This window comes from Nycticebus coucang, chromosome 12, assembly GCF_027406575.1.
Source record: "Nycticebus coucang isolate mNycCou1 chromosome 12, mNycCou1.pri, whole genome shotgun sequence".
Lineage (NCBI taxonomy): Eukaryota > Metazoa > Chordata > Mammalia > Primates > Lorisidae > Nycticebus > Nycticebus coucang.
Genome location: NC_069791.1, coordinates 24,446,270 through 24,963,670, shown reverse-complemented (window position 1 = coordinate 24,963,670; position 517,401 = coordinate 24,446,270). Strand labels below are relative to the sequence as shown.

General features: G+C 37.1%; 1 protein-coding gene across 5 annotated transcripts; it reads left to right on the top strand.

Annotated features, from left to right (window-relative positions):
- The first annotated feature begins 90,869 nt into the window (after nucleotides 1-90,869).
- CNTN1 (contactin 1) lies at nucleotides 90,870-479,130 on the top strand. 5 transcript variants are annotated; one of them, XM_053556863.1, is made up of 24 exons: nucleotides 90,870-91,472; nucleotides 293,819-293,946; nucleotides 295,521-295,553; nucleotides 309,238-309,370; nucleotides 323,179-323,351; nucleotides 325,837-325,932; nucleotides 337,847-338,053; nucleotides 341,267-341,366; nucleotides 341,513-341,694; nucleotides 344,797-344,921; nucleotides 345,584-345,701; nucleotides 348,651-348,801; nucleotides 352,689-352,816; nucleotides 353,156-353,331; nucleotides 370,689-370,809; nucleotides 393,570-393,728; nucleotides 399,464-399,613; nucleotides 407,603-407,673; nucleotides 410,035-410,269; nucleotides 413,472-413,575; nucleotides 415,886-416,072; nucleotides 418,455-418,567; nucleotides 419,234-419,390; nucleotides 476,650-479,130. In XM_053556863.1, exons 2-24 carry the CDS (start codon nucleotides 293,886-293,888, stop codon nucleotides 476,724-476,726), a joined length of 3,057 nt encoding a protein of 1,018 aa, XP_053412838.1. In that variant the 5' UTR covers nucleotides 90,870-91,472; nucleotides 293,819-293,885; the 3' UTR covers nucleotides 476,727-479,130. The 5 variants fall into 5 exon arrangements, 4 of the variants coding, with proteins under 4 accessions (XP_053412838.1, XP_053412841.1, XP_053412842.1 ...); XM_053556866.1 differs by having other exon boundaries at nucleotides 91,367-91,451; XM_053556864.1 differs by lacking the exon at nucleotides 90,870-91,472 and adding an exon at nucleotides 240,063-240,439.
- Nucleotides 479,131-517,401: the final 38,271 nt, after the last annotated feature.

Genomic DNA, 517,401 nt, shown 5'->3' with positions numbered 1-517,401 from the left:
AGCCAAAAGCTTAGACTGGCTAATGTGACTATGATCTTCAATACATTCAACTGCTTTGTTGTCTCACTTTCTTCCTATGCATATATATCCAAATATGCCTTGGGTAACATTAGATAAAATGTGTGTAAATATTAACACTTATCCCCTCCCCAACGTGAAGGCAAACTCGGTTTATCACAACCTATTTATGTCCCACTCCTCACCTTTCTATGAACTAGTGGTGAATTTAACTGTTAAACACTGTCTAACGGTAGGGAAGAAAATTGAAGCAAAAGGTGGATATGAAGGCCTTTGATGTTCTTCCATGTCTGCCACTGGTTCTAGGTTTTTCTTCTCAATACACGCCAGAGGTGGTCAGTTGGGAAAATTATGAGGGCTTTGAGCCCTTGAAAATACAAATGAGTGAGCTTGTAGATGTTTTGCAATAACTTTGACGCCAGAAATTGGTAAATCACAGCGTCAATAACATACTTACATTTTAGCCCTTATGTGGAAGGATGGAAAAGACGACTTATGACCACAAACTGTGATGACTAGATTTAACTCATACTGCTTATTACATGATTCTCCATTCAAAACCCCTGTTAGGGGAACTCTGACAAGCATCCACTTACAGTATGTTCAAGCATGGACCTACTCTGAATTACCCATAAAATTCCCCTAACCCTTTCTTAGCATTATGCAAGTTATCCGCTCCTTCTCAGATATCAGTGTAAATCCTGACTTCTACCAAACACAGTGGCCAAAGTGATGTTTCCCTTACAGTTGTTTTCCATACCACTCCCACAGGGGACTGCAAGGTTACACAGTACAACTTCCACTGATACGGGGGCTGTTAGCAATCCAGCCTGGAGTTTTTCATTGTGTGTCAAATGGTCATAAATGATCCCCCCTCCAAGAAAATGGCATAAATCCAGAGAAATGTGGCAGCCAGACAGATAGCAGCACACCGGGTTTTAAGAAACTACATCTTGGATCTGACTTGTACCTTTGAGACCTGAAGGGACTCTAAGGTGTATATGATTTCTGATCAATGACAGATTGCTACTGGGAATGCCTAACTTCATAGCTATGCAGAATAACATTAGATTGCGATCTAATATTATTCTGCCTTTTCTTAACTCTGCAAAGCTGTCTCACAACAGTTCTATGAACTGATTTGCATACTGCTCACTTTCTACTTAGAGAAATTGACAAAGCAGAAATGGAAATAATGTTCTTAAGTAGATAGGCACAACCCTTTCATGACAGTAATTTGAAAGGGTATCTAGGATTAGATGGGGTATCATCATAAGTTTTGTCACAAAGAACTATTTCAAGCCTTGAGAGTTGAGAAGATGAAAACAATACAGGTCAACAAAAAGATTCACTGTGCTCTAAATGTGATGCTGTTGCTATTATTACTATTTCAAAAACTGGATCATAATAAAGCATTTTAATGACTTACTATTTTATTGTGCCCCTATAAAAAGTATTCCATGGTTCTATTTCCAAAATTGAAATAATTTTTTTTGAAAAAAAAATTTTGATCATTTTAATGCTATTGTTAGGCTGGCGGGTAAATAATCTAGATAAAACTATCTTTCTGAAATTATAAAAAGCCAATTTCTTTTTTACCCATATGTAGAAATCCAAACTAATCCAAATATGTAGAAATTCCAAATTTGTTATTGCAGAGGAAAAGGAACAGGGCAACACCTGTTCTCTATTATTTCCTCTTACCCAGGGCGTAAAGACACCTGTTAGCTCAGAGGGTCATTGTAAGTAAAAAATGAAGTCCTCAATATTTTGGATTTCCTACAAAAATGCAAATTACATGTAATAAATTTCATTGCCATTGTTATGCTTGTCCCTCAGAGGTCCTGCCTAACCTACTTCTCAACCCTTTCCACTCTCTCCAGCACTGGAGTAACCTCCAGCCGCAGTCCTGCACTCTCTAGGGTCAATTCTACCTCAGACATCGAGGATTGATTTTCTATACCTTTGTGACCAGTTTGGCACTGATGCTGTGCCTTAACATTGACAACTGACCTTTCATCTTGTTCCTGAAATCTAGACTCATCTTCTACTTCAGTTTTGAGTTCATGCTTTTTTATCCTAGAGCCTGAATCTTTCTTGGCCACTCACCACTCATCTCAGCTTTGATGCATTTTCTTGTTTCTCTTCCTCTTCTTTTCCTCCTCCTCCCCACTGTGGGTCTTGGGTTTGGCTGTTAGCTAACAATTTTATCCTCTTCTGCCTGTAGTTTGCCTTAATTCCCAAACATATTTTGGCTCAGTTAGATACTTTTGTTGACTAGCACAGTGGCTTAGGCAACACTGCCCTCAAGGGAATTCTATTGCCCTGTGCAATAACTCCCATCATAGAATACTCAAAAAATGTCTTTGTCGTTATAGATTATTCAGGGACATTGAATGGGTTGTCTAGCCATACATTTGCATGTGGCCCAGGAGTCTTATGACAAAGAACGTGAGTCTGCCCATAAGGGCTCAGACGTGAACAGACCTGCCTTTCTATGCAAGCTAGAATTATATCCAATTACAGTAGAGATGGAGGTCTTAATACTGGCCAAAAAAGCATCAACAATTCCTTCTTGTGAGGATCATGAGAGAGTTGTGTGCTTAAGGAACAAGGAGAGTGGTATGTAAGCTCCCACTATACTGTTAGCCAGCCTTGTCCCAACAGCATGTACGAAATATACCTTTCTCTTTATGTGGGTGTAACAAACCAGATAGCTTTAAGGATAGGAGAAGTGAGAGCTAAGTAAGAGATTCAGTAATCATAGAAAAACCTTGGTTTTAAGGGCATGGGCAGGGTTCTGGCTCTTAAGACGAGAACACGAGAGCTCACAAGACAAGAGCTTTAGTGATTGGCAGTCTCTACACCTGTGGTGCTAAGAGCCACGAGATTACGTTTATAAGAAGTTGCAGGAGCAGGCAGTCAGGGAGCATGCGTATATTCTTCCACAGACCCACTCGCTGTGACCTTTTCGCTTCTCCTGTCCGCAGGATGCCTGCTCGGGGTAAGACTGCTAAGACTCACTCTCTTACTAAGACTGCTTCTCTTCCTGGAATATTCTCTCTTTCTCTCTCTCCCTTCTGCTAAAGTGAAGAGCCCTCAGGCATCTAAGGGTAATTGTTCTCGCGCAAGATAACAACATAGCTGTCCTCCTCCAGAACCTAGCTAAGCTGGGGCTGAGAACTGGCCAGTCCCACGTCCCCACAAGTGGCGACCACGAAGGGACACAATATGTGGGAATAGAGATCTAGTAAGGATAGAAAAATGTTCTCCTGTCTTCTTAATTCTGCACATTTTGACCTAAATTAGTGCACTTAATACCAATTCTATGGCCGATTAGGACATATCTATCTCAGAAAAGCAATCAATGGAGTATCAGAAGATACTGCCTGGATATTTATGTAGCTGGTTTTCCAATGTTTTGCACTGTGCCTATGTATCCACATGGTTCTAATAATAAAATGGACATTTTCGTTATTTTTACATGTTTTTGTAATTGAAAAGTTATCAAAAGATATCATAGAGATTAAGATACAATGTCCCACAATACATTTGGCTGAGAATGCACCAGTTGGTCCATTTTTCTTCTCCAATCATGTGCAGCTGTGCAATCAAGTCTCATACACCAGAGGGAGCTACATTGTAGGCACTACGTTGATTACTTTGATGATTTTTTTTTTTTTTTTTTTTACTGAATAGTTACAACTCTAGACCTTGGAAATATGATTCATAAGTGTATAAGATTCCTTATACAGAATTTACATCTAGTCGAATGGGAATAATAGGAAATAAATGCTGTTAGGAAGTCTAAGGAAAATGAAACAGATTGTTAAGACAGAGAATGAAAACATGAGCTACTTAAAACTGTACTAAAAGTAACACTTAGGACAGGCTTGTTATCTTGTATATTACACCTCTTGTAATTATAGAAGTCAAACATGAATTGAGTATTAAAATTTAAATACCAGTTTTTCCTTTCTATGTCAAGATCATAGTAACACAAAAAAATTTTCACTCATGCAAATTCCACTATGGATATTGTAAACAGTCCAGATTACTTTAACCTGTGTTTTGCCATCTCAACACGAGACTCTCCAGATGTGATGGAAAGGGAAGGAGAAAGATCTGAATATAGAGCAGGGGCCTCCCACCAACTCAGCCTAGAATGATGCATTCTAGTTCTTATACTTACTGTCCACTAATCAGAACTGGCCAAATACCCTTATGTTGCGATAGAATTTGGAAGTCTGATTATCCAGGAATCAAAGAGGGGTGTGTGAGAGTGGTATGAACCCATATGGGAAGGTCTTCTAAGGCTTGAAAAACAAACAGACAAACAAAAGCCAGATATTTGAAGATAAATGTGATAAACATTGCAGGTAGAAGAACCAGCCAGAGTAGGGGTTCTGAAGTAGGAACAGAAAGAGGACAGTAAAAGTATGGTGTGAGATCACGTAAAAGAGAAAGTCAAGAAACTGGTCGGGTCACCCAGGACAAAGGGCAAGTAGTTTGGTTTTATTGTCAATTTGGATGGTGCCAAAAAAGGGCTGCACCTGTGGCTCAAAGGGGTAGGGCGCTGGCCCCATTTGCCGCAGGTGGCGGGTTCAAACCCAGCCCCGGCCAAAAACTGAAAAAAAAAAAAAAAGAAAAAAAAAGGAAAAAACTGTACTTAAATTGTAATACTCAATATATACCAACATTTGTTATCTTGTAGATTATATATTGTACCTCTTATAATTGCAAAAGTCAAATGTGACTTGAGTCACTCAAAGGGGTAAGATCATGCTAAAGCCTCCCGCCCCCATAAGCCAGCATGTGCCAGAACCACCCATACAACCCACATAATTGTGAAAAATAATAAATTATTCGGTGTTTTGAGCTACTATGTTTTGGAGTGGGTTTTTATGCAAGAAAAGCTAATGTTTGGCAGTCAGTAGTGGCAGTTAGTAAAATGGAAAAAAAGTAAATAGATTTAAAATATGTTTGTAAGTAAACCTTATAAGTAAACCTTATCAGAGCCACTAATAGACACAGAGAAAGAAAGAGAAAGAATTAAAGGTGGTTAATAGGTTAAGAAGAGTTAAGTCATTTGCAAGGAAGGAGCAGACCAATTAGAAGATCTACCTACAACACCAATGAAATAAAATGCTCCAAATTTACACAATATTTACTCTCTCCCATTATTTTGTTTCCATAGGAAAACATATCCCATAGAAAAATTAGGTGATAAAAGATACCTAATACAAAGAAAAATCAATTCAATTTTTTTTCTTTGATTTGAAAAATCAAATCAATTTTTTTTATCTTGAAAACAAGATAAAAATCTTGTTTCATAAAGTTTTAATTGGAGCATTAGTATGAACTTGAAATTTATTTATCTCATCCTAAATATACACGTGTGTTCCCTAGTTTCATTTGCTCAATCGTCTAGAAGTAGTAACTAGTAGACACAAAGACCACAGGCATACAGATTTTTATCCTCAAGCACCGTTTCCTACTAAAAGGAGCCAGGTAGCCTTAGAGGAATGACTGATTCCTCTTCTGGGGGTAAAGATGGATCTGAGATATCTTGTCATCCCTGAAAGGAAGGAAGCCATCAAAAAGTGGAGATTATGTCAAAATGACCTGTCAAAAAGCCAGCTTGCAAGTGCTCACGCTAATCAAAGAGATCAGTCTGAGCATCAAAACAATTATTATATAAGTGCACTGGAATATATCAAACACTAAAAATATCTGTGAGTTCATACTAATACTAACAATTAAAAAAACTTGTCTTTAGTAACTTTAGCAGAGTTATGTTAAAGAACGATTTCATTGGTTAGGCCAGTAGGCTGAGATGGCTCCAGAGCTTTCAGTTCCCACAGAAGCAAATTAAAGTCCAATGTCAACAATAGACAACAACAACTTAAGCTTAGCCAATGAGAAACTGCCAGCTAACCTCTGATTAGGGATTTTCCACTGGATGGTGCCCTAATATGGCAAATGCGTAGCTGGAGCCAGTCAGATCGTCTCTTTGCTTCTGGGTTCGGACTGCAGAGGCGGCTGCTCATGCTGACGTGGAGCTCATTAAACCTATTCTGCTTTTGATTGCTGACAGTGCACAAGTAACTATTAAATTGGTTTTGTCTGAATTTTTTCTTTTCATAATTCCTAGATCTTAATTGGTGGAGGTTTTTTTTTTTTTTTTAACATATGAAGGAGGGAAAAAAATCAAATATTTATCCAACCATTCCTGTATGTGTTGATAAAACACCAAATAGCTGATGAGGGAAATTTCTTCTTTTTTTTTTTTTTTTTTTTTTTGTAGAGACAGAGTCTCACTTTATGGCCCTTGGTAGAGTGCCGTGGCCTCACACAGCTCACAGCAACCTCCAACTCCTGGGCTTAAGCGATTCTCTTGCCTCAGCCTCCCGAGTAGCTGGGACTACAGGCGCTCGCCACAGCGCCCGGCTATTTTTTGGTTGCAGTTTGGCCGGGGCCGGGTTTGAACCCGCCACCCTCGGTATATGGGGCCGGCGCCCTACCGACTGAGCCACAGGCGCCGCCCTGGGAAATTTCTTCTTTATAGAAACCAATGCATGAAGGAGAAATGAAAGAATTAAAAAATAGACATTTTTGGCTCCTAATGAAATAATGGATCTGGCCATCAGTGGTGCCTTAAATGATAATGTCAAAGATAAAGGATGATTTTATAAAGGCTGATACCTCCTGGTTAATTTTTTTGTAGTACTAATATTACAAACAGTGGAGAAATCAGACGTTATATTGGTGAAGCAGTAGCCAGAAATAGCACTAGTTATAATCTAGTCTTGCCATAAATATTAAACTTGAATCCAATCATGCCTCTAAATTTAACCACCAATTATAGCAACAGATATCGTGAGTATATGTAATCAAAGCAGGAAATAATGACCCAGTTCCTTTAAGCAAATAAAATATAAAAGAGGAAGAAATGTTGCATGTTAAAAGAGACTCAAAAGTCATATGAATTAAATGTGATATGTGGGTGTTGGGTCCTGATTTGGAAAAAATTGACCATAACAAAATATTTTTGAAACAGTGAAAACTGCACACAGCATATTCAGTGGTATGAAGGAATTTATATTGATTTCATTGGTTGTAATGTATTGTAATTATGCTTTCCTTTTCATCTTTATCTGTTAAATATATATTTTCAAATGCTTACTGGTAAAATAATTTAAGATACTCTAGGACAAAAAGCACTGATACTCTTGGGTGCTTTCTGTGTCAAAGCTGGAGATGGAATTTGGCAAAGGAATTCTCTGGAGACAGTGAGGACTAGGAAAATAATGTCAGGCTTCAACTACATAAACATTCAACATAAAATTCATTTATAATTCAGAGAAGTACCCAGACTATGTCTGCTTTTTGCAGTAAAGTTATACTAGGTTCTCAATATTTCTGTGTGCATTCTATAATTTCAACCATTGCAGTTGCTATCTGCACATTGTGAGGGCTTAAAAGTCCCAATCTCACATGCAACAGGTCTAACAGCCTTACATGGACATCAACACTCACAGTACGAGCACAACTCACAGTGTGAGCAGAGCATTGACTCTCGCCACACCATTGCCTCGGCTGTCTTTTAGCATGATAAGTTGTGGTTTATTGCCCTGAATGTGCCCTCTTAACACATTTGCAAGGCAAAAGTGCTTGCATATTTCAATAAAAATGAGTTCTATTTTTGGTGCCATCTTAAAAGTTTCACTGTCTGACATTGCTGTCATAGTATAAATATTCATTTAATTTACACAGAGCAAATATGGACAGCCTACATACAGTTTGAGCACCAGTCACATTACTGCACCTGCTTTTGTGAAGTATTCCCAGAGCTATTTATATATCTTGTTGATTTTCCCTTCACTAAAATATTGAGGAGAAATGTGACATGGTCCAAGTTCAACCAATTCTTTAGGGCAGGCTACAGGCTATTTTCTTTAACTTTTGTGACACATTGGAAGTCAAGGTCCTGTGGGGAAGGGTAATCACCTTGCAAGCACTTTACATAGAGGAAGTGGGAAGCCTTTGGTTTAATCATACTGAGTTTCTGGTTGTGAGGGTAAATATGGTCTAATAACTATTGCTTTAGTCCACTCGGGTTCCTATAACATAATGGCATGCCCTCAATGGACTGCAGACGGAGATTTGTCTCTGAGTTCCAGGGCCAGGTGCTAACAGGTTTGGTGTCTTAGGAGGGCTAACTTCCTGTTTTATACACAATGCCTTTTTTCTGTATACTCACATGGTGCTAAGCATCACTCTCTGGTCTTTTTAATTCTTTTTAAGAGAGAGTCTCACTCTGTTGCCCAGGATAGAGTGCCATGGTGTCATTGTAGCTCATTGCAATCTCAAACTCCTGGGCTCAAGTGATTTTCCTGACTCAGCTTCCCAAATAGCTGTGACTAGAGGTATGCACCACCCTGCCCAGCTCATTTTTCTATTTTTAGTAGGGATGAGGTCTTGCTTTACTCAGGCTGGTCTCAAACTCCTGTGCTCAAGCCATCCGCCTACCTTGGCCTCCCAGAGTGCTAGGATTATAAGTGTGAGCCACCACACCCTGCCATCTCTGATCTTTTTTACAAGGGCACTAATCCTATTCAGGAGGGTTCCACACCCATGAGCTCAAAGTCCTCAGCTCATAGTATCATCACTTTGGGGGTTAGGACTTTAACATAAGAATTTTGGAGAGACACAAACATTCAAATCCTAAGAACTACAATCCCACATAGTTCCATATAATAATATTTAAGCCTAAAACTGTATATTGGCAAAGCTTATTTTCCTATCAGTTACTTTTTAACTTTTTGGAGAGGAACAGAATTATTGTTGTATACATAAATCATTTAGCAAACAGTTCTTTTAAATCTTTTTATCATCATCTTTTTGGGGAAAAAAGATTATTTACAAGCTTCAGAAAAAAAGATAAACACCACATGTTTTGCTTTGGACAAGGTCCCAGCAGGTGCAGGAAAGGGAGGTTAAGAGATGAGCCCATATTCCAAACGCAGGAGTATCCAGCAGTGAGTGAGGTATCACTGGGGTGTACAGGGCAGATCTGGTGAATGAGAGAATTGATTTAGGAGCCAGAGTTGGAATTTCAGAGGTCAGGATCCCTTCCACTCACCTAAAATCTGAAAAGCCACACCTGGAGCCTGGTTTAGAACCTACTATACTAGTACCAAATAACCAAGATACTATATGAAAGAGAGAAGAGGAAAGAAGGGACACAAAAATTAGACCCAAGTTCATATCCAAGCTGCTTCCTGTCTCACAAAAACCAATACATTTTATTGTATTTTTTTTATTATTAAATCATAGCTGTGTATATTAGTGCAGTCAAGGGGTACAGTGTGCTGGTTTCATACACAATCTGAAATATTTTCATCAAACTGTTTAACATAGCCTTCATGGCATTTTCTTAGTTATTATATGAAGATATTTGTATACTGCATTTAGTAAGTTTCGCCTGTACCCATTCAAAGATGCACCGTAGGTGTGGCCTCACCTATTACCCTCCCTCCACTCCAACCTCCCCCCTCCCTTCCCCTCCCTTGGCCCTTTCCCCATATTCTTGTGCTATAGTTGGGTTAGAGCCTTCATATGAAAGTTATAAATTAGCTTTATAGTAGGCTGAATACATTGGATACTTTTTCTTCCATTCCTGAGATACTTTGCTAAGAAGAATATGTTCAGCTCCATCCATGTAAACATGAAAGAGGTAAAGTCTCCATCTTTCTTTAGGGCTGCATAATATTCCATGGTATACATGTACCACAATTTGCTAGTTCATTTGTGGATCGATGGGCACTGGGCTTCTTCCATGACTTAGCAATTATGAATTGGGCTGCAATAAACATTCCGGTACAGATGTCTTTGTTATATTGTGATTTTTGGTCTTCTGGGTATACACCTAGTAAAGGAATTATAGGATCAAATGGCAGGTCTATTTTTAGATCTCTGAGTATTCTCCAAACATCCTTCCAAAAGGAACGTATTAGTGTGCATTCCCATCAGCAGTCTAGAGGTGTGCCCTTTTCTCCACATCCAGGCCAACATCTCTGGTTTGGGGATTTCATTATGTGGGTTAATGTTACTGGGGATAGGTGATATCTCAAAGTAGTTTTGATTTGCATTTCTCTGATGATTAAGGATGATGAGCTTTTTTTCATGCGTCTGAAGGCCATGTGCCTGTCTTCTTTAAAGAAGTTTCTCTTCAAGTCCTTTGCCCACCCTGAGCTGGGATCACTTGTTCTTTTCTTGCTAATATGTTTGAGTTCTCTGTGGATTCTGGTTATTAAACCTTTGTTGGAGGTATAGCCTGCAAATATTTTCTCCCATTCTGAGGGCTGTCTGCTTGCTTTACTTGCTATGTTCTTGGCTGTGCAGAAGCTTGTTAGTTTGATCAGGTTCCAGTAGTGTATTTTTGATACTGCTTCAATTGCCTGGGGAGTCCTCCTCATAAAATATTCACCCAGGCTGATTCCTTCAAGAGTTTTCCCTGCAGTTTCTTCAAGTATTTTTATACTTTCATCTCTTAAGTTTAAATATTTTATCCAGTGAGAGTCTATCTTAGTTAATGGCGAAAGGTCTGGGTCCAGTTTCAGTCTTCTACAGGTCGCCAGCCAGTTAACCCAGCACCATTTGTTAAATAGGGAATCTTTTCCCGACTGAATGTTTTTAATTGGCTTGCCAAAGATCAAATAATGGTAAGTAGCTGGATTCATCTCTTGGTTCTCTATTCTGTTCCAGACATCTACTTCTCTGTTTTTGTGCCAGTACCATGCTGTTTTGATCACTATGGATTTATAGTACAGTCTCAGGTCTGGTAGCATGATTCCTCCTGCTTTGTTTTTATTGCTCAGTAATGTTTTGGCTATTCGAGGTTTTTTCTGATTCCATATAAAACAAAGTACTGTTTTTTCAAGATCTTTAAAGTATGACAATGGAGTATGACATTTAATAGGAAATACATTAAAATTGTATATTGCTTTGGGCAGTATGGACATTTTAACAATGTTGATTCTTCCCAGCCATGAGCATGGTATGTTTTTCCATCTGTTAACATCTTCGGCTATTTCTTTTCTTAGAGTTTCATAGTTCTCTTTGTAGAGATCTTTCACGTCCTTTGTTAGGTATACTCCCAAATATTTCATCTTCTTTGGCACTACTGTGAAAGGAATAGAGTCCTTGACTGTTTTTTTGGCTTGGCTATTGTTGGTATATATAAAGGCTACAGATTTATGGGTGTTGATTTTGTAGCCTGAGATATTGCTGTATTCCTTGATCACTTCTAAAAGTTTTGTAGTAGAATCCCTGGTGTTTTCCAGATACACAATCATATCATCTGAGAAGAGTGAAAGTTTGAAATCTTCTGACCCTATGTGGATACCCTTGATCGCCTTTCTTCCCTAATTGCAATGGCTAAAACTTCCATTACAATGTTAAAGAGCAATGGAGACCTTGGGTAATCTTGCCTGGTTCCTGATCTAAGTGGAAATTATTTCAATTTAACTCCATTCAATACGATATTGGCTGTGGGTTTGCTGTAGATGGCCTCTATTAGTTTAAGAAATGTCCCTTCTATACCAATTTTCTTAAGTGTTCTGATCATGAAGGGATGCTGGATATTATCAAAAGCTTTTTCTGCATCAATTGAAAGAATCATATGGTCTTTATTTTTTAGTTTGTTTATGTGCTGAATTATATTTATAGATTTATGTATATTGAACCAGCCTTGAGACCTTGGGATAAATCCCCCTTGGTCATGTTGTATAATTTTTTTGATGTGTTGTTGGATTCTGTTTGTTAGGATCTTATTGAGTATTTTTGCCTCTATATTCATTAGTGATATTGGTCTATAATTTTCTTTTCTTGTTGGGTCTTTCCCTGCTTTAGGGATCAAGGTGATGTTTGCTTCATAGAATGTGTTGGGTAGTATTCCTTCTTTTTCTATATTTTGGAAGAGGTTGAGTAATATAGGCATAGTTCTACTTTAAACATTTGGTAGAATTCTGACGTGAAGCCATCTGGTCCTGGGCTTTTCTTTTTAGGGAGATTTTGTATGGTTGATGCTATTTCAGAACTTGATGTAGGCCTGTTCAACATTTCCAGTTTGTTCTGGCTAAGTCTTGGTAGGTGGTGTACTTCCAAGTATTGGTCACTTTCCTTCAGATTTTCGTATTTCTGAGAGTAAAATTTCTTATATTTGTTAAGGATTTTTTGAATTTCTGAGGGGTCTGTTGTATTTCATCTTTACCATTTCTGATTGATGAAATTAGAGATTTTACTCTTCTTTTCCTGGTTAGGTTATCCAATGGTTTATCTATTTTATTGACCTTCTCAAAAAACCAACTTTTTGATTTATTGATCTGTTGTATAATTCTTTTGTTTTCAATTTCATTTAATTCAGCTCTAATTTTGGTTAATTCTTTTCTTCTGCAGGGTTTGGAGTTGGAATGTTCTTCCTTCTCTAGTTGCTTGAGATGTCCAATTAAGTTGTTAACTTCCTCTCTTTCCATTTTCTTGAGGACGGCTTACAGTGCTATAAATTTTCCTCTTAGGACTGCCTTCGCAGTATCCCAGAGGTTCTGATAATTTGTGTCTTCATTGTTGGTTTGTTTCAAATGTTTGGTAATTTCCTTCTTAATCTCATCTGTGACCCATCTATCCTTCAGCATAAGGTTATTTAGCTTCCATGTTTTCATAAGGGTAGGCGGATTCCTGTTGTTGCTGAGTTCAACTTTTATTCCATGATGGTCTGAGAAGATGCAAGGACTAATTTCTATTTTTTTTAATTTGCTGAGGTTAGACTTATGACCTAGGATGTGATTGATTTTGGAGTATGTTCCATGGACTGATGAGAAGAATGTGTATTCAGTTTTGTTGGGATGAAATGTTCTGTCCATGTCTGTTAAATCCAGATGTTGAATGGGTAAGTTTAAATCTAAAATTTCTTTGCTTAGCTTCTTTTTGGAGGATCTATCCAACACTGCTAAATGGGTGTTAAAATCTCCAACTACTATGAACTGGAGGAAATCAAGTTGCTCATGTCTGTTAGAGTTTCTCTTAAAATTTGAGGCACATTCTGGTTGGGTGCATATATATTAATAATTGAAATCTCATATTGAGTATTACCTTTAACAAATATGAAGTGTCCATCCTTATCCTTCCTTATTTTGGTTGGTTTAAAGCCTATTGTATCTGCAAATAGGATTGCAACACCTGCTTTTTTCTGCTTTCCATTTGCCTGGAATATAGATGACCATCCCTTCACCTTGAGTTATATTTATCTTTTATGGTAAGATGAGGTTCTTGTATGCAACAGATATCTGCCCTGAGTTTTTGTATCCAGTTAGCCAACCTGTGCCTCTTTAGAGGACAACTTAAACCATTCACATTAATTGAGAATATTGATAAGCCTTTTGAAAGCCCGGTGGACGTTTTTAATCCTTTTGCAACTGTGCAAGTTGGAATTTGATCAAAAGTTTCTGGGTGAGTTTACCTTTGTAGTGGAAGATTACACTGGTCATTATGGAGGATAGGTCTGAGAATATCCTGGAGCGCTGGTTTAGTTATGGCAAATTTGTTCAACATGTGAATGTCATTGAAGTATTTAATTTCTCCATCATAAATGAAACTCAGTTTAGCTGGATACAGGATCCTGGGTTGAAAGTTATTTTGTTTTAGGAGATTAAAAGTTGATGACCATCCTCTTCTAGCTTGAAAGGTTTCAGCAGAGAGATCTGCAGTTATTCTAATATTCTTGCCCTTTGGGTTATGGTTTTCTTACGTCTGGCTGCTTTCAGAATTTTCTCCTTCATATTAACTTTAGTGAAATTGATTATGATATGTCTGGGGGATGTCTTATTTGGGTTGAGTCGTGCTGGAGTTCTGAAACTGTCTGCTATCTGAATTTCAGAATCTCTGGGCATGTCTGGAAAGTTCTCTTTCATAATCTCATAAAGAAGAGACTCTGCCTTGTGAAGCCACTTCATCGCTTTCGGGGATCCCTATAAGATGAATATTGATTTTCTTCGAATTATCCCAGAGCTCTCTGAGAGAGTGATCTGTTTTTGCCCTCCATTTCTCTTCCTCTTTGAAAGTTTGGGAGCATTCGAAAGCTTTGTCTTCAATGTCAGAAATCCTTTCTTCTGCTTGCTCCATTCTGTTACTGAGGGATTCTACTGTATTTCTCAGATCTTTGAGGGCTGCAACTTCTTATCTTAATGTATCAAAATCTTTGGTCATTTTGTCTTTGAATTCATTGAATTCTTGAGAAATCTTTTGAATTGCTACTTGAAATTCTAATTCGATCTTATTTGCTATCCAGATTCTGAATTCGATTTCTGACAGTCATTTGTTTATGCATGGGGTCTGGTGCTGTGTCTGCTTTGTTGTTCCTTGGGGGAGTTGATCTACTCTGACTATTCATATTGCCAGAGTTCTTTTGTTGATTCCACCCCATTATTGTTTTTCACCCTTGCCTCTGGCCGTCCTCAGAGTTGGGGAGGTTTCTATCCAAGATTAGACCCCAGCAGGATCACTCTATTGTTGCTGGATCTTTGTAGGGAGTGACCCTATGTAGCTCCTCTGGGACTGTCCCAGCCATGGAGTTCTGGCTGTGGGAGCAGCTTCGGAGTGTGGCACATCCGGATCCAGCAACGGGATGAGGGATGGTGCACACGGTTCTGGGAGTACCTGGCACCCAGTGACTTTGGCACAGACAACTCGGGGCTCCAGCAGTCTCTGGCCAGGAGGAGGGCTCTGTGCAGAGGCAGGGAGGGCTCTAGAGGCCTGGCATGGGTCACACAGCTCCTGGAGTTCCTGGCCAGGGCGGGTGGAGGCTTAGTGGGTGTGGGGTGCCAGGCCGTGTGGTTGCTGGCAGAGTCCCTAGCCAGGGCAGACGCCGGTTGCTGGGCCACACGGTTGCCAGCGGAGTCCCTGGCGGGGGCTGGGGGGACACTGGGCACAGCCCCCAGAGTCTCTTTGTGGGGGCACTTGTTCCGGCAGATGGGGGGGGCACTGCTCATGGACCTCCTCCCTCAGTCTCAGCAGGGGTTAGGCTTCTGGTTCATCAGGTAAGGGGGCAAGGGTGTGCAGGGAGTTCAGAATGGCAGGGAAGACTTTAGTTCAGTTTTTCTGCCTAGCAGGAGAGAGTTCAGAGTCACAGCAGGGTCCCTCTGAGGAAGTAGTCCCCACTTCCCACAGCACTCACCTGTAGGGTGAAACAAGAGGTCCACAGTTCACTGCTTGTCTGTAGAAAACCCACAGGAGCAAATGAAGAGAAAAAAAAGAAAGGAGACAGACAAATAAAAAAACCACAGCTTTCTTGGGGGAGGGGACAGACAGTTTTCCTTTCAGATGGATTTTGTACCTAAAGGTTGGTATCTTGGAGTCACAGCTTGTCTCAGCAGATGTGACCTGCAGTTATCATTTCTTTCTCAGCTGGGCTCCCAGTCTTCAGCATAATTGGGCTGTTTCTGGACATTATCTTTCCTTTTGGATAGGAGCCTCTTTCGGAAACTGTTTCCAGTTGGCCATCTTGTCCCTCCTGCTCCAACCAATACATTTTAAAGCACTATCTAATACAGTGGTTCTCAACCTTCCTAATGCTGTGAGCCTTTAATACAGTTCCTGTGAGTCGTGACCCACAGGTTGAGAACCGCTAATCTAGTATAAAATTGTACAGGAGCTGAGAAGAAACAAAGTTTGTCCTAGTTTTGGAGAAGAAGTTTTCACCAGATTATTATTTATTTAAATCTTGGGGGGAAATGGGCATAGAGAATGTAAATATTATGAGAATATTATATACAAAAACTTCATATTTCAATAAGTTATTCTGATCATTCAGTAGGAATGAGCACATCTTGATAAAGCAGATGCATGTTCATTCTATTCATGCTTTATCAAAATTAGTATTCATGTATTCAATAAATTCCAATTGAGTATTTATGTGTTGTGCCCTCTCAGGGGCCAGGAGCTTGTTCCTGCATTCAGGGATGGTTACAAGATATGATTACAAAGGAAATCACAAGGAACCTACTTTAAATATGGCACAACACATGACCTCTCTGAGGAGATAAGGTTTGCGTTAAGATTTGAAAGATATGGAGGAAGTGCAGGCTATGCTACGAGTAATGAAACAACCCCCACAGGCAGAAGAAACAACAAAAGCTTCCCATCTTCAAAAAAACAGAGAAACAGCCCATTTGCTCAACTCATTAAGGCAGAGAGTGCCCTGAGATGAGGTCAGGGAACACATAGGTGCTAAATGTGTAAGGCCTTATATGTCAAGTGTGGCTTTTGCATTTTATTCTATTTATAATTATATCTACCTACATACCTTAGAATTTAGCTGCTATGTGGAAAATGGGTTGGCAAAAAAGACAAGAGAAGAAACATCAGATGTTAAGCCTAGAATTTATATATTATGTATTCACAAGAATGAAATTTATGGAAATGCATCATTTGGTTTACAGATGTGTTTTTCATATTGTTATTCAATGAAGTGTTCATGAATTCAGATTGTAACTGCGTCATTCATTGTTGCTTATAGCTAAATATGCAAGTCCCCAAATTATCCAAATACATTTCTGTCTTTTCTAAATGCTCAACTTGCATTTGCCCACCTTTAGGTCAGTAATGCAGCTGGTGACTTAGTCATAATACAGCCAGGCACACTCAGTCTGAATTACTCATAATCTCTGCCATGGAGAAATATAGAATAAGGGCAATGGGACATAAAGCCTAAGGTTCTCTCCCCAAGGATAAATTATTGTAAATGCCTCTGAGTAAAGACAAAATATTTTAGATTTACCTAGTCCTGTATTTAAACAAGTTATTTATCATCTTACATGGACCAAATTTTAATTCCAATATACTGACAAAAATGTTTAACATCTTATGCTGAAGATAGGCTAAGAATTCATTTTCTTAAATTTGATTAATTTGGAAAAGAATAAAACATTCGCAGAATAAAAATCAGTTCAAATAATCAAGACTCAGAAACATTTTGCTAAGGGGGATAGATTTTAAGGAGTAAGTGAATATAATAACAAACTCTTGTGTAAAGAGAAAGTAGGATCCAAGTCCATTCCAAACCTAAACCTTGAGAGATTAGTAATCAAATTTAGCAATATGGAAAATCAAAACATGATGGGATTTCATCCATTTGCAGGACCAATGTAACAGTTAATACACCCCAGTGTTTTTACTTAAATTTATACATTTTCAATCCTCAAATGGAGACATTTGAAAGAATTAAGAGCAAGCATGAGAAAAATAAGTTCTTCCTTATGACATTCAGTTCAACAAAAAGCCTGAAGACCAGTAATTGCACATTTGAAGGACTTTAGAAACTATTTTATCCACTGCTTGGACAAGCTCAAGCATTCTCTAGAGCAAGAGTATGGCAGGTTCATTTATTTCTCATTGACCTAGCAGCTAATGTATGCAATAGTCCTTAAACTTCCGTCCAGTAGTCCTTAAACTTCTGTCCACTGCCATGGCAAGGCTGAGAAGGAGGAATCCCCCTATGGTTTACATCCAAACGTTTTCACCATTCTCTGAAATATTTGACATGCATTTCTTCCGAGGTCTTCTTCTCTGTTACCAGAAACATATTTGGCTTAATTAAAAACTGAGAAAACATAGACAGTAATAGCAAATTAGCAAGTACCAGTGGTAATTTATAACCAGGGTAAAATTTAGTTGCAGTAACACTATTTAAAAAAAAAAAAAAAATCTTTCTGAATACCACATTTTGCATATTAATGAGTAGAATTAGCAGGCAGTTCTCATATGCCACAGCAAATAATTAAAGAATTAGTGTAGGGTATACAAATGATGTCACCCACTGTGCTATCTTTTATACCTTCTATTTTTCTTTCTAGTACAATTTCATTGATCTGCTCCTTTTGGTGCCTGCCTTTTTTTGTTTTGTGTGTGTGTATTTTTTTATTGTTTAGGATTCATTGAGGGTAAAAAGAATTAGGTTACACTGAGTGCATTTGTTAGGTAAAGTCCCTCTTGTAATTGTGTCCTGCCCCCTAGAGGTGTGCCATACACCATGATCCCTCACCCCCCTCCCTTCTCCTCTTTCCCCAATCCCTCATTCCCCTAGCCTCCCCCCCTCCACCTTGTATTAGCTCATCTGCTGCCTTCTTAGTAGAATTGAGTACATTGGATTCTTGCTTCTCCCTTCTTGTGATGCTTTACCTAGAAAAATGTGTTCCACCTCCATCCAGGTTAATACAAAAGATGTAAAGTTTCCATCTTTTTTAATGACTAAATAGTATTCCATGGTGTTTATATACCACAACTTGTTAATCCATTCCTGGGTTGGTTGGCATTTGGGTTGTTTCCGTAGTATGGTGATTGTAAATTGAGCTGCAATAAACAGTCTAGTGCAAATGTCCTTATGATAAAATGATTTTTTTTCTTCTGGGTAGATGCCTAATAATGAGATTGCAGGATCCAATGGGAGGTCTAATTTGAGTTCTTTAAGGAGTCTCCATACTTTCTTCCAAAAAGATTGTATTAGTTTGCAGTCCCACCAGCTGTGTAAAAGTGGTGCCTGCCTTTGTGAAAAAATCCTTTACACTCTAGCCACAATATGTGAAAGGTTAGATCAATACCTTATCCAATCTTTTCAGTCTTCTTTTTTTTTATACCTATTTCCTAGTTTTCCTAAATATTTAAGCATTCTCTGCTCTAAATAATCATGTTAACATCCTTGTATTTTCTTGAACATATCTTATTTTTGTTTTCCATCCTTTTGCTGTAGGATAAATAGCAACACACCTGTCATCACCTGCCTTCCCACAAACCCTTCTCATCAGAATGCTTAATTTGTGGAAAAGAAATGTCCTACTTACAGAGAGGCTCTGCTCCATCCTGGGCATAGAGATTGAATCAGGGTGGATGCCTGACTCAACCACAGTCAATTGGATTCTCTCTCCTAGGAATTTGGAGTGGGGGTGCTGCGGGACAATACAAAGGAGCTTCAGGCAGATACTGTGTGGAGGGACAGACCAGGGTGGGCAGGGAACAGAAAGTTCATGTATGTGATTATAGTTGGTGCCAGAAAGCTAGAGGCGCATGAAAATTGAATTAATGGGGAAGCAGCACCTAAGAGTGTTGAGAAGTGAGAACCCTGGAAAGAAGCAGAATCAAGAGACCATTTGGGTGGCACCTGTGGCTCAAAGGAGTAGGGCACTGGCCCCATATACGGAGGTGGTGGGTTCAAACCTGGCCCCAGCCAAAAACTGCAAAAAAAAATTAATAAAATGATTAAGAGACTATGTTGTGCTGGGAAAAGAGACAGAGTAAACTTGTAAATGTGCCACCTGCAAGAGCCCAGGCTGTTTATTTCTGCAGCGAGATACATTTCTTTCTGTCTTTTTTTATTGAATTCCTTTTCAATTCTAGCTAAGGCTGTGGACATCTGAATTACTATACTTTTAAAACAAAAGTTCTTATTAGCACACTATCTTTCTACATTTACCTAGCTTCTACCCCTCCAGTTCTGCAGAAATCTTTCTCCTGGAATACCCATCCTTTCCTACCCTTCCCCAGTGGAAAGACCCATCCTTTCCTACCCTTCTCCATGGTTGTGACTTTTATAGTTACGGTTTCCTTTCAATATGTCCGTCAGGAGTGGCCATAAGGCAAGATAGCCACTCCTTGGGGGATCCGTGACTGGGGGACTTAGGTTCAGGTACGTCAGTCAGATGAGACACAGAAGGAGGTAAAACCAAAATGCATGAAAGAGAGGAAATGTATTGCTTACAGATCCAGAGAGATCAGAGGTGCCGGAGGGAGGCTGATGAGAAGTCTAGAGGTGGCAGGGAGCTCAACTAGGCAGTGGGGAGCAAGAGAGGGGGAGAGAGAAAGAGAGGACCTAGAGACTGTGCCTTTATTAAGAGCCACAGGTGTTAGTATCCCTTAGGCTTTCCCTTGGGGTTGTGGATTGGCTGATTTAAGGAAAACACAGGCCAGGGCCAAGTAAATTTATTCACATGACTCTGGAGTTAACCTTTAGGTTTCCATGGTCAACAGCTGTGGGATAGACTAGGGTTTTTTTGAGTCAGTAAGATGAAGAACAAGTGGACTATTATCTCAGCCACGTGGGGAGGTGAAGTTCTACGAGGCCAAATGACAGGGGAGGATTAGATTTCAAACACCTTCTGTTGGTCCTAAAGATGGATGCTGTGGCAGCAACTTTATTAAATAAATTATGACATAAGTCTTATACATGCTTTTTAAACAACCCCCATGAACCCTTGCTGAATATACAGGTTTAATAACTCATTTGGAATAAATATGTGAAAGGGTGAATAAATAGGGAATAAATTTTAAAAAATCTCTAATATATTTCCTTAAAGCTTTCTTCTTATCATTCTCTGTTTTCCTTCCTGAAGTTCTTGACTATAACCATGTTTTCCAAATTCTAATCCTCAGTAGTTATTTGCTTGGTTGCCTAATAATAAAATCCATAAAATTTTAAAATTAGCGAGACTGAGGTGTAGGCTGTATATTCGTATTAAGCAGAGTTGAGAACTCACAGTTTCGGATAATATGACTGTAGACTGTTCCTACTATATATATATATATTTTTTTTTTTTTTTTTTGAGACAGAGTCTCAAGCTGTCACCCTGGGTAAAGTGCCATGGCATCAAAGCTCACAGCAACCTCAAATTCTTGGGCTTAAGTGATTCTCTTGCCTCAGCCTTCCAAGTAGCTGGGACTACAGGCGCCCACCACACACCCAGCTATTTTTTGGTTGTAGTTGTCATTGTTGTTTGGCAGGCCCAGGCTGAATTCGAACCCTCCAGCTCCGGTGTATGTGGCTGGCACCCTCGCCACTGAGCGACAGGTACAGAGCCTGCTCCTACTATAGATAAGTCACTTTTTCCAAGATGAATGAATTTTCAGTGGCTAACCCCATACATTCTGTTTAGTCCTCACCCCTGCCAGTTTTCAGCAACTGCCACTGTTACCTTTATCCATTTAAGAGCCTCTCTGCTCCATTGAACTTGGAGACTGCTCCACTTTAATACCCATCTTAGCTTTCTAAATATCCCTTACTCTTGACCTCTGGCTTCTCTTCCTAAATTTCAAATAGATGTGCCTCAAAACTTCAATCCTGATCCAGCAAATCCAAGGTAACTGAAGAAAAAAAAAAAAAAGCACGGTTAAACCAGCCTAAGAGACAGTTTGTTTCAAGCTCAGGCTGTGGACGGGGAGGCTGCCTGGTGGAGTAGAAGGCGGCAGCTGGAGAACTATCAAGTTGACCTTGCAGCACCTCCTGTTCCATTGAGCCTCATGACTCAGAGTTTGGAAGGATCTCACAATCTTCTAATTTAAAGATGAGAAAACTCAGCGTTGGGAAATTAGGTGACTAGCCAAGGTGACACTTGGTTGGTGGCAGATCTAGGCTTGAAACACGAGTAACTGATGACACGATCCAGTGTTCTCTCCAGGAAACAGACGTTTTTCCTTATTTGATATTTTTACTTGTTTTTTCACCATGATCACATAAACCATATGAATCTGATAGTTTTGGAAAGCTCTTGGCAGTATCCAGTAACACGGAGCATCAGCAACTCTACAGCCCATAAATTCCACTCATAGAAACACGGCCAGCAGAAATGTGCACATATGTTTAACAAGAATGATCACAGCAGCATTAATCTTAATAGACTCCCCATCCCCACCACCCATGGAAACAACTCAAATGTCCATCAACACTAGAATGGACAACACTATAAATACAACAGGATATAGGCACAAAATGGAATACCACATAAATCAATGGAATAATAAACTGCAATTGTGTGTAACAATACAGATGAATCTTCCACAAGATAATATGAAGACAAGCCAGACACAAAGGAGTACATAGTTTACAATTCCATTTTTTCAAAAGTTCAAAAACAGTCAAAACATACGTATGGCTTTGCTAAACCAGGTTTTAGGTTCCAAGGCACATTCATTTGAAATGTAAGAAGAGACATCAGAGATCAAGACTAAGAAATATTTAGGAATCTAGGATTAGTATTAGTATTTTGCGTATTTCCACCAAGGTTTTATGCATGGACACACGAACAGCACTTTTCTAATCCCCAATGTTCAAAGCACAAGGTTTTTTTATGGCTCATTTAGCAATAAAGTTCTGACCTGAAATGAGCTCGTTTGGTGACAAAACTTGACCTGAACTGACATGAAGTTATAGTCTTTATGTAGCTCACTTGGGGTGAATATTTATACATTCCTCACCAAAAGATTAATGTGGTCGAATATGGGACCCTGTGGCAGACTGAGGGTGCTGTCTTTAAATCCCCAAATTCTAAATTCCAAAATGCATCTTGTCCTAAGGGTTTAATATATGGCTTTGGGTATCACGGAAGGCAAAACAAATCCTTCCCCCAAACGTTCATATCCTAAACACTGGCATCTGTGAATATGTGAAGTTATGTGGCAAAGGGGAAATTGAGGTTGCAGATGAATTAAGGTTGCTAATTAGCTCACGTGCAGGTGGATAGATTATCCTGAATTATCTGGGCAGCCCCAGAAGGGTCTTTAGAAGTGCAAACAGAGACAGAAGAGAGAAAACCTGGGATGGGAGGATCAGAAAGGCTCGGCCCAACTTACTGACTTTGATGTTGGAAGAAGAGTGCCATGAACCAAGGACTGTAAGTAGCCTCTGGAAGCTGGAAAAGGCAAAAAACCAGGTTCTTCTCTAGACCTTCCAGAAAGAAATACAGTCGTACCCACACCTTGATTTTAGCCCAGTGAGTCCCACATTGGATTGCTGACCTCCAGAGGGCGGGAGATTGGCGTGACCAGGTTTAAATGTTACCAGAATCATTAGTGGTACTTGCAGTGTGGATTACGGTACAAAGACCGCAAAAGAGAAAGCAGGGAGACAGATTGTTTGGATATTGTAGTATTCAGGCAAAAGATGACAGTGACCAGGGCTGTGGCAGGGGCAATGAGGCAGTGAGCATGGCCAGGACGACTCTAACGTTTTGGTCAAGAATAATTGAGAGGTGTCATTTTCTAAGATAAGAACACTGGCAGAGGAGTTTGGGGGAAGAGTTTTGCATATATTCAAGATGCTTATTTAACACCCACATGAAAATGCCATTCTTCACATTTCTTTAGGAAAAAGCAAGACAGAAAAAAGTCCTGTGTCCTCCTATGTCCTTCAACGTCTTCTATGACCTGACTCCTGGCTCCTTTGCCACCTTTCTGGCCATTTTTCTCTCCCTCGCCCCTCTAGCCATCCTGCCCACTGGAGAAAACGTCAACCGTGTTCCCAACTCAGGGCCTTGAACTCCTGTGTTCATTGCCCAGGATACTTGTCCCCAGGCCTTTAAGGCATGCTTCCTCACGCGTTTCATGTCTAGAGGCAAGAATCGTGTTCTCAGAGAGGCTTCTTCAAAAATAATATTTTCCTGCCCTCTCCCCCTCTATCTATCCCCTTTCCCTGCTTTTTCTTTATTGCTTATATTGCAACAAGTACAGAAAGCTGACCCAGAAAGCTGGCTTGTCGGGGAGGAGGTTAAGCCTGAGTTTCCACTGTATGTCTTCATACCTTATTCCCTCAATGTTTCTGCTGATCCAATCACCGGAAGGCCACCAAATCACTCTTCTGAATATCACCATATTAAGAACCGACATGTATGCTAATAATTATTAATACAACATTGGCAATGAAAAGAACATCAACTTGGCCATCTCCATCTGCCAAAGAATAACTAAACATTATATAGTAATTCTGACTTTTACTTGCAGACTCCCCTATCCTGGCCCCCAAATTCAGTTTCTAGAATTTCCAACAGAATTTTCAGATTTGGTTTAAAGAAATGTCATTAGAAGCAAATATTTAAAATATGGCAAAAGCTGAAAGAGATTTTAAAAGGTTAAATATATACTGGAAATGGAGGCTAATTATTTTGAAAATGTGTAATTTTGTTAAATCCTCTCAAAGAGATTTAAAAAATAACTTTAATTCAGTCCATTAAAGGAAACTGTTTTTTTTTTTTTCTAATAGAAGGAAGTTTCTGAGAAAGGAATTAATTAGTCATAAGGGTCATTAAATCTCCTAAAATGAACAGAGGGTTCCACTGGAAATTGTATAAATATTCATAAAAATATTACTTTCAGTGACAAGATGTCATTTGCTTTATTAAAATCACTGAATTTGAAGAAAGTCTCCCCAGATAAATACCAGAATACAGGGTAATAGGAATATTCAATATGACAAGTTTTTAATACCTTAATTCTTCCCTTTAATTTTCCTTATTTTTCTTTTATAGAAAGTGAATTTGACAAGTTGCTTTAAAACTTGAAAATTATTGTAATGTGTGTTCCCCTTCCTTTATTAAGATATAATTGACCAATAAAAATTGTATATGTTAATATTTTCAGTAAACAGCATGATGTTCTGATAACTGTATACATTGTGCAATGATTAAATCAATCCAATTAAAAATATTTTTCACATATATGTATTTTTTGGTAATAAGAACCTTTAAGATCTTAGCAATTTTCAGGAGTAGAAAGCCTTACTATTGACTATAAGCACCAGATGGTGCAATAGATTTCCAGAACTTATTCATACTATTTAACTGAAACGTTTCTGCTTCTACAAATTCATCTTTTGTAGATTCTAGATATAAGCGAAATCAGGTAGTATTTGTCTTTCTGGGCCTAGCTGATTTCATGAAGCGTAGCATCCTCCAGATTCATCCATGTTGTCACAATGACAGAATTGTTTTAATTGAAGTTGAGTAACATTCCATTGTACATGTGTCTTGTAATTTCTTTAGTCACTCATCCACAGGTGAATATAGCTTGAATATTGTCAATGATGTTGCAAATTGGCTGAGTGCCGGTAGGTCAGTGGTTAAAGCACTGGCCCTGTGTACCAGGAGTGGTGGGTTTGAACCCAGCCCGGGATTACTTAAAAATAATAATAATAATAATAATAATGCTGCAATGAGCATGGAAATGTAGATTTCTCATTGGGATCCCGATTTCAATTCCTGCAGATATACAAGCAGAAGTAGAATTGCTGGATCATGTAGTTTTCTACTTTTAGGTTTTTTTTGGCCTCTCCATACTGTTTTCCACAGTGGCCATACAGTTTTCTCACCAGTGTACATAGGGTCTCTTTTCTCCACATCCTCAGCCGCACTTATCTTTTGTCATTTTGACTATAACCCTGTAACAGTTGTGAAGTGACACCTTATTATGGCTTTAATTTGCATTTCCCTGATGATTAATGATGTTGAGAATTTTTCATGTACCTACTGGGCATAGATACGATGTCTTCTTTTGAGAAATTCTATTTAGTTCGTTTACCCTTGAATTAATTGAGTTACTTGTTTTCTTGCTATAGAGTTGTCTGGGTTCCGTATGTATTCTGGATGTTAACTCCTTATCAGACGCATGATTTGCAAATACTTTCTCCTATCCTGTAGGTTGTCTCTTCGCTCTGCCGTTCTCTTTTCTGTGCAGAAACATTTTAGTTTGATACAGTCCCATTTGTCTATTTTTGCCTTTGTTTCTTGTGTTTTGGGTGTCAGATTCAAAAAAATCATTCACGAGATCCATGTTAAGATTTTTTCCCCCATGTTATCTACTAGTTTTACAGTTTCATGTCTGACCATTTAGTGTAATGAGTCTTATTGTGTCTTTAATGTGAAATCTCAACGGTAATGGCCAACTACTTTTCATTGATGGAAGGAGGCTCTATTATCTAGATTAGAAAGTAGTTTGCCACACACAGGATGACAAATTAGGATTTATGTTTTTTACTGCCAACTCATTCAAGCAATTATAAAGCAAAGCAAATGAAAGATTAGAAAATTAGGTTTGGTCCATTCACTCTAGATGATCTTAGATGAATGTTTTGGTTTTTAATCATGTAACCTCAGTTGGATTACTAGATTCCAGGTATGTGTATAGCCATTTATACTACAGGTAGACAAGTGATCATTTTTTTTCTTAATTAAAAAAAAAGATGAATTGAAAATCATGCCAGCTATGTAAATATATATTTGTCATTTTGAATCTTTTTCTGTAGAAAAACTCCTTTGGGCTCAACATATTCTAAAATTCAGCATTAAGAATGTGTCAAAGTTTTTAGAATTGCATGAAGAAAGGAAAAAAAATACTCTTTGAAAACTGTAACTCTTACTTTAACTTCTGTTATCCTAGATTGAACTCTCTGCCACTATATTATTTCTACTTTTAGAAAGGAAATGTCAGACATTAGAATATCATTAGAATTAATCTGCTTTGTTAAAAGGTACATTCCTTATTATAGGAGCCCCCAAATCTAGTTTGCACGTGTGTCTCCAAAGCAGAAATAACTATCTTTAAAAAATTGCCAATTTTTACCAGTCCCAAAGCTTGGTAACCATTTCAGTCATGTCCATTTTATTTTTTACCTTATTAATTTTGAGACTTTATATGATTTTCTGTTTCTGTTTCCAATGATCTCTTTTTAAGTGCTTAAACCAATAATATTGACAAATAAATTTATTGAGAACTTACTCTGTGCCAAGGACTTGTCTACGCATATTATATTAACTCACCTAATCCTCACAAAGACCCTGTAAGGTAGAATACTATTATCAGCCCCATTTTACAGATCAGGAAACTGAGGAAAATGCTGTTAAGTGGCTCACTAAGTTGATTCCACTGGGAAGTGGCTGAGCTGGGATTTAAACTCTGTAATTTAAGGATGAGCCCACCCTTTTAAGCAGCATCCTACATAGGTCATTTCTTTACATCTTTATTTTTCTCTAGCTTATTGGAAACTTAAAAACATATAGTACATATAGCTAATGAAAGAAATCTATAGTTCTTGCTGCATAACTACTCTTTAGCTCAAGTGGTTCTTTTTTTTTTTTTTTTTTTTTTTTTGAGATAGTCTTATCATGTTGCCCTTGGTAGAGTGCTATGGCATCACAGCTCACAGCAACCTCACACTCTTGGACTTAAGCGATTCTCTTACCTCGGCCCCCCATCCCCACACCAGTAGTTGGGACTACAGGCGCCTGCCACAACGCCCGGCTATTTTTTTTTGTTGCAGTTGCCATTGCTGTTTAGCTGGCCTAGGATGGGTTCCAACCTGCCAGCCCTGGTGTATATGGCTGGCACTCTAACTGCTTGAGCTACAGGTGCCACCAACTCCAGTGGTTCTTTTTTGTTGTTGTTGCTGTTGTTGTTGTTGTTGTTGTTGTTGTTGTTGCAGTTTTTGGCCAGGGCTGGGTTTGAACCCACCACCTCTGGCATATGGAGCCAGCTCGCTACTCCTTGAGCCACAGGTGCCGCCCATCCAGGGGTTCTTAAATACATAATTCCTTTAATAACCAGGCTCTCCTAAAATGGTCAGTAGTTGTGTTTTAGGGCCCTACACAGCTGGTGATTTATTTTATTTGATTACTGCTGCGTTGGGATAACAGGCTGGTGTCTGTGAACAATAACCAGGTACTTGCACGTAGGAAACGTGTTTAATGTAGAAGACGGGAATATTAAGAAGAGGGTGGGGAGCAGAGGAGCAGTTGAAGTAGGCCAAATTTCTCTACATTAGGGGAATATTTACTACTATTAACATTTGACTTAATTCAGGAATTTTTCTAACTTAGAAATTAATTAAGGAGTTTCTGTTATGCATTAAGTTGAATTTTATATAATTCTGAATTTCTTGGTAACCCAACAGTATATTAGTAGTAACGGTTTCCTTAAAATTGCTCCTATCAAACCAGGGAACAAATGTTTTTATGTCTCTTTTATGTCCTCTTTTCATTTCAAAACCATTTTGATTTTTCAGCCAGGCTTATTTTAGAGATATCTGTAAGAAGGGCTTTTATTCTTCTCATTTTCAGTTTCCCTAATAGGGTTCTTTGCTGGTTTTCAAAGAGCTTTTAACAAAATGTTATTACATTAAAGAAAGTGACAGACATTACCAACTGTCTTACGCAGGCAATCACTCCTGTAATATAAAAACACTCTTGCCTTATATTACAAAGCAAATTAATTTCAGGGCTAACCAGCTGATCTAATATTACCCAATGGCATAATCTGATAACAAAGTTAAAACTTGTGATATAAAAATAACAAAAACATCATGGAAATGTCTGTGCTAAGGCATGGAATTTGAGTGCATCTATTCTTGTATTTATGGAATTCTTGGGCTGCAAGGAATCTTGGGGAACATTCTTCTCAAATGTCCTGCTTAGATAAGGATAGATTAAATGATTTCTCCAAAGCCATACAGTTTGCTCATAATAGAGAAAGTGATAAAATTTCATTTTATTTTCATTCCACAGTTATTGAGAGGGTATTATTAATACATGCCAGCTTTCTTTTGTTTAATAAGAATTCAAAGAGGAATAATTGAGCATATGAGAGGAAAGGGAGGCAAAAGAATAATTGTAATACACTCTGATTGTTTCTGTAAGAGTAGAGACTGGGCTCCCACCCCTCATACTGCCCTGCATACACCACCCCCAGGAAAGCAAAAGGGTTGCTCTGAAAATGATGAATTTGACTTGGAAATTGCACTACTAATTATGCTACCAAACTAGAAGCTTGAAAATCAAGAGTAAGTTGACAAAATGTTTTGTCAAATTCGTCAAATATTATTTTCTTAGATTATTATTAAGAATATATATGTATGTAAGTATACATATTATCCATTAAGTACAGACATATATATGGATATTAAAATTAAGTTGTTGGATATTCTATTTCTTTAATTCTAACTATTAGAATATTCATGTCTGAGTCATGTGTCCTAAGCCAATAATCACAGGCATGACCCTGTTTCCCTAGAAGCTTACAGTTTGTTACCATTGACATACTGATATTCATTTCAGCCAAGAAAAAAAACATTGAATAGATGGGAAAGTCTAATAATTAATTTAAAGGATGCGTTTTATTCTGGGGCTTTGACAGTGCTATGGATTTCTTGGTAAGGGAAACTAAGCAGGAAAATGGGGAAATGAAAAAAATCATCATGCAAATCCACTTGCAGGATTCCTGGAGGGATTACGGCAGCAGTGAGAATCAGTACAACTAAAACATTCTTTTAATCTACACAAAGAATATAAATTTGATCAAGGGCTTTAAATAGTACAAGCACCTGTGTACATTGCATTTCCCATAATAGGCTGATGCTGAAGATATTTATATCTGCATACTCCCTTAGTACACCTACTATTTTTTAAAATTCACAACTAAATTCTTATTTCTAAGTGTAAGATAATAGCTTAGAATCTCCTATAATCTCACATTGCATTTTACATAATTGCTTCCTTTTGAGCACCTTATTACCATATCTCAGTATCTGATCATCCTCTGTCTGATGGTAGGCATACCATGAATAACATAATTTTCCACAGAGGTTAAGTTTATAAAATTAGTTTTTCCAAAAACATGTCTGCTATGAAAGGAATAGTTCTCAAAGACAGGGCTGCCACTGGTTTTCTGAACAGCCTCAGGCACATCCCTGATCGCCATGGTTAGTGTACTTCTTTTTTTTTTTTTTTTTTTTAATTAAATCTTTTTTTTTTTTTTTTTTTTTTTGTAGAGACAGAGTCTCACTTAACCGCCTTTGGTAGAGTGCCATGATGTCACAGGACTCACAGCAACCTCTAGCTCTTGGGCTTCCGCGATTCTCTTGCCTCAGCCTCCCGAGCAGCTGGGACTACAGGCGCCCGCCACAACGCCCGGCTATTTTTTGGTTGCAGTTCAGCCGGGGCTGGGTTTGAACCCACCACCCTCGGTACATGGGGCCCGCGCTCTACTCACTGAGCCACAGGCGCCGCCCAGTGTACTTCTTTTCTTGAACACATCTATTAGGTATGGTAAGATACCAGAGCTTAAATAAAATCATTTCTAAGAGAGAAGAACATGTGGGACAATTCTTGTAACATCAACATGTAACTAAGGGAAGGTAGGACAGAATGTAGACTATGAAGAAAATTAGTAGGAAATAAAGCCAAAATATTGAAAGGACATAAATTGGCCGTGCAAGATGGGATTTGCTGTTTGATATCTGCTCTTATAATTCCTCTCCATTAATATTATTTCCATGTTATTATTTCCAGGGGGGTAGTATATACCTAAACTCACTTTCTATACCAACAGATGGCATTGCATAAAAAATGTTAAATTATCAAAAGGAAAGGCTTAAATGAAATTATTTTGCTGAACAGCATCAACCTGAATTGTTGTTTTGGCATCTAAACAGAGCTTTTGTTCATGAAAAGGATTCTTTATAGTTATCAGGAATTATACTAATATTCAATTTATTAAAGTTAAAAATGAAAATAGCCTGATTTTCTTAATACCTTCAAGTTCTACTTACAAATCTCATTATGGTATTTACGAACTTACTATAATGATAATGAGTCACTCTAGTTTTTCTTAGATTAGTGTTTGATTAATGTAAACGGAACAGAGTAACTTCCTTTAAACAAGCAGTCTCATTCACTAATTTAATTAATTAAATTTCCTCAAGCACTTTATATGACTCTATTAATACAATATATTTGAACTGCAAAACATTGCTGAAGGGTGTTAAAGAATATCTAAATAACTGAGGAGATAGTCTATATTCATGGGATGGAAGACTGAACATTATGAAGTTAGAAATTGTTCCCAAATTGATCTATAAGTGCAGTATAAAATCTATCAAAATCTCAATTGACTCAGTTGCTGAAATTGACAATCTATCAAAATCTCAATTGACTCAATTGCTGAAATTGCTAAAATTCATATGGAATAGTGAAAATTTCCTGAAATAGAACAAAGTTAGAGAACTCATTTTAGTAATCACTAGAAAGGTACAGTTATCAAAACAGTATCATTAAAAAGGGTAAATGAGGTGAAAGCTATGTTGGTTAGTAGGATGTAAGCACTCAAGTTTGTACAAATAATCAACACATCGAATCCCATAATGTATTTATGATCTATGTACAAATGACTTAATAAAAGAAAACAGTATGATTAAAAACATATGTAGATCAATGAAAGAAAATTGGGAGTACAGAAAAAAACTCACATATGTGGTCTATCGAATTTGGATAAAGGTGCTAAGACAATTCAATGGGGAAAGAACAGTCTTTTCAACAGAGAGTGCTGAGAAAATTGGTTATCCATACGCAAAAGATGAATTTAGACCCTTATATTTAGACCCTTTTATTACAATCTAAAAAAAAAAAAATTATTTCAAAATGGACCTAATTTCATGAACTGAAACAATACAAGGAAACAGAGAGGGGCATCTTCATGATCTTGAGTTAGGCCATAATTGCTTAGGTGTGTCACTGAGTCCAGGTGATAAAAAGTAAAAGATTAAAAACTTTGTTCCCTTTAGCTTAGCTTAAATCATATGCCCTGGTTATTAATAAGATTGGGCATGTCCACCAGCCATTTACATTTCTTCTTACATACAATGCCTATTTAAGATGTTGGCCCATTATTTTTTTTATTGAGTTATCTGTCTTTTTTATAATGCTCTGGATCTGATCTCTTTGTCAGTACATATTAAACAAACATTATTCAAATGCTAAAAACATTTGTGCCTTAAAAGATGCCATAAAAAGTAAAAAGAAAAAAAACCTCAGGAAGGGATAAAATATATACAAATAATATATTGGATAAAGAACTTGTATCCAAAATACATAAAGAACCTTTGTAACTCAATAAGAAGACATAGAATCCAATTAAAAATAGTTCAAAGATTTAGATAGACATCTCACCAGAGAATCAGCACATGGCAAGATGCTCAGCACAAATAGTCATCGGGGAAACACTAATGGAAACCTCCATGAAATACCATTTCAGATTCACTCCGTGATGTTGGTTATAGTGAAACATGACCATTAGCAAGGATGTAAAGAGCCTGGAACTCTCATTCATTTCTGGTAGACATGGAAAATGGTACAAACACTTTGTAAAACAATTTGATAGTTTCTTAAAGAGTTAAGCATAAATTTACCATATGACCTAGCAATTCTACTCCTGGTACCTCCCTAATGGAAACGAACCTGTGGGCTCACACAAAGGCTTCCAGGCACACACGGGTAGCAGCAAATTGTGGAAACAACTCAAATATCTATCAGTGGGGGAGCAGATCAAAAAGTGTAGTGTGTACATTCAGAAATACTATTCAACAGTAAAAGGGAGGAATGCTATAACATGGGTATCATTTAAAACATCATGCTAAGTGAATGAGGCCAGATGCAAAGATCACATACTGTTTGATTTCATTTATATCAAAAAAATCAGATAAAGCAAATCTATAGAAACAGAAAATAATTTATGGGTTGTATGGAGGTAAGTGTGTGAATGGGAAGCAAGGTAGTTGAATAAGGGGTCCCCTAAATTTTCACATGCTCATATTCAAAACCTGTGAATATGTGACCTTATATGGTAAAAGGGACTTTGCTGATGTTATTAAGCTAAGAATCTTGAGATGGCCAGATCATCCTCGATTATCTGGGTGGGCCCAATGTATTCACAAGGGTGCTTATAAGAAAAAAGCAAAAATGTCAGAGTGAGAGAGATTGATTCAAAGAAGGTTGAGGAAGAGGCCTACAACAAGGAATGCTGTCAACCTCTAAGAACTAGAAAAAGGGGATTGGTGCCCATAGCACAGTGGTTACGATGTTGGCCATGTACACCGAAGCAAGCGGATTCAAACCCAGGCTGGGCCAGCTAAACAACAACTACAGAAAAAACAAAAAAAAAATAGCCAGGCGTTGTGGCAGGCGCTGGTAGTCCCAGCTACCTGGGAGGCTGAGGCAAAGAATTGCTTAAGCCCAAGAGTTTGAGATTGCTGTAAGTACCACGGCACTCTAACCAGGGCAACATAGTGACACTATCTTAAAAAAATAAAATAGAAAAAGAAAAGAAAAAAGAACTAGAAAAAGGGAAGGCAGCAGATTTCCCTGTAAGAGACAAGAGTAAGGAAACAAATTCTCTCTTTGAGCTTCCAGAAGGAATACCTACAACCCATTTTGGAATACTAACCTGAAGAAGTATAAGATGATAAATTTGTGTTTCTTTAAACTACTGAATCAGAGGTAATTTGTTATAATCACAATAGAAAGTTAACCCAGAGAGTGACTCCAAATGGCTGGGAAGGATCTCTTTGGATTATGGTTGTGACAGTACACCTCTGTAACTTTACCAAAAATCATTTAATTGTACATATAAAACTAGTTAATCTTATGGCATATAAATTGTACCTTGGTGTATTAGTTTTCTGTCCAAAATGGGTCTCACTGGGCCAAAATGAAGCTGTCATCAAGACGGCATTCCTTCCAGAGGAATCACTGTGGGAGAGAATCACTTCTGTCTCTGCCAGTTTCAGGAGGACCCCTGCACTCTGTGGCTCATTATCCCACATCACTCTGTTCTCTGGGTCCGTGGGCACAACCCCTTCTCTGGCTCGCACTTCTGCTTTCATTTATAATCCAAGATAATGTCCCCACCTCAAGAGTTTTAATCGCATCTACAAAATACCTTTTATAATATAGCATATTTATAGGTTCCAGGAATTAGGATGTGAGCGTCTTTGGAGGCCACTGTTCTGTCTACCACACTCAATAAAGCTGTTTAAAATTATGTATTTTATTCCTCTTTAAGCATTTCAACTGTCTGGCAGGACACATTGGCTCTTCTAACAAGAAAAATCTTTAAAAAACAAAAACCTCTTATAGATTAAAAAAACATAAAAATATCTCAAATCAGGTTTTTATAATTGTCCCAATTCTGTTTATAAACTATATCGAGTTGTTTAAACCTTTCAGTTTAAAATCACTAAGATTAATAAAAATTCAAATTTTTTCCCCTGCCTGACCTTAAGATGTATATATTTTAAGTTTTGTTAATGTCTTTATTTTAGGGTTTGACAATATATCCTCCCAACATTGAAAAGATAGTCACTTAACCCACTAAGTTAAACAATTTTCAATCTTAGAACGACTGAAGAACTTCTCTTGGAATTTAAAAGCATTGTATAACAAATAGATATTTTTCTATTCACAGTGTTGGGTTTCAGGGTCATTATTCTTTTCATTGTAATTTGGTTGTTTCAGGGAAAAATAATTCCTGAAATGTTTTCCACTGTTGTCATATTTTTCATAAATGCTTGTTGCCAGTGTAACAGAAAAAATAGGTGCCTTTATAAATTAATGTTTCCTAATTAACGAATATGAATGTGTCCAGTTTTTCCATTTCCTTTTAGGGCAAGCACATCTGGTACTCAGAAGCATTGCTGAGATCTCACACAAAGAGGGTTAGTTGATGAAGATTCTTGAATATCCCAAGTGCCAAAGAAAGCAACTTGGCTTCCTCTGAATACTCTTTTTCATGCCCCAAATACCGTGTGAGTATCTGAAGCTATGCTCGTCTTTCTGATAGTTGTTTGCTTCCCTGATACTCAGGCCAGTGTCAAAAGCGTTCCTCTATCTTCTTGTGCGTGAGTCAGATCCCAGAGCATCTTCCAAGCCTTATGTTTTCATGGGAGTTAAAGTCAATGGGCCCATCTGCCCCACCGGAAGTGGTTTGCCATCTGGCTTTAGGAAATTGGGTCACGGCTTACTGGTTCAAAGTGAACTGGTAGTAAATCTTTCTTATGTTATAACACAAAACACAAACGTGAAAAGACTGCCTTTGAAAGGTAAAAAGACACATCTTTGGAATGAGCCACAGCTCATTTTACCCACAGGGGCTGACCAGGAAATCATCAGTCTAATACCGTTTATGGAATGCCTATTGCATATGGCGTGTATTATAATCATTATCTTTGCTACTCACAAGAACCACATAGACGTTTTGGTTTTTTTTTTTAAGGTTAATGTGAGACTATAAACAACTAGATTACAATGTTTGCATTTGTGAGATAGAATCCCTCTTGTAGTTGTGTCCTGCCCCAGGAGGTGTGCCATACACCCTTACGTTGTGCCCATTGAGTGGGAGCACACCCATCCCCCTCCGCCCTCCCTTCCCTTCCATCCCTTGTTGCCCCCAACTTCAATAGAATTGAGTTTTTCTCCTATGTTGGGGTGAATTAGATCATCTACTGGCTTTCTATTAGTATTGAGTACATTGGATTCTTGCTTTCCCATTCTTAGGATACTTTATAATCATAGATACTTTAGAAGAATATGTTTCACCTTCAACCAGGTTAACACAAAAGAGGTAAAGTCACCATCTTTTTAGCAGCTGAATAGTATTCCATGGCATACATATGCCACCGCTTGTTAATCCATTTCTGGGTTGATGGGCATTGAGGTCATTTCCACATCTTGGCGATTATAAATTGAGCTGCAATCCAGAAGAAGAAAAAAATCATTTTATCATAAAAACATTTGCCCTGGATGGTTCATTGCATGTAAGTTTTATTTCCTTACCTAACAGATATATTGTTAGGTTCAGAGAAATCACTGAATCGCTGAGTTGTCCAACGTGTGCATCTCAGCAGAAATGCACCTTGGAATCAAATCTGCCTCGGTACCAGGCCTCCCACACACCTGCTTCCCGTGACCTAATCCCAACTTGCTGTCGCTCTTCCTGCTTTTGTGCCATTCACTTCGACTGTGGGCAGAGGAAGTTAGTAGGTTCTTAAAACTTGGTATGTGCTATTTTCATTGTTTTTTCTCTGAAATAATAAACAAGCTTGAATTGAAACTAAAGAAAACAAAATAGTAAGTACTTGCTCTCTAACATTTTCCAAAGCCAGAAAGGAAGAAAGTGTCCTTGAAAAACTTCCAGGAATTTTCTTTTTGTACTTGTCCATCCTTCTGAATTTTTGGCTCTTTGTCAATTGCAAAGATTTTTTTATTTACTTGAAACAAAACATTTAAAGCCAACTCAGCAGTACTCACTTGGGCAAAAGGGAAACTTAAGGAGCATATAAATGCAATTAAAAAGGAAAAAAATTATCCAAGTTCAAATGGCTTGATGATCTTACATGTTAAGTCTCAACCAGAAAAGAGAGGAAGAAAGGAGTCTAAGCCCAGATGAACCATTATCCTAGCTAGAGAATGAAGAGTTCTAGAAGGGAGTTCTTATGTTTAGAATCACAATCTATAAGGACGTTGCAGGCTGCAAGCTTAATGAAACTTTAAACTTAACATCGTTATTTTTATTGCTGGTTGAATCAAAACTGCTTGGAGTTCAACAGCAAGAACATTTTTTTGTACTTGCTAGTACAAATCGTCCAGTTGAAAGTCCCAAAAAATGTTTTAGAACTCTTACAATATCATAACCCGAGAAGTCATAATTTGTGGCAAACTGTGCCAGTCAAAACAAAAACAAAATATTTTCTATGAGGTCTCTAAAACAAAAGCTTTCTTTCTATTTTTTTTCAGGTCATTCTAGTTTTAAGATGTAGAAATTTCCTTTGCTTTCAGAGTGATTGAAATGTTAATTTTCAGAGAGGATTCGTGGACATATATGAAGATAATAAAAGGGTATAAATTGAAGCAATGCAAAATAATGAACAGCATTTACTAATTTTATGCAGTTCTTTTATTTTTACTAGATAATTCCAACTTTCTAGAGTGACTAGACGTCCATGAATAGAACCTGAGGAATCACATTTTTCATAAAGCTTTTTCCATAACTCCCTTTTTCATGGACATCTCTTAGGTAGCCTGGCCTGCTGGAGTAGTCTTAAATTCTGCTAATCCTAGTCAGTGGCCAGAATGGACAGATTCAAGACACTGGCTGCAAAAATATCCAGCAATCAGGACCCACAGATGGAAAATCCAATAAACCCAAATTGGCAGCTGATAAATTCTTAGGCAGAAGCAGGCTGGAGGTAAAACCAGGAAGATGCCGGGACTGAGACACCAAGAACCCAAAATATGACACTTGGACTTGCCCAGGAAGCCTCAAGGTCTCTCTGACCTTGCCCTTCTCTCCGACCTTGCCCTTCTCTCCATCTTCAGCCTCTCCTAAAGCACAGGATGAAATTGTTCTCTGAAGTTCCCACATCTGCCCAAAGTATGGACCTTCCAAACAAAGAAAAGTACTTCCCCTCCCTTTCCTAAGTTTTTATTAACTGAACCCATAACCCAGGAAAATAGACTGATGTTCTCAATGCCCATGAGACTTGTCGCAAACCAGTTGTCTGCTCTGCACACCCAGCAGACTTTGCCGCAGGGCACTGTATGTTCTTTAAGCCATTGAATTCCTCTAAAAATAGTTTAACACCCTCCTAAAATCATCTGTTCTTCCCCGTCTCCCTTGTCCCTAAGAAGAACCATATCTGAGCATCTGTACCACATTGCAGGGTCGAGTAATCACTCTGTGATTTACCCATGTGCTTGATACATTTGTCTGCCTTTTCTTCTATTAAGCTGCCTTCTTTCTGTATTCTTCTAAAATGTGTTCACCCCAAACTTCTGCATGACTAGCTCACTGTCTTCCTTCGGGTCTCACTGTACTGCCACATCCTAACGAGGACGTCCCTGACCACTAACCCTGGTTCTATTACAAACCACTACTGCAATTTGCAAATGTCAATATATTAATTTCCCTTTTGGTCTGTCACCCTTACTATATTGTAAGCTGCATTTCTCCTTTGTTTGCTACACTATTTCAACCATTTGTTCAATGAATGAGCTCATTAATGAGGGAGAAGCCTATTTTGTTTATTCAAGGAAATAGTTTGAGGAAATGGTTTAAAAGAAGCCTCTCTGGTCAGAGAAAATTTCAAGGAGTTCTGGGTTGACAACTTGCAGGAGCAAAAGTTCTTTCGGTTTTCCTAGTCAGCCCAGACTAAGAGAGTCTGTGACATCCTTTATAATATCGCTCTTACTGCCAACAAGTACACCTGCTAGTTAAGAACTAGCGGAACCTCTGAACACTTCAAGAACTATGTCGCTCAGAAATGCCTTATGCCAGATGGAGTAAATTCTTTTGGGTTCTCAGGAGACTGCTGAGCTATTGGTTTTACTGGGGTTATTTTCCTCACAGGGGCTTCAAAGAGGGACCTGAAAAGATGTTCTGGTGGCAAAAAGGACTGCCACCAGATGGCAGAAAAGAGTTGTTTCTTCTTGAATGGCTGCCTTTTAATTTTGCCCCTATGTAAGTCTATTAAAATATGATTGTTTTTCAAATATACAGAGTATCGATGGATTTTCCCGTTTGGCATTTACATGTTTATTTCAAACATGTCCAATTTTTAGATTCATGGGCAAATTCCACTGGATTCAGGGGTATCTTCTGAAAAGAGAAAAAAAAACTCAAAGTTTTGAATTTACCGAATTAAAAATGATAGGTTCTTCCTTTTGTAGAAAACTATTACATTTTAGTCATAGAATCATACAATCAACACAGAATATATATAAGTCATGATGAAGTCATTTCACAATCGAAGATGAATTGATTCACAGTGTACCAATTTGACACCCACACATGGAAAACGTATACACTATTATAACAGGTGTGTCAATAGTAATACTCTAACACAGGTGTAATTTTATTAATCATTATAATTGTTTTGCTCTCCTGATGGACTGGAACTACTTAGATTGGCATAAAAGCTTTTACACAGTCACACCCTGAATCTTAATTAGCTTCACCAAAAGGGAGCTATAACCCCTTCCCCCTCCATTACCTACTCTAGTCATGATAAACTCCCCATTTCCCAAATACTTCAGGCACATCAGTGCCTTTGCCCCTGCCAGTCCCAGACCTGGGGATACTCCACCAGCTCTTTTTACCTGTCAAGTTCCTACTTATTTTTCGAGACTCATCTCAAATGTTAACTCCCTTTGAAAGCTTTCCTGCCCTTCGTTCTTCTTCAAGCAAAAAGACATCTTTCTTTTAGTGTCTAAAATACCATGAATAGACAACACTATTCAATCATTCATCCAGTAAATAATTATTTTTAATTAGCTACACACTACACCCAGCGTGCTGAGTAAATGTAACAATATGTTGTTGCTCTCATAGACTGTAGCAGGGAAGGGAGACCTTAGATGAAGAGTTATTTTATGCTGAATGCTATAAAGATCTATAGGACACATGACTTTTTACACAGGGTAGAGGCTTTCCTGAAGCTAAGATCTGAAGAATGAAGAGAGGTCAGATAGACAGAGGGGAGACAAGCATTTTAGGCAGAGAAAAGAACACATTCAAAACCACTCACTTAGAAGATGGTGCATGTTAGTCCATGGAATCACTAAAAGCCCAGTGTGTAGATCAGAGAGAATGAGGGGAAGAAGGCCACCCAGATGAAGTTGGAGAGATATAAGCAGGGGAAAGCTTGCTGAGGCTCCTTGAAGCCTATCAAGGATACTGGCCTTAAGCCAACAGTGGGAAGAAATCATCAGAAGCTTTGAAGAAGAGTGATACAATAATCAGAAGCAGGCTTGATTTATTACTCTGATTACAAGGTAGAGGATGGATTGGAGAACACAAGTAGGGAAGGGAAGGTATAGGAGGTTATTGGAATAATCTAGGCAAGTATTTTTGATGGATTGGGCTAAGGCTGTAACCATGGAGATGGAGAGAAATAGAATGATTTGAGTGTCATGGAAAAGGCAAAATTAACAGGACTTGGTGATTGGCTGGGAGGAGTAAAGGAGCAGGTGTCAAGGGAGGCTCTGAGGTTTCCAGATTGAGCACCCGGGTTAATGGTTGGGCCATTTCCAAGGGTGATTCAATTTTTATATTATCAATTAAAATTTAGAATTATATTGATACTCTAACATGGTCAAGGGTGTATAAAAGAGCAAATGTGATATTTCAAAACTAGGATATACCGTATTGCTAAAATATACATTTTAAAATTGGTAGGATTCTAAAGAAATAGGACATAAAAAATCATTATGATAATAGAGGAACATATCAGTCTGGGACACTTGCAGTCATAATAAATTCTGCTGCTATCAAACTCTTTCCATGGCTGTTGCTTAAGGGAAGCTTTTACGCTTTTCTCTCTGTTTCCCTGTTCTTAGTATGATCCACACCCTTCTGCATTTTACATATGTAATGCCTTCAAAATTAAAAATAGAATCTCCAAGCTGCAGAGATTCTAATCGAACCTTTTAATAACTTCTTTTCTTTGGGTTAATCAACTTTCTAAAATGTGAGCTATTTTTAGCATCAGTTGCATTTGTACCTTTGGGTCCAATTCTAATTCCCTTCACGTCACAGAGGCTCTCTTTACAGCACTCTCTTTGAAATCAATCAGGGCTTTCAGGAGAGAAAGTTATGCAGTGAGGATGAGAACTGGGTCATGGCTAGCATCCTTTCTCACAGAATGCTGAGTTCTTTCACTTCCAGGTGCAGAGACAGGGTGAGATGATTACCATTTAGAAAGCACCCTGGGACCATTCCCAAACAAAAGCCTACCTTAGTGATATTATTTTGGCTATGATTTTGTTTCATTGCCAGAATTTTAACTTTACCAAGAAACAAATTACACCAAGCAAATTTGCTATTAAAAATATTTTCTAATCTTAAAAATGGCAAGTGGTTTCTTTCTTTCTTTTTCTGTTGTTGTTGCTGCAGTTTGACCAGGGCTGGGTTCAAACCCACCACCCTTGTTATACAGTGCTGGCACCCGACTCACTGAGCCACAGGCACCACCAGGCAAGCAGTTTCTAATGCAGCCTTCTCACACCCAATTTAACACTTAGATTCCTGGGAAGATCTGGGAAAGAGCAGCACATGATCTACCTGACAGATAATCAACTTTTAGGAAGGTAGAAATTTCTATTAATTTTATGTTAGACAGAATTTGGAATGAGGGAGGAATAAATAGTGATGTCACACTCTTGTCCCTTTGTAAGAGAAAGGGAATAAACACCCCTATCTAAAGGAAAGTTGCAAGGTTCTTTCATTCTTCTCCCACAGTCCGTCTCTTTGTTAGAGTTTCAGGTTTTATATCAATTGTAAAAGTAGAAAATCCCTCCTTTGCTATGACTGCACTGACTTTGAAGTGGTTGGAGGCTGTTCTTTTAGCCGTTCTTCCTGCTCCATTATTTAGCAAAGGCAGGCAGGTGGGGTTGGGGTAGATAAAAGCCCTAATAAATTCAGGGGTTAAATGTTAATTGTGTGGACTTCACTAACTCGTCATGTTAGACAATCAGGCAGACAAGGCAGAAAAATATTTCTGCCTCAGAAAAAGAGTTTATGAGAGGGAGATCTGGAGATTGGTATAAAATTTGAAGCTATTTGCCCCCAAGTTTTACGTAGGTGTAATTTCTTACTCATCCGTCTGCCCGTTTACGCATGGAAGTAATTGGCCCTTATGACCTTCAGAGCCTTCCAATTGCCCATGAAAGAGGAGGGCGCTACAAATCCTAGGGGAAAAAATATCTGAATGAATTCTTAAGGAAAAACATTCCTGGAAGAATGGTCTCAAAATGTAAGAGAAAACATTTTGAACTTGGAAGGCAAATAAATGGACATAAATATAGAAGCTTTGCTCAGCCTAAGACAAAGCTTGAAGGAAGGAAATGTCATTCCAGACTGGAAGGTGAGTGATGAGGGGTCGACGCCCGATCCTCCCCGCTGCACCTCTCTTTTGCTGGCACAGAAGGGAGGCAGATGAGGGCATTCCTGTATGGTCTTGGGGAACGAGCTGGAGATTGAGGGAGGGGAGTGAGGTTGCTCCCATGCGGACATCTGGAAAAGGTGTCTGTCAGGTGTCTCTAAGATCCTCAAGGGGTCCAGCAGAGCTGGTCCCGTCCACAGCAGAACCAGCAAGTGAAAGCAAAGGAAAAGAAAGCTGCTGGGACTCATCGGGGCAGTGGGGCAGCACAGCAGAACCAAATTTTATTGAAAGCACTGAGTTTTTCAAAGAATGAAAAAGGTCCTTCTCGTGAATCCCAAAGACAGTGTGCCAGTGTAAGTGTTTCAGCCTAATTCACCATGTAATTACCTGCAGAGTTTTTCCCTGGTGCTCCTCCGTCCTCAGGCATATTCTCACCTTCTTCTCCTTGGCCACACAGTCCCTCAGTCACCGCAGGTACACATTTTCCTTTATGCTTCAACAACCATTGCTACCTGATATATCCCAGGTAACTGTGTGGTGGTGCCTGCTAGTTCTCTGATGTTTGTGACATTTGCAGTGTGCACTGTTCTGTAACTGTAACCACTACTCCACTTTGTGTCACAAGCTAGAAATGGCATTTTTGGGGAAACAGGACATAGTTGGTCAACTTGAGTCATGACTGAAGTTCTTTGTTGCAGGGTCTTTTCTAACGTCCTTATCTCGGAGGCCAGACTTTTCTCTTACACCCCTGTAGCCCCTTTCTATCCGTAAACAGTATCCTGCCCTTGTCCCTCCCAAGGTCGAAATTTGGGTTGGATTTATTAGATACATTCCAATAGGTTTGAGAATTGAAGATTAAGAGTGTCCTATGCCTTATTTCTTGTCTGGATTGTTGGGAAGGGAAGGTTAGGCAAAAGATTCTGGTCATAGTGTCGTGAAAAACAATATAAGGGCAGTTGGAGGGAGAGAAAAAGACAGAGAGGGAGGAAAAGAGTTACACCTGTCTGCTTGCTCTCCTTGTTCCTAGAGCACGTGCATGAGCATCTGAGTGACTCCCAAGTCCCCTTGAAAAGGCTGAGATAGTACAGGTAGCACTGATGTTGGGAAGGAAAAATATTTTTTTCCTTAACCCTCATAAATCCCTCGCTGGATTAGATCCTTGTAACAAAAGACAAATCAACCAGAGAAAAGCAGAAGTTTATTAACATGTCTCTTTCATACGCACACGGGCAGGTACCCAGGGAATGAGTAATTTTCAGATGGCTTTGAATTCCAGCTTTATAAGCAGTAAATTCTCAGAGACCTTAGAAGACAAAGGAAAAGGACTTTGAGTATTTAAGGGAAGAAAGTTGTGGAAGGAGATAACTGGCAGATACAGGTAGGTTAGTGTAGCTTGTTAGTCTAGACTGATTTCTTTGGGGCTACCTCCAGGCTAGTGAGAGTCTAAAGATGTCTTTAGCAGTTAACCTTTAACTGCTAAAGGGGGGCGGGGCTTCTTTTGTCTTTATAAATTTATGACCTACTTTTAGGCAAATTAAAGCAAGGAAGGCAGAGAGGTCTTCTGTGTCTGCTGCTTCTTAATTGTCTTCAGTTCAATAATCCTTGTGCAAAAGAGGCATATTTGGACACGGCAGATTCTCTCCCACACTGAGAAGCTGGGAATTGTATTATGATTGTAGTCAATGGATCCTTCTGGATGGAAGTCTGGGATTGATTATCTAATGGAGTTTGGGTTTAAAGGCAGGGGGGACCAATTACCATAGGAACATGGGGCATGAGAATCACATGACATGCCGTTTCTGACAGTATCTTTTTAGGAATGAAGTGTTTGCAGAAGACAAAGCATGGATTTTATGGTATCTGAATTCCATCTTGTCCTATTTCAATAAAGCTGTTGTTATGAAAAAGAAGTTCCTAGAAAATTTGAAACAGGAAATATAACTTTTCCATTATTAACAAAATCCATGGAATAGATTTCACAAGTGCTTCTTTATAAATTAATCACATAGTTTGGAAAGTTATTAAATAATAGAGTTATGGACTATGAAAAACTACTTTATCATACAATGTTTTTTTTTTTTTTGGAGGCATGTATCCAATTTGCGCACATTTCATTGAACAGTTATGACCTGAAAAAAGCTAACAAACTTATTGCCAATGATATTCAGAAAACAAGGAAAGAAAAACAAAAACAAAACAGAAACAGGAGAAGCAAAACAAAGCTGAAAAGAAGTGTTTCTGAGATGGGAATTTTAGGCCTCCATAAATGGTCATCTCAGGCCAAAGTGATTAAATGAGGATTATACACCAGTCTTTGCAACATCTTATCTTCCTGTGTCTGTTTCCTCGTGACTACAGTTCCTTTCAGTTCCCCCAAATGCTACCCAAAAAAGCATTGGTCTTTTAATCCCTTGACAATTAGTTCTCAATACAATGGAGAAATTTGTTATCTTACTGCCCTGGGATTAAAATTAGCAAAACATTTATTGTTACCAAATCATAGCGAGAGAGAGCCAAATAATGTGTCATAATTACTATGCTATTGGAGAGTAAAAAAAGTCACTAAATTGCAAACAAGTTCTTATGTATCAAAAAATTGTGCATCCGTTATCAATGCTAGTAATACAGCTTTAACTATAACTCTCTGAATAATTTTGAACTTACTGAAAAAGAAGAAAAAAAAGTACAATTTGTAAAAGGGCATAGGATGTGTGTTTAGTATTAAATGTGTTTGGCTGAAAATACTATGTTAGGAATTTTAAACAAAACTATGAAGTAGACTTTTGTTTCTGAGTCAGGATACTAAGGCTGACAGGTCCTTACATAATTACATTTAATACTTACAAATGAGAACATCGAAATTCTTTAATTTTGAAGCCCAAGAATGGGGCGTCACAACACGTACAATCTCTTGAGAGATTGAGTGGTTTGTACTTATTAGAATATTCCCACTAAAGCAGTCCTTCAAATGGGGAAGAGCAATTCTTTCCCTGTTTCCTTAGCTGGTTTTGAATGGCTGAGAAAGAACATCTCCTTTGTTTCCTAGGCTGCAATGGAACCACTATCTCGGGAATTTGGCATTCCTCCTTCTTTATAAAATATGCTCACCAATGGCAACAGTCAACTACAGATTGGTAAGTCGGCATCTTAATAATTGCAATATGTACAATGCTTAATAAAATCACAATGTGAGGACTTAAAAAAATCACAATAATGGGATTCTTGCCTGTCAGTCAGCCTCACTCCCCAGATGGCCCAGGCAGCCCCTACCCAATCAAGGGGCTTAGCAACAAAGAGCCCATGGTGGCTGGGGTGGTATTTATTTCCAGGCTCACCTGGCTGACAGCGTCCTTACATGTTCTATTTGCTGAAACAAATGCTACACAAAATGCCCCAGAATACCCAGAGGTAGTAGAAGCAGCTGGGGGCAAGTTGATCACTTTGAACATCTTCCAGGTTGACTTATTTCCCCCCAGAAAAGACACTCTAGATTTGGTTCTGCCTTTTCTGTTTGTGTTCTACCAGCACCAACATCCCCGAACTTAACAGACTATTACATTAACAATATCAGGGTTCTTCTAAGATCCTGTTAGTGTTAAAAAAAAAAAAAAAGAAAAGAAAAAATAACATCAGTACTCCATGCAATACCATTTCTAAGCATGAGCCCTATTTTCTAGGGAGAAAAAATAATGAGATAATAGCTGAACCCTGAGGAATTTTTCAATTGCACGTTCTTCAAGAGAGCCATCCTTATAGAATGATGAAACAGCATATCCAAGACTCAGTTACAGCACTTTTGGGAAGACACTGCCTTGTGAGGTTAAGAGGTTGTTCTGGAAAACGTCTTATACAATCGTAAACAGTGATTCATACCCTAATTCATCAAATCTAAGTTGGTTTTGAGTGTAAAGAGCACCATTGCTTTCGATTGTGGCGGGGGCCTGTATCCCAGCTACTTGGGAGGCTGAGGCAAGAGAATTGCCTAAGCCCAAGAGCTGGAGGTTGCTGTGAGCTGTGACACCATGGCACTCTACTGAGGGCAACAAAGTGAGACTCAATCTCTAAAAAAAAATAATTATATTCTGCCCTTTGGTGACAAATGATGTCAACTATAAACCTAAATGTTGATTTCAAAAGTTAAAAGTGATAGCTAGAAATAAAGTTTAACTTGACCAGTTTTTTACTTGTTGTTCATAACTATTCCTTCTCTGGCATTGACTGGTTTTTATAGGTTACTTTATGTATTAGATCCAGAAGTAACCTTAAGTTTAAGACATTAAAATAAAACTGAAACAAACATTAGGTAAACCTGTATATCTTGAAGCAAATGGTATTTGCATGTTAATAAAGGCTGATTAAAAGGTAAAAAAATAAATAAAAATAAAATAAAGATACTATGATTTTGTCATCATTGTAAGCAGGCCAATGTCACACACACTTTAAAAAAAAAAAAGAAGACAAAACGGAAGTGACTTAAAACAAGAGAAATAGGGTGGCGCCTGTGGCTCAGTGAGTAGGGCGCCGGCCCCGTATACTGAGGGTGGTGGGTTCAAACCCAGCCCTGGCCAAGCCGAACTGCAACAAAATAATAGCCGGGCATTGTGGCAGGTGCCTGTAATCACAGCTGCTCGGGAGGCTGAGGCAGGAGAATCGCGGAAGCCCAAGAACTGGAGGTTGCTGTGAGTCATGGCACTCTACTGAGGGTGGCAAAGTGAGACTCTGTCTCTACAAAAAAAAAATAAATAAAACAAGAGAAATATGATGAATTGTACTCCCTCCCTCCCCACCCCCCCCACCCCCCGTAGCCATGATATACAAGTCGAGAGAGCAAGGAGTAGAAATGCAAGTGATACTCGAACCCATTATACCAATGTCACTTTCACAAAAAGTGCTTGCCAGCTGGGGCTCTGCTGGTATTGTTTAAAATTTTTTCAAAGCCTATTCTGACAAGTTAATTATATGGACTTGTCAAAATTTTGTTTCGAGGTTATTCAAGGAAAGGGACCTAAGTAGACCAATTTAAACCTTTTTTTTTTTTTTATTGTTGGGGATTCATTGAGGGTACAATAAGCCAGTTACGCTGATTGCAAACCTTTACCACTTGCTAGTGACATTTACAGAAAAGAGAGTTTTCAGATAATTAAGAGAAGATTTTCTGATTAGAGATCATTAGACTTCTAACCAACAGCTCACGGTAAAATGGTAGGTGGGTGATGAGTTTCTCAGGTGAGATTTCGGGTTTATTAAAGTTCACAAGCCATGTACACAGGATGCCTAAGCCCTTTTGTTAGGAATGTGAATGTTTTCTCGTGGAAGGAGATTGAAAAATACCTTTTGGTTTAGGTTTGAACCATTATTTTCCTCACGTTTCCAATGGGAGAAATGCTTCCACCAGGGTTCTTCCTGCAATCAGCAAAACAAAATAAAGTAACAACAATGGGTATGGAAGTGGATTAACTGTGTTTTACAATGATTAATTGAATAACCAAAGAAAGAATAGGGCTAATATTTCACAATGGGGACAAAAAAATGATACTAATTCCCTCCTAGGACTATTCTCCTAGGGATAACAAGTTGGTGAAGTTGTATTAGGATCATTCAGGACAGACAGTAGAGGAACAAGAAATCTCAGACTAAACAAACAGACCCTCAAGCAAAACAAACAAACAAAAACAAAGACACAAACAAAAGTAACCAGTTAAGGCATTGGGTGAAGGCAAAAGAGTGTAGCGTGGGTCCCATGACCACGTTCAGAAATGAAGCAGCTACACATAATTCTTTCTGTGATATATGTGTGTGTATATATATATCTGTAATTATCAGTTAACTGTTTTCTCCTCTTCCCTTCTTTTTTATATATAGGATGTATATTGATATTCATATTCAATTCAATATATTGATATTCAATTTCTAATTTAATTTTTAAAATACATGTACCTAAGAGAACAATCTAAGCTGCTATACAAGGGTCTAAAATCCAGTGGCTTAAGATAAAAATTTATTTCTTATATATATTTAGAGTATAGTCTCGGGCTGGATGGTGTTTTCAGGCACCATCGGAGACCCAAGCTCCTTGCTTTTCCATTCCTAGAAGGTTATTACTGACCTTAATACCAAAGATAGCTTAACCTCATATTGTATTTCACCCTTTGGGAAAGAGGAAAGAAAAAATAGGGACAAGATGTTTAAGGCGGACTTATAGCTGAACTAGAACTAGAATCAGTAATACCAAAGTATCACTGTAGCGACTGATAAAATTTTGGTTCTCTCCTTTTGGGGAGAGAGTGAATGCATTATATTTGTATTTTAGGTCGCCATTGTTGTTGGAAACTTAAGTATAGGGAGAAATGTGTGTATAACTGTTATATACCAAAAAGGTTGAATTTGGTTGAATATAGTGAAACAGCATTCACATTCACTGAAATTTTCTCCTAATGTGGCTTCCTACACTGCAAAGGTCACCAAGTTAAAATTTTATGTTTTAGACTCCTTTGAAGCTGACGTTGAGGATGAAAACTAGGTTTTGTATGTCCAATGGAACTGTCTGAGATACGGAAGGCAGAAGTCGCCCTGTTGCTTTGGATGTTACTCCTGGCAGGCACCATTGAATCTCTGGGGAGTTTTGTTTATTTGTTTGTTTGTTTTGTTTTCCTAAAACAACATTCCAACCACTGACTTCTAGACTCAAGGTTGGCATATGTTTCTGTAAAGGGCCAAGTAGTATGTATGTTTGGTTTTGTGGCCACGAATCTGTACACAATCTCTGTCCCAACTACTCAACTCTGCTGTTGCAGTGAAAGCAGCCACAGACAGTGTGTAAACAGGGAAGAAATGGCAATGTTTGCTGACTGGATGTGGCCAGGGGAACACGGCTTTCCAACCCCCTTTCTAGGGCCTAGTTTTGGAGAAGCAGATACACACAGCATTGCTGGGCCATCTCAGCCTTTCCTTTCCTGGTCACTAACTTCACAGGTGTTGGGAGGTAGGTGGGAAGTTGTTAACATCATTCTCTGGATCATCGCTACTCATTGGATCACAGTTTCAGGGATGGCCTCTGTTTCCCCATCTTCCTAACTGTAGTAAAGATTGTCGTTCCCTGGTGGGTCAGTCCAATCATATCGATCTTGGAGTCATTCCTGGAGGAAGCTCAGGCTGAAGCCTGCTTTTCCATTCCTTCAATGGTTTTTGTAAGCACTCCATTTCCTGCATTTAAACCAATGTCTGCATAAAATATATCTAGAGTGTTTTTGTTTCCTGTAAATGAAAACTGTCTGATCCTGGCTTACCTTTGTGCATCATTCAGGAACCAAAATTCCCAGTGGGAAACAAGCCAGCAAAGAGAAGAGCAGGGTAAGTGGATTCTGGGATGTCAGGTTGCCTGAAGAAATCTCTGTCTCTCTCTCTCTCTCTCTCTCTCTCTCTCTCTCTCTCTCACTCTCAGGAATAACGCTATGAACAGCGCGTGTTGGTCTGAAATCTTGGCAAGGAAAGTATAAGATGTGTCTTGAATTCAATAAAATTACACACAATTGGGGTTAGACATCACAAGCTGAAGGCCTCTAGCTTTCTTTCCATTTGGACAGAAAAACTACCAGGACCAGGTGGACAATAAATGGCACAAAAGTCATTCTGTCTTTGGCAAACGCTAGCCTTGGTTTGGGGGCTCTGTACTCCAAATCAGCAAAGACAAAATGGTCTATAGACACATTAAAAAGCTAATTAATGAGAGGCAGAGTAAATTCTGTACATCCCATGCCATGATAAGCAGGTAATTAGAAATTGCTAGAAGACATCAGATTGAAGGAGATATTTAAAAATTGCAAAAAATCACAGGTGACAAGTGAAGATGAGGATACAAAGACAGATGTCAGAAGTACATAGGTATAAATAGAAATGTCCAAAGCAATCACACAGCAAAACTTAATGTGGGGAAGAAGAGACACCTGGGTGGATTACACTGGCCAAATATCACACCAGTGCTTTGATTCGCAGCTGTGGGGTCTGGCAAGGTAAGCCCGGGATTTGTGGGGCCGGCCGGGTCTCATCTTCCAACATGTGAATCTACTTTTTTACTGTCTTGATAGTGGCTTTTAATGACAGGATTTCTTAATTTAATGAAGCACAATTTTTCATTCTTTCCTTTTTGCACTGATGCTATCTGTTTTGTTTAGAATCTTTGCGTACCTCAGATCATGAAATTATTTACCTATGTTTCTTCTAAAAGTATTTACGTATGTTTCACAATTAGACCTATGAATTAATTATTGCTTATGATGTAACATGGGGTCAAATTTGTTTTTTCATATGGATAACCTACTTTTCCCCACTGATGGTCACTGGCGCCTTTGTCACATGTGAGATTGATCGGATGTGTATGTGTCTACTTCTGGACTTTCTTTGCCATTTCATTGATCTATTTACTCTTCTTGTGCAACATTATGTTCCTGTAATTACTGCAGCTTTATAGTAAGATATGACATCTGGAATTGTAAGTTCTCCACCTATACTTTTCAAGATTGTCCTTTTTAAAGGTTTACTATTTTTGTATTTCTATATAAACTTAAAATCAGCTTTTCAACTTCCATATAGACACCTACACCAACCTGCTGAGTATTTAATTATAGTAGCACTAATTCTATAAGTCAATTTAGGGAGAACTGACATTATTTTTACTAAGAAAGAGTTCACAGCAGGTTCCTTACAGGCTGTCTATAGGCAGCCATGGTGAACAGAGACTTTCAGGGACTTCTAGAATGTTCTCCAGAACTCCTCTTGAAGAATAAAGTTTGCATGCCATCACAATAATGTGACTCTCTTCCAAGTTTGTCTTTTTATTTCTATATTCTGAAGGAAGATAAAGACCCTGGAAGCTGCCTTTGCCAAATTTGATGCCAATAGTAGGGGAAATAATAATTCTTCCACAGTGAGGGTCTGTGAATTCTTGTGAAAAATAACACAATCTTTTAGACTTAGTCTAAGAGGCTCAGCTAAGAACTTGAGATCTTTGTTACTATCCCACCATGATAAGGCATAGGATCATCTATGAAAGCTGAAGGCCAGAAGTGGCTTTAGAGACCTTGCAGAAATCAACAGGAAATTACATTTTCACAGTGGCTCCAAGATGCATTTATAAAGGTTAACATTGAGAGGAAAGGTATGTTAAAGAATGGATTGAAATCACATACGTAAGTAAAGAAATAGGTTTTACAAATACTAAAATTAGTGCATGCAATACCCACCATGGAATGAAGTGTGAGTTTTTTTACTTTATTATAATTTGCTGTAAAGTTTAGTTGTCAAGTGTAGTTTAGGTGTTCCAGCCAGATATTTTGAACCCGCCACCTCCGGCATATGGGACCAGTCCAGCCAGATATTTTGATAATATTATAGATACCTAAAGAACTGCTCTTCCAGAGGTTTTGTATCACCACTGTGATCAATCAGTGCCCATAGGAACATTGATTTTGTAGGCATCGAGGTTCACGGATTGAAACAGACCTTGTGCACTGGAGATGTGAGGTTTGGCCATTCTCATTACAAACACAACAAAAGTGATTCTCTTGATAGATTTGGAACTCAAATCCTTACCATGGCTTATAGAACATAAGCACTACCTTCAAGGTATCTTTTGAAGTCACTGAGATTTGTTAGCTTAGAAAGATATCCTGGACTTCAAGCATCAATTTCTACGTTAGGGAGTACACAAACTAGCACAGTGAAAATGTCCACTGATACACTTTTTTTCTTTAAAAGGACCTGGGACTCGTAGCATTCTAGATAATTGCACTGATTTATGTGCGGCTACTACTAGCAAATGCTTACACAAAGAATTCTGCTTTAGCTATAATTTCGTAAGTAAATTTCTACTGTCATTGCTGCCAAACTCCACGGTGAAATTAACAGAAGTTATGAGTACGACTTATAGCTAAACAAGTGGTATCAAACAAGGGTCATTTCCTCTTGCCTAAGAAGAGGTGAAATTCATGTGTAATAACAGACGTGGTTTGTAAACAAAATATCTCAGCCACTGGGGAGGATAATTAGTCAAAGGAGGAATTTGTTAATCAAAACAAAATAATATCGGAAACTATGTGTCTCACCTTGACCCCAATTCCCATTCTGAATTAGAAAATGGCTGATGGAAACTGTCAAGTTGAAGACTATTCTTTTCTAACTTTTTGACTTCAGTATACATATAACTTGACTGTCTGTCTAGAACTCCAAATCCCACAAATGATATTTGCATCCTTGCATATGATATGTAAGCTGAGGCAGCTCCTAGATTACTGTTAAGTACACGGAGATTTATCTTCATTCTTCTTTTTATCTTCTTTTTTATCTTCATTCTTCTTTTCTGTATGCCTTCCTCCCTCTCCTCTCCCTCCCAACTCAGACACCTACAGTGGTCTGCATAGTACGCTGTCAGCCTGCTGGTCACTGTTTCTGAGGTTGCTAGTCATCTCTAATAGCCATGCTCCCCGAGGCATCTCTCTGCATCTGGCGTCTCACAATTTCCCTTGGAGGAGGGCTACTGCCTTCTATAAGCTTTTTGCTTTAACTCTCCATGGGCTGTAAAGTCTCAAATACCTAGGGAAGCAAATAATCCTCACTATCCCTCTCATGGTTTTTATCTTCTAATTTACATCCCTCGATTCCATCAAACCTCTCTCTATCAGCATAAACATTCCCAGAAAATCTCTCATGGATGTAAATACACAACGGGAGGTCGACGCCCCTTTTGTATGTAGGGTGTGTCTACATGTCTGTGCATGTGATATGCATAGGATATTGTACACTAGTGTGCAGTGAGTTAAAAGGGTTCTATTATACTTGAATTTGTATAGATGGACCATCTAATAAAAATACTTAAAGTTTCCAGCAGACAGGAATATGAGGATTTCAAGGATCAAGTTGGGGTGGCTGTCTGCAAGAAGGAGAGGAGGCCAGTCCTGGGATCAAGGAGGAGTTTCTTGTCTTTTGTTTTGAGATAGTCTCACTCTGTCACCCTGGGTAGAGTGCTGTGGCATCATCATAGCTCACAGCAACCTCAAACTCTTGGGCTCAAGGAATCTTCTTGTCTCCATTTTTCTCTTCTTAGTAGAGAAAGGGTCTTGCTCTTCCTTAGGCTGGTCTCAAACTCATGAGTTCAAGCAGTCCACCTGCCTCAGCCTCCCAGAATGCTCGGATTACAGGTGTGAGCCACCGCACCCAGCCTAAGAAGTTTTATTAGAAGGAAAGATCAGAAAGGAGTCTGATCAGAAGTCAGCTCCCTGTCAAACAGCTCCAAGAGGTTTTTATTAACCTTGTCAGTGTAGTTGGAATGTGGGAGCAAGTTGCTTGGTGTCACTCTCTTCTGCAGAGGGGCTGATCTTTGCACCAGGGGCTAATCTTGAAGTCACTCCCTTCTCTTCCCACTCCCAGGGGCTAATCTTTGGTGCCAGCTGGGGATGGGGTGGAAAATTATTGTTTTGTTGTTTCCAAGAACACTGGCCTTGAAACATTCCAGGTGTGTGCACGTGGGAGGTGGGCTCTGATCGTGCAGTTTGGTTTCTGGTCTGTCCTCTAACTAGTTGTCCTCCCAAAACGGCTATATTCTTCTTAGAGTCATGAGGAGTCCTCCCTCACAGGAAATATGTATGCGAGGCATTGCCTTTTTGAAGTGTGAATTTCTTGTTCCTAAAATTATAAAAGTTTGGTTATTGCTTAAATACTAAAAATATTAGAAAGGTTAAAAACTGAGGTTCTAGATACAGGGAGCAAAAGCCATGGCTTCTCTTGGCTGAGAGGAATCACATACTCCTCACTAGGTGGTGGGAGTCACACGCTCCCTACCTAAAGTAAAAGGATACATTTTATAAGGGCAGTATCTAAACCAAACTCCTCCATCAAACACTACTAAATCTGGTGACTGAACTGTCCTAAAACATAAAAGGCAATTCATAATCAATGAAAAACCTTAAAATCTCTTAGAATTCAAACTAATGTTGGACTGAATTATAGCTTCATTAGAGTAAATTAAAGGCCAAAAAAAAAAGGAAAGAGACAAAGAAGTAGATGATTACTTAAACTCCTTGATATCTGCTCACCACGTATTCATTTGTTCTTGTCAATTTTTGTGAAGAATAAAGCATGTTCCAGATATGTAACTATACATAAGCAATCACAGAACATTTAATGAGGTTAGCCTGGGAAAGGTGCGATCAAGTCTTTTTTTTTTTTTTTCCTTTTAGGAATGAAGCTTTAAATACCATATTTTATTACCCTGTGACCCAGCAATCCCACTGTTGAGTATATATCAAAAGGAAGAGAATTCCGTATGTTGAAAAGATGTCTGCACTCCCATATTTATAACAGGACTATTTATAATACTCAGAATCAACCTAAGTGTCCACTGAAATCTGAAATGGACAAAACTTTGTGGTACATATATACAATGGAATATTATGTAAGCATGAAAAAGAATAAAATCCTGGCACTTACAACAGTATGATGGAAGTGGAGAACATTATATTAAGTGAAATAACCAACCACAGAAATTCAAATGTCTAATGTCCTCATTCACATGTGGGAGATAAATATTAAAAACAATTGATGTAGCTTGGTGCTCGTACCTCAGTGGTTAGAGTGCTGGCCACACATGCACTGGGAGGGTTTGAACCAAGCCTGGGCCTTCTAAACAACAATGACAATTACAATAACAAGAACAAAAAGCCAAGCATTGTGGCGGGAGCCTGTAGTCCCAGCTACTTGGGAGGCTGAGGCAAGAGAATCACTTATACCCAGGAGTTTGAAGTGCTGTGAGCAGTGACGTGAGGCCATGGTACTCAACCAAGGGTGACGTTGTTAGACTCTGTCTCAAACAAAAAAGATAAAATAACAATTGATCTCATAATGATACCAGAGTTTCAGGTTCTTGGTCTTGGTGATTTGAAGAATAAATCCACGGATCACAGATCAGTGGTAAAACAGAATTTATTTACAGAAAAGAATATGAAAGCATTAAAGCTCCCAGAGAGAAAACCCAAGTCGGGGAGAAAAGCGCTCTCTGTCTCTCTCCATCTAGCCATATATATAGGTGCACAGGTTCCTTGGCCAGGAAATGAATGGACACAGACCCTTCCACTGGGAGGAGGTGAATGAATGTATTAATGAATGGACACAGTCCATTCACAGAATTGAGGCCTAGGAAACCTACATGAAATTGACCTAGGCATAGGAAATGGGGGTTCCATTTTCAGTCACAAGAGTAAAGGGAAGGAGACACTGAGGCGCCGATGTCTCCCCAGGAGTTGTTCCGCTCCTTTGGCTATTGGAGCCTCCGATGGGGGTTGGGGTGGGGGTGGGAGTGGAGCCCCCCCTTGCCTACCCTCCAGCTCGCTGGTTCCTCTGCCGGCTGCCGCCGCACCAAAACGGCCAAGGCGGAGGCGGCAGGTCCTCTAGCTCAGCCTGGCTGAGCTAGCTGGGGGGCCACTGCACCACCTGTCCTGTATCGAGAGACAGACAATAGGATGACAGTCACCAGAGACTGGGAAGGGTAGCAGGGTAGTGGGAGGATAAACTGGAGATGGGTAATGGGTACAAAAATATAGATAGTTAGATAGAATGAACAAATTTGGTAACACAACTAAGTGACTACAATCCACAATATGTTAGCATATACTCTAAAATAACTAAAAGAATAGAATTGGAATGTTTCTGATGAATGCTGGAGGTTAGAGAGATACTCCAATTACCCTGATTTGATGAATCACATTGTGCACCTTTGTCAAAACATCACATTTACCCTATAAAGATATACAACTCTTATATACCCATACTAATTAAACATTTTATAAAACTAAAAAAAAATTCTGGATTTTAGAGAAAAATGTAAAGCAGGCCAAGTGTTAGTATGCATTACAAATATTTTAAGGATTATACACCTGGACTAGAATAAATCATCTATTTTTTCAAAATAAAAGAACCACCAAATGTTATGCTCAACTCTCTTCCACATCTGAGAGAACTACGGCAGCGCCAAGAAGGCTTTGTGTATGGAAGAGCACGTGGATGGAACAAATCCCCTGCCAAGCTCTCGTCACTGACTTCCAGGGAATTAGCACTGACAGGCTTCCTGATGTCAATCCCTGTCCTCCAACAGGCTCCTTATCCATGTTAATTCCCCGATGGGTAGACTGGATACACAAATCCGCACTGCCTTGGCATCAAACACTAATACTCCTATAGGCTTTTAACAAATTTAATAATGTTGACATTTTGGCACGGTGTGCCCTCTCGGAGAAGAAAACGTGAAAACCTTTTATAAAACCCTGCAATTATTCTTATTCCTTCAAATTTGTTTTAAACATAAGGCTTGAAGAGAAAACATTTGGCAGGAACTGTCATCTATTAAAGTTGTTGATTGAAACTGGAAGCAACATGGTGTACATGATCCCTCTGTATGGATAATGGGGATAATGGTAATGTTTCTTAGCAGGTAAGAGTCTTAGGATTTATAGCAGGGAGTTGTTTGGTTTTTTTTTTTTTGTTTTTTTTACTTTGCTCTTTTCCCACAGGGAAACATTTTTGTTTTCGTAGAAAACATATCCTAACATATTTAAATATATTTTAATTATGTCAGGAATGACTTTAAATTTCAGTTAGGAAAAGAATTAAGAATGAACCTCTACAAAAGACAGGCATCAAAGACTACACCTTGGATAGGCTTAATGTTCCTCGTAGAGGATCAAAATCTAAAGCCAGTTGTATGGGTTCGATAAGGAGATCGGTTTGCCTGAACGAACAAACCTGTACTCTTGGAATGACACACCATTGCTAGTTTACAGATCATTCCCATTTTGATCTGGGTGTGACAAAAGGAAGTAGGAGAATTTCTTTCTGCCATTTTATTCCTTGCTTTTCTCAATCCTCTTTTTCTAGCTTGGAACAACAAAGCAGCTGCGATGGATACATCTAGGAAGCTTGCAGTATTTCTGCTCATTCCAGTCACTCACTTGAAAATTCTGTCCACTTGAATTTCACATTTTTTAGTGCTAATTCTGATTTTATCTTTAAGTAAAATTCCCTAAAATAGAGATTAGTTTCTTTCCTCCCTAATAATTAAATTGCCTGTATATTTTTAAAACTATGATATAAAAGCTCCTTTACCACTTTTTCATGCTATATTTTACTTTATTACCTCATAACTTATTAAGAGTAACAACGTGATAAAAAGTTAATGTAATGCAATTTTATACTTTTATATGCAATTTTTTTTTTTTGTATTTTTTGTAAAATGGCAATGCATCATATTGGGGGGAATGACTGTGAGAATGCAAAGCTATATTTTACTCATACCCTGCAGAAAGTGAGAATCACCCAGGATTTTTTTTTTGTTCATATTTTAAAATTAAAATAAATTGCCGAAAGCATAGATAAGAATATTATAAAATATTTCATTAAATCTGATACGGTCCATAATCTTGACTAAGATTATTTGAATCAAGCTAAGTACAGACTATTGAAAGATTTTCAACAAAGGGAATTTGACAGTTTCGACAGGAACCAGCAACAAAGGCCATTAATCTTCCTGCTGTGAGAGGCAAGATCACAACCTTGGACATTGCTGAGATGATGGAGGGCAGAGCTGATGAGAAAGCTGATGTGGCTGTTAAGAGTTCAAGAACTTTTTGTGGAAACTAAAATAGCATGCATTATGAAGATAAACATGAGAGACTGAATTTACTTTCAAGGTAGATACTAAAAGTAAGTATTTTCTGCAGACTTGAGATATTTTGAGATAACTGAGGTCTTAGGTTTTGAAAAGCAATATACAAAAATGTAATAACTATACATACCAAAAAAAAAAAAAAAACTGCTGTCACCAAAAAAGAAAATACCCAGTGTATTATAGGAAATGTAACAGGGTCACCAAAGAACTTTTGTGAATTTAGACCTTTTCATACTTTCTACTGATAGGTGGAGGGAAAAGGAAAAATAACATATAGCATTTAAATCAAATGTTCCTGGATATGTAACATAAAACATCTATGGGTGGCTCAGCACTCATAGCTCAGTGGTTAGGGCGCCAGCCACATACACTGGAGATGGCGGGTTCAAACCCGGCCCGGGCCTGCTAAACAACAATACAACTGTAACAACAACAAAAATAGCTGGGAATACTGGCGGGCGCCTGTAGTCCCGGTTACTTGGGAGGTTGAGGCAAGAGGATTGCTTAAGCACAAGAGTTTGATGTTTCTGGGAGCTGTGACACCATGGCACTCTACTGAGGGCAACATAGTGAGACTCTGTCTCAAAAATAAATGAATAAATAAATAAAACATCTATTGTTAGTAATATTTAGTGGTGAGAAGGAAAGGAAGAAAAGGAGGGAAGGGGAAGAGAGAGCCTGAAAATGAAGGACGGATGGGGGAGTAATAAGGAAGGAAGGCCAAGAACCAAGAACGTAAGCCAATGTCTTCTAAGCACTTACTGAGCATCTGGTACTATGACAGGTGCTTTCCATGTCACCTGATCTAATCTTTAACATAATTTTCTACATAAATATTATTATCTCCTTTATATAATGAAACTGAGACCCATAAAAGTTAAGTAACATGAACTGAAACCAAGATTCAAATTCATTTTGGCCGTTAAGCTCATTCATCTTCCATTTTATCATAATTTATCTTTGGAAATCATAAAGATTAATCTTCTTATATTTAAATGACTCAATGAAAAGAATTTCATTCCACAGGGACCTCTGTGTTCTGGCTTCAGCCCAAGTACAGGTGCTTTGGCTGTGGACTCTGCCGTGTGGAAGTCTAGGGAGGCAGTGCAAGGACCCTGCAAAGTGATTCAACCTGTTGGAATGTTCTGGCGTGAAACTCCCTCTGTGATGATTTCCTGAGTCAGGGAAAGTGATCTCCCCTTAGGACAAAAATAGTGTAGCTTCTGAGAGGAAAGAATGTCATTGTGGAGAAATACACTCTTTTGTTTTTTGTGAGACAAATTCTCAGTCTTTCGCCCGGGCCGGGATAGAGTGCTGTGGCATCAGAGCTCACAGCAACCTCCAACTCCTGGGCTTGAGCCTCTGCCTCAGAGTAGCTGGAACTATTGGCACCTATCACAATACCTGGTTACGTTTTCTATTATTAGAGATGGAGTCTTGCTCTTGCTCAGGCTGGTCTCGAACTCCTGAGCTCAGGCAGCCACCCACCTCAGCCTCCCAGAGGGCTAGGATTACAGATGTGATAATTAATCTCTGGATTCTTGGACCAGACATAACCCCCTTGACACTTAGCACCTTAGGGCTTCCTGTACTGCTGTTTGGTTTTGTTCCTTTGGCCCAGTTGCAGCCCCATAAAGCTTAGGTACTAACGGGACTTTCTTCCGGCTCAATATCCCTTCACCAGAGGTCACTTTGATCCCTGTTCATTGATTCTACCTTAGCTATTTGGATCTGATTCTTGCCCTGTTTTTATACTCTGCCTTCCTGCATTTCCTGGTTTGGATCAAACTGCCATAAACAAAAACTCTTTGGAGAGGGGGTCCAGTATTTTAGGTGACCTTCATTTAGGCTAAATCTCTGGGAGGCTCACTCTTTACAGTCTCAACTCCTGATCTCTCTTCCTCCATAGAATACAGAAAAAAACAGGTGGGGAATGCCACGTGCTCACAAAACCACCTCTGTCAACCTCCCAGTGACCTTTGCTTTCCTCTGTCACCGTGGATAAACTAGTCACCATCTCATCTAAGGGCAATCCCTCCCTGCACATTGAATCCCATCTTTTCATGTCAGTTGAAATATATTAATGTAGCAACTGTTTCCTCTCTATGGTGTCATCAACTTCCCTCCCTTACTGGATTTTTCTCTAAATCATACCAATATGCTGTAATATCTCTAAACTATGCCTCTCTTGCTGCTGCCCCATTTCCCAATCCTTTTTCCAGTAATCTTTTTTAAAATGTTGTCTATGTTCACCATCTCTCTTCCTCTTTTCTAATCTTTCTCTGAACCCATGCCAATCAGGCCTTTAATTCAATGCAACAGCTCTTGTCAAGGTCTTCATGTATGTTGCCAAGTACAATGGTCATTTCTCTGTTCTCATCTAATATTTAATAGATAGAGTGATCATTTTCTCATTCTCATTTTCTTTACTTCTAGGATCTCTCTCTCTCCTCTTCCTTAGTTACTCCTTCACAATCTCATTTGGCTGCCTGCTATTCACCTCTCCTAACTCTAAATCGGAGGATCCTAGGACTCCAGTACTCATATCTTTTCCTTCACTCCCTTGGTGATCTCAGCTCACTCAGAGTAACAGCCAAAGTCTTGATGTCTATAAATCCCTCTCTCCCCTTTCCAACCCTTTCAGCCTTGTCTCCTACCAGTTCCCCACCCAAAGCTTATTCTGTTTCAACCACACTGGCCTTGTTGCTGTGCCTAGAAAAAGCCAAGCAGGTTCTGACCTCAGGGGTTTTGCACACACATTTCTTCTAACTGGAATGCTCTTCCCCTGACATCTGTGGTTCCTCTCTTCCCCACGTTCTTCAGGTCAGTGGTCACATGTAGCATCTACCAGAAAAGCCCCCGTGGTGATGTGGTATAGAGAAGCATCAGTATCTGAACATCTGTCCGCAGCGCCCCCTGCTCTTTCACCTCATCACTTCTGTGTGTGTTTCCTCTTGGTTACTGGCCATCTCCCACTCAGGGGAGAATGCCTTCCTGTTCTTCTGTGCATCCTCCATGCCCAGAATAGTATCTGTATCAGAGTAAATTTCAACAAATATTGTTGAATGAATAAATCATAGTAAGTCTAATCTGACTTGTTTGGTGAAGAGATAGTTTCTTAGAACGATAAGCTACAAATATTAAATCCCTTGGGTGTTAAACATTTAAGTGGAATTGTCCAGTATACAGTTGCGTCTGGTCTTCAGCAGACTCCTGGTAACTTAGATAGTTTGTAAAGAAATACAACTGGATGTGTCTGCTATCTGGTGGTATGGAATTTGTTTCCACCCCACAATCTAGCCTGAGAAGGCCTGTGACCACAGTAAAGGAGTAGAGACATTCATCCAAAGCTTGTCTTGGAGACGGCCTTACAGATGTCCTGGCTCAATCTTCTCCTGTTACTGACCGTCCAAGGTTTGCTCAATGACACCAGCTAATTAAAGGCAGAGCTCTTGATATTCTAATCTATTTTAACATACTTTGATAACAAGGACTATTCAATTTTATTAATTTCTTTTAGATTTTCTATAGCAGTCTTCATATGGTATTGAAGATTTTACTTGTTTGTTTTTATTGTTTGGGATTCATTGAGGGTACAAGGAATTAGGTTATACTGAGTGCATTTGTTAGATAAAGTCCCTCTTATAATTGTATCCTGTCCCCAAGAGGTATACCATACACCATGACGCCCTCATCCTCCTCCCCATCCCTTATTCCCCTACCCTACCCTTTGTATTAGCTCATCTGCTGCCTTCATAGTAGAATTGAGTACATTGGATTCTTGTTGCTCCATTCTTGTCATGCTTTACTAAGAAGAATGTGTTCTACCTCCATCCAGATTAATACAAAAGATGTAAAGTCTTCATCTTTTTTAGTGGCTGAATAGTATTCCATGGTATACAGATACCACAGCTTGTTAATCCATTCCTGGGTTAGTGGGCATTTAGGCTGTTTCCACAGTTTGGCAATTGTAAATAGAGCTGTGATAAACAGTTTAGTTGCAAATGTGTTTATGATAAAAGGATTTTTTTTCTTCTGGGTAGATGCCCAGTAATGGGATTGCAGGATCAAATGGAAGGTCTAATTTGAGTTCTTTGAGGATTCTCCATACTTCCTTCCAAAATGGTTGTATTAGTTTGCAGTCCCACCAGCAGTATAGAGAAGTGTTCCCTTCTCTCCATATCCATGCCAGCATCTGCAGCTTTGAGAATTCGTGATGTGGGAGATTCTCACTGGGATTAGGTGATATCTCAGGGTGGTTTTTATTTGCATTTCTTTGAGGATTATGGATGATGAGCATTGTTTTGATATGTTTGTTAGCCATTTGTCCTCTTTAGAGAAGGTTATATTTGTGTCTCTTGCCCAGTGATATGTGGGATTGTTGGGTCTTTTTTGTTGTCGTTGATTGAGTTTTCTGTGAATGGTAGTTGCCAAGCTTTTTTGTCTGATTCTTTGCAAATATCTTTTCCCATTTTGATGGTTGTCTATTTGCTTTGCTTATTTCCTTAGTGTACAGAAGCTTTTCAGTTTAATTAAGTCCCATTTGTTTGTTTTTGTTGTTGAAATTGCCACAGAAGTCTTCTTCATAAAATCCTTTCCCAGGCCGGTATCTTTAAGTTTTTTCCCCACAGTTTCTTCAAGGATTTTTATTGTTTTATGTCTTTGATGTAAATCTTTTGTTCATCATGAATAAATTTTTGTAACAGTTTTATTAATTTTTAATAATAACTATCCAAAATTTAACAAGGCAAAGAATGTTGTGTTCAAGGTGTACAAGAGCACTGCTCACCAGGCATGCCCAATGGAAATATAATGACAGTCTTATATGTAATTTAAACTTTCTTGTAGCCACAGTTAAAAAATTTAAAAAGAAACAAGATTGAAATTAATTTGAATGATATATTTTATTTAACCCAAAATAAAAAAAAATCATTTTGACATGTAATCAATGTAAAAAACATATTAATGGGACCAGATTACATTCCTTCTTTTTTTCACACGGTGTCTTTGAAGTCCAGTGTATGCTTTATACTTATAGTATATCTTAGTGTGGGTTTGCCACATTTCAAGGGCCTAATAGCCACGTGTGGCTAATGTCTTACTTTTTGGCCAATAAAATTTTAGGGAAATGCAATTTTTGTTTGACTTAACATTTATCACTGATAAGTTTCAGATTCTACAATTTTTTTTTTTTTTTTTTTGAGACAGAGTCTCACTTTATGGCCCATGGTAGAGTCGTGGCATCATGGCTCACAGCAACCTCAAACTCTTGGGCTCAAGCGATTCTCTTGCCTCAGTCTCCTGAGTAGCTGGGACTATAGCCCCCCACCACAATGCATGGCTATTTTTAGTGACAAGGTCTCACTCTGGCTCTGGTTGGTCTTGAACCTGTGAGCTCAGGCTATCCACCGGCCACAAACTCCCAAAGTGCTAGGATAACAGGCATGAGCCATTACACCCAGGTCCAGATTCTACAAATTTTGATCATGATGTTTATTCACATTACACTGATATAACACAAATAATGTTTTGTTCACCAGTGAAACAAATGACTTTTATTCAGTAGAAAATATAATATCAATAATGATTTTATTGTCATGTAGGAGTTTAGCCGGTTTTACACCTCAGTTTTCCATCTTTTCTTAGTGTACCTTTTAGCAATGATTAGACGTCCACTCACTCTTCATTTCCACTGACCGGTCTTTCCTGTGGTCCTCTGAGTCAACTTTACACACCTGGTTAGTTCCCCCACATTAATGAGTTGAATACGTATTTGGCACGTATTCACAAAATATTTGCACGAAAACAATGTTTTAGCTTTTTGAAATTTATATTTTGACATGTGGACATTTTAATTGGCACAATTTAATGTGTCAGTTTTGCACATGGTAATGTTTGATCTTTTCAGTCGGCATCATGAAATTTGTCTGTTTTATCTGGCATAGAGCACTCTAATCATAGAACAAGTAGATGACTGCCAGTGCAGAGAGATTTACGAAAACATAAAACAATTCCCTTTGTTGCAAACTTAACAGCTTATAGGGCTGAATGAAATTTCAGCCAGGTGTTAACTGACTGGGCAACAGAGTTATATGGAAATGGAGATGTTAGCAACACCCCTTGTTACCACTGCTATGCATCTGAGAACTTCCCTGAGGAATGGTACTAGGTAAGCAATAAGATTGGGGTAGGGGGTGGTGCCCTTGGCTCGAAGGAGTAGAGTGCTGGCCCTGTATACCAGAGGTTGTGGGTTCAAACACGGCCCCGGACCAAAAAAAAAAAAAAGGATTGGGGTAGGAAGCATAAATCTCATACTCTTTGTGTGTCTGTGTGTGTGTATGGGAAAGAGAACAAAGTTGGGGAGCATGCAGATAACTGTATCATAGGTGCTTTGGGAGTTTTGGGAGACAAATCTTCTCATTTGGATGTGGCCTGATCAACACTGTAAACAATGTGCATTGGTGTAGCAAACATCTATTTAATTAATTGGAATTTGCCTATATCCAATTGAAGAAAATGGAGAGTAAGAGAGAAACAGAGAGAGAGTGGGAAGGAAAGAGCAAGAGAGATACCTTTATTTTATGCTTTTTTCTTTTTCTTTTTCAATTCATGATCTCTCCAGCCACAGTCCTCAGGGAAAGATAAACCAGAGCTCGAGGTCCAGAAGACACATGCAAGATTCATTAGTGGCTTTTATGTTTCCAAAGACTCACTTCTTTAAGAATTCAAAAGCAATTTTTCACATGCAAGTGTGAGTTATTATAAATTGTTGCACAGTAGTACTGAGTACATTGGATACTTTTTTTTCCATTCCTGAGATACTTTACTAAGAAGAATATTTTCCAGCCCCATCCATGTAAACATGAAAGAGCTAAAGTCTCCATTTTTTACTGCTGCATAGTATTCCATGGTATACATAAACCACAATTTATTAATCTATTCATGGGTCGATGGGCACTTGGGCTTCTTCCATGACTTGGCAATTATGAATTGAACTGCAGTGAACAATCTGGTGCAAATATCTTTATTGCTAAATGATTTTTGGTCCTTTGGATATACACCTAGAAGAGGAATTGCAGGATCAAACAGCAGGGGATAGTGGGGGGACCACAATTATGGAGCACATTGCAACTACAAGTTGGGTCTATCATGTGTAGAACACAAATGTCCTAATGCTGTAATTGGGTAAATGAGATGAAAGCTGTGTTGATTAGTATGATGTAAGCACTCCAATTTGTACAAATAATCAACACACTGAAAATGACATAAATGTATTTATGATCTATGTACAAAAGACAATAAAAAAAACTTAAAAAAAAAAGAAGAATTCAAAGGCAATTTTAGCTGAGTGTGATTTTTGATTTACCTAACCCTTGCAGGGAATAAATAGCCTACCCTGTTACCACATCTCCTGTTAATCTATTTGCAGATTAGAAAATAGAAAGCCTTCCTCTTCACTTGAATCTCTCATTCAATCTATTTTTTTTTAAGTTTCTACAAGACAGGAAAAAAGAACTCCTTCTTACCTTGGACTTCCCCACAGACCATTTTCTCCATCTATTACCACTTTCCTAGCTCTATAAAGAAGCTTTGTCATCCTTGGAGTCTTGTCATTTTCCCTGGAGACCTGGGGATACAGATTCCTCTATTTCCTCTCACCTCCTCCTCTTCTGCTCTATCACAACACAATCTTATTGGATAATTATTATTTTCTCTTAACATTTAATTATTGTGGCGGCACCTGTGGCTCAGTCGGTAAGGCGCCGGCCCCATATACTGAGGGTGGCGGGTTCAAACCCGGCCCCGGCCAAACTGCAACCAAAAAATAGCCGGGCATTGTGGCGAGCGCCTGTAGTCCCAGCTACTCGGGAGGCTGAGGCAAGAGAATCGCTTAAGCCCAGGAGTTGGAGGTGGCTGTGAGCTGTGTGAGGCCACGGCACTCTACCGAGGGCCATAAAGTGAGACTCTGTCTCTACAAAAAAAAAAAAAAAAAAAAAACATTTAATTATTGTTTGCTTTGTATGGTGTCTTACCTACTATTCTGTCATGAATGCAGGAACTATAACTTATTCACCATACCAGGGATGTTGTAGGCATACAAATTTTTGTAGTTGGTGTTTTGAGTAAACAATTGAATGCAACAAGGAAAGTTATTAATAGACAAGTAGATATCTAAAGCAAAGATGGGGGTGCACTCATTGGTTCTCAGCCTGATATGATTCTTGTGGGCTAAATTTCCCAGCTGGAGAACTGTCTTCTAGTGGAGTCTGCACAAAGTGCAGCCTGGAGTCTGGTGGAGGGGACAAAGGAGTCTCTTCTCTGCCTTCTTGCATTTCTGAGAAAAGTGAGCTTTTCTCTGGGTCTCCACTTTCTGTTCCTCAGATCCTTCATGATGGTAGCTTTTTCCAGTGGACCATCCCTAGACACTAGGAGATGTCTTTTCCCTTCGTCACTTCAGTCTACAGAGGGTGGATATTTTTTGCTCCTCTAGGTTGACTCAATACATCCTGTTTAGCTTTTCATTTTATTCATTATGTCACCCTTTCCCAGATTCAATTTTTGCTAGTTTATATACTTAGAGTGCTTTCTATTTTCTTATTCGATGCTAATATGGACAGAGACTTTGCCCACGCAAACTCCAGAAACCCACACCTTTCCCTGATTAGAAGAACAAGTGGTGAGTGCAGTTACCAGTGTATCCTTAAGAATCTATTAATAACTGAGCAATAGATGATAGAAATACATATCCTTATTAATCTGAAGAAAAATAGAGAGATGAACAATATTATGAATTTATATTTTTGTAACTGCACATACAGCACCCAAATAATTTTCATTACATTTTGTGAAGAGCCAAATACACCCCTAGCCTTTCAGAGAGAGTAAAGAGGAATCAAAGTAAAGTCAAATGATTTTCAAGAGGACACTTGAGGTTGTACCTCAAATGTTAAGTGTTGGCAGCAACCCAAAAGATGGTTAGCATTCAAAAAAGTCAAAAATCAGGCCAGACATGGTGGCTCATGCCTGTAATCCTAGCATTCTGGGAGGCCAAGACAGATGGATTGCTTGAGCTCAGGAGTTGAAGACCAGCCTGAGAAAGAGCAAGACCTCATCTCTACTAAAAATAGAAAACTAGCCAGGCATTGTGGCAGGTTCCTCTAGTCCCAGCTACTTGAGAGGCTGAGGCAGGAGGATCACTTGAGCTCAAGAGGTTGAGGTTGCTGTGAGCCATGACTCAACCCCAGGGCAACTGAGTAAGACTCTGTCTCAAAAAGAAAAAAAAAAAAAAATCAAAAATCACCACCATAGTTACATGAAAATGCTAAAGAAAACATGCATTTCATAAATTTATTTGTATATATGCATATATATTCATATGTGCTTTTATATTGGGCCTTGTCTACATAACATAACAAAAACAGACTAGAAGCATAGTCTCCATTTCCCCCCAACTAATAAGATAATTTTATTTTCAATACCAAGACAGAAATTAAAATATGTATAAGTAATCACTTCCCTTATATAAGGCAGTCATATAAAAGAAAATATTAAGCATATGTAAATTGCCAAAACTTAATTGTCAGTGATATGAGTACTATTTTTAGTGAATGTGTGGACTAATCCAAAGAGAAATGTCCAAAAGATAAAGCTATCTTATCTAGAGCTCTGTTACCAAATGCTAAGAGAACAAGCTAAAAGAAAAGGTAAAGACAATCTCCTATTGTGGCTGAGAAAGTCTCCATCACACTCAGGGTTCCTAGTTGTCTTCTACTCTGGTTCTTGAGGATGAAGGGTATGACTATCCTTTTTTTTTTTTTTTAGGCAGTCTCATTATGTTGCCCTCGGTAGAGTGCTGTGTTGTCACAGCTCACAGCAACCTCAAAATCTTGGGCTTAAATGATTCTCTTGCCTCAGCCTTCCAAGTAGCTGGGACTCCAGGCACCCACCACAATGCCTGGATATTTTTTTTTTTGCAGCTGTCATTGTTCTTTTAGCTGGCCCAGGGATGATTCAAACCTGCCAGCCTTGGTGTATGTGGCCAGTGCTGTAACCATTGTGCTATGAGCACCAAGCCAGGTATGACTATTCTTATGTTATACACATCACTTATTGACTGTCTCCCAATGCTGTGTTACAAGTCCAGCATGATTAATTTCGTTAATTATCAGCAAACGAATCAACAGGAATTCAGTGCATTTTGCCTCTGTTACTCCGTTCTATGAGGGATCTCTTCAGGCACAGTCGGCATTGTTCATGACCTACCAACATCTACTGTGGGCAGGCCCAGGCTCTGCTGACAAACTAGTTCATTAATTAGAGCAGCTCGCAGGTAGAGGTCCAACCAGGAGAACATAACATGGGACAAACATGAATGGGTAGGTAGTCTGTGCAAGCAAATCTTGGAGGGACGAGTGTTTTAAAAGTAACCGGGGATCCTGACATAGGGGTGGAGCATTGTAGACCATGCAATTCAAGCATAAGTTTGTTAGACAGGAGCCTTTTAATTGTAAATGACAGAAACCCAACTCAAAATAGCTTTTTCACAAAAAGGAATATTGGTTCATGTGCCAAGAAGTCTGAAAGTGCTGAAGTTTCAGCCGCAGCCAGACCCAGGGGCTCACATGTGGATCCTCTCATCCGCTCTCATTCTTTTTTTTTTTTTTTTCTTTTTTTGTAGAGACAGAGTCTCACTTTACTGCCCTCGGTAGAGTGCCCTGGTGTCACAGGGCTCACAGCAACCTCCAGCTCTTGGGCTTACGTGATTCTCTTGCCTCAGCCTCCAGAGCAGCTGGGACTACAGGTGCCCGCCACAACGCCCAGCTATTTTTTTGTTGTTGTTGTTGCAGTTTGGCCGGGGCTGGGTTTGAACCTGCCACCCTCGGCATATGGGGCTGGCGCCCTACTCACTGAGCCACAGGCACCACCCCGCTCTCATTCTTTATCTCTTGAACAGCCCCATTCTACACGGTAAGGCAAATGGTTCACCAAAGCCCCACTTCATATCCCATTAGCCTGTTAATATGAGCAGAATAAATCTTATCAGGTGGCCCCAGGAGAAAGAGAAATGCTCTAAGGAAGACACTTTTTGTCTTGAGTCTTGTGTATATTCCTGTACCAGTCATGGTTGACCATGTCCTGGAGGTTCCTCAAGGATGGGGAAACCCAGGTCAGGCCTGAACACATTTCCTCCTCTGTATTTCACTGAGAGTAGCCATACTCACATGATTCAAAAGAAATGGGCTGCAAAAAGGAAAGAGAAATTTCTGTTATGGAATAAGAAGGAGGAAAAGCTATGAATAGATAGGAAATAACAATATGTGTCCATTACATTGGCAATAAAATTCAAAAAAGACGGGTGTTTGACATACAAGAAGCTTTGAAACGTGTGAATACAAATGAATTTTTTTATACATATGAGGAATGCCCAGAGGTGGTAAAGATACCAGTGGGAAATGGATAGGATGCTGTTGTAATATGTATTTTCCCCCAGAATATGCATCAGCAAAAAGTAACAGTTGAATAAAATTAAACTAAAAGATAAAAGATGAATTCTTTACTTTTTTGTCTTTATATGAGTGGCAGGTAAAAAAATTTTCTCTCCCAAAATGGATTATTAATTTAAAACTAGTCAGATGTAAGATGTCAGAGGAATGTCAAGAGTTACGGATCCTCAGTGAAGTTGGTGAAAATATAAAATATTTAATTGGTTAAAAATGAAAATAGAACACCATCCCTTTCTATTATTAAACTTATTTACCATTTACCTATGGTCCAATTTTTAAATTATAATTATGGAATTATCTGTTCATATTTTTTTCAGAATTCATTACTGTCTACATTATCTTAGACTATTTCTATTTTATTTTTTCTATTTGACTATTTCTACTTTTGAATATTGCCAGTTAATTAAGGGATGTTTCTTTTCCAGTGCAGCAGGCAAAGACATCTTTATGGAGAAAAAAGAGATGGGGTTTGGGTTATTGGCTGGTTGTATTTTATTTCCTTTGAACTATTACTTCTATCTAACAAGAAGTGAAAAAAATATATATTGGATATGGCATTAATTATCCATGGCTGGAAACTGGAAGCCAAATTGAAGTTCTCTGAATAATGAGAAACTGCTGAAAATAAATATTAATGAAAAAGTATTACTGACCACAAATTCTCACTTTGTGAATCATTTTGTTTACGTCCGACTTTTTAAAGAACTTAATGTCTTCAAATTCTGCAGACTGCTGTGCCAGGCTTCTTTTTAAGATGCAGGTAACAGTACTTTTTATTTTCCTATCCTGCTTGATTTACAGCAAAAACTGTCTTAAATTTAGCTTCTTTCCCCCAAATATTTCTTAGTTAACATTCAGGAACGTTTTCTTTTCCTGCAAACGCTTCCTGCATCTCACTTGGCATCTTTTAGTTCAAACTGCTTCTCTGGACTTCTGAGATTACTGTTCACTGGCTCAATATTACTCTTCCAGGATACTGGAGCTCTGTAAATGTGGGAATACACTCTTCCATAATCCTTTATAGAGTTTGTTCTTTAACCAAACTTTCCCCAAAGGCCTGAAAACAATACACATAACAATATGGACTGAGGGAGGAGGTGTGGAGTCCCACTGACACTGAAATTTCCTCTTCAGTAGGTTCTTGGTCTCAGTGATTGGAAGAATGAACCCATGGACCACAGATCAGTAGTGAGACAAGATTTACTTATAGAAAAGAATACAAAAATACCAGAGCTCCTGGCAGAGAGAACCCAGGTGGGGGGAAAAGCTCCCTCTCTCCGTCTCTCTGTCTCTCTCCTGGCTCTTTTGTCCTGGGGTATATATATGGTTGCATGGTTTTCTCTGTAGTTAGATTTAGCGGGGACTCATAGCAAATGAACCGCTACAATCTTTTTCGTTTCCAGGCCTAGGAAACTTACGTGAAATTGACCAGGCCTACGAAGGGGGTGTTTCCTGTTTAGCCATAATTGCAGGGGGAGGGAGGCCTAAGTCGCTGATGCCTCCCCAGCGGTTGTCTGGCCCTTCTGGTACTGGCGCCTCCTGCCGGTGCCTGCCCTCCAGCCCGCGGGTCCCTCTGCCGGCTGCCACCTCTCCAGCACCGCCAGGGCGGAGGCAGCAGGTGCTCCAGCTCAGCTTGGCTGAGTTGGCTGGGGCGCCACCTGTCTTCAATCGCCACCACCCAATCTTTTCCCACATAGTAGACATAATCGGTTCCAGAATCCACACACCATCTTCCTCCTCCAGGGACCTGCCATTATTCTTCTGAGCCCCACGGGTGTCCCTGCTGGGACTCATTTCCCTCCATATTCACATTCCTTTTCATCAATCTCTCCCTAAAACTTTCAGTCAAGATGCCTAAACTCACAAGATAGTATGCAGAGTATCTAATATTTCAATAACTGAAAAAAATCTTCCTTTCTAGAATAGGATTGACTATATTTGCATATCTAAAGCCCCCTTTAAATGGTTTTCCCAAACCCAATCACACATACATGCATGATCTACACACAGTCTTTACGAAAAGATAAATTCTGTCTCAAAAGCAACAAGCACTGTTCCGGAGGAGAATTCAGCAAGTGTATTTTAAGGTCATAAATCACATTTTGGAAAGGAAAGTGTAACACTTAAGCCTCTCTCAGGGGATTCAAGAGAGTGGAATATAAGCATTCATTTTCACGAATATACCTCAGTCTCTAGGAGGGAATCTGACTTTCAAATATGCAAATGTGCCACCGAGGGAGTATATGACTGCCACAGTTGGATTTACAATCCATTCTGTGATCCATTTCTAAAATGGCCGTGATTTAAAAGTTTCTGGAGCAGAAAGTATCTTACCAGAATATACACCTATGTTTGCAAACTGTGAGCATAGTTTGCAATAGTTCCATATGGATGACATTATACAAATTTGTGCCAATAATTGCTCCTTGGTGAGTGTTGGACGCCCACATTGTGGGGAGAGCAGCACAATTGAGACGCCCTGTCAGAAGATGGCGCTACTCTCCAAGACAGAGGGGACTTCAGTCAAGTAAAGTTTCTGCAACCTTCCTCTGACCAGGGGTGAGGAAGCAACAGGGGAAAAGACAACTGATGTTTGGAAGGTGACTTGCAAAGATTAAAAAAATAAAATCTTTGTCTGATCAGAACGGCGAATGGAGGTTTCACTAGGAAATATAATCATTGACTCTTTTATACACTTACCGAGTACTTACCATTTGTAATGTTCTGAAGAGTGGAGGATATAGACAGGAAACTATGGCTGCAAAAAGGTAACATTTGATCAACATTGCAGGACATGCATACTCATGCACCCACCCAGGACTGCTAAATATGAAAATATGTAATATATACAGCAAGAGAAGGTAGGACATGATTAGGGAGTTCAGAGGTCAGCCATCCCAGACAGAAAACAAAGAGAATTAGGCATATCAAGGGGACTGATTTGGAAAAATAGGGTACACATAAAGGCCAGGTGGAATATAAAATAGGGAACATGAGTTGAAGGAAACCTGGAAGCCCTCAAGAATTCCATAAATATCCTTGTACATTATTTCATAAGTATGAGGTTCTACTAAAATCTTTTGATCCAGGAAGTGTCAAGACCAGTGTTAGGAAGCCAATCTGGCGTTATAAAGAGCGTAAGGATAAGATAAGGAATGAAGGTTAAAAAGTCTGGAAAAAACTTGACATATTAACAACTGATTCTTGAAATTGTCGTAAAGATATTATTAATGCATTTCACACGAGGCAAATAGCCTGACCTTTAACAGTCCCCATTTCATGTTTATTCAAGCTTATTGAAGTTATAATAGCTAAAATCACTTCAGATGTTTCACAGTGTTTACTATAGTTTCTTCTTGGATTGTTTGGTATTTGCAAATATGTTGCAATAATGTGATAAATGCATTGAAAGAGAAATGTGCCCTTTTATCCCTGTCCTTCTTAGGTTTGGGGACTGTATCGAGGGGAGCGTCACATGATTACTGTATAAGCCCAACCCTGGCCTATGTTGGGGTTGTGGCAAAGGATAGAGAAGGTATCCACAAAAAGTTCTTGGGGACATACTTGCTTTCATTTCTTCTTTTTCCAACCCTTTTTCATGGCAAACGCATTACCTGGTGTAGCCTTATATTGTTAAGAGAGGATCAGGAAGAGGGAATTGAAAGCTCCCTTGGCAGAATTCTTGTGGAACAAACAATGTTGGGGCCAAAGGAGGTTATTCATTATACTCTAGCTGGGAAAATATGTTGTTGCACTCATTCTAACAATAGTAAGAGAAAAAGTTCATTATTATCTCGTAATGAATCCTCTTTATTCGTTCCCTCATTTATCTAATAAGGCTTTAATGAGCGCCACAGACATGTTACCATGCTAAAGTCTAGAGAAACTATTAAGGACCCTGGCTTAGGGACAATGAGCAGTAGGACAGCTTAGGGACATAGAAGCTCACGGAGGGCACAGAAGCAATATGCCAAATGATGATGTTAGTCAATTTGAGAAAGCGTACTGCCGCGGCAACAGCTAAGTTGGACTTTTACAGATGAATAAGAATTTGCCAAGTGATATGTTTGTCAAGAGATCATTCTATTCAGAGAGAGAAGGAACATGTGCAAAGATGTGGGGAAGAGCCAGAGATGAGTGTGATTAGAAGGCACAGACCAGGTCATGCTATGACTGGCATAAATCATTAAGAAGTCTGGAATTGGCCCTGTGGAGACAGGGATGCTTTTTCATGGTCATTTCCTATTGTCAAAATTTGAAATGTACTACATATAAACAGCATCATTTCCAAATAAAATCTTTTCTGACTGGCGTTTTGTAATATCCTCTATTGAATTTTTGTATTATTCACTCAATATTGACATAATAATGAAAGATGGTTGCTAGGGCTTGAACATGAAATTGAGCAACTTGAAATGCTTTGGAGTAGAGGATATTTTATAGTCTAAGTAGCAACATTTGAGACCAGATTCAGAGTGTGACATACGCTAAGAAGGCTTACTGAACGTGCTTGTGTAAATGAGTTAATATTAATACATGTGAAGTGCTTAAACCAGCATTTGGCTCATATCATTCAGCAAATATTAGCTACTATTATTATTAATGTTATTTATATTTTAAAGGAAAATACGAGTCAGAAGAAGTAAGCAAGATTATGTATATGGAGTAGGATTATTCATTTGTTAAATCAGTATGAAGATATTCCAACTGATACATTCAATAAACACTCATCAATCGTATCCTCTGTGCTGGGCAGGACTCTAGGTTATGGGGCCATAGCAGGGATCAAAGGAAACAAAACCCCTGTTGTTCTAAGTTTGGCTTAGTCTTAGGAGTCTGGAACCAAGATTTTATAATTGGTGTCCCGATTTGTGAGTACAGGGATGTCTCTCCTATCTCTTCCTGCAAAGACTGCCAAAGAGGGTCCTGGTGATGAGCAGAATGGTGGGGGCCAGAACAGAGAACACCAGCCAGCCAATGGTGGTCAGACGTGTGCAAGGCCCAGATGATTTTCAGGCTGCTGCTTCAGGATCTCCTGGCCCAGCCTCACCCCCAACATGTATCCCAACTTCGCCCTGTGAAAAATGATCCCTGCAGGGCATATGATTGCTTTTGTACAAGGACGTTGCTTCTGTGGCATGGTGGACTACTAGCATTGCTGAGTTCAATTTCAAACTTAATGTTCATCTGTTATCAATGATGACTTAGAAACTATTAAAGATCCATTATGACTCAGGAGCTGTTAAAGCATTTTTTTTCCTGAGCAACCTGATCTAATCTATCCTTGCCACAATGACACTTTCCCGGCACAAAACAAATGCTTCTTTTTTCTTTCTTTCTTTTTTTTTTGCAGGTTTTTGGCTGGGGCTGGGTTTGAACCCACCACCTCTGGTATATGGGGCCGACGCCTTACTCCTTGAGCCACAAGCACTGCCCCTTCTTTTTTCATTTTTGTTTTAAACTATTAACTAAATGTGAGGGTAGATGTCAAAGTCCCTGTCTAAAAATAACTGTTATTTTTTTAAACCATATTTTTTCTATGTTAAACCAAAAGCTGACTTTGAAAACTTCTAAAAATTTCACACTGTGGAAGTTGTTAAATTGATTATATTTAGTAATAATTCTTTTAATTGTGGTCTGCATGACATCAAGAACTTGCTGTGACATTGCTTGCTCTAAGGAGCCATTTGGCATGTAGTTCATCAGTTCAAGTACCTAAAAGACTTCTTTTGGGATGGCTCTCTACCTTTTCACCCACAGGAGTGTACAGTTGGTTTATATCATTAGTTGTAAGTAATTTCTAAAGGTATGCTCAAGTTTTCAGGGTCAAGGCATGTTGTTCAAAAAGGTATGAATGGATTTAATCAACTCTGCCATTTACACACACATACTCACTGACATGGACTGTCTTCTGGTAATAATGGAATTAGGCTGAATTAAGTCATCCAGGAAAAAAAAAAAAAACAAGAAATTCAGGACACTTGGTTTGTGAGATTTTAAAATAAAAAATGATCCATTTTTAGATAATAGATCTACTAAGTGTAAATTAATCTATATTATGCTCTTTTTAGGGGGTTGGGATAAATGAGTGCTAAGTCAGGAGAATTATACACAATTATTATGAATCATTTTCATTGAAATTTTAACAAAATGTCTGCAGCTACTGTTAAGGAATATCCCAAGGGCAATGTACACTGGATGATATTACAGATAGGAGATTTCTAAAAAATGAATGATGTCAATATATGTCACACATTTTCTATTAAGACATACCTTAAGGGATCTTCTACTTAATACTGTGTCAAGAACATAGTGACACAGCTATCTTGCCAAATCTGCTAATTAAACAAAACTGAAAAGAAAAGTAATATAATGGATAAAGAATCAAGATGCCAGAGGAACTCAACAGTCCAAAAGGCTGAAGCTAATAATGTCACATTTAAGGGAGATTTATGTCTCACACTTGCATGAAAATAAACAAATAATTTTTAATTCAAAAAAGTAGGGGTTACGGTGGGAGGTGCCTAACTTTAGAGAAGTTTATGTGAAAAAAAATAAACTCAGAAAATTTAAATTGACTAAGTATAATATAAATATCTCATAAATAATCAAGATATAAGGAATGAGAAAGGCAAGGTAATTTTAATCTTCAATGGTCATGATCTAGCTGGGATGTTATGTTTAGTACTTAATGTCATATTTAATAGAAACATCTATAAAGAGTGGCATCCCCAAAGGACTTGAGTGATATAGGAAAAAGAATGGAGACTCATTTAATATGAGGAAGAACTGAATTACCCAGGGATCTTTAGAAAGTAAAAGAGCAGAGTCAAGAGAAATGCCATGTGTATTAAAACATTTCAGGCCATGGTAAGTAGTTGAGTAATTAGATTCATAATGGCTTTGTCCATATGTTCTAACTTTCTATTTGGGAAATATTTATGATGGACCACGGACACAATGGATGAAACTATGCAAGATTCTTTCTCTGTCTCATCGTCACCAGTCACTAGGCAGAAATCATATATGCTGACAAATTGACAGCTGTTTTTAACCTTCTCTAGGGGAAGGGGATATTTGTCTTGTATTTTCATAGTTTGTAAAACAATGCTACATTCACATAACTGGAATTTTTAGAATAAACCAGAAGTTATTTGTCTACCATTGGGATTTGTTATAAATAATGGAATAGTTTGTAAGGATGTGCTTCCAGATTAAATGCAAAAAGATTTGTTTTGGTTTCTTTCTTTTGTTTTGATTTTTGGATATTTTAATGTATGTTGGGGGCTTAGTTTAGGCTGCAAGATTTTAGTTGGTACAGCTCCTAGAATGTAAGGGATATTTAGAAGGGGTTCAAGCTGCCTTCCTTTTCACTTCTGTTGAGGTGAATGCCCCAGGCGTGATAGAATACAAATTGTGCTCCTCTATCTTGTAAGGGAGTGCATCCTGTTTGCTTAGGCACAATGCACATGTAATTATGTTGATCTGATTCTTTGCATCAACATGAGAATAGGAAAGTCAGCACAACAAAGGAGGAAAGAGAAAGCAGTTGCTGACTTGCTGAACTTCAGCACTGTTGAAGCTGAACAAGCTGTAGTGAAGGGACATGAAGTTATTGACAGAACTGTGGGATAAGAGTCCAAGTTCCTGCACTTCAACCATAATCCTGCACCTCATTAGATTTATGACCTTGGGCAAGCTATTGGTGACAATGCAGATAAAGACAACCTGTCTCGAAGATTTGTGATGAAATCCTGCCTCTAAAAGAATTGCATGCAGGAGCTACTCCAAACAGGCCAGTTGAATCTGAGAACTCATTGTTCCTTTATTCCAAGTTGCCTGGTTTCTGCTATATTTTATTATCTTTGAAAGTTTTGGCTTAAATATTGAACAATGATGCACAAAGTAATTGTAAGATAAGATGAGGTTAAGAAGGAAGGATATTGAATGGCCTGTAGATTTATTTTTTCTGTCCTTTTTTCCCTGAAAATACTTCCTAAAACATGGATGGTATATGCCTTTTGGTGGTGGCCTATACATTAAAAATTGTGTTTAAACCAATTTTATTTAATTATTGATATTTAAAAATATTGACTTCTGCTACTTTTGTTACAATTATTTGATGCTTCAGATCCATATACTTTATGTTGCTCATTGTCAAGTTTTTTTTTTTTTGAGACAGAGTCTCACTATTTTGCCCTGGGTAGAGTGCTGTGGCATCATAGCTCACAGCAACCTCAAACTCTTGGGCTTAAGTGATTCTCTTGCCTCAGCCTCCCACGTAGCTGGGACTATAAGGCGCCTGCCACAACGCCTGGCTATATTTTTGTTGTTGTTGTTGTTGTTATAGTTGTTATTATTGCTTGGCAGGCCTAGGCTAGATTTGAACCCACCAGCTCCAGTGTATGGGGCTGGCCCCCTTAACCGCTGAGCTACAGGCACTAAGTCTGTGAAGTTTTTTAAAACAGCTTTTTTTTTGTTTGTTTTAAAATAATGTATTATCCAGGTATGTTTGTGAAAAGCTTAAAATGCTTAATTGATTTTTCAAAAAAATTAATATTGTAACTAAAAACAAAATAATTATAAAATTAAAGGTGTCTTTCAAATTATAGTTATAATTTGATCTTGAAATGTCTAAGGTTTATAATACTCTCCCCTTAGGTAATATACTGATCACTCTATCTCTCTTTCCTGGTTGAGAATCTTTGATTTAATCTTGATTGCCCTTTTAAAATTTATTTATATTAATCTATTTCTTGACTATCAGATGTGAGTCTTTATGATTTTATTCCCTTGGAACGATACATAGATGTGTTCTTTATGAAAACTGCAGTTATAAAATTATATTATTTTATCTTTACAAATAAATATAAAAATGCATTTGACCAATGTATGGGCCAATGAAAACATAGTGTCAGGATGAGGCATTTTTATTTGCATTCTAGTTAAGATAGTCTCTAAACTAGCTCCTCGAATATTTCACCATTTCAGGAACAACTTTTTGACAGAGTACAAAATTTTTAAAAAGTCATAAACATTATAAAATATAAGCAGTTATCCCCCTGCTCCACCTCTTTGCATTCACAATTTCTGTTTTCCTGAGAAAACTATTTTCAACTCTTTTGCTGACTTTTTCTGGTATTTATACTCAAAATTGTAAGTTTATAAATGTTCTATCGTTTACATGTCATTTTCTAAACATCTAACAAGCTAAAGATGAAGATTCAAGCCACTTATGTTTCCTTCCAAATCTCTCACTTTCTTCCCCTTCACCTCTTCTAAAACCATCATAAAATAAAAATTTTCACAGGGTGGAGGCTTGTGGTGTTCTGTAATGATACTATCTTTGCTGAATGTGATAGTTAATTTTAGGTAACAACTTGATTGGGCAATAGAGGGCCCAGATATTTGGTCAAACATTATTCTGGGTATATCTCTGAGGGTGTTTTGAAACAGCAGACTCATACTATCAGTTGAAGGCCTAACTAGAACCAAACAGTGGAATCTCCCACAAGTAAGTGGGAACTTCTGTCTGACTATTTTGTAGCTGGGAAATTGGTCTTGAACTGAAATATGGCTTTTAGAATTGAACATACACCATTGGCTTCCCTGGTTCTCAGAACTGTGAGAAATAAATTTCTGTTGTTCATAATCCACCCAATCTATGGTCCTTTGTCATAGTAGTCAAACGACCCAAGAGCATACCTATGAACATGGGTGTTCAAATATTTCTTTGAGGACCTCTTTTCAGTTCTTTTGGTTACATACACAGAAGTAAAATTGTTGTGTAATATGGTAATCCTGTTTTTAATGTTTTGAGGAATTACCATACTTTTTTCATAGTGGCTATATTGTTTTACATTCCCACCAGCAACACACAAGTGTTCGCATTTCCTCATATCTTTGTCAACACTTGCTATTTTCTGTATTTTCTTTTTAGAATAGACATTCTAACAGGCATGAGGTGTCTTTATGTCTTTTGTGGAAGTTACTCTCTTTTATGGAAATGATTCTGTTGTTTACCAAAGGCAGTATTTTTTTTTTTTTTTTTGGTAGAGACAGAGTCTCACTTTATGGCCCTCGGTAGAGTGCCATGGCATCACACAGCTCACAGCAACCTCCAACTCCTGGGCTTAAGCGATTCTCTTGCCTCAGCCTCTCGAGTAGCTGGGACTACAGGAGCCCGCCACAACGCCCAGCTATTTTTTGGTTGCAGTTCAGCCGGGGCTGGGTTTGAACCCGCCACCCTCAGTATATGGGGCCGGCGCCTTACCGACTGAGCCACAGGCGCCGCCCCCAAAGGCAGTTTTGATAAACTGTGTTATTTATAAAGAACATCCACTTTATATTTCAATTTTTAATACATATGCACAAAATTAGTTTCTACGTGATATACGAATTTTCCATGTCTCCCATGTGTGTTAATACTTACCACTCCCATACACTTTTCCTTTATTTTTTTTCAATCCACTAGTATTTTGTCTATTTTGTTGACTTTTTTAAAGAACCGGAATTTTGATTTAATACAATAACAGAAGACTATCTGCTGTTCTCTACCTCATTGCTCTTGGTTTTTATCACTATTCTAATATTTTATTTGTGATTACTTTGGCTTACATTTTTGAGCTTTCTGAGTGAAGGATTTATTTATTTATTTGCTTTTCATCTATCTTTCTATTGATATGTATGGAGCAAGAATTTGCAAACTATTTTTTGTAAAGGCCCTGTAAATAATACATATTTAAAGGTTTACAGGCCATGTAATTAGTCACAACTTCTCCAACATTCAGTTGTAATGCAAAAATATACATATAAATATACAGCATATTCACAGATGAATAAATTTGTCTATTTTGGCAGGCCATCCAAAACAGTCTACTAGTATGCACTGTTTTGTGACCACTGATAGATGTTTATGGCTATGAAATCTCTGCTTTTTTTTGCTTTAAATATATCCCACAGATTCTAATAGGTAGTATTTTTATCATTTTTTCTTCTCAAGTTTTTGTGATTTCTGTGATTTCTGCTCAAGATTTATTTAATAGATGGTTTTTCATTACTGTGTGGAAAAGCCACTTTAATTTCAAGTTGTTTTACATTGTAATTAGAGTGTGCTCATATAATTGTCTCTAACTTACAGAAGTTACAGGTGTCTTCTTTGCGGTCTAACTCATGCTTACTTTTTGTGTTTAGTCCATATTAACTGGAGAAAAAAGTATATTCTTCGTATCACTTTGTAGTGTAGTGTTTGATATATGCTCATAAGATCTATCATGTCGATCACTTATATGCTTTCTAACCTATTGTCCTGTTTTACTTATCTTATACCGACAGTAACACATTAACATATCATATTTTTAGTGTTTCAATTTTATTTTATATCTCCTATAGTTTTAAATAAATGGTTATAGAATTTTTGGTGCATAGATACTCACGATCTTTATATCTTCATTTTGAATTGTGGCTTTTAACATTTTAAAGTGCCTTTTTTTCTCATTTAATACTTTTGGGCCTGAATTTTATTTTAATGTCAGAAACACAATTCCTGCTTCCTGGTTGTTCCCATTTTTCTTGTGTATCTTTGCCAATGCCTTTATTTCTAACACTTTTGAGGTACTCTGTTTTATGTGTGTCTCTTGTACCCAGCAGATAGTCGGGTTTCTTTTCTGAGCCAATTTGAAAAGTGCTTTCTTTTAGAAGGAGAGTGAAACCTGTTCATATTTATTGAGGTGAATTATTTTATTTTATTTTTTTGAGACAGAGCCTCAAGCTGTCACCCTGGGTAGAGTGCTGTGGCATCACAGCTCACAGCAACCTCCAACTCCTGGGCTCAAGCGATTTTCCTGTTTCTGCTTCCCAAGTAGCTGGGACTACAGGCACCTGTCACAACGCCCAGCTATTTTTTGGTTGCAGCTGTCATTGTTGTTTGGAGGCCCGAGCTAGATTAGACCCCGCCAGCTCAGGTGTATATGGCTGGCACCTTAGCCACTTGAGCCACAGGCGCCGAGCCTATGGAGGTGAATATTTTGTTGGTTTCTATCATATTGTAATTACTGTGTTTATTATGTTGTATTTACTGTGTCCTTCTGTATTTATTGAGTTTTCTTTCCTTTATTTAAAAATTTCATTTTGTGTTTAGGAAGTTAGTAGTGCCTTTAATCACTTAGTTTCTTACTCAATATTTTTCTATATAGTCTGTGAAGTGCAAATGGTATTCTTTGACTCCCACCTCTTACCTTTAATAGTTAATGATCTTATTCTACTTTCTTCTGTATCTCTCTTTCTTCCTTCCACTGATTAGCTGCATTCTTTCTACTTTGCCAGAATATGTGATGCTTACTACATACTACCCTTTCACCCATGTATCTACTTTGCATTAGTCTTAGTCCTACAACCAAAGATCTGAAATGCTCACCGTCTGCCTTTTTGTATAAGCTTCCTCACTCATCTTTTGTTCTAAGGAACCTTATCTTACAAAAGACTACTCGTGAAGAGGTCATGGAAACAATACACTTTGACTCCTTTATATTCATAGCTATTTATTTTTATAGACTCAATACTTGATGGGTCATTTGACTACATATAAAATTGTAGGCTCATGCTTTTCCAAGGTTTTTTAAAATGAAGTTATTTTAAAAATGTGATCTTGCTTTTTGTGTTGCTCTTGATAAGCAGACCACACCAGCACCGATCTACTCTTTTATTCATAGAATTTTGTTTTTTGTCTGGGGATCCTGAGGATTTTGATTTTCTTCTTTAAAGCGTATGGTTTTACTAGGGCATGCTTCAGGGTATTGTTCTGTGTTGGTTTTCCCAGGTACAGAATGTCCTCTGTAATTTTTAAATTAAAGTTTTTTTTTTTTTAATGCTTTGTTAAATTATAGTTTTAAATATTATTTCTGTTTGACCGTTTTATGTTTTTTTCTCCTAACACTATAGTTGCATGTGTTGGGCATCTGTTCTTTTCTTGTCTTCTATTTCACTCACTCTCTCTGTAAACATTTTTACTTCTTCATCTCTTTTAGTTTGATGGTTATTTTTCTTTAATTTCTTTCTCGAAAATGTGCTTTATTAAACTTTTATTTAAATCCCTTGAGAATTTATTCTTTTATTTATTCTTCTTTTCTGAGATGGTTTATCTTTTTATTAAATTTCTTCCCTGCATTCCCTACACTCTTGTTACTTTCTGTGAGATTTTGTTCTGGTGGTGGTTGTTTTTGGACAATTTTTATTTTATATTTTTTTGCATTTTCGATTTTTACTTTCTCAAAAGATGCCTTCAAATTCTCATTTGAGGATTTTTAATTCAGATTCAAGTGTTGTGTTATGGGTTTCTCCCACACTGTGGCTCGTTTATTCTTTTTTTAACAAGACATTTTATCATTTAAAAATTTTGATTTACATTTCTGTTTTCGTCTTTCAATGCTTTGTATAAAATTCATTTGATTTTTTTTTCTATTTTTGAACATCTAAAGGGCAAGATTCTTTGAGAGTTATCTTTTAGTTTATTGAAATGTAGTTTAGCTAATGGATGACTTTTTTTCTTTTGGTGATGGCCTACTTTTTCTCTTTTTGTTTTTGCAAGATTTTTACTTCCCTCTCTCTTATATTTTGTTTTCTTTTTACTACCATATCTATAAAAGAGGTACCACCATTTTCTATTTATCTTTATTCCCCACAGATAGTTTTCTGAGGCTGTCACTGCCAGTGCTTGAGTTCAAGTATCTTTCTTATAGTTAGCGTATGAATTACCAAGTCTCAGATCAATACTTAAGCATTTGTTGTTAAAAGTTTTATCCCCCTAGGAGTACCTTTTCTGTAATTTACATATCTCCTCTGAAATCACTTGTCTCCACTCCCCTATTCTCCATTCTCTTAGGCATGAAACAACAGTTGGAAATCTGTTAAAATTGGATGTTTATTTCTTTAATACAAGTATTTTGAAGGATTCATAAATCTTTGTCTTTTAAAGATGCTGAATATTTAGGTCATATGTGATTTTATTCATTTTTGTTTGTTCTTATGCTTTTTGAAGTGGTATGTGAAGATACTTAGATTCAGGTAGTCACCATTATTGTCCATATATATAACTTTAAATAAGTCTTTTGAAATTGAGGCTTCAGTAGAAAATACATGTTAGGGGCTCCATATGTACTGTTCCAGCAAGGCATGTGTCTCAGTCTGCAGGTTAATATTCTTCTAAAAATATCTATTTCCTTGTATCAGAACAATAGTGTTTTATTCCCCTAGAAAAACACATTTCTCTGAATAAGTTATTATATTTCAAGAAATGTTTTTCATAAACACATAACAAAAATAAATCAGAGTGAGTATCTCTAGATTCAACCCTGTAATTCTGCTCTATAATCCGGTCATTTAATGGTTTAATTGGGTAGCTTTCCAACTCTTCCTCTCTTTGCTTCAGTATAAAAAGTTTGCATACTCCAAGTTTAAGGAAATTTATTGGGAGTAGTTGAAAGTTTAGATAAGCAGAACAATGAGGTTATTTCCATTATTTGAAGAAATTAGCAAATTACCACCATTAGTAAACACACTACATAAAAGTGTCAGAACGTTTTGCTTAGATGGACTGTCTGCATCAATGAGTTTAAAAGATGGAGTGATATAAACTAATTTGTGCTATTTACTGATCACTTTCATCATAAAGAAAGCAAATTGCTGGGAAACAAGATTGGAAAGAAGGAAACCAGTTAGCAGATTGGTTTACAAAAAGATATCTTTGATCAGAGTGATAGCACTGGTGATTCATTAGAATATAATCTGGTAGAAGCTTCATAAGAATAATTAATGGATTATTTAGGTAAGTGAGGAAAATGGAGGAAGGGAGGATACCTTCTAGATTTGGGAGTTGAGCAACTATCATAGGGAAAAATACAAAAATACAAACAGATTGGCATTTAATGTGGTAAGAATTGTTGCTGATATACTTTAGTGTGCTCTCAAAAGGAGGGAAGAGGAATAAAGAAGAGCTTAAAAGGAGACTGGTAGGACATTTCCATTTTCTGTTGTTACACCTGGCAAACTAATGGCTTGGTTTAATGGTGTTGTTGGGATCAGCAGGGATTCAGTGGCTGACTGGAGAGCAGTTGTCTGGGCTCCATCATGCAGCTGCCTGTGCGACTCTGCTTAGCAGTGTTGTCAGGGAAGTGTTTTCTGAGAAGTGATATGTAGGCTTGAAAAATCACAGCCAGTCACATGAAGCACCAGAAGACAGATTGATTTTATTTTTTTTTAAACAAAGGGACAGCTAAATTTGGCACCTTTGAGAAACAGGAAGAAAGAGAATGAGGTTGGCACATACTAAGCAAAATGCCGAATGGTTTGAGATGAGGTCGGAGAGGTGGGGAAGAATAAAGCCAGACATAATGGAAATATGTTAGGTACTCAGTTAAAGATCTGTTGCCTGTGAAAAAGAAAAGATTAAAGAATTAGGAATGCAAACAAACAGAGCACACTTAATGCCACGACTTTTGCTTGACTCCATCTTTACACCTGTGTTTCCCCCACCATGGAAACGATTCCTCCCTCTTCAGTACCTAAATTGTTTTCAGCCAAGTGAACTGGTATTTATACTCTAAAATGTTGTTAGCTATAATTTCTTTTGTGAAATTTTTTTCTACTCATTTTTCTCATTCTCGTAGCTAGATACAACCACTTCCTCTTCTGTACTTCTACACTTTACACATAAATTTATTGTGATAATACAAAGTTTTGTACAGGACTTTATTGGCATATCTCTCTTTATGACAAAATCTCCTTAAAGGAAAAGATTATACTTGAATAATTGGAAATCCTGAAACAGAATTGAAAAAAAAAGATGCTTACTTGCATCTTCTGTTATGCATTACTTGAGAAACCTTCAAAGAAGATGTCATGAATTAGAATTTAAAAATAAATTGAAATTAACTAGACAGAGAGATGGTAAGGAACAGCATATATGTTTTATAGTTAAGACAATTTATTCTAGTTTGCTTATACATATATGAAATACAGTATGGCCCAAAGGCAACCCCTCAAGTCATCATACAGATGGAAAATGGGAAATTGTAAGTAAATGTACCTTTATTTATAAAATATTAATTACAACATTTTGAAAATATTTATAATATATTCTCTATGTGTTGGCAACCTCATTGTAAAATTTTATAACTAATATTTTGTAAAGAAAGGCACATGTATCTATAATTTCCCATTGTGTATGTTACAGTAGGGACAACTTTGGGGACACCCTGTAGACATCATAGATGTTTGAGGATTACACATATACTATAATATTATTATTATCTATGAGAAAGACTTGAACATATAACAAGGGGGCTTATAGGTAAACGGACATTGGAAAGGCAAGGATGTATAGACAATAATTGTTAAAAAAAAAAAAAATAAAGGCAACAGAGAGAAAAGGATGAAGAGAAAACCTCTTGGTTTTAACTGCAACTCCTCAGCCTTCAGTTGGAATCTGCATAAAAATTTAGGGAAAACTCACAAAATTACAAAAACCTAGTAAAATAATACCCAACAATAATCTGCCAATCTCTGAATGGGTTTCTTTCCAACTATTATGCCTCCTAGTTTTTTCACACCTTCTTTAATGAGCATGTATGATTTATTACATTGTGTTGGGTTACCCAGGAAACAGATTCAAAGATTTGTGTGCTGCAAATTTATTGAGGAAACTATCCACAAAAGGAATATTGTCCTTTTTGCTCTGAAGCATAGTTATAACAGCAGTTTTTAAATCCTTGCCTGAAATTCCAATATCTGACTTTTCTTTTGAGTATGAATCAGAAGAATCACATTTTCCTGTTCGTTGGCTTATTTTTGCAGTGGGGGCTGTAAGGTGGGGAAGGGAAGCCATTTAATGATTTTAAATTATGTTTTGGACATTGTGATGATGCATTGATGCATTCTTGTTTCTCGAGGGTATCTGTGAGTGTGTGTATGCGTTTTGGAAAGTATCATTATGTTTTGTTTATTTGTTTTAGGAGACAGTTAACTCGACTGCACTCAAACTCTAAACTATCTCCCTTTGGGCAGGCAGCAGCTGAAATCTCCCACATTGTTGTATTACTAGAACATATTACCACGGCAAGGAAATAACAAAAACTTGTTCTCTCACTTGAAATAATAAAATGGGTTAAAGATTTTTACTCTGTCACATCTGAACAGTCAAAAATCCAAATCAGTGCGACTGGACCAGTGTTAAAGTGTAAGCAGGGCTGAGCATCCTCCTCCTCTAGAGGACACTCTATTCATGGCTTCTTTCAGTTTTGGGTGGCTGCTCAAATCTCTCTGCTGTGTCTTCGCTACACGTAGTAAAATCTCCTCTTGCCTCCTTCTTATAAGGATACATGTGATTGCATTTAGGGCAATCCCAGTTGGATAATCCAGGATGATCTGCTCATCTCAAGGGCTTTAAGTTGATCACTGTGTAGACAGTCATACGAGGTAACACTCAGGTTCCAGGGATTGGGGAGGGGAGTATTATTTAGACTACGGCCGGTTCTTTTAGTCTTATCTGGGCTGCTTGGAGTTAGCCCCATTTTTACATAGTTCAAATGTCAGTTGAAAATTTGGATAAAACTTACAGTCTGAATTGAACACTCTCCCTTTCAGGATGGGTATTTTGTAAGACTGGCCTGTCTTACACGGGTCACTATGGAAGTTTTGAGACAGACTGTGTTATGGTCCATTATTTCACTCCCAAGAAACACAGCCGGCAGTTGTTTCTGATGCCACAGTACAAGTTTCAACTTGCTCGGCTGATGGGTGTTGAAGGGCGGGCTTCAATTGTTTCCACTTGTGCAGATCTTAGATTTCTCGATTTTTATGTATCTCAAAACTTTCAAAATGACCACAATGTTCTTTCTTTTGTCATCGTCTAGAATTCTGTTAACTGTTTCTTCAGTCTGGAAAGATTATCCCTTTGTTGTTATTGTTACTGTTGTTTGAAATTTAGCCATCCTTTGGAATCTACCTCAGCCTGTCCTCAAGAGCAAAAGCTGTGAAATAGGAAACTAACCCCTGCCATTTCTTCCTATATTCACTTCTTCAGTTTTTGTCTGCTTTTGGCTGTTCCCCAGTGCCCTCAAATAGGTTATTTATTTATTTATTTGAGACAGAGTCTCACTATGTCACCCTGGGTAGCGTGCCATGGCATCACAGCTCACAGCAACCTCCAACTCTTGGGGTTTAAGCGATTCTCTTGCCTCAGCCTCACAAGTAGCTGGGACTACAGGTGCCTGCCACCATGCCCGGCTGTTTTTTTTTTTTTTTTTTATTGTTGTTGTTGTTGTTGCAGTTGTCATTGTTGTTTTAGCTGGCCTGGGCTGGGTTCGAACCTGCCACCCTCGGTGTATGCAGCTGGCGCCTTAACCACTGTGCTACGAGTGCCGAGCCATCAAGTAGGTTTATTTTTATTTTCCCCAGAGTTTATAGTTTTAATCACTAGGGTAGGAAGTTCTACCAGTGGTTATTCCTTTGTTACTGGAAGCTTAACCTCCACTTTTTTTAAAACAGCACATAGGGCATTTATAAGAAATGCAAATTTTGGATTATAAACAAAGCCTCAATAAAGCAACAAAAGTTTGAAATCTTTTTGAGACTAGTTTTTTCTGACAAAAGAAATTAAATCAAAATTCTGAAACTAAAAGATGAATAGAAAAATCCTAAGTGACTAAAAAAACAGTGTACTTTTAATAATCTATAAGCTAAATAAAACAGAGATTAGAAATTATTTGATCCAAATCATAATAGAAGGGTGGCGCCTGTGGCTCAAGGAGTAGGGCGCCAGCCCCGTATACCAGAGGTGGCGAGTTCAAACCCAGCCCTGGCCAAAAACTGCAAATGATAATAGAACCAAGACACATTTAAACTCATCACATATACTAAAGCACTACTTACAGAAAATATGATACCCATAAAGCCAATTATTTAGAAGGAAAAAGACTGAAATATCAATGATGTATAGTCCCATCTCAAGGAGAGAGAGAATGAATACCAAATGAAGGTAAAGTATGTAAAGTAAAAGGAAAGAAATAACAGAGTTAGGAGCAGAAATCAATAAAATAAAATCAACCAAGTACCTGTGTGTTTTATGGGACACACACACACACACACACACACACATATGGTGGGTTCCTTTGCCTGCATTCCAGACTGGCAATGTAAAAGCCAGGCCAGTGGGCTGATGTGATCTTTGAGATGCTGCAGGCTGGGTTTAGCAGGACTCTCTTCAAATCAGAAATCAGAGCCTTCCTTGTCTTTCTGCTGTGTTAAGGGCAGCTTGAAATTTTGATTGGAAGAGCCCCCCTTTCCTCTCCCCCCTTTTTCTTATCTCTGCCACATTGGGCTATGTTAGCAACTGTTCCCCTGGGAAGCTTCTAAGTGAGGAAATGGTGGGTGGAGCAGAGGAGAAAGAAAAGGAATGCATGCTGTGGAGAGCTGAACTGTTGCTGTAGTTCCCTTTTCTCTCCCTGGCAGTTTAATCACTGGTTGGATGAAATTGGAATGTTTGAAGAAGGAGGGCCAATGCAGGGCAGAAGAAAGAGGGGATGACAGGAGATGCCAGATTAGAGGAACCCAGACCACTGGTTCTGTAATTCCCTTCTTTAGCACTTCAGGGACAGGAAGTGCCAGAGGCACCCTGCTGAGTTGCCCACCCATTTCCCAACAGCTTCCTTCATACCTCCACCCTAGTGCCAATTACTCTGATCCCAGTCTCCTCAGACAGACCCCAAACTTACAAGCAAGTTGAATCTCTGCTACCAAGATGGTCTGCTTAATTTCTAGTTAGAGCACCATGCTTTCACATATTTTATAGATCCCAGAGGTGAGTACAATAATCTGGTCAGTCCTGAAAGTTTCAAAAGCCTGGGTGATTACAAGAGGAAAAGGACAGGGACTCTGCTGGAAGAGATACCAGAAACAGCTATTATGTATGTGATGAGAAAAGTAATGAATCAGTAGTCTTAAGATCCGGGATCTAGATGAAGTTTCTCCCTAATTAGATACGCGATCTTAGGCAATTTATATACCTCCTTCACAGAATAATGAGTAATACTTGATGATTTCTAAGGTTCTTCAAACATTCACATTTTATAGACCATATATCCCTCAAAGAGTGTAAACTGAATGTCTTTTATATGTATCCTAAGTACCAGATAGACACCTATTTTTGTTACCTTTGTTACCTCAGTTTTTGAAAGAACACATTTCTCCTTGGCTATTTCACTGCTCTCCACTGTCAAATGGGGCTAATCATGACTCTCCTACCTAATTAAAGACACAAAGGAGGATTGTATTAGAAGGTGATTTGGAAATTCTAATATGCTATGCCTCAGATATCCTGGATATATCTAATATGTATTCCAGGAATAGGTGTACAGTTTTCCTCTCTGACATAATAACTAACATCTGGAAGCAGTCTGTTTTCTCTGAGAATGCACGAGGTACCTGGTCCAGATAGATCTGAACCATATACTGTGTTTGTCACACAGAGCTGCTGATTATTAGAAGAGGAGTAGGCACAAAAGTAACATTGCTTAAAGAACGAGGAATGTGTCCCATGACACATTGGGACCAATGTGTTGGTTGACCAATGTGTTGGTTGACAAAGACCAACCAAAAGAGCGTTGGTCTTTTTCATCACTGTAATAGTAATATTTGTTGAAGGAATGAATGAATGAAGAAACGAAAGAATGCAGAGAGCAGAGACTTCTTTAGTATTCTTTCCATCTCCAGTTTCCACTCCTGTGCTACTTCAATGTTCCATTTTTTTTTTTTTAATTTTAAATTCTGCCTTTCCCTCTGCTTACATCTAGAGAAGGGTGTGCTAGAGCTCATTTTGACCCCAAATAATCTATGCTTACAAATAAAAAAATGTTAGTGTTGAAAATACACATTCCCTACTAAGATATTTTACTATTTTAATTCCTTCCTGAGCCTGTATTTAACCAGTGCAGGGTATTATTCTTGTTTAGTTCTGTAGTGCCTAACATGGGGTGTGGTATGGAACAAGTACCTAGTAGTTTGTGAATGATTTGTCCAATTCAGTGGAATAACTGGTGTGAATACCTGGGGTAGAGGTGAAAAATTAATGGGAATATTATGGAGAAACATGAGTCAGGGGGTTTGGAAACTTGACATCACATTTTTAGTCACTTCCATTCAGTAGGAAGAGGGTTCTCATCATGCAAATCCTACCTATTGTTCACTACACATTGTCTTGAGGATTCCTTCCTATTTTCAAATACATTAATTAGATTCCTCCAGAATTATGAAGAAAACATTTTATGAAGAGTTTGGCCTGATAGTAATAACAACCATAAGCACTAAATTTAGAGTCTACACTTCTGGAGCCTTTAATAACAATGTCATCTTCCCTAACAGTTGGTGAGCACCCCAGATCTATCCCACATTCTTTGAAGATGAGCACTGCATGACACTTGGTACTAGTTAAGATGGCTACTTAGGTTAGCAGGAAGAAGAGTTTGGCTATTTGCAGGAAAGAGGTGACTTGATTCCTCATATGGCACTATACTAAGTCATCCAAATTTTACTGGTGGTTTAGCTATCATGCCTCCTCACTTAAGGAGTTCCTTGGTTCCAGAGCTTCCAGATTCCACCAGGATAAAGGGCAGAAGTGGCAAATGGGCATAGAGTTATTTGGGTGTGGGGGCTTCACACATCCTCTCAGAGTTTGAGCATAAAATAAATGATGGCATAATACCCGTAGAAAGGTAACAGATTGGTTAGTTTTCAGTCTGGTGGCAATTATATTAAGACTTTTGCCACCAACTGAAATGCCCAAGGCAAGTCCCTTCTGCAGCTCCACCTTCATTTCTTTCCTCTACTCTGCCTTGAGAGGTTATCATTCCTGCTTTCCCAGTAAAGCACTGTTCCCATCAGGAGATATCTTGGAGGTTTTCTGCACTACAGTATAAGCAGTTCAATGTTTTCTGAACAAAACAGAACAAAATTAAAACTGCCACATTACCTTAGGGCTAAAAATGGAAACTTGAAACAAAGCCCTCACATCTTTTTATTTGGTGTGTGTGCCCCCCTCTCCCACATTTTTTTTTTTTTTCTATTTCTTAACCGAAGTTCATGTTTCTCTGCCAGGCACTGATCCTGATATTTGTGCCTGACGAATCTCCCAGAGCAGATGGTCCCTTCAGGGAAGCTCAGCAAAGTGCTGGGTGTCTGGTTATGTCTGGCCCCTCCCTCCTTCCCTCTTGGGGCCTCAAATGACAAGTTATCGAACCAATTTCCCTTCTCTTAGGGGGTCCTCCATCCAGGATCCAGTAGCAGCAGGTTTTGGTTCCAGGGACTGCAGACACCCTTTGCAGTTGGGTTTAGCAGCTACCTCAGTCCGCAGCCGGCGCTGCTCCTGGGGATGAGAGTGACAGGCCCCCTGTCCAATCAAAGCCGCAGGTTTCTCTGCAGTCCCCGCCCCGCTTCCCCCACTGCCCCAATAGCCGCCCTTAAAGGCCCGGCTTCTGCTGTCAAGTAGCAAGGGTGGGCTCCGCCGAGGCGAGGAGGGGCGCCGGGTGGGGAGATGCGCTCCCAGGTGTTTGCAGCGGAAGTGGGAAACCTGTAGGGTTTGGTCCAGCTGTGCCGAGCCGAGGTGAGCCGGAGCCGGGAACAGGTAGGAGGCACGACTTTTTCCTTTGCAGATAGAGAATGCGTTATTTGCAGGCTGTTGCGTCCCTTCCCTTTCCCCTCCGCCCCGCCCTCGTCTCCTCCAAATCTCCTGTGGTAGCTGCAGCTCTGGTCGTACAGTGCGGCGCGGAAAGGGCTGGGCTGGAGGTTGTGGGGTGCTGGGAACGAGGGGTGCAGGACGCTGGAGCCCCGGGGCGACAGGCGGGGAAGTGCCTCGGAGCTGGGTCTCCCCAACTTTCTGCTCAGAGCTGCGCCGCCAGGCGGGCGACTCCCGGGGGGGTGCTATATCGACCTGCAGGGAGGGGCTGGGGAGCAGAGGTGTCGCCAGCTCGGAGCCCGCAGGCTTCGCTCGCGCGGGCTCGGCCCCCACCGTCTGCGCTCGCTTGTCTTCTGCCCTTCCCGTGATCGAGACTCCAGCACATCCCTGAGAAAACTGGGGGTGGCTGCGGTGAGGGAGGAAGGCGCTTGTCCGTGCCCCGGCCCTTCTGTTAAGATCTAGTTCCCTTCGGGGTTGGGGAGTGGGGAGAAAAATCCCCACAACTCGAAGGGCATTTTCCGATTGATTCCGTCTCTGCTGGGAAAACTGGGGCCCTTCTCGCGGATCTGCGGCAGCCTGGGAGGGAGGAGACCGCGAGGGCTTTGCTTCCTCTCTCCTAGCCTGGCGTCGTCTTTTGGGAACCGCCTTCTCACCTGGTTTCTGAAGGTAGGTCGGTCCTCAGGGCTTCCTTAGGTGGACGTGCCCGGAGGGGCTCTGCGCTGCAGGCTCCCCGGTGTTGCCCCAGCCCGGGTTCCTGCCGGAGTCTGATTGTTGGAGCTGTAGGCAGGAGAATTGCAGAAATCTGACGCTGCATCCCTCTCGGGAACTGATGACACCCAGCTTTGAAAATTCCTGAAAAATTGGGATGGTGGGAAAGAGGATGAGGGGTGCTGCAACCCTTTCTCATTTTTTTTTTTTACACCGATTTCAGCATGGGCATTTGTACGTGTGCGCCTGTGTGTGCGCATCTCCAAGGTGGAGCTATATATAGCTCCTGCCTACCCAGCCTGGTTTCCCCGCTGCGGAGCCGGCTGCCTGGGCCTTCGCGAGCAATCTGGAAGCGCCGAGCGGGAGGGGCGCAAGGGAACCCAGTTCCCCACTGGGGGAAAAGCCCGAGAGAGGCGCTCAGACTGCTGAAACCCGGCATTAAGAACGTTTGTGTAACTCACATAAAGATCAGTATTTTCACATATTATTTCGAATACCTTCTTGGAGTGCTATTTGATCTTTATCAATTTCCCTGCATTTTCCAGCTTCACTGTGCACCGCCCTAAGAACCTTACCAGTCTGACGTGTAACACACATCAAATACATACAGACCTTACCTGGGATATTTCATTAAACTCATCAGAATGTGATGGTTTGCTTATGCCTCTTACTTTCCTTATTTCATAGTAAATTTATTTGGGTGGTAACTTTTAGGCAGCAGCAGTTGGGGATCTGGAAATGGATCTGACCACTTTCCAGGATACCGACCTAAGGCACTGTTAGAACCTGTGGGGGGTGGATTGATTTCTTTGTACAGATTTTGTTTCTGGACCTGATATTTAAATCTGTGCTTCTGTTTCACATGGCATCTATTTGTACCACGTGGATTTTCTTTTATAGAAGTATGTGGATTTATTTTTCCCATTGCCTGGAATTCTTTATTCTTGATGGTCACCTTTCCGTTTTCACAGATGAGAAACCCAAGTATCAGAGGACACAGGGGATTTGCAAGAGTCTTCCAAATATTTCAACTCAAATATTCCAATAACCCACTGGGTAGTTACACTGCAGAGCAGTTTTGCCTCAAACTGAATACTTTCCAGCTTCCCCCAATTTTTGACCTTGGTTAAAAAAAAAAAACAGTCAGTGTTGATATTAGGAAGAATATAAGCTGGGGTTATTCAGTTCTCATGCACCAGGTCGCTCTACAAAATTTAATTGAGCCTTCAGAATATAATTATGACTTTCCAAGTCATTTCGAAGGTGAGCGATTTAACCTAACAAGTTTACCATCACCGGTTGTGGGAACTGGCTTTTAATTTTGGCTTCACATCTTCTCAATTATCTGATTTGGGGCAAGTTAATTAAACTCAAAGTTTCCCTTTCCTTGTCTTTAAAAGAAGAGCAGTTGCACCGAGTTTTCTGGTCGCTGTGAGGGTTCAATAAAATGTGTGTGTTTCCCCCACTAGTGTGGGTTTATAGTGAGTCACTAATAAATACAGCTACTATTAGTTATGGAATAACATTACCTTGGTGTGTGGCAACTAAACACAATTTTAAAATGTGTGGTCTATCAGGATTTTCTCGAAGCTCTATTAGATTACTTTCATTTGGATACCTAATCATGCTCAGTCTTATTTTGTTGCTTAGTCCTTATTTATATGCTTGTGTATCTGATTCGTTTTCTAATTAGATGGGAAGTACTTGGCAGAAAAAGATCATAACCTATATTTTTGTATTTGCTACCACATTGAATGCCGTTCTTGGGTAGCCTTAAAGATTCCTGTTCAGGAAGCATTACCCTAGGAAATGGTTTAGTGTGCTGCAATGATTTGAAAACAATCTATTGATTGACAGAAGTCTGTCCATTGGGAAGTACTTTTGGAAGAGTGTGAAGAGTAATGATTGATGTGAGGTCTATAGCCTTACACAGGAGGATGTGTCTTTCCCATAGGGGTTATGACTATGTACTGGACATACTACATAGTCTCTTATATCGTATGCCTCTTGAACAACTAGAGAGTGAGTTGGAAGGTAGACAATTCATTTTTCTCTATACAAAACATGCCACGTAATGGCTTTGTTAAAATCTCAACAAATAGTTCCGTTTCCATCCGTTTGGACAAGTACGTTGGCTGTGGTCTGCATTGTATGTAATATTACAGAACCTAAGTCACCAGCGAGCTCCTTTTCTTCAAGTTCAAAGTTTTTCTTTTTATTGGCGTGTTGCTCATTGCCTTTCCCATTTGACCTACCATTTTGCATATTGTTGATCTCCTCCTTGAAACTTTACTCCTTGATGACACAGAGCTCCAATGTCATAATTTTTTCTTACTTTTTCTCCCTTCCTTTTTTTGCCGCCCTCTTAGCTCCTCTTCCTGCTTCTTGCCTCAACTGTATCCCCCAAATTGATGACAGTTTATTTTACTGAAGATAAGCTTCTCCTTCTGAATGTCATTCCTAATTTCTCTCCCATTAGCTAAATACTATCCTGGGGCCTGAGAGCACGGACTTTGGAAGAAAGCCTGCATGTGTTAATATTTATATGTCACGATGCACATAAATGAACATCAGCAAGTCAGCTGGGGATTATAATAGCACTTGTGTAAGGGTTGTCTTTTTTTTTTTAATATTAAGGGAGATAATGCATGCAAGATGTTCAAAGTAGGGCTTGGACCATAGTAATAAATAATAGCTATTAGTGGTAGATATACTGTTCAGAGCAATGATAATGTACATGGTGAAAACTGATTTCACTTTTTCCCCTTCAGTAGGCATAACTCCTAGAGTGGCTTTTAGCAATGGATGCTACATCTTTCCAGGCTTTCTGGTTTGTGGTTAGTTATTTCTTAAGACTTCCTTTCCTCTACTTTCCAGTGTCTACCATCCATTTAGTAATTAATTTATTCCTTTTTATTCTCAATTCTAATTTGTATCTTTCTCTGCTTCCCCCAGAGCCAGTTTCATCTGTCATTGTATGCCTGGAGTAGTGTAGTAGGCAATTTATCAAATCTCCCATAGTGTAAGTCTCTCTGCAGTAATCTAAGATGCCACATATTAATTATTATTGGTATAATGCATTTTCCATTTTCATTATTGATTCTACTTTACTTTGAAACTTTCACTGTACTTTAGTTCAGATCTTAGAACTGACATCCGAGCCAGATAAACTTGTGTTCAGTTCCTGACAATGGAACTTATCAGTTGTGTGAACTTGGAAATGTAGCAGGAAGAGGATGGGGCGTGATGTCCCTTTGATTGTATGAATTTGTGCAAAATTGTATTGAAAATTGTAACTACCTATTATAAACAGAAAACAATGCTTTTTTGATTATAGGAAATACAGACCCAGTAAGAAAAATTGGAAATAAAATGCCAGTATACAGTGAGATTCCAGTCTTATTTCTATGAATATACAGAGATGTTTTCAATTTACATATTTGAGTTTATAATGAATATTTATTTTTTGTATTTTTTAACTTAATATCATACCATAAACATTCATTTCATTTATTATTCTCATTAACCATGTTTTTATGGCTGTCCATATTCGATTAATATATGTAGAGCCTTTAGATTGTTTCCAGTTTTTCACAGTTATGCCAGTGAACATAATATACATTAATATTTGCATTTCTCATAATTTCTTTATGACATAGAAGTTATCAGGTCAAAAGCATAAATATTTCTAGCCTCCTAACACTGCTAAATCACTCCCCAAAAAGTTGGTACAGATTTATATTTCAGCTGCAAGTGTATCTATCTAGTCTTACTAACAATTAGTTAATAAAATATAATATAATAAAAAATTGTAATTATTTCAATAGTAGAGAATTTGTGTCTAGTTATTCTTTTGAGTTGTGCTGTGTTTCTATGATTTTTGGTTGAATTCAAGAAATGTGATCATGTTTATTAGCTCTTTGTATTTCTTAATTAGTGAGTTTCATTTCACTATATTGGAGTGTTTGTATTTTCTTCACGGGATAGGAGATTTGTGGTATAAAAATTTTCCTCATCTTGTTTTTTGCCTTTTTAGAATTGTTTTTGAAACACAGCAATTTATACTTTAATCTGTAAATCTATTTGTGGTAGTTTTCTCTTTCCACATAGCTTTATGGCCTAGAAAACTTTCTGCCACCTTACAAAGAATTGAATGAAAAAACACACATATGCTTGTGCTATTGCCGATCTTCTTTCTTCCCTTGAGCGGAAATTTGGTTTATGTGTATCATGTGTATGTCCCAGTGTGAAATGGCTCCTGGGGACACGTAAAATATACTGTCAGTCTAGTAAGATACCATTATTTTTTATGTGGCTCCTCTATAAAGTGAATAGTACCTTAATTCTTTTTGAGCTACTATTGTCCATTTCAAAAGTGCCACGAGGCAAAATGCACTGTGGAAGATATTAATGACCAGGTTACTCAGCCGGAGCAGCGCACATTGTTTGCACAATTATCTGAATGACTCAGGCACTAAATCTGCTTCTCCCAGGATTTTCCAGATGGTCCGTAATTTACTGGGTAATTGCTCACCCCTGTACTTGATTTTGATGGTGTAGACCTGAGTATATCATTGCTTTTCCTGCAGTTTTGTTACTCTGAATACTTAAGAGTTAGTAGCATTCATTTCTTTTATGAGAGGCAAGTTGCCTGGTCTTTAAAGAGCACAGGTGTTAAGAGTTGGACAGATATTTACATAAAACCCAGCTCAGGGGGAAAAAAAAACAAAACAAAAATGTTCAGGCAGTTAATAGCTGTGTAATTTGAGGCAATGCACTTAGTTGTTTAAAGACTTTGTTTTCTGTGTGAGAAACAGAGTTCAGAGTCTGTATTTCAGTCCCCTCTCTCCTCCCCTTCTCCTAAGTTCTTTCTACAAACCATAGTCATAGTTGTCTTTCTAAAACCTATTTTATCATATGACTCCTTTTCTTCCTATATGATGCCCGAAATCCTTTGGTTTGCACTACAGTCCTTTATTAAATGGCCCCTGGTAGCTTATCTAAATTCATTTTCTCATTACCTAAATCTCTTTCATTTCTGGTCTCCCACAATGCCAATGACATGGAACTATTTGCCTTTCCCATAATGCATCAGGTTTTCCCTTCTCTCCCAACCCTGCCTCTCATGTTCCCCATGTTCTGTTTTCTGCCATATAACCCATTTCCTTGTCTGCCTTGTTATTGGCTGGTCTAACTTCTTCATTCCTTAGGTCTGGTGCCTCATTTCTAGCATGACTTCCCTGAGTTTCCAGTCTTGAGTTTTGAGCCTTTTTTCAGCGCTTTCATTACAACGTGTTGATAGTCATACCCTGGTACTTAATATTACTGTATTGTAACTGATTACTTGTCTGTAAACCACTATAAACCATCCAGGATAGCGACCCTACCTTATTCTTGAAGAGAGTGATCATATCTTCTGCTTCTTTGTGTCCAATAGGCACCTGGAATATAGTTGATAGTCAATAAATATTTTCTGAAGAAATGAATAAAAAAAGGTGAAGACTAAACTAGGATTCCCCAAATAAGGGATTCATATCTGTCTCTTAGAAACAAATCAATAAAAACTAGAAGCTATGTTGGTCTTCACAATATTTCAAAAATGAACTTCTTAGTTTTGTTGATCTGTATATGATAAATAAAGTTTCTAAATGATGAATTTTGTAATGAAAAGCCATGCCTAGGACATCCAGTAATTCCATAATGCTAAATCAGTAGGTAAGTATTTATCTTATAATGCTTCTAAATAATTTTAGAAGGAAGATAAATATATAGTTAGATGGATAATGTAGATAGATACATTTAGTTGGGTTGGAACTAAACATTGGCAAAATTAATTCCTCTTTACTTTTTAAATAAAAGATCTTCCTTCTTTTGGTGTCATCGTTGTTCGTTTACAAAGCATGGTCACATACGTGCATAAACTTACTTGATCCTTTACAATAATTCTGAAAGTTAGAGTGAAAGGCATGATTATCTCATTTACAGATAATGATGCAAGGTCACAGAAATAAACTCTTTGCCTAAGATCACAGGTTAGTGGCAAGACTGGCAAAAAGTAAGGTAATCATACTCGTATTTGAGTGTTCCATGTATTATGCTTACTGAAAACATTTCACTGAGGAGTGACTGCCACCATTTTGTTTAAGTTAAAGACAATGATGTTGATATTAATAATCCACTGAAAGTCCTGAGCAATCAGTAAAAACAAACAAACAAAAAAAAACCCCTTCATTAATATCTCCATATAGTTTTCCCTTTTTTTTTTTTGTAGAGACAAGAGTCTCACTTTATGGCCCTCAGTAGAGTGCCATGGCATCACACTGCTCACAGCAACCTCCAACTCCTGGGCTTAAGCGATTCTCTTGTCTCAGCCTCTCGAGTAGCTGGGACTACAGGCGCCCGCCACAACGCCCAGCTATTTTTTTGTTGCAGTTCAGCCGGGGCCGGGTTTGAACCCGCCACCCTTGGTATATGGGGCCGGTGCCTTACCAACTGAGCCACAGGCGCCGCCCTTCCCTTTGGTTTTTAATAATCTTTTATTTATTTAATTTTATTTTTTTGAGACAGAGTCTCACTTGGTCACCCTTGGTGGAGTCCTGTGGTTTCTTAATTCACAGAAACTTCAAACTCTTGGGTGCAAGTGATCCTTTTGCCTCAGCCTCCCATGCAGGCGCCTGCACAATGTCCAGCTGTTTGTAGATATGGGGTCTCGCTCTGGCTAAGGCTGGTGGAGAACCTGTGAGTTAAGTCAATCCACCTGCTTCGGCCTCCTGAGTGCTGGGATTATAGGCGTGAGCCACCACTACCTGGCATGGTTTTTAATTATCTTAGAAGAAACAATCTAACAGAAATTTTTGCTTTAAATATACTTCAAATTCTTGTATTTATTTAATTGGCTGATCATTTAGACTGTACACACACCCCTCATATTATACTTTTTTTGATTATGGAGTATAATTATTTTTTATCTTTGACAATTACAATGCTATTTATCTTGCCTTTTTATTTGACTAAATTATTTTTTCTGGATTTACTTAATTAAATATTCAATGTTCACCTTCACTCTTCAGATTGGTTAACATATAATCCATACAGTGTTGGAGAACCAAATGAGTCAAATATAGTTTTAGGAAATAGTATAAGTGTTAAAAAAGAGACTTAGGAAAAAATAGGTGGTTACTAAGCCACAGCTGTGATCTAGCCTTGTTTGAAAATTAAAAATACTGAGATAAAAGACTGAGTTTTCCATTTGACTTCTGCAGTTATCTATAATCACACTTCAGTGATTAACAATGACCATTTATTGAGGACTCACTTTGTGTTGGGCATTGTTTTAAATATGTTGCAGGTGATATCTCAAAACTTTACGAAATCAGTGAAATGCGTTTTATTTAAAATTTGCCATTCTCATTTGGCATATCATAACTATTAGAAATATTAGAATTAATGGTTAGAGAAGTCAGAATTTGCATTTAGATATTGTCTGATTTAAAACTTGTTTTTAATCACTGTATTATTTTGCATCCACCTCCAGTCTCATAATAGCTAGTTTTAGTATTTTGTGAGTCATAGTTTAAAACTTTTCTGTTCTGAATGACTGTAATCTATTCCTAGACTCTTCCCCAAATTTAATCTTAACACAAGGAATTAAATCATTCTAAATTTGCATGTTTTATTTATGATAAAAATAAAAGGCTTTCATTACAGCAATTTATGTGTGCAGTTTCTCAAACGTATATTGGAACATTACAATATGCCATTTAAATATTTATTACTAGAATTCTAAACAAATGTTAGAAGTTTTTATGCCTTTTTTGCCCTAATTTTGCTTCCGAGCATTGCAAACCGTAAATGGTAATTCTATTCTAAGGCTTCTAATCTGATAGTATTTAATTGCCATGGTTACTGAAAGTACAGGTTTGCTGTCTGTAATAGACAAGATGCTTACTAAGATATTATAAACAATATTTGTAATATTTCATTTGGAAACTCAAATCATTTAATATAGCAGAATTTTATATTACATAGAATGTTTCCTAGTATGATTTTTATGCATTAAGTGCAATATGTTTTAATTAAAAATGTGTCTAATGAATAGATTTGTTCTCTTCTTCCATTGGTCTACATATATGATTTCAAAGATCATCATAAGAACTCACTTTGTAAAATATTTGCAAATTTTAGCTTATCCGTAAGTTGAATGGTGATGAACCTAAGACATCTACTTTAAATAAAGCACTGGCATTATTGTATTCCTTTTCTTTTCCTTTTTCATTTTAATTAAAGAATAACAAATGCAGAAAATTACACAGAAAATGTTTGAATCAAATGAGCTTTAACAAAGTATTCATACCTAGGATAGCAACACTCAGTTTAGAATGAACAGCCTTATTAGCACCCAAGGACCCTTCTGCCAACCCCTCTCAATCACTGCCACCTTCAAGGCTAATCACTCTTATGATTTTGAAGACCATGGAATAGTTTTGCCTGTTTTTTCAATTTATGTAAATGGAACCATGAAGTATGCACTTTTTTGTACAAGGTTTCCTTTATTCAGCAATTTTGTGGCAAGCAATTTTGTACCAATATTCTTGCAGGTAGTAATAGTGCTCTGCAGAATTCCACTGTATGAATACCCTGAAATGTACATACTGGTTTTGCTGTTGAACATCTTGGATGTTTCTAGTTCATATTATTACTATTCTCCTATTAACCTTCATTATTGTACATGTCTTCTAGTATATGTATATGCATTTTTGTTGGGATAAACCTAAGATTAAAAATGCCTAGTCATAAGCTGTACTTAACTACAAGTTTAGTGGAAATTGCTGGTTTTTCCAAAGTGGTTGTGCCAATTTCTAATCCAGCCTGCAGTGTGTGAGATTTCCCGTTGATCATTAGCTTTGCCAATCCTTGGTGCTAACAGTCTTTTATCAAACGACTTAGTTGAGTGTGATTCAGTGTTCAATTACTTTAAGATTAAGAGCCTATTTATATTTTCTTGTTAGCACTTATTTTCTCTTTTTGGTAAGTTGTATTTTTCTAAGAATTTTTCCTTCTGAATTTTAAAATTTATTGGGCATTGTTTTTCAAAGTAATTTCATATTATCTTTTTTTTTTTTTAGAGCAAAAGACAAATAGAAATTTTTATTTTTATTTATTTATTTATTTATTTATTTATTTATTTATTTATTTATTTTATTGTTGGGGATTCATTGAGGGTACAATAAGCCAGTTACACTGATTACAATTGTTAGGTAAAGTCCCTCTTGCAATCATGTCTTGCCCCCATAAAGTGTGACACACCCTAAGGCCCCACCCCCCTCCCTCCATCCCTCTTTCTGCTTCCCCCCCATGACCTTAATTGTCATTAATTGTCCTCATATCAAGATTGAGTACATAGGATTCATGCTTCTCCATTCTTGTGATGCTTTACTAAGAATAATGTCTTCCACTTCCATCCAGGTTAATACGAAGGATGTAAAGTCTCCATTTTTTTTAATGGCTGAATAGTATTCCATGGTATACATATACCACAGCTTGTTAATCCATTCCTGGGTTGGTGGGCATTTAGGCTGTTTCCACATTTTGGCGATTGTAAATTGAGCTGCAATAAACAGTCTAGTACAAGTGTCCTTATGATAAAAGGATTTCTTTCCTCCTGGGTAGATGCCCAGTAATGGGATTGCAGGATCGAATGGGAGGTCTAGCTTGAGTGCTTTGAGGTTTCTCCATACTTCCTTCCAGAAAGGTTGTACTAGTTTGCAGTCCCACCAGCAGTGTAAAAGTGTTCCCTTCTCACCACATCCACGCCAGCATCTACAGTTTTGAGATTTTGTGATGTGGGCCATTCTCACTGGGGTTAGATGATATCTCAGGGTTGTTTTGATTTGCATTTCTCTAATATATAGAGATGATGAACATTTTTTCATGTGTTTGTTAGCCATTCGTCTGTCGTCTTTAGAGAAAGTTCTATTCATGTCTCTTGCCCATTGATATATGGGATTGTTGGCTTTTTTCATGTGGATTAATTTGAGTTCTCTATAGATCCTGGTTATCAAGCTTTTGTCTGATTGAAAATATGCAAATATCCTTTCCCATTGTGTGGGTTGTCTCTTTGCTTTGGTTATTGTCTCCTTAGCTGTACAGAAGCTTTTCAGTTTAATGAAGTCCCATTTGTTTATTTTTGTTGTTGTTGCAATTGCCATGGCAGTCTTCTTCATGAAGTCTTCCCCCAGGCCAATATCTTCCAGTGTTTTTCCTATGCTTTCTTTGAGGATTTTTATTGTTTCATGCCTTAAATTTAAGTCCTTTATCCATCTTGAATCAATTTTTGTGAGTGGGGAAAGGTGTGGGTCCAGTTTCAGTCTTTTACATGTAGACATCCAGTTCTCCCAACACCATTTATTGAATAGGGAGTTTTTCCCCCAAGGTAAGTTCTTGTTTGGTTTATCGAAGATTAGGTGGTTGTAAGATGTTAGTTTCATTTCTTGGTGTTCAATTCGATTCCAAGTGTCTATGTCTCTGTTTTTGTGCCAGTACCATGCTGTCTTGAGCACTATGGCTTTGTAGTACAGACTAAAATCTGGTATGCTGATGCCTCCAGCTTTATTTTTGTTACTAAGAACTGCCTTAGCTATACGGGGTTTTTTCTGGTTCCATACAAAACGCAGAATCATTTTTTCCAAATCTTGAAAGTACGATGTAGGTACTTTGATAGGAATGGCATTGAATAGGTAGATTGCTTTGGGAAGTATAGACATTTTAACAATGTTGATTTTTCCCATCCATGAGCATGGTATGTTCTTCCATTTGTTAATATCCTCTGCTATTTCCTTTCTGAGGAGTTCATAGTTTTCTTTATAGAGGTCCTTCACCTCCTTCGTTAGGTATATTCCTAGGTATTTCATTTTCTTTGAAACTATGGTGAAGGGAGTTGTGTCCTTAATTAGCTTCTCATCTTGACTGTTATTGGTGTATACAAAGGCTACTGACTTGTGGACATTGATTTTATATCCTGAAACATGACTGTATTTTTTGATGACTTCTAGGAGTCTTGTGGTTGAGTCTTTGGGGTTCTCTAAGTATAAGATCATGTCGTCAGCAAAGAGGGAGAGTTTGACCTCCTCTGCTCCCATTTGGATTCCCTTTATTTCCTTGTCTTGCCTAATTGTATTGGCTAGAATTTCCAGCACTATGTTGAATAGTAAAGGTGACAGAGGACAACCTTGTCTGGTTCCAGTTCTAAGAGGAAAAGCTTTCAGTTTTACTCCATTCAGTAAAATATTGGCTGTGGGTTTGTCATAGATAGCTTCAATCAGTTTTAGAAATGTGCCACCTATGCCTATACTCTTCAGTGTTCTAATTAGAAAAGGATGCTGGATTTTATCAAATGCTTTTTCTGCATCTATTGAGAGGATCATGTGATCTTTATTGTTGCCTCTGTTAATATGGTGGATAACGTTTATGGACTTGCGTATGTTAAACCAGCCTTGCATCCCTGGGATGAAGCCTACTTGATCATGATGAATGACTTTTTTGATGATAAGCTGTAATCTATTGGCTAGGATTTTGTTGAGAATTTTTCCATCTATATTCATGAGTGAGATTGGTCTGAAATTCTCCTTTTTGTTTGGGTCTTTTCCTGGTTTTGGTATCAGGGTGATGTTTGCTTCATAGAATGTGTTGGGGAAGATTCCTTCTTCCTCAATTTTTTGGAATAATTTCTGCAGTACAGGAATAAGCTCTTCCTTGAAGGTTTGATAGAATTCTGGAGTGAAGCCATCTGGACCAGGGCATTTTTTTGTTGGAAGCTTTTTTATTGTTTCTTTGATCTCAGTGCTTGAAATTGGTCTGTTCAGGAGGTCTATTTCTTCCTGGCTGAGTCTAGGGAGAGGGTGTGATTCCAAATATTGATCCATTTCCTTCACATTGTCAAATTTCTGGGCATAGAGTTTCTGGTAGTATTCAGAGATGATCTCTTGTATCTCTGTGGGATCAGTTGTTATTTCCCCTTTATCGTTCCTGATTGAGGTTACTAGAGATTTTACTTTTCTATTTCTAGTAAGTCTGGCCAATGGTTTATCTATTTTATTTATTTTTTCAAAAAACCAACTCCTTGTTTCATTAATTTTCTGAACGATTCTTTTGTTTTCAATTTCATTGATCTCTGATTTGATTTTGGATATTTCTTTTCTTCTACTGAGTTTAGGCTTAGATTGTTCTTCTTTTTCCAATTCCATAAGATCTCTTGTGAGACTGTTGATGTGCTCTCTTTCTGTTTTTCGAATGTAGGCATCTAAAGCGATGAATTTTCCTCTCAAAACTGCTTTTGCAGTATCCCACAGGTTTTGGTAGCTTGTGTCTTCATTGTTGTTATGCTCAAGGAAGTTAATGATTTCCTGTTTTATTTCTTCCTGCACCCATCTGTTATTCAACAGAAGATTGTTTAATTTCCATGCCTTTGGGTGGGGTCGAGCGTTTTTGTTAGAGTTGAGTTCCACCTTTAGTGCCTTATGGTCTGAAAAGATACAAGGTAAAATTTCAATTCTTTTGATTCTGTTGATATTTGTTTTGTGTCCCAGGATATGATCAATTTTGGAGAATGTTCCATGGGGTGATGAGAAGAATGTATATTCTTTATCTTTGGGGTGGAGTGTTCTATATGTGTCTATCAAGCATAGTTGTTCTAGGGTCTCATTTAAATCTCTTATATCTTTGTTTAATTTCTGTTTAGAGGATCTGTCCAACTCTGTAAGAGGTGTGTTAAAGTCCCCTGTTATGATGGTATTATCAGATATCATATTGCTCAGACTGAGTAAGGTCTGCTTCAAGAATCTGGGAGCATTTAAATTGGGTGCATAAATATTTAGAATTGAAATGTCTTCTTGTTGTAGTTTTCCCTTGACCAATATAAAGTGACCATCTTTGTCTTTTTTGACTTTAGTTGCTTTAAATCCACATGTATCTGAAAATAAGATTGCAACTCTTCTTTTCTTCTGAAATCCATTTGCCTGAAAAATTGTCTTCCATCCCTTGACTCGGAGCTTTAATTTGTCTTTTGAAGCCAGGTGTGTTTCTTGCAGACAGCAAATGGATGGCTTGTGTTTTTTAATCCAGTCAGCCAATCTATGTCTCTTCAGTGGGGAATTCAAGCCATTAACATTTATGGAGATAATTGATAAGTGTGGTAGTATTCTATTCGTCTTATTTGGTGAGAGTCCATTGCTTAGTTTTATCTTTTGCATCAGTGTGGAGGTTAGGCTCTGTCCTTTGATTTCTGAGTTCTTACTTTGCTGCTGATCCATTGTGGTGGTCAGTGTGCAGAACAGGTTGAAGTATTTCCTGTAGAGCTGGTCTTGTTGTGGCGAATTTCCTCAATGTTTGTATATCCATAAATGATTTGATTTCTCCATCAATTTTGAAGCTTAGCTTAGCAGGGTACAGAATTCTGGGCTGAAAATTGTTCTGTTTAAGTAGATTAAAAGTAGATGACCATTGTCTTCTTGCTTGGAAAGTTTCATTAGAGAAGTCTGCGGTCACTCTGATGGATTTGCCCCTGTAGGTCAACTGGCGCTTACTCCTGGCAGCTTGCAGAATCTTTTCTTTTGTCTTGACTTTGGACAGGTTCATCACAATGTGTCTTGGAGAAGCTCGGTTAGAGTTGAGGCGACCTGGGGTCCGATATCCCTCTGAAAGCAGTGTGTCAGAATCTTTGGTGATGTTTGGGAAATTTTCTTTTATAATATTCTCTAGTATGGCTTCCATTCCTCTGGGGCATTCTTCTTCCCCTTCTGGAATTCCTATAACTCGTATGTTGGAACGCTTCATAACGTCCCATAATTCTGACAGTGAACGTTCTGCTTTCTCTCTCTTCTTTTCTGCCTCTTTTACTATCTGAGTTATCTCAAGAACTTTGTCTTCTACCTCTGAAATTCTTTCTTCTGCATGGTCTAACCTGTTGCTGATACTTTCCATTGCATCTTTAAGTTCCCTGATTGACTGTTTCATTTCCTTCAGCTCTGCTATATCCTTTTTATATTCTTCATATCGTTCATCTCTGATTTGATTCTGTTTTTGGATTTCCTTTTGGTTATTTTCCACTTTATTAGCAGTTTCCTTCATTGTTTCCATCATTTCTTTCATTGTTTTCAACATGTGTATTCTAAATTCCCTTTCTGTCATTCCTAACATTTCTGTATAGGTGGAATCCTCTGCAGTAGCTACCTCATGGTCCCTTGGCGGGGTCGTTCTGGACTGGTTCTTCATGTTGCCTGGAGTTTTCTGCTGATTCTTCCTCATGAGTGATTTCTTTTATCTGTTTCCTTGCCCTAATTTTCCTTTCACTTCCTCTTGCTCTTTAAGATCCTGTGCCTGTGGACTAAGGGTTACAGGACCAGAAGGGTGAGAAGAATGAAGAGCAAAAAAGGGATGAAAGAAAGGAGGACCGAGTGATAAGAAAAAAAAAAAAAAAAAAAGAAAGATAGAGAAAGGAGAGGGGGTGGGGATAAGGAATATTGACAAAAAGAAGAGAGGCACAGAAAGAGGGAGACAGGGCAATATAGGTGTACAGTAGGGTACTTTGACACAACCTTAAAAAACCCCACCTTCTGGGGGTGCCCCAGTTGGGTGGTTCCCTTGACGTCAGCAGCTCTTTGCTAACCTGATCAGACACAGTACCCCACCTCCACCAAGTAGAGAGGAAAGACAAAAATGCTATAAATCAAACCAAAACAAGGAAACAGAAAACTTTACGGGGATACAATGGGGTGAAAAACCAAATGATAGCGGTAGAAACACTAGCAAAAATGAAGTTGTAGTTATTAAAAAAGGCAGGAATGGGAAATTATAATTAAACTAGAAAAATTGAGAAAGAAAAAGGGATAGTTGTGGGCGGGTTTAGACGGATTGAACACACGCGACCACTTGCCGGTTTTCCACTGTTTTAGTCCTCCTCTTGGGGTCCAGAAGTCTCTCGCTGACTCCCTGTAGCCTCATAGGAGTGATGATAGGCAGTTCTCACCAGCCAGAGATGCCTGGAGTCCTATCTCCCCCGACTCACGGTGCCCAGATGCAAGGAAGCTGTTACTCGGCTGCCATCTTGCTCCGCCTCCTATCTATCTATCTTTTTTAATAGCTGTAAGATCGTTAATGATAACTTTTTTCAATGATTCAATCCTCTCACAAAACTATTTGTGACTTTTATATATTTTATGCCTACATTATACTTTTAAATACACTGGTATTAATATTACTACTATCAACATCACAACATGTTACAGGTAATGTTCTGCCACTCTTTTTCACAATCTTGGACAATTTTTTTTTTTCCACATGTTATAGTACTAACACATGCTTTTAGGCCTTGCCTAGTGTCACTTTGCCTAAAACATAATTTATTTTTGTATCATTGTTAGAATAATTTTTGATTTTTAAGCAGGAACATTATTCTACTTGTACTTTCGTACATTCCTTGGAATGTTTCTCTAAAATACATTTCCAGAGTGAAATTGCTAGCTAAAAGGCATATTTTTTCTTACAGATTATTGAGATTTCCAAGTTGTCCTTTAATGTGATTACATTAATTTACAAACCTAGCAACGTGAATGTTTGCTTTTGCATTTCCTGGCTGGTACTCAGTGTTCTCAGTCTTTCAAATACGTTTAGAAGATTTTGGGTTTCCAAATCAAAGCAGTACTGAATAAATAATATAAATGAAGCCCAGTTGTGCACTAAAGACATCATAAAACATAACATTTGGTATTTCCCTACAGATTGAATTATGGTATTTTATAAGCAAATATTTCAGTTATTTTTGGAATTGTAGCACATTTCAGTTGAAGTGGATCCTAAGTTGTTTTCATAAAATTTTCATGCTAAGAACTCCCCTGCTTACATGGTTATTTTTAGTTTCATAGAATTTCAGTAGATAAAGATTTAAATCTATATTCTGGCACTTAGTAGATATGTAATCTTGGGAAATTTAATTCTCTTTAGTGAATTCCTCTTACTCCAAGAGGAAAATAGACATGGAAGTAAATTTGGTATATTGTCTGTCACTGGATTGTTTCCCAGGCTTGATTTGGGTAATTAGATTAATTGACCAGGTGCTGATGCTTTTTCATTTGCCTGCTTATGACCCTACCCAAAGTGGATTGTTCTTCAATAAGAATAATTTCTCGACTTGAAAAAGAAGGCTGGGTGTCTTATGAATAATCTACAAAGTAGTCCCTTCTGCAAGCTAGACACTAAAGAAGTAACGTGAGTCACAGTTCTCTCTTCTCTTCATTTATATTGTATTTGTAAGGAGAGACTGAGCAAGAGAAAGAGAACAGAAACACAGATCTACTATGAGGTAGACATTGTATTGCAGTGAACCTGGAGATACAGCGATGATGAAGTCAAACTTTCCCCTGCCCTCAAGAGACTTCTACAGAAAGTGTGGGAAATAGACAAAAAGATAATTCAAAATGGTGCATGAAGACTTTGGTGCAAAGATAGTCAACACGTTAGGTGGAAGTTCCATGCAAAGGATGAGTAAAGGCCCAGAAGCAAATCTCATGACTGGTTAAAATAATAGAAAGAAATCCTCTGGTAGAGCATAAATTATACAGTAGCAAGATATATAGTACATGAAAAGGAATGGCTGATCAAGGAAGTTCAAGTGTGAAATCTTAACATTGAAAAAATGGTTCCAAGTTAGGCAGTGATTTAATCGGATTTTGTAATTTTTTTGAGGATTTAACGAAGTAAAATAAAGATAATAAGAATGAAATAACTTTGTAAGTTCAAAAATGTTAAGGCAATTCAGTCTATATTTGAAATACCATATCTACATCATTCTAGATAAGAAATGAAATTTTGTAAAATTGACAGGCCCATACAACCCCAAATAATCTCTTTTAGTAGAATCTAGTGGTGTAATTTCATTATTCATCTTGCTGTTGGATATGTTATGAAAAATCCCTTTGAGTAATTAAGGAAAGAGAATTAAATAAATGTACCAGGTCATATATTTTCATCTTAATCTTTTTCACAACTTCTTTGAGCACTTGATTTCTGCTAAGACACTTATCTTTTTAAAAGGCACAGAAGTTCACAGATGTCCTGGCCATAGTATTTAATCCCTGGGCATGAGCGAAAACACTACCATGCTTATCTTTATAGACGCATATGGTTTCCTGTTAAAACACAATCATGTCTGTTATAGGGACATAAAAAACAGTCGCTTACAATGTGACTAAATCACTAAAAAAGATGCATAGTACCACTGAGATTATAGGGATGCTTTAAATTGATGGTCTTTGTAAAATGCTGCTCCTGGAACTTCCTATGCCTGGCATCACCAGACAGGAGAATTTTGTTCCTACCTTGTTTATTTTTACTTGTGGTAAAATAATTCATTGTAAATAGGAAAAATTGCCAGTGCTACTGACCTAAGTGATTCTATGGAGTCATTCTGAAATGGGTTCGGGGATTCTTTCCTTGGCATAGGAAAAGTTTACGCTTGCAATAGAAACTCCCTCTATTTTCTGACATTCTGCTAAAATTATATATTGAGAAGTCACAAATTACTAACATGTAGCAAGTGTGGGTAATTTTTTATTTGTTTTTTCTTTACTTTCTGTCTCTTTTCAAAACCTTTGATCTTCAGAGAAGTGTATTGATAATACTGGTCTTTTTGTCAATGTCCAAAAACAATTGTAGTTTTCAAAGCCAGAGATTGCTTATTGTTTGATTCATTTGAGAATTTTTTTCTCCCTGTGTTACCTTGGGTAGAGTGCTGTGGCATTATCATAGCTCACAGCAACCTCAAACTCTTGGGCTCAAGGGATCTTCCTGCCCCGGCCTCCTGCATAGCTGGGACGACAGGTGTGTACCATCATGCTCAGCTAGTTTTTCTGTTTTTAGAAGAGATGGGGTCTTGCTTTTGCTCAGGTTGGTCTAGACCTCCTGAGTTCAAGCAATTCAACCACCACCACTCTAGGCCTCCTAGAGTGCTAAAATTATAGGCATGAGCCACCATGCCCAGCCTCTGATTAGAGAACTAAATAAAATCTGTCACCCCTTCCTCAAGAAGATTTTGTTTCATCCAGAGAATATCTTTCTTCAGGATTTCCCACAGTGTCTTTGATGTGACACCACTGTCTTAACAATGATTTATAATATGCCCCTATCTGCTTCATAATGGCCATAGATCTGCTCAGCTCATATGTGCTTATTTATTTTATTGTAAACTTACTTTTGTTTAGAGTGGGGCAAGTGCTGTGGATGGTAGTAGTATGGAGAATTATTTCATCTATTTCAGACCAGTTTTTTTTTTTTTTTTGCAGTTTTTGGCCGGGGCTGGGTTTGAACCTGCCATCTCTGGTATATAGGGCTGGCGCCCTAACCCTTTGAGCCACAGGCGCTGCCTGACCATAGTTTTTTTTCAATATTTCTTTAATATTGGACTTCAGACAGAATTCTGGGAAGAAGCAGCATTTCTTTTTTTAAAAAAGTATCTTTGATGCTTTAACAAGACAGAAAGCGTTGCCTGTGTCTGCACTGTAGACATGGCAAGTGTCTGCTCATTTCTCAAGATTACTCTGCGTCGCCTCATTCAGGAAGCTTTTCCTGGCCTGACTGCTTTCCCAGGTAAATTGTCACCTTCCTTGTACGTCCCTTATTTGCCCCCATACACTTCTGCCCTAGCCCCATAACTCTCTCTTATCCACACTTATATCCACGTCTGCCTTTCTTTACTAGATTGTAAGCATAGGGTCTTACAAGCTGTGTCTTTTCAAAAAAATTTGTTTTTTTTTTAATCTCCAATACCTAGAACATGGCCTTACACATACAGGCATTCAACTCACAGTATATGTCTTTTTTTCAAAAAGTAAATAAAAATATTTTGAAATGCTCCTTTACAACAATATTTCATATTGTGAGGGTGCCAGAGGGAGACCGTCCATTTATTAGCAAATCCCACTGTGCTTCTTAGGATGCTGTTGGTAAATACCATAATACTACCGTTGTGCTGTAACTGATGTGCTGTAGTTACAGGGCGGCTCCTTCTCCGTCTTTACAGTTTATAGGAATTACCTGAGACTGCGAAAAATGGCAAATCCTGACTTCTGTCCTTAGAGAGTCTGGTTAAGTCAATCATATACATGACTTAGAAATCTGATTTTCTTTTGTTTGTTTCTTCATCTATAAATTTTTTTAAAATTTCAGATTGAAGGGAGGGTACAAATGATTAAGTTGCATTTCTAGGGTAAAGCCCAAGTTGTAGCTGAGCCCTTCACCCAAGGAGTGTGCTGTTCACTCTTATATTGTGCACTTTAGGTGAGAGCTCACCAATCTCCTCTCTCCTCCCCGCTGTCCCTGCTCTACCCCCCTCCACTTGAATATACTTGTGTTTTTGTCTCTTGTGAGAGTGTATTTTTCTGTTGGTTTCATATAAGTCTTGAGTACATTGGATGCTTGCTTTTCCATGCCTGTGATACATTGCTAAGAAGAATCTGCTTCAACTTCTAACAGTGTCTCTGGTGTTCCTTAGATGACCTTCTGGAAACAAATATTTTGTTCCACATGTATGGAATTAATGCTTGTATTCCAGCAACGTATGTTGTAAATACACACAGTACACACATACCTGCTCAGACTAAGAAAAAGAAGTTGCTCATAAATACTTCAAGGATCAACACGATGCCAGAGCCACTGTTTCTGTCTGTCACCTGTTCTCTGCTTTTTTTCTCTTTCTCTCTCTATTTTTATTTTTATTTTATTTTATTTTTTTGAGACAGAGTCTCACTTTGTCACCCTGGTAGAGTGCCATGATGTCACAGCTCACAACAACCTCAAACTCCTGGGCTTAATAGATTCTCTTGCCACAGCCTCCCAAGTAACTGGGACTACAGGCGCCTACCACAACACCCGGCTATTTTTGGTTGTAGTTGTTATTGTTGTTTAACAGGGCTGGGCTGGGTTTGAACCCGCCAGCCCCAGTGTATGTGGTCGGTGCCCTAACCACTGAGCTACAGGGGCCAAGCCTTTCTCTTTCATTTTTGGTATGGTTTTTTTTTTTTCTGGCAAAAGGTGACTTTTTACAGACATCACTAGCCAATTAGGGCACCCTTTTACCTTCATGTTGAATACAAACTTATTTTAGTGCACAAAATGGTCTAATCTGTTCTGTTTGGCCAAATATATTTTTTGATGACCGATCATAAGTGACTGACTTGTCGCTAAAGAAGATATTTTAAGGGGAAGAGAAAGAGGTAAATATGAAGAGGGAACAATATTTTGGAGTCCTCAATTTCCTAGGAGGAATAGTTTCTGGGTTGATAAGTTTAATATAAGATTTTTAGCTATCCAAATTCTCAACATGGTGAGAAAGTAAATGATTTATATACAAACGAAGGGCAAAGTCTACTTGCTCTAATCCTTATGTAATTGTTAGCTAAAATTGGTGAGTTATTTTATAATCACTCTTCCAGTGGCTTTTTATTCCTGGATATTATGGAAATTATATTATGTGCTAGAATGTTGACTATAATATGAAGAAGGTATATTTTTCCTCTATTTAATTTTATATTACAAATAAATTATATATGTTTTTTAACTTTATTATATATTGATGAATTATGGTCATGTATATTTATAAGGTACAAAGTGGTGTTACTTTTTTTCATGGCTATACTTTTATGTTGCAAATCAAAATTGTATCACTAAGATTTTCTCTTAACATTTGTTCATTAAGTGTTGATTTCTGGCAATACACAGACATACCTCAGCACTATTGGGGTTCAGTTCCAATAAAGTGAATCACGCCAAGTTTTTGATATCCCAGTATGTATAAGTTTTATTTATATTATAGTGTAGTCTATTGAGTGAGAAATAGCATTATGTCTATAGAAACAATGTACATACTTTAACTAAAAATACTAATGATCAGTGGCTGTGGCAATTTCTTAAAATAAGACAACAATAAAGTTTGCCAAAGTGATTGACTGAGCTGGAGCATGTTGTGCTGTTTGATAGCATTTTACCCACAGTGAAACTTCATTCAGAATTGGAGTCATCTTCTTAAACTCCCCTCCCGCTTCATCGACTAAGTTTATGTAATATCCCACATGTGTTGTTGCCATTTCAACAACGTTCTCAACATCTTCACCAGGAATTGTTTCCATCTGAAGAAACCACGTTCTTTGCTCATCCATAAGAAGCACCTTCTCATCTGTTATAGTTTTATCATGAGATTATAGCATTTCAACCACATCTTCCGGCTTCACTTCTAATTCTCACTCTCTTGCTATTTCTATTACATCTGCATTTATTTCCTCTCTAGATGTCTTGATTAACCCCCTCAAAGTCACCCAGGAGGGTTGGGATCAACTTCTTTCAAATTCACATGAAAGCTGATATTTTTACTTTCATGAATCACAAATGTACTTAATGGCATTGAGAATGCTGAATTGTTTCTGGAAGGTTTTAATTGACTTTACGCAAGAGGAATCACTCTCTATGGCAACTGTAGCCTTACAAATCGTGTCTATTTAATAACAAGGCTTAAAAGTTAAAATTACTCCTTGATGGATGGGCTGCAGAATGGGTGGTGTTTTAGCAGACCTGGAACCAACGTTAACCTCCTTGTACATCCCCATCAGAACTGTTGGGTGACCGTGCTCTGTCCGTGAATAGTAATACTTCGAGTCTGCCTGTCCTTTAAAGCTTTGACGTCAGGCGCTGCCCTCTCTTCCCACCTCTTAAAGTCCTAGATGGCGAGTTTTTCCAAGGCATGGCTGTTTCATCTGCATAGATCATCTGTTGTTCAGTGTAGCCCCTTTCATCAGTTACATGTACCTTAGTTAGATCTGGATAACTATATCCAGTTTCTGTATCGGCACTTGCTGCTTACCTTGTACTTGGATGTTACGGAGATGGAGTCTTTTCTTAAATCTCATGAACCAACACCTGCTAGCTTCAAACTTTTCTTCTGCAGCTTCCTCACCTCTCTCATCCTGCGTAAAATTAAAGAGAGTGTCTTACTCTGAATTAGGCTTTGATAAAGGGGATGTTGTGTTTATCTAGAATGCTCAAGCTTTGTCCATGTCAGTGATGAGTTGTTTTATTTTCTTATCATTCATGTGTTCACAGAAGTAGTACTTTTAATTTCATCCAAGAACACTTCCTTAGCATTTAACACTTGACTGTGTGGCACAGGAAGTCTAGCTTTCAGCCTGTCTTGGTTTTCGACATGCCTTCCTCACTAAACTTAATCATTTCTAGCTTTTGATTTAAAATGAGAGACATGTGACTCTTCCTTTTGATTGAATGGAGGTTATTGTAGGGTATTATGTGGCCTGACTTCAACATTGTTGAGTCTTGGAATAGGGAGAGGAGAGGGAGAAAGCTGGAGGAATGGGGATGAGCAGTTGGTGGAGCAGTCAGAACATAAACAACATTTATCAATTAAGCATCACTTAAGGCTTATATGGATCTAGTTCATGGCACCCCAAAATAATTACAAGAGTAACATCAGAGATTACTGACCCTACATTACTGTAATAGAAAAAGTTTGGAATATTGTGAGAATTACTAAAATGGGACATGGAGTTCATGTTGTTGGAAAAATGTCACCAATAATTGACTTTTTTGATGTGCAGTTGCTGCAAAACTTCAATGTATAAAATACGCAATATCTGTAAAGTATGATAAAATGATGTGCGATAAAACCAGGCATGCATGTATGGAAACGTTTCCACTGTGTGGTCTAAGGGGGCTGATGTGAATGTAGTGACTGCTATTCCATTATTTCTTATAAACTATAAAACAAAGATGTATTACCGCACTATTTATTCAGGTCATCCTCGATTTCTAAAAAGAATACTACCGAAACTAAGAAATTTCTTTTGGGTGCTTGCTAATATGCAAGTAAAGAGAAATCTTGGTGGTCTCAACCAGTCCAGTATTTTATTTTTATATGTGTTTTAGTGTAATTCGTACATACACTATTCACTTCTCTTTGGGGGATTTTAAATGCAGCCTGTCTCCACAACTTTCTTGGAGCTATTCTGGAAGAAGACTGTAATATTTAACGTTACTGAAAATACCACTGTGGGGTGGAATGCTTCTTTAATTAAATTTGGCTTTATTTCAATATGTCTTTATATCTATCCTTTAAACCTAGGAGAGAAAGAATGAGAGAGAGAGATATCCTATGTTGATTCAACTTGTAAATCTTAGCTTCAAACTTGACCTTCCACCCCCCGCACATCTTGTCAAAAATACACTGTTTCACAAAGCACACCAAGCTCAATTTCCTGACCATGGTGCCTCAAATACATAGTTCATCTCACATGCAACTATCAGGAAAAAAATCTGAAACAGTTCTACATCATTAGTAACATCACACAAAAATAGTAGGGGGTTATAATTTATTGCATTTTGCTTTGGATACATAATCTGATTTAATGGTCACAATGACTCTATGAGAGGGATATATATATACACACATGTACACACATATACACATATACATATACCTGAATATGAAATATATCTTATCTAGATTGCAGATGAGGGAAATGAAGCCCAATGAAGTTAAATAACCTGTCTAAGATCAATAACCAGTAAGGAGGCTTGGTGCCTGTAGCTCAGCAGTTAGAGCGCTGGCCACATACACCTGGGCTGGTGAGTTCAAACCCAGCCCTGGCCTGCCCAACAACAATGACGACTACAACAAAACAATAGCCCTCCCAAAGTGGCAGGCTCCTGTAGTCCCACCTACTTGGGAGGCTGAGGGAACAGAATCACTTAAGCCCAAGAGTTTGAGGTTGCTATGAGCTGTGATGCCACGGCACTCTACCAAGGGCGACATAGACTCTATCTTAAAAAAAAAAAGAAACTAGTAAGGAAGCAGGTTGAATGCCAATCTGTGTGACTCTAATGGCCAGATGCTATGGGCCCATTTATTAAATTGTATATGCCACTTAGATAAAACATAAATTTAAGGGCCAAACTTGCCAGTTTTCTTTTCAAGGACTTCATGTTTCATATACACTACCTGTGTAACAATAACCATCACTGCCTCCCAAAGAGAAACTTCCTTGTTATTTTCCAAACAAAGCACCCACATTGTGCTTCCATGTTTTTATTCAGCCTGTTTATTATAAATAACTGTGCCTTACTTCCTTCACATTTATCCAGATTCTCCCCTTCTTTGATGTACTTCATTTAAAGATTAAGATTTTTAAAAGAGATCCTCAGATATTTCCAATGATAGTAGTCAGTTTTTTAAACTCTTACAGCACTATTTTTTTCTAATCCTGTGCCAAGTAAGATTTATTGCAAATTACCTGCAAAACATTTATTTTAGTTGTGTGGAAGATTTTACAGTTTGTATGAATAGTATCTACCCCACAAGAATTTTCATGTTAGTTGGAATTATGCAAGTAAGTTGTTACTAAAATATAATGATTAAATAATAATGTATAATATTAAATAATATTTTAACCATTCTAGCCATTCTAGCTGCCCTGTAACACAGAGACTATGTGGTCAGCTTACCTTTGTGTTAATTTCAAGACCAAGTACATTTATTAAAGAGTTGTTAAATTAATTTATCATTTTTAATATCATATCATGGCTATTTTGTTTTTACTAGTGTCTCAAATAGCATTGAGGTAATTTATATCATTTAGAGAAATATTGTCTTCCCTCAAATTATGGATTGATACAGTTCATGGAAGTCATTATAAGAATTTATTTAATTATTGAGCAGAAATTTAAATAAACTTGAAGTTGGCTAAGATCAAATCTGTCGTCCTTGGGAGTTTGTTATGGTTGTTATTATATGCGCTTATATGATTCTAAATAAAGTCTGTTGATCAAAGTAGAATACATTTACTCAGTAATTTCTAGGTGTTTTTGGCTAATTATCTCTTTACTATTTGGCGTATTTTTGTAGATTGATTTTTTTTTTTAATTTTTATCGACTGGCAAGACACATGTAAATTGCTTAGTGCATATTCTCACCAACAAGGAGGAAAAAAAACCATATTTGAATAACTAAAGTTCTGGGGAAAATATGGTGTAGATGTTGCATTTTTTTTTTTTTTTCTTTTTTTTTTTGTAGAGACAGAGTCTCACTTTATGGCCCTCGGTCGAGTGCCGTGGTGTCACACAGCTCACAGCAACCTCCAACTCCTGGGCTTAAGCGATTCTCTTGCCTCAGCCTCCCGAGCAGCTGGGACCACAGGCGCCCGCCACAACGCCCGGCTATTTTTTTGGTTGCAGTTTGGCCGGGGCCGGGTTTGAACCCGCCACCCTCGGTATATGGGGCCGGCGCCCTACCGACTGAGCCACAGGAGCCGCCCAGATGTTGCATTTTTAAGCTCCTATCATGTTAAAAATTTCCCATGAGGTATAGGAGATGAAAGTCAGTATTTAGGGAGAAGTGAGAAGCTCTATACCTAATAAAATTAATGGAAAAGTAAACATAATAAATGTCCAGCCAACCACATTTAGTGCTTTGGTCAAATCTATTATTTGATGGCAGAAACATAACTTTGTCCCCCTGCTGTTTTAAAATGGCAGTGCTTCTCTACTTCTCACTGCTACGAGGAACAAGTTGAAGTCAAGTGACCTTCCAGGGTAGTGACTGAGATTCTCGTGATGACTGTAAATATCTCTTTTTCTGACTAAGAGATGGGAATGTGGTAGGAGATTGGAATGATTAATCATGGCCTCATTCTAATGTTAGACTGTGTAGTACTATTTAAAACATTTTTAGCTTTGACCACATGTGGGTGAAAATATGTGATCTAAAGTCAATATAAATGAGTTAAAATTATTGGCTGTTTTGTTTTTTAATAGGATTAATTATATAATTTGTATTCTCAAATTATAAGGATAATTAAGAGTTCACTTACCATCTTGCCTGTTCAAAAATTCTCCACGGATGGACACATTAAAAGATTTTTAGAATTTCCAAACACCGATGTTTGTTTTAAACATTAGTAAATTCTGGAAGGCCATGCAATTTGGGCATAAAAAAATGGAACAGTGTGGGTGTTTCTGGAATTAATATTTTGGGGAGTAGAAACTATAAAATCTTACTTAAGAGATCACATATTAAACAGCACCTCCCCCCTCCTTCCAATCTGGGCATGATTAAAATGTTGATTATTCATGAAGTTATATTATTCATCTTTATGAGAAAATGGAGACACTGTAGCCTGTCTAATCCTTTGTGATCAAGATCCTGTCATCTCTTATATATTTTCAGAAATAGATATTGAGGTCAGTATTATATTATTATTTGTTTTAAGAAATGGTGCTTTGGATCAGCCTGTCCTTTGGACTTTAATTTAGTTTTGAAATGGTTACCTTATCAGATGTAAGGCTTGTCAAGAGCTCCTTTTAATACGGATTTCTTCGTAGACATGTATATAGACATTTATCATAAGGCAACCAAAAGGCAAGATTTTATTTCAGTGAGCTAAAAGTGAGTGCATTTTGTTAATGTTCTGCAGCTTTTGCAACTTTTGGATTTTGTACTATGCAGCTCCCAGGGGGTTTTGATTGCCTTAGGACTTGCTGAAACACAATATGGTTTTAATATGAAACTCTGCTCTGCGTGCCATCAACTCACTCCTCTGCAAGAAAATTATTTGGTAAGTATTTTTGTGGGAAAATGAAAAACAGAAAATAATGAGATAAGAAAATATAATATCACAGGTTAAGAAATGAATTTCATTTGCCTTAGATATCCTCTAAGCCCATGATTCTTTTTTTTTTTCAATTAAATCATATCTGTGTACATTATTACAGTTATAGGGTACCTAAGCCCATGATTCTTAAGCGTAAATGTGCCTTGAGTATCACTGGAATATCTTGTTAAAACAGATTCCTTGGACCCATTCTGAAAGATTTTGATTCAGTGGGTCTGGAATGACACCAGATAATTTGTAAATGCTCCCAGGTGATCCGCCCAGGTGACGTCTTTTTGAGAATCACAGATGGTCAGCAGTGTCCTAAGTAACTTAGGTACTAACACTTTTGTTAATTTTTAATTCTTGCTGTCAGAAAAGGGTAACTACATCAACAGTGTTAACTAAGGGAGAAAGGAACAAAATAGCTTAATTTGTGGGTAGGATAATGCCACATTAGCAGGATTCTTTGCCTTGTTAATGTTACCAATGCATGTATTTTTTCCTTGTTATTAAAAAAACAACAGAAGTAATCTTCCAGGGGCTGATGTGATTATGGTTGGTTTGGAAAAAATAGTTACATTCCCGTTGCTTGTAAGAAATAAATCTATTATGGTCTCAGTTTTTTATTGCAATCGAGCCTGGAGGGAGCTAGTGGATCAGCCCTGATGCTTTTTCCTCAACTGATTTCAAACCTAGTCTTGCATCAGAGAATATAGGGATGAATATCATTTGCCATGACAAATAACTAGTAAATTTCAGATGAAGGATTAAATTCCACAGATCTCTTTAATATTTTGAACGTCAGGGTGACAGAGTGGCTCACAACCTTAGCTGGGTATTAAAACCAGCCAGGTGGCTCGTCGCCTGTAGCTCAAAGTGGCTAGGGCGCCAGCCACATAAACCAGAGCAGGCGGGTTCGAGTCCAGCTCAGGCCTGACAAACAACAATGACAACTACAACCAAAAACTAGCCGGGTGTCGTGGTGGTTGCCTATAGTCCCAGCTACCTGGGAGGCTGAGGCAAGAGAATCGCATAAGTCTGGGATTTGGAGGTTGTTGTGAGTTGTGATGCCATGGCACTCTACCCAGGGTGACAGCTTGAGATTGTCTCAAAAACAAACAAAAAACCACCTGGGTAACATTAACAATACTGATGCTTAGGCAGACGTTCAGATTTAATTTGTTTAGAGCTAAGACTCGCCTAGGGAAATGGGTAGAGAGGAGGATGGATAAGGAGAGATGTGCAGATAGGACGGCAACCACCATTTCTTTCCATGTCAGGTATATCGTCCCTAGACCTCACATAAACTCAAAAGGCAGCTTTTTAAAAGAAATCTAAGGAAGGAGGCTTGAAGAAAGGGATCCACTTTTCCATGGCAAGAGGTTGTTTAGTTAAGGGGGACTGAATATGAGACAGTAAGTGTACACAGGGCAGGTGGCCCCAGCGTCCATCCTTTTCTTTTCCTGCAGTGGTACCAGATGCTTTTTCCTCTCTCTCTCCTTCTTTCTTCTTTTCTTCCTTTATTCTCTCCCCCTCTTTCCTTAAAAAAATAAAATCTAAATGCCTTGAGATAAGGTACAACCCTTAACAAATGTTGAAAGTGCCATATAAGGAGCAATATATTCTTTAGAACAGAGGTTCTCAGCTGTGGGTTGCAACCAATGAAAATACATCCTGCATATCAGATATTTACATTACGATTCTTAACAGTAGCAAATTATAGTTATGAAGTAGCAACAAAAATAATTTTGTAGTTGGGAGTCACCACAACATGAGGAACTGTATTAAAAGGTCACGGCATTAGGAAGGTTGAGAACTACTGCTTTAGAATATCACGGACTCAACATGATGAGTAAAGCTTTGCCTGGACCACCTGGGGTTGGACATGGGCAAATATAAATGCATCTAGAGACTGAAAAACACTACATGTATTTCCAAGTGTACCTGGAACTCATTGATGTAGCTGGCAGTAAAAAGGACATTGGGAGATAGGTAGATAGTCCAGAGTCAAAATCTGTTAACAATTATTACTATAACTATAGTTGAAAACCGGCCGTGATATCCTCACCTGATTGTAGGCACAAGATGAGGGTAAACTTGTGATATTCAAGAGTAAGAGTACATCGGAGTGAACACTAGGAGTGTTACCTTCTGTTTTGCCTAATGTTATAGAACACAGGTAGAAATTGATTCATTTAAATATGTAACTATAACCTCCTTCCATATATAATATACACTTTAAAGTTCAAAATTATAAAGGTCTTTATGTTTTTTATAATCTTATTTGATCTTTGCCACATGCTTCACAGCAATGGTAAAAGGGAAAGTAATGGTTTGTCTATATATAGGGTGTATACAAAGGTTTTTTTGTACATATTTTTATGTAAACTTCACAGGTAGCCAGAAAAGTCTTTTTCCCCTTGTGTTACAGGAAAGGCTCACAGAGGTAAAATCACTTGCTCAGAGTCATTGATCCAGTATCTGTTGTAGCCAGAGATCAAAACCTGAACTTAGTACAAATAAAAAATTAACTTGGATCTTTCTCCTGATTCTCATTGATTTTAACAGCCATTTTCTTTGAGCTGAAACAGTCGAAACTTTGTATAGAATTATTTATTTTATATATATGCATATATATAAACAATAAAATCAACAAAGGACATTCCTTCAACTAAAATAAGAAATAATAAATCCACTAAACTAAACTAATATGAATTATTGAGCTACTTTTCACATGAAGAGCTTGGAACAATGTTGTAGAATATAGTCATTGTACTCACCATATGCATTTTTTTTTTATCTTAAAAAAGAAAAAAACATTCAAATTCTAGAGTAAACTTTCACTTAAGCTTCAGCGTGTCATGCAAATTGATATTTAAACTGAAGCCCAGCATGGTTGACACATGCCTGTAGCCCCAGTCCCTTAGAAAGCTGAGGCAAGAGGATCATTTGAGCCCAGGAGTTTGAGTCTGGCCTGAGCAACGTAGTGAGACCCTATCTCTAAATAAAATAAAATGAGAGAATTTCTGCTCCTTAACTCGGTATCAATACAGGTGGCCATAAAGTTCCTGTGCAATTTGTACACGATCTTTATGGCCACCCTGTCTTTGTAAACATAAAATCATCTTCAAATTAACTTCAAGCCAAAGCTCTGGGTTCCTCATAGAAGGTATAAGGAGCCTTTTAACTTCAGGAGGAAAGTAGTTTCCTAGCTCTATGTAAAAACAAGTTTTATACTGGTTTAAATCGAAGCTTTCAATTACAAGCACGATTGGATAAAACTGTTCCTGTAAGAATAGGATACCTACTCAATCAGGGGAGCCTCCTTCAGTGATACTTCAGCAAAATAGGGGCCTCTCAAAAACTAATTGTGTCCATGAATTCTTGGGAACTTAAGCTCGTTATCTTTGCCTTAGATTAAGTATTTTATTTATGTTTTCATGTGGAATTGGGCCTATTTATTTCCTTTATTCCATCTGATGAATATCTCTTTTTAAAGCAAAATACATTCTCATTTTATGTGATTTTTTTTTTTTTGGCCGGGGCTGTGTTTGAACCCGCCACCTCCGGCATATGGGACCGGCGCCCTACTCCTTGAGCCACAGGCGCCGCCCACTACATTCTCATTTTAGAACCAGGAGCATGCTAGATGATTTTTAAAATATTGAGCATTATGAAAGTTGTTTGGTGTCTTCTCCGCTAAAGAACCCAGAAGGCTTCCAGGTGATGCTAACGGCTTCATTGAATTCAGTCGTGTCTGTAGTGCCCATTAATTTATTCCTGTCCTAATAGGTAAAAGAAAAATCCTCTAGGAGAAATGGCAGAAGCCTTCTAAGAGGGCCTATGTTATAGCAGTATAATGGACTAGGGTATTGACTTGGTGCTGCTGGGCAGAGGTTGTTGTCCCCTCTGCATGGATGAAGAAACTGAAGTCAAATGAAGTTACCTGTTTAGAGTCAATAAGTGATGGGCTGGGATTCTAGCTCACAGCTCCCATTCTCCAAAGCTTTCCCTGGGATTTACTCTTTTCTTCATTTGAAGAATAACTTTGTGCATTTTTAGAACTCGGCTGTCCATATGATGAAAATTCGGGATTTCTCTCCATCAGAAAAAATTTTCCAAAGTGCCCTTAGGTGGATAGCTTTATAGCATTTCATTTCCCTTCACTTTGGGTGCTGGGAGATGTTGAGTTTTTAACAGAGGCTGTTTGAGATCACCACAGTCTCATTCCCTGCATATCATTACTGTCCAAACCTTTCTAAACCTTGAACAATTAAAGTTAGTTATGTAGCTTTTGGTTCCTTGAAGAGAAGAGTGTTGCTCGTTCAGTTAAAAATAATGTGTTCAATATGGAAAAGTCAACAGTTGTTGATTCACCAAATGGAATAATGCATATTTATGGATAATCTCTTTTTATAATGTCAGAGCATGCTAAATAAATCAGTTATAGGTGAACACAATGGATAGATGAAACAATAGTCACTTTGATTTAAAATCGAAGATACTTGTATTTTCAGAGTACAGCATTTAGGGAAGCTTTCAATATAGGCCTAATTATTTAGATACTGTAAACTTCTTTTAGCTCAAGAATCTGCTATTTAATTTCTAGGCTATTTTATAAGCAGCTTTGAAATAGCACTCCTTTTTAACCTGATGATCTGGCGTAGAAAGTGGAGTTACTAATTATAGTAACTGAATGAAAGGAAGCAGTGGCTCTTACTGAGTCAAGCATTCAACTTAGAATCAGGATTGGATCCTTGACTAAATTCCATGTGTAATTGTGAAACTCACTGTACATCTTTGTGCTTTGAGATCAGCAAAGTGTAACATTCTTCTTTGCTTCATACACTCTTGCATGTTGAGATCAAGTACATAGGACACTTGCTATGTAACAGCAGATCTTAGACAAAAGGCAAATATTAAGTATTTACCATGTGTCAGTACCAGGTAAAGTTAAGAGTATTATTAAAGAACTATCTTGCCTGGGTGGCGCCTGTGGCTCAAGGAGTAGGCTGCTAGCCCCATATACTGGAGGTGGTGGGTTCAAACCCGGCCCCAGCTAAAAACTGCAAAAAAAAACAAAAACAAAAAACCCAACTATCTTGCTGGTCCTAATATTTTGACATTGACTGATGTGGCTTTCTTAGCCTACTCAGCGACCCTACTATAATCATTTTTACTTAAATTTATCAGTCAAATGAGTAAGATTAGAAAAGTTTATTAGCATCAACTTGGTCTCCATTGACTTAAACATTTAATTCAGAGCACTTGTTTCCTTGTTAAATAATATAGATGCATCTCAGTGTAAATAACAGTCATCCATTTCCAAGTGTGTGTGTGTGCGCGCGTGCGTATACACAAAGGTGGAACAGTCTAGTGAATTAGGGCACAGAGTCAAATACCTTTTTGTTTGTGTGATTATTTGTTTTGTGCTTTTGAGAATCAAATTTTATTTGAAATGCAAAGACAGTATGGTTGCCAGATAATCGAAATCTATTTTAAATCTCTTTGAAAAACTCATAACTATAACAGTAGCCATTTTATTTGTACTTTAACGTTGTTAGAAGTCATGTTGTCAGATTATTAAAACTAAAATCCAGCTATGCTCATCTAAAATATAAAGCAGGGAAAATGCCGTTTGAGAAAACAATTAGCTGAATTAGTTGACCCTCTCTCTCCTCTTTCCAAATCCCAAGCACTGTAATTCTAGAATGTCCTCTTTTATCAGAGTTGTACGTCAGGTAATGCTGCTGCTCATATAAAGGACACAATACCTGGTTTCTCAGTCCTCCTTCATAGCAATCTCAAGGGCCCAGTTTTCATGTTTTCTATCACATTCTGTGCCCCAGAGTGTCAATTAAATGGCGTGGATGATAACTATACCACCACTCTGGACCAGCCCCCATTTCTTTTATTTTGGATCTTGTTTTTATGTTTTAAAATTCTCCATGTTATAAAATATCTCTAAAATATTGTCTTTTTGCCATTGCCAAAAAGACATGCCAATGAAAAATTTGACTTCGTACTTATTTCAAAACTTAATATATTCATTTTTTATGATTTATTATAAACATCTATTGAATTGGGGCATATTACATTAATTTGATAAACAGACTTCTCCATTAGCTATGGAATACCTCGTGGTGGAGCTGCAGAGGGTATAGAGAACTGCAGGTCCACTTTTCCTCTTATATAATTTTGAATCTCAAACTAAACATGCTATTTTTATAACTCATTTGGCAACAGAACCTGATCTTCACCCGAGCTCACTTGATAGCAAAACTGTTCTGAACTGCTTTAAGGTTATTTATACATTATTTATTCCACTTGATGTGAATATTAACAATTTTTGCTGAAGAAATATGGAGATCTTTGATTACATGTTGCTACCCTAGACAGGTGTGTACTCTTCAAAATTCTAAAAAATACGTGAGTCCAAAATGCATTTGGCCACATGAGCTTTGGAAAGAGCTCATATGACTCTATTAGATGTTCCTTATCTTTAAGCACTTTGAAGTCTGTTAAATATTATCTTGAAATAGTCAAATATAGTTACTGAAAGTCTACCATTTAGCAGTTACACACGCAAACATACAAATGTGTAATGTAAAACTATGTTTGAAAATATATACAGGGTGGGCCAGGACCGGTGGCTCATGCCTGTAATCCTAGCACTTTGAGAGGCCAAGGTGGGTGGATTGTCTGAGCTAAGGAGTTCTAGACCAGCCTGAGCAAAGCAAGACCCCATGTCTACTAAAAATAGAAAACGTAGCCAGGTATTATGGCAGGTACTTCTATTCCCAGCTACTCAGGAGGCTGAGGCAGGAGAATTGCTTAAGCCCAAGAGTTTGAGGTTGCTGTGAGCCATGATGCCATGGCACTCAACCACAAGGCAACTGAGTAAGATTCTATTTAAAAAAAAAAAAAAATATATATATATATATATATATATATATACATATATATGTATACATAGTACAAATTTTGTATTATAGGGGAAAGTAGTATTAGGATACTACTCCTAGAAGGTTTAGGATACATGTAGTGATATAAAAGGTTTCAGAGGGTAATAGAACTTGCTCCCTTTAAGTGTTTTTGAATTTATTTATTAATAAAAAAGCAAAACCACAGCCAGTAAGAAAACTTTTCTGTACATATACTGAAGGAAAAAGTATATAAGGCAGTAAAATTGTGATGAAAGCCCTCCAGCAAGTGTGTTTTCTTTCCATGTAAAGAAAAGCTATTTTGAAGATAGAGCAGTGTAATAAGTTTAGAGCAAAGAACCAAATTGAATTTAGTTGGCTTTCACTTCTGCCCTTACTAGATATGACTTTGGGCAAAAAACTTAAAACCTCTAAGCCTGAGTTATTATCTGCAAAATATTAATAATGAAAGTAGCTGCCACCTAGAGTTGTTAGAGGATGACACTGTACCACGCATGAGCCGGCAGTAAAACACTTGTGACTATGAACCTGTTCTCTTCTGGCCCCTGTGGATGAAGCTATTCTTCGGCCATGGTTTTCTACATATTTGTTTCTTGGCTATTCAAGAGATTTTTTTTTTTCATATTAGATCGCTTTGACAAGCTGAGTTGTTCCATAGCCTTTTAAAATTTCATCTCTAGTAATAACTATAGCAGTTGTCTGGTGGAGAAGCCTCCTCAACTGTTCTAGGACTTCACATTTCTTATTAAGTGGAAAGCCTTTTTGGTGATTCTCATGAGACTTCTAAATTTAGCTTTCAGAATTTTTCCAGAAACGAGAAGAAATTGGAACTGAATAAAATATGCTGTGTAGATGTTGTTTGGCTGAGTGTATTTTGAGTTCTGAAATAAGATACACTTTATTATCAGATCTGTTTTTTTAGTGTTTTATAAAACACTTGGTATATTATTAAAGGAATGAAACCTGGGTGACTGAAAGTTTCATGATTATTTATTCAGTTCATGAATAAGGTGGTCATACGTTTTGGCCTATAAGCATCTTGTCACAATAGGCAACAGGACACAAAATCAAGGGGGGGGGGAATATGGCCCTAGATGACATTCACAACCAGAAACTGACGCAGTTCTGGAAGGAACTACTCATGTGACCAAGAATCTTTGTGTTAAAGTGGCTAAAAAGGAAATGGAAGAATTGCTAGAAGGGCCACATTGTGACTGTCATGGCCCTTAGAAATTCCTATCTTTAGGGGCACGTTTCTCGGAAAGGGGGGGGAGAATGAATTACAAATAATATTCCATCTTGGTATAAACATAGGTATAATCCAGGCTGGATTCATCATTATATATTATTTTTCTTCTCTAATTTAAGACAAATTAGAATATTTTTGTGATCCTCTGAAAGTAACATGGGCCCTAGGCACTGTGCCCACTGTGCCTGCCCCATGGATAAATTGGCCTTAACCATTACTAAAACTTTGCTAATCCTTCCCCTTCAACACCAAGTAAGGGCAGATTTTGTCATATTCAGGGGTCAGGCACCACTGCCATCCCTGAATTTCTACACAGTGTCTTTTAGGTATCCAACTACTAGCTCCTTCACCAAACAGAGAAAATCAAAACTCACCTTTAACATAGACTGACAGGCCCTGTCCTGACTTTCAGGCTTAATTTTTCTCTACCACCACCCTGGGCTATTGGATCTCCTGCTTAGCAAAATGAAAAGGGAAGTAATTGAGATCTACTCTCTTCTCCATCCATTTGTACTAGAAAGACGTAGAAATAGATGCACAAGTTTTTTGGCAGACCCATCTCAAAACTCAGTATTGAAAAGGCACAGACTATTCTCTGTGATCATGAGCAAGCAACAAGAACAGTTACTTTGATTCAGAAGATAATGATATTCAAAAAATAAGACAGGATATTCTTATGCTTTGGCTACTACACCACACAACAGAAAACTGTAGGCTATGTTAGCAGGGTGGTATTAAAAATAAATCAAGGGCACACATCCGATTAAGACAGATGAACAATCATGAGGAGAAAATGATCTGCCGAGTGAAAAACACAATTACCAAATTTAAAACCTGAATGAAATATGAGATCCTCGGTGGAATTTTACCAAGTCAGCAATGCAACTGATAAGTTCAAGTAATTCTGGAACTCAGAAAAACACAGAAGGGGCCAAAATAAGAAAAGACAAGTGGCGTGTGATCAAGACAGCCTAAAGTCCCACTACTGGGCCCGACTGGCTTTAGATGGGCTTCTTCCTGAGTCGGAGGCCCCTCACCTCCTTTTCGTAGGGGATTTACTTTAGAAAACTTGCAATTGCAAATTCTTTCCCTGTTCCTATGGGTTATATATAAATCTTCTCGTAGCCTCTAGTCACTTTTGCAATCCAGGAATGTCCTTTTCTAGGACTGGAGAGTGCCCTTGCTTTGAAATGTAATCCCGGAGGAAGATAGTGCCCCTCTCTTTCTGTTTCCTGGGAGGGTAGAAGACTGATTTCAGTAGGTGCCCAGAAGCAAACACAGATGGGCTGAGCACCAGTTTACCCACGAACATCCTCAGTGCATGTTCATAAGCTCACCCAGGTCTTTAAAATCTCTCCAACTTTTTGTTTCAGTGAGTTGAGTTTAATCTCTTCCCCTGTTGCAATAGTATTGAGCGTCATCTTCCTTGCTTCTGTAAATTTGTCCAGTGCAATTTTCCTTTGACACATAGAGGATAGACCTTTGAGATTCAATAGATGTTTAAGAGGCATTCAGTTAATATATATGTCAGAACAAAGAGGAGAAGCAGTATTTGGAAACAATGGAAGACAACTTTTTATGAGTTCAAGAAGGTCTTCAGGCAGCAAATTAAAATGGCCAATGAAGTATAGGAATAACTAATGAAAGAAATCTATACATAGATGTGGCAAAGTATCTTACATTTCCTGGATAATAATAACTTTTTGATGAATAGGCAGAAGAAAGAAGGTAGGAAATAGAGAAAATAAATTTCACTAGCCTAAGAATTAGAACATAATTATTCTTTATCATTGGTGATATGATTATAAAGTAATACAGATAGAAAAAATAATTTAAAAAATGTTGAAACAGTTTTAAAAATCACATTCTGGCTTTAAAATATTAGCATAGATGAAGAAACTTGGTAAAAAAGAGACGTCAATAGATGCTTTTCCTTTCATATTGCTAATTCCGAGAAAAGATATTAAATTGAAATTTTATTGGAATAAAATTTATTCTTTTATTGGAATAAAAAGAACATTTACTTTCAAAATTTCTAGATAAATGATAAAGGAAAATGAATGAAAATAGCCATATCAATGAATAAAATTTCTAATAATGAAAAGGAACATAAAATATTTAAAATAAAATGAGTGATGTATTATAATAAAAGCGATGGCTTACAGAAAACACCTCTTCAAACACACAGTGTCAAAAAAAGAAAGAAAAAGGAAGGCAACACTGAGATTGGGGCAAAAAATCTTGATACATGCTATTTACAAAAGAAAAGTTTAAAAGTCATTTACATTGACAGAAAGGTTTAAACAATATGGGGGAAATGTCAGACAAACAGTAGCAAATGAAAAACAGAGATGGTCAATACTGAAATGCTCAACAGAATTCGAAGCAGGTAAGATAAGTATAGAGGATTCATTTTATAAATGGTAAGACAATTTACATCTGGATCAAAAATAGATGTACCTGAGTGAATTAGAAAATATACATGTGATTTTTAAAAAGTATAAAAAACTTACAAAAACAAGGAGAATGTAAATGATAAATAAATGTGAACATAGTGGGTTTAAGTGACAGGCCTAATAAGAATAATTATATTCTTGGTAATTACTTAGAGAAAATCACTTATTTTCAAATTTCCATGAATCCAAACAAAGTTCATCTTATATTATGCCATAGAGAATTTGTTTAAAAATTTCAAGAAGCAAAACTATACATAATACATCCTTTATCTATAATATAATAAATATAGGTATTTATATAAAAAAGTGCTGACACAGAAATACCTACTGAATTAGAGAGTGTTTAGAAACAAGTGATTTATCAAGGATGAGGGAATTAGAACAGTGTGTGTATGGTGCAGGGAGAGTGAAATCTGGGCTCAGGCACTCCCAGAACAAACTATGGCTTATAAATGATCCTGTAGATCCTGACTGTATCACCTTCAGGCATGTGGGTTTTTTTGTGCTGTCTCATCTCTAAACCACTGGAGGTGAGTATCTGGCCCAGGATCAGGGAGCTATTCTTAGGCTAGGATGGTTTTCCAGGGAAGGGAGTAACTGTGAGCTCACAGGAGCTGGGAGACATTTGCATTGACCAGTCAACAGGATTCCGGGTGGGAGAGCCAGATGTAAGGCAGCCATGCTTTCAGTTAAGATTAGTTGTAGCTGCAAGAAAGAGAAAACCTGATGAAAGTGGTTTAAACAAAAGAAAAAGGCTTTGTTTTTCTCATGAAGCAAGAAGTCCGGAGGCAGCAGTCCAGCTCTGTATACTAGCCTCAGGCTTCCTGAAGGATCTCTTGTTTTTTTCTATCTTCATGTCATAGTGTTCTAAGTGTGTGGTTTCATCCCCCTGTTGAAGGTGACATTTGGTGAAATGACCACATTCCAACCAGCAAAAAGGCGGAGAGGAGAGGACTAAAGGGAAAAGCCAACCAGTACAGATGGTAAGCTCTATGAGACCTCTTATAGAACATTCCTGGCAGTATTCCTCAGCAGTTTCTGTTAACATCTCTTTGGTTAGAACGAGACTTTACATAGTACCCTGTTTTCCCGAAAACAAGACAGTGTCTTATATTAAGGTGTGCTCCCAAAGATGCGCTAGGTCTTATTTTCAGGGGACGTCTTATCTTTCCTGTAAGTAGGTCTTATTTTAGGAGGATGTCTTATTTTCGGAGAAACAGGGTAGTTGTGAGGACTTGTTGAGAATTTTAGCTGTCCACATTCTATAGATAGTGAAGGCAGACAAGAAGGATTTGGAATGGCTCCAAACACCTCAATGTTTGCCAAAGCAACCAATTTTTCATTCGAGATAAATGACTCTTTAAATTAACTCTCAGGCAAAGACGGACTCACATCTGCAATTATATCATATTTAGAACCTAACTGAGAAAAAACTGTACAGGCTCCCTCCTGCTCCTCCTGGGTGAGGTGCTTCTCCAGCAGGAGTGCAGCCTGGGAGCCAGGGAGATGCCAGTGTGAGACTGATGGCTGCAGCGGTGAGACCATGCTGCAGAGGTCCCCCCCACTGTGGCAAACCCAGCCTCCATGGCTCACACTTCTACTCACAGGATGTTATGAAGGAAGCTGAGCTCCTTGCAAGTGAAATGTAAGAGGCAAAGCCAGAGGAGTCTTCCTGGACTGCACAAGGTGATACTGATCCACGGGCAGGTTATAGATGCAGTGACAGACTCAGACCACACGCTCCACTGATGACAGCAAGACCAGTGTCACGTTATAGTCAAAGACCTGGTCTTCCTTATGGATGTCTGGATCTGAACAGGCCCTTAAAGATACTTCTCAAATTACATTACTCACCACTGAGATGGAGAAGGGATTTGACTTGTGTGTTGACTTGCAAGAGAAGTTTTGGGTATTGCTGCTGGGATGATTCAGCCAGGTATATCCCCTGAAGAAACATATCCTGCTGTACACTTAGCATATATTACAAGAAATTTCTCTTTCTTCCCTGAATTGTTATAATTTCCCAGAGTCTTGTGCCTCAGTGAAGGAAGTCATCTGCCATGGCATGCCAGGCAGATGACCGCAGCAAGAAGGTGGTATTTTTTTTTTTTTTTTTGGCTGGGGCTGGGTTTGAACCCGCCACCTCCGGCATATGGGACCGGCGCCCTACTCCTGGAGCCACAGGCGCTGCCCAGGAAGGTGGTATTTTTAATGTGAACATCATTCTTTATGGTAGTGGTTATCAAGAGGACCTGAGTGAGACATTTTTTGTTTGAAATGAGAATGAGAGAGCATGGAAACGCATTCAGACCGAGTGTGAGTGCCTCCTGTAAGTCACTGGTGAAATGAACCCTGGTAGTCAAGATAGAGAATTGGGAAACATAATTGAGAAGCATATCCGAGCAAATGGGCTTTTGGATGTTCAAAGTCATTGTGGGCATGATATCCCCAGCTTTTTCACACAGTCCCCCACTGCACTTCATTCTGCCAAAAGAAAGGCAGTTGGAGGGATGTACTTGGGTCCTGTATTTACAACTGAGCCAGTGATTTGTGAAGGTGGATGGCAGGATGAAACCTGGCCAGATGGTTGGACTGTGGTGACAAGAGACAGAAGGAGGTCTGCTCAGTTCAAACACACCCCGCTGGTCACAGAGGACGCTGGCTATGACTCCGTAGCGCATGGCCTCACTTCATGTTCCAATATTAACTTCTCTCAAGGTGGCATGTCTCAATAATACCCTCTCACTGTTCTGTGTATTTTTATGGAGATTGAGTACAGAAAAGAAGAGCTCATTTCTTACCACTTGTTTTATTTTGACTTTAGGTAAGAAAGGATTATGGCGCTTGAGATGTGTCTTTGAGAACTTGTCTTGGGTCTGAAAAAGCTAAGGATAAAAGACACATTCATTGCTCAACTTCCTTCCATGCTGTCCCCACGCCCAAATCTCTCTTGTTTTCTCATTTGCCTTTTAGAGCTATTTCTAGTTACTTTTGCCACAGCCACAAAGTGGCAACCGAAAGCCAGCTACTTTACAGAGATGAGAATCTTTGAAACTTGCAATGTATACGGATTTTTTGATTATATAGAGAGAAATACATAAGTATACACTTAAAATTCATATTCACCGAACACTATGTGACGTGAGGTTTGTATTTATTCTGCTCTGATAGGTTATATGTTATCACCAACGGACCCATGGTTTACAGTCATTTAATTCCTGGTGGGGAATTGTCATTCTCTGTTCCACATGCTGATTATTTAGCTTTGTCATTAAAGTGTACTTGATTACTGAGTATCTCGTGATTTTATTTATTTATTTTCTCTATACATACACATGTGCTTATTTAGTTTCCACTTTTTGCCTTCACAAAATTAAAAAGGCTTAAAATTGAATAACAATTGTTTAAGATAAGGACTAGAAACAAAAACCTCATAAAGAACAACGATAAATACCTTTAGAAAAGAAATCAGATGATTGCTGCAATGAAATATTGAGCAATAATAATAATACTGATAATGCAAAAAATAACCTTCATAATAAAATAAAATCTTGTGATTTTATTGTTATAAAATTTCATACTGGTGACACATTATACTTGTAAGAGAACATCTTTTCCAGAATCTTCAGCCCTTTTTGCTTTAAAATAATTAAAACAGTGTTTTAATTACCTTTATTATTTTAGTGATTTAGTAAAGTGACTGAATCCAGCATTGACTTCTGGGGTATGCGTGAAGTGTTTATCAAACTGTAATGTTTGTGAATGGAATCCCTATGATATGAATGCGAATATAATGTGTGAAGGGAACTTAAAAAGTTCGACTAGTGGCTGGCACAGTGGCTTTATGCCTGTAATCCTAGCACTTTGGGAGGTCGAGGTGGGAGGATCATTTATTCAACCAGGGAAAAATTAGAACAAAGAGTAAGAAAATACACTGAAAGGAAATAAAAAAGGAAAAATTCACCAAAAAGGAAAAGCCAAAATTTAAAAATTAGGGGAAAAATGGGGCAACAATTATTCATTTACTATTTGTCCGTTGACAATCTCATGATAATAGACCATTCCTTGGGAAGACTCACAGGAAAACAAAGGGAAAAATGAACATATCACGTTAGGAATGATGGAGGGGATGTATAACAACATACGTATTTTGGTATATTTTTCTCCTGAAAAATAAAGAAACTACTATGACAATTCTTGTTTTAAAAAAGGCAAAATATGGGTGAAGTGAGAGTTTTCTAGTAATTGGCCAAAATTGATCCATAGATAATAGAACACAATAGAGAAAATGGATAAAGTGAGCAGTTAGTTTCTAAACGCCATATATCACATCAAAATAAAAACAATAATCTGAGCAACATATCCTCAGCATGATGTAAAAATATGAGTTTTAAAATTTTTAAAAATGTGCATATGCTTTTGCTTGTATATTTTGCTTGCAAGGATTTTTCTTGGAAGGAGAATGAACGATGCACACGGGAGATTTACGTGACTGGATATGCAGTACTGCACGGTTTATTAGCACAACTTATAAGAGAAAATACTGATAACAATAAACATAGCCAAGGTAGAGGATTGTGGTTCACCCATATGGTGCAATATATTAATTAGGTTGAACTGTATGACATTGCTGCTTTGATGATCTCTAACTTACAAAGACAGCAACTTCATATGGTCCAACCTGATAAATATTTCCAAGTCCATACTTCCATTGCCCGATATTTTAACTTAGGTATCACTTTGGTGATTATGGTGACTTCAGTAGTCCAATTAGACTCTCATATAAGAATGAGGTGAGCACATCGTATTGTTTGCATGCTCCCACTAAACTATAAACTCTTGGGGAACACGCATTTGGCTTTGGTAGCCATTATATTCTTGGTGCAGGGGGTATTCTGCAGGTATTTGTAGAATCAATGGCTGAAAAAATATTTATACATGTGCTATAAAATTGAGCATTTTTAAATGCAAATGAGCAGAGCTAGACAAAATACTCATTAAGTGATTTGCCTTACCCTGCGGAAGGGTTAAAGCAATTTTAAACCTATCATGTTTAATTTAGGCAATTATTTTTCCCTAAAGTATTCAATATGTATAGTATCTGATAATGCTATTATGAGATGTTATGTTAACTTTCTGGCTATCTTGGGAAACCTCTGACTCAATTATGTAAATATTACTTGATGTGAAGAAATAATGCAAACTCTAATGATAAATGAAGTTGGAAAATGTCCAGAGACCATTAACTGTCCACATACAGGTTTAGAATAGAATGGCAGTGTGGCATATTAATCCACCATCATGGTATATGGAATTACATCAAATGCATCTTACTGATTCATGATCCAAAATTTCCAAATTTCAAAACTGGAATCCTTGATGGTGTCAAATAATTAGACCATGCCGATGATCTGCCAGGAAAACTGCATTGCAGATCTCTAGTTGAATTATTTTCTTTTCTACTGCAAAGAGGGGCATGAGTAATCATGGACTGTGATAGTTTTCATTGCAAAAGTGGATTGAAATCCACATTTGGTCAGAAATCCCATTGGTGTCTCTATTGAGAAAGAGGCAAAGAAAGGAACTAAAATGTTACTGATTTGCTCTACAATTGTTTTTTGTTCAAATGTTTGGATAAGCTAATAGGAATTAGTTTCAGAAAAATCCTTTCTTTCAAGTTATGTCACCCATGTGAAACTCCTAAATACAGTAGTATTCTTTGGCGCTTCTCTTTTTATTAAAATGCTAATTTTCACCTGTCTGATATTAATACACAAAGCAGTTGTTTTGTATCATTTTCTGCCCTTCCTTGTAAGGTTGATGTATATTTTAATTATATGCAAAATTTACAACTGCTTTGTTATTTTTACTAGAAAATTTATTCTTCTAGCCATTTAATTGACATGATAATCTGTAGAGAGATTAGAAGATTTTGCATTCTGTTTATAAAAGATATGTAGCTACTGAGTCTGAGCTAGGGCTTTGAATGAAGACAGAACAGGAAAATTTTTATGAATTCTATAAATGGATATATCTGGTCAAAATATTTGTTGGTCGATGTTGAATTTGATTTGCAGTTTTTGAAATACAAAATACAATATCCTTGAAATACAGTGTTTGCTGTACCCAAATGAGGCTTCATCTATGTTTTTGATATTATTTTTTCTTGGACATAACCAAATAGATTAAAATGAAGGCTTAAATGTACATTCAAAACTTGGATTCAATACATGTTATAAAAGTGGGATTGTTTTTTCAGAAACCAAAGTGTATCTAGTGTCAAAATTTGGCAGCAAAATTCAGGGCTTAGCTTTTCCAGTCATGCTGTCATTCTCAAAGTGTTCAGGTGAGGAAGTCTTTTTTCCTCTCAAGAAGAAGAGAAAAAGTCCAGGGGATTTTTTGTGACATAAGGCAAAGAAAGGCAGCAGGCTTAAAAAGCAGCTAAAGACTCCATTGTGCAGAAGTCTTTATTCCTAGTAGTGTTTGTTCAACAATGAGCTAGCAAGGGATTGCAGAGAATGTTCAATTTGATAAAATAAATCCTACATATTTTGAGTTTAAAAATAATACATTTTCTTCCCAGTCTTATCTTTGCACATTTCTCTCTAGTATTACTCTAAACCTGTAGTGACCAGTAATGGTCTCTGGACTATTTAATAGAATTTAGGAAGCTCGTACCTGAAAGACAGTTTATAATCTCTCCATTGGTCCTCATATTTCTCAAGAGCACTGATGATTGGTTTTGATTGTAGCTCCAGCAGTTAAAGAAGTGTTCATTTCATGATCAAGCAGCCTATAACATTTCTTTAAAACAAATGCTTCATTTATATTTGGTGATTCTTTTACTGCACATCAGGGTCTCTCTTGACTGGGCTTTTCCTGCAACTCTCCTTTTGACATTTCCATTAAACTGTAAGAAATGAGTGTTGACTGATTAACATCTTACTTTAAGAGCTCTGCTAAAAGCCATATTCATGAATCAAAGTCAGTGTGTACCACTGGTAATTAAAGTGACAAAATTCAGCTTTCCAAGCTAATCATCTTCTGGCTGCTTGATGTAATTGCTATCAATTCAGATCTTCAAAACAATTGGGGTCCACTAAAAGGAAGAGAGAGGCATAAAAACTAATGATTAGGCCATGTTCTCTAGCTGGGAATGTATTCTGATTAAAATTTTGGAGTATAATGAGGAAACAGAAACATTTAAAATGTTGACTTGAGTGTTCCACATGTGTAATTATATAAAAACAGCCTACATAAGATCATACGGATGGTTAAGAGCTAAGTGGTGAGATTCAATGTAATAAACAACTTGGGGTTTACCGTATGAAAGACTTGAGTGTTCCACATTTAAAATTATATAAAAACAGCCTACATAAGATACTGATGGTTAAGGGTTAAGTGATAAGATTCAATGTAATATACATCCTGGGGTTTACCATATGAAAGTTACTGAGAAAGACCCCAAAATGACCCCACTGAGGCCACTGCAGAGCCCTGTGGTTGAAAAGCACCACCTCTACACTGAGAAGGCTGCTAATGTTGACCTTTTGCTATTGTGTGATTTTGGAAAAGAGCATTCAACTTCTCTCAATCTACATATTCTCAGGAAAATAATAAAAATTGTATGTAGCTTACATGTTTAAGGGTCAATGCAAACAATGACCCAACCCTTTGCTTGCAATTTAGTAGATGTTAAATAATTATCATATATCATAATTACAGTAACATTACAATTTATCACTGAAGGAAAAGTCAACTACACTAATATAATAAATCATATAATGTGATATGATACAGGTATAGTAAGAAAAATAAATGAATTGCCCATATGATTCAGAGCTGAAGAAACATTTGTGTTGGGAGATCTTGAAGAAGTTGATTTTTGGAGATTTTTTTAAAAAAGATAGGCACAATGTATCAACTCAGTTGAGGAAATCTTTTTTAGTTAAAGTAAGAGCAAAATCAGGCAGCAGGAAGAGTATAAGGTGTAACTGAGGAACAGTAAAACAATTATTTTACTAATCATAGATTTTGTAATAGAGTAAATAAAGATTACACTGCAAAGGAAGGTTGGATAAATACTGTGGGTTGACTATATTTAAATCATCATTAGATAGTTGAGAGTTTCAAAGGATAATTTGTTCATTCGTTGTAGAGGAAAACATTTGAACACCAGAGTCACACAGAACCAGACCAGACTTTGCCTTCCTATAAAATTGTAAACATCTGTTTGATAATGTCATTTATTAAACAGATGTTTACTGAGCCATTTACAAACTCTTAGAGAATAAAAGTGGTACCTTTTACGGAAGTCAATTTCGTACTGTTTTTTTAGAAGATGACAGAATCTTAAATATATAACACAATGCTTAAAGGTGTATATTTGTGGGCGGTGTCTGTGGCTCAAAGAGGTAGGTCACCGGCCCCATATGCCGGAGGTGGCGGGTTCAAACCCATCCCAGGCCAAAAACTGCAAAAAAAAAAAAAAAAAAAAAGTACATTTGTGTCATGCAAAGAAGGAAAGGTAAGTAGAATCTTTTAAATATGAATAAAAGCCTATTTTTGATTGGCTAAGGCAATGAGTCTCACTCCCACAGAAAAGTCAACTGTAGGGTTTGTTAATTAAACATCCCTGAAACTGACTCTTTAAGATTCTGTTTCTGTTTATGGAGAGTAAGGCTCAAGGCTTCAATAATTTTCAAAGGTACAAGGGAAATCCCAGTTGTGAGAAAGGATAGGAAAGACACTTTTCCTTTCTCTACTCTGAAATTCTCGAACAAGAATAACAACAATAAATGCAAACCTTATTTTTCACAAAACTAGGGATATCTTCTATCTTGAATCATAATTTAAGATGAATAGTTATCAAATACAGTAAATATCAGTCCATGGTATAGGGATACTGACAGACATACGCAATTACCTATCTTAGGCCCTGCCAGCTAATTGCAAACATTATCCAGAGCACTAGGGAATAGATGAAAGAAAAAAGTCCTTGGTTTTCTTGTCTGTGGAAACTGGCTGTAGGAACCCTCTGCCCTTCGTTTGTCATTACAGGGAGGCAGAGGAGGTGGGTCTCCTTGAGGAAATCACATAGCTTGCCACATTTACAGGAAGACAACTAACAGAAGAAGAAAAGAAAATGTGGCTTGTGATTATCCTGCTGCTGTCTGTCTCTAAAGAGGAGACAAGAAGGGCTGCACTTGTGCAAACACCGGACCCCCGGAGCACATGGACAGGGAAGGACCGTACTGTGTGAGCTGGGGCCACGGTGTCCTAAACAGATCACAACTGGGACACACACAGACACACGTACACGACAGTAGCTTAGGAAGACAGGAGCACGTGAGGGAGTAAAAGGTATGACAATGAAGGTCTAGCAGTCAGTATATAGACACAAAAAACAAATAGAGGGAAATATAGTAATATTCATTTATATGTGATGTTTCCACTCATCTCTCAGACCACAACAATCAAATAGACCAAAAGTAATACACAGAAATAAATTGTGTAATTGTCAGGTATTTAAGAAGCTCTTAGGATGTTCACATGAGAAAATAATTAATAGGTTAGAAATCACAAACACATTTCCCAAAGCAAAATTATTAGCAAAAACATTCAGTGATCACAATGAAATAAGGCTAGAAAATTAAAAAAAAAAAAGTAACGTGAAAACGAAAAAAAATATATACCAACAATAAAACACAATAAAATTTCTCTTCTAAATGGCTCTTAGATTACTGATGAAGTCCAAAGCAAAAGGGATTACCTAGAAATGAACCTATAATAAAGCATTATATATCTAAACTTATGGAATACAGTTAAATCTCAGTCAATAGAGATAAGCCTCTAGCCAAACACACTTATATGATAAAGAATAAAAATAAATGATTTGGGTCACTGAAACATAAGACAACAAGGAAAACAGAAGGAAAGATTTAATAATTTAAAAGTAAAAAATTAATTTCTTGGAGATCATACAGAAGAGTAGAGCTAATAAATCAACTCAATAAATGACTTTTTTTTTGTTTTGTTTTGTTTTTGGCCAAGGCTGGATTTGAACCCGCCACCTTTGGCATATAGGGCTGGCACCCTACTCCTTTAAGCCACAGGGGCTGCCCCCAGTAAATGATTCTTAAGAAAAGATGAAACAGGGCGGCGCCTGTGGCTCAGTGAGTAGGGTGCCAGTCCCATATGCCGAGGGTGGCGGGTTCAAACCCAGCCCTGGCCAAACTGCAACCAAAAAATAGCCGGGCGTTGTGGCGGGCACCTGTAGTCCCAGCTGTTCGGGAGGCTGAGGCAAGAGAATCGCGTAAGCCCAAGAGTTAAGAGGTTGCTGTGAGCCGTGTGACGCCACGGCACTCTACCCGAGGGCGGTACAGTGAGACTCTGTCTCTACAAAAAAAAAAAAAAAAAAGGAAAGATGAAACAATAACAAACCTAATAAGGGCAATGAAAGTAAAAACACAAATATCTAACGTAAGAACTGGGAATGGGAAAATATCACGAAGGCAGAAGATATTAAAAGAATTATAAAAGATGAGTTTGTTCATCATTATAAAAATAAATTTTAAATCCCACATGAACTCAATACTTTTCTAGGAAAATATAAATAAGTGAAACTGATCCTTGAGAACACAAACCAATTGCCAAAGGAAAACATTCAATATTTTATCATGGAAATATTCTCTCCCCAGATCCATCAGCTAAAATCCAGATTCGCTGGTGGATTTTATCAGATCTTTAGAAAACAGATTCTTGTGCTTCCAGTTATTCGAAAATAGAGAAAAACAAAGATTTTCAATTATGTTTCTTACCCTGTGTGACATTAATATTAAAATCTAAAAAATTAAAAAATAGCAGAACTTGAAGCAAAATTCAAAATAAGAGATTAGCAGCTAGAATTATGCAGCACAAATGAATAATAATGAGTAATCCTAGATGTGGCTTACTCAGAATTCAGGTATGTTTCTGTATTAAGGCATCATATTGAGAGATCAAAAGAGAAAAATCAAAATCAAATAATCATACAGAGGTTCCACTCTTCTATTTAAAAAAACTTTTAATAGGGCGGCACCTGTGGCTTAGTGGGTAAGTGCGCTGGCCCCATATACCAAAGGTGGTGGGGTTCGAACACAGCCCTGGCAAAACTGCAACAGCAACAACAAAAAAATAGCCAGGTGTTGTGGCAGGCACCTGTAGTCCCAGCTACTTGGGAGGCTGAGACAAGAGAATCAATCGCCTAAGCCCAGGAGTTAGAAGTTGCTGTGAGCTGTGATGCCACAGCGTTCTACCGAGGGCAATAAAGTGAGACTGCCACAAAAAAAAAAAAAAACAACAAAAAAAAACTTTTAATAAAAGTGTAACAGATTCATGCACGTTTTAATTTCATAATATTATAAGGGTACAAATGTTTTTGGTCACATGTATCTATTTTGTTATATTTGAGTCAGGCTTATAAGCGTGCCCATCTCCCAGGTAGTGATCATTGTACCTGTTAGGTAGGTTTTCCCTCATCCTCAGCCCTTTCTCTTTTTGCTGCTTGATTTACACTGAGTTTTACTTCCCTCTCTGCACATGTGCTCACCAGCTAGTTCCTGTTTACTAGCAAGTACACATGGTGTTTGCCTTTCCACACTGCAGACACTTCATTTGAGATAATGGTCTCCAGTTCCATCCAAATATGCGTAAGGAAAATGGGAAGAAATGGATAAGCATGGTAATTTTAACCTTGTTTGTAGTCATGAAAAATTGCATTTCAAATGAGTAAACAACTAAATAACCCATGGATAAATCTCAAAATCTCAACATTTAGTTTAAAAAGCTAGTTAGAGACGAAACACGTGATTCCATTTACACAAGTTCTGAACATATGAAAAACATTGCTCTAAATGGTCTAAAGTGTTTCTGATAACATGATGTTTAGTGTTTGAAATGTATGAAAATGATTAAAAGCAAATATAAGATATTTCTAGACCATGGGTGTTGTCAGATTTAGCAAATAAAAATAATTCAAATTATATGTTTTATGAGGCATACCAAATGTTTTTTGTTTAACTGAAAAATTAAAAATGGAGTCCTGAATTTTTTATAAGAATCCCACTTGAGAAGGGTCTGGAAAAGTAAACAGGGGCTTCAACCATATTGGTAATGTTCATTTCTTTATGAAAAAATCTGAAGCTAATATAGTCAAAGGCTAGAATTTGGAAGAGGTTCATGTTTAATTCAGGGGCATTCATTTTATAATCCTCTGTCTTTTTCTGGAAGTTTGAAGTACTATTGTAAAAAATAGTTTTAAAGAAAGTATAGCAGATGAACTTATTTGTGGTAAAAAAAAAAAAAAAAGACAAACAAAAAGAGACTACCTTGAAATAAATTTATGAATAAATGTCCAAGATCCACATGAAGAAAACATTTTATACTGGAGGATTAAGAGGATTAGAGAAGAAGATATGAACAGGTAGAAAGACGTGCCCCATCTTACTTTTGGGTAAGAAAACCCGTAGTGTAAAGAAACCTGTGCTTCATATGTTAAACAATACATTTAATGATTTCTCACGGGGAAACAAAAATAGATTCTAAGCATCATGAGGATAAATGAATTTGAGAGATCTGCCTAATCTAATATGGTTAAAAGTAAAGGAGAGATAACCCAACCTTGTTTATAAGAAAAAAGATTATAAATCTACTGTTATTAAAACACAGGGGTATGTAAACAAAACTTATTATAATTATATCTAAAGCTATTTTAACACATTAGTTGGCCATAGAGGTAAAATTGTGACAATCATTGCCTAATATAGATTTATCCCAATATATTTTTGAATCTGTGGGTTTTATTGCCACAGATTTATGTGCCAGTTTTTTCCCACTTTTTAATACTCAAACAAAATTTTATTTATCTTTTGCACTCAGTCCCTAGCATCATGTATATAGAACTGATAGTTAATATTTAAATATTGGAGTGACTGTAGCATCTCCCTTGAAATCTTTCAATGAATAATTGTATACCTGCTCGGATAATCGCAGTCTCAAACAAACACCACTAAACTTCCTGCAACAGGAAAGTAGAAGTATTTCTAGTTTTATATATCCTTATATCTGTTAATTTACTTCACTTTAAATTAGCCTTAATAATTCTGATATTTGACATCAGCTCAACTTACGAGAAGTAAAACATAATCCGTATTTCTTTGTTGTCAATTGTGGTTCCAAGCAAAACCCTAATAAGCAAGGTTCCCTCATTTTTATAGTCCCTCCATTTTTTTCTTCCCATGTGTGCTCTATGAAGTATTTGGGCACTTTATGACAAAAAGATATAAGAATGATAAACTGAAACAAAGGACTTAATTAGAAATAATCTGACCATTTAGTTTTAATTCCAAGGCTATTGGGTAATCCTCAGTGACAGACTTAAAATTTTATCACTTTAATGTATTTAAATTTCATTTCATATATTGATCAGCAGAGATTATATTTGTATTTGCAGCAGAGATTATAAATATCAACTTAATACTTTAAATAACCTGTGAATTAGGTATTCTGTTTTATAGATGAAGTAATTTGACTTTGGTGCAGTTAACTTCAATGTTACAACTCATCAGTACTAAATACCAGAGGAGTATATTATTTTACTGTAGACTTATTTTCCTTGATTACAAGTACTAATCCTGTTTTTACTTATCTTTTCTGATGTATGTTTTCAAATAACACATAATATTTGATGAAATTTTAAAGGAAACATTAGAAAATTCTAGAAATGAACTCATAATGTATCTTTACTAATTAAGTGCATTTCAACTTATTACATTTTCCACTTTTTTTCTATTTCCTTTTTTATCCCTCTATAAACTGTGTGTAGGGGGAAGTTAAGTTTTTAACATTTCTAAGAGTTTTATATATATTTTCAAAAAATGAAATAAAACTAGTTCCACTTATAATAGGGCTTTCTCTCAAGTCAGACCAACTGGCCCAATAATATCACATTACAGTGGGAGTTTGGCCTAAAATGTTTAAAATATAACCCGTGTAACCTAGCCACAAGTGAATGAAGCCAATAATGTTCTCCTACTGTTTGATGATAAAAAGAACTTCAGGGAAGTTTCATTTATCCTGCTCTTTCACTGTGCAGCAAGGTGACTGCCAAGTTGAGTTTACAATAGCTTAAATGGGCTGAAACTGAAGGCATTTGGTAGAGTGATACTTCACCATAGTAGCTCTGCTGCTCAATAGCTGAATTGAGTTTACACAAGGAGGGTGAGAGAAAAATGCTTTGTCTTTGTTCTAGAGAATTCTGTCCAATTCAACTTGCACTTATTCCTCAATATTTCAGAAATGACAAAATTTTCCAGTGGGTAAAGTTCATCTTCGTGGCTTTACAACTTTTGTCATTTCTGTATCTCATCCTGTCTCGTGTCCTTTGCCTTCTATTCCTGGAGACCTTTCAGGCTGTGCTATTAGTTCTTTTCCAGGTCTCACTGACCTTAAAGACTACTTAATTTATGGCATTCTGATAATTTTTCTCAATAATATGTGCCAAGAACTAAGTTCAGCATTAGCATACAGTGGATGTGCAAGTAGTATCAGATGAGAAAATGATACAGGCACAAATGAAATCCAGACCCTACTCTGGAGGAGATTATTATTTATTTAGGAAGCCAGATTAACCAACAATTAAATTCTGTTACCTTATAGTGGGTAATGTGTTAGATATATAAACACTGTGTTCTGGAGAAGAGCAGAGCAGAGCAAGTTATTCTGTATGTTGGGGACGGGAAGGGAGGCCTTCATTGAAAAAGAAACCTTTGAGCTTTGTTGGGAAGGATTTTTGGGGAGGGTAATTGGGCCAGATTTCTAAGCCGTCCAGGTAGGCACGAAGCAGTGGGGTCAAGAAAGGACATGATGTGTGTCCTGACTCTTTCTGTTTAGTTTGGTAGGAACACACGGTGTGGGGTAAGGGGTGACAAGAGACAAGCTTGGACAGTTAGGCCTGCTGTGGACTTCCAAGGGCTTTACCTTCTTTGAATGTCATCAAAGAGAGAACAAAATAATATTTAAAAAAATAACTGCAAGGTGTGACATGAAAGACAGGGAGATCATTGCAATAGTTAAATCGCCACCTCTGCCACCTAATTAGATATGTTATCAAATTACTTATCCTTTTTGGGCACGAGTTTTGTCTATAAAATAGTGCTATTTATATGACTGACATAAAAATTACATGGGATAATAGGAGATACACATTCAGGATGGGTGTTTGGAAAAAATAAAACTGCAGAGATGAGTGCATGAACTAAATGAAGATAGAAAAGATACATCAAATTCAGGGGATTTCTGGAATGAAATATCCTGTATTTAGTGGCTGATTATTTGTATGAGAGAGGTAGAGAAAGAATTGAAATTGGCTCTTAACTTATTTTTATTTATTTTATTTTTTAATTTTTATTTTTTTATTAAATCATAGCTGTGTACATTAATGCAATCATGGGGTACAATGTTCTGGTTTTATATACAATTTGAAATATTTTCATCAAACTGGTTAACATAGCCTTCATGGCATTTTCTTAGTTATTATGTCAAGACATTTATATTCTACATTTAGTAAGTTTCACATGTACCCTTGTAAGATTCACTGTAGGTGTGGTCCCACCAATTACCCTCCCTCCACCCAGCCCCCCTCTCCTCCCCTCCCTTTCCCCATATTCTTGGGCTATAATTGTGTTATAGCTTTCATATGAAAGCTATAAATTGGTTTCATAGTAGGGCCGAGTACATTGGATACTTTTTCTTCCATTCTTGAGATACTTTGCTAAGCAAGAGTATGTTCCAGCTCCATCTATGTAAACATGAAAGAGGTAAAGTCTCCATCTTTCTTTAAGGCTGCATAATATTCCATGGTGTACATACACCACAATTTATTAATCCATTTGTGGCTTAACTTTTTCAGCCCAGGTATGGTAACAGGAAACCTTACTGGAGGCCAGAGGGGATGAGGGAATTCCTGTTAAATGTTTTTTTTTACAGAGGATGCTACAAAATCTTTTCAAGATACCTTTGTATCTTCAGTAGTTGTCAGAATACATAGGACTGAAACTTAGACTAGAAGCAGTCGGTGAGAGAGTAAGATGTGGGAGTCAAGGGCGTAAAGATGGTTGTTAAAGTCACTCGGGATAGTTGTGTGGAGTACAACATAGACCTGACATGACTTGTACTTCAAAACTATCAGTTTGGCTGCTCTTTGGAGAATGGATTATAGAAGGGAAAAGAAATAAACAGTCTAGTCAGAGGGTTATTGTTTTAAATTAATAACATTAATAGTAACACAAATGGGTGGAAAGAAAAATTAGCCATACTTAATGCGAATGAACTTGGCTGTGATTTGATGTTAAAGAAGCATTCCTTAGGGCGGCGCCTGTGGCTCAAAGGAGTTCGGCGCCGGCCCCGGCCCCATATGCCAGAGGTGGCAGGTTCAAACCCAGCCCCAGCCAAAAACTGCCAAAAAAAAAAAAAAAAAAAGAGAGGGGCAGCGCCTGTGGCTCAAGGAGTAGGGCGCCAGTCCCATATGCTGGAGGTGGCGGGTTCAAACCCAGCCCCGGCCAAAAACCACAAAAAAAAAAAGAAGCATTCCTTAATAGGATGTGGAGATACACAGAAGGGCAAGCATATCACAGGCCACAGAAAACTTGAATTTGCTTGACCTCTTTTTAGGCAGTGAGTTGTCACAGTTGTGTGAAATGGAGTATTCATGAAAGGAGAATATTTGGTCATAAAGCTGCGTAGAGACAGACCCAGGTTGTGGAGGACAGAGAGAATAGGAGTTTTTATTACGTTCTGTACTGAGGCAGGGGGAGTAACAGCAAATATTTGAAGAGGACAGTCGAATGTACAATTCAGAACTTTGAAGGCATGTTGATCTGGTGTGGTTTGCAGCATATTGTGAGGAGCTAGGAGTAGACGCAAGAGCACCTGTTGGGAGTAGAGTAAAAGACGACTCCATGTGGATGAAGGAAAAGGAAGACTGAAAGGGAACTTCATGTTTTACCTGAAAATACATATGTCACTGTTAATTCCTACTACACACTGATGAGATAGGTAGGATTTTTATTTTACAGATGAGGAAACTGAGGTAGTTGAGGCACATTCATCTTGAATGGCTTGCCAAATTCTCACAAGTAGCGAGTATCAGAGTGGGATTTTTAAACCCTGGTAAATTACACAACACTGTCCCCAAATGTTCTGGAATAATTTAAGGTTTCTAAAGATTGATGAATGGTGCATGCATATTGTACTGTATTCTCAGGATATTTATTTTCATGTCAAAATAGTTGTTGCACTTAAAAACTGATGTACTCATTTATAGATACTGCTGTTATTAAACTCTAGATATTAAAAAAAATGTAGTATCTGCGTACTCATACAAAGACATGGAAACTAAGTAACCTTATGCTGAATGATAGCTGGGTCATAGATGAGATTAAGAAGGAAATTGCCAAATGTTTGGAACAAAACAATAATGAAGACAGAAATTATCAGAACCTGTGGGATACTGCAAAGGCAGTCCTAAGAGGGAAATTTATAGCAATGCAAGTCTTTCTCAAGAGAACGGAAAGAGAGGAAGTCAATAACTTAATGGGAAGTCTTAAGCAACTGGAAAAGGAAGAACATTCCAACCCCAAACTCAGCAGAAGAAAAGAAATAACTAAAATTATAGCAGAATTAAATGAAATCCAAAACAAAAGAATTATTCAAAAGATCAATGAATCAAAAAGTTGGTTTTTTGAAAAATTCAACAAAATTGATAAACCTTTGACCAACCTAACCAAAAATAATTAAAGTCCATAGATCATCAATCAGAAATGACAAAGGCGAAATAACAAGAGACACCTCAGAAATTCAAAAAAATCCTTATTGAATACTACGGAAAACTTTATTTTCAGAAATATGAAAATCTGAAAGAAATTGACCAATACTTGGAAGCACGCCAACTTCCTAGACTTAATCAGAAAGAATTGGAAATGGTGAACAGACCTATATCAAGTGCTGAAATGGAATGAACTACACGAAATCTCCCAAAAAAGAAGAGTCTGGGACCAGATGACTTCACATCAGAATTCTACCAAACCTTTAAAGAGGAACCTAGTACCTATATTATTTAACTTTTCCAAAACATGGAAAAAGAAGGAATACATTCTATATAGCAAATATCACCCTGATTCCCAAACCAAGAAAAGACCCAACAAAGAAAGAAAACTATAGAACAATATCTTTAATGAACATGGATGCAAAAATATTCAATAAGATCCTAGCAAACAGAATCCAGCAACACATCAAACAAATTATACATCATGACCAAGTCGGTTTTATCCCAGGGCCTCAAGGTTGGTTCAATATGCATAAATCTATAAATATAATACATCACAAAAACAAACTAAAAAAACCAAGACCATATGATTCTCTCAATAGATGAAGAAAAAGCCTTTGGCAATATCCAGCATCCTGTCATGATCAGAACACTTAAGAAAATAGGTATAGAAGGGACTTTTCTTAAACTGATAGAGGCCGTCTACAGCAAACCCACAGCCAATATCATATTAAATGGAGAAAAACTGAAAACATTTCTACTCAGATCAGGTACCAGGCAAGGTTGCCCATTGTCTCCGCTGCTTTTTAACATTATAATGGAAGTCTGGCTAAGACTTCCATTACAGAGGAGATCAAACTTTCATTCTTCACAGATGATATGGTTTTATATCTGGAAAACCCCAGGGACTCAACCACAAAACTCTTAGAAGTGATCAAGGATTACAGTAGCGTCTCAGGAAACAAAATCAATACTCACAAATCAGTAGCTTTTATATATACCAATAATTGTCAAGCCGAAAAAACAGTCAAAGACTCTCTTCCCTTTACAGTTGTGCCAAAGAAGATGAAATATTTGAGAATTTACCCAACAAAGGACGTGAAAGATCTCTATAAAGAGAATTATGAAACTCTGAGAAAAGAAATAGCTGAAGTTAACAAATGAAAAAACGTACCATGCTCATGGCTAGGAAGAATCAACATTGTTAAAATGTCCATATTACTCAAAGCAATTTACAAATTTAATGCAATCCCTATCAAAGCACCACCATCATACTTTAAAGATTGGAAAAAATAGTACTTAATTTTATATGGAACCAGAAAAAACCTTGAATAGCCAAGACCTTACTCATAAATAAAAACAAATCAGGAGGAATCATGCTACCAGACTTCAAACTATACTATAAATCTATAGTATAGTGATCAAAACAGCATGGTATTGCTACAAAAATAGAGAGGTCGATGTATGGAACAGAATTGAGAACCAAGAGATGAACCCAGACACTTAACGTCATTTGATCTTTGATAAGCCTATCAAAAATATAAATTGGGGGAAAGATTCCCTATTCAACAAATGGTGCTGGGAGAATTGGCTGGCGACTTGTAGAAGACTGAAACTAGACTCACACCTGTCACCATTAACAAAAATTGACTCTCACTGGATAAAAAATTTAAACTTAAGACATGAAACTATAAAAATTCTTGAGGAGAGTGCAGGAGAAACACTTGAAGAAATTGGCCTGGGAGAATATTTTTATGAGGAGGACCCCCAGGGCAATTGAAGCAACACCAAAAATACATTACTGGGACCTGATCAAACTAAAAAGCTTCTGCACAGCCAAGAACACAGTAAGTAAAGCAAGCAGACAGCCCTCAGAATGGGAGAGGATATTTGCAGGTTATGCTTCTGACAAAGATTTGATAACCAAAATCCACAGAGAACTCAAACTTATTAATAAGAAAAGAACAAGTAATCCCATTTCATTGTGGGCAAGGGACTTGAATGGAAGCTTCTCTGAAGATGATTGGTGCATGGCCTACAGACACATGAAAAAATGCTCATCATCTTTAATCATCAGAGAAATGCAAATCAAAACCACTTTGAGATATCATCTAACTCCTGTAAGAGTGACTCACATAACAAAATCCCAAACCTACAGATGTTGGCATGGATGTGGAGAAAAGGGAACACTTCTGCACTGCTGGTAGGAGTGCAAGCTAATACGTCCCTTTTGGAAAGAAATATGGAGAATACTCAGGGATCTAAAAGTAGACCTGCTGTTTGATCCTGCAATTCCTCTACTAGGTGTATATCCAAAAGACCAAAAATCACTTTATAACAAAGATATTTGCACCAGTCATGGAAGAAGCCCAAGTGCCCATTGACCCATGAATGGATTAATAAATTATGGTAATATGTATACCATGGAATATTATGCAGCCTTAAAAAAGATGGAGACTTTACTTCTTTTTCGTTTACATGGATGGAGCTGGAACATATCCTACTTAGTAAAGTATCTCAAGAATAGAAGAAAAATATCCCATGTACTCAGTACTATCATGAAACCAATTTACAATCACTCACACTTTTATATAAGGAATAGATTACAACTGTGGCTCAAGATGAAGGAGGGAAGAGGGGGGAAGGGAGAGGAAGGGGAAGGTCAGATCGAGGGAGGGTGAATGGTGGGATCACTCCTATGGTGCATAATACAAGGGAACATGTTGGATCTATTAGTATAGAGTATAAATGTCTTAACACAATAATTAAGTAAATGAGATGAGATAAATATTAACCAGTGTGATGTAAGTGTTCCTAATTCTATGTGAAATCACATTGTACACCATAAATGCATTAATGCATACAGATCTATGTGTTTATGATTTAATAAAAAAAAATAAAAACAACGTAAAATCAAAACTGTATTTAAATAGAACTTTGGCTTTCATTTTTGCTGTATTCATTTAATCACAAAATACTATTAATATATTTTTCTTAAAGTCCTTTATGTTATATATTTTATTATATTTATTATCCTACTGATTTAATTAACCATTTATCTATGACTGCTCTAATTGGGAACCATTATGCTTTAGAAAAAGGAGATAAAGTCAGAGAAATAATGCTGCTACACAATTTAGGAGAGAAGAAAATTCTTTTATAGTAATAAATAATTAAAAAAAATTAGATTCAATACATATTTTTAACCTACTTTTTTTTTTCCAGTTAAAATCAAAATGTTTTAGACCTGAAAAAAGATAGAACACCCTTTAGATTTTTTTTAACCCAGGTTTATACCAAAGTCTTGTTTGACATTAGTGAATTATTTCAGTTTGCTTCTTTCAGTTGTTTTAAGAATGTTTAACTTGGTGTTCTCCTGAGTTATTTGTGCTATATGAAAATTACCAATACTTAATTTTCTTGTTATGTTTCTGGAATTCTTATTTTAATTTTTGAGAACAGTTTGGATATTGAGCTATCTAATACTTGTATAGAACTGTCTGTTCGTGAAGATTTAAGGTAAATCATAAATTAATATTCACTAATTTTGCATTGTGGACTAGGTCTGGAGCAAATTAAATACACAGTAGCCTGTCTACTCTCTGTTGCTCACCTTTAATTTTAACCCACCACAACTCAGTGATTTTTTTTTTTTTTGACTGAAAAAAATATTTCCTTTGATGCTGAAGCTTAGTCCTTCATATGTGTATACAAATACTGTGAGTTCTATCAATATCACTTAAGACATCTTACAAAAGAAGGAAATAGGGCTCCTTTTGGGTAAATAGAAGCCAGAATATAAGTTTGTTTCAATAAGTTTTTCATAAATAGCATGGTAGATCTTCAAGGAACACTCAGCTCATGAAGAAAACAAGCATCCAGAGTATAATAGTAACAGTAGCAGTTATACACATTACTTCATTTAATCCTCTGAACCACACTGCAACCAAGTCTTATGATCACACCATTTTTGTGGATAAAAAAAATGAATTTTTTGGGCGGTGCCTGTGGCTCAGTGAGTAGGGCGCCGGCCCCATATGCCGAGGGTGGGGGCCAAACTGCAACAACAAAAAAAAATAGCCCCGGCCAAACTGCAACAACAAAAAAAAATAGCTGGGCATTGTGGCAGGCGCCTGTAGTCCCAGCTGCTCGGGAGGCTGAGGCAAGAGAATCACGTAAGCCCAAGAGTTAGAGGTTGCTGTGAGCCATGTGACTCCACGGCACTCTACCTGAGGGCGGTACAGTGAGACTCTGTCTCTACAAAAAAAAAAAAAAAAAAAATGAATTTTTGTTAGGTTAAGTAACATTGCTAAAGTCACGCCATGGCAGAGCCATAATTCCAATCCAGGCAGACATGACGTATAGTGCAATAAAGCTCGTAACTACTATATTTTTAAATAGCAGTGGAAAAATGTGGACACTTTCATCTAGATAATGCTAATGTTCAGTAAAATAAAGAATCTTGAGAGAGATTAAAGATGGCGGCCGAGTAACAGCTTCCCTGCAATTGGGAACAGCGAGTCTGGGGAGACAAGACTCCAGGCATCTCTGGCTGGTGGGATCTGCCTATAATCATCCCTTTGAGGATACAGGGAGCCAGCAAGGGACTTCTGGACCCCAAGAGGAGGACAAAAATCGTGGAAAACTGGCAAGTGGTTGCGTGTGTTTGATCAACCTAATCACGCCGGCAACCGTAAGTACAAGCAGCAGTGAGACTGCAAACCGGAAAGGCCTTACCTGTGAACTGTTTCAGTGTTCTTGGACTTGGCACTCAGTTGAACTGCCTTGGGGAGAGCTTGAGCAGGAGTGTGGAGAACTTTGGGCATTGTCTGGGGCCCCAGACTGAGCCACTGAGCTGGGTGCAGGAAGGCATTGCGAAAGAATTGCACTGGCAAGCTCCGCCCTCAGGGTCTCAGAGCAAGGATAGGGCAGGTCAAAGTAACCTACTGACTGAGCAGCCTAAAGGCGGGGGCTGAGCTGCCTTACAGCCTTAATCCTTAGGGGCAGAGTGAGATGGTTTTGGCACACTGGAGCCTTGGGCTGTTGCCCTGGGTAGAGTGCCGTGACGTCACAGCTCATAGCAACCTCAAACTCCTGGGCTTGGTGCCGCCCAGACCTCCATAAGAGCTGTGCAGCGACCCCGACCGATGACCCGCACCCACCGGGCCTCCACATTCCCTGACCAGGAACTGCGGGAGCCACGCAACTCTGCGTCCTCCCTCCTGTGTCCTCCCAGCTTCCACACTAGCCCGTTCATCTGGACAGAGACTCTGGTAGCTGCGTGCCCTTTGGAGCCTTCCCTGCCTCTGCGCAGAGCTCTTCTCCTGGCCAGAGACTGCTGGAGCCTTGGGCTCTCTGTGCCAAAGTCACTGGGCACCTGGCACTCCCAGAACCGTGCGCAAAATCCCCAGCCCTATTGCTGGATCTGGGCATGTCACAAACCGGAGCTGCTTCCATAGCCAGAACTCCCTAGCTAGAGCAGCCCCAGAGGAACTACACAGGGTCACTCCCTACAAAGACCCAGCAACAATAGAGTGATCCCGCTGGGGTCTAATCTTGGAGAGACACCTCCCCAACTCTGAGGACAGCCAGAGCAACGGTGAAAAACAATGATGAGGTGAAATCAACAGAAAAACTCTGGCAATATGAATAATCAGAGTAGATCAACTCCACCAAGGATCAATGGGGCAGAAACAGCACAAGACCCTATGCCCAAACAAATAGCTGAGACGTCAGAAATTGAATTCAGGATCTGGATAGCAAATAAGATCAAATTAGAATTCCAAAAGTTATCTCAAGAATTCAACAGATTCAAAGACCAAATGACCAAAGAATTCGACACATTGAGACAAGAAGTTGCATCCCTCAAAGATCTGAGAACATAGTAGAATCCCTCAGTAACAGAATGGAGCAAGCAGAAGAAAGGATTTCTGATATTGAAGACAAAGCTTTTGAATGCTCCCAAACCCTCAAAGAAGAAGAGAAATGGAGAGCAAAAACAGACCACTCTCTCAGAGAGCTCTTGGATAATTTGAAGAAAACCAATATTCGTCTTATAGGGATCCCCGAAAGTGATGAAGTGGCTTCACAAGGCACAGAGTCTCTTCTCCATGAGATTATGAAGGAGAACTTTCCAGACATGCCAAGAGATTCCGAAATTCAGATAGCAGACAGTTTCAGAACTCCAGCACGATTCAACCCAAATAAGACATCCCCCAGACACATCATAATCAATTTCACTAAAGTTAATATGAAGGAGAAAGTTCTGAAAGCTGCCAGATGAAAGAAAACCATTACCTACAAGGGGAAGAATATCAGAATAACTGCAGATCTCTCTGCTGAAACCTTTTAAGCTAGAAGAGGATGTCATCGACTTTTAATCTCCTAAAACAAAATAACTTTCAACCCAGGATCCTGTACCCAGCTAAAATGAGCTTCATTTATGATGGAGAAATTAAATACTTCAACGACATTCACATGTTGAAGAAATTTGCCATAACTAAACCAGCTCTCCAGGACATACTTAGACCTATCCTCCATAAAGACCAGCGTAATTCTCCACCACAAAAGTAAACCCACCCAAAAAATTTTTGATCAAATTCCAACTTCCATAGTCGCAAAAGGATTAAAAATGTCCACCGGTCTCTCCAAAGGCTTATCAATACTCTCAATTAATGTGAATGGTTTAAATTGTCCTCTAAAGAGGCATAGGTTTGCGGACTGGATACAAAAACTCAAGCCAGATATCTGTTGCATCCAAGAATTGCATCTTACATTAAAAGACAGATAGAGACTCAAGGTGAAGGGATGGTCATCTATATTCCAGGCAAATGGAAAGCAGAAAAAAGCAGGCATTGCAATCCTGTTCACAGACTCAATAGGCTTTAAACCAACCAAAATAATTAAGGATAAGGATGGACCCTTCATATTTGTTAAAGGTAATACTCAATATGATGAGATGTCAATTATTTATATTTATGCACCCAACCACAATGCACCTCAATTTATAAGAGAAACTCTAACAGACATGAACAACTCGATTTCCTCCAGTTCCATAGGAGTTGGAGATTTTAACACCCCTTTAGCAGTGCTGGATAGATCCTCCAAAAAGAAGCTAAGCAAAGAAATTTTAGATTTAAACTCAACCATTCAACATCTGGACTTAACAGACACATCTACAGAACGTTTCATCCCCCAAAAAACTGAATGCACATTCTTCTCATCAGCCCACGGAACATACTCCAAAATCGACCACATCCTAGGCCACAAATCTAACCTGAGCAAATTTAAAAAAATAGAAATTATTCCTTGCATCTTCTCAGACCATCATGGAATAAAAGTTGAACTGAATAACAACAGGAACCTGCATACCCATACAAAAACATGGAAGCTAAACAACCTTATGCTGAAGGATACTTGGGTTATAGACGAGATTAAGAAGGAAATCACCATATTTTTGGAACAAAACAACAATCAAGACATGAATTATCAGAACCTTTGGGATACTGCAAAGGCAGTCCTAAGAGGGAAATTTATAGCACTGCAAGCCTTCCTCAAGAAAATGGAAAGAGAGGAACTCAATACCTTAATGAAACATCTCAAGCAACTGGAGAAAGAAGAACACTTCAACCCCAAATGCAGCAGAAGAAAAGAAATAACCAAAATCAGAGCAGAATTAAATGAAATTGAAAACAAAAGAATTATACAACAGATCAATAAATCCAAAAGTTGGCTTTTTGAAAAGGTCAATAAAATAGATAAACCTTTGGCCAACCTAACCAGGAAAAAAAGTAAAATCTCTAATTTCATCAATCAGAAATGGTAACGATGAAATAAGAACAGACCCCTCAGAAATTCAAAAAATCCTTAACGAATACTACAAGAAACTCTACTCTCACAAATATGAAAATCTGAAAGAAATCGACCAATACCTGGAAGCACGTCACCTACCAAGACTTAGCCAGAATGAAGTGGAAATGTTGAACAGGCCTATATCAAGTTCTGAAATAGCATCAACTATACAAAATCTCCCTAAAAAGAAAAGCCCAGGACCAGATGGCTTTACATCAGAATTCTACCAAACATTGGGGCGGCGCCTGTGGCTCAGTGAGTAGGGCGCCAGCCCCATATGCCCGAGGGTGGCGGGTTCAAACCCAGCCCCGGCCAAACTGCAACCAAAAAAAAATAGCCGGGCGTTGTGGCGGGCGCCTGTAGTCCCAGCTGCTCGGGAGGCTGAGGCAAGAGAATCGCGTAAGCCCAAGAGTTAGAGGTTGCTGTGAGCCGTGTGACGCCACAGCACTCTACCCGAGGGCGGTACAGTGAGACTCTGTCTCTACAAAAAAAAAAAAAAAAAAAAAAAAAAGCTACCAAACATTTAAAGAAGAACTAGTACCTATACTACTAAACCTCTTCCAAAATATAGAAAAAGAAGGAATATTACCCAGCACATTCTATGAAGCAAACATCACCTTGATCCCCAAACCACGGAAAGACCCAACAAGAAAAGAAAGTTATAGACCAATATCACTAATGAATATAGATGCTAAAATACTCAATAAGATCCTAACAAACAGAATCCAGCAACACATCAAAAAAATTATACAACATGACCAAGTCGGATTTACCCCAGTGTCTCAAGTCTGGTTCAATATACATAAATCTATAAATGTAATTCAACACATAAACAAACTTAAAAATAAAGACCATATGATTCTTTCAATTGATGCAGAAAAAGCTTTTGATAATATCCAGCATCCCTTCATGATCAGAGCACTTAAGAAAATTGGTATAGAAGGGACATTTCTTAAACTAATAGAGGCCATCTATAGCAAACCCACAGCCAATATCGTATTGAATGGAGTTAAATTGAAATCATTTCCACATAGTTCAGGAACCAGGCAAGGTTGCCCATTGTCTCCATTGCTCTTTAACATTGTAATGGAAGTTTTATCCATTGCGATTAGGGAAGAAAAGGCGATCAAGGGTATCCACATAGGGTCAGAAGAGATCGAACTTTCACTCTTCGCAGATGATATAATCGTGTATCTTGAAAACACTAGGGATTCTACTACAAAACTTTTAGAAGTGATCAAGGAATATAGCAATGTCTCAGGCTACAAAATCAACACCCATAAATCTGTAGCCTTTATATATACCAACAATAACCAAGCCGAACAAACAGTCAAGGACTCTATTCCTTTCACAGTAGTGCCAAAGAAGATGACATATTTGGGAGTATACCTAACAAAGGACGTGAAAGATCTCTACAAAGAGAACTATGAAACTCTAAGAAAAGAAATAGCCGAAGATGTTAACAGAGGGAAAAACATACCATGCTCATGGCTGGGAAGAATCAACATTGTTAAAATGTCCATACTGCCCAAAGCAATATACAATTTTAATGCAATTCCTATTAAAGCTCCATTGTCATACTTTAAAGATCTTGAAAAAACAATACTTTGTTTTATATGGAATCAGAAAAAACCTCGAATAGCCAAAACATTACTGAGCAATAAAAACAAAGCAGGAGGAATCACGCTACCAGACCTGAGACTGTACTATAAATCCATAGTGATCAAAACAGTATGGTACTGGCACAAAAGCCGAGAAGTAGATGTCTGGAACAGAATAGAGAACCAAGAGATGGATCCAGCTACTTACTGTTATTTGATCTTTGACAAGCCAATTAAAAACATACAGTGGGTAAAGATTCCCTATTTAACAAATGGTGCTGGGTAAACTGGCTGGCAACCTGTAGAAGATTGAAACTGGACCCACACCTTTCACCATTAACTAAGATAGGCTCTCACTGGATAAAAGATTTAAACTTAAGAGATGAAACTATAAAAATACTTGAAGAAAGTGCAGGGAAAACTCTTGAAGGAATCGGCCTGGGTGAATATTTTATGAGGAGGACTCCCCAGGCAATTGAAGCAGTATCAAAAATACACTACTGGGACCTGATCAAACTAAAAAGCTTCTGCACAGCCAAGAACATAGTAAGTAAAGCAAGCAGACAGCCCTCAGAATGGGAGAAAATATTTGCAGGTTATACCTCCGATAAAGGTCTAATAACCAGAATCCACAGATAACTCAAACGTATTAGCAAGAAAAGAGCACGTGACCCCATCTCAGGGTGGGCAAGGGACTTGAGGAGAAACTTCTCTAAAGTAGACCGAAGCAAGATGTACAAACACATGATAAAAAGCTCATCATCCTTAATCATCAGAGAAATGCAAATCAAAACTCCTCTGATATATCACCTAACCCCAGTAAGAGTAGCCCACATAACAAAATCCCAAAACCAGAAATGTTGGCGTGGATGTGGAGGAAAGGGCACACTTCTACACTGCTGGTGGGAATGCCCACTAATACGTCCCTTCTGGAAGGATGTTTGGAGAATACTTAGAGACCTAAAAATAGACCTGCCATTCGATCCTATAATTCCTTTACTAGGTTTATACCCAGAAGACCAAAAGTCACAATATAACAAAGACATCTGTACCAAAAGTCACAATATAACAAAGACGTCTGTACCAGAATGTTTATTGCAGCCCAATTCACAATTGCTAAGTCATGGAAGAAGCCCAAGTGCCCATCGACCCACGAATGGACTAGCAAATTGTGGTACATGTATACCATGGAATACTATGCAGCCTTAAAGAAAGATGGAGACTTTACCTCTTTCATGTTTACATGGATGGAGCTTGAACATATTCTTCTTAGCAAAGTATCTCAGGAATGGAAGAAAAAGTATCCAATGTACTCAGCCCTCCTATGAAGCTAAATTATAGCTTTCACACGAAGACTATAACCCAACTATAGCACAAGACTATGGGGAAAGGACCAAGGAAGGGGAAGGGAGGGGTGAGGTTTTGATGGAGGGAGGGTTGTGGGTGGGGCCACATCTATGGTGCATCTTAGAACGGGTACAGGCTATTGCACTAATGTACACATCTATGATTTAACAATAAAAAAGAAAAGAAAAAAAAAGAATCTTTCTACATTTTAATCAAGTCATGCAAGATATTATAACAAGTTTTTTCTTAACATATTACCAATTGTTATACTATATACATTCATTTATGTTTTTAATGATAGCATAGAAAGTAGATTTAAAGGAAAAGAAAATTGAGATAGAAATACTTCTTTGATTGTTACATGTTATGGTCCAGGTGAAAATTAGCAGGGTCTGTGACAGGTTAACTAGTTAGATTATAAGAGAAATAATACAAACTAATTAGTGAAAATAGTGTAAATAATATTTAGTGCATGCTCAATATGGGCTGGAGATTGGTATAAGTGCAAAGTCCTTGTCCTCAGGGAGCTTATAGTTCATGAAAAGTAAATACATATCAAGTAGTAACACATACTGTGGAGAGCTTCAGTAAAGCTGGGTATTGGGGAAGGGGAATCTGAGAAGGAGAGAGGTTGGGATGGTTTTTTTTCACTATTTTATATATGTGGTTAGGAAAGTCTTGAAACTGTCTCGAGAAGAAAGGAATGATCCACTGTATCAAATTCTCCTGCTAGTTTTTACAAAATGAGAACTGAGGATTATATCACCAATTTGGTGATGTAGAGGCCATTGGAGCCTTAACAAGAACTGTTGCGCAGGGTGGTGAGAATATAAGCCTAATGGAGCTGGTTCCAAGAGAATGTGGGAAGAGGGGATGGTACTAACAACTTCTGGGGAGTTTAGTGTAAAGGAAAGGAGAGAAATGGAATAGTAGTTGGAGGGAGATGTGGGATCAATGTTGTTATCATTTTTAAGATGGAAAATTAAAAATAAAATCAGGTTTTCATGAAGATGGAATCATCTAGTTGAGAGAAAAACCAGTGGGGCAGGAGAGAGAAGGAGGGCAATATTTTGGAATATTGTCGTTATTTAAAAAGGTGTAGATGGATTCTAGTATATAAGGAGGGATGGGTTCTAGGTAAAAGTAGGGACACTCATGTATATTAATAGAAGAAAAGATACAATATATGGGTACAGCTGAAAGTTAAGTACATGGATGTGATACCAGCAATATGCAGGAGTTCTCTCTTGATTGCCTCTCTCTCTCTCTTTTTTTTAAGAATAGAAAGCATGTACATCAGCTGAGAATTAGAAAAGGGAAAAAATACCAGTGAAGGAATGGAAGTGAGAGAACTCAAGAGAAAATGGTTTGGGGAAAGAGGATTATAAAGAAAAAATGTTTATGTTTGAGGCCCTATGGGTAATTCAAGAAGAGAGGATATCCGATCCTTTTGCTCAGTCAGGAGATGAAGACCAGTGATAGATTTGAGTATTTATGGCACCAATATGGTAATTTAAACCATGGTGTAAAAGATATGGCCAAGGAGAACTAGCAGAGTGAGAAAAGGCCAAGGTCATAACTTGAGGACTTTTATTATTTGTTTACATAGGGGAAGAGGAGCCAGCAAAGATGAAAAAACATAGAGATGTATAAAAAACTTAAAATAAAACAGCAATACAAATGATTAGATGGACATTTACACAGTGTTCAGTTTTTAAATGAATTCTGATGGGATAGAGATCAAAAAGAGACCACTGACTTTTGAAAATGGGAAATTATCGATTTAATCTAACTGGAATTGTTTTAGAAGAATGGTGGGCTTGACCTACCACTGGCTGAAGTGTCAGTGTTTTTGACCATGATGGAGAGAGGAAACATCGTTAGAGGTGAGTAGCTTTAAAGTGACATGGAGTCAGGGGTAGTTTTATGTTTTTAGGTAAGTTTTCTAAGTCTCTCTACCATGCCAGGCACTGTTCCAAGTAGCCTTGAACAAAATGGACATTGTGGAAAATATACAGACAAAAATACCTATTATCGGTATCTTAACATTCTAGTTTAGATTGGGATTTGTTTTAGCCTGGGACGCCTTGAACGTTTAAAAATTTTGTGTCAGTGGAAACAGGAGCGAGAGAGAGACAGAAGTAGCTCCAGGGCTAAGAGAAGTTCACAAATACGTTGGATGACTTGACATCCCCAGAGGAAAGCAGGATAAACTGTAAATCAGGCATCCTTGGTTTTCACTTGATGGCTTTCACATGAACAAGGGTTTTGTACAGAGAGACTGTAGTTCAGTGAAAAGAACAATATACCAGGTGTCGGAAGACTGCAGCCAAGATTCACAACTTCAGTAGTTTTGACAGTGAAAGAAAGAACCCTATGGAGCTATAGCTTCTTCTCTACAACGTAGCAGCAATATCTGGTTCTACCTCAAAGCCTTGTTACCTCGGTCAGATGAGATTACATGTTCTCCAATGAGCCTTACAAATCAAAGGCTTTATTATAAGAAAATGGAAATTGACAGAGCACATCTAGAGAATCTTGTGACCCATATTTTTCTGGTTCTTAAATGAAAATCCAGTTTTACGTAATCGTTATTTTTATTCATCTGAGTTCTGTTGGAGTAACATTTTCATCTTTTGATATATTTGTTTTTGAATGTTATGTTCGTAAACTATATTTACAAAACATTTGATTAAGTTTTTTTATGAGTGATGCACAAAATAAGTTTAAGATATGTAAATTCTCCTTGACAACTGTGCAGTAACATGAAAACAAAGATGTTATTATGCCTTGTATGGTCACATGTTTCTAGTAGATGAGCCTTGGCTAACAATGACTGCTTTGTGCAATGTTTATTAGCCCATGCCCTGGTGCAATTTAACTTGTCCTAAATTCACTGTTTCAGAGCTACAACGCGTGTAGCACATTCATTGTCCTTTGACTAGTACTCTCTTGCTCCAGTCGACTCTCAAGAGACTATAACCTTAGGACTTTTAATGGGCTGTCTTCAGATGTTCTAGGAAACCTGTTTTTAAATGTCAAAATACGTAAAAGCATTAAAATATTGTAAGGGGTGGAATTTTCACCTTTACATGATTTGAGAAATATCTACACTATACATACCAGATCAAGCTTATCTCAGCTTTTCAAGTTGCTTCATATTACCAAATCACCCTCAGGAAATTATTGATTGATATCTCACCGATATACAACCCTTATTTTTTCATATGTGTCACAATATTCAGCACACTATATATGTGTATGCATATGTTTGATACATTTCAATGTTTGCCTTTATGTTTAAATATATTAAATACAAGCAACAATAGTTATCTCATTTATTGTTCTGTCTTTTATTACTATCTATTGCTAAAGTTACATATTTTTCATATATGACTGGCTATCTTTCCACAGTCCTCCCTCAGTGTTCCTGGGGTTCTAAGACCCCTGCAGATAATCTGTGCGCATCCTCCAGTGTACTTCAAATCTGTGGTCGTCCACCCTTATGGCACCAGGGACTGGTTTCAGACAGATGGGGGGAGGAGTGGGAGGGGAAGCAGAGCGTAGGCAGTGACGTTGACACCGGAATTTCTTCTTCAGTAGGTCCTTGGTCTCAGTGATTTCAGGAATGAATTCACAGACCACAGATCAGTGGTAAGTCAGGATTTATTTTACAGAAAAGAATATAGAGGAAAAAGCACTGGAGCTCCTGACAGAGGGAAAAACCCAAGCGGGAAAAAAATCTCTCTCTGGGTTCTTTGTCTAGGGGTACATATAGTCGCATGGTCCTTTGCAGTTACATGTGGCCAGCACTCGATAGCAAATGAATGGACACGGTCCCTTCTGTGGTGGCAAGGTGAACTAGCGCATTAATGAATGGATACAACCCCTTACTGGAGCAGGGTGAACTAGCGCATTAATGAATGGATACAGCCCCTTACTGGGGCAAGGTGTATGAGTGCGTTAATGAATGGATACAGCCCCTTCCTGGGGCAAGGTGTATGAGCGCGTTAATGAATGGATACAGCCCCTTGCTGGGGCAAGGTGTATGAGCGCGTTAATGAATGGATACAGCCCCTTGCTGGGGCAAGGTGTATGAGGGCGTTAATGAATGGATGTATGGTCCCTTGCAGGGGCAAGGTGAAGTGCGTGTTAATGAGTGGATATAGTCCATTCATAAAATTGTTCAGGCCTAGGAAACTTACAGGATATTCACCAGGCCAAGGAAATGAGGGGTTCCCTTGAAGGGGGAACCCTATATCGTCCTTGGGACTATGAAATGCTCACAGGGTGAGTTCAGCCAGAGGAGGCTCTCTAGGGCCAAGGGGTGGGTCTGGGGTTGGCACCGACCGGCACAGCCGTGGTGGTCTCCCTCAATGAACCAGGGACGGACAAGCTTCCACGATGCTCATCCTCTCTGCCCCACTTGGTTTTCCAGCTCTGCCTCCCCTGGTCTGCTGCGCCAACCGCCAGGGCGGAGATGCAGAGGGCGCGGCAGGTCCTCCAGGTGGCTGGCGCTGACCTAGCCAGGGGGCACCCACCTTGTATCGATGTGAGCAATGGGGAATGGCTAGGTGTGAATACAAATAAGGTACAAATAAAGCCTCCCTTCTTCTCCACTGCTCACCTCCTGCAGTGTGGCAGATTTCTAACTGGCCACAGGACCAGAACCTTTTAGGCACCAGGGATGGGGTTTCATGGAAGACAGTTTTCCACAGACAGAAGTGGTGGAAGGGGACGGAGGCGGAGCTCCGGTCTGCGAGGCTACAGGCCTCCAACCGGTACTGGTCTGCATAGCTTTAAATCACATCTACATTACTTAAAATATACCTAATACAATGTACACGCTATGTAAATAGTTTTTAAGCTGTATTTTTTATTTGTATTAATTTGTATTGGTGTACTGTTATCTTTTATTGTTCTTTCCCCTGAATATTTTCTGTCTGAAGTTGGTTCAATCTGCAGATGTGGCAAGCAACTGTATCTTTAGAATTTCTTAGTCATGTGCTTTGCCTCTTCATTTTTGAGCAATAATTTGTAATAGTTATTTGTATTTTAATGATATTTTTCTTTTTTCTATTGCAAAGTTTTTCCCTAGGTTATCAACACATTATATTTGTAGTTTTTTTTTTTTTTTTTGTCTACCTATAGTCTTTTTTGCTTTGAAATGCTGTAATTCTCATATCACTACTATTGTTAGGTCTCTTTCTGTACCTCTGGTCTATTAAAAGGAGTTCTATTTCTATTTTTTATTAGTACCACTTTTGATAATATTATTGCTTTATAATATGTTCTGATACTTTTAATACAACTACATCTTAATAAATTCTCTAAGTTTGTAAAAATTGCTGTTCTTATTTATTAATTCTTCCAAAAATACTTATTTATTTTCTTATTTATTCATTGTTCCGAAGATATCAGTCTGGGAAAAGAAGAGTAATTGCATGCTGTTGGGAATGAACCACTAATATTGGGAAAAGTTAGAGGAAGAAAAGAAGAGGTTTTGGGCTTGGCGCCCATAGCTCAGTGAATAGGGCGCCAGCCACATGCACCAAGGTTGGCGGGTTCGAGCCCGGCCTGGGCCTGCTAAACAATAATGACAACTGCAACCAAAAAATAGCTGGACGTTGTGGCGGGCACATGTAGTCCCAGCTACTCTGGAGGCTGATGCAGGAGAATTGCTTAAGCCCAAGAGTATGAGGTTGCTGTGAGCTGTGACGCAACAGCACTCTACTGAGGACGACATAGTGAGACTCTGTCTAAAAAAGAAAAAAGAAAAAGAAAAGAAGAGGTTTGGGAGTAGGCAAGAGATATGTGATTTTGTGTGCAATTCATGTTTTGGTCTTGTAGAATAATAGTGTTTACAAGGCACTTGCACAGTAAGTGGAAATGAGGGAAGAGACATTTGCGGTTTGAGAAGAGTAAGTTTGAAATAGTAATCTAGGAGAACGGGACAAAGTGAATGTTCTGGTTTAACGGCCATTTTCAGGGGTCTGTTCATGAGGGCAAGGTGAAACCATTCAGTGTAATTGTGTGGTGTGCTTTGCTTTTCTAGCCACACAGGCACAAGCACAAAATGGGTGGAACTGATTTTAGGTAGAGTTGGATTTAGTCAATAATACAGTGAAGCAGAAAGAAGCAAGAGAGTTAGAGTTTTATATAGTGGAGTGATTTTCGTGATATATCATGAAATCTATGTGAAATTAGGAAAGTAATAAGGGTCTGAGTCAGGGGTAAGGGAAAACAGGGTAGGATCTATGGACTTTAGGTTTTGGAGGAGCTGGAGAACTGTTGAAGTCTGGACTCTTAGCCTGAGTGATCTGGGAAGAAACACAGTGGTAGTTGAGTGTTGCTACATTGACATGATAAAAGGATGTCCCTGGTATAACCAGAGGATCCTTATGTGGATGACAAGATCACTGAATAAGAAGATACCAAGAAACTAAGAAAACTAAGAGGCCAGTGATTAGAAGGAGTCATGTGTATAGATATGGAAACTATCCAATACTAAGATAAAATTAGTGGTTGAGATGGTGAGTTGAGCAAAGATGTCTGAGAAGTGAGTAAATGACTACAAAAAGAAAGGGGACTGGAAAGGGCAGTCAAATAGCACACGTTTCAGATCTGAGGCTTGTTAGGGAGGTTCTGCACTGGATGTTCCTTGTGCACAGATATCCCAATGGTTTGTTCCCCTTTATTAATTAGATATTTGCTCACATGTCATCTCCAAGAGGCTTTTCCTCATTATCCAATCTGAAGTAGTCCCTCAAACCATCCTCTACTTTGTTTTCTTATTTGGTTTATATTTTAATAGCATTTAGAACTAATTAAAACCATGGGGTCTATTTATTTGTTTTTATATACCGGTCCTCTCCTTCATATAGAATATAAGCATTTTGAAAACAATGATTTTGCTTGCTTTTTCTATGGTTGATTTCCCAGACTTAACAATTACTGGTACACAATAAGCAGCCAATACTTAGCTGTTGAATGAATGAATTAATATTTATAGGGCATCTTAGTTGGCTGGGGCTGCTATTACAAAATACCATGGACTGGGAGGCTTAAACAATAGACATTCATTTCTCACAGTTTTATGTGCTGCAAAGTCCAAGATCTGGGTGTCTGCATGTCCATTTCCTGGTGAGCACCCTCTTCCTGGTTTGCTGACAGCCACCTTCTTTCATGGCAAACAAAGGGAGAGCTCTGGTCTCTTCTTTTTGTAAGGACACAAATCTGGTCATAGGGGTCCTGCTTGCAGGATGTCATCTAAACTTAAATATGTTCCCAAAGCCCCACCTCCTAATTCCATCACATTGCGGGTGAGTGTTTCAAAATATAAATTCGGGAGGGGGGGGTACAAACATTCAGTTCATTACATGGGTTAAATATTCTCTTCTACTTTCCTGTGATTTCTTCCCAAATTCAAATATACTTTTTAAAACATCTTTGAATTTACAGCAGCCATTCTTCCTGCAAAATTTCCTATGAAAGCCCTCTCTAGAAGGGTGACTCAGAACAGTAAGAGGACTCAGGCGTGAAGGTAGGGCTTGGCTGTGGTGATTATTAAAGACAATGATGTTGTTCAAGCATTTCTTCTCAGTGGGATAATGAACTTGAACTGATGTTATCTCTTGATCTATTGGTTTCAGCTGTCACTACAGATAGTGTTTTGCCTGGCCAATGGGAAACTTCCACAGATTTTTACTTACAATCTATAGACTTCTTGCTTGCCTTGGCATGACTGCATCCTTTGCCGTCTCTTTTAGAAACCAGGCTAATATGAATTGAACTGATATTAGTCAGAAAAAAAACACACAAAACATTTATCTATTTTCAGTCCTTTCTTTATTAAAAAATATCAAGTATCTAGATTTTAATACTAAATACAAAGTACCACAGTTAATTTTGTATTCTTGTGGTTTTGTATGAAGCAGAAATATTAGGTAGTTATTTAATGTGCTACTTAGCTTATATATAGAAAACTAGAAATAGCATGGCATAATAGAAGGAGCTGTTGTTGAGGATTAATGTAGATAACAAATGCAAATCTGCTTCCCCTTCTTTTCTCTTTAATGGACCAGATATGTGTTATTCATCTTCTTGCACATAATATCTAAAGTATCCACTTTAATTTGATGCCTAGGGCATGAATTTTTTTCTACATTGTAAATGGTTATTATCTAGCATGCTTCTAATTGTTACTATTTTTATAAAGTGACACTCTGTAATCACATCAGTGATTTAATGTTTCCAATCACTTACATTTTTAAGCCTCTGGTATTATGAATATTTTGCACAGTTGTTGATTTAGATTTATGTACTCAGAATATTTCAAGTTCAAAACAAAGTGGATTTTTTTTTTCGGTGTTGCTTTGAGACTTTTATCGTAAGAGATTTGAAGAGAAATTGCTGCTGTTTTAAATTCTGCTTTTTTTTTTTTTTTTGATTGAGCACCTACCGAGGGAATGTCCCTAAGCTAAGATATAATAGCAACTTTTTTTAGAAATAAAAACAAGTTAGACAGGTGGTGCCTGTGGCTCAAAGGAGTAGGGCACTGGTCCCATATACCGGAGGTGGCAGGTTCAAACCTGACCCCAGCCGAAAACTGCAAAAACAAACAAACAAAAAAACAAATTAGACAATAACTGCAGAAGGTTACCATCCTTTAGATTTTTGCTTACTAAGGAGTTCTTCATATATGCTTTACAATTGTGTTTTCTATAAATTTTGAAACATTTATGGACACCCTCCATTATAAGATTTTGTATCTTAACAAAATCTTTGTACTCCGCCATTTTTACTTAACATACCTAGAACTGGAATCAATCATTTCCTCCAAGTTCTGTCTTTAATATTTCACGACTTTGTTGTGGGTGCTGCACTGTTACTGAGTTGGGTTTTGTTTTTGCTTTTTGAGTTTTTTTTTTTTTTTTTAGAATAAGAAAAAATGTTTTGTTTTGATTTTGAACATAAAATATTTTGTCAGTTGATGCTGATTTTACAATTGAAATTCATGGTTTTAGAACATTAAGTCTTTCAATTCTGTCTTACATCTTTGTGCTCTTTCTCCAAACCAAGCACTCCATGTGTTAAGAAAACCAGGGGTGATAAAATTATATCACAAAATACACAATTACTGGGCGGTGCCTGTGGCTCAGTCGGTAGGGCGCCGGCCCCATATACTGAGGGTGGCGGGTTCAAACCCGGCTCCGGCTTAACTGCAACCAAAAAATAGCCGGGCGTTGTGGCGGGCGCCTGTAGTCCCAGCTGCTCGGGAGTCTGAGGCAAGAGAATCACTGAAGCCCAGGAGTTGGAGGTTGCTGTGAGCTGTGTGATGCCACGGCACTCTACGGAGGGCTATAAAGTGAGACTCTGTCTCTAAAAAAAAAGAAAAAAAAATACACAATTACTTTGTGCTACAGTATACGTGCAAGAATGTCTCCACCAACATTATTATCACTAATGGCCATTACATTTTTCTTTTTTGCAGTTTTTTTGCCCTTAGGCTATAGCCCATTCAGAATGTGCAGCCAAATAATTGTTTTAAAGTCATTTAGGATAGTGTTCTCAGTGTGAATACACATTCAGATTCATTTGTTTCACTTTATTTATTCAATTTTAAAATCTCCTAATTTGAAATTTGATTTTGCTTTATAATTACCCCAAATATTTACATGGTTCAGTGAAAAAAATACAAAACAAATGGTATCTGGATAAATCTAGTCCGTAGCTCATGCCTGCCCTGCCCTCTATTCTTTTCATCCTTTCTTTTCTTTCTTGAGACAGAGTCTCACTCTGTTGCCCTGGGTTCAGTGCTGTGGCATCATAGCTCACAGCCACCTCAAACTCCTGGGCTCAAGGGATCCTCTTGCCTCGGCCACCTGAGTAGCTGGGACTGCAGGTGCCTGCCACCACACCTGGCTATTTTTTTTTAGTAGAGATGAGATCTTACTCTTGCTCTGGCTGGTCTGGAACTCAACTGAGTCTCAAGTGAGAAATGAGTAGATGACTACAACAAGAAGGCGACTGGGTAGTGCAATCAAATAGCACACGTTTCAAAGCTGAGAGTTGTTAGGGAGGCTCTTTGTGATAGAGCCAAATGTAGGAACCTGCCCAAATAAAACTATCCTGCCCAGGAAAAAATGTCCTGCCCAGGACGGAATGAGGGCGCCAGTCCCTACCCCCGCGACTCTTATATTCCCACCCCACCTTAACCCATGTGCCGACTTCTTTTTCGAACTCAGCCTGCTAGCACCCAGGTGAATAAAGGCTACGTTGCCCACACAGGACCTGGACTCGCTTCTTTTCGCTCATGTCTCGGAATAACCTGTCATTTTAGGCCCTATCCTCTCCCTTTGCACTGGATGTTCCCTCTGCCCAGATCTCCTGTCTGGGCCTAGCAGATGCTGGGATCACAGGCACCACTCCCGGCCTCTTTTCATCCTTATAGGTAACAGTTTTTAAAACTAAATATTTTATACTTACATTGTTGATCTTTTCAAAATATATATACGTATATTTTAGTAGATGAATATAAAAATAGCATATATATTTATATATACCTTGTATTTTGTTTGCAGCATTAGTAGCAGTTTGTCTTTGTGTTTGAATCATTTATGCTAGAGATAAAATCATGGAATCACCTATTCTTTCCTTGAGTATCTTAAATATGAAACTTCATTGTCTTCTAGTGTGAAGAGGTGCTATTGACATAGCAATTGCATTATATTTGAGAAGTCACTTGGCTTTTACATAAGTATGCTCAAAGATTCTTTTCTTGTCCCTTAAAATCTGATAATTTTACAAGCATATGTCTTGGTGTGGAGTGTTTTGATTTTTACAGTTATACAGTCTGACCTTTGAAAATACAGTTTCAAATCCTTTTGTTTTTCTCCAAAAATATTTTTGAATTCTAGGTTTTGGTATTTTTTTCGGTTTTGTTTTTATCTTATAAGGTCATAAATGAAACACAGTTTAAATTATCTAATTAAAGCTTACTATATAATGTCAGTTTGGACTGATACAATCAGAAGTTGACTAGTTGTAATTATATGTATATGACAATTTGTCTTTGATATTATAGTTAAAGGCTGTGCAGTCCAAGTTATCGTGCTTTACCTAATTCAAGTTTATTCAAACTATATGCCCCAGAGCATTGAATTGTTCCCTAAAAAATAATTACTCTGTCAAATAAGCTTAGAAAAACATATGGACTAGTAAAATTAAATAAGTTTATTGGAAATGTGTAACAGAGAAGATATTAATACATGTAGATTTCACAATTTATTTGACAAGTAACTTTTCTGCAAATAAACACTTTTAAGTGAAATATAATTTTGAAAATACTGACTTAATTCATGTGCTATCGAACTGTCAAAGGATTTATCTAGACATTTTCAAATGTTTAATATTTTCCATCTGTATTAATCTCTAGAAAAATTTACTCTACAAGTTAGTGCAGTAACACTTCCTTTTGTTTACATAACAATTGTTTTTATGAAACAGTAGAGGATATCTTTTTAAAAAATCCTAGACTTGTGAAATTATAATAAGTGCATATAAGATCTGTTCTTCTAGTATTCACCAAGACTCTTCTGTTCTTTAATTTGCAGTTTTCATTTTTCTCTTATGACGTTTTAGTCAATTATTTTTTTAAAATACATGACTCTGTCAGTTTTTCTTTTTTCTTTTTTTTTTTTTTTTTGAGACAGAGTCTCACTTTGTCACCCTCAGTAGGGTGCGGTAGTGTCATAGCTCACAGCTATCTCAAACTCCTGGGCTCAAGCGATTCTCTTGCCTCAGCCTCCCGAGTAGCTGGGACTACAGGCACTCACCACAATGCCCGGCTATTTTTAGAGACAGGGTCTTGCTCTGGCTCAGGCTGGTCTCGAACACGTGAACTCAGAGAATCTACCTGCCTCAGTCTTCCAGAGTGCTGGGGTTACAGGCGGCAGTCACCGTGCCTGGCACCTCCCTCAGTTTGATGATTGGTCCTCAACTTGGTTTTGACAATGGTGTAGTATGCATTTTGAATTTTATTTTTTGTGTTGGATGGATGAGCTTAAAACACTCTGAAAAGTAAACATTCCCCCCCCATTGGTTTGTAGTAGTTGCAGTTGTAATAATTATTTTTTTATTATTTTAAACATAATTGTTACCCTTAGCTGGAGAGTTTTTTCTCCCCAGTTCATTTGGATTTGGGGGACTGACTGTTTTGTCAATGAATAATCATTAATAGCTAGGATCATGAAGACATTACAATATTATTTTGGAAAAGGTTAGATTTCTAAGCTTACGTAAACTTTCAAATTAACACCAAAATCCTAACTTAGGCTGGGAGGGCAATGCAGAATAACTCTGGTTGCTACGTGCTTTTGTTAGTGTCACTTGTGTGATGAGTATTGACCGGCGGAGACATCACGACGTGGTCTTCATGTTCCAGACTGTATGCTTGCTTGTTGTTGCTGTTCCTCTTTGATTTGCAATCAGGCTTAACTGTACTAACCTCTGGGGGCCTACAAGTAAGCATATTTCACTTAAGCTAGCTGTACCTTCTTTCAGAAGATCCTGAGTGCATGTATCATTATATTTACATTGTAAATATAAAAAGGTTACTTCTAAGTTTACTATTTTAAACTTTCAGTGAAGAAAAAGTCTTAAACTAGAGAGATTCAGGGCAAACCTTTGGCATTTTCTGGCATACATTCATTAGCGATGGACTGCTAATTATATTCTTCAACTTTGTAGCTAATGATTACAATGAGAGGGTAAGGAGTTGGTTCATGGGCGTCGTCTGTGGCTCAAGGAGTAGGGTGCTGGTCTTATATGCCGGAGGTGGTGGGTTCAAACTCAGCCCCGGCCAAAAAAAAACACACACACACAAAAAAAAGGAGTTGGTTCATGAACAGTAGAAAGCCTCATCTTAGGGAAGGAATTAGAATTTAAAATTATCTTGATAATTCAGAGAAATGGTCATAAATTTCCAAAATGAAAATATACTCAGGCAGAAAAATTATCTGTACAATTTAAGATGACCAATATGTACAGTCACAAGAATATGTACAGTCGCAAGAACTGAGCATGATTTCAAAATAGTGCAAAGCAAACAAGTAAACCACCTTATGTAATCTAGGAGGGTAAACTCTCTACTGCACATAATAGTGAAAGAAAGAATGGACCTGAGTACAAGGAGCTGAGTTTGAATCTTCGCTCACGTTTGGGAACTGAGAACCTGCGTTGTGTTACCCAGTTTGCAGATAACTGCAGACAAAATGATAAGTACATCAAACACGGCCTCTTTTCTTCTCTGGAAATTTGTCTTAGCCTTAAATTCTAAAGGCTAAGACAAAAATTGATCAAATAACAATAATAATAATGAAAGTAAATATTTAAAAAGTGAAGTGGGGAAAAATTATTTTACCATGAGGACATTTGCACTCACATGTTTATAGCAGCTCAGTTCACAATTGATATGGAGGCAACCCAAGTGCCTATCAAGTCATGAATGGATTAATAAACTGTGGTATATTTATACCACGGAGTACTATTCAGCCTTAAAAAAGATGGAGACTTTTGCATCTTTAGTGTTTACCTGGATGGATTTGCTGCACATTCTCCTAAGTAAAGCATCTTCAGAATGGAAAAGCAATGTACTCAGTACTAAGCCAAAACTAGTAGATCAACAGCTACAGGTCCATATGAGAGATACCACAGTTACATTTAGAGGAGGAGCGGGTTCAGTAAGTTCCCACTTGATGGCACACCTCCTGGGTGAAAGACTCAATTACAACTTGTACTTCACCTGAATGGGGACAATGTAGAGGTATATGGAAGACCTCCTGGGTGAAGGACTCAAAAACAACTTGTGTTTTACAGTACAAGTGCAAACTTGTACATTGATTTATGCAAATGTATAAATGTATATACCTTCACATTAGCTTGGAATAAAAGATTTCGAATACAGATTATTCATAAAATTTACATGTGCACTAATAAAATGTTATTATTAAGAGGAAAAAAAGTAAAGTAGAGACTCCAAGGACAAATGAAAGGAGCCTACAAATATGCATATTAAAGGAACTTTAACCTTGAGTGAAGATTGGGAAAGACTTCCCTGAGGGAGGAATTTAAATGAAGATCTGAAGTAGACATTTATAAAGTAATTGGGCTGGAGAGAGGTGACTGGTCAGCTGAGAATATTCTGTGATAGAAAAAAAACAGTAAGAGCAAATGTTTTGTGGCAGGAAGAAACATAGTGTATTAGGAGAGCAGAAAGAAGGCAATTGTGACTGGTGTGTAGAGAAAGGAAAGAAAATGAAAGGAAGCTGAAGTTAAAGAGATGAGCAAGGGGTGGCCCACGGAGGGCTTTGTAGATCATGCTACGGATTTGGGTCTGCCCAGGATGCCAGTGTATAAAAAGAGGAAAACATAGAGGCCTCAGAAATATGTAATATTTATGGCTAATGAATTGAAAAGTATATGCACTTCCTGGAAATATGTTGATTATCCTCTCAACCTCAAAATCTCAGTGGCTCACAAAAACATCATTTCCCAACTCAAAGGTCTGGGCATTCCCCGTAGTAGCTCTGCTCTAGGCTTCAGACTCCAGGCCTGGAATGTCTAGGAATTTTTAATTAGGGACACAGTATTTACCTGGGCATGCTCTTATAGCAGGGGTGGAGAAATTGTGAGCAGGGGCAGAATTGCCTAGGCCAAACCGTGCAAACACCGGTAAGGCTCTACCCATTCACAGCTGCTAACTTCCCTCCTTTCCACTAGCTGAACCAAGTCACTTGGCTAGACTCAAAATTAATAGAGAAGCAAACATACTCCTTCCACAGAGGAAGGGGGGAGAAGTGAGATTATTGGGTGTAAAATAGTATCTACCAGAGGGCTTCTCTGGGAACTGTGGTTTGGAAGTATCAAAGAACTATAGCACCAGGCAAGTTAAATAGGCAAGGAAGACTTTGGAGAGGCTATTACAATAGGGGAAGCAGATTAAACTCAATTCCAGCGAAATAAAAGGTAGAAAGATTTTTAAATGGTGAGGCGAGCTAATGAAAAGTCCTGGAGTTTGGTAAGAGGGAGATGTGGGCTGAAGCTATTCAGGGCTTCTGCGCTTGCTAATTGCTGCTTAGTGAAGTTAGACTCCTTCTCTCCCACAGAGACCCAGTAGATTGGGGTGCTGTCTTTTTTTGATGATTACATTTCAAAGCAATGACTTCCAGGCTTTTGAGAAAGACTTTCCTCAGTTGTGGAATATTTACATCTCAAAGTGGCAGAGAAAGAACTTAAAATTGCAAAACTTTTTAAAATAAGAGCTCTGAGAAAAGTTAGGTCTGAGACCTACAGTCAGGAAAAAACCTGCCTAAAGTTTAGTCAAGTGGAGGGAAAATTTAAGGCTATCTTGATGGGAAGAAAGAAGCAGCATATAGTTGGAAGCATCTTAGCAAAATCCCATCTTTTATGAGATGATACTCACTGGCTTTGTTTAGTTTCTTCTTTTCTTTTTCTTTCTTTCTTTTTTTTTTTTTGAGACAGAGTCTCACTGTGTCACCCTCAGTAGAGTGCTGTAGTGTCATAGCTCACAGCAACCTCAAACTCTTGGGCTTAAGCCATTCTCTTGCCTCAGCCTCCCGAGTAGCTGGGACTACAGGCACCCACTACAACGCCTGGCTCTTTTTTGTTACAGTTGTCATTGTTGTTTAGCTGGCCCTGGTGGTTGGAACCCGCCAACTTTGGTGTATGTGGCTGGCGCCGTGACCACTGTGCTATGGGCACCGAGCCTAATTTTTTTTGGAACCATCAATTATTTAGCATGTTGCTTAATTTACCAGCCTGTGAGGAGTTTCTAGTTACCTTTTGATTTATGATTGTAAGTTAAATTTCCACTGAGATTAGAGAACACATTTTTTTAAATTTGTGACTCTTGATTCAGTAACAATATTTTGAAATGTTCCCTAAACACTTGAAAAGGATGTATAGTCATTGGGGCAGCATTTTATGTTATGTATATTAGACCATATATAATATATAATTATATATTGTTCACAAGAATTGATAATAGATGAATATGTAATGCACTGTAAATAAAGGAATTGAGAATAATTCTAGATCCTTGCTTTATGGCCTGACTTGAGCTACCGTGTGAAAGGTGAGGACATTTTCTGAGAAGGAAATGCCTCCGGAAGGTTCTGGTTGGAGGGATTTGTCAAATTTGACCATGCTACATTCAGATCCCTATTTGACATCCAAGTGGAGATGTCAGTTCAGCAGTAGAATATAGGAATTTGGAGTTTAGTGAACAATAGGAAACTGTCAAATGGATTTGTGAGTTGTGACAATGATACTTAGAAACATGAATCTAATGAGGTCACTTGGCCAGAGTGTTTAGATTGAAAGTATTCCAACTTCAGAGATAGAAGAGAGGAGGAAGAATCAGCAAAGGAAAGCAAGGATGGCTTGGCGCCCGTAGCTCAGCAGGTAGTGTGCTGCTACCTACACCTGGGCTGGCGGGTTCGAACCCGACCAGGCCTGCCAAAAAACAACAATGACAACAACAATAACAAAATAGCCAGGCATTGTGGTGGGCTCCTGTAGTCCCAGCTACTTGGGAGGCTGAGGCAAGAGAATCTTTTCAGTGGTTCTCAACCTTCCTAATGCTGTGACCCTTTAATATAGTTCCTAATGTTGTGGTGACCCCCAAACATAAAATTATTTTTGTTGCTACTTCATAACTGTAATTTGCTACTGTTATGAATCGTAATGTAAATATCTGATATGCAGGATGTATTTTCATTATTACAGAGGGGTCCAACCCACAGGTTGAGAACTACTGGTTTAAGCCCAAGAGTTTGAGGTTGCTGTGAGCAGTGATGCCATGGCACTCTACTGAGGGCGACAAAGTGAGACTCTGTCTCAAAAACAAAACAAAACAATAAAAAAAAAAAGACAGCAAGAATGAGTAGCAATGTGGCAGGAAAACCATAAGTAATTATTAAGAGGGTCAAGGAAAAAAATGTGGTTTAAGATGGAGTTAAGTGGTTAACCATGTCACATGTTTCTGAGAGATTAACTAATAGGAAAATAGAAAAAAAATGGCTATGATTTTGATAACCGAAGATTTTTGATAAGCAAGAGGTATATAACATTTATGTCCATACTTTTTGCCAATTGGATATTTAAAATATTATTCAATCATGAAAGTGATGAATTCACACGCTTATCAATATCCAGCTGTCTGTACACAGGTCACTAGGAGTGCAAAGACGGCAAGTTGTGTTTTACACTTTCATGGAGCTCAGAGTCTTAGAGAGAATCAAAGATGTAAAAACAAACTAAAACAGAATTTTTAAAAGTCTCATTCAATGCTGTAGAAGGTGGAGGTGCCCTTGGCCAATTCAGCTGGGGGAAGCTTTCAGAAGAGAAAATGCTGAAGCTTAAGAAGTGCTTGGTAGGGTGGTGCCTGTGGCTCAAGGAGTAGTGCTCTGGCCCCATAGACTGGAGGTAGCGGGTTCAAACCCAGCCCCAGGCAAAAAAAAAAAAAAAAAGAAGTGCTTGGTAGTCTTCTCATCAAACACTGGGGGAAAGAGCATCCCAGAGGTCTTGAAGAGTATGTTCTAAAGCTCAGGGGCAGGGCATTTAATGAGATATTCAGCGGACTCTGCTATTACCTCTGGGATATTTAGAAATGTGTGTGTGTGGTGGGACAGGATTATCCTGCAAATGCCTTCAGGTGCTACTAACTCTTATTAGAAGGGGGATACTAAATTTCCTGCGATGTGTGGGTGGATTCTCTTGATCACCTTATCTAATACAGTCCAGAATCTTCAACAGAGAAACACTTTATCAGAGTATGGTAGATGAGGGGGAAGATAAGGAGAGACCAGGGACAGTAGAGATGCAGTCGTAAATATGATAGATACTTTAGAAGTAGAATCCATTTAACCTGATGATTGATCAGATGGGCGTGTGGTCAGGCAAGATCGTAACTACTGCTTTGTAGATATGATTCATCGTGGGGATGGCCGTGCTCTTCACTCACAGGGGATATATGGACGGAAGCAGGTGTCAGCTGATGGGAGATGTTGAATTCATTTTGGTACAGATTGTATGAGGGATCTGTGGCAATTACCCAAGCATAATACTTGGTATCCAGTAGAAAATTGAAAATAGAAATCTGGATTTCAGAGGAAAGATTGGGAATGGAAATAGATTTGAGAATCAACGGTAATGAACACCCGTATTATGGTGAAATTTCTTACAGTTTTTAGAATAAGGAAAAAGAAATTGGTTGAAATAAAAAATAAAATTCAAGAATTTCATATGATTTATTCAAAACTTTTGCTGTGTAAAGGATATCTGTGTTTCATATGGTTAAGTAAAGCAATGGTAGCAATGGAAAGAGCTGCTTATTTTTAATATAATCAATGAGAGTATTTGGAAATGTCTCATTTATTTTACATAATATCTACTCAATCTGGAAATTACCAGTGGTCAAATAATACTAGGATATAATTTTTTTACTTTTTAAATTATCCTTAAATAGTGGAATTACCTTATTCCTACTGTCCATTCTTTATACGTTACTTAAATACTACTTGGAAAGTTATCAAACGTAATTTTCTTTCCACCTTTGTTATTTATTTATATTTTAGTAAGTAAAAAGAACTTCTAAAGTGTTTTTCTGAAACTATTGGCTTTCCCAACCTAGTAGGTTGTAAGGATCATTAATGTTTCTTAAGTCTTTGAATTCGTATTTCGTAGAAGGAAAATCCTAAAGTGAGCAATGATTTTGTTGCAATATCTTGATTTATCAGCTTATACTTAAAAGACTTGTCCGCTTGCCATTTTATTTTATTTTTATCTTTTGAGACAGAGCCTCAACCTGTCACCCTGGGTAGAATGCTGTGGCATCACAGCTCACAGCAACCTCCAACTCCTGGGCTCAAGCGATTCTCCTGGCTCAGCTCCCAAGTAGCTAGGACTACAGGTACTTGCTACAATGCCCGGCTATTTTTTGGTTGTAGCCATCATTGTTTAGTGGGCTGGGCTGGATTCGAACCCGCCATCTCGGGTATATGTGCCTGGTGCCTTAGCCACTTGAGCCATAGGCACCAAGCCTGCTTGCCATTTTATTTGTTTATTTATTTTCTTTTTTTTGGTTTTTTTAGGCCAGGGCTAGGTATGAACCTGCCACCTCCGGCATATGGGACCAGCGCCCTACTCCTTGAGCCACAATAAAGGTATCTGCAATAGAAATGGAGATTGGCTTCATTATAACCTTGCTTCAGCTTCTCAATATATTTTGTTATTCTTTAGATTCTCTCACAACATTTGTGTAACAGTTCACAATTTACAAATTATCTATAGTTGTCATGATGCTTAATTCTTATCATGGCTCTGTGACATGGGTGTGAGTAATACCATTTTATGGACAAGGACATATCAACTCAGAAGTCAAGGTCATAGAGCTAGTAAGGGCCAAGGGGTCTCTTAAGTCAGTTCGTCTCCTTCTATGTCCATCCATTGTTCTTTGAGCTTCCCTGTGCAATTTCTGTGATAACAGTGTTTTTGTTGAATCACTTGTTTATACTTCTCTTAAAAATCCATTGTAAATATACTATAATTGGGAAATCATATCCTTTACTGAAAATGGCTAGGATATGACAGCCTCTCCTCCCCTGCCCCGTGTCTTTCTTTACTTGGCACAAGTAAGGGTCTTGTATGAAACTGAAACAGTGTTACATTTTTGGGGTTACAACAAAGCAAGGTTATTTTCATCTCTGACAGTTCCTGGCTGATCACCCTGTTCCATGCCACAGAAAGGCCTGAATAATTCCTTTAAACAAAGTACGGAAGCCAAGAATTGGCATTCTTTCTGGCTGAACAGCAACTGAGCACAGGTTGGCCTCTCATTTTCGCAACAGTGTTTTCATAAGGGTCATTTGAAAGGCCTGCTCTGTTTGAATGCAAAGTGAGACACAGGCAAGGAAGAGGAGCTGGAGCAAGAAGAGATCTCTGCTGCACCTCTCCAAATCGTCTCAAAACTCAGCCATCAGAAACGCTCTGCCTCTGTGTAATCAAGGCAATTTATTTTTGTTTTATGATACATAGTATCTGTTACTTAGATGTTCATGTATAAACATATTTTGTGTATCGTTTCAAGCTGTGGTGGTCTTCTCCAGAAACAGTGTGCTATGATGGTCAGTGTGAGCCACTGCTGCAAAGGCAAGATCCATAGAGACTCTGAGCTGCTGTGGGTGTTTTCTAGTTGCAATTCATTCCTACAAATTACAAAGTCAGACTTACCTCGTGCATTTGTGTTGAAGTAGAAAGGGCCGGGCATGGTGGCTCATGCCTGTAATCCTAGCACTTGGGAGGCCAAGGTGGGTGGATTGCCTGAGTTCACAGGTTTGAGACCAGCCTGAGCCAGAGAAAGACCCTGTCTCTAAAAAATAGTCAGGCATTGTGGCGGGTGCCTGTAGTCCCAGCTACTTGGGAGGCTGAGACAGGAGGATCCCTTTAACCCAAGGGTTTGAGGTTTTTGTGAACTAACACGCCACAGCACCCTCCAAGGATGACCAAGTGAGACTCTTATCTAGGAAGGAAGGAAGGAGAAAAGGGAGGGGAGGAAAAGGGAGGGGAGAGAAGGAGGAAATGAAGGGAGGCGAGGAAGGGAGGAAAGGAGAATGTATTATTGTTATTTTCATCTGTAGACCAGTATGCTTTAAAAAAATGACATAAGGTTAAAATAAGCAGAATAATTCTATCAAGATGACATTCTTAGTTGTAAAAGATATTTTTTTCTAAAACACATGAACAATTGATTTTTATTAAGAAGGAGAGAAGAGTATCATCATATTAAATTCAGTCTCCTAATAAACATGGTTTTGGTGTTATTTAAATTATCACAATTAATTGTAATTTTTTTGGAAACAACAGATTATAAAATATATCTTGTATATACCTGTAGCCAATAATTAAAATTCAATATATAAGGGAGGAAAATAATTAAACTATAGATTTAGGCTCGAATGACATTTATTCTGACATTTTTTTAATTGAACTATGGTATTCTACATTCAACCAGCTGAGAGGAAGCAACTGGCAGGTGTGAGATTTATTAATGTTTAGCTCAATATAGTACAGAAGAACTTGTCTCTGTTTAAAATTACTATCTTTGGTTCATCATGCATTTCTTGCATTAATTTTGCTGTTTCAGAATGTTGCATTAAATTATCATTTATCATGATTACTGATTGATTTTAGTGTTCTCTTAAAATTTTCACTGGAGGCAAGTGCCTTATTATTTTCACCCTAGTCCTGGCCTTGTATTGTTTAGATATTTTAAAGTTAATAATAAATTGTACTACTTGCAGAAGTGTTTCTCCAGGAAGGGTTTCAGCCTTAGCCCACTATTTATGTAGGTATGTGTAAGCAGTCTAACACAACCTTCCTTGTTAGGAGAGCAAAAGGGAACTATGTATTGAGGGGAGAAGACCCAAGGGCCTCAGGGATATAGAGGAGTGAGGAGTGAGTTCTGCTAGGCTATTTTGCTCTCTGATGAAGGGTTCTTTTGACTGAGAGTGAAGCTAAAACTCTGACCCCATTAAGGTTGGAGGAGCCCTGTAGCTTTGGCCGTGCCAACCTTTGTATTTTGATGAAGTATTACCTAATCTTCCTTTATGAAGCAATCCAATTTCTTTAGCACCTCGAAGGATTCCAGTATTACCCAGAGAGAGGGTCCCTCCAAGAATAAATGGTCTTCATAACCCCAATTATTCTGGAGAGGCAGATTCACCAAGTTAGTCATCTGGAAAAAGAATAGCCCTCAGGCCCAGTGTTGCATTCAGAAAATTTTCAGAGGAAATAATTAAAATCTTTTTTGAGTCTTTTCTAAAGAACCAATTTAGGTTTGATATTATCTGGGACGGGGGAATAAAACTAGTGCTGGAAAATGAAATTTACACTAACAAAGTACATAAAAATGAAACCAGAAAATTTCTACCTTTAACTTTTGCTAAAAATATAGCCATTAGATTTTAATAACTCTGTGTCTGTGTGTGTATTTTCAACACGTTGGGTATGGAAGCCATGGTAATTTTTAAAAAGTGTGTATATAGCTTATACCAATTCACATATTAGGTTCTAATTGGAATTTTAGAGGCCAGATGCCACTGACACGTGAAAGTGACTCCTAATGCTACGAGCCACTTGCAGTCCAAGTGTGTCCTTGTCTTTGAATAAGATAGAATTCAGGAGGAAGCTGAGAGTATAAAGTGAAAGTGAGATTTATTCAGACACTATAGAAAATCTCCTTGTTCTCCCTGCGGATGAGAACCAGCCCCATGGTTCCTATTGCTCCTTTACTTAAGTAACTGCTAAATTATAGGCTAAACATGGCAGGAATATGCATGAAGGTGGAGTTTGCCTGGAAACAGGGAGTGTCATGGTGTCAGGTGCATGATGGGAGTGTGAGGGGTCCTTAGAGCTTTATGGTAATGAAGTGCATAATAAAGCTGTAAGGTCAGAAGTTGGTAGATTTCTCTACCGTCTTGGCTCTAACTGGCTCAACTTATCCTACTTGCATCCTGTTTTGGTCAGGGTAGTTTAAAACTTTGTTTTGGGGCGGCTCCTGTGGCTCAGTGAGTAGGGCGCCGGCCCCATATGCCGAGGGTGGCGGGTTCAAACCCAGCCCCGGCCAAACTGCAACAAAAAAATAGCCGGGTGTTGTGGCGGGCGCCTGTAGTCCCAGCTACTCAGGAGGCTGAGGCAGGAGAATCGCTTAAGCCCAGGAGTTGGAGGTTGCTGTGAGCCGTGTGACGCCATGGCACTCTACCCAAGGGCGGTACAGTGAGACTCTGTCTCTACAAAAAAAAAAAAAAAAGAAAAGAAAAAAAAAACTTTGTTTTGAGACTTCTGGACTCAGGTATGCAATACTGCAATGATGCCTGAAGCAATCCCTGCCAGTTCTCAGTCTCACCACCATAAAGAGTACAGAAGGCTTAAGATATTACATATAATTAACAAAAATATTAATCACAAATATTTCCAAAATGTATGCATACAGATTGGATGATCAGAGATTGTGCAATAGGCTGAGGCTGGTCTGATTTTATTAGCGCTTTTTCTATTACATGAGCTGCATTGGGTAATCCAAAGCACACGCAATATTCAAAGTAATAAATATGAAATACGAAGCAATTAAATTTTACTAGTGACAGTGAAATAAGCAGGGGGAGGTGCTCTTACAAAACTAATGATGTGGACGTTTCCTTATTAGGGTTTCAATTTCAATTGTTTTCCCATCCCATGAATTGAGTGTTGCTTTGCCTATCAAGTCAGAAACCTCAGAGCATTTCCATTTGTTGATGAAATAGTCTGTGGACATACTACAGAAACCTGCTCTAAGGGAAACTCAGGGAAGAAAGAAAACCAATAGGTTTTCACAAAACTCCTGGACTCCTATGCTATTCTGTAAAAAAAATTGTATTAGAAATAAATCTCATTGCCCTATGGTTAAAAAACATCGAGGTTTGTGAAAGCTTGTTGGATTACTCAAAATCATATTAGGATTATATTAGGATCTGGGCTAGAACTGCTTCTCAGGCTCACAAACCAAAAGATTTTTCTTTACATCAACCCATTGTCTTGAAGTCTTTTCTTGAATGGTCAATATTACACCTTTTTTTCACTTTTGGCTTCAGGGTAGTTTGCTGAGAAGCTTAATTTTCAACTATAAGTCAAGATCTGGTGTTATTTATTTCTTTCATAATGTTATTCTTGTGAATATTCTGCTAGATATGCTACATATTTAAGAGGGATTTGTTCTAGTTTAGACAGCCCACTCAGGGGAAACCTGAGATTGTTGAGCTAATTTCTGAGAATGATTTGTATTGCTGTTTTTGTGAGAACCTGAGCTCTGCAGGTAACAAGCAGGCTGTGCATCCGTGGACTGCAGATTGCCTGCAGCACCACCCAGGAGGAGAACTGCCAAGTATAAAATCAAAATTGATTTAGGGCAGGTGTCTGTACATATAAGTGACAGAAAATAAAATATGGAGCCTATTATTATTTAATAATAATAAGTATTTAATAATATTAATTTTATAAAGATTTTTAATTGTTGTTGCAAAACCAATTTATTACTTTCCCCTACTCTCCTCCTTAGTGCTTTGCAGAAGAAAGGAGGGGATGGGAGAGAAATTTTCTTGCTTTTGGGGGGTAGCCTGTACAGTACCAAGAAAGCTCTGGGACTATTGGGAAGAAAACAATAAAATTTTTTTTGTAAAATAAATAACTGTTTTAGTCTTCATTTGAAGTCTTCTGCTTCATCTTAGACTATATTGTATGCACTCCAGTGTTCTTGTTAACACTTATGCCGTGTTCTTGTTAACATTGCTGCAGTTATGTTGAAGGAGTACATTATTCTCTGCAACAATGAAAGATGCACACAGAGCGATTTGGATAGAGAATGTGGCAATGTCAGTGGAGGATTAGAATCTATGTCTCCAGGGCTCCTGGCTCCTTAGATTTCTCAGGATGTCATGCTGACACTTTTACATGGTAGAGTAAATTTGTTTGAGGAGAAACAGGATATCCATAAATTACAGGACTAACTATGACTTTACCTCAAAGTCATCCTGTAAACTTATTTTTCATAATTATGTTTTATCTGCAAAATAATGTAGGTGTTATTTAGAATTGTGAATTATCCAACTGTTTCTAAAATGTTTTTTCCATTGCCAAATATCTGAGCTTTAAAGATAAATTTATTTTTTATGTATACAAAAGCAATGAGAAAATACAAAATGTATTGTCTGTGACCGAAGCAGTCACACTTATTTGTGCTATAATAATCATACACTGTGTTTCTTTCACAATATTATAGATGGATACCATATTCAAGGGCTTAGTGTGGAAATTTTAATTGTAATGGGAGAAACTTAAACCCAGAGAATAAATTCTTGAAATTAATTTTATTAACTCTGGAATTAACACTAGGGAATAAGCAAAATAGAAGAGAGATATGTTCTGATGATTAATTTTATGCCGATACCTGGAAGAATTTTGCCAGGTTCTCTATCACCTCATAATCTAATACTCCAAGTTGAATAGTTAGGCTCACCAAAAAGGGATGTAGATATCATTATGTACCCTAATATGTTCAAAATTAATACTCATCCAATGTTGGGACGTTATTGAATGTTTTAATGTCTGAACAGAACAATCAGATGATTAAGACTGTGACATAAGAATTTTGTCTGGAATCAGTGTGTAAGATAAAGTAGAACAAGAGGCTAGTTTGGAAAGTTGTTGTAATTGAGTAATAGAAAGAAGGGTACATTAGGTTTGAGACAGTCAGACTAAACAATAAACTGTGGTATATGTATACCATGGAATATTATTCACCTGTTAAAAAGCTGGAGACTTTACCTCTTACATTTACCTAGATGGAGTTGAAATACATTCTTCTTAGTAAAGTATCACAAGAATGGAAAAATAAACATCGTTGTACTCCATACTAATATGAAATCAATATATAAACAATGACATGTTCATAAGAACAATAAAACACTAATATATTCCAGTTCAGGGATAGAGGGAAGGGGGAGGGGGAGGATGTGCTGCAGAAGGAGGGAGGACAGGAGGCAGGATCTCACCTAATGTGCACATTGTGAGGGTATATAACACGTCCCTGGGTGAGGGACTCTTCCACAAATGGAACTTTACCCTGGAATGGAGAACAATGTAACCTAAAAATTGCACCCTCACATTAATTTGAATTAAAAAATAATTTTAAAAAACCAGGGTTTAGAGTTCATTAAAGTTGCCCCTTCACATCCAATTACTTTCCAAGGAGAAGTGGAAGTAAAATGTACTGATGTCTCAAGCTTGGGTAAGTGGGGAAGAAGGACTAATAAATACATATTTCCACAAACTTTCCTAATTGATCTTTGATAGGCATATGTGCTTTGGTTGATGTATCAGCCCTTTTAAAGATTAACGCAATGTAGCCATACATCTTGACTTCAATATTAATGTTTGCATAAAATAATACCTTCAATAAATTTTGTGAAAATTGATACCTAAGTTAAAGACTACTGAATTCATATTTGTTGCTTGAGACAAAGTGCTAATAAAACATTCTATGTAAGCCTGTAGACTCCTTTTCTGCTCTGACTGGCTTGGCACTTTTCCATTTGAGAAAATTACAGCTAAGTCATTTCATTGTTACTTTTACATTCATCTTCTGCAACAGTGAGAATTCAGACATTTTTCTATCCTTTCAGATTCTCAAAATCGGTGTTTATTTTTAAAAATAGAGGAATAGGTGTGTAAACTTAGTGCATAATTTTCATATACACAGTTAAAATTTTTGTTGAGTTTCCTATGTTAAATCAGCAGGCATCTAAAGAGATTTCCAAAAACAAAAATAAAATTAAAAGTGTTAGCTTTCCGGGAGTGCTCATCATTCTTTACTTTAAGAAGTGTTTTTCTGGCTTCTCCTGTATTCCATGTACGTACATAGGTGTGTTTCTATTTCAAGTACTTTGTGGTAAATGTGAGACACGTTCCCTGTTCTACACTGCTGGTGGGAATGCACACTAATACGTTCCTTCTGCAAGGATGTTTGGAGAACACTTAGAGACCTAAAAATAGACCTGCCATTCGATGCTATAATTCCTTTACTAGGTTTATACCCAGAAGACCAAAAGTCACAATATAACAAAGACATCTGTACCAGAATGTTTATTGCAGCCCAATTCATAATTGCTAAGTCATGGAAGAAGCCCAAGTGTCCATCCACCCACGAATGGACTAGCAAATTGTGGTACATGTATACCATAGAATATTATGCAGCCTTAAAGAAAGATGGAGACTTTACCTCTTTCCTGTTTACATGGATGAAGCTGGAACATATTCTTCTTAGCAGAGTATCTCAGGAATGGAACAAAAAGTATCCAATGTACTCAGCTCTACTATGAAGCTAATTTATAGCTTTCACATGAAGGCTATAACCCAACTATAGCACAAGACTATGGGGAAAGGGCCAAGGAATGGGAGGGGAGGGGGGAGGTTAGGATGGAGGGATGGTAGTGGGTGGGGCCACATCTATGGTGCATCTTAGAATGGGTACAGGCGAAACTTACTAAATGCAGAATACAAATGCCTACATACAGTAACTAAGAAAATGCCATGAGGGCTACGTTGAACAGTTTGAGAATATATTTCAGATTGTATATGAAACCTGCACATTATACCCCTTGATTGCACTAATGTACACAGCTATGATTTAACAATAAAAATAAATTAATAAAAAAATAAAAAAAAACAAAAGAAGTAAATCCTGCAAAAAGGTAGAGCACATTTCCAAACCAATATATCAACGAACATTAGCTTACATGATTTATGTTTGTTTTTAGAAAATTGCTAGAAGCATATATTTAGTATTGGACACAGAATTCCAGATATGGTCCGATCAGATGCAATCTATGTATTACAGAATTACTCTGTCTTCTCCAGAACTTAAGCTCAGTGAGATCAAAGAAATGTTTGACTTGTTCTCCCTGGTTGATGCATAGAAGTATCTGGAACATAGAAAAAACTGGAGTAAGAAGACTTTCATGAGCAAAAACATGGACTTGCAAACAAGGAAGATATAGAAGGTAATAACTAGTTGATACAGGTGGTCTCAGTTGATCAGGGAAGAGGGATGAGGTCAAAACAAATTGGACACTGGAGAAGTCTTTGCAAAATTTGAATCTGTAATGAGGATTATTGAAGGAAGGAGCCTCAGATTTGAAAGAGTTCCTGGAGGATTCCCAAGCAGTAGAGGTTTAGCGTGGTTGGAAAGGCACTGAAAGGGCAGTAATGATTACAATGCCTGAGAACAATGTCAAAAGCTAGAATTCATTTTCAAACAATTAAGGGAAGAAATGGATCTACCTGTAGTTCCATTATCCATAACGGGTACATTCAGAAACTCACAAGACAACGTGCAGTGGAAGAACGATTGTAGGAAATGCATTTGAGCTGATGTGAGTCTTCTCCAAGGAGAATAATATTAGCTGTGATTGCGAGCTTTCCTGAAATTTTAACAAGCAAACAAACCAAATGTGATAAAACCTGTGCTTTGTAAAGTACTCCACCTTTTCCCAGCCTGTGTAATTTCATCTCAATGTTTAATTTAGCCATTATTGAATCTTCTTTCACTGTGATAAGAGAATATTTAAATTATGCTTTAATCTTTCTTTTTAAACTTTTCTGTAAACTATTTTTGTAGATTGTGTGTATGTGTGTATTTTAAGAGACAGAGTCTCATTGTGTCACTGAGGCTAGAGTGCAGTGGCACAGTCATGGTCTTGAACTCCTGTCTAGTTTTTCTTTTGTGCCAGCTTTTTATTGTTGTTAATTAATTAATTTATTTACATTTCAGTTTAATATGAAGTATTTACAGTAAAGTTTCCTTTACAGTAAAGTCTGAGTTGCAGTTGAGTCCTTCCCCAGGTAATGTGCCATATACCTCTTCATTGTACCCGGTAGGTGGGAACTTACTAATGCCCCTCCCTCCTTCTTGAATTTAATTGTGTTTTTCTCACACAATATGATTGTAATTGTTGGTCTACTAGTTTCAACATAGTATTGAGTACATGGGATACTTGCTTTTTCATTCTTGAGATACTTCACTTGGGAGAATGCTCTCCAAATTCATCCAGGTAGATGCAAAAGATGCAAAGTCTCCATTTTTTATGGCTGAATAGTATTCCATGGCATACATATACCGCAGTTTATTAATCCATTCATGTGTTAATGGGCACTCGACTTGTTTCTACAGCTTTGCACTTGTGAACTGAGCTGCTATACACATTCCAGTGCAAATGCCCTTATGATAAAATGATTTTTTTTTTCATTTGGGTAAATACCTAGTAATGTGATTGAGGGGTCAAATGAAAGGTCAACTTTTAGTTCTTTGAGGATTCTCCATACTTCTTTCTAAAAGGGCTATATTAGTTTGCAGTCCCACCAACAGTACATAAGTGTTCCCCTCTCTCTAGACCTATGCCAAAATCTGCAGCTCTGGGACTTTGTGGTGTGGGCTATTGTCACTGGGATTGGGTGATATCTCACTGTGGTTTTGATTTACATTTCTCTAATGATTAGGGATGACAGGCATTTTTTCATGTTTGTTGACCATTCATCTGTCCTCTTGGGAAAAGATTCTGTTCATGTCTCTTGCCCAGTGATTAATAGGATGATCTGCTCTTTTCTTGGTGATTTGCTTAGAGTTCTTTGTATACTATTCTGGTCACTAGCCCTTGTCACGTTTTCCCATTCTGAAGGTCATCTGTTTGCTTTGTGGATTGTGTTCTTAGCTGTGCTGAAGGTTTTTAACTTGATCGGGTCCCATTTATTTATTTTCATAGTTGTTGCAGTTGCCATTGGTGTCCTCTTCATAAATTTTTCCCAAAGGCTGATGTGGCAAAGAGTTATTCCCATACTTTCTTTTAGAGATTTATCATTTCGTGTCTTAGATTGAAACCTTTTATCCACAGTGATTTAACAAACAAGTAAATAAGCAGACAAACACAAACAAACCCTTGAGATCAACATGAGGCAAAAATATCCTGTAAGCAGTACTGTTACTGCCACTTCATGACTCAATTGTAGATCTAGATAAAGCTGTAATGTTATACAACAAAAGTTACTTGATTTAATACAGTGTAGCTTATTAATTATCCATTGTAAAAGCCACAAAAGAACTATTTAGGGCATTTGCCTAATTTCACATGATATATGGTAATATTATTGCAGCCCAAAGCACTGAAACTTCTCTTACTCCTTTGTTCTAAATTTCTCTTCACTTTTTATCAAAAATAGGCTTGAAATTACCATCCCTTTGTTCTGCTGCCCAGTGTACATTTGGGATTCACAATCAAGTTCAGAGTAAGACAGATAAGCCTGCTAAGAAAAGTAAGACCAAGAATTCTCAGTAACTATTGAACATATAAGATAAAAAATAAAGCCCTCATAAAGACACTAAAATTTGTTGAATTACATACTTAAAAATCAATTTTATGATATGCAAATTATATCTCATTAATGTTATTTTATTGGTTTGTTTTGTGTTAAGATTGACAGGACTTCACTTGCCACCGCTGTTGACTTGGGATTTTTGAGTCTTGTATGAAATATCATGGGATCAGTTTATCATGCCCCATTTCTATATCTTCAATTGTTCCTTTACCCCTGGATACTTTTGCAATTTTAAAAATGTCCAATGAACTTCCATTCTTAAAAACAAACAGGAAACAGGCTGGATGCCCTGGCTTACCTCTGTTTTCCTAGTGCTCTGGGAGGCTGAGGCAGGAGGATCTCTTGAGCTGAGGAGTTCAAAGCCAGCCTGAGCAAAAGCAAGACCCTATCGCTGCTAAAAATAGACAGAATTAGCCAGGCATGCGTGTAGTCTTAGCTACTTGCAAGGCTGAGACAGGAGGAGAATCACTTAAGCCCAGGAATTTGAGTTGCTGTGAGCTAGGCTGAAGCTATGACTGTAGCCTGGGTAACAGAATGAAACTCTGTCTCAAAAAAAAAAAAAGAAAACAACAACAACAACAAAAAAAAGTAAACAAAACAAATTTATCTCTGCCCTTCCTTTTTCCTTTTCTGCCCTCTCATAAGTTTTATTGAAGAAATAGTTTGCACCCTATTTCTACATCCTTAACCTCGTCCTTTAATTATGGGATTGAGGTTAACTTCACGGAGTCCACTGCTTGCCCTTGAACTTCACGAAGTCCACTGCTTGCTCTTGAATTGCCAGCCGCAGTGATTTGTGCACATTTCTCATCTTCCTAGAATTCTATGAAGTGGGGAACACACTTGAGAAACGTTTTCTGTTTGTTTTTGACTCCAGTGACCTTATTTTGAACTTGAATGTCTTTTCTCTAACCACAACTTTACACTGTTATTTCTTTTTTGGCTCATCTTGAGGTCCCACCTGTAGCATTAGGCTCTTTGAATGTATGTCCCTTAATTCTCCTGGCACTGACTTCCACTTCTCTGTGAAAATGGCACCACATCCCTAACTCTATCATTGACCTCTCTCTTCACTTCAGATCCAAAATTAGATTTTCCTTTATTTCTCTTTCTATCATCTCTCAATTAACCTTAAAATAAGTCATTTTCTCTAGTTCCCTAAACTCTATCTCCAATCTCATGTAATAGCATCTCCATCCGTCTAGGCAAACATGCTGGAATGTTCTGAGTATCTTTAATTCCTGGGTCTGTCTTTATTTCCTGTATCCAATAAGTTCCCAAGTCTGTCAGTTCTACCTTAAAATTTCTCATATATATATATATATATATATATATCTCCTCATATATTTATATATATATAATATTTTTCTCATATATATTTCTCTCATATATTTTTATATTTATAAAACGTTTCTGTATTTTCATAGTAATAAAATCTTTCTAAGATTTCAAAAACAGGGGAAAGGCTAATGTTACATGTACATTCTAGGAGCATAGCATTTCCTCAAGATTGCACTATTTGGTAATTCCTAGCCAACCCTCCTGCACAGAGTTCAGCATCACGTCAAAGAGCAGGTCTTCAGACAGAGCATGATGAATGCTATCACATATGGCACATTACTGCAAATTAGAAAAAGATTCCTTCTAAATGTACATTATTTTTAGAAAAGGTTATAAGATGAATTTTTAAAGGAAAATATATAATTTACTGTCATCTATTGGAAAATGTCTAGAATAAATACATCTACATTGTGCCTTTCGAAGGCATGCCTAGGCTGCAAAAGTACATGTGGTAGATGATACTAGGAATATGTTCTTCAAATTATGGTCCCTCTGTTTAGTAGCCTAACCTTGGGAATATACTTAACAACTTTCAAATGCAGATTCCTCACCTGTAAAGTATGACTAATAATACTATCTCTTTCAGAGAGTTTTGGGGAAGGGTAAATAAGAAAAAATATATGCACATGTTAAAAGTTAACTTCAGATTTACCTACAGATTTACCTACTGTCTCAAAACCACATCATTTTAAGATGCTAGCTTGTGGGATTCCTTAACAGTAATAGAAAGAGGAAATTAAAATGCTGTTGGTTTTAACATTTACTATAAATCGTTAAAAATGTTGTGTTAAAGAATGTTTTATTTGAGGGCATTCTAAAGAACTTAGGGGAACATTCATCTTGTTTTTTCCATGGCTGAAGAGGTAGCCCAGAACCTAATGTTTACACCTGAATATTGTTGCCATACCAGTTGGACAAAACCATGCAAAGGCCTATCCAAACTCCAAAAAGGTGTCCTGGCATAACCATTTCCATGTTAGTGTCATATTTTATTATTCTCTTATTTCAGGGGTCAGGAAGTTACAGGCCATGGGTTGTAACTACTTCACAGTTGTAAGTAAAGTTTAGTTGGAATACATCCACATGCCTTCATTTATATAATATTTAGGGTACTTCCCCTGTATTTTAGTAAAAACAGAGTTGAGTAGTTGTCACAGAGACCATATGGTCCATAAAGCATGAATATTCATTATCTGGCCCTTTAGGTAACAAACTTGATGACCTCTGGCTCCCCCCCGCCCCATATTTTTATATTAAAAAAAGAGGTGAGATTCCCCACCTCTAAAAAACCAACAGCATTTTAATTTCCTCTTTTTATTAGTGTTAGAGTCTCACTTTATCACCCTTGGTAGAGTGCTGTGGCGTCACAGCTCACAGCAACCTCCAACTTCTGGGCTTAGGTGATTCTCTTGCCTCAGCCTCCTGAGCAGCAGGCACCTGCCTGGCTATTTTTTTTGTTGCAGTCTGGCCAGGGCAGGGTTTGAACCCGCCGGCCTTGATGTATAGGGCCAGTGCCCTACTCACTTGATCCTTTTAAAAATATTAATTCACCTGTGCTTCCATTTTGCTCAAATCTATTAATAGAAAAAAAAGAAGATTATACTAATCTGAAGGATGGTGAATCATATTTTGTCTTTCAGATATCTTTTATGAATAAACACCAAGCTACTTGCAGTATGCTGTATTAAACATGCATAGTTCCTTAGGTTTTATAGGGGAAAAAAAAAGCTAACTAACTAACTGAAACACACACACACACACACACACAAACCCAAGATGGAAGAACTTGTTCCTTTTCACCAGATTTTTATGGGAACTAAACCACTAAAACATAGAAAATGTTTTCTGTAAGAAATAAGCTTTTCTGTAAAGAAATGATCTTTTTCCTTTTCCTATTATTGAAAGTGTAACAGTGGGGTTGTTTTGATTTGCATTTCTCTAATATATAGAGATGATGAACATTTTTTCATGTGTTTGTTAGCCATTCGTCTGTCATCTTTAGAGAAGGTTCTATTCATGTCTCTTGCCCATTGATATATGGGATTGTTGGCTTTTTTCATGTGAGTTCTCTATAGATCCTAGTTATCAAGCTTTTGTCTGATTGAAAATATGCAAATATCCTTTCCCATTGTGTAGGTTGTCTCTTTGCTTTGGTTATTGTCTCCTTAGCTGTACAGAAGCTTTTCAGTTTAATGAAGTCCCATTTGTTTATTTTTGTTGTTTTTGCAATTGCCACGGCAGTCTTCTTCATGAAGTCTTTCCCCAGGCCAATATCTTCCAGTGTTTTTCCTATGCTTTCTTTGAGGATTTTTGTTGTTTCATGCCTTAAATTTAAGTCCTTTATCCATTTTGAATCAATTTTTGTGAGTGGGGAAAGGTGTGGGTCCAGTTTCAGTCTTTTACATGTAGACATCCAGTTCTCCCAACACCATTTATTGAATAGGGAGTCTTTCCCCCAAGGTATGTTCTTGTTTGGTTTATCGAAGATTAGGTGGTTGTAAGATGTTAGTTTCATTTCTTGGTTTTCAATTTGATTCCAAGTGTCTATGTCTCTGTTTTTGTGCCAGTACCATGCTGTCTTGAGCACTATGGCTTTGTAGTACAGACTAAAATCCGGTATGCTGATGCCCCCAGCTTTATTTTTATTACTAAGAACTGCCTTAGCTATATGGGTTTTTTTCTGGTTCCATACAAAACGCAGAATCATTTTCTCCAAATCTTGAAAGTACGATGTTGGTATTTTGATAGGAATGGCATTGAATAGGTAGATTGCTTTGGGAAGTATAGACATTTTAACAATGTTGATTCTTCCCATCCATGAGTATGGTATGTTCTTCCATTTGTTAATATCCTCTGCTATTTTCTTTCTGAGGATTTCATAATTTTCTTTATAGAGGTCCTTCACCTCCTTCGTTAGGTATATTCCTAGGTATTTCATTTTCTTTGAAACTATGGTGAAGGGAATTGTGCCCTTAATTAGCTTCTCATCTTGACTGTTGTTGGCGTATACAAAGGCTACTGACTTGTGGACATTGATTTTATATCCTGAAACATTACTGTATTTTTTGATGACTTCTAGGAGTCTTGTGGTTGAGTCTTTGGGGTTCTCTAAGTATAAGATCATGTCGTCAGCAAAGAGGGAGAGTTTGACCTCCTCTGCTCCCATTTGGATTCCCTTTTTTTCCTTGTCTTGCCTAATTGTATTGGCTGGAACTTCCAGCACTACGTTGAATAGTAAAGGTGACAGAGGACAACCTTGTCTGGTTCAAGTTCTAAGAGGAAAAGCTTTCAGTTTTACTCCATTCAGTAAAATATTAGCTGTGGGTTTGTCATAGATAGCTTCAATCAGTTTTAGAAATGTGCCACCTATGCCTATACTCTTCAGTGTTTTAATTAGAAAAGGATGCTGGATTTTATCAAATGCTTTTTCTGCATCTACTGAGAGGATCATGGGTTCTTTATTTTTGCCTCTGTTAATATGGTGGATAATGTTTATGGACTTGTGTATGTTAAACCAGCTTTGCATCCCTGGGATGAAGCCTACTTGATCATGATGAATGACTTTTTTGATGATAAGCTGTAATCTATTGGCTAGGATTGTGTTGAGAATTTTTGCATCTATATTCATGAGTGAGATTGGTCTGAAATTCTCCTTTTTGTTTGGGTCTTTTCCTGGTTTTGGTATCAGGGTGATGTTTGCTTCATAGAATGTGTTGGGGAAGATTCCTTCTTCCTCAATTTTTTGGAATAATTTCTGCAGTACAGGACTAAGCTCTTCCTTGAAGGTTTGATAGAATTCTGGTGTGAAGCCATCTGGACCAGGGCATTTTTTGGTTGGAAGATTTTTTATTGTTTCTTTGATCTCGGTGCTTGAAATTGGTCTGTTTAGGAGCTCTATTTCTTCCTGGCTAAGTCTAGGGAGAGGGTGAGATTCCAAATATTGATCCATTTCCTTCACATTGTCAAATTTCTGGGCATAGAGTTTCTGGTAGTATTCAGAGTTGATCTCTTGTATCTCTGTGGGATCAGTTGTTATTTCCCCTTTATCATTTCTGATTGAGGTTACTAGAGATTTTACTTTTCTATTTCTCGTTAGTGTGGCCAATGGTTTATCTATTTTATTTATTTTTTCTTTTTTCTTTTTTTTTTTTTGTAGAGACAGAGTCTTACTTTATGGCCCTCAGTAGAGTGCCGTGGCCTCACACAGCTCACAGCAACCTCCAACTCCTGGGCTGAGGCGATTCTCCTGCCTCAGCCTCCCGAGTAGGTGGGACTACAGGCGCCTGCCACAACGCCCGGCTATTTTTTTGGTTGCAGTTTGGCCTGGGCCGGGTTTGAACCCACCACCCTCGGTATATGGGGCCGGCACCTTACCGACTGAGCCACAGGCGCCGCCCTGTTTTTCGAATGTAGGCATCTAAAGTGATGAATTTTCCTCTCAAAACTGCTTTTCCAGTATCCCACAGGTTTTGGTAGCTTGTGTCTTCATTGTTGTTATGCTCAAGGAAGTTAATGATTAGATATCATCTAACCCCAGTGAGAATGGCCCACATCACAAAAATCTCAAAACTGCAGATGCTGGCGTGGATGTGGAGAGAAGGGAACACTTTTACACTGCTGGTGGGACTGCAAACTAGTACAACCTTTCTGGAAGGAAGTATGGAGAAACCTCAAAGCACTCAAGCTAGACCTCCCATTTGATCCTGCAATCCCATTACTGGGCATCTACCCAGAAGGAAAAAAATCCTTTTATCATAAGGACAGTTGTACTAGACTGTTTATTGCAGCTCAATTTACAATCGCCAAAATGTGGAAACAGCCTAAATGACCACCAAGCCAGGAATGGATTAACAAGCTGTGGTATATGTATACCATGGACTACTATTCAGCTATTAAAAAAGATGGAGACTTTACATCCTTCGTATTAACCTGGATGGAAGTGGAAGACATTATTCTTAGTAAAGCATCACAAGAATCGAGAAGCATGAATCCTATGTACTCAATTTTGATATGAGGACAATTAATGACAATTAAGGTTATGGGGGGGAGGAAAAGCTGAAAGAGGGATGGAGGGAGGTGGGTGGGGCCTTGGTGTGTGTCACACTTCATGGAGGCAAGACATGATTGCAAGAGAGACTTTACCTAAATATTGCAAACAGTGTAACCTGGCTTATTGTACCCTCAACGAATCCCCAACAATAAAAAAAAAAAAGAAAATGTAACAGTGGGGGAAATCTCCATTTTAGTAGTCTTAGAAGAGCCTTGTATTTGATACAATGATTGAGTTAGTTCCCTATTGGAAACTATTATTATTGTTATTAGTATTAGTATTTTTTTTTTTTTTTGAGTCTTTCTTTGGCATGCTTTGTAGAGCATGGTAGAGTGCATCGTGGCTCACAGCAACCTCAAACTCTTGGGCTTGAGCTATCCTCTTGTCTCAGCCCTCCTGAGAAGTTGAAACTACAGGTGCCTCCCACAATGCCCGGCTATTTTTAGAGATGGGGGTCTCTCTCTCTTGCTCTGGATGGTCTCAAACTCCTGAGCTCAGGCGATTGACCCTCCTTGGCCTCCCAGAGTGCTAAGGTTACGGCGTGAGCCACTGCATCTGGTTTTGGAAACTGTTCTTGAATTAATTTGAGGAAATTTTGTGAGTGACTATTTTGTCCTTTTAAGAAAGTATTTGAAACTATAACCTTTCATATAGGAAAATGAGTAAAAGCCTGGGCAGCTTATTATAATTAAAATATATGAATTTTGATGAGGTAGATCCAGTCGTATTCAATCACTAGCTGTATAATATTGGCTTAGAATTCAGTTACCAAATTATAAAAGAAAAATACATAATTTGTATTTTTTTAGGATTTATGATTAGTATGTTAAAAGCTTAGTAAATAATAGATTCTCTATTAATGTTAGCTATTATTTTTATTATAATGTTTGAGTTCATTAAGTAAAATATGTCAAATTTGCTAAGTCCTTCAGATAACGTATTTCTTAATCCCCCAATTGTTTGAAATTATCCAGCAATTCCTTTTGTGTGCTACTTCTCATTCTTTAAAACAAATAAGAGCTTAACCTTTCTCATCTTTTTTCATCTTCTACTTTAAAAGAAAGGAAACTTACAACTTAAATCTAGTTGTCTGGTATTATTTGGATGTGTAGATACACTGAAGGGAATAATTAGTCACAGAGTAAGAAAATAAATAGTAAGTCTTAAGAGATTTTTATTTTATTGAGCTTTCCAAAGTCCTAAGTATCAATAGCCAGGAATTGAATCTTAATTATAAGTATATCCTTTAATAAGTTGGCTGTCACTTAAGACATTCTTTTAAATTTGTTGCTTTAGAGTTGAATCATGAAAGTGAAGTTTTCCTATTACTGACTACAAAGCAGTGAAGCCTTTGGGATTCAATATAGATAATCCCCCAAGTTAAATGAAAATGAAAGCAGAAGTTAAATCCCATTTTTAAAAAAGAAATTGAATATAAAAGTGCTATTTCCACCGCTATCAAAGTGCAGGTATAATCAAAGCACAACAGGATACATTAAGGACATTTTAAAAGTTTTTCATAGAGAAATAGAGTTCAAAGCAGTCTGATTTTTGGTTTCTGCTTCTATTATTGTTTTGAGGATTCTTTTTGGTTGGAGGTCTAAATCTCCCTGAAGCATGTGTACTTGTGGAGCGGATTCATAGTGTTTGAGTTTAGAATCTAGTCTGCATTCCTAAGATCTTATGGACTACTTCTGAAAAGTCTTCAGATCAAAGTGTGTCTATTTTTTATATCCTAAAATCTTACCATACCTAAAAACTACCAGCTTTTGAGATATGGAAAAAAGGGATGTGGACAAAAGGCTCTGTGCAGTTACAATATCAGAGGCACCACTTATGAAAACAAAGAATGGCAAAGTAAAACAACTGTTTTCAAGTATACTAGAATTTTAAGTAATTGAAAATTATTGTGAAGTTATGTATAATGAGTACAGCCTGAGACAAGCCATGGTTTAGGAAAATTGTAAGAAGTTGTTAGATTTGGATAATGTAATCATGGGAAGCCATCTCTCTGACAGTTTATCTAAGATGAGCATTCTGGAAAAATGACAGGTGGCCGCGTTGGTGCAAAGTATCCATCCATAGTTAATACAAGGGAATAATTGCTCATGTGGAGGTAACCTGACTGCCAAGGTGAGTGGACTGGAATGCACATGCGTGAACATTGACGCCTTTGTTGTGACTACTCAGCCGGGTGTTAGATGCCAGTGAGGGAGCGTGTGCAGGTGTGTGGTCACTGCATTTAAAATGACGAAGAATCTACAGAGAACTCAAATGAATCAGTAAGAAAAGAACAAACAACTCCATTTCTTTGTGGGCAAGAGACACTAAGAGAAACTTCTCTGAAGATGACAGGTGCATGGCCAACAAATACATGAAAGGAATGCTCATCATCTTTAATCATCAGAGAAATGCAAATCAAAACTACTTTGAGATATCATCTAACTCCAGTAAGGTTAGCCCACATCACGAAATCCCAAAACTGCAGATGTTAGCGTGGATGTGGAGAGAAGGGAACAATTCTGCACTGCTTGTGGGATTGCAAACTAATACAGCCTTTTTGGAAAGAAGTATGGAGAATTCTCATGGAACTAAAAGTTGACCTACCATTTGATCCTGCAATTCTATTACTAGGTGTCTATCCAGATGAACCAAAGGCATTTTACAAGGAAGACATTTGAACTAGAATATTTATTGCAGTTCAATTCATAATTGCCAAGCCACGAAAGCAGTCCAAGTGCCCATCAACCCATGAATGGATTAACAAATTGTGGTACATGTATACCATGGAATACTACACAGCCATAAACAAAGATGGAGACTTTGCATCTTTTATATTTACCTGGGTGGAGCTGGAACATGTTCTTCTTAGTAAAGTATCTCAAGAATGGAAAAAAAAGTATCCAATTACTCCATACTGTTGTGAAACCAATATATAATCACTTACACATTCATACGTATGATAAAACACAAATTTAGTCCAGAAAGAAAGAGGGGAGAGGTGTGAGAGGAGAGTGGAAGGGGGAGGGTGAGTGGAGGGAGGGCATTTGGTGGGCTCTCACCTAAAGTGCACAATGCAAGGTACATTTCAAAACAACTAAGAGTATTTTATAAATGTCGTACAACAAAAATAAGTGATGTGATGGTTATGTTAATCAGTTTGATTTAAGCATCCCACATTATATATTGAATCATTTCATCATACCCCATAAATGTTTACAGTTATGATTTAATGAAAAAATAAAATGAGCGAATGGAGCAATGAATCTGCGTCAGTGTTTGCATTTAGCGTGAACATTTCTCTATGGAAACTATTCAAGCGACTCAGCAGGCTTTCTGGATGATGTAGTGAGTACAGTTCAAATAAAAGTGTGGCACAAACACTTCAAAGATGGCCACAAAGGTGTTTAAGATGATCTGTGTTCTGAAAGGCCTACAAGAAGCAGAGCGCCTGGACGGTGGAAGGTGTTGTACAGGTCTAGGTTAAGAGACGCTGGGAGACCTGTGTGAAGTCCTACCCTGAAGGGGACTAAGGCATCATTGTTCTATGTACAAGGTTTCTTGTATCTTCTTCAGGGAATGTTTCTATTTTTCATATTGCATGGCTGGATACTTTGTGGACAGGGCTTGTTTATCCTCATTGGGAAAAGGGATAATGAGTCATCTGAAGGATTAGGCTTTGAAGTTTAAAACCATTAGGAATTTGGAATATTTTAGATGAAAATTCACCCAATACTTTATTTGGTTACCAACACTGGGAAACCTCAATATGGTTTTAGGATCTACACAGTCTTTTGAAGTCTTTTTCATACTTGTCTTTTTTATATGTTCATGATGAGTGCCATTTTTTTGAAGAAAAATGTAACCAAGGCTATTTTCAAAGTTCCCTAAACTCTATGAATCAAAGACGAGGACTTTAAGTTGAAGTTAATGCACTCCCTTTGAGCTATTCATTTATGTATTTATTTAATTTTAGTTTTGGATTAGAAGTTCTAGAGTCATTGAGTAGGAAGGTGTGATGTTGTTCCTGGAATGACCAATCACATTGAAAAGTATTATTTTCTTTTTTAAAGACTTTTATGTAAAACTGCTAGAAATCTTTTTGTTGTAAAGGTGGTATGACTCATGAATGAATTAAGCTTTGTATTATATTAGAAAGCAATCACGTGCTTAGGTTACCTCTGTTAGCAAGAGGTCTCTCATCTATAAGCAGCTAAAAGTAGGAGCCAAATATATAAATATATATGAAAATAATTTTAAATGTGCAATAATTCCCAGACCTTTGAAATGTAAGTGAGTAGTAAAGGGAATAATCCAGGATATCCCAATGGTCACCATACATAGGGAAAATGGGACCTTGTAGCTAAATGCACCTTTCTTTACAAAATATTTTCCACATGTTGGCCACTTCTTTCCACAGACATACGAAGTCTTCTCTCTCTCTCATGGTGAACGTGTTCCAAGGTATCTGCTGTTATGGGACTTTTCCTACATTTGGAGATTTTTGGAACACTGTGTATATCTTGGGATATAAGCAGTGACTATATCAGGCATCCAAAGCTGTATTTGCACAGCTAGGTGAAGTGCCCACAGCCATATCTATGGAACAAAATGCCTCAGGTGAATCAGAAGAGTGAAGCAGAGTAAAGAGATTCCAATAGCACCGAGTCTCTGCTGATCATTCAAAATAGAAACTTTAGATCTCAGTTCAGGCTGGCCTGCACCTGGCCCAGTAGTATGGTGAGCGTGTGTCGGTGATCACTGGGTTATCTTCCTGCTATGGAAGGGTTAGTAATTGTTATTTCTGCCTTACATAAAATTTGATTTTTCATTGATTTTCTTTTAACCACTATATGGGTTGAAAGGATTCACCAAAATGAAGCAGTGGAAGAGAAGAACCCCAAAGTAACATCATTAAGTGAATATAGCTGCATAAAAAGCCCTTAATTTAATCGTCTCTGTGTATACGCCATGTCTTTTCAGTTGTTCTCCATTATAGTAAAAATGGGTCCTTATTGATTTATTTAATGTCTGTTTATAGTTTGGTTTCTGCATCTGGTTTCACATTTTCTCAGGAGAAAAGAATGCCTTTCCCGTAGACTAGCAATGTAAATGATCAAGGCAGCTGAGATTTGGAAATCTAAGGCTCTCTTTTTCTTCTCTTCTTTCTATTAATTTTTTATTAGTCATCATCTGAGAATAAATATTTTCAGAATACTACTTGGACGTAATTTTGCCTTGTCACATCAGAGACAGTTAATCTCTGAAGTTTAATTTTGTGACATAACAACCATATTTTTCCTGGTGGAAACCACATTATCTCTATCCGTCTGTACACACATGTTCAAAAGAGCTTCCAATCTAGGGTTCTTGATGATCTGAAACATAAAATGGGTCACTTCAGCAGTAAGATCACAGTATTACAGATGTATTTCAGACATTAATCTTTAATAGAAGTTGACAATACCAAATAAAATGATGTCTTGGATAGAACCATTAACAGGGTTTGAAAAAAATGAGAAAATTTGAGACTTTTTAGGTTAAAAGTATTTTCCGATTTTATAAATATGATTTATGGATATGACAAAACCTTACTGGTCAAAGCAACAACTTAAAACTTCTAGGGAATGAATATGCAAATGATTATCTGTAGAACCTATTAAAAATTTTTGCTAAAAGTAAAAATATTTTAATCTTTAAGTTAATTTATGATAATTTCATAATTACTGATTTAGTAATTTAGTAATCCTCTTTGGATTACTTCTGAGGCTGAATTCAGGACAATCTTAAGGTAAACCTTGTATGTGTGTGTTAATTTTAAGGAATGAATATGTGAATAAACTGTATATACTAGAGTTTTCAAACATATTTTTTGTTCCTGAGAACCCAGTAGTAGTCTGCTTTATGGTAAGCAGTCAATGATGTTGGCTCCCTTTAAACTTTTGTAACCTTTCTCAATGATAAAAAGTCATCAAAAATGTATCACAAATTACTTGACAGCTACTTATTAAGTGTCCTACTAGAGCCCTCTCTGAAAGTACTGATACAAAAATATCAGTGTACAAAGACATGGGCAATTGGGAAATGATTAATGCTGTATGGTGGAGCACTCAATATCACTAAACTGTCAAGAGAAGCCAGAATGAATGAGCAAATGTGGGCTGGAGGGATGGGTACATGTCACGATATTAGTAATTAGAATAATCCTATTAATCAACAATAATAATACCATTTATTAATGTCCGTGTAATTCAGGTACCCTGCTAAGCCCTGTGTATACTTTCTGTCATTCAATCCTCTAACAATTGCATGAAATAAGATTATTATAATTAAAAAATTATTACTGTCTTCAATGAGGAACCCAAGACTTCTCTCAGGTTAAGTGGCATAGTTACTAGGTGAGGTTTGTCTGACACGCAGGTCTTCTAGAGGGACAGATTGGAATGAGCATGTTTGAGGAAAAAGTAATAAAAATTGTGTAACTCAAACAGCTGGAGGTGTATAATTATTTTGTTGGCAAGAGTGTTCTAGCTTTGTAAGTGAGCCTCATCCCCAGTGTTCCCCACCTGAGAAATGCTGAGCTGCGATTTGTGCTATGATACTTGAGTAAGAGAATTCACAGCCTCGTTGGGTGACCAGTTGAAAAAAATTAGCAATGAAATACTAGAACTAAGTAGTCTGGTCAAGGCACAAAATAATGGCCCAATCCCGCTTGGGCCAGTAAAACTAAAGAGGAGGTATGCATGCTGTTTCTAGAAGGCATAAAGTAAATAAATACGACAGGATTTATGACAGATTCGATAAAAGGAATAAAACAAAAGAGAGAGCAAATGGTTTTAGGCTTTACATAACAAAAGGCAAATTTTCACAAGTGAAAGAAGGAGGAGTATAAATTGTGTGGCAGGGAATACCATGAGTTAGGTCTCCTTACTTTTCTTTTCTTTTTGCAGTTTTTGGCCGGGGCTGGGTTTGAACCCACCACTTCTGGCATATGGGGCCGGCACTCTACTCCATTGAGCCACAGGAGCCGCCCCTCCTTATTTTTCTTTTAAAGTACCAATGAAGATACAGATTAATATATCTTTTTAAGACTGTGGTCCCCGACCTCAGGGCTCCAGACAGGTGCCAAGGCCTGTTAGGCATCAGGCACATGCAGGAGGTGAGTGGCAGCGAGCTGCCTCTGCTTTTACAGCTGCCCCCATCACTTGCTTCACAGCCTGCCCTCCACCTCTGTCAGGTAAGAGGGGGCATGAGATTCTCTTGGAAGCACGAGCCTGACTCTAAACCGTGCATGCAAGTGATCTGGGTTGCATGTCCTTATGAGAATCTAAGGCTTGATGATGATCTAAGGTAGAGGGGAAATGCACTTGAATCAACCCACAACCTCCCTTGACCCCATCCCTCATCCATGGAAAAACTGTAGTCCACAAAACCTGTTCCTAGTCCCACAAAGGTTGGGGACCACTGCTATAGGACTTAGAAAGTTCAGTGAAGACAAGAGGTGAGAATTTTGTCCTAATTCTATTAAACATCTCCCTTAAAGATTTGAGAGTGGGTGATTTCTTGGGAAGAATTAGTATAAAAGAAGAACATAGGGCAGAAATTTTGAACATAATTTTCAGGTGAACATTTTTGAATAAAATATAGCTACATAAGCTTGAAAAATCTATGTGAGAAGATGCCCGCTGACTGAAAGTCTTGCCTCCTATACCCAACTCACAAATCTCAGAGATTTTATTTTACATTTGTATGTTTTTTTGACAAAATAATGTTGTTACTTAAAAAGTAAATAATGTAGAATAAAGGAAGCACATCGGGCTCCCTTAATAATACCCATTTCTTATATCACAGTTCTGGTAAACATTTATTTCACTTTGCTACTGACAATGTTATTTCTCTTTTTTAAGCATTTTCTTTCATCCGGCATTATCACCATTCTGGTAACAAGTTTCAGATAAAATAACACTGTAAATCCACTTTTATTTTAGAATAGAAGTATCCCTTCATTTATTGTTCTGTGAAACATGGATTAGACAATAAACAAAGAAGAAGATAAAGAAAAAAAGAGAAATTCTTCTTAGGCTAGAAGTTCATTTTGAGAGATGTTTTTCATCAAGGTGGAGAGCAATATTATAAAAATTTTTAAAGAATTACCTTTTCCTACCATTAGTAAAAATATATATAGGTTGAAATGATATGTGTATAGATTTCTGTAATTGGTTCCTCTTTTCCTATACGTCTTCTTTTCTCCATCCACTTTGATTACATTTGCTATCATGTTTTTAAAGCTGTGATTCTCACTGTACTGGTCATAAGGTTTGTGCCTCTGTGGACTGAGTGGTCCCCAGATTACAGTTACCATCTCATGGCATCTTTTCAAGGGTGTTTACCTGTTTGGTGCCTCTGCTCTCATCAAGGTGAGGGATAGGAAGGAGAAATAATATATCACCATGTTGGGTTTTAATTTATAAGATAATCAAGTGCTGGAATGGATTTTCTGTTGAAAGCTGATGGTCTTTTTTTAATGTGGCCTTGGAAATCACTTGTTCTGAAGTGAGGTTTTTTTTTTTTTTTGTTTGTTTGTTTGTTTGTTTGTTTTTTGCAGTTTTTGGCCAGGGCTGGGTTTGAGCGGCCACCTCTGGCATATGAGGCCAGCACCCTAGTCCTTTGAGCCACAGGTGCCGCCTGAAGTGAGTTTTAAAAACGCATGTAAGTCTTCAGGCATCAACGCAGGCTCTCCTGCAGGTGACAGCCATCTTCTGGTGGTCAGAATTGATGGTGAGATGAGGGATGGAGAGAGGATTTAGCAACAATGTATAGGTGGTGTCAGTGGCTGGTTCTTTCTGGGAAATACAAGAGTCCCAGGAGATGGAGTAGCCTGTAGATAAGCATTAAGGGGTTGTACAATTGTATAGTGGGGAAGGAAAGCTTTTATGTTATTGTCTCTCGCCCCAGATCTGCTGACTATAAGGAAACTTAGGTGTGAGAAATCAATTACAATCCAGAGCTGAGGTGAGTGCCTGATGCTGAGAAGTTGTGGTCCTGTGTTTCTCAAGGCTGAGTTAGTCTGAGATTAAGAGATTGAGTACAGCTTCTGAAACTGTGAGCCCAGATGCAGGGGTTACTTGGTGAGTTTGTGGGATTTGTTTTTTGATTAGTTAGAGGGGAAGAGTGTGAGTGCAGAGTAATGAGTGTATTTGTTGATACTAAAGGAAACACATGAAAGACTATAAAGTCTTAAAAAGAAAGTTTCTTCAACCTCCAGGGAAATTTTTCTGAAATCAGATAATCGATTGCGTCTCTAAGACAGACCCACTTAAGTTTGAGAGTAGACAAAGGCAATTTGGGTGGCATGTGTGAGCTCTCAGATACGTAAGAGAGAAAAAAAAATGCACGTAGAGTACAAGAAGCTTCTGGAGGCCGAGAGTCAGGACTGTTCGTTCTTCCTGAAACACCTCTGTGGTGGGATGGAGAGTATGTAGGAAAATTGTTTTGTTCTTTTTAAAAAACTTTGTATAATTTCTTTATTACATAAGTAATAATGATCGATATAGAAAATAGTCACCAGAAGGACACAGAAATTTAAATTATGCTTTTACCATCTAGAGCAGTGGTTCTCAACCTTCCTAATGCCTCCTAATGCCACGACCCTTTAATACAGTTCCTCATGTTGTGGTGACCCCCAACCATAAAATTATTTTCATTGCTACTCCATAACTCTGATTTTGCTACGTTCTGAATCGTAATGTAAATATCTGGTATGCAGGATGTATTTTCAGTGTTACAGAAGGGTTGAGAACCACTGATGTAGAGAAAACCATAATTTGCATTTGAGTGTATATTCTTCCACATTTAAACATACATAAATATGTACATGTATTTTTCTAAAAATGAGATTCTATTACATAGTGCTGAGATTTTTCGCATACTTGACTATGTGTCATAACTTCAAGAATTCCTGTGTATGACGTGGTGACTAAAAAGGCTGGCCTTTCCTGCAGATGTAATGACAGATGATTACAAAGATTTATCTGCTATAGCATTGTTTATTGTTTCTGAGATAGAGTCTCACTCTGTGGTCCTGGGTAGAATGTCCTGGCATTACCGTTCACAGCAACCTCAAACTCTTGGGCTTGAGCAATCCTCCTGCCTCAGCTTCCGGAGTAGCTGGGACTACAGGCTTCTGCCACAACACCTGCCTAGTCTTTCTGTTTTTAGTAGAAACAGGGTCTCACTCTTGTTCAGACTGGTCTCAAACTCCTGAGCTCAAGCAATCCAGCTCACTCAGTCTTCTAGAGTGCTGGGATTACAGGCCAGCTATAGCATTTTTTTTTTTTTTGTAGAGACAGAGTCTCACTGTACCGCCCTCGGGTAGAGTGCTGTGGCGTCACACAGCTCACAGCAACCTCTAACTCTTGGGCTTACGCGATTCTCTTGCCTCAGCCTCCCGAGTAGCTGGGACTACAGGCGCCCACCACAACGCCCGGCTATTTTTTTGTTGCAGTTTGGCCGGGGCTGGGTTTGAACCCGCCACCCTCGGCATATGGGGCCAGCACCCTACTCACTGAGCCACAGGCGCCGCCCAAGTTAGAAACACTCTGGAAGACTATTCAGATACTATGTATACTATAACATAGTTACAAGTTTCTTGCCAATGATTCCCTTTCATTGAAAATCTTCACTCATGGACCAAAGTTGTGAAATAGTTCAGCATCTATTATGTGCTTAATTTGAGCTAAGCATAAAGAAAAATAGATATGGTTTTTCTTTTCAAGATACAGAGTAGTAAAAAACCTAGATGTGTAAATAAATTATAACCCCTCTGCTATGAAAGCCCCCCAGTGGTATTACTTCTTTTGACTAGGTGGATCCAGACTGCTAAGTGCAAACCTAGGAATATAAGATCAAGCCTAGGGCTAGCCCAAGGTGGAGATGAGAACCAGGATCCTAACGGGACATACTCTTAGGGTATTATTTCCACTGAAAAGATGCAGCAAAGAAACGGATTTATCAGACTTTGCAATGGATTGGAGGGGCACAAATCTGCCCTTAGAATTCAGAAATGTAAGGTAGACTTTACAGAGCTTTGGTGGGAGAATTCATCTGTATGATCCAACAAACCTCATTCAGTAACTCATATTCATAGTCTCTGCATGACTGCAAAATAAAATATTTGTAGTATAAACGTAAATCCAAAATGCTTGCAAGATGGAGTTCTAAAGAAATGAGTAAATCATTGAAAAATTACTGAATATAGGGAATCAAAGTATGTTTGAGAGAAAGCTAACAAAAACAACAGAGGATACTTAGAAAATATTTTAGATATTGGAATTATCAGACAAAAGAAATAAATGTGTTTAGTACTTATGGTTATTTTCTATTGGTGCCACAAGAAATTACGATGTGCATTATTATTTTAAAATGACAGTCTGTAAACAAATATTTCTGTAGGTGAGGGGTCCCGCAAAGGCATCACTAGGTTACCAGGTTGCCTTGCTTTCTAGAGATTCTAGGGGAGAGTTAGTTCAGGTCGTTGCAGAATTCAGTTATTTTTGGTTGTGGAAAGGAGCTCCTTGGGTTGCAAGCTATGTCTTCATCTTTGAAGCTAGATAGGGCTGGTGAGTCCTTGTATTATATCTCTCCAAGTCTTTCAGTCCAAGCTGGCAGTATTTTTGTTAGTATAAAATTCTCAAGAATTCCATGGGTCTCTGTTATATGTCACAAAAATTCATTGCTAGTCAAGAGTCATGTCAATGGCAAGAATAGATCACAAGGTTTAAAGAAACTATGTGCATAGTGCCCTGTGGTGTGCAGTCTTTAATTTAAAAAAGTTGGAAAGCTTGAAAAAGTTGGAAAATATAATCTCACAGCTTATGGGCAAACGTTTGTTAACAATTTATAGTAATTTGAGACTATATATACATACATTTCAACATCTTTTTTAACATCATCTTATTTTATGTTTAATTTTGAATGATTCCATGTCATAAATTCTTTAAAAATATTATTCTACTGGTATACTTTATGTAATTTGGCCATTTCTCCAGATTGCATCAAGTTTTTTCTGTCGTTTAACTTAAAAAATAATTTTATTGTTATCATCATTTTTCTATAAAACATGATGTAAACGTGTGAGATTTTTACTTTTTAGATTTATACCTTTGATATCTGCTAATTAACATCCCTATTCCATCTAATCTTGAAATACCATGGCTTGTATAAATCTATTATGCTGCTGAGGTTTGCACTTGAGGGCTGCCCAGGGCTACTGTTAATAGCACGTAGTTCGTTCGTCTGTCATGAGGGAGACTAGTGGCTTCATGTCCCTCTTCCTTCCACCTACAAATTCTACTACGTACAAGACCTGTGCAGTACTAGTCAAGAGTCATGTCCAGATTTCTTTCCAAGATATTCTTTCTTCTTCATTTTTAGTTTCCACTGAAATAGGTGAAGAGATCCTTGAGGTAGGAGCTCTTCACAGAGAGATTCCTTTGAATACTGTTATTAAAAATATGGCCATTAGAGACTGCTCTTCAAAGCTGGAAGTCCAGGGAACCTGAAGGAGGACAAGTTAAAAGAAAATTGTATCAGAGCACTTAAACATGAAACTGCGGAACAACAGCGATAAAGAAGAGCTAGAAGCAATTAGAGAAATAAAAGAAAGCACCAGTAAAGGAAAGTCAATTAGACCGACAGAAGACTTCTAAATAGCAACAATGGAATCCAGAAGATACTGTAATGAGGGATCTGTCTAGAAGGTTCCGTGTCTCTGTGAATAGTGTGTGTATCCTTCTACCTCTCCTCCCACATTCCAGTTATAGCCTATCCTGGAGGCTTATTTGTTTTTCTTCGCTTACCCTTTAAATTCCAGTTTAATGGGGATATTTCTAGTGTCTAATAAATGAGTATAAATTTATGCATACCATTTAATTATCCACTTACTCAGCATTTTTTAATCACCTCAACTATGATGCTTGCGATATCAGGATTTATTGACACATTGAGGATGCATAAAAAATTATCATTATTTATATTAATTTTTCATGAATTAAAAGTTGTCAGCATGAAGTCATATTACATTTCCTTTTACTTATGAGATAATTTCTGTCAATTGCTTGTTACTTAAACACATTTATATCTACATAACTTTAGATTTGATATGATTTTCTGACAATTCTATGGGTTTGCCTAAATGCTACCATTTACTCGTGACTTGGCAGCAGTCTTAATTTAATAGTAATTTGTTTAGTAGCAAATGTGTGCCCTCTGCTCTGCTTTCCACTTTTAGGAACACTGGGGAAAGTGTTGCATCCCAGCGTATCTTTCAGTGTCACTGAGAATATTCATTGTATTACATTTTGGCAGACTATCCTTTTTAATTATTTCTATTGCATAATTGAATTATTTTGGATTTTAATAACATACTAGTATGAATTATAGAATAGATATTAAAAGCTCAGGTATTTTTTCTGAGCATGACTAATGTAAGAAAATCTCATGACTTTTTATTCCATTTCATTAAAACAAGAATTCCTTATAAAATAAAAGGAAATCCAACCAGACACAGGAGATTTGAGCTTGAGACTCAACGAAGAATAAAATAAAATCATCGTGAACTTTTCATACAGCAAACGTAAGCTTTATTGCATCCCAGAATTGCACAAGGGCGTTCATCTGGAGTTAAAACATTTTGGTAATTGTTACTGAACAATAATTTACTAAATTTTGCTGGATGTGTAATTTTATCTGGAAAATGTATAATGTGCCATCTCTTAAGTTTTATTAGTGTCAAAATAAATGGACAGAATTGATTTGAACCCTGGGTTTGCAAATTACTAGCTGTGATTATTCAGATAGGCTATGTATCTTCCCTGAGCCTTCATTTCACCATTAAAAAGAAGAACAAGTAGAATTTAAATACAGTTATATCTTTTATTTTTTGTTACATAACTCTAAACTTGGCATACTTCTATTAATAGAAAGTCCAAAGTCTCTTTCTCCTATCAGCCAGGATTCCTAGAGAATTATTTCATCTAAATGCCAAGCAGAGAAGTGACGGGAAAGTCTAACCACTGATTTGTGTCACTACACATGGAGCTGCTATGGAAACAGTTCCCGGCATGTTTCACCTGATGATTTTGTATCGCTACAGGGCTGCCCTTACTGAACTGATCCCTGAGCACTTGCGGGCTTCTTGATATCGTCTTGTTGCCTGGGAGGTGTTCAGCCATTGTTCCTACAATGTTCACTACGATGCAGGGGCCAAGAAAGGAAAGGCTACGAGCTTCAGCCCTTGCTCAAGAATCTCTACGCAGCAGTTCTGAGCCTGGGTCAATGAACAGGCTCTCCCTTGCATGGAGGTGACATTTGGGTCTCCTGAAACCCTTTCCTGCCCACAACTACAATCAGGAGTGTTAATATGTTAAAAGGGTTCAAATAGCCTTAAATCACACAAGGGTCCATCTACAATCTCAAATAACCTCTTGGAAAATTTTGCTAACACCGCCGTGGCCCACTCTTGTGGAGGCTTGAGTGAGCCATAATTTAGCAGCTCACAGAAGTCCTCTTTTTAATTTCCCCCAGGGAAATAGGTATCTACTACATGACTAGGTGCAAGTAAAGTAACTCCGTAACATGTTCTTTCTAGGCTTAACTTCCCTGAAGAAGCTTCTCTTCCTTTTGTGTTCTTACCTCCTCAGACACACCATACGTTGTGTTGCTCTCAGGATTAATGAGATGACATATAGAAAGAGTCTGGACAGTGAATACATATTTTCTCCCTTGTCCTATATCTTTAACTTTTAGTTTAAATCTTTACTGTTATTTTTCCTTTGTACATGGATATCCCAAACATGATTATAAAATCTGTAAAGGAAAAGGGGTATATGTTTCACATCTTTCAGGGATGCGCAGATTATTAGCAGAATACCTGGCAGATAAATATTAATTGCCATATGATTATTGCTTTGGTGATTACTTTGAGATTGATTTTTTTTCCATATGTAGGTAATAAAATCTGCTTTTTAAATGTCTTCATGTGACTTTCTGTCGTCATACTAATGTTATTCTGAGCAGAAGCTTGGCAAGGAAAGGAGGTGAAATTTTAATCTAACTATTTGCATTTTGATTACCGAATCAACCGTCAGTCAATAACACTTAAATTACTTAGAAATTTTCTTGAACTCTTGAAATAATGGGTTCCTGTCTTGCTCAGAATTGATGAAGCAAGACTGCATTTGAAAGAGGCATCATGCTATACTGAAAAGAACTTAAGAAACTTCAATTTGAATTCTAAATCTCCACTCTTTCACTGCTTAAGGGTATAGGAAAGTTATTTAATGATCCTTATATGGCAAAAATGGATGACAGTGAACAGATCACAAGGTTTAAAGAAAATATGTGCATAGTGCCCTATGATATGCATTCTTTAAAAAAGTTGGAAAATATAATCTCACAGCTTATGGGCAAACTTTCATTAACAATTTGTAGTAATTTGAGACTATATATACATACATTTCAACATCTTTTTAAACATCATCATATTTTATGTTTAATTTTGAATGATTCCATGTCATAAATTCTTTAAAAATAATATTCTACTGGTGTATTTTATGTAATTTGGCCATTTCTCCAGATTGCATTAAGTTTTTTCTGTCGTTTAACTTAAAAAATAATTTTGTTATCATCTTTGTAATGTTTTCATCATTTTTCCATAAAACGATGTAAACATGTGTGAGATTTTTACTTTTTAGATTTATACCTTTGCTATTTGCTAATTAACATCCCTATTCCATCTAATCTTGAAATACCATGGCTTGTCTAAATCTATTATGTTTGCGCTTGACGGCTGCCCAGGGCTACTGTTAATAGCACGTAGTTCATCTGTCATGAGGGAGACTAGCGGCTTCATGCCCCTCTTCCTTCCACCTACAAATTCTACTACATACAGACCTGTGCAGTACTCCTACATATGACCCCTGTCATTGCAGGGAGAGTGCAGTCAGTGGCAGGGAGATCTACACCATTATTTTCTATGTTAAGAACTTCAAAATATGTTGAAGAAGCTCAGGGAATTTCCCCCCAAAATATGACTCCTTGGTATAAAAAGTATTTTTATTAAAGGCCCTTCATTGGCCTTTGCATTTATCACATCCAGCTGTTGCCTCTTGCGGCCTCTACAGGGTAACTCAGATGAGATGCAGGTGTCATTGGGGTTTCCCCCACAAAGATTCAAATCCTGCTGACTATGTCAAACTGGGGGGGGGGTGGAGGGGAATGGAAAACTTAGTCTTTGCTGCCAAAGGTTCCCTGAAAAATCAACTCACAATAAAACAGATTAATGAGAGAAAGGGATTATGAATTGATTTACCATGCACACTAGGAAAATCTCAGAGTGATTACCCAGCATCCCAATGGGGTCCACAAGTTTATGTAGCTTCATTTTAGAGGGGAGGCAGAGATGAGGAATATGGGTAATTCTGCTTATGTGCAATAAATCATTGGTAGGAAGGAGGGATAGATACTTAGAAAAATGAATGGATTGGGGGAAACAGACTGACCTAAAAGTGATTCTGTTTGGAAATTAAGTTAACCTGAGAGACAAGAATTATTATTATTATTTTAAGACAGAATCTCAAGCTGTCGCCCTGGGTCGTCGTCTTCTCCTTCTTTCTTCTCCTTCTTCTTCTTCCTCTTCTTCTCCTCCTTCCCCTCTTCCCCCACCTCCCCCACCAGAATCTCAAGCTGTCGCCCTGGGTAGAGTGCTGTGGCGTCACAGCTCACAGCAACCTCAAACTCTTGGGCTTAAGCGATTCTCTTGCCTCAGCCTCCCAAGTAGCTGGGACTACAGGAACCTGCCACAACGCCCAGCTTGTTTTTTTGTTGTGTGTGTGTTGCAGTTGTCATTGTTGTTTTAAGCTGGCCCAGGCCAGGTTCGAACTGCCCGCCTTGGTGTATGTGGCTGGTGCCCTACCCACTGAGCTATGGGTGCCGCCCAAGAGAGGTATTATCTTTAAAATGGGTTGGGCCAGGTCTGGCTGCATTCTTGATCTATTTTAAAGAAATAGGTATTGAGATAACAGGGAGAGGAAAGAACGGCAAATGTCCTCCTTGATGCGTCTCTGTGGTCATTAGGAAGATAGGGGGAATGTTTCTTCCAAAGCCTATTGATCTCTGAGGGCCTTTAATTAAAAATACTCCGTTATACCAAACAGCCATATCTTGTGGTGAGGTTCCCTGAGCTCCTTCAACACATTTTAAGTTCTCAAAGTAGAAAATAGTGGCTTAGCTCTCCCTACCACTTTAAGTTATTCCTAACTTTGCCATTCTTCAATGGGTATAAGCTAGGCTGCGTGTTTCTTACTGTTTCATTCATGTGACTTCCTCTTGCTGGACTAACTCCCCTGACTCCCTCTTGGAAAATTCCTCCTCCCATTCCAACATTTAGTTGAATGAAACCTTTCCTGAACTTCTTCCCCTCCCCTTCAGGGAGGTGATCCTAGTTTCTCTGGTATGCTTTCTCTGAATGTGGAATGTATTTCTGATCATAGAACCTGTAACACATTATTATATCTATGGGTTCAAATCTTTTCCAATTAGATCAGAAATTTAAACACTTGGTGGGGGGAAGATGTTGGTAAGGAAGAATCTCATGTGGGCAAATTTAGATCATTTCTCTTAATACATATACATAATGGCTTCCATAGTTCAGGATTTTACCCCAATGTGCACACAACCAGAAAATCTTCAGGATCTTGACAAAATATTTGGGTTTAATAATTTGATTATTATACAATGAAGAAACCCACTGAGATAACTATGCTTGTAGAGTGGCACTTTTCATGAATAATTTTTAACTTTGCCTATAAGAGACAGCAACATTATTTCTGTATTGCTGAAGTGCTTTGAGAGTAAGGCCCTGGTGATAGCATAAACAAAATACAAAGGCTAGTTTGTTTTTATATCTAAATGGGGGATTGTTGGTAAAGAGTTGTGCCAGCCAGTACAGAGTGGAATAGTGTTTTATTCCTCTCCAGATAGATGGATTGCTGAATTGCCTGCGTCCCTGGTTCTTTACAGCCTGCCCTTGAATTTGAAAATGAATAACGACTCTCTTTTTCTTGAATGGCTGGTGAGAAAATATGTAATTTTAGTGAAACTGAACTAGTAATATTGTCTTTAAAAATGTGCTCACCTGGTATTTCACCCAAATCATATTTTGCTATAACTATTAAATGTCTTATCTATTAAAGATTGTGAGGGTTTTTAAAAAACATATCATTATTAAGATGAAATGGACAATATGGTGTTGTGTTACACCTTTAAGTTGTTGTTCCTTCAAATCAAGTAAATTAAATTTCATGTCACTGGGTAAAGCTATTATTTGAAACGTTTGCCCGTGAGATAATTTCATAAATTCACTAAACACATTTCCTAAGTGCCATGGTGAAAAATCTAAACAGGGGATGTAAGTAAAAAGAAATCATAGTCTGTATAATCAAGCAAATATAGAAAATACATTCATATAATTTATATATTTGTATAAATATATCTGTATAATCAGAAAATATAGAAAATTTATTTATATGTACAGAGGATTACAATACAGAGAGATACAGGAAAATTATATGGACTCTGAGAAAGGAGATGGGAATGATTTTTGTAGTAATTCCCATTGGGGAGGAATGATGGGAAAAGTCTTTAAAAGGATGAACTTGAAAATTGAATCTCCTCATTGTGAAAGAAGGAATTAGAAAAGAAGATTTAAGTAGGATGGTGGATGTCATTGAATACTTACCAAGAGATTGATGTGTTTTTCTTTTGTAGATAAAGGAAGTTCTGGTAACTAATTTTATGTGTCAGTCTGGCTAAGCGATAGCACCTAGTTACTTAATAAAACACTAACCTAGGTATTTTGAACATGTGGCTGATATCTCCTACTGGTTGACTTTAATAAAGAAGATTATTGAAGATAATATGGGTGGGCCTCACCCAAACATTTGAAGATCTTAAGAGAAAAAAACCCAGGGGGGAGATAAAAAGCTTCCCAGGAAAGAAATTCTGCTTCAAGACTGTACCATCAGCTCCTGCTAAATTTCCAGGCTTCTAGTCTGCCAGCCCTGCACCCACATCCTGCGAACCAATTAATTCCTTAAAATAAATATCTTTAAACATATATACATGCACATTTATATTTAAGCAGAATCCATACATTTTCCAGAACCTATATACAAATAGAAAACAGTAGAAGAAATGTAAATATGTACCCCGTTTTCCCGAAAATAAGACAGTGTCTTATTTTAAGGTGTGCTCCCAAAGATGTGCTAGGTCTTATTTTCAGGGGACGTCTTGTCTTTCATGTAAGTAGGTCTTATTTTCGGAGGATGTCTTATTTTCAGGGAAACAGGGTAGAATACATGTATATAGAATATATATGCGCTCGCTCGCACGCATTCTCTCTCTCTCTCTCTCTCTCTCTATATATATATATATATATATATATTTAAAACTGTTGCTTCCCTACTGTCCAGAAAGCATCCAGCCTTTGTTTTTTTCCTATTTTTCATATTACAGCCTCTTGGACTATCCAGAAAGTCTCCAGGCATGCACAGTCCGGTACATCCTACTGTTTCTGTTGGTTCAGTGGAAAACCTTGACTGAATCAGGAGTTGTTATAAATTTTAAACATAACTACATTTATTATATGTACCTTTCTGGCAGAATTATGTCTTGTAATTTTAAGCTTTTATCGGCCATCAATTTTATGACAGGTTTACGCTACATGGTATGTTATAAAGAGAAGCATAAAACTTAGTGCCAGTTTCTAGGGATCTTTTGCAGCAATGGGTGACAATTTTTTGATTTCCTATGTGGCAGGCAATGGGCTACATGTGTTTTAAACTCTTTTATTTAACCATTGCATTTCATTTCAGTGCAATGTTCTTATGAGATATTATTCATTCAACTATTATTCTACTTCTAGTTTGATAGATGGATAAAATGAATTTGCAGCCAGTAACTGTCATGCCCAGGACCAAACCTGGGCTATAGCACAAGAAATGTGCATTTTCCCACTGAAATGCACAACTCCAAACGGAAAACATTTGACTGTGATTGATGAGCAGTAAGCTGTATTAAACTATGCTTTACATATTCATGAAGGAAAACATAAATAGCCGTATTTGTTGTAGAAAAGGGTTTCTAAGTGGAAGAGTCTTTATGGTTGTGGAAGGAGGCTAGTGGCTTAAACAGTAGGACTAGAGAAATAGCTTAGATCACAACGATCAGCTTTAAGAAAAGTTAAAGCAATCACGGTGTTTTCAAAACCTCTGTTAGTCACCTTCATATCAGAGTTTTCTAAACTTGCCTCACACTATTAGAACGGGGCTATATGAAGTATGGTTCTAGGATTGGCAAAAATCAGCATTACCCTTACCTGTGAGGTTGTTTAGAAAAGCAAATTTGGAAGTTTCACTCCAGACCTTATGCATAAAAATCTCCAGGAGTTGGGGCTGGGAGTCTGTTTTAAACAGCTCTCTAAGTGATCTGTATTCAAGTTAAAGTTTGAGAAGTGTTGTACTAAAACAAGGGCCAGGGAAGGAGACTGTCGTGATGTTGAGATGGGCTTCCCCAGAGAAAGCAGAATGACTCTACCTAGCTAGAATGAACTAGAATTAATAATGGTTGATGCACGTTCTGTCTTAGGCTGAGATACAAGGTGTCATTTGGGACAAACAGAAATTTCTGGAGGGACAGAACTTAAGTAGGGTTGTGGAGAATCTGAAATTCTCTCACTTAAGTGAAGATGAATTTGTACACAAAGTCAGGATAAGGGAACACGGCAGAGGTCAAAGCTGTCAGGGTGAAACGCATCAGGAATTCAAGCAGAATTAATGAGGGCAAGGTTTGACAAGCCAAGGTGGCGAAAATCCTGAGACAAAAGAAGAATTATTTTAGAGAGAAACTAAAGATGTAAGCATGTATAAGCCAAAAGTCAAAAGTTGAACATAAACTATTTGGAACAGGCAGTCCGCATTTATTAGGCTAACCCAATCACAGCTGCCAATTCTCCACCATAAAGAATCAGGTTCCTGTTAATAGCTGATACAATCATACCTTGTGCCATGGATTCATTCATCTCTGAATTCAAAAAATGTTTTCAGTAACCTCTATATGCCAAAATACAGTGATAAATAGCAGCGATACCAGAATGGGGCTATATGAAGTATGGTTCTAGTATCACCAAGGCAAGTGATACAAGTGTAACCTCTGTCATCAGGAGAGTCAGATTTCAAATAAATGATTATACAAGTAAGTACTTGGTGACAATCATCCAAATATCTACTTAGATAAAGTACAGATATTGTGAGAATGAATCACAGGGAACCTCACTTAACCTGCAAGGAGGATAATCTGGGAGTTTTCTAGAGGAAGTAAATTTTAAGTAACTATCTTAAAGATGATGTAAAAATTAGCTAAGAAAAGAGCTGGCGAAAAGCATGTAGGCTGTAGTGCAGGCTGTGCGGAGACTACGTACTCTAGGATAGATCAGGAGGATGCAGGGTAACTGGAATATAGTGGATGAATAAGAAAAGAAAATAGCACAAAATGAGGCCAGTGATGATTGGGCACCTGTTGTGGCCTATTGAATACAGAGCATAGTGTCGTAATTACAATAGGAAAACATTAAACATTTTTAAGCTATTAAAAAAATGATGACACTAGCATTAAAACATATTCTTCTACGATAGAGTTCTGCTGGTGGGAAATCTTTTAGGAGGTTATTGCAATAGTTTGGGGGGAGGATGATGACTTGAACTAGGTCAGTTGCAGTGAGAGAGAAAATACATTGAGTTCAATATATATTTACCAAGTACAATGGGTCAGTGGCCACAGAGGAAGAATAAAATATAAAATATAGGATCTACGAGGCAGAGGAATGGAGACTAATCAGAATAGGAAGACTAGAGGAAGACCACATTTTGGTAGAAAAGTTGAGTTCAGTTGTGGACTGCTTGGGTTTGAGACACCCGGCAGTTACCCAAGTGTATCTATAAAATATACAAGTGGGTTACAGTTACCCAAGTGTATCTATAAAATATACAAGTGGGTTAATGATTCCAGAGCCCAGAAAAGACATTTTGGTTGGAGATGTAAGTTTGGGCTGATTACACATGACAGGTGAAGTTAGAGTAGACAAAAATACCTAGATAGAGATGAAACGAAAGAGATTCCTATCTTTGAATCGTTAAAGTGTGAAAATAAAAATTTGCACTTGGAAGGAGACTGAAAAAGGAATGGAGAGAGAACCAAGGTGTAAAGAATCAGAGTGTATGTCTTAGAGAGCAGTTGAAGAGATGGTGCAACTATGTAATTGTGTTATAAGGCACCAAGGGTTTAAATGTCATGAAGTGAATGGGACTGACAGATCCTCTTTTGTTTTTCCATATTTGTTGTATTTTCTTGGTCAATCCCAATGATGTGTCCACACTTATGTTTTTTAAACTGGAAAAATTAATGTCGTTCATACCTTCTTTCCAATCTCCCCCATGGCACCTGTGGATTTTTAAGAGGAGAGGAAATGTTGTGCATATAGGGATGGAGGTTAGGGCCGTATTTCTGTGGGTGGAGCATGTTGGGACAGCCATGAGGGAGGGAGCAAGGGAGGACATTCAGAGGATATGCTTTGATAATTCCAAAATGGGATCTAGCCTTGTCATTTTCCCAAAGTCTTCCACAGTCTGCTGAAACATGTTTGTTTTTAAAAATGAAAATAGATATGCTTATGCAAACATAAATATAACTTTGTTTACATTTATTTTAAAGCATAGCATCTTTAAATGCTCAAGGAAGAGCATAATTCTCTCAATGTATGAGCCCACATCTAGCAAAAACCTCCCTCAAAAATGCAGCCTAACTAAAGACTTTTTTTTACGGGAACAAAAGCTAAACAAGTTCATTGCCTGCGGACCTATACCACTGCAGTGGCAAAGGCATCCCTGAATTCAGGCTTGTGATGAGAGAGGGCATTTCCCACAGCAACACGTACCGAGGGCCGGGGTATGAAGGCCTATACTCTAACCAAACTGTTTGAAGACAGTATGAACATAAACCCTACTGTCTCTCTGATGTATCTTCTCGCCTTATATATATTTCTGCATGAGCATCAGTAAATTGAATTAATGTACATGTCTCTTAGGTTATTGGGGCATAACTGAAGGAAACTAAGGCATTGGAAGGTTGTTGGAAGCGTTAGATTTGATTAGTCATGAAAAACAGGATGATACCAGGCGCAAATAAGTCTCAGTACTTACACAATGGTTTCATAATGTATATGTAAGCAAATCTATTGTTTGATATCTGTATGCACAAGTGACGTTTTTATGCATGATAAACTATTCGTGAGTAGATAATGTATATATAATAAAATCTATCACTTGGAATTTGTACTAAGATTACCTCTATCACCAAATCAGAGAATAAAATAGGGACAATTTATGTTCAAAACTGAAATTAAATTACCTTAAATCCCTGATAAGGCTTCTTTCCCGCTCCGCATTAGGAGTTAGGAAGAAAATAAGAATGAAAAACACTTGGATAATGTGTTTATATTATTTTTTTGGCAGAATATAATCCTTCTACATTTGGCTTTTTTAGTTAGAGAGAATATTTTCTGAGTTGTAGTAGATGTGTACAATACAAAAGCAGAAATCATGGTGCCAGCTTGTGTGGAGTTCATATGATAATAGTAATTAACTTTGAGCACTTACTATGTAGAAGCATCCCACGAGGAAAGTTTCTCTTGTGTTTTCATTTAATTAATCTCCACAGTATTCCTATGACATAGGCATTATATTGTCATTAGTATTTTCATTTGACAAATAAATCTGTTGAGGTTTAAGGGAGCTTAAGTAACTTAACTGTGAATAAACAGTGAGCAAGTATACACAATATGGCATTAAACTCCAAGGTGTCAGAAATGAAAATCTGTGCTTTTAACTATTATATATCTTTCTCGCTCTCTCTCCCCACCCCCCAACTAATTGGGAAGATATAGAAGATACATTTGAAATGATGAGCAATACGTGTCCAAATTAGGAGGGGAAAATGCTCTTTAATTTTTCTTTTTTTTTAAAGAAGAATATTCTATACTGTTGAGGAGTATAATGAACTTCCCAACTAAGTGGGGTTTTCCCAGTTTTGACAGAGAAAGAAATCGACTCCTTCGTCTTTGAGAGTACAGAGATCATACCCTGAAAGCAAGGAGTTAGAAAAGTTAAATCCTGGGCGGCGCCTGTGGCTCAAGGAGTAGGGCGCCGGTCCCATATGCTGGAGGTGGTGGGTTCAAACCCAGCCCCGGCCAAAAAAAAAAAAAGAAAAGTTAAATCCAGCAGAGGGTTTCCACCGCACCAGATTGAACACATTAACCTTAACGAACTAGAAAAATAGGAGCCAGCTAAGAAAAATTTTAAAGAGCTAAGGAGAATCTCCCCAGAGAAGGCAAAGTGAAAACAGCTAGACCTATTAGAATTGATAACATTTAATCAGTGTTCCATCTTAGGCCACCTAGGTTGGAATCTATGACAGCAGAGAATTTAAGTAGGTTAGGGTATCGGCAAGGTTGTGGAGATAATATTTTCCCACTTAAGAATAAATGGGTTTTAGGGGCAAGATACGATTGCAAGAGGGACTTTGCCTAACAAATGCAATCAGTGTAATCTGGTTTACTGTACCCTCAATGAATCCCCAACAATGATTCCCCCCCCAAAAAAAAGAAAAGAAAAAAAAAGAATAAATGGGTTTGGGCTCGGTGTCTGTAGCTCAGTGGTTAGGGTGTTGGCCACATAACGGGGCTGGCAGTTCGAACCCCTCCTGGGCCTGCTAAACAACAATGACAACAACAACAAAAAAATAGCTTGGTGTTGTGGCAGACCCCTATAGTCCCAGATATTTGGGAGACTGAGGCAAGAGAATTGCTTAAGCCCAAGAGTTTGAGATTGCTGTGAGCTGTGATGCCACGGCACTGTAATGAGGGTGACATAGTGAGACTCTGCCTTAAAAAAAAAAAAAAAAAAATGGGTTTGGTTACAGAGCAAATTGTAGGTAACATCATGTCAAAGTAGAATTTTTTTGAAGTTAAGTTTCACAGGCTAGAGAGGCAAAATCCTCGAACAGAGGAAACTCATGCATATTCTTTTTTTTTTTTTTTTTTTGTAGAGACAGAGTCTCACTTTATCGCCCTTGGCAGAGTGCCGTGGCATCACACAGTTCACAGCAACCTTCAACTCCTGGGCTTAGGCGATTTTCTTGCCTCAGCCTCCCAAGTAGCTGGGACTGCAGGCGCCCACCACAATGCCTGGCCATTTATTTTTTTGTTGTTGCAGTTTGGCCAGGGCTGGGTTTGAACCCACCACCCTTGGTATATGGGGCTGGCGCCCTACTCACTGAGCCACAGGCACCACCTGATTCATGCATATTCTTAAAGAGAAAATTAATAACAAGTATCCTTAGCCAAAAGTCTGAAGTTGAAAATAAACCATTTGTTCAGAGTCAGGTAGCTCAGGTCTGTATGGGTAACTCTATCATAGTGACTCATGCTGCATACTTAAAGGATCAGATCCTGATACAAGCGCAAATCATGTCATTGATTCATTTATCCATGCATCCAGCGAGCACCATTGGCACTCTCTATTTGCCAGTCACAGTGATAAACACCAGACCTGTGATAAGTGAAAGAGAAATGAAACAAATATGCTGCTGGCTGTAGAGAAAATTACATGGTAGTGGAAGACTTAGGAATACATAAATAATTACAAAACTGGGTTGTTAATTAAATATTCAAGGAGCAGTAAAGAAAAAAAGATGCAGTCAGGTATTGTGGGTCACCCCTGTAACCCCACCTACTTGGGAGGCTGAATCCAGGTGTTCATGACCAACCTGAACATTATAGTGAGACCCTGTCTCACAAATAAACCAGAGAAGGACTTATCCTAGTTTACAAGGTGGTAAAGAAGATACAGCCTGAAAAATGAGCCTGTAAGCCGAGCAAATATTTGGAGAAAGAGCACTCTGGAAAGAGGAAGCATTTGAAAGAGCACTCCTGAAAGAGGAAGTCAGGGAGAAACAGGGAGATTGCCAATATGGCTGGAATGTAGTGAAGGAGAGGGGAAGGAAAACCAGATGACACTGGAGGGTTGGTTAGAGGCCAGAAGGACATTAGTGACATGATGGTGACTTAAAATATTATTTACAGTGGAAAAACACTAAACATTTGATTCCCGTGGATATGATGCCATCTGTATTTTTAAAAGATCCTTTCATATGCTCTGCTATGGTATTTGGTATGGATTAGCAGAGAGTGGGGGAAAGATGGTGAGATCGTCTATATGGCTATGTCAGTAGTGTAAGTACGAGGTAATGATGGTTTGAGCTTAGCTATTGACAATGAAGCATAATTTTAAAAAGTAGATGGATTCAGTGTATAATTAGGAAGTAGAAAAAGGGATTGTCGCCATAGGCTTCAAACATGAGAAGATGGTATAGGGTGGTGTCATTTACTAAAAGAAAGAGCTAAAGGAAGACCGGATTTGGAAAACATATTGAGGGTTCAGTTATCTCTGAATGAGATCACTGAGTAGAAACATCAAATTGATGCGTCTGCACTTAAAGAAAGACATCTTGGCTGGAGACCAAGTTTGAGTTCATCAGCATATACATGATCTTTCAAGTATAAAAGATAATATCTCAGATTTTGGCATGAGCAATTTGTGGATGGTAATGTGATTTCCTAGGATAAGGAAAACAAAAGAAAAATGAACTTTAGGAAAAGAAAGTTGAGTTGTGCACTGCCTGAGTTTGAGAGGTTTTTGTCATCCTCCAGTGTAAACATAAAGTATGAGGAGACTTCAATATGTTCATGTAAAAATGTGATTAAAAGATAAAAATAAAAAATACAAACTTTATATTCATCGTAAGTTTCATCACATTTAAGACATTCTTGTGAGTGATGATACCATCCATTTAGTCCATTGCTAAAAATTTGAGAGTCCTGGGGATTTAACCATGTCAATGCAATTTTGTTTTATATTATTAACTGAAGAAAAATTGGTGCTGTTTCCAATTTTTTTTCTTTTCTTTTTTTTTTTAAGATTAGGAAACAAAAGAAGGCAGAAGGAGCCAGATCAGGGCTGTTGGGTATATGCCTAACGATTTTTCATTAAAACTCTCAAAAACCACCCTTGTTTGATGAAAAGAATGAGCGGGAACATTGACACAAACTCTCTGGTGAAACTTCCCTGGGTGTTCTTCTCCCTAAGCTTTGAATAAGTTCCTCAAAATTCTCCCATAATAAGCAGATGCTATCTATTGTTCTTTGGCTTTCCAGAACGTCAAGAAGAAAAATACCTTGAGTATACCCAAAAAACTCTAACCATGACCAGTGCACTTTTGTGTTGATTGGACCACTTTCCTCTCTTGGTAGCCATTGCTATCATTGTCCTTCATCTTCAGGATCATACTGGTAAAGCCACATTCCATCTCCTGTTCCAAGTCTTTGAAGAAAAGCTTCAGGGTCATGGTCCCCTTTTTGAAATTTCACTGAAAGCTCAGTTGTCTGCAGCTGACCTGAGGTCAAAAATTTTGGCAGCCATCAACTAGAAAGTTGGCTTGACATTAATTATTCAGTCAAAATTGGGCAAGCTGGAACAACAGAAATATGTGTGGTGCTGGCATTGTTTCTGCTGTTAATTTTTGGTTCTCTTCAATGAGGATATGAATAAAATAAATTTTTTTCTCACAACTTGATGTGGAAGGTCTCTGCCTTAGGCTTCATGTTCAACATCATCTCATCCTTTCTTAAAAAGAGTCATCTTAAAAAGAATTGGGTTGGGTAAAGGTAGAATTTCAGTTGTGGGCAGTTTACAAAATGCTGATTTGAGGGGCCATGGTTTCCATATACTGCTCATAAAGCATCAGCGATTTCACCCTTCTTTCAACCAAGCTTCATCATAAATTCAGTTATTTGTTTTTGTTTCAATTTTAACAGAATCCATGTTGCTCTGACAGGGAATTCTTTTCCACCTGACGTCTTTCTTGTTTTCAGCAACTCAAACTAGATCCTGTTAGACAATTTATAACAAGTCAGTCTAGGTTTATTTTGGTGCAAAAAAAAAAAAAGCTGAAACCTATGCATAGTTTTATTGTAATACACATTTTCCATAAATTTTTTAAAGTTCCCTTTGATTTAATTTGCCTGGTGAATCTGGAACTCAGAAAAGACATTTTGGCAGGAGATATAAGTTTGAATCCATTATACATGATCTTTCAAGTTATGAGAGTAGATGAGACTATCTAGGGAGAGAAGATAAAATGAGAAGAAAAGAGGAAAGATGAAAAGGAGACAGGCGGGGAAAGGAGGAGACGGGAGGGGAGTGAGAGAGAAGAGGGGTGGCATCATCAGGATTACGGATCTTTAAGGGGAAATAAAGTGGATGAGTTGATTTTAATATCTGACCTCAAGCTGTCATTCACTTACAATTGCCTACCAAGTATTACTCTGAAGTGGAGACAAAGAAGGTATGATTGAGTTCCGTTTTATTTATCCAGTCCCAATCTTTGGCTGCTGATGCTAATTGTTTAGAGACTAGTGAGCATGGCTATGGCATCCCCAAGTGATTTGCACATCTAGACTGTTATAGAACTTACTTAAAACAAAAGGTGGGTCAGGTAACGGTAGAATTTAGGTGGTAGGCTTTGATATTTCCTTCTATTCTCTTGAATATAATAGTAATGAGGTTGACGTATGGAAGATGTAGATACATGTTAATAAAATTTAACACTAATGTTAATGATATATATGTGTACATGAACAGTTCATAAGCCGCCTGCTACAATAAGAATGCTGGCCATTTTTTCCATATAATTTTATAATATTTTATTTCAGGTACTATGGCTACTTTGCAAAATTGTTTTAAACACTCTCAGAGATTACAATATGTTTGAACTGTAAACCAGTTATTTATTCCAGTGAAATGTTAAATTCCCTTGATACCAGAGCAAATGTTAAATTCCATTGGAACCTGACCCTATATTAGCTGGTGAAACTTTAGTCACATCCTTCATTAATAACAGGATGGGAATTTGTTGATGAGTAGAGAGAAGGGTAAGATTTAAGAAACATCAAGAGGGCAGGGTGTAGGTAGGAAAGACCAATTTTAATGAATTCAGGGTACAGGGCCTCAGGAATTTTAACTTAGGATAACTGAGGCACAATGGACTCAAGGCTTTATTTTTAGCAAGTCCAGAGCTCTTCATTTTGTTCTTTAGACTAAGTTTCTCTCTGGTATCACATTCCTTCAGCCTGAAGAAATTATTTAAATATTCCCTATAATTCTAGTAAATCAGGTATAAAACCTCTAAGACTTCATTTACATGGAAAATTGTTTTACCTTCATTTTTGAAAGACAGAATTCTGGATTGGCAGGATTTTTGTTGTTGCCAGCTTCTCTAAACATGTCAGCCCATTGTTATCAGGTTTAGGTGTTACAGTTTCTGATAAGAAGTCTGTAGGATTTCTCAGGTTTGTTCCTTGGCACACAATGTGTTTTTCCACCTTCTCAATGTCTTTTGGATAGTTTTCTTATTTTTGTTGTTATCAGTTTGATTATGATTCATCTATGTGTTGTGATTTTTGCTTGGGTATCTATACCATTTGGTGTTCTCTAAGCTTGATTTCTTCTTTCTTTCTTTCTTTTTTTTTTTTTAGAACATTTTCATCCAATATCACTTCAAATACTTCTTCTATGTTATTCTCCCTTTTTCTTTCTGGACTTTTATCTGAATGTTATATATCATTTGATATCAGTCCAGAGTTTTTGCATGCTCTATGCTGTATTTTTCTCCTCACCATTTTTCCTTTTATGTTGACTTGAGTAATTTCTCTTACACTGTCTTCACTTTCACTGAATATTTCATCTGCTGTGTCAAGATGAAATATTGTACTGATATTTCTGATCCGTCCATCAGAGAAACTCTCAATTTATATCATCTTTTGAAAATTTCGAGTACTTGTATTTGACATTTACTTAATGTTTCCATCTTCCTGGTTCCATGTTTCCCACTCTTTCCTCTATATCCTTTATCCTTTATTTAATCACTGGTTATTTTAACTCCCTCTCTGATAGTTTAATATCAGCACCATCTCTGAGTTTGATGCAACTGATTGCTTTGCCCTTGAATATAGAATGGTTTGGAAGAGAGAGTGTGTGTTGATGTGTATATCTCATAAATTCAAATGCTAAACATTGTGTATAGGGTAGTAGAGACTGAGCTAAATTCTATTTATACCTGAAAATGAGCATACCTCTTCTGTCAGGTTATTGGTGTGGAAAACAGGATCTGACATTTTAATTTTGTTGTTATTCTGGTTATCTGTAATGGGACACGGTCCTCAAAATTTTTGGTGTTGGCTGAATTCTTAGAGAGAAAGCTGGGGTGGTATGGTTTGTATCTTTTTTAATCTATTCCCAACTTTCAGTTGACTCTATATGTCTTTCCCACAGGAGATACCTTTCATGCTCTTGCCAGCACCCTACAGGTGGTATGCTATTGCTTGATACTCAGTTCTATGCTTAAGCTGGAGTGTGGGGATGACAGCAGCAGAGTTGAGGCTGTCAATTCCGCTCTAACCTCAGTCTTAGTGACCTTCAAAAATGGGGGGCTTTTTCAGCCTCCTTTTTCTTGCCTCTCCTCTCCATCACCAAGGCCAAACTGCCTTCCATATGAAACTGGTTTTAGGAGAGATTTACCTGCTCTGCCTTTGGCAATGGGAGATGCCTATTTTTATAGAAACTTAGACCTAAGACCTCCCACGGGTTAGAGAGTTGTTAGTTTTTATGCTTCCCTGTATTGTGTCTCTGTCTTTTTTTTGACATTTTACCTTCCCCTATGAATGACACAAAGTATTCATGAGAGGAGAGCCCAGGGAAGAGTAGGGGTTTTATCCCTATCTGTCCACAGTTCTCAATTACCTCCTCCCAACTGTACCACCAATTAAGGTTCTCTGTTCTCCTTCCCTAACTCCAAAATTATTTATGAGTACCTGAAGGATATCTGTGTAGGTGGCAAGTGAGTGAAGCTTTTCTTTTCATCAGATGTCCTTAGTTATTTCCAGCTCAAATATTAGGCTTTGTGACCTCTGCAGTTGTTCAGAATTTGAGCTGACGACTTATCAACTTCATACACTGAACTTAGTGTGACCATTTTCCTCCCATATTCCACCATGGGTAGACAGTTTGTTTGCTTTATTTCTCTTTGGAGTAGCTCATCTCTTTTTGACTTTCAGGTTACATGTAGCTTTGCAATCTTAGTTCTGTGACAAACTTAATAAAATTATAGTTTTATAGGTTATCTAGTTTTTATCATAGTTATTGTAGTAGCAGTGTTCTTTGCAACTGTCTATATCATAAATGAAGACAGAAGCCATACGCTTTTTTATGTATAAGTCTTATTAATGTAGACCATCTGCACCATACTAAGCACAGGAAGGGCACAGAATAGTGACTGCTTATAAAAATAGTTATGTATTCTATACTTGGAGAAGATTCTAAACAATGGGTACTTGCCTCAGGCTGATGGTGAGAGGTATAAAATCCTTGGAGATCAAGTCACATAAATAGAGGGTGCCAAAACAAGTGTATGCATGGTTTACAAAAGGAAAAAACTATACAAAATTATAATAATAAATAGTGATAACAAAAGATGAATTCAAGTCACATTTGACTTCTGCAATTATAAGAGGTAATCACAGTGGTTACCATCAGCATCCAGACACTTCTGATTACGTCAAAACTGCCTGAGCAATGTTGAGCAAAGGACTCGTGTGAGACCTTCTGGATCTTCCCTGGTGCACATCACACACAGTATCAAGTGTCTCAAACTTCTTACACATGAGTGCAGTTGTTAGGGGTTCTGTCGGAAGTTCTGTTGCATACTCACACCTCCATTGTCGTACTTCTACAACATTCTCAAATTTCAAATGCTACCGTGAAATGGTCTTGCACCCCTCAAAGGGCAACTGTGCTCCTGCCATTTTCTTCTACAGTTCTGTCTGCACATGGTGATGCCAGCATTCATTTAATTAATGCTCTCTTTTAGTAAACATCATAGCACACATTGCTATTGTAATTCAATTCAACTTTGAAAAGTAATGCACCATAATCATATCATTGTATACAGTTATGATTTAATAAAAAAAATTAAAAAAAAAAAAAAAAGAAAAGTAATGCATAGATAACATCGCTTAAAATGTGTATAAATTTTTTGGCATTGCCCCCTTCCTGGTATTCCCTCCACATAGCCCTTCATTCCTGCTTCACCTCTTAATTCTGACACACACTTGTGAGAAAAGAAGGTGACCACATCATATTCTGAAAAGGCTTCTTCAGTGATTCTTATACCTTCCTTTTTCTATTCCCATCCCTGCTGGGGAGCAGTCCTCTCATCTGGAGAGTATTGACCATGGACTTGCTATCTAGCACAGCCCATGTCGTAGACATTTCCAAACAGCTCGCTTAAAGAAGGCTACACGTAGTTCTAGTCCTGTCCAAAAGCTAGTGCCGCCCTCCTTTGAAGTTCAAGTTGTATCAAAGGCCAAAGCCTATCACTCTCAATGAATCAATGTTCCAATTTTGGGGGAATTTAAAGATTGACACTGGCTAGGAGTGGAATTTGTAAGACCCGTCTTCGATACTGCCAGAACCTAAATATTAATCTCTATTTCTGTGTTCCTGCAAGTGGAATCCACAAGACTTGCTCTCTATCTTCACTCTGTTAAATCCTTGTACTGTTTAGGTGATTGTTAGGTATTTTCAGGTGGCTACCTTATTAACCTATTCAATTACAGAAAAAATTGCACAATTATATTTAAAATTTGCTGATTTTAAATAAAATTATGTTTAGCATTTTTCTTTATATTTAATATTATGGAAGGAGGAAACATAATCAGGTGATTTGAAGCATATCTAAAGCGGTTTTTTAATTTACAATTTTGCTATGATTTTGATGAAGAAATTTTAACCTCAAGGATTTTCTAAACTCTTATTCACCTGGACAGTATGACCATCTTTGAAAGTTTCCTGATTCCCCAGGCCATCCCAAACTCTCAACAGGGGAAAAGAGTATACATCTTTTGGCATAAACATTCCCTGGGCATTCCTTCAGATTTGATCATTGTTCGATTCACCAAAGATAGATTACCACAACTAGACTTTTGCCTATCCACACTGGTAACATTAGTGAAAATTTTGAACTAACTGTATTAAAAATCAGGATTGAAAAACACTATTACTGGAGTCAGTTAGGGTTGTTTTTAAAACTATCCCATCATTGAATTGTGAACTGGGATGTGCTGGTAAATACCGAACAACTGCCCCTCCAACGAATAAAACCCAGTTGTAGTATTTGCTGATTTGGGTGGTGTAAATATTTCATGATGGTTGATTTTTCAAGCTACCAACATGATATCACTGAACGTGCAGTTGGGAAGAGGTACTCAATAGTACACTATTTCTACCATGTAAACGAAATAGGTGTAAAAAATCCCTAAAGCATTGATAATATTAAAATGTATAAAAAAATCATGTATTTTGAGTATTTATCATTTTAACAATATAATTTAATGGTAAGTTTATACCATTTAATTATTAATAATGGCTGTGTTTAACAACCAGCTTGTAAAATTCCTAAAAATTAAAGTAGACTCTTGCAAGCTGTTATGGACTGGCTCTAACAGACCACTGGTTCTAAGCTTTTGAGGACAAGGGACATTAAATTCCCAGCACCAGATCTGGTTTTGATTCATAATCCACTTCAATTGATATTTGCTCAAGTCAATGTTATCCAAACAAAAAGAAGGTAGGTGTTATTCTTTGCATTCAAATCTGCATGACCCAGGCTAATTTTTGCCTCCATTCCCTAAACTTGTTTTTCTTTGCTCCTTGAATTTAGATTATTTTTCAAAAATAATTATTACTAGGTCATATAGTGTTCTCTCTAGCCAAAAATTTTGCATCTCACAATTTTGTACCAAGGAGGCAGTCTAGATCATATGTTATCCTCATAAATAAGGGCTTTTATTCTCCATGTTAAATCAATTATTCATTTTTAATCAAAATTCTTATGCGTTTCAGTAAAGTAACACCTTGGTCAGAAAATTCCTACATCCACTCTGTAGAACAAAAATATTAGTTGTGTTTTCAACGTATTTGTGTGACTGCCTCTTTAATTTCATAGCACAAATGTCTATGATGAAATCTTTTCCAGGAAATTACAGTCTCTGGTTTCAAGATAAAACTCCTTATGAAGAAGCAAAGTTGATTTATTTCTGTATTCAGTTACCCCATATAAACAAATATTTTACTGAAGAATTTACTGGTACATTAATATCCTGCTTTGAGACTTAGTTTTCCATAGTAAATAAAATATGCTGCAAGTGTACATATTAAAAGAGCCTTATGCAAAATTGCCTTATTAAATGCAAGTATGTTATAATAGTTACATTTTATACCTCGAACCTATAGACAAATAAGAATGGGAAGAGTATAAATATAAAACATTAGTCCAAATTACAGTCTACACACTGGGTTTAAATAGTAGTATTTTAAAAACCCAGTAGAAACTAACCTATGTTGTTAGCAATTATATTTTTGGTGTTGATGGAGAATGGATTAATGCACATTAAATGTCCACCAATGTGAAGTATCATATACTTCACTAAAAGCTTTAAAATACTTTTGCACATTCTCATATATTCATACAGTATATATTTGTATGTTGTAATCAGAATGTGATTATTTTTTAAATACATCTATTCAAAAATTTTTAAGTAAATAAGTTTTTTTTTTTTTTTTGTAGAGATAGATTGTCACTTTATGGCCCTGTAGAGTGCTGTGGCCTCACACAGCTCACAGCAACCTCCAACTCCTGGGCTTAAGCGATTCTCTTGCCTCAGCCTCCCAAGTAGCTGGGACTACAGGCGCCTGCCGGGCTATTTTTTGGTTGCAGTTTGGCTGGGGCCGGGTTTGAACCTGCCACCCTCGGTATATGGGGCCAGTGCCTTACCGACTGAGCCACAGGTGCCACCCAGTAAGTAAGTTTTTAATTATAATCAGGCTGAAAGCCCATAAAGGAAGCCTATGTTTTTAATGTGTTAACTAAACATTAATATTATAGTGAATGTATCATCTATTTTGTATCATGACATTTATTAATTCATGCATTTGTACAACGTTTTTTATCGTTCAGCTTTATTGATGTATAATTACAAAAACTGTCTACTCAAGTGTACATGGATATAAAGTATACAAGGATCACAAGGTGATGTTTTGATGTCTGTATATATTTTTAAAGGATTTTCACAACTAAGCTTATTCATTATATCCATTACCTCACATAGTTAACCTTTTCTCCTTTTTGAGGTTATAATATTTAATATCTACTGTCTTAGAGAATTTCAAGTATACATACAGTATTATTAAGTACAGTCACCATGCTGTGTATTATGTCTTCAGGACTTATCCGTCTTATATCTGTAAATACATACCCTTGACAAACTTCTCTGCCTTTGGCCCTTTCCTGTAACCTAATCTATTCTGTTTCTAGGAGTTTGACCTTTTTTAGATTTCACATACTGTAAGTGAGATTATATAGCTTTTATCTTTCTGTGTCTGCATTGCATAATATTCTCCAGGTTCATTCTTCTTGTTGCAAATGGCTATATTTATTTCTTTTTTAAAAAATTAATAATATTTCGTGGCCTAAATTCATGAATTTTCCACCAGGGGCTTATACTGGCAGCACTGTACAAATATCTCAGGAATGTTTCATAACCTTGGTGGATCAGTGTCTCATAGCTATGCTCATGCTGAGGTGTGGTGGTGTCCTGTTGTGTGGTGTTCATTACTCTTGTGCGTTTTTGTGTGCCATTGTGAGAATGCTGGAGCTTGAATCACAGCAAGAAACAAACATTAAATTTCTTGTTAAACTTGGCAAGAGTTAAAGTGACATTAGGGGCATGTTAGCCCAACTTTATGGGGATAATGCCAAGAAGAAAACAGCAGTGTACAAATATATTAAACATTTTTCTGAGGGGGGAGAAAACATTTAAAAGTCAGGGCAGCCAATAATGAGCAGAACTGAAGAAAACATTACAGAAATTCAACAAATTGTGTGTGAAAGTTGTCAGATGATTGTGAGAAGCATAGCAGACCAAGTAAACATTAAGAGATGTTTCTATAATGCAGCATGACAGTGCTTGGTAAATATCAGAACTTTCTTTATTCCCTTTCATTCAGTCAGTCTTTTTATTTTCTTTTTCTTTTTCTTTTTTCTCTGATTGGATGTTTTTAAATTCCCTGCTTTTGAATCCACAGAGTCTTTCTTCTGTTTGATTATGTCTGTTGTTCATGCCCTCTACTGCATTTTCTATTTCATTTATTATAGTCTTCATGTCGAGTATATTTGATTTTTAATATTATTATTATTATTATTACTATCTCCTTGCTGAACTTACTGTTTTGTCCATGTATTGTTTTCCTAGATTTATTAAGTTTTTTGTCTGTGTTTCTTGGAGCTAATTGAGCTTCCTTGAAATAAATATTTTGAATGATTTTTCAGGTAATTTGTAGGTTTTGATTTCTTTGGGGTTGGTTACTAAAAAATTATTGTGTTTCTTTGGTAGTGACATGTTTATTTCTTTTTTTTGTTTGTTTCCGTTGCCTTGCATTGATACTGCGCATTTGATGAAGCAGTCATCTCTTCTAGACTTTGTAGACTGATAGTGATGGGAAAGGACTTTCAGATAATAGCAGAGATTCTGGGTGAGTAGATGGCATGGTTTCAGTTCTAATGAGGGGGCATCATGTAGGCTCCAGGCAGCCCTGTCAGTTAAGGTTAGTATTGGTGAAGATTACAAGGGTTCTCAATGGCCAAGGCTGTATAAGTTCACAGCAGGAGCAAGAGATGTTGATGTTTTATTGGTAAGGCTAGTGGGGAAAAATTCTTTTTCTTCTATGGGGAAAATAACAACCTAGTAGGTTTCCCTTATTGTCAGATGTTGCTCACAGGCATGTTTGATGTGGCATTGACACTGGTGTCCGATGCACAACATTCATGAAGTGGCCATGGAGCTGGAGTATCGAGCATGGCATCACAGAGGGACCATTGCTCAGGGATCTGTGGTATTAGTATCATTGGTGCTAGGGATGCTAGTATCATTGGTGCTAGGATGCATTGGTGCTAGTTACCCCCCTCTATCATGTTGGTTCTGGTGTGCAGAGCATATGAAAGCAGACACGTGCAAGGCTACTGCTGCTTTAGCACAATGGAGGTGCAGAAATTCCACCTGCAGCAGGGCTCCAGTGTCTAGGGTATAGGCACTTTTGAAGTGGGCAAGAACTGGAATCCAGAGTATGAGCACACACAGAGCAACAGTGGCTTTCTTAGTCCATTTTGCATTGCTCTGAAGGAATATCTGAAGATAGGTAATTTATTAAAAAAAATCTTTTTATTTGGCTCATATTTCTTCAGGCTGTAGAAGAGGAACACCTCCATCTGCATCTGGTGAGGTCCTTAGGCTGTTTCCACGTGGCCATGGAACAAGGAAAAGGGGGAGCAAGTATACAGAGATCACATGGCAAGAGAGGAAGCTGGGGGCAGGGTGGGGGGGTGCCAGCATCTTTTTAACAATCAGCTCTCATGAGAACTAAGAGTAACAACTTGCTAATTCCCAACGGGGAACATGGCTATATTTGTGAAAGGTCTGCGTCAATGGCCCAAACACCTCTCATTAAGCCCAACACTACTACAGTTTGAAATCAAATTTCAACATGAGGTTTGGAGCAAAAATAAATTTGGGATTTGTATCCAAATTTTGTAGCAGTGGCTCTGGGACCTATGTTGCTGGATTGCTCACTGTGGTAGTGGCTGTAAGTGGCAGGCACTCATGGAATGGCAGTGGAGCCAGGGTCCAAAGCACAGTTATAACTGCCAGGCCTGGGGTGTAGCTAGACCACAGTGTCTGTGGCTGTGGCTTTTGTGTCTAAGGCTTGGGCACTCACATCCCATCTCTAGTCATAGAGCAAGGCGGCTGGCTAATAGGTACAGTAGAGTAGTTATGACTCCAGTGGTTCGAGCACATGTGGAATTGGTGGAGGTAGGTGGTCGCACAAAAGTGGCTCTTCCTTGGGGGACAAGCACAGAATCTCCTTCTCCAGGGAGTTTTCAGTGGTGGTGACCATTGGTTACCTCAGTGTCTTCTTTGGAGAAGGCCACTGAGAATCATGTGGAACTTGATGTGTGGCTTATACTGAGACCCCCACCCTTGTAATTATCTTCAGACTCCTTGGGTATGACGATCTCTGCAGAAATTCTTTCTGTATGATTATTCTCTGTTACTTCACTGTTATGCTACAGGTTCTTAATTGGACCCTTGAGCATACCCAAGGGTAGTTTTGTGTTTTGTTGGCAGATGAAGCTCATATCCTTATCTCTACCATCTTGCTGACATCACTCCACAATACGCTTTCTTAAAGTAACTACTCATGGTTTGAGACATAGTTTTCAAAAGTTCAAAAATTCTAAAAGATCTAAGAGTGTACAAAACATTTGTTGGATTAAAAATATTAAGACATATTGAGGCAGATATAAATTGTCTTGAGACTAAAAATATATTTAGACTATTTTTCAGATTTTTAAATTTTTTCTGGAGGAGATAAGTAGGATGTAATATTTAAAAGTGCTCCCCTAATGTGTGTCTAGAAAGATACATTGGCGGATATTCAAAGCTGTTTGGTATCTCTCTTGGGGCAGAAATGGTTGCTGACATCTCTTGAGTTGGAGTTAAATATGCTTTCCTCCAAGAGCACTTAATCACATACAAATAAAAACTGACTCTTTTGACATAATTAAAAGTATATATGATTAGAGATTATTATAGTTATTTGTTATACATTGATAAACTTTTTAAAACATTAAAATATATTTTTCAATTATACTTGTAACCATTAGTAGCCTCATTTTACATGGAGGTTAAACTGCAATTAGATAATTTTCATGAAACCTGGGAAATCATTTGAGTATGTTGATTTGAAAAGTAATCGAAATATTAGAGAAAATCTTAGGCATTTTAATGGAACTAGAAATCCTTTACTATTACATGAACAGTTTATAAGTATTTCAAAATTTGAGACATATTAGGATACTTATGCACTATAACTAATGATTTTACTTCTTTCTTTAACTGAATTTCTTTTGTAACGACTGGAGAGATATTCTAAATAGAGTTAGATGTTGTAAGAATCAGTTTTTTTCTTCAAGCTACCATCTTGGAATGGAAGTAGAAATTGAAGAAAGGGAATCTCATATGTAAGACCTAGTGAATTTTCTCTCTAATATTATTTTTCCTCATTTAAAAAATGTTATTCATATTTAAATTATTTAGAGAGTATATGAAAGGAAAATAAAAATGTACGTTCTACTACCAGCTTACTAAATAAAACTATATGCAACCGAAGAACTCTGTGAAATTCTCTCCAATAATATTCTCCTCATCTGTCTAGAAGTAACTATAATCCTGAATTTAATATTTATATACTTCTCATATCTTCTTGATTTCCATTTACTTCTACATATAGACAAAATATAATACTGTTTTACTGTCTTCCTTTTTAAAATTTTATGTGATTGAGATTGTGATATATGAGTTCTCCCATACTTATTTTCTCAGTGTTAAGCTTGTAAGGTCTATCTCTGTTGATACTTATAACTTTATTCTATTTTTTCTAAGTAAATTTTAAAAAATTCTATTAAAGTGTAATATAGCTTAAGAAACATGAGCTTTTATCATTTGCAACTCAAATTCTGTCTTACTCTTTATGTCTATATACTGTTAAGAAAGTTAAATTATTTCAGCCTATTTATGAGTGGAAAGCAACATATTCTTTATAAATTCTTTATAGATTTTGATATGATGATGTACTATAAATATGGAGATTTTGATATGATGATGTACTATAAATATGGAGAAACACATATAAACACACATGTGTGCAATATTATACATTCAGAATTAATAAATGTTCATTCTTTTCAATATTGTTCTTCTTACTCCAATTTTTAAAATTAGTTGTGAGTAATATACATACCTATTACCCAAAATAGACCATTTATCGTCTTGAAGATAAGAAGGCAACAAATGAGAAGAAAACATTTTTTTCTGACTGTAATTCTGGGTGTGTGTGTGTGTGTGTGTGTGTGTGTGTGTGTGTGGCTCAGCAGTTTGATGTGTTGGAAGGGCTTGAGTTATGAACTCAAATACTGGATGTGACTTTTTGCTTACCTGATCATTGGTCATGTGATTTGGCCGGATAACCTAATTTTTCTTAAAGCATGATTTTTCATAGACAAAATGGAAATAAATGCTACTCAATTCATTAGGGCTTTGTGATGACCAAATAAAATCAGTTTAGCAAAGTACTAAGCATTGTTTCAGTATTTAGAGTATACATTGAATACTAATAGTTTTCTCCTTTACTGTTAATTTAATATGTCAAGATGTTAACAGAAGAGTTTTACATACGTGAATGTATCTATGTATCTGGGTTTTATCCTCCATCCTCTTTGCATTGTATACTTTCAACCTTTAGTTATGTCATCAACTTTCATAGCTTAAGCAGTGCTGGCCACTCCCAAATGTATGTAGTGAGCTACCACCTCATTATCCAACTGTCTGTTGGAAAATTTTTATGTCCAACTCTTCACCAACTCTTTTCTTGCTTCCTGTCTTATCCTTCTTTTTTTTTTTTTATTGTTCGGGATTCATTGAGGGTACAATAAGCCAGGTTACACTGATTGCAATTGTTAGGTAAAGTCCCTCTTGCAATCATGTCTTGCCCCAATAAAGTGTGACCCACACCAAGGCCCCAAACCCCTCCCTCCATCCCGCTTTCTGCTTCCCCCCCCATAACCTTGTCATTAATTGTCCTCATATCAAAATTGAGTACATAGGATTCATGCTTCTCCATTCTTGTGATGTTTTACTAAGAATAATGTCTTCCACTTCCATCCAGGTTAATACGAAGGATGTAAAGTCTCCATTTTTTTTAATGGCTAAATAGTATTCCATGGTATACATATACCACAGCTTGTTAATCCATTCCTGGGTTGGTGGGCATTATCCTTATTTTATTATATCTAATATTATTTTTTGTTATCTCACCATATTCTGGAAAAATCAATAGATTGGAGTTTGATTTTTTTGTTTGTTTGTTTGTTTTGGTAGGAATGAAGAGAAGCCTTTAGTTACCCAGGTCACAACTCTGTATCTTCCGTGATCTCTCCCATCCTCATAATAATTCCACACAGTACCAGTGACTTTAACATTTAAATATCCCTAGAACATTTTTCTCACACCATTTCCCTATATCTGCCTTGTTTAGGTCTTCCTCACTTCTGGTGGCCAACAAATAGTATTCTATGGAACGTATCCTTCCCTCTGGTTACTTCATCCAGTCTGTCAGCCCCCTTCCCCATCATAAAATCTAGTCGTACTGCTCTCTTGGTGAAATGTCTAAATATTTCTTTCTCTGCAGAATAGCATCAAATACCTTAATAGTGTTAAAAATGTCTTATATATTCAAGATTTTAATTAATTTTTAAAAGCTTTATATGAATCAGATTGTACATATCTTTCCCTTGTCACCTCACAGATTGTATCCAAAGTTCTCATCATATAGATACTTGAGTTTCTCAAGTATATCACGTGATGGCCTGCCGCCCTACAAGGCAATGCTTCTCTTTACTGGGAATCCTTTTCCCTTCAAGCCATTTCTTCCAAGACTAAGCTTTGGAAGAAAACGAATTAAAGTTTCTCAAGTTCTAACTGTGTCTGGAACTGTGTTAAGTAGCATGAAGGTATTGCAATATTTAAATTTCCTAGTAACTCTGTGAGGTTGATAAAATTCCCATGTTGGAGATGAGGAAATTGAGGCAGGTTTTAAACTCTTATTTGCCGACTGCAAAAACTGTTTTTTCACCAACGTGCTCTATGTGATTTATTTAGTTTTCACAAAAACCTAACAAGATAGATATTTAACTGGATTTCTGCATGGTAGAACTGATGCTCATAGAGTATGAATGGTGTTCAAGGTCAAGAATTTAATTCAGCAAAACCTGAATTTAATATCAGTTTGTTGAATATTAAAGCCCATCTTATTTCCATTGTAATACCCAGTGTCTTTATGGATCGTTTTCTAATACTCCACATGGGTAGATGGCAATGCCAATATTTCTTCTGTTGCTATGCCGTAGAATAAAAGAAGAAAACTTAGCACCTAGCAGTTACTGAATGCATAGACACAGTTCTGTGGGCTCTTGTAATTATCTCATTTTCATGTCTCAGTGTGTATCATAGTGACTGTTAATATATTCATCACCTCATCAGTGTGCTTACTGCTTTCCTCACTGAATTATGAACATCTTGGTGGCAGCCATTGATCTATAGATTTGTTTTCTTCACATCTCATGCAAATCCTTACAAGTAGAAGGTACACAATAGATGTTTTTAATTAAAATAATGTATTATGATTATGGACTGGCTATGGTATTGGTAAGACACAGAGAGAAAAGTTAAAAAAAATTTATAAATCTCAGAAATGCAATCTTCTCCCACAGTTCTTATCCCTTGAGTTCAGGAATGTCGAACTAAATTATTGGTCAGCTAAGTTATTTTCCTAACTTTAATGGCATTATTTTTTTTTTATAATGAAGAGACATTATGCATTTTTGCAAGTGACTGTAGTCAGGCAGGTTAGTTATGTATCTTAACAGATATAACTGATTTTACAAAGTAAATATGTTTTGATTTATTCCCAAATTTTGCTTTACTTTATTGACTCTATTCACATTACAGAGTTCAGTCCACATTTTACATGTGCTATAAATTCAAAATATTGGAAAGCCTCTTGATCTGCAGAGACATCAAATTTATCTAAAGTGGACATCTGTTTTCCATGCATTTGAAAAGATCGGTTAAGTGTTGTTTTCAGGTACAGCCAGTCTTCTGAAAAAATGGAAGTTGGCTCTTTACTATGGTCTTGGGCTTTGTTTTATCCGGCAGTACAGTTGTCTGCTTGCCCCCTATTATTTCCACTCAAGGCTTACTTGCTATCTCTCTTCCTTGATTTCTTTGGGATTTACTGTCTCCATAGTTTTTCTCACGCATGTCCTTTTCTCTTTTCGTTGGTGCCTAGTCCTGTTGTATTGTAGGGATGGTAATGATGATGTGTATGCTTGTTTCTCACCTCTCTGCTCATCTTCAGACAATTGAATCATGAAAATCTACAAAGCAGATGCAAAGTTGCGGTCTTCATTTTAGACTTGGATCTTGGATATTTGTATGTGAGAGAAGATACTGGCTTTTCTTTTACTCACTGTAGAAAGAGAGATAGACTAAGCAAATGCTCTTCCTATCCAGCTTGCTGAGTATTGTTGAATCATGTCATCTCAATAAGCTTAAATTTCTAATGCTTACATTTGTAATTATAGTAGGTTATGTTGGTAATTTAGATTTCCTAAATGATGGTGGTCTATATCCTCACACTCAATGAATTTCCAAATTTTCAGATATCTACTGTTTTTAAATGAAATACTTTCTTCATATGAAATTGCTCCTGTAGATGATTCAACTGATAGCAATTCTGTAATTTTAAAAGTGTCTCAGGCATTTCAATCATCTAGTTAAAAAATAAAAATATTACTCATAACAGAGATAAATATTATAAGATAAGGTCCACCATGTGGTTTACTTGAAGTTGATTAGCTTTGTAGCAATATATGTAAATATAAGAATTTATGTTATGGGGGAAGAACAAAACATTATGGAACATGGAATAAAATAATTGAATGATTAATTTCCTAGACTTCCATCTAGAATCTTTTAGCATAATATTTAGCAGTTGGGTAGGTCTTCTCCATGGTTTAGCAGAGATTATGCTTTGCATGCACTTGGAAGGCAAACATATTTCCCTGGACATCCTTCAACTCGTTTCTAATTGTCATCAGCATCCCTACTAACCTCAAAGGCTGATATCAACTATTATTTTTTATAACTGAAGATTAACGTGATCTTCTCTCCAAGGGGTGAATTGCTCCCTATAGCATAAATGTCAGATGGGAAACTTTGGTTATACCCAAGACAGTTATTGTCTACTTTAGTCTTGAGCCAGGAACGTGAAGATTTCTTCTCTAGTTTTACTAAAAGTAAAGTGCAAATGACAAAGAAATCTGAATTGTGTGTGTGTGGATAAAGAGACTTTGGGAAGACATGATTTTAGATATCTTAATGATCTTAATAGCATCATGTTCAATCCTCAATGGTGGAAAAATAAGACAATTAGTTTTCATATCCAATACACTTTGGGAAACAGACATTTATTGTGTGTGCATGTATGTATTTAGGGTGGCTATAAAGTTCATGTGCAATTTAAAATAGTGTGCAATTTATACTGCCACCAGAGTGTTTTTATAAATACTATTGATATTTTAAGATGCTATCTGCATTTTCCTTGATGAATATTAGCATAATTAAATGTACATTTTAAGTCTGCTTTTTTTTTATACTCAGTGAAAACAATGGTGTGTGCTTAGAAGCTTAAATTCTAAGAGAAACAGCTCTTAGAACCATTGACATACCAAGAAGAGAGGTACTTATAATCCAAAATAGTTAATACTGGTGAACATATATCTGCTCTGATGATTTTTTTTTAAAGAGAACGCTTTCTATGCTATTGGGATAAAAAAAATATGTTTAAATTAAAGTCTTCTAAGAAAGGTTGCTCAAATGAACTCAGGTTAAAAATATCCTATATTTTATAGCTACTTATTACTCTTTCTCTTTTTTTTTCTTTAGCCTCCTTGATGTCATAGAAATGATAGTAAGAAAACGACTCTGTATATTTTGCTTATAATGTAAAATATTCAGCCAAAATCTGCAGGAAGTATGTATTTTGAAAAAAAGAAAACAGATGCTGTAGCATTTCTGCCAAAGAGAGAGTCCAGCTCAAACATTCTGCAGTATGCAAATGTCATCTCCTCTGTGTGAATGTTTTACCCCAGTGGAAGCTGCGGGCTTGGAGGCTTCTGCCTGCGATTTGGGTTGTAATTTTATTTGTGGAAATAAACCAATCGCAGAGCTCCAATTGTCTTAGCGGTGAGGTGATCAATAGCCCATTACTGGATAGAACTGCGACCACAGGAAGTGCATTGAAGATTTCAATGCATGAATTATGCATGTGCTACCCATTCTCTAGTCTCCGAGCAGAATGACAGGGTTTGTGAAGTCGCCTCGGATAGTTTCTTGCATTAAGTGACTGCAGTGAAATGCTTAGTATTTTCAGACATAGAAGCAGCATTGACTGGGGCCAGCCGAATTTGGAAGATGTAAATCTCCCGGCTCGCAGCACAGAATGCTGCATTTGAAAGTATTGCTATGTGGAGAGAGCCAGCTTTGCTGTCATCTAACCTGCTCTCCCCAGAAGGTTGGCTGAAGGATGGGAGCGGCTGTGCCTGCCTCTGAGGTCACAGCATGAAGTCCTTTTAACTTGCTTTCTGCTGCAGGAGAGAGACATTTTGTGGTTTAACTGTCATTGCATTTAATCCAATGGACAATTTGCAGTAGATATTATACCCCAAACGACAGATAACTCAACGTATAAGGTAAGTTCAAGGTTTTTTGCTAGGTTAGGTAATTGTGAAATAGAATGTGCTGAGTTAGGATAGTGATGATGCCATTCTTAGGAAGGTTGACTCAGACCTCAGTATTGCAGTGCCGGAGGAGTCAGGGTTGTCAATTGGCATGTCAATAAACAAGTGACTTTATATGCTTGTCAGTACTGGAGCATAGTGGTCTATTTTATTGTTCATGCAACAGCTTTTCAAGAATGTACCAGAGCTTCAGATGTGTCTAAGACAACAAATTTGGGAGAGGCAGCTGGAGAGTGAGTTGAATAGAGAAGTGAAAATTACCTCCTTGTGGGGAAGTTTCAGCAGGGCTGGGGAATCATCTTGGCTCAGATTATTTCCTTAATGGCAGCATTTTCTAGTGAGACATGTTGGTAGACACCAGAAATGCTCACTTTCTCCTAGAAGTAGAGGGGAGCACTGGTACTCAAATTCAAATATTACATTGAATGCAAATTGAGCAGATAGAATTAAAATTTGGAGTAGCATGTCCTTGAGAGAAGACCTTGTAGGAAACATGACAGTTTAACTTCTACCTGTAGTGGGTTTTTTTTTTTTTGTTTGTTTGCAGTTTTGGGCCAGGGCTGGGTTGGAACCTGCCATCTCTGGTAATGGGGCCAGCACCCTACTCCTTGAGCCACAGGCGCCGCCTTACCTGTAGTAGTTTTTTCTTTTTCTTTTTCCTCCTCTCAAGAATGCCTTATTCTAAAATGTACAGGTAGATGGCACATTGTGAAATCTATCCCCAGAAGAGTTTTACTTCTTTCTTGGTGTTTTAAAAATTAAGCTTGAACAATCGTAGCATTCAGTATATTAAAGAGACAACTAAAATTTACAAAAACAGTAAAACTGAAAAATATACTGTTCTATTAATATGTTTGCCAGAAATCTTTATGAATGAAAGCTGCTTACCTAAATAGCATGGGAAATAATTAGTTTACAAATGATGGTCATCACAGCATGAATTCCTGAACATCTCTGGAGGATGAGAAAATAGCATTAATAAACATTCAGTAAGAGAGTCCATATCTAGCAAAGTTTTTAAAGGATGTTTTCAACAGTAAATTTATATTATTCATAGAAATATACATATACACATAGATGCACATTTTCTATAATAAAAATTTATAAAATGTAATATACTTTATAATATGTATATCTACTTCCACAAATATGTTTTTTGACATTGTTTTAAAAAATATATTTGCTAAATCAAGAACCAATAACAGGTGAGGACAAAGAATGTGTTGAAAAATAAGCATTTTTTAAAAGAAAGAAATACAGAGCGATGATGATAATCAGAGCAGGAGAAAACTACTTTTTTAGCATTTCACGGTGCATTTCAATTCTGCTACAGTGTTACTACATTACTTGGGTTTCCTGTCAACTGCCTCCTGGTGCTGTGAGCAGAACCCATGATAGGGAGTGTTTAAATCTCCACAGCTGATCTAGTTTAGGAATAAGAGGAACCCCACACGTGGTCTTTTTCCTTAGGGAGGGGAAGAAAGGAAGGAGAAGTAGCTAGCTATATATCTTTTGGCAGTCTTCCGATGCTGAGTCACGGTATACTGTTCTGTTCAAATACCTCTGGCTGAGCTCCCCCTCTAATAAAATAGAGTGAGAGGAAAATGAGGAGGAACCCAGAGGGGCTGAAATGTAAAGATGTTTGTCACCTAATGACCCATACTAACTCCTGAGTGGAGTGGCTGTGCTACTTGTTGGATTGATCTGGCTGAGGGGACAATGGGAGCGTGAAAGCCTCCATGCTGATGACAAGATCAGAGCAGGAGAATGAATGGACGAACTTGGGGAGATTGTAAAAACAAAAGGATTCAAAAAGCACTGCCTTTGTACTTATCTAAATCTCCCCGTCTCCCTTCTGTTCTCAACCAAAACCATTAATCGATCTCATATAAAATTCTTGAATACTTTGTGGTTAAAGAATAGTTCCCGGATCATGTCAGGAAAATCTACAATGAGATAAGCAGTTTCTACTTCCTACAGTAGTTAACATTAATTTTTATAGGCAGCCAATTGGGAAAAACTAAGAAATTAATGAAAATTTTAAAATATCACCCTAAATATATATGAAATGAAGCACCAAAATTAGTTTAGATAATGATTATTATGGCAAGATTTAATCATATGAGATATAATTGGAAAAGGAGACTGATAATATTGTAAAAAGATACAATCAAAAGGAATGAGGGGAAATAGAATGAGAGTGTTAAAATATAAAATATTTTTGAAAGAATATGTGTTTTTGAAAGATTTTTGAAAAAATATGTATCTATGCCTCTTAAATCAATATACAAAAATTCTGAAATAACATAGTTCATTAATAAGGTTTTATAATTTACTTCAAATATAAATTCTAAGGGTGACTTAGTAGAGTGAGAAGTAAATTGACAGGGAATATTTTAAAATGGTCAACTGTAAATTTTCTTACAGTTAATAAATACTGGTGCTATTAAGGGATATTTGTACATACATCATAATAAATCTAATCTGGGTGTGGTGGGCTCATGCCTATAATCCCGGAAACTCAGGAGGCTGAGGCAGGAGGATTGCTTGAGCCCAAGAGCTCAAGACCAACCAAGGCAACAGAGTGAGACAGGGTCTCTGCAGAAAGTAAAACACTTAGCTGGATGTGGTTGGCCACTCCTGTAGTCCTACTGCTCAGGACACTGAGCCCTGGAATATGAGTCGCAGTGAGCTACAATTATGCCATTGCACTCCAGCCTGGGCAAGAGAGAAAGCCCTGGCAAAACCAAAGCAAAACAAAACAAATCCAAAAATTGAGTAGAAAATTCCATACGTGCTCAAAATACCATGTATATACACACATATATATACACATAGAGAGAGAGAGTATATGTGCTATATATAGGCACACACACTATATTTAACTAGGATTATGTAAAGTTATGGATCCCTTAAAGAGATTAGGAGACTCTTAAAAGTCACTGAAGAGTGGTAATATACCCATTTTTTCAAATACATACACACATTGATTAGATCAGAGTATATATTTGCATGACAAGGAAATTTCCCATGATGTTCTTCAGTAAACAGTACTGATGAGTTGTAAGCTTCGTAAAATTCATAGAACACTTTTTCAAGTGTGAATCTATAACAAAGAGTGATGCCAACAGATTCCACCTTCTTTTCTCTCCCACTGGTGAAAATAATAAAATTAGTTCTTCCTCCACATATTTTCCCTGAATGATTAGCTTGTGAAACATCTTCCTTTCAGATATGGTCTTAGGAGTTGACCTTGAGGACTGTGTGATTTTCATGGCTTCGTGAATGTTTAATCAACTTTTCCCTGTTATAAATATGCTCTTCATCCCATTTTTCATTGCTTAGTATTCTCTTTCCTCTCACAAGACAACTCAGTGTGACAAGAAAGCATTTATTAAGGATCTTCTGTGGTGATTTTGCTGAGGTACTATGGTTCTGTGGATGCAAAAAAGATGAAGGCCACATACTTTTAATGGGAGCAAATACATCAAATACAGGAAAAAGAGGCACAACATAGGCTCAACCAAAATATTTGTAAAAATGTATTTACCCTCATAGGAGAAATGAGGACCCATATTCAAATTTTAAAATGGAGCCAGGACTAAGATATTCGTATAGTCATGAATATAAAAATTAACACTGTATATTCTAACATTAGGACTGAAGCAGAAGGATTGGGCAGGTGCAGTTGAGATTGAACAAGGTAGGAGACCAAGTTATTAAGACCTTAACTGCCAGAATAATATGTTTAAGCTTGATTTTATAAGCAGTGGGGGCCCACAAACATTATTTAATCTCACAGTAGGCATTTCATGCTAAAGAAGTTTATGACCCATGAATCAGCTACATTCTCAGCATTTCTCTTTATTGTTTGTTCATCCTAAATTAAATACAGTCAAGCACAATATGGTGATGTTTCAGTCAGGAAGGACCACATATATGACGATGATCCCATAAGATTATAACACCATTTTTTTACTGTATACACAATACTTTCCATTGTGTACCAGTTCCCTACATTTGTATTGTAGGAGCTCTACCATATCTCCTGGGTGTGCACTATCTATATCATCTGGGTTTGTGTAAGGGCACTCCGTGGTGTTTGTGCAATGACAACATGACCTAGGATGCATTTTACAAAACTTATTCCTAGAGTTGATACATGACTGTATTGTAATAACCACATCTTTTATTTCCTATATTCTGATGTTTTTTTGACCTTGGAAGGTCTCACTGTCCCTAATCACCTCATGTGACAGCCTGTGCTTCAGAACTTGTTGAAATTATTCAAACTACCAATCTTCAAGCCTTCTTCTGCCTTGCCCACTTCTTTCTGTGAAGTCCCAGACTCAGCGCTACTCCACAGGGCTCTCTTATGACCTGTGGGGATAACAAGTGTCTTTCCAATGGGAGTCATCTCCAGATCTGTTGTCCTTTGTAAACAGAAATAATAAAGGCTGTATCACAACAGATGTGAAAAACAACTTTTAAATTTTAACATAACATATAGAGAGATGGTATATTTCTAGTACTTAAAAGTTATCAATCTTTTCCTAAATCATTACCTTGTTTGTTGCGCTGTTACTTTATTTTGAATATAAGGGTAAATTGTAAGTGAAACTCTAGAATTAACTACAGAGGATATAGACTCCAGAAGTAGGAATAGACAATTAGAAGTTGTCTATCTTATGATTTATATGTATATATATATATATATGTATGTGTCTAAGATTTTACATATTTTTCTGAAACTGCTTTAACTTGTAGTATGTCATATTTACTACCTGTAAATAAGCACATACTTCATCAAACAACTAGATCAATGCTGAGGGAAAATGTATCTTTATACTAGTTGAATATAAAAATTTTTAAATTTAAAAATTGTAATTACCAAATGCTTGCATTGTTTACATACTCTCTTTGATATCTGGTAGGCAAATATAACATATATCCTTATTTAAAAAATGTTCTGTTCAATTAAGCCTGTAAACTTGAATTGTTTTGAAAATGTGGTGTCCAGAAATTGTTGTTGGAAAAATAATTTAAATTTAATTAATCATAAGGCAAACAAGCATTGGGACTCACATATCCATGATAAGATAATAGCTTTATTGTCTGGGGGTGCACTTCATTATTTCAAAATACCACCACTGGAAGAAGATAAGAACAGTAAATGACGGTCAGGGGTAGAAGAACTGAAGCATTAAATACATGTTTGATCTTTATGGCTTTTAAAAGTTCTCTTTCTCCTTAAGACTATATTGTAAGTTATTATTATAATTGTAATAGCCCTTTGAGATATAAACTTTTGATAAAGAAACTCAAGTGGAAAATTGGTGATGATTTAGGCTGGGAATAGTTTAGAACAGATACTAGTCATGCTAGCAGATGGAAGGGCAGCAAGGTAGGTGGCAGAGAGGGAATCTGGAGGCGGGGCTGTGCCAGAAAGAACATAGGAATTTAAACAGATGGGAGATGATATATTAGTTGGCAAAGAGAGAAGCTGAGTGACAAGCTGGAGAAGCTATTGAAGGATTGGTAGGATAGGCAGCCAAGAGGTGAATTAGATGCACCAGTAATAAAAGAAATAGGTCAGTATGAGGGCATCCAAGGTCTGTAACAAATAGGTAAGAGTCATGGAAAACAGCTATGATGTGTCCCTTTTCTGGAACTGAGAAAATGACATTCATTAAACCCTTGTGCAATCCTTTGAAATGATGATGAATAATGATCTTCTACAGAGGAAAATTTTTAGTATAAAATTCAGAAATGCTTACTGCCGGGGAAATTTATTCTGTAAAATGATCATGAACATAAAATTTATTTTATTTCCTACTTTTGAGTTTCCTGTTAAATATAATTTGAGTTCTGGTCCTGGCTTGGTTAATATATATGAAGATCTGGCTGGAAAAGTAGAATTGAAGCATAATAAAAGTAGAGAAGAAGAATTTCAAGCCCTTTCACAAACAGAATTTATCAGACTATGGAAAATCCAAATATAACCTTATCTTTGTAAAAATTCTTTGTTGTCTTTGTCCTTTGTAAGTGATAATATCAGTGTCTCAGTGAACGTAAAGAAGATGATTACAAGTCACTTGGTCTCTCTTCTGCCTTCAGAATTACCGACCCTTAAATCACCGTAGTTTTAGGCAATTATTCATAGTTATAAGCATTTAGTAAGATTATTTAATGGAGTGGAAGCACTTTTAAAATGGCAGCTGTCATTGTGGGTTGACATGGAAGTTCCATGCTCAGTAATATTTGTAGGAGGCGCTTAACTTAATATGGCCATACTGATTGACCTTCAGATAGTTATAGTTTTCTAAGTGGAAGAGACACTTCAATTTGCCACATGTACAAATTTAGAATGAACATTCTTTCCTTTCCTTCTTCCACGTAGCCTACAAACTTATTTTTCTGAAACTTTCAACCATATTTCTCAGGCTAATCTGTTGCTATTTTGCATAGGAATAGATTCTAGTATTTGATAAAACAGTAGGGAAATAATTTATTGTATATTTCAAAATAGGTAAAATGTAAGAATTGTGATGTCCCCGAAACAAAGAAAAGATAAATGTTTAAGGGGATAGTTATCCCTGTTACCCTGATTTGAGCATTACACATTGTACACAGGTATCAAAATATCACCTATACCCTCAAATATGCATGACTATTATGCATATTAATAAAAATTGTTAAAGAAAAAATAGGAATTTTTAATTTTCCTGGGGAGGTGCTTTAGACCCTTTTCCACTCACCTCATTCTATATGGGGAGAAAAGTGATATTAATCAGGGAGGTCTCCTACATATGACTGAAGAGTAGAAAGGACACTGCTCTGCTTTGATTATCCTTATAATCCTTGTGTTTAGGACCATGCTGTAAGCATATTCGATATTCAGGGAATATGTGCTGAATGAAGGGTTATGTGAATTAATTTATTCATATTAAGGTATTATTGTTTAAGTCACATCATCAAATTAATGTTTTTCTAGGGACTTGTTATGTTTAATGGACATAGCCAATATAAGATAAATTCTGTGATAGTAGATTTTGTTTTTCAATGACAAAAATCTAACTTGAACAAGTTTAAGTAACTGGGGGGTGCTTATTGGAAGGATATTCGTAGTATATGACTGAAGGAGATACAAGCCCATATTAGGATGGGGAGGGGTGAATCTAGAGTATACCTGTGACTGGAGACTGAATGCCACATCAGCAGAGTCAGCTTCTCTGAGTGTGGCTCCAGTCTCAATGCAGATCAATTTTTCTATGCCTTAGAGAATATGCCTGGTTGCCAAAATATAGAGAGCTTTATATCTTGTACTGCTTCCCTCCCCCTCGCTATCAGTAACTATAGTTTGCAATAGTTCTTACAAAGAGAATATCATAAATGGTCAGTTTAGGTGATTGGAATGAGCATAGAGTTTCCGTTGACATATTCATTAGAAAATTAAAGCAAAAATATTTGGTTCTATAAAAATATATTAGTAAAAGAGAATTACTAAAGATATTTTAAAGATATTTCAAAGAGAATAAGTAAAGATATTTTAGTAAAAGAGAAACTGTCTTTTGCAGAAGTTAATGAGAGGATGAAAATAATTAAAATCCTTTTAATTATTTTGAGGAATAGTCTCCATATTTTCAGACTCTGTGGGAACAATATTGCTTGGCTTATCTTCCTATGCCCAGCATTTAGTACATGGCATGGTATATTATGAACAGCTGGTTTACAGTTGTTATTAATATATTAATAATAAGGACTTCTTGACTCACATAATTAATTCATAATAGTTTAGTGAAATATACTATAATACTATAATGAAGCAGTTGCAACAAGAAGAAAGTATTTACAAAAGCTGAATATATTCCATACTGTGACCTGTTCATAGTTAAAGGATAAAGTGTTTAGAAATAAGTGGCATGCGAGATAAGGGGAGGACTAGACCAAAAAGAATGCATCTGGTTGGGTCTAGATTTACATCATGTTCTGAATAATGGCTTGAAATAGTGTACTGTTTCTTTGGAATTTCTTGAAGATGTTAAATACATGGGAAAGTCTTGAGAGGAATACAACTAAGTAGAAATACTAATAAAAATATTGAAAGAAGTAGTTGTTTTTGCCAGTACACTTAGCTAGAAGTATGAGGACATGGCAAAATGTTTACATAGATATATTTGGATGAGTCCTTTGCCAGAGAGCATGAATGCCAAATATTGTTGATTTTTTAATAAATGCCATACTTTAGTCATATTTGTAGGAAAAATGTTTTTGGCACAATTATTGTTTTGAAGTTATAAATGAAAAAAAGGACTAATATGGCTATTTTCTTTCTGTGTTCATTATTGCAGTAAGATGTACCCATCACTTCTGAAAATATTAATACAAGTGCCTTTAGGCAAAATTCTCCTTTTAAGTTAAATTGAACATAAATAGATGCTTCTTGCAATAGTAAAAAAAACCAAAAAACAATTCGGTAATCCAAGAGTGAGATAACTCGCCTGTGGCTCAGTCGGTAAGGCGCCGGCCCCATATACCGAGGGTGGCAGGTTCAAACCCAGCCCCCGCCAAACTGCAACCAAAAAATAGCCGGGCGTTGTGGCGGGCGCCTGTAGTCCCAGCTACTTGGGAGGCTGAGGCAAGAGAATCGCTTAAGCCCAGGAGTTGGAGGTTGCTGTGAGCTGTGTGAGGCCACGGCACTCTACCGAGGGCCATAAAGTGAGACTCTGTCTCTACAAAAAAAAAAAAAAAAAAAATTGTGTCTTTAGTTCTTCCAGAAATAAAATGAAACCTTAGAATTGGAAGTGGTCATAAAAAAAGTTGTTATAACCTTAATTTCACTTGTGAAATCAATTTTCTAATGATTGATTCTTACTGAGGACCTACTATTTAGGCACAGCCATGTAAGGAAAATAACTTCAAAAGCGCACATAGTTAAAAATTTAATAATAATATGAAAATTACAGTTATTTTTAAATTATAGAATTCTTGATTCAGGTTTGTGTAATTACTTTCTTAGCTTAAGGGAAATATTTTTTTATGAACAATACCTATTTCAAGAAGCATTCTTAGGAAAGGAAACTTCAGTGAATGAAAATCACTCCTCTGTGACCTAAAACACATAGACTTCTTAGATCTTCACCACAGAAGCATAACGTTGGAAGCAGTCATTCATGGGCAGTGATGAGGAGATTGGGAGCCATTGGACATGCTCAGCATCAATATCAACTTAATTCTTCTGGAGAAGAGCTAGTCACGTGACAGTCGACTTGCTGAAAATGCTTTGGTTTACACATATCGTTAAAAACAGAAATTTTAGTAAGCTGGGTGTGGTGGCTTAAACTGTAATCCTAGAACTCTGGGAGGCTGAGGCAGGTGGATTGCTTGAGCTCTAGGAGTTGGAGACCAGCCTGAGCAAGAGTAAGACCCCATTTTTATGAAAAAAAAAAAAAAAAAAAAAAAAAAGAAATAAAAATTAGCTGGGCATTGTGGATACCTGTAATCTCAGCTACTTAAGAGGCTGAGGCAAGAGGCTTGAACCCTGGAGTTTAAAGTTACTGTGAACAATGATGTCATGACACTCTAGCCTGGGCAACAGGGTAAAACTCTGTCTCAAAAAGAAAAAAAGAAAGAAAGAAAGAAAAGAAAGAAAGAAAAAAAATTCTAGTAGTTTGTAAACAACAGAAAATATGTGAAACTTGAAATGCAGGTTATGTGATTGTTCATTTCTCATAGAGAAGACTGATTCGATTAAATTGGCCCAGCAACATGCAGATATTCACTGTATTAAAACCATGAAGATCACATTGGCTACAAATTAGGTGACATAGAATGAAGAACACAGTGAAATTAGGTGACATGGAATGAAGAACACAGTGAATTTAATTTGTTGGTCTCTGGTATATGTTATTGCCTTTTGCATTGATAGAACAATGCGCTATTCAAAAAAAGCAATGGGTATACCAATATTCATTCATTTTGTACATATCTGTGCACTCTGATAAATATTTTACATATTTACTTAAATGTCATCATTGGAGGTAAGACAATAAGTAATTTTAAATGTGTTCATAAAAGGGATTATTTTAATTTTGTTTAGGAAATATTTTTGTCAGATTTGTCACATATATGATTAGTTGTTTAAAAATAATTTAGATGTTACTATGAATAGAGCATTACATAATTGTATATTAAACAAATTGCAAAGGCATGTAGCCCCTTATTTATTTATTATTTGCGTTAAGAATAGATTGAATTAGTTGGGACAATAAAAAATAAAAAAATGTATATTGGTGGAATTAAAATTAAATATTCCCCATAGTCATTAAAAATTCCCCAAAGTCGGGTGGCGCCTGTGGCTCTCAAAGTGTAGGGCGCCGGTCCCATATGCCGGAGGTGGCGGGTTCAAACCCCGCCTTGGCCAAAAACCACCAAAAAAAAAAAAAAAAAATTCCCCAAAGTCATCAGATGTAGATAATTGGGTAAAGTGAATCATGTGGTGCTGTGGTGCTTTTGTGGTCTAAAATGAATTCCACCAACAAATGTATTAAAAAGAGTCACTTTATAGGCGATAGAAAAAAATTACTTTAGCTATGGTACTACAGTAGAAATTAGAAAAAGAGTAAACTTTTGCAGATAATTGGTAAGAAAAAGGGAAAATCTATCAGTAATTTCAAAAGAAAAAGAAAAAACCTGGCAAGGATTGTGCTGAAGGTATTAAGAATGCAAATGCTTCCTGAAGTCTCAGCGTGTTTCCATCTCTCCTCTGGATTGTCACCCAAGAGAACAGAGGAAGAAGGGTTCACCAGAGTCCTTCCCCACCTTGACAAGGTCCTGCTCATTTCTCTCATCAGACAAGGGAGATTTTGCAAGGGTTTGATGAGAAATCATTGGGCGTCTAGCTCTGGTCTTGATGTGGCTCCTTCTGACATCTTTTTGTTTCCTAATCTAAAATCAATCAATCAATCAATCAATCAATCAATCAATAACAGCACTGGAAGGAAACAAGCCAACAAACAAAAATCTTTGATAAACTCATGAAAAAAACTGCATCGACATAGTTAAATTCCCAGGACCCTCAGTTTTAAAAGGATGGACTTAATGGCTGGGATCATTGCTTACAAAATCATCTTAAACTTGATGGAGCTTATGTTGAGAAATGGTTAATATTTTTACTTTTATCTTTTCCATATTTTTTCCATACACATTTTGAAGTTCCCTCAAATTTCTTCTGCAATATCTATAGCAAAGGACTTCAAATCAGCTAAAATACAAATGTTTAGTTTTAACTAACATTTGTTAGGACTGTTAGGACTTTAACATTTGTTAGAACTTCAAATCAGCTAATATATAAATGTTCAGTTTTAACATTTATATTGTAGAGGGGAAAAAACCTGGTTTCACTACTGCTTCTTTCAATTTGTGTCACTTTCAAACATTGTGCTGCCTATTTATGCCAATTAAAAATGTTAACTGATAATTATTTGAATTTTATTCTTTTCAAAGATTGTTAGGGACCAGTTAAAGAAAATGTAAATTTATAATGTGGATAGCAATTAGGATCATATCTTCCTAGTTATGTCCAGGTGCATCCTTAAATAAGAAGTGGAGTTACAGCATGAAAAAGCAGGTCATTCATCTAGACTCAAGTTTCTACACTCTACATGTTAATTATCATAGGAACGTAAGTTTTAGGCCTCAACAGAATGGATTTTCAGGGATAGGATGTGACACCAGAATTAAGATTTCATATATGGGGCGGTGCCCGTAGCTCAGTGGTTAGGGCGCTGGCCACATGCACCAAGGCTAGTGGGTTTGAACCTGGTCCGGGCCTGCTAAACGACTATGACAACTACAACAACAACAAAAAAATAGCCAGGTGTTGTGGCAGGTGCCTGTAGTCCCAGCTACTTGGGAGGCTGAGGCAAGAGAATCGCTTAAGCCCAAGAGTTTGAGGTTGCTGTGAGCACTGACGCCATGGTACTCCACCCAGGGCAACAGCTTGAGATGTGTCTCAAAAAAAAAATTTTTTTTTCATACATGAAGAATGTACCTCTATCTTTTAAATTTTCCTTTAAATTATTATTTCCCCAGTTTCATTTGTATAAAGTCAAGTTTTCACTTAGAATTTTTTTTGTCAGAGAAATGTTTAATTCTATCAACAAATATTCATCTTATTAGATGTTGGTAAGCATCTTATAGCTAAATTTTATGCTTAGTTAAAAGGCAATGTGGTAATTGTGTTCTGGCTAGATTACTGGATTCCCTTCACACTGCTCTCACATTTATTACTGTGTGAAGACTTTCATTGACTAGGTAGGATGTTGTAATTTCATTTAGAAAGTATTTGTGTATACATTACATATAATAAAAAACTAAAGGTGAATAATTTATGAGGTAGCGTCTAGACCCTCACCTGTTTTGAATGAGTCAAGGTTTTGAAATACCATTTTGGGATTTATGATAAGCAATAATCTGACTCATCCAGTTCCATTTATAAGAGATATAGATCCAATAAAATGAAGAAAGGATATTTCAAAGAGCTTTTTCCAATGAAATTATTTTTTGCAGGCCTTTCAAGGATGTGTGTTGTGTGTCTGGGGCTAGAAAATGTGCTTAGTCTTTAGGGCTTCTCAGAAAGGAAACTCCTATGAAGTTGTACTGTCCTGAATTATATATGGTGGCTTCATAGTTCAGACAGAATTGAGAACATCAGCTTTTCTTTAGTGAAAAAAGAAGATAGTAGGGATTGGTATAAAGGAGAAAAATCATGTCTTTCCTACGAATTGTCTCTCAGACAAAATAAATGTGATATAGGAATGTAACGTGATAGATCCATAATGAATTAGCAAAAGAAAGCATCGCTGGGCAGTTAGAAGGATCAACAAATAAGGATCATCAAACTGTGGATTAACTAAGAACAAGAAAATGTGAGGGTGGTTCCTGCAGATTGTAGACAAGTGGCCTAATCTCTGTAAGCTTCAGTTTACTGATATCAACACAGGGATTAGTGATACCTGACTCTGCCAGTTCTCATGGCTCATGAAGTACAAATGAACTGTTCATAATCTTTCTGCCTCTAAAAAAAGGTAGAAAGACCAAAGAGTAAATTTATTAGAAACAACAATAAAACCCGCACACTTGATTAACAAAATTGGCTTTATATGAGCAATATACACACATCTATAGTATATATGGTTAAATATATATGGTTAGTCATTCGGGGAAAGTAAAACACAAATAAATGCAAAACATGTACTAATGACTGACTCCAAAACAGCATAGTGTAGCTTGGAAATCATAATAAATCTCCTAACCAAGACTGATTTACAACTGTGCTACCATCCAGTCTATCCTTTGATTCCACAAATACTAATAATGGAGCTTGGTTAGAATTTATTAGAAGAAATAAAGACAGTTGGTGCTTGACAATATGTTAGTGTCTTTGGATTTATTCTTCACCATCTGAAGAATTTCTAGTAAGGAGACTGAGACTCCATGAAATGTTAACAATTCCTTAAATACATTTGTAGTAATTGCTAATATATAGTAGTGATTGGTACTATTTTTTTTTTTTTTTTTTTTAGAGACAGAGTCTCACTTTGTCATCCTTGGTAGAGCGCTATGGCATCATTACTCACAGCAAACTCCAGCTCTTGGGCTTAGGTGATTCTCTTGCCTTAACCTCCCAAGAAGCTGGGACTGTAGGCACCTGCCACAGTGGCTATTTTTTTCGTTGTTGTTGTTGCAATTTGGCCAGGGCTGGGTTCAAACCCACCACCCTCGTTATATGGGGCTGGCGCCCTACTCACTGAGCGACAGGTGCCACCCATGATTGGTACTATTAAAATAAAGATTTTCAAACAATATCTCAGCTATGTTGTATGCAACCAAAAGCAAAACAAGCTCAAATGAGGAAAAGCCTATGTATGTATGTATGTATGTATGTATCTATCTATCTATCTATTTTTTTGGGCTGAGATATAGAAAACTATCTTAGAATCAATCAATCAACTCTTTAGGAAATGATAATAAAATAGCATGTCTACAAATACATCATTAGCATTATAAGTAATACATGTTGAGTTAATTCTATTTACATTTAAATTGAGTTTTCTACAAAGGCACCCAAATACTTGCTCACTTTTTCTGAACTCTCCTTCTAAGGACATGCCTTGTAAACATACCTGTAGTGTTCATTATGAAATTAATGTATTAATGTATGTCAAATCATTGTTCATTTTGTATTTTTCTAAAGACTATTAGCTAGCAGTCATTTGGCATGCAGTTTCTAAGGACTTGGCTACAGTTATTTTTTTCTTTCTCTGAATTGATTTATTACTTTTCAACTGTTAAATTAGATATATGCCAAACAATGTCCTGCTGGGCTATCCAGAAGGAGTTGTGGTAAAAGGAGTGAGTCCTTACTGAAATCTCTATTCCTTTATGTGTCTATAAAACAAAATGGATTTGTTACAGCCTCAATCTGTTCCTTGCTATTCTTTGTATTAAAAAAAAAAGATTTTAGAAGACGCAAACCCCATCTGAATCCATTATTGTTCCTATTTCAAATGACATTATCAAATTATCCAAAGGGATGTTATGAAAATATGAGCCAGTCTAGAGCAAGTTGCATGTCTGGATGAATAAGTATCAGTAGCTTTTGTATTCTTCAGCTGTCTATGAGCGTATAGTTGGTACAGATACATACCAATTGATCAGAAGGGTTTTTTTATTATTTGTTAATGGGAGATGTGGATGAAACTATTTGCTACTTTTGCATTATTACTGCACTAAATCTAAACCAGTTATAAATTATTCAGTTCCTATTTTATCCTTTTTCATTTTGAAGTTCAAAATACCGTTTGTTTAGCATAAAACATCCAAAAGTCTTAAACACAAAGTCACTTTCATTAGTAACTTTCAGATTTGTTAACACATGAAATGCAAGTATTTCTGCTGTGGTTCTGATTGGGATTGCATCTCCTATGCAGCGAATTCTCGGTTTACTATACATCAAGCTCTTTCCCAAAGCCTTTGAGTAGACATGCCATAGTGGTGGAAATGGTGACTCTTTGGATGGCGTTCAGAGTCAAAGGTATTAACAGGGCTACCATGTACATTGAGGATCAAAAACATTTTAATAAAATCAAAACTTAGAAGCAGGTCTTGTCTTCAGTTTGCACCTAACTCCTTTCACTCTTCTCTTTCCCTCCCATTCTCCTTTTTTCCTAGTGCACTGGGGATGAAAGCCCTGGCTATTTTTTTTAAAAAAGTGATGTACGTGCAAGCTTGCATGTGCACGTACCTATATATGCTTTGAATCACATTTCACTGAGGAGTGGGACTCTGTGTGAAATATGCAATCAAAAAATAAATCCCATCCATATTTTGGGATTTCCCTGGCACACGTATCTTTTAAAAATTCTCAGCCTCTCCAGGGTTAGTCTTTCTAGAGATTTATATGCTCATTTGGTTAAAAAGAAAAAACCACAAACCTGCATTTGCAAAGTTGTGATACACACTTCATTCTCCGTTTACAATTCCTCAGCTATATTTATGGTTGGTCGGAAAGGTATTTTTCTTGCTATTTTATAGATGATAAAATAGAGTCGTATTTTTAGTCTTAGCCAGCTCTGAGACTACTGTTCTTTCAAGTACATAGTGCGACTGTGGCTTGGCTTTCAAGCTTTTTGCCAGCTTTCCCACATACCATTTACTTAATCAGAAATGTTTATTAATATTTTAAGGAACACATGTTCCTTTTTTTTAGTGCCATCTTGTTTCAATTATAAATGGCACATTTTCCCCTACTTTTATGTTCTTGAAATTAAGATGATACCAAAATTAGGGTCATAATGACATTCTTTTCATACTCTGAAATTAAATTGATAAAACAGTTTTATAGATCTGAGGAAGAATAATCTTTTGTGTTCCATCCTTATGCCTAGGAAACGTCTTACATGTGTTTGAATTCTTTCTTCCCTTGCCTCTAATAAAAAATAAAACTCTTCAGGCGGCACCTGTGGCTCAAAGGGGTAGGGCGCCAGTCCCATATGCCGGAGGTGGTGGGTTCAAACCCAGCCCCGGCCAAAAAAAAATAAATAAATAAAACTCTTCTTTTGTGTGAAAACTTTGTATCCTTCAAATACTATTTCATTATTTCCTTATAATTCCCCAAAACAATGGTATATCTTTATTAATTTTTATAATCTCTTAAATTTTTTGGTCATTCAGTTTCTCAGAAGATAACCTTTGTTGCCTAGTTTTCTTTTCTGAGAAAGGTTGATCTAATATCTATTAGATTTTTTTTTTCTTTTTTTGGGACAGAGTCTCACTATGTCCCCCTGGGTAGAGTGTGTAGCGTCACAGCTCAAAGCAACCTCAAACTCTTGGGCTTAAGCAATCAAGTAGCAGGGACTACAGGCGCCCGCCACAACGCCTGGCTATTTTTGTTTGTTGTTGTTGCAGTTGTCATTGTTGTTTTAGCTGTCCCAGGCTGGGTTTGAACCTGCCAGCCTCCGTGTATGTGGCTGGTACCCTACCCACCGAGCTATGGGCTCTGCCCTCTATTAGATTTTTAATGAACTTCTAAATAGCTACCCACGTTTTCAACAATGGCCTGACTTACTAGAATGTGTTATGTGTTTTCTCCATTGTGTTAAAATAAATATTATCCCACATTACCCCAGGTTCAAAGTTACTTAGTCCATGACATGTTTCCAGTGTTTTTTCCACTTGGTGAAGAAAAAATATATATGTGCATGTGTATATATGTATGTATATCTACGTATGTATATACGTGTGTGTGTGTGTGTAAATATATATAGAGAGAGAAAGAGAGAGAGACAGAAAGAAGTGGGAGAGAGAAGACAGAAAGTTTATAATTTCGTGCTGAATTTTTCTGGACTTCAGTAGAGTGAAATCAGAGCTGAATAAAAGTAAATGTCTGACAACGGACCCGAAGAGTCAGGGGGAAACTGGAGACAAAAAGTCTAACAAAGATTCTGTTTAATGGCTATGGTGGGCAAGACCTCAGCATAAATTAATTTATCTGTTATACATTTCAAAATAGCTAGAAGAGAATAACTTGAATGTTTCTAACATAACAAAAAGACAAATACTTAAGGCAGTGGCGGTCCCAATATGCTGATTTGATGTTTACAAATTATATGAATGTATTGAATTACATGTGTACCCCAAAACTATGTGCATTTATTAGGCATAAATAAAAAAGTTGTTAAAAAAAGACTTCAGATCCAACCATTGTCTCAATTTTTAGTGGACAAACTGACGTGTTGAAGAGGAGACTGAGACGGAATCCTTGTTGAGTGGACCCAGCCCACGTGGTAAGGGTTAGTGAAAAACTCAACTAAAGGCTCCGTCTAAGGCCCTACGATCTACAATATAAAACTGCTTCCAGTGAGTAAGGAAACAGAGGCCATTCATGTTTCCATTCATCTTAGTCTAGCTTAATTCATTAATTCAGCATCTACTTATTGAACACCCACTATTTATGAGGTACAGTGCTTGGTATTGGAACCCATGGTAAACAAGAGACATACTGTCCTGTTTTCCTTTATAGAGTCTCTGAGAAACATGGACAAGAAAATAGATAATTTGGGCATTAGCTTTGATATCAAGAAGAGTTCCAGCACCCTTTCTATCTCCCTTCACTGCTTTTCTTATACCCCAACCCCTTCTGCCTTCATTTTTTGTTTAAATCGCCCTCATCACGTCAAAGCAATGGGATTAACTTTTATAAAAAATGTAGGAAGTTGTACAGTGCGTTGGTCACATGTCCTGACTATATTTGATTAAGAATGAGGCTTCTTTGTATTGTCAAAATTATGGTAATTTCCCAAATATTTTTTAGCTTCTGTCATTACCCTGTCTTCCCCAGCATCCTAGATTAATAAGGGTTAATTTTAGCAATGCCTGTCTAACATTCTTTGCCTCATTATTGAGGTTCTGGTATATGCAAGGCTCTCTGCTAAGACCCAAGGATACGATGACAGGTAAATTGACACACTGACATTTTACTTATCCTTTGGGAGACAAAATCGTAAAACATTCTAAACTCTAGTAAGTCTCTTGCCCGATCTTTCTATCTTCCTTCCCCTCCTCTTTCTCTCTCTGTTTCTCTCTTCACTCCCTCCAAGGTTTTGAAAATATATATTTAAAACAACTATACAATATATAATATTCTGGAAATCAGATTCTTTCAAGCTATTTACATATAATTTAATTAGTGTTTAAATATCACAATATAATAGGCAAACAGGTATAAACTTTATCAAAATTATGTTAGGGGGTTTGTAGGGAAAACTTTGAAGATGACTAAAATGAAGTACTGAGAACTAGGAGGACAGGTGTAGAGAGGGTGGTGTTTATCTACATGCTGAGAAACGTTTGGTTTTGAATGATGGTGGTGATCGTTTTAGAGACAAAAATTAATGAATAATCAACGTAATTGTTCCAAAAATATTGAATGAGTATGAGTATTCCAAAGGAGTACACTGACTGCCCCATTCCAGTTTTATAAGGATGTGGAAAGTAATGAAGACAATGTGGGAAATGATGCCACTTTAAGCAGAAAACAAAACCTGATAAATTAATCTTTATTTACTATATTCTGGCTTGCGGAAGTTTGCTCACAGTGGAGATGCCCTGTGAACCTTGGCAAAGTTGACAGGAAAAGAGGCCTGGGGCTGGAAACATTTGTGACTCTAAATCATTCACAAGAAATGAATAATCTGGAAGCAGATGGGTTCTCCAGAAGTAGGCAGAACGGTGGTGTTGCTCCAGTAGAGAAGTGAAGTTGCTTACTGCAGAAAATATGAAGTCAGAGCTCTGAAGCCTTAAAGCAAAATAGCATAAAATTGATGAATTAAATTTTTCTGAAGGCTTAAGTTCTCACACATATATACACAAAACAAATTTCAAAAATGTCATTCATTGTTACCTTTCAGGCACCAAAAGGCTGAGGTCTGCAGGCACAGCCCTCCAGGTCCTGAGATAATACATGCCCTAGATATGGTTTGGATAGATGTCTAACTCCCTGAATCAATCTAATAGTTCCTTTGTGTGTGTGTGTGTGTGTGTGTGTGTGTGTGTTTGTCTTTGGTAGTAAGGGGTATTGCTTTTCTATTCTGGTAAAAAATGCCACAAATTTAATGACTTAAAATGTGCTTTGCTATCTCAATTTATGTGGGTCAAGAGCATAGATGCAGTTCAATGGATTCTCAGTTCAAAATCTCACAAGGTTGAAATCAACTTCAGCTTAGCTATGTTCTTTTCCAGAGTTGAAGCATCGGATTCTCTTCCAATAGTTAGCAGAATTTAGTGCTTCGTGGCTGTAGGACTGAGGTCCTAATTGCTTGCTATCAGCTCCCAGAGGCCTCTCTCTGCTCATGGACCCTCTCACAGAGCCCCTCACTGGGTCCTCCCAACATGGCAGCTCACTTCTTCAAGGCCAACAGGGTCCCTTTCTCCACAGGAAGGGCCCAAGCTCTCTTTTGAGGACTTTCACTAGATTAGAACAGGCTCATGGAGAATAATTTCGCTTTTGATTAAGAATCAGAATTAACTGATGTGAGACCTTTATAACATTTTTTTGTATTTTTCACCTTTGCCATGTAGTGTGCCCTGTTTGCAAGAGTGATACTATCATGTTCATAGTTCCCCCCTACAGTCAGGGGAAGAATATATAAGAATTTTATGCCAGGGTGGGGGCAATATTCTTGAGACCATCTTACATTCATATTTCTCATAAGAGTAAAGGGTATAGAAATATGGTAACGTCTGATTAACTTATCTATATCCTATCACTTTATCATGAAACTACCTGATTCAAGTTTTAATAAATTTTTACCAATGCTATTTTTTCAGTTCGAGTGTCTCAATTCACCATTCACAGCTTTTCTACCTTCATACCATATATGGCTGAAAAATTCATTTATATATATTATATACCCATTAATTAATATATCCATTAATTAATTAAAATCCATTTATATATTATATATCCATTAATTAAGGATAATTATAATTACATTATATAATTAATTATCCGTTTAATTCTCTTTCACAAATGCCTTCCAACTATATTTTCATTGAAATACAACAGCCATTATCTCACATGGTACTTTTGAGTTCTGGGCCTGCTATGCACCCTGTAACACTTTACCCGTCCTGCACCTAATTCCCTACATAATATTGACCAGAAATTACACTTTTGAACTTATTAGGCCAAACTGAATTGAACGAACACAATTTATCTTTAGAAAAACATATTGCATATTCTAAAACCTACTTACTTTGCTGGAATATAATATTGAAGAGTCTGTGTGTTTTCAAATAGTTTACAAATAATTTCCTTATAATATAGTGAGATAATTTTTTTTGAAAAGTAAATTTATTTCAGGTTAACATATAATATTAAGGGTATAATCAGGTCAAACATTTGAATTTGTTAGGTAGAGTCCCTCTTGTGGGTCCCATACACAAAAGGTGTGCCACTCCCACCCCATGTCTATTCAGTGAGATTATCCCAACTTCCTCCCTCTCTCCCCTCATTACTCCACCCCCCTACTTTAATTGCAATGAGTTTTTCTCCTGTTTGGGCGTGCATCAGATCATTTACCAGCTTCATATTAATATTGAGTACATTGGACAATTGCTTTTCCATTCTTGTGATACTTTACTAAGAAGAAGAATATGTTTCAGTTCTATCCAGGATATTACAAAAGAATTTGACATCACCATCTTAGTTATGGCTGAGCAGTATTCCATGGTGTACATATACCACATTTGTTAATCCATTCCTGAGTTGGTGGGTATTTAGGTTGTTTCCACATCTTGGCAATTGCAATTTTTTGATGTCTGGATGTCTTCTAAGGTCTTACACCAAATGTGTGGTGTCTTTTCCAATGCCACTTCTCCACTTCTGATTCCTTGAACACTAACCGGTTATTAAAAAATTCAATTCAATTCTGAGGCTAATTTACCTGGGATAGCACATATCCCACAGATTAATGGCTCCATCTCACAGGACTGTCCCTTACTTTAGATGCCAGTTCCAAGTCGCAAACCTCTTATACTTATGACCAAACAGCTATAAATTGAGGGCTGCACAGCGCCCCCTTCAGGTTCAATACATTGCTAAAATGTCTCAGGAAATTCAAGAAGGCACTTTACTATTACAAGTTTAATATAAAGGATGCAACTCAAGGACAGCCAAAGGGAAGAGATGGACAGGGCTAGGTGTAGGGATAGGGGATGGACCTTCCATGTCCTCTCCAGCATTCCACCCTCCAGCACCTCAGGTGTTCGCCAGTGAGGGAACTCTGCAAGCTCTATCATTTGGAGGTTTTAATAGATGCCTCATTACCTAGGCATGATTGATTAAATCATAGACCACTGATAGGAAGTTGGGGATGAAGCTGAAATTTCCAAGCTTCTAATCAAGGCTTGGTCTCTCTGGTGACCACACTTCATCATGAAGCTACTTAGGAGCCCACAAAGAGTCATCTTATTAGAACAAAAGGTGCTTCTATCACCCTTCACAGTCTGGCAGTTCCAGGGTTTTAGGAGGTTGGTGCCAGGAACGGGAAAAAATATCAAATATCTTTCTACGATGACACACAAGGTATTTAATAACTAGCAACTCATAAATCATCACTATATAACATTATAATTTATTTTTGAGAGAAAACACTTGGCTACATTAAAGTTCATTGATGCTTATCTACCATCTTAGGAGGTTTTCTTGACATTTACTCTAATTGACTTGTCACGACCCATGTTAAGGTTTATTATCTTTTTGCAAACACAAGAGTTTTTGACTGTATTTTTCTCAGTTAACTTATAAAACGTTAGGTGAAACTAAAACTTCCCTTAGCACTAATCCTTGAGCAACTCTGAATAAAAGTTTTCTATTCAGAAAAAAGAGATATTTGTGATTAAATTCGCCTTTTTATAAAATTCAGAAATGTCTGTCAAGTCCCCAGTGAAATATTTTACATGCTTTCTATGGTATCTTGTTACATCAATTAAGAAAATAACTAAGTTATTCCTACTAGTTTTTATTTTATCTTTAGTATTTTAGTATTTTTCTCCTATTTGGAGATTGTTTAGATATCTGTTCATCCTGTAAAATACTGGCTCGCTATCCCCACATATGTAAGTGAAATTCACTAACTTTAGTAGAAAGATCTTTTTGGATAATTCTGTGCTGATTTATATTTATGTATAACAATTTCTTTTCTTTTTTTTTTTTCTTTTTGTAGAGACAGAGTATTATTTTGTCACCCTTGGTAGAGTACCATGGTGTCACAGCTCACAGCAACCTCCAGCTCTTGGGCTGATTCTCTTACCTCAGCCTCCCAAGTAGCTGGGACTACAGACACCCACAACACTGCCCGGCTATTTTTTGTTGCAGTTTGGCCGGGGCTGGGTTTGGACTTGCCACCCTCGGTATATGGGGCAGGTGCCCTACTCACTGAGCCACAGGTGTCACCCTATGTGTACCAATTTCTTTAAAATTTAATTCTCTTCAGAACAGTTTCTTTAAATTCTTTAAATTTTGATTTTCTTTTGAGCTCACAATATATAACATTTACATGCAATTTAAAATTTAAAACTATTAACTTTATGGACACCATATGTATGTTTAATTAATCACCTTCCAATAACATCCTGTCCTCCCCGTGTAGGACGAGAGCGTTTACAACAGCATGCTTCCGGTTCCTTCCGCCGTCATGGATGCTGTCGTCATGCTTCACCTGTCCTTACGTCTCAAACCTCACATTGGTTTAACATTTTTGCCCTACTTACTCTCCTTTTTTACCTTTTCTGGTGCTTTCCTTTATTTTTGTAGATCCAGGTTGCTGTTCCGTGCCATACTTTTCCCTTTTAAAGAGCTCGCTTTAATATTTCTTGCAGTCTCCCCTTACATGGGGGTTACAGACTTCTCTGAAGTCTGATGAATGTACAGTGTTCCATATTGTTTCATCCCTTTTGGAGAGGCTTGTCTTTTTTTTTTTTAACATAGTAACTTAATTGGTTGCCTTGCAACCTCCAATCTCTGATGCATGCAAGGAAACTCATGGTTATTATCTCACTTTTTCCTCTTTGTTTTGTGGAGATGAGCTTCTTTGAAGCTTCCTAGGTCTGATGTGGAAGCAGAAGGCTAATCTGTTGGGTAGTGTCCTTCTATTCCTCATTTATTGAATGTGTTGGATTTTTGTCAGATACTTTTTTTGCATTGGGAGTGATAATGTGGTTTTTGTTCTTTTACGTGTGTATTATAGCAATTGATTTCTTTTATGTGGTGTATTATATCAATTGGTTTGGGGGGTTTAAGCTACTCTTGCCTTACTGGGAAAATTCTTGCTCATGATACATATCCTTTTTACATATTGCTGATTAAGTTTGCTAATATTAAATACTTTGCCGATGATTTTTATACCCACATGTCACACTTAACCTGTTTCTTTTCATATCTCATTTAAATAAATTGGGAACTAGACATTTTAAATAATAACATTGTAGAAACTCTGGATACTGATTGTTATTTTTTTTTTTTTTTTGAGTCATTTGTTTAATGACTCAACTGAAATAATATTGTGAAGTCTGTTTCTCTGCAGTGTTTGTAAGGGCAAGCTGTAGAAGTTACATGCATCACTGTTGCCCCAGTCCCAAATGCCAGTCATGAGATCCAAACTTCACTGCAAGTGAAACTGGTGATACCGAATTTCAGGTTCTTGGTCTTGGTAATTTGAAGAATAAATCCACAGACCACAGATTGGTGGTAAAACACAATTTATTTACAGAAAAGAATATGAAAACATTAAAGCTCCTGGAGAGGGGAGAAAAGCTCTTTCTTGTCTCTTTCCATCTAGTGGTATATATAGGTGCACGGTTTCCTTGGCCAGGAAATGAATGGACACAGTCTTCCGCTGGGGCGAGGTGAATGAATGTATTAATGAATGGATTGAGGCCTAGGAAACTTACATGACAGTGACCTAGGCATAGGAAATGGGGGTTCCGTTTTCAGTCACAAGAGTAAAGGGAAGGAGACATCCAGGTGCCTTGTCTCCCCAGCAGTTGTTCGCTCCTTTGGCTATTGGAGCCTCCGGTGGGGGTGGGAGTGGGAGTGGGAGCCCCCCCTTGCCTCCCTCTAGCTCGCTGGTTCCTCTGCCCGCTGCTGTTGCTCCAAAACGGCCAAGGCGGAGGCAGTGGGTCCTCTAGCCTGGCTGAGCTAGCTGGGGCGCCACCTGTGCCACCTGTCCTGTATCACTGGGATATGTGGGAAGCAGCACTTGCAGTCTTGAGCATCATTCAAACTTCTGATCATCAAATATCTGTTTTTTTCACATTCAATGTACCCTCTTCTCCAAAGGGTTCAACCAAAAATCACTGAATCCAGTTCAGAGTGCAAGAACTATCAGATCAAGAGATGCATCCATTTGGTCTAGTAGTCTTAAACTAAAAGGACAAGGTCTTCTTCCGCCCCCAGCATTCATATAACCGGATCACCTGGTGGTGCATTTCTCAGAGTATAACCCCATTGTAAAGCAATGCACAGCTGTACTTAGCCAAGCATAACCAGTAATAATCAACACTCACCACAAGACTTTTTAGCCTTTGCCCGTAGAGAGGCTAGCTCAGTAAGCACGTGTTCCCTTTCCTAGGATTCCATAAGCCACACCTTTACCAAATATCTTTCACTGCTTAATATGATTCAAGAGTCCAATGTTAAACTTTTCAGAGTCCTATATTGGTTTCCCCACTGTCCACAATTTGACCACTGTGCTCCTGGGTCACATTTTAAGGTTTGGCTTAATGTTGCAACATTTCCCCTCTTCAAGGTACGAACGTCTTTATTAGTTACATACACTGAGCTGTGCTCTAGTTAAAAAAATCCTGTGGCTCAGTGAATGGGGCGCCGACCCCATATACTGAGGGTGGTGGGTTCAAACCCGGCCCTGGCCAAACTGCAACAAAAAATAGCCAGGCATTGTGGCGGGTGCCTGTGGTCCCAGCTACTGGGGAGGCTGAGGCAAGAGAATCACCTAAGCCCAGGAGCTGGAGGTTGCTGTGAGCTGTGATGGCACAGCACTCTACCAAGGGCCAAAGGGCCATAAAGTGAGACTCTGTCTTTAGAAAAAAAAAAAAATCCAAATATTTGTTTCAACCTAGGAAGTTTATTTCTTGCTCATAGCACATCTTTAGCTCTTCCCTTTGGAATGTGTGGCCGCCATTGTGTGAGGGGAAGAGAAGGCTGGAGAACTTTTTAAGGGCCAGACCTAGGAAAATGCCTGTTATTTCTATCCACATTCCATTGGCCAGAATCCAGCCATAATCTCCAGCTTTACGAATGCAGAGAGAACAGCAAAAGGATACTTGGCACGTGCGTGAAGTCTTTGCCAAATATTAAATCATTTTATCATCTTCAAATCAACATGAACCCACTATTTCACCAAAGCCATCTTTCATATCCTGGCACAGTCAACTAGAGCTGGCTTCCTAAGCCGTTCATTAGCGGATGCTTTTATTCCATAAATATTTATTCAGCACGTATGACATGGTTAGAACTGTAGAAGCACTCAGAAAACAAATATATAATATATTAGAGACAAATATAAATAGTGAGAAGGGAATGTAATACACACGTTATTATCCAGGATGGTTCAGGAATGCCCGGGGAAGCAGTGTTTAACTCTGCCTTAGGCAGTCAGAGATGTTTAGGTTTTAATTTCCAGAGTCAAAGGAAGTGACACATGCATCTTGTCTTAGAAAAGAAATAAATATTCACTAGATAGGAAAAGGATAATAGACTTCTAGGCTGAAAATAATTACAGCTTAGTCATAAAGCAATAAACCAAGTTAAATTTTAGCTACTGCTGAATGGATCAAATTCTTAACTGTGCAGTTTTAAATTACATATACTTAATAGTTACTCCACGCAACTAATTATGATTACCCTATAAATCTTAAATGAATTTTCTCAGCCATGAAATTCCTCATATATGAGCAGAGTATGCAGAAACACATGTGTACTTTAAAAGAATCAGTAGTTAGTAGAGCTCCAGTGTTGAAGGTTAGCATGCTTAGAATTCATTTTCTTCTAATTGATATTTTTTCTATTTACTTTGATAATATATAAAATGGAGTGATACTGGTTCGTTTATGTAAAGGAAGAGAAGCATAGAGCTGGGCTTTCTGGGTTTATTTATTTATTTATTATTTTTTTTATCTTTGGTGGTACTTTTATGTTTATGTAATAAACCTTTGGATTACATATTAGTTTTGGATGTTACTTTTGGACGCTTTTGTGATTTCTGGCTTTGGTTTTATTACTGGAAAAATTATTTGCCTTGAGAAATTAAAAGTATTACTAACCAAAATTCACAACATATTGATTTTTTTTTTTTTTTTTTTTTTTTTTTTTGAGACAGAGTCTTACTATGTCGCCCTTGGTAGAATGCTATGGTGTCCCAGCTCAAACTCTTAGGCTTAAGCAATTCTATTGCGTCAACCTCCCAAGTAGCTGGGACTGCAGGTACCTGCCACAAAGCTTCACTAGTTTTTGGTTGTAGTTGTTGTTGTTTAGCAGGCCCGGCTGGGCTCTAACCCGCCAGCCTGGGTGCATGTGGCTGGCGCCATAACCACTGTGCTACAGGCAGTGAACCAACATATTAATTTTTTTTAAAGATTCTGTTCTTTATTGAGATAAAGGTGCTTATTTTAAATTTCTAATGTAATTCCTTTATCCAGATCATATGACCTTTGTCCATCCTAATAGAAATAATTATTTTTATAATTATTTTAATTATAGAATATTTTAGAATTATTTTAATTTATTAGAACTAGGTTGCCATTTGCATGATAAATTTGCTTTATATAGAAACCATTGAAATTAGAATTGGGATGGACATTTGAAATATGTAAGAAAAAGTTTCCAAGCAGAGCTCATGAACCAGTTTGTTAAACAGGATTATAGTATGCCTCTATTTCTATTATTATTGTCATTTCAAAGTACTTTAAAAGTTATCTACTTCAACTTCTTCTCAAAGTAGTGTCTTATTTAAAGTATCCTGATTATGCAAGGAATATTACTGAAGTAAATGTTTTTTAAATTCTGTTATTATGAAGCCATAGACTTAAAAACCTAGCATTGACAGGCTGAATCATTAAATTATAAATTGGAAAATTATATTTCATTTGTGTATATATATGTAAGTTATGTATGAAAGATTAAAAAATACCTTTTAAAAACCTTTCTATTATGTGTGACAAGTCATGTAACATCTCCTCTCCAAACCTTTTCAAATAATTCAGCTATTCTGATATTTTCTATGCTCTATATTATTTATTTATTACCCTGTTTTCCCAAAAATAAGACATCCTCCGAAAATAAGACCTACTTACAGGAAAGATAAGACGTCCCCTGAAAATAAGACCTAGTGCATCTTTGGGAACACACCTTAAAATAAGACACTGTCTTATTTTGGAGGAAACAGGGTAATATGTATGTAGATATTTTCACATATAATTAATTTAAAACAAAGTATGTGGAAAAATTATAACCTATTGGAACATACAACTCAAATTTCTTTCTCAAAATTTGAAAGGGTAAATCATTGTGGGAAATCTATTACTTTAATCCATCAAATTAATAGGCCAAACAATATGTTAGTAGTCAAAAATCAGCTTGTATTTTTAAAGTAAATTAATAATTTAAATCCAATTTTTAAATATATCAGGGCACATTTTACAGAGAATGCAAATCTTGTCTAAGGGAAAACTGGAGAATCTGAGGATTGTGTAACCAAAAATATGGAGTAAGTTATGTGGGATTCTAAAAAAAATTATCAAATTCAGTATGTCAGTGAAATTATGTGTATATTTCCATATTTTTATTGTTAAGAATTTCAGATTTGTATGTATTATTTATAACATGATTCTAGATAAATTTTTTTATTCATTTGTTACACCCTACATCCCTCACATTGTTATCTTTTAAAAGATAAATGAAAGAAATCTCATTCATTTGCTATAAGGAATTCAGTAAGTTATGTGGAACACTTAGAGTGAATGTACACTATTTTTAGTGAGCACTCAAAATATAGTTATTGAACAAATGAATCAAAGTATTTTTCTATATTAAATTATGTCATTTATGTCATACTATTTTCTATTAACTTTTCTATAATTATATGTGGAAAATATTATTCGAGGTACATTGAGAGCTATCCATTTGAATATAATTGTATTTGCCCTGGCAGATTTTTTTTTTTTTTTTGCTGTTTTGGGCTGGGTTTGAACCCGCCACCTCTGGCATATGGGGCCAGTGCCCTACTCTTTTGAGCCACAGGCGCCGCCGAGCAGATTTGTTTTTTAAGCCATGGCAGGAAAAAGGCCATGATTCACCTGATACATTTTAATTTCAACTCATTATACCTTCCAACATCTTCAGATATAGTCCATATTTTAGTGTCAGGTTATTATATTTTCCAGTATCTTCAGGTATGTTCCAATGTTCCATTCATTGGGCCATTGCTCTTAGTTGAGTAATTTCTTTTGAACACTCCTATTCAAATCCTAGATGCCATCAGGATCTAGTATCACAAGAGCACAGGTGAGTTTATCATATTGGTCAGTATCCCCACAAAATTCTAGAGAACCAAACAGAGAAATTATTTTATTTCATTACAAGTAAGTACACAGGGAAGAGAACAACAGTGACATAAACAGTCACTTTCACAATCTGAAGAAAAGTTGAAGGCTGGCTATTGTCTCTAAAACCAGTGTATGGTGCCCCATGATCGCATTAATGTACACAGCTATGATTTAACAAAAAAGAAAGAAAGAAATGTGGGTTGTTTATTTAGTCCATGGTAAAGCTTGGTATTCATGTTGATTCTTGGGAGGGTTGTAAAGAAGCCTTTACTTGTGGGCCACACACGATAGGTTGGGGATCGCTGTACGTCTGGGCAGTACAATGGGAAGGTGGGGCAGAGACTCAGGTTGAGTCAGCATCTATGTGGCTAAGAATTAAAATAAGAACCCAGAATGCCTGAGAAGCAATGCTTATAACAATTTCTACAGAATCTGTGGAAGGGTGGTGTGAGGCTGCTCCAAACAAACACCGGCTTCTGCAGTAGCTTCCCTGTACTCATCATTTCCCCCACCTACCTTCCCCCTTACTCTACAACTATTTTCACCTGCTCCAGTATTTCACACTTGCTCTTGCACATGGTTCTTTCCAGTGATGCTCTCCCATTCATCCCGGCTGCCGCCACGTTCCCCTCGTGGTGGCCCGAGCGGCTATCATTGCCATTTGCAGAACTCGTCTCTGCATCTCAGTTGATGACACATTCCACACAGATCCAGACCGAGTTTTCCCCTCCCAGCAGCTGTAACCCCACGTGTCCTCAGCTATGAGTGATATGTTGGAAAGCACTAGGTGCTTTAACCGAAGTTATCGAATGAATAAAATGTCACCTGATTCATGGTTTTGCCTGAGTTGTAGATCTTGAGGTTAGTTATTTCCTATTTAGACATTTTTAATATTATACTATCATTTTTCATTTTAGACTTCTTTCAGAAATACTAAGGCCTGTATTTATATTAAAATTGGGAATAACCTTTCTGATTAAATTTATATTAATTTTAAATAAAAGCTATATTTGTCAATGAATGTGTTACATAGTATAAAACAAAAAATAACAATAATAATTTAAGTAACATTCTATACGTTTTGATATAAGGATACTCAAATGTACATTTTAATGTTGGAAAACATTGGGATAACAGAATACTAAATACCTCAATTCATTCTTTCTTTATATACATGTTATTATAATCAATTCTTCAGAATGAACTACAAACCATAGAACAATGTTGACATGTAGTTTCTTGATAAACAATGCTTATTATTACACTAAATCTATTGAAAAATCTATAGTGGTTTTTCATTTCACATTACTGTCATGGTTTGCAAATGAAACACAGATTAACCGTATCCACTAATTATTTTGTCCCGTCATGAAGATATTGGAATGGAAAAGAAATTATTCTGAATTGCAAACACAAATAATATACTATGAAGGCAATGGCTATTTTTCTCATATAAAACATACCTACTTCTTTAGAGTCATACAAGGAATAAAACAAGCAAAAATTAACATAAAATGACTGAGTTGTAGAAAGATAGAACTACGTATGGCAAAATCGATGTATTTATTATAACAAAGGACATCATACTTAGTCTAAAATGCCATTGCAAAGGGGGTCACTTTTTCAAATTTTGGAACAAAAGAATAAGATAATATATACTTAACAATATATAATTAATGCAGTCTAAGGAGACTCGAAATATTACTCTATTTATAATGTTTCTGCCAACTTCTATTTCTAATGTGAGGTACTTAAGGTCCACAATCAAACAGACAGATCACAGATATTAATTTCTTAACCTAATATTTCTGGCAGTTTTGAGCATCATTTTTTGAAGGAAAATCAGTAAATAAAATTTTAACTGGTTCTTGCTGAATACCTACTGTGATAAATGATAGGGAAGGGTGTGGTGATGGAATGACAGTTTTATGAGACAGTTTCTGTTCTAAAGAAGCTTTATATATAGTTACACAAACTATATATAAAAATGTGTACACACACACACTCTCTCTCATGCACAAAGAAATAAAAAGCTTAATATTTGAGGTTGACCAAATCATAAAGGGTTTGTCTGAATGGAAGGACTGATAAGAACTATGGCATTCAGGGTTTACTGGCATTTTCATGTTGAGTTATACAAAACTAGCAGACAAGCAGTGAAGGGTACAAGTGAGGGAGTGAGTGGATGTACTTCCTCACTGAGGCACACCTGAAATTTGGGCTCTCTCCATCTGGAGGAGAGAGTCAGGTAGCATTCTACCAGGCCAAAAAACATGAAGCAGGGCCTTACAACCTTTTATGCTCGTGGCTACTTGTAACTCATCTTTCCACCTGCTCTCAAAAATGACAGTCCATTGCTGAGTGGCAGTTATATAACTAGTACAAAGTCCCTGAGGAATGACTTAGATCTGTGAGAGGGAAAACAAAAAAAGCTGGAGAATGATAAACACAATGTATCGCTTTGGTGCTATGTTCAGGGAGCAGGCTAGTGCTGAGATAGATTGGGTCCTGTGGGCCTTCTATGATGCCTGATGGCAGTGAACTTCATTCATTGTATGACTCTAGGGAGAGGAAACAAAATATGCCTTACCTTTTTAAAGGATAACTCCAACAATTTTATGGAGAGTGGACTATGGGGAGGTCATTTAGAGGGACTGAGCTAAAGTGGCAGCAGAGGATACAGAGCAAAGTGGTTATATTTGAGATACTCTGAAATGGAGGCTAAAAGAATTATTAATATATTGGTTATTAATGGAGAGAAAGAGGATAATCAATAATAATCTCTATGATTTGCCCCCGATGAACTGAGTGAATGATAGTTCTATTCTTCCAGTGATACAGAGGGAGAGATTAGAAGATTTTAAATAAAACTTAAAGGTTATATTTTCCTTTTTATATTGCCAAAACAGAATAGAATAAGTTTGACCAAAAATGATTAAGTTCAATGGAGTGAGTCAGACCAGCTTGCATCATTCTAAAATAATTTAAATACTTACCTGTTATTTTTCTTTTGGTAGGAGGTTATTGTTGACGATGGTGATTTAACAGGAAAAATCATTAAATGAATTGGTGTGGCCTCAAATAAAGGCTTCTATAATATAACTGAAAGACAGCTTTTATCCTACCATGAGTATTTCTGATCATACAGATATCCTGGGAAGGCTTAGTAAGATTCACCTGATATAACGTGGTGTTGGAAAATAATAATAATAATTGTACTAATTATAATAACATATTATATGTACTCAGCACTTTATTGACAGACAGCAACCTTACGGATATGATACTTTTATTATCCCTTTTTAACAAATGCATAGACTGAAGTTAAGAGGCAAGATCATTGCCCCACACCAAAAAGTGGTAGGCAGCTGGTCCAGAACCTAAAACCAAGTCTGGCTGACAGCAAACCCAGGCTACTATGCGCACTCTTCAATGGCTGATAACTTCCTCTCCTCCACCACTTTCTTAGTTGGTAACCCAATGAATGTATCACAATTATGTTGCTTAACTCTTATAGAAAGTAAAACATTATATAATTAAGACAGAAAGGCATTATGTAAGAAAGAGAAAATACTTAGGTAAAACTTATTTCTAAAAAGTGCTATAAAATCAAAAAACTAATTTAAGCTTTTTATGGATGAATTTAAAGAATGATCATTAGTATATGTTCCTGAAAATATTAGCAGCTTTACTACCTGTTGCATTATACATTATCTGGATTGAAATATGATGCATTATTAAATGTATAAAACATAAACTTAATTTATACCTCAAATAAGTTAACTGAATAACATATGGATAGAGCTTTCCTCAAAGCTAAACTGCTGATTATAATAGATATATTTTAAAATATGATGAAAAGTCTCCATGTCAGTTTGATAGTTAGAATATTTTTTAAACCCAAACATAACAAATACAGCATTAATTCTTTGCTTCTTCCAAGTCTTCATGATAAAATTTTAGTGTATTGTGACCGTGTCCATGGCAATCCTGGTTTTGATACTGTGTTACAGTTTTGCAAGATGTTACCACTGGGGAAAACTGAGTAAATGGGGCAAGGATTCCCGTATATTGTGTTTTGTAATTGCATACAAATTTATAGTTACCTCAAAATAAAAAGTTTAATTAAAGTCAGATTAAATAATATTTATATGCAGACTTAATCACAAGTGATTTTGAGTCAGTTGATCTAGACAGAAGCTTGGTCATAGTCTTTAAGCACCCAGATGATTCCGATGTGCAGACAAGATGGAGTGCTTAGAGCACGCAAGCCTGACTGCCTCGTTTTGATTTCTCGCCACACCCTGCGCTGGCTGTGTTGACTCAGTTTCCTCATCCATACATTGTAGACAGTAACAGTATTTACTATGTTTTTTTTTTGTGTTACACTGATTTGATTATGTAATACACTTGAAACAGCACCTGAGGCTGATGCACTAGAAAAATACTTTGTTACTTTCATCATCATTTTATTGTTGCTGTAGCAATTCATGGGACAGTAAAAACTTGAAAACACATCTAAATGTACTTTATTAGGAGAATAGATGAAGAAACTGGGTTTATTCATACAACAGAGTATATAGTAGTGAAAATAAATGAACTAGAACTTTATATAGTATTATGATGACTTTTGTAAGCATAATATTTATAATGAAAGGCAGGTTACAGAGCAAATATAGTTGGTCTAATTCAGTTAAAATTTTGAAATTTTTTTCTATAAATTATTCAATAATTACATACTGCACTAAATGAATAAATGCATATGGCCAAGATACAGTTAAAATCTCTGTCTTCTTTTCTCTGTTTTTTCTGTCTTTATCTTTTATTTATTGCTAGACACTGTTGGTAATTTAACTGGAACTGGAGATTAATTTGGAGGCAAATTGAATCTTTAAAGTATTGAGTTTCCTACGAATGGGCATTTAACAATATTGGTTCATTTAATTAGCTCTCCTTCAACGTCTTTTACTAGAGTTTTGCAATAGTCTCCAAAGAGTTTCATACCATTTTTGGGAAATATTTCTAAATATCTAATTGGTTAAGTGTTCATGTAAATATTTTTTTTAATTACATTTTAACTGTTAGCTGTTCTTTATTGGACTGCAATTTTTGATTTGTGTAATTGGTATTTTATTTAAAAAAGTGTATTATTATTAATTGTGTGTTGTAGATTTTGTTTTCTTTTTGGTTTTCTATAGACAATCATATTGTCATTGAATAATGACAGTTTTATTTCCTCTTTCTAGTCTTTCTGTATTTTATTTGTTTTTCTGGCTTAATTGGTACAAGATTCAAGTTGCATAGAAGGGGCAGAAGCAGACATCCCGACACATTCTTGACGTGTCACGGAAATCATATTAACTCACCAATATCTCACTCTTCGATTTTCCTTCAAAATAGAAGTTGGTGCCTATCCTAGGGTAAAATTAATTATTTTATTTCTAATGATGATTTTATCACCAATATTTTAGTTTTAATTTTGGATATGAAGGTTATTTCTAAGATACTGGAAAACATAAAAGAGTAAAAGGTTAAATACGCTAACAAGAATATTTTGAAGAACAAAATAGTCAACAATTTTTAGAGTAAACAGGATACAGAGTTACATTTATACCACATAGAACATTATGAAAAAAATTAATTGAGTAGCATTGCATGATATCATATCCTAAGGGCTTGTGTCTTCTTTAATGTAAATTTGACAAAATTATCAATATGGCCCTCTTTTATTTTATTTATTTTATTTTTTTATTTTTTAGGGTACTAGAGTGTTTCAAAACCTAAACATCTTTATCTCAGTTAATCATTTGGTTTTGAGTTTCTCTAAGAACTAACTTCTACCAAAATGATAGTGAAGGTGAACTTTCCTATTCATGACATTATTGAAGAACTTTGGCATGTTTTCCCTTCCACATCAGTAATCACCTGCCAGTTTGCCATTATTGCTAGCCTAACATTTACATTTATGATAATGCTCCTACCCTGGCAATTTGTAGACAGTTTTCTGTAGAAAATTTTAAAGCTGGCAACCTTGATTTTCCTTGGAATTGGTACTGTGCCCTTAGTTACTATTCTAGGTTAAAAGAATCTAGGTCAAAATAACAGATTCAAATAAACAGACTTATGAATGACTGACAAATTATCACTCATTTATTCTTGTTATAAGTTTAAAAAAATTATTAATTTTAATAGACCATTAGTTTTTACTCTAGAATTTTGTTTTGTGAAAAAAATCAAAGTAATAAACCTGAATATATTCAAAAGCATGTCTTTTCAAAGAAAGAGACCATCTTAGCGTTTATGAGGCTGACATGGGGAATGCACTTTCTATTTGTTAATGAGATTTGTTGATACTACATAACTTTCTCTGAGATGTTTTGGATTAATATTGTATATGTCATCTAAAATGCATAATATTATGAAAATAAAATCAACAGATCTGAGGAGTCTGAAGGGCAGTAAGGTCACAACTCCCAGTGTTGGTTTATTCAGATTTATTAATGACTAAGCCGTGCCTTGGAGTTGGCTCATGTACAGAAGCTAAATCAATGTCATACCTTTTCAAGTTGAGATTTTAAAGCATTATCATGACCTTATTTACATATATGAAATTATTTATCAAATATTAATATTATTCACAGAATATTTTGCCCTTTCCATACGGGACCTGTGTCTAAATAATCAGAATGAATCACTAACAGAGTTTAAAGTATTCCAAATGTGAGATGTTAGCTCTGCTTGCTCTCCCCAAGTCCTTGAATACACCTGTGTCCTGACACTTGGTTCTTTTGTTGCCTTATCCAATCATGATCAAGGTTAACTCTTGGGAAACTGAGAAGTGACCCAAGTTTATGACAGGTTATTCCTTCTGTAGTTCTGGGTATCAGTCCCTCTGCTTCTTTTTCTCACACCTGATCCTACTGCAGTGAGGTAGCACTTTTTTTCTAGGATGAGTTCACAAACTAGATTGTCTGACTTGTATATGTGAATCACCTGTCTAGTATATGAAACAGTGTGTGTTCAATAAATGAGCAATTTCCATTACTGGACTCCTGACCATGGAATATTAATTCCCTAATACTATACAGATACCATCCATAAAGAGCAAATACAGATACACCTGTACAAACTCTGAAAATAACATTAGGTATGGACTATCCATAGGTCCTCTGCAAGCTCAACTTGAGTATTAGCTTCTTCAGTGACTTCACATTGCACTTTATTCTTCCTTATCATTTTTTAATTATAATTTTCATAGATTTTTTGTTTATAGGAAGTTTTAGGTTTAGAGCAAAACTGAGGAAACAGTGTAAAGGATTTCCATGCCACCCGGTCACCCACCCCTGCACACACAGGCCCCCCATTATCAATATCCAAAGCGGGAGTTATGTTAGAATTGATGACCCTACCTTGGCACACCTAGTTTACTTTAGGGTTTACTCTTGCTGTTGTACATTTTGTGGATTTGGGCTAATTCATAATTACAGTATTATACAGAGTAATTTCACTGCCCTGACAATCCTCTGCCTATTCATTCTGAACCCCTCTCATCATCCCCCTCAATCCCTGGTAACCACTGACCATTTCCCCTTTCCAGAATGTCATATAGTTGAAATCATGCAGTACGGAGACTTTTCACTGGCCCATCTCATTTAGTAATATACATTTAAATTTTCTCCATGTTATTTTCATGACTTGTTAGCTCATTTCTTCTTAAGGATAAACAATATTCCATTGCCTGGATATAGCAGAAGTTTTTATCTACTCCCTTACTGAAGGATATCTTGGTTGGCTCCAAGTTTTGGCAATTATTAATAAAGCTGGTGTAAACATCCTTGTGTTGATTTTTGTATGGACGTAAGTTTTTAACTCCTTTGGGTAAATAAGTCACAAGGAGTGTGATTGCTGGATTGTATGATAAGAGTACGTTTAATTCGTAAGAAATTTGTCTTACCAAACTTGTCTTGCCAAACTTGTCTTCAAAGTGGCTGTTCATTTGGCATTCCCACCAACAGTGGGTGCGAGTTCCTACTGTTCTCCATCCTTGCTGATATTTGGTGTTGTCAGTATTTTGGACATTTGCTATTCAAAAAGGTACATCATGGTATCTTACTACCATTTTAATTTGCAGTTCCCTGATGACATGTGACACTGAGCATCTCTTCATATTTATTTTCCATCTGCATTATCTTCCTTGGGAAGGTGTTTGTTCAAAAAACAACATTTGTTTGCTATTTGGGTTGTTTGAGTGTTGGTTGTATATTTTGGATAATGGTCTTTTGTCAGATATGTCTTTCATAAATATTTGCCCCTGTCAGTGGCTTGTGTTCCCTCTTGACGGGTGTCTCTCACAGAGCAGGCTTTTTTAATTTTAAGGAAGTCCTGCTTGGCAATTCTTTCTTTCATAGATCCTTCCTTTATTGTTGTATCTAAAATGTTATTTCCAAATCCAAGGCCACCTAGCTTTTCTTCTATATTATCTTCTAGGAATTTTATAGTTTTGCATTTGAAATTTAGATCTGTGATTCATTTTGAGTTAATTTTGTGAAGAGTATCATGTCTGCATCTAGATTTATTTATTTATTTGTGTATTTATTCATTTATTTACATTGTTTGGCTTGTGGATATTCAGGTATTCCAGCACAATTTGTTGAAAAGACTATCTTTTTTTCCATTATATTGCCTTTGATCTTTTGTCAAAAATCAGATGACCGTGTTTATGTGAGTCTATTTCTGAACTCTCTGCTCCATTCCATTAATCTGTGTGTCTGTTCTTGCGCCAACACCGTGGTATCTTTATCACTATAGCTTTTCGTTGTTCATAGCTTTGAATCTCTATGTTGGCTAGCGTCAGTCCTGTGCCTTTGCTCTTCTTCAATATTATGTTAGCTATTCTAGTTCTTTTGTATCTCTAGGCAAATGTAGAATCACTTTGTCAATATCCACAAAATAACATTCTGGAATTTTGATTGACATTGTGTTGAAACCTATAGATCAAATTGAAGAACTGATAGCTTCACAATACTGAATCTTTCTCACAATGTTTTCTTTTCTTTCTTTCTTTTTTTTTTTTTTTTGCATTTTACTCAAATATTTATTCAATGAAAGAATAATTTGAACTGTACCATATTATAGCCATATTTCAAGAATCTATCCTCCTTCAGCTTAGTTTTGGCTAAATAACCAGCTGATCAATAAAGTTGAATAAAGGTCTACCACTGAGAATTTGCATCAGGAGCCTGTCTGAAAGTGAAGGATGCAAAGATTCGATGCAATTCGCAGAAGGTGGTAGAAGAGCAAAAACTGCAATGTGGATAAACCTTTCGTGGGACCAAAATCTGTGTTACTATGCACGCCGCTAAAATGTTGCTCTGAAAGGACTTTTTTTTTTTTTTTTTTTAAATAAAATAATATGTATGTTCCCGATGGGTCTGGGCAGTTTTCATTCTCAGTAAAACTCTGTGGCCAACCAAGTTGCAATTTTTTTGTGTGTGAAAGGCTATATTAGGTTGCTGATTCTTAATGGCAACAAAATTACTAATTACTGAAAACAAAATGGAATCATTCCCAAAGAGAGAAAGACGCTGACCATAACTAAACCATCATTATTTTTGGTGGATTGGAAATACCCCCGATAGTTAAGATACTGTGCTTTAACAAGAATGCTAATTCTTTTTCAGCACATATTCTATTCAGTAACTGTTTCCTCACAGCTTCTTAAATGGAAGTTTACCTCCATAAGGGCAAGAATTTGAAAGCTGAAACTTTCTAACTTTTTAGATGATATGGCAGTAAGGCAATTTGCCAACATCTGATTATATTATCTATATTAAAAAATGTATATAAATATATTTATATATATAAATATATATAAACACACTCTTTGTGTTTCTGCTGGAACTCAGAGTCAAGGAAGTTCAGTTTAGCAGAATATAAATCGTTACAAATTCTCCTTCTAAGAAATTCAAGACACATTAATGAAAACAAATGGAATTCAGACAAAAATGAAAACAACTGGAGGGTGAATAAACAAAAACATAATTGGATTTAAAGCCTAATATGTCTACTGATGGAAAACTTACTAAAACACCAAGAATATTAAGCAGGAACAGCTTGGTTTAATGAATTTAGATATAGTTCAAATATAAAGAAAGAATGTACATATCATTAAGATCATTCAGACAAAAATAAGGCCTTTTGCCTAAAGCGGCGGTTCTCAACCCGTGGGTCGCGGCTTAGGAAGGTTAAGAGCCACTGGCCTGAAGTTTCCTGATTAATTGAAAACCTTCCTCTTTACCTTAACTGTGTAGATCATTATATCATTCTGCATAGTCACATAAGGCAAGTTTAATGTTCAAGTTATATCAAAGTTTCTGAAAATATCAGTGATAATTTAAAATTCAGGAATAGAAATTTGGACATGTTGAACTCATACCTGATACTTCATTGAATAAAATTAAAAACAGTCTTTGAATAGCCATAAAAAATCCTATATTAATACATTCAAAATTGGTTCACAAAAATAAGAGAAGATGTATTTCTGCATTCTGGAGCCTCTAAGTTATAATATCCTTATTCTGACATGCTGAAACCATAGCAGAGCTATTCTTTAACTCTTCAAGACACCCAGGAAGCATTGTATAGAAAATATGTTTTGCTTCAGGAGAAACTTTAGAAAAAATTCCAGAGTTAATTCTTCTAAAGTAAATAATCTGGAAAAGAGCAAAGGGTTCTGCCAGTAGATACAGTTGTTGCTGCATTTACCCCTTATTTTAATTGATGAGAGAGCCATGATAAAGGAAAAACAGTCATTTTAGATTTATATTTCTGCTGCTTCATTTTTATAACTTTCATTTATTTCATAAAACAAATTGATTAGGAGTTTCGATCCATTATTGGGGTTCAAATATTACTAATAGGCAGATAACTTCTAAATAGTTATTGCTCACTGTTGTCTCACCTCCAAATTCTGGTTTCATTTATTCAAATGTTTACTTGGTATCTCCTCCTGGCTATCTAATGGGAGACTCACATTTAATGTATCTAAACTAAATTCTTAGTCAATTCACTTTCCCACCAAAACTCTAGCTCCCCCTTATTGAATAGCAGCATCTTCCATTGAAGTGGTCAACATACAAGATAAGCACTCATCCCTAAATTCATCCCTTTCCTTCACTGCCTGCTTCCAATGTCTCTGCAGGTACCGTGTAATCAGTGTTTCTCTCTCACTGGTTCATACCCATTGAAGCTCAGGACCAGATATTTTGGATCTGTTGACTCTCAAGGACCTAGGCATGGTATACATGATAGGCACTTAAATATTTTAAAACAAATAAAATTGCCTACATAATGGCTTCTACATTTTCTAAGTAAATTGTTGATTTTGCAAGTCATACTGACGATTGCACTGTTTTGGAGAAGTCATTAAAATCTGGAAGAGAAGTCCATTTCTCCCTAATTGCCAAAATCAAAGGAATATATATACTCAATTTAAACTGTGGACCTCAGTTAATAATAATATATCAATATTATCCAAGTAGTCATAACAAATGTACCACAATAATACAGAATGTTAATAATAGGGGAAAGCAATGTAGGGGAGAAGTGAGAACTCTGTACTTTATGTTTAATTTTTATTTAAACGAAAACTGCTCTAAAAATAAAATATCAAATGTGTCACAAGAAAAAAAAAGTGTATTTCCCTTACTTCATGCTATTATATTTTTAAAACATCTAGAGACCCGTTACCCTCCCAGTTCCCCCCATTTTAAAAGCTGAGTTTTAAAATGTGTAACTATCTACCTATGGGAAAATTAAACTTCCTTTCATTTCCCTGAGTGAAAGGAGATAATTTGGAGTGCTAGTTTGATTAATACTGATGAAGAAGCCAATTTTTATGAAATGAAAATATTTCTGAATGAATTTATTACAACTAAGAGGGAAATGTGTTGGAAATTCATGATTAATAGTATCATTCATGGAGAATTTGATCTATATAAATTCAGCCTTGGCAGTTAGTCGGTAGGGACTTTTGAGCTGGCATGTCTTGAGAAATGTTCTAACTCCTTTAGTTGCATGGGGAAAAGAGCATAGAGTGATTTTTTTTCTTTGGTAAATTTCCACTTAAATTTTGAAAGTCTGGTCTCAAGATAATTCTGGAAATAGAAATCAAAGACAGCTATTCAGGTGTCTGTTGTGTAGTAAGTCTGAGTTTATATTATAAAGTGTCAAATTGAAAATCATTTTACACAGAAGCCTCTACTTATAATCATATCCTCCAATTTTGTGGCACTTTTAATTTGCAAAAATTTCTTTTTACATATTATCTAATTTGATATTCACAATTATCCACGGAAAATTGTAGAACAACAGATTTACCTAGTAAATAAATATCCACAATTTCACAAAGTGAAAAAAAAAGCATGGACGTACCCTCAACCCAATTGTATCAGTCCATTTTCTGTTGCTTATAACAGAAATCTGAAACAGTAATTTATAAAGAAAAGGAATTTATTTCTTACATTTATGGAGCTGAAATGTTCAAGGTTGAAGGGCCCCATCTGATGAGGGCCTCCTTGCTGCTGGGAACTCTGCAGGTCCTGAAGCAGCATGTAACACATGGTGAGGGGACTGAGCCTGCTCAGAGGTTTGTTCTCGTTCTTTTTCTTCATCCTACTAAGCCATTAGTTCCACTCCCATCATAACCCATTAATCTGATGGATTAAGCCATTGAAGAGGGCAGAGTCCTCATGATACAATCACCTCTTAAAGCCCTCACCTTTCAATACCGCTGCATTGGGGATTACATTTCCAACCATGAGATGTGGGGGACATGTTCAATCCACAGCACCGGTGTTACCTATTTCATATTGATTCTTGAACTTCGAGAGTTCTAAATGAAGGCATCTACATAACTATACTTAGTTGCTTTTCTTTGCTTTCTTCTATGATACCTTATTAAGCGCACACACACACACACACACACTGATCATGCTCTCTGTGCAAATTATTTAAGCCTCCATAGGAATAGACCATGTCTTCTTTCTTCTCGGGAACTTAGTCATGTAGGTAAAGAAGAACGATTATCAGTCTCTTATATACGTTTTTCATATAATTCCTGCAAACATGTATTATTATTTTCATTTTACAAATGCAGAAGTAATGCCCAAAGCTTCCAATCCATGAGAACTAGTTCTGACTGTACCCACAGTCTGCACTTTTGCCTCGCAATATCACTGCCTTTAGTATAAAAATTTGAAATGCCATGAGTTTATGAGGGCCAGATTTTTCACAATCAGATATTCTGTTCTACTTATAATTGTATCTTAATAGGCCATAAGACCTATCAGAAATACTAAATTCAGCAGAGAAACTACTCCTCCAAAATACTTTTTTTCCTCAACTTTTGAAAAGATCTTAAAATATTTTTTAATACAATGTCTCTAAATTTAGTTGGAAGTGGCCTTGCATTTAGAAGATAAGCAAGCACATAATAATAAATTATTAGTAAGTGGGTCAACAGCTGCCCTGAGACTTTACATAGGGGGGAGAACGTAAGAGGGGGAGGTTGTCAGAGGAGACTCTTTGTTACAAAGATAATGATTGATGTAGTTCCTGAATATCCTTGAGATTTTTGTTCTCTCATCTGTAAGCTAAGCTTAAAAATAGTAGCTAAAATATGGTTCATGTGGAAATTAATCAAATGAATACTTAATCTTATAAACCAGAGCCTGGCTTACAAGTTTAGAGATGACGTGCAAACATCTTAATTACTGAGCTAAGGACTTTTTCATTTATCTTCTAATGTCTATGGTCTAGCATAATGCCTAACATCCAGAAAGTACTCAATAGATATTTGTTGAAGGCATGATGAAATGAAGGTATTATCATCTGTAAATTTTCAATAAGGCAGAACAGCAAGGAAGTTTTGTTTTCTGAAGGTCAGACTGAATTTTGTGTTATTAATTATGGTTCAGAGGTTTAGATACATGTTCTTTAAAATAATAAATGCATAGGCAAAATTTCCTCTTGGTGGCGGGGATAAAAAGGCAGATCTATGAAGGTTTCCCTAAAGCTGTGCCAAACTGCACTCCAAGCTTCTGCAGTTTGACAGTTTTCCTCTACTTCTATTACTAATGCAGGCTGTATGAACCATTTCACATAGTAGGTACTCAAGAAGTATTTGTGGATTAGGAAGACTTGGATTTGATAGAAAAAAGAATTCCTCACTTTAAGACAGAATAAAGACATTTTTCAAAGATATATAATTCTTTTCCTTTTGATATTATTTTGCAAAATCCACATCTCTTTCTGTGACTTCTTATAACTAGAGGTATGTATTCACCCTTTCCCTACTTACAATTTAATTTATATTTCATACGAATTTGAATAAAAAGGGAGAAAACTCTTTTCATAGTTCAAGACCACGTTGTTAATGTAAATTTGAAAACTGGATGCTCTGAGGGTATCAGATATAGGAGTCAGAAATTTTATCCAATATCTTTTCTGATAATGAGAACTTTAAAAGAAACAGGAAGAACAGAACCTCCATAAACCAAAGCACTTAGGATTAAATGCTATGATGACATTTTCTTACAGAACTATTCAAGCAACAACTGTCTGTGGAAGAACCCAAAAGTTCAACACATGGCCTTTAAGATGCCATAATTGGATGACGCTTTTCTTCCCATTTATCTTGCTGAGGTGTCTCCATTTCCATGAGTGCGTAGTCGCCATACGAGACTAGTCACGGTTCTCTGAATTTGACCTTTATTTTCCATTATTGCTACTTCTTCCTGCTCTTGTGGATCTATTTGTCAAATACAGAATAATGATTTTCTTTTAGTAATTACTTTATAAATTTATTCAACAGATATGTATTGAGTATCTCCAAGATGTTAGGCATCATGTTAGGTAATGTAAGGTACAGAAAAAGGAATGAGATAATTGTTGCTGTCGAGAAGGTTATAATTTAGAAATCCCCTTTCTGAACATATATCTTTGATTTACCAATATTTAAGCTGCTACTGTAAAATGTCTGGACATGGTAGAGAGTAAGTAAATGTGTATGGAATGAATTCATAAATAATTTAAAGTGATTGTCCATCTACTTTACATGATTATTTCATTATATACTTTTGAAAATTAAACTGCTTTCTTGGTCTTTGAAACAGCGTGCAATAAAAGCATGTATCTAAATTGTACAAATGTTCATTGGGATCCTTTCATATGTGTTTCAAAAATAAACACTTGTTGAATCATTTTAATTGAATTCAAGTGCATTTAAAGTAAAATCCTCTGAGCTGCTTCTAGAAATAAAGGCCTACATTATCTGAGCATGAATCACTCATTAGTTTTAGGACAGTGATCTTTATGTCTTTCTCTTTATGTAAAAAATAGAATGTCAAGGGCTACATCGTGTTGTCTCAGAAGGAATGTGCCTTCTCAACTGCACATTTCTTAACCTGAACAGCAGCTAATAGGAATTACGAAATCGTCAGTCTCATTCTTCCTGCAGGAGCAGTCTTTTGTCAGCTGAGACTCAGAAAAGCTGGGCACCTTGAGATTGGAGGAGTCAATGCCTGCTCTTTTATACTGGGGACATAGAGTTGAGTGTGGAGCAGCGTCTAACATCATAATCCTCCCCAGCAGCATTCGGGAGAATTGCTTAGAGCGGACCTCAGAAAGCAGAGTGATAGCAGCGACAAAGCCTTTTTATTAAATGTGGGCTCCTCCACAGAGGAATAAAAACACACAAAGGGGTTATTACAGCTCAGGAAATCTTTAAAACCCCAGCGTAAATGGAGTGAGCTGTGGGATCCGGCAGCTTCTCTAGTGGTCTTGTTCTTTTGTGGACGTGTGCGATGGCAGAAGGGAAGGAATTTCGGATATTACTTCTTGCTGGCATCAGAATTTTTTTTTTTTCTGCTGTCAAAAACGTGTTAAATCCTATTTTGGATTCTTAGATGTGATTCACAGGAGAGTATCACAGGGCACATTTCTTTGCTTAGTCCAGTTGTCTCAGATCAGTTTGAATTGCAGGTGAGGAACAAAAGAAGGTTAAAGTAGTGCACGGTCAGGTCATTGTAGTTCAATAAGAGAGTTTGATTGAAAAGTCAAAGACCTTCTAGCTATTAGGCAAAACAGTATATCAAAATGCTTTCATTCATTATTAGATGGCAAAGTAAACCAGTTGCATAAATAGAGGGTATTCATTTCTCATTAGACCAAATGCCTCCCAAAGACTAACAGACATAATTTTAAGAGGTAGGCTACTAAATGCTGTGCATCTTCTGATTTTATTTATTTACTTATTTATTTGGACTGGGTCTCACTCTGTCACTTTGGCTGGAGTACAGCGATGCTATCGTAGCTCACTGCAGCTTCTGTGCTTGGCAATCTTCCGGCCTTAGCTTCCTAAGTAGCTGAGACTACAGGCACACGCCACTATACCTAGCTAATTTTTTTTGTTGTTGTTGTTAAATTTTTGGTAGAGATAAGGTCTCACCATACTGTGAGTCCTAACTCCTAGCCTCAAGCAATTCTTCTGCCTCCCCCTCCCCAAATGCTGGGATTACAGGAGTGAGCCACTGCTCCAGCCATCTTCTGATTTTCAGAGTGCACAGACTGCTGATGTGGCCTCAGAAAACATTTCCATTCACAAATCTACATGTACATTTTTCTCTGAGAGTGATGGAAATACTTTAGACCTTATTTAACATGCCTGGACTGTGACTCTTGAAGTTTAGCATGCTGTTGATTTACCTGGAAGCTTTGTTAACATGCACATCCTTGTCTATTCCTTCTAAAACTTGTATTATTCTTGAGAATCGCTCATCTGATTGACAAAGACACTCCAAATGCTGTTAATGGAGGTAGCTCCTGGTGCTACATATTGGGAAACACTCTTAGCTTCAAGAAAAATGAGTTAATTGTTGAATATGCAAAATGTCATTCTCCTAAAAGGAGAGATTTTAAATATATTTTTAAAATTAGAAGGGTAAACAGTGGGACCACACCTATGGAGTATATTGCAAGAGTACCAGTCAAATCTATCAAGTATAGTACATAAATGTCTTAACACAATAATCAGGTAAATGAGGCAAAAGCTATATTAATTAGTTTGATGCAAGCATTCCAAATTGTATAAAAAAATCAGCACATTGTACCCCACGTGTGCATAAATGTATTCATGATCTATGTGTATATGACTTAATAAAAAAAGCCTACTTACGAACATAAAAAGTAGGGCTTTAAATCTTCCTGGGACAGAAGGATTCAAACCCTGGCCCTTCTGTGTAATCCCTGTGACTCAGTCCATTTCTAGAAATGGCTGCAGGGAGGGGGCTGGAGTGAGGGGATCGGAAGGCTTTTGAATGATATGGATATTAATTGAGTGCTGACAGTACAGCCTGCGTTTTGTGAAATAACTGCTGACATTTTTAGGTAATTGGATTTATATTTAAATTAATTACTCGATTTAGTTTTAAATGATGTAATATATGCAGAGGAACTTAAAAATAGTAGGACTCTGTTTGTGATATTTATAGAACATATTTTTCCACAGGTTAATTTAAGCCCATGGTGTCACACAGGCCTATAACTGATACAGCCATGCTTATTCACTAGGATTTCAAGAAACCACCATTTTTAGGTGGTAGAATAAATAGAAAGTCCTACATAGATTTTGTCCCACATTTTAGGAGTGTGTGTTGTATGGTTAAGGTGCCTGACAAAATTTGAGAAAATGCAGACTGGTCCTATGGATCTCAAGCTGTCTCCCCCCATGGAACTGATGTGCCAGCCCCCACCCAAATTATTTGGCTTGGTTTTGAAAACTTTGAGATGCTAATGGAAAAGGAAGATAATAATAATGGGCAAATCAAGCAATATGATTTCTTGATATTAGCAATTCTAAGAATTGCTAATTTAATCCATCAAAAAAGGAGGTATGTGGGGCAGCGCCTATGGCTCAAAGGAGTAGGGCACTGGCCCCTTATACTGGAGGTGGTAGATTCAAACCCGGCCCCAGCCAAAAACTGCAAACAAACAAACAAACAAACAAAAACAATGGAGGTATGTTTTCTCAAGGAAGATTTAAAAGTCACATATATGTTTATGGGATTCCACTCAAACTCTTCCTCATCAGTATACTAATAAAAACCAGTTTGTTATTCAAAGGCCTTAAAACCATATTTTATTCCACTTTAAATCACCAGAGTCTAGGGCTAGGTTTGGCAAAGAATTGCTGTTCAAAATTCCAAATGGATTATTAAATGAAAGATAGAATATAGGAGGTAAGTCTTAGTGGAATTATTGGTAGATATAACAGGGAATGGAACTGACAAGCCCCATGCCATCCGTGATTCACTTGAAGGATCAGGCAAACAAGTAACATGCATATGTTTGTAAAATTTTACAAGTTACTACCCTATCCATTATCTCCCCTGATGCTGACCAAATATCCCTGAGATTTCTAGAAATGGAATGATCACAGGCATTTGTGTGCATTGCCCAGACACACACAGCTAAGTCCCTGAGCCATGATTTGAATTCCTCTACTGTTGGCGTATTTAAATCTCCTCTATTTATTATTCAATTTTTAAAAAGATACTAAAAATCTTTGCTCTATATTATAAGAAAGGACATTTTCATATTCAAAGATTAACACATTCTTCATAATGCTAAGTCATTTTTTTTCCCAAAAAGTACTCTCCGGGGCCACCTCCATTAAAAGCATTTGAAATGTGCTTATTAATAAGATAGATTCCCAAGCACATCCCAAGGAATAATTAGAGTTTCAGGGGGAATAACTCAAGTTATGGCATTTTAATCAAGCTTCCCAGATAATTTGAAGACATACTAAAGTTCACAAGTTAATGTAGTAAGCTCATTAAGTGAAGGTTGGAATATTTCACACTCTGATGATATTACATATATTGAGATTTTTCTGGAATGTGCCACGTAAGTCGTTTTTTGGCATACACTTCACACACAGTTCAGGGCCAGGCTGTTCAGGGGCAAAGGCTGTTTCTATGTGAAGACCCTTCTGGCTCTACCTGCTAGTTGAGGAACCTGATTCTATTCTGACAAAAGTAGGATGCTGTTTATAATCATTTTCAGAAAATCTAGTATTTTCCTTGGGCAAGTATTTGGCTCAGAAAACTATTCTCTTCCGATATTTTTACAAAATATATTTGACCCTAGCAATAAACTGCCTAAACATTGTTAATATGATAACATTGTATAAAAACAATAAGATGGCCCAGCGTAGGGGTGCAGCATCTCATGCCTGTAATCCTAGCACTCTTGGAGGCCTAGGCGAGAGGATTGCCTGAGCTCACAGGTTCGAGACCAGCCTGAGCCAGAGTGAGACCCCATCTCTAAAATAGCCAGGCGTTGTGGCAGGCACCTGTGGTCCCAGTTACTCAGGAGGCAGAGGCAAGAGAAATTGCTTGAGCCCAGGAATCTGAGGTTGCTGTGAGCTATGATGCCATGGCACTCTACCGAGGGTGACAAAGTGAAACTCTGTCTCCAAAAAGCAAACGAATAAAAACAGTAAGATGAAAGAGCCACAATTTGTTGAATAGAGTTTCAGGAAATGAGTGCCAGGCTAGGGACATCAAAGCACGCCATTATTCAGGTAGAAGGTATGCTGTCACCTGGTTCTAAATGATATTTAGTAATCTAAAAATTAGCTGGTCAGGCACACTATTTTTATGAAAGTACTTAATGGACTTAGCATTTGAATAATGGTATAGTATCCCCTTTCTAAAGGAGTAGCATTTTTAAAATTCAAAGCTAATTTTATGTATGGAAAATTTTATTGATTCATTTCATCACTTCTACTTCATGTCCGTCTGTGGTAGAACTTTTACATCCACACACCACACAGGCACATGCACACACTTCATTGTATGGTGCTCACAGTCATTTTCTAAAGTAGGACCTCGGATTTCCTTTTAGAAACTGAGCAACTGATACTTTAGGACAATTAAAAGTCTTGAGCAGGGGCGGCGTCTGTGGCTCAGTGGGTAGGGCGCCAGCTCCACATACCGAGGGTGGCGGGGTTCAAACCCAGCCCCAGCCAAACTGCAATAAAAAATAGCTGGGCCTTGTAGCGGGGGCCTGTAGTCCCAGCTGCTCGGGAGGCCAAGGCAAGAAAATTGCCTAAGCCCAAGAGCTGGAGGTTGCTGTGAGCTGTGACACTATGGCACTCTACCAAGGGCAAAAAAGTGAGACTCTGTCTCAAAAAAAAAAAGTCTTTAGCAACAGAGGCAGAATTTCAGACTAATTCTGAAACCAAAAGGCCCCAGTTTTGAATTATAGAGTAGGAGATATTGGTGTCTTTTCACCGAGAATATCTGTGCTTAAATTCTAATAAGCCTTCTGTAGTCATTCTCTGGAATTAGCACTTTGTAGTGAATGTTCTTCTGAACCAGAGCAGAGTGATAAGGGTGAAGAACGTTGGTCAAATTTTATGTTAAATCTTCTTTTTTTTTTAAAGAAAAGATTTTAGAATATTACATGAGTAGACGCATTTTGTTTACATAATTTGTTTTTGTACACTTTAAGCCAAAGTTATAAGTGTGCTCTTTTTTAAAGTGAACTTTCATGATCTGTGTTGAAGATAGAGGTACATGATTTAGGGGGCTGGGCATTCTAAAAATCTGGGTGTTTTTTCTTTTTAAAATAAAAACTTGACTATTTACCATATATATAAATATTTCCTCAATATTCCTGAGATTTTTGTTCAGTATAAATATAAATGATGTCTAATCATGAGTGCAATGAAAGATTACTTTTATTGGTCTTGATAGAACCTTCTTTCATTATACAGCAGTGCTAAATATTTGTAAGTAAATGCTAGTGGCTAAATGGCTGCTAATTAATATGTTGTTGAAGCTTTTTGGAATCATTTATTTCCACTCTATTTTGCACCAGAAGGAAACAAGAGAAGAGCTATAAAAGGTCTGTCCAACAGAAATATGCATATCTCTATAGGGGCCAGATTTCTCAAATGAGAACCCTAGTATTTTCTACAGGAAGGAGGGAGAGGGGACAAGAAAGATAAGCCTGGGAAGGAGGAAGCAGAAAGAAGCTAGAGGATTTGTCACGACATTGCTTGATTTTACTGTGGAGCAGTATTGTTTCATTATTATATGCATAAGAGATTCAGTAAAGGATGCTCGAGAAAGAAGCCCCATTCTCTTGGAAATTAAAATAATATCAACCTAGTTAAGAGAACCCAAAGCTCTGGAGACCAGAGACCTGGGAGGGGTGTGGAAGGCGGCCTGGCAGGGATACCTGATGGGAAGCCTGGTCTGGAGGACGAGAAGCCCCGGGGCCCTGAAGACTTGGGGGATCCCAAGCGTGGCCCACACAGCGTGGCCGTGGGGACAGGCATGCATCTCTGTCCTTTGCTCCCGGTCTTTCCGTCATCTCAGTTGTTTAGAAGCAAGTCTGCTCCTGTGACTGGCCCGTATTTGTCCACGTTGCTTTGTTTTCTTCCAAGGCCACTTCATTGGATGTGACGCTTTCAGGCTTGTGGTGGTCCAGAGCTAGCTGTGAATTACCAAGGGGTATGTCCTTCCGAGAGAAATAAGAAGACAGCAGTTTCTCCTGCGTTAGCAGGAGTGGGCTCGGCTTGCAGCCTTCCGCACTGTGCTGCTTACAGATGGGATGAGGGAGTCACAGATGACGGAACAACTAATGACACAATGGAACAGATCACCAGCCTCAAACAAATGCGTGAACAAGATGAGGAAGATGCTTCTATAACTGTAACAGCAAGAAACCCATTAAATAGAATAAATTACATGCTGCCAGGGTGATGAATCACGTCCTATTGAAAGAGGCCACATTTTGAAGTGAAGGAAAAGATAGCATGGTCTAACAGAGAGAGGCTGGAACTAATGAAAACACTGTTCATTCTGATGAGAGTGTGCATATTCAAGTGGAAAACAGACTCCCACCAGCACCCAATGTGCTACATACTTAAAAATGCTTTAAAATATGGATCTTTAGGACTTCCCCTTCTAGGGTATGTTTATAAACCATAGTAATACCTAACAAAGATCAAAGCCCCCGTAAGAGACATTTCATATTACTTACTGTCAGGGTTCTGTTTTTTATTTGAGGAAATGCAAGTTCAAATTGTTTATGGCAAGTGTTCTTGAATATAGTTACGGACAGAGTTCATTCATTCCTTTATTTAATAAATGTAGATTTAATGACTTTGCTGTGTCTTTTATTATTGCTGTAACAATGAACAAGTGAGGTGTCCCCTGCCCTTTTAGGGCTAGTAGAATAAATTAATATTCACAGAATACTTTCACAGTAAATATTTCACATGAACAGTGAAATAAAAATTAAAAACGTTATACTTAATATAGTTTATACAGATGTATAGTTCTCAATTTTTCACATCTCTGTGAGAGAAATCAATTGGTTGTAAATTAATTCTGGTGTTTAAAAATTGTTAGATTTTTTTTTATCTCTCTTTTTTTTTGAGAGAGAGAGTCTCACTTTGTCACCCTCAGCAGACTGCCATTGTGTCATAGCTCACAGAAACCTCAAATTCTTGGACTCAAGAGATCCTCTTGCCTCAGCCTCCTAAGTAGCTGGGACTATCGGCACCCACCACAATGCCCAGCTATTTTTAGAGACAAGATCTCACTCTTGCTCAGGCTGGTCTCAATCTCCTGAGCTCAAGCAATCTACTCACATTGGCCTCCCAGAGTACTAGATATTTTAAGGATACTCTAAATATTTCCCTGTGATAATTTTGCCCTAATATGTTTTTTCTAATAATTTAACTCAAATTTTTAAAAAAATAACTGATTTATTTACTACAGAGTAATAAATATATATATGTGTGTGTGTGTATGTGTACATATATAAAAAAGTTTATCCTGGTCCACATATTACTGTGGGATGAGAAAAAAAGTTTTGTCCAGCCTTTGCAAAGTGCTAGTGATAAATGTGGTCTCAAAATTCATCATGATTAAAAAAGCAAATAGGCTCCCATGCTTTTCTTTGCTTGGTAAAATGCAAGCAATCAATAAAATTATGTTTTTGCTGCTTTAAATAATGCTTGATTTTATACACACATATATATGTGTATATATGTATATATGTGTATATATGTATATATATAGAGAGAGAGACCCTAAAATGTATAGACATTTTAAGAAAGAAACTGTATTGAAATTGTAACACTCAAGTCATGTCTGACTCTTGCAATTCCAAGAGATACAAGATACATGTCAGATATATTATTGGTATATACTGAGTGCTAAAATTTTAATACATTTTTTTTCCTTTCCAAAAATGCATATACATTTTTGGTACCTTCTTTAGATATGTGTGTGTGTGTGTGTGTGTGAACACTGTAGCATTAGCTGTTTTCCTTTCTGAATTGCTTTCATATTGTATCTAATTTATGTTTTCACTCAACTCTATGATGTGAGGGTTTTTTTTTAATGTTATAATATATTCTTTGAAAACATGATTCAGTATCTTTGAATACTCTTATTGCAACTCTCATTGTATCCCCATTACACATCTCTCTTCCTGATGCCCCAGGCCATGTTCTTAAGGCATTTTAGTCAGAAGTGTCAGGAAGTCACTGATGACCTACATCTCCTAGCGCAGCACCATCACCCTGATGTCCTGCCTACCACGCTCAGGCCCGTTCTTACTGGGCAGTGTTTCTGATGGTTTTAATTAAATTGAAGACACTATTCCCAGTTCAATGCTGTACATACAGATCCAAACCACACCATGTCATTGCCTTGACTTGTGCATGGATCCGTGTTCTTACTTAAAAGCAAGAAAACTGTGTCTTTCTTTCTTGATCCCCTTCTTTATATGCTTAGTCACAGAGGTGGATTTACACAAAAATGGAAAAGCTTAAGGTGTGGGGCCCTTCCTCAGCATGAGGCTGTTGGCTGTGGGTGAACCCATAGCAATGTAATCACATGGGCATATGTTTTTGTAAAATTTACAAAAGCAAGACATTTTGATTAGACTGCTACCTGGTTTTGTAGATCAGTTGATTCTAGTAATTTTGTCATCTTATCCTTAGAAGACACTCTAAGTTTGAATGATGTGGCCCCACAACACTGAGATTGTCTCCCGCTGATGCAAAAGGATCAGTTATTTACTCTTTGTTGACTGATAAATGAAAGAAGTGCGGGGGAGCGAGAAATGAATTTGTTATTAATCCATATATTTTAACACTTAAAAATCAGCAATTTCAGGCAACAAAAATTTCCACAAGCCACTCTTGGCAAGTAGAACGCTATGGTATCACTCTTGTATAATGTCTGTGACTTTACAAGGCTCTAGTACAAATGGAACTTTAATTGAGTCTTTCTACCAGATATTCAATTACATTTAATCTTCAATTAAAATGATTGAAATGAAAATGTTCATTCCTGCACTATTTGCAGAAAAGGATTATTAAAAGGACGTGGTTAAAGAGGAAAAGAAACCTGATACATACAGATTGAATGACAATATAAGATAAAATAGATTGAGAATGTTGTGGGCCTCAAATGATGAACATTTTCCCTTCTCACTTCTCCCCTTCCCTTTCGGACCCCTCACCTCCCCTCTCTTCTGTTTCTTTTCTTGATGTAGGTGTTTAATATTATTCAACTGCCATATTATTACTGAAAGCTTAAACCTAACTTCTACTGAACACAAGATGAAAATGTCGTGGCTGATCAGTTATCTTCTGGTACTGTCTTTTACAACCTGTCTAGCAGGTAAGAACTAGGCTTCGCATGGTCTCCATATGCATCTTATGTCAACATAATCAATATGTGTGTTTAGTTCATTAAGTATGTTATATAAAGTTAGAAGTAATATTTTCTTTTGAAATCTGGATCAGACAAGTAAAAAAATATACATGAAAGTTGACCTTGTTTTCTTTTAAGTTTTTACTTTTAATTAAAATTTCATAAGATTTAGTTAATTTTGTGTAGTAGTGGGCTGGTGAACATTTGAAATCTGAATCTCTAGGGGAGGGAAGGAACCCCTGGCATGTAGAATTAATCTATTCCTGGAGAGTAAATACTTCCGCTGTGGTCAATTTCAACTTGATATTTTAATGTGGATTGGAAAAAACATGCAACAGTGTACTATGATGGAGTATTTTCACCATCTAGATACAAATAACCTCACTAGCATATTTAATAATGAGACATAGTAACAAAAATCAGGAAACCATGGGTTTTAAGAATTTCTTCCCATTTTTAATGTAATTTATTTATTTGTAATTTAATATAATTTAATTTTTAATAGCTGTTGTGTTTTAATGTAATTTATTTACTTGTAATTTAATATAATTTAATTTTTAATAGCTGTTGTGTTTAACACCTGATACACAAAATTTTGAAAATCAATACTTACTGTTTGAGAGCTGTCACAAGTGGGGACAGCATACTATTAATTCTTACAGTCTTTACCATTTTAGTAAATATTATAAAAATCTGTGTTTAAAATAATCTGAAATCTGTGTAGAGACATTAGCATAGCAAATCAGCTTTAATAGCACTCTAGTTTTAGAGCAAATATTCCATTTATGTCTCTCAGAGACAAGTCTGAAGCATTCAGAGGTATTTCCTATAATAAGTGCATCATACGTTTGTCCAAAGGTAGCACGTTTTTCTAACCATCAGTTTTTTTCTAGACCTTCCCCGTAATGACCTTAGGTAAGTCTTTGTTGAGTGGCTATTTTGTTGAAGACTTACCTAGACCTCATCTTCCATGTATTAATTCCCAGATTTCACTTTCATAATGAACCCGAGGGATGTACTATTGTGTTTCTTATTTGTTATTAAAGAAAAAATACCACTAATTTGTTTTGTGAGTAATTTTTATTATAGTCATTCCAGAATCCAGGAAAGTCAATGCTTTTAGTATTTAAGGATTTTAAAGGTATTAATAATTATGTAAATTTCATATGGGCAGCCTGTATAGATATAACACATGTATAACTTACATTTATACACATATAGTGTATATATGATAATAAAATTTTTGAGAATATTATTGTGGTGAAGTCTTATTTTTATAAATAAAATAAAACAAAAAGTATCTTTTTAGGACTGGTGAGTTTGTACTCACTCTGCACTGATCAGCACCACAACTGTATAATGTAAAGGCAAGGAACCGCTATCTGCACACGTGTGCAGACACTTTAATCTCAATTAATCAGCATTAGCAACGGGTTAATACTGTCATGTAATTGACTAGTATCTCAGTTGTTTGAACAATGTTTGGAATCACAATAGAAAGAATTGCTTCAGGATCAAATTGTTTTTTCTTTCTCTTTTAGAGTTTACATGGCACAGAAGATACGGTCATGGAGGTAAGTTGACAAAAGGGAAACCTTTTGAAATAGCTTTCCTCAATGAATAGGTTTAAGCTGTCACTTCTCTAAACATTGAGGCAAATGGTTAATGTTAGACCACATGGACATTTCATAACTTGTTTGACTGCAGGAATGAATGAATGGCTGTGCACCACAAATATCCTATGAGAGGGCTGTGGCAGATAGAAAATATTCCATGTGGCCCTTTTTTCTGCATGCTTTGTAGCAATGCTATGCCACTAACTTTTGAAGCAATATTATCTCTCTCTCTCTCTTTTTTTTTTTTGAGACAGAGTCTAACTATGTCGCCCTCAGTAGAGTGCTGTGGTGTCACAGCTCACAGCCACCTCAAACTCTTAGGCTTAAGCAATTCTCTTGCCTCAGCCTCCCAAATAGCGGGGACTACAGGCACCTGCCACAAGGCCTGGCTATTTTTTTGTTGTAGTTGTCATTGTTGTTTAGCAAGCTCTGGCCTGGGTTTGAACCTGCCAGCCCTGGTGTATGTGGCTGACGCCCTAACCTCCGACCTACAGGTGCTGAGCCTGAAGCAATATTTTAAATAATGTAAACACCTAATATTTTTGAAAGCCTCTTGTTTTCCTGCAAGAGAGAGAACTAAAGTTAGTAAGCCTGGAACCTTACAATTCAGTTCAATTTGGTTCCACGGATGTTCCAAAATTTGTTGTTTAATAACCCTGCCACTTTAAAGATCCCACTTCAACTACTGAACATTTTCTGCAGAAATAGGAGCAGTAATGTTATACTGGAAAAAATACAGAGTCTAGAGTAGGACCGGTGAGGATTTGCATCGTTAGCCTGGTATTCATCAATTGATCTTGTGTAAACGATAAAACTTGTATGATCCTCAACTTTCTATAATGTAAAAATCTCAGGATTGTTGTGAGGACTGAGAAATGAATGCAATTATAATTTCCAGCCTAGTGGGGGACATAGTAGGTGCTTGAAGAATGTAGTAACATCAGTAACTTACAACTGTAGGGGATGAAAAATAAACAAGAATCACTGACAAACTACTCCTGCAACTTGTATGTCAACTCTGGGATGTCCATATGAGGCAGGGTGAGAAGAACTTCTACTTGTAGGGTGATAAGAAAGGAAGTCCTAGCTCAATGGTTAGGGTGCTGGCCACATGCTCTGGGGTTGGTGGCTTCGATCCTGGCCTGGGCTTGTGGCAGGTGCCTGTAATTCCAGCTACTAGGGAGGCAAGAGAATCACTTGAGCCCAAGAGTTTGAGGTTGCTGTGAGCTATCATGCCATGGCACTCTACCAGGGGTGACAAAGTGAGACTCTGTCTCAATTAAAAAAAAAAAAAAGGAAGTCTTTAGCCCAGATTATACCCAAGAGACTTCTGTTTCTACCTTGTGAGTTGTAAGCTAGATAAAGAACAATAAGGTAGGTTCTGTGACTTTAAGAACCTGATCACATAATAGGGAAGAGGATAAGTAAATAGCTATCAAGTTTTTAAGAAAAATGGTGGTGCTGCAAAATAATAATTTAAGAAATTAAGGCATAACGATGGGGGTAGTAGATAAGGGAAATTTGAGGTATTTTAAATGTTAGAAGTGGAACTAGTTCTAAATAGAGGCAGGGTTACAAAAGTACAGAGACAGGGAAATTAGGGGAAATACAGGCTGTTTTATATGTATTTCCCCAAATAATCCAAAAAAATTTTTCTGCCAGCTGGTAGTACAAATTATATTAAAAAGGACTTCATTGTCAAATAAATTTGGAGAAAAAGAAGTGCATTAAAGTTTAATTGTTCATTATTAACTTTAAGTAGCAAGTATTCATACTATTTATGTGGTAAGTGTAATATGTGTGTGTTAGTTTACTAGGATTGCTGTAATAAAGTATCACAAAGTGGGTGGCTTAGCACAACAGGAATTTATTGTCTCTCAGTTCTGGAGCCTAAAAGTTCAAAGTCAAGGTGTCAGCAGAGCCCTGTGCTCCTCTAGAGGGAGCTCCTTGCTTCCCTCCTCCAGCTTCTGGCAGCCCCAGATGGTCCCTGGTCTGTGGCAGCAGAAATCCGGTGTCTGCCTCCAAGTTCACATGTCTCCTGTGCCTCTTCACATCATCTTCCCTCTGTGCATGTCTGTTTGTCTGCCTCTGTGTCCAAATTTCCCCTTTTTATAAGAATACTAGTTGTATTGAGTAGGGCCTACCTACTGACTTCATTGTGTAGGTTGTCTCTTTGCTTTGGTTATTGTCTCCTTAACTGTACAGAAGCTTTTCAGTTTAATGAAGTCCCATTTGTTTATCTTTGTCGTTGTTGCAATTGCCATGGCAGTCTTCTTCATGAAGTCTTTCCCCAGGCCAATATTTTCCAGTGTTTTTCCTATGCTTTCTTGGAGGATTTTTATTGTTTCCTGCCTTAAATTTAAGTCCTTTATCCATCTTGAATCAATTTTTGTGAGTGGGGAAAGGCGTGGGTCCAGTTTTAGTCTTTTACATGTGGATATCCAGTTCTCCCAACACCATTTATTGAATAGGGAGTCTTTCCCCCAAGGTATGTTCTTGTTTGGTTTATTGAAGATTAGGTTGTTGTAAGATGTTAGTTGCAAAGAGAAAGCCTACACAATGGGAAAGGATATTTGCATATTTTGAATCAGACAAAAGCTTGATAACTAGGATCTATAGAGAATTAAAATTAATCCACATGAAAAAAGCCAACAATGCCATATATGAATGGGCAAGAGACATGAATAGAACCTTCTCTAAAGAAGACAGACGAATGGCTAACAAACATATGAAAAAATGTTCATCATCCCTATATATTAGAGAAATGCAAATCAAAACAACCCTGAGATACCATCTAACCCCAGTGAGAATGGCCCACATCACAAAATCTCAAAACTGCAGATGCTGGTGTGGATGTGGAGAGAAGGGAACACTTTTACACTGCTGGTGGGACTGCAAACTAGTACAACCTTTCTGGAAGGAAGTATGGAGAAACCTCAAAGCACTCAAGCTAGACCTCCCATTTGATCCTGCAATCTCATTACTGGACATCTACCCAGAAGGAAAAACATCCTTTTATCATAAGGACACTTGTACTAGACAGTTTATTGCAGCTCAATTTACAATCACCAAAATGTGGAAACAGCCTAAATGTCCACCAACCCAGGAATGGATTAACAAGCTGTGGTATATGTATACCATGGAATACTATTCAGCTATTAAAAAGAATGGAGACTTTACATCCTTCGTATTAACCTGGATGGAAGTGGAAGACATTATTCTTAGTAAAGCATCATAAGGATGGAGAAGCATGAATCCTATGTACTCAATTTTGATATGAGGACAATTAATGATAATTAAGGTCATGGGGGGGGAGAGGAAAAGCAGAGAGAGGGAAGGAGGGAGAGGGGTGGGGCCTTGGTGTGTGCCACACCTTTTGGGGGCAAGACATGATTGCAAGAGGGACTTTACCTAAAAAATGCAATCAGTGTAAACTGACTTATTGTACCCTCAATGAATCCCCAACAATAAAATAAATAAATAAATAAATAAATTTGATTACCTTTGTAAAGACCCTATTTCCAGATAAGGTGGCATTCTGATGTATTGGGAGCTAGGACTTCAGCAAGTATTTTGGGGGGTCAAAGAGGGAAATAAAATGTAATCCACAGCATGTATCGCCTTAAGTAGAAAGTGTTAATGTCTCTATAAGCAGGGAAACAGCAGGAAATATCTTGATGTTCCAAAGCACATTTAACCACCCAGCTGATAATCACTAGGAAAAAAACAACAACAAACCAATCCAACCACCCAAACAAACAAAACAAAACCAACCCAACCCCCAAAAGGCCTCTATCCTGCATTTACTAATATGAAGTGGTAGCTGAGACTACCCAGCAAACGAACTCCACTTCCCCAGTTTATTCCTTTTCTCTCTCCTAGGTCAGGTCATGGTGGCTCCTTGCTCCTCAAACCTCCAACAACTTCCAACAGTCATTGGTTGATGACTTTGCTTCCTGTTTTACAGGGAAATCAGGACGGTTCGGAACGGAGCTCAACCAGCCCCCCCACCCGTGTTTCCACCCACGTCCTGTTCCTTTTGCCTGATTCGCTCCACCACGCCTGGCACTTGGACACTAGTTCTGCCAAAACTAGTTCTTGGACACTAGTTTTGCCCTGTTTAGGTCCATCATTATTGAAATTGTCTCCTCTGTTCCCTCACTATCAATTTCTCCCTCTCTACCAGAGTATTGCTATCAACATGCAAACATTCTGTGATTTCTCTCTTTAAACAAACAAACAAACAAAAAACCTTCTGTTGACCTCAACACTATAGTCCGTATCCCACTTACCTCTTCTTCTTTAAAGCATTATTACTTAAAAATATAGCTTATGCTTGTTGTTTTAGTTCCTTGACTCATACTCTCCTTTCAATCTACTAAAATCAGGCTTTCCCACCACTTCTCCAACAAAGCTGCCCTGTCCCTGTTGCCAGTGGCAGGTGCATTGTTCATCCAGCGGTCGCCTCTCAGGCTTCCTACCTGACCTGTTGGCAGCAGAACTACAGTTCAGTGCCACAGGGAGACATAACAACATCTTATAGAGGAAGAGAGTGGGTTTCTTTTCTACTTGTACCCATCTCCCTTTAAAAACAAAAGGATCTTTCCCAGAAACTTCTTGTTAGACATCCAGATTTGGGTCACACACGCACCATCAAGTCCATCATTGGCAAGAATGTTGGAATTAATGCTGGTCGACCTTTACTTCTGAGGCACAGGAGACTTTGATGTGAGGGTCAAGGGGAAAAAGGGCACTGGCTGGTCACCAACAATGGCTGCTGCATTACTTAGCTGAGCTAAAATTCAGATTTTTCTCACAAATGAAAACGTTCTGTCCAATGCATCATTCTGCACATATAGTAGTTTTTTAACTGTCATTTTTATAGCAGTATTAGTAGCCTAGCTGACTAGTCTTTAAATAAATGTATTAAAACAAACACTTTTAATTTGAAAAATGACATATACATCAAGGCTTATAGAAAAATACACCAACTTCACTCTTCCCCACGTCTTGAAGAAATATCTTCCTTTTTAATTTCTTTTTTAGATTTTATCGGAGCAATATTGTATCCTATTGAGATAAGACAATGAATCTCAGTTGTACATAGTTAACCTGGAATTAGTAACTAAGTCATTTGAGAGTAAACATTTCTTGTAGATGCTTTTTTCCTTTATGGTCTTCATTTACTTCCAGAATGAAAAAGAAAAAACAAATAAAGGACCAACTTTCAGGACCCATTTTCACCCAGGCTAACCTCAAGTGAAAAGAAATTTCTTTTCTCTTTAATTCCTTTATAATTCAGCAATGAAAAACTATAAAGGGAAGAAACAAAATAGAAATATAATATTTATTTTATAAAAATTAGAATACAAAATATCTATAAATTATACTTTATACAGTTAAGAGTTATGGCATGACTCTATAACATCCCATCAAAGGTACTATTGAAAAAGATTATCTTCATTGCTTGGCTGAAGGGAGGGCAGGGAAAGAATTTCATATCCTTACAATACTTGTACCGTACTCCCCTGGATATTTCTTTCAATTAGACTTACATCAGTTACTAAAGGACATTGAACTTTGGTCACTGAAAATAAATCAAAATAAACTGGAGGTAGTGTAAGAGAAGTTGGGTTCTAGAAGTAGGCCCACCAGGGGAAGCATGCTACGTTTTAGGAAACAGTGAGACATGATGTGGGTGTGTGGAAATGCCTGGTCAGTTATGTCAAAAAGGGTCTAGATTGACTCAGAGGTGGGCTATGTGTCAAAGAAGTGGTTGCTCTTGAAAGCTGTGATAGGGTTCCCTGGGCAGGTAAAGCCAAGCAAAGGATCTAATTTAGTCCACTTAACCTTTCTGCTAACCTGACTCTAGTCTTCATTCTGATAACTAAATGTCTGCACATTATTGAGACTGGCTCCTGAGTATATATATTTTTAATTATGCAAATTACTCCTATGACCCTATTATCTGTGAGCTAAAGGATTAGGGCACCAGAGTATTCAAAGTCTAAGCCTTAAACATATTTTTTCACTTATCAGCACAGATTGGTTGGCAGTGAAGATAGGAAATTGTGCTGTCTGGAAGAAGTATACTGTGTGACAATTTAAAGGTTGTCTAATTTAGTCAATTTATTCTATTTCAAGAGGGCTTGCATCAATCCCTACCCCATAAGCATTGTAATAGTATAAATATCGCAAAAATTCCAACACTAAACTCTTTTTAAATTTTAGTTTTTTCTAATAGCTTTTTTTCCTGAAGACACTTACTATAACATATGTATGTAAGATTATGTTTAATAACTAACAGATTAAGATAACATATTACAGAAAGAGAAATGGAAGTTGCTTCAAAATGGACATAAAATGAATTTTAAAGGCTCTGAAGCACAAATTAAAATTTTACTTTCAATTTTCAGAAACAAAACATTTTCAGAATGGCAAGATTATAGCAGACCATCTTCGCACAGGGAGAGGCCAAGTCATTTTATTTTAGATCCCACAACTGGCTGATGACATTAATTGTGGAACTGAAAATTGTGCTATAAAAGAACAGTGTACTATCATTCACATTTGTAAATATGACTGCAAATATTCAGACATGACTTCTGCCTTGTTAATCTTTTAGATCAAATTTAAGAAATGTACTCTGTAATAGATTTATGTTTATCAAAATATCTGATAGAAAATGAATGAATTTGGATTAAGAAAAGATCAAAAGAAAGAGATAAAGTGTTAAATCTTCACTTAGCTTGAGAGGTTATCTGTAACTCTGTGCTCCTTTTAAGATAAATATATCCAATAAGAAAAAGGGAATGTACTTAAAAATAATATTAGTTTTCTTTTTTTAGAAAACATAATCCCTTTCTGTTTCTTGCTTCTTGTGGCTTTCAACCCCATAATACTTTCAAGGCATCAACATTTTCATCTAGGTGTTTTCCATGGCGTAGGAAAAAGCAATAGATCATGGTATTTTCTGTAGGCCGAGAATGTAATGCTTGCATTACTGGACCCCTTACTGAGCTTTGTTGTTCTATTATCCCTAAAATTTTTTTCCTCGGATCCAAGCACCTTGCTGAGCTAACTGGGCAATGAACTCCTTTGATGTCTTCAATAGCATTCATTAGGAGGTACCTATCCAGAAGTTCATGCTGACCATGGCAATGAAATGCAAATGCTTCTTTTGAGTAATTTTTCTTTTTAGGGCCCAAGTGTGTTCCTAAAATAAAAATGTAGATAGTAATTTCTAAACCTCTAAATGGAATACATTATTTTATTCTGGCTTAAAATTTTTAGAAAAGCAAGAACCGTGCAGTTATAAGACAGCAGAAACACTAATGTACTATAAACTATGATCTGGGAAACAGGCAAAAGGAAATACCTTAAATGCAGTATTTTCTTACTGTGGAAAATGATTTCAGGATTTTGTTGGAGATAAACTTCTTGCATTTTGTCCCCTAAGAATTTCATTGTCTATGCTTATAAAGGTCAAATGTAAGTGGAGTACTGGGAATTATGTACATATAATTTATGAAAAGTATTGCCATTGAGAAGAAAAATCATGTGGGGCACCAATATTATCCAGTTTGGACTATAAAAATTTACCCCCAAATTGCTTCACCTTTACCTATACCATTTGGGAGATTGTCTGTCCCTCCCTGTATATGGCCTCAATGTGTGTATATCCCGATAATAAATCCAGTAAGTATCCCAGTAAGTAATTAGTATGTGTCATTCGTTCCATTATTATCAATGGAAATTTCCATTGATGGTACCTTTTCTAAAAAACATTAAGCTTCTTTTTTTTTTTTTTTGCAGTTTTTGGCCAGGGCTGAGTTTGAACCCGCCACCTCCAGCATTTGGGGCCAGTGCCCTACTCCTTTGAGTCACAGGCGCCACCCACATTAAACTTCTTTTTAAATACATGTGGTCAAGTTGAAGAAACTACTTAAAACATATCTTCAGCTTTCTAGAAGCTGACCAACTTTCATCTCAAAAGTATAGACCTTAAAATCAAAAGATATATTATCAGAAGAAATATTTGAGCCCATTTATTTTAGAATCCTTTGAGAAGTGGGTTCTTGTGTTCTACTTGCAGTAAGGCGTGGAACGTTTAGGCAACACGGTTTGATTCGTGGTGGAAAGGCGTGCCCATTTCCACCACAAAAGGGTCGTGGGCCTTTTGTGGCTGCAGAGTTGGTCTTTTTGCACAGGGATCGGCGCTCCTGGCGGCTGCGCGGTGCCCTGACTCAGGCTCACTGTATTGGTTCTATTTCAAATATCCATGGGCTACGCCATCTTCAAGGCTCCAAATGAGAAGAAACTTCAAGAGTTTGATAATCTGTGGAAAGAATTTGAAACTCCAGAGAAAGCAAATAAAACAGTAAAGCTAAAATATTTTGAGAAATTTCAGGATACAGCAGAAGCATTAGCAGCATTCATGGCTCTGATGGAGGGCAGAAATCAACAAGCAGGTGAAGAGAGTTCTGAAGCAAACAAGTAAAAGAAGCCTGTGGCTGCAGCTGATGCTAAACTGGAGGGGTCATCGAGGAAAAGCCAAATCTCAGTTGCATCCATAGTCCTGTTGTTCATGAACGTATGAGAGAAATCTGTTCACAAATGGATGAATTAATCTCTCAGGTAACAGCCACATGAAATGGCTGCTAAATGTCTCAGATTGGCCCACAGCCTGTCTCTCCGTAGATTAGTTTTGTGCTGACAAAGGGGACACAGTGGATTGTTCAGGCAATGTCCTGATTAGATGACTTGGTCAAAGCCCTAAACAACTAACTACATTATGTGATGTCAAGGATGCTATGGATGGCATTTCTTTGAATTAGGAAAAATTATTTCAGATAATTTGACATGCTGCTAGTGTTTACAGAAAGTTGGTGAGAGGAAGAACTGCTCATCTGCCAAAATTTCTGAATTGCTGCCACAAGAAATTGAAGTGGAAGCGAAAGCAGCTGCAGAAATATCTCTGAGAACAGAGGCTTTAGAAGAAGACATTGGCAATATTCTGCATCTTTACACCCAGGTACTTGAAATCTCTGAATATAGAGCCCAGCTCTATAAATATCTACAAAATCACAGGACGGCCACTGAACCCAATGTTACAGTCCTGGTTGGGGGATGAGTTGGAGCCCAGCTTATTGCTCAAGAGGTTTGCTTTGGAATTTGGCCAAGCATGCAGCTTCTACAGTTCAGATTCTTGGAGCAGAAAAGCTGCTCTTCAGAGCCCTCAGGTCTAGACGGGATACCCCTAAAACTGATCTCATTTATCATGCTTCACTTGTAGTCCAGACAAGTCCGAAATACAGAGATTTCTTGACTGCCAGCAGCCAAAGCTGTCCTGGATATCTCTAATGATGCATTGGTGAGGATTCTGGTTTAGCAAGGGGAGTTGAGAACGCAGCCAAATTAGAAGCCTGGTTGAGAACTTTGGAAGATAGAGGGATAAGAAAAATAAGTGGAACAAGAATGGCATTAGCAAAATCAGAAAGGTATGAACACAAAAGTGAAGTGAACACTTAATCCTTCTGGTGACTCAACGCTTCCAACCTATTCTCAAAAACACAAAATAGAACAGTAGATAAAGATGATGAAATTACTGAAAGAAAAAAAAGGTCAAGATTAAAATTGAAATAGAGGAGGAGGAGGAAGAAGTTAAAGAAGAGACATCTGTGAAGAAGAAGAAGAAAAAGGATAAAAGGAAAACATTAAGGAAGAACCACTGTCTGAGAAAGAGCCGTGCATTGGCACAGCAATTCCTAGTCCCAACAAAAAGAGGAAAAAGAAAGCAGAGAAGAGAGATATTCGGGACTAAAGAAGGGAGTCACAGGGCGGCACCTGTGGCTCAAGGAGTAGGGCCCCGGCCCCATATACCGGAGGTGGCGGGTTTAAACCTTGCCCCAGCCAAAAAATTAAAAAATAAAATTATAAACTAAAGAAAGGAGTCATAGTCGTATTACCTGGACACATCATGCTTAAGTCGCATTACCTGGACACATCAGCTGGAGTATGAAAGAGTCACTCTTGGACATAATCCAGGGACACTTGAATGAAACAAAGTGATTGATGTGACTTTGCAAAAAACCTGTTTGTGTCTTGCCATCAACTCTGTTAACATTACAATGTCATCATTTCTCAAAGTCTTTGATAAAACAAATAAAATTTTCTTTGTATTTAAGAAAAGCCAATTCATTTAACCAAAGTATGAAAATCTGATCTCTGCAGAAATGTGTTTATGTGATTCTGTCTTTATTTTATTTGGAGGCCCCAGGTAGTACTTTAAATAATCAAAGCAAATTGGAATGAATGTAACTCACCTGACTTAGAAGAGATAAAAATAGTTATTTCAAGGAAGGTAATGAAATTATATGTGGCATGGAGAATTCTGGATTATGATCTTCCCTCTAATGGTACCACCAAAGGCACAATAGAAGCACACATTAGACAGGCTGGGGCTGTGTTTCTCCACCTTGGAAATGTAGTGTTGTGATGGGTCTTCACTAATGCAACCCTGTACGTCTTGAGATGAGTTGAAACTTCATGAAGCCACATGTAATCACTGCCCATGACTAAGCGAGACAGATACTTAGTTAAAAGTCTCTCCAATTTTCTGCTTATGGATACACTTTGGAGAAAGTCCAAAGGGAAACCCTTTAACTCTGAAAACCAGAGATTCTCCAGAAGTCTTTCACAGAAGAGAAGTTTTTGATTTTAATAAAATCCAGCATACCAATTTTTTTTTTCTTTCATGGATCATGCTTTTGGGGTTGTGTCTAAAAACTCTTTGCAGTACCAAATATCAGAATCAAGGCATGAACTGAAGTAAGGCCAACTAACACCTGTAGGGTGTCGAGTGGTAGCACCCAAGGTGTCATCTGAATTCCTACACTAGCTCTGAGGTAGGAAGTGGAAACTCTTCTGATGCAGTGCGGATAAGTAGACTTCCATTTAAAGCATGACCATAATTGCACCATATATCCACTTATCTTTAAATCTAATGATCTTGGTCATTGGTATAATAATATTGAAATCTAATGATCTTGGTCATTGGTATAATAATATTGGCATCGTCCCTGAGCTTGTCACATAAATAGAATGTAATTAGAAGGTGCTAATGAGCTTTAAACTCTGCTAAATAATATTTATTTTTAGTTTTCTAAAAATTTAATGTTTAGATTTTTAAAAAGTGTTTGAAATAATTCTTGCTAAAATCATTATTAGGGGTAGAGTAGGAATAGAATTTATCTTGCCTTTAGGAAGAGAATCTAAATATACTGATAAAATGTGCACTTCTGGCTTTTCTTTTTAAGCATTTTATGTGAATTGGGAAGAAACAACAGGATATTAAAGGACAAGGGTTACTAAATTGCTGTAGTCAGAAAAATTGTGCCATTGGGAGAGACTAAAGGAAGAGCTTATGAAGTTGTCCAAGTGGGAAGAAAAATACCATATGATTTTTATCATAGATAAGCACAAGGTCATTTCTTTTAGAGATTGGAAAATCCAGACCCTACATACAAAATGAAAGTCTTTTCTCATCAGGGGTTTGGGTTTCATTTCTCATTTCCCCCTGGTGTACTTCTGTATCTTGAAATGCCAGAAAATATCAGGCATTGTCAGTAAATTATTAAAGGTGAAGAAGAAAACATTTTATCCATTTCTGATGTTCATAGTCTCAAGAAAGATGATGGAATGAGTGGTGACTCTGAGGAAGACATTCAGAATCTCCAGCAGAGCGCTCCTTGAACACCTCACATTTGTGATATTACTGACGGCTGTGGTAGCATGTGAGGACCGTAAGACACAGGCTCCTTTCCTTTCTTTTCTAAATGGATGAGCCTTGTGGAACATTGGCTTGCATAAAACAGCAGCCAGAAAAGTCCATTGCCAAAGCCTAATGTCAGTTCCTCGGCTTCTTCTGGTTCTGATCCAGCAATTTATCTGCTAAAATGGGAAGGTGGTTATGGAATGTGGATTGACATTTATATGATATATTCTTAATTGGCAATTTCAGAAAATACAACTAAGAATGAAGCAGCTCCCACTGAAACATTTTGGGTTAGAGAAATTGATGCTTCCTACGGGGCGGGGGGGGGAATTTAAGGATTTTATTAATCTTCTACATATCCAACAAATATGTTTTGAGTGCCCCAAACAACTCAATGTTAACAGCAACAGAGCTGCAAATGTAAATTAAATTTGGTTTCTGGCTTTAGAGGCTTCACGATTTGCCTGAACATTGATACACATGAAATATAAATTGAATTTTGAAAGGATTGGCAAATTCGTGAGAATGTCTGCAAAATCAGCAGTCATTCATTGCAGACTATAAGCCAGGTATGCTAGTATCCTCCATGAATGGTCTCAAAATGATTCTGACAGTACATTGTAAGATAGATTTTTTTTTTTATTATCCCCCTTATATAAAGGGTGATATTGAGGCTTGAAGAGACAAAATAATTTCTCCAAAGGTTCACTCTCAAAATAAAACTGTTGTTTCTAAAGGAAGGTGGACGGGGGCTCCATCTTTAACTTTGACGTTAGAGAAGTTGAAATGTGTGTGCGCCATTTGCTTTAAACTCTCCCTTAAAAAAATAAACTGGAGGAGTGAACCACAGCTTTGGGTGGGCAGAGACATTCCAGGGGCCTCAAGTAGGAATGCTTCTCCTTTCTGGCCACACAGATCATTATTAATCCATTTGGAGCCTCTGCCTGTTAGCTGTGCTCTGCGAACGCAGCCACATCAGGGACATGTGGTGACTCTTCTCTTCATCCTGCCGTGAGGTGTCACACTTCCATTCCAGAGGGGACTATCAGGAACACAATGAGGCTGTTTGTGATAAATTGTAAACCAGTTGATGAGTTCTCATATTCATGTAATTTATTCAGTGGTTGTTGTAGATTTTGCTGAGTACCAGGGCTGGTCACATGTTTGGGAAAACATAAAAACTGGCCCAGGAAACAGATCCATTTCCCCAGGACATCTAGTAACATACCTGTTCTTTTGTTCAATAATTGTTCAGCTCCTATTGTCTTCCAGACAGGTGGACAGCCAGCTAGGAGGTTGGTGTACAGACAGGAAAGGCAGAGCCACCTGTCCTCAAGCAGTTGCAGTCTGTTCTACAGAACAGAAAGTTGCCTCGAGAATCACAGAAGATGTGAAAAGTGCCATAACCTGTATAGGGAAGTTCAGGGACACAGTGGAGGACCAGTGACTCCAGGAGGGGTGAGAGTTTTCGGCTTCCTGGTGGAACTCACTCGATATCTAGGTATATCTAGGTCATAAAGGGTCATGCAAATTTGGATAAGAGGAAAAAAAGTAGGGTGATGACTCTCAAAAGATGGAACACCATATGCAAAGGCTCAAGGACATGAAATCATGGCTTGTTTGAGGAGCTAAAAGTAAACACAGAATGAGTTTGTAGGAATGATGGGAGATGGGCAGAAAAGAATTTTGAATGAAAAAACCTGAATGTTTTCCTCAGGATTATGGAGGCAACTATCTATATCTTTGTCTTGTATTAAAATGAAGATTCTATGTTTTGGACTTTTTTTTTCAAAATTGTTTTTTAATATTTCCAGATTTTTGCCTTCTGAAAAAGCACAGTGTAAAATAATTTTATTTTTCTTGTAGTTTCCGAGGAAGACAAAGGATTTGGACCAATTTTTGAAGAGCAGCCGATCAATACCATTTATCCAGAGGAATCCCTGGAAGGAAAAGTTTCACTAAACTGTAGGGCACGAGCCAGCCCTTTTCCAGTTTACAAGTAATGTACCTCGTAACTCTTTTCAGAATGGAGTAACAGACCAATGGTCTTAGATCAACTTCTATGACCATGTGCTGATAAAGCTATAAAATAACTCTTTCTGCAAATGCTATGGACATGAACAAAAATATTGTCAAGCTGTTAAAAATACTGTCTAATGCCCAAGAAGATAACAGGTTTTCTTAAATGTATGCAAATTATTCATTTACTATTTTCTGCGCAGATAATGCTATGGCATTTGATGTTACCCACTTATAAATTGTCTAAAGGAGACTATGCCTTTAAGCATGTAAAAATGGTTACATGAACATCTTTCATAATTTAAATATGCAAATTTGAGGGTAAAATATTTTTGTATGCATTGGCCCAGATAACTACAGATATGGATGAATTCCTATATTAATTATAATAAATAATTTATATAGATAATTCTACAAAATGCCACTTTTACCAATAATCTCAAATCTATTCCAGATAACACAGAAAATTTCTTAAATATCCCTATATTAAACATAATAAGTTTATTTCTGTTTTTTTTCTGGGTTTCCCAGTTACGTTACTAATAATGACTTCATTAAAAGTAACAATAGGGAATCTTTTCCCCACTGAATGTTTTTAATTGGCTTGTCAAAGATAAAATACCGGTAAGTAGCTGGATTCATCTCTTGGTTCTCTATTCTGTTCCAGACATCTACTTCTCTGTTTTTGTGCCAATACCATGCTGTTTTGATCACTATCGATTTATAGTATAGTCTGAGGTCTGGCAGTGTGATTCCTCCTGCTTTGTTTTTATTTCTAAGTAATATCTTGGCTATTCGAGGTTTCTTCTGATTACATATAAAATGAAGTATTATTTTTTTAAGATCTTTAAAGTATGACAGTGGAGTTTTAATAGGGATTGCATTAAAATTGTATATTGCTTTGGGGGGAATGGACATTTTAACAATGTTGATTCTTCCCAGCCATGAGCATGGTATGTTTTTCCATTTGTTAACATTTTCAGCTATTTCTTTTTTTAGACTTTCATAGTTCTCTTTATAGAGATCTTTCACATCCTTTGTTAGATAAAACTCCCAAATATTTCATCTTCTTTGCATATTATAGCTTTTATTTGCATTTCCCTAATGAGTAATTATGTTTAGAATTTTTTCATGTGCTCCTTGGCCTCATATATCTCATATATTTTAATTCATGAAATGTTTTTAAGGAGTTTGTCTTAAAAAATGCATTATTGACTTATTTATCCTTTTTTTATAATACTTTTTTTTTTTTTTTAAGAGACAGAGTCTCACTTTGTCACCTTGGTAGAGTGCTGTGGCATCACAGTTCATAGCAACCCCCAGCTCTTGGGCTTAGGCGATTCTCTTGCCTCAGCCTCCCAAGTAGCTGGGACTACAGGTGCCCACTACAAAACCCGGCTATTTTTTGGTTGCAGTTTGGCCAGGGCCAGGTTCGAACCTGCTGCCCTTTGTATATGGGGCCAGCACCCTACTCACTGAGCCACAGGTGCCGCCCTTTTTATAATACTCTTAAACTTTCTTATTTATTTATCTATTTTTGAGAAAAGTCTCACTCTGTTGCCCAGGCTAGAGTGTCATGGCATCAGCCTAGGTCACAGCAACCTCAAACTCTTGGGCTCAAGCAATCTTTCTGCCTCAGCCTCCTGAGTAGTAGGGACTACCGGTGCCCAACACCATGGCCAGCTGATTTTTTTCTATTTTTAGTAGAGACGGGGTCTCACTTTTGTTCAGGCTGGGCTCAAACTCCTGAACTCAAGGGATCTTCCTGCCTCAACCTCCTAGAGTTCTAGGATTATGGATGTGGACCACTGTACCTGGTTTACTTCTTTATTCTTGATTTGTAGGAGACCTTTCTATATTATGAATATAAATTCTTGCTCAGATACATGTGCCACACATTTATTTCTCAATCTTAGCCTTGTCTATTCATTTTCTTAATTGAGTTTTTGGTTGAGCATAAAGTTTTGATTTTAATGAAAGTCCAATTTATCATTATATAATGGTTTGTTCTTTTTGTATCTAGTCCAAGAATTCTTTGCCTACCTCAGTATTATGATGGTATGATTGTATTGTCCTGTTTTTTCTTCTAGAAACTTTGTTTCTGAGGGTTTTTTGGGGGGTCTATAATTTATCTAAAATTCACTTTGAGCATAGATTGAGACAGAGGTCAAGGTGCATTTTTTGTAGACAAACATTTAAGTGGTTCACACCATTTGCGGGGGACAAGATTTTCTCTTTGCCCCACTGAGTTTACTTTGGCCCTTGGTCAAAGATTTGATTCTTTGTGTATGTGTAAGCTACTTTTGGACTCTTCGTTCTGTTCCACTGATCTATTTGCCCATCTTGATGACAATATCACACTACCTTTATAACTTATAATCCTGTAAGCAGATAGTGTTCAACCTCTGGCTTTATTCTTTTTGAAAGTGGTTTCAGCTATTCTACATTCTTTGAATTTCCATATAGTGTTTAGGATCACCTTTTTAAATTTCATCAAAATAGCCCATTGGAAGATTTTTAGAGGTTTTGTTAAAGTCACTACATGGAAGATGGAGAACTTAACAATATTGAGCCTTTCAATCAATGAACATTTATTGAGGTTGTCTTTAATTTCTTCCAGCAATGTTTTGTAGTTTTCAGGGTAGAAGTCTTTGTTAGATTTATTGATAGATAGCTGATGTTTTGATGCTATTCTAAATAATATTGTTTGCTTTTCTATTCTACCTTTCAATATGTTATTGCTAGTATATAGAAATATGATTGATTTTGTATGTTTACCTTATATCCTGAAACTCTGGTAAATCAGCTTATAAATTTTAGTAGTTCCTTAGGATTTTCTACATATACACTCATAATATTTGAACAAAATATTTTTACCTTTTCCAGTCTGTATTCCTTTTTTCTTTTTCTTGCCTTATTACTGGCCAGGATCTCCAGCATACTTTAACTAAAAGTGGTAAGAGCAGACATTCTTAACTTGTTCCTAATCCTAGAGGAAGAATATTCTGCCTTTAGGTTTTTAGTAGCTGTCCTTTATCTGATTGAGAAAGGTCTCTTTTCTTTGTTTCCTGACTTCTTTTTAATATCATGAATAGGTGTTGAGTTTTTTTATTATTAAATCATAGCTGTATACATTAATGCAATCATGGGGCACCAGGCACCGGTTTTATATACAATTTGAAATATTTTCATCAGACTGGTTAACATAGCCTTCCTGGAGGTGTTGAGTTTTTTAAATGCTTCTTTTTCATCCATTGATGGAGATATATTTATTTCTCTTTTATTTGGTTTGTGTGGTAGTATATTACATTGATTTCTTCTCTAATTGTAAAACAACTTTATATTCCTAGGATAAAACATACTAAGTTGTAACTGATTTTTAATTCCCCCAAAGTTCATCCTTTCCTTTGTTGCTGGAAATTTTAATTTTTGTTATGAAGTGTTAATATACAGATCCTTTATCCAAGTAGCAGTGTTTATTGAATATGTGCTATACAGTGCCTTATACTCCCTGCTAGAAAAAACAAAATAAGTATGACATTGTCCCTATTCTCAGAGTCATAGCCTATTTGAAAAGTCAGATGTGTAGATGATGGGCAAATCATGTGCAAGCATAGTAATAAATATTTACCTCAAAATTTAGCAAAGTCAGGAAAATGATATCTAGTGTCTTTCCTACCCTGGGTTGACCAAGAGAAGTTTCTGGAAAGGGTATTACCTAAACTGTTTTTTAGACACTAAGTGAAAGGTATTAAAGAGCAGAAGACACAGAATTAACAAAGGCACAAAGCTAACCCACATTATTTTGCTTCAGAGGCAGTACTAGTCATTCATTGCCGCTGGAGTATAAAGAACAAGATTCGGCATAATGAATGATGAGATTATAGAAGTATCGGCCAGATCATTGCAAGCCTAGTGTGCCAAAGGAAAGAGCTTACCCTTTGTTTTATGAGTGCTGGGAAACCATTGCCAGGTATTAGGGAGGGGGGAGTGACAGAGTCAGGCTTGCATTTTAATCAGAACCCTATGGCAGATGGGTGGAGGAGGCATTTGAAAGTGCCAAGGCTGGAGGAAGAAAGATCAGTTTTTTTTTTTTTAATGGTGATGTTTTGAACCCAAGCAATGAGAGTAGAAATGGAGAGGAAGGGTCAGGTTTGAGAAATATTCCGAAAGTAAAACTGGTGGGACTTGGTGATAAATTCATTAAAGGATAAGTGAAGAATGCATGTATTCATTTTCTAGGCATCTTATAACAAAATACCAGAGACTGGGTAGCTCTGCATAATTTTATTTTGCATAATTTTTATTTTTGCATAATTTTAAGGTTGGGGTCACCACAACATGAAGAACTGTATTAAAGGGTCATGGCATTAGGAAAGTTGAGAACCACTGGGTTAGAGGTACACCCTACTTAGATACGGCATCATCTTAACGGATTATATTTGCAATAACCCTGTTTCCAAATATGGTCACATTCTGAAGTATTGGAGATTAGGACGTCAGCTGATCTTTTTTTCTTTTTCTTTTTTTTTTTTTTTGACACAGAGTCTCAAGCTGTCACCCTGGGTAGAGTGCCATGGCACCACAGCTAACAGCAACCTCAAACTCTTGGGCTCAAATGATTCTTGAGGGAGGACTTAAGTGGATCCCGCTCCCCTGGGAAAGCCATTTTGTGGCCAAGAGGCACTGTTGGGATGGTTGAAGCATATCTTTTAAGGAGGCTAAGGAGAGCTTTAGGCTCCCAGCCCTGTGGGCTATGAGGGCAAATAAATCAGGAAGACAGGCCTGAGTCGTCTCCTCGGAAGCTAGATAGTGGCTTCCAGCCCCCATCTTATACTGCAAAATCAGCTGCATGATTAGCATCTCCTAACCCAAGAACATCACCTGTTGCTATACACACACATACACACACACAGTAGCCGTAAAGTTTGTGTGCAATTTAAAATTGCACACTATTTTAAATTACACACAAAATTTATGTCCACTTTGTATTTTTTTCCTTTTTTAAAATTTTATTTACCTAGTTTTTGTTGTTGTTATTGTTGTTATATTTTTATTTTTTCATTTTTACTTTCTTCAATAGTAAGGGCTCCATTTTTCCTGAAGTTTTTCTGCTCCTCTTATTCTAACCTTTCCCTTGGGTTTTCTTTTGTTTTGTCTTGTCTTCTATTTTTATTTTTTCATTTTTACTTCAGGATTCCATTTTTTCTATGGGTGGTCTACCCCTGTTATTCTTTCTGTCCTTTGCATTTCTCTCCTTTTCTCTCTTTTTGTAGAGATTTTTCCACTTTTCTCATCTTTCCCACATAAATTTCTCAAACAACTAAAATATCTCTATTTTTTTACATCATATATAATTTTGTTTTCAATTTTCTTTACATACTTTTATTATTATTATTATTTCTTTTTCTGTTCTGTTTTTTCTATTGCAATCTGTATTGCATTTATGTGACAGAGCCTCACTCTGAAGCCTGGGCTGGGGTGCCAACATAGTCCTGGCTCAAGAATACCTTTAACCCCTGAACTATCGGCCAGATCATTGCTGATAGTTCTAGGGTGTCCTTCTAGCTTTGGCGTTTGGAAGAATAGTATTGGTAGGTCCCCTCTGAAACATACTGCTGATTTTTTGTCTATGTTTTGCAGAAGTGGAATCTTGCTTTTGCTCAGGCTAGTAAGAATCTCTTGACTTTGAGGGACTCACCCAACCTAGCTCCCCAGAAGCCTGGAATTGTAGGTGTGGGTCAGAGCACCCTGCTGAACACCACTATTACTCCTGTATCTCTCTTTTTGTTCAATTTTTTCCTTTTACTTCCCTTTTTTTTCTCTTTTTGTTTCATTTCTCCCTTCTCGTTCTTTTATCTTCCTTTTGACCCTATACTAAAAGGGCAGTGCAACACCTAAGCACAGAGATAAGAAAATTTAGAGAAAGAAGAAGAGAAAGGAAAAAGTAAGGGAAGGATGTGAACAATAAGAAAACACTCATGAGGAGAAACTAACAGAAAACTTCTGGCAACGTACAAAACCAGAATAGATCAACCCCTCAAGGGATCATGAGATAGCTATTGCAGAAGATTCCACTTATAAAGAATTTATGGGATTGACAAAGGGAATTTAAAGTATGGATGGCAAAAATAATAAAGGAGATTGAAGAGAAAGTGGAGAATAACCAAAAAAATTCAAAAACTGACCCAAATAATGAATGAAAGACATGAGGAAATTAGAAAGGATATAGTAGAGCTTAAGGAAATAAAGGAGTTATTCAAGGAACTTAAAGATGCAATAGAAAGAATGAATAACAGATTAGACCATGGAGAAGAAAGAATCTCAGAGCTAGAGAATAAGGCTCTTGTGCTAACGCAGGTAGTTAAAGAGGCTGAAAAGAAGAGAGAGAAAGCAGAGCATTATGGGACTTCACAAAGTATTCAAACATATGAATTATAGGTATTCCTAAAGGGGAAGAAGAATCTCTGAAAGGAATGGGAGCCCTACTGGAGGATATCATAAATGAGAATTTCCCAAGCATCAACAAAGATTCTGACATACTCCTTTCAGAGGGATATCGAACCCTGGGTCATCTAAACACAGAGTATCTCCAAGATACATTGTAATGAACCTGTCTAAAGTCAAGATGAAAGAGAAAATTCTCAAGCAGCCAGGAGTAAGCACCAGTTGACCTATAGGGGCAGATCTGTCAGGGTGACAGTGAACTTTTCAGCTGAAATCTTTCAAGCCAGGAGAGAATGGTCATCTACCTTTAACCTTCTTAAACGAAACAATTTTCGGTCCAGAATCATGCTGTTGGCTGTTAAGAGTCAACATTGTTAAAATGTCTGTACTACCCAATGCAATCTACAGATGCAATGCAATCCCCATTAAATTACTGACAGCATACTTTCAAGAACTGGAAAAAATTGTTCTTCATTTTATATGGAACCAGAAAAAACTCCATAAAGCCAAGGCAGTTCTTAGTAATAAATACAAATCCAGAGCCATCACTCTACCAGACTTCAGGTTATATTACAATTCCAGAGTGATCAAAACAGCATGATATTGGCACAAAAATAGAGACATAGACATATTGAACAGAATAGAAAACCAAGAGATGAAACCAGTCTCTTATTGCCATCTGATCTTCAATAAAACAAACAAAAATCATGCACTGTGGAAAAGAATTCCTATTCAATAAATAGTGCTGGGAGAACTGGATAACCACATGTAAAAGACTGAAACTTGACCAGCACCTTTCATCACTTATAAAAGTTGACTCAAAATGAATAAAGATTTAAATCTAAGACATGAAACAATAAAAATCCTAGAAGAAGATGTGGGAAAACTCCTGTGGATGTTAGCTAGGGGAAAGATTTTATGACAAAGACTTCAGTGGCAATCACAACAACAATAAAAATCAACAAATAGCACTTAATCGGAAAAGTTTCTGCACAGCTAAAGGCATAACAATTAAAGCAAATAGTCAACCATTGGCATGGGGAAAGATATTTGCATGTTACAAATCTGATAAAGGGTTGGTAACTAGAATCTACAGAGAATTCAGATTAATTGATGGAAAGAGAGGAAATCCATCTATCACTGAGCAAGAGACATGAACAGAACCTTCTCTGAAGAAGACAGATGAATGGTTAACAAACATTTGAAAAAATGCTCACGTCCCTAATCATCAGAGAAATGTATATCAAACCACCCTGAGATATCACCTAACCCCAGTGAGAATGGCCCACATCACAAAGTCCCAAAGCTGCAGATGCTGGCAAGGATGTGGAAAGAATGGAACACTTTAACACTGTTGGTGGGACTGCAAAGTAATACTGCCTCTTTGGGAAGAAGTATGGAGAATCCTCAAAGAACTCAAAATGACCTTCAATTTGATCCTGCAGTCCCATTACTAGGCATCTACCCGGAAGAAATAAGGATATTTGCACTAGAATGTTTATTGTAGCTCTATTCACAATTGCCAAAATGTGGAAACAATCCAAGTGCCTATCAACTCATGAATGGATAAATAAACCATGGTTTACGTATACCGTGGAATTCTATTCACCCATAAAGAAAGATGGAGACTTACATCTTTTGTATTAACCTGGATAGAGTTGGAACACATCCTTAGCAAAGTATCACAGGAATGGAGAAGCAAGAATCAGATGTACTGTATACTAATATGAAGCCAGTAGATGATCTAATATACGCCCACATAAGAGAAAAACTCAATTTAAGTTGGGGGGAAGGGAAAGAGGGATATGGAGAGAGGGGAGGAGGGAGAAAGGGAGGGAGGGGTTTTGTTATGCTCCCACTTAAAGAGTACAATGTAGGGGTATATGGTACACCTCCTGGAGGTAGAGCACAACTATAATAGGACTATAACTAACAAGTGCAAACATAACCTAATTCTTTGTACCCTCAAATTAACCTGAAATAATAAAAGAATGAAGACTTTATCTTTTCATTGTTGTTATGATCATTAAGAAAATGGTTCACAAAAAGAGTTTGTTTATAGCAGTGGTTATTATTCTGGCAGGGTTGGAAATTTCTATTTTGACCTGGTGTCATTTTCACTAGTTATAGAATCAATAGTCAGGGAGGAAATATATATATATATTTTTATTAAATCATAGCTGTGTACATTAATGCGATCATGGGGCACCATACACTGGTTATATAGAGCATTTGACACATTTTCATCACACTGGTTAATATAGCCTTCCTGGCATTTTCTTAGTTATTGTGTTAAGGCATTTATATTCTACATTTACTAAGTTTCACATGTATTCTTGTAAGATGCACCACAGGTGTAATCCCACCAATCACCCTCCCCTCTCTCTCCCCGCTCCTATACAATAAATCGATAGTGATCAAAACAGCATGGTACTGGCACAAAAACAGAGAAGTAGATGTCTGGAACAGAATAGAGAAGCAAGAGATGAATCCATCTACTTACCATTATTTGATCTTTGACAAGCCAATTAAAAACATTCAGTGGGGAAAAGATTCCCTATTTAACAAATTGTGCTGGGTGAACTGGCTGGCAACCTGTAGAAGACTGAAACTGGACCCACACCTTTAACCATTAACTAAGATAGACTCTCACTGGATTAAAGATTTAAACTTTAAACTATAAAAATACTAGAAGAGAGTGTAGGGAAAACCCTTGAAGAAATTGGTCTGGGCAAGTTTTTTATGAGGAGCACCCCCCGGGCAATTGAAGCAGCTTCAAAAATACACTACTGGGACCTGATCAAACTAAAAAGCTTCTGTACAGCCAAGAAAACGGTAAGTAAAGCATTCAAACAGCCATCAGAATGGGAGAAGATATTTGCAGGTTATTGTCTGACAAAGGTTTAATAACCAGAATCCACAGAGAACTCAAATGTATAAGTAAGAAAAGAACAAGTGATCCCATCGCAGACTGGGCAAGGGACTTGAAGAGAAACTTCTCTGAAGAAGACAGGTGTATGGCCTACAGACATATGAAAAAATGCTCATCATCTTTAATCATCAGAGAAATGCAAATCAAAACTACTTTGAGATATCATCTAACTCCAGCAAGGTTAGCCCATATCACAAAATCCCAAGGCCAGAGATGTTGGCGTGGATGTGGAGAAAAGGGAACACTTCTACACTGCTGGTGGGAATGCAGATCAATACATTCCTTTTGGAAAGATGTTTGGAGAACACTTAGAGATCTAAAAATAGATCTGCCATTCAATCCTATAATTCCTCTACGAGGCATATACCCAGAAGACCAAAAATCACATTATAACAAAGATATTTGTACCAGAATGTTTATTGCAGCCCAATTCATAATTGCTAAGTCATGGAAAAAGCCCAAGTGCCCATTGATCCATGAATGGATTAATAAATTGTGGTATATGTACACCATGGAATATTATGCAGCCTTAAAGAAAGATGGAGACTTTACCTCTTTCATGTTTACATGGATGGAGCTGGAACATATTCTTCTTAGTAAAGTATCTCAGGAATGGAAGAAAAAGTATCCAATGTACTTAGCCAAACTATGAAACTAATTTATGGCTTTCACATGAAAGCTATAACCCAGTTATAACCTAAGAATAGGGGGTAGGGGGAGAGGGAGGAGAGGGAGGGAGGAGGATAAGTAGAGGGAGGGTGATTGGTGGGATTACACCTGCGGTGCATCTTACAAGGGTATATGTGAAACTTAGTAAATGTAGAATGTAAATGTCTTAATAACTAAGAAAATGCCAGGAAGGCTATGTTAACCAGTGTGATGACAATGTGTCAAACGGTCTATATAACCAGTGTATGGTGCCCCACGATTGCATTAATGTACACAGCTATGATTTAATGAAAAAAAAAAGTAACAATAGGTTTTCCTGCTTTAAATGGTTCAGAAAAGTGTACTAACTGTTTCTAGTCTGATACAAGGACTAAAATTCACCAAGTAGCCACATGACAATGCATTAGAATTTTATCAGTGAAATGGTTCCTTGAAGACAAGTAATTGATGGAGAAATTAGGGACTCAAATCTGTTGATGTCACCTGACTTAATTGAACGTTGTCACTTAACAAAGTTAGTTTTAATAGTAGAATATTTTTTTTTCCTGGATAGGAAAATAACTTTCTAAAGAAAGTTGTTACTAAAGAGAATACTCCCCTCCCCCCACACACATTTAATTCTGAGTGTGCTGGCTTTCTCTTGCCTCTGGCTATACTTACAAAATAAGGTATCAATTTAGATACAAAATTACCACCCCTTTGAAATTATTTTTATTGTTTCAGCTTCACACAGGGGCAAGCAAAGTAAGTAGGTATTGTATTAATTATAAATAACACATTTGGTCTGAAAATATTTGATGGGCTAGACTTATTTTCATCATACAAGCCATATATGCTGAGAGCCTGGGCATCACGGACCTGGAATAGTGTCATTAACAGGGTCTGGAGAGGGGAGCTGATCCAAGATACTTCTACAGGAGAGGACGCAACTCCTGAATAAGTGAGCCATCTTGCTCAGGAGGTAGCAAATACCAGATTCAAGACTGAAACACACAGGTTTTATGCCTTCCAAATAAGTATATACTTTTCAGCTTTTTAAAAATCTGAACAGATTAATAGAATCTCAAAAGCTATTTCAGTGATGCTTATTTCGTGACACTCCATCCTTGGCATTCACACCTGAGACCTTAGCAAATCAGTCTCCAGGCTGGAATGGAGGGAACAAAACAGGAGGGATTGTTCCCAGAAAGTGGTCTAGAAAAATGGAAAAGGCTATGCTTCTTGCTGGCACCCCTCCCTCACACCCCCGCAGAGACAATAAGTACCAAACCTTTCCTTGGCAAATACATCACAGACTCCCTCTCACAGGAGTCTGAAATTCCGAGTTTGTGTTTGGCTTGACTATCCATAAATTAATGTATAGAGCTGGGAAAGACATAGAGGTTTAATTGTGTTATAAAGGCATTTGACAGCATAAAAAGAGATAAGAAAAAAACAGAAAAATTCAGCTCATGATGCTCCTAGTCTGATGGAAAAGAATACTCAAAGCTTTACAATTTTACTTAATATGCAGTGCAAGCTGTTCTAACCTTGGTAATCATGCAGTTTGTCACTCACACACAGCGGTTTTATATTTGTAGCATGCTCTGTGATAACATGATATGCATAGCAACATCCTAAGAGGTACAATAGGAAACTTTACCTCCCACATAGCAACCTTGAGCCTTTCACTCTCACCCCAGGCCCAAAGAAACAAGCACTACCGCAAAAACTATATTTAAAACAGTGTAAAAGGGATTGCAACAACAGTGCATGTTTCTGAAAATAGGCCAGCGCAATTACCCAAACGCAGCAAAACTTAATCCTTATGTGATATCATCAGCAGAGTTAGATCCATGGGGATGAATTGAAGGCGATAAACAAAAATTTGGAGCCAACCTATCAGGGGATAATCTCACCAATTGGAGCCGTCCAGCAAGGAAACGCACTGCCTGGTCAAGTGCTCAGGAACTTGAGGTTGAATGGTTCAGGCAGGGACAATACTGCCATCAGCTGGAGCAAAGGAGAATTTTTTCATTGGTTTGGAATTGGTTAGGTTTTAAAAATACAAAAGCACAAGTTTTCTGTGCTTGCTTTTAAATTGCCTCCTGCACTGTAAAAATTATAACTAACTTTGATTAGATAAAAGATATTTGAACATCATTATGCCCTTTTGACATGACCGTACCCTAAATAGAAATGTTCCAGGGTGACGTACTAGTGATGTGGCCACAGGCCACCGCTTGAACTACTTGACCACTTCTCTGGGGCTGACAATGTTCCTGAGGACACGGAGCAGTAGAGGTTAAACCCTGATGGAGAACGATTATAAAGTCATTCAGGGCCATCTTAACTAAGAACTACATTCTATCTGCATTCTTCCATCATCTCTGACCATGAAAGTGAGATTCCAGTTCTAGACAAACAGTCCCCATCAGTTACCTTCAACATGTCTCACCTATGTTGTTATGAGCGCTTGTGGTGGGGCAAAAGTCCCTTTACCCGAAACAATCCCTGGATAATGAGAAAACACACAATTCACCACCAGCTCTACTCTGCAGAAAATCTGGTTCACTTGTATAATCTAAAGACCCGGGTGACTTTCATCATTTTCAAATTGTGTGATCGACTTCCAATGGTGAGCATATGCCATTTACTGAGCAGAACCCTGATTTCTACTTGTTTTATTGAAAAATCTCTTTGATATATTGAGTTGGACATTGATATTTTATTTCTGGTAGAGCAATGCTCTTAATATTTTATACAACATACCTTTATATATAGGAATTTAACTAGTGCAAAGATGGTTGCAAATTTTGACCCATCTATGTATTATAAGAAATCTGTTTATAGAGCAAAACTCAACAAAATATTTGCCCCTTGGCATGTCTCATGAAATGAGGGGAAATTTATGATTCATTTGAACTGTTCACCTTTCTGTATCTGAGCTAGATTATAAATCATGATTCCAGAGACTTTGAATTATAGGAAATGAAGAAACTCCACCCTGAGTCAGATTTTTATTTTTATTTATTTATTTATTTAATTTTTTGAGACAGAATCTCACTCTGTCATCCTGGGTAGAGTGCCATTGTGTCACAGTAACCTAAAACTCTTGGGCTCAAGCAATTCTCTTGCTTCAGCTTCCCGAGTAGAGGGGACCATAGGTGCCTGCCACTACGCTGGCTATTTTAGTAAAGATGGAGTCTCATGGCTGGGTACCCATAGCACAGTGGTTATGGCGCCAGCTACATGCACTGAGGCTGGCGGGTTCGAACCTGGCCTGGGCCAGCTAACCAACAATGACAAGTACAGCAACAACAAAAGAAATAGCCAGGCACTGTAGCAGACACTTGTATTCCCAGCTACTTGGGAAGCTGGGGCAAGATAATTGCTTAAGCCCAAGAATAACAGGTTGTTGTGACCTGTGACGCCACAGCACTCTACTGAGGGTAACATAGTGATACCTTGTCACACACACACACACACACAAAACAAAACAAAACAAAACAAAACAAAAATGGATCTCACTCTTTCTCGGGCCTGTTTTGAACTTCTGAGCTCAAGCAGTCCACCTGCCTCAGCTTCGTAGAGTGCTAGAATTAACAGGTATGAGCCACCCTGCCCATCCTCTGGAATCACATTTTTAATCATCACACTTCACGTAGAGCTGTATCCAAAATATTTTAGAGCCACTTTGACCCTGTATAATTTCTAGGCCTCATGATCTTTGCTATGACATTTGCATCTTTTTTTCACAGATGGAGAATGAATAATGGGGATGTTGATCTGACAAGTGATCGCTACAGTATGGTAGGAGGAAACCTTGTTATCAACAACCCTGACAAACAGAAGGATGCTGGAATATACTACTGTCTAGCATCAAATAACTATGGGATGGTCAGAAGCACCGAAGCCACCTTGAGCTTTGGATGTGAGTAATGGGAACTTTAAAAAATGAGCAAGTGGGCGGCGCCTGTGGCTCAGTGAGTAGGGCGCCGGCCCCATATGCCGAGGGTGGCGGGTTCAAACCCGGCCCCGGCCAAACTGCAACAAAAAAATAGCCGGGCGTTGTGGCGGGCGCCTGTAGTCCCAGCTACTCGGGAGGCTGAGGCAAGAGAATCGCGTAAGCCCGAGAGTTAGAGGTTGCTGTGAGCCGTGTGACGCCACGGCACTCTACCGGAGGGCGGTACAGTGAGACTCTGTCTCTACAAAAAAAAAAAAAAAATGAGCAAGTGTATTTAGTAAATATTAAGCATGTTTTGATTACTGATAAAAATCTACATAAGTGAGAGTGCTAATTCTATGATGGTCAACTCTCTTGGATATTTTTATTTTATTAAAATCCTCCATCTACTTCCTAAAGAGAAAATGGATACCCACTTCTTTTTAACAAAAGCTTATAATGGGTGGGATGTTCAAGAAGACATGTTTGCTCCCCGCACACAGGCTGTGGACTGTTGGTAATAAGACAAATCAGACATATGGGAAAGTCTTAAGTTAAAATACAGGAATTCCTCTGTGAAGTTCAAAGCAGATACTAATAAATTCCACTGTAAGAGTCCAGCAGGTGAAGTGAAGAGGAAAGGGTAGTGAGAGGAAAGCATCATAAGTGACGTGAGTCTTCCAAGACAAAGTGTCTGGAGGGCTTTACAAAAGCACTTGAAATAGTGGAAGATAATGTCATGAAATAAATGAAGGCCATGGTCTGAGTATTTTAAGTAACTCCTTAAAATCTAGCATCAGTGGAAGTTTAAGCTATGCATTCTCAACAGAGCCATTATCACCCTCAAGAGAGCAAAAATTGGTTCTTAGGGGGACAAAACATCTTAGATATTAATAAAAATTCAACCCACCTGGCGATAGCTTATTCCTCAGTATTTGACTTCTCTTCTCCTCATAAAAATAAATTGAATTTTATTTTAGTGACTTAATTATTTGTTTTAAATTTAAATGAAAAATTTCTTTGTATTGGGGCCTTTTTGAGAAACACTGTGCTAAGTTAAACATATAGGTTGTCCTGAAAGAAAGGTGTACATTGCGGGCAAAGAGTTGGCCCAGATGTTCTTCAGAAGTTATTTTGTAATCAGCATTTAAGTCTTTTGCGATATGGATTATAGGATGAAATTAAAATGATGGTTTTAAGAAGTCCTTTGGAAGGGATGGAGACAGAAAGAAAATAAGATAAACTTAGTATGGTGAAAGTGGCAATGTAAATAATATACATTATCCATGAGGAAAGCATTAACAGGTTGCATTATACTGAAGGAAAAAAGTTACTGAATATTTTTTTTTCAAGCAAAGTCTAGTCGAAGGGCAAGAACATTGTGCTTTCATTAAAAATGGAATGACAGCAAGAAAAAGCAATTTCAAGGATGAGAGAAAGCATTTGAGTGATTGTTTCAGAGATTATAGGGACATTAAGTTATCCAGGTTGAAATGTCAGGTAAGCAGTAGAGGAGTGGGATGACATTTGAGTGAGACATCAGGACTGGAGATAGGAAGGATCCCCTCAAAGAGGGAACAATTAAAATTGGTGGTTATTAGAAAATCTGTCGTATATTGAGAAAAGTAAAAAATTAGATGTTATAATTTAGGTACTGATCAAAGATTGAAAAAAATAGAAGAAAGAGGGACTAAAACGGGGGATTTCAATAAAATATGAAGAATTGAAAGAGTATTGAGGAGTCAAACCAAACGTGAGCTCTGAGTATATAGAAAAGAGTAAAGGAAATTAGAACTGAGGCAAATTCAGGATGTAAAAGGAACAGGGATCAGTCACTTTCATATTCCCCAACTGAGATCCTGCCTTGCACTCTTAGTCCTTTCCTGACATCTGAATCCTCCCTCTGGAAGAGAAATGCCCTTCAAATGAGTCCATTTCTCAAAGTCATTCCTTTTAACTTTCTTGCTTTGGTGGATCTCTGGTTGTGTCTGTCCTCATTATATTTCCAAATACTCTTACTGAGATTCTCTCTAAATCTGCAATTAAAGTCTTTAAGATATGTATAATCTTTACGGTTGTCAAAATTTTCTTTCTTTTTTTTTAATTAAATCATAGCTGTGTACATTAATGTGATCATGGGGCACCATACACGTAGTTCATAGACCGTTTGACACATTTTCATCACACTAGTTAACATAGCTTCCTGGGATTTTCTTAGTTATTTTGCTAAGACATTTACATTCCTGCAAGCTGTTTTTCAATATGTGTAGGCATTAAGCTCACCATAGAACTTTTCAATACTGTGTACAAACCCCACCATTTTGAAACAAGGAGTTGACTTTCCTAGGCCTCACCAAATCAACTGAGAGTTAGTAGAGCTCAAAAGCAAGTTAGTTACTGAAAAGGAAAATTGAATGAATGATGATCTATTCAGCAGAGAGTGAATATTTTCCTTTTATTCTCTTGTACTTAGATCTTGATCCTTTCCCACCTGAGGAACGTCCTGAAGTCAGAGTAAAAGAAGGGAAAGGAATGGTGCTTCTCTGTGACCCTCCCTACCATTTTCCAGGTAAACTTAGTTCCACTATGACTGTAAGTACTTGTCAAGTAAAATGGGCAAATTTTCATTTTCCTAGTAATAAATACTACATTATTAATTACCATGTGAGCCTAATAATCATAGCTTATTATTAATTAAATGAGACAATATTTGCATAGCCTTATAATATACCACTCACCGGTGGTTAAAGAGGCTTCCAACATTAGCTCATTAATCAGTAACGACGTCTAATCTTTCAGTTTATAAACATACATCAGGTTATGTCCTCCTTACATTTCCTACTACACAGGGAAATTATGATAGATTTCCTGGAAATTATTCCTGAAATTAAAAAGAACCAAGGAATGATGTATGATGAATCATTTTCTTAACAATTCAATGTCTACAAAATTCTGTGAACTATAACCAAACACTAAAAAGGGACATAATAAATTATTAATTTCTTTAGGAGCACCAATCTGTAAGAATAATCATCCACTCCAAAAAATGAACTATGTAAGTGTCCTCTGTCATGATAGTCAACACTTTGAGTATGTGCTTTTTGTCATTTGATGTGGCTAATAGAAAAACTGAGAAAGTGCTAATTAAGAGATGAATGCATCATCTGCTTCCACCATTTTAACTTGTTTTATCAACTATCTCCTTGAAATAATATATGAATATCACTTTTCAGAAATAAAAATATGTTTTGTATTCTTATAGTTCTAATATTAGGTCATAAATTCAACTTTAAACATCTCCATAGAAACATATGCTATAAAAATGGTTTGGGGTATAACATTGCATCAATCTGATATATGTATGTGTATATAAACACGTGCATATTTTGCACAAAATTATACACATATATTCCATGCAAAATTATGTATTTTTACATTTATTTATGGTTCTGGTTATTTATATATAAAATGTTGGTCATTTTCTCTGTAATAAGAGTAAGAAGATTACTTGATAAATATAGGAGGAACATATAAAATTCAAAATGTTGTAACAGCCTTTCAATTAGAGAAGTCTTTTCCTTAAAGAACTGCTGAAACTAAGGGAAAAAAACTCTCTCATTTTCATAGCCTTTCCCACAAATAATCACAAATAATCAATGCCTACATTTCACCATATGCAATACCACGTGGACTTCATTCTATCACTCATCTCATTGACTCAGCAAATCTCTTGTGAGCATGTGTTCTACATCAGGCACTAGTTATGCTGCAGAAATACCTCAGTGGCACAAAACAGGCAAAGCTACCGACCCTCAAAGACCTTCTAATGGGACAGACAGACAATAAATAAGGTACATTTCTAAAAGACATATAATATGTTAGATATTTACAAATAAGTGCTAGGGAGAAAAGCCAGTGCAGGAGAGGGGGAAAGGTAAGTGTTGAGGGGAGGGTTGAACTTTTATGAACAGCGTCTCAGGGAACTTTGAATACAGACCTGAAGGAAATGTACTAACAGAACTAGTGACGGAGAGAAGGACATGCCAGGCAGATGGGGCAGAAGAGCAAAGGCCTGAGGTAGGACTGTGGAAACCCGTGGAAGCCAGGATGGCTGCCGTAGAGTGAATGAAGTTGACAGCAGCAAGAAATGAAATAGAGAGCTACGAGGGCTGTATTGTGGAGACCTTATAACTTATAACAGTCACTTTGGTTTGTACTTTGAATGGGATTTGTTGCGGAGGAGTCATGTGACAGGACTCAAGGTTGTGAAAAAATGACCCTGACTATAGTTTTAAGAAAAGACGTAGAGAGGGTAAAGGTGGAATCAGGAGGTCAGTTAGGAGGTAGTTCAAAAATTAAGGCGGCAAATGATGGACCAGAGTTGTAGCAGTGGAAGTGGGGAGACAAACCTGGATATAATGCAGATGAATGAAAATATATTATATTCTGTACAGGAGTATAGATATATTTTGGTTAAATTCTAGATGTATTTTGAAGGAGAGGCCAAGATGACATGCTGGCTGACTTTAGGAGAAGACTAAGAGAAATAGAGAAGTCCAGGTGGCCTCAAAGATTTTGTCACGTTCTCCTGGAAGGATGAAGTCGCCATTACTTCAGCTGAAGGAGAAGCTGGGGAAATGTTAAATGTGAATTGTCTGTTAAACTTGCGAATGGAAATCCTATCGGCAGTCCCGTGTGTGTGTGGAGCTCAAGGGTGGTGTCTGAGCTGGGAATATCAATTTGTGATTCATCATCATATAGATTATTTTCAAGGCCATAGGCCTGCCTGTGGTTACTTATGAATAAGAACAGTTAGGAGGGAGGAAGAAAGGGTCCAAGGGACACATTGCTTCAAGATTAAGTCCTGCTTCCTATCTCTGTGGTATCTCAAACCATAGAGAATTTCATGGAACAAAACAAGGTTCAGAGAAGCTTACATTCGTTAAGCTGAAAGAGTCATCTACGTCTTCATCCCAACAAAGACACGCATATTTACTTGGGAAAAACAAATCATAAGTTGATTTTACATGAGTCCAAGAAACATCATTAATCACAATAATCTGGACAGCCCATCTACTTCTGTTAGTTTACCTTATTAGGAGCTGTGTATTATCTGTGTACATGAGACAAGCCGCCTTCAACCAATATAAGAACAGATATTTTCTTCAAAACTGTAATGGAGGGGTGTGTGTGTGTGTGTACTATTTTCCTATTTCTGTGCCATTTCTCTCCTTCCTTCTTAATACAGTTACATTAAGGTTTTATGCTTTACAGCTTAGAGAGGGTCACTGGCTTGAGAATGTGAAGGAATCTTTTTTGGCCTCTCAATTGCTAAGAACCTTATGTTGAAAGCAATTGTTTATAGTCTTCAAGCCCTATTACTCTAGCTGGTGATCTGGATTTCAGCCCTTACTATGTTGAGTACACTTAGGCAAGTCTACATTTTTAATTTCCTTATTTAAAATTTTGGGGCGGTGCCTGTAGCTCAAAGGAGTAGGGTGCCGGCCCCATATGCCGGAGGTGGCAGGTTCAAACCCAGCCCCAGCCAAAAAACTGCCAAAAAAAAAAAAAGAAAGAAAAAAAATATTGTCACCTACTTCATAGACATGTTACAGCCTTTGAATTTAACAATATTTGAAAATAGTGAAATAGATATGTTATTTCAATGGATTAATATTAAAGTAAATAAAATATATCTTAGTATATTCAGTATTTTGGATCCACAATTAGTATTTAGTATATCTTACTACTATAAAGATTCTTGACTCAGTATTACAGAGATGTGACCTCTGTCATTTACACACAGGGAAAATATCCAGAAGGAAACATATTAGATTGTTTTATATTTTTCTTGGGATTTAGCTCCCCTACAGTTCCTCACAAGGAGGATAACTCTGATCTAAACTACTTTACTCATCAAGAGCAATCACACATGCATTTCAGACAAATGTTTCCTCAACTTTATAATAACATTTGATATACAACTGCTTTCCTGATGCTTACATAGCCCAGATTAGATGCTCAACAAATATCTGAGGAGGAAAAGAGCAGAATGGTAAGTTTGCACTTTAGATCGAGTGTAAGAGATTAAATTTCATGAAAAGGTAAATTCACTTGTTTAGGTTTTGTTTTATTATATAGGGATAAATAGTTAAAAATATGTAAGACTTTAGACTCAAAAATGAAAACATAATGCTTCATTTTTGGCTAATTTTTTGTTACTATAACCATCAAAAATTCAATTACTGCATCTCCCAAAATATAAATCATGTCTCTGTATATTGCAAGAAAGAGAATGGAGGAAAAAAGTAATCCATCATTTGAAGCATGGAAAATATTCGTAAAATACGAAATGCCAAATTATATTCACCTGTAAGAATTTAAAAATGGGTAAGAAAGGAGGGGTATACTTAAGAAAAATAAATCCTGGGGTATTAAATGTGATTGTGAATGAATCACAATAGACTCAAAAGGTCAGTGTAAGGACAGACAGGAATGGGAGAGAAGGGTAAGGGATACATGAGCTCACATAAAACTTGGCATAAATTTCCTTCTAAGCATGTTTAATATGTAGTTTACTGAGTTGAAGCACCGATCAGGAACTGTGGTGACTTTCTGTTGAAGCCAATTTTTTAAAAATGAACATCATCTGAAAGGTTTGCAATTTATTCAGTTTATTTCTCCAGGGCACACTAAAGTACTTCAAGTGCATTTTAAGGTGAAAGACACATTATTTAGCAAGTTTTGATACGTAAAACAATGAAACTGGCAAAATGCACTGTAGTTGGCTAAAACAAATTTCTACTGTAATTTGTATGGTCCAGACTCTCTTGGGGCAAAGGGAAGAAGTCTTAAGTATCTATTCATGAAAGCAACATTTCTTACTCATGTGCTGGCACTTACTCTTCCTGAAAAATTAATTTTGTGTTAATTTATTATTTAATCTAGTCTACAGTGTGGGGGAGAAAACCAGATGATGGCTGATTTTGTCATCTCCATGGGCCTAGGAAAGACACAGGAAGAAAATGATCTGTCGAGTCCTTGAGGGAGCTGGGTCAGGTCTTTACTCCTGGTGGCCAAATGAAATCTCATTCTCAAGTCAGGGAGGCAGGGCAACCATCACTTCCGTTGTGGCACAGCTTGTTGTGGTGATGTTAGGATGGGGGAAGGAGGTTAGAACATCAGTTCTGCTTCCCAATTGCTGTATGAGCTTAGACAAATAATTTAGCCTCACTAGCCAGGCTCTGGCTACCCTATTTAAATCACCCTTGTGATTCTTTTATTTTTTTCTTTTTTTTTTTTATTAAATCATAACTGTATACATTGATATGATCATGGGGCATCATACACTCGCTTCATAGACCATTTGACACATTTTCATCACAATGGTTAACATAGCCTTCCTGGCATTATCTCAGTTACTGTGCCAAAACATTTACATTCTACATTTACCAAGTTTCGGAAATACCCCTGTAAGATGCACCACAGGTATGATCCCACCAATCCCCCTCCCTCTACCCACCACCCCCCTCCCTCCCCTCCCTTTCCCACTTCCCCCTATTGTTAGGTTGTAAATGGCTTATAGCTTTCATGTGAGAGCCCCAAATTAGTTTCATAGTAGGGCTGAGTACATTGGGTACTTTTTCTTCCATTCTTGAGATACTTTACTAAGCAGAATATGTTCCAGCTCCATCCATGTAAACATGAAAGAGGTAAAGTCTCCATCTTTCTTTAAGGCTGCATAATATTCCATGGTGTACATATACCACAATTTATTAATCCATTCGTGGATTGATGGGCACTTGGGCTTTTTCCATGACTTAGCAATTATGAATTGGGCTGCAATAAACATTCTGGTACAAATATCTTTGTTATGTTGTGATTTTTGGTCTTCTGGGTATATGCCCAGCAGAGGGATTACAGGATTGAATGGCAGATCTATTTTTAGATCTCTGAGTGTTCTCCATATATCTTTCCAAAAGGAATGTATTAATTTGCATTCCCACTAGCAGTGCAGAAGTGTTCCCTTTTCTCCACATCCACGCCAACATCTCTGGTCTTGAGATTTTGTGATATAGGCTAGTCTCACTGGAGTTAGATGATATCTCAAAGTAGTTTTGATTTGCATTTCTCTAATGATTAAAGATGATGAGCATTTTTTCATATGTCTGAAGGCTGTGCGCCTGTCTTCTTCAGAGAAGTTTCTCTTCAAATCCCTTGCCCAGCCTGCAATGGGATCCCTTGTTTTTTTCTTGCTGATGCGTTTGAGTTCTCTGTGGATTCTGCTTATTAAACCTTTGTCAGAGATATACCCTGCAAATATCTTCTCCCATTCTGAGGGCTGTTTGTTTGCTTTACTTACTGTGTTCTTGGCTGTGCAGAAGCTTTTTAATTTGATCAAGTCCCAGTAGTGTATTTTTGAAGCTGCTTCAATTGCCCGGGGGGGTCCTCCTCATAAAATACTCGCCCAGACCAATTTCTTCAAGGGTTTTCCCTGCACTCTCCTCTAGTATTTTTATAGTTTCATGTCTTAAGTTTAAATCTTTAATCCAGTGAGAGTCTATCTTAGTTAATGGTGAAAGGTGTGGGTCCAATTTCAGTCTTCTGCAGGTTGCCAGCCAGTTCACCCAGCACCATTTGTTAAATAGGGAATCTTTTCCCCACTGAATGTTTTTAATTGGCTTTTCAAAGATCAAATAACGGTAATTAGCTGGATTCATCTCTTGGTTCTCTATTCTGTTCCAGATATCTACTTCTCTGTTTTTGTGCCAATACCATGCTGTTTTGATCACTATTGATTTGTAGTAAAGTCTGAGGTCTGGTAGTGTGATTCCTCCTGTTTTGTTTTTATTTCTGAGTAATGTCTTTGCTATTCGAGGTTTTTTTCTGATTCCATATAAAACGAAGTATTGTTTTTTCAAGATCTTTAAAATATGACAGTGGAGCTTTAATAGGGAGTGCATTGAAATTATATATTGCTTTGGGTAGTATGGACATTTTAATAATGTTGATTCTTCCCAGCCATGAGCATGGTATGTTTTTCCATTTGTTAACATTTTTAGCTATTTCTTTTCTTAGAGTTTCATAGTTCTCTTTATAGAGATCTTTCACGTCTTTTGTTAGGTAAATTCCCAAATATTTCATCTTCTTTGGCACTACTGTGAATGGGATAGAGTCCTTAACTGCTTTTTCAACTTGACTGTTGTTGGTGTATATAGAGGCTACCGATTTATGGATGTTGATTTTGTAACCTGAGACGCTGCTGTATTCCTTGATCACTTCTAGGAGTTGTGTAGTAGAGTCCCTAGTGTTTTCCAGATACACAATCACATCATCTGGGAAGAGTGAAAGTTTGATCTCTTCTGACCCTATATGGATACCCTGATCGCATTTTCTTCCCTAATTGCGGTGGCTAAAACTTCCATTACAATGTTGAAAAGCAATGGAAACAATGGGCAGCCTTGTCTGGTTCCTGATCTGAGTGGAAATGAATCCAATTTAACTCCATTCAATATGATATTGGCTGTGGGTTTGCTGTAGACGGCCTCTATCAGTTTAAGAAAAGTCCCTTCTAGACCAATTTTCTTGAGTGTTCTGATCATAAAGGGATGCTGGATATTATCAAAAGCTTTTTCTGCATCGATTGAGAGAATCATATGGTCTTTGTTTTTTAATTTGTTTATGTGCAAATTACATTTATAGATTTACGTATATTGAACCAGCCTTGAGACCCTGGGATAAAACCAACTTGGTCATGATATATAATTTGTTTGATGTGTTGCTGGATTCTGTTTGTTAGGATCTTGTTGAATATTTTTGCATCTATATTCATTAGTGATATCGGTCTATAATTTTCTTTTCCTGTTGGGTCTTTTCCTGGTTTGGGGATCAGGGTGATGTTTGCTTCATAGAACGTGTTGGGTAGTCTTCCTTCTTTTTCTACCTTTTGGAACAGGTTGAGTAATATAGGTACTAATTCCTCTTTAAAGGTTTGGTAGAATTCTGATGTGAAACCATCTGGTCCCGGGCTTTTCTTTTTAGGGAGGTTTTGTATAGTTGATGTTATTTCAGAACTTGATATGGGTCTGTTCGACATTTCCACTTGATTCTGGCTAAGTCTTGGAAGGTGGAGTGCTTCCAAGTATGGGTCAATTTCCCTCAGATTTTCATATTTCTGAGAATACAGTTTCTTGTAATATTCATTAAGGATTTTTTGGATTTCTGACGAGTCTGTTGTTATTTCGTCTTTGTTGTTTCTGATTGATGATGTTAGAGATTTTACTCTTTTTTTTCTGATTAGGTTGGCCAGAGGTTTATCTATTTTATTGACCTTTTCAAAAAACCAGCTTTTTGATTTATTGATCTGTTGTATTATTCTTTTGTTTTCAATTTCATTTAATTCTGCTCTAATTTTGGTTATTTCTTTTCTTCTACTGGGTTTGGGGTTGGAATGTTCTTCCTTTTCCAGTTGCTTGAGATGTCCCATTAAGTTGTTAACTTCCTCTCTTTCCGTTCTCTTGAGGAAGGCTTGCAGTGCTATAAATTTCCCTCCTAGAACTGCCTTTGCGGTGTCCCAGAGGTTCTGATAGTTTGTGTCTTCATTGTCGTTTTGTTCCAAAAAATTGGCCATTTCTTTCTTAATCTCATCTCTGACCCAGCTATCATTCAGCATAAGGTTATTTAACTTCCATGTTTTTGTATGAGTATGCAGATTCCTGTTGTTACTCAATTCAAGTTTTATTCCATGATGGTCTGAGAAGATGCAAAGAAAAATTTCTGTTCCTTTAAATTTACTGAGGTTAGACTTGTGACCTAAAATGTGGTCAATTTTGGAGTAAGTTCCATGGGCTGATGAGAAGTATGTGTATTCAGTTTTGTTGGGATGAAATGTTCTGTAGATGTCTGCTAAATCTAAATATTGGATGGTTAGGTTTAAATCTAAGATTTCTTTGCTCAGCTTCTTGTTGGAGGATCGATCCAACACTGCCAAAGGAGTGTTGAAATCTCTGACGACTATGGAGCTGGAGGAAATCAAGTCACTCATGTCTGTTAGAGTTTCTCTTATAAATTGAGGTGCATTCTGGTTGGGTGCATAGATATTAATAATTGAGATCTCATCATATTGAGTATTACCCTTAACAAATATGCAGTGACCATTCTTGTCCTTCCTTACTTTTGATGGTTTAAAGCCTACTGTATCTGCAAATAAAATTGCAACACCTGCTTTTTTCTGATTACCATTTGCCTGAAATATGGATGACCATTCTTTCACCCTGAGTCTGTATTAGTCTTTTAAGTTAAGATGTGACTCTTGTATGCAACAGATATCTGGCTTGAGTTTTTGTATCCAGTCAGCTAACCTATGCCTCTTTAGAGGACAGTTTAAGCCGTTCACATTAATGGAGAGTATTGATAAGTCTGGTGGAATTTTGGGTATCGAGTTTTTCAAAGGTCCAGTGGACATTTTTAATCCTTTCGCCAGTGTGGAAGTTGGAGTTTGATCCGAAGTTTCTGAGTTTACTTTTGTGGTATAGGATTGGGTTGGTCATTGTGGAGGATAGGTCTGAGAATATCCTGAAGAGCTGGTTTACTTATGGCAAATTTTTTCAACATATGAATGTCATTGAAGTATTTAATTTCTCCATCATAAATGAAACTCAGTTTAGCTGGATACAAGATCTGGGGTTGAAAGTTATTGTGCTTTAGGAGATTAAAAGTCGGTGACCACCCTCTTCTGGCTTGAAAATTTTCAGCAGAGAGATCTGCAGTTATTCTAATATTCTTTCCTTTGTACGTAATGGTTTTCTTTCGCCGGGCTGCTTTGAGAATCTTCTCTTTCATATTAACTTTAGTGAAGCTAATTATCATATGCCTGGGGGATGACTTATTGGGGTTGAATCATGCTGGGGTTCTGAAGCTGTCTGCTATCTGAATTTTAGATTCTCTAGGCATGTCTGGAAAATTTTCTTTCATAATTTCATGCAGAAGGGCCTCTGTGCCCATTGAGGCCACTTCATCATTCTCCGAAATCCCAATTATTCGTATATTGATTTTCTTCAAATTATCCCAGAGTTCTCTGAGTGAATGATCCATTTTTGCTCTCCATTTCTCTTCCTCTTTGAGAGGTTGGGAGCGTTCGAAGACTTTATCTTCAATGTCAGAAATCCTTTCTTCTGCTTGCTCCATTCTGTTTCTGAGGGATTCTACTGTATTTTTCATATCTTTGAGGGCTGTAAATTCTTGCTTCAGTGTGTCTAAGTCTTTGGTGGTTTTGTCTTTAAATTCATTACATTCTTGAGACAACTTTTGAATTTCTCCTCGAATTCCTAATTCCATTTTATTAATCTTGTGTGCAATCCAAATTCTGAATTCGATTTCTGACATCTCAGCCAGTTGTTTATGAATGGGATCTTCAATTACATCTGCCGTATCTTTTCTTGGGGGGGTTGATCTATTCTGGTTATTCATGTTACCAGAGTTTTTCCGCTGATTCCGCCCCATGGTTATTTTACGCCCTTTGATTTTTCCCCTGGGGCTTTATCGAGGGCCCGTACAGTGTTGTGGCCTGAGAAACTGGGGCCCTGTCTTGTGTGGTGGGGCGAAGTGGTTCTGTCTTGTTTTCAGCTGGTTTCTGTTCGATCCTATTGTAACATTTACTCTGGCTTGAAGTCTCAGCTGTGTGGAAAAACCAGCAATTAAGTCACCCCGCCCGCCCACCTCTGGCACCAATTTGAAAAGGAAAAGGAAAATCAAACCTTTCTACAACCGCATACCCAGGGCACCACCTGAAAAGTCCTCAGTCTATTAGTTCAGTTCAAAAGGTCCAAATCGATTGTCTCAATCGGCACCTGTCTTGGGTGCCGAGACCTCTCGGTTCAAGAGGTCTCTGGGAGCTGGATCGCAGGGGTCTGGTGACTCCTCTGATATGGCTTACTCCAGTGCTGCGTGGAGTCAGGAGCCACCTAGCAAATAGATCAGTCTGGGAAGGTTGATGTCTCCTTCCCCACTTTGCCCCTCTGAAGGACCCAGTCACTGGTATCTCTGCAGATGGCTAACCCAGTTGCCTGTAGTGAACAGACACTCCAGGGGTTTGCATCTGCCTGAATTGCAAGGAAGTCTGCCAGGCCCCTGCAGTCTGCTGCTATCTAGCAGGAGGAGGTAGGGCCTGGCATCTTTGAGTGCTTGATGCAGGTGGTGGGAGGGAGGTGTTCACTCAGGCTTAGCCCCATCCCTGATTGATGTTGCTAACAGAACAGAACAGAACAGACAACTTTGCGGGGTTCTGTCTCTGTTTCTGCTAAAATCGCCTACAGAAGATGGGCTGTTCTGAGTTCAAACGTCTTTGCTGCTGGAGGTTTGTGTCCGATTACCTCTCTGAGTCGGCCCTGCCCTAGAAGCTTCCCGGGTTTGTGAGCAGCGTCAGGCAAATCCTGTGCTCACTGGTGGCCTCCTCTGGTTGCCCAGGGAGACAGGGGGTGTGGCTTCAGGATATCCAGAAGTGAGCTGTTTTGCTTTTGTTTGTGTCCTTGTGATCACAGCTTGCCTCAGCAGTGTTGATGTGCATTTTTCAAACTTCTCTCTTGGTGCGGCTCAAATTCACCAGGATACTTACTAAATTCCTGTCCCTAACTCTCCTTCTGGACGGGAGCCTCTGTGGAAAGCTGGCTTCAGTCCGCCATCTTGTCTCTCCCCCCTCAGCAAAGATATTTTAAAGGGAAACATCATTTTGTGACCTGGACTTGTGCCTTGCCTTGGGTTTCGTCTTGTGTATTTGTTGAAAGACTGCTTGGGAGTCATTCATCAAAGCAGAAAGGAGAGATGTAAATAAAAAAAAGAAAAAAAAAACTATAGGAAAAGCAGTAAATTAAGAAGAAAGTTTAGTTTGGGGCTTAACTAGCTAGTGTGTTTAGCCAAAAGAATTTCTTGTGGTTAAAATTTACCATATGACACATTTCCTAGGAAAACCACTAACGTTTTTTCCCTGTTTATGTGATTTCCTTTTTTTTAATGTGACCACAACATATTGTGCAAGCTCATTTATGAGTCTATACTTTAAAGTAGGTGTTCACAAAAAAGAGAGAGAGAGAAAGCCACAGTACAATAAGTCATCTGGATTTTGTTTATAAAATGCAGTAAGGCAGAACTATCACGGGCTTTGGAATTACTACACTGGGTTCAAGATCCCAATTCTACTTAATTGTCCTAAAGTTCTAAGGAAGTTATGTAACTTCTTCAAGTTTCACTTAAGCCCCCAAGGATATAGAAGTAAGAATATTAATAGTTCATGATATAATAGATATAGATAAATTTGTGATTGCATAGTGTGATGCATATATTAATGGAAAATATGGTAGCTATTAGAAAATTTGCACTAATTTTGTCTTAGACTTCTTCCACCATTTTCTCTACAATAATCTCTATTAGGTCATGTGATAGCTGGTTACTAGATAAATAATACTTAGTAAGCAATTATTTTCTTCTAGATGATCTTAGCTACCGCTGGCTTCTAAATGAATTTCCTGTGTTTATCACGATGGATAAACGAAGATTTGTGTCTCAGACGAATGGCAATCTCTACATTGCAAATGTTGAGTCTTCTGACAAAGGCAATTATTCCTGCTTTGTTTCCAGCCCTTCTATTACAAAGAGTGTGTTCAGCAAATTTATCCCACTGATTCCAATGCCTGAGCGTAAGTATTTTATTTGTTATGCCAGTTTTCACAAGGTTGTCTGTTTATGGTATGCTTATAACAATGAGAAGAAACTTCCAGTTGGGAGACTAGTTGGCTTTTTAGGAAGAACATTAAAGAGGGTATGCACATGGAGGGGGGCCAAAGGCTTGGACCAGAGCTTTTGAGGTTGAAAACACTCATCTGATTATATTGCTGTAACAAGGCTGAGTGTTCAGTGTAGTTGCCTCCACCCCAGGAAATACACAGGTGTCTGATTCATTGGTCAAGGACTCGTATGTTGGTTACAATGGGAACCCCTGGCACCTGCTTTTTGTCTCAGGGCCAGTCTGACCTCTTAGTGTGTTCACCAAGAGACTTAGTGATTAGATCAAAACAAACAACAGTGGTGGCAGAATTAGAAAAAAAAATTCAAGTTGATGATTTTGATTTTTAAGGAGCTATGTAATTAGCAGAGGGTGCCGCCACAATAGCACCATGTTGGCTGGATACTGATATAACGGCGGGCCTTCTCCGGGCTCCACTGGACGACTACCCTTTCTGAAATGCACTGCTGCTTCCGAGAAGCATATCACAATATATTGCTTACTTTCCGTTATTTCTATCCCAGTCAGTCCTACTGCTGTGTGAGTTCCAGCTTCTGAGGGGAGATCGCCTTCAAATTGACAGACTTAGGTTTGGTCCTGCCTCTGCCCCTAAGTACGATGGGAGAATGGGGAACATGCCCTGGTACCACTGAGATTACATTTTCACTTCTCTCTGCAGGCAACATCCATGTAGTTGGTATTCAATGAATATTGTTGACTTTCTGGCTCACTTTTCTCCCTTCAGTCTCAGGAGATACTCTCACCTCCTACTTCACAAAGTGAAAAGGTGCCATCATGTAAAAATTCCCCTGATTTTCTTTCCTTCTCTCCCCTTGAAATATACTTGCATTTCAGCACTTCTATTTATTGTCTCAGGGTGGGGGTGGGGTGGGGAATACAGTAGTTCTCCTCCTGCTAAGCTCATCCCTCCAGTTGGTCTGGTTCACAGCCAATTTGATTTAATTGGACACTTTGCTACTTTGCTTATTTTCTTTCTTTTCTGAATCTTCAAATTCTATCCCACCTTGGTATATTCTTTTATACTCAATACAAGCAATCCCAAACAATCGCAACACTCCTACTTGTTAAATGTGAAAAAAAAATTTTGTTCAGGCCTTATTCTGTTTGAATGTTGACGAGGTTCTTCTCGTGAACTTTCCCTTCTTTACCTAATTTCCTTGACTCCTCATCTTCTGCCTGCCTCTCTGACAAATTCCATATGGTGTTTTAACCAGATACTATTCTTTCTTATATTTATCTCCAGTGTTTTCCTAGATATTCCCAGCAACTTATACATTTTCAACAGTAACCTCATGACAATTACTTCAGATTTACATATCCAAAACTTTTTTGTGTGTGTTTAGACCTTAATTCTACCTACTTGTCCCCCAAAAGGCTCTCAAGGCTGTTAAGCTCAAAGTGTTCCAGACACACCTGTTATCTGTCTCCCCACAAGACCTCCCCCTCGTCTGGTGTTCTTCAGGTAATTTAGTAACACTATTTTACTTTTATTAACTCAAGGTAGCATTTTTTTTTTTTTTTATCATCAACTCTTTTCTTTCCCTGAAATTCAGGACAGCTAATCAATTGGGTCTTAATTAGTCTATAACCACCTAGGAAGTTTTAGGGGACGTGGGGGACCCAGAGATACTGATTTGTCAGCCTTGGTATGTGCCCCAGGAATCTGCAAGTTTAACAAGCATCCTGGATGATTCTGATGAATTGGGTCTTTGATCTACACCTTGAGAAATGTTGATCCAAGAAGCAGGCCTGTTGATTTTTCTTCAGAAATACAGCCTGAATCTGTTGTTTCCTTTCTGGTTTCACTGTGGCTGTATCCTAGCATTAGCTCTCACCTGTTGTGACTGAATTAATGAAACAGCCACCTTTAGATCTCTGTCATCTATAATTTTCCTCTCCATGTTCCATCCTTTAAAATTGCCAACAAGGTCTTCTACTTAATCCGAAGGTAAGATCTGTATTATCTCTTACCAAGTCCCACTGCTAGTTGCCCACTGGGAAAATTAGTCTAAAAATATTTAATACCATGTTTTAAGTCCTTTTAGATTGCGGGTTCAAGTTCACCTTCAACTATGTATACTTTAATATCATTTGATTTCCTAGATCTTTTTGATTCTTTGCATGCTCCTGAACTTTGTCATAAAGTGCTAATTTCTCAACCTGCATGGGTCTAGTTCAAATGCCGACTTTGCCTGGGATTCATACCACACTTCCATACTTTAAAGTGTCGTCCTTGGCTGTTACCATTTCAGACTACTTATTTTGCCTTAGCTTGGGTATCAAATTATTGTTTATCTATTTGTCTTTTTAGCATTATATAGTATAAAGTACTCACTCATGTTATGATCTTAAGGCATTTCACCTTTCTAAGCTTGTTTTTTTCTGCTGTAGGACTGAGGAATTTATACATCTTTCAAGACTAATATGCTAAATAAATGAAATAAAGTATTTTGATGAACTTAATGTTGTTTGAATAAATGATTTATTTCTTTCCATCTCTCCTTCCCTCTTTTCAATTTGTTTCCTTTTTGCCTTCAAATCCATGGGCGCTTCTTTCTTCTTTTCTTGCTTTGACCCCTTCTTTTCTTTTCTTTTCTTTTTTATTTGAGACAGAGCCTCAAGCAGTCGCCCTGGGTAGAGTGCTGTGGCATCACAGCTCACAGCAAGGTCCAACTTCTGGGCTTAAGAGATTCTCTTGCCTTGGCCTCCCAAGTAGCTGGGACTACAGGTGCCCTTCTCCCTCATCTCCTTTCATCTTTTTCTATCTTCCTGAGCCCCATTCAGTGCCAATCAAAATGTTTACACGTAGTTGATGCTCTCTAAAGACTTCTTGATTTTTTTTTTTTTTGGTGAATTGAGTCAGGTTGGTTACCCATACCCTGTCAGCATGAGCTGATACTATTGAAATGCATGGTGAAGTTACACTGTACACATGTCTAAACACTGTGTATAAGGAAATCACTCTATACACTGTGACATGACCAGCTTCTACCCTGAGAAAAGCATTCCATAGGGAACCAGTTTTAATCCTGTAGATACCATGATATTAAAATGAACACTGTTGTGCTTAATAATCCGTGGATATCTGTGCTTCTCTTAATATTAGGAACGACAAAACCATATCCTGCTGATATCGTAGTTCAGTTCAAGGACATATATGCATTGATGGGTCAAAATGTGACTTTAGAGTGTTTTGCGCTTGGAAAGTGAGTATATTTAAACTTTTCATCAACATATATAGAAATACATTAATTTTGTACCATTTTAGAAAATAAATGCTGTGACTATTTAGCTGTAAACATAATTTTCCTTCAAGAGTGTGGAGCTTTAGCACTTTATCTTCTGTTTAAAGTCCTGTTCCTGATATCCGATGGCGGAAGGTTCTAGAACCAATGCCAAGCACTGCTGAGATTAGCACCTCTGGGGCCGTCCTCAAGATCTTCAATATTCAGCTGGAAGATGAAGGCTTATACGAATGTGAGGCTGAGAACATTAGAGGAAAGGATAGACATCAGGCAAGAATCTATGTTCAAGGTTGGTATTTTATTTTAATTTTATATAAATTTAATCAATCTCTTATTTGGAGCCATTTCCATACTTGAAAAGCAACTATATAAGGATTAATAATTTTAAAAGCAGTGATGCATATGGCATCATGCAGAAGAATGAAATATTTACCTTATGCCTAATTAAGTTACAACTATGAATTATAGAAGTTATGAACTTATTCCTTTGGTATTACAGTTAAGAGTGATGAATTTATGGTAGTGGTCTTGCTAATTAACATAGCTGTTCACTCCCTCTGTTAGGCCCCTTTTTCAATGCCTTTTTATTTATAGAAAAACATATGTCTTATGATTTACTTTAAGCCAGTACTTTGCAAACTTTAATGGTGCATAGCAATAACCTGGAAGGCTTGTTAAGACACATATTGCTGGGCCCCCCTCAGAGTTTTTGATTCAGAAGTTCTGGTAGGGGATCATAAATTTGTACTTGTGACAAGTTCCAAGGAGATGCCAATACTGTTAGTCCTGGAAGCACACTGTGAAAACAACTGATCAAGAGTCATTTTTCTTTGACAAAATTATCTTGGCACAATGTTTTGATTTTCACACATTAAATTCATATCTGGGAAGACAGAATTTTTTCAGGTTACACCAGAAACTTTTCAGGCTGAAATCATCTCTGTAACATTCTATAACAGGAACCTTGCAGGTCACAACTGAGTAAACATCTAGGGCTTCTGTAAGATGATTGATTTTTAACTCTGGCTACTGCCTCCCTTTGCCTTAGTAGTAAAATTCGAGACATTCAACCATGCTCTCTAAATGTATTGTCACCATCACCAACTTTTCTTCTGTCATAAGTGCACTTCAATTTAAGTTTCATCTCTCTCTTTCTTTTGGGGGTCATCCATGTTGCTGAAGCTGACAGTCGATTCTCAGTTATATCTTGTCTGATCTAACAGCCATAGAGGTCCCGGTTGATCCCTCCCCCTTCCACGATCCACTTTCTGCAATGGGTGTCTAGAACCCACACTTTATTAGTCTCATGGGCACCCCTCTAATTCTCCTTTTGTCTTCTAACTCCATGCCTTTCTAGTCTTGGAGCGGTCAGGGTTTGGTCTTTAATCCCATCATGATCATGGCTTCAGATGTATGCTGTACCCTGAAAGCTCTAACCCAGACTATTTCGTCTGAACGTCAGACTTCTATATCTAAGGCTCCAGTAACATTAACTTGATACAATGAGAAGTAAGCGGAGTGGCCTCTTGAGAGGAAGAAAATTCTGACTAAGATCCCCTAAATTTTTGAAATAAAGCTACCACATTCTATCAGGTTTCTAGAACTTATACATCTGTTTTTATTCAATACATTAAGAAATCTACACCACAGGTTCTCAGCAGAGTAGAATTCTGACTTGTCTACCATCCAGTGTGTTACAGGAATGAAGGTGATAATATAGGTCTTTATTGGAGGCATTTTAAGGGAACTAGTATTTCCCCTTTACTATTGAGGCATACTAAGTTTTATCTTTAGGTCTGATGAAAATGCCCAAAGACCGTATAATTAAACTATATGTAGAAGGCATGAGGCACATTCAATTATTTATGCTTCTCGTTGGTAATGTCTGTATAAACAATGTGAGGCCAAGGCAGGAAAGGTGCTGATATTCCTGTATTATGGACTGCTAAAGATTTTGTACAAAATGAAGCCTTTATCAATTAACATTAACATATTCACCAATATTCAGTTTTTTAAATTACCTCCATATGTCACAAAAAAATAATGGTAAGTGAAAAAACATTCTAAATCAGAGTATTATGCTATAATATAGAGATATCTGTAGAGATATTTACATATTATATATAAATATGTATAGAGATATTTACATATCATATAGTGTGTATGTCACGCTGTATAATGTTGATAGGTTTGATGAGATTATAAACATTTTTTTAAACTTATATACATGTTCTTTCTACAGGTTAGTATATTACCTTTCTCAGAAAAGAAATACAAGTTCTCATTTTTTTTTTTTTTTTTTTTGTAGAGACAGAGTCTCACTTTATGGCCCTCGGTAGAGTGCCGTGGCCTCACACAGCTCACAGCAACCTCCAACTCCTGGGCTTGAGCGATTCTCTTGCCTCAGCCTCCCGAGTAGCTGGACTACAGGCGCCCACCACAACGCCCGGCTATTTTTTTGTTGTTGCAGTTTTGACCGGGGCCGGGTTTGAACCCGCCACCCTCGGCATATGGTGTCGGCGCCCTACTCACTGAGCCACGGCGCCGCCCCTACAAGTTCTCATTTTTAAAGAAAATTAAATAAAACATCACTCTCAGTATCTCTTGTCCTACCTTCTTCTTACTTTGCATTAATTTATTTACCTACATCTATCCGGACTACTTCAGTAACTGAAATACTCAAAAAGACTATCAGATTGTTTGTTTGCTTGTTCTCTAGAAGTATTTTTCTTTGGAGAAATTTCTAGCATTTTCTCAATTTCCTAGATTTTTCTTTAGCCATCAAGTAGATCACATCAAATAATGCGTGTGAGATCAGTTTTACTCAAGCATTGATTTCACCAATGGCAGCTACTGAATGTGGCATATTTTTCTTTTTTTTTTCCTTTTTTCCCCCTTTTTAAAATTTCAGAATATTAGGGAGTCCATGTTTTATTTATACCTTGCTTTTTTTTACAGATTGAGTCAAAGTTGTAAGTGTGCCCTTCACCCAGATTGTGTGCACTATCCCAATAGTTGTGAATTTACCCATCCCCTTCTTCCCCGTCAACCCAGCTTGGTTTTCATTGGGATTTGCTTACATATGGCATGAATGAAAAATCAATTATTTTAGTACAAATCATGAATTACTTTTTCAACCAAATATGGTTTACAAATAGAATAATAATTACGAATTGACCAATAATTATCTCATGCTATAAACATATAGGGTTTTCAAAGGATACAAACCTATGTGAATATGACTCTAACATTGATTTCAGCATATGTACAATATCTGATGTGTTCTCCAGAATACTATGTAAGGTTAACTAAATGTAACATTTATACTCTTGAGATTATGATGGATGTTGAGACTTGCATTTAATATTTATAGATATTTTTTCCTTTCTAGCGTTTCCCGAGTGGGTGGAACACATCAATGACACAGAGGTGGACATAGGCAGCGATCTCTACTGGCCTTGTGTGGCCACAGGAAAGCCCATCCCTACAATCCGATGGCTGAAAAATGGATATTCAGTACGTATGTTCTAGTGCCTTGCTGGTCCTACGTCCACGTTCAGGCAACATGTCAGGGTGGTCCTGGGATGAATTTAGCTGGCAAGCTAATAGAGTGAGTGTCCGTGGACCCTGCAATAGGAAAGTTTCCTAACAAGAAGCCAACGAGAAAGTGAATGTAAAGTCTCTTCTTTCAGTTTAAACAATGCTGTGTGATCTTACTCTACCTTCTCTTTTCTCTCCTTTTTTTTCTTTTTCCTTTGTTCCACTTCTCCTCCTTCTTCGCACTCATCTGTCTCCACGACCTGGTTTTGGCCTCTTTTTCTTGCCACTGTTTTCCTGAACCCCTCAGAAACAGAGGTCAGAGTGAAGCTGTAAGTGCGACGTTTAGCCCTGGGGACAAGTAGCCTCAGGGGGACCTTCTCTCCTTCCCACTGTGGCCTCCCAGGTGGCCCAGGAGAGGAAAGGTGGACTCCCAGCTCTGTAGAATGATAGAACAAGCCCCCTAGGCATGGTAAGTGGGTTTTACTTCCCTAGGCCCTAGAATCCCATGTGACTCATCGTAGGTAATAGTGGGGACAGAGGACCACAGTGTATCTAAAACAGAAAACAAGCTGAACCCGAGTGATAGCCTTTCCATTCATGTTTATTGAGAATATATGTCTCCCTTTTATTCTTCTCAGTATCATAAAGGGGAGTTGAGACTGTATGATGTGACTTTTGACAACGCTGGGATGTATCAGTGCATAGCAGAAAACACACATGGAGCCATTTATGCAAATGCTGAGCTGAAGATCTTGGGTCAGTATCATTTCTAATTTCTGTTAAACATTCATCCAGAATGTAATATATTAAAAAAGATGATAGAGTATTCAAGGATCACGTCATGTCACTTTACTTTCTTCAATTGACAAAGTTAAAAACTTTTAATATGCCGTTTGAAATGGAATAGTATTGTTTTTCCTTGCCATCGAAGAACATTTATGTAGAGAAAAAATGACTCTTTAAAATTCCCTTATGTTGGTTGATAATCCCATTTACATATAAATGTTTATTTCATGAAATTGCATCCTTTTATTTTATAAAAGGATGAACTCTATAATAAATTTGAGTCAACATAGAATAAAATGTTTTTTAACATTTTTTAAAATGACAAGGCAAAACTTACACTTGCTAATGTTGGCTAGTCTTACCGTCTCATATGTCATGGGAGTTAAATACGTCTACACAATCTCACAATAGTGAGGACTGATGCTGAAACACCGCATGTGATCAGCTTCAGATGAGTCTTAGCACTGTGGGGACATTCTCAGCCCCAGCGTCTCCCTTACACTTGCTCTCCCAGACCTTTGAGACGTTCCTCAAGTCCCTGATTCCACCCTGACTCCTGCTTTCATATTGTTCTCTCACTCTCTGTGAAAACTGAAACCCTTTGGCCTAAAGTATTTTAAACTCCCACCCCTCGTGCAAAGGTTTATCTTCATTACATTTGTCTTTTCAGAACTCTATCCAGAGGAGGAAATGTCTTGTCTCCTACCCCAAACTGAAACAATCCCGTCATCTTTTTGTCTGATATTGATTCATTCCTTTTCATTTTCCCTGATACTTAGTATCAACCAGCTATTCCTTCTCATGTGTGTGTGTTATTTTTAATTGTGTAGGATATGATTTTTTATTTATTATTTTTTTATTAAATTATAACTGTGTACATTGATGCATATATGGGGTTCAGTGTACTGATTTGATATACAATGTGAAATGCACACATTGAACTAATTAATACATCCGTCACAATTCTACTCTTTTCTTAATAGTTTTGGAATGTACCACTGCATCATGCACATTAGGTGAGGTCCCCCCAAACACCCTCTCTCCTCCCGCCTTCTCCTTCCTCTCCTCTCACACTCCGCTTCCCTTCCACTTTCTGGACTATAGCTGTATGTGTGTACACATGTACATATTCCTTTCAGCTGTAGTTGTATTATAAATAATGAATCCAGGGAGTCAGCTTTCTCTTCTAGAAGTGCATACTGAAAAGATAAAGCACTGACTCAGTTTTATTCTTATTTCACCAAAAGAAAACTCTTTAAAACATTGCTATCACTACATATTAAGTGACACTAAAAGACTATAATAGGAAGTGAGAGAATCCTAAGAAAGTGTTAAACAAAGCTATCATCCAGAAAGAGTTAAAAGCATCTTCACTTTAACATTTTCTGCCAGAATTGTAATGGTGAGGCTCACACTCCATTTCTTCTCCCCCTTAAAATCTAAATTCTTTGGTAATACATAAATGTACTCTAATTATGTTGACTATCAAGCAGGCATTGCAGGCTCAGGTATCTTTGATACAAAGGGATATAAATTCATTTTGACTATGAGAGAAGAAATTAAATGAGTTTGAATTCCTTCCCAAATGCAAACTTTCTAGTTTCTATTAAAAGTTGTCTTCTTGCAATGCAGAAGTATGACAGCTCCTCAGCTCAGATGGAAAGATCTTTATATATTCAAGCCTACAATCTTCAACTCAGCCACAGTCTTAACTATCACTATTATTTTAGTGATAAGCGAACTTAGTAATTGGGTCCTCCTGAGATCAGTAGGTCCGGGGCAGGGATCAGCGCTCTCTGTTTATTTTGGCATTCCTCAGAGAGTCTGCATACAGCTGGTGCTCAGTAAATGTATATGAAGGAGGGATTATATTGTTTAATGAAAAGAACACGCTTTGAAAAGAGAACGACGTCCATTCAAATGTGAATCCCACCTGTTACTGTCTGTGCACCTTCATGGAGTTATATAATTTTAGCAGATTTTAATCTTCTCATTCGTAAGCTGGGGAGAGTTCATCCAAAGTATGGTTGGGATGGTCTACTGTGGCCATAGGTCCGTGTGCACAGGGCTTCCTAGACCTCTCCAGCCTTTTGCTTCACTTCCCTTTTGCAACTGAGTCCAAACAATTAAATCAGGTGTTACTTTTAAGGTAAATTTGTATGCAATGTTTTATGGTAATTAAAGTTTATAATAATTAATCCAGTTATCATTAAGAACTGTACCTTTGAATTAGGAGAATTTTATGATATGTACAAGTCAAGAAAATAAAGTTTTGAGTATGGAATGTCAATTGGTCACAGCTGATTATACTGAGCTTAGTCTTCTTTTAAATTGCAGGTTAAAATGAGGTTACAAATGATCGGGTTACATTGTTTGTGTTTGTTAGGTAAAGTCCCTGTTAGAGTCGTGCCCCTCCCCCAGAAGGTGAGCCTGGTACCCCGCATCCTGCCTGTTAGTGGAGAGCACACTGACCGTCAGCCCCCCTCCCGTCCCTTCCCTCCCTTTTCCTATCTTCCCCAACTTGAATTAATTGAGTTTTTCTTTGGTGTGGGCATGGATTTGTTTACCTACTGGCTTCATTTAGTATTTCATCCATTGGATACTTACTTTTCCATTCTTGTGATACTTTACTAAGAGAATGTTCTCCGACTCCATCCAGGTTATTACAAAAGATGTAAAGTGTCCATCTTTTTATAGCTGCATAGTATTCCACGTATACCTACACCACGGTTTGTTAATCCATTCATGGGCTGACGGGCACTGGATTGATTCCATATCCTGGTGACTGTGAATGGACAGGGCTTTGTCTTTACTATTTACTACTAATGAAAAGGGATCATGACGTGCCGTAACGCAGAAGGCTTTGTGTTTAGGCTTTATTGATGAAAATAGAAAAATAATCATTTGCTTTCCTTTTAGCTTTGGCTCCAACTTTTGAAATGAATCCTATGAAGAAAAAGATCCTGGCTGCCAAAGGAGGACGGGTGATTATTGAGTGCAAACCTAAGGCAGCCCCGAAACCTAAATTCTCCTGGAGTAAAGGGACGGAATGGCTGGTCAACAGCAGTAGGTCAGTCCAGGAGCCACAAATCCACTTGCAATTAACTATTTGTGAAAGTTCATTTTATAGAATATATTTTTATATTAAAAATGTAAACGTTTACATTTACAATTTACCGTTTTGGTATAAAACTTTTCCAACACTTTTCTACAGGAGATACTCTGAAACGTTGCCCCTGAAATCACTATACAGACACAAAATGGGTGATTGTAGCTAGATGTACCTTTGACCTATATTTACAAAATATGCATTAAAAACTTCTACAACATACTTAGAAAATATTCTGTACATCTTGGCCACCTCTTTGTAAGATTTGGTAATGAGTATTTTGTAAGTAAAGGTACATTTAGCCATAATTTCCCGTTTTTGCTGTGTATGGCAACTTTAGGGACAACATTTGGGTCAGCCTGTATAATTCTAAAGTGAACAGAAATAGTGCTCATCCCTGCTGGTAGATACTAGAGACAGGGTCCAATTTTTAGGATTCTGTAATTTATGTGGAATTTAGAAAATTGAGAATCAGAGTTGTTTTTTTTTTTTAATAAGCTTCCCAAGGCCATACAATTAATAAGCAATGGAGAATAAAATAGGATCTTTCTAATTTCTGTTCCCCTAAAAAGGGCGTCTATAGCCATTCACATGTCACTTATTTGGTAAGAAGATAAAAAGGTGACTTCAAAGTACAAATCTTCTCTTTTCATCTTTCAATGAACCAGATACCTTTCTGTTAATGTTCTTCCTAATAAGTGGATATCTACTAATGTTTTGATGGCTTTGGGACAAAATAAAAAACTGTGTTCAGCTTGCATAAATTACTTTTATAAAAGCAAAACTGAATAGTTTTTCTAAGTTTCCCAGAAGTTATATTGAGTACTAAAATATGGGGAAGAGACAGGCAGGGCAGGAAATAGGAAAGGGTATGGGGGTGGGGTGGCAGGGAGGACTGTGTACACAGGCCCGGGGCAAGAAGTACGGATGGGTCAGAAATTGCAAGGACTAAAATTAGCGTGATTTGTCTTTAAAAGGAAATGAAAAAGACTTTTAAGAGATGAGACATGGAAAGCCAGATCATAAGTGACAAGGTTTTCTGTCTAAGAGGTTCAGAGTAATAGAAATCTATCTAGTGTCTTCAACAAGGGAGGATTAAGCTAACGTTCGCCTTTTGAAAGAATATTTTAGCAAAACTGTGGAAAACAGGTCTTCACAGTAATCCAATAAGAGAAATTAGATGAATATTTTCATCCCGACATTGACGTATCTAAAGCCTGGCAAAGTTAAAGGGAAACTTCTGAAAAAAATACATGGATAATTCCCGACCGAATCTTGAATGGGGTCATGTGGACATGGGAGGAGGACACGCCAGTGACGAGGTGCTGTTGTTAGGAGGTGCACAAATCCGGCTGTGTGTGTGTGTGTGGGGGGGAGGGGCAGGCAGAGCATGGGGCTTCCCCAAACACATCAACTTTTAAAGTCAGTATGTTGGACCTTAGAATTCTTAGGACATTGTTAAAATGGTACTGGAAGAGTCAGTTTGTTCAATTTGTCTCTTAGACAAGGAGCAAGGCAGCATCTGTGGTCCAAGGGCAGCCCCATGTACAGCGGCTCCCTCCCTCACAGCCTACAGCCTGGCCCTCCCATGCTCTGACCCCTTAGCTCTCTCTTTTTAATCACAGAATTTTCCCTGAGTCAGATTAAGATCAATGTCATGGGCTTCTCCTACCAAAGATTTTCCACTATCATATTTCATGGACTTGTTTTTCCTGAATATTAATGTGTTCAAATAATATTTTAATGCCTTTGAAATGAAATGGCATTGCTTCCTTGATGAGAGGGTCCACTAATGCAACTTGTGCTCATTACTTTAACATGTTAGTATCTACCTTTAAATACCACTTTATGTAGCATTCACATACATATACGTGTGAAAGTTGTAAGATAGTATGTGTAAAAGTTAAACAAATGTTTGGTTTTTTTTGAAAAATAATATTCAGGGAGCAAATAAATAATGGTCTTTCAGCATAAATATAATCTCATTTTGATGACTATAATTACAAAAAACACCTAACAAAGTTTTTCTGTGCCTGGTTAGTGACCTTAGAATGGCTTATATTTGCAGTGAGTAAGGAGGAGCTGTTCATCTTGGTAACTTGTAATTAAGATGTCAGTTTAATGATTTTATTTTGGACTCAAATGATACCCTTTCTCCAACAGAAGGTAGCTAAAAGAATTAATTTAGTTGTCCATGTATATTCCATGCACTATCAACTTTGGATTACCGTGATTCTTTTCAACCCTGGAAGTTATCCTAGGGTAATTTTGGCAACAAGTTACCAGTTTGTTAAAGACAAGATTGTTTCTGGATTGTTTGTTGACTCATATTATCTGGAAATAGGGATAAGATCTTGAGGGTTTAATCTTCATTGTGATTTAAGAACAAGGAGCATTTACTACAGAAAAAGAGATCAAGAGATCAAGCTCCTTCAGTATTCTTACTAAAAGGTTATTTTAGTGTCCAAGAAGAGGTGCCTGAGAGTGTAAATGAATGAAAGACCCAGGAAGCACATGTACCCTTTAAAAATGATACAAATCAATGGAGAGCTAACGTAAGTAAACTAATAATATTATTGCAGATTCTAGAAAGAATTATCATCATCGTTTTCCTATTGCCACTTGACTATAATTTTCATTGCTTTGCTTGCAAAATACTTAAATGGGAGGGGAGTGGACATTTGGCTAAGGTCTTACACTGGAGCTTAGTGAGAAAAAGTATGGCACATTCATACTGGCACTGTGGTAAGACGTAGTTGCCAGGACAGGATTAGCCACATGAGAAATGTATTAACAGCAGTGCATGGGAGGGGCAATAGAGAGCAATCATGGTGGGGCAGGGAGAGCTATTTGGCTGAGATGTAGGTCTGATCTCAGATGAAGGAGAGAGGGAGGAAAGGAAAAAAAGAAATGACTTGGAGTGTAGAGCAGGTTTAAGAGAGTAAATAAGGCCACAGGCGTGTCCTCCAGTCAAAAATGCTCATCGGAGGAAATTACTGTGCTTTAAATGGCCTCCATGCTCCACCGTTGGCTGAGACTGGCCTTTCAGGGTTATATTATTTTGACAATGCATTTCTTCTTCAAGAGCAAAAGTAGTCTGAAATGAGCTTTTAAGGGGGTACTGGAAAAAGAAGGGAAAGGAAATTCTGGGATGTATTATTAGCGGAACTTCTGGTATTTTCTTCTATGGAGATTTGTATTAATAAAGTAGATAAATAGTATTTTTCTTTTTTTTAAAGATGAAACTCCGTATTTTCCTTTTTATTAGATTCTACCTTGAAAATGAAATATACATTTGTAGGTGTGTACAAATCTTCAAAGACAGTTTAAAGTTTTGAAAATAGTACATTTAAAGAAAGTAAATATCCAGGGGCAGGCAATCCAATGTTGAATCTAGGCGCGAGTTACTCTGTGCAAAAACTTAGTGAGGTTTTGATCTCTACTCCTGGGAAAAGGCAGACAGGCAGGGAAATAGGTGCAGTATGCAAGATTTAGGTTCTCTTGAAAGAAGAATTTTCTCAATATTCATTTGTTATAGAAACTGTTACTAAGAGAGGTTTTAAATATCTTTTTAAAAAGTTTCTAAAAATAAAATGTTTATATTTCTCTATAGCACTGAAAATGACAGTGTGTTCTAACTGTGGTATCTCAGTCCTAAGGTAACATTTCTGGAAGACTTGGGCTCATTTGTTCAGGCCTATGACTGGGCCTGAAATTCTGTTGCCATATGATTTGCATAAAATGTAATATCCAAAAGATCATCAGTTTTTTAACTTTTAAGACATATAACAATAATGTATTTTATTAAATAAGTTTTTAGTGAATTATTTACTTTTTTATTTCAATAGGATACTCATTTGGGAAGATGGTAGCTTGGAGATCAATAACATTACAAGGAACGATGGAGGTATCTATACGTGCTTCGCAGAGAACAATAGAGGGAAGGCTAATAACACCGGAACTCTTGTTATCACAGGTCAGAAACCATTGGATTTATTTTTATTTGAAGTTCTGTAGGGTGTTTAATTTCTAATGTATGAAAAAAACATGTGATTCAGCCTTATGCCTCTAAAAAGTCCACGTATGGGTCAGTTCCCACTTCAAAGCATTCTGGGCAAGTCTCTTGCTTGATGAAATTGTTCCTGGGATTTGAATGTGAAAATATCATCTTACTCCTTTGGAAATTCAAAATGCATTGGCCTTTATTCTTGTAACATGGATAACATTGTGTGTTATGTTTTCTTGACTATTGCTTTACCCTTTTATTTTATTTATGTATGTATTTATTTTTGCTCTTTTATTTTAAAATGTACAGATCCCACGCGCATTATCCTGGCCCCCATTAATGCTGACATCACTGTGGGAGAAAATGCCACCCTGCAGTGCGCGGCCTCCTTTGACCCGGCCTTGGACCTCACCTTCGTCTGGTCCTTCAACGGCTATGTGATCGATTTTACCAGAGAGAACATTCACTACCAGAGGAATTTCATGGTACGCGTTTTACGTGTCGTCTTATTAACACCCCAGTGAGTTCCATGTATCTTCATTGAAACGCCTATCACTATGATCATATTTTATATGATTTCATTTTTTCATGAGACCAGAAAACAGGCAAGAAAGCTTTCCATGAGTCTTTTTATATTATCTGGAGTATTCTTGAACCTTTCTAAAATGGCTACCCTAAAGGATTTTGGTAGAGATATTAATCAATAAATATACATTGGGTTTTAGTACAACATTTCCTGTCTTAATGATTAAACAATGGTCACCTACATGTGTACTATACCTCAGTATATATGTGCTCTAGATTCTAGAGCAGTAGCTCGCAACCTTCCTAATGCTGCGACCCTTTAATACAGTTGCTCATGTTGTGGTGACCCCCAACCATAAAATTATTTTCGTTGCTACTTCATAACTGTAATTTTGCTACTGTTATGAATCATAATGTAAATATCTGATATGCAGGATGGTCTTAGGTGACCCCTGTGAAAGGGTTGTTCGACCCCCAAACGGGTTGTGACCCACAAGTTGAGAACCGCTGTATCTAGAGCCTTCACTTTTGACTTCAATGATGGTAAAAGTTTTACCTTCAAATATTATAACTTTGTTTTAATAATTATTTTAAGCAGTTATCTTATGCATGGAGGATAAGAAATAGACAGAATACAGGTGTATGTATATTGGACAATTTGGAGAACTGTGTTTTAGAGAGGGTTAAATGGCTAATGTTAAGAGCTGGAAAGTATACGTGCAATAAATCCTATAATTAAAAATAGCGATACAGAGAGTCAAGGTATGGAAATAAATACAATAGAAGGAAAATATGGGGAAGTCATGCCGGAATAACGACTTGCGGGGGTCCATCCCTGGTGTCTTGCCAGGCCGTCTGGGGTACGGTGGATTTAAATGGCAAACAGATCGCTGGCCCCGGCCAGCCTCTTGTCTAGAAAGGCATCCATTTAGAAGACAAAAGACCCATTTAGAACATGTGCTTAATTAAAAAAACTTGAAATGTAGAAGTCAATTATTAATATAGAAACAGAAGCTTGAATGAACTCAGTGAGATATTAAAAATGTTTTACTTTTATAAAATCTGAAGATTGATATATACACATTATAATATTATTCTTTCAGTTTCTCCAGCTCCTTTTTAACACTTATAAAACTTCCCACCTTAAAAAGCTAAAGGTATCCATGTACAAAAACCCTTGTACCCCTTTAACTAAAATCTTAAAATTTTAAAAATAAACTAAAGCAAGCTGTCAGTTGAATAGGACTGATTTTGACTAGACGGATTATTGTTTTACATTTGTATTAGATGCATGCAAGCAACTACTGAGCAGTATCGATGCCAAGGCCTCGTCATGTTAACTGAATTCAGGTTCTTCTTAATATAACTGATATATCTATAACTGCATATTTTTAATTTACCTGGTAGAGCTATAACTATAAATCTACAATACACTTACAAATCATCTTTTGGTTTCTGAACCAAAACATTTAAAACAAATAACAGCTAAGAATTGGTTGACAACTATAAATTTTGTATTTCAACATTATAGCATGCACCTTCTTTCTCATATGGTGTTAAATCGAAACATGCCCCCACATTCTTCAAATTATGTTTTGTATCGCAAGAAACGTAAATGGCCTTCAAGGTAAAGGAAAAAAGTAAGCTAAACAGAGATCTCACTTTTTTTTTTTTTTAATAAAATAGACTTTTGACATTGAAAGAACTTTGGTGTTATAAATGGAATAATTTTAAAAGTACAACCTGGAAATCTGATAACCGTAGTTTATCAAATAGTTACTTAGCAGCTGCAGTGAAGTCTGTGTAAATACATTTGGTGAAATAAATTGCACCAATTATGCTGACATGTCATATTTAGAGCCCACTTCTCTTAGATAATAGTTATATTGTGCTGATTGCATATAGTAACTTTCTGAAACAACAAAAATAATTTAATAAAAAGAAGATGAGAAGGGAGGGAGGAAGGAAGGAAGGAAGGAACGAACGAACGAACCAGCTGAGTGACTTAGAAAGGGAGGAAAATAAAGAAATCACTGGAGGGCGGTGCCTGTGGCTCAAGGAGTAGGGCACCGGCCCCATTTACCAGAGGTGGCAGGTTCAAACCCAGCCCCAGCCAAAAACTGCAAAAAAAAAAAAAAAAAAAAATCACTGGAATCCTAATTAGGAAAAAATAAGAAACTAGACCATAAAAGTGTAAAAGAGCTTGTAATCACCTAGTGCAGTGTCTCCATTTGCAGATGATAACCACAGAGGTTCAGCCTGCTACCTCTGCTAATCCAGAGCAGAGTCCTGACTATGGGCCCAGTCTCAAGACTCAACTCATTACATCAAATATAATCTACCTGGGGCAGGAAACCTATTGAACTGGCTAAATGTGCAACTTAATTGAATAAAATGTCAAATTTACATTGTTAACATATGGTAGATGAACAGGTGGACTCAATTTTCTAAATTAGAAAACTCCAGATAAGAATAATTGTTTTAAAATAAATTAGTAAACTGAATCCTGTTTTTGTGAACTTACCAAAGGCCAATAAAGCTTTCTCTGGTGCCTGCCTTCTCTTTTAAGACAAACGTTAAAGCCAGACTTCACCGCTAAATATACCATGCAAACTTTAAGTAGAAACACAACAGATGTTCGATCCACCTTAGAAGATCGTCCTAATGGCTAGTCATTGCTTCCAGGCTCTAGATCAGTCTCAGAAGGACTGACTTTTTCCACCTAAAGCTTAGTGAATGAAAACAATGGGTACAGCAGGTATTGGGGACAGCAAACGTGAAGGAACATGGGAAACTGCATTTGTTTGCTGTTTGAACTGACACAGGCAAAAATTTCAGTGCTGGCTTCCTAAATAAGTTTTGGTATTTAATTGCGGCAATATTTCAACAGTTGACTAGCATCTTCATTGATGCTATATACTGTGCACATGCCACAAGCAGGCACAGTGATAGCCACCAAAGTAACAAAACACTGAATACGACAAACACAGACACCAATCCAAAATAAGTCAGAGATGCCCTGTGAATTTAAAATTCAGATGTAAATGATTTGGAAGCTATCACAGTTATCAGAACTGACATCATTATTATCATATTTTAATAATTTTAATTGCTACAAAACAATATCAGAACTTTTAATTAACGAAGAAAGAATAAAAATCAAATTAAAAAGATTTTATGTCAAGAAACTGTTTTCACTTTCTAATTTAGTTTCAATAATAAATTGTATTCAATAAGTATGCTTTGATTTCAGCTTGCTATTTTGCTTTTGACCACCTGGTGGCAGCATTGTATAAGATTTCAAATTTCTTAGCTTGTGATCATTTGGACCTGAAGTTCCATTTACAAAATTAAACACAGCTGCCTATTTTTAAGAATATGGGGCCTGTGGTTCAGTGAGTAGGGCGCCGGCCCCATATGCCGAGGGTGGCGGGTTCAAACCCAGCCCCCGCCAAACTGCAACAAAAAAATAGCCGGGCGTTGTGGCGGGTGCCTGTAGTCCCAGCTACTCGGGAGGCTGAGGCAGGAGAATTGCGTAAGCCCAAGAGTTAGAGGTTGCTGTGAGCTGTGTGAGGTCATGGCACTCTACCCGAGGGCGGTACGGTGAGACTTAAAAAAAATAAATAAATAAATTGGGCTATACGGGTGCTTTAAAAATGCCTTCTTTATACTTCTTCCAATTTGAGACATAAAATTACCAAAAATTATAGTAACTGTACATTTTTAAGAGTGTATGTACATTTTTTAAAGAACTTATGGTGAGCACCCAAAAAGTAAAAATAACATTATCATTACATTAAATGATCCCACTTAATTTTTCACACCAACTTAGTTATTTTTTTCAACTGTTTGATGATATTCTCCTTGTGAGAGGCATTATCTGAGTTAACTGCATGAGTTTTTCAAACTTCCTGATTCTGGTGACTGCCACTAATATAAATTTTGAATATAATATGCATTTTTTCAGATTCTCAAATTACAAATAAATGTTTTCATTATAATTCTGCAAGAAGTTATTTCATGTCTGTTATGAATTGCAAATATCATATGAATTGTTCCAAGGTTCTGCCACAGGCAGACCTGGCCTCTGGGCTGCATTTTTTCACTTCTGATTCTATGACTCTGATCCAGAAACTGAAACTGTCTATGCCTCAGAATTCTCCCCTCTAAAGTGTTACTGTCCATTCATTTACTTCATTCAGGATAGTTCATGGGGTTTGTAAAACTGGTTACTTCATCGTTATCTTCGTGAGGAGTAAATGAGAGAATGCCTATAACGCACTTGGTGCAAGATCTGATATATTGTAAGTGGTTATTACTGACACTTTTATAATAGAGCGATCATATTCTACCAAAAATTCCAGAAGCTATTGCCAGATAGCTTTTCTGTAGTAAAAGATCTTATTTTTCACAATTTAATTTTTGTATTGCTTGCTGTTCTGTTACTTAGTCGTAGACAAAAAACAAACCAACAAAAATCCCTAAGCATTTCATCGCTGAGGGCAATGGAGAGGTAATAAAAGCCAACATTTATTGAGTGCTTACTGTTTACCCAGCATTGAGTTAAATGCTTTTTAATTATTTATCAGTTGATTTTCATAGCAATCTCTATGAAGTACATATTTTTAAAAGAAAATATTAATTACAATAAACATGTTACCCAAAAGTCTTTAGATTTGAAAAGTATCTCACTTTTGTACTGGAGCATGCTATGATCTTGAATGCAAATTTTGTTTCCGCAAGACAAGCAAAAAAGAGAGGAAAAATAAAAAAGTTATTTCGTCGTTCATCTGTTTTTTTAAAAAATTTTGTCCGCTCTCTGTTACCTTGAACAAGAAAATGAAGATTGTCCAGGGCTATGGGCAGCAGGTTGGAAGAAACAAAGAGGGCTGGGCAAGAATCAGCTTGGACCTAAGAAACCGGAGAAGACCAGGCAGGCACAGTAGGATCAAGCAGTGGGCCCTGAAGCGCTGGGACTTGGGCCTTGTGTGGGGAGATTTGAGTTGACAGTACAGGGGTTTTGGGGAGCTGGGTGTTGTGGGCTTGGTACTTTTAGATATCCTATAATACACAGGACAGACCTCCAGGACAAAACATTATCCCAATACTGCGAAGGTTGGAAAAGGCACTTATGAAAGTCTTTGTTCTTCAGATACATACCACTGGCTGTGAGGGATCTCCCAAAATTCATCCAAAGTTAAGGACTCTTTTAAAAAAGTTTTATTTATTTTTATTTATTTGTTTATTTATTTTATTTATTTGAGACAGGGTCTTGCTTTGTTGCTCGAGACTAGGGTGTAGTAGCCTCCACATAGTTCACTGTAACCTCAAACTCCTGGGCTCAATCAATCCTCCTACCTCAGCCTCCCAAAGTAGCTGGGACCACAGGCGCACAGCACCATAGCCAGCTAATTTTTCAATTTTGTGTAAAGAGAGGCTCTCACCTTGATGCTCAGGTCTCAAGCAGTCTTCCCACCTTGACCTCCCAAAGTATTGGAATTATAAGCATGAAGCAGCTTCTCTGGCTGAGGACACTTTTTTTTTTAGGGGGCTAGGGGGTATATTTTTCTTTTGTTGTTAACCATTTCTTTTTAAAATATTTTTTTAAATTTCAGATTACTGTGAGGCTACAAGCAGATTCCATAGTTTGCTTTTGCGAGGTTAAAGTCTGACTTAGATGTGTGGCCCACACCCAGTTAGGGTGCCATGTACCTGTGCCATGTACCTTTGGGCACCTCAGGGATGCCTGGCTGAGTCAACATATGCAAATCTATAAATGTAATTGACCACATAAACAGAAGTAAAAATAAAAAATAGGTGATCCTCTCAATAGATACATAAAAAGCATTTGACAAAAATCAACACCCTTTTTCTGATAAGAACAATTAAGAAAATTTGCACAGATGGGACATTCCTAAAATTGACAGAAGCCATCTACGACAAACCTATAGCTAAGATATCGAACAGAGAAAGACTGAAAGAATTTCCACTTAGAACAGGAACCAGAAAAGTCCACTAACACCACTACTATTCAACATAGATCTAGAAGTTCTAGCCAAAGCAATCAGACAAGAGAAGGCTGTCAAGGGGATCCAGATGGGGCCAGTCCTCTCTGAGGATGACATGATCTTAGACTCAAGGAGAAGGCTCTTTGGATCTGATAAAGACATGCAGCAGTGTCTCCAGATATACAAATTATGTATACAAATCAGTAGCCTTCTTATACACCAGCAACAGTCAAGTCAAGAATCAAATCCAAGACATAATAATACCCTTCACTGTAGCATTGAAGAAAATGAAATATCTTGGAATATACTTAACCAAGGATGTGAAGGATCTCTACAGAGCGTATACAAAACTCTGAGAAAAGAAATTACAGAGGATGTCAACCCGTGGAAAAATATACCATGCTCATCGCCCAGAGTTATCAACTTTGTTAAAAGGTCACTACTACCCAAAGTGTGCTAAAGATTCAATGCAATTCTCATTAATTTACTAACATCATGTTTTGCAGATTTGGGAAAAAAATAGTTCTGTAATTTGTATGGAATCAGAAAAAAAATATCCTGACATTTTTTGCTGTGCTACAAAATAAGAATACATCTTGAGGCATCACTTCACTAGACCTCAGACTATACTACAAGCCTCTGGTGATCCAAGCAGCATGGTATTGGCATAAAAATAGAGATGTAGACATGTGGACCTGAACAGAGTCCAGAGATGAAACCAGCCTCATCCTGCCATCTCGTCTTGGAGAAAGCAAACTAAAGCAAACACTGGGGGAAAGAATCCCTGTTCAATAAATAGTTCTGGGAGAAATAGTTAGCCACACTTTTTAAATAGAATTCCTTACACACTTAAGCATCTGTATCACAATTATTTTTTTGATGTTTGCAAAATATAGCCAATGAAAAGAGGGGGAAATATACATGTAAACTTCCTCCATCTTAGGAATATTTTTACATTGTAGACTTTGATGTTTTATTTCCATTAGAAATAAACTGTTTCGTTATTGTCATATTCCTTTAAAAATCTAATTTTTCCAGCTTGTTTTTAAGGACAGAACATTGTCTACAGATCTGGTCTTTTGTTCTGTTTTTTTTACTGGCAAGTTATATGACCTTGTTCAAAATAGTCCCTCTGAGCCTTGGCCTTCTCACTTGCCATATGAAGAGGTTAGACCCACATCCAACATTTTGATAAACAGCAGCACAAAAACATTTTTAGCAGCAGAATTCTTTTTGCGAAGAAAATTTGAACCCCAAACCCGATATATATTATACAAAAGATGAAGCGAGAGTGTTGTGAGTGAAGATGAAATTGCCTGCACGTGTGTGAGTGTTTCTGTGTAGGATGCTGTAGAGCCAAGACCCTCACTCACAGAATATCTCACCTCTCCCGGCTCCCAAAATACCCATTCTACTTCCTTCCTTCTACAAAATGGTCCACAAAGATTTTTAGAACTCTCAGGCTAGTGGGATCCAATTTGAAAACTATATGAATTAAATAATAATCAAATTTACTTTCCACTCTAAAACATAGGTCCTAAGTCCAGGCATGGATGTTTTTGTCTAGCACTCAAAATACTTAGCAGAAACCTCACAGAAAATTTCCTTCTTTTGAATTTTCATTTAAAATGGGGGGGCCAATCAAAAATAAACTCTTCAGCCTTCACTCATTGTTGATTGTGAAGCAATTTTGCTGAAAGCAGCAAAATTTAGAGATATTCAACATTTCCACTATTTCTATACATATTAAGTGGCTTCTTAGTAATAATCCTGGGCAGCTTCCCTCACGTATCTAATTTTATATGTCTAATGGTATCACTTCATCTCCATAATTTTTTAAATTATTTTTTGTATATTTTTATCTTTTAGATTCAGGTAATCTTAACATGGATGTCTTACTTAAAATAACACAGACTAGAATATTAGATAACTTTAGGGCATTAATATTATGTGTAAAAATTGTTTTGAAATTTCATAGGAGAATGGCCTTTTTTTTTTTGAGATTCAAGCTAATGTCTTGAGAAGTTGCTGATAAATTGAGTCCTGATACTTGATATCAGTAATATATTTTTCAAAAACAGATAGTAGATAGAGAGAAAAATAGATGGAGGTATAATAGATAGACAATTAGTAAAGCGAATATGGCCTAAAGTTTACGATTGTGGTATCCAGCTGGTTGGTGTATTGATGGTGACTTTATATTCTATTTTTTTGGTTTGAAAATTTAAATGGAAAAAATTAATAAATGAAACAATAGGATGGCACATATGAGGAAGTATCACTTCTACTTACCCCACGTCAGTCAGAACAATCTCACTTCATCCCCAGCCTGAATCCAGTTCTCTGATCTGTAAAGCCCTACCTGGTGAAATCAGAGCTATCTACAAACGGTAATGCCTTCCACGTGCAACTCAATGTAAAATGACAAATTCCTCATTTCTAAAATGGAAAGATCAATAGTAAATCCCGAGGCATTACAAAAATTAAGTGAGAAAATGCATGTGAAGTAGCTAGCACATTGCCAGACATTTAAAGGTATCCACTAAATTAGACCAGGTAGTAAAAGGAGTTCAGTAGCCCAGCAGGCCGGGCTGGCAACATCCGGCAGTATCACGAGCAGCACCAGTAGCGCTCTCTGAACGGGAATAGTAGAAATAGTAGTAGTAGTGGCTATGGTTGTCTCCTTCTCTTTAAAATGCTGTTAAGAATAGTGCGTCTCTCCTAGGTTGTCGCCAAGACTGATTCTGCACCTGAACAGCGCTTGGCACTGAGCTGACTCTCATGGAGTATTTGCTGTTAGGAGAGAGCTGGTGCTGGGGGTGTTAACGTTTGCATTTGCATACAATGTATTTTCTATATGTCAAATTTTTTTCTACTCTACCAAGCCAAAAGTAAACAAGGAAGAATAGTTTTATTGCTTCATTGATACAGCGTAAATCAGACATAGTTAATAACTTTTGCTCATGTTTATAAAAATTAAAGGGTATATTTTCTTCTGAACTTTTTCTTTAAGTTTCAAATTAATTGAAGGGTACGAATTTTTCGGGTTATATTGTTTTTATTTCTGAAGTAAATTTCAAGTTGTAGTTGGGCCCTCACGTTGTGCACATACGTGAGACCCCGCCAACCACCCTCCCTCCAGCTCCCTCCCTGCCCCGTCCCGTCCCCTAACCCCCTGCTAGACTATGCTTGTATTTTTTCTTTCAGGTGGACTCATAGTAGTTCATATATGTTTCCTCCAAACTTCTGTATCTGTCCCTTTACTATGAACCTCAATGTAACAATAGAGATGGGATCTTTTTTTAAGCAGCGTTATGAGCTCTAAGTTTTATGGGCCACAGGTGCCAAACCTTTTTTCTGTCACACATCGCAAGAATAAGAGTTATCTTGGGCTACATATTAAATCATATTAAATACACAAACACTAACAAAAGCTTATAAGCAAACAAACAAATAAAAAGAAGCCCATGCATACACTAGGTCTCACACCACAGATAAACAAAATAGTCCTCAAATAATCAGCGTGAGGCCAGCACCTGCAAACTGGACGCCCGGAAGAGTATGTACCGTATAGAATATTTCTTTGTTCATTATGATCAGTTCAATGTGTTAATACAGCTTAATAATTCAGATTCATTTACACTGCAGAAATTATTGTCCAGCTAGTTTCTGGGTGATGGGGAAGGAAGGGGTGGGCATTTGTATGCTGGAAGCCTTTTGATTTAAACTTGGGAAACGGCTACATGGTCAACCACATATACAATTTGGAACATCCCTTAGCTTTGCTATCACAATTTCCAGTATGTGATTTAACTCTCCTCATATGCAGGGAAGAATTTTGTAATTCGGCCAAACTGTGGTTTTTACTGAAAATATAGACTGCATTCATATCTAATTTGTGGCTCGAATGTGCTGAGGCCCGAGGTCTTTCCTGCTTGGTAAGCGTTCTGTCAGCCATGCAGAACCTCAACTGTGCTGGAGGTACGGAAAGTGCTAGTAGTATGTATAAAAACTTTTTAAAAGTTTTTATAAAAATGAAAGTTTCTATACATACACAATCATAGCAGGGATGATATAGGTTATTTTTCCTTTGCTTTCCTTCTGAGGCATTTCAGTGCGACCCCTTCACAAAATATAGAGCAAATAAGAAAATAAACTTTAAAGCTATATATTGTTGCTTCCTCCAAGGAGACTTATCATCACGCAACTAAGGCCTAATGCTTAAAACCAAGTTGATTTTAAAATGAGTTTAGCATTAAGCTTTTGGGATGGTTTAACTAAAAGTGGTGGAAGAGTTTATTGTGAATATTTAATAAATAAAAATTTAACAATATTTTAGGAAATGAAATAAGTCGTGCTTTTTTTTAATTCTTTTTTTATTATTAAATCATAGCTGCGTACATTAATGCAATCATGGGGCACCATACACTTTTTTTTTAATTGCCTTTTTTTTTTTATTGTTGGGGATTCATTGAGGGTACAATAAGCCAGGTTACACTGATTGCATTTGGTAGGTAAAGTCCCTCTTGCAATCATGTCTTGCCCCCAGAAGGTGTGGCATGCACCAAGGCCCCGCCCCCTCCCTCCTTCCCTCTCTCTGCTTTTCCTTCCCCCCCGCATTGGAATAAAATAAGTGAACATGTAAAAAGATTAGGTTTCAAACTGAGAGCTTTTTTCCATAGCAATTTCAGTAAGAAAAAAATGATTAGCTGTGATATATGTATACCATGGAATACTATTCAGCCATTAAAAGATATGGAGACTTGGGGGCACCTGTGGCTCAGTGGGTAGGGCACGAGCCCTATGTACCAAGCATGGTGGGTTCAAACCCGGCCTCAGCCAAACTGCAACAAAAAAATAGCTGGGTGTTGTGGTGGGCACCTGTAGTCCCAGCTACTGGGAAGCCTCAGCAAAAGAATCACCTAAGCCCAAGAGTTGAGGTTGCAGTGAGCTGTGTAACAACATGGCACTCTACCAAGGGCGATAGAGTGACTCTGCCTCTACAAAAAAAAAAAAAAAAAAAAAAATGGAGACACTACATCTTTTCTATTAACCTGGATGGAAGTGGAACACATTATTCTTAGTACAGCATCACAAGACAAGAATGGAGAAGCAAGAATCCCATGTACTCAATTCTGATATGAAGATAATTAATGACCTAGTACATGGTGGTGGGGGGGGGAAAGGGGAGCAGAGTGAGGGAAGGAGGGAGGGTGTGAGGGTCATGGAGTGTGACACCCCTTTTGGGGGTGGGACAAAATTATAAGAGGGACTTTACCTAACAAACGCACCAAAGTAACCTGGTTCTTTGTACCCTCAATGAATCCTCAACAATAAAAAAAAAAAAAGAAAGGAAAAAGGACTAGAGATAAATTAAAATGTAATGAATGTAACACATAGATATTTTTTAAAGGGCAATTTATAGCTCCATAGCTTATTTATTTTTATATCATTTTTCTTTCCTCAGTTTTTAATGTTTTATTGCAAGGTTGGGTAAGGAAACATTTTAGATTGCTGAGGGTTTATTTATTTATTTTTTTTTTGTAGAGATAGAGTCTCACTTTACGGCCCTCGGTAGAGGGTTTATTTTTAAGTGTTTGTTGTTTGTTTTGAGGTAGAGTCTCACTCTGTTTCACTGTGTAGAGTGCTAGGGCATCATCACAGCTCACAGCAACCTCAATCTTTTGGGCTGAAGAGATCCTCTTGCTTCAGTTTTTCTGTTTTTTTAGTAGAGACAGGATCTCACTGTTGCTCAGGTTGGTCTTGTACTCCTGAACCCAAACAATCCATCCACCTCGGCCTCCTGGAGAATCACACTACTTGGCTTATTGTAATAGTGGTAATTTAGCGCTATAACAGGATTATCTTTCAATTAGATATCTGAGGGAAACCCAGTACTGTGTTCAAATAAGGCAACAGTACAATAGAACTAAATGACTTTTACTTTTATGCAAACATTATTCTTTTGCAAATATAGCTATTTTGTATTATACTAGTTAAAAAAGATTTTACATAATATACTTCTATTAATGAAAAGTCACTGTCAAGTATGTTTCTATGAAGGGTGTCAAAGCATATCAAAGCAGTCTGTTTTACAAATACATAATGTTTAAATTTTACTATAATTATATTATTTCATTTTTTTCTCACTAGCAAATTGCTTAGACACATGTGCCGGTTGGCTTTCATGACAATTCAGAATAAACTATTATAATTACCTTCTCTATAACAGAAGAATTACCATCTCTGTTTACCTCAAAAAGTTTTAAATGTAATTCTATATAATAATATATTTTAGCTCCTTTCTTGAGTGAAAAATATGTAGTATGGCGTGAGGATTTAGACCAGCTCCAAAGGTGGACACAGCTCGCTCGTAACTTTCTCACACTTCTGACACCAGCTGCAAGTTCAGGGAGTTGCGGAAGACCCGTTTCAGTTTTGAGACTTCACTAGAAGGGACTCATGGAACTCACCAAAAGCTATTATACTCCTAGGTATAGTTTCTTGCAGGAGAAGGATACAGACTAAAATAAACCCAGGGAAGAAGTACATAGGAAGTTGGACAATTCAGCTCGTGAACTCATCCTAGAAAAAGTAGTACATACCTCGTTGCTGACTGTCATTACAGTCACCTTTGAAGTCCTCCCTTTGGGAAGACGGCACCAACACCAGCACCTAGTCCACCCTTTCAAGCAATTTTGGAACTCTTTTTCTGGAATGACCATCAGAACTGTCGTGGTACATCACACAAAAGCATGCAACAACAATAATGAATGTCCCTCTGCATGAATCACCACATGTCCATACACACAGTGTGAGATGCTGACAGACCAAGGGAATAAAACCTTCCTGAGTTTGTACGGTGCTGCCAACGTAAATGCACAGGGGCAAGTTCATGAACTTAATTATCAGACCTTTACATGAGGGAAGTTCTGATGGTCATTGCAGTAAAAGAGAACCCAAATTGCTTCCAAGGGTCGACAAGGCACTGGCGTCAGTGCCTTCAAAGGGGAATACTCAGCAGTGAAGCGGGTAGCACGTTTCCTAGCATGAGCTCACAAACTTAGTTGTCAGGCCTCGTAAGGCAGAGACCAGAAGTACCAAACAGGAGACTTCTATTGTGTTCTACCTGTGGAGTCAGAATACGTTACTTCACCATGTAGGGCAGTATGTGCAGAGTAGCCCCAGCCATGGAAGCTTACCTAAACTTTGCTGTCCAGAGGACTCATTAGGGCTTCTTCCTGTAGTCATGACTGATTGAGACTACCCACAAGATTCATCTCATTCCCTAGGTTGATTCCACATGATCCAAACTCCTGCTCTAAGTCACAATTGTCCATCTTTGTTGCATGAACAGCCCCTACTCCAAGACTCAGTAGGGGTAGCTGTATCTCGCCCTAAGTCGCATTGTTAGATTATCCAGTATGATTCAGCCCCTACTCTGGGGCCAGGCCCAGCTGTAAGAACAGACAGGGGCTAATCCCCACCCAAAATCACACTGTTAGACTGTCCAGTATGACTCTAGACCCCTAGGCAAAGAAAGATATTTGAGATTACTTTCCAGAATCTGAAGGCAAAGGCCAGACCTCTCTTTGAACAAGGCCAGATTTTTTACTACACGATGGGGTTGGAAAATTTAAAAGTTTCTGTTTTCTTACATGTTAACCACATCCTTTTCTCCATACATTTGTACTTTCCCCCCAAAACTTTTCTATTTTCTCATGAAATTATAAATAATCTGAAATATTAGTCATGGTAGTTGATCTTGTAAATATAGATAATGATAGTTGCTTTTTTTTTTTTCCATTCTTTCACTTCTTTTTTCCTCCCAGAGGGTATAAGAGCAGGACTCAATTAATCTATTTTATAGCATTATCACTATCTTACCTGGAAAAAAGAAGGTGAAATTACTAAAATAATGTCTATTTAATAAATTATTTTAGATTATAGATATTTATCAATTCATTTACTCAAAAGATATTTGTCCTCTAGTATATCAGATATTATGTCCAGCATTTTGTGTATAATAATAAACATAACCTGAGTATTCTCTCAAGGAATAAGAGTCTAGAAGAGGAAGAAATGATCAGCTACATAATTACAGCAGAAAGGAACAGTTACATGATGCCTTGTAAGGGTAATACCTCACCCAGCCTTTGCATTCCAGAGAAGGGAGGGGTATCTGAGATGTGAGTTGAGGTAGCCAAGTGATGGAAGTGGGAGGTGGAGCAGCCCAGGGTGGTACAGGTGATACAGGCAAAGCTCTGCAGGTGGAGCACACAGTAGAGTGCAATGTCTGGGACATGGGAGGTGAGCACCAGGGTAGGCTGAGGAGGGAGCAAGAGTGTGTACTTCATCCCAGCACCGAGAAAAGTTTCATTTCTTTTCAGAAAATGCGATCGCTGCCATGGACTACATAAACTTGCCAACTTAATTCTGCTTACAGTTGAAGAGAAGTGAATATGTATTATCTTGAAAGTAGATGCCAAAACTCTTGATAAACACTTTGACTAGTTCAATCAAACAAATATTCAAATGCGTATTTAAAGAGATTATGTTCTTGGCACTGTGTTGGTCCTGGGGTTACAGCACATACAGAGGTATACGCGTGCCCCACATGGCTGCCGTGCTAGACGAAGCTGACATGTTTCCTCTTCACGCACACGTTAAAGTCTGCCAAGGAGACCAACTTTAACCACATAACCATACAAATATTTCATTGACATTGAGATGTGTAATATGACGGAAGGTACAAGGCACTATAAAAAAGACAGCAAGAGGACCTGTCTAGTCCACAGAAAATGGAAAGACTTCCTTGAGAAAATGATTTGAACTGGTATTGGTTGGGGACATGTTATTTGGGTGAAGGTGATAAGGGAACAGAGTAGGAGACATAGCAGTCCCCATTCCAGGAGAGGAGACCCTGTGAAGAACCAGAGACGGGAGCGAACAAGATGCATTTGTGGTCCTAATAAGGAGAATGTTCTTTTTGCAGAGAGAAAGTATAAATGAGATGGCACGCTGGGTGAGCTGCAGCATTGGACAGAGCCTTGAGGGTGGAGCCACGTCAGCCACTGTGATGTTTATGGCTTTTGCCCCCAAAGGGGAGGTTTTAACAGCACATACCAATGGGTGGGGGTTCAGAGACTGTTTTTGCGTGTCCCTGGCCCTCCATTGGTATGTAATTAAAGGGTTTAATTGATTTACTTTCGTAGAGAGGGTTAAGTTGAGCATAGTCGCATTTTAAAAGATCATTCTTGGTAAGAAGTGGAGAGGAGAAACGAGTAGAGTGGACCAGAGGTGGACGTAGTGACCAAGTAAGACATAGGGTTCAGTTGAGAGATGCTGGCACTTTGGACAAGAGGCAGTAGTGATGGAAAGGAATGGTTGAATTCAGGAATTTATAATGGCATTACAAGGAAGTTGAAGGAGAAGGGTTTCAAAATGTCTTTGATGTTCCTGGAAAGTCACAGATGACTGGAAAAAATTGGGCATTTCAGGAAGTCAAATAAGATGAGTTGAAGAGGTGGGATCCAGATTAGAACTGATTGAAGAGGAAAGAGGAGAAAAAATGGGAAAACTAAAAACATAAAGTAAGACCTTAGAGAAGTCATAGTTTTGGAATCTGAGCAACCGTCCAGGAATCAAACAGATTAACATGAGAAAAAAATTCTTTATTTCCATGGAAAAGAAGAGAATAAAAGAGAAAAGCTAGATGTGGGAGCCCATGTGCCAACAGGAGGGCAGGACACTGGGACAGAGAAGATCATCGAGAAATCTCTTACAGATTTGGCCAGCAGGACCTCTAAAATCAGAAACATTGAGTAGATGATTTTTTTTTTTTTAAGTTGATTTTTCCTACTGTTTGGGATACAACCAGTTCTGGGACCTTCTAAACTTACTTTAAGGTAATACTCAATGTGGTTCACTTCTATGGTATAGAGAAAGGCTGAATTCCTAGTCCGGAGAACTTTTCTATGAATAATAATAATAATATTGATAGCAACACACCAAGGTGACAGGAGGAAAAACTCTCTACCCCAGGAGTTTTCAGAAATATTGGGAACTATTTTGATTTTTATCCAATCTAGACCTCGGGGACGGGAAGATCCCAATTGACATTAAGCTCTGTATTTCCTAATACTGGCTAATATCAAGGAGCAAAGTCTGTGGCCACTGACCAGTTCTTTATATGGAGAGATCAGTATTCTGCTTAAATAAATCTGCTCAGCTATTATTCTTAACCTCATTAATTAACAAAGATTGCACCCTCAAACGTAATATGTGAAGAAGCTACTGATTGAATTTGTGATGAATCAACATTCACTCCACACAATGTTGTTAAAAAGTAAAATTAAAAAAAGATTTAGATCTAACGTATCACATGTGATATAAAGTATTAACCTAAACCAATAATCATTCATTACTATATCTAGTGTCTATGAATCGACTATTAAATTAATATTTTTGGTTTATAGGAAAAACACATGACTATTTGTTTTTAAATTTCCCTTCCAAGAAAAGATCTTAGGGATAATGAGAATGAACTTTGACATGTTCACACTGTCATACAAGCTGAGTGACCTTAGTTCAATTACGAGGCTACCCTAAGTCTTACCTGTATTGTTAATAAAATGGACATAATGAGACCTATCTCATAGGGCTGTTGTCAGAAGAGAATTGAATGAAATAATAGATTTACTTGCAAAGCCCAGGAACTGGTACAGTGTAGGCATTCAATACGTAATTAGGTATTTTTCAAAGTTACATTGAGGCAGTCCTTTATCATCACCAGCAAAATTTCCTCAAGCCTCCTTCCACAGTTATGTGTAGAACACTCTTCTAAACAATGGGAATAAAGCATTGAACAGAACACAAATCTTCGTCCCATCTTAGCACAGATTTGCCACCAAAGTCCCTGTTTGTGGAATAGTACATTTTGACAGATTCTGCAAACATTTAGTACCTTTATAAAAATGAACTATGGCACATAATGAAATTAGTCCAGTAGATTAGCATTGTGAAACTAAATAGACAATTTTTTTTGTTTTTTGCAGTTTTTGGCCAGAGCTGGGTTTGAACCCTCCAGCATATGGGGCCGGCACCCTACTCCTTTGAGCCACAGGTGCCACCCTAAATAAAAAATATTTTTAGCCTGATGGCATTAATGTATACTCACTGACATCTAATAGTTTAAGATTGTTAGGCCTTAACATTTATCTTTAGAAGAAATTGCTAACAATATATCTTAAATGCCATATGATGGGTGAAAACGTACTGATTTGAATGACCGCTGTTTTTGCTAACAGCTGGATTCCAATGGGGAGCTACTTATCCGAAATGCCCAGCTGAAGCATGCTGGGAGGTACACGTGCACGGCTCAGACAATTGTGGACAATTCTTCAGCTTCGGCCGACCTTGTTGTGAGAGGTAAGAGTTTCTAAATTGCAAAACCAAAGGTATTTGACTCACATAAATATGTATAATCTTCCAATAACTCTGGTTCAAATTCTTACATATTTAAAGTCCCAATCCCACACCTAAGCATGAATCATAAGTGTCTTACCAGTGCCTAAAAATGATTTATGATATACTAGGAGTAAACAATACCAATTTTGTTTGTTTTACTAATTACACGTATCTAGAAAGTTACACAGCGTGCCTCCTAGTAAATGTCTGTGCTTTTTAGTATTTACCAAAGTTCTCATTTCTTGCTGAAGTGTCTTTATTTAAATGAACTTAGAAATTTATTCTACAGACTGCTTCTTGAAAATTAATAAATAAAATACATTTGTCACAAGGCGACAAAACTCTAAGTCAAACAAAGTTAAATTGGGTTTAGTATTTCCACTTAAGAGGATTTTGTTATCTGTTATGTCAGTTGTTTCCACGAATGATCAGGGGAGTGCCCGGATATCAGTGTCTTCACATGGCAGGCTTGTAGTAACCTCCTCATAGTAATGCTATAGAATCTCCTGTAGTACGCAGAGCAAACAGGAAGTTTTCCAGATGTATTGCAGGAGTGGTCATGCTATTATCCACACATACGTAGGTAATTAATGATCACTACCATGTGAATTGTTTATAGAGGTAAAGCCAATAAAAAGAAGCTGTAGTAGATATTATGCGGAAATGAAAAAGGTTTTACTTTTAGTCCCTGGAAAAATGCCTTAAAGCAATGGAATCTGGCAAGTATACCCAGCAGAAATACAAGAGAGCATTTTAAGTCCTTTCACTGTGGCAGGATGTTAATAAAACTGTACAGGTAAATGAAAAGTGTTGTTTACCTCTGTGAAAGCCAGCAGAGTCATTAACCATTCTCCAAACTTTATTTCTAATAATGGAAAAGGTATTCATTTTATATAAAACAATTGTGATTAAAATAGTCAAATATATTTCTTCAGAACTTGCATAAAACATATATATGAAGTAGGTATAATATCTTATATATTTAAATCAGAAGATATGAAATTAAAGTTTTATTTTTTTCTCCTAATAATTGTAATATATAAGCTGTAGTCTTCCTCAAGAAATAGTATTATTGGTCTATTTTATCATTTAATTATGCTTCTTCATCTAGTTGCAGAAATCATAATCTATAGTCCATGAATGAGCTGTAGGGGGTCCATGGATCTCCAAAAATTGTAAAACTCCATGTGATGTACATTTTCCTGAGAAAAAGATTTATAATTTTTGTAAGAGTTCCTTGGCTGCTTTTGTTCCTCATTTGTAGGCTGTAAAAGGAGAAATGAAGGGATGATTATTCACTTTATTCAGAAGTATTAAAAAAAACTGGTAATTTTGTAGAGTGAGATCTAATAGCATATGTACATTTTGAATAGTTTGTGAAAGATTAAATTTGCTCTCAACCCTTCAAGATTATATCTTTTCATCAAAACATTACATTTTCATGCAGCAGACAGTAAACATGTATACGAACATTTTAGATTTGAGATGGATTAATTATAATTCATATTGCAGATTGGTTACCCAAACTGCAGATGCTAAAATTAGTACTGTGAGAGGGACAATAAGCAGAGTAGAAAGGAAAGCAATTTTCTTTGAGGATCATGAAGAAATTTTATGGGAACAAAAAAAAAACTAGTTCAATGCATAAACTATTATTTCTCATCAGAAGACTTACACAAAAGTATAAATATCCAGATGTAATTAAGCTTGTGGATTTCTTTTAGCCTATGTTGCCTTGAAGGAAACAAATACCTAGTTAAAAATGTTGCTGTTCTCCTTAGCTTTTATATGCGTGTGTGGGTGCATGTTTATGATTGTGGATGGGTGAGTATGGATATGAGCATAAAGCTTGTTGAAAGTGATTTGTTTGAGAAGAAAAAAATGTGTTTTAGGCTTATGTCTTGCATTATTATTTAAAATTGTGGTTACAATGAAGTCAATTAGTTTAATCTGAGTGCTTCTAAATATAGAACTAAAATAAAATATAGGAAGATGTAGTCAATGAAAAATGTAGCATTGGCTCTATTACACGAAGCTCTTCCCCAGAGAAAACTCACTCCCATTTTATCTGAGTCATGTATAGTAGAATTAAAAATAAAAAAAGAATACTTATAAATGATAAACATATTCATTAAAACTAAAAACTCAATAGCTGGGTTAAACCATACATTAGACACAGATTAGGAAAAAATTAGGGAACTGAAAAATAGACATGAGGAAATCACTATAATTTCAACCCAGAGGATCAAGGACAAATTGTGAAAAAGAGACTAAGACATTGAAGATATAATGAGAAATTAATATTTATCAAATGGATTACCAGAAGAAACATGAAAGGAAGAAGGAGAGAAATAATTTTTGAAAAGTTAATGATTATAGATTTAGGGAAATCAGTAGCAAACATTATTCCTCACATTTAAGGAACACCTGAAATATAAGTAAAAATAAACAAATACAACTAAAGAACACTGAGGGCAAGTGGAAAACTTTAAAAACAACAAGAGAAAAAATTTTTATTTAATTTGCAGAGAGCTAACAATACATCCATAGCAGACCGCTTAGCAGCAATAATAAAATTAGAAGATAATAGGGGGTGCCAGCCTCCAAGAAGGTCCCCCATTATTCCAACTTCCTGGTGTACCTACCTTGTGTTATCTCTCCCACACGTAGATTAGTCTGTTTGTCAGGAGAAGTGCCTGGATGTGATTTTCAGACTACATCATAAAGTATCTTGGCAGTATTCTGAAGACACCTACATGAGGAGAAATTTCCCCGTTATTTGAGTCTGCCATCTCAGGAGCAGATCCACCAGCCCCAGTTAAGCTTTCAGATGTCTGTATCCCTGACACTGATTATTACTTTCAAGAGAAACTCTAATCAAGAACCATTTAGCTATGTCACCCAAGAATTCTTAGTTCACGAAACTGTGAGAGGTAATAATGTTTGGCCAATGATTTGGGGGGTGATTCTTAATGTAAGAATAGATAACTAATACAACCATGAAGTAGTGTCTTTAATTTGCCGAGAGAAAAATAACTGTCAACCAAGAAGTGTATATCTAGGCAAGTTATCATTTCATAAAGTGAAAAAAATAAAGTTATCTTAAGACAAACAGAAACAGAGTTTATCCCCTAAGGGATTCTTACTTCTAAAGGAATGGGTGAATTTCAGGAAAAAGGAAAATAATCCCCGAGCAAAGTTCTGAGATGCCAAATAGCATGATAGATAAACCAGTATACACTTGTATAAATCTAAGCCATCTTAGTCTGTGTGAGATGCTACAACAAAATATCAGAAACTGGGTAACTTTTAAACAACAGAAATTTATTTCTCACAGCCTGGAGGCTGGGAAGTCAGCACACAAGGAGCTAGCAGCTTTAGTGTCGAGTCAGGTCTTGCTTTCCGGCTCATAGATGGCACCACCTCACATGGTGGAAGGAGCCACCTAACTTCCTGTGGTCTCCTTTATAAGAGTACTAATCCCACTCATGATAGCTCCTCCCTCATAAAATTTGGAGGGGGTGCATAAATATTCTGTACCCAGCATAGACAAACTGAGCTAAACCTGACTGTGGATGCTTTGGTCTGGGTTTTAAGGCTGCTGAGAATGACAAGTTACCCTCCGATTGAGCTGCTACCCTGTTTCCCCGAAAAGAAGACATCCTCCGAAAATAAGACCCACTTACAGGAAAGATAAGACGTCCCCTGAAAATAAGACCTAGCGCATCTTTGGAAGCACACCTTACAATAAGACACTGTCTTATTTTTGGGGAAACAGGGTAGTTACTTTCACTTCAGATTTCTCTTACAGTAGCAAATTAGGCATATTCATGTATGTATGTATTATGTACATGTGTGTGCAAGTGCACACAAAGTGCGTCTCTTATATGGTCATATATAGAGAATTCATGAAAATGATAATAATGAAATATAGGAGAGTAGTTACTTCTGGGTTTGGGGGAATGGAGGGAAGGGGTATGTGATTGACCAGAAAGGGGCTCCTCAAGAGGCCACCTCTGTGTAAGTACTGTTTTATTTTGCTTAAGCTGGGTGATGGGCATATGGGTGGTCATTTTCTTATTTTTTATAACTTCTCCATAATATTAGATATTTCTTAATAAGTTTAAAGAAGGTAGTCACATGCTATTTCCTACTTCTTTACCATCAAAGGTTAACCTTCTCAGCAAAGGGTAATGAAAAATTTTTTGGTAACCTCTGGACAGAGTTGCTACACTTGGCTGTACATCAGATCTACCATATGGCTAATATAAAAACATAGTTTTAAGCCCCCTTTTGGCAGTTTCTGAGTTAATACCTCTGAGGTAGGCTTAGTGAAACCAAATGAAAAATTGTGCTGGTAAACCATGGTGTATCAGCGTTGGGCATAGAAATTGGCCCACACAAATATGCTTGATTAATTCTTTGACAAATATGTAAAAACAAAGGGCAAACCTTGCAACAAATGGTGCTAGAACAATTGGGCATTCATAGACAAAAACAATTTTTTTTAAAAGAACCATGATATAAACCTCAAACTTTATATAAAATTAATTCAAAATGGATTATGGTCTTACATATAAAATGTAAAAGAGTAAAACTGTCAGAAAAAAATATAGGTGAAAATATTCAGAACCTAGGGCCAGGTGAAGAGTTCTTAGGCTTGCCAGGCACGGTGGCGCACAACTGTGATCCTAACACTCTGGGAGGTGGGTTGTTTGAGCTCAGGAGTTCAAGACCAGCCTGAGCAAGAGCGAGAACCCAACTCTACTTAAAATAGAAAAACTACCCGGGTATTGTGGCACACACCTGTAGTCCTAGCTACTTGGGAGGCTGAGACAAGAGGATCGCTTGAGCACAGAAGTTTGAGGTTGCTGTGAGCTTTATGATGGCACAGCACTCTGGGTGACAGAGTGAGCTCTGTCTCAAAAACAAAAATAAAGAAGGAAGGAGGGGTGGGGAAAGAAAGAGCAGAGAGAGGGAAGAAGGGAAGGGGGTGGGGCCTTGGTGTGTGCCACACCTTTTGGGGGCAAGACACAATTGCAAGAGGGACTTTGCCTAACAAGTGCAATCAGTGTAAACTGGTTTCTTGTACCCTCAATGAATCCCCAACAATAAAATTTAAAAAAAATAAAAATAAAAAAATAAAAACAAAAGAATTTCTTAGGCTTAACACCAAAAGCACAATAGGTAAACTAGACCTGATCATACTGAAAACTTTTGCTTTAGAAAAGATCCTATGAAGAGGATGAAAAGCTACAAATTGGAAGAAAATATTTGCAAACCACATATTGGACACAAAATTTGTATGTAGAAAATATATAGAAGTCTCAAAGCTCAAATTGGAAAACAAATAACCCAGCATGAAAACTGGCAAAGGACGTGAACAGACACTTCACTGAAGAGGATATACAACTGATAAATAAGCACAAGAAAAAAATGTAGAACATTATTAGTTATTAGCAAATATACATTTAAAGCCAGATTTGGAGTGTGCAGCATTACAAACCCATCAGAAAGGATAAAATGTTTTGAGTGTTGCAGAGAAACTGAGTCACTCACACATTGCTGGTGAAAAGTAAAACGGGACAGACACTAAAAAAAGAGTGTGGTAGTTTTTACAAAAGTAACATGAGCTCGCCGTACAACCCAGCAGTTATACACTTGGGTGTTCATCACCAAAACATAAAAACTCAGGCTCACATAGAAATATGCACACAATGTTCATAGCATCTCTACTGATTGTAGCTCCAATCTGGAAACAACCAAATGCCACGGGTGAATGGTGAAACTGTGATGTGCCTTAGAATACTACTCAGCAATAAAAGAGGAGCAGTCTACGGATACGCCTAACAACTTGGTACATCTCTAAAGAGTTATTCTGATTTCTGCAGCATTCTTGAGATGACAAAGTTACAGAGGCAAAGAACACACTAGTGGTTGCCATGGGCTAGGGAGGAGGAGACAGGTGACTGTGGAGAGAAAGGAGCAGCATGAGGGAATCCTTGACTGTGGCGCTGATGGTCAAGACTGATGGGTCTTGACTGTGGTGCTGATCCTACAAGTCTATGCACATGATAAAAATCAAAATTGCTTAGAACTGAAAAAGCATACAGATGCAGAAATGAATGCACGAAAAACTGGTGAAATCTGAGTGAGATCAATGGACCATATCAATGTCACTTCTCTGGCTGTGATGTTGTGCTTTAGTTATGCAAAGTGTTACCACCTTGGGGGATGAATGAAAGGTATCCAAGATCTCTCATTATTTTTCACAATTGCAGTTGTGAAGAAGCAATTTATAAAAACAAAATATAACCACCTTAAAATAAAATGTTTTTTAAAATTGCTAGGACTAAACACCTGAAAATATAAAGAATATAGTACTTACAGGTGCATATTTCAAGGATGGTACAACACGATTAGAAGGTATGAAGTGTGGCCCACCCACAGGTACTCTTTGAATGAGTGATTGCCATTAAATTGCCTTCTAAGGAGATGGGTCCAGTTAACCTCAGAGGCTGTAAAAGACTGAGCAGGGCTTGCAGCTTTGGGACCAGAGGTGAATTCCTGAAGGCAACAAATAGTGTGTGTTCTCCTGCCCTAAAACTCTCTTCTGTGTTATTTCTCAGTTTCTCCTTTAAATAAATATTGAAATCATTTTTAAAGAATATCATTACAGAGTGCATCAAATTAATAGCATTCTAAGGTGACCAAATATTTAAACCCGGCCAGGGTTGACAAATCTCTATTTTTAATGAACTCCATAGCAGATTGTGATGAAACAGTCATTAACCAGTAGAATTATTATAGCTGGAAATTATTGTTCTAAGGAATCTATGGAAAATTTATTTGGTGATCAATTTCAAAATGCATTTCAAAAAGATGGTTTTTCCAAGGCAAACCAAATAGTCAATCAACAGACAATTGAGAAACTGATAATATCATTTTCTGGAAGCCGTGGAACAGAGTTCTTCACAGAGTTCTTCCATAGAGGGCAGGAGTCACATGGACGAGGGAAAGACAGCCTGGGTGGAGAGAGAAGGCTTAACTTAACTCCATGAATGTTTGTCTTACTCCCGTCAGCACTTCAGATCAGCTGAAGTGGGCACTGAGTCACACTAAGTAAGACAGAGTTAGATTTAAACACTCCAAGGTTAACTGCAGGACCGCTCAAACCAAACTAAGGAAAGCAAACAAACAAAACAAAGTAAAACAAAAAATGGAAAGCAAATCCCCCAGCTAGAGCACTAATGTAAAAATTAAGCTAACTTCATAAGAGATGGTAAACTGTCCTTGGTATTATGACATTTACATTTACATTACATTTTCTTTTTTTTTTTTTTGTGAAGAACATAATTGACATCATAGGAAATAATACTGTATCCGTGAGAGGAGTAATTTCAGAATCAACCTATTACAGGATTTGAAACTCAAACTATTGTTAAATGGATGAATATTTAAACGACTTTGATAGTTCAAAGCTATTCTGAGTTTTTAAAAAAGGAATCAGCTATTATACTTCAAAAGTTTTGAGGATTTAATGTTAAAAAAAAAATCCTCATTAAGGGGATTGATTCAAGTTTCACTTTTTGTTGTTGTGATATGATTTTTACTTCTTAGTTTCCACAAAAGTGTATTTTAGGTTGCTTCATCGAGTAAATGTCTGATGCTTGTGACCAACCATGTAGAAATGCTCTTTAGCAACGAATGTTGCTGGATGACTTACACTCTGCAGCTAAAGGAGCGTCATTGAGAGGGAAAGGGTTTGCAGGATTTATTTGGCAGCCCTTGTGGAAACATATGTGCAACTTGCCAAATCTAAATTCACATTCATTAGTGCACTTGTGGACAACATTCAAAAATGGACCATAAAATTATGCCACAGAGGAGAAATTAGGCTTTGACTTTTACTTGTCTTATAATTTTCCGTACGTTTTCTGCTGCAATATAAATATTATTGGCAATGCTACTGGCTGGTAGGAACACTTTCCTGACACCTGGATGAGCAAAACTTGTCTGCTACTAATATTGATAAAATAGAAGATGCAAGCAGGATTACAGTTTATATACTATACTTTGACATATTGTATACTATATTAAACAATATTTGTTAAGTCTGAGATTTCAGAAAACAAAAGAAACTAAAAGCCTTTATTATTTAAAACCTTTATGTTGCTCTAATTCTCAACTCTAAGATATGCTATATGGAATTTGAAAATGTTTTGGAAAAAGAGTAGCTGAATCTAAACCAAATTATATGCAAACCATGTCAATTATTTCCTCCCCAAAGTAAGTATGTGTTGCTTATATGTGTTCTTCCTAAAAGGAGTAAGTATGTGTTCTTCCTAAAAGGAGCTTATAGTCATTTTGTCTTGTGTAGATTTTTATTTAGATGAGAATGCCATGCACGTGTGGTGAATGGTGAGAGATATAAATTAGATGTCGTCTTCATTTGACGTAATCCGTTAAATTTGTATTGCTTGGCCTAATGACATGGTTAGCAGATGTTTTTCTAAGTAGGTCATTTCGATTGGGGACTAAAGCACTTTTAAACTCTTAGGTTATATAGCCAAGTAAATAACCTGATGGAAGCTGTCAATATACTTTTTAGTTTGAATAATATTGCTACATTTTAAACTATTGTAACGGTTGACTAAAAGTCTTTTCTATGGAAAATGCTCTTGAATATTTATTACTCCCAGCTGTTCTATATTAACAGAGTTCATCTCCACGGCTTACCACTCTTCACTATCCACACAGCATTTTTTCTGATGTGTTTACTTGGAGATGCTGGTCCAGAATAATTAGTACTCTTTCATCAAGAGATATGGAATAAACACTTTCTTTGTCTAAAAGTATTCTCATGTTTCTCTTATCACAAATCAGGCATTGGTTGCATCTTTTTTTCCCCAGTAACTATGAAATCTCTGCATTTATGTTCAAATTTGAAACTACAACTTTAAATCTAGAATTAATCCTCACGGTTATCTACACGATTCTTGTCCCTCATTATACAAAGTTAAACTACCAGGGAAAGAGCCTTCCCAGTCTCACCCACCTATGCGATTGTGGCCAAAAACCATCCTGGAATTCCAGTCCGGTCTTTTCATTGTACTTGGTTTCTTCCAAAAAGTGTCAGTAAATAAAATCTGCAGTTAATTTCTAAGACTCGCCATGCCAAAAAGATTGCCATGTCTATGGAGAACGCTCAACTGTTACTAACTTGAATTCTCAATTCTACTTTTACTAACTTTGAAGTAGTGAAAGTTACTGATTTCTGTTTCTGCTCCTTTTTCTTCCTTTCCCATTATCTGGAACATGCTCATAAAAATGATTTGATTTTTAAAACAATGTGGGAAAAGATTAAGCCAAAGATATTTATCTGAAAAAAAGTTAAATCACTAAGTCTTGGATTATCTAGGGTTCCATTTGTCTAACTTGGGCTTTTTTGTATATTAGTGAAAGCAACAGGACAGAAAGTCTGTTGTCAAGATAAAAGTTTGTGGAACTTTTAGTGCTAAATCAGAACGTAGATTTTTATGGTAGCTGCCATAAATGTTCAAGGATTAAGAAACTTTCTATTCTAGCCGGGCGTTGTGGCGGGCGCCTGTAGTCCCAGCTGCTGGGGAGGCTGAGGCAAGAGAATCGCGTAAGCCCAAGAGTTAGAGGTTGCTGTGAGCCGTGTGACGCCACGGCACTCTACCTGAGGGCGGTACAGTAAGACTCTGTCTCTACAAAAAAAAAAAAGAAAGAAACTTTCTATTCGAATGATTACTAATAAATATATTACAAATTAATTGTTATGCCAGATCAAAATTAATTCAGAAATACTTTTAAGTTAATCAGTTTAACATCACGAAATTAGAAAGAATAGATGTAAAGATTTTATGTAACATACACGCCAAGTGAGATGGGCATATAAAAATAAAACATACACACACACACACATCCCCCACACACACGGGAAAAAAGCCACAAAAGAGGTAAATGATATTGGCAGAAAGATCTGTGTCCAAGTCATTAGTCCAGTCAGAATAGTTGAGGTGGTTTTTCTAGTATCGGGGCAGCAAAGCATGCATTTGCTTCAGATACTTGGATAATTCCTCTGTTTCTACTTATGTTGGCCAAGGAAATCTTGCCACAGAGACATACTAAAGATTTCATCTCATCAGCCCTGCAGCATAGAGACAGAAAAACGGTCCTTACTGCCCACACTGGCTAGAACAATGATGACTGGGCGCCATTCAGAGACCAGCTGACCTCACTCTGCAGTGAACCACAGAGATATACCCACTAATAGAAAAGCCTGCCCAGGAATTCAACTGTCCCCTTTACACTGAGCATCAACGAATTTAGGTCAAAGAAAAGCTATTAGGGGCCAGTTCTCCATAATTGTTACTCACTAAAAATGAAATTTTGAGCTTAACTGCTTCTTGGTTATAATAAATACAGAATTTTTAAAAATGTCTTATTAAAGTTAGAAATTATTAGTAGTTGCATTAAAAAAAAATACCCCTCTAGTAAACATAACAGCTTTTCCAATTACTGCTGGAGGTTTAAGTACTTCGGTGATTTGAAATTGTATTTCTCAGTATAAGTTCCAAGTAACTGGATGTAAATTCAATGAGGTTTTCAAGTGTGTCAACAAACTATGTAATTCGTTTAGAATTACATAGTCATGCTATTTTAAGCGTTTAGATGGGCCTTGAGAATGATCTAGATTAACACTTCATTTGACAAAGTCAAAAATTAAAATTTATGGAGGGGGGAGGGTTAGAAACTGATAGAGGATACAGTCATGCACTAATGTAAATTTAGATTTCTTTACTCTTCAGTGTGATTCCAAGGAGAAAGCAGAAAGGCTTTACAGAACTTAATATAATAGGTCTTGTAAGCATTAGGCTCTCTCCACTTTAGTGATGCTATGGGGTTTTGCATTGTAGCCAAATTCAGCTACAGTTATGTCCATTATGTTAAAATCTAAGAGCAGTACAAATCATCAGAGATATCCAAAAGACTTTATGACTATGACTAAGTAACAATTAGTTCATATTTTGAAAATATGACTTTTATGCTGGTAAAATACTGTGTTTTTCCAATTCAAATATTTAGGCTGTGGAAAGATACATTTTGAATATAAAATAAAAAATAAAGATATATAATGATATAATATCGATAATATGACCTAATAAAATATTATAATTATACAGTGTATTGTAGTAAAATACATATCACATGTCATGTATTTATTATGTAAGAATATATAACATCTGTTATATGTTTACAAGACACAATTCATGGAATTCAGTGAGGCTAAGTTACTTGCCCAAGGTCATACAGACAAGTAGAAAAGCAAAGGTTGAATCTAGGCAGTCTGGCTGCAGTTATGACACCAGATCACTGTTGTTACACAACATAACTGACACTCATTCAGATACAGCCAATGAAGTAAAATAATCAATGTGAAAAATTGAAACAGCAGGCCTTTTTCTTTTGGGGAAAAAAATGTTTGTTCTATAGAAAGTTGATACAAATTTTGCAGTTTTACTTTTGCCTATGATATATTTATAGCTTCCCTAATAACAAAGAAGAAACTATAGTAAATTAAATTTGTTTACAGCTAGTTAAATTTATACAGTTATAATCACAGTAACAAAAAAAAACAGTAATAAATACATTATAGTAGATGGGTTTAAAGCTTCATTTTTGTAATATGCTCACTGGCCTAAATTTAGGCAAATGAAATTTTGATGTGTGTTTTCCTGCTTTTTTTAAAGCATGTAACCAATACAGTTAAAAATAGTTCATTCAAAATGTTTAAGTGCCTTGATTATAATGTACATATCTATAGAACTTTCATATGAAATTTACCATGTCATCCTACAAAATTGCTAGGAGGTGGTATTGCAATCATGTACTATTACTCCCATTTCTTAGGCAGAGGATGTTTAAAAAGGAGTAAAAATATTTTTGAGTATCAATTATAAAGCCAAAACATGGCCAAATTTTAGTGTTCCAAATACAACTTCATGATCTTGCCTTTTCCTCCTATTATTTAACTTACCCAAAGATAGAAATCAGACCATAGAAGTTTTTGTTGTACATTTCTAGCATTGTTGGTACCTGGTTTAATTTATCAAATTAGCCTCTCCAAAGGACTCTGCATGATAATTCCAGGTTAAGTTAGTACACTAAAATTTTAGCATGTCATTATTTCTTCTTTTATTTTTTCAGTCCACTTTACTTAATCAAACAAGACAAAAATACCTGAGCTTTATTACCGAAAAAATAACCAAGCAAATACTTAACAAGATAAAATCCCTTTCAAGCAAAATTTGATCACCTGTAATTTTTATTGAGCCTGCCGTTCCAAATCTCAGCAGTGCTCACCTGAAATGCACCCCAGCACCACCAGCATCTGTCATCAGTCCCCATCCGAATTTGAACAGGTCACAAAATCATTTGCACCTAAGTAAATGAGAATGAAGGAAACTTAAAAAAAAATTACCCTCTAAACTTATAGTCAGTTTAGAAATCTATAGGGAGAAGATTTCAGGGCTTTTGAATTCCGATCACACAGCTCCCATAACTCCAGTCATCAGTACTGGAATTAAAGGACATACACAGAGAAAGAAAGAATTGATGTGTTCTGTGACTGACTGTGAGTTAGGGCATCTCGTTAGATCAGAACAGCAAGGAGTAGTTCTTAGTCTGTTCTCTGCCCAGGCACTTTTCCATTATCGTGTTTAACTGCATAATATACTTTCATAATTGATTGCCAATACTGGCATAAATCCCCAAATTATTTTTCTCTTAAAATGTAAAATACATTTCAATTTCTATTTGGCTCCATGATGTCCATCAGGAACGGTCACTCTGTGGACACAGAGTACATGAGGAAGGTGGCTGAGGTTCATGGGTATTTCCCAGGCATTCCTAGAGCACCAATACCTCCATCTGAAAGTGCATTAGGGTGAGTTGGGAGGCAAGGGCAGGAGAGTTAGTGTATTCCAGGGATAATTTTGAATCCACTTGATCTTTAGAAAAACATAATGCAAAAGCTTCCGATCTCAATATCACTAGTAGCAAATCCCTTGTGACACAGCAGAGTGTAGAGGGCCCTTGTGTGAGTGTCACTGAGTATCCTAGGGCCTGTCCCCCTGCAGGACACACTCCAGAGTGTCTGTTCTCTGCAGTCTGAGTGCCTCTCAACAAGGGGAGCTTGACCCCCTTTCTCATATTCCTGAGAATTTTTCTGCAAGCCAGGGCCTGGTACTGATAGGAATATGGGGCTCCCTCTGATGTGTAGGGTTTAAACTGCTTGAAGGACCATGATTTTTTATCTACCTGCAGAGGGTGGTAGATACTGCAAAAAAATCCATGGAAATGGCAGCCCACCTGGAGGGGTTTAGGGAGATTTTACCTGTGACTGTCCAGCCCTCTCTATCTGGACAGATAAGCAAGCTCTGGTAATAAAGCAAAAACTACCAAAAGTTTAAAAGAAAACAAAAAAAAATGTATGTAAAACTAGCAAATTCAGTTCTCATTGAAAGGACCTAAAAGTTTATATGCTTAACATGGCCTTCACCACATTTTTTTAGTTATTGTGTTGAGACTTTTATATTTTACACTTAATAGATTTAACATGTACCCTTGTAAAATGCAACCAGTTTCATGAAAGTATTTCAAATTGTATGTAAAACCAGCACATTGTACCCCATAATTGTATTAATGTACACAGCCATGATTTAATAAAAAACAAACAAACAAAAAGTTTATATGTTTAAATCATCAAACAACTTTTATGACCTTTTTTACTATTTACTGTCAGGACTGAATTTGCAATAGGCAGTCAGCAGAGGCAAGTGTTTCCGGATACTATTTCTTCTATTTAAATAACTATCCCTAGGGGACCATAATAGCTATAAAGTGGCCTAATTCTAATAAGTAAACTGTCCTTAGTTACAGGTAGGAGAAAGAGCTGGATGATCATCCTGTTGGTTACACAGTTTTCTATAATAATGTAGCTATATTAATGTAAGAGTACAATTGTTAAGAGACCTGCATGGTGTGATGGACAGGCTGTGGCCTTCGGTATTAGGTAAACAGATTAAAAATCCACTTCACCTACTTCATAACCTGTGGTTTGTCAGTTAATCAGTATAAGCCTCAAATTCCATATTTATGAAAGAGAATATGAATAGTTACAGTTTACACATTGCCCATGGCAACTTTTTATAACTTCATTTCCTTCACTTTGGCTATGAATGTATGTATAGATGTAAGGGATAAATAAAATGTAACTCAAGACACAGTTTTCACAAAATCCAGTCCCAACCACTAACTAACTTTTTTGAATCATCACTTATGTCTATCCTCGGTATTTTTTTTTTTCTTACAAGTCTCTAAGGCATAAACATCGGTTTCGGTAGGAAGACTTATATTATGTGGAATGAAATTTATGAAGGGTCCATACGTTTGGTTTCATTTTATTTATTGATTTTATTCTCATTGCTGAGGAGGAACTCCAGTTAGAACGCTTGTTCTTTTTTTTTTTTTTTTAGAGTTAGTCCCTGATTACAAGGAAAGAGTCTTAATTGGCTCAGTACTTCTTACTTCAGCCTTCTATCTATTGGACTCCTCCATGTGGAGAGTAGGAGAAGGTATCTTTCCTTGTTGATTGTTTCAACTTACCGGTCAAGGGTACAGGGCAAGTGCTCGACGTCCATGGCTTCCTGCCCCTAAATGGGCATCCACGCTCTCCCTTCAGCCTTGATCTTTCCTCTTGCAGGTAAAAACAGAAAAGATGGAGAGAAAAACATGGTGGATTCCTTTTTCCCCGTCTGTGCAAGCCTGCCTCCAAACTGGTGATCGTTGACACTCACCGTTTGTGTGAAAGACTTTTTTTAAAAAACATAATATACTAGAATTGACTAACTCAGTCTTGTAGTGTCTGCACTTTTATCCTCCAACCTAGTGCTTAGAGGGTGCTTTCCCTTCTGAACTATCTAAACACACTGAGCAGAAAGATATTTAAAAATATAACTATACTGCTCCACTAACACCCGACCAATGCCTGGTGCACTAACTCAGTCCATTATTTCATGTCCAGCTGAGAGTTTTGTGTTGTCATGTCCTGTTTTTGTTTGAAATTAATATATCTCTGAAATTGGCCTATCATGGGAACAATTTATGAAGAACCGGTGAATTATGATACAGGAGCATTGCCACTGAATTGTTTGATTCATTCAAGCAGGTAATGAAATATGTTGTCTCTAATGAGTCGCCTTAACTAGCACACACGGCTAAAAAGGGCCTCACTCTGGCAGTCTTTTTCATTCTAGTGCCATGTATACTCCCTGACAAGGAAGAAGAAAAGCAGCGGCAGCAAATTGAAGACTGGCCATAACTCCGTAGGGTTTTTGTAACAATTCCTGGGATTTGAAAGTGAAAATGGGTAGCATGGGGAAGAAAATGTCATCTCTATAGCAAGATTTAAGTAAAGAAGATGACTAAGCTATTAATAGCACGCACTCATATTTAATTTTGTTAACTCCGCCATTAGCCTTTGTAGATATTTTCTTTTGAGAGGAAGGTTGAGCTTCTTATTGGAAGGATGTGGGTAGAAGTGTGTGATTAAAATGGAAGTGTACATAACTCTTTCTGGGACTGCTTACATTTCATTGTTTGAAAATACTTTTACTTTCCCTATTTGGTCAAAGAGACATACTTAAAATTATTTTCCTTGCCAGAAATATTCTTGTTTTTCTTAGGTTTATATTTAGGTAAGAGGTACCATAGGGGCTTTCCATGTAGTTTCTCTAGTACTTCTATCTTTGGTTAGAAGAACTCTCAAGAAACTTCACTGGGGGATGGATATAATTCTTATATCATTTTCTATATATAAAGAGAGATAGTTTTATTTTTAAAATAATTAACTAGTCACCTTAAAGGAATAAATGTTTTTGACTCAAGATGTTACTTATTTCCATTGTTTATACTTTCTTGTCAATTACCATTCCAAATGAGCTAGCGTAGAATTTAGAGTAGAGATCCAGGTTGATTGCCATTTTTATAAGATATTGAAAATTAATTTGAGGATTCTCATGTGTTTGCAAACCCAACGTGGAAACATGTATGAATCACCAGGAGGATGATCTTCCTGTGTTGTTAATACTGAAAACACACTCCTAAGACCAGATAGAAATGTAGTTTTGTGAAAGAAAGAAAATAAAACTTAGAAAGGAAACCATATCACAAGTATGGCTGGTTACCAGGAAAAGGAATGCATTCTTGTTTAAATAAGCTGTATCAAGAATTATTCAAGTTCATTTGTTACCCTTTAATCTCATTGTTATTTCTAATTGAGATGTAAGCTCACTTTTATCAATGTCAGAGGTTAAGAAACTACCATACTCCTATTAAATGGTAGAGATATTTAATATTCAGCTTCATCTTAGTATAGCATCACATATCAACACAGTCACACAACATTGATTTGTATTTTATAACATAATAGAGTCATTGTCTTAATTAGCTTTCAGGTTAAGAACACACCTGTAATAATAAAGGGACTTTCACCGACATATTTTGGTAAAGAAGGCATGTCAGTTATACATCTCAACAATTTTAGTTTTATGATTATTTTATTTCAAAATAAATTTGCTCTGAAAATATTTTGTTTCTTTAACAGTTTCAAATTTTTCATTAGAATTTGCTATTTTGGTAAAAATAAACAGCCACAGGATATTTGTAGATAGTGCTTTGCTTTCAATTACTTCCTAGGGAATGACCAGTGGAAAGGAGAATGACGCTGGGTGTCTTCCTTGCTTTCACCAACTCTGGGCAGCAAGTTTTATATTAAATGTATGTGTTACATGCAATGGAGTCCCCAAAAGACCAGATTTTGGGGGTCCATTTCCAACTATGGTTGTTTACAAAACCAGTCAGTGTTTAAATAGGGAGAGAGTGGGGAGGGCTCCTTACCTAAGTTAGTGACACCAGCTTGCATGAGGCATGGGGCGTAGTCAGAGCTACTGTCCATCCTGTGAAATACGGGAGGGTCCCAATTTAAAATCTTCAATCCAATTTGATTTATCAAAGAATGAATTTAGATTTATTGATTTAAGAAAATATGGTCAGCTTATAAAGTGCGAATGATTTGGAAGGTACGTTTCTGTTACTATTATCTTTCTTCAACTATCTAAACTGTTCTTTGAATGTTACTATATTTCTTCCCCCCCAAAAAATGACAGAATGATAAACAGTTGAATTTCTGCTCTCTTTTCCTAAATACTTGATAAACGAATGAGAACTGAGTGAAAATGAAATCCACCTATATCTTGTTCATACAAAGGTGTTTTTTTCCCCTAAAAACATTAATAAAATCCAGAAAAAAATTAACAATATAATCTTTATGGGAAGCAAGAAAGACTGAGGATGTATTGAGGATGAATTTATAAATTGGTGCTGTGCTGATATTAACGTAGCTGAGGTAACAGATAAATATTTAAAAAGCTATGATCAATCTACTACATGTGCTGTCATTTTTTCCAAAATACACACCATGCTCAAAGAATTCATATTCTCCCCAGCAAGAAGGGTCACCAATGGAAAGCCATCATTACCAATATTTCTGTTTTTGTTATGAATTATTTTTTTGTGTATATTTATTGAAATGTTGGTCTCATGGAAAATTGATTATGTTCAAATCCCAACTTTGCCATTTACCAGCTGGGTTACCATGGGTTTAACGGCCATTTTATTTAATCCTGTCTGCGATTTCCTCCTTGGTAAGAAAGCACCCACATAAGAGGGTTCTTGGTAAGAATTATAAAAGATTTGGGAATAGCTCCGCTATAATAAGTACTTAGTAAAAGGTATAATTTTTATCAAAATACACAATATGAATTTTCCCTTCTTGATTCATTGCAATATTGTATCATGTAACTTTCATGTTGTTAAGAGTTTATAACTTTATTATTAAAATTATTTGTTTGTTTTAATTTCACTAGACTTAGGAGGTGCAAGTGTTTTTTGTTACATGAGCAAACTGTATAATGCCGCAGTCAGGCCTTGTAGTGTACCCATCATCAGAACGGTGTACATTGAACCTGATAGGTAATTCCTAATCCCCTGCCTTCCTCCTTAGTTCCCCCGTCTTAATTTTCAAAGTCTATTTTTAGCTCTCACTTATGAGTGAGAACACGTGATATTTGTTTTTCTGTTTTTGAGCTGCCTTACTTTGGATAATGGTCTCCACTTCCATCCTATTCTGATTCTTTTTTGTGACTGAGTAGTAGTCCCTGTGTTTGCGCACACCATACTTTCTTTGTCTACTCCTCAGTTGATGGGCACTTAGGTTGAGTCTATTTCTTTGCTATTGTGAATTGAGCTGTGGTTAATATTTAGGTGCAGCCGTCTTTTGTTATAATGACTTTTCCTTTGGCTAGAAGGATTGAATAGTAGGTTGATTTTTCATCCTTTGAGGAATCTCCATACTGTTTTACATAAATGTACTAATTTGCATTCCCATCAATAGTGGATAAGCATTTTCTGTTACCACAACTGTGCAAATGCATCTGTGGTTTTTGACTTATTAATAATGGCCATTCTGATGGGATGAGGTGGTATCTCATGGTGATTTTAATTTGCATTTCCCTGATGATTTGTAATGTTGAACATTTTTTCATGTTTGTGGGATCCAAGCTATGATCCTACCCCTGCACTCTAGCCTGGCAACAAAGCAAGACTCTATCTCTTAAAAAAAATAAAAATAAAAAAATTCAACATTGAAGTTTGTACTCCTAATTTTCTAAAAGAGAAAGTTAGGCAGCTGTATAGATCTAATATAACTAGTAGTGTCGACCCTTGATGACATCCCATTAGTTGTTTGGAAGAATCAGAAAGCAAAAATAGCAGCCCTGTAATAGGGACATGATACTTATATGAATTTAATAAAATGCCTTTCAGAAATTCTGTAGAGTGGGGTGGGGGGAGAGGTAGTAACAAGAGAAGGGTCAAGAAATAAACTATTCATAAAGACAAACCAAGAAGCATACTTTAAGTAATCTTTATTCCCTCTGTCATATCTCTTTTTCTTTTTTTCCACATTTTCCTCTCTTTTCCACTCCCTGAGTTTTGATAGTGGTGAGAAGAATTGACAAAAGCCTTTGCCAGGGCTGGTCAGAGATACATTCCAGTTTATTTTTCCCTTCACTTCAGATCTTTAATAATTACGGTAAAAGAAAGGAAAAAGTAGGTTAAAGAATTTCATCATCTGATGTATCTTAAGCAATTAAAATCCAGGTCAAATACAAAAGGTCCTTCCCATCTGACCAACTTCTCTTTTCAAGATAATCTACCTTTGGGATAAATAATATTCTTAGCAATTTTTAGCTGTCAGGCTAATGACAACACAAGAAACTGGAAAGAGATATTAGTAAAGCAATCATGACAGAAGCCACCTTCACAGTCCCTTTGTTTGTGTGCTTAACATTTTCTCTAGCTTTGCTTCTTTCCTTAAGGATTTACTGGAAGTTACACAGTGATAGGAGCTTAAAAAAACAAAAACAAACAAAAACCTCTTAGGGTCAGAATAATCTATTGCTTTTTTTTTCTTTTTTCATTGACAAAACAATCAGAAGAGCTGTTAGTTCCTAAATGCCTGGTTTTTGTGCTGAGTAACAAGGAGCTTCTTTATTTTATTTTATTTATTTATTTATTTATTTATTTTTTGCAGTTTTGCCCAGGGCCAGCGCCCTACTCCTTTGAGCCACAGGCGCCACCCAGCTTCCTTATTTTTTAACACTCACTTTTCTCTCCATTTTAAACAAAAATCTAAGCAAATAACTTCAGTTTACACTGCTTGAAAAGCTTCCTTCTGGGAGGTACTGCAGGGCCTGCCCGGAGTTGAACTCAGATTATCCAAGTTTGTCTCTGTGCTCCTTGCACCTCATCCTGACTCCTGAGTCTTCACATGCCCAGCTTTTCCTCACCTCTATTAAATTTTCTAGAAAAAAACTTCTGAGATCCCTGCTCTCTTTTAAGTAACAAGTGAATAATCTGGTAAACAGATCCCTGACAATAACAAGTACTAAGAAATAGTAACAGCTGCCAGGTGTCTAAGATGCCCAGAGAACTTCTGTAGGAAAATAATATTGTTGATAGATAAAAGCTTACTGAGGATTTTTCTGTGGCCCAGGATGAACACCAAATTCTTCAAAGATGTCGTTTCAATCCTAACAACGATCTTCTTTGGTGGTTTTTTATTACTCCTGCTTTACAGATGAGAAAACAAGAGCTTAGTAGATTCGATAAATCAGGGCACAGAATTTAAAGCCAAACCTATATTAACTCCCAAATCCCTGCTTTTTAATATAGTTTCTACTTAAGTAGTATGATTTTTCTCAGGTGTTTTCTGATTGATATTTGTAGGCAGTTACTAGATGAAAAAATATGCTTCATATCAGTTGAACCATTACTCCCCCTGCAGAGTTTTGTGAGAATGCCAATCCCTCCCTTTCCATTTCGTCAACTCCACCTCCTTATGCTGCAGGGAAGGGGAAGAATGGAGATTGTATTAAGGATACATAAGGACCATTATGTTTACGATGATAAATTCATTCATGTATTTACCAAATATTTGTTAGACCCCACTATCTGCCATACATGTGCCAGAGAAAACAATGGAAAAATATAATGTTTGCTCAACAATATTACTCTTCAGTGAATGGATAACTGACTGAAATTATTATGCGAACAGTGTCTCAGCAAATACACTAATAGGCTATGGCTTCCATCTGACTTTTGTGAAATATTATTTGACACATCGAGAACCTCAAAGAATAACAATGGGTTAATAACTCACACTTTAATGATTAAAGACTAACCTATGACCTATGATAATTTTGTTTTAACTTTCCTTTAACATTTTCTGAATGTCATTCCCGTATGCTCAGAACGTGTGTTTGTATGCATCTTATAAGACTTTCTCTTTCTTTGAAAAACTCTTATATCTTTCGTGTCTAATTTTTAATTTCAATACACTGAAATATTTCACTCTGTTGTTGACTTAGGATGATGCTTTGTGTGAAGTAATAAATTTCTTGGTTTGAGCAAGAACGTGTGCTATATCGCAATGTGTTTTGTTTTGCATGTGGGAAATGCAGTATGGTTGCTCTAAATATCAAATGTGTTCCATGTTATTTGTCTATTTTAATTATTGAACAGTAAGAATTAGAAGTATACTGTTATAGATTATAAATGTATATTTGCTTCTATTATATTTATATGTGATATATTTCCAAATAATAAAATTTACTGTCATCAATAGGGTGTGTCTTGTGTTACTTTAACATTCGTGGTGATATGTTTGTATTGATCTACACACACGTTTTCTTCCTTGGTACCAACTATAAGGAAATTGGTGAAAGTTTGGGGAGTTACCCATACCTCTGCAAAGGCCCACGTGGAGAAAAAAGCCATCTAGGATAAACAACTCAACTGATAATAGAAATATGAAGGTATTTATTTTCAGCTAAATATGAAAACCGGTGTCATCTTTAGTGTGATATTCATTATGATAACATGACATGCTACTTGTCAAATTGTTTATTGACTGTTATATTCAATATGCCCCATTCTGTTGGAACTTCTTTTCAAGGCAAAGAAAACAAGTGATGTAATTTTTAAAAATGTGTAGTAGGAACTATGGGCAGAGAGGCTGCTTTAGCACTATAAGCTAGAGAAGTCACTTCACCATTTAAAAGACTTTCTTTTCTCATTTTTAAAAACAAGAAATTACAATACAAAGTATAAGCATCTTGTAAATCATTATTTTGCCATACATTATTTTCTATTATCACTATTTATTTGCTGGTCCATTTCACATTTTCAAGTTCCTCAAAGCCCCAAAGTTATTTCTCCTTGTCTTTTAATTTCTACCACCCAGCATAGTGGACTCAGTTTAGAGTATAAAGAAATAGTATTGCTACTGAGTTATGAAGCACCTATGAAAACCTATTTTTAACATTATTTTATGCTCTGCAAGAATAATCGTTCTGTCATAGGACTCTTCAATATGTAATTTTATGTTTTGAAAGGTTGTCTGGCTTATCTCTGAGTTGAAAATTCTTTTCTAAAATTTTTACCTAAGTAGAAACATCTTTTAAATATCACTTATTGGTATAATTAACAAAAAATTATTATCTAAAATCATACATAAAATTATTCCCAGTGATTTCCATTTCAAGTAATATAAACTGCCTATAATATTTGGGGTTATAAGAAAGTCTTTGCTAGATTTGGGGGAGGCAGAATGAGACATTTGACCAATGATTCTGACATCTAAACTGAATGGTGATACTGTCTCTGATTTGGGCATTCAGTAAACATTCATTGAATCCCAGTATGCACTGGTGCTCTAATCTACAAAATGCCACATTGATCAATCAAAGCTTATCATATCCATCTTGAATAATATGCTATCCTTAGGTTATAGCATTTATCTCCTCCATTTAAAAGAAGCCTGTAAAGTCATTCGTGAAACCCAAATGATGTTATCACTTCTTTTAGTCTGTATTTAAAAGAAATGCAGCAGCAATGATTGCATTGCACAAATGTTCTTTAGATTAATTACATGGAGGATAATTCTGTACTCTAATGTGTATTTAATTCCCTCACTGGGATTCATTGATTCATTACTCAAATTTCCATTCCAGGCCCTCCAGGTCCTCCCGGTGGTCTGAGAATAGATGACATCAGAGCCACTTCTGTGGGACTCACCTGGAGCCGTGGCTCAGACAATCATAGTCCTATCTCTAAGTACACCATCCAGGCCAAGACTATTCTTTCAGATGACTGGAAAGATGTGAAGACAGGTGAGTTTTGCTGGTCTGATTTATCGCTATATGTTTTCAAAATTAATGTATTTTATCAGTAACAGAACTCTGGAAATTTTTAGAATTTCATTATCTACTTTAAAAGGTTTTCTTTCTTAAAGATGGAGACTTTACCTCTTTCATGTTTACATGGATGGAGCTGGAATATCTTCTTCTTAGTAAAGCATCTCAAGAATGGAAGAAAAAGTATCCAATGTACTCAGCCCTACTATGAAACTAATTTATGGCTTTCACATGAAAGCCATAACCCAGTTATAACCTAAGAATATGGGGAAGGGGGAGAGGGAGGGGAGGAAGGGGGGAGGATGGGTGGAGGGAGGGTGATTGGTGGGATCACACCTACGGTGCATCTTACAAGAGTACATGTGAAACTTAGTAAATGTAGAATATAAATGTCTTAATACAATAACTAAGAAAATGCCAAGAAGGCTATGCTAACCAGTGTGATGAAAATAGGTCAAACGGTCTATAAAACCAGTGTATGGTGCCCCATGATTGCATTAATGTACACAGCTATGATTTAATAATAATAAAAAAGAAGGTTTTCTTTCTTAAAACATGTTTCCCTTGGTGTTCTACTCCTTTGCTTATGAAGAAAACCACATGGGAGTTAAACATTTAGACACTTTGAAGCTATGAAGGAAGAAGCATCGTGTCTAATCATGTGTATAACGGAAGGCAGAGCCTCCTGGATTTCTTATTTGAACTACATATAACTAAGATTTGCTGGCAAAAATTCATTGGCAAATCTTTTTTTTCAGTAAATGGCACTTATAACAAATTATTTATGACCCATTTTATCCGATTATATAAGTACTTTAATTCTGCCTTTTTAAAAAGCCACTTTGGCCATAAATATTAAGTGAAGCATCCGAATTTTACTACCGTACCTTTTCCTTTATGGGAATGATCAACCCTGGTTTGAATTTCCTCAAAGCAGATTTTTAAAGAAGTTTGAGATCTTTCAGACTTTTATTTCTTTCTACTGATATTTTCTAAAAGGTGATCCAGAAAAAAGAATTAAGCATCAGTGGATATTTCCTCTGTCTGTAACTATTGTCATTGCCATTTCTCATGACCATCCCATAGTATCACATATCCGTCTATTATCCTTGTAACATCAAAGATTGAAGATCCTTTTGATAATGTAACCTGTTAATGTTTGCCATTTTTGACAGTATTTTTTGAATTTCATAAATTAAAATGAGAGTACAGATTAATATGAGAGTATACTTTGCGTTGTTTGCATTTGTTAAGTAGAGTCTAGGTTGTACTGTGTGTACTGGCACACCGGGGGGTGTGCCAATATGCCCTTACGTTGTGACAATATTTTTAAACAAACTTTTGGTTGCCAAAATTTCTTTAAGATGTGTAAAGAAGAGACATAGAAATATCTTGCACTGTTGTCCACAGAGGGGAGAAAAAAGAAATGGTGAATAAAATGTTCTTCCTTTTTAAAAACTAAATAATAACTCCCATGTCCCAAACGTATGCTCGTTTTAGCTTTATCTTAACATAATGGAATTTATTTCTGTTGCTCAGTAAGACACTTTAATTTAGATTTAGTTCTATTGAGTATTCTTCCCTTCAAGGAAAACGAATCAAGTAGAAACTTGAAGGTCTGTTGCAAGGATCTAGAATATACTATTTTAATATCAAGGGATTCTCCTCATAAGTGTATGCAGTTTCACTGTATTAAGAACAGGTGAAACACTTTCATTGTTTATATGTGTGGTTTTAAGAATTATCTACAAATATCCTTGGCAAAATCAGACCATATGAAAAATAATTTTCAAAACCGTTCAGATATTTGATAAACATGAAGCAGGAGCAGTTTCTGCTCTCCTGAAGATTGAAAACACATAATGATAATTAAACTATAGCTAAAATTAGGAATCTAGGAACACTGAAATAAAACAAATGGTTTATAATTTCATTTGACTTTGAAAAAAGAATGCTAATTGTAATCACTGTCATTAATTATTTATATATGCTGTGTATATGTATGTAGCTCAATTAAGACATCCTTCTCGTGAAAGAAAAATTCCACTGGAAAGTATGTTCTGTGAAGGCAAAGACTGTTTTATGCACTTCTCTAGCCCCTTGGTCAGGGCCCACAGAGATAGTTTCTTAAATATAATAAATACTGAGCTGCCAGTTGTGCCAGACCTGTCACACATGTAGATGCTGGATATACAGCTGAACAGCAGTGAACAAAATAGAGGTAAAAACAAACGACCCTGCCCCCAGCCCTCAAGGAGCTAACATTCTAATCTGAGAGACTCCATAAGCAATTAAAATTTGTAGTAAGTGGTGTGGTGATGGATGCTAAAGCGAAAGGACATGGGAGGTAGGTGTTGTATTTTCAGTGGGGTAATTCGGATATTGGTATATAGACATTCCTAGTTTCTTAAGGTTCCTGGTGCCTGTTCATGTGATCTATCTTTTCCAATTCTTTCCATCTATTTCTGTCTCTGAATCTATAGCAGTTTTTTTTTTTTTTTTGGTTGGGAGCGTATATCTGATGCTTAAATTATGTGATTCATTAACAGTTAATTATTGATATATTTGGATTTGTAGTCGCCATTGTAATTTTGCTTTCTAAATGTTTCACTTTTTTTTGGTTCCTCTATTTCATCTTTCCTATTTTCTTGTGGATTAAATGAGAATTTTAGCTGCATTTTAATTCCTATAATGATACTCATCATCTGATGTGTGTGTGTGTGTATATATATATATATATATAGTTTACTGGTTACTCTAGGGCTTACCAGATACATATGAACTTATCAGAAGAAACTTTAAAATTTTCCAAACTTTATTTTAGTGATATATGGAAGTGTTTCTTCTAGATAGCCCTATTTTGCCTTTTCCCCTCTTTGTACTATTATTTTTGTATATATTACATGTCTGTATGTTACAAAGCCAATAACCTTATGTTAATATTTCCCCTCTTATATAATTTTTTTTAATTTCAAAATATTAAGGAGGTACAAATGTTATGTTACATGGTTTGGGCCAGGTCTGGTTACATTATTCATCTTCTTTCCTGCAATATATTGAGATAACAGAGAGGGGAAGGAAAGACTAATGTTTGTATTGATAAGTCAGTCTGGTTTTTAGAACCTTTATTTCAAAATCTTTTTTCTGAGGAGTCATGTTTGGGGTGAAATTCCCTGAGCTCCTTCAGCTTTCATGAGAACAACACATCTTTGCCAAGATGAGCCTTTGGGAATCTCCAACATTACCATCCTTTGAGCCTGTAAGTGGTGCCAGGCTTTGGCAGCAGAGGGAGCAGGGCAGCCTGTCTCCTGGAGCCTCCTAATGCTCTTTTTTCCTTGACGGCCCTAAACTCAAAATCACAAACTCATAAGTCATTCTGTGAGTTTCTACCTCTAAGCCTTTGCATTAATTTTCTAGCACAACCATAACAAAATACCATAAACTTGATAGCTTGAAACAACAGAAATTTGCCCTTTCGTGGTCCAGGAGGTTGTAAGACCAAACTAAGGTGGTGGGCGGGCCGCACCCTCTCCAGCTGCTCCACCGTGGCCTCTCCCAGCCCCCTGGGTCCAAATGTTCCTTGCTGTAATTGTGTCACATCCACATCTGCCCCTGCTGTCTCACTGCTTTGCTTGCTTATGTGTATATCTCGGCCGTGTCTCTTAAAAAGGGGGATTTATCTCTGGATGTGGAACCCACCCCGGTAATTCAGGATGGTCTTATCCCTAAACTAATTTGCAGCCTTAAACTGTTTAAAGGGTCTGCCAACCATTTTTGTTCAAATAAGGTGACATTCATAGATTCTTGATTTGGACATGCACATAACTTTAGGGGTTTTAACCCACTATAGCCTCTTCTCTGTAGGGGGCTCAAGATAATTGAAAAGTACCCAGTGGGGAGAAGGGGCCGCTCTACTCAATGTCACAACATTCAGCTATTTTCCCTTTGCTCCAGGAGGAGCTCTTCACAGATCAAAGCTTCACTTAACCTCTTTCAATTACTTAAAGATAAGCCCCCATGTAAATGAACTAAAACAGACTCTGATTTGGTTATGAGGGAGTGGTACAAGTGGGATTAAAGAGGTAGAATCAAAACAGAAAGCGAAACCAAACTTTCAATCAGAAAGTCAAAAATAAGCCAGGTATGGTGGCTCCCACCTATGATCCTAGTGCTCTGGCAGCCAGAGGCAGGAGGATGGCTTAAGCTTAGGAGTTTGAAGCCAGCATGAGCAAGAGCACAGCCTAGTCTCTACCCAAAATAGAAAAGTTAGGCAGGTGTGGTGGTCAGTGCCTATAGTTCAGCTGTTCCAGGGCTGAGGCAAGAGGATCACTTGAATCCAAGAGTTTGAGGTTGCTGTGAGCTAGGCTGAGGCCATGGTCCTCTAGCTCAGGTGACAGAGCAAGACACTGTCAAAAAAAAAAAAAAAAGGAAGGAAGGAAATATATGTCAAATCAATAGAACAAATGTAAAACAAAATAAGATAATAGATGATAAAACTAATATCCAAAAGAATTAAAATTATGACAGAGTGAAACATGGGACAGTCTCAGTCACACAGGAATTTGTCCCAAAGTAGAAAGTGGACAGTGGGATGCTTAGCATTTATTGTAGTGATGAAAAGATCATCTTAAAAAATTACATATTCCCGGTCTTCATTGCCCAGTAAAAGTTCCCTAAAACATAAGATAAACAAGCCTAAAGGTTCAGGTAATAACACACATATGTATGTGTAGCTGAATTACTAAAAACACATATGGAAATATTGGAAGAGAGATTAAAATGATGTACAAACCTGCCTTGGTTGTATATTTTATCAGATCTCAAATAAATAAGCTAGATTCCATTCTTCACATTATTTATAATTTCCCATTAGTATCTAATAGCATGATTTCTGAAGATGACTTAATAATTCGTGATGATTTTTTTAACACTTATTATCACTGATTCAAATATTTGAGTGTAGTTCTATAAAACCAGGTGAAAAGGATACAAAGATTATATTTTTTACTCTAGTAATAAGTAATTTGTTACCTATAGGCTATAACAGTAGCAATCTGTACAATTTTACTGCCCTAGTTTTATGCTGGCTTCAAGAAATCATTGTAGATTCTACCTGCAGGGTATAACTACTTGCTATTCAAGGTGTAGTCCATGGACTGTCAGCAGGAGCATGAACTGGGAGCTTGACAGAAGTGCAAGATTTCAGTCCCCCCACCTCACACTTACAAAACTTTCTAGTTTATCATTTATTAATCTGTCCTCTTAATCCCTTGAATTTAACATTTTTCTCCTTCCTAGTTGTTGTTGTTATTTCAACTCAATATGTACCTTTCTCTCCAAAATAGTAAAATCAAAATGAGGAGTTATAAAAGTAACAAGTTAGGCTCGGCACCTATATCTCAGTGGCTAGGGTGCCGGCTACATACACTGGAGCTGTTGGGTTCAAATCCAGCCTGGGCCTGCCAAACAACAATGACAACTACAACCAAAAAATTGCCAGGCATTGTGGCAGTGCCTGTAGTCCCAGGTACTTGGGGGGCTGAGGCAAGAGAATCACTTAAGCCCAAGAGTTTGAGGTTGCTGTGAGCTGTGATGCCATGGCAGTCTACCCAGGGCAACAGCTTGAGACTGCCTCAAAAAAAAAAAAAAAAAAGTGACAAGTTAGTTACCCAAGAATCTCTATTTAATAATCTAATGTTTATGTTCATTAGATCCCCCCATTATTGAAGGAAATATGGAGGCTGCAAGAGCAGTGGATTTAATCCCATGGATGGAATATGAATTTCGTGTGGTAGCAACCAATACATTGGGTATAGGAGAGCCCAGTGTACCGTCAAACAAGATTAGAACAGATGGTGCTGGTAAGTAGGAGAAATTTTGTAAATTTTAAAAAGATTTGTAAATACAGTGCCACTTTAAAATATGGTTGGATGTATTTGGAAATAGTTCTCTGAGGTAAGTGATTCATTTCAAAAATGTGTATGTATATTTCATGTGTGTATTCTACGTCAAAACAACCAAAAATCAAAAGATAAAATATGAAGTTGTAAGGATATTTTTACATAGTTAATGTAGAGGTAGAGATAAATAGAAACCACTGCATATTCCACTAGAGACCATTTAAATGAAGTTGGTATTTAGAATATAAACTTTAATGTAAATTCTGAATCTTAACCAGACAGATCTTGATTAAACAGGGGATTTAGAAAGTTCATAATTTTACATGTCTCTCAAAGACATTTATAACTGAATGGCTAAGTGGATGGTTATTTATGCTAAATACCAACTCCATTTAAATTGCCTTTTGTGCAAAAAATACTCAATCTCTCTTTTCTTTCCCCTGTCTTACTAAGGCAAAATTGTTCTGATTCTAATAATAGCTCATCTTTTATTAGTCCCTGTCGGAAAGAAAATGTGTTGTAAGCTCTCTGAATTCATATAATTTAACTTTCCTTGGTAAACTTCAGTGTTTTATGGAAAGGGGAAGATTTTAAACAGATAAACTGATGTTGATTAAAATGTGATTTCTTGACAGCCCTTCTTTCCATTTCTGGCTACCAAAGTTCTTTGCCCAAACTTCTACATAGAATCATAAATTCCACTGTCTTTAGTTTTTAAATCTAAGCAATTCACAGGGACAGCCATCAGTAAATCATCTCTTGAGGTTTCCTGTAACTTTATGAAATTTGTCAGATAAAAATGATGATTCTGAAATAAAAGTAGAAAATAACCACTAAAATATTTAGTTTGTGCCGAGTATTTTCACATACATTTCATTTAATCCTCATCATTATATATTGGTGTAGGTGGTACCATGTCCATGTTCATGGATGGGTAGTAGACTCAGAAACACTAAAGAGTTCACCTACGGTAATGTAACTACTTGCCAGATTCAGAATTCTATGCGTATCTGCCTCACACCTCTTCTTACCCTTTGAGCTGTCGCTCTTAAGGTAGCTTTTCAAGTAGAACTCCAAAAAACACATCTGTTCACATGAACTTTTATTAGAGTCCTAATTAAAGCTAGATTTCACGCTAAAATATGAAATTAGATATGACCTAAGCATTCAATCTGGGAGTTTGGTATATCCAGTGACAAAGTGAACATAAGTGTTCTCTTTTCTCTACCTCATAGAAATCTCATTAAGATGTGTGGGTAATCCAAGTTGAAGCTTTCCAGAGCACAGATACCGCATAGCCAGGATCGTTGTTTTGGTATTTCTGTTTATTTTCTAGCACTTCTGTGTTTGTAGCAGACGATTTTGTATAATAGATTGAACACAATTCCCCTTTCTTCCTTTTTTTTGAGATAGAACCTCAAGCTGTCGCCGTGGCGTCATAGCCACAATTCCCCTTTCTTAAAAAAGAAAAAAAAAAAAAAGTAACTGGGGCATGAGCCTACTGGTGGTTTTAGCTACATAATTTCACACTGAGAGATCCTACACTTGATTTGATATAACAAACATTCATTTTCAGAGTGAAATTGCAGAAAAATACCAAGTGGTATTGGTATTTTTTGGTGGTACTGGTTGGTCTAAGCAAACCTATTTCAGTTAAAACATACCCATCTGAATACAGATGTCTTTAAAAATCTCACTGAGTTTGATTAATTTTCTGCGATCTTGTAATTAATACATTATGAACTAATTCTTACCTGCAGCCAGTTTTTTTGAAGTAAAAAATGTGCTTGGGAAGGGAGGATGCTGCTTTTGACATTAACAGATGTAAGACCTCTTCTCTTCTTTGGAATTCTGTTACAAACAATATGTTTATTATGTATCTGAGAAAATGATTATTTTATAATACATAGATTCATTAACTAGGCATAATTTCCAAAAGATCTGTCTTATATCTTAGGTCTTTTTTTTTTTTTTTACCTCAAAGTAGAAAGTATAAAATTAAATACATTGTTGAGGGTGACAACAAAAAACTCAATGTTTCAGAGAGATTCGGTCTAACTTTCACATCTGAATTTCTGAATATTATTTATATTTAATATCGTTTCTAGAAGATGAGGTGCTCACTACAAATAGTTTATATGTAACCCTGAAGAATTTTCAACCTCAATGTCTTCATATCCTTAAACATTGGAAAATAATTGTTTCAAAGTGATATCAAACCTAAAATGTTGGCAAACTTGTTACTTTGAACCAACTTCTTGTTAGAATTACCTTCAGTATCTACTTCTTAGATTATGTTTGCTCAGATTGTATTTTGTTAAGGAATTAATTCCCTGTTTAGTGTGCTTACAAAAAATAACTTCCTTTAAAGGCCATCAGAGCCAAAACAAGCAAACATTCATCTGAAACAATCAGTCTATTCACAGTATAAAATACAACCCTCTACTGATATGATGAGATGGTTCATTGCATTCAATTGCAAACAAAAATAAAAATTGAATCTTAAAACCTCTAACACATTTATTAATCTATCATCAGAAACTATTTCAGGATCTTTCCCTAATCGACTCTTGGGGCTGCCGCAGCCTACACACTTGCTCTACGCTGTCAGATGGATACTTTGCCCTCATTTGCATCCCTTCACTTGATTCCCAATGTCTTTCTGAAACAGATCAGGAAGGTACGATTGCACTCATCTAATGTAAGGCAGACCTGGGATTTGAATGCAGGTCTTTCTAATATTAAGAGACTTCTTCCCTAGATCACTTTCCAGAGACCATGTGTGGAACTACAGTTCCAGACTCCTGATTCTTTGGTCAGATGCCAGTATTCTCCTTTAAAAAAAAAGAAAAAGTAAGCATGGGGTCTTTTTTAACCAGAGCTTATCTAGTGGAAGCACTCAATTTGTTATGTGAAGCTTCAATCTAAAAAAAAAAGAAAAAAAGAAAGCTGTGTGACTTGGGATATATTACTAAACTTCTCTTAGCCTCACTGTTTCATCTCTAAATGGGAATTCTCTTTTTCAAGGGATTGTTTTCATAATTAAAAACTAATAAGGAAAGTAGTTGACACTGTGATACATGATATTTGCCCAATTGAATTTATTTATTATGCTATAATAGTTCCTTTAAAATATAATGTGCTTTTAGGAAAATGTGGTCTCTTGTCTACTTTAATTTTTTCTTTCGAGACAGAATCTTATCTTGTCTCCTTTATAACTGGTCCCCTCATTTGATAACGTATTTCCTTTATTATAAACATTGTACATGTTGAAATAAGATTATATAATTTCATATATTTTTAATTATCTTCATCATTTCATGTGTATAATAAAATCAACAGAATTTCTCTTTGATTATTATTTTTCTTTTCCATAAAATTGGTAATTTACATAAAATTGGTAATTTACATTTTTCATCCTTATAAGACAATAAAAATAGTTTCTAAATGGGGGATGTTTGTCTTGTCATGTACCGTTATAACAAACTCTATAAGATGCCAGCATATGTTATGTGGGATAAAGGCTGATTTCCATTTGATGGAAAGCTTGGTCCTCTGCCTCATTATGCTGATTGAAAGACATGACATTATCCAGTGCCACACACGCCCTTATCTGTACAATTACTTGATGTTAAGATCTCAGTGCACAGTTGGGTGTATTCTTTGGATTGAGACAAGTGCATTATAAAATGCAGGCTCCCAAATGAAGAATTAGAAGATGTGTCTGTAATTAATTTTAGCCCATTTAATTTTGACTGTAAGAAGGAGATAATAAGAGCATCCTTTGAAGTAATGAGCCCTTGTTGATGTACCCCCGTAGCTAATGGCTCAGCAGGTGCAGTTGGTGAGTCAATATCTAAAATGATGCTTTCAGGTTTGTTTTAACAACTTTGGTATTTACTTTGCCAGATCCAGCTAGTCTAAAGAGGAAAAGAGGAAAAATTTTAAAAGCAGAAATAATACTTTTTTATTATGTATAAAATTTAAAAAACAGAAATAATACTTTTTATTATGTGTAAGCCTTAATGTCTAATGAAGTTGTTCTTTTTTTAACATATATTTTATAAAGGAGAGGAATAGTGCTAAGAACATGCTTTATAGTTGGGAAATCATAAAAGTTAGTGGCTATGATGAATAATTAGATAGACAAATAGACAAATCTATTTTAAAAGAAAGAAAGAGTATGGATTTTTAAGCCATCAGCAAACCTGAATTAAAGTTGGAAACTTCTCTAAATGTGAGCAGGGTAAGCTGGGTAGGTTAACTTCTTTGGGTTTCATTTGCCTTTTCTATTAAGTGGGGGATGAAGTTATTACTCCATTTACTTCAAAATATTGATCTAAGTATCCAATTAAGTAAGGTATGTAAAAATTATTTCTAAGTTCTAGACACATCAAATGTTAAGCTGAGATCATTCATTCATTCAGCAAACTATTTTGAACCAAGAATAGTACATGGAATTTAAACTAGTATATATTCAATTTTTATCACTAGAAAAGGAGCATTCTCAGGACAGGAATCAGACTTTATTTGTATTGACACAGTGTCAATAGTTGGCACTCAAAATTATTTGTAAAAGAAAAAGAAAAGGGAGAAAAAAGATGGTAAGATGATTTTTCTGGCAATTGAAAGTTAATACAGAATGATGAGGGAGAAGGAGTGGTCAAGGCCTTCTCTCAAGCACATTTTTTACTTCAAAAAAACTGGCTGCAGGTAAGAATTAGTTCATAATGTATTAATTACAAGATCACAGAAAATCAAACTCAGTGAGAGTTTTAAAGACGTCTGTATTCAGATAGGTATGTAAAAGTGTTTTAACTGAAATAGGTTTGGTTAGACCACCAAAAAAAATACCAATACCACTTGGCATTTTTCTGCAATTTCACTCTGAAAATGAACGTTTGTTACATCAAATCAAGTGTAGGATCTCTTAGTGTGAAATTAAGTGGCTCAAATAGTCCAATATTTTGAATCAAGGGCCTATCTTCATATTGCCATGATTTTTATCATTTAGGATTTATCACAAGCCAATTTGTCAAGTTGTTAAATGAAAAATCGCAGCTCAAGGAGGCACTTGTATGCAAATTACGTAAGCATTCAAATCTCAAAGGAAAATTGGCAACCTCGGTTCCTTTTCTGAGGAAAGAATAGTCATGGCATTAGGTTGATTTTCTTTTTAAAATTGTTTTAGATTTATGGCTGAAATACAAAGTACTTTTTTAAGTATCACAAGAGAATCTCTATTAAGGCAAAGGGACAAGTTAAAACACCTTCCTGTTTTAACCTTTCACAGTAAAATTACAAATATTGTATGTTCATGATGAATCATTCAATATTTTTTTCCTAAATATTGGTTTAAATTCTTTTAAGTGATTTATTGTTTAGCAAATGTCTAGTTTGTTCTCTGTTAAATGCTCTAGAGCTTTAAGCTAATAACCTCTCTTGTGCTTGAGGAGATTTACTTCCCTGAAACAAATCACATCACTCTTTGGCCAAGTTCTCCTATTTCAACAGGACTGAACACAAACAGGGCACCAGACTGCTCTGTTCTCAGATTCATGTGAGACATGGAGGTTCTGTGTTCAGTTTCACCTGCGAAACAACTTTCCCAACCTGCAAAGGCTACAACTGAACACTCAAAGTTAAATGGAAAAAAATTAAGTCGATAGTTAATCCAAGGAAGATATAAAAGCACTTTATTCTTTGCTTTTATTATGTCTTTACAGCATCATGAGCTCCATGGGGGATCTTTGAAGAGCAAAGCATTCGTAAATTACTTATTTGAAGAGGGTTAAAAAGTGCCTAAAATAAACATGATAAAACGGAAAAAAAATTCAATTTCATATAAACAGCCTCCATTTTTGGCTCTATGCTAAATAAAATGGTTCATACTGATTGATTATAATGAAAAGTGTGACAGTCCAATGCTTTGGCAAATAATGTTTGTCCTAAGGAGGCAACTTTGGAGTCAATAAATTGCAGCGTAATAAATTATTTTACAGTTATTTTTGAAATTATTTGCCTGTGACTACTATACTTGGACTGAGTTAAGCATGCCAAATTTGATATATTCTTCAATAATAGGACAACATGCTTTTTGTTTTTCTATGGCATGTACAGTTGAAACTTCAGAATATGAGTTATAGAGTGAAAAGAGTTTCTAGAAGTTATTATTCTTAGTAAAGCATCACAAGTATGGAGAAGCATGAATCCTATGTACTCAATTTTGATATGAGGACAGTTAATGACAATTAAGGTTATGGGGGGGGGAAGCAGAAAGAGGGATGGAGGGAGGGGGGTGGGGCCTTGGTGTGTGTCACACTTTATGGGGGCAAGACATGATTGCAAGAGGGACTTTACCTAACAATTGCAATCAGTGTAACCTGGCTTATTGTATCCTCAATGAATCCCCAACAATAAAAAAAAAAAAAAAGATTCCAGCCCTCAATATGTATTCTCTCTAAAGTACAACAAATAATTTATTTTTAACATTTCAGCACCCAGTTTAATTTTCAAATACTTACAATGGTGACAGTTAAACAGTAAAATGAAATTTCTCAAATTTGATGTTAATTTCTTTGTGAGGAAAGGGAATCATCATGTATTATAGACATAAGGAAAAACATAGTTTTATTTATTCTGTGTAATTTGTGTACTTACTTCATCAAAAAATTTACCTATCTAGCATTTGGGAGAAATTTTTGTAGTGTGCATCTTTGAATCATAATGATTGGGTGGGGTCTGCAACTCATGAAATGTAGCACTCTGAGGATTGCGGTGGGTGGAGGGAGGAGTAAAGGAAATGCTAACATATCTGGACATGGTGGTTCAGATTGAGCCAAGGCATTTGTGTGAAAAAGTATATGTCCTCTGTAGAAACTCAAGGTTCAGCTACATGGCTGGGTAGCTGGGTGGAACCTTGAGTACAGGAACAAACAATATAGTATTCATGTTTACAAGGCCCAGTTAGGTGCTAAGCATGCACATCCACTACCCCGCTTACCATGAACGGGTTTTAAGAAGAGTGAATAACTTGGAGAAGCTATTGGACTTGGCAGTTAAAAACAGTTTTGTGATTTTTGAAGGAGTGATTTCAGTAATATGAGGAAGTGGAAATAGATTGTGGGTTCTTAAAAAATGATTATGGAGTGAAGTACAAAAAAAAATAGTCATACATCAGTTCTTCCATGTAATGTAGTAACAGGAAAGGGTGTGATGGCTTGAGGGTCAAGAGGAAAGCAGTGTAACAGGAATGCTTTTAAAAACAGAGAGACCACAGAGCGTAGAGTGTCTCCATCAGAGAGTCCCAGACTGAAGGATGAAGCAAGAGGAGAGAAAAGTCGCTAATGAGGCCAAGTTCCCGTAGAGGCTGAGGCTTTGGAAGGGAGCGCAGAAGAGGCAATGTTAGATTTCTAGTATTCCCAGATATGTGGAGAAACATTATTCAGTACTATACGAAATGCACAGTGTCTTAACATTTATTTGTAGAAATGAAGCATAAAACAAAACAGTAAGTTGTTAGAGGTTCATGGGGTTCGTTCAGTTTTGATGTTTTAAGAGTGTTAACATATTTTCCCAATAGAGTCTGTCTAATCTTCCAAAATCATACTAAATGAAAAGACACAGAGCAGGAAAAAAAAAAGAAGATGATGATGATGATGAGGGAGGCAAATTTGCTTCCCTATCCCAAGCTGAATCCCTAGCTGAAGAAAACAACACACTTCCTATGGCACCATATCATTTTTTTATCTCGACAAGAAAACAGATTATTACAACCACTGTAAGCCATTGTTATGATAATTGAGTAGATCATGTATGTAGCATGTTTTTCCTCATAAAAGAACAAAATCATCATTTCTGCAGCACATAATAACTCAAACAGCAGGAAAGAAATAACATAGACTCTGTTGTCCTTGTTGTTTTGTATATTTGATTGTTCATTTGTTTCAGCACCGAATGTGGCTCCTTCAGATGTAGGAGGTGGGGGTGGAAGCAACAGAGAGCTGACCATAACATGGGCAGTAAGTATTAAGTTGCACATGTTATAGGGTGTTTTATCTATGCCTTATTTCAAACCCATTTGATTCCTGAAATAAATTGAGATAAAAGAGATCACCCAATGCATAAGCAAGAATGAATTACTATTTTTTTTTCCTAAAGCCAGATTTTATCTGGTGTACTATGGCTTACTGTGCAGTTCCTTTGCAAAAATGAATTCTGCATGTTAAGGGGCCTATTAGCCAATTAGACATTCAACTATCTGATTTTAGAGATATTTGAGTTCATTGTATCCTTGTAACCCAAGTGTAATTTAGAACATATTCTCTGGATATTGTAAATTCCAAAGATTCAATTTGCAAACTTGTATCAAAACTCATTTTTAAATTGGAGGCTACATCCTTGCTTACTTTGATCACTAGTATAGTATGTCACTATAGCACAGTGTTAGAAGTCTAAGGAATATGTGACTGAGGTATCCAGAGCATTGTATTAAATTTTCATGACCCAAAGGGAATTTCTAGATCAGAAAGTATGGATCAATCTCTGAAAAACAATACATCTTACCTGGAGTTTTGAAATAGAAGAGATATTGGAAAGGTGTGGGGAAGGTTGTGATAGAACAGACTTGTTTAAATTAGGCATCTGGCATGTATCCAGGCAATGTGTTTATGTAGATTCATTCATTCATTGTTATTCTTAGTGTTTAATTGCTGCAGACAGTCAAAGAACATAACCTAGACTCCAAAGAATTTTAAGGACTGCAGAAAAAATGGCAGGTTTTACTCTTTGCATGGATCAAATTGATTGATATGTATAAGTGAATATGTAGCAAAACTTAACATTACCATATCCTCTGTAGTCATATTTGGCATTCAAATCACATTTTTTATCAAGATTTGGGAAAATCTACTTTTTTTTGCTAATTCAAATCTCAAATTATTTATTTCTAAGTTTTAATGTCAATGAAATGTTCAAGAATTATAAATATTATAAAAATCAGAACATTTTACTCTTTCCCTTTCCCATATGGCTTGATTTTTATAAACTTTTCAACCTTCTGCTTCCAAATAAGTTGAGCCTTATCCAAAATTAAGAATTAGAAATCTTTCTCCAAAAATTCAAAAATCAAATTCTGGGAATGGAGCATGAAAATCATTATTTTTGAAAGCTCTGTAGCTGATTCTGTTATACTCTAAATTCCAAAAACTAAGTAGAGAACTATAAATAAGAAATATGTTTAAGTTAACTCTAGAAATGTTAGATTGTAATAAAATCACATACCTATGCTCTATAACCGAGCACAGCTTCTACCATTTGACCTTTATACATCTCTATATCTTCCTGTTTAACAAGAGTATATCCAAACAATGGTGTTATGTTGAGTTCAGGGTTTTTGCCTGGAGACAATTTGTCTTTGATTTTCTGTAGACAAAAGTAAATATACACAGGTAAATTTGCACATTTACCTTACTGGCTAACGAAGACCAAATGACAGGGTAGAACTAGCTTAAGGTCAGTATTTATAAATAATGCATTGTAAGGTTTGACAGAGATGTCTTTATTGGGCAATTGGCATGTGTAGTAATAAGAAACCCTGAGAAAATAATGCCAACTAAGCCCTTTCTTCAGCATTGGAGTTAGGGGCCCAAAGCCAGCTCCTATAAATGAGTACAGTGTTGCCCCTTCTTCCTTGTCACTGTCTCCTTTATTCCTGTGACTCGTTTTCTTTTTATTATAACGCAGATATTCTAAAGTCTCCTATAACTCTCTTACCCTTGCCTTTTGATTCTAAAGAAATTTATTTACTCATCCACTAAATACTGGAGGCCCTAGTCTAGGTGTTAGGAATAAAGAAGAAAACAAAATGAAAAGAAATAAATCTCTGCCTTCATAAAACTTACCTTCCAGTAGATGGGAGAAATAATAAAGTAGATAAGTAGTAAAATACAGTGCGAGATCATGATAGTGTTCAAGGGAAAAAAGGTAACAGGAAGGTGAGAGATGGAATATTGGGGAAAGAACCTTGAGATGGCAGATTCTATGACCAGAGAAAACATCATTGACATTGAGTAGGCCATTTTTCCCTCAAGAAAGTGAGAGAGTGTGTCATATGGCATCTAGGAGAATATCCTGGGCAGAAGGAACTTAAAGTGAAAAGGCCCAGGGTGGGAGTTTCCTGGGTGTCCAAAAAATAGCGAGGTTGTTCCTGGGTAAATACCGTCATTGCGTTTTGTGCTCTGGCATTTGCAATGAGCACTAACTTATGACCCAAATGTGTTTTTACTAAGAGCGCGTTTCCATGTGTATTATTATTTGCATAGGGATTTCCCCCTGTGTTAACTGTATCACTAAAACCTATTGAATATTTAATTTCCATTTAGCCTTTGTCAAGAGAATACCACTACGGCAACAATTTTGGTTACATCGTGGCATTTAAGCCATTTGATGGAGAAGAATGGAAAAAAGTTACTGTTACTAATCCAGACACTGGCAGATATGTCCATAAAGATGAAACCATGAGCCCTTCAACCGCTTTTCAAGTCAAAGTTAAGGCCTTCAACAACAAAGGGGATGGACCGTACAGCCTTACAGCTGTCATTAATTCAGCCCAAGACGGTAGGTAAAAGAAAGACCTTTCTTTTTTTTTTTTAGCATTATTCAGTATTCACTTTATTGAGAAATGGAAATTATATAAGTTTCTATGAAAAAAATGCTATTTATAATATAGTATAGCCAACAATTGAATACTACATAGCATTAAAAGGAATAAATTACATAAGCATAGATCTCACCTTTCTAACACGATGAGGGAGAAAAACGTAATTCTCTAGTAGGCATTTAGTTTGCTTTCTTTCATTCCTGACTTAAGACATTTTTGATCATACTATGCATTTGGTAAATGAGTATTATTTTGAGCCCAAGTAAAATGTCAGATTCATTTCACCTAAATGATAGGAATGCTGTTAAAATTCTTTAGATCACGTCCATGTATTCAGGAAATCTCCACTGAAATAATTGGGGTGCCTATCCTTAGGCTCATGATTATAACTTTGTAGTCAGAAATTCTCCATACTTGATTGGAATGTGTATGTATTCATAAAGTTTACAATTTTAAAATGTCATAGCATATACATTATTTGTAAACCTGCTTAAAATTCTGAACCAAAATTTGTGTAATTGTAGCATTTATGTAATTTTGTTATCATTACAATACAGTGTTTGCTTGAATTTCAGTAAAGGGAATCTAGATAATAGCTATATGAAAAGAGGAGCAATAAGACAGTTGAATTTATTTTTTCTTGAAAAGAGAAAACTTTGTCCTGTACATCATTTAGGAAAGAAACAAAACTGATGCTAGATCTTTTTGTTTTTCTAGGGACATTAACTAATTTGAGCATTGTCATGTGGAGGGCTTTATATATTTATGCTGAATGACATACAGTTTTAGGTTAAATGTAATGTCTTTTCTGGTAAAGTTGCTAAGCTTTTTATTTATATTATGTTTAAGAAAAAAGACCTTCTTCTATGGTTCTTTATTCATGTGTACTATGTGAATAATTAATAGTAAAGCAAACAGATTCTATTGCCTTCTGATCTAACATTTATCCTTGGCCAAGTTTCTCTTTGCACTTGTGTGAGAAGCACAGATGGAAGAATTTGAAAACTAGAACTGCATGAGGGACTCTTCCATTTTCTTAGAGGGATCAACACTCTTTTGGTAGACCCAATTGCATTATTTTTACTCCAAAATAAACAATTAGTCACTCCTTAGAACTCAACTGAAATTTTTGCATATGCTCCTCCTTCAGAATTATTAGCTTTCATATTTGTTAAAAATGTAGTACACAGAAGGTGCCAAAAATATATATACATTTTAAGGAAGGAAAAAATACATTAAAATTTTAATACTCAGTATATACAGATAATAAAAATGACTGTAAGTCCCTTTTGATTTTTGCAATGACAAGAGGGGCTCACAGTGGTCACGAACAGCATCCAGGCACTTCCGATGATGGAGAAGGACCACGTGAGCGACGTTGTGCCGTCTCCTGGCTCTCCCCTGGTGCACATCACACACTGCACTGGGCGTCTCGGGCTTACCATCGTCAGGTGTGTTGGAGGTTCTGTTGGATGTCACGCCTCCATGGTTGTACTTCCACAACATTCTGGAAATTCAAATACCACTTCAAAATGGTCTTGCGCTACTTGAAGGACAACTGTGCCTCTGCCATTTTCTTTCACGGTCCTGCCTGTTACATGGTGACACTAGCACTCATTTGATTGCTATCTTTTGAGCAAACATCATACTACCCATTGTTACCATAATTCACTTTAACATCAAAAAGTAGTACATAGGTAATGTCTCTTAAAATGTATATACATTTTTGGCACCCCCAGTTTATTCAAGTCATATCATCATCTTTACTTTCTGTACATGCCATTTTACCACACATATACTCATATATAAAAATATATCTTATAATATCATGTCATATACCTGAAATATACACATTAACATTTGTTAAAAAGATACACACGTGAAACCCAGTCGTACATTTGCATCCTTTTAAAAGCCCAACCAAATGCATGGAGAGAATAAAAAATAGGAATAATTTATTATCAAACAATATAAATGTCTTTATGACAAATCTTATGTTCTATATGCTTGTGCTCATTCAGCAAAAGTATAATTGGACTCAGTATTAATAATTTGAAAATGAGTTTCTCTGACAGAGAAAATGAAAGTTAAAAGCATTTCATGACTCATCTTCTCACCCAATATCATTTTTTTACTGCTTTATTTGATGCTGAAGTACCTTTTAGGCAAATAGCTTGTCATCCAGTTAGTGTTGGTCATTTGTATTTAATTATATTTCTCTCCTAAATATTTCATGAGTCTCCTAAAACTTGCATGTGCTGAAACTTGTGTAAGTGTTAATCTTTTCTTCTCCTGCTAAGAAATTAATCATAGTGCTACATGTTTACCTGGATTTGGAAGGGAAACAATATTCATGTGTAGAAAATTTCTTTAACATTAAATAGGATTATGGCCTTTTAATGAAAGACAATAAAAATTGATCACCCCTGCTTAAAGGCTTCTTTGGTTTCTTTGTGTAAATTTCATAAGGGATGTAAATTACATTTTTCCCTGAACACAGGCCTTTTTGATACATATTTGAGTTGAAGCCCAGTTGGAAGATAAGACATATAAAAGCTTTCCTGAGCTTAAGAAACGGTGGATGTCACAACTTGTTTCAGAGGATCTGAAATTTTTTTTTTTTTAGAAAGGTCTTAGCTCGAACATAAAAGAGGGAAGTTTTATTAATATTGTGGGTACTTATAGTCATTTTATAAAATATAGAAAATTAGTTTTAATGAATAATTTTTTATAATAAATACTAATTTCCTATTTTTTATAATGGAGAGTTGATAACACAAACATTATTAACTTTAATTTGCAACTACAGGCTTTCTTGAGCGTATCAGTTGGGAATAGTAAAAAATAAATTGGTGTGGTTCTTATTCATAGATGTAGTAGGAATCTGTGAAGCTTTCCAAAAGTGTGTAATGTGTTTGTTTATACATCTGCATGTATATTAACATTCATGTATAGGAAAATGTGTGTATGTGTATTACTAAAGACCATGAAATAAAGAACGTTAGTAAAAATAGAGGAAGAGTTAATAAAGATAATTTGATTTCTTTTGTTTTGAAAAGATTAAACTATTTGGGGAATAGCCATTCACATAGCAAATGGTGCTATTCAAATTTTATGGAAAAATCTTACTAACCATGGAATGTTCTCTTCAAATTTCAGCTCCTAGTGAAGCCCCAACAGAAGTAGGTCTAAAAGTCTTATCATCTTCTGAGATATCTGTTTATTGGAAACATGTTTTAGAAAAAGTAGTGGAAACCTATCAGGTGAGTTCAATTTTTATAAAGCAAAAATATTTTTTCATAAATATATAACTATACATTTTCCAGTAGGTTATTTCTTTCAATATTCTGTGTCCCATTAATTTATGTGGCATCTAACACTATATTCTTTTTGTTTAGTATGGGGGTCAGTTATGAGATAATTTTCAAGAGTAAAACAGAAGTTCCTAACTTTGAATTTTCCATTCATTGGACTTAAAAATGTGGAATATATATGCTATGGAATACTACTCAGCCATTGCAAAAATAAAAACGGGGTTAGTAATACCTTTTGTAAAAGCTTGGATTGGAACTGGGACCATTCTTCTTAGTGAAGTATTGCGAGAATGGAAAAAAAAATACCACATGTACTCACTATTACATTGGAACTAAATGATCAACATCTGTGAACACAAATGACAGTAAAACTCATGAAAATTGAGCAGATGAGAGGGGAAATGGAGGAGAAGTAAATTCATACCTATCAGGTACAATGCACCCTGCTGGGAGATGGACAGAGCTTATACTTTGACTCCAACTGTGGAAAGCAAATCATGTAACCAAATGATTGTAGCCCCATAATATTCTGAAATTTAAAAAATATATGTGAAATGATGTCATGTTTTCTGCAGAATCCAGTCTAAATTGGATTAGCATTGTATTAAGGACTGCTGGCTCTTAGAACTGTTGTGTAGAGTAATTAAATAACCGCATTTAATTCCCTGTTATGTCATTAGGTATTTGAAGATGATGATGATGGCAATGATGAGGATGATTATGATGATATTGATGAAAACAATGATAACGTTTATTGAAACTTACTTTACTAAACATTTAATTAATCTCATTGTACTTAGCCCATACAGGAGATAAACACTATTATTTCCTCATTTTAAAGATAAAGAACTTGAAGCTTAGAAATGTTTTTCCCAGTAATAATTGTAATAACCCGATTTTAATCTAAGTCTTGCCTCTCCAGAGGATGGTATGATTAAAATTGCTGGAAGTAAATCATAGAATTATTCTTTCCATTCATCGTTTCTTAAAATTCTTTTACATCTTTCACATACAACCCTGACCATCAAAGAGACAAGTGTAAAAGTCTTTAGAAGAGAAAATTCATTTCATTTATTTTCCTGTAAGGAAATATTTCTGCAGATGTATGGGAGGAAATCTCAGCTGACTATAATGTGGTTATTGTTTCTATTTTGGAATGAGATGGGAAAAGCCAATGGTTCACAAGATAAATGATCATGAAAACCAATAGCCACTGCATGTCCCATGAAAATGCATGATGGATCCAAGTTATAAAGATACACAGGAAAAAAAGAAACGCAGCACATTAAACATGTAAAATGAAATATAAAGCTGGAAAGCCCTGAGTCCTCTGTGACTGATCCCATCTCAAAGTTAATTTCCTGACATGTCAAAAGAGAATTGCAGGCAATTGGGCTGAAAATAATCTTTTCTTCTCTCATGGTTTTCATGTGTATCTTAGTAGAATGTTTGTCACTCATGTTTTCCCTTTTGTTGGGTTCAAAAGCTCCCCACTTGCAATATTAAAACCCAGTGAGCTTTTCTACAGTGTGGGTAAGCTTGAAGAATGCAAAAAGTCCTTCTTATCAAAGGCCCTTTAGAACTTCGAGCTCCTCCCCAGGAACCCACAAAAGACTTTACCCAGCAGGTAAAATATTCACTTAATTAATTGAATGAAAATAAGCAAAATAGGCTATCAGGAATAATGAATGCAAAAACTCTTAGCAGCAGAATCAGAGATTAACTCAGATGATTGATTTCATAATCATCATAAAGGGTTAACAATCCTGACTAGTCTACTCAAGTGTTTTTAAAGTTTAGATTGTTACAGTGAGCATTGGTTGGTATTTAGGAAGTTCTTCATTTTCTTATTTGGGGGAAGGCATTTGTCTTAGTCTGGCTCTCCCCAAAGCAGAAAGCCTCATGCAAAAGTGTAGGAGATGATGCTTTTTCATTGTTTCTTTGTTTCTTTTAAATAGGATCCTAGGAAGAAAGTATGGGGAAAGGCAGCGTGAACAGGAAAGGGGGCAGTGCAGACAGAAAGGTGCTGTAACTCGCTGGTAACCCAAGCACTCTGGGGAATGGGTACTCAGACCTTGGTGAATGTGATCAGAAACTGCCCTGCCTGAGATGAAAGGAAAGCGTTCCCCCACTCCTGAATGTTCCAAAATGTGCTCATTCTACATATTAACCTCACACTTATCAAGTGAATCTGAACCATCCAGTTCCATTTTATAATCGTTTCATTTATCTCTATGTAAATGAAAAATATGATTACAGATCCGGTACTGGGCTGGCCATGACAGAGAAGAAGCTGCACACAGAATTCAAGTTAGCAGCCAAGAGTACTCTGCCAGGCTGGAGAATCTTCTGCCCGATACTCAGTACTTTGTGGAAGTCGGGGCCTGCAATAGTGCAGGGTGTGGACCTCCAAGTGACGTGATTGAGACCTTCACCAAGAAAGCACGTGAGTCCCCTATTTTGATTTTAGGCTTGTCAAATATCACCTGATTCAGCAATGCAAGTACATTTGAGGGAAATTTTCTACCTAGCTGGTGGACAACATTTAAGTGTTCAATGATATACTTTATAGCCATACGTGATTTCTTTTAAAATGTTAGTTGGTATACAAGTAGACAATGGAAAAATGTGTAGGATGACTTCCTATATTTAATGTTCCATTATTGAACATTTTTGTTTTACATTTCATCTGTACATTTTGTAAAGACTTCCTCCCCCAAAATTGTGTACCATAAACTTGTCTTCCTTCTGTATTTATTAATGTAAACATTGTTTTAGTAGGAATGCATAAACAGCATGATAAAATTAAAAGTCTGCTTGTTTTTGTATGCTTTGATATAGGAACCTTCTTCATTGCACAATGCAAATGCAAGATAAATGTTGTAGAATTATTTGCTCTTATTACTGTATGTTTTCATGGTTCATATAACAAAACAACCTACTCTGCTCAGATTTGTCAGTCATTCTAATCTCTTTGGTTTCATTTTGATGTCTCTGTTCTTGAACCCAAGTTGAATATACAAAAAAGGAGAATTTGTACACAAGACTAAGAATTTTTTTAAGAATTTGAAAATGTGATTACCATTAAAGTTTGCAAATTTATGGAATTCACTTGGGGACAAAACAAAATCTCCTAATGAGATTACAGAACATGGTGACAAAAGCCAGACTTTGGTGTCAGACATTGGTTTTAAATCTATCTGTGCCACTTACTAAATGCATGATGATAGACAAATTACCATACGTATTTAAACCTCCATTTTGTAACATACAAAAAGAACTCAATTTATTTATTGATTCATCAGAAGCGTGCTCTATGCCCCGCCCTGTTTTAGATGGTGAGGATACAGATGGACCAAACCAGACCCAGATCCTATTCTCACAGAGTTTACAACCTAATGAAAGGACACAGAAACTTAAATATAATTCTGAAAAACAAGTATGTTTGGTCATATCAGGTGTCAGGGAAATATAACAAACAAAAAATCGAAAGAGACTTGGGTGGGAAATTCTGAATGAGTGGTCAGGAAAGACCAGTTTGGGAAGATGCCAGTTAAGCTAGGATTTGATTGATGAGTAGTAAGAAGGACTGAGCAGAAAAAGATTGTTTCAGACAGAGGGAATAACTGGCACAACGCTTGAAGGTGGGAAGAGTTTGAAATGTTTTAGGTGTTCAGTGCTGGCAGGGACAGGGCATAGATGGGGGGTGTGTGTGTGCTGGGGACTAAATATGCCTTGTAAGAGGGGAGTTTGAGCTCTATCTAAATGTGGTAAGAAACCATTGGAAGATTATAAGGCACAGAATATTATCTAATTTGTGTTTTCTTAAACAATCTTTCTGAATTCTGGGCAGAAAATGTATAGTGGTGAGTTAAAAGTGAAAGCAGAAGAGCCATTGAGGAGGCTGGTTCAGTGTTCATGGAGAGCACTGATGTCTCTCACTAAGTGACCACAGAGACAGAGAGAGGTGGGACATTTTCTGCAGGCAGAGTTGGCAACTTGCTGCTAATTTGGATGTTGGTGATGAGTGGAATGGAAAACTGAATTTTTTTTTTGCTTGAGAAACGGGTTTGGTCATGCCATTGGCTGTAGGTGGGACTCGTGAAAGGCAGATTTGGGGGTTCATGGCCAATCATCCATCTTGATTACATCACCTCTGAGAAATCTTCTAGATTCTTGAGAACAGCTAGGCAGCGGGGCACATGTCTAATGTCAAAAGAGAGATTAGGGTTAGAAATAGAATTTTGAGTATTATAGCCAGGGGTTCAGATACAAGGACCTAGGGAATGTTCACGGAGGGAGGAGAAAAGGATGCTCAGGATCAAGTCCTGAATAGTTCCAACAGTTAGAAGTCAAGCAAGGCCATGGAGCTAGCTACAGATGCTAAATGAGAAGGAGCAGCCAGTGAGACAGATGGAAAGCAGAGTTGCTAAAATACGAGCTTAAGAGATTCAGAGAGGAAGAAGTTCAACTCTGCGAAATACTCCAAAAATGTTCAGTTTGAAAAGACTCAAAAGGGTGACATTAGATTTGGCCAAAGGGATGTGATTGGTGACCTTAAAAACAGGAGTTTCAAAAGGCTGTAAGAGAAACAAACCCAAAGTAGAGCATGAAGGAAAGAGAGTAAGAGTTACATTGAGCATATCAACTAAACTCGTGGATGGAAATTGCCGAGCACGGGGCCTGGCACGTAGGACACATTCGTCAAAATTAGGTGCTGTTGTTGTTAGTGTCATTATCATCAGTATCATAATTCCTGATGCGATGAAGTCTGCAGAACTGAGTGGGGATGTCGTGATCATTGATAACATGTTACTGCGTTTCACAGCTCCTAGCAAACCTCCGAGAATCATCAGTTCAATAAGGTCTGGTTCACGCTACATAATCACCTGGGATCATGTCGTGGCCCTATCAAATGAATCTACAGTGACAGGATATAAGGTATATAAAAGATTACTAGTTTATTCTCCACAAAAGCTCCATTCTTACAAGGAATGATTGATATTTGCGATTTTTGCTGTTTTGGCAAAACCCGTTCAGCTTTCGTATTCTAAGCTGTGTAGTCAAGGCAGATGACAGAATGCCATGATAAATTTTGAAATAAATAAAACAACTTCAGGGAATTTTAAGAAAATGTTCTGTCAAGTAAGATAAGTAGAATAGTTGCTTTAAAGAATAGTTGTTGGAATAATCACTGATTAAAAAGGAGAAACAGATGAATTCATTTTTCTTTGGCAGCAGTAAGTTTGCAGCATCTAGCAAGCTCCTTACGATGCTGACAGACATTTTTTAAGACCACTTCACTACCATGAAAGAGCCCTCGTTTTATACCTTTTGCCTAAAAAGTTACATTCTTTTCATCTCATTGTTTTGAGTTGTCTCGAAAAATAAAATTCAGATGCTTCAGTCACATCGTCTTGGATAATCTTAAAGAAAAATGTAGACATAAGTTTTCGTGACTTGAAAATAACATGAATTTTTCCACTGGTTTAAAATGTATTAGTCTTGATGAATAAAAGTGTGAACATTTTTATTTTAGTTTTATTGTTAGGGCACTGGCTCATTATTATGACTGTACTAAGTATTCATGTTTTTGAACTTCGTAAGGTACTCTACAGACCCGACGGCCAGCATAATGGTAAGCTGTTTTCAACTCATAAACACTCCATAGAAGTCCCGATCCCCAGGGATGGAGAGTATGTTGTAGAGGTTCGTGCCCACAGCGATGGAGGAGACGGAGTGGTGTCTCAAGTCAAAATTTCAGGTAAACCAGTCATTTCAAACACATGTCGATTAAGTACCTGTATGTTTTTAGACCATGTGCATTTCCAAATGTAAAGATAGCACTACTATTCAAATCAGTGCCATTATTGTCCTAAGTAGATTTGAAGTATCAAAGATGCCCTAGAACTTTATATTCCTTCTTTGTGAATCATAAAAGTAATTTTGTGACATACCACATACTTTTTGATTGTGATTTGGGTGTCAGAGCACAATTATAAGCTTTCAGTTCTAAGATGAACGAGTTCTGGGGCTCTAACTTAGAGAATAGAATGTGTTAGTTAACTTGATTATGGTCATCGTGACACGGCGTGTACCTCTATCAAATCATCACAATGTACACCTTGAGTAAGTTCAGGCTTTACTTTGTCAATTCAATATGATTAAACATTTCATTTTGAACTAGAAAGCACAATTAAAATACCATAATGCACTAAATGGTACATAGTACCAGATTTGTTACTTAACAGTTTCTAATCTTCTCTTCCATCAAAAGAAAATTCACAGGCTATTTATCATAATCCTCTAAACCCGTTTACTTTCCCTACACATATTAATATAGTAATAAAATAGAAAGATAGTGGATTGCGTCTCCTTTATCTTGTCCCTTTCCCCATCTATTACTTTTCTGTAAACTCTACTTTTTCACAGCATTGATTAACTAGTTTATTTAAAGAAATCACTTCTTCCTTTTTTTGGATTTGAAGTACTCTATTATTTAAATTTTGATACTTTTTTACTCCAAAGGCACGATATAGTTTAATTATACTGATCTAAAATTGATGTTATTTTGAGAATTGTATGAAAGATTAAGAAATATCAGAAGGTACTAAATTAAAGATAGGAATTATTTATTGCAAAATAAATACATTGGTAAATTATTACCATGAAAATTTGGTGATTTATACCTACACAAATAAATATTATATATTAAATTAACAAGAAATCCTTTAATATATGCCACAACCATTAATAATTTAAATCCTACTTTTATCCAGCTATATTTTCATGACATTTATCACAAAACATACGGACATTTTTTAAAATCAAAATATATTGAACAATACATTGAAAAATTTGATTTTTAGTTTAAAAATTTAGAAATTGTAGAAATCTTAAAGGAAAAGAAAATAATCAGTCATATTCCAAATACTCTAACTACCGTTAATATTTAGTTGAATTTACTTCTGGCACTTTGTATACACATGTAATTTTATTTTTTAGTTTCAAGTGGTTTTGTAAATTTGTTTAATATTATACATAATATTCTTTTAAACAAATTACAAATTAAGTCCTGTTTTTCTATCATACATAATACTTTTTGAGTACCATTTGATAAATTAATCTTTCTTAATGTTAAATTCAAATAACGAGACCAAGTTTTACTTTAGATGCTAAGTTTCTTTTAAAATATTTATTAATTTATGTTCCTTTATCATTGTATATGAGGGCTTTTCTCACTATACCCTTCAAGATTATTTTCTTTCTTTTTAGTCATTACAAGTTTGGCATCTTTTTATTTTGGAATCATTTTCTAAATTCTTAACTTTGATAACAGACACATGGCGTGGCTATTTCACAAAAGGGAATCGGGGAAAATGTGGCCATTATGTTGAGGGTATAGTAAAGTACAAAAGAAATAATAAATTGCTTTGAGCGTTGACTCTGCCTGTCTAGAAGCCAACCATAGCAGACTTTTGCTTCATTCTTTGTGTAAAGCAAAACATAATTCCTGGGATCTAAACCAAAGATTTACACGTAACGGTGCCATAGCAGTGACAGTAACATCAGTATAGTAGCACACTAATGGTGTGTTGGTTAATATTCAAGAGCTGATGTTGTAAGGATAAGAGATAGGGAAAGTCCTAGTTTATAGCATCTGCCAGTTCCTGTGGTGTAAACATTTTCCTCATGTCTGATTTCAACCTTCCCACATGATGTTGCTAAATGTGGAACTGGGAATTGCTGTTCAGTTGCATATCATTATATGGTTTTGCCACCTTACAGACACAGTAGGCACTCCCCCCATAACATTTATAACATAAAATATAATAAAATAATCAGGAAGTGATGACTTTTGAGTATCTTTGTTTTAAGCTTTTTAAATTAATTAATACGTTTATGCAATTCAATGTTAATAATAGTGTTTTTAACAAATTTCTCAAATTTTTAAAAATTTAACAGTTGAATTTTGGGAAATGGTGTGGGTCAATTTCAGCACACCATGGCTATAATTTGACTCATGTGTGGAAGACACATTTTCCATATGCTTCTCCTTTTTAGTCAACTAACAATGTTTTTATTAATTTCAGAATTTGTATGATTTATCTCTTAGTCTAACCATATCTTTATAGAGAATCTGCAGAATTAACATTATGACATAACAAATGCTTAGTGAATGGTATCATTCTGGAATTTTCTTGTTTAAGTCTGGATTTATTTGAAAATTGTTTAAATTATTTTCAATGAGGAAAACGTGTAACTACAAATGGAAATTATAGGTTTTCTTGCAATATTTTCCTTTGTTTTATCTTTTTAATACCCAAAATATGTAGCTAGGAATAGAATACATTGCCAGAATTTGTTATTCATAAGCACTATACTGTTTGCTCATTGAATCATTCATTCAATAATGAATGCCTGTAATACAGTTGGTACAGTTCACATATTTAAAATGTTCTATTGTTGAGGGCAGAGCAAGATGGCAGTCTAGAGACATCTCCTTTGCAGTCCTCCCTAGTAAAACAGGGAAAAGAAGACTCCAGCCACCTGGGGGATCCTGCCCAGAAACATCATTCTGGGGGCATGGTGAAGCATTAGGGGACTCCAGGAGTCAACAAGGAGATCAGGAGCTATGAAAGATATGCTAGAAGACAAGTGCCTAGGGTCAGAAAAAGGCTGGCCAACCTTCTGGTGGCAGAGTGCTAGAGACAAGAAAGGTCTTTCCTGCAGTTTTCTGTTATTGGACTGGGCTGCTTGCTGGGGGTGTCTTGGAAGAGCTTAAGCAAGTTAGTGAACTTGAACAGCATCTGGTGGCCAGGATCGAATCACTGGGCAGGATGGAACTCCCATTAGCTCAGCTACTACCATTGTGGGAGGGCCACCAGAGAGGAACAGTCCACAAGGTCCTAGGGCATGGCTGGGTCTGGCATGCCAGCTAAGCTCAGGCAGCCATCCTTGGGGTGATTTAAATGGCTTCCACACTCCTGGAAAAGCCACTTTATGTCCAGGGGGCACTGTTTGATAGGTGTGTCTCTTAAGAAATCTGGCAACATCTCAATCCTGTGTAGACTGAATGCTAGCAAAATGACCAAGCCCTGATTGAGGGGGAATAAATCATGAAGACAGGGCAGCTCTCCTCGGCAACTAGATAGCGGCTTCTGGCCCCCATCTTATACAGCAAAACCAGCCTGTGTATTTTACATCTCCTAATACCTCAGCACCACCTGGTGTTCAGACAATATATGGCAATATATTATATATATATATATTTTTTTCTTTTTAATTTTTTTCTTCTGTCCTCAATTTTTTTCCTATGCTTGTTGTTTGTTTATTTATTTTTTTGTTTTTGGTTGGTTTGGTTTCATCATATTTTCAGTTTTTCATCTTTACTTTCTTCAATAGCAAGGGTTCCATTTCTGTAACAGTTTTTCAGCCCATTTTATTATGTTTTTATTATTAATTATTCTCTTTTCTCTCTTTTGTTATAGATTTTTGTACTTTTCTCTTGTTTCCCACATAAATTTATCATACAACTAAGATATCCTGTTTTTTATTGTATATAATTTTATTCTTAATTTTCTTTCTACTTTTTGTGATTTTTTCATTTTTTTCTGATCTGCTATATTCTTTTTCATTTTGCGTTCCATTTATGGGACAGAGACCATCACTGAGGATTGAAATAGGGTGTCACAGCATTGGTCTGGCTCAAGAAGGCCTTGAGCCACTGGTCTAGGTGTCCTTCTAGCTTTGGCCTTTGGAAAGACAGTATTGCTAGATCCCCACTGTGAAATACTGCTGATTTTTTTCTATATTTGGCAGAGGTGGGGTCTTTGCTTTGGCTAGGCTGACAAGGAGCTTCTGACCTCGAGGGACCCACACAGCCTGGCTCCCTGGACTCCTAGAATTACAGTGTGGGTCAAACCACCCTGCTAAAGACCATCATTTCTCATATCTCTTTTGTCTCTTTCTCTCCTTTTTTCAATGTTTTTCTTTTATCTCCCCTTTGTAACATTTTTTTCCATTTTTCTCTTCTCACTCTTTACCCTTCTTTTCCTTTCGTTCCTATATCAAAAAAGACTTTAATACCTAAGCACTGAGAGAAGGTAATTTAAAGTGAGGGAGGAAGTAAGAGAAAAACGTAGGGGAAAGAAGTGAACATGAACAAAACACACGTACAGGAACTAACAGAAAAATGTAGGCAACATGAAAAAACAGAACAGAGAAACCATGCCAAGGGATCATGAAGTAGCTACAGCAGAAGATTCTACCTATAAGGAAATAATGGAAATCACAAAAAGGGAATTTAAAATGTGGAGCCAAAAACAATGAAGGGAATTAAAGAGAAAGTGGAAAATAATTTTAAAAATCCAAAAACAGATGCAAAAAATGGATGAAAGATATGAAGAAATTAGAAAAGATATAGTAGAGCTTCAGAATTGTAGGAGTCAATCTGAAAACTCAAAAATGCAGTAAAAACTGTCAATAAAAGATCATAGAGAAAAAAGAATCACAGAGGTAGAGGATAAAGAACATGAGCTAACCATGGCATTTAAAGAGACAGAATAGAGAAAAGGCAGAGCTATCACATAGAGAATTAGGCAGTTTCACAAAGTGTTCATACATATAAATTAGTGGTATCCCTGAAGGTGAAGAAGTATGTCCCAAAGGAATTGAAACCCTACTGGAGAATATAATAAATGAAAACTTCCCAAGAATCACTACAAATGCTCCTTGTAGAAGGATATTTATTTATTTATTTATTTTTATTAAATCATAGCTGTGTACATTGATATATTCATGGGTCAACATTGAATAGCTTCACAGACCGTTTACCAAGTTTCACATATACCTTGTAAGATGCACCGCTGGTGTAATCCCACCAATCCCCTTCCCTCTACCCATCTTCCCCCTCCCTCCCCTCCCTTTCCCCCTTCCCCATATTCTTAGGTTGTAACTGGGTTATAGCTTTCATGTGAAAACCCTAAATTAGTTTCATAGTAGGGCTGAGTACATTGGGTACTTTTTCTTCCATTCTTGAGATACTTTACTAAGAAGAATATGTTCCAGCTTCATCCATGTAAACATGAAAGAGGTAAAGTCTCCATCTTTCTTTAAGGCTGCATAATATTCCATGGTGTACATATACCACAATTTATTAATAGATTCGTGGATCGATGGGCACTTGGGTTCTTCCATGACTTAGCAATTATGAATTGGGCTGCAATAAACATTCTGGTACAAATATCTTTGTTATGATGTGATTTTTGGTCTTCTGGGTATATGCCCAGTAGAGGGATTATAGGATTGAATGGCAGATCTATTTTTAGATCTCTAAGTGTTCTCCATATCTCTTTCCAAAAGGAATGTATTAATTTGCATTCCCACCAGCAGTGTAAAAGTGTTCCCTTTTCTCCACATCTGCGCCAACATCTCCCCATCCCTCGGGTCTTGGGATTTTGTGATATAGGCTAGTCTCACTGGAGTTAGATGGTATCTCAAAGTAGTTTTGATTTGCATTTCTCTGATGAGCATTTTTTCATATGTCTTCTTCAGAGAAGTTTCTCTTCAAATACCTTGCCCAGCCTGTGATGGGATCCCTTGTTCTATTCTTGCTAATGCATTTGAGTTCTCTGTGGATTCTGGTTATTAAACCTTTGTCAGAGACATAACCTGCAAATATCTTCTCCCATTCTCAGGACTGTCTGCTTGCTTTACTTACTGTGTTCTTGGCTGTGCAGAAGCTTTTCAGTTTGATCAAGTCCCAGTAGTGTATTTTTGAAGCTGCTTCAATTGCCCGGGGGGGTCCTCCTCATAAAATACTCGCCCAGACCGATTTCTTCAAGGGTTTTCCCTGCACTCTCCTCTAGTATTTTTACAGTTTCATGCCTTAAGTTTAAATCTTTAATCCAGTGAGAGTCTATCTTAGTTAATGGTGAAAGGTGTGGGTCCAGTTTCAGTCTTCTGCAGGTTGCTAGCCAGTTCACCCAGCATCATTTATTAAATAGGGAATCTTTTCCCCACTGAATGTTTTCAATTGGCTTGTCAAAGATTACATAACGGTAAGTAGCTGGGTTCATCTCTTGGTTCTCTATTCTGTTCCAGACATCTACTTCTCTGTTTTTGTGCCAATACCATGCTGTTTTGATAACTATCGATTTGTAGTATAGTCTGAGGTCTGGTAGCGTAATTCCTCCTGCTTTGTTTTTATTTCTGAATAATGTCTTGGCTAGCTGAGGTTTTTTCTAATTCCATAGAAAATGAAGTATTGTTTTTTCAAGATCTTTAAAGTATAACAGTGGAGCTTTAATAGGGATTGCATTGAAATTATATATTGCTTTGGGTAGTATGGACATTTTAACAATGTTGATTCTTCCCAGCCATGAGCCTGGTATGTTTTTCCATTTGTTAATATTTTCAGCTATTTCTTTTCTTAGACTTTCACAGTTCTGTTTATAGAGATCTTTCACATCCTTTGTTAGATAAATTCCTAAATATTTCATCTTCTTTGGCACCACTGTGAATGGGATAGAGTCCTTAACTGTTTTTTCATCTTGACTATTGTTGGTATATATAAAGGCTACCGATTTATGAATGTTGATTTTGTAACCTGAGACGCTGCTGTTTTCCTTGATCACCTCTAAGAGTTTTGTAGGAGAGTTCATAGTGTTTTCCAGATATACAATCATATCATCTGCAAAGAGTGAAAGTTTGATCTCTTCTGACCCTATATGGATACCCTTGATCGCCTTTTCTTCCCTAATTGCAGTTGCTAAAACTTCCATTACAATGTTAAAAAGCAATGGAGACAATGGGCAGCCTTGTCTGGTTCCTGATCTGAGTGGTAATGATTCCAATTTAACTCCATTCAATATGACATTGGCTGTGGGTTTGCTGTAGATGGTCTCTATCAGTTTAAGAAATGTCCTTTCTATATCGATTTTCTTAAGTGTTCTGATTATGAAGGGATGCTGGATATTATCAAAAGCTTTTTCTGCATCGATTGGGAGAATCATATGGTCTTTGTTTTTTAATTTGTTTATGTGCTGGATTACATTTATAGATTTACGTATATTGAACCAGCCTTGAGACCCTGGGATAAAACCGACTTGGTCATGATGTATAATTTGTTTGATGTGTTGCTGGATTCTGTTTGTTAGGATCTTGTTGAATATTTTTGCATCTATATTCATTAATGATATCGGTCTATAATTTTCTTTTCTTGTTGGGTCTTTTCCGGGTTTGGGGATCAGGGTGATGTTTGCTTCATAGAACGTGTTAGGTAGTCTTCCTTGTTTTTCTATCTTTTGGTACAGGTTGAGTAATATAGGTACTAATTCCTCTTTAAAAGTTTGGTAGAATTCTGACGTGAAACCATCTGTTCCCGGGCTTTTCTTTTTAGGGAGGTTTTGTATGGTTGATGCTATTTCCGAACTTGATATGGGCCTGTGAAACATTTCCACTTGATTCTGGCTAAGTCTTGGAAGGTGGCGTGCTTCCAAGTATCGGTCAATTTCCTTCAGATTTTCATATTTCTGAGAATACAGTTTCTTGTAATATTCATTAAGGATTTTTTTGATTTCTGAGGAGTCTGTTGTTATTTTGTCTTTGTTGTTTCTGATTGATGAGATTAGAGATTTTACTCTTTTTTTCCTGATTAGGTTGGCCAAAGGTTTATCTATTTTATTGACCTTTTCTAAAAACCAGCTTTTTGATTTATTGATCTGTTGTATTATTCTTTTGTTTTCAATTTCATTTAATTCTGCTCTAATTTTGGTTATTTCTTTTCTTCTACTGAGTTTGGGGTTGGAATGTTCTTCCTTTTCCAGTTGCTTGAGATGTCCCATTAAGTTGTTAACTTCCTCTCTTTCCATTGTCTTGAGGAAGGCTTGCAGTGCTATAAATTTCCCTCTTAGAACTGCCTTTGCGGTGTCCCAGAGGTTCTGATAGTTCGTGTCTTCATTGTCGTTTTGTTCCAAAAAATTGGCGATTTCTTTCTTAATCTCATCTCTGACCCAGCTATCATTCAGCATAAGGTTATTTAATTTCCATGCTTTGTATGAGTATGCAGATTCCTGTTATTACTCAGCTCAAGTTTTATTCCATGGTTGTCCGAGAAGATGCATGGAATAATTTCTATTCCTTTAAATTTACTGAGGTTAGACTTGTGACCTAAGATGTGATCGATTTTGGAGTAAGTTCCGTGGGCTGATGAGAAGTATGTATATTCATTTTTGTTGGGATGAAATGTTCTGTAAATGTCTGCTAAAACCAAATGTTGGATGATTAGGTTTAAATCTAAGATTTCTTTGCTCAGCTTCTTGTTGGAGGATCCATCCAACATCTCCGACTATTATGGAGCTGGAGGAAATCAAGTTACTCATGTCTGTTAGATTTTCTCTTATAAATTGAGGTGCATTCTGGTTGGGTGCATAGATATTAATAATTGGGATCTCATCATATTGAGTATTACCCTTAACAAATATGAAGTGACCATTCTTGTCCTTCCTTACTTTTGTTGGTTTAAATCCTATTGTATCTGCAAATAAAATTGCAACACCTGCTTTTTTCTGATTACCATTTGCCTGAAATATGGATGACTATCCTTTCACCCTGAGTCTGTATTTGTCTTTTAAGTTAAGATGTGACTCTTTTATGCAACAGATATCTGGCCTCAGTTTTTGTATCCAGTCAGCTAACCTGTGCCTCTTTAGAGGACAGTTTAAGCCATTCACATTAATGGAGAATATTGATAAGTCTGGTGAAGGTTTGGGTATCGAGTTTTTCAAAAGTCCAGTGGGCATTTTTAATCCTTTTGCAAGTATGCAAATTGGAGTTTGATCCAAAGTTTCTGAGCGAGTTTATTTTTGTGGTATAGGATTGGGTTGGTCATTATGGAGGATAGGTCTGAGAATATCCTGAAGAGCTGGTTTGGTTATGGCAAATTTCTTCAACATATGAATGTCATTAAATTATTTAATTTCTCCATCATAAATGAAACTCAGTTTAGCTGGATACAAGATCTGGGGTTGAAAGTTATTTTGCTTTAGGAGATTAAAAGTCGGTGATCACCCTCTTCTGGCTTGAAACGTTTCAGCAGAGAGATCTGCAGTCATTCTAATATTCTTCCCTTTGAAGGTAATGGTTTTCTTTCTCCTGGCAGCTTTGAGGATTTTCTCCTTCATATTAACTTTAGTGAAGTTAATTATGATATGCCTGGGGGATGTCTTATTGGGGTTGAGTCATGCTGGGGTTCTGAAGCTGTCCTCTATCTGAATTTCAGAATCTCTAGGCATGTTTGGAAAATTCTCTTTCATAATTTCATGCAGAAGGGCCTCTGTGCCCAGCGAGGCCACTTCATCTGTTTCTGGAACTCCTATGATTCGGATATTCACCTTCTTCGAATTATCCCAGAGCTCTCTGAGAGAATGATCCATTTTTGCTCTCCATTTCTCTTCCTCTTTGAGAGTTTGGGAGTGTTCAAAGGCTTTATCTTCTCTGAGTGTTCTCCATATATCTTTCCAAAAGGAATGTATTAGTTTGCATTCCCACCAGCAGTGCAGAAGTTTTCCCTTTTCTCCGCATCCACGCCAACATCTCTGGTCTTGAGATTTTGTGATATAGGCTAGTCTCAGTGGAGTTAGATGATATCTCAAAGTAGTTTTGATTTGCATTTCTCTGATGATTAAAGATGATGAGCATTTTTTCATATGTCTGAAGGCCGTGCGCCTGTCTTCTTCAGAGAAGTTTCTCTTCAAATCCCTTGCCCGGCCTGCGATGGGATCCCTTGTTTTTTTCTTGCTGATGCGTTTGAGTTCTCTGTGGATTCTGGTTACTAATCCTTTGTCAGAGATATACCCTGCAAATATCTTCTCCCATTCTGAGGGCTGTTTGCTTGCTTTACTTACAGTGTTCTTAGCTGTGCAGAAGCTTTTTAGTTTGATCAAGTCCCAGTAGTGTATTTTTGAAGCTGCTTCAATTGCCCGGGGGGTTCTCCTCATGAAATACTCACCCAGACCAATTTCTTGAAGGGTTTTCCCTGCATTCTCCTTTAGTATTTTCAATGTATACAGTTATGATTTAATAAAATACAAAAAAAAAAAAAACAAAGACTTTATCTTCGATGTCAGAAATCCTTTGTTCTGCTTGCTCCATTCTGTTGCTGAGGGATTCTACTGTATTTTTCATATCTTTGAGGGCTGCAAATTCTTGCTTCAGTGTGTCTAAGTTTTTGGTGGTTTTGTTTTTAAATTCGTTAAATTCTTGAGACAACTTTTGAATTTCTCCTCGAATTCCTAATTCCACTTTGTTAGTCTTGTCTGCAATCCAAATTCTGAATTCGATTTCTGACATCTCAGCCAGTTTTTTATGAATAGGATCTTCAATTGCACCTGCCATATCTTTCCTTGGGGGGGTTGATCTATTCTGGTTATTCATGTTACCAGAGTTTTTCCGCTGATTCTGCCCCCATGGTTGTTTTACTCCCTCTGATTTTTTCCCCTGGGACTTTGTCGAGGGCCTGTACAGTGTTGTGGCCTGAGAAACTGGGGCTCTGTCTGGTGTGGTGGGGCTAAGTGGTTCTGTCTTGTTTTCAGCTGGTTTCTGTTCCATGCTAGTGAAACATATACTCTGGATTGAAGTCTCAGCTGTGGAGAAATATCAGCAATTAAGTCACCCCACCCCCCACCGGCAAACAATTGGATAAGAAAAATCAAACCTTCCTACCACCGTGCACCCAGGGCACCACCTGATTTGTCCTCAGGCGACTGGTTCAGTTCAAAAAGTTCAAATCAATTGTCTCAGTCTGCACCTGTCTCGGGTGAGAGAGTTTAAGAGGTCTCTGGGAACTGGATCACAGGGGTCTGGTGACTACTCTGGTGTGGCTTGCTCCAGTGCTGTGTGGAGTCATGAGGAGCCACCCAGCCAATAGATCAGTCTGGGAAGGTTAATGCCTCCTTCCCCACCTTGCACTGCTGTCACACCCAGTCACTGATAGCCCTGCAGTTGGCTGACCCAGTTGCCTGTAGTGAATCGGTACTCCAGGAGTCTGCACCTGCCTGAATCACAAGGAAGTCTGCCAGGCCACTGTGCTCTGCCTCTCTCTAGCAGGAGGAGGTGAGGCCTGACAACCTCGGGCACTTGATGAAGGTTGGGGGGTTTTCGCTCAGGTCCACTCTCACCCCTGATTAATGTTACTAACAGAACAGAACAACTCTGCGGTTCCCCTGTAGAAGAGAAGCTGATTTGAGTTCCAAATCAGCTTGTCTTTGCTCTTGTATTGTCTATAGGCTGACGATCCCCTGAGGGCCAGGTACGTCTTAGGTTTAGTAAAGCGGACCTCTGGCTCAGCCCCGCCCTGGGAGTTTCCCCGGTTTGCAAGTTGGAGTAGCCTCAGGCAAATGCTATGCTCAGAGTCTCTGGTTACCCACAGAGACAGGGGGTGTGGCTTCAGAATATTCAGTAGTAAGACGTATTGCTAACAAAAGAGGGCTGCTGTTTTATGGCTCAGGCAACTGCTGCTCCCGTGTAGCTCCCTTCCGGCCAACCGTCCTCTCTCCACTCCCGCATCCCAGAGTCTGCACCGACCGGCCGCAGCCCAGCACCATCTACACCCCTTGAGCAATCACCCAAGAGTCTGGACCCCTGGGGGACAGGCCTCCAGACCTTGGAGCGAGAGCAGAGGGGAGTGCGGGGAGCGCTGGGAGCCTGAGGCCGCGGGCAGAGAACACACACAGCTCTACACAGTTTTATGCCTGGCCGCATCGTCACCAAAAGACAGCTGTCGCAATGTGCTTCAGGGAACTGCCACTCCGGTGCGGTCCCCTCCCCGCCGACCGGGACTGGCCTCCAGACCTCACTGTGAGTAAAGGGGAGCGATGGGAGCTCAGAATTCCAGGTAGAGACTATATACAGTTTATACAGTTTTATGCCTGGCAGGAAGACCCTGTGGTACCCTAGTAGGGGAGGTAGGTCCAGTTTTTAGGGGGTCTCTCCCATGGAGTGTAGTGGGAGGACCCTTGATCTCTGCCCAATTGTTTGTGGGGCACTCTGAGCCGTTCTCATGGGGGAGGGGACTCCCGTCCGCTTGGTGATGTATTTTGTACCTTTTGTTTGTATCCTTGTGGTCGCAGCTCACCTCAGCGGGCTTGACGTGCGTTCTTCAACCTTCTCTCTTAGTGCAGCTCAAATCCACCAGGTTACTTGCTGAATTTTTGTCCTTTAACTCTACTACTGAACAGGAGCCTCTATGGAAAGCTGGCTTCAGTCAGCCATCTTGTCTCCTCCCCATAGAAGGATATTTAATCCCAAGTTATCTCAACACATTCATCATCTCCAAGACTCGGAGTAAAAGGTAGAACATAGTATTTCAGGCTAATGGAAATCAGAAGAAGGAGGGTCACAATCTTATTTTCATATACAAGCACATTTGAAGCAACTAAAGTTAAGAAAGACAAAGATGGTAACTTCCTACTGGTCAAGAGAATAATACAACAAGAAGACATTTCAATTATAAATATTTATGCAAACTACTTAAATGCTCTCAGATTTATGAAACGGACCTTAATTGCTTTGAGCAATATTATATCCTATAATACCATAATAGCTAGGTTCTTTAACATCCCTCTTACAGAACTGGACAGATACTCTAAATAGAAAGTAAACAAAGATACAAGTGACTTAAATGTAACCATAAAATAATTGGGTTTACTAGACATATACAGAACACACCATACCATAAGCTAAGGAATATATGTTCTTCTTGTCTTCCCACAGAACATACTACAAAATAGACCATATCTAGAACACAAATCAAACCTCAACAAATAAAAAGAATTGAAATTATACCTTTTATCTTCTCAGACCATAAGGCAATAAAGGTGGAACTCAACAACAAAAACTTTATTCCCACACAAAGGCATAGAACTAAACAACCTTATGCTGAATGACAATTGGGTCAGGAAGAGATAAAGGAGTAAATTACTAAACTCTTCGAGCATAACCACAATGAAGCTACCACACCTTGTGGTTTACTGTAAAAGCAGTAACCCTAAGAGGGAAATTTATCACATTATATATCTACATCTGAAAAACAGAAAGAGATCACACCAACAACTTAAAAAATCATCACAAGGAAATGGAAAGGAAGAGTAATCCAATCCCAAACCTAGGAGAAGAAAAGAAATAACCAAAATTATATCAGAAATAAATGGAACTGTAAACAAAAGAAACATTCAGAAAATTAATGAAACAAAATGTTAATTCTTCAAAAAGATAAATAAAATCAATAAACTTTTGGCCAAATTAACTAGAAACAGAAAAATAAAATCTCTAATAACCTCAATCAGAAACAAAACATGGGAAATAACACCTGATGCCCCAGAGATATAAGACATTATTACTGACTACTACAAAAAACTCTATGCCCAGAAATTTGACAATATGAAGGAAATGGACCAATCCATACCATTTCCCTAGACTTAACTGGGAAGAAATAGATCTCTTGAACAGACCAATATGAAGCACAGAAATTGAAGAAACAATAAAAAGCTTCCAACAACAGAAAAAAGCCCTGGACCAGATGGCTTCACACCCGAAGTCTATCTGGCCTTTAAAGAAGAGCTTGTATTCATGCTGCAGAACCTCTTCCAAAATATTGAAAAGTAAGGAAACTACCCCAACACGTTGTATAAAGCGAACATTATCCTGATGCCAAAACCAGGAAAGGACCCAACTAAAAAGGAGAACTACAGACCAATTTCACTAGTGAATATACATGCAAAACTCAATAAAATATTAACTAATATATTTCAGCTGCACATTTAAAAAATTATACATCCCAATCAAGTAGGTGTCATTCCAGGCATTCAAGGCTGGCTTAACATATGCAAATCCATAAACGTGATTTAATATATCAATAGAAGCAAAAACAAAGACCATATGATCCTCTCAATAGATGCAGAAAAAGCATTTGATAAAATTTAGCATCCTTTTCCACAAGAACACTTCAGAGAATAGGCAGAGGTGGCACATTTCTTAAACTGATTGAAAATACCAATGACAAACCCACAGCTAACATCATACTGAATGGACTAAAACGAAAGCTTTTCCACTTAGAAGTGGAAAAGATAAGGATATCCTCTATTGCCACTACTATTCAACGTAATTCTGGAAGTTATAGCCAATGCAATCAGGAGAAGGATATTAATAGTATTCAAATGTGGGCAAAGGAAGTCAAACACTTGCTCTTTGCCAATGATATGATCTTATACCTAGAAAACTCCAGAGATTCAACCACAAGACTCCTGGAAGTGATCAAGAAATACAGTAATGTCTCAGAGTATAAAATCAATGTCTACAAATCAGTAGCCTTTGTATACACCAATAACAGCCAAGTTGAGAAGCTAACCAAATACACAATTCCCTTCACAGTAGCTTCAAAGAAAATGAAATACCTAGGAATATACCTAACAAAAAAGGTGTAAGACCTCTACAAAGAGAATTATAAGACCCTAAGAAAAGAAATAGCAAAAGACATTAACAAATGAAAGAACATACCATGCTCTTGACTGAGAAGAATCAATGTTGTTAAAATGTCTATACTACCCAAAGCAATCTATGGATTAAATCCAATTCCCATTAAAATACCATCATCATACTTTAAAGAACTGAAAAATATAGTTCTTTGTTTCATTTGAAACCAGAAAAAAAATATAATATAGCCAAGGCAGTTTTAATGTTAAAAACAGAGCTGGATAGGGGTGGGACACAATTCCAAGAGGGATTTTACTTAACAAATGCAAGCAGTATAACTTGGTTTTTGGTACCCTCAATGATTCCCCAACTATAAAAAGAAATAATAATAATAAAAGTACAAGCCATTTTATCTAGAAAAAGAAAAAAACCTGGAAGCATCACTCTACCAGACTTCAGGTTATACTACAAGTCCATAGTGATCAAAACAGCATGGTATTGGCACAAAAATAGAGACATAGACATATGGAACTGAATAGAAAAACAAGAGATGTAACCAGTCTCTTATCAACATCTGATCTTTGATAAAATAAACAAAAGCATACAATACGGAAAAATTCCCTATTCAATAAATGGTGATGGGAAAACTGGATAACAACATGTAATAGACTGAAACTAGGCTCTCACCTTTACCACTTGCAAAAATTGACTCATGATGGATAAAAAATATCTAAATCTAAGACACAAAATGATAAAAATCTTAGAAGAAAGTGTAGGAAGAATTCTTGAGGAATGCCTGGGGAATGATTTTATGAAAAAGACTTCAGTGGCGATCACAACAACAAAAATAAACAAATTGGACTTAATTAAGCTGAAAATCTTCTATACAGCTAAGGAGACAAAAACTAAAACAAAAAGACAACCTTCAGAATGGGAAAAGATATTTGCATGTTCTGAGTCTGATGAAGGGTTGATAACTGGAATCTACAGAAAACTCAAATTAATCAACAACAAAAGAACAAACAATCCCATTTACCATTGGACAAGAGATATATGAACAGAACCTTCTCTGAGGAAGACAAAAAGCTAGCAAACATTTGAAAAAAAAAAAAAACAAAACGCTCATTATCTCTGATCATTAGAGAAATGCAAATCAAAACCACCTTGATATATCACCTAACCCCAGTAAGAATAGCCCACATTACAAAATCCCTAAGTTGCAGATGCTGGTGCAAATTTGGAGAGAAGAGAACATTTTTATGCTGTTGGTAGGACTGAAAACTAAAACAGCCTCTTTGGAAAGAAGTATGGAGAATCTTCAAAGATTTCAAATTAGACCTCCCATTTGATCTCACAATCCCATTACTAGGCAGCTACCCAGAAGAAAAAAAAAAAATCATTTTATCGTTAAGTATGTTTGCACTAAATTGTCTTCGCAATTCAATTTACATTCACTAAGATGTGGAAACAACCTAAATGCCCATCAACCTGGGAATGTTAAACAAACTGTGGCATATTCAGCCACAAAAAAGATCTTTGTATTAACCTAGATGGATTTAAAATACATTCTTCTTAGTAAAGTATCATAAGAATGGAAAAGCAAGTAGCAAAGGTACCCAGTATTAATATGAAGGCAGTAGATGATCTAATACACACTCACATAAGAGAAAAGTTCAATTCAATTCAAGTTAGAGGGAAGGGGAATGGGTGGGTAGGGGCAGAGGGAGGGAGATTCGTGTGCTCCCACTTAATAGGCACAATGTAAGGGTATATGGCACTCCTTTTAGTGCAGGACATACTACAAGAGGGACTCTACCTAACAAATGCAATCATTGCAACCTAGTTGTACCCTCACATTAACCTGAAATAAACAAAAATAACGTGCTAATGTTTATGTATTTCCACATTTCTCCCTGTCTCTACTGCCATTCTAATGATTCTCTTAGTTTTCAGTGTTGGCTACCTTTAGTCTATTCTCTATGGAGCAGTCAGAGGGATTTAAACATTAATCAAACCATATAACTCTCCTCTTAGAAAGATGTCCTATAGGTTAACATCTAAATTCCTTACTAAGACCTATAGTGTTTCCTGTAATCTGACCCTACCAAACTCTTCCATTTCAATTAAGTGATTTTTCTCTTTCTCTATTGACCTATCTCTTCTTCAACATACTGATGTTATTCCTACCCTGAGGCACCTGCACTTGTTCTTCCTTTGCCTGGAATTCTCTGGATCTTGGCATCCAAGTTCATTCTTGTCAATTTAGTTTCTGTTCAAATGTCACCTCCTCTGAGAAGCTATATATGTAGCCACCAATTTAAAGTAGCTGATTAATTCATCCTTATGAATTAATGAATTAATCCACATTCTGATTAATTCATCCTTATGTTATAGCATTGTTTAATTTTCATCATAATATTTATGACCATTTAAAATGATCTTATCTATTAATTTATCCCTGGTTATTGTGTATCTCCATTTTTACTTGATCTAAACTCCGTGGAAGCAAACTCTTGTTGGCCATGATCTACCTTTGAATATCCAGCAGCCAGGAGACTATCTGATATATAATTGAATTTTTAACAAATGACTGTTAAATTAATTCATGACGTATGTATCGATAAAAGTTTAGTAACAGGAATAATTTGGACAACTTAAAACTCTAGTCTAGGTCTCTAGAAAATTGATACACTCCCCCATTAGGCACATGATTTTGTATTATGTCATGGGCTGATCTACACATTTAATTCTTATAAAGATTAAGATGTCATTTTAGCCATATTCTAGAAATTTTATTAGATTTGGTAATCCATAACTACATTCCTTTCTGACCTGAACACTGTTATTTGTTGTCTTAATTCTCCATACCAAGGTACCCATCACTGCAAATGTCTCATTACAAACATACTATCTCTAATACATTTTATATTATCTTTTAAAAACCTTATATTATTATCAATTACTATGAGCTAAGTTAAGACAATGCAGATTGTTACAATATATTTGAAGATAAATTTCAATAATATAATTTGGCTTATTACACACTTGCTATGAATTTTAGAGTATCGGTTACCAAGTATTGTTGGTCATAAGTAAATGTTGATAGAGAAGCATGTATTTAATTATTTATAGTAAACATGCATATTTTAAGCCCTTATTTTTCTTTTTAATTTTGAACAGACTACAGATTTAGCCAAATCAAAGAAGACTTTTAAGGATATTTTAGAGTCTGAACTTCTTCCTAAGGGAAATAAATTGCCATTTAAAACCTGTAAAGCAGGAGTAACCTGATCAGATTTTCTCACTGAAAAATCATATTGGAGATTGTAAAAAATTAGATAGTAGGGGAGTAAGATGTAAGGAGATGTATTACAAGGTTATTGTCATCATTAAAATATGCTAATGTTCTGGACTGGAAAGAAGGCAGTGGTGGATGTCTAGGATAGATTCTAAAGGAGCAAGGCATCTTTTCCATTTGATTTAAAGTTACTATATTTTCATTTTGTTGACTTTAAGTCTTCTAATAAATCTGTAATTTATCCTGATGTTACCACAGATGATGTAGTCTAAATATTTAACCTACTATTTTTTTTAACTCTAAGCTATTATGTTAAACTATATAACCAAAGCCACTGACTTAAATACTGTAATGCAAAACACATTTTGGTTTTTTGCTTTGTCCCCTTCTGCCCAGTAGCAGAACAGGAAGGTCTAGGAAACCATTTCCTATGTGGAACTTTCTGATAAGTTTAACTCCATTCCTCCTGTGCTCTGTTCATCAGTGACTTAATAGTATAAAAGGGACAAGAGAACAGTGTGATGTTTAGGTTTAATTTGTACCATAGGAACTCTGTAAGTTGACCACCCAAGGGACTTTAACAAGCTGGTCAACATACAATGGTGGTCAACCTAAAGAAATAGACCTGCTGTACTGGAGCATACAATGATGCATGTCCTGTTCATGAAAATTATGTCAATTTAAGGAGGTGATCAATGTAAAGGGGTGGCCAACTATGGATGTTCTACTGTATATTATTTAATTGGTATTTGTGATTAACACATAATCAGATATTTTCATTCAGGAGATGGAGATGATGTTTCCTCAGCCATTTGGAAACAAACAAATCTTTTATTTTCCTTTACATTTTGTGTGAGATCAATCTGAGAGTTCAAATGTGTAAATCAAGCCTATATATTTCTAGGCTGATGAATAGCTTACATCGACCTCCCCCCGCTCCCCAGGCAACACAGTCCATAGACTTTCAAACACTTTAGTCACTGGTCGTCTGCACGGGCCGAGCCCTGTCCCACCGAGAAGCTTACATTAAAATTACCTCTAAATAGATATTCTCTCCATTACTTTTGAATCATGACTACGCAAAGCCTTTCCCTACATTTGACTTTGAGAGGCAATGTAGGGCCCTGGTCATTATTAACATAACTCTGAGGACTGACCATGTTTGTTCCTGCCATTGGTGGACAAGTGCTAGCTCAGGGAGTTGTCTGGGTCTTACTTGTCCTTCAGAAGCTTTGAGCACTAGTTTTTACTTCTGGAAGCATATTTCACCAGCGGGTCAGGCCACAGATAGCCCCTCTGCCTCTAACCAACCCAGATTTTCCTGAATCTTCCTTAGAGTTTCCTTTAGCTGTTAGCAAGTTCACCCAACAGTCTCAACATTTTATATTGCTCATTTACTTAGACTCAGAAATAACTTGTATGAAACATTCCTTAGTGGAACACACTGTAAGAATAGAAAGGAAAACTTAAAATAATTGCTTACTCCTAAAATCATTCTGGCTTATGAAATGCAGTCTTAGTCTTGAGAGCTGTACTTTGGTAGAGTCCAGAAGTGTTCCCTGCAGGATATTTGTAGCGTAAGTTTTCTCAGCCTCAGTTTATACATTGTGATGGGAGGGAAATTTTACAAGCAGCCCTTAGACTTATCAGCATCTTTAATCCATAGATTACAGGTCTTTGATCAAGACTATAACGCTTAAAGTAGTTTTCGATAAAATTGAGCTCAGCGTATAATGTCATAGAATACTGTATAGTTGTTTTATCTCTTCTATAGTGAAGTTTCTGTCAGGAAAGATGAAATATCTCTATTAAATTACAGTCTTAAAAAGAAAGTAAAATCTTATATGAGGTCAGTAAGACTATCTGCCGGCTTTGAGAAAAACAGACTTTGTAGTTGAAGGGAACCCACATGGGTGATCTACCTGCCTGCAGCAGCGAGTGTGGGATCCACAAGATGTTCCCCCAGTACTGGCATTCCATCAGTTCTGGCCCCCTTGCCGCCCACAGGCCTGCCCACCACTGCCATAGCACCACTGCCTTCCGCGTTTAGAAGACCTTTCAGTTCTCCCCCTACTGCTTCTCAGTAACAAGAAAGTCTAGAGAAATGTAGTGTCCAGAGTTTTACCCCAGAGAGAGACAGAGGGTGAGAGAAAGAGGAAAGGATTGAGAGCCAGAGGAACATTGCCAAGATTCCAAGAGAAAATGCAACACACCTTCTAGAGAAATAATTACATTTACACAACAGCCATCAAAAGTAACCAGAATAACCAAGCAGAATGTGTGTTTTCTAGAAATGTTAAATAAAATGAAAGCAAGTAAATTCTTTGGCTCTTCATTGGTTTCATGGTACGGAAATGTATATTATTGGCAGCACCATTAAAATTGCAGAACAAAAAACTGCAGATATTAAAATGCTCTGATGAAAATATCTAAAAGGAATATTTACTCAAAATACAGAAAGCAGTGACTAAGACTCACTTATACTCACATATAATAGTGTAGCCAGTATTATTAGTTATTCTTCATATTTTCTTTTTTAGTATTCTGACAAGATCACAGTAGATATCTTTGTATAAACCTTTTAATAAATTTCCCATTATTTTCTTAGACTAGATTCTTAGATGTAGAATTACTAGATTAAAGAGTTGACATATACTTGGCAATTGGGAAATTTGCTTTTCAAATAGAAGTGGCCACATATTATCATTAAACAATTTTTTATAATATGTTGTTATTTTAAAAATATGTATTAAGAAAGAATACTATTTCATAATTTTTATTACTACTGAGGTAAATATACTTTTTTTAAACTTGTGAAGTGTTTTTGATAGGTGTTTCGATAACATGTTGCTGAAAATCAAGAGGTTTACAAACATGTCACATGTCCAGAGTTAGAGACCTGAAAGTCTAAACACATTGATTTAGGAGGATGTATGTTGCGATCTCAAGAAGGGTAAGTAGACCATTTGGACTAAATTAATGCTCGCCTGGGTAGCAGGTATGTTTGTAAATATATAATTATATTTAGGTCAGGCATAGTGGCTCATGCCTGTAATCCTAGCACTCTGGGAGGCCAAGGCCATTGGATTACTTGAACTTGGGAGTTCACGATCAACCTGAACAAGAGTGAGACCCCATCTCTATTAAAAATAGAAAAACAAATTAGCTGAGCGTGGTGGTGGGAACCTGCAGTTTCAATTACTCAGGAGGCTGAAACAAGAGGATCTCTTGAGGTTGCTGTAAGCTATGACATAACAGCACTCTAGCCAGGGGCAACAGAGTGAGACTCTATCTTTTAAAAAAATTTATATTTAAGAGCTATTTATAGTTATAGTTCTGTAGGGCTCCCTTCATGCCCATTTGCTGTGCTTCATATTAACTTTTGTTTTTATGGTCAATTTATAAAGTAAGATCATGCACCTTTTCATGCCATATTTGTTTCCAAGTATTTTTTCCAAGTCTGTTTTTAAATGTGTTTGATGATAAATTGGTGTGGTTTATTTTTTATGTAATATGATAAATTATTATTACAAAAAATTCCCAAATATTTAATGTTGAACATAAACAAGAAATCACAAAATAATATATATACAGTCAAGTGCCACATAATGCTTTGACTATTGATGGACCATATATACTATGGTGGTCTCACAAGATTAATCTTTCATGGCATATTTTTACTGTACCTTTTTCTATATTTATGTATCTTTAGATATGCAGATACTTGCCATGGTGTTACAATACTGCAGAACTCAGTATGGTAACATGCTGTTTGAGTTTATATCCTAGGAGCAATAGGATGTACCGTATAGCCGGGTATATAATAGGCTGTGCCACCTAAGTCGGGGTACATGCACTCTGTAGTATTGTAACAACCATGAAATCAGCTAATGACCTATTTCTCTGTATGTTCATTTATATGAAGTTCAGAATTAGAAGACAACAAATCAATGCTTAAGGAGGTATATGTATGTGTGTGTGTATGTGTATGTATACACATACAGACACACATGCATATATATATGTAAATATATATATAGCATGTAAATATATAGCATACATATATATAGCATGTAAATCTTCAATTAAAAGAGAGGTATGGGTGCAAATTCCGTTCAGTGTTGCCTTGGCAGGGGTTTGGGGGTGGGTACCAGGAAGGGGCTTCTGGGATGGTGCCAATGTTCTGCTTTCTCTGGCTGGTAAGTACATAGACACTGATGGTATTGTTACTTAATTATGTTTCTTAAAATAGTAAATACATAATTTATTTCAAAGTTGTAAAAGTAAAGAGGGTGTTCAAGAGTAAAGAGGGTGTTCAAGAGTAAAGAATAGTTATTGAATCTGGCATTTTAGAGGTCTCTATTAGATTGCTATTGCAGCCATAACAGTGTCACCAATTGGGTGGCTTAAACAATAGACATTTTTTTTAATATATATAATGATTCTGAAGGCTAGAAGCCCCAGATCAAGGTGTTGGCAGGGTCGGTTTCCTCTGAGGCCTCTCTCCCTGGCTGGTAGATGGCCGTCTTCTCCCTGGGTTCTGAGGCCTCTCTCCCTGGCTGGTAGATAGCTGTCTTCTCCCTGTGTCCTAAGGCCTCTCTCCATGGCTGGTAGATGGCCGTCTTCTCCCTGTGTTCTGGGTCTTCTTTCCCTGGCTGGTAGATGGCCATCTTCTCTCTGTGTTCCAGGTCTTCTCTCCCTGGCTGGTAGATGGCCATCTTATCCCTGTGTTCCGGGTCCTCTCTCCCTGGCTGGTAGATGGCCGTCTTCTCCCTGTGGTCTTAGGCCTCTCTTCCTGGCTGGTAGATGGCCATCTTCTCCCTGTGTTCACATGGTTTGCCCCTGGTGTGTGTCTATGTTCTCATTTCCTCCTCTTATAAGGACTCTGTGTTAGGAGTCCACTCTAACAATGTTGTTTAACTTTAATTACTTACAGACTTCATCCCAAATATAGTCTCTTTCTGAGTTACTGGAGGTTAAAACTTCAACGTATGAATTATCGCAGTGGGAGGACAAATTTCTGCCCCCCAAAAGGTCACTGGTAATTTTAAGAAAGAAATTTTTATAAAATACAGTGGGTGAAAGTCTTATTTTTCCAAGCAAACCTCATAGAGTTTACATTTCAAAGAGAGGAGGCAAAAGACAATTTTTTTTGAAGATAAATAACAATATACAACGTTTTATCAGATAATGATAATAGCTAAAGGTAGATGATAAAAGTGAAGCTGGAAAGGTGGGGAAAGACTGGAGGAAGAGGGCAGGGTACTTGTTGAGAGTAAGAATGGCGAGCAGGGGCGTGGTCTGATGAGTAACACAGGAAAAGAGGGTGGAGGGAAGTGGGAGAAAGGTCTGTGCAGGTATCTGGAGGGAGGGGAAAGTGTTCCTACAGGAACAGCACAAAAGACCTGAGCTGAGAGTATGTTTGGCTGTTCATGCCAGCAAGGAGACCAGTATGGCTGTGACCAACCAAGCCATTGGAAAAATGTACAAAATTAGGTTGAAGAAGTTGGTAGATTTTGAATCAGAGAGAGGTTGACAAGTCCTGGTTAAGGACTTTGGATTTTATTTTAAATACTATAATGAGAAGCAATTGGGCAATTTTTAAGGTGAGAAGTGACTAGATTTTTACTTAACACTAGAGCATTTTAGCTGCTCTTTAAGAGGGAAGTAGAAATATCATCAACAATGGGGAAAATCTCTGTGAATCTCTGGGAAAAGGGAGAGCAGTTAGGAGCCACGTGGTAATAGTCCAAGCAAGAGATGAAGTGAGCTTTTGCTCATGTCGTAACAGTAGAAGCAAGAAGCAGTTCTATTCAAGATTTATTTGGAAGAAGACCCAACAGTACTTTCTGATGATTTGATGAGAGGTGTAAAAGGGGCTTTGGCAGAACTCCATGGATTTAGATTGGCGCAGTCATCTACTGAATGACGGACAGAATCGTCTACTGAAAATAGATGACAGAAAGAAATGAAGAGTAGTTCAGATTTTGACATGCTGAATTCAGTGTGCCTATTAGACATCCAGGTGGAGGCAGATGAAAAAGGGATCATTTAGCTCAACTGAGAAACCAGCTGAGGTCAGATGACAGAAAACTTGTCAGGAAACCAACTGGCAGAGTTATATAACTTTATTTGCATTGCATACCAGCCTGGATACAAACACGGAGATAGCAGATGTTTGTTAGTGTTGCCCAAAGATGGAAAATTACGTGGTTAAAATAATAGGAGATCAAGGAAACCAAGGATTTATTACTTCTAGCTAAAGAATAATTTAAACAGCTGAACAGTGTGTGTCCATTAAATATTTTTAGCTGTCAGTAACAAACTCTTAGCTCAAAATTGCTTAAGGAAGACCTGGTAGAATCAGTGTCTCAAAAATAGAATTTAGGAACAGTTACTTAAGAGATCTCAATATTAGCTTCATTCTAAGGCTTGTCCTGCTGTGGTTGCAAATGTCTACAGTGATGTTAGGCATTGTTGCACAGACCCTATGAAAATGAGAGGGTCTCTTTTGAAGATACATCATCAAATGAAGTACCTTTCTAAGAACCACTTGTTAATCCTTCCCATAACGTTCAGAACTTGGTCACAAGTCTACCACTCACCTAGTAAAATGACATTTCCATGATTGCTCAGACTGATCAAGATGTGCCTCTCATCCGAGGCTGTGAAAACCCTTCAAGGAGTGAATATTTGAACAAAATATGAAGAGTGTATTAGCAAAGAAGCAGAAAGAAAATGATTTATGCATAATGTTCAAAATTAAATAATGAGATAAATAAACATAGAGATAGGATATGTACTTAGAGAAAAGAGAGAAGAGGAAATTAGGCCAAAGATCAGCTTCCTAAAAATGGAGAAAGGGATAGAGATTGACAGAATGGCAGGATTCTTCAAAAGGCAGGATTATTTTTGATTCTAGCAATAAGGAAGTCTCAATCAATGTAGATACTAAGATTAAAATGAAGAATTGTGAGGTTGAGTAAATTACTAAATATTATGTTATAAATTGAGTTGGAAGAACTCTGATTGAAAGAAAGCCAGTAAACACAAGTTTATTAAAGAATAGTTAAATAGGCAAGTAGAGAGAAATATTTAAGGAATGGTTCTAAGTCATTATTGCTATAGAAAATTATAAATATTTTTGTTTTTGTTTTCTTTTTTAGATTCATTATTCTACAATTCTGAAATCTATGCAGTAACTTCTTGACATCAAGAGATGTATTTGGTGGTATATTCTAAATTGAGGATGTTATTGTAGGAGGGTAGAATCAGGAAAGAATATTGCTGAAGGAACCAGAAATGGACCCCAGCATGAGAAGGGACTCTCATGTATAATCAGTGCTTGGGAAAATGGGGTTGGAAATTAAAGGAATTGATTTTTTTTTTTTTTTGGTAGAATGTAATTGCATCAAAGAAGTTTCAGAAAATGAACCATATCGTTATTCAAAGATGAATTTATTTTTCTAAATATTCGGTTTCAGCAAAATTCTAGATTTCCTAAGTAGTAACCTGTTTCTCTCACCTTGTTTACATAATACCAGTATTTGAGAAATTTTGCTCAGGCTGGTCTCAAACTCCTGAGCTCAGGAAATCCACCCACATCAGCCTCCTAGAGTGCTAGGATTACAGGCGTGGGCCACCACACCCAGCCTGAGAAAATGAATAATCTTGTACAATGCTATATATGTAAAATTATACGATAAATTTTGCATTTTTTCCATGAATATGATTTATTGATGGCATAAAAATTTCACTAAGATATTTCTTCTGTATACCCAAATGGATTAGAAGCATCGTATTGGATTGGAAACAACTTAAAGATGAAATATTAATAGTAAGATAGATATACCTCCTCTCAAATCAGAGGATACTGTTTTATATTTCCCCCTAATGTAAGAGTAACAAATAAGTGAATTAAAACAATAAGATTGTGCATTAATCATCAAAACACCATTTCACAATTCATTTTCCTTTGAAACATTATAGATTCAGTTGAAATTTGTAACCCTCTCAGGAAGGTACAAAGACAGTTTTCTTCAAGGAGGGAGTTGGGTTTTAAGTTTTCTCTCCTGAGGTCTGACACTTATTCACTAACCCATAAATTTGAAAACCATTTAGAAAAGACAGTGAGTTTGTCATTGTGAAAAAATAAAACCCTGGATATTTCTCATAAATCTAATTGGAAACCTTTAATGCATTAAAAAGAGGGAATATAAAACGTTTAAACTGGAAAGCGATACGTCAACATATTAAAATGGTCCATTTGATACTACGTTAGGGACCTGCGTTAGTGATTTACGGAGGAACATTTAGGTCTCAAAGTACTTCTCATAGTTGGGTAAGGCTACAAGCCAAGCCTCTTGGTAAATCATTCACAGTGTGAAAGCAACATAAGGAAGAAAATGCCATTCCCGAGGCAGTCTGTATAGATACCTTTTACAAAATGAGCCAGAACAGAAGAAAACAAATGATCTAGAGCAATTTCAATAGTATGGACTTCTCCAGCCGGTAGTCTTTCCTCGATAAGCTTCCATTTCAAGGCTTGCATACTTCACTCTCATCTGCTCTTCTTAAGAATGATTTCAAAAACAAATTGCCCATCTTGAATCACATAGCCAGGAGTGGAATAGAGAGCCAAGGGTGTTGCAGATTAAGGAGGACTGGCCCCTCAAGACCCCTTGCCCATAGGAGATGCCTTCTATCCATATGTGCCTGGCCACTGGGAATTTCTGGGATAACATCTTTGCAGATGCCTTCGTCTCTTAATTTGTATAACTCCTCGTTCCTGATAATTTTGTTTTGTGCCCTGCCTTAGCCACCCACTGGGGTCACAATCAAGGCAGAGTTTCACACTTCAGTGAGAATTGGAACGTGAGGGGTCCTTGAAATGTGAAAGGGAAAAAATATATATTATAATTTTCACTAATTTCTAAGGGAAATTTACCATTTCTTTAAATATGAATTTAGATAACACATCACTGTCACCAATAATAAGCATGGATATTCTCACATATTACAGGTGTTAAAGTGTCACTTCTTCAAAAATATGAAATTTATTAAACCTGCTTCTACATCTTGTTACTTAATATGTTAATAAGAACACCATTTTAATGGGGTAGTAAAGGTATATTTGGTTTCTTAATATTTTTATAAATGCATTTCAGATCACTGTCACTCTCTCCAAAGGGCTTGTTTCTTGCTTATTTATTTCAGTGTTTGTACATATACCCCGTTTCCCCGAAAATAAGACAGTGTCTTATTTTAAGGTGTGCTCCCAAAGATGCCCTACATCTTATTTTCAGGGGACGTCTTATCTTTCCTGTAAGTAGGTCTTATTTTCGGAGGATGTCTTATTTTCAGGGAAACAGGGTAGATGATCTTTGCATTAATCTGTCCTCTCAGTTCCTGGAAACCCCTTATCTTATTTATGTTGTTCTTCCCATGGCTCCACTTCATCCTCCAGTGTTGTTCTTCATGAGACATCCTAACCTTTGACCACCTTCTATCTTTCCTCCCACTTCTAGTACCCAGATTCATAGAATCTCTTGACCCCCGAGGAAGCACAATCAAGGTGATCTTAACATTGTGCGTATGGCCCTTCCATTCCTCATGTCCTCACTCTCTCCATATCCAGCTGAAATGCCACAGGTACAAATTATAATTACGTTGACCAACACCTCCTCAAGGTCCCTTTTTCTTCTCTCAGTTTACTGTACTCACACAACTAAACCATGGATTAGATCTAACTCATCACTGGCTCCATGCCTTCATTCTCTCAGATAAAGGTGGAGAAGAATGCCAACATGAAGACTGGGTTGACCTTGAATTCATAACCACAAAGCTCAAGTGGGCCCACAGCTCTTTGGGCCATGACTAAGTTGTCCTAGCACATCAGCATATCTTCTCTTCCCTTCCCCTAGACAACTATTTCACACACCTGCTTCTCTTTCCTTAAATTTTCAACACATCTTTCCCATCTTCCCTGCTTAGTTAATGACCCTGTTTCTTATTTCCCTGAAAAAAACAGAAGCAATGTGAAGCAGCCAACATCCCCATATGTGCCTAGGTCAGCTGTCTTTTCTCCTAATATTCTGTCTGAGCACTCCGTATTCTCATCTCAGAACCTCTCCACATGTGATCCAGATTCTAACATGTCTTGTTAATTAAAAAATATTGCTTTGGCCTTCCCTTCTCTTCTGATTCATGATTTTTCTTTTATCTATTTGTTTTTTCTCATCATTATACAAGCATTTTGCTGTCTTTCCCATCTTTTAAAGGGAAACAAAAACTCACAAGTGAAAACAACCACAAAAAAAAGAAAGAAAGAAAATCTCACCCTGTATCTAATACATAATTTTATGACCTTCTCCAGAGTAAAAACTCAAGAAATAATTTGTTCATCTTCATCACTTCTAATCTCTCTTCTCAAATTCTGTTTGAATTTGCTCCAATCTGGCTTTTACCACAACCATGTTCAAAATAGATCTTGCCAGAGTCACCAGTGACCTCCTTGCTTCTCATCTGGGAGCAGTTCCTTCCCTAACCTCTTAGAAGCATTAATGCACTTTACTATTTTCTGATTTCTGACCAATCTCTCTTCAGTTTTTCTCCCCCTCCCACGCTCCTATGTTCACTCTCCTTTGCTGGTTTCTGATCATCCTTCTAACCTTCGAACTTTAAAATCTTAGTCCTGTCTCAAGCCTTTGAGTGTAGCATGAATGTATATGCTGAAAACAACCAAAACAATCAAATGTCAATCTTCTCTGCTATATCCAGTTGCCTGATTGCTATCTCCAGTCAGATAACTAAGTTGAACTTTTCCCCCCTCTATATTTGCTTTTTCTGCAATTTTACCCATTTCAATAAAGTATCTCCAATCTTTCTTGAAGTCACCTTTGACTTCTTTTTTTTATTTTACCTACCACATCCATTTTATAAAGAAATTGTATTCATTTTACCTCTAAAATATATCCAGAAATATCCATCTTACTGCTACCAGCATGGTACAGCCATTTGGCTCTGTCTCCAGGATTGGTGCACTAGCCATCAGATCCTTCTCTTTGCTTTGTGCTGAGTGCCTACGATTCTTGATAAATGCACACAGTGAACATTTAGCAGTATGGCGGCTTTTGTCACTTTGGGGCATGAAAACTTTTAATGGCTTCCTATTTTACTAGGAATGGGACCAAATCACATTCCTATTTGTAATTTGCCTGAAGTCTGTCATCCTTCATCTCTACATTAACTCCCTGATTCATGAGCTATAAGCCTGTTTCTGTGAAGTTTTTTTTATTTGATTTGTTAATATCCTACAAAATTTGATTTCTCTGATTAAGATGCCTGTAATCTTATAAATATGTATATACTTCTATGATATATGTACCTTGATTATTTAGCATAGGTATATTCTACCCTTTCTGTATAGAATGAGAAGAATAGTGTCCATTCTTTATATGAGTAATAAATGAATAAATTAAAACCTAATTTTATGTGTCTTTAAACCTTTGTCACCCAATTCCAAGCAGAATCATGTTTGGGAGAGAGAGACAATACTCTGTATCTCAAACTCCCTTTATTTTTGCCTCCCTAACAAGGCTTGTTACACATTGTTTTTTACCCTGGAAGTTGTTACCACCCATGAAATCTTAATACCACAAATATATTGTTTATCTATTAACGTAGTGTGGCCCTTTGCAGATCTGAAACTACTGTAATAGGTCTGACTTTTTCACACCCTAAGAATTCACCTTTCACTTCCTTGGGAGCCATAATGAGGATGCAGGCTGTGTGGAGAGGTCTCACTCCAGACATCCCTGGAGATACAATCAATTCTATGAATCAATCAACCCAAAACTTCTGTGAGCTATGTTTATAGAATATATTGTTTTGTACCCTCATGGAATTCATTTTTTTATTGAGTTGTACTTTAGTATTATGCGGTTGGCTTAGGTTGAGGGCAGTTTTTTAAAGAAGAACAAAACCAAAACAATAATGGCACAACTTCTACTGCTATATTATTCTACAATTGTTAAGGATATATTTTGCTGTATTGCACAAAAAATCTTTTCCATTCAAATAACTGTGCACAAAAATTCTCTCAGGTAGGGCTGAACCTAGAGAAATGAGCACCCTGGTCCAAGGTAATAAATAAGTATTTAATATTTAAATAAAATACTTTAATACAGTAGAACCTCTGTAAGTTGACCGCCCAAGGACTGTAACAAACTGATCAACATACAGAGGTTTTTAACATAAGGAACTAAGCCATTTTGCTAACATGTATATATAGTGCATATCCGGACTATGAAAATGAGGTCAACTTAAGGAGATGGTAAATGTAGGGAGGTGGTCAACAACGGACAGTTTAATGTATTTAATATTAAATGAGGAGTCTTAAAATTCCTATACAGTATGTGTTCAATGGAGAGGATGAGATATTAGAGGAAAGATACAATGGAGGACCATTTCTGAATAAGCTCTAGAACAGTTCATCTCCTCAGTGTCCACCCTACACAAACACACCGGAATAAAAGAAAACTTGCAGTTAAATCATCCATTCTTTGTAAGCAGTTTAGACATTTCTTATTAGAGTGTATTTACTAGGACCCTTATTGTCCATATACACGCTGTAAATAGGTTATGAGTGTCTTCCTTCAATACAGGAATCTGAAAGAACTCTAGGGGAGAGGATACTGTGGTCAATAATACTTTCCTAATTTCTAGGAAAACTAGGAATTTCTAGTATTGTGTTAGCATCCAGTACAGATTGTTATCCTGGATACCTGCCCCACTAGGCTGTCCCTTAAATTGTCCCTTCTTAGGACCCGAAGTAGAAGAGCTTTTCTTTAGACATTGCTTAATTTTAACTTTTAGATAACCAAATTAATAACTGGTCTGTTTTTCAGTGACCAAAGCTGAGAGCCAAGTCTGTGACACACCTCCAGCAAAGTACATAGGACATTGTAGAGTTTATTTTTAAAAATGTGAATATATGTGTGGTGCTTTAAAAAAGTGCCTGAAACATCATAGACACTTGGTAAATATTAGTAATATTAGTACTAGGATTAGTTGATGTGGTTCCTATTTGTGTATTATCTTTTGTGTCATTTTTCCCAAGTTTATATTTTTTCTTCTTTCAGTTGTCTTTTTCATTAGCATACAGTATCTATTTTTGGAAAGAATCTCACGGCCTTTTAAAAATGAGATGGCAAGTAACTTGTAAATAAATATTTATATTTCATTCTCCAAATAACCTGACAAAGCATGTGACTCAATACTTGTGATTTTTTTCAATGAAACTAGCAAAAACGTTATCTAAATAAATACTGAAAGACCAAGTTCATACATGTCTTAACATTTATTTTATCCTCACAAACTGAAATACGTAAATCAGATTTTAGTTTATGCTTTATGATTAAATGTAAGCCAAAAAGCTAAACTATTACAGTTATAAACAATGTGTTCTAAAATGCGAGAGCTAGTAAAGATAACAATTCTTAGAATAGTCACAAGAAGAAAAATGAACCCAATTAAAAAAGCACTGCTATATTTAGTATAATAATTTTTATAGCAAATAAAGAACTGGCATATGTGATTCTAAGTTTACAAAGAGATTTTAATCTAAGAAGAAATCTAATACACAAAGCAAACCATTTAGCAAAGATTTGAAGTAGACAAATCATGATGCTACTACATTTGAAAAGTACAGTTTTCTAATTCTCATATTCTTTCAAGTATCTCAAGAACTTTATGACATCGTATATTCTGAGCTTTGTTTGGAGCAAGCCTTGGTTTTTATAAACGAAAGGACATTCTTTTAATATCTTCACTACAAATGGCTGACTGAAATTTCCAACACGTACATATACTATCCGTAGGTACGTGGGACCCAAAATGAATTTGATGTAGAGAAAAAAATAATTCACAGATACCACTTATTTATCTATAGTTTCCTTTATGTTTTTCAAATATTTTTTTTTCTACCAGTAACACAGAGTCAGTCCTTCAGAAGATTGGTCATTTCTGGAATCCCTGGTTATTTTGTGATTTTGTTAATTGATATTATCTTTCATATTGATGATTTTGCTGGTGGACCATATCTTTCTGCAACTCAGTGAAGATACATATTTTTTTTTTTTTGCGTTTTCCCCTAGGATATTATCTCTATCTTTATCAAAAATTTTTTAACTAGTATTTAATAGGTTTAAAATAACTAAAGTGTATTTAAACATCACTACCGAAAAAGATAATACTATCTCATATGTATTTGGTTATTACTTTAGAACTTTGGGTTCAGTTATAGAAATGAAGAATTGTTTAACTTAGAATTTTATAGAGTTTTCTCACACTGATTTTTCTTTATCCTTTTTCACCCATTTGTCAAATGAATAAAATGTATCGCTAAGGTAAGAGCCTCATTAACTCTACTGTCTTTTTGTTTTCTTATATTTTAGGGAATATACAAGCTATTAATTATGTTCTGGACAGTTTTTAAAATACTAGTCAATATTTTGTAAGTCTGGTAAAGGAAATATAAAAGGAAACATGGTTTGTATCTGAATTTTATAGGCTAATGCCCTTTCTTTAAAAGGGGAAAATGTTGTATTATTCTTAAAAATAAAATAAAAATGACTATGCTTTTTTATTGTGAGATTATTTGGAACTGTATAGTGTTTTAAAGTCTCTGTATTATCCTACATGAAATAAGATCTACAGTGTTAATACCAAAATTTGAGATTAATAAATGAGTAATAGATTTTGCTGTAAGTTATACATTGATGTTTGGAAAAGAGAGAGAGCAAATATATTACAAGCAATAGTAAATTCTGTATTTTAAGTATTTCCTAGAACATATTTAATTGCAAGCATTTCTCTCTAAATTAATAATAATAATTGTCAATGCCTAGTATCTTAGATCATATATTTTCCCTGGAATATATTTATGAGGCAAGGCTAGCTATACAAAAGTTAAAAAAATCAAAGTGAGTATATGATCACAGAGGGTCTCTGTTTAGCAGGGAAAGAAATGATTATTCTCTCCTCATTTGAAACTTGAACAAATTTCCTGTGCTTATAATTAACCCATTGATAATACAGGCCAAGCACTGATCACAGCATATAGCAGTTGCTTAGTTATTTTATTTATCTTCAGGAGTTACTAAAACATGCTATAAGCTAGCACATGTATAATGTACTTCAGAGTAGTGTCTTGTATTACATTATCAGTTGCATTGTCGTCTTTAAAGAACTCATAGTTCAGTTATTAGACATTCTTAAATATACATATATTACTCAGAAGTTGTCAAGTCTTAGAACACATTTTTTCAAATTTAATAAATTCCCACTGATATGGGTTATATTTTTAAATGGGTTAATTTTAAAATGTATCACTTAATGTATTTTCCACATACGTGTGCTGTTTAGTCAATGAACAGTATCTCCTTTGTGGCTTATCTGCAGCCATTTTTAATTAGACAAAATGCAACATTACACATTTGAAAGCTAAGGATTAGGCACCATTCCAAGGAGCAAACACTACTGTTGGGATTGTTTTCCCGGGTTAATACTTTCTCTGACATTTAAACAACTGTGTTTGAAATATAATCTAACAGAATATGTATTTGCTTTCCATTATTTACATTAAAAAAGATAATGGTAAAACATTTTCTTAAATCTTAGGGGATTTATATGCTTTAATCTTTTGGAATGTTCTATAAATTAATAAAATGGAAATTAATGAAATGGAAATTCATGTGCCCTTAGCACAGGAGTGGAAAAACTTTTCATCTTGGAAGCCTGTATTAATGTAGCTGTAATCAAATAAAGCCACATTCAGGAAACTTCAATTAGATATACTTAAAAATGTACAGAATTTTGTAAAAATCTAGCTACTATGTACTTAATAATTTTAAACAATGAAAACTATTTGTTAATTTTAAAATTAACTACACTTTTAATGGGTTTGCTGTGTCTGTGTTTTGTTGGAAAGTATCAGCGTTTGGTTGCAATATGGAGCACCAGTTTCAATTGATCCTCTAGATGGGTATCAGCCATTTGTGACCCAAAGGTCATCTTGATTTGGGTTGGACAGGAGAACCTAAACTGGGAGCAATAAGTGGTTGAAATACCAGAAAGCAATCTTTGGGCATGTTGCTGAAGGTGATGGTATGCTACTTCGTTTTTCCATATTTCAATTAGATCTTTCTTAGCATCAAACAATGACTTTCAAAAGTCATCTATGGAGAGCTCAATTCCTCTGTAGTTCTTTAGTTGCTTTGGTGATACCAACTAGGTGAGGCTGAAATTCTAATCTGAGTGTAATTCATGATTCTCAAAGTCAGTGAACCTTTCATTGTATTCTCCAATTAATAGGTCTATAACAGCTGCGTCATCCTCAGATGTTTCACAAATACCATCCTGCTCATCAGTGACTTTGGCTAACTGGGGAAAAGGTTCATCTGAAATTTCTTTTTAAAGAAAAGTGTTTTGAAAAAAGGTAGCTCTTTTTTTTTTTTCCAGAATGCTTGGATTTTTTTTTTTTTGGCCACATATCATGTATAGATTTAGTTTTACTTTGTAAAGAAATATACTCGTCATTTTTATTTGACATAATATCACACAGAAATGCTGCATTCCTATAGAAATCTTGTTTCAACAATTCTCATTTCTGATTCTATTCTTCATAACATTTAATTATTTGTTCTTGCAAATTCACAGCGAATACTTCATCATTCAACTTAAGCATGTTACAAACCTGACTGTGTTGGGTTTGCACCAATATAGTTGACAATACTTATAACTTGCTGTAAAGTGTCACTTAAAATGGTAGCTTTGGCACACAGATTTTGCTGATGTAAGACATGAAAAGAAATGACAGTATTTGGATTTGTTAATACTTTTTTTAAATCTGTGCAATAGACCCTTCATGTTTTCCTGTCATAGAAGGTATACCATTTATATACATAACATCCACTAAACTTAACAAATTCAGTCCAACTTCACAATTATCTTGAAAATAGTTGAAGATATCTATTCCTTGCGTTTTGTTCATAAGAGCGCCCCAAGCAGGTAACTCTACACAAGAAGGAAAATCTGTTATGACCTAAATGAAATATAACACCTGTGCCATGTCAGTAGTATCCATTGATTCATCTAAAGCAATTTGATAATATATATTTTCTGTTTGAAATATTGCACAAAGTTGAAGGCTAATTTGTGGTGCCAATTAGTTATGGTTCTCCTTGAAAGAAGTAGCTGTTTGTACTTTTAAGCTTTATCAGGGTCTAAGCATCCTACAGCGTCGACAATGCATTCTTTCACAATTTCTACATCGCTGAAAGGCTTCCCCTTTTTCCCAACTAATATCTGTAAGCTACTTTATAAGTTGTTTCACTGGCATTATTTCTGGATCTTAATGATGCTCGAAAGAATTGTCTTTGCTTTTGCTTTTCATTTGCATGGCTTTAAATTTCTGCATACAATCCTCTGTGCCTCTCCCTCTAATTTAACATATTTGTGGTCCTTAGGCATGTTAGAATGCTGATGAGCCTTGAAGTTCCTTAATATTGATGTTGCAGTATCACAAAGCAAGCACATTATTTTTATCTTTAGCAGAAACAAGATGATAGTGCAAGTCCCAATCCTTCATGAAAAAATTTGTTTCTTTTCTTCAGCATTCTCTTGGTCTACTTCAACATGATGGGCTGTTAAGCAGACAGAATTAAAAAATATTGTTGAGTTGTGCAGCTATTCACAGATTTCACTTCAAACAGAAACGGTGCACCATAGTCAAAAACTGACAACAGACTGGCATACTCAATCCTCATAAACTCTCACCAGCCACCTTCCTGTGGCTAATGGTGCCAGTCAGGTGAGGGAAGTTAGAAGCAAAGCATGAACACAACAGCTGTCAATTTAACCCATATAGCTTACTAACATTCTAAAGCAGTGGTTCTCAACTTTCCTAATGCTGCAACCCTTTAATACAGTTCTTCATGTTGTGGTGACTCCCAACCATAAAATTATTTTCATTGCTACTTCATAACTGTAATTTTGCTACTGTTATGAATCGTACTGTAAATATCTGATATGCAGGAAGTGTTTTCCAGTGGTCTTAGGGGTTGTGACCCATAGGTTGCGAAACATTGTTCTAGACTGATAGTCAATCTGAGAGGGTTATTTTATTGAAACTTTTTTTTTAAACACACTCATTTTAAAAATAAAATAAAAATATAAAAGATGAACAAAAATCTATTAATAAAAATAAAAGGATTTGCTCTATAAAATTTGAGTTCAGTCAGAAGGCCTCACTTAAGGACTTGGAAGACCACAGGTAACCCTCCCTGCCTTATAGGATTAACTATAACTTTATATGAAACTAGATTATTATAAAGCAATGGTTTAGAATAAGAGTTTCCTTCTTTTTTGAGTATCAAGGATTATGTTCGTTAGCTTTTCTCTTTAGTAATGAATTTCTTGGTAAATATTTTGTTATTACCACAACAGAGGGGTGAAACCTGTGTATCTAGTCTGCCACGTCTCTCCTTGGTGCACGTCCCTCCTCATCCAGGAAATTCCTTGTCGGTGGTCACCTGCAACCCTTCTTTTGGCTCTCATGGTGTCCTTGGCATTCTAAGTGCAATAGCACTCTCCTTGTGTTACCGTAGTTGGGTACTATGGTTGTGGGTCATTGCACTCAGCTGTGATCTTGGAGGGGCCATTGAGGAAGGAGAAAAACAAGTTCTGCATTCACTGCTGAGCACAGGATGGTTGTAAGTTTTCATTAAATTGAAATTCATCAATGAATGTTTAGCAGTTAGTTTTTTTCTATTCTATTAAAAGTAGAGAGCAATCCTAACAAATAAAAGAAAAGAAAAAGAAAAACAGAATTGAACTGAATCACGAATTTTTCTTTTTCTTTTTTTTTTTTTTTTTTTTGAGACAGAGTCTCACTCTGTTGCCCTGGCTAGAGTGCCTGTGGTGTCAGCCTTGCTCATAGCAATGACAAATTCCTGGCGTCAAGCCATTCTCCTGATTCAGACTTCTGTGTAACTGGAACTACAGGTGCCTGCCCCAGCACCCAGGCAGTTTTTCTATTTTTAGTAGAAATAGGGTCTTGCTTTTGTTCAGCTGGTCTTGAATTCCCAAACTCAAGAAATACTCCCACCTTGGCCTCCCAGAATGCTACAGAATCACTAATTTTAATAACATTCAGATATTTCCTGCCTACCTAGCTAACATCCAGCAGCTTTATCTACAAACTGGATCAGGTCCATGTACCTTTCTCAGTAGTGACTTCCTCTCTCTTCTCTCAAATCACAACCTGGGATCTGCTGTTTCCACACAGGCGTGATATGGGTACCTTGGCCTCCTCTCAACTTTGTGCAAACTCGGAGGTCTAGAATAGTTAATGTGTAGTCAGAATAGCTATGATCCCTCTCGACTTGGCTTAAATGGTGTCCTAAGTCCTGGTTATCACCATGTAATATCCTTCAGTTTGGGCCTGGCTAGGTATCTTTTCTTCTTAGTGCCTGTTACTAGAATGGTTTGCAATATGGCCTGCAGAAACCACCGATGAATGGCACTAATTTTTTAACAAATGGAGCGTTTTGGGAAAGAATTTCCTAGCTATAATCATAGGAAGAGAACTATAAAGTACTTATGATAGCATCTTTAGTTGTTATGATAACATAACTAGGTAAATGTTACTATCATCATTTCACTGATGAAGTAACTGAAATTCAAAGAGTTTATGAAACTTACCCAAAGTCATACAGCTGGTAAAGGGAAGGTCCCAAAATGCAGTGATTTGATTTTAATGCTAAGGCATGTGTTTTCATATGTCCAGATGCGATTATTTCCATTTGACAATTTTTAACAATAACCTAATACTAGGACATGACATGGCATAAGAGAAAAGGAACAAAGACACCCAGAAATATCCAGGTCTTTCTGTAAGTAGTGAGTGCCGAGCAGGCAGAGATGAGATTCTATTCCCTCAACTCCAAACCAATTTTTTTAACTACTTCGGAGAAGTTCTGTCTCTACCTTGATCTAAACAGAGAGAATATACGTGATTCTTGGAAAAGAAAAAATTAAATAAACTCAGATTACTTTCTTTTAATTATCTAAACTTCATCTGTATAACTGGAAAATTCATCTGATTTAGCTAAAGCTAACCTATTTAAATCACCAACTATGTAGTCAAATTAAAGTATTATCTAGGGTGGTACCTGTGGCTCAAAGGAGTAGGGTGCCAGCCCCATATACCAGAGGTGGTGGGTTCAAACCCAGCCCCTGCCAAAAAAAAAAAAAAAATTAAAGTATTATCTAAATATGCTCCCCTAAAGAAATAGCCTTGTTGTCTTGGTCCAAGATGATATTCTAAACACACACTCAACTGAAAATGAGCTGCAATCACTGCAGAAAGCAAGAAAAAAATTTTGTAAGGGCAGTAGTGGAACATTCACAAGAGGAAAAAAAAGTCAAGTTTTAGTGTGCAACTAATTTCTCTTGGGGAATTCTATCTCCCTTATTTTGATATTATAAAATCAACCTATGGATAGCTCAAAGAAATCATTCTCAGAATCTGGAAATCCATGTAGGACTTTGCTCATATTTCCGAATTAAATACTTCAGTAGCCTTTACTTAGATGGGCTTGATTTTTGGTCTCAGTAAATTTGGAATGCACATATCAAAATCGAAGGTCGAGGAGCTATGGCTCAAGTATAAGTTATATTCAGACTGGTAAAGGAGACAGATTAAGTTTGTGACCTTTGTTTTTTTGTGTGTGGTTTTGTTTTGTTGGGCTTTTTGTATTTAAGCATGAGATGGGATGTTCTGAATTCCTAAGGCCGAGACAGCAGGGTAGAAAAGGGAGATGCTAGAGCTGTATTAGGGATCAAATTAGACTTGGTGACCAATTTATGTATGGTAGGTGAGGAAGAAAAAGTGTTTTGAAAGCGGCTGCATTTCCCATTGTGAGTAATTAAGTGCATAGTGACCTCATGAACTGACCTAAGCAATGCAGAAAGACAGGCCATTTTTATAAGAATAAAAATACCAGGAACAGGGAGTAGAGAGGGAGAGAGAAGTGGTCCTGTCACAAGCTCTGAAGAGCCCCAGTAAGGTAAACAGGAGGCTCAACAGTCCAGGCATGACATGCTGTGTCAAAAACAAATCATTGCTTTCAACCTTCTTCCTAGCTTTTGTAATATTTCTCTTAATACTTGGAAAGTTTGTTATGAATTACTTAAAATATATTGGTGTATCATCATTGATAAACACCCCTCTGTATAAAATGCAGTGTCAAGAGACATAAAGATAAGACACAAGTCTTCACAAGATAAAAAGCCATAATGATGCCAAAAGTTTTATAATGGAATGACTAAAAAAGATGGGTACAACTGATAAAAATACCCGAGTTGAAAGGAGAGTTTCAATTCCTATTCACTTTGTGGGAATTTGGCTTGTTCAATATAAACAAAATGGTTTCTTAAAGAATTTTCCAGAATTCCTGATGGTTAGAAAGGAGCGACTACTCTGTTGGTTTTATAAACTCCTCGCAGAAGTGATGAAAGGTAATCTTTTTTCCACATTTCTGAACCTAAAAAGAATTTGAAAAGAATTTAAAATTTTGGGGTTTAGCACCATCAAACTATGACTAACAGTGAGCCTTTTGGGAAAAGAAGGAATTCTGAAGAATATGTAAACAGAACCCAGGAAATTTTGGGTGGATATAATACAAAGTGAGTAGGATTATTTTGTATCTTCTGGATGAGAAACTGAACAAACACAATCTCTTAGAAATTCTTTAGATTAGTTGGTGTTCATTTCTAGCCAGTAACTCCTTACACATTTCAGACTGTTGTTAAAACAGCTGAAAAATTGTTTCTCCTGTGGAAGTACAAAGAGAAGATTCAGCTGGTTATGGTCTTAAGAGTTGCAGGGATTTGGTGAATTCAGTTTTTAATAAGAAGTTCATAAGCATGTAGGAAAACAGAGAGGTACCAATTAATCCTTTTGGATAGACGGATGACAATGATTCCTGCAGTAAGGTCCCAAGAGCTCACAAATAAATGAGTTCAGGATTATATTAGGAAGGACAATCTTAAATAGCAAAACACTTCCTCAAACACGTGAGTACTCATTTGTCATAGTTTCAAATCCAAAGATGACTCAAGACAGATCAAATGGGGTTCTTTGCTCCAGTTTTACCTGGCAAAGTTCCCAAGGTAGTTGCTGCTCTTAATCACCACTTGAAACCAGTGGGGAAATTGGATACTTGGCTGTTGTGGCTGTAGAGGCATTTAGATCCCTATAAAAATGGTCAACTCTCAACTCGTTACCTGAAGGAAGGTTGGAAGCACTGTATTCTCTAGCAATATTAAGAGATGTTCATGATGGGCGGCGCCCATGGCTCAAGGAGTAGGGCGCCAGCCCCATATACTGGAGGTAGTGGGTTCAAACCTGGCCCCAGCCAAAAACTGCAAAAAAATAAAAATAAAGGGTGATATGCCAAGGGTGGCGGGTTCAAACCCAGCCCCAGCCTAACTGCAACAAAAAAATAGCCAGGCGTTGTGGCGGGCACCTGTAGTCCCAGCTGCTTGGGAGGCTGAGGCGGGAGAATCGCCTAAGCCCAAGAGCTGGAGGTTGCTGTGAGTCCTGTGACGTCATGGCACTCTACCGAGGGTGGTAAGTAAGACTCTGTCTCTACAAAAAAAAAAATTAAAAATTAAAAAAATTAAAAAAAAAATAAAAGAGATGTTCATGATGCAGCCATGGGGGTACAGGAAATAGCACAAGACTTTGATTCGGGGTTTAAGTTCAATATCAATGTCTTTCTTTATGTAAGGCAAATGTGTACCCTAAGTTCCTCCTCTGTGAATAAAGATAATCATACAGACTTCAATGGATATTATAAAAATTAAGTACAATAATGTGTTACAAAGTGGTCTGGACAGAGTAGGCTATTACTAAGTGATTAAAATATAAAAATAATTTGTTAACAGAAAGAGAAAATTTATGAATAAACAAAGTAATTTTAAGGAAATCTTTTTTACATTATTATTATTATATCATTCCCTGTATATTGAAATTTTAGATATTTCCTCATTATTAGGTGAAGGTCTTATTTTATAAAGAATAGCAGAGGTAAAATATATATTTCTATTTAATCATTATCTCTGTTTTGATAATGTGAAATGGTAATCATTCCCAGGCATGCTAGCTATTGAACGACTATGCTAATTAGAGTTCCACAAAAGAGCCACATGAAACTGGAAAGATCATTATAGAAGTTTTGAGATACACAAAGATCATGAAATGTAACATCCATGTGGATGGAAACAAATGAAGCCCTTCCTGTAACACCAATAAGCTAAGCAAGTTGAAACTTGCATGGTTGAACCAGAAAGGATCCCGTCAACTGTGTTTCTTGGAAGCAAAATAATGGACCATAACACAGTCTGTCTTAAAACTTTCATAGTGACCCATGTACAACTTCCTCTTTGAGACTCACAGTCTGACTGACAGAAGCTTTTCTGTGTCATTCCCACAGTCCTTATCTTCCTGAAAAGCCTCTTATTTTAATAAACTTAATAAGCAACACATATCTGTCCTTTCCTAGTACTGGGAACTAATTTCTCCCCAAGTATCACTACTGTTACTTGGTATGCAAATGTGTGTGTCCTGAGCACATTTCATCTCGCCTGTGATTTTGGGAATGCCGTACAAAATAAACCTCTATAAATGAAGAGTCACGATGTCCAGCTGCAGGCTACCCTTTTAGGTTCTATTGTCTCATCTCAAAGCAAACACTGTGTCCCACCATGACCCTGAGCATGGGTGTTAAAATTTGCAAATTCATGGCAAATTCATGGCAAAGAAGAGCAGAGAAGAGCCAGCGGGCTGTGTGAGAAAATGTATCTGCTTCCTTTGGTTTGGATTTATTTTGCTTATATGCACTTACAATAAGTTTAAGGAAAATTGACTCTCACAACCAATTAGTCTTAATCCTTCTCTTTATTGTCAGTACCTACAAATACCAACTGATGTTCCCCCAAAAGAGAGAAACAAAGCAACAGAACAAGCAAGTGTGAGTTTGTGGAGGGGATGATTGCAAGGAACGATGTTCCTTTATCTCTACATAAGCCCAGCAGGCCATGTCTCTAGCTCCCCACGGTACCCAGGAGGTCTTACCCATGGATGTGCTCAACTGGTCCCTCCAGCTTGCCACTTAGCCATTCATTAACCTTGGCGTGATGGGACACATGGATTCTTGAACTCTCTCTCTGGCTCTACTTGCCCCTTTGCCACAAAAACTAATTGGGAGAGGGAAGGCAAGATAAAATCAGTGGAAAGAATAATCGTTGTTTTTATGAGTATATCAAAATAAAATGGCACCTGATGTCCGCAGTATCTCTAACTTTAATCGAGATTGAGAAAAACTGACCCCACTGGTCGTTGGATGTATTCCACAACATCAGAGTTACCAGTGTAAGGGACAGTCTGCCAAATAGCTATTTCCAAAAACAAATGCAAAGATTATCTGGTAAACTGGCTCTGGTTGTTGGTTAATTAATCACAAATATTATTTGTTAAAGATTTTGTGTAAGTTGAGACAAAAACAAACCCATGAAATCCATTATATGTCTGTTATGTATTCTATGGAATGGGAGCTAGACATTCTCTCCCGTCTCATCCAGACTCAGTGTATTCTCACTAAATATTCTAAATAATAATTTTTTAAATGAACTAAATCTCATATTTCAAAATCACAATTAATGGTTTATTTTACTATACATTTTTAACATGTGGATTTTTTTTTAATTTAATTCACACAAATACCCTATTTGTAGGTATTACAATCCCCATTTTACAGAAGGAAATGGAGTTCAGGGAGGTTAAGTACTTTGTGAGAGGTCACACATTGTTCACATAGAATTCTGTCTCACCTCAAATCTCATGCTTTTGAGAAAATGTCACCTTTCATTTCTACAGAAGTAGGAAAGCCACATTTAAAAGTCCTTGAAATTATAGACTCACCTTGCCCCCAAAATAACATTAAAATTGGAATGGGGAGGGGGTTTGAACATGTGCTTGTTGGCAAGGAGGCAGCTAGAAGTAAGTTTTAACATTTCCCAGTGAACTAATTGGTTATCACTCTATTGGAAATGCTCAGTCCTTTCTCAAAAAAGAAATTCATCTTGGCAATCTGGCATTCTCTGACAGGGAAAGGGCCATAGTCAACTGTAAGGAACAAATACAGCTGCCAGGATAAGCTGCCAGCAAACCGCATACCTCTGTCAAACAAAAATACAGAAATCTATTTTGCTTGGCATATGGGTTCCTAATTGCCAAACAAGTAGGAGCAGTTAGATTAGTGGGCTTTGCTGAATTGGAGAAAACAATCCACCAAAACCGTTAGCACTTATAAAGTCAAGTTCTTAATGGATATTTATAAACTAATATTGACTTTGATTGTCATACATAGGAGGAAACAGAACTAATATTCTTGAAAATTGTATGGCTCAGTGTTTGATATTCTTAAATCTATTATGGCTTGCTAAGAATCATAGACTCGTGGCATAGTAGGAACGTTAAGACTTACAATATTGAACCCTATCATTTTACGGAAGAAAAATCCACATCCTTGAGAAGTAAAATAGCCAAAGATCACAGCAGCATCAGAACCATGTCTTGAGCCCAAATATTCCCTTTTGCCCAAAGTTATATAACTAGTTATTGAAAGAACTATAAATAAATCTTATGCTATCACTTTTCTTCTCTACTTAGCTTGTTATTTTTCTATCTTAATGAGGAATAAAACGGTAAAATTACCAAAAGCAAAACAAACAAGATGATGCATAGAAAATATAATAAAATGGACACTCCAGGGCAAAAAAAAAAAATCAAAAGTAGAAAAATGTTCTATACTACAAAGATCAAGTTCATTTTACTTTCTGACTTCTCTTTTATTTTCTTTGCAAGAAACTTAAAACCAAGGACAGTAAATATCTATTATTTTGTGTCATTCAAAAAGTTAATGCTTATAATAATTGGCTTCGAATTCATAACTGTCTTAGCATCTTCTGAAAAGAAATGTTTGAAGCCAACCCTACTTATTTTCTAAAAAGTCACCTCCTTCTTTAATTCTTAAGGAACATTAGGCCATTTATAAAATAACAATATCACATATGGCCTAAAGGAAATTTTAACATTAACCTCATTGAATCATGTAAGTTTAACTGCAAATTCTATGGATTTCCAGGCAAGTAGAACTTTTCTACTATGTACGTTTTTATATCTCAACACTATTCTACACTTTCACCATTGATAAAAATTTAAATAAAATGTAGATTGGGGGCTCAGCACTTGTAGCTCAGCAGCTAGGGCACCGGCCATATACATCGGAGCTGGCGGGTTCGAATTCAGCCTGGTCTGCCAAACAACAGTGACAACTACAACCAAAAAAGACCCAGGCATTGTGGCGAGTACCTGTAGTCCCAGCTACTTGGGAGGCTAAGGCAAGAGAATCGCTTAAGCCCGAGAGTTTGAGGTTACTATGAGCTGTGGCCATGGCATTCTACTGAGGGCAACATAGTGAGACTCTGTCTCAAAAAAAAAAAAAAAATGTGGATTGGGTTTGAAACTTGGGAAGAAAAAAAAATTATCAAGAGATGTGCAAGAAGAAGGAATGAAACAAAGAGGAGAAGTCAACAGATAGTAATTCTAATATTATTTTATTTCAGATGTTTTATAAAATCTCAGTGGTTAAGACACATTTGAAAATATTTGTTTTTACCTCTATAGCTTCACATGGATCAATTAAGTCATACAAGAAAATTGGACTACATGAATACTTTTAAATTACCTTTGTCAAAATATTGATTCATACATGAGGCTAGATTTCAGTGTGTTGTCCCCTTGAATGTTTGTTTTCACTGATTTCTCCTACAAAATTTAAAAAAAAGAAGTAATTTTCTAACTACTACTCACAGCTGTCCAAGAAGAAACAGACACAATTAAGTATTTGCTGATGTGTCCAAAGCCAATAAAAGACCCAGAATCCGAACTAGGGAATCTAACTCCAAAACAAAGCACTTCATCATCAACTTACCATTGTTTTCAGGCTAAACTCTAATGATTGGTTGAAATTAGAAAATTAAAAACTCAGTTACTGTGCCAAAACATTTACATTCTACATTTACCAAGTTTCGCAAATACCCCTGTAATATGCACCACAGGTGTCAAATGGTTTATGAAGTGAGTGTATGATGCCCCATAATCATATCATTGTATACAGTTATGATTTAATAAAAAAATTAAAAAAAAAAAAAAGAAAATTAAAAACTTCTATTAGGGTTTCCTTTGTAAGAAATAAGGACAGAAATGCTGGCAAATCCTGATTCTGCATCTATCCGGAGTAGATCTCCAGGGTTACTCCAAAAATAGCTCCAGTACTCTGAAATATTTACTGAAATATTCATTTAAGTCTTCAGTAAATAAATAAATCACTTGCTTTTCTTACCTTGGTTAGACTCAACCAATTGGAAAAATAGGTTAAAATCTGAGAAAGATAAGTTGGAGAGGGTGTCAGTGACACAGATGAGCAATTACTGGCCACGCACTTTTCCAATTCCCATGAAATACACTTTTCCCAAGATCAGACAGAGCATGATTCCTGTGGTATAGTCTTTGACCAAAGATCACCTTGACCAATGAGTTTGGGAGATACTGATTGTTCTTTATGGCTTTTGGTGTTCCTCGCTGTGCATTTGCACTTTTTACTTGAAGATTACTTTCTTTTTACCCAGATCCCCTCTTTTTCTCCTGGATCTACACAGCCCTTTCACTGGGGAAAGTAGTATTCCTCCTGAGATAAGAAGGAAAGCTGCCATCTTCTCACGTGGCCCTGCTTTGGTGGCACAGTGATTCGTTGAGGGATGGGAACCTCTTCCAAGCTAGTTCAATCATAGAAAGCCACAGCTCATGGTCTGGGAGTGCATGTGTGTCTCAAAGTCTGCAAAACAGAGTCATTCTTTGAGACTTTTTCACTGGAGTTAAAATAAAAAAGTAGCCAGATCTGTTTGCTTTTGCAAACAGGGGCCAATCTCTGTTGAGGGAGGTCAGTCTGCGAATGTGAGGCAGAGGAAGAAGAGATGAAAGCCACAGATGTGGAAGACACAGGAGTTCAGTTCTCCGGCTGCAGTTGGCCCTGAGGCCAGTGCAGCCTCAGAGCTATCTTTGGTTGTAGTTCTTTTTCTCAAATGAAAGATCCATGACTATCATGCCAGAGAAGACGTAACACTGGAGCTACACAATTAGAGAAAAATTCGATAGGCCCAGTTTATGCTATTGTTTTGCTTAATTTTTTAACCAATTACTCTTCAAAAAACACATTGCAAGTCTAGAGAATGACTTACTGCCATTTCCTGGGAGTTTTCTACTAGCTGTATATTTCCTGAAGTGCTTTATATAAATCAACTTTTTTTAAATCCCCATGTTCCATGGGATAATGGAGTTGCCATCATGAGCATATATAAGACAAAAATCTAGCGGCCTCTGTGAATAAAGCATCTCCTTCCCACCCAGCAGTGAGCTTCTAAATATGATGGCTTTTGAAGACTGGCTATGCTGCTTTTATACACACACACATTCATATAGATATGAGTCACTGATAGATATCTTCTAATTCTCACAATAAAGGTATGGGACTTATTATCCTCATGGTATAGTTGAAGAAACTAAACCTTAAAAAAGATTAAAGGACATGCTCAAGATTACTCAGACAGTAAGAGGCAGAGTAGCTCCTCAATATTGTCTTCACCAGCCTCAGAGCACCTTTCTCTTAGCCGCACATGATTCTGTTCCCTGTAAACCCTAATGACTCTTCCTAGGACAGGGCTGTCATTGCCTGCCTATTGATCCTCATATTAGCCAGTTCATTCTGTTCAAATTTAAACAGCCAAAGACCAAGCTCAAACCTACAGTCTGGAAACATTGGGTTCATTGGCTGGATGTAATAAGGAAATAGGTCCCAAACAATCATGGGCTGTCAGTTAAGGGGAAACCTCAGATTTGTTCCTATTTCTGAAGGGGGGACAGGAGAAGTGAGGATTAAATAGGGTTGAGGCTGTCATGGGGGGAGGGCAGTTCAGAGACTGGGCATTTCCCCTACTAGATGGGCAGTCCTGCGACTGAGGCATCGATGGTATCAGAGTACCATCTACTCAAAGAGGAGGTCGTTATAGCATTTTCTAGCTGTTGTGTGATCTCAGAAGTGCCTCCTGTAAATTGTACAGTCGGCATTGTCTGTGTCTGCCATACTAATTGATAAAGACGGGTGACTTTGTTCTCTTTTGATCTGAACTGATTTTCACTCCTTCGGTTCCAGAGATGTTCTTACTGTTTCAGTGCTCTTAACTTGCCATTGTCCCAACAGGAGTTTTATTGAACTCAACAACTTTTTTCTACTTTTCTTTTTTAGTTTTCTTTAATTTATTTATTCATTTATTTTATTTTGAGGCACGGATGTTGCTCTGTCACCTAGACTGGAATGCATTATCATAGCTCAACTGAACCTCAAATTTCTAGGCTCCAAATATCCTTCCGCCTCAGTCTCCTGAGCAACTACGACTACAGGCCCACACCACCATGCCTAGATGAATTTTCTAATTTTTGTAAAGATGAAGCCTGTACTCTTGCTTAGACTGGTCTTGAACTCCTGGGCTCAAGTAATCACCCCACCAAAGTGCTTGGATTATAGTTGTGAGCCAGTGTACCCAGGCTTGAGATGTGACATTAGGTTTTTAATTGGTGATTTTTCTGACTTTTTGTTGTAGTTATTTAAGGTTATGGACATTCCTTTCAGGGCTGCTTTTATTGTATCTCACAGATTTTTGTCTCTTGCCATTCAGTTCAAGGAATATTTTTATCTCCTTGATTTCATTGAATCCAGGATCATTCAGCATCAGGTTGTTTAATTTCCATGACTCTGTGTAGATTTGAGTGTTTCCTTGGATTGATTTCCAGTTTTACTCCACTGTGGTCCACTCTGGTCTGAGAAGATACATGATTTGATTTCAGTCTTTTTGAATTTGCTGAAACTTGTTTTGTGGCCTAAGCTATGATTAGTCTTAGATAATTTCCCATTTGCTGATGAGAAAAATATATATTCACTAGTAGTTTTTTGGTAGAATGTTCAGTAAGATGTCTGTTAGGGCCACTGGTTCTAGAGTCCTGTGTTTCTCTATTCATTTACTGCTTCAATGATTTGTCTGGAACTGTCAGTGGAGCGTTCAAGTTCTTAACTATTAAAATGCTACCTTTTTATTTCTTTGCTTAGACCTACAAGAGTTTTCTTTATGAAACTGGGAGCGCTTATGGTCTTAGCAGTGTGAATTACGTTGGGATGCCCGGTTTAGTATCTCAGAAAGCAGGTGGTGCTAGGGGGGGAAAATCAGCCACTCCCTGGATGATTTGTCAGTAAGTGCTGTAATGGACAGCACAGTACAGTAGGTGGCGCTTGTGTGGGAAAGTCAGCTCCTCCCTGGATTTGTCAGTAAGTGCTGTAATGGACAGCACAGTACAGTAGGTGGCGCTTGCTACAGAGTCAGGTGCAGTGCTTTAGTTGGGACCTGTGACTGATTCTAGTCCCTCAAGAGAAGCACCTCAGATGGTGAGTGGGGTTCTGGAACACCCAGGGAACCCATTTTCTCCACCACAGCAGAGGTGGGTGGAGGAGAGAGGCTGGGCAGGGCTGAGTAAGGTGAGCCTGCCTTCTGGCTCCTCAGAGATGGGTATAAGAGCTGTCTCAGCAGGGGTTGAGCATCAGCTCCAGACTGCTGGGGAACCCACCAGTGAGGGGCTGAATTGGACTCACCAAACCAGAAAGTCTGCTCACGGGGAGGGGTCATGTGGGATTCAGAGTCTGGCTTTCAGGAGTGGGTTTTGCTCTTCTTCCTTCGTCCCTGCCCTACGGTCCCCTTCTGGCTTCTGGCCTCAGGCAGGAGCTCAAACTAACTGAGCTCATCAGCAATGACGCTGCAGGCTGAGTGCTTCTCTGCCCAAGATCCTGCCCTTTGGAATATTGTGGCTAGAGTAGTCCGCCTGAAATCTCCTATAGCTTATGGCTCAGAGTTTCAGCCCTACCCCCCACGATGCACACCTAAGGTGGTGGTGAGCGGTGGTTGAAATGTCTATCAGAAAGATGAGAATATAGTCTGGGAAATGTCTAGATAGAGATCAGAAGCTTAGAGATAGGACATAAATAAAATTAGAAAGTAACTGATATTTGCCCCTGCAAATACCCTGCAACTCCATTCACCCTGACGTGTAAACTGTAACTTTTCTTTCCTAAATCCTAATCCAAAGTGTTTTTTGATCTGTAGTTGAGTGCTCCCCTGTCCTTCAGCCTGATAGTTTTCTTCCTTGAACAAAGAACTGCCTGTTTAAATAGAACATGAAATTGTTATCTTTTCACTTTTTTGCCTTGTATATACACCCTCCCCCCAAATGTCTAATAAAAGACCTTGAATAATCAGGTCAGAACAGTGCCTATTAGCCTCGTGAGGGGCTGATACGGTGTCATCTCTTACAGGTCAGAACGCTGTGTGTGTAAATTTCTCAGCCCCTCTGTCCCTTTGTCTGTCAGGCCCCGCAGTCAGGCAGAGTTCCTGTGCAAGGTGACTCCAGGTCCATGCTCTGTGGCTCAGTTCTCAAGTTGCAACATGTGGTTTTCCTTTAGGGGTAGGAATACACTACCCAAGCACTGTGACCAGGACTCACACTACACTTTCTTCCCAGTTCTGCCCACACGGGAGCCTTCACCTCCCAAGGTTGGTTCACAAATCTCCCTTCTATGTCTTTGAGTGATATTATCAAGTGATATAAAATCCAGCCTGTGGGCCTAATCCCTGGTCCCCCAAATTCAATGCCTCACCATACCAAGGAAAAATGTGTTGGACCTGAGTTGCCAATGGAGTGCTCAAGCAGGTTAATGTCCCTCTACTAAGGGATGTGCCCTGCTCTGCTGGAGCAGCCAGGTGAGCAGCCCTTGGGAGGGCCAGTGAGCAGGGAGCTCACAGTTCAAGAACCTCTCGGCCCACTGCAGGTCTTCAAGAGGAAAGATATGAGCCCCATTCTCTGTGACAGTACCGATGTCGTGGACACCCCTACAGAGTGGACGCAGCTGTTGCTGAGAGCCCACGCGAAGTTGTCTTTGGGGGCACCCGTGTCACTTGGCTGCAGTGGGTAGAGGAGGGAAGGGAGAGGGAAAGTCTGAATGGGGGGGGGGTGGCATGCTGGTCCTCTTTGTCCCTCTCCCCAGAAGGCAGCCTGCCCAGAATGTCCAGGCTTTGGGATCACACAGACCCCCGGCACCCTTCGGCCTCTGTTACCACTGCAATTTGGACAAGAATTAGGATATATTTGTGTGGAGATTAGTGACACAGAAACTGAAAGGCTGACGCTCCCTGGGAAGGACAAAGGTGCACATGGGTGGAGAAGCAACATAGTACTTGGCGTCTCAGCTCGGGTCTGTGGTGCCTAAAGAGGAGCAACCCTAATGCGGCTGGCTGCCTGGTGCTTGGTTTTCACGAAGCTCCCAGTTCACTGACAGCAGCAAGTTTTAGACTCCTGAGGGTGGTAAACTTCTCCAGCAGCTTGGGAGCCTGCCGACTAACAGAATGTGAGGAGAGGAGCTGCACCTCCTGCCCCTTGCACGGACTCTGCGTTTCTTGGGGGTCGCTCTCTGCCTGTGTCTTGTTCCTTCTTGCTCTTCTCCATAACCTCTTCCTGCAGAGCTTCACTAGGTTCCGGCGGTATTCCCTCAGATTTGCGCCTGAACTATGTATTTTTTTCACCTAAAACTTGTTCTTCTTTCTGAAATGATCTGGTGACATCATGATGTCTCTAGTCAGCCATTTTGTCCTACCCTGCAAGAATTAGTCTGGGAAGTTAGAGAAAAATATCAAGAAAGTCCAGTGGAGGAGACCAGTACTCTAAGTTGGTTTTGCATTTCTTCAGATGGGGAAAAATGACTCACGAGACCCATGGTTCACTCGTGTCTAACATTCATCAGATATGTGAAAAGAAAAATATATCTTTACTATTTAGCATATAATTACTGGAATTATACTTGAAAGCAGCATTATGATATATATATATTGTTAGATAAAAATTAATATATATTGAAAAATACATCGAGAATATATAGATACCACATTTGAAATAACTTTAAATAGTACTTCAATCAGGTCTCTAATTTTTGCTTGGAATATGGAAGAGAGTTGAACATGAAGACCACAATTATATAAGCTTGAGCCATTAGAGAAATAAATATAACACACGTAAACATGAAGTTTATTTTAAATAAATCAAAATCCCTGATGCCAAAGCCACAAATTATGAAATTGTATTTGGTTTTCATACTAACACCAAAACTTCACAATGGCATCTATAATTGACTGAACTTCTTCCCACAGCCTCACTTTATGCTGTGCCAACCCACATATTCAGGATAGTACGTAAACATGTATCCCATCACTGATGTAATTTGTGGTCAAAGGAGGGAGCATTGTAGAGACCCTGCAGTCATCCTCAGACAAAGGTCTTCAGGACAGATCATTTAAATTAGGTCAAACCTTAAAAACAATGTTTTACTGTGTGATTGAGGTTTCTTTCTGGCCATCTTATTGAAATAAAATAATGTGTGGGCTGTGACAAATTTTTAAAAATATGTAGAAAAGTAGAAGGTAAAAAAGAAAAAAAAACTACAAGAGTAAAAAGACTTCTTTAAACAGTTTAGGGGTAACTGTATTTTCCCAATATGGCACTTAATTTCCTTCTGTGACTTTGCCTTGACACATTAAACGCAGGGCACAGTGTCCTTATGCATTTCTGAAACTGATCCCTTTCTAAAGTTATCTACAGAATCAGATCATGGCAAAGAGGCCAAAAGACCATGGTCTTTGCATCTGGACAAATGTAAGATCTCATCCTATCTCTATTCTCTACTGACTGTTGACCGTTTGTTTTTTTTTATTAATATTAAATCATAGCTGTGTACGTCAATGCAGTCATGGGGCACCATACACTGGTTTTATAAACAGTTTGACACATTTTCATCACAGTGGTTAACATAGCCTTCCTGGCATTTTCAGTTATTGTGTTAAGACATTTATATTCTACATTTACTAAGTTTCCCATGTACCCTTGTAAGATGCACCGCAGGTGTAATCCCACCAATCACCCTCTCTCTGCCCATCCTCCTCCCTCCCTCCCCTCCCTCTCCCCTTTCCTATACTATAAATCGATAGTGATGAAAACAGCATGGTACTGGCACAAAAACAGAGAAGTAGATGTCTGGAACAGAATAGAGAAGCAAGAGATGAATCCATCTACTTACCGTTATTTGATCTTTGACAAGCCAATTAAAAACATTCAGAGGGGGAAAAATTCCCTATTTAACAAATGGTGCTGGGTGAACTGGCTGATGACCTATAGAAGACTGAAACTGGACCCACACCTTTCACCATTAACTAAGATAGACTCTCACTGGATTAAAGATTTAAACTTAAGACATAAAACTATAAAATACTGGAAGAGAGTGCAGAGAAAACCCTTGAAGAAATTGGTCTGGACGAGTATTTTATGAGGAGGACCCCTCGGGCAATTGAAGCAGCTTCAAAAATAACACTGTTGACCTTGAGCAAGTCATTTTAATCTGACTCAGAGTTACAGAACCTATAAAATCAGGACAATAAGACCTACCATTGTAGAATGTTGTATTAATGTCATCATAAATATTTGATAAGGTGAACATGAAGTCTGTCTTGTGGCTGTTGAACAGTGAGCAGCAGGTATCACAATTGTGATCAGTGTTATCTTTGTTCGTTTATCATATGGCTTCTGCATTCATAAGGCTATCGGCAGCTATTCCAGGGCTGTTTATGTTGCTCTTGCTGTCTGCCCTCACTTTTTGACCCTCACTGTTCTGTTCATTTCTCAGAACCTCTTTATCTGTATCTGATAGTGCAACCCTCTTGTGTTTCCACGCAGCACCAAAAGCAGGGAAGACAGACATGATTATCTTCAGGGAAAATGAGTGTGCTTTTAGTGACCAGATACAAGAGAAATGCCCAAAATCTCCATGAATTTTCCAAGAAATGGCTGTTTCAGGCCACTTGTAATATGGTAGATAAATAATGATTTAAGGTTTCAAATTTAGAAATAGGATATCAAAAATTAACACAAATCTGTTATACATATTTGCAGGTTTTATTTTTTAGCCCTTCACTCATTGTAGGATGTGTTTACTGAAGATAGTGCCTAAGAACTATGGAGAATGAGAAGAAAGACATGCCTTCTTGATCACATTTTCTAACACTTTCTTAATAATTCTAATGTACGCAGGACATAGACCTAGAAATTGACTTGACTATAGGAACAGCCCTTCTGTGTGGCACCCAAGATGTACTATAAGTCCAAAGTATATTATATCATTTTAATTTTTAATTCACAGCATAATGTCTCAGGAAAATTGTTCTTTAGACAAAAGTTGAGGATTATTTAATATTATGAGAAATACATTCCATAAATCATTGTATGGAAGTGTCTAAGTGTCTTAAAACCATTGGGATATGAAATTACACAAGATCTATCTGTAAGCCTATGACATCATTATTCCAGGTAACATGAATATCTTTACTACATCTCTTTATCTTATTTTTTTCTACATTAAAGAATTTATTGAGTTCAATTTATTTCCTGATTGTAAAAACCTTCTTCTTCTTCTTCTTCTTTTTTTTTTAATCATTGGAGATTCATTGAGGGCAAAGAACCAGGTTACACTGATTGCATTTGTTAGGTAAAGTCCCTCTTATAATTGCGTCCCTCCCCCTAAAGGTGTGTCATACACTGTGACTCCCCTCTCTCCTTCCCTCTCTACGCTCTCCCCTTCTCCCAGCCCCAACAGTATACCAGGTCATTAATTTTCCTCATATCATAACTGAATACATGAGACTCTTGCTTCTTCATTTTGTGATGCTTTACTGAGAAGAATGTCTTCCACTTCCATCCAGGTTAATACAAAAGATGTAAAGTCTCCATCTTTTTTAATAGCTGAATAGTATTCCATGGTATACATATACCACAGCTTGTTAATCTATTCCTGGATTGGTGGGCATTTAGGCTATTTCCACATTTTGGCGATTGTAAATTGAGCTGTGATAAATAGTCTGGTGCAAATGTCCTTATGGTAAAAAGATTTTAAAGATTTTTTTTTCTTCTGGGTTCATGCCCAGTAGTGGGATTACAGGATCAAATGCTAGGTCTAGTTTGAGTACTTTGAGGGTTCTCCATATTTCTTTCCAAAAAGGTTGTACTAGTTTGCAGTCCCAACAGCAGTGTAAATGTGTGTTCCCTTCTCTCCACATCCATGTCAGTATCTATAGCTTTTAGACTTTGTGATGTGGGCCATTCTCAAGGGGGTTAGATGATATCTCAGGGTGGTTTTGATTTGCATTCATCTAATAATTAGTGATGATGAACATTTTTTCATACGTTTGTTAGCCATTCATCTGTCTTCTTTAGAGAAGGTTCTATTAATGTCTCTTGCCCATTGATATAAGGGATTGTTGGCTTTTTACATGTTGATTAATTTGAGTTCTCTGTAGATCCTAGTTATGAAGCTTTTGTCTGATTCAAAATATGCAAATATCCTTTCCCATTGTGTAGGTTATCCATTTGTGTTTGGTTGTTGTTTCCGTAGCTGTACAGAGCTTTTTGATCTAATTAGGTTCCATTTGTTTGTTTTTGTTGTTGTTGTTGCAATTGCCATGAAAGTCTTCTTCATAAAGTCTTTCCCCAGCTCAATATCTTCAAGTGTTTTTTACCACACTTTCTTTGAGGATTTTTATCATTTCATGCGTTAAATATAGGTCTTTTATCCATCTTGAATCAATTCTTGTGAGTGGAGAAAGGTGTGGGTCCAGTTTCAGCCTTTTGCATGTGGTTGTCCAGTTCTCTCAGCACCATTTATTGAATAGGGATTCTTTCCCTCAGTGTATGTTCTTGTTTGGTTTATCAAAGATTAGATGGTTATAAGATGTTAGTTTCATTTCCTGGTTTTCTATTCAATGCCAAATGTCTATGTCTCTATTTTTGTGCCAATTCCAAGCTGTTTTCACCACTAAGACCTTGTAGTACAGCCTAAAGTCTGGTAGGCTGATGTCCCTGGCTTTGTTTTTATTACTAAGAACTGCATTAGCTACATAGTGTTTTTTATGGGCCCACACAAAAAAAATAATTTTTTTTTCCAAGTCTTAAAAGTATGATGTTGGTATTTTAACAGGGATGGCATTGAATCTGTAGATTGCTTTAGGGAGTATAGACATTATAACAATGTTGATTCTTCCCAGCCATGATCATGGTATGTTCTATTAAACCTTCAAAGAAGAGCTTATTCACATTCTGCGGAAATTATTCCACAAAATCAAGGAGGAAGGAATGTTTCCCAGCATGTTCTACAAAACAAACATTACCCTGATACCAAAATGAGGAAAAGACCAAACTAAAAAGGAGAACATCAGACCAATTTCACTAATGAATATAGATGCAAAAATTCTCAACAAAACCTTAGCCAATAGACTATAGCTTCTCATCAAAAACGCCATACATCACTATCAAGTAGGTTTCATCCCAGGGTTGTAAGGCTGGTTTAACATATGCAAGTCCAAAAACGTAATTCACCATATCAACAGAAGCAAAAATGAAGACCATATGATCCACAAAAAGCATTCAATAATATCCAGCACCCTTTTCGAATTAGAACACTGAAGAGTACAGACATAGGTGGCACATTTCTTAAACTGATTGAATCCGTGTATGACAAACCCACTGCTAATATTTTACTGAATGGAGTAAAACTGAAAGCTTTTCCACTCAGAACTGGAACCAGACAAGGTTGTCCTCTATCGCCACTACTACTCAACATAGTGCTGGAATTTCTAGTCAACACAATCAAGCAAGGGAAGGAAGTAAAAGGTATCCAAACTGGAGCAGAGGAGGTCAAACTCTCCCTCTTTGCTGACAGTATGATCTTATACTTAGAGAACGCCAAAAACTCAACCACAAGACTCCTGGAAGAGATCAAACAGTACAGTAATGTCTCAGGATACAAAATCAGTATTCACAAGTCAGTAGCCTTTGTATATGCCAGTAACAGCCAAGATGAGAAGCTAATTAAGGACACAATCCTCTTCACAGTAGCTTCAAGGAAAATGAAATACCTAGGAATGTGCCTAACAAAAGAGGTGAAGGACCTCCAAAAAGAAAATTATCAAATCCTTTTTATCTTATTTTTTAAAAGCTTATGTATATATTTTCTAGACTTTTCACCTTCTGTTAGGAATCTGAAACTGCTGGATCATAGTGACAACATGAACATTCATGATCTTATTGTTTTAGATGATGATCATGTTGTGTAAACAGTCCCCACATAATCTTTGATCACTTTGTTTTTCTGACCTAAGAATAAGAGAATTTTGACCCTGAATTCCTACTACTAGGCATCTACCCAAAAGAAAAAAAATCGTTTTACCACAAGGACATTTGCATTAGATTGTTTATTGCAGCTCAATTTATAATTGCCAGGACATGAAAACAACCTAAATGCCAATCAATCAACTCAGGAATGGATTAACAAATTGTGGTATATGGATGCCATGGAATACTATTCAGCCATAAAAAAGTTGGTGACTTCACATCTTTTGTAATACCCTGGGTGGAGTTGAAACACATTCTTTTTAGTAAAGTATCACAAGAATGGAAAAGCAAATATCCAATGTACTTAAAACTAATATGAAGCCAGTAGGTGATCTAATACATACCCAAATAGGAGAAAAACGCATTTCAATTTAACTTGTGGGGAGGGGATTAGGGTGATCTCAGTGAATGGGCACGGGGTGAGGGAATGTTGGCATACTTTTTTGTATGTGGGACATAACTATAAGACAAATTCCACTTAACAAAATCAAATATTTTTGACCTGGTTGCTTATACCCTCACATTAACCTGAAATAAACTTACTTAAAATAAATTAAAAAAAAAAGAATAAGAAAATTAGTTTTATAAAAGAAACCATTTGGTTTTTAGACCTATGTGGTTTTGCCTTCCCCAGGGTAGACTAAATAAGCAACAGTGACTGTTCATAATGAAATAACGTGCACACTTTTGGTTACTTTGCAGGTGCATCCACCCTGTCTCCAAGTCTTACTGGCTTCCTTCTGTCTGCCCTTGGCATCCTCATCTATTTGGAATTCTGAATGTAGTGTGACAGCTGCTATTCCCATCCCAGCTCAAAGGACATGCTTCTTCCCTGGGATGACTACAATTCCTTCTGATTTCTGTGGCTCCACCCTAAGCCAAATAAATTATACTTTAACAAACTATCCAACTGATTTACAACACACATTATGTTAAGGCATTCGGGAACCCCTTCATCCAAAAGAATAAACTTTTAAATGGATATAAATGATTTTTAACTCGTTCCAATATGCCTTATAAACCAGTTAACCTGATTCTGTGACAGTTGCATGATTTAATTCAATGGGACAAGTTACAGTGTTCAATTCAATACTATAGACTGTAGAGTGAAAGTAAAATCACCATACACAGGTGCTTTAAATTAATAACAAGTTGTGAAATATAATAGAGGTTGAAATGTCGGTCGTATGTGGTAAATGTAAGAGTAATACAGTCTCTTGTACTATCCTCACAGTTTTGGGTCCTGCATATTTTTGAATGGCCTCTATCATTCATGACATTGAGTTTTCTTGGGAAAAAATGTAGAGTGTAACTGAAACATTTTGACATAAATTTCATTTCCAAATTGTTTTCCTGAATGAGTTTAAATATTTTGAATATTGAAAACAAAATTCTAGAACTTATTATCAGTATTCTTATTTTCAAAGTAAGTAATTTTCTAAATATTTGATTTGCAGAATCAGTAACTTTTTTTAATTTCTTAATAAAGTTAACATACCATATGAAGTTCTTTTTTTTTTTTTTAGTTTTATATTCTACTCTGGAGTCATTTTATGTTTTTCTTATCAATTTCAAACCTCAAAAATCACAGCTTTTATCTAGATTTTCATGGGTATTACTGTATTTGTTCATATGTGGAATGATGAATTTTGAAAAGTAGAGTGCTTCCTTTTTTATAAGATGTGACAGTCTTTACATGGCTATGAATAAATGACAGCTAAGTAAATATTAGAATTAACTAATAATATTTTAGTATCTTTGTTTTGTGCTTCATTTCTAAGTATAATCTTTCTTTTTTGGAGATGTGGGATCAAGAAATCACCTGTAGATCAAAAAAGCTACAGAATTTCCATTTTTTTTTTTTTGTTTTTTTAAATTTTGTTTTAAGTTCATTTCCCACTTTAATGCAATACTGAAAACCGGCTAAAAATACCAAATTGATATATTGCTAATGGGACTTTGAAGAGTATGCAAAAGTGGAAGGCTAGGAGGAGACAGGTAATGTGTCTTCCCAGGGGTGTCTCCTAAGGGTTGGTGCTTTGGGTTTTACAGATTGTGAACAGGAAGATGCACAGTTCTTTTCTCCACGGTGTGCACGGAAATGTGTTTGAGTGTGGATGTAAAAGAAATCAAGTAATAAAGAATTAGCTGGCTCATGGATAGTGCAATGTCAGATGATTCAAGAGGTATAATCCTATTTTATTAGCACAAACTGCTAGCTAATTAGAGATAGAGTTTATCTTTTTAGAAAGGATACCTTATAGGTTCATAAAAAAATATTTACAGGAAGCAAAATAGATCTATTACTACTTCACCCCCCTTTCTTTAATTTGTATAATTTTTGTACTATATATCTATGTGTAAATGTCTAGAGCCTTCACTATGAAAATATCAATAAATACTTCATTAGTTTACATTTAACTCTTTGTTATAAAAAGAAACTTTTTAAAATACGTGAAATGGATGATTTCCCAGTGGAAGTATGTCAACAGTCTTCAGGTCGTTGCCAGATTTCATAAAATATTTAATTATTTGAAAAGGAAACAAAATGTCTTCATACTTTAGAGAAAGGAATACTCTGTAAGCCTTCTGTACAAATGTTTGTGTTTTCATTGTTAACCTTTGGAGTTTTCCTTTTGCAATGTCACCCATGTTGGGCATTTTTATATAATCAACTAAATCTTTTGCCAAATGCATGCTTGCCTTTTATTTTCTAATATATGGTAATAACAAAGAATATTGGTTAGATTTTGCATGAAAATGGTTCTGAAAGGTAAGAAGGAAAACAGACTTTGGAGGTTGTTTAGTTTTAAATTTCTGACAGATAAAGTAGATTAAGATCTCTCCTACATACACTGATAACTGAAGCTCTTCATTTTCTCATACAGTTGTACAAATTTAACTGGGACCATCAGTTTTAAACTGTTGTCAAGCTAACTAATGTATCATCTGCTTTAAGGCACAAGATTCTTAATTAAACTTTATATAGCTATAGATACATCTGTTGTTTCTTTGTATTTCAGGAAAGGTGATAGTAGCTTTATTTGATACTGATTAATATTGAATTGATTTTTTTAGTTTTTTTATCATTTTTTCAATGGAGTAGTATAGGACTGTACTTTTTCCTTTTTATGAATGAAAACAAATTATAAAAGAAATAAATGTCTTACTGTTGCCCAAGAACTAACAACTGTCCTTCAATGTACCTAAAGCTTTATTTTCAGAGGGGTTTCATGATTAAGTTCGAATCGTACTAGTTAACCAATAGTTTGATGTTTGAAGGGTTCCAAAAAAAGCGTACACATAGAAACACAGACACACACCCAGGCATTGTTGCATTGAAATAAGATCATGGGGTAGTTAAGGTCAACTCATGGCAATGTCAGTGAATTTCACTCAGTGTAAAGGGAGACACTAACGCAAGCTGCTGGGTCCTGAGAAAACAAGAGACTATTTAACCCTGAATGAGCAGAGACTCTCATAGAGGAATTTGCATAAAGGCATGAATCTACAGGCAGGAATTTGCTACAGGTAAAACTTCTGAGTCCTTTGACAGGCCAGGCCCAGAATTCTGAATCCCAGGGCTTCCTGTTCTCAGCCTTCCTTTTTCTCCTGGGTTCTGATTGTGATTTTTGCATTATCACTCTGACCTCCCTTCCTGTTTCCTGAAGGGTGCTTCACCCCGGATCCCGGCTTTTCTTTGTGAATCCTGCCTTCCTTTCTCAGCCCTAAGTATTAGATTACTTCCATTCCAATATTTTGCATTTGGTATTTGACCTTCGACTGACCCCAGCTCAGATTCTCCAGGCTCTGGGAGATCAAAGCTTCTTTCTGTGAGAGCGTGTTCTGTGTTAGTGGTTCACGGACCTGGTTGCCCATCAGGATCACCTGGAGAATTTGAATAAATAAAAGGGATTCTCTGGGCTCCCGAATGTGGAGAGTGAGCTATATTTTAGGGGAGTATTCAGGACTATCTGATAGGGAGGCAGTTTTGAGGATCACATTTTTGTGAATTTTATGAATACTACAAACGACATTAACTGATAGTTTTAACTGAACAATATATTCCAACAAAACACAATTTACATATCACTTAGGAAAACATCCATTTTGGCTTGCCTAAAATGATGATTTCCATATGCCTGCTTATATCTTTTGTTCTACATCACTTAATATCAAAACTTCATACACGAAATACCTCCAAACTTCTTTGTATCTAAAAATCCAAGCAGCAGACTAAACACACCTCAGATTTCTTCTCCTACAGGGCGTGGACTTTCCTCACTTTTTTCTTTCTTTCCTTTTTTTTTTTTTTTCCATGATACATGGAAAACTAATTAAATTTTAATACTTAATTTCCTGAGACTATAATCTTCTGGAGGTTGCTAATAAGGAAGACTGATGAATGATGCCTCCCCTAAATGTCAACATTTGCTGTTTCCAGAATAGAATCACGGTGGGTTTAAGGGAGTTGACTTACCTGCGAGTTTATTGGAGCCACGTGTTAGGTTTTGACACTATTCATATTTTAAAAACAGGATTCACTTTTGAGTTATGAGAAATAAATTTGATACTCAGGGTAATAAGTGTCAGTCCCTCTGGTGCCGTTAACAATTTGCCTGGAGAATTGGGTCAGGCTCAACCCAAGGCAGATCCTCAGAGTGAAGGAACCTGGTCCCCATCTGTGCGGTCTCCTCATCCAGGCTCCTCTGTTTCCATGAACACTGCCTTGAAGGGAGAGCCAAACACTCCCATCTTTCCTCATGTGCGTTTCCTAGAACTACACTAAAATGACAACACACTGACACATCTGTCCCCTCACAGTTCCAGAAGATAGAGGTCTGAAGTCAGGTTGCCCCGTGGAAACCCTGAGGGAGAATCTGCCCCCCCTCCCCCGTTCCATCTCATAGTGGTGGTTGTCCTTGGCTTTGCAGCTCAACACTCCAGTCTCCGCCTCCTGTCACATGCGTTTTCACTGCATGTCTTTGTGTTCAGATACTTTTTTTTAGTCTCACTCTGTTGCCCTGGTTATGGTGCTGTGGCATCCTAGCTCACAGCAACCTCAAACTCTTGGGCTCAAGTGATCCTCTTGCTTCAGCCTCCCAAGTAGCTGGAACTACAGGCACCGGCCATAACCCCCATCTATTCTTTTAGAAAAGGGGTCTCACTCTTGCTCAGACTGATCTCGAACTCCTGAACTCAGGCAGGAATAATGGTGTCCCAGAGTGCTAAGATAACAGGCGTGAGCCACTGTGCCCAGTCTCTGTGTTCAGAGACTTTAGGGACCCCCCTAATTCAACACGACCTCATCTTAATTTTATTACATCTGAAAAGACCCTGTTTCTAAATAAGGTCACATCCACGGTTCCAAGTGGATATTCCTTTTGTTTCAACTCAGCTCCCCTTTCCTCTTTTTAAAAACCTGTTTATGAGCCACACACAGTGATGCTGATGTGATTCACACGCTGCTCTAAGGATCCTTTTAGAAGGCATTTGTGTCTGTAATGTGCAACAATGTGCATAAATCTCAAATGCTTTATGCTAAGTGCAAAGCAGCCAGATTTGAATGGCTTTGTGATTTCATTCATACGACATTCTGAAAAGGGCAGAACTCTAAGAGGACAGAGAACAGAACATGATTACCAGGGACTGGAGGGGCAGTGGAGGGTCCCACAGCACAGGAGCTGCATGAGAGAAGTCTTGAGGGCCAATAGAACAGGCGGCGATGACTCCAGTCAGTGCATTTGGGACAATGCATAAACGTGTGCACCAAAAATTTGCAGCATGAGCATATAGAAAGAACTTTTAAAAAAATGCAGTTATGAAAATTCATGGGCATTGGACAGACCTGTGATAATATGCTAATATTACCTGTAATTACCTGTGAGAGGTTGAACAAAAAAAAAACCAACATTTTGAGGCTAAGTTTCCTTCTTAGGCATTCTATCCTCACTTCTGGGTAGTCAGAAGGAGAAAAAAGATACTGAAATAGAAATTCCTAACAGGACGACAAGAAGTGAAGAAGGGCTGGTTCCCCCAAAAAGAACAACAGGCACCTATTGGCACCAAGATTCTCCTTTCACTATATTTTAAATGCACCATAACCAGTGAAGATGGGTGTGGGGAAACCACTGTCGAGTAGACTCATCTACACTGTTTGCATTATTTTTAAGAAAGAATGACACAGTATTGAGACATAGTACAAAATTTGAAGGGACTTAAAAAACTCTTTGGAAAGGGTTAGCAACACTCACAATCAGTCTGGTTAATCACAGGGAAGGGTCATGACATATTAAAGTGTGGAAAACACACACACTGTTTTGAGTGAACTCGATGAGTTGTTCATTGGCAAAACACAACCACAAAACCTCAGTGGCATATAAATACAGATAATTGCTCCCACGTTTGGGCAGCGGTGGGTCAGATATGTGCCTTTGCATCTGAACTGGGTCACCTCACATGTCTGGGAGTTTGGAGGTGGCTGTTGGAGGTTACCAGTAGATGGGGCCTTTAGGATAATGTGGATCTGGTTCACTTTTTTCCCATTCTCCAGCAGGCGAGTCCTGGCACTGTGTCATGGCAATGACATGGGTGCAAAAAAGCAAGTAGAAATATGTATGTACTTTTTCAAACCTTTGATAACATCCTATTGACCAGATTGAGTCATATTATAAGCCCAGTGCCCAGAAACAGGGCAGCTCACCCACAGATATGGGTGGCCCTTTAAAGTTCAAGCAAAGGGATGGACACAGGGAGTTTTGAAGAATTATGACCAAATAATGAAGTCTACCAAATTCCACTGGAGCTAAGAGGCCATCAATTTTTACCAGTAAAAAGAAAAACTCCTAATTAAACTATAACACAATATTTGCTTATCACATCAAAATTTTATTTTATGCTTATCAAAACATATTTATTTGGACATAGACTTTTTTGATTTTTTATTCCTATGCGTAGACAAAAAAGGAAACTACGCAAAAATCAAATTGTGTAAGATAGTCCTAAAAATTCTCTACATTCTGCGTATGACTTTTCTAAGTCATTTTTAAACTATGAGTAGTTCATATTTATATTTTGTTGCAAAATAGTTTGGTGGTATTGGTTTATACATCAGCTCTTTTTTTATTAGATCACAACTGTGTATATTACTGCATGTGTGGGGTACAACGTGCTGACTCTATGTACAATCTAGAATGTTCACATCAAACTGCTCAACATAGACATCAGTTCTTAAAAGGATGCTCTAATATTTCTTTCAAAGATGCTCATTCTGCAAGCATTTTGTCAGTCTTATTGGGAGTTGTCTGAAAGTTATAGTGGCTTTTAAAAAAATATGTCCACAAAGTCTTTCCTTCAAGAAGTGGAGCCTCCTTCTAATTCCTTGGAGGGGGCTCTGAATTTATTGACTCACTTCTAGAGAATAGAACAAAGCAGAAGTGATAGTGGAGGAAGTGAAAACTAGATCATAAGAAGCCAGTGTGGCCTCCACATCAGTCATTCTCCCTCTTTCCTGGATCAGTACATCCGGGAGAAGCCAGCTGCTGTGTTCTCAGGGCATCCTGGGAGCCCTGTGGAGATGCCCCGGTTGTGAGGAGCTGAGGCATCCTGTCAATAGTCCTGTGAATGAGTTGTCCTGTGAGCGTATCCCCCCAGCCTCAGTCAAGCCTTCAGCTTGAAAGCATAGCTACAGTCTAATGAAAGACCAACAGCCATAACCACCCAACCAAACTGCTCCCAGAATCATGACCTTCAAAACCTGCGTAAGATAACAAACACAGCTGTGTTTGTTGTTTTAAGCCATTACATTTTGAAGTAATTCATTATATGGTAATAGACAACTGTACAATTAGCATACAATGAAGACTCCCAGATGGCTCGTGGACAAGAATTTTTAGCAGATGAAGTTGTCCAATATGGCTAATAGAAATAACAAATGTTTCACTGTATTCAGCTGTGTTTCTGAATTTCTGTATAATACAAATTTTTGGTTTCAATGCTAAATCATAAGACATTTAAAAAGTAATTAAAATCAACATATGTTATTTTCAAAATACTTCCAGCTCAATAGAAGTAATGACAATATAAACCCCTATGACTAATATCACTTATGTGCAGGCAAACACAGCTATGTCAGAGTGGTATCCTGAATGAGAGATACGGAAAGATGCCATTGATTTTAAGATACATCTGATCTTCAGAGATGATAACATGTAAAACAATGTGTTTACTGGAATAAGGTATTTGACAGTTCAAGGAACGCTTACAGCTCCCATCACTACATTTTGTGTAAAGGTGAGTGTTAAATTTAGGTTAGGATGGTTAAGGATATTTGTTTGGTCCACTGAAGGTGCCAGTGCTGGCTGGGATCGCAGTGCTGAGCTAAGATGAACATGACCCTCCAGGGAAAGGTTTCTTCCCAGAAAGGCAGCAGCTCCTAGAGTTCTGTCTGACTCACTCTTTCACTGTTTCTTTTCTTCTCCCCAGACTGGTACAAGGATGTAATGTAATAAGGACTCAGTATGTATATTGTGAATGGGTTGTGGGACTGTTGTATGAACCTGGATAGAGTTGGAGAAGGTTACCTTTAGCAAAGTATCACAAGAATGGAAAAGCAAACATCCAGTGTATTCAATACTAAGATGAAGCCAGTAGATGAACTAATACAGACAGACCCACATGAGAGAAACGCTCCATTTATTTTAAGCTGGGAGGAGGGCGGGGAGAGGGAGGAGATGAAGGAGCCGGAAGATGAGCTCCCACCTAATGGCACAATACAACAGAGACCTTACCTAACAGATGCAAACATTGCAACCAAATCATGTGTACCCTCTTATTAATCTGAAATTTTTAAAAAAAGAAGGAAGATAAAAAGAAAAAAAATTTTAGATTTTCAGTGTTTTACACGTTTTGCTAGAACAGTTTTGTATCCCTTAACTGATGATGTGCTTATTCCACATAATCTAATGTTAGGAGATTTGTTGAATAAGAGAGAACAATCATCTTTCGGCAATGTTGTGTTAAACAGGTGTGAGTTTGTAAAAACTTGTAGGCAGAAAATAGGTTCAATGAAGGGAAGTCACTTAAAGGGGAGATATTTCTACTTGTACCCTCAGGGCATAGCCAGGACCTGTTCTAAGGTTATTTCTATTACATTTTATTGCTAAATGTTTGTATCACAGAAGCACAAAATCAGTTTGACATAATCGGCGATACTCTATGATTTGTAACACACACTAGCATCCTATGCGTAATGTCAGGTACATTTATTTATGTATTTATTTGCTCACATGTTTTATTACATGTATCTCGATTTTAATCCAATTTCACATTCAACTATGCCTTTGCTACCTTGGTAGTTGTCCTTTCAATTCATCTTTTTTGTCTTGTAATATTTATATGTTATTATATGAACGATAAATAGAATCACTATATTTGTTTATTTACATAAATTATTATTTTCTGCTTATTTTGTTTGGCTTCCTGGCTCTTTCAATTAACATCATTTTTCCCCTAAACTATCCATGTTGCTCCATGAGGGTCTATTTTATTCTACTAGCTAATTTCATTCCATTTCACTTCTTCATTCCCACAATATTTTAAAATCTTCTCCCTAGAGGCAATTTTACAGAAAACTTATTTGCATACTTCTTTATGTACCTGTGTGATCATTTTTCAGTAACAGAATTTCTAGATTATAACATAAGCATATAATAGATTATTTTATCATGAATATCCATTCCTTCAACAAGGAACTTCTCCCGGTGCAGAGGATATAGCAATGGACAAAGTAAAGTCAGGCCGATTTGAAAAAGGTGGCTCCAATTTTCACTTCTTCTAATACTCAAGGATTTCTATTTCCTCATTCAAACTTAATATTACGTAGATACAAAGTGTAGCCAATCTGGGTGTGTGTCAACTGTTTTAATTTATATATCTCTGATTACTACAAATGCTGAGGACCTCTCTGTATGATGACTATGTACATTTTCCTCTTCTGTAAATTGCCTGTTCACATCAAAACAGTTTAGCATTCTATAGAAACCTTGAAGATATACACATCTTTTGAGCAAGGGGTTCATTTCCCTTCTGGGTATATAGGATAGGAAAATGTGTGCTAGGTGCACGAAGTTTCAGTTTTCATGCTACCATTGTCTGTAAGAGCTCAAATTTAAAATCAACCCGAATGCCCATTGATAATAATTTAGACAGATATACGATGGCATTGAATTAACATTCAGATAAAGAGAACCAGTAGGATAGACAGACAATAGTAGATATATATATATATATCTATAGAGAGAGAGAGAGAGAGAGAGAGATGTTTTGAGGGACTGGTCCATGGGATTACAGGAGATGAAGAAGTCCCACTCTCCGCTATCTGCAAGCTTGAGGCTCATGAAATTCCAGCCCAGGGACAACAGCCGGAGAGCCAGGAGTACTGGTGTCAGAGGACAGAAGGAAATGGCTGTCCCAGTTCAAACAGACAGTAAATTCAGCCTTCCTCTATCTTTTTGTTTTATTGGAAGCCTGGACAGACTGGATGGTCCCCAGCCCTACCAGGTGGGGCAAATCTTCACGGTCTGCTGATTCAAATGCTAATCTCATCTAGAAATACTCTTGAAGAGCTACCCCTCTTCTATGGGAAGCTATGTTTACCATCTATCTGGGCATCCCTTAGCCCAGTCAAACTGACACATAAACTTAACCAGCACAGGTAATTTTACATAATGGAATATTACACAGCAATTAACATGGACATCCTACTTGCTGCTATAGCCTCAGGAATGAAGAAGCCAAACACAAAAGAACACATGCTTTCCTAAAGCTTCAAGGACAGCAGTTCCCCCGGTTTGCTCGTTATATATTATATGCATGTGTCGAAATATCACATGTACCCCCCAAATAGGTACAACTTTTATATACCAACAGAAAAATGTTCAAGGAGGAAAACTATTTCATTGTACGTCAGAATATTAATTATCTTTGGGACGATGGGTGAAGGTAGTGACAATAGAGAGTGCTAGGAGACTTTAGGAGTGAGGCTTTTTGCTGAGCTTGGTAGTAAGCGCATTGAATGAAAAATTCATTAAGTTGTACACCGATGACTTGTATACTTTTCCATATCCATGCTATGGTTCAATAAGAAATGAAAAATTCAGTAAACCGATATGTGCATTACTCTGTATTTCTAATTTTGTTCTAATGTGAAATCGTTAGGATAGAAAGTGTGCTACATGCCCCACATATCTCCCACAAAGGACTTAGAAAATGTAATAGTTGATCAACAGTAAGTGCAGACAACTAAAGAACAAATTATAACTCCTGCAACAGGGAAAAGTTAAGACGCTATGGAGGAGAGTGAGCTTGGCAACAGCAGTCTAAGACTCAAGGAAAGTTTCTCAGTGGGAATGAGGTTTAAGGGGCTACTTGGAAAGAAAAAACAGAAATGAAATGATTGGGTGTTACACAGGGAACAATAAGGAGAAGAATATGCCTGGCAGAAAGAAAGACAGGGTGAAGAGACCAAAGTGAGAGAAGCCCGGTGAGTCTAGATGCTGGAAGGAGGCGATATGGCTGGAGTGTGGGCACCGAGGCTCCGGGGACACTGACAAGTGGGTGGTGAGGGCCCTGTAATTCCTGCTAAGGAAATTCTTCATCTTGCAGGTCACATGGGAAGAGCAACAAACCGTGAAATAATCAAGTTCATCTTGTAGGCCTACTGTAGCCTGCAGCACAGAGAGTGGCTTGGAAAGGAACACTATTTAAGCGAGAGAAACAAGTCAGGAAGTGGATGGTCACAGTATCCAGGTGGGAAAAGAGAAGCCTGAAAGCCTCTTATTGTGAGAAGCAACAAAGAAAGTGGACGGGCTTTAGAGATAGTTAAGGACCAAATAAGGGAAGTCATGAACTGATTGCACAAGGCGGAAAGAAGAAATGAAAAAAGTTGAGTTTTAACTACTCGTTGCAGATTTGATTGTTTTCCTTATAAATTAACGAATGCTGTAAACTGACTTCAGAATGCTTGTTTCTTTTTAATGTTTGCACTCAGTTTTCAAAATTACGGTGTTTATATTGTGCTTATATTTTTCACAGCCTTGACTAGAAAAGTATAGAATATCTGGAGGACAACTTAATGCATGTTAGAGTGTTGAAATAGAGTTAAAATCTAAAATATCTTCATGAATGTAAAAGGACTTGCTTAGGTAAGTAGAAACAAATCAAGTTGTTCAAAAGTTTCTCTTGGGGACCATGTATTGTGGCTCATGCCTGTAATCCTAGCACTCTGTGAGGCCAAAGTAGGTGGGTCACTTCAGTTCAAAAGTATGAGACCAGCCTGAGCAAGAGTGAGACCCCATCTCTAAAAATAACCAAGCTCTGTGGTGGACACCTATTGTCCCAGCTACTTGGGAGGCTGAAGCAAGAGGATTGCTCAAGACCAAGAGTTTGAGGTTGCAATGACCTGTAATACAGTGGCACTCTACCCAGGGTGACCGAGTGAGATTCTGTCTCAAAAAAATAAAAAAAAGTTTCTCTATTTTTTTGTAGTTTATAAATGATGAGATTTGAGTTTCCTTTTGAGAACATGGTCACATAGATATTTTAAGAGGGGGTAAATTAACATTCCTCTCCTCACTTAATCTGCTATGCTCAGAAACATTGACTGACTGCTTACATATTTGCCATTTCCATGGCCAATTACTTGGGAGACAACTGCTGGTTTTGAGTGATTTGCAAAAGGACCATCTGTCTGATGGATTTTAGATGTCTATGTAGTTATTTCTTTTGGCTTTCAACAGTGTCCCTTGCACCTGAGGAAAACATAGCTGAAACCAAACAAATCAACCATTCACAAGCCACCCATGTTGACTAAAATTATTATTAAAATGCCATTTAAATATATACATACAATGTAAAATTAGTCATGACTTCTTGCTCTTATAAGTCCTACCAAAGCAAATTTAAAAATGAAACCAACACTGACAAGGCTTTCAATGTTACTAATATTCAAAGTAACGATTTCTTTAATAGGACCATTGATGCTGTTTTGCTGAAATTAATTTGCTTCTCACAGCCCTGTACTAGATATTAAATTCTCCCACCATATTTCTCTATCCTAATTATCATAAATCCTTTTGGCAGGCATTGCCGATGTTTGGTCATCATTTAGTGCAAACTCATCATTTATTATTAAGTTCACATCTGTTTAGTTCCTATTATCCAGAGACAATAAAACTGTACTACTCGGCACCAATAGAAATGTAAACCCAAATCCTGAGACTGAAATTATAGGAACTAGTTAATTACCCAGTGATCATCCAGAAGGCCCAGAATATGCTTACATTATTTTTTAAGATATCATCCAAAGTTAATCATCAAATGATAAAAAGTTCTAAATTCTCCTTGAGAACACTCAGAATTTGTGGGAAAGGATGTTCTTACACTAGAACCAGCTTGAGAAATACTAGATTAAGGCTTGATAGTCAAGAACTAAAATGCAAATAATGTTTGTAAAAAATAGTATGGGTAATCTTTTCACACTATATTTCAAAATAGTTTGAGAAGGAAAGAGCAATAAAGAAGAGGAAAGTCAATCCACTTTGGCTTGAGTGAAGGGTTTGGGAAATGGTCACTATTTAAAGACTTCGTAGTGATGTTTATGAAACTTCCAGAAGGTTCTACAGGCACTAGGTTATAGAAGCCAAAGTGATCACCAACCAGGATAAAGAAAGTGATTATAAAGGGTCTGAGGGAGATTAAAAAGGGTTTGAGGAGATTATAAAGCACAATTTGAATATTTAAAAAATTGTTTGCAACTTTAATATTATAGATGCCGTTAACATCATTCTATGCTCATGTAGAATTAAATTACCCAGGAAAGTAAAAAAGCAGAATTCCAAAATGACTACATCAGTCCCTAGACGGATAGTTTATACTGCTAAGGCAAACAGGCTGTCAAAAAAGATCTGCTGATTGGCATCTTTGACATATAAGACACTATTGATTCTGCATATTCATGACTTTGTGTCATTTCAATAGAAATGTCTTTTTTTTTTTTTTTAATAAGGTTACCCTACTATGGATTGACAGATCGCTTACTTCAGAAATGGCTCATCTGGCATGAAATGGTATATACTAAGCAATCAGGTTTTGGTAAGATTTTACTGGAAAACTTCTGGGAAACATAGTAAATCTTTGAAAAAAAATCATTAACTAGGAGTCTTCAAAACCAAAGAGATCATAGCCAGATCTAGAGATGTTGATCCTCATGGACTTCAGTTTTGCTCACCACCCTCAGGAGTTTGCATAAACAATCAGTGGTTCAACCTCTCTCTATCTTCGATTCAAGCAAGAAGAGAAACTTACTCCAATTTTCTGAAGTCTATAATATTAACATTAGACCAAAAACTTGTCTCACTTTAATTATTCACTTGGTTCTCATATTCATCATATAAAGGGTATTTCCATCACACCATATCTATGTGCTTGGACCCAAGGGCCTGTGAGCTGACAAGCAATCCACTCTGTGCTTATTTGCTTGAAGCAAGAAAACTACACCATACAACCATTTTAAATGGCACACGAACTTTGTGGGCACCGTTATTTTTTTTTTTTTGTAGAGACAGAGTCTCACTGTACCGCCCTCGGGTAGAGTGCCGTGGCGTCACACGGCTCACAGCAACCTCTTAACTCTTGGGCTTACGCGATTCTCTTGCCTCAGCCTCCCGAGCAGCTGGGACTACAGGCGCCCGCCACAACGCCCGGCTATTTTTTGGTTGCAGTTTGGCTGGGGCTGGGTTTGAACCCGCCACCCTCGGCATATGGGGCTGGCGCCCTACTCACTGAGCCACAGGCGCCGCCCGTTATTTTTAAACGCTTTTGTCACTAACTCAAGCTGTGAAACAAAAAACCATTGCAGCTATTCTTACTCCCACTTCTAGGAAAAGAATCTACTCCTGGAATACTTTACTTTGAATTAATTTTTCTGTGTATTAAGCATAATCGAGCACTCTTTAGCCAGAGAAATGGTGCCTCCAAGCCACCAAAGAGCTATATAAAACTTTAATTCATCGGGTGGCGCCTGTGGCTCAAGGAGTAGGGCGCCGGTCCCATATGCCAGAGGTGGCGGGTTCAAACCCAGCCCTGGCCAAAAAAAAAAACAAAAAAAAAACCAAAACTTTAATTCATAATGATCAAGTAAAGAATGAGATCTATCCAAAGTCCCAAAATGTTTTCTTACTAAGAATTTGTTGTTTTGTTTTGTTTGACTTTTTCCCTTTCTCCCCCTACTTTTTTTTTTTTTTTTTTTTGACTTCTGATTAATATAACACTGTTATATGCTTTAAGGCAAGCATGCTGGTTTCTGGCACTCAAGAAGGCTCAGTTTGAGTGGCCATTCTAGAGCCCCACAAAATGCCATGTGTTTGGGCAAGACCCAAACTAAAGAGATGCCTCAGACTTCTGTCCCCAGTCAGACTACAGGAAGCCCTTTGATCTCCAGCTCACCCCATCTTCCTTCCCTCCTTGACACTTTCCCCGTTCAGGTTGGGTTCCTGAGAAGCTGCCCCTTCTCTGCTCATTCCCTAGAATCTTAATCAGTCATTCCTGAGATTGCCTTCACTTGCCTCAGTCTTCTCGTAACGCCTCTCAAGAACCTTGAGTTCTAGAAAGTTTCTATGGGATTCCTAAAATTTCAAATAGATCATTAAATATGCAGCCACTTAAAAAAAAAAAAAAGAACACACCACAGACTGTCTGGCAATTGCTATGTAGAAAAGAAAGTTTAAAGATGAGCAAATGGGGGCTGGGCATGGTGGCTCACACCTGTAATCCTAACACTCTGAGAGGCTGAGATGGGTGGATCGCCTGAGCTCACAGTTTTGAGACCAGCCTGAGCCAGAGCAAGACCTCATCTCTATAAATAGCTGGGCACTGTGGCGGGCGCCTGTAATCCCAGCTACTCTGGAGGCTGAGGCAAGAGAATCATTTGAGCCCAAGAGTTTGAGGTTGCTATGAGCTGTGATGCACAGCACTCTACCGAGGGTGACAGAGTGAGACTGTCTCCAAAAAAAAAAAGCATTTGGACTATTCTGGCTTGGAAGAAGGAGACCCCCTAATCAGGAGAGGATGGGGAGGTGAGTAACAGAACGCATCTGATTCTCATGAGCTCAAGGGCACCTGGTCACACACTTGAATGTTATAATACAGACCGTTTTGAGACCATTAAGACATTTTCTGATTAATTATTCAAAGGGCCTCTCAGATTTAGTTTGGTTTGATTTGGATTTTTGTTATTATCTCTAGGAAGTTAATTCAAAAGTTTATAACAGGTAAGAGGCTAAAATATAGACTTATTCAAACTTTCATAGTAAATTTCTATTTATCTTCTCTCATAATTGGCAGCATCTGAGAATCAAACAATGGTAGATGGCATATAATAAAATAGTTCACTAAATAATTTTCAATGTATGATCTCAATAGTTAATTGCTTTAGTAATTTTCTAAAACATTTTATCATTCCTTTGATATCTGTATTTGTTTCTTATGGTCACTGTAACACATTACCACAAGCTTAGTGGCTTAAAATAATACGATTTTTCCCCTCACAGTTAGGGAGGCCAGAAGTTTCAAATCAGTATTGCTAAAATCGATATGTTGTCATAATCCCTCCAAAGGCTCTGGGGAAGGACTTATCCCTGAACTCTTCTAGTTTTTGGTGGCTTCTGGCATTCTTTGGCTTGTGGCCACGTCACTCCAATATCTACCTTGAGAGTCACACTGCCTTTTCCTCTATAATACCATATATGGTGTTAAAGCTTGTTCAGCCTCCCTTTTATAAGGATGCATGTCATTGCATTTAGGACAAACCTTTAATAATTCCAAATAATATTCCCACCCCTAGACCTTTGTTATACATGTAAAATCTTTGCCATGTAAATTAACATTGATAAATTCCAGGGATTAGGACTTGTTATGGGGGCCATCTTTGAGCCTGCAATTAAAACCATCTGTTTTCCTAGTAAAGCTTCTTTTCTTGGAGTGTTGGAACAATGATCTCAATAAATAAATTTCCATAAGCAATTTTATCCTTTTGCAGTTAATAAGTTTATGTTAATATCCTGAATAACAAAATATTTAAAACATTATAGTATATATTAGTTGGTAATGTTTTCAAATGATTTTGAAACAATGTTTTCTAAAGTTTTGGTTTTACAAAATGGCTTATTAACATCTCTTATGTCACACCTGAATCAGTGTCTTTACCACATTAATTTCCCCACATAATCAGCATCAAGGAAAATCAAGTGATAAATACAGCAACTTTCCTATTCTTATTTCTTTTTTAGTTCTTCAGGGCACAAGTGACATAAAGTACAAACTTTACCTTTTATTTACTATCTATAACTGAACATTATAGATAGTAAATAACTATTTATTATATCAACTAATCATTAAGTCTGTATATGGATTCTAAATCCTAGAATTCCCTAGATACTGTCAATCTGAGAATTCATTCATTTCACCCACACCACTGATAGTGTATCTCTTTCCTGAACTGACATGCGAGATTTTAGGGGAGCTTGCTACTACATTGAAGTTTAGTTTTTTTAAAGATGCTACTGCATGTGCTGACTTGAAGCCTTTCATAGACTCATGTTAAAATACCTCCACTGATAGGGGTAACTCCCATGTTCCCCAGGAATGATAGTCACGAGTGTGCAGTCTGAAGTAGCTGCTCACATGCTCTCAAGTTTGCTCCAGCTGAGTTTTCCCTCCATCACCTAGATGCTGGGACTGTCCTGACTTCATTTCTTGCACCCATTCTGAGATCTCTCCCTGACACACTCTTCACAGGGAAAAATACCATGCAAACTCTTAAAAGCTTCCTGAAGGAGAAAACTGAAAATCCTTGGCTGTTAAGTCTTCATTGGAGTCTATTTCCTCTTTAGGCACTTTCTATCTAACCTGTATGTCCCTCACTCTCTAATGTAGTTACCTTGTCACTTGTTTTTTTTTTTTTTTTTTGAGCTTCTTTGAGCAGTTTTTATTGTCTAAAGCTCGTTACAGAATCCATTTCTAAAGCAGATGTTCATCCAGCTGTTCTTTACTGTCCAGCATCCCTTTCCCAAGCATAACAACTTTCTTCCTCTGAGCCCTGGCAGTTAGATTCAGTTAAACTCCATGCTTGGTCTTGATTAACTTAAACCAGTTCTATGCTGCTGGCTGTAGAGATTGGCACAAGGGTGGCTTCTGAGTTAAGATGTGTTTGAACTGTAAGAAACATAAAACTCATCCAATAGGACATTTATTACTATCCCAACAAAAATTATAGACACAAAAGAATTAAACTCATTTCCAGCTTCTAGCAACAACATAGAAAGCAAAGCTGCATTTTAAGGAATATAGGGAAAGAAGATGTCAGCCACAGATCTGTCCTTCACATGTTAAAGCTGGAGATATGAAGTGTTTGAGGATGCTCCACACATGTACCTTTTTTGAGACATCTACTATGTGCTGAGCTTTATTTAACCTAAATCAGCCTGGAACATTCCAAAAACAGAACTAATAGTAAATATTGTACATAGTCAACTAAAAAGATAAAATTTTAACCATAGTGTAGTTATAGGAGAATAATTTACAAACATGTTTTAAAGAAGTAGAAAGAAAGCAACTGTACAAATTTGGAAGACAAAACGAGAGAATGGTAAAAATAGAAAAATTTTACTAACTTTTATATAGATAATGGATAGGATTCAAAAGATATCATTGAACTGATATACCAAATAGAAAAATGGTTAATACAGAATAAATAATGTTGAAGCCATGATAAAAAGTATGAAGGCAAAATTAGCCACTTGAATTAAATATAAGACTTTTTAATTACCAAAAGAAACTTAAAAAGGATAATAGAAAAAAATCACATGAAGGAGAAAAAGAAACACAGTAAATATTACATAATATACATATATACAACGTAAGATAATACAATGGAATTGAGTAGTCAAAAAATACATAGGGACATAAAATAGCTAAACAATACAATACGATAGACATTTTCTGATAAATGTAATACCCTGTTTCCCCAAAAATTGTTTTAAGGTGTGCTCCCAAAGATGTGCTGTTATTTTCAGGGGACATCTTATCTTTCCAATAAGTAGGTCTTATTTTCGGAGGATGTCTTATTTTGGGGAAAACAGGGTATATGAAGGCCTACACCCTAATAAATTTTTTTTCTCAAGTACACAGAAAAATTGCATGCATCTTAAGATGCACATACACAGATATTAAGTTCTACACTGTAGAAATATCTATTAAACACACTCTGATCCCACTGTGATACAGCTAAAAACCAAACTAAAACCAAAATACAAAAATGTCCCACCTGGAAGAGACATAAATATGGAATGATGTAAGACAAAAGAGACTCTTATGCGAATGAATTAGAATGGGAGCTAGTGTGAAGGCAGGCTTTCCAAAATATGTATGTATGACGTATATATGCATGTGCATATATGTGTATGTACACATACGTGTGTATATTTATGTATATGCCCATATCACCCACATTGGTATATGCTTGTCTGTGTGAACACATACAGGATGTGTGTGGATATGTATGTATGTCTGTAGGTGTATATAGAGATGCATATAGCTTCTAGTTCTGTCCTCCAAAGGGGGTAAGATACCTCAAGAGCAACGATTGCAATGAACATACCTAGGTATGAGATCTTAGTATCCAATACTATTCACCTTTAAATGGGACCAAGACTCTTCTGATCAATGACTAATTCCAGGACAGAACAAAGTAGGTACAAGATGAGCCTGGCACATTTGTTATGCCAGAATGTAAGAAGGTAAACAAAACTTGATGAGTATTTCACGAGGAAATAGCTACCAACTCAAAAGGCTGCCACTAGTCAAATCTAGAACAATTTGAAGGAGGTAAGTAAGGACAGTAATGAATTATAAATCATAAATGAATTATAAAAACAATAATATCCATAAGTCAATAATATACGAGAGAGAGAGTATACTGAGAAATGATGGAAAATGGGAGAAAAAGACAAGGGCCTTTGATCATAATAAAATGCCAAGTGCTGACTAGCAAATAATTTTATTTTATTTCTTTATTCTCTTAATATGGTGAGTTACACTGATATTCAGATGTTAAACCAGTCTTATATTCCTTGGATAATCTATTTTGTATATTGCACGTTTATTTGATTGGCTAATATTTTAGTGGTAATTTTTGAGTCAATGTTTTATGGACACGAAAGACACTTTATCTATAGTTTTCTCTTTTTTTTTAACATTTTTGTCCAGTTTTAGTGTCATGGTAATCCTGGCCTCATAAAATGAGTTGAAAAATGTTCTTTCTATTTTCTGAAAGGATTTGTGTAGAATTAAATCATTTTTTCCTTTGTTCACTATCATCTGAGCATAGTGCAAAATAACCTTAAATATATTTACAATTGATTTAAGACCTTTCTTTTTTTCATATTAGGATGTAGAATGGTAAATTTCCATCTAACCAGTGTTCTAAATTGCTTTGCACTATGTTTTGTTTTCACTACGATGCGGGTTAGGATGGGAGCTAGTGGCTCTCCAAAATATGTATACGTGATGTATATATGCAGGTACAGGTGCATATCTGCATCTATACAAGTACACATGCACATTTATGTGTAAATTATCTTACGATTCCTTTTTTGAACCGTGAGTTATTTAAGAATATACTGTTCTATTTTCAAATATTTTAAGGATTTTTCAAACATGTTTGAATCGATTTTAATTTAATGTTTTGTGTCTAGGTATGCTTTCAGTCCTCTTAAATATATTGAGACCTGCTTCATGTTCTAGCATATAATCTATCCTGGTGTTTGTTCCACATGCACCTGAATAAATGTGCATTCTACTGTTTTGGTATCTCATTCTCCATAAACGTCATTGGTCAATCTGGTAGAGACGATTGTTCTGGCCTTGTTCATCTTTATCAATTTTCTTTCACTTTATATGATATATGGAGAGAGGAGTTTTGAAATACCCTATTCTCATGGTGAATTTGCCTGTTTGTCCTTTCAGTTCTATTGGTGCGTATGTGTGTGTGTCTGTGTGTATTTTGAAGGTCTGTTATTGGTTGAATACAGAAATGGTATTGTTATATGTATTCTTGATGAGTTGATCCTCTCAGTTGCAAAAATATCTCTCGTTATCCCTAGTAATGTTTCTAATCTTAAAGTTTGTGTTCCCTATGGATAGTCACTCCACTTTTCTTATAATCAGCATTTGCATGGTATAACTTTTGACATCTTTTTATTTTTCTGTTTAAATTTTTGTCTTTCTATTCAAAGTGCATTTGCTATACACTGTTCACAGTTCTTCCCAGGTTTTGTTGTTAACCCCTACCACGGTTTTTATCTTCATGCTTTTGCCTATTGAAGCCTCCACTGAATCAAAGAATTGAAGAATATTCTTACAATTAAAAAAAATAAATTATAGGATTGGGTGATCTTTGACTCTTTTGACTTTCTAGACAGATTCATAAAGAACCTATTAAGAAAGGTAGAACCTCTTTCCTTCGTGTTTTCAGGTGTCATGACTTTGAATAAGGTTTGTCTCTTTCATATATATAGATATATATATATACAGACATAAATACAATATTTGGATATATGTGCATATGTATACAATCTTTGGAGAGATATATGTGCACATATATCTCTCCAAAGAAGAGAGAGAGATCATATTCCTAAGAAACCCAAGAAGTAGCCAACACTTGGCCTCCTTATGATATTTTTCTGTTTAGTTACTTAAACTTTGGCAGGCACTTTATGTAAGATGCATGGTTTAATGAGCTGCTTTGCTAAAGCCTAGAAAGTTCTTCAGTTTTCTGATTTAGATTTTCCAAATTAGTTTCCCAAGATAAGATTAGCTTCAGCTACAGATAATGTTGGCTTAAACAACAGAGAAATAGATTCCTTTCCCTGTAAAAGTCTGAAGGTCTAAAGAGGAAGCCTGATTTGGTAGTTTTTGTTCCTGGATATCTTCCAACTTTAGGCCCCTTCCAGTTCATGGCTAAGGTGTGGCCCTTGTCTTCAACTCTAAGAGGGTTCCAGCAAGTGGAATGGAGAAGGGGCAAAGAAAAGGCGGGGGGGTGTTCTGGTTGTTGTTAATGGAACTTCTTGAAATCTACCAGATGACAAAGTTTCACCTTCCTCAGAAGAAAGCTGGTAAGTGTCATCTTTTTTCTTTAGAGGGCCTTCTACCCTAGAAATGAAGGCCAAACCAAGAGAATCCCTGACAGATCAAGCAATAATGGAACACGTATCTATGGGCACAGCCAGCTGGAATTGAGTGCAGACTCCCTCTCTGAAGGTGGCCTGCACTCTGCAGATAGCAGAGCTTGCTATCCCTCTCTGTTCTCCACCCACTAGCCAGCTTCCTGGCCTCCAGGAAGCATTTGCTGATTCTACTCAGGGTGATGGCTGCCTAAGAGAGGTTGCTACAGAAAGTTCTTGAGTTACTATAAGCAAATCAAATACTGAAGCTGGTTATAATTCAGTTTAACATGCCATATATTGTTTAATGTCTCTTTTTCTAAAAGATATTTAGGTACATTTAGTTCCCAATTTTATTACAGAGAATCTTATATGTAGTTATATATATAAAGGGTACCAAAAATGTATACATATTTTAAGAAAGGAAAAAAATGTATTTAAATTGTAATACATCACATTTGACTTCTGCAATTACAAGAGATACAAGATACAATATATGAGGTAACAAACATTATGAGCATATATTGAATATTACAATTTTAGTACCTTTTTTTCTTTCTTAAAAGGGATACACTTTTTTTTGGCACCCTTTATATATTCTTTATATATTTCATAAATACAGTTGGCCCTCCATATCTTTGGTTCTACATTTTGTAGATCCAACCAACTGCAGATTAAAAACATTTAAAAGAAATAAAATTGGACAACATAAAAATAATATAAATATTAATAGTAAAACAACTATTTACGTAGCAGTTGTATTAAGTACTATAAGTAATCCAGAGATGATTTAAAGTATAAAGTAGGTTGTGTGCAGTTTATATGCAAATATTACTATGCCCTTTTATATAAGGTACTTGAGCATCTGCAAATTTTGAAATTCACAGAGGGTCCTTGTACCAATCCCCCCATCGTAAGAGGCAGCTATACTATTATACACACAAACACACAGGAAATTTATCTACCTTTATTCTACATATAGAAACAGTCATGGGTGTGCCGTGGTAATCCGTGTATATCACTTACAAGACTGTCTGAAACCTATACTAAGTTCTAAACAAAGAAAATTCTGAAAAGTCAGATCTTGGATATTATAGAAACTATGACATTGCTAGGTATATATTTTAATATTTATGAGATTGATGTGATTTGTAGTTGGCGTCTTACAATTACAGTTGGACAGAGGCGTAATTAAAGTGGATGGCCCGGTCTGAGCACTTGAGATCTTGGTCATGATGTTAATATTGTCCACATTGAAGTTCAGTAATGAGAGTGGTTGACATATGCACCTTACCTATCGGTGTTTACATTCAAAATATCTTGATTATATAATGAGGTGGTACTTCTTGAAAAAATTATTGTGTGTGTATAAGGACATAAAAGCAACATCTTTGCACACATTTTGCATTAGTGAAATACATATTCATTGTGGAGTAAACAACCGCAAGCTCTAAAATTGGCTGAATGAGTGTCATTGGTTGGAGGAAAAACATGAGACTAAAACGTGTTCCATCTCTCTTAGTTCTGTTGGTAGCTGTAAACTACCCTATTTACAACTCAGACAATTAAGAACACTGATAACTCTGAGTCAAAAAATGATTTATAAGGGAACTCTGAGTCAGGAATGATTTCACAAAATGAGAACCACTTAGGCGTACCTCAGCCAATTTGTTTCACTACATTTTTCATTTTGTGAGTAAGAGTAATACATGTATATTACAAAAAATATATTTATAAGCATGTCTAAAAGAGCTCTTTTGCAAAATAAGAAAATTTCTAAGGGGAAAAATGTTATCTGCATAATTTGTACATTTTTCTAAACGATATATACAGTAACGGTGTATATTTTCATGGTAATGGTGAGGTATAAGCATCTCATACTAACAAAAATCTATAAATAAACAGTTTCTTCAGCATCTCAGTGCATTGCACCCTGTTGTAATCCTGGCCAAGATTTAAAGTCTAGGAAGAGCAGGATGAATAGTTGTGGTTAAATCACATGTCGATTCCTTGTCCTTGAGGAGGGTGAGATACCTTGATTGGCAGTTCCAACACAATTTAATTCAGTTCAGATTGGATAGATTCCCAACGAAATATCAGAATCTTATTACAAAAAAGAAGGAGGAATGTACTTTGAGCAATTGGTACAATTGGGTAAAAATGTGTATTATTAATTTTAATGCTACAACCCCGCCAAGATGGATCATTAAAAAAAAACTGAAGCAATTTAAATTATCAACAGATAAGAGGATATAAATCTCCAGAATCTTCTTCAACATAATGGAATATTCCAACTATTATTTATTGCATGTTGTTACATATACATTTTCAATTTGGCATTTTACTTTTAACTTTATGTGGTGCTTTTTCACACAGATAATTATTTCAATATTGTCAAGCATATAGATCTTCCAACCCATGAAGGAAAGTCAGTTAAGCTCAGCAGAATATGTTCTCTTGAAATCAGCCAATAAGTTTCAATGCACCTAGAGGCCAGATACAGATTCTCCAATATGTTGAGGAGAAAACGAACGAGGCTGTCCACATTAGTGTCAGAGAGTTTCCCTAGGTTAGCAGAGGGACAGGTCTCTCCTAGGTCACCAAGTCATCATCTCCTTTCTCCCGCATGTTATCTTGTGCCAAATAAATAATAATATACAGAAGAACAACCTTCTTGGAATCACTCTTCATCCTTGGGGATCCCAAAATTTCAGGACAGTGTAGAATTCTATCATGCCTCCACTATTAGGTTAAACAGTTCATGTGTACCTCCAAACACCCTGCTCAACACTGACTTGATTCTGTTATTTCCATATATTTGAAAAGAGGGGATCAAATATATGTGGAATTTCAACCTTTAAGGCAGCTAGTCCCCACTCCATACAGCCGGATACACTTCTACCACAGATATAAAGCAGTTAAGTATGAAAAGGCAGTGTTTATCTGGAGTACTTTCCATTAAATATTCAAAAGTACTAACAGAGATGGAAAATGTGTATATATAACTTCATAATTTAGAAAGTAAGACCAATAATCACTCAGCCAAATATTTTGGCTTTGTGATTACTTGCTATACAACCTGATTTTATTTTTGTACATTATAATCAGTTTGTTTTAGTCTATCAACAAACATTATGACAGATAAGATGGGCAGCACCTGTGGCTCAGTGAGTAGGGCACCGGCCCCATATACCAAGGGTGGCAGGTTCGAACCCAGCACCAGCCAAACTGCAATAAAATGTAGCCGGACATTGTGGTGGGCACCTGTGTTCCGGCTACTCAGGAGGCTGAGGCAAGAGAATCACCTAAGCCCAAGAGCTGGAGGTTGCTGTGAGTGCCAGCAACTGTATTTCACTTTGAGAGCAATAAAGTCAAACTCTGTCTCTAAAAAAAAAAAAAAGGCAGATAAAATTCTTAACTTCAGCTTAAAAAGGCTATATTTGCATTCAGACAACATAAAATTTTAATCATGTCTCTATCCTTTATGTTTTATGATGGAAATGTGATTGTAAGCACATATTTTAAAATTTGAAAAATGTAATGAAAGCAAATACCTGAACTGATGCAAAAGAATCATTCTAAGCCCAAATGTGTAAAGCATTCTTGCAACTTTACTCTCCCTGGCCGCGCATGGGATGTTCAAAGTAAGCAATTCTACAGTCACACGATAATCCTTTTTAAGCGCTGGTGATTATGATTTGTGTGTGGTACTGGAAACTACAAACACTATTATTTTTAAAAAGCAATGAATATAAATCGGTGGTATTAAATGGGAGTCAACAGAGTTATTTGTTAATATAAATGCTTTTCCCTAGTTGTGGGGAGAGGTGTTGATTATTCATAGGCAGAAGAAATTAAATTAAATAAACTCTAATGTCTGGGGTGTTGCCATTTTGCTTAGTAAGCAAGAGATATTTTAAGTTAATCCTGGAGACTGGTGGGCTGAATGCCATTATTAGCTCAGATCCTGGGTTCCTGATAGAGAAAGTTAGTCCTAACTAAGTCCTAAGAAAAAGTCACTTCCCATGGCACCTTAAAAGTTGATGCACTTAAATTGCAGAAATAAAAAAAATAAGCTAATCATATGAATGAATTTTCAAAATGTCCAATAAATATTTTTGAAAGCCTTTTGAAATGCTTCATTAAAAATCCGAAATAATGGAAAAGATGTTGTATTTAATTTGAATACAATTCATGTGATTCTTTGTTGTTAGTCTAAACCTATAAACAAACTCTATGACCAGTGCTTGCTGATTTAAAGACTAAGATTTGAAGATTCTTCAACATCCTTGTTATCCAAAATTTTGTCTATGAGAAAATCACAACAGGAAGTCAACTTTAATTTCTAGTTACACGTTATTTTTATATTCTATTCCTAATTTAAATTTGTGAAATCACAGGATAATATGGATTATATCTTGTTTCTTTGGAAAAAGTTATTTTTAAAAAGTAACCTGGAGAAATCTAGGAGAGATAACATATTTTAGAGAAACATTTCAAAAATCTTTCTTCATGAAACAAATCAGTGCTAGACCAGCACCACTCTCTGAAATTCTGAGATGCTGGACATATTTTGTAACTACTCAGTCCAGAGTAGCAGGTACTAGCCAGTGAGGATTTGAAATGTAACCAGTGTGGGGAGACACTCAATTTTAAGTTGAATTTAAATTTTAATTAATTCAATTTAAGTAGCCTCATGTGCCTAGTGGCTCCTATGTTGGACATCAAAGCTCTAGGCTGGAGATCGTAGGGGAAATTAAGCCCTGATCTTTAGTATAAGACTCGCTTCCTGCTTGAAGGACCTGAAGAATCATGAGAATGGCCTGTGAGTTGTGTACGTGCCAGAGATCAGAAAACTGGCCTCCAAGGGAGAATGTGCACGTGAGGTGTGGCAGTAGCAGGCCTCATGGTGATAAGGATTCTCCAGATTCCAAAGGTCTCTGGACACTAGATGCAGAGGTCTTGGTTAAGGTCTGAGATTTGTAAAAACAAATTGGAGACATTCTGTCTGACGCTTTGCTTGTTTCCCCTTTTTGATGCTGATGTCTGATAAGTAAATTTTAACTACGTTTTCCTGCCTTGTGATAATAAATATGACCCGAGGTTAGCTCAGTAGGGCTCCTCCCAGAGTTTCTGAGTTCCCCAACACAGATTTTTATGTCAAGCCTCTTCATTCCTTATGCCAAGACCTCCTCATCAGGTGAACTCAACCCCCTTCAGGAGTCTACCTATTCTAATAGCTGAAGGATGACTAATTACTTGGTAATGATAAGAAAGAGGAAAGGGAGAAACTAATTGAAGCAACCCAGCCCTTTGGATCTCATTGGATAAGGTTACCAGATTATATCACCCCAAAATGTCCCAAGGATTCTGCTAATGAATACTCCAGTCTCATTAATTAATGTGGAAAACATCTGCTGTACATTCACTTTTCACCTTCTCAAACAGAATCACATGTTGTACTCCAGATAGCATGTTTACTTATAAGGTGACCACAACTGACAGGGGAGTAGAGCCATGCATAGTCATGAGTTTGGCTTGTAGCTGGGTTTCCCAGATATACTCTCTGACATTCAAATATTATTTTGCAATTTTTTATATAAAAGAAATAGAAAACACTTTCAAAACCTGTAGTTTATTACTCTTACATATGGTAATTCAAGTATATTTATTTGGTTATAAAAATTTGCACGTTTAAAATAACCAAGCCATTCAACCTAAAAAATTAAGTTTAAAGAAACCCCAAACTATCCCATCACCTAGAAAGAATCATTGTTACATGTAAGTGATCTTAATTCCAGACATCTTTATTGATACATAGACATAGAATTATAGACATTTAGAGACCAAAATTATATTATTAAAATGTAACTAATTGTATTTGCTACTTTAATTTTCAAAATTATGACATGCCATTTTATTTTAATTCAAAATTTGAAAAACCAATGATTATAGAATTATGTGTAATTTTTTCTTCATTAAAAAGATACCATGATCTAATATATCCATTCAAACTAAATTGTAAGTGGTTATGACAAACTTCCAGTTGTTAAGTCATATTTTCTTTTTACTACAGAGCTTAGTAGTAGGTAGTAGTTGATCCTCTGATACAAAGGTGAAGAAATGTACGTCCCAGCACTTCCTTCTTCTGCCTAACTTCTCTTCTTTAACAGAAGCCAAAATGTAATATGCTGGTTTTTGTTTTTGTTTGGTATTTTTTTTGTTTTATTTTTAATTACATTATGAAGTTTTATATCGTTTACGCTCTATTCTGTTCCAATCTGGATTCCTACTAAGCACCTCAAACTCAATCCTTCCAGCTCTCCGGTAGACTCAAACTCACTCTCTCTGAAGTCTTTCCTGTCTTGGCCATCAGCAATTCCAGTCTTCAGCTGCTTAGTCCATAAAACTCAAAGTCATTCTTGAGCCTGTCCTTCTCTCTGGTCCCACATCCAGACCATAACAAACCTGGCTGGTTCTACCTTCTACACATACCCAGGATCTGCTCACCTTCTCAGCACCCTCACCCCCAGCACACTGGCCCACGTCACAGCCACTCTACCCCAATTCTTACACAGCTGTTTAATGGACCTCTCTGCTCTGCTCTGACCCCCCCACCCCCCTGCAACCCCTCTGTCAACACAGCAGAGGAATTCTTCTGCAATATCAGTGTGGTGATTTCAACCCTTTAATCAAAATCCTTGAGAGCCCTAACTACAACCTGTAAGCCTGGGGGCAAGCTGGCCCTGTGACTCCTTTCCCTCCTCCTAGTCAGCCACTCCCACCTTCTCAACACACCAGGTGTCCTCCTGCCTCTCAGGTTTATGCTTGAAACCTGAACCATTTTCTCTGCCTAGAACCATTTGCTTCAAGTTCTGTCATCATGCAACCTTTTACATGGCCACCTTCTCTGGGTGGCCCTTCTAGACCACCCTATTTATTTTTAAAAAATTTTTTATTGATATGAGTATTTATACTCATTGATGGGTTACATGCAATACTGGTGACACGTGCATTCTCTGCGACGATTCAATTAGGTATTCGGAGTGTTTCCCACCTATTTATCATTTTATATGTTGGGAATATTTCAAGTCCTCTCTTTCATTTTGAAATACATATACTACCTTGTTGGAAATCCAAGAATCAACATGCCATCAGGGTTGGTTTTTAGCAAAGCCTTTCTACCTGGCTTGTAGATGGCCACTTTCTTGCTGGGCCCTCCCATGGCCTTTTCTTTGTGTGAGATTAGAAAGTAACAAAAGTCTATTCCTCTTCTTAGGGGGACATCAGTCCTGTCGAATTAGAGACCCAAGCTTGTTACCTTCCTGTTTCAATCTCAAAGAGAGTCATACTGGGGGTTAGGTCTTTAATATAATGAATTTCCAGTCCACAATTCAGTCCATAACTATAGAAGTCCTTTAAATTGTTCTGAGTTAGGCCGGGCGTGGTGGCTCATGCCTATAATCCTAACAGTCTGGGAGGCCAAGGCCGGTGGATTGACTGAGCTCACAAGTTTGAGACCAGCCTGCGCAAGAGAGAGAGATCCCATCTCTAAAAATAGCTGGACATTGTAGTCCCTGCTACGTGAGATTGAGGCTAGAGGATCACTTTAGCCCAAGAGTTTGAGATTGCTATGAGCTATGACGCCATGGCACTCTACCAAGGCATCAAAGTGAGACTCTGTCTCAAAACAAATAAAATAAAATAATAAATTATTCTGAGTTCAGTTGTAGATAATGTGAATATTTCCTTCACTTTATGGCCTATTTTTTCATTCTTTCAAATGTTGTATTTTGATAAAAAGTGTTTAATTTTGAAGTAACCAGCTTAACAAATCTATGACTAATGTCTTTATGTTTTATTTTAAAAACTATTTTCTACCAATAGTCATGAAGACATTATCCTCTGTTATCTTGATCTAGGTTCTGTATTGATTTTCCTTCCATATTTATGTCTAAAATCCATCTGGAAATATTTTTTCAATTAGGCTATTTTTCCCTATATAGCTATCCAAATGACTCAATATTCTCTGTCGATTAGATCATTTTTTGTCTCACTTCTCTGAAGTGCTAACTGCAGAGAATAAATCATATCCATATCTGTCTGAGTCTCTTTATGAGTTATCTCTCAGTTACTATAAGCAACTATCTCTCTATACTATAAGCAACTCCACGCTGTCTTAATTACCTACCTTTACAATAAGTCTGGATGTCCATTAAAGAAAGTTCTCCTTCATTTTTTTGTGGGTATCATAAGAATGGAAAAACAAGCATCCTATGTACTCAGTACTAAAGTGAAACTAATAGATTAATAAACTAAAAGCCCACATGAGAGAAAAGCACAATTAAATTCAAGAAGGGGGAGAGTGGAAAATGTTAGGTAAATTTCCACCCAACAGGTACAATGCACAGGTGGGTATATGGCTCACTTCCTGAGTGAAGGACAACTACAGCCCAGACTTTACCTTTCAAATGCAAACAATGTATCTACCCTCTTATTAAACTGAAATTAAAAAAAAAAACAAGTTCTTCTATACATTCTCTTTCAAGATTGTCTGTTATTCTTGGTCTTTTGCATTTCCAAATAAACCTTAAAATAAAATTGTCGATTTCCATTTTGAAACCCTGCTAATCTATTCTTATTTTATTTGTTCTGTTTTGGTTTGATTTGGTTTCCTGTGGGATGAAAGGGGTTAAATCTATAGTCCCTAACACCAGAGTCGTCTGTCTAAAGCACAAATGTAATCCCACTGTTTCACCTTTGACTCCTAAAATCACCTTCAAGATAAGATCTAACATACTTAGACTGTTATAGGAGATGGTATGTTGGCTTGTTCTTGCCTTCATTTCCAACTACAACATTGGCCATGCCTCATCCTTCGTCTGACATTTTCAAACACTTGTCATGAGCCAAGAATAAAGTTACAAGTTGAAATCCTTCTCATGCTTTATTTAGTATCCTAGATATCATGTTTTTCCAGAAGTCATTCCTGATACCCTTCAGCAAGGCTAAGAATTCTCTTCTCAGCCATAGGTAACTATACCTCTATATTAGCCTGTATGTAGGCCAATATTTCCATCTCTCTAAAAGAATATAGAGACACAACTTAGTCCTCTTGAATAACAAACACTTAAGACAAATGCCTCTAGTTTAGAAATACACATATAGGCTGGGCATGGTACCTCATGTCTGTAACACTAGCACTCTGGAACGCCGAGGAGGGAGGACCCCTTGAGGTCAGACCAGGCCGAGCAAGAGCAAGATCAATCTCTACTTAATAAAAAAAGACAAGAATAGCCAGGCAACGTGATGGGTGCCTATAGTCCCAGCTACGTAGGAGGCTGAGGCAGAAAGATCAATTGAACCCAGAAGTTGGAGGTTGCTGTGAGCTAGGCTGAGGCCATGGTGCTCTGGTGTGGGTAACAGAGTAAGAATCTATCTCAAAAAAAAAATAATAATAATTACTTATTTGTACATATAGAGGGAAAGTCTGTGTTTTATGCTTGTATCATAAGTTTTCATTTTTTTTATAAGTCACTTTTTTTTACTCCTCTTTATTATTATAAAGGGCACAGGAGACACATATTTTAGAACAGGACTGAAAATAACTTGGGGATTCTGTAGGGAGTTGCTTGCCATAGTGCCCTGGCAATCTTCTACATCTTTACGTAGGTGCAAACTTGGCCATAGCCCAACCCAAGTCTTAGTGGAGAGGCTGTGACTTTCTTGTATAAGGGGATATAAGCCTCAGAAGGTGTCATTGCAAGACAGATTCTTATTCTAACCTTGGATGATTCTCATCCATCTCTCTAGTCTCAGTCGAGCAAAGGTCTTTCTACCTCAACTCACCCTTAGAGTACAGCTGCAGGCTCCTGTTTAATTTACAAAACTGCATGGCTGTGGTTTAGAGGTTGCTCCTCAGTGACCAAATGACCTTTCACCGGGGTGCTCTGTCATCTGACTCTTCTGGTTTAGTGTCATAATGTGGGACCAAGGACGTGGGGTATTCACTCCATCATGCTGATCTTGCTTTCCTTTTGGGTAAGTTGGAGGTTATCTGAATCTACTTGGAGTTGCTGACTCCTTACTGGCCAAGTCTACACAAGGGGAACAAGCCAACCTAAAAACTGTAATAGTCATACTTGTGGTCTTGTTAGCCACTGTGCTTGTGCTTTAGGAATGCTTGGCCACTTGATAAATTCTTCTTAAAATGTCAGCTGATTAGCAAATTTAGCTCCAAATTTTGGCAACTGCCAAAAAAATACTTCTTCTGACAATACTAAAAAGAAGAATCTACCCATCTACCTGTTGAAATAGAACTAATAAAATAAAACAGCAATAAAAGGGTCACTGGTAGGGTAAATTATGCCCCATGGCTTCTTCAACAAATGGTTTTAACTTCAGAGACACAAGGTCTGTGCCAAGTTCTTTCCTAGCTCTGGACATTTAGCAGGCTGTGCCTGCTCACCGCCCCTGCTCTCACTTGAAAACTCTCTCTCAGTCTCTCTGTCTCTCTCTTTATGTATACACACACACACACACTCATTTCATCACATGCTTAACCCCTGCTCATTCTTTAATTCTCAACTTAAGTGTCATTTATTCAGAAAATCATTCTCAATTATCCAAAACTTTCTCTGTAGTTCCCTGTTGTCATATTTGCCATAATTTTTATTTAAAAGTAAATGAAAGAAAAAATGTGTTTATTCTTTTATTCATGTTTATGTTTCCTACTAGGAGGTAAGGTTTGTGAATACAGAGATCATAGTTTTTTTGTTTGTTTGTTTTTTATTATAATGGTATTTCCAACTCTTAGCACAGTTCTGGCATATAGTGGAGCTTAATAAATACTTGTTGAGTAAAGAAAAAAATTATTGAGTGGAAAAACTAGAAAAGTGGGCCATCCACCTTTGATTTCTTGGGTGCTAATTCATGAGTGCTGTATTTCTCCCATTTAAAATTTCCCTTTCCTGATATGTCTATTTAGAGTTTTAAAATTGCAGAAGTATTTGACAAAAACATATGGTGGGTGGGTGAGGAGTTGAGTTGAGGGTTTGGTGAAGGAAAGTGATAACATTGAGGAAGAAAAGTAGGATGAAAGGATATTGATAATGTCACATAGCAACCTTGGAAGTAGAATCACAACAAAATTACATAGATGGAGAAGACATTAAAAAATGTGGGAAGTGGGTAGTACTTTAAAATATCTTTTCTTTAGTTTCATGTCAAAGTTACAGCCTTCAGAATAAAGAAATAAGACAGATGTTCCCATTTTCTGTCCCTCTGATCTAAATTAGACAATAGCCTGCTAGATATGGGTTTTGAGGTTTGGACCTATAGACATAAAGAAATAATATGTTGGAGTAGCCGTAACATTGGCCCAAGTGATAGAGTCCACATTAACCAAGTGAAAAGGGCCAATTCTCAACTTTAGTTGTTTACCAATATCATGTTCTGTAATAATCTCTATGAAGGCAAAAATGAATTAAAACTGTGTACTCACACACACACAATCTTACAAAATCATTGTAGAATAAATAAAAAGAATCAACATCCTAAAGAATCAGAGGATTACCAACATTTTACTAAGACAGATGAAAAGTTTATAAAATTGGCATTCTTAGTCCAATAGAGAAAGATCACAGGCCAGGAATAAAAGCCATTATAAAAGCAGGTATAGATGCAAGCATCACAGATAAGAGAATGTAGGTGTGCTAGATGTCAACACGGTGCATTAAAAAGCAAAACAAACTAAAATACTAAGTAACAGTGAAAATCAGTGGTTGCAAGATAGACTCAAGAGGCTCCTCCAAATTGCAGAAGACAAGACTAAAAAAAATTTTAAGATACAATATAAGGGAAAGTTGATGGTGATTGAGAGAGCTCAAGTGCCACAATTATTCCTAAGAAAGCTACCAAAGTGATTAGAAAATCATCTAAAATCTATCCCTCAAAAATTCTGATAGCAATTATCATTCAAGAAAGATAATATAACTTGCCCACATAAAAATAGATTTATCTTGAGATACAAAATTGGAAGGGAAGCTATATGTGTTACATGAGCTTTTCCACAAAAACATGACAACTTATATAGTTTTTTTATTTTTATTTTTTATTTTTTTATTGTTGGGGAATCATTGAGGGTACAATAAACCAGGTTACACTGATTGCATTTGTTAGGCAAAGTCCCTCTTGCAATCATGTCTTGCCCCCAAAAGGTGTGGCAACTTATATTTTAATAAAAGAATTAAAATGGAGGATAAAAGACTCACCTGGTGAGTTCCCGGGGTGGGGTTGGGGGGGGATATAAAATCCTGTGAACCTAACTAAACTCAGACCACAGGATCCTAGATCAGGGGAATTTACTAATACATGTACATCAAACATATCTGCCCTTCCCTATCCACTCTACCTTTCATCTTCTCCCTATGAAATTTATATTGACTTCCTCCCCTATTAGTTAAGCCAAAGCTATTTTGTAGTAAGTTAAAAAATGCATTGTTTTAAATCCCCAGCAATAATTTGACAGAATTAGGTAAATGGAAGCAGCCCAGGAAGGAAAGTAGGGGCAGAATAAAAATAGAAACAAAAAGTCATTTTCTACAATGCTTCAAAAATATTGTCAAATATTATTGTGTATCCTTACAGAAACATAATTTTAAGAAATTAACTATTGGAAGTTTGTATGAGAGTATCAGTGAATAAATTGTAGAAAATAATTAAAGGAAAAATGGATGAAGACACCTGTTCTGTAAGTAGCATAAAGCCCAGTCCTTACAGAATAGTATGTCGTATTCTAACTATAAACCATCAGATTACAGTAATATGCCCCCTTTAAACTGTTTAAATAATACAGCTTCACTATATTACTTTGAAAGGTAAGTTATGTCAATTCATAGATCATAATTCTGTGGGTATTTGTCCTGAACAAAAACTTGGAAATTATAGGAGAATGAAATGACCTTATCACTCAACAGAAAAGCTACAATCATTTATCTATAATGTTATCCAATGATTTTTCATAAATTTGCTGTTAGCAGTCATTGTATACATGTAAGTTTTTATCTTGGCTTTTTAGGTTGAACAATATGCAATGAGCACATTCGCATGTTGCAAAATAGTCTTCACAATTATTTCAATAGTTACCTTAGATTCCATTGAGTAGATAGGTCATAATTTTCTTGTCTATTTTTCTAATTCTGTGGACTGAATGTTGGTCTCCTCTCAAAACTGATATGTTAGGTTTGGAGGTAAGGACTTTGAGAGGTATTAGGCCATTAGGGTGGAGCCCTAATGAATGAGATTAGTGCCCTTATAGGGGTCTGGGAGCTCCCTGCTTCCTTTCACTATGTGAGGATGAAGCAAAATCACAGTCATCTATGAAACATAAAGTGAGTCGGGCCGCGCCTGTGGCTCAGTGAGTAGGGCGCCGGCCCCATATGCCGAGGGTGGCGGGTTCGGACCAAGCCCCGGCTAAACTGCAACAGAAAAATAGCCGGGCGTTGTGACGGGCGCCTGTAGTCCCAGCTGCTTGGGAGGCTGAGGCAAGAGAATCGCGTAAGCCCAAGAGTTGGAGGTTGCTGTGAGCCGTGTGACGCCGGGGCACTCTACCCGAGGGCCGTACAGTGAGACTCTGTCTCTACAAAAAAAAAAAAAAGAAACATAAAGTGAGTCCTCACCAGATGCTGAGTCTGCTAGCACCTTGGTCATGGACTTCCACCTTCCAGAATTATAAGACATATTTTTCTGTTGTTTATAAGCCTCTCAGCCTATGGCATTCTGTTATAGAAGCTCAGATGGGCTAAGACAAGGGACTTCTTTTTGGCAACACCAGAAAGCAAATTAAACACACTGTTCTTATTTTAAGTTTATTATTCCTTAATACAGTTTCCATGAATGTTATAATATTGACATATATCATTAGTCTTGATATATATTGCTCAACTAAATGAAAGTATATTTTTTCCAATATGCATGTATAAATATGCCAGTTTTGTTCCATATTTATTATACCTTATCATCGAAGTTTTTCTATCTTTCTATCTTTAAGACATGGTTTCATTATTCTAAACATTTCTTTGAAAACTAAAATAACTGAAAATTTTTCATGTTTATTTATTGTTTGTACTAACTAACAGTTTGATATAAGTAGAATGTGAAAGAAAACAACAAAACATAAAATATGGCATTGATTTGGTAGAAGTGGAGAGGACATAATTATTAGGAGTTTGAAAAGCTGGTGACCCTTCTAAGAAATGGCACAGCACTTGGTCAAGATACTTCTCACTGTACTTTGGAAGGCAGATGAAGGAGCAGCCAACCCTGTAACCTTGGGTAAATAAGTAGGGAAGAAAATCAAAAGTTCATGCGTGGTGGCTGCTTTTTAAAAATTCCACAAAACAATTTTCACCACACAATTTCAACAGGCATTCTGTGTAGAATGAACTATTCTGTAAGAAGAGATGACATTGTACTAGACATTGCCTGTGGCCTACAGTCAAAGTTGACTGGGAATCCAGGAATTTGAAATCTTGTGGGTGAGAAAGCCAACTCCATCCATAATGAAATAGAAGCTGCAAACATTGTGAAACCACTGACAAGCTTAGAGAGATTGTTTTACTCCTCTCACTCATTATTTCAGAGTTGGGGGGAATGGGAGAGAGAATAGAGGCCAGAAACTAAAAACGCTGGTCAATGTCTTCATAAAACATTTAATAGTTGTTAGCACTACATGGAACAGGCCAGAGTAAACCCTCAATGCTTCTGAATCACACCTGGGATGTTCCCACACCCTTGCCGACCTTATCAGTTTCATCCTTCACCACCGTCTCTCCACGTCCACATGTACTACAGATGCCCAGGACCCCCAATTTCCCACGTGCCTTGCTTTAATGGAAGTCCACTTAATGGAGGAGACAGCTCACTGTGACTTTCACTCCCTTTCTCCCTTGGCCCTACCTAAACTTCTGTTCATCTTGGCAGACAAAATAGTGTCTCTCACAGGGTCATAAACAGAGAAAAAAACAATTTTATAAAATTGAATTGAAGCAAATCACCAGAGAAATGTGTCTCCTGCTGGTGATTGATAATGACAGAGGAGGGACTTTAGTGTAAGTGGGACTGTTCCCAATATGTGGTATTTACCCAATTGTCTCTCTCTCTCTCTCTGTCTCACACACACACACACACACACACAGTAAACATTTTTACATGAAGCATGTTAGTTGTATGTAAGCCACGAAACTCAAACCCTACAACCAGAGAAATCAAAAACTTTACTTGAATTAAACCTGGTAAATAACTGGCTTATTATTTTGCTTTCCTTTAGATCCATTTTATTTCTTTTTCCCTTATTTTTGCTATTCCAAGACCTTGTCAAGATGGCGTATGTAAACATGAAGCTCAGCAAGACCCTTTTCCCTCAGGTAGCCCCATCACACACAGCAAATGCTCTGGTGAGCAATTGAATGAGAACATCACAAAAAACTCAGCCTTACAAATTCTGCCCATCCCAGGTACAGATCTACTCCCCATCTTACAATGGTATATTCCTTTTTTAAAAACAGCAAGCCAAACATGATTATATTTTTTAAAAAACAGCCAGCTGAAGATCATGTGGGATGCTGAAGAAATAATAAACAGAAATGTAAATGACACTGGGCACTCTGCCTGGAAAACAATCTGTGTGCAAACAGCACATATCTCAGCCAAATTTTAGACCCTTGAGAAGGCTATTCAGCTGTGTCTCTCTCTAAGCATAGAGCCAAAGAGGAAATAGGTGAATTTTTCATCAACATACTGTGGGAAGGCTGAAAGAATAAAGATCATAATTCTACTCTAAGAAAGACTTTTAAAAAGGTGAAGATTAAATCTAGCTTCACCTCTAATCTGACAGGTGCCCATGTCAACATAGGAATAGATACCATCACCCAGGAGCAAATCCCAGGAATTACTCATTAAGCTGCATATTTTAAAGCTTTTGGTTCATCGAAGGCATTTTTTAAAAATAGAAGTGCTAGAGACCTTAAAGACTAGAATGAGTATCAAGGAACAGTACCTTAGTCCAGGTTACATGTCTGGGCACATTGCTTTCTTCTGGTCCCATCTGTAATGCAAAGTTAACCATTTCACAAAGTCGTAAGTATAAATGTCTCATTAGCCTTTTCCAATTGCATGACACCATTTAACACTTGATTACATGCCATCACATGTACTTTATATTTCAAGATGACCCAATTAGATTACAGTTGGAAACTGGGAACATTGCTTCATCCATACACAGTAGATGCCTCAAAACGCAACCTGATTTGGTGTATTAACTGGGAGTGAGTCTGGAAAACAATTCAGAAGTCTCAAAAGATAAGAAATCACTCCCATTCAACATTCAAGTTCACAGACTCGCCTCCTTTGGCAGAAGTCAATTGGATTTAGGACTATATCTCAAAAATTTACAGTGCATATCAATGGAGATAAAGAAACATTTTTGGAATCAAACTTGCAGGGTTATGCCTCCTCTGTAAAGAATACTTGTTTAGGCTGGGCTCCTGTGCTCAGTGGTTTGGGCATCAGCCACATGCACCAGGGCTGGTGAGTTCAAATCTGGCCTAGGCCTGATAAACAAACAAACAAACAAAAAGCTGGGCTTGTGGCAGGTGCCTGTATTCTTAGCTACTTGGGAGGCTGAGGCAAGAGAATCCCTTAAGCTCAAGAGTTGCTATGAGCTGTGAAGCCACAGCACTCTACCAAAGGTGACAAAAGTGAAACTCTGTCTCAAAAAAAAAAAAAAAATAAGAAAGAAAGAAAAGAAAAGAGAAAAGTATACTTGTTTAGAATGACAGATGACAGATTGTGTCTTTGGAAGTTCTTAATACGGTGTGCAATACGTTTTCTCTGAGGGTTGAGATGTAATATAAATGAATAAGTGATTCATAGGGCTATAAAATCAGAAATGTGGCTTTCTAAAATAGAAATATTTTCTAAAATGTTTTTTTGTGTAAATGATGTGGTAAGTGCATTGTAAGCATAATTTATATTTTGTATGTAGATTTTATTAGAAATGAGAAAAAGTCATGCCACACCTCGAATGGGTGTGAATATGGAATACAACTCATGAAAAGATCTGCGTCTTGACAATATTTTTGATCAAGATTTGTTACCATAGTTACAATCCTGTTACCCTTATCTTACATGGTGGGATAAGTCACTGTATTTTTTAATGTTACTATGTTAACCAAAATATTAAATTCCTGTGAAACCAAGTGATTATTTAAAATTTAAAGCTAATTCAATGACTATCCTTTTTCTGTTACCAAAAAAGGCAGGTTGTTGTAAATTTTTATGCAATTTAGTCTTTTGGAAACAGATACGGCCGGATGTATTCTCTAAGAAATTACTCTTTTTAAAAAGCTTGATTTGAGGACTCTGTTTATGATATTCGATTTTAATATTCACTTATTAAATAAAATAACAATTTGGCTTTTAAGAAGGAATCAAGTCTTGGAATGTGCAGAATACTATTTGTTAACATGGTAGTTACAACCTCTTTCAAAACAAATTGAGGCCTGGAATTTATAGAGAAATTTAGGGAGGAGGTGAAGGATGCTGCTTCAGCTGCTAAGGAGGTTTGCCCTGTGCATTTTGGCAGTTTCCAGCTTCCCAGCTCTGATATGATCTATTGTGAAGAACCTTGGCATAAAGCCAGACTAAAACAATTTATCATGCCGCTGAAATATTGCATGCCTGTTGCTTTTAAACTTGGGGAATGCCTTTCTTAGATAAAACAACCTGAGCAGCCATTTGGAGGAGTACGGCTGCTTGGGTTGAGCACATGACAGGCTAAGAGCGGGGCTGACAGCGTTGGTCGAAGGAAAGGACAAGGAGGAAGAGTACAGGGTGGCGAGCTCACAGGGTGTGGTCCCCTGTGTGCTGCAAGGACCTCCACTGGGGAGGCCAGAAGCTCAGTCATGTCCTAAAGTAGTTGGAACAGCGAGAAGTATATTGGATTAGTGTCCCCAACTACAGTAGAATCTTGGAAGCTGACCATCCAAGGGACTATGACAACTGGTTGACATACAGAGGTGGTCAACATAAGGAGCTGGGCCTGCTGTACTGATACGCATACGTGGTGCATGTCTGGTCTACCGAAATTCGGTCAACTTAAGGAGGTGGTCAGGGGAGGGAGGTGGTCAGCTATGGAGGCTTTATTGTGTTTCCTCCTATGAAGAACTTTTGTTACTCTTAGAGTAACAAAAACACATTTATAGCTCCCAACTTCCACTGTCGAAATGTCCCTGCATTATATCTATTGATTACATATTTAAACTAAATCAAATATGATGAGTACAAATACCAATCAGTGGCCACAACATTTATGTCCCAGCAGCGGCGTAACACATGGCAGCACCAACCTGACCTAATCCACCTGTCCGTGCCAACCCACGCCCAGAAACCCAGCGGAAACACTAGTTTAGAATTCCTGCAGCTGGATTCTGTATTAAATTTCAGGTAGACTTTTATACAAATGTTGCTTTAATTTAATACTGAAACCATGAAATGAACTCACCCTACATGCAACAGGTGAACTCAGTTATAGCTTTGATGTGATAGTTATGGTTCTATATTATAAAAAGAACTTTAAAACTATCATAGCTCCGTGTTTTTTCTCCAGTTAGTCATATAAAATTTTAGCATCTGCATGATTTTCCTGAAGGAAGCTTCAATTTCTCTGCATGGCATTGTGATGGTCATGGCACCATTTAAAATGTGATGTTAGTAATACCTGTGGTTTCTGGATTTGGGTGAGTCAGAGGACATATCAAGTAGTAATTAAGCTGGTTGAAATCCAGAGACAGTCAATGTTCATCTTCCTATGTCTGTATAAAGTTCTGATTTCTGACCTGCCAGAAACTTTATTTACGAGTACATTAACAACTTCCTGCTCTGAAATGCTCAAAAGTCTGCCAGCACTTTCTGCTTAAACTTCTGAATGCCCCTGTTAATTTTTTCTCTTTCTTTTAACTTTGTCTGTCTTTATCTTTCTTTCACAAAACACACACACCCCTTATTCTTTTGCAATGCATTTTTTGCTTTTGTAAATTGGAGTGCTTACAGGAATTTTGGGTCTTTTGATCATATTTTTTTTATTGTTTTGCTTTAAAACATTTGAATGAACAGTTTC

Coding starts and splice junctions, on each gene's coding strand:
- CNTN1 (XM_053556863.1), top strand. CDS start 293,886: ATGAAAATGTCGTGGCTGATCAGTTATCTTCTGGTACTGTCTTTTACA. Junction 325,933..337,846: donor CCCTCCCTACCATTTTCCAG/GTAAACTTAGTT, acceptor ATTTTCTTCTAG/ATGATCTTAGCTACCGCTGG. Junction 341,367..341,512: donor GAGTGTTTTGCGCTTGGAAA/GTGAGTATATTT, acceptor TTCTGTTTAAAG/TCCTGTTCCTGATATCCGAT.